The sequence below is a fragment of the Trichogramma pretiosum genome, unplaced genomic scaffold (assembly GCF_000599845.2).
Source record: "Trichogramma pretiosum strain Unisexual culture from Peru unplaced genomic scaffold, Tpre_2.0 scaffold43, whole genome shotgun sequence".
NCBI classification, from domain to species: domain Eukaryota; kingdom Metazoa; phylum Arthropoda; class Insecta; order Hymenoptera; family Trichogrammatidae; genus Trichogramma; species Trichogramma pretiosum.
Genome location: NW_019640864.1, coordinates 240,292 through 814,067, shown reverse-complemented (window position 1 = coordinate 814,067; position 573,776 = coordinate 240,292). Strand labels below are relative to the sequence as shown.

The 573,776-nt window shown below is 39.5% G+C and overlaps 42 protein-coding genes and 2 long non-coding RNA genes across 132 annotated transcripts in view; 18 read left to right on the top strand and 26 right to left on the bottom strand.

Moving 5' to 3' along the window:
* Positions 1-1,431, top strand: part of LOC106649510 — a 1,878-nt gene extending 447 nt beyond the window's left edge. The window contains exons 1-2 of the mRNA XM_014366948.1: positions 1-316; positions 824-1,431. The exon at positions 1-316 is cut by the window's left edge and continues 447 nt beyond it. Coding sequence (XP_014222434.1) covers positions 1-316; positions 824-1,431 — 924 coding nt within the window. The remainder of the gene's footprint in view (positions 317-823) is intronic.
* Positions 1,432-1,642: 211 nt separating this feature from the next.
* Positions 1,643-3,782, top strand: LOC106649511. Its single transcript, XM_023457530.1, has 2 exons — positions 1,643-2,546; positions 2,624-3,782. Exons 1-2 carry the CDS (start codon positions 1,694-1,696, stop codon positions 3,169-3,171), a joined length of 1,401 nt encoding a protein of 466 aa, XP_023313298.1. The 5' UTR covers positions 1,643-1,693; the 3' UTR covers positions 3,172-3,782.
* Positions 3,783-14,704: 10,922 nt separating this feature from the next.
* Positions 14,705-16,898, top strand: LOC106649600 (macrophage erythroblast attacher). The gene is made up of 5 exons (XM_014367069.2): positions 14,705-14,743; positions 15,379-15,793; positions 15,865-16,177; positions 16,262-16,571; positions 16,645-16,898. Exons 1-5 carry the CDS (start codon positions 14,705-14,707, stop codon positions 16,744-16,746), a joined length of 1,179 nt encoding a protein of 392 aa, XP_014222555.1. The 3' UTR covers positions 16,747-16,898.
* Positions 16,899-17,691: 793 nt separating this feature from the next.
* On the bottom strand, positions 17,692-30,913 carry LOC106649512 (NADPH-dependent diflavin oxidoreductase 1-like). 3 transcript variants are annotated; one of them, XM_023457606.1, is made up of 11 exons: positions 30,306-30,913; positions 29,597-29,819; positions 27,910-29,364; positions 27,725-27,804; positions 21,625-21,745; positions 20,748-20,829; positions 20,516-20,661; positions 20,285-20,430; positions 19,939-20,024; positions 19,400-19,849; positions 17,692-19,321 (listed from the first exon to the last, which is right to left on the bottom strand). In XM_023457606.1, the coding sequence occupies exons 2-11, from the start codon at positions 29,683-29,685 to the stop codon at positions 19,004-19,006; spliced, it is 2,973 nt and encodes a 990-aa protein (XP_023313374.1). In that variant the 5' UTR covers positions 29,686-29,819; positions 30,306-30,913; the 3' UTR covers positions 17,692-19,003. The 3 variants fall into 3 exon arrangements, with proteins under 3 accessions (XP_023313374.1, XP_023313372.1, XP_023313373.1); XM_023457604.1 differs by lacking the exons at positions 27,725-27,804; positions 27,910-29,364; positions 29,597-29,819; positions 30,306-30,913 and adding an exon at positions 25,969-26,659; XM_023457605.1 differs by lacking the exons at positions 27,725-27,804; positions 27,910-29,364; positions 29,597-29,819; positions 30,306-30,913 and adding an exon at positions 22,165-22,440.
* A 250-nt stretch (positions 30,914-31,163) lies between these two features.
* LOC106649703 (ubiquitin thioesterase trabid) lies at positions 31,164-39,614 on the top strand. Of its 3 annotated transcripts, none has more exons than XM_014367273.2 (12): positions 31,164-32,125; positions 33,748-33,891; positions 34,024-34,315; positions 34,386-34,654; positions 35,061-35,113; positions 35,343-35,644; positions 35,715-35,987; positions 36,346-36,547; positions 36,626-36,903; positions 36,971-37,200; positions 37,271-37,679; positions 37,852-39,614. In XM_014367273.2, the coding sequence occupies exons 4-12, from the start codon at positions 34,432-34,434 to the stop codon at positions 37,928-37,930; spliced, it is 2,049 nt and encodes a 682-aa protein (XP_014222759.1). In that variant the 5' UTR covers positions 31,164-32,125; positions 33,748-33,891; positions 34,024-34,315; positions 34,386-34,431; the 3' UTR covers positions 37,931-39,614. The 3 variants fall into 3 exon arrangements, with proteins under 3 accessions (XP_014222759.1, XP_014222757.1, XP_014222758.1); XM_014367271.2 differs by having other exon boundaries at positions 35,061-35,275; XM_014367272.2 differs by lacking the exon at positions 31,164-32,125 and adding an exon at positions 32,476-32,615 and having other exon boundaries at positions 35,061-35,275.
* A 1,221-nt stretch (positions 39,615-40,835) lies between these two features.
* Positions 40,836-43,778, top strand: LOC106649691 (fukutin-related protein). 2 transcript variants are annotated; one of them, XM_014367253.2, is made up of 4 exons: positions 40,836-41,722; positions 41,792-42,375; positions 42,440-42,697; positions 42,999-43,778. In XM_014367253.2, exons 2-4 carry the CDS (start codon positions 41,917-41,919, stop codon positions 43,761-43,763), a joined length of 1,482 nt encoding a protein of 493 aa, XP_014222739.1. In that variant the 5' UTR covers positions 40,836-41,722; positions 41,792-41,916; the 3' UTR covers positions 43,764-43,778. The 2 variants fall into 2 exon arrangements, with proteins under 2 accessions (XP_014222739.1, XP_014222740.1); XM_014367254.1 differs by lacking the exon at positions 40,836-41,722 and having other exon boundaries at positions 41,758-42,375.
* An 812-nt stretch (positions 43,779-44,590) lies between these two features.
* On the bottom strand, positions 44,591-47,799 carry LOC106649690 (dynein intermediate chain 2, ciliary). Its single transcript, XM_023457598.1, has 10 exons — positions 47,428-47,799; positions 47,244-47,351; positions 46,949-47,153; positions 46,761-46,874; positions 46,566-46,681; positions 46,417-46,500; positions 45,993-46,338; positions 45,246-45,906; positions 44,930-45,163; positions 44,591-44,788 (listed from the first exon to the last, which is right to left on the bottom strand). Exons 1-10 carry the CDS (start codon positions 47,464-47,466, stop codon positions 44,602-44,604), a joined length of 2,094 nt encoding a protein of 697 aa, XP_023313366.1. The 5' UTR covers positions 47,467-47,799; the 3' UTR covers positions 44,591-44,601.
* A 97-nt stretch (positions 47,800-47,896) lies between these two features.
* On the top strand, positions 47,897-49,550 carry LOC106649513 (nucleoporin GLE1). Of its 2 annotated transcripts, XM_023457599.1 has the most exons (5): positions 47,897-48,003; positions 48,091-48,168; positions 48,528-48,834; positions 48,905-49,109; positions 49,186-49,550. In XM_023457599.1, the coding sequence occupies exons 3-5, from the start codon at positions 48,642-48,644 to the stop codon at positions 49,439-49,441; spliced, it is 654 nt and encodes a 217-aa protein (XP_023313367.1). In that variant the 5' UTR covers positions 47,897-48,003; positions 48,091-48,168; positions 48,528-48,641; the 3' UTR covers positions 49,442-49,550. The 2 variants fall into 2 exon arrangements, with proteins under 2 accessions (XP_023313367.1, XP_014222438.1); XM_014366952.2 differs by having other exon boundaries at positions 47,897-48,168.
* Positions 49,551-64,257: 14,707 nt separating this feature from the next.
* LOC106649634 (potassium/sodium hyperpolarization-activated cyclic nucleotide-gated channel 3) lies at positions 64,258-159,117 on the top strand. 10 transcript variants are annotated; one of them, XM_014367117.2, is made up of 17 exons: positions 64,258-64,336; positions 103,956-104,039; positions 125,379-125,788; positions 127,457-127,727; positions 138,768-138,931; positions 140,510-140,646; positions 141,108-141,251; positions 142,928-143,002; positions 147,027-147,134; positions 151,849-151,998; positions 152,097-152,315; positions 152,601-152,747; positions 152,864-152,981; positions 153,082-153,370; positions 155,042-155,177; positions 155,879-155,920; positions 155,996-156,086. In XM_014367117.2, the coding sequence occupies exons 1-16, from the start codon at positions 64,305-64,307 to the stop codon at positions 155,912-155,914; spliced, it is 2,520 nt and encodes an 839-aa protein (XP_014222603.2). In that variant the 5' UTR covers positions 64,258-64,304; the 3' UTR covers positions 155,915-155,920; positions 155,996-156,086. The 10 variants fall into 10 exon arrangements, with proteins under 10 accessions (XP_014222603.2, XP_023313377.1, XP_014222598.2 ...); XM_023457609.1 differs by lacking the exon at positions 155,879-155,920 and having other exon boundaries at positions 155,996-159,117; XM_014367112.2 differs by lacking the exon at positions 155,879-155,920 and having other exon boundaries at positions 153,082-153,358; positions 155,996-156,142.
* Positions 159,118-164,231: 5,114 nt separating this feature from the next.
* LOC106649636 lies at positions 164,232-185,711 on the bottom strand. Its single transcript, XM_014367121.2, has 5 exons — positions 185,308-185,711; positions 185,089-185,237; positions 165,001-165,346; positions 164,666-164,871; positions 164,232-164,567 (listed from the first exon to the last, which is right to left on the bottom strand). Exons 1-5 carry the CDS (start codon positions 185,602-185,604, stop codon positions 164,375-164,377), a joined length of 1,191 nt encoding a protein of 396 aa, XP_014222607.1. The 5' UTR covers positions 185,605-185,711; the 3' UTR covers positions 164,232-164,374.
* LOC106649635 (carbohydrate sulfotransferase 11-like) lies at positions 169,096-185,047 on the top strand. The gene is made up of 6 exons (XM_014367120.2): positions 169,096-169,455; positions 173,210-173,463; positions 182,636-183,133; positions 183,217-183,396; positions 183,593-183,750; positions 183,851-185,047. The coding sequence occupies exons 1-6, from the start codon at positions 169,443-169,445 to the stop codon at positions 183,939-183,941; spliced, it is 1,194 nt and encodes a 397-aa protein (XP_014222606.1). The 5' UTR covers positions 169,096-169,442; the 3' UTR covers positions 183,942-185,047.
* A 5,285-nt stretch (positions 185,712-190,996) lies between the features above and the next one.
* On the bottom strand, positions 190,997-197,406 carry LOC106649715 (centrosomal protein of 162 kDa). The gene is made up of 6 exons (XM_014367298.2): positions 197,206-197,406; positions 196,723-197,010; positions 196,572-196,662; positions 192,871-196,505; positions 192,636-192,797; positions 190,997-192,564 (listed from the first exon to the last, which is right to left on the bottom strand). The coding sequence occupies exons 1-6, from the start codon at positions 197,242-197,244 to the stop codon at positions 192,325-192,327; spliced, it is 4,455 nt and encodes a 1,484-aa protein (XP_014222784.1). The 5' UTR covers positions 197,245-197,406; the 3' UTR covers positions 190,997-192,324.
* A 398-nt stretch (positions 197,407-197,804) lies between these two features.
* Positions 197,805-201,803, bottom strand: LOC106649588. The gene is made up of 10 exons (XM_014367055.2): positions 201,520-201,803; positions 201,276-201,418; positions 201,046-201,199; positions 200,731-200,970; positions 200,430-200,653; positions 199,810-200,357; positions 198,975-199,695; positions 198,678-198,907; positions 198,466-198,597; positions 197,805-198,398 (listed from the first exon to the last, which is right to left on the bottom strand). Exons 1-10 carry the CDS (start codon positions 201,617-201,619, stop codon positions 198,380-198,382), a joined length of 2,511 nt encoding a protein of 836 aa, XP_014222541.1. The 5' UTR covers positions 201,620-201,803; the 3' UTR covers positions 197,805-198,379.
* A 370-nt stretch (positions 201,804-202,173) lies between these two features.
* Positions 202,174-203,324, top strand: LOC106649553 (succinate dehydrogenase assembly factor 2, mitochondrial-like). Its single transcript, XM_014367000.2, has 3 exons — positions 202,174-202,607; positions 202,680-202,819; positions 202,909-203,324. The coding sequence occupies exons 1-3, from the start codon at positions 202,575-202,577 to the stop codon at positions 203,180-203,182; spliced, it is 447 nt and encodes a 148-aa protein (XP_014222486.1). The 5' UTR covers positions 202,174-202,574; the 3' UTR covers positions 203,183-203,324.
* A 66-nt stretch (positions 203,325-203,390) lies between these two features.
* LOC106649552 (late secretory pathway protein AVL9 homolog) lies at positions 203,391-206,593 on the top strand. The gene is made up of 8 exons (XM_014366999.2): positions 203,391-203,803; positions 204,152-204,349; positions 204,417-204,645; positions 204,739-205,310; positions 205,390-205,524; positions 205,596-205,984; positions 206,054-206,142; positions 206,223-206,593. Exons 1-8 carry the CDS (start codon positions 203,732-203,734, stop codon positions 206,399-206,401), a joined length of 1,863 nt encoding a protein of 620 aa, XP_014222485.1. The 5' UTR covers positions 203,391-203,731; the 3' UTR covers positions 206,402-206,593.
* Positions 206,594-209,683: 3,090 nt separating this feature from the next.
* LOC106649638 (serine/threonine-protein kinase tousled-like 2) lies at positions 209,684-251,109 on the top strand. Of its 9 annotated transcripts, none has more exons than XM_023457538.1 (9): positions 209,684-210,884; positions 211,031-211,299; positions 213,917-214,002; positions 246,258-246,348; positions 246,561-246,814; positions 246,894-247,316; positions 247,888-247,980; positions 248,062-249,447; positions 249,528-251,109. In XM_023457538.1, exons 2-9 carry the CDS (start codon positions 211,269-211,271, stop codon positions 249,747-249,749), a joined length of 2,586 nt encoding a protein of 861 aa, XP_023313306.1. In that variant the 5' UTR covers positions 209,684-210,884; positions 211,031-211,268; the 3' UTR covers positions 249,750-251,109. The 9 variants fall into 9 exon arrangements, with proteins under 9 accessions (XP_023313306.1, XP_023313305.1, XP_023313307.1 ...); XM_023457537.1 differs by having other exon boundaries at positions 209,684-210,941; XM_023457539.1 differs by lacking the exon at positions 213,917-214,002 and having other exon boundaries at positions 209,685-211,299.
* A 2,169-nt stretch (positions 251,110-253,278) lies between these two features.
* Positions 253,279-261,054, bottom strand: LOC106649637 (DNA topoisomerase 2). Of its 4 annotated transcripts, XM_023457535.1 has the most exons (18): positions 260,894-261,053; positions 260,766-260,817; positions 259,986-260,318; positions 259,591-259,906; positions 259,201-259,515; positions 258,887-259,126; positions 258,369-258,797; positions 258,081-258,291; positions 257,718-257,994; positions 257,104-257,647; positions 256,400-257,035; positions 255,334-255,886; positions 255,115-255,267; positions 254,942-255,026; positions 254,792-254,874; positions 254,592-254,729; positions 254,388-254,518; positions 253,279-254,317 (listed from the first exon to the last, which is right to left on the bottom strand). In XM_023457535.1, the coding sequence occupies exons 3-18, from the start codon at positions 260,291-260,293 to the stop codon at positions 254,165-254,167; spliced, it is 4,572 nt and encodes a 1,523-aa protein (XP_023313303.1). In that variant the 5' UTR covers positions 260,294-260,318; positions 260,766-260,817; positions 260,894-261,053; the 3' UTR covers positions 253,279-254,164. The 4 variants fall into 4 exon arrangements, with proteins under 4 accessions (XP_023313303.1, XP_014222609.1, XP_023313302.1 ...); XM_014367123.2 differs by having other exon boundaries at positions 260,766-261,054; XM_023457534.1 differs by lacking the exon at positions 260,766-260,817.
* Positions 261,055-261,204: 150 nt separating this feature from the next.
* LOC106649639 lies at positions 261,205-264,185 on the top strand. Of its 6 annotated transcripts, XM_014367133.2 has the most exons (6): positions 261,205-261,405; positions 261,466-262,324; positions 262,534-262,793; positions 262,910-263,254; positions 263,322-263,486; positions 263,555-264,185. In XM_014367133.2, exons 2-6 carry the CDS (start codon positions 262,297-262,299, stop codon positions 263,822-263,824), a joined length of 1,068 nt encoding a protein of 355 aa, XP_014222619.1. In that variant the 5' UTR covers positions 261,205-261,405; positions 261,466-262,296; the 3' UTR covers positions 263,825-264,185. The 6 variants fall into 6 exon arrangements, with proteins under 6 accessions (XP_014222619.1, XP_014222622.1, XP_014222620.1 ...); XM_014367136.2 differs by having other exon boundaries at positions 261,205-262,324; positions 262,961-263,254; XM_014367134.2 differs by having other exon boundaries at positions 261,205-262,324; positions 262,934-263,254.
* A 3,168-nt stretch (positions 264,186-267,353) lies between these two features.
* On the bottom strand, positions 267,354-268,118 carry LOC111693249 (zinc finger protein 658B-like). Its single transcript, XM_023457518.1, has 2 exons — positions 268,061-268,118; positions 267,354-267,994 (listed from the first exon to the last, which is right to left on the bottom strand). The coding sequence occupies exons 1-2, from the start codon at positions 268,116-268,118 to the stop codon at positions 267,354-267,356; spliced, it is 699 nt and encodes a 232-aa protein (XP_023313286.1).
* A 575-nt stretch (positions 268,119-268,693) lies between these two features.
* On the bottom strand, positions 268,694-269,449 carry LOC111693255 (putative uncharacterized zinc finger protein 814). The gene is made up of 3 exons (XM_023457593.1): positions 269,431-269,449; positions 269,159-269,236; positions 268,694-269,085 (listed from the first exon to the last, which is right to left on the bottom strand). The coding sequence occupies exons 2-3, from the start codon at positions 269,211-269,213 to the stop codon at positions 268,709-268,711; spliced, it is 432 nt and encodes a 143-aa protein (XP_023313361.1). The 5' UTR covers positions 269,214-269,236; positions 269,431-269,449; the 3' UTR covers positions 268,694-268,708.
* On the bottom strand, positions 269,445-285,027 carry LOC106649515 (zinc finger protein 423-like). The gene is made up of 6 exons (XM_023457517.1): positions 284,940-285,027; positions 272,585-272,854; positions 271,792-271,848; positions 271,605-271,703; positions 270,966-271,526; positions 269,445-269,947 (listed from the first exon to the last, which is right to left on the bottom strand). Exons 1-6 carry the CDS (start codon positions 285,025-285,027, stop codon positions 269,445-269,447), a joined length of 1,578 nt encoding a protein of 525 aa, XP_023313285.1.
* A 149-nt stretch (positions 285,028-285,176) lies between these two features.
* Positions 285,177-289,798, bottom strand: LOC111693259. The gene is made up of 3 exons (XR_002763373.1): positions 289,304-289,798; positions 288,144-288,483; positions 285,177-285,254 (listed from the first exon to the last, which is right to left on the bottom strand). It is a non-coding gene; the product is annotated as an uncharacterized LOC111693259 (long non-coding RNA).
* An 11,720-nt stretch (positions 289,799-301,518) lies between these two features.
* Positions 301,519-302,695, bottom strand: LOC106649516 (zinc finger protein 711-like). Its single transcript, XM_014366955.1, has 3 exons — positions 302,521-302,695; positions 302,221-302,271; positions 301,519-301,907 (listed from the first exon to the last, which is right to left on the bottom strand). Exons 1-3 carry the CDS (start codon positions 302,693-302,695, stop codon positions 301,519-301,521), a joined length of 615 nt encoding a protein of 204 aa, XP_014222441.1.
* A 332-nt stretch (positions 302,696-303,027) lies between these two features.
* On the bottom strand, positions 303,028-308,212 carry LOC106649517 (zinc finger protein 585A-like). Its single transcript, XM_014366956.1, has 4 exons — positions 307,507-308,212; positions 304,655-304,951; positions 303,731-304,174; positions 303,028-303,275 (listed from the first exon to the last, which is right to left on the bottom strand). Exons 1-4 carry the CDS (start codon positions 308,210-308,212, stop codon positions 303,028-303,030), a joined length of 1,695 nt encoding a protein of 564 aa, XP_014222442.1.
* Positions 308,213-308,708: 496 nt separating this feature from the next.
* Positions 308,709-310,775, bottom strand: LOC106649518 (zinc finger protein 271-like). Its single transcript, XM_014366958.1, has 4 exons — positions 310,751-310,775; positions 310,241-310,495; positions 309,752-309,970; positions 308,709-309,004 (listed from the first exon to the last, which is right to left on the bottom strand). The coding sequence occupies exons 1-4, from the start codon at positions 310,773-310,775 to the stop codon at positions 308,709-308,711; spliced, it is 795 nt and encodes a 264-aa protein (XP_014222444.1).
* A 5,608-nt stretch (positions 310,776-316,383) lies between these two features.
* Positions 316,384-318,807, bottom strand: LOC106649547 (gastrula zinc finger protein xFG20-1-like). Its single transcript, XM_014366993.2, has 4 exons — positions 318,719-318,807; positions 318,140-318,418; positions 317,109-317,454; positions 316,384-316,932 (listed from the first exon to the last, which is right to left on the bottom strand). Exons 1-4 carry the CDS (start codon positions 318,723-318,725, stop codon positions 316,605-316,607), a joined length of 960 nt encoding a protein of 319 aa, XP_014222479.2. The 5' UTR covers positions 318,726-318,807; the 3' UTR covers positions 316,384-316,604.
* Positions 318,808-324,740: 5,933 nt separating this feature from the next.
* Positions 324,741-437,458, bottom strand: LOC106649543 (longitudinals lacking protein, isoforms A/B/D/L). 50 transcript variants are annotated; one of them, XM_023457552.1, is made up of 9 exons: positions 437,244-437,458; positions 435,779-435,970; positions 434,418-434,827; positions 434,100-434,334; positions 433,665-433,839; positions 432,971-433,102; positions 367,571-367,732; positions 367,068-367,497; positions 366,788-366,806 (listed from the first exon to the last, which is right to left on the bottom strand). In XM_023457552.1, the coding sequence occupies exons 2-9, from the start codon at positions 435,950-435,952 to the stop codon at positions 366,803-366,805; spliced, it is 1,722 nt and encodes a 573-aa protein (XP_023313320.1). In that variant the 5' UTR covers positions 435,953-435,970; positions 437,244-437,458; the 3' UTR covers positions 366,788-366,802. The 50 variants fall into 50 exon arrangements, with proteins under 50 accessions (XP_023313352.1, XP_023313356.1, XP_023313328.1 ...); XM_014366986.2 differs by lacking the exons at positions 366,788-366,806; positions 367,068-367,497; positions 367,571-367,732 and adding exons at positions 419,082-419,578; positions 419,647-419,727; positions 419,795-419,926; XM_023457554.1 differs by lacking the exons at positions 366,788-366,806; positions 367,068-367,497; positions 367,571-367,732 and adding exons at positions 333,250-333,659; positions 333,734-333,856.
* On the bottom strand, positions 329,904-330,405 carry LOC111693257 (zinc finger protein 684-like). The gene has a single exon (XM_023457595.1). It carries the CDS (start codon positions 330,341-330,343, stop codon positions 329,996-329,998), a length of 348 nt encoding a protein of 115 aa, XP_023313363.1. The 5' UTR covers positions 330,344-330,405; the 3' UTR covers positions 329,904-329,995.
* LOC111693256 (vascular endothelial zinc finger 1-like) lies at positions 354,558-355,409 on the bottom strand. The gene has a single exon (XM_023457594.1). The coding sequence runs from the start codon at positions 354,974-354,976 to the stop codon at positions 354,599-354,601; it is 378 nt and encodes a 125-aa protein (XP_023313362.1). The 5' UTR covers positions 354,977-355,409; the 3' UTR covers positions 354,558-354,598.
* LOC111693258 (longitudinals lacking protein, isoforms A/B/D/L-like) lies at positions 372,798-379,072 on the bottom strand. The gene has a single exon (XM_023457596.1). It carries the CDS (start codon positions 377,727-377,729, stop codon positions 377,394-377,396), a length of 336 nt encoding a protein of 111 aa, XP_023313364.1. The 5' UTR covers positions 377,730-379,072; the 3' UTR covers positions 372,798-377,393.
* Positions 382,127-383,201, bottom strand: LOC111693254 (zinc finger protein 677-like). The gene is made up of 2 exons (XM_023457592.1): positions 383,189-383,201; positions 382,127-382,951 (listed from the first exon to the last, which is right to left on the bottom strand). The coding sequence occupies exon 2, from the start codon at positions 382,763-382,765 to the stop codon at positions 382,310-382,312; it is 456 nt and encodes a 151-aa protein (XP_023313360.1). The 5' UTR covers positions 382,766-382,951; positions 383,189-383,201; the 3' UTR covers positions 382,127-382,309.
* Positions 437,459-444,925: 7,467 nt separating the features above from the next.
* On the top strand, positions 444,926-486,638 carry LOC106649693 (broad-complex core protein isoforms 1/2/3/4/5-like). 3 transcript variants are annotated; one of them, XM_014367257.2, is made up of 10 exons: positions 444,926-445,002; positions 447,857-448,125; positions 462,491-462,635; positions 463,849-464,013; positions 482,258-482,782; positions 482,975-483,317; positions 483,486-483,641; positions 484,193-484,528; positions 484,620-485,070; positions 485,158-486,638. In XM_014367257.2, exons 2-10 carry the CDS (start codon positions 448,118-448,120, stop codon positions 485,372-485,374), a joined length of 2,346 nt encoding a protein of 781 aa, XP_014222743.1. In that variant the 5' UTR covers positions 444,926-445,002; positions 447,857-448,117; the 3' UTR covers positions 485,375-486,638. The 3 variants fall into 3 exon arrangements, with proteins under 3 accessions (XP_014222743.1, XP_023313283.1, XP_014222742.1); XM_023457515.1 differs by lacking the exon at positions 444,926-445,002 and adding an exon at positions 445,719-445,926; XM_014367256.2 differs by lacking the exon at positions 444,926-445,002 and adding an exon at positions 446,562-447,412.
* A 627-nt stretch (positions 486,639-487,265) lies between these two features.
* On the top strand, positions 487,266-489,520 carry LOC106649532 (p21-activated protein kinase-interacting protein 1-like). The gene is made up of 3 exons (XM_014366974.2): positions 487,266-487,469; positions 487,753-487,915; positions 488,013-489,520. Exons 1-3 carry the CDS (start codon positions 487,416-487,418, stop codon positions 489,137-489,139), a joined length of 1,344 nt encoding a protein of 447 aa, XP_014222460.1. The 5' UTR covers positions 487,266-487,415; the 3' UTR covers positions 489,140-489,520.
* Positions 489,521-489,671: 151 nt separating this feature from the next.
* On the top strand, positions 489,672-490,715 carry LOC106649591 (histidine triad nucleotide-binding protein 3-like). Its single transcript, XM_023457522.1, has 5 exons — positions 489,672-489,930; positions 489,997-490,114; positions 490,188-490,381; positions 490,456-490,559; positions 490,632-490,715. Exons 1-4 carry the CDS (start codon positions 489,847-489,849, stop codon positions 490,492-490,494), a joined length of 435 nt encoding a protein of 144 aa, XP_023313290.1. The 5' UTR covers positions 489,672-489,846; the 3' UTR covers positions 490,495-490,559; positions 490,632-490,715.
* Positions 490,632-493,007, bottom strand: LOC106649590 (mitochondrial enolase superfamily member 1-like). The gene is made up of 8 exons (XM_014367058.2): positions 492,823-493,007; positions 492,489-492,745; positions 492,289-492,394; positions 492,065-492,180; positions 491,831-491,985; positions 491,377-491,725; positions 491,079-491,313; positions 490,632-490,945 (listed from the first exon to the last, which is right to left on the bottom strand). The coding sequence occupies exons 2-8, from the start codon at positions 492,570-492,572 to the stop codon at positions 490,650-490,652; spliced, it is 1,341 nt and encodes a 446-aa protein (XP_014222544.1). The 5' UTR covers positions 492,573-492,745; positions 492,823-493,007; the 3' UTR covers positions 490,632-490,649.
* Positions 493,008-499,626: 6,619 nt separating this feature from the next.
* Positions 499,627-537,341, bottom strand: LOC106649696 (neprilysin-4-like). Of its 3 annotated transcripts, none has more exons than XM_014367261.2 (16): positions 530,997-531,147; positions 530,429-530,489; positions 517,158-517,225; positions 515,262-515,452; positions 514,896-515,141; positions 513,723-513,931; positions 512,169-512,345; positions 511,637-511,735; positions 511,187-511,331; positions 502,616-502,830; positions 502,309-502,485; positions 501,958-502,120; positions 501,829-501,877; positions 501,174-501,241; positions 500,794-500,930; positions 499,627-500,704 (listed from the first exon to the last, which is right to left on the bottom strand). In XM_014367261.2, exons 1-16 carry the CDS (start codon positions 531,080-531,082, stop codon positions 500,360-500,362), a joined length of 2,436 nt encoding a protein of 811 aa, XP_014222747.1. In that variant the 5' UTR covers positions 531,083-531,147; the 3' UTR covers positions 499,627-500,359. The 3 variants fall into 3 exon arrangements, with proteins under 3 accessions (XP_014222747.1, XP_014222748.1, XP_014222750.1); XM_014367262.2 differs by lacking the exon at positions 530,997-531,147 and adding an exon at positions 536,445-537,341 and having other exon boundaries at positions 500,360-500,704; XM_014367264.2 differs by lacking the exon at positions 530,997-531,147 and adding an exon at positions 530,560-530,596 and having other exon boundaries at positions 500,360-500,704.
* LOC106649698 lies at positions 506,747-517,948 on the top strand. Of its 2 annotated transcripts, XM_014367266.2 has the most exons (7): positions 506,747-506,980; positions 509,995-510,129; positions 510,201-510,299; positions 510,428-510,985; positions 511,075-511,125; positions 517,345-517,380; positions 517,450-517,503. In XM_014367266.2, the coding sequence occupies exons 1-4, from the start codon at positions 506,860-506,862 to the stop codon at positions 510,772-510,774; spliced, it is 702 nt and encodes a 233-aa protein (XP_014222752.1). In that variant the 5' UTR covers positions 506,747-506,859; the 3' UTR covers positions 510,775-510,985; positions 511,075-511,125; positions 517,345-517,380; positions 517,450-517,503. The 2 variants fall into 2 exon arrangements, with proteins under 2 accessions (XP_014222752.1, XP_014222753.1); XM_014367267.2 differs by lacking the exons at positions 506,747-506,980; positions 509,995-510,129; positions 510,201-510,299; positions 517,450-517,503 and adding exons at positions 517,527-517,565; positions 517,641-517,948 and having other exon boundaries at positions 510,771-510,985.
* On the top strand, positions 507,143-509,444 carry LOC106649697 (zinc finger protein 711-like). 3 transcript variants are annotated; one of them, XM_014367265.2, is made up of 6 exons: positions 507,143-507,713; positions 507,835-507,924; positions 508,079-508,198; positions 508,297-508,386; positions 508,467-508,598; positions 508,684-509,444. In XM_014367265.2, the coding sequence occupies exons 1-6, from the start codon at positions 507,680-507,682 to the stop codon at positions 509,337-509,339; spliced, it is 1,122 nt and encodes a 373-aa protein (XP_014222751.1). In that variant the 5' UTR covers positions 507,143-507,679; the 3' UTR covers positions 509,340-509,444. The 3 variants fall into 3 exon arrangements, with proteins under 3 accessions (XP_014222751.1, XP_023313293.1, XP_023313292.1); XM_023457525.1 differs by lacking the exon at positions 508,684-509,444 and having other exon boundaries at positions 508,297-508,393; positions 508,467-508,570; XM_023457524.1 differs by lacking the exons at positions 507,143-507,713; positions 507,835-507,924; positions 508,079-508,198 and having other exon boundaries at positions 508,345-508,393.
* On the top strand, positions 518,184-518,963 carry LOC106649700. Of its 2 annotated transcripts, none has more exons than XR_002763370.1 (5): positions 518,184-518,285; positions 518,353-518,400; positions 518,463-518,562; positions 518,639-518,746; positions 518,810-518,963. It is a non-coding gene; the product is annotated as an uncharacterized LOC106649700 (long non-coding RNA). The 2 variants fall into 2 exon arrangements; XR_002763369.1 differs by having other exon boundaries at positions 518,807-518,963.
* Positions 537,342-551,558: 14,217 nt separating the features above from the next.
* LOC106649533 lies at positions 551,559-554,607 on the bottom strand. The gene is made up of 9 exons (XM_014366975.2): positions 554,503-554,607; positions 554,319-554,423; positions 553,448-554,209; positions 553,201-553,365; positions 552,933-553,055; positions 552,768-552,869; positions 552,448-552,704; positions 552,206-552,365; positions 551,559-552,110 (listed from the first exon to the last, which is right to left on the bottom strand). Exons 1-9 carry the CDS (start codon positions 554,605-554,607, stop codon positions 551,562-551,564), a joined length of 2,328 nt encoding a protein of 775 aa, XP_014222461.2. The 3' UTR covers positions 551,559-551,561.
* Positions 554,608-554,624: 17 nt separating this feature from the next.
* LOC106649535 (venom acid phosphatase Acph-1-like) lies at positions 554,625-556,420 on the bottom strand. The gene is made up of 5 exons (XM_014366977.2): positions 556,281-556,420; positions 556,109-556,213; positions 555,751-556,022; positions 555,461-555,629; positions 554,625-555,343 (listed from the first exon to the last, which is right to left on the bottom strand). The coding sequence occupies exons 1-5, from the start codon at positions 556,368-556,370 to the stop codon at positions 554,816-554,818; spliced, it is 1,164 nt and encodes a 387-aa protein (XP_014222463.1). The 5' UTR covers positions 556,371-556,420; the 3' UTR covers positions 554,625-554,815.
* Positions 556,421-556,662: 242 nt separating this feature from the next.
* LOC106649630 (venom acid phosphatase Acph-1-like) lies at positions 556,663-558,354 on the bottom strand. The gene is made up of 5 exons (XM_014367110.2): positions 558,122-558,354; positions 557,939-558,043; positions 557,437-557,865; positions 557,018-557,365; positions 556,663-556,940 (listed from the first exon to the last, which is right to left on the bottom strand). The coding sequence occupies exons 1-5, from the start codon at positions 558,209-558,211 to the stop codon at positions 556,722-556,724; spliced, it is 1,191 nt and encodes a 396-aa protein (XP_014222596.2). The 5' UTR covers positions 558,212-558,354; the 3' UTR covers positions 556,663-556,721.
* Positions 558,355-558,484: 130 nt separating this feature from the next.
* On the bottom strand, positions 558,485-560,321 carry LOC106649536 (venom acid phosphatase Acph-1-like). The gene is made up of 6 exons (XM_014366978.2): positions 560,116-560,321; positions 559,875-559,979; positions 559,514-559,779; positions 559,278-559,431; positions 558,837-559,169; positions 558,485-558,752 (listed from the first exon to the last, which is right to left on the bottom strand). Exons 1-6 carry the CDS (start codon positions 560,293-560,295, stop codon positions 558,576-558,578), a joined length of 1,215 nt encoding a protein of 404 aa, XP_014222464.2. The 5' UTR covers positions 560,296-560,321; the 3' UTR covers positions 558,485-558,575.
* Positions 560,322-561,995: 1,674 nt separating this feature from the next.
* Positions 561,996-565,498, bottom strand: LOC111693251. The gene is made up of 2 exons (XM_023457528.1): positions 565,425-565,498; positions 561,996-564,682 (listed from the first exon to the last, which is right to left on the bottom strand). Exons 1-2 carry the CDS (start codon positions 565,495-565,497, stop codon positions 562,104-562,106), a joined length of 2,652 nt encoding a protein of 883 aa, XP_023313296.1. The 5' UTR covers position 565,498; the 3' UTR covers positions 561,996-562,103.
* Positions 565,499-573,776: the final 8,278 nt, after the last annotated feature.

The window sequence follows — 573,776 nt, the reverse complement described above, 5'->3', positions numbered from 1 at the left end:
GCCGATTGCGGCGCCCGAGTCACCGAGATGACTCTCGACGCGCGCGACGACGCGATCTCGTTGCTCAACGTTCTGCCCTACGTCGACGGCACCTACGACTTCGTCTACGTGGTCGGACCGGCCAACAGCCGGACCGTGAGGACGACCTACGATCCACAGGGCAGACGAGTCCAGCGCACCGACTCGTGGTTCCCCGTGGCGCCCGACACCGAGGAGCTGTCGGTGGTGCCGCTGCGGCGAGGCACCCGCGATTCCGGACACTTGCTCATCGAGAAGACCGACAAATCGCTCTGCGTGACTTTGATCGATAAATACGGTGAGCGATATGATTATCCAACCCTCTGTGTGAATTGTTTTAGTGAAATAATTGAGATATCGGACGAGACATCTTGGGTAAAATTATCTGTTTTCTTTTTTTTTTAATTTAGTCGGACATTTATGACATCTATTTCGGTAAAAATTATTGGCTTGTTTTGGAAAATTTTCTGTTTAAATTATTTTAAAAATATTGAATGCTTTTTAAATGATCTAAAGATGATCATTTAATTATATTTTAAAAATTGTAGACCAACTTTCAACTATTATTAATCTTTGCTATCTGTAAGTTTACAGGTAGCAAAATCAAAATAATTATACATGTCAAAGCAGGGTTTTGAAATATTTTATATAATTTATAGCTATGTCGTTTGAATTGACGTTTAAAATGTCAAATGTAGAAAAAAAATGACTGGAAAACGTTTTTTAAAATTGACCCTTAATTTATGTTACCCGCCTTTCACCTTGACAAACAAAATTAATCGAGGTCTTTCTTTCTTGTTATCAGGAAAAGCCACATTGCTGAAAAATCACAAATACATCCCTAAACTACCTCCCAAGGAAGCAATGGACGTCCGATACTTGCGCCGAAGCCACGGATATCAATTCGATTATTCGCTCGAGCACGACACCGTAGGTCTGTGCTTCCAAGGCGGACGAAGCGTCACCTGTTCCCAGTTCGACTTTGCGGGCAACATGAAGCTGGAAAAGTCCATGAAGCTCGATCGAGACCTGCTGGAGCTGGCCCTGCACAACGAGCCGGCCAATCGTGGCGGATTCCTGCTCATGCTGACCCTCGAGGAGGACGAGGGTCTGCGAAACGTGGACAAGCGTCGCTTCGTCGACGGCGCCGAGCGGACCTTCGCCCCGATCGCCCGCGAAAAGGATCGCAGAATTTTCCGAATCGACGAGCGCGGCAGGATTCTGGGCTCGATGGACATCTACAAGTTCGGCTGCGAGCTCGAGCCGAAGATCATGAAGCCGAGATTCTTCGACCTGGGCGGCGGCAACTACTGCCTGGCCATGATCTGCTGGGACTCGACGACTCTCAGGCATGCAGCCATGGGAGTGGCGAAGAATTGTTTCTCTCACGACGATTTCACTCAAAAAGCGTAGACTCTTTAATGTGTAATAAATAAAAAATTTACAAAATGTACACTCGTGTCTTGATAAATTTAACAAAACTTTAGTTTATCGATCTATTCTTTATCATTTACTTTTATAATATCGACGCAATCTTTGCCGACTGCTCATCACAATCTTGGCGTTCGCTCGCTCGGTGACGAATCGTCGTCGTTCAGTCACGCAATAGCTGTGCGCGCGCGTGGCCAGCTCGCATACAGTATTTTATCTTTTTCTTTTATTTGCTCTCGCGAAAATGGAATTCTTTAAAAGTCTCAGCGCGATAATCTTACTCGTGGCCGGATTTTATGATTTGCCGGTCGTACAGGACATTCGAAACTCGACGACAACGACGACGACAACCATCGAGCCAAAAGCAGCCGTCGAGCATCGAGTCTGGACACATCCGGCCACGGAGAAGCTCGTGGTATTCGACGCCGCTGACGCACTGACGGGCAAGTTCTTCGCTCACGCCGACTGCGATGGAGATGAACGCGTCAAGGCGTGTCAGTTTTACCTCTACGAGGATCTGCAGCCGAAGTACGAGTGCCGGATCGAGCTGAGCAGTGTTCACGAGGCGGGACGCGTCGACGAGATCGCGATCGCGAATCACGCCGACGGACGCTGGGCCGTCGTCAACTGGCGCGACGCGAATGGCTCGTCGAGCGTGCCGGGCCTCGCCATCCTGGACTGGTCGAGCTGCGGACTGCGGCGGCAGCCGTGGCAGCGCGAGGCGACGATCCTCAAAGTTCTGCCGTTCAAGAGAGACGCGAAGTTCGCCGTCGTGCTAGTGGACAAGGAGCAGTGCCGCGACTCTTACTGCGTGACCATCGTCGGTTTCGACGATAATAATTCAGTGGCGTCGTCGTCGCCGCCGGTCGCCGCCAGCACCATAACTCCGCTGTACGAGCGTCGAGGCAACGTCAGTTACGAGTATCTCGACTTCGTGCTGCTCGAGGAAGATAAGATAACGGGACGCTACGCGCACTTCATGCTCATCGAAGACTTTCGCGAGCGGCTGGAAGACGAGGAGACACCATCCGCTGCCTACGACAGACTGACGGAGCGCATCACGATTTTGAAGAGCCACGCCGCGGATCGGATCGACGGTAAGTAAGCTAGATAAGCTGTCGCCCGTCGGTGTGACGCCTAACGGTTGATTGACAATCTTACGCGTTATTTGCAGGCAATTACAGCGCGCACGTGATCTTCGACTACGTGCACTTCCCCAAAGAAACGCATCGCGGACACAGACGCGTCGCCTACTCGGCCGCGGGCACGGACGGCGTCGTCAGCATGGCCGTGCAGATGAAGGCGCGCAGCCATCCCGGCTGGATCATTCACTGTCAGCAGTACAGGGTCGAGGACTTTCGCGTGATCTACTCGATCGACGTGCCGTACGAGCCGCGGGACATGGCCATCGCCACGACGGGAAATCACCGGATGCTGCTGACCTACGCCGAGTGCGTCGACCGAGACTGCCGCGGTACCCAGAACGTTTATCACGCGCGAGGAGGTGGCTCCGATTCCAGGGACGTGAAGTTCGACAAGCGCGAGTGCGACAGCGAGCTGAGCCGAGCCGAGGGTCGCATTTACCGCGACGAGGACGAGCCCGACAGGTTTTGCTTGGCGACGGCTTGCTATGACGGGGATCAGATTGACGCGCTTGAGAGCCCGTTCGACGTAACCGTTGACTGCTTGAATTTATCACTTCTCGGCGAAACGCCGAAATAGTTCAGGAACTTTTTTTCAGCATTCAGGGACGTTGCACGTGAAATGAATCTACAGTAAAGTCTTTGTTATACGGAAATAAATATTGTTTTAAATATCATTTCATTGACTGTGGCAAAAATGGCTATACTGACTGGGAACATACTTGAATGGTGGGAGTTCTCTGCCAAATACGCGATAAACATAAATCACTATGATACTGATTATACTTTATAATTAATTAAACAAGAAGTATACATTTTTTTATCAAGAAATACATCTATTTCAAAGAAGAGAATTTTAAGGTAGCATTGGTGCTCGCAAGTGTCTAAGCCGGTCAAAGACGAAAAATGAGGATGTGTCCAAAATTGTAGTCTCCGTTTACTGTGGCCTCCTTTCGTATTCATGCATGTCAAATATAATAATTCTATATGCGCCAGAAAAAAAGGCAAATATTTGTTCAAAATTGTTTGACATTAATATTCAAATTTTATCCATGCTTACTAGTGTGACAGAATTTTAAATCTTAAAAGTATGATTTAGTAACTAGGCGAACATGTTATAATGTAATCTAAAATTGTTCTAACAAAATGTAGCTTGTTATTTTCAATAATAAATCGTCTAATTTTCTATTGACCGAGGAGTCTTCGCAAACTAACAAGAATTACAAAATTATTTTTCGAATTAAATATGATGCACGAATAGAACAGATAACATGTCTGCTTGTTTCATAGAGGACAAAAGAACTGGATTTTTCATGCGAGCGTGACAAATATAACAATTTTCGTCTGTGTAAACCCGCGTGGAATACCAAAAGTAACACATTTTGAAAGACAGCTCGGACAAAAAATATATCAAAACTGAGAATATCGCTTACGCAGAGTGAAACTTTGAATGATGCTTACACGCGGGCCAAACCCGGCGTAATTAATAGGCAAATTTCGGCACTGTGCCTGCGAGCCATCCTTTGAAAAAGTGTGAAATTTCGTTCACACGCGCGCGAGCGAAAGAGATTTCGTAACAAAGCCCCGTGTCAAAACAAGTTTTGCGTTTATATTTTTTAGCTCCGCGGCTGGTCCATCAGTCCGAAGTTGACGCGTGTCTAGTGAAGAAGCTCGAATCTTAGAGTACGTAATTCATATTCATCTTTTTCTGTAAATGTAATTTAATTTTTCAACATCGTACGAATGCGTTTAATTTGTACTCTAATTGTGCATTAAAAGTGCAGTGCCGATGAATGTTTTCAAGTGAAATCGTCTCAAGATCGGTGCGTAGAGTTGCAAAAGCGAGTCAATCACTCAAATTTTTGTTCAACAGGCGTGAGAGAATGACGGGGCCCCAACTAACGGCGGCGTTGCTGGCGCTGTTCGTCGTCGCGACCAATGCTCAATACCGGCCGAGAAACATCACGGCCACTCGAACGATCCCGCACAGCTTCCCGGGCCTGACCCTGGGCGTGTCCAGTATCTCCATGAAGAACGGCCAGTTGGCCTACATCGTCTGCGACCTGACCGACCACGACGCCAAGTGCCGCGTCTACCTGGAGGACTTTCGTAAACGCGACGCGCCCACCCAGCAATCGTGCGAGGTAATACTGGCGGTCGACAAGAGCAAGCCCCAATCCTTCGTGCACAACAAGTTCGTCGTCGCGCCGATCTTCGGCAAGTACGTGCTGGTCTCGTGGCACGAGGAGAACCCCGACGAGTCCCTGTGGCGACTGACCACGGTGCGCATGAGCGACTGCGAGTCGATCGTCACCCGCGACCGCAGGATCGAGCCGCTCTGGGCCGAGGCCGTGGCCGAGGTCGACGATCACGTAGTCGTGCTGGCCGACGCCCGAGAGGGCGTGTGCCGGGAAGTCTTCTGTCAGGTGCACCTGGACTTGCGCGGCCGAGTGATGAAGGAGCCCGAGCCCTGGTTCAACGTCAATCCCTCGGACGTGCAGGAGGTGGACATAGCGCCCATCTTGCCACCCTACGGTGCCTATGGCATACTGCTGATGGAGAAGATCTTCGATCCCGTCACCGCCACGCAGTTCGGCCGATTTTCCAAACTCATGGGACAGCGTAAGCGCAAAATTTCATTTGAAATCGTTCATGAAAACGCTTAATTTATTATAAATACTAATCGTCACGACCCACGGGGCATATTGCAGAGACCCCGGTCAAGCTTAAAGAGTACCACGACGGCAAGACCAAGACTCCCGAGTTGGCTTTCTCGAACGCCAACGGCTTCCTGAGCTTCTGCAGCGGCTGGAATCGCGAGTTCAAGTGCATCCAGAACGACCTGTACAGTCGCCAGCTGTTCCCCGACGTCGTGGTCGAGACCGAGCACGAGGTAACGGATTACGGCGTGCACAGTCTGCCCAACGGCGGCTTCCTGCTGCTGCTCAGCCGCTGCCCCGAGAATCCGCTCTGCGCCTCGGACACGAACGAGTACGAGCTGCGCGAGTTCAGCGTCGTCGGCCACCAGTACGGCGAGACGCGCCTGCCCAAGGCCAACTGCAACGAGTACCTGTACACGCCCAAGAGCGTCTTCTTCGAGAACGAGGAGAGGGACTACTGCGCGATGACGCTGTGCGAGCCGCGCATCGACAATGTCCCGGGCGCCGCAACCTTCGCCGTCTCCGTGACCTGCGTCGACAGCTTGCGAGTCACCTTCTGATCGTCTTGGGCGATATTTTCGCCCCGGTAGAATTTTCGACCGAGTGATTCGAGCGAGGGCTAGCTTTACTTTTTTTATAGCACTGCGTGGCATGAGTTCATATTTATGGCACGCTTTTCTGTGGCATAAGTCGCACATTCTGGCACCGCTGCGTTCGCATTGCACTCGAATACGTTCGTGTTACCAGAAAGTGCGACTCATGACTCGGAAAAGGGGGCATAAATGTGCAAAATGTGCGTAATATTATGGAAAATTAATGAACAATTTTTCAAAGATTTAATTCAAAATACTATAAGATCACCAGTAACTGATTTTTTTTCATTAAAAAAACCATAAATCATGTCACATTGACAGTTTTTCATCGTATCATCATCATGATAGATTATGTACACATCCCATCCCCCATGACGTGTATGGTACTTTTGTTGAACGCATCTACCGCGTAAAATAAAGGTTTCCTGTACTTTTTTTCAAGTGGTTAAAAACAAACATAAAATTGCTAATTAATGCTAATACATAAAATTGATCCTATTAATAAGATTTTAGAAATAACTTTCCTGGTAGAAAAAATCAATACTAAAAATGAGTTCATGTAATGGTGAGAGAATAAAAGTTTGAAATTTTCTAAAATAAATTACAATATCATTAAATAATCTTTTGTTACTTTTTTGGGACAATTCTATAATATGTTTACAAAATTCAATACATTGCAACAGATCTAACTAAATAACATCGTAATTAATTCAGAGACAATTTTACAATTTTCTAATTTTTAATATTTACATCATTCGTCGCGGTTCAATGAAAGATATTTTGCACTATGAATGTGTAACATATGCTAAGTACATATTCCGTCCCCATCCCCTGCACTTTCGACCGATGCTAATGACCTTTCTACGAAAAAATACATTTGTACGAGTTCGGAATATTCCGTTTCGTTTATGAATGCCGAAAAAAGTGTGAAACCAGGTTACAATTTACATTCCGTTTTATTCTTGCCGATTAAAAAATATTTTAATTTACAGTATCAAAATGATCGTGTCGTTCTCAATGTATGATACTTTACAAATACCTTAGGTCAAACTGCGCTTTACAATGATAGGCTCGCTCTTCCTATCGATTTTAACGACGATTATGCGAAAAATAACATTTGTACGAGTTTGGAATATTTCGTTTTGAACGTAGATGCCGCAAATGGTTTGAGACCAGGTTTCCTTTTACATTCCGTTTCATTCTTTCCGATTTCAGAATATTTTAATTTACAGTATCAAATTATCGGGTCGTACACAATGTAAGATACGTTACACATCCCTTGGGTCAAACTACGCACGACAATGATAGGCTCGCTCTTTCTATCGATTTTAACGACGATTGTACAAAAAGTAACATTTGTACGAGTTTGGAATATTTCGTTTTGAACGTAGATGCCGCAGATAGTTTAAGTCCAGGTTTTCTTTTACTTTCCGTTTCATCCTTTCCGATTTTACAATTTATTCATTTACAGTATCAAATTATCGAGTCGTACACAATGTAAGATACGTTACACATCCCTGGGGTCAAACTACGCAGGACAATGATAGGCTCGCTCTTCCTATCGATTTTAACAACGATTGTACGAAAAGTAACATTTGTACGTGTTTGGAATATTTCGTTTTGAACGTAGATGCCGCAGATAGTTTAAGTCCAGGTTTTCTTTTACTTTCCGTTTCATCCTTTCCGATTTTACAATTTATTCATTTACAGTATCAAATTATCGAGTCGTACACAATGTAAGATACGTTACACATCCCTAGGGTCAAACTACGCACGACAATGATAGGCTCGCTCTTTCTATCGATTTTAACGACGATTGTACGAAAAGTAACATTTGTACGAGTTCGGAATATTTCGTTTTGAACGTAGATGCCGCAGATAGTTAAGGCCACGTTTCCTTTTACGCAATACTTATCTTGTGTGGAGATAACAGGGAGTAGAGCGAGAAATGAAAGTTTTCAAAAATTTTGTTATGATTTTTATTATATATTCTTCTAAAAAACAACAAAAATGTCCTTGATTCGGCAAAATAAAGGTACAAACGTAGTTTAAAAAAAAATAATACCTTGAATAATTTTGGTTTCAATTTTTCATTTTTACTTTGAAAGAGAACACGCTCAATCATTTCGAATGGATTGATAGTATAGCATGATACCTTAGTCAAATTTTTCGAATTCATTTTTTGATTTCGAATAATGTAACAGTTTTTTACATAATCTACGGCTGTTGATAAAAATAAAAAAAAACGCTGCTAATTTATTGGCAAAGAGCTTACTCATAAAAAATAATATTAACAAAAGGCATCGGTTATTCGCGTGAAAATTCGTATTTTCAAATTTTGATTCACTGTCTAGTGTCCTAAGTACCAATAGATCACGACCATCAGGACCACATTTCTATGTTAGCCAAAAGGCCGAGAAAACAAAAATTCATATAGACATTTGTTGGTAATTCAATGTAATTTCCAAATATATAAACCAAATTGTCCTACGAGGTCTGGTTCAAAATTTCGTTTTCGAGCCCATCACAGAGCTTCCTCATAGAGGAAGCAAAAAAAACAACTTTTCAATTCGAGTCGTTAATTTTAAAAATATTCGGTGAATTTCTATTTTTTTGGTTTTAAGTAAAAAGTAAGGTACCTTACTTTCGCATTTGAGCAAAACTAATCGTTTAGCTGCGTGATGTAATATACGCATGTTTCTTGTTTTCTCATCTCCGCCGATTCTGCTGTCTAAGTCGTCCCGCAACTGCGACACGAGTAACAGCTCAAGACGAGATGAAGCGTGCCGTTGTCGTATTGTTTTTCAATTTTTTGCTCCTGCATTACGGATTTTTCAGAGAAACTTTGGCTGATCAAGAATACACAGAGAATGGGAAGCGAGTTAAAATTTACACGTTCGATAGTTTCTTCAATATAGAAGACGAAAATTGGGTGGGAAGACGCTTGTTCTACTCTGTAGAAGAGTTTACCAAAGAAAAATATCTCACTTTCATTCCAAATGTGTTTAATCGAACGGACCACAAGCTGTGCCTTCTGCACAGACAGTGTAGAACCGATTATCTGGACTTTGTGGTACTGTCGCCTTACAGGAAAAATCTCCTGGTTTACGGTCAAGTCGGCGACATCAAAGCCAACGACACCACGTGGAAATCTGTCAAGTTGGTAAAGGTTGAATTTTCCGATGAATGCAGCTTCGACTAGACCAACGTGACGCCCAATACGACATTCAATGCGAATATGCTCAGTTTCGTGCCTTACGTCGACGGGACTTATCGCTTCTACTACGTCGCCTACTCTGGAAGGACCGTCGTGACTACGTACGATTCCGTGGAGATGCGAGTGAAGCACGATGATTCGCCGTACCAAGTGTCGGCAGGGGCACAGAAATTTTCGGTCACACCACTGATACGAGGATCGCCCAATTCTGGACATGTGTTCGTTGAAAAGACGTCGGAAATGGTTAAAATGACTCTGATTTATAAATACGGTAAGCATCTTGGCTCGCATTGAGTTGGTTTTTTTCAAATTAAGCGTAGCATTCAAATCGCGACGATCTTTATAAAAACCTGTAATTTTTTTGTTATTCGCCCTCGATGATTATATTTCATTGTTATGTCCCGTTTCAGGAAAAGTAAAATTGCTACAAAGTTTTCGTCGATCCGAAAAAGATCGATGTCAACGATACGAAAGAGTTAATTTTGACTATTCGCTCGAGCATGACACAATAGGCCTGTGATATCACGTCGAACGAAAGGTCGCCTGCTTCCAGTACGATTTCTTGGGCAACATGAAGCTGGAAAAGTCCATGAAGCTCGATCGAGACCTTCTGGAATTGACCCTGAACAACGAGCCGGCCAATCGTGGATTCCTGCTCATGTTGACCCTCGAGGAGGAGGAAGATCTGCGATGTAAGGGTAAACTTCCCCGAGTCGAAGACGACGGCAGGGAAACCAGTCTTGACCCGTCGACCCGCGAAAAGGATCGCAGAATTTTCCGAATCGACGAGCACGGCAAGATTATGGGCTCGATGGACATCTACAAGTTCGGCTGCGAGCTCGTCCCGGCCATCTTGAGCCGAGATTATTCGATCAGGGCAATGGCAGCTACTGCTTGATGATGGCCTGCAAGGATATGCTGACTCGCAGGTCAGGCACGCTGGGAGTTCCAAAATCTTGTTTTTCTAAAGACCAACTTACTCCGATGACATGATCTTACTACAATTCATTAACTGTAATTTTGATTAAAATTTCCTGGTTTGAGATGGGGCAAAAATCTTTTTGAGTTTTTTAAGAAATAAATAATATGTGAAATACAAAATAAATAACTGTATAAATTGTTTGGAATCACTCTGTTTTATCTATCTCCTTGTTAAACTGTTAAACGATTATGCCCATTCCTAATTATAATAATAAAAAGTAATCTCTGCTGGAAGCGAAACAATTACGTAATACGAGCTGTCGGCTCGTATCCGATGATAAATCGTCGTTATTTAGCTATACACCTTAACCGGGTACGTATGAATGCCTCGATTTATTTTCCATCATATTATTTATTGGCTTTCATAACAATAAAATTTATCGAATAAATTCAATCCTTATAGACTCAATAGCATGTACTTCAAAAATTGACAATAAAATAGAGACAATCAAACTACTTGACCGTTTACTCAAAACTAAGTAATGGAGCAAAGAGTCTGCACTTATCTCGGTACTGCAATTGTCAGTAATTTTTAATTCTGTAACGTACTCTAAAATTTAATTTAATTTATAATTTAAAAGACAAAAGTCTAAATTTGATTCGATTGGGTAAATGGGTGGTTCTTAATGGGTTCAAAATTTGAATCATTCAATGCAGAGGAACATCAACATATTTTGCCATTTATTACTATCTTTATTTTTTTATTTTTATTACTTTTATTTTCATTTTCCCATAATTTTAAATAGAAATTCTTGGATGTGAATGTCTTCCTGAGACACAGGGGCTATGGGACAAGATAGTTTTTTTTAACTAATAATCCAAGTATTATCGAGCGTTTACATTTGTCAAGTCTTCTGATTTTGTATTGGGTCTTGAGGACGATGTCTGAGAACATCTGACGGTCATACTTGTGTAAATACATGTTATTATTTATAAGCTTATCGTAAGCCATAATTTTGACGTTATCGTCCTTTTTATGATGTACTTGAATTTTTAGTTATTGAACAAAAATTAATAATAAAGGATCCCTTAATGTTATCATCAAATAAAGAAAAAAAGGTTGTATTTTTATTTTATATGAGACATACGGGTGGTTTTAGATGCAGTTAAAGTTACAAGTAAATGAATATTTTTATAACAAAATTTGTAAGTTACTATTATTTGTTACGCTTTTGAGTTTATTCCAATTGGGAAACTAGTATGTTTGAACTCGGCTTGTTTTTTTTTACAATTAAAATTTAATATAATTCACCATTTCAAATAATAGTCGGGGAAATAATACACGTACTTCGACTTTTTTTTGCGGTATGAAAAACACAACATTAATACGCGTGTATTTCTTTGTCTCGTAACTGACTATCGGTATATTATGAATTGAAGAAAAAAAATTGAAACATGAAATATAAATAATTTATATCAAACGATAAAACATATAAAAACGTGCTCAGTTAGTACAAAATAATATTTGAGCGACAAAGAGTATTTTAAGCTAATTCAAAATGTTAGCAAAAAATACGGATAATCTTGTGATAAAACTTTATTACTGGACAAGATTTTCCCTTCGATTAAATGGTTTGTGGCCTTTTCAAAAAAAAGAAGTAAAAATTGTATTAAGAACATTTTAAATTTGCTATGCAACATATTTTGGCCTCTGTGTGGTAAGAAATAAAGCATTAATTATTAGCCTGAATCAATAATCATTTTTGTGCCAAAAACAGATGTACGGGAACTATAAGAGGGTGTACAAAGAAACGATGTCGATCGAGTATGAAATTAAGAGCGGATGTGATCTGTTAATGGCGATTGCTGTTATAATGTTGTACACTCTATACTTTACATCCGAACATTACGTCAAAATGCAAAAATTATTACGCTTTGTGTGAGATGAAGTCAGTTTATGTCTTACTAATATTAATGTTCAGTTTCAGCGACTCATGGAGGATAAAGCTGCTTATTACTTAAAAATTACTGACAAGCATGAGAAGCTAATATTCGATCAAGAAAACAATGTCCTTTATCGCATTTCGATATATTTTTCTGTTTTTATCATTTTTCTGAGCATCATTTATGCATCCTTGCCAATATCATTACCATTCACTGTTAATATTTTAATGCCAGGGCGATACAACATTAGCAGGTTTCATGTGATAACGGCAACTTATATAATCAATCATAAAGAGAATTTTCATGTTGTTTTCTTTTGCGATTTATTGATATTTATGTGTGCTGGATTGTTTATAGTAGCAGTGATTTCAAGTATTCTTGGTCAAATTTCTTTTAGCAGATTTCAGTTTTTTCTAATAACGTGAGTTTTTTACTCCACTAGAGCCATTCATTCAATAATATAAAGTATAATCAACTTTTATCATTGACTTTAGTTATAAATTAAACTATCTGAGCGAGATTATTCGAGATAAATATTTTGATCGAAATGAAGAAGTCAATCGATTTATTGAAAACCAAATCCTTCAACTGCATTGTGATTACGCCGAATCACTAAGGTTTATTTTATATTCAACAAATACACGATGAATCTTGAAAAAAACTGTAAATGTAATAATCATGAAATTATAGACAACTACAATTTTTCAATGTATCAGGAGAAAAAATTTTATTCTTGGGATCTGTTGTGATTTTCGGGGGGCTCAGTGTTTCCGGATTATTGGTACAACAACTCTTCCGGGAACTTCCCAGAAGTTTATTCAAATATTTTATCAATTTTTAGATTGTCACGTTGTGGAAAACGAATTTTGTAGCTTGTCTACAAATGGCCACTATATTTCTTATTGTGATTACAGCTTCATTTATGATAACTTTTGTTGGTCAAATAATCATAGATGCAAATGAAAAAGTTTATTATCACTGGTAATTTTTTTTCTTAAATAAAAATGGAAATGATATTATTGAACAAATTTACTAAGAGTAACAAAAACCTTTATACAGTTATAATTGTGGGTGGTATGGTTTTCCAGTTGAAAAAAGAGTTTATATAATTATGATGTTGGCTAGATCAAGAAAATTTACTGGCTTGAAATGTGGACCATTCACACTATTGGAACTAAATTTTGAAAATTTCAGTCTAGTATGAAAGTATAATAATTTCCATTATGAAGTAAATTTAATTATGAATTTTGATTTTTTTCTTTCAGATATTACAAAATGTTATATCATATATAACAGTCATGTTATCTATTCTTTAAGATTCTTTTATTACTTCTAATGTAATGTTTGATATAATAACATTTTCAAATTATCTAAATATCACCGTTAAATTTTTACTGTAAAATGTTTCAAATAAAAGCGCAAATCTGAATTTGAATTGGGAATCTTTTATAGGTATTTATTAATAAAACTACAATTTACGTATTTATATGACCATGAGTCATAAAATCGATGCACTCACATTTATTTTTATTATTTCTTACGGTTTATGCAGTAAGAACAAAACAAGAAGTTACTAAAAAATTCATTATTTCCAATCCAACAATGAATGTACGTAACCCTCGTTCATGAAATTCTCACTATGCATGAAAATTATATTTTATTAGAAGAAAATTAAATTTTTATTCTAAACAATTCTACGACACGCGAAGCGCGCTAAAAAATTTGAGTAAGTTTAAATTGTTGAAAAATGATTTCAATGAAAACAAACGATGAATTATTTGCCAGTTTTTTTCAATTCGATTTCATACATTTTATGTATAAAATATATTTTCAATTCGAAGTGTTCGGTAACTGGCAGTTTTACCATTCGAACTTGGCCTGCATCACGTATCGCGATACGTCACAACGAATTGGGAAATATGACGAGTAATCGCGCTACACTTTAACGAAACTTCTCCTTCGTAAACATGGGCTGCTGTTGCCTCGCAGTGCCCCCTCTCACTTCTTCTCCACACCCGATCATTTGTTGTTGATTGTTATTATATGCGCGTGTGTTTATGTGCGGATGGACTCGTCTCGTGCATGAGAGTACGGCAATGTTTTTACTCGCTCTGATGACGGATCATGAAAGGCAATCTTGTATATGTTGGCGCAGTGCAGAAAATGCTTTCGCGCAGGCCATAGGGGACTCTGCTGTTTGCGAGAGATTTCGCGACTATATGTATAATGTAGGCAAAGGAAAACCTATTCTGCACTCGACTGCGCTGCCCAAATCAGCTGGTTTTGTGTTTCTCCGTTCTCCGAGCGAGCTGCTTTATCGCGCATAAACAGATCCCGCAAAGCAGTAGAGGCAGCAACAGCAGCAGCTCGTAAACGAAAATTTTTTTGATCGCGCAATGCTCGCGTAGGAGCTTTCGTCGATGCTACGAGCAAAACAACGCAAAGATCGCGCGACCTGCGATTTTTACCAATCCGTGCGCTTGAGTGTGCGGGTGCGTTTGTGTCTGCAAGCGCGACTGTGACTTTTACAGTTGTTGCATGCCAGTTAAAGAGCAAACTCCGAACATTGTAGTCTTGTACGACGTAGCAGCTGTTGTTCATGTGTGCGTGAGTGTGATATGAGGAGCAGGAGATAAGATTCGTGCATTGTTCTCTCGTCGATTATTGCAGCTCCAGCACGTCGACGTCATCGTCGTCATCGTCGCTGTTTCTGTGTTTTTTTCTGCTCGCTCTTTCTCTCTCTCCCAGATTATATATCAAACGGAGCATCTCTCAATCATGGCCGATATAAAGAGCCTCGAACATCCAACTTTGAAGGTATAATACATTGAAAGCATTATTGTATGCCTGGCTACGTTTATTCATTTCCTCTCCTATCCTTTGTGTTTTGGACCTCCCCCACTTGGATCGAGCGAATACGTCTGTTTGTACATACATGCGTATGCGTGTGCGTATTGAAAAACAGCGATCCTTAGGGGGAAAGGTTTCGTGCCTTTCGATACAATCTGCTTTGTAAACATACGCAATATATCTCGCGCGCATCGATGTTTTTATATTTTCAAAATCAAGTAGCAAGAAACTTAATAGATTTCGTCATCGAGCTAATTCATATCGCGTCCAGGCATGACGGGAGAAAGATTCGGATGTCGAAATATTTGAATGTTAATGTTCTCTTTGTGAGATTACAATGATAAAAGCTTTTTAAAGACCAAACGATTCATGCGGAACGAGCTTATATGCTTCGTATCGAGGTCTATTTTCATTTTGCACTTTGCGAGTGTCAAATGATATCTCGTATCGGAGAAAATGTTACTTGATACGGAATCGTAAACACTATAACTGACTTAAATTCAAAATAGTAATACTTTAAATTAAACTAATATATAATTATACTTAAATAACTTTAAGATTAACATGAAATGGACGAAAGCCTAATGATGCATTTTTTTCAGGTGCCATATGAATTGTTGAATAAAAAATTTCGTTCAGCTCAGAAAACATTGGATCGTGAGGTGTCTCATGTTCAAAATGCAGCTAATGATTTTGAAAAAAATTGTTTAAGAAATGACGGGGCTGGTGTCCCAAGGAAAGAGATATCAAGACTCTTGGGTGGTGTGGTAGCTAAGCTCCAAGTCCTCAAAAGAAAAGCCCAAGAATCTATTGCTGAAGAATTACAAGCTGGCATGGTTTGCAAAAGACGACTGGACCACTTGAAAGAACACAATAATAATTCTCCAAGTGCGGTCAATCAATGGAGACGTCAAAGATTAGATAGAATGCTTGTTGAATACTTTCTTCGAAAAGGCTATTACAAGACTGCTATAAGATTAGCTGATTCTAGTGATCTGCGGGATCTAACTAATATAGGTAAAAAAGTAACATTTTTAGTTCAAACTTAGCAAAAATTTAGCAGTTCTAACAATTTCACTTACTTACAGATGTTTTTATGGTCTCTCGAGAAGTAGAGAAATCATTAGCTAATCATGAAACAAGCAGATGCTTAAGCTGGTGCCATGATAATCGTTCAAAATTGAGGAAATTGGGCAGTACTATGGAATTTAATTTGCGTGTTCAAGAATTCATAGAGCTTGTTCGAACGGATCGTCGCCTCGACGCCGTTAAACATGCACGAAAATGCTTTGTTAATTACGAAGATTATCAATTGCAAGAAATTCAAGCTTGCATGGGTCAGCTAGCATATCCTGCTGATCCTCATCATAGTCCCTATAAGGATCTGTTAGATGAAAAAAGGTAACTTTTAAATTGAAAGTAAAGTCAATACTGATTTATTTCCAAAGGTCATGATAATCATACAATGTACTTTATTTTTTGCAGATGGGACAGATTAATCGAACAATTTCGTCATGAAAACTACAGACTCTTCCAGTTGGCTAGTCAAAGTGTATTTACGGTAGCTTTACAGGCTGGTTTGTCAGCTCTAAAAACTCCTCAATGCTACAGTGCAAATAAAGAAGGAAAGAATCCTAGTTGCCCTGTTTGCCATGAAACTCTTAATGAACTTGCTACTCCTTTGCCATTTGCCCATTGTTCACAATCCAGATTAGTTTGTAGTATAAGTGGTAAGGCATTAAATGAGTACAACCAACCTATGATGATGCCAAACGGCTATGTCTATGGCGAAAAGGTAATAAATTATTACACTTATCTTATTTTTAAATTTGATTTCAATGTTAAGTACTTTTTTTTCATGCTTTTAGGCTCTGGAGAAAATGGCTCAAGAAAACAATGGTTCAGTTATCTGTCCTAAGACCAAAGAAGTATTCCCCTTCAAAAAAATTGAGAAAGTTTATGTCATGTAAGATTTTGTCTATACCAGATCTTGACGTGGTTTACGAGTGTATTATATACATAAGAAAGTGTATAGACTATATTTATCATCCTTAAATTACTCTAGCATATACGAATTTTTTTGGTTATGTAGATTATTATTAATAAATAACATTTAAAAACTTAATTGTAAAAAATTATCAAGTTAATATAAATATATTTTTCAAAAAAATATTTGTATGATTATTTGAAAAAATACATAATACGTTATTTGTAAGTAATAATTTATTTAACATTATTATTCATTTTTAAATTATAAAAACAATACATAAATCAATGGGTGAGCAATTTACATTCTTGTCAATAGAAATGAATTAATTACGTAGAACAAAATTCATAAAATATTACAATCATCGACAGTTAAATCACGAATAATTTGTTTGACACGTTAATACAAGACATATCCACAGTATATTTTAGAGTATTTAAGTTATCATCAAAACGTGTAATTTTTATGATCAATTTGACGTATAAAAATATTCAATCTATTCTAAACTATATCAATGGTCAATGTTCTTAATTTTTTAGAATCAATCAAATTGAAATTCCATTGTCATTTCTATTATTTTTTTAAATTGAATAATTTTTTATCTTATTGTCGGCATTGCTTATTGTGAAAGATTGTAAAATTACTAAAGTAAGTGTTCATTTTGCGTGAAATTTAAAAATTTTACAGAATTTGAGTTTCTGAATGAATCTGATACACTGACTTTACTCAATGAAAAACTACAAAGTATTATAAATCAAATTTATGCATAAAATATTGGCATAGATCGAGTATATAATTTCTGTTTACCCAATTTTATGTACAACCAAGCCATTTTTACAAGCAGGAAATTAATTCATTCATAATCGGTCAAGGAGCATGATTAAAAATTAATTGTCAAGTATCGTTTTTTGTAAATTATACTTTAAAATTCTAAAATAATTTGAATAAAATTCACTAACAATAATATTAATAGTTTTTGTATTTTTTTCAATAATATATTTATCGATAGCATATAAAACGTAGAAATCATACAATATTAAAAATACTATAGTATATTTCATAAAATTGTTGGAAGCGATTCGCGCAGTATTAATAGTTATTTTTATTCAGGATATTAAAAAAACCCAATAGATAAAAATACAAATTTAAATACGACAGCTTTACATGTTAATAGAAAATGCAAGTATTGAATTTGAAAATATTGTTTAACGCAAAATATTTCAAATTCAAAATAGGTTTACTTTACAATTAAATTTATAATAAATATTATAGATATTAATAATATAAAAGAGAACACTTAGTGGGTTTTGTAAGTCGTAAATATTGTTTAATAACAAAATGAATAACTACGCAACTTAAATACTAAACATTCGATTTTCATGTGATCTTAAAATCACATATTGCGAGATTGCATTATGTATACACGAATATGATAAAATGCGGTAGTTAAGTAATCATCTTACCAATCAGAGAATAAAATTAACGAGATTTCGTGCACTTGTACTTCTATACAATTGCCATCTAATTGCAAAATTTATATAATTGAAAACGATAGTATAAAAATGTATAACAACGTGTACATTTCATATAATATTATTACACTATAAATTCCCTGCTTTAATCGATATCTAGCATTTCTATAATGACAGTCAAGCCCAAATTTTAATTACAATTCATTTAAACAAGGATGAGTGATACATTTCATGCGTATACATTAAAATAGTATACCCATTTTAAACTGATAAAATCTTAACGACCTGCGCTCCACAGTATTTGTCAGTATGAAATAAAGCCAATCGTTTAGAGTTTTGCGCGATCGAGAATCAACATAATTATGAACATTCAATTTTTAACTTAAAAGTATAAAAATTGCAACACATTGATAAGCGCAACATTTATCGCTTACAATAAGCATTAACATTACCATTAGGGCTGAGTTATTTTATTAAAAATTGACTTAAACTAATTTTTTCATTTACACACATTAATCTTATCAAAAGAAAAGAAACAAAGTTCCATATCAGCAGTCCAAAATCCAAACAGAAAGATAAAACATCTTTGGATCAAATATTTTTCAGAAGACGTTTGGTAATTTTGATGATAAGCCAAACAATATACAACAAATTGCTTTGATGAAGCAGATTGATTGTTCACAAACTTACGCTCGTACACATTTATAATCGAAGCTCGGTGATTTTGTTTTTTTCTTTTGATTATTTTGAAAAAAATGTCACTGCCATCTAGCCGAGGAGCCCAGCAATTACGGGCATGGCGAATGAAAAGAGAATTCCGCTAAAGACACCGGTTACCAGGAAGGCAGCGCCAAACATGCCGGCGGTCGACGCGTAACGCGGCTCGACTGTGGTCGAACAGTATGTCATGGCACAGGACGAGAAGTAACCACTGCTCAGGCCCATGAGTGCACCAATGAAGAGGAAAGCCCAATCATTTTCAATGAAAATGAAGGTTCTGTTGTTGGGCATGTAGCGGCATACAAGGAAAAGGGGGATAAATACCACTCGCAGTAAAACTGGAACGATGAGGTACTTCTTACTCGGCTGTAGAAAATTGAAGAAAGATTATTACACATGATAGTAATAGATGAATTAAAATTTAAGAATAGCAGCGAAACTTACCCATTTGTACATGGAAGCGAGAAAACTTCCAATCATAGCCGTGACATTGAAATTCAGGAAACAAAACAGAAGTGTGAAGTAATTCGCTTCACGTGAGTCGACTTCATAATTTGGAGACTGGACTTTCATCATGACAGACGGGAACACCGAGAGCGTAACGAAAAAGATGAACCAAACGTTGAAGCACTGCAGAGCGCATTGCTTGAAGACTTCCCACAACGGAGGACGTCCAGTGGTGAGTTGGTTGGTCTTTCTCTGAGACGCCTCTTTTTCATGCAAGTACTCGTGATAGCGGTAGAATCGGTTGATGGGCAGTGCAAAGTACGTGTCAAAGCAGGCGAGCAGCACAAACAGCGCAGTGATAAAGTAATAAATAGCCGACGTGCGAGGAGATGGCGAGAAGTACGTTGTTAAGAGAATCATAACGGACGTGAAGGTTCCACTGATGTTCTAGAAATTGGACGAACGAAACAATGAAGGTTATTGACATCGATATTTTACAAAATGTTTGAAATGTAAAACAAACATGAGATACTTACCGAACCAAGAACAACACATCCAGTGTATTTACCAGGTAATTTAGCTGCCATACCGAATACGGAGTTTTGATAGATTCCGTTGGAGACTGAAATAAAAATTGATCCATTGCATTATATGTAATCAATTTTTTTATAGTACTTTATGCAACGGGTACGGATATACTTTTTCAGCGAAACGAGGGGTTGCAGCACGAGCCGAAGGCTCGTGCTGTAACGAGTTTCGTTGGAAAAGCATATCCGTATCAGTTGCATACAATATTTTATGGTACAAAAGCCTAAAAGTAGCGGCGAAGTAGCGATTTTTAGGTTAGCGTGCCATAAAAACAAAAAAAAATTGTAAACTTACTGTTCAAAATAACAACAGATCCCATTGTGATCCAGAAGAATATATTAGCCCAAGAAGAGCTATCGATCATTGCTAATACGATCGTGAATACAAATACGACGACTTGAGCGAATATACCATAGACGATACGGGTCGTCAAGTTACCGCTGCAAGTGAAAAAATTTAACGAAAAATTATAACATCGTTTACACAACTCATAGAAACTTAGATGAATTAAAAATCAATACTAACGCTAGAGGTAAAAATAAGTTCAACCAGTTGAACACGACGTTGGGCACTTGGGCGGAGAAAGTCACTGCATTACTAAAATAATCAACATACATTTGTGTCGAATTATCTCCAGTGGATTTTGGTGACAGTTTGTGTTCCTGGAAGTACTGTTAAAAACGAGAGTAAAGATTAAACATTAAATGATTTTGATGGGTATTGATCAATGAAAAAAAATTGTAGATGCAAAACTAACCGAAGGGGCGGAAATAAACATGTTCCACGGCATCAAGGCACCGACACCGTGCAGAATCATGATGAACATCACAATGTTTAATCTGTGAAGTAAGAAAAAAAAGAGAAAATTATTATCCATCATACTAATCTAGGATTGCATTTCTCGTTGAGCTACCTTAATCGGCCGCGAGCACGACATTGTCCGAACGTCTTTGAAACCGATAACGAGGGAATTCAGAGGTGACTTATTTGAATGAACGTAAAAATTCCATACGCATGGCAGGAGAGACGCATTGATTGAATTTAATAAAAAGGGGCGTTTTGATTGGGTTGCGGAATTCGCACTACGACGCGAATCGTGTTTATACAAAAGTCAAGAGATATAGTCGCCTTGCGTCTATATACCGGTTGTTTGTTCAAGATTTTTTTACAGCGCCCCGATAGAAAATGATAATGTACAATCGTCCAAGCGCAATGATACTTTTTCCTCGATCCGAGTCGTCGTCATCATCATCATCGGTGTATTGTAAGCGAAAATTGGAAACGACAAGTTCGTTTCTTTCCGTAATTTCGTTCTCTCCCTCCCCCGCATTATATACTGCACCGAAGGGAAAAGACAAAAAAGTGCACGCGAGCGTGAAATAACGATAGCCAGAAAGAGAGAGAAAGAGACAGGCCGATGATTCTGCTGACGGAGCTGCGCAAAATCGCTGTATCGCGCGCTCGGTGTCTCTTTCCCATAAAGCTGCAGCTGCAGCAGCAGCGGCGAAAAATTCCTCAATTACATCGGCCACCGGCCACGACCGCGCCTGAAGTATTTTTAATATAAGAATGGGAAAACAAAAAAAAAACAAAAACATCAAAAAGGTTGAAAAAATTCAGCGATGCAACATTACCTGTCTCTGGGCGGATTCAGCTCGAGGTTCGCCTGATCCATGGTGACGTTTTTGAAATTCAACTCGTCGTCGGTCTTGCCAGTGCCTTCCCAGCCAGGAGACAGTCGAACTGGTTCTGCACCTATGTATAGACAAGAAAGCAAAAGAATTTGAAATCTCCGTGTCTCGCTCACACACGCCAACACACACATACGGTAGCTTATATAGATATATAGGTATGCACTATACAAGCAAAGGTGTGCGTGTGCACACGATATGATATTTTCCCTCCTCTCTCTCCTTTTCTCGCGCTGCAGCAACTACCCTCGCGGTCGATGCACGCGCGCTGACCAGAAGAAATATTATACATTACGCCGAGGAAATAAGGAGCAGGCACGGCGTAAGTAGTATGTATAATATGTAGCGAGCGAGAGAGAGAGAGAGAGGAAGGCAAGTAAAGCATGCAAAGCAGAAGAGAGAAAAAAAGCAACAATGGTATGCAACGTGTTCGGAGATGATGAAAAATCGCGCGAGACGAACGCGGCGACGACGACGACGAACCTTTTTCTTTTTTGCCGGCCATGCCGTTGTATCCGTTGACTTTCTGGCTCATGATAACTTCCGATGATGCTGTGCAGCAGGCACGTCCTCACACACAAAGTCCCTATTCAATGCGATCACGCGCGCCTTTGATACAAGGTAGTAGTATGCCTACTACTACTCGGCTTGAGATCGAAAACAAGAATGAATCGACGAGTCGAGAGGCTCGTACGCACACGAGACACACACACCCGAGCAGCAGTAGTAGCAGCAGCAGCAGCAGCAGCAGCAACAGCCGACACTCTAATACAACTCCACGAGATAGTAAATACCATTAAGTTGTAAAGACAACGAGGGCTATTACCATAAACCAGACACGGGAAACTAATTACACGGCGTTTCAAAATATTTGATTAATTGTGTTACACGATACTCTGGCCACACCTCCCAAAATCGTAATAATTAACATGTGATGAGTCGCTACTTAGTATGTGCATCGACGACACTACTACCACGTGCTTGCTCGGGGCTCTCGTTCGTGCCGTACCGACTACTATTCGATTATAAAGTGAGAAGAAAAAATTGAAACAGTAGGAGGATAGGATTTCTCGATAAGATCGGTCATCAGATTAAATAACTTGCTCGCGTTAGCTTCGTTTGCTCGTATTTATTATTTGTTTGATCCGGCCTCGATTAAACATTGAAAAGCGTATCCGATCAAATTTTCAGCCTACGGTGTTAAGTTCGACGTTTTCGGCCGAGATGCGGAGACGAAGGCAATTGGTATTTAATGGTTCGCGACATTATCAATCGTCCAAAACGTTATCGACCAAGTAAATTTGTCCAAGTATGAGAAAAAAGCTTAATGAAACATAATAATCGTACACATATTTACTCCAACTTGTGTACAATTCATAAGCACTCGCCTACGCGTCGTTATCTCGGAAATTAATAACACAGATAGCTGTATAGATTTGATATTTCAACGTTAGATTTGTGTGTAGTTGGCTACCGGCCACTGTCTCTGCACAGGCTGAAATGCACTCACGCGAAGCGCTAGAGTGAAAAATCGCTTAGGTAGCACTTATAAATCGTTGATGTGTCGAGATCAACCGCGCGTGCACGTGGCGATTCGTATACGAAGCGACATTTTTCAAATGATTTTTTCCAACTCTATCGCGTGTAAAAAGATGAAAGGAAAAAAAATGTAGAAGCGATGAAAATTACGTGGCGATCTATATTAATGAGATTATTATTGCGAGTATAGCTGTGAAGATTTTATAAAGTTAAAATTAATGTCATTATCCCCTCAAGCCTGGGCGAGAAGTGAGCGAGAGAGCCATCTAAATTAGGGGCGCTCTTACGTCAGAGTAGACGGTATAAACGAGCACGTGCTGCAAGCGTATCTGAAAATACTGATGTCTATTTAAAGAATCATCAGTCTCTCGCGAGTGATAAGGGACGAATTCATATAGTCCAACGCGTGCACGGTACATCGCGTTATAACCATCTACTCTCGCAAAAGCTCGAAATAGGTTTGCAGTTTATCTGGCGCTTTTTTAGTATCGCTTTTGAAGAGTAAAAAGTAAACTAGTTACCGTACTCATCCTCTGAGTTAAAAGTATTGTAGCGCAAGTTTACTTGCTTCTCTGAAAAAACAGAATATAGACAAGTGATTGAATTAAATCATGAGCCTTCTTGCTTCGCTTTTTTTTCTTTTATGAGTAATGTTTTTTTTAGAGACTTTGACATTCCTCGATAGGCCGCCGGCCACCGCCACGTGGTCCAAGTCGACCAAGTCCACATGTAGTATAAAAATTAGTCTAAGAAGCCATTGATTAGAAAATTCGCAAGAGCAAAATCAGTTTGCAAGTTAGCCACGCCTTTTTTCGAGTATTTGTGAGTATAATGTGTTAGTTTATTATTTTCCGCCGGAGAATTAAACAAGTCCCTTATCGAAAGATATTCCGCCGAAATGATTATCTGCCCCTCTTATCTGCGGGCCACGATTCTCAGTACTTGTCGAATTCTCAATTACAACTATATATCTACGCGATCCTCGATAGAGCATATTTCTAATGATCGTTGAATCATCAATCGTAGAACGAGTCGTCGTCGTCGTCGACGTCTCTTGCTCGTCTTTATAGAATTGAGAACGAAAAAAAATGTCGCATGCCGCAATTAAGCTCTCCGGCGCTCGATCTGGATCTCTTTCTCACTGCTGCCTCCCTCGCAATTAAATATCAAACGGCGTTCGCCCGAGGCCGTTTTTATTATACATGTGCAACGGTCCGAAAAACTGATTAGTCATCATCTTGGCCGCAAGAAATGCCTCACAACAATGCTGCTCAATTGACAAATATCGCTTGACGCGCGCGCTCGCGATTCTACTCTCTCGGCAGCTACTCAGAGCGTGAGGAGCTTTTTCCGAGCGAGTCAAAGGTTCTCACGTTACAAATCGCTTGCGCGCTCGGAGAGATTATTGTGCATTTATATGGTGCATAAACACGTAAATAATCGCGCGATACACGCTGTGTTGCACAAGCGGAGGAGCAAGAAAAAAAAAAGAATTTGCACTCGTTATCGTTCGTACAGTAAAACGATGCCGTTTTATTCGAGCGACGAAAATCACTTCTACAAGTTGTAAATTAAGTATGTGATGTCGGATCTCGCACGAGGCACACAATGAAAACAAGAGCACAGCCGCAAAGAGATAAGAGGAGACGCGATACAATTGACAGATACATATATGTATTGTATGTACACGCCTGCGGCTTGGAAAAATATTTTCCGTTTCGATTTCTTTTTATATAAACGTCATGTTGAGTTTTGCGTTAAATGACAATGACTATATTTTGATATTCTTCATTGGAAGTACTCTGACATTTTATTTCAAGAAGTATGAATAACTTGGAGATGAGTGGAGTAGAAAGTTTAAAAGAATTAGTAGAAGTAGGCATTACAGTATAGTTCATACAAAGAAAAAAGGATATATAATACAGTTAGCTTCAATGGTTAAGTGCACAAGCTGGAAGTGCATCACAAGTAGGGCATAAAAATTATAGACTGTGTAGATGTATATAGTCTATACGTATCATACAAGCTACAATAGAGGGGGGTTGTACTCTTGCTACTCGTGGATGCTGCTTCAGCAACCAAAGTAAAGAGAGAAATAAAGATAGGGTACGGCGAACTCTTAAAAGATTATTTGAATATCAGTAAATGGCTTTAATTTGAAGAATAGCATAAAAACATGAATAAAATTAAAAAATGAACACAATCAATTTATAGAGTAATAAAAAAATATCATTTTCATTCATCAATTGAGGGAAAATTGTTCATAACTCTTATTCAATTATATAATTACAATTTTTTAACTCAATTAACATGAGCATGATATAGCAAAAACAAAAAATGAAACCAATTTGATGTACTCAAGCGCTTATCAAATCTATTACAATTATCTGCTGAAAGCAAAGCAATTATTGGTTAAAAGATCTGCATCACAAAAAATACTTGAGATTGAAATTCTCATTTAAAACGTTCATTCCAATCACTACTATAATTGTTTCACAAAAAATTTTTAAAAAGTATAATAGGATTTTACTTTAATTAAAGCATAAACGAATTGGTGTTTAAAAGCACAGAATGATTAAAAAAGCTAAAAGCAGAAAGCGAACAACAGAAATAGTGCAGTTTGATATACAAGCATAGGTCAGTGCCCTTATCTAGAGCAAATAAACAAACTCCGGCCATGTGGGGAGAGACATCGGGCAGAGCATGCAAGTAATTCAACAGTTATAACAAATTTTTTTTGTTTCTTACCCTTTGGGACGATCCTCGTTCCGTTCGAATCCTTCAGCAACGTTTGCTCCTCTGGCCCAAGGCCGAATTCCTTTTTCGTGTAACTGCCTGCCATTTTTTACTTTGTACTTTTACCGTTCCAACGAAGGAAAAAAAATAAACTACCAAATGATCACAATGGCACCCCCCAAAAAAAAGGTTTAACGAAGTCTGTATAACCTTCGAGTTATACTTATGTAATGTAATTATTTTCCTGCGCGTGTAACGAATGCACACGGCCGAGAGTCACCTCCTTCACTGGCAACACTACGAGTAAAAAAAAATGTTTCTGCACTGTTTTCAAAACAACATTATCGATGCGACAGTCGCTTGCGAAACTGTGCACAATTATTGTGTACAACGATGAGGTTAGGCACTCGAAACGGGTGCGAGACGCTCGCGGATTGTCGTCCACAATCGCACTGGTGGGCCGACGATCGCTCGATGTGTAAAAATGCGGTTTATTGGTTAGAAAGTAAAATGCTTCAGCAGCAGCACAGCAGCTTATAGTACCGTGAGTCTGCGAGTCGTGGTGGTCGCCGGCGATATGTAAGTGTGACACGCTCGTTTGTGTGCGTGAGTGTGTGGCGTACTTACTTTACTTGCTACTCACACACGCTTACACGCCCTCGACAAGTCGTTCTATATATAAAGCGAGAATAAATTGATTCGTTCGTTTACTCCCTCCTTTTAAAACGGAAAGGCTATAACATACAGATTTTGGTCTGTTGCGTTGCGCAAACGCTGCCTGACTTCCTCGAGAGCATCTCTATATATAGTTAAAAATGCATGCCGTTTTGCAACGCAGTGCGAGGACGCGTAAGCGAAGCTGCCAACTCCGAAAGAATACAATCAGTTGAACTTATGGACTCATCCTTCGTAAATATTCGGGTTCGATTTTTCTACGTTGGCAGCCTCGTTTACGCATCCTCGCACTGCGGACTGCAAGTTGCACGCATGTGTAAAGCAGCCCTCAGGGACGTGCGGCGGCTATTTGAATGCATGATGCACTTCGTCCGAGATGTCTCTCCCACTTCGCTTACGTACATAGATTACATCGAGATTGATTTTACATAGATGCAACCGGTGCTGCAATTGGCTTATACGCATGTGAACAGCAAACGTTTGCTTACTCGTTATGTTCTGCGCGCCTATCCTAGAATTAATAGAATTGATAGAATATAGAATTGGTCTTCATTTAACGCCGACAATGTCGTACACAAACGTCTCTTGATGCCACATAATGAATCATTCTGAAAGAATGAAGCACTTACTATTAAAAATTTAATAAAAGCAATTTAATCAGTGTGAGTTTTTCACTTGCTCCAGATTTTAATCGATTTAATTATCTCACAGTAATTACAAACGAAAAATGAGTTTTTAATTGTAGTCTCTAAATACATGCGAATTTCATCGAGAATCCGAAATGAATCGATTTAATCGTCGATAAAATTTATTATCAGTTCAAAAAAACATAGGGACTAATAATTTAAAATTTATTTTAATGTTAATTTATTTATTTTTTTTTTTTAACGTCAAAATAAATATCTCATTTACAATTCTATTAAAAATTATTTTAAAAAGTAGATGAAAGTTCACCAGGTTTCTACCTGATACTTCCAAGATTTTTCTAAATTTCTAATATAGTTTTCAGCTTCTTCGTCATTCATTCCTCCACAATCCTTTGCAACATTTACAAATTCCTCCCTTACAGCATTGGGCATATTTTTACAACTGCCTGCAAGGTAGATATTACCATCTTTTTGTAAGAAATCCCAGCATAACTGCTTTTGTTGTTTGATAATGTGTTGAACGTATCTGAAAAATATAAAGTTATATAATCAATGAACAAGTAATTTTATGCTGATGAGTTCATTCAAAATCAGAATAGATTATTAAAAATTCAATAAATTTAAAACTTACATTTTATCAGGTTGATCTCTAGAGAAGGCACAAAATAGTTTTAATTTGTGTTTTTCTACTAAAATTTCAAAATCTTCTTTGCAATGATAATCATGTTTTTCGTTTCTACAGCCAAAGAATAAAAGGCATGAACTCAAATCACCGTCCACGGCAGCTTTGTCAAGTAATAATGATCTGAATGGAGATATGCCAGTTCCAGGTCCTACAATGATCATCGGTTTAGTGTAGTCAAATTTGAAGGTCCCTTTTACAGTCCAAAATACAACTTCATCCTCTGGCTTTAAAGTGGCCAGCCAGGTCGAGCATAATCCAAATCTAGGTTCTACCAATTTCGTTTTGTAAGTAGTCACTGCTACCAATAAATGTAATTCATTTTTAGTATGTTTTAAACTTGATGCTATGCTATATGCTCGTGGTTTAATAGGGGTCATAATTTCAAATAGCAATTTCAGATTCAACTTGGCTGTTGTGTGAGGAAAATCGTTTAAAACTTCGATTATATTTCTTCTGGGTCTATTTATATAATTATATAACTCTTCTTGACCTTCTGCAGTTGTGAATTCTAATAATTTTTCCTTTTCTAACTCATTTTCACTTATCATGGAAAGAGTGTGCAAGGCCGATCGCTTTGGTTTAACATTCAAATCCCAATACTGCTGAGCGATTTGTTTCAAACTCAATTTTTGCTGTAGAACTAAGGGCACTTTTATTTCTTTTTCTTCAATATGCAAGACAACATCTTGATCTATGTCGACACCATTATTTTTTAAAACTTTGAAGAATTTATTTACTTGTTCATCAGAATTTTTTGCTTTTATGTACAAAACATCACCGGGGGAATAGTTAATTTCAGGAACTTTAAATTTTATCAGTCTTACATCTTGAAAATGATTAGGAGTGGTTGTCCTTATATTTTCGATAACTTGACTAGGAATGAGTAATTTATTTGTTTGTGCTTCATAGAGATAAATATCCTTTTTTGTATCGGTTAAAATTTTCTCATTTTCTAAAATATTGATGTTAAATTTTTGAATGATTTCATTTTCTCCTATTATATTTTCTTTTGGAATACCATATCGCTGAGCTATTTCATTGAAAACTCCATCTAACCAAGTACCAAATACGGCATCAATACCTAAATCATGTTGATCGTCAGCCAAGCCAATTGGAACAATTTCTGTAGCACCAAGTTGTCCCAATCGTTTGTTTAATTTCTTAGCAGCAAAATTAAATTTTTCAAAAGAACTATCTCCAAGTCCCAATACTGAATATTTTAAATGACTTAATAGATTATTTGGAAGACTTTTACGTAGCAAAAATCTCCAAAAATTCTTCATATTCATTGGCATATCTCCTTGTCCAGCAGTAGAGACAACAGCCAATAGGACGTTGTCATTTTCAAGCCTTCCAATATTGTAATCATCCATGGCATCAACAGTGCTCTTTAAACCATATCTGGAATACATTTTTCAATAATAAATCATTTGGAATATTAGTTAGAACAATTTTTAAATTAGAATAAAGTCATTTTATATGAATATTTTAATAAGGTTTGAGAAAATGCAGTCAGAGCGCAAGATTAAATAAACTTTTCTAGTTTGCTACTGTCTCGTGAGGTTAGTTGGTGAATTTAAACAATGACAGTTAAACCAAGTCATGTATATATAAACAAACTAAAAAATGTAACCTTTTGGAACGCTTCCAAATCTGCTCAGCAATGTCTTGTGCAGTTCCGGTCTCACTGCCATACAGAATAGTAATGTTTGGTCTCATCATCTTGAAAAATTAAAAATTACTGAATAATTTCTTGATATTTATTCCTTACTCCAATGACAATTGGGCCTTGACTGACAAAGATTACTGAGTGCAGTGTATCAGTACCAACATCCTCAATTCATCTCTGAGTATACCTGTGAGATAACGATATTAAAAATGTGAGTGTAATTGTAAGCAGTTTAGATAAAGTACAGTAAATAATCTTAAAATACACTTGAAAGTGTAACAAGATAAAACAGATGTTTTACTTTAGTAATGTAGATTCATTGTTTGAAAATATATTTATTAGATATTATTTGAAAACATTTTTAATCAAAGATCAGCAATAAATAGTCATCAGATAAATCAACATTATCATTGTAAATTGTTAATTGAAACCAAAAGTAAGCAACACATATTTCATTTACGTATGTCAAGTGTCAAGGGTAAAAGTCTATCGGCTCGTTTATTTGGCCGTTGGCCTGAGATTTATTCATGTATCTATCACGAATGTAATACATAATATATAAAAGATAGAATTTGATATTATTTTTAAAGATAAATTATTTGTTAGACTGTCATGATCACGGTTAACCTGTCTTGATAATAAATTTATCATCAATTACAATATTTACACACACCCGTCTGGATTTGATCACGTTTATTATTTTTCAGTCAACGAAATTTCGTCTGCTTTTTCTTCTTTTATCAATGTTCAGTCTGTATGACACGAGGGTCTTAGAATCTCGAAAAAACGAACCGGTAATTTTCGTCTGCTAGGTATTTTACGAATTCGGAATGTGTAGGGGACACGTCAATGGTAAATTAAAACTCTCAGGTTTGTGAGAACAAAATTTTGCTAACAATAGAATTTTTATTTACAATAATTTTTTCATCGTAATTCGAAAAATAATCCAATCATTTATATTAATTTATATTAAAAGTTCAAAAAGTTTAAGTTCAGTGGTTTTCAGTTCAAAAATTGTTGCGAGATTGATGGAACGAGCATCGGGGACATACAGATATAATTAAAAAATCGCAAGGTTTGTCGCGCAACGCATGATTTGTTTTTTATCTAAAAATACAATTCGATTCGAACACGGAAATCGATCCAACAAACGTGTCGACGGTTTCGATCGCCGGTCACGTGCACGAACGATGGCAAAATAAAGGTACCGCTCTCGGAGTCATTTAATAATTATATTATAAAATAAAGTCGCGATAACACAACTTGAGGTAAAAATTTCGAAAATCCTGTTCAAATACGCTGCTATCTGTATACTTTCAACGTTATCAACCTCGTTCGATAAAAAGAATCTTCTACGTTTCGCCTGTCAGTTGGCCGCCGCTTTCTGCTTGCACACATGACGCGAGCAACGCGTGCGCGCAAAATTTCATCCCCTCCACCGCCTCTGTTGCGGTTTCGTCCGATATACACTACATATATACAGATATATGCAATGCAATATAGTTGCAGTGGCAGCAGCAGCAGCAGCTTTCGGTGAAATTTTTTCTCCTCCATGCCTCTGTACAACCTTTCGCGCGCAGCCATCATCGCAGTGTGTGCAGTGCAGTGCTGCGGGCCTGCAGATTCTCTGCAGCGGAGAGAATAGCGAAGTCGTCGTCGTCGTCGTCGTCGTCGTCGTCGTAGTTGTAGTGCCGTGTTTTATATTTAGGAATTATAATATATATAAAAAGTGGCTGCTCTGTCTGTCGTGCACACGCGAATCTTTGCTATGTGCGCGTAATACGAACAAATATACTATATATTATAAATAACATTTTACGCATTATCGAATGCTCTGTGCTGCTGCTGCGAGTGTGTTCGTGAGTGTCATGTTTGTGTGTGTGTCGCGCGTGTGTCGTCGAGTCGTCGCTAATGTTGTATCCCAGAAACAGGCTCTCGCACGCTGAGAGCTAGAGCTTCTGCTGTTGCTGGTTCTGCTCATGAGCAAACATTGCGCACTCGGACTTTCGCGCTCGATGCCCGTATCCAGGTGCAGAACGAAAGTGCATACGAACAATTATATATTTAGGTGAAGAAGGAAAGAAAGTCCGATTAATAGAGAGAGAAGGAAAAAAAACGAAGCAGTAATGAGCTAACAAGGACGGTAGCTTATTATTGTTGACGGCGCGCACGCACACGATCGACGACGACGATGATGCTGCTGCTGCCGCGAATGCTGCTACTGCTCATGCTGACAGAGATGCCCGTGTCGAGCCATCAATACCAAAGCACGAGCCATTATCGACACTGCGGCTCGTAGTAATCGCGACGTTTTTATTTTTTTTTTCTTATGCATAACTCTGTCCTACGTTTAACACATAATAATAATTCAACACATAAATAAATCGATTCGTGAGTCAAGAAGTAAGACATCTACGCTACGCTGCTCCGATTTTTTTGTAAAATCGTATACAACACGAGAGTCAATACGCCGTTCGGACAACACAATAACGTGTACGTATATCACTAATATAGCTGCTACATACGTGTGTATGCGAGTGCACGGCTGCATGTATGCAAGTGTGCGTGTGTGTGTGAGTGCATCGTGCACGATATAGGTATATAATCGCAATAGCGTATAGCATAAGAATTGTGCTCTCGAGCACACAAGCAGAGGAGAGAAGAGTGCAAAATGTATATGTACAGTTGTCAGCAGTGAGCATGTAACGTGCGAGTGTTGTTGCTGTAAATACTCAGCGACGCTATAGACTTATGTGTGTGTTTGTGTGTTCGTAGATGTGTGTCCGTGTACATGCAGAGTAGGAGAGTTTCGCGAGGTGCTTATTGTACACACACAGTGCCACTAAAAGTCATTAAACCAAATAGAAACATCATAACATTGCTGCCATACCTATCGAGGCACGAGTATCACCTCGCCTGCTGCTACTTCGTTATACTCGAAGCGCGAGGCTCTTCGTGCATAAGGAAAACGCGTAAAAATATAGTGAGTTTTTAATTGTGCATCGCTTATAAATCACTCTGCTATCGTACGGGATCTCTCTTTTATGTATATAATAACACGTAAATACGCGTCTGCCAAGCTACCATCCAAGATTGTGCATGTGTGTGTGCGTGTGTGTGCGTGTACGAGCGTGTCAGTGAGTGTGCTTCGAGTTTGCGATCGTGTGCATGTGTGTGCGTGCAAATTTGAGGTGGGAGGCACTGTATGTCTCTTCTCTCCTGTGCCTGTCTCTGCTACTCGGTTCGAGTCAACCGTGCCTGTGTTGTGCTTCATGCCTATAAGCGCACCACGAGCGATACCTCTATATATGTGCATGCACAACACGCGATATAACATCGAGTCTATAAGGACTGCGCGACTTTTCTCTTATATGTTGTGGCGTACCTATATAACGTAGCGATGCACAGTTGTGGACATGTGCATATAATATACCTGTATACCTCGAAGAATCGTTCGAGCGCGGATGACAACCGTTTCGTGCCGCGACAATAGGTACAATATATAGGCGCGCGAAACGTTTACTGTTTGTTTTTCAAAATGAGAGGGCCCCCCTCGATGACGTCGTCGCGAGAGAGAGAGAGAGAGAGATGCTGTGTGCTCATTGCGTTAACTTCAACACATTATATAGGTAGGCACACCGAGGCACGCCGTTGCTTTGTAATAACGGCGCGCGGACCATTGTGATGTTGCTATCGTCGTATTTTGACGATGCGAGCTCGCGCGAGTATTATTACAGCGTGTGTATGTATCGGTGAATCAATGACTCGACTCGAGGATTGGTAATTTAAGTAACTGGGTTATGCACATACACGTTCGGCCTTTGATGATGATCAGCACCTCGTTCGTTATTGTAATTGAATTCATCTCGCGAGTCTATGATCATTAACGCGCTTTGGATTTATATGCTACTACGCTCTCGCTCCGCATTGAATACACAAGTCGTCTATATATATATATAGGTAAATCGTCCGGATATTCCGCGTACTTGAGTAAATGGGGTGCGCGAATTTATATTGAAAGACCGCAGATGCTATTTCCAATTACCCACGGATAATGACAATCGATGTCAAGTCCTGCACTTGGATTCTCATGCTTCATTTCATTTCGTTTCCAGTGACTTGTCAAGGATATAGCTGTACACCACTCTTGCCTTGCAATACCAATATTCTCAAAAGCAAGGACTTTTTGCCCTGTTCAGTCTCACCTTGTATGTTGTTGCCAATCTTTATGGATTCCTGTGCTTTGATTTTTACACCAGGTACATTGACCTTATTCATGAATTTTATTACAAGGGCTCTATTGTAGTAAAAATTTAATTTACTTTTTTTTGCTTTCTAACTAAAGTTAATTGTTTAAAAAGTAATATCTATAATCATATTTTGTTTTGCAGATATCATTGCTGATGACCTCTATAACATATGTAATTAATTTCATCATGATATTCATCCATCCAGCTACTGTCCCATGATGCTAGTTTCATTATATAATCATACATTTGAGATCAAAGCACTACCAGTAGTAAAACTTTGCTCAAAGTATTCAAGCTACAGACCAAGCCAAAAACTCACAGAGTCAAAAGGCAAAACATAAAATAAATAATTTTGATACAGTGGAGAGAGATACAAGAAGACGTTACCTTTATAATCTAAAAGTTGTTTTGGAATTTCTGGAACAATTTGAAGGTATATAAATTGAAGAAATTTTTTTTTTTAATTTGAGTTTCTATAACTCATTTTCAATTTTAATCAACAGATTATAGAGATAAAAGTAGCTTGCAAGCAAAAACATCTTTAAAAAAATGAGTAATAACCATGGTGAGGATGCAGAGTCAAAGTGGACCTGTGAATACTGTACATATAAAAACTATCCTTCATCAATGAAATGCACCATGTGCAGGGGTGTCAAACCTTTATTTGGAGAAGACATTTACCGGCTCAGGGAACCAAGTCCACAACGCTGTGGTTCTAATGCAGCTTCTGGTCCAGTCATAACACTACCAGAAACTGAATCCTATAATTTAGGTAATTTCACATTTTAAAATACTTTTAAATACCTTTAAATAATTGCTTTAAATTACACATCAATAACAATAGCTCAAAAATTTGATTATAAAAGCACGCACATTTGTGAGTTTCACTTCAAGATTCTTGATAACTTACTATTAGAGAAAGTAAAAAAAGGCAATAAAATCGAACTAAATTGCCCGTGAAAGTATGCGCTCATCTGGAGAATGTTACCTATGTACAAATACTAGACTTGCATCATTAGATACACTCACTATACGCTTTCCGACGTTTTTTATTCTTTTTTTTTTTTCCTTTTTGTTAATGCGCTGTACTTTCATTTTTAGTCGATGTTCCACGCAAACAAACGAGACTTTTTAAATTTAAATAAAACACGTATTGATAACAAATTTTCTTTATCCAGGTCATGAAAACTACAGCCAGAACGTTCCTTCAGCTGGTAAATGGTATTGCGAGGTATGCACATATTTAAATTATCAAAACACAACGCGTTGCGTTCAATGCTCCGAGTCTCGACCGCAAATGACTCCAAAACACAATCGGCAATCGACTGCGTCACATCTGCACGAGTCTTTAGAGCCATTGAGGCTCGGAGATCCACCTCCGCAGCCGAATTCAGTAATTCATCGTTATTATCAAATATGATTATCGTTAACTTGACAATGATGGCACGCTTCTTTTTCAGGCTAACACAAGCCCAAAAAATCAAAATAATCAGCAACAGCAGCTCAACCCAGAAGGGCAATTGGTAGAGAAATGGTCTTGCTCAGAGTGTACGTACGAAAATTGGCCTAGGTCAACAAAATGTATTATGTGTGGTCATCAGCGAGAACGTCACAATGTGCAGTCGCAACAACAAGAGCGAAATAACGCGAGCAATCTTATTCTGCCGAGTCCCGAATATCACGAAGTACGGGGCTTGCCCTCGCCACCACATACGCCTTACATTCATCAAGCCCAAAAGGACGAAAATGCTAGTGCAAGGCGGTAAGTACTTCTTGTCGACGAATGAAATTTAAGAAGAATCTTGAATGGACTTGAAATATTGTTTTATCAGGAGTTCGTTGCGATCCGATAGTCGTAACGAACTTATTCCACAGTCACCGAACAATTACGATCACGAACGCAGGCTGAAGCAAATGAAAAAACACATCGACTGGTGCTGGTTAAACGCGTGTTTGGGAGTCGTCGACGACGACAGTACACCGGTGGTAACTTACTTGGCCAGCGGGGGAGATCCGAGGCGTTCATTAACGCATTCCGAGGTTTTGCTACTCAATCGAAGCAGTGCTTTTGATGTGGGACACACACTAGTTCATTTAGCTATTAGGTAAGCCTAAGCAGGACACGAAAAACGCATCGATCGTCTATCCCCAAAAATATTTTCGCGACGCGCGAGATACATGCTGAATTTATATTTGTATAAAATGGCGATCGCGAGTATCTGTTTCTACGGTCGAGCGAAAGTGCAAGAAGCATGTGTGCGCCGAGCGTCAAGGTTTCTCACGAATATTGCAACGGTTAGATCTCTGGCGTCTCTCCAGTTAACGAAGCATTGACCTACAAAATCCCCAAGACGAGCTTTTAAATGACTTATTGCCGCGAAACGAATATGTTTTTGGATTAGCGGCTATTATATGCAAAAATACATAGAATAAATTTATAATTATGCATTATTTTTCTTCTAGATTTAAGAGAGAAGATATTTTAGCAACACTCTTAGCACAAATCGAAAGCTCCGGTACCGGACCCAAACGAGTTCCAAGTTACGTCGCTCCCGATCTAGCTGCTCAGATCAGAAGACACGTCACGAACAGTTTACGAATCAGAAAAGGACCATTTCAGTGCTATTTTGTAACTGAGATGCCAACTTTTGCCCTTCCTGCTGAGGTTAGTGTGAATCGAGTACATCTTTTACTAAGCTTTATGTTTTACTTGATTTCGAGAATAACTTCATCTTTTCATTAGATCGAAGAACTTCCTGCCGTGGTTCAAGAGCAATTGCTAGAAGAGCTACTGGACCGCGAAGCGCAGAACCAACTCGAAGGCGCAGGCAATGAGCCCGCGGCTTTGAACTGGTCATTAGAAATAACGGAACGTCTTGGTAGCCGGTTGCACGCACTCTGGAATCGCTCGGCTGGCGACTGCCTGCTCGACTCAGCGATGCAAGCCACTTGGGGTGTCTTTGATCGCGATAACGCACTGAGACGGGCGCTGGCTGACAGTCTTCAGCAAGCTGGTACACTGTAAGTACTCGATGATCGAATGCATTTAAAAAATTCATTTTTATTCATTGCCTCTTTCTATGAACAGTTTTTATCCTCGTTGGAGAGAGTATGAAGCATCGCAGGCTTCCTTACTATTAGATTTTACTCTCGAAGAGACCCAATGGCAGGATGATTGGGAGAACCTATTATCCACTGCTGCTCAACCAGGGAGTGCGCTTGAGCAGTTGCACGTTTTCGTTCTGGCTCACATACTGCGACGACCAATCATCGTTTACGGCGTCAAATACGTAAAGAGTTTTCGCGGCGAAGATATCGGTAAGCCTGGTTTTTTTTTTTTTTTTTTTGAAGTAAAAATCAAACTTTGACATCATGAAACAATTCGTAGGTTACGCAAGATTCGAAGGCGTTTACCTGCCACTTTTTTGGGACTCAACGTTTTGCCATCGTTCGCCCATAGCCTTGGGTTACACCCGTGGCCATTTCTCAGCCCTCGTGCCCATCGAGCCGTACTCGTCTCGCATTCCGGCGCTTGCGAGTAACGTTACTGGAAGCAACAGTCCAGTGACGCAGCTTCAAACGACCTTTATGCCTCTGATGGATCGTGAGCGCAAGCTCCTGCCCATACATTTTCTCATTCAATCCGAGCTAGGTCGCGAGGAGGCTATTTTGAAGCAGTGGATGGACGTGTGCACGACCGAAGGCGGTATTCTCGTTGCTCAGCAAAAATTGCACAAAAGACCATTGCTGGTTGGTCAGATGGTCGAGGAATGGCTGAACCATTATCGAAGACTTGCGTGAGTAAAGTGATGAATCGATAATAATATTACGATGTCACATAATGCTTGGATGTAATGCTTTTTTGTTCTCTTGTCTTGTTCTCTAGAAGAAGCAAGCTATTCTCTTCTTTTTAATGCATTCTTATACTTACCTATTATATTTATGCGTTATTATTGTTTTATTCTGTAGACAAATGAATGAGGCACCTTTTTCGAGGACCTTGACTTTGCAGGACTACAGTAGTGATGGCGATACCGAAGACGAGTAGCATTATTTTCCAAAGTGCAGCAAAACTAAAACAAAAAATTAGCAATCATTGAAAGCTTGTAAAGATTTCCCACAAATGAATGTATATCTATATATTTCTACGATGTGAAGAACTATTTAATGTCTGTGGATGAGTAATTTAAGATTTGAGTGATTAGGATGTATTATATTATTACCTCAGTCGCGGAAAGTAGAGAAATCGAACAATTGGCATAGTTCCTGTATAAATTGCCAAATATAAAAGCGCGTCTGAGGTTTGTTGCAATGACAAAAAATGAATATGTAAGTAAGAGAAAGTTCAAGTCTAACTTCTAGACTAAAGTTTAAAATAACTACACAAGTATTTTCATTGTTGCTTTTTCTTTTTTTTCAATCATGAATTAACATGTATCTAAGCGTATACTACAAATATGTATGTACTTTTGAGATATCGCCAAAATTTTAAATGTAAATTACGGTTTAAAACAAGGAATGTCTTTTTTGATACATTGAAAAAATGTTATTCGACCTTAGCAGATACACATCTATAACTGCAAAGTTGTTAATATTGCAAAGAGAAACGAATATATATATTTTTACAGTTCACACAGGTAGGTATTTGCGAGCCTTTATGTACCAAAATGATTTTCCTCAACAATAATTACTATGTACCTTTAAAGAATCATGTTTGCTTACGATTCTGTAACCATTTTTTTTCAAAAAGACTCAAACGTAATCATAATAGTTATGACACTACATAAAGGAAAAATCGAACGTAATTTTTAAAGTATAAGATTATAATTTTCTCGAAAATCGATTTTAAATAACGAATTTCCAAAAGATTTGTTGTGTATATTATATATATCTAAGGGATAGTAATAATTATTTAGACAAAACCCTGCGCGATTTTATCGTAACAGGCACAGGAGAATACGTAATTCTTGTGAGTGAATGAAAAACGATGAAAATAGTATATTGAAATGTATATCTTCATTTATGCTTTATATAGTATAGACGAATTTCAAATTAAACAAATAATAGTCTTATGTAAAGTGATAAATAATTATTAGATAAAAGGTTGGGGATAATAGAAATAGTAATTCACTTGTAAAAATACACGGGTGCTGTTATGGATTACATTGTAAAAGAAACATTAGAGAAAAAACGATCGAAGTATTGTAGAGCGTGATAGGTTATATTCTCGTATAATATCGTACGCCAAACGAGAATTTTATTGCATGTACATTAATACTTGAAAATGCACGACTCGCATCGTTGAAAAAAAACTTAAAGTCTGTGACTAATGTAAAATCAAAGAGACATTTACCGTTGTTGAATCGATATTACTAAATTTCAGCTTAGTATGTAATTTATATATAGTGGCTTGGAAAGTGATTGCCGATGTCGTGGATAAATTTTTATCGTAGTACAATTACAATAATACTTCAACATCACATAATAGAGTTTTTAGCGCTATTGCTTTTTTCAGTTCAATTATCGTAACGAAGTAATATATTGTTAATTTACATACTATTTTGACCGGGATAAATGCCAAATTTTATTTTAAGAATAAATGTGATTAGTATCGATTTATCCTACTGACAATTTTTTTTACGTCCATTCGTTTGATCTTTAAATGCTTTCTATTATTTCTCTTTGAATTGATTTTTCAAACAAACTCTTCTTGTTAAAATAATATCAAAAGCGTATAACAACGATGTAAATACGGTAATTAAAAAAATAAAAGATAATTGCGTCAGAAATTTTCCGTCTTCATCATCTTAAATGTAAAGTAAAATTATATATATATACACGAAAAAGTATAAAATACCATTGAAAACAATGTTCTCGGATGATAAATAAATTAAAATTCTGCAATGCGCGTTTCTGGCAAAATATAAAGAAAAACTCAATCAAAAGAGTACAAAATACTGAATGAAAATCAATGAATGAATGGTGTTCAAATCCTACTATGTATTTAAAATAAGTTGAGTCACGACGTTGAATGTTTTAAGAAAAAAATCTAATCTAACGAGTTATTTTTGAGTCCTTTTTTGCTAGAAAAATTCAAGGTTGTGCCTCAACATAAATTAAAAATCAAGTTTATAATAGCCCTCTAGTCTTTTTAATACTATATAGTTGTTGAATTTTTTTCTATTACACAAGATTGTGATGATATTGTGTTATATTAAAAATAGCGAGTGTGAGAGAAAATAAAAAATACAATAAATATATTCAAATATATAAAATTAAATATTACTATGCAAAAAATAAAACAAATTCACATAAAAGTAAAAAAATGAATAAAAATATGATTCAATTTTTGTTTCTTTAATTATTATTGATTGCCGGCCAAATAAATTCTCCTTTACTATGAAAAACTACAAATTTCTCGTTTTAATTGACGTTGAAAATAAGTTTTTATACCAAGCATATTATTATGTTTATTCAATTGGGTTGTAATTAATTTTTTTGTTTTAAAGATGATTATAACAAACGTAAACTAAAGTATATATTATATGATAATTATAAAAAGATTATATAGATAAAATTATATAATGATAGAGCTAAATAAAAATCGATGTAACATATTTCTGATGGACAATTGAATGATTTATAATACACGATAATATCAGTAATAACTATTACATAACGCAAAATGTTGTATACTTGACTGCGGGCGTAATGCTCTCCGCATGTGAATAACAAGTGATATATAAAAACGAGAGAAGTTGAGGTAAAATAACTTAAAATATTGAACGTCAAAGTTAGAAATTGATATTACGAGAATAAATTATATATATTAAATTGTTGAAATTCATAAAAAAAAATAAATCAATAGCAGCCAATGAGTTCTTCGGAAAAATAAACAATGTAACATGTATAAATATATATTACACAATAGAGCATGTGTGCGAGCGCGGCAAATGAATGAATAAACATGATATATACTTGACGAAAATTGAATAATGTAATATAAGAGACCCTTTTTCTTTCTGTAAAGTTGATAATAAAGACAAACTGGCGTTTCTGATTGTATTAATTGATAACAAAAAACAAAAACAAAATACCTTTGTAAGTTACTAAAATATCTATTAATTATTCTTATTTTTTCGTTGGGTTGCTACTTGATTTTGGCACTAACTAATATGACGATGATGGAAATAAAGTCATTCTTTTTCGAAATTCTTGATGTACTGCAATTATTTCAAAAACAAATTTTCACTTTAATTTAATTCAAGTCTAATTTTTCTCCTTTTTACTATTGAGAACAAAACTCGATATACCCAAATGGAACAATTTTAAAAATTTGCAAGTTTCGCGCGTGCCCTTCGGCAGCGTCACGTGATCACTGAGTGCCTGCAAGTTCTGCGAAAGCAAAAGCACCCGTGCAGGAACGAATACGCTCCTTGTGAATAACGAGAGCCGCAAGCGCAATCGCTCAAGCTCTAATCAGTTATATAGTGCTTTTAAGTTTGTTTCTCTTCCCGGATGTACTGCCTATCAAACTTACTTACCTCCGTCGACATTGTGTTCTTTTTTAGTTGAAAATTCAAACGGTCGTTGAATCACAACGTTCCATGGGCTACTCGAATCTTTCGTGAAAATTTAACAGTAAACCGTTGTGGCGGGTTAGGCGTGTGCGCGCTTGATTAGCGAGCGCCACAGGATGTCTACCCGATCGATGCCGGCTGTCCATTGTTGCTACTGTCGCTGATTCGCAAAAAAACGGTTGAATGCTGCTTTCGTTTCCGTTGGACACAGAATTCCAAGAGAAGAGATGAATTTGAATCATCGAAGAAAGCAGACTAACGTACGTTTAATATTTTCAACACCTCAATAATTCGAATCATTAATTTCTATTTGATTTGTTTTACTACAGTTAAAGTCTGATTACTGTTCTTCCTGCAATTTGAGATATGGGCAATTAATTATTGTGAAGTATGAAAACAGTATTTTGTGCCAACAGTGGTGAAATAGATTGACCAGCAGCAACGAATAGTAAAGATGGTTCGTTTAAAACCAGTGAGAATCTTAATACTTCTTCTTCTTGTAGCCAAATGCATGTTTTGGTACAAAGTTATATTTTCAAGCGAATCATTAAAATTATCAAAAGGCAATAACAGTGTAACTGAAGTGCCCCAAAAACTTCATAGACGATTGGCTCATCTGGTTACAATTGTTATCAGACAGTTTGAAAGTTTTGAAAATGATATTACGAATACAGTCAAAACAATATTGAATTCGTATCCAACTATGAATATTATAATCGTATCAAATGACTTTTTGTATCCACCTTTGGAATTGGATTTTACAAATCATACTTTGAAGAATGTCAAACTTGTTTACTTACAACCCAGTTTCGGTCGAACTGTCAAAGAAAGAAATCCTGTCAGTTTTATAACTACAAAATATATTGCATTTCTGCCTGATGCTACTAGACTAATTACCAAGCAGACACTTCAGGTAACAAATAAAAGAATTAATTAATCAAGATATAGATATTTCAACACTTATTTTTTCTGTTTAGGAAGCTATTGAAAGTGCATCAAAATTAGGAATTGTTTCTGTGCCAGTGGGCAAAAATTCTTTGGGTTGTCTCAATGCAAAATTAAGGATAAAACAATGGAGTTTAAAAGTTTCAAAAGCAAGTGGAACAGAGTGCGATATAGTATCTGGAAAACATGTTACAATCATAGATGTAGATATTATTAATAAATTGACGGATCCTTTTATGCTGCCATGTCCAAATGCTTTATACATACAAACAACTGCATTGGGAATGAAGGTAAGATTTGAAGTAATAAAACAATTTCTGGAAACTTATTTTATTCACTTTTATTTGTTTTTTTATATTTTTATTTGACTTGATTTTGAATGTAATCTCCCAAGATTAATGCTAATGCTTGATTTTTTTGCTTTTGTGTTGTGTTTTTTTATATTTGTACCATAATGCACTGCTTTTTATTCACATCATTTGAAAAAAAGTAAGTACCTATATGTTTCATGTTTTTATTTGATATTAGTTCATTGTACTAGCATGTTTAATATAAAAAATGTTATCATCTTCAAAGTTTCACTTATTGCAGGTTCATATCTTGAAAAATCTGCATTTCTTGGAAAGTAAGCAATTGTATAGAAGCCAACAAGCTCAAACACAACTCCAAACACTTCATAGAACTCGTGAAGCAGAAGCACTTAAAAAACTTGGTATAAAGCAAGTAACACATGTTTCTGGTAATACAGAGTGGTATGGATGTACAAGAGATACACCAAATTGCTTTGGCCCTGTAGTAAATGACATTCCATCTTACTTATTACAAAATCGTTATACCCCTCCGTGTTGCCTTGCTGGGCTTAGAAAAGTAGCTCTACATGTTTTCAATAAACTTGATGAAGTTGGAGTGCGATATTGGCTAGAAGCAGAATCTTTGTTAGGAGCTATGCACAGTGGTGATATTCTTCCTTGGGATCATAAAGTTGTAATTGGTATCAATAAGGATGATCTAAACAGATCACCCTGGATAGTAAAGGCAAGAAGTAAGGCAGTTGTCGATAATAAAGGTTTTGTGTGGGAAAAAGCTACAGAAGGAGAATTTTTCAAGGTTCAGTATTCCAAAGTCAACAGATTACATGTAAATATATTGCCATTTTATTCCAAAAATGGCACTATGACACGGGATGCATGGTTTCTGAAAGTTCGGGATTTTTCAGAACACTTTTTACATCCAATGTCGAGTATTGATTTTATTGGAAGACAAGTGCCCAGTCCGAATAATATAAGAGATTTTTTGGAATTGAAATTTTATAGAGGTGTAATAGAAAACCCAGAGTTGTCTGTTAAAAGATTTTAAATGTTATTGTTTTGATTGATACTATTTCTTGTATACTAAGAATATATAAGTTGAGGGATGATTTTTCTAATGAATTTATTCTAAATTAATCGTTCTTATTCAAAATAAATCACTTCCATGCAAGAACGAATAGGTATATGTACATAGACAGTAGATAAAAAATTTATTCACTCGTTGAAATGTAAAAAATAATACTATACTCTCATAGTATTATTTTTATTCTTAATCAATGTTCAAAGTCATGGAATTTAATCTCAGAAAATCAGTATATTACAGTCATTAGATCATAAGGAATATGTTTAATCAAAAAAGTTTGATTCCTAGTTACAAAAATTGTGTTGAGAGAATCTTCAGGCTCGATAGCAATTGTACATGTATATTTTTTGAACCTGAATATCCATACTGAATTTTCTCCACCTTTATGGCCGTTAATTAAAGCCAAAAACTATGTATTGTGTTCTTAAAGAAGAAGAAACAGTTCCATGGCCAAATGTCCAAATCGTCCAAACACGTAGTTCATATTACTATTGAATTTGTTAAAAAATGTATTGTGATATTTTATTATGATTATTGTATGATTGGTATTATAATCCTACACACGTTAAACTGTGATTTGGATTTGTTTTTGTACGAATCGTAAACGATATTTTAAAACTTGGGAAGTTACTCTAAACTGACGTTTTATACATTAAGGATTTCTCTTGACGCACACGCGATCTCTCATTGTCCACTATGTTTTTTCCAGAGAATCCAGTGCCAATAAGAAGAAAGCACCCATTCCGTATTTACAATTATTAAAAACAACCTATTAATGTTAAAGTTTTACACTCGGTATCGATTATGTAGGCTTAAGGAATTCCTTCATGTCGGTCGGCGGCTCGAGAACGGCCGGCTCGCGCACAAAGCTCAGCAGCTTCTCGAGCTTGGCCAGCTCGAGCTCGTCGTGGCTCATGTTCTGCTGCTTCTTGGTCGGCTTGACCTTCTGCCGGAGATTCGGCGACAATTTCATCGTGTTGATCGTACCTCTGGAATTGATGACAAAACAATGTTCAAAATAATTAAGAGATATAAAGAGAAAATGACGAATAAAGCACACTTAAAAGTACACCAAAGCAATAATAAAAATATAAAGTGTCTCTGTTTATTGATTTGCATGCGCCTCTCACTTGTCGTCTCCCACGATGATAAAGGGCAGAGTGTGATTGAAGGCCAGCCTGGTGGGTTTGCGCCTCTTGCGATCTACCACGGCTTGGCTGCAGATCGGTCTGTACTTGTGGATGTTGAGGTCGAACACGCTGACCTTGCCGTCGTTCGACACGCAGGCGAGCACCGTCGCGCTGTAGGGCGCCCACTGGACGTCGCCGATCGGCACGCCGAGATCGAACATGAAGAGCGGCTCTCTGCCCACAATTGGTCGCACACAATCAGTGATCCCTCGAAGACGGAAAAAATTCCGTTCAAATTCCACGTTGTGGTACTCACGGTCGGCCGTCCTCCCAAATCTTGATGCGCCAATCGGCGGCGCACGAGGCGAATATGTCGGAATTGAACTTGTTGAAGGCGATCCTGTAGATGGGCATGTCGTGGGCGTCCTCGTACGTGCTCATGTAGCAGCTGCTGTAGGCCGTGTTGCACTTGTAGATGGTGCCCTCCTCCGTGCCGACGAGATAGACGCTCGGGTCCTGCGGGTGGAAGGCGATGCAGGTGCCGCAGCCCTTGAGCAACATCTGTGTGCCGTCGGGCCCGGGTATCGGTGGCCTGTCGAGCAGCAGCGTCATCACAGTGGTGCAGCCCAGGTCGTTCTGATTCAACACCCAGTGATTGACGCGGCCGTCCGTGCTCACGCTGAAGAACGTGAGATTGCCTTCCTCGGTCTCGGGCGCCCAGCAGACCTGCCAGACGATGCCCGCGTGCTTCTGGGTGACGTCGTTGCTCTTGTACTGGGGCGCGCTAGAGGCCAGCTGCACGTTGTAGACCTCCACCGAGCCGTCGAGGGTGCCGAGCACTATGAGGTGCGGATGCTGCGGATTGAAGTCCACGCACATCACCGGCGACTCGGTCATGCATATCCACTCGGGGTAGGACGGATTTTTCAGGGTGAACAGGCAGACCGCGCCGTAGGGCATCGGATTGTTGAACGACACTGTGGACGAGAGAGAAAAGAGGCATCGAATCAGTCGTCGTCGTCGTCGAGCGTGCAACATCGATCGCGCCAGCTGCCCCACTAACTCGATCCAAAGGCCACGGCGAAGAGGTCGTAGTATCTGCCGTTGAAGCACATGTCCGTGACGTCGTGCTTCTTGGTCTTCTCGTAGCTGAGCTTCCAGAGGGGCAGCAGCGTGCCCTCGCCCTCCTTGAACTCGTCGCTCGGGTCGTCCCAGTAGCGATAGTCCTGGGTCAGGTCGTCGAAGATGTTCTGATTGACCATGCGCTCGAGGGTCTTGACGGCCTGGAGCATGCGCTGCGTCATTGCCGCGTTCTCCTCCTGGGCCTTCTTCTTGGGATCGTCGCGGCCGCGCTGCTGCGACGACTTCTTCTCCTTCTCCTTCTCCTGCTGCTGACGATTGTAGTCCGCCTGACGAATTCAAAGATGGCTTATTAGAAGGCGAAAGGCTTCCATCGGTTGTAATAATGCTCGATTATACGTAATTACGGTGTAATCGTCGTAAATCAAGCCCTGATAAACTTGGCCGGAACAGTTGGCAGTGGGTGGTGGCACGGTTTGTGTCGTCATGTCCTGGGTCGAAAACAAGTCGATGAATCAAATTTTGCATGTTTACAACTAGCGCGACTACTACTCACCCGTATGGGAATGTCGTAAGTGAGTGCGGCTCGCTCGCAATAATTGAACTGATTCGGGACTTTTTTCGGTTTCCCGGGTGTTCCCTCGCCTTCGTCTTCCTCGGGCTCGTCGGGTCCTTTTTCACAACGAGTGGTCATTTGATTTTTTTTCAAACTACTCGCGCGCGTTCGCGATTAATTTAGCGCGGGCCTTACCTGCTTCTCCTTCTTCTCTGTCATCCTCAAAACCCTCGTCGAATTTTTCTTTGTCCTCTTCACCCTCGTCTTCCTCGCCTTCGCCCTCGCCACTGATGTCGTCGTCGTCCGAAACTTATGAAAAATGAAAAACACAAAAATACATGTACAAAATTTCGTTTCGAGCTTTTAACACAGTAAAAGCTTACTTCTGTAAGCGCCACCGGACAATTGGATTTTGGCCTCCTCGCTGTCTTTGTGCAGCACGAGTTCCTGGACGTCGAGGGTCGTTACCAGGTCAGGTGGATCGGGCAGCTTGACGAACTCTCTCGCCGCGTAGGACCATTGAACTATGTAGCTCGGCTCGTAGTGATTCTTCATCGTCAGCGCTCGAGCAATGTCCTCGTCCAATTCCTGCAATTACATCGGCCCATCCTCTCGATTAGTGCAATACATCTCGAGTGCACAGTAAAGGGCAGGTAGGCACGATGACAATTCACGTACCTCCTCGTTAAGATTCAACTGATCGTCGGGCTTCAGGAGCCCTTTGGCCAGGCCACGGTCCATGCCCATCTCGCTCCCGTAACGTGACACACTCCTGGTCAGGGTGATCTGCAATTCACATATTTTTTTGGCAGATTATTATCCGAATTTCAAAGCTCTACTGTGATGATTAAAAGCCACTTACCACAGATTTGGTGGGTTTTTTTACTAAAGACTGCGGCATCGTGATGGATTTTTATCTAGTCCTTTTCTTTCCTCCGATATATCAACGAGAAATTGACGACTTTATCGCGCGACGAGTGTCAATCGTAACTATTACTCGACAGGATTCATCCAAAGTTACGTTAAACTTTTCTGCTTCTCGCAACGCAGCCAATCTCGGGATAAATATACAAAAGGTTATGGATGCGTGTTTGCAATGGTCTTTTGTTTTCATCCAATTATTGCGCAAAATTATCTTTGCGTAATTGAAAGAGCACACGAGCGGTTTTCATCGGGTCGGCATCGATCAAACACGCGCCACACGCTCGCGCCCGCCGCCGCCAACAACGTAATTTTCAAAAAGCTCCTCCTGTATGTGTGCCCTTATATACTCAGTATACCGTATAAAGGGATTTGCGCCGTGTGTGCGCACAGCCAAGCCGGCGCAGGCTCGAGACACATGCGCGCAGGGGGACTGACTCGCGCGACAGTGATATCAAGCTCGCGATCGTCGAGGTTATTGCCTGCCGCTTGGCTGGCGTGTCTTCTTATTGATAAAGTACGCACGTAAAATATACGTAGAGTCCCGATTTCTCGTACGGGGGTTAAATATTTTGGATTCATGTGTCGTTTTAAACTGCTGCAGCTCCGGATGCTGATGTCTCGATCGACCTGCGGATGAAGCTCGCCAAGTGCAGAGACTCGGCAACACAACGCGACAGAGGTAAGTAAGTGGTCACACATCGGCGATTTTTCGATCGTGTGACATTTAACTCGTCTCTTTCAACTAGAAAAATAATCGATTTTAGCGATAGAAGTGACTGTACTCGAATATTTTTCCTTGGCTATGCAAAAGAAGTCGCGTGCATGTGTGTACATGATGTTATGCAGCTGTGCGGAACAAGTGCGAGTACACTCGCTCTCGCACACGCTCCCTCGTTCGGTTCGCGTGGAAAAATCAATAAAGTCGTTCTCGTGGCGGAGCAGCCGCTCGCGTGCATTATTCAACGAGGCTCGTTGCGGCAGCGCGATGTACTCTGTACGAGCGAAAAACTATCAAGGATCCCCCGTTTGACTTTTCAGACTGATGGATAATCATCGATAACGATATCTAGCATAAAGAGAGAGGGGGAGATTGCGAGCGAGAGAGAGAGACAGAGCGAGAGGAGGGGCGGATTTGAGAACTGCTTCGGTGAAATGGAGGATAGCGGCATCGACAGCGACCCCAAGATTACGGCCCACATGGACGATGATAACGCTTACGCGGCGGGCGATAGCAGCAGTATCAGCAGTGATGACGATCATCCACATCATCACCACGCGGCGGCGCTCCGACCCGTGGGTCCGTTACAGCAAAAGTTCACCACTAAGCAGCTGCAGAGAAAACTTGGTATTGCAGCAGTAGTACTCGCAGAGAGCTGTAATTGTGTTTTACTCATAAATACGAATTTTCTTTGCAGAGGCGAGGATCGAGCAAGCCAAGAGGATACAGCGCAATTCCAAGTACACGAAGCTGCCGGATCAAGAGCCCATGGACGCGCATCAAAGCTCGAGCCAAGCCGAGCCGAGCGGCTCGCAGCTCATACCGATCAAAAAACTGCCGATACCGATGAAGAAGAAGAAGCACAATGCCCTGGTCGAGATCTGGCACTCGGACAGCGATAGGTGAGACGTGCGAAAAATTTTATTATTTTTTTTTTTTTGCTTGCAAATGCCTTGAGCAAATAATCTTCTGTTGAAGCGAGGACGAATTATTCCCGATGACGAAGAAAAAGGCCAGGCCCAAAGCCGAGAAGAAGCTGATACAGCCACAACAGCAGCAGCAGCAGCAGCAACAGCAGCAGCAGCACAGCATGATCGACGCTTTCAGCATCGAAGAGATGAGTGAGGACGACGGAAGCGAGGATTCGCTGCATCTGGGCTCCGACTCGGAGCTGCACCACAGGCGCGACGGCTACTTCGGTGACTGCTTGGCCTGCAACTGCCGTGTCATGTAAAAGCTCCTTTTTTTCTCCCGCCAAAGATTCTTCTACACTGAAATAATACAGAGTCGCCAATCGTGAAAAAAAGGAGTAAAATAAAAAGCACCTGTACATAGTTTCTTATTTTGTAAAAGCACAAATGTTAGCGCAAACTAAAATTTATATGTCGTTTATCCGTATAAAAAGTGTAATGTATATTTTTGTGCTTATACGAATGCGCGTATCCAGCCGACATTCGGAAAGCGTTTGATGTTTTGTATATTACAAAGAAAATAGAAAGATAAACACGAAAGGAGAAAAAAAATACCATTTGCACTCTTGATTTATGCTTATTACTAGCAATGTCGAACATTTTTATCTGCTATCGATCGCGAGGGTATCGTCGCCCGCAGCTTCAATTCCATCCTGAGCTATATCGAATTTCCTAATTTAAATAGTGCCATTGTAGCTCTTCTAGAGATTAAAAACTGTTTTTTTCCTTCCAGTTACTTTTTTCTCCCCCTCAACTTATACGTTATGTCTATAGCTGAGCCATTTTTTTTTTTATACAAAAAAAAAACGAATGTCGCTCGCGTGCACGTACACTGCAGTTCGGATCTAAAAATATCCAGCGCGCGAGGGCACACATATTACCCCCGAGAGCCAAAGTCCGCCGCGCGCGCAGGAACTATATAAGTCGAAAAAGGAAACGGGAAGCAGCCGAATGGCATCATCCCTTTTCTCGCCGGACAGGCTCAACGGCCTGTTTTCGATTTTACGCTGCGTGATTCTTCGCCCTCGTGTGTGCAGAAGAGAGCACGCGGAGGGTCACAAAGGAGTTGGAGGAGGAGGAGGAGGAGGCGGACGATCGTAGCGCGGGGGAGGGGCCAAAACCTTATTGACGCTGTGTGTTTCGCGATTTATCTGCGCGTTTAACGCGACGAGCGCAAAAAAGTTAGCTCCGAAAGTTTTGGGATATAAACGCTTGGGTTGGTACGAGCGCAATACGTCGCGCACCGTGGCTCCCTCGTATCGCATTTATTTTGTTTACCACAATCGAGAAAAATGTGCTTAGCGTAAAACGAAAACCGGAAATACACGTCGCGCGCATTTTTTCACGTTATATCGTGAAATTCGATTTTTATTTTTACGTTCAAGAAACGCGGTTCATTTAACGCGGTAAGCAAATTACTTTCAGCGTAGTAAGAGGACTGAGGGCCAAGAAAAGCAACAACAAAAAAAGTAACTCGCATTAGCGGGGCTCTCAAAATTCAAACCAACCCAAAGCGCGCACACACAGCACGTACGATAATGTACGAGCTACGATCTTGGTATATAATGTCCTGCGAGAGAGGACTTAGGCTTCTTAATCCTTCGTTGGCCCATAGTTCTCAGGAGACGCGCGCGCAGAGCGCGAAGAACTTTCTTCTCTGAAACAGCTAAAGCTCCTCGTCTCTCGACTGCCGCTAAGATACTGCAGAAATTCTCTGTCTCTCTCTCACTCTTCATCCCTTATCCATCTCAACAGCAGCTATTTTCATTCCACAAAGGAAAAAATGATTGCGAAAAATGGTATTTTTAGCTATATATAGCAGTAGCTGCAGCAGTAATCCAATGACGCGTCGTTGTTTTGCTTTTTCTTCTTCGCGAGAAACAATAAGTGATCTATGTATACTCGAGAGCAGCAGTCCTTTCTTTCTGTTGCACTCTCTCGCTCTCTCTCCTCTACACACATATATTTTGTAATCCATTGTACGTGTAAATTCGCAGACGAGTCTTGGCTAAAAAAAGCTAAATAAAAAAAGAAAAAAAAGTGTCTTCTTTTTTTCTTATTCTCCTTTTTACCTACATATCGTTGACAAAGGTACACTGGTAAAAAATATACGTATACGTATGTACTCGAAGAGGCATCGACGGAGAAGGAGCTGATGCAAGCTCAAAGTACATATATACCGCTATCGTACTATAGTGTTACAGAACAAGCCTCGAGTCTTGAAAATCCAGCAACTACGCTCTATGTGTGGGTGTACGTGTGTATGTGTCTCTCGATGTACACACATATATATGTGTGTGTGTATCCTCTCTCAGGGTCGTGTGTACATCCATTGAAACTTCTTCTCACCCCCTACATCATCATCGTCGTTGTGCTTGCAAGCTCTCTCTCTCTCTCTCTCTTTCTCGCTCTCTCGCTCTAGCTCTATCTCCCACTACTTGCACATGCACCAACACACACCGAAACACTCACACACACACACACACACACATATGTACGAGTAAGCGAGCGAGCGAGCGAGCGACCCCCCATCAAAAAAGGAGGAGGCGGCGCGCGCTGCCACTGCTGCTTCGAGAGTACAGTAGCAGCCTGCGCGCAAGAGTCCAGGCCTCCTCTCTCTCTCACACTCTCTGGTTTTCTCGTCTTTCTCCCTTTCTACGATTTCGACACACAGTCAGTGCGAGGCCGGCTGCCAGCCGCCAAGCTTCTTCTTATATACCCCCACACATACAAAACGCTCGCTTAAACACTCGCTATTTATACATTAAAAAAAAAGACCCCCTTCATTTTTCGCGGGCGTCCTTTAAAGTTGTATTATTATTTTTCCTCTATTACTCGCAGTCCGTCTATTTTTACCCGCGTGTGTATAATTTTGTTACGCGTGTGTACTTTATAAGCTGGATGATGCACATTTTTAACAATATACAATTTAGCAGAAAATTTGTTACTATAATTTAGTCAGCTTCGTTCGTTGAAACTTTTGTTTTCGTTTTCTTCTCCTCTCTCTCTCTCTCTCTCTCTCTCTTTCTCTCTATCTTCTTTTTTTTCGTACAATTTTCACTCTCGACAGTGCTTGATGAAAATAACGATGCTATTATCGTCGCGAGTGATAACGAAGAGTCATCGATTATCTTTGCGATCAGTAGTGCTACGTAGTAGAAGCAGTAGCAGCAGTATTAGGCCGCAGCAGCGGAGTAACGAAAGTGCGATTTTATCAGTCAGTTATTCGGCTGACGACGCCTGCTATCATCATCATCAGCATCCAGGGCTAAGGCCACGAGCTGTGCCGAAAGCCCAGGACGAGCGACGATGCTGATCGAAGGTATTATAAATATAGCACGTTTTCATATATGAATGTAGATGTATAGATATTCGGCACACGACACTCGAGACTACTCTTGTTTTCATTGCTCGATTCACTGAAAATCCAACGGCGACGCCAACCTCGTGCGTCGAGATTGTGCGTGTACGTCGTCGTGCGTGTTCTACGACGGACCGATTTTTACTGACTAACCGATTTCCACATCGCGACAGCTCGTATTTTTTTTTTATTATTACATAATGAGCACGCGATGCCGTTCTTTTCTTTCCTCTGGCATTCGTTGTAACTTCGTAACGTATACATCACCCTATTTTCATCGTTGCAATATTATCGATCGATACGTCCGGGACGTTTAACTTATATGCCCGTGTTTTTTTGCCTCGCATCTTTGGCTAGCTATGTGCACGCGCTCTGGTATGCATATAACGTTTCATCGACGAATTCATTATGATCGCGTACATATTTACCATCAGGGTCTGCCAGAGCTTGTTAGTTGCCTTACATTACGTAATTTTTCATTCAATTCAATTCATGCCCCTCGGCCCAACGCGGGCTGCCTGGCTAAACGCGACGATTTTTCGCGAAAACTTTGCAAATGCGTCGCGAAAAGCTCTCCTACAGTCTCGCAACGCGCGCGGCGTGACGCGCTTTAAGCCGTTATATAAGCGTCTATTATGACACATGCGGGTTCACAGCTGCACGGACTGCACGTTTATAATGCATTATTATAGCGGGCCAGCACATAGGGTATGATATATAACATACGAAAAAGAGGAGAAGGAGGAGGAGGAGGTGGAGATTTTTAAATTTAAATCTCGAGTGCGCTTAACGTCGGATTGCAGCTAGCATGCGCGCGATCCGTTGAAAATAATAATAAAAATCTCTAAAGTGTAAGCGCCGCTAGAGAAAGGGCGAGTTTAGCTAGTGGCTATATGATTCATCACTCGCGGGAAAGGAGAACCTAAAGAGTAATAAGCGTTGCGTCAAAAATGATGATAAAAAAAAGTAGAGAAGGGCATCGCACAAACGCGAAGCAAATTTTTCCTCGCGGAGAAAATGCACCAGCCACTGCTGCTATATCCGCAGCTTTAAACCGTGCAAAGATTGGCCCGTGTATACTGCTACTTTGCTGCTGCTGCTGTGCAGCGTCACCCGAGCGCCGCCACCGCGCGCCGTACTGCTCTACTCGACGCGACAGTGTGATTGATCGAGTTAAGAATTTATCCGTAAGAACTTGACCGTACAGAAGCTAGACGAGACGAGACACTCTCCAGAGACTTGCCGAGTAGTAGCTGAGGCGAAAGTAGCCACGAGGAAGCTTTAAACGCGTTATGGGATCGTTTTACCCAGGAGCAGAAGCGTTTGCGCGACTTTGCCTCTCTCGCTCTCTCTCTCTCTCCGCGCCCGTGTGCCTGTATATCGATCAACTTTACTGCTGCTGCTGCTGGTGTGCACTCGAAAACAAGTATATTTTTTTTTTCTCTGCCGCTGTTCTCTACTCGACCATTAACAGATTTAACAAAAAAATATTTCCGTATTTTTCTGAACGGAAGAGAGAAACAGATACGGTTTCGTATCAATTGTTGTTTTTTTACCCTACATAGCTGCTCTTTTTTTCTTCCGTTACTTTGGGGTTGCACACGCGCGGGGCGAGATTTTCAAACGTATGTCATTGGCGTAGTATAAACACGCACGTGTGCTTTTATTTTCGTCTCGTGCGTAAGAGCTAAAGCTCTTATCAATTAGCCATCGAATGCGTAAATCTCGCGCGAAGGAGAAAAAGAGTTACTCTTAATGAAAAGTGCGAAAACAAGTCTATGTAACGCGATATCGCGAGAATGAATTTTGAATCCTGTTACAAATGTGAAAAGTAGCCTACCGATCGATTCACTCTAAATAATTCAATCGGAATTCGAAATAAAGTCCATTATACGCTCGTATAATAAGTACAGCAGAAAAAAAAGAAGGAGAGAGAGAGCGAGACAGAAGAGAAAAAAAGCTCGTTCTGCTCGTCGCTGTTATATAGCTGCCGGTCGGAGGAACATCGTTTCGCTTTCACCAAACTCTCGGGCTTCGATCCGTACTTTGTGTATGTATGCGCGCTATCTCTTGCCTTCTTCTACTTTTTTTTCTATCTCTCTCTAAACCGTAAAACGAACATTCGCTACTCGCTTAATTGTCTTTTCACTCCCGATGCGTGTCGAGGTAAGTCAATTATGTCTTGGATTTTTTCTTTTTTTTTTGCTCTCACTCTCTGCCCATTGCAGATGATCCGTTAAGGTTTTATCAAGGTCCTTTAGAGGGTAGAGGAGAAAAAAGAGAAAAAAAAGGGAAAACACGTGCGGGAAAAAAAAGATCAACAACGTGCGAATTTAAGAGAACTTTCGCGCAATGGCATTCCGTTGAGTAGCTCTACACCGCTGCTCAACTTTGCGCTCACTCGCGTTCTTAAGTACTATGGAGCAAAAGAGAGAGAGAGAGAGAGAGAGAGAGAGAGAGAGAGAGAGAGAGAACGAGAAGAAATACACCCCGCAGAGGTTGAAGGAGGGCGTAAAGGCTTTACAACTATATGCATATAATAAAAGTTGTAAAAACGGGGTTAAGGTCTTATTGTTGCAGCAAGAGAGAAAAAAATCACGCGCTCATATATGGTACACGTATATACGTGTGTATTTATTTGCACGTTCGAGCGTGTAAAAAAGGTGGTAATAAGATCTATGCACACATGAGCGAAAAGTTACTATCTGGCTTTGCCGATTTTTTTTCTCCGTGTATGTGTACGCGAACGAGAAAGCTCCAGTTTGAAAATTATCAATTCGACTCTTGCGCGCGCGTGCGAGAGCGCAAAAACACATCTTTTATTTTTTGTTCTTTTATATCGACCTAATTTCTCCACTCTCATTCTCTCTCTCTCTCTCTCTCTCTCTCTCTCTCTCTCTTTCTCTCCCCCGCCGGCGCGCGGCCGCGGTTGTAACCACTTTTCGGTATTTATTCGTTATCTTGGCCGAACTTGGAAACGATCTACTTTGAAATAACTACCTTCGTTTTATTAGCCTCGCCTCAGTGAGAACAGCCCTCACACGTATACACACGAACACTTACCCACCACATTCCGTTTCGAATTGTGGGTTTAAGTCGATTATGCAACCTCGTCCAGGCACGCTTTGGAGAGTTTAAAATTATAAAAGAAAAAAAATGTTTAAAAACCAAAGTTTTGGCGTTTAGTGATGATCGCGCGCTGTACACAAGAGTTGGTTGGCGCTCGGCCGCGTGCGCGCTTCGGCAAAGCGCATCGTGCAGTCGCGGACAATCGTATAGTCGGTCTGGTCCGAGTGCACCCGACTCTCCAAACTTAATTTCTTCAATGTCAATTATCGCCGATGGAGGCGGTATACATATAGGTGATATCTCTTCGCAAACGAGGCTAATCATTATCTCGACTATAGCAGCTTCGGGTTATATATACAACAATATACATGTAAATATAAGCACCCTTAATCTTACGGATGTGCATATACATGGCAGTTGTCTCTGGGAATCTCTCGAGGGAGGCACTATATACACATATAGATACGGTCAAGCCTTTTGCCGCAGAGTAGCAGATGTGTCGCCCACCTCTACATATATACTCTCTCGTGCTCGAGCTAGCTCGCTCCTTTCTAAGCGACTCTACACTGTCGTACGTGAGTATGTGAATGTGAGAGTGTGCAGGCTGTGGGTATGCTCTATGCTCGCGTGTAGCAGATTTATCGATCTTGCGACGATTAGCACCCGCCAACGCGTTTCTCCAGTTCCATGTGCCCGCACACGTACACTCACATATACACACACACGTACGTACAAACTGTGTATCTATACACTCATACACACACATACATTATAAGCCGCAGTTCTCGCTCACAGTCAGTTTAGTTTTGCTCTATAAATATCTCTTTGCCTCGGCTCGTAATCTTCGAATTATATATAAAATATAGACTGCGTGTGTTTGTGCGTGCACATGTGCTCGCTGCTGTCGTATACAGTCCAAATGTTCCATAAAACATCAATCGAATCCAAGTGCCTGTATACGAGCCTCGACTTGACTCTTGAACTCCTTTTGAAAATATTATACGTTCCATTTGATGCGTACGGTTCTTCTTCGTTCGAGATTGACGTACCTATATTATAGGGGTACCAACTTGTTAGCCGAGTAGCTTGTCCAATCGATTGATTTCGGAACGTCTATGGCTTCGAATCCTGATGTTTAATCTAGCTGCGTGTTACCTCTCAAAGTACTGCCAGTCGGAGATTTATGAATATTTTTGAGCTTTCGTGCGTGCTAACATTTTAACAAGTGTCCAAAATGATAATAATAATAACTTAAAACTTTGCTTTGACTTATATAATTACTTTTACTTTCCCTCTTGCATATTTAATGATTTAAAGATACTCGCCATCTAGCTGGTGAAGGTTTAAAGTTGCATTTAAACTGATTGAAAATCGGCCCAATTTTTTTGAACAATTGAATTGTCATTTGCAAGTTATAGAAAATGTGCTCAATATGTTTAACTTGAGTATAAACAGAAAAACGCCAAAAACAAGCCAATTCATAATTAATAATTTATTTTTGAAATTATCTAAATGTTCATTTTTTGGTCATTAATCAGTTGATCCTTTCTACCAAGATCGCTTTCGAATCGAACATCACCCACATATGCGACGTACGACGTATGTTTTCCAACGAAAAATTTTTTTTTTGCAAACAAACGTAACGAGATAGAACGAGAACGATCCTTCCAATATATTATGCATTGGTTATCGGTGCGGCAAAGGCACTGATCGGGTCGTTTTTCCCCGACATTAAGCGCGCGCCCTCCCTTGGATCTCTAGTGTGCAAAGACGCGCGCCCAGTGTGTGCAGTTCTCTACATACGCCGCACGAATCTCCCGCATGCATGCATTCACGTGTGTGCGTCCCTCGCGATAATTTCCATCTTGCTGCGCCTCAAGCACTGCCTGGCATATTAAGCCGACTCGAGCCGTGTAATTAGTCGTATCGTTGCGCATCTCAATCTCTCACACTCCCTGATTGCGAAAAGATCTTTCCGTGCGCTCGCTCGTCATTTCTCAAAGCCCAGCTGTTCTACTACTGCTAGCTCATCCTGGTGGGCCACCCCGCGACTCGGAGTGCAATTCGAAATTTATACGATATGTATCGCGCGTATGTGTGCGCAAAACACCGATAGGATAGCGATGTACGATATACGCGTATATCGTGTGCTTATACGCCAAAGTACTGAGCAATTTCGGTGGATAATAATGACGATGATTGGGTGCATATTTCGAATATTACAGCTTCTGTGATGCGAGAGAGAGAGAGGGTGGAGGAGGAGGAGAGAAGCTGCTACTCCTGTTGCAGCTGCACTGCCTGCAGAACACAGCGCGCGTGCACATGCACACACATAGCACATAGCATACTCTTGTATGCATACGTCTCTGAATCCAGCATGTGCTCACGTTTGATTGTTTGCTCGATTGCCTTGTACATGCTTGAGTGTGCTGTGATCATTCTACCTACCTACCTACCTCTCTCTTTCCTCACTTCGACCGCCTGTATACATCCGGATTATATTACACGTATACACATATGCTAATTAATATATTATCTATTGGTATCGTGCAAACCTAGTATATAGATAATTCAAATTTCGATTTCTTGAGTCATTTTAAATTTATAATCTCAAAGGATCGTTGAAGGCTAGCCACTAAGTAGATCTACTAAGTGGCTACTAAGTGGCCTTCGACGACATTCGTTTGACAATATTATATATTTGTATATTGGGATTTGAGATAACAACGTTTCAAGCGAACCTTGTTGTACCTTAACAAGGGGATATTTATCCGAAGGGTACAAAGTAAGTATTTACAAAGCCGCTTGATATAATTCTGATAGATCAACTGGCTTGTATTTGATAAAGCTCAAAACTCGATATTACTTAAGATCGAAAAATTAATGAAGATTAAAGTCTAGTTCACGTGTATAAAGGATGTACAGTGTACACCCTTATAATATAATTCAATTAAAATCTATTAAAATGATGCGTAATGTACAATGTACAAGCTTCTCCCCCATCTCGAATCCAGATAGCTAATTTCGTTCCTAGCACTGTATCGAAAACGCATAATAGTACACGGTGGCGATCAAATACATCGCTTTGTAAATAGACCAACCGATCCCGGTGAATCTGAAATTTGATCCAATACGGCACAATTGAGCGGTAAGAGAAATTACTGCGATGTCGACATCGTAATGTATTGTAATGCTCTCCGCTTGAAAAAAACAAACAAAGGAAAAAAAATCAGGTAATATTCCGAAAGAAATGTTAATTAAAATCTCAGCGTATATCACCAAGAAAAAAGAGTAAATCGTTTTTGCATTCTCGTGTGTATGTCTACCTAGTGCCGCTGCCGCCGCCACGACCGCGTCTCTCTCTCTCTCTATGCTTGCACGGCCTGTGAGTACGCAAGGGTTCGCAGAATGAAAGAGATGAAACTCGTTAAACCGACTGGTAAGCTTGTAACTGCACGGGTTTACCACGGTTAACCCGAATCTCGTGCGGCTTAAAAGCTCTCTCCTCTCTTCCACGTTATACCCTTTCTCTTTCTCTCTTACCTTTTTCGCCCATCGTGCCTCACTTTTTTTTGTATGCATGCGTGTGCCCGTGTCCGTGTGTGTGGTCGTTGCATGCGTAGACCGCCCAATGCGTGCCTTCACGATTATGTCGGACTGACGCGCCCAGTGTGTGTAAAATGTAATATCTTGACTTTCGTATCTAAATTGCCCGATCGAACGATAATAATAAAGCGGATAGATCATCGTTTTGGGCAAAAGAATCCTGCGACGATAAAGTAAAGTAAAAAAAAGAAACGAAGAGAGAAAAGAAGCCCGTACAATTGTGCGATGCAGACGAAGCGAACTGGCGAAATCATCAAAGACCTATGCAAGAGCTTGCGGGACTTTTGTCCTCCGGCTCTCGCGCACAATGCACTATTTTTTCTCTCTCTCTCTCTCTCTTTCTTTTTTCACAGGTGGCACGCGCGCGCGCCCGCCCGCTCGCGATCTATATATTTCGCACGACCGATTGTTTTCTCGATGATCGGAGAATGAGAGAAAGAGATTTTATTCTTTGTATTACACAGTTTCTCTCCCCCCGAAATTTTTTTTTGTCATTCTTTCTCTCCTTTTTTTTTAGGACGCGCTTATATGTATCTGGCGTATTCCAGGTCAAAAAGAAGCGCCCGCGCGTGCCCCTTTGTTTTTCGTGTGGGCGTGTGTGTATGTGTGTGTCAGCGCGTTGTTTCTAGTCGACTGCTAATTGGCGGTGACTCGGGTGTTCGGGAGTCATACATTTTTCAATTTTTTCTCCCCCTTCTTTTTTCTTCCCTTCCTCACTTTGCGGGGCTTTCGTTCATATTTCCCACCTTTGACTCGACCCTTCTATGGTGCAGTGCGCTGCGCTATTTTTCAGTGAGGCCAAAAAATATTATACCTCCGGTTGTCAAATGGCCGCAGTCGTTAATAAAATGAAAAAAAGTACCCGTGTACCCCGTTTCAGACACGCGCAATTTACGCGCCATCTCAATTGTGAATCTCGTGTAGAGAAAACGAGAGAGACCAGCTCGGCACGGCGGTACTTGGTCCGTGTTTTTTTGAATTACTTCGTCTAATTATTCGAACGAGCCCCGGCTGCCGACTGCCACATTTTCCCTCTCTCGTGCGGCATTAGCAGTGCACTCGCGCACACGGGCACAAGCGCACGCGTGGAAAGCAGCGTGTCTCTCTTTTCGTTAGCTCGACTGTCAACACACTTTATTTCTCTGTCTCTTTTGCGCGTTGCAATTCTCATCCTTGAGAGAGCTTTTGGATTTAAGTGCGCAAGCGGGCTGAGGGAGGCTCAATTTAGCAGTTACGTAACTTTGCGAGAAAACGCTTCTTTTTTACTTTTTTCCACCCCCCCCCTTTTTTTAATTGATTTCACTTGGCTTTCGCGTACGAATTTGTTTTTTTTTAAATCAAATAAAGAAGAAGTCGGGCGTTGAGGCAAGTGAAAAAGAAGAGAGAGCGAGGAGAATCAATAACGCGCGATAAAGCTTTACGATGATCGCGCACAAATACAGCAGCAGCAGCAGCGGCGGCGGCGGTGGCGGCGGCGGCACCCTGGGATTGATTCGTCGAAGGTCGTGAGCCCCTTGTGTCTCGTGCCAAATGCACATTACATCTCGTGCGCAATATATATGTGTATGCGTCAGTGCTGCATGCATGTAGATACACGCGAGACAAGTTATACATTTAAATATATTATATAGACGTTTTTTTGATTTAAATATTGCAGTGCCTCCGAGTGAAACAAATAAAAGATTCCGCGCTTGGCCCTTTTTGTATATCGCTTCGCATCACTGAGATTTTGCTCTCGCTTCCTCTTTCTTTTTCTCTCTCTCTCTCTCTTCTTCCTCTTTTTTTTGCTCGGTCGCGTATCACTAGTTAGATATATATTGCACAGTAAATGTATCAAATTTTTTTGCCACCTATATTATATACGCCTCAGGCTCTCGTGTTCCGCGCTGTAACCTATAACGCGCGTATCTTTATTTCACTCTTCGTAATTGGATTTTCGCTCCAATCGCGTTGGGCTACTTAATGCTAGAACGCGCGCTAACGCAAAAATCGCGCAGTTTAATTATAATCCGCCACGCGCGTAACGTAGTCTGTCATTACGAGAGTGGAAAATCACAATATTATAATATACTTTTACTCCCTGCCCCCTCTGCCCTCCTGCACACCGCTAAGTGACATATTTCCGCGTATAATGAGGCGCTCTGCATCCTGACAAAGTTAACTTTGTAATTTTCCCGCGCGACACGCTTCGATGCTGCAATTTTCGTTCCGCAATTCGTGTTGCGTGCGCGCGAACGTCATCTCTCTGGCGCGCGATATAGATATCGGCAGCGAGTATATAAATACGTTAATACGGAAAAGGACGGCCGACATGATCGTCCCTTGTAAAGACACACGAGGAAAAAAAAACATTCTATTACCGGGTCGTTGCTGCTGTCTTTCTCGCTCTCTCTTCCTCTCTGTGGTACCTAGCGCTGCTTTTGCATATTACAAAATGCGAGCGCATAAAGAGGAGCATATAAGAGAGTGAGCGAACGAGCAAAAGTTTTCAATACTGGCGCGAGTCCTGGCAAGCTCTAGATGGAATTTTCAGCTGCGCGCGCGCGCGACGGGCAGAATCAACTTTTGGCCGCATTCAATTTTCCGTCCCTTCTTTATCTAACCAACGAATTAACTTTCGAGCTGTGTGTAAGAGGAGGGCATCGCCGCTACTACTAGGCTGCTCATACTGCTAACTCGAAGGGATGATGCATTATTCGGTAGTTTCTTTTTCTTCGCAGGCGGCGCGGCGCTTCTCTCTCTTCTTCTTCTTTTTCTTGCTGCTACTACTTCTTCTCGCTATATATGCTTTTCTTCTTCGCAACGCAACTTTCTTTCCCCCCGTATAGCAACTAAACGCATTGAAATTCAAGTACTGCTTATGGATAGACAAAGGACAAGCTCTCCGTTGCTATACTGCTTCTTCGCAGAGAAGTTGAAACTTTTTGTTCCGATGATGAATGATTGATCGATCGATCCTCGGGCGCGTCTTCGTCGTCGTGCGCGGGCTAGCTGCAGTGGCGCTCGAACTTTCCTCAGATAATCTTTCATTTCTTATTTCTCCCTTGTATACGTGTGTGTGTGTGTGCGTGTGTGAGTAGCAGTTGCAGTATGCTACGGTGCATTACCTAATGAGGCTGAAAAATAATGAGGATCGATCGAGCAAAATTTCTCGACTAATATTATAGGAAAATTTTCTCGAGCGTGTCTTTTTCGCATAAACTTTTTTTTCTTCGTTTTTTTTTAAGCAAACAAACGGAGCAAAGATTAATATGTATCACAATTGATTCGTGGGCTCCTATGTATACTTTATAGATCAACGAGCGCGCGCACTTGAAAGCGCGCAAACCAATCAAGGATAAAATGCAGCACTGTCTATATACATTCGTTACGTAACAGCGCGTATACACACTCTAATAGTCATCGATGTGTATACACGTACTCTATACGAACTAAAAACGATAATTCCAATGCGAGAGAGTAGAGTAGAGTCGAGTCGAGTCGAGTCGAATCAGTTGTTGTGTAGTGTCGCTGCTGCCGTTGCTGCGTGTGCATGTGAAATAGTCGCCGCGCAATACGGCGCGGGAGACACGTATAGCATTATATACAGGTCCCAAAGCGACGCTTACTCATGATATACACTTGCTCGCTCGCGCAAAGTACCAGCTATCAACGGGCGCGTGCCGTCGCGAGCAAATTGTTATATATTTTCCGCTGATCCATTAACAAACTGTTAGCGCAAACTGTCGCGATAATGAAAAGAAATCGTACGTGGTTGGGCAATTGATAACAATGTGATTAATTTCCACGTATGTTTTAGCGCGCCTGACCATATTGCCATTATACTACTTAAAATGTATACAACTCGTGTTGGTCTCGATTTCTGATGGTTGTATTTTAACTTATGAATTTCAGAGCCGAAGCGCCCCTCCCCGATCCTGGCTGTCCCGCAGCCTCGCGCTTGGAGGAGAAGCGGCGGCCCGGGTCAGCTTGTTGAGCTGCAACCGCAGCGTCGTCGTCTTCGTCATCATCGTCGTCCCGATCCGTCATCGCATCGAGACTCGTCAAGAACAGCAACAGCAACAGCAACAGCAACAACAACAACAACAACAACAACAACAAATCGTCCTCAGTGGTCGTCGTCGTCGTCAACGACAACAGAGAGAAGCTAGTGCCGGAGAAAACGGCGACGGCGGCGTCGAGGAGGAGGAGGAGGAGGAACAGCAAGAGGAGGTGCACAGGCACCCCCAGAGGACAGTGATAATCGCTGGCCAGACGGGGGGGTCGCCGCCTCACTCTCACTCTCTCTCTCTTTCGCGCGCGCGTGCTGCAAAACACACTTACAGAGGAGCAGCGGCAACGAGCGAAGGAAGGAGGATCACACGTTTTGTAAACGCGCGGCCCCCTCTACACCCCATCCTCGCTGGTTGCGTGCGTAAGCTGGTTGCGCTACTGCTAACAACGACGACGCATCAACACATCAACACTAGACAGACTCGCACGCACCGTCGAAGAGGCTCGACGAGGCTCCCTACGCAGGGCGAGAAGCACTACACGCGCGCACAGCTACACGGCTGTGCGTGATTAGTTGACGGCTAGGGTGCCGCGTCGTATCCAGTGCGCGTAGACTAGAGGGCGCCATCTAGTCACGGCCTATCAGGGCCCGCCTCCATAGCCCAGCTGGAGGCCCAGTCGTCCTGGCTACGGCCAGCAACGGCGCCGGCGCGCTGGCGGCGGCGGCCGCGCAAAATAACTCGGCGGGGGACCAGCAGCAGCAATTACCATCCACGACGCCATCAACGCCATCTCAACAGCAGCAGCAGCAACAACAGCAACAGCCACAATCGACGCAGTCGCAGCAACAGCAGCAGCAAACGTCAACGCAACAAAAATCGGCTAGTAAAAAGCCAGAACTACCGTTACAGTTACCACTTCAAGTGGGCCTACAGAATCAGTATGCTGCCCCCGCCCAATCGTCATCATCGCAGACAACAACAGCAACAGCCCAGCAGCAGCGCCAGTTTAGCCCGCCGCAGGACGGCGGCGCTATCGATCCTGGCGCTGTCACCTGGAGCAGCCACAGCTCCAGATATCGGGATCGAGCATTGTCCATGAGGAGCCTGCACCGGCGCGTCTCGCATCCGTGAGTAAACATTTTAATCATCAATTACATCCCTACGTAAATTTATTTTTTGCGCTTGCAACTTGTTAATACCCTGCCAAGTACCGTACCGTGTATAATGATGTGTATCTGTTTTCCTATACACGAGGTGTTGAACCAAGTTCTACGAGTATATCTGGGAACGAACATGGATGTATATTAGTAGATGGCGCTTTAGCAGAACGCAATTCCCTTCTTCTCCCTTTCTCTACTTACAGCTCTGCCAATTTGCCGTTTTTCATTCTCGTTTTTGCTGAATAACAATTATTATTGAATCCCTGATCGATTGGATTCGTTGTAGATTGTTATCTGGAAAAAGAACCTTGCTAATGAGAGAAATAGAGCTAGCTATCCGAAGCAATTTAATGAGACGCGTTAGCTCGACTGATCTCTCCGTCTTCAGTCCCTTCTTTTCTTTTTTTTTATTATTTTTTTTTTATTTAGAAGGTAATTGGCTAAGTGTTGAGATTTAATCGAATTTCTCCGAGAAATCCTTTCTTATTAAAAACTTCTGGCTCTCTTTCATGATTCTACTATCTCTTTTCTATAACTAATTTTGTTACTCTCGCGTCCGTCTATCTCTTTTTCCTTCTCTTTCGCTCTCGATCTCGCACACACTCACTCTTAAACTTGGCTACATACGAAACGAGCCAAAACGAGCGCGAAAACAGCACTTTTTAGCGACGAATCTTGGCAAGGAAATAGCCCTTTTTTGGTTGCAAGGATGCAGCTACGTCGTCTATACCTCTTTCTCTTTCTCTCGCTCTCTGTCTCTCTCTCTCCATCGAAGTCTCACTCGAGAAATGGGAGCACAAGACCACGCTATACCCACTTATACTATGTAATATCTGCAGCGCTTTTTCGCTGATGCGCGCACTGCTCTGCCTGCTCGCCTCTATACAGTACAATATTAATATACAATAAAGATTACTGTTCATTTTTCCGTGATATATATCCTATCAGAAGCGCGCAGTGCAGTGTTGCGTGCGCGATTTTTTTTCTCCAACAACGTTATAACAACTGTACGTATTTTTTTTTAGATTTTTCTCGATCTTGCTTTTGATTGGCGAGTTAATGATACTTTTTACAAACTCGCATTTGCAATAAAAAAGCTTTGGAAGAGAAAATTACTTTTTTTTTTTAACAAAAAAATATCAGTACAAATTCCGACATTTCTACATTAAAGAGATGTCAAAGCCAGTGTCCGAACCAAATCTTTTGAGAAAATGTACTTGAAAATTTGTACTTTTACACTCTGCTGCTTTAATATCAATCTCAGAACAAGCAGTCCAAAATGCTTACTGGAGATTTTTTATCAACGCCTGGGTAGATGTTTTTCATCAATGTCTGGGATGGATGTTTTCCTTTCCTTTTCATCGATCTGCGGATTCCACACATGTATAAGGCGTAAACGATGGGGATCAATTACGTCACTTGGTGGTGGGGAAAAAAGGAGGAATTTAGCGTAGGATTGAGAGTCGGCTGACGTGTGTACACGCGTAATATTGACTTTTTCCGCACAACAAACATTTTCCTCGTCTCGTTTCGATAGATCAAAATTTATGGAATCACTTATACCGTCATACGCTTGTTTTGCTGCGCAAAAATGAGGAGAAAATACTTTCTTTCTTCTTAACTTTTCGCATTCCTTAACGATGGCTTTTCTCTCCCTTTCTACGTAACCCTTTACCGCAGATGGTTTTTCTCTGCGTAATACCGAACTCGTAATGAGATTCACTCGTAAGCACAAAGAGGTTGAGCAGAAAAAAAATCGTCAAAAAAAGAGTATCTCAGAGTACGATTCGTTCCCTTTTTTCATGCGATTAGTCTTTTCATTTTAGGATGAATAATGAGTCCGCCTGCGCGGATATTTTTTCAAATTATTCGAGCCCCGTTTTTCTATCAAAATTTTAATCATTTCAACGAAAAAAGGATTCAAAATAATAATCCAAGTTTCAAAAGTACAAGCTAAAAATACAGAGCTTCTGTTTGATATATGGGTTTTTAATGATCGAGTCGTTTGCCGCGCATATTCGTGCATCGAAAACTACTACTCCCTCTCGGCTGTTCTTCGGTCGCTTACAATGGTCAATCAAGCGTGCACTGCAATAAATCGATGAATAAAAGCAACGGGGGTGAGTGCGAGAGAGAGAGAAAGAAACGAAGAAGAGAGTTACAGAGCTTATCGATCCTTCTAACCAGAGCTTTTTTCGCGGTCAATCAGACAAACTCCCTCGCTTCTTCGCCCCGTGTTGAATCGTTTGCGGATTTTTGCTACGTTCAATTTTTCCCCTACCAATTTTTTCGTAATTAAATTTGCACTAATTAATGCGAACGACGAAGCTCGCCTTTGTTGATTTTTTTTTTCATCAATCGGGGACAAATTTAAAATTTAAAATTTTAAAATTTTAACGCAAACAAGATCACTGTAGGGTTTATTTTAAAACCATTATATGTATTTTCTTATTTCTTATTCATGCTAACGAAATTCGCACGCCTCTTTGATGAATCATTATGTACGTCCATTATCTATAGCTTATCGGTCATCAATCACGTCTGCACTTAACGTTAACGTATCTAATGCGATAGCCAATAAAAACTCAAATAAACTGGCTTCGCGTCATTTTTTTAAAGAAGGATTTTTAAAGGAGCACTAGTAGCTTCTGGACGCATCGCACGCGTGCATTTTAATACTCTATATAGTTGGTATTACAGTAGAGGTGTCGTTTTTTAGTCGCTCTTCAAATTCTCTTGCCTTTACTCTGCGTCTGCTGACCAATCAAAGGCCGTTTAAAAAAGCTTCATATTCCAGGCTATAGTTCTTGATTTTTTTTTAACGTAAAAAAATACATGTACAACGCCCTTTTTCTGTGCCTGAAATATGTCTGAATATTAGAGTTTTTCGATTAAAATAATTTTTATCAATGCAGATGGTAAAAATTTTCTTGTTCAAACAAATCAGCAAAACACGAGTAAAGTTTCTTCTGCTTGACTGATTATTAAGTAAAAAAGATTCTGCAAAAATGTCACGTTTCTCTACTCTCTTCTATACGTATAGACGTAGACACGCACATATACACAACTTTAGCCACAGAAAGTCCAGAGCCATTTTACTTTATTTGATTTTATTTATTTTTCCTTTTTCTTTCATTCCAACTCTCTTCGACATGCTCCATCCGCGTGGCAGTATATATGCACGCGCGAGCTATTTCAAAAAATTCGAAGCCTGCTTATGTGTGTGCGTGTATACGTGTGCTACAACTGCTGCCTAAGAGTTTCGATTTTCTGTTAGCAGGGAAAATTTGAAATTACAAGCGGCTGATTCTTAAGCGCAAAGCTTGTAATTAAAAAAACATCCGCGCGCCAGTGGCGCCTATATGTATGCCGACAGATTGATACCCGTTACTTTTGAAAGGGAAGAAAGAGAAAATATCCGTAATACCTTCTAGCTTCGTTCCGCCGTATCAATCTCTCGTACATTATATACTTTTTCCCTTTCTCTCTCCCTCTTCCTTACGGCTGAAGTTAACTTACTACTTCTTTGGGGGCGAAGGAGAGAAAAAGTTTTTTGGTAGCAAACAAACTTCTTTTTTTACTTTCTCTCTCTTTCTCCTGATATATAAGTAAGCACGTACGTCATATTTCCTCGTTTTACTAAGTATATTTATTCCAGCAGTTTAAAATATAAAAGAATTAAAAAAAAGAAAGAGCGAAAAGCTCGGCCGAACATCGGCCTATTCAAAGGCCAAGTAAAAGCCATCGCAATGGTAAACATTATCAAGATTGCACAGAAGCGATATTACCTGTCCAATTTAACTTGCTGCGCTTTATATATAGAGAGAGCAAGTGGTAGAGAGAGAGAGAGAGAACTACAATAGGTTTCCATCACGGCCATATAGACACGCTCTCCTGCGTGTATTGTTTGCGTGAGCTTTACATCGATGGGTTCGATCCGTCCTCCGACGTCTGAGTGCCTGACCGACAATGTCGCCCCTGTGTGCTCATATATAATGTCTGTTTGTGTGAGTTATGTAATTGAGAGATGATGTATGTAAGGAAACCCCAATTTTGATCTTATGACTCGGTGATGATGCAGGTGCATGCGAGACTGGTGATAATACAATTTCTTCTCCTCGTAAAATGGAGCGATTGTAATTCCCTGACAATAAAAGACCAAAGTTTAATGTAATATAAACTAGACTTTTTTTATCTCCTTTTAAGCGGGGCAACAATCGAGTTTATATATGATATAATAAAATTCCCTAATACGGTATAATACCCTGCCAAAGAACTCCGATTCCGAGAGATCGCAACACTGTATATATGCACGAGCGCGATACATAGCCGACGGCAAATCGAAAGAATTTAAGCAAAATATCGATAAGAAAAACGCCTCTTTCACCGAATCGCCGAGGTATAAAAAAAGCTTCAAAGTTATATCCTGAGCTGTATATCGTTGGGACTGCGCTGGCGCTCGCTCGCGCTCGCGCACGCCACTATAAAAGACGCGGACAAAGCGAATCCGCAAATGAGAAAGACGGAAAACCGCCAGTGAAAATTCATGGAAATGCCTCGAGCTGTTGGGCAACATATATATATATATATATATATATCTGTAGATATGGATAGAAGTTCAAGTGTGCACTCCGTATATGCAGCTTTCACTGCACGCGTGGATATTATATATTTTTCGTGAAATTTAAAATTGTAAATTACCCTCGCCTATGAGTCATATTTAAGAGAAGTTGAATTATTAAATTACTAAAAAGCAGTCATAAAACTCGCTGCTGCTACTACTGCTGCTGCTGCTGCTTCTACTGCGCGCCACTTCTCTTAGCAAGTTACAATGTATCTAGAAGTGTATGCCTAACGGAGAGAAAGAGGTCTTGCAGCAGCCGCCAGCTTTATAATTTCATGCCTTACTTGCGCCTGTTGTTGTAAATCTTACTCGCGTGGCTTGCAAGTATATACAGATATATAAAACGTTTTCGAGTGTGTACTTTTCTTTCTTATTTTATTTTCTTTTTTCGACTCATCTTCAAAACTCTCGACGCTTTGCGTATCGATTGAAAAAAAAATTATTAATAAAGAAGAAGAAAAAAAGATACAGCTCATATAGATAAAAAAAAATAAGAGCAAACGCATAGGTGAGCACCTGTGAGCGCGAGCCTATGTACGTGTGTGTGATGTGCCCTTGCAACTGCTGCTGTGGCATATACTCACACGGTGCATAAAATCAGGTCAATGGAAGAGAGCAAGAGAGAAAGAGTGAGAGAGAGAGAGAAAGATACCTACCTCCCGCCTGCTACAACACATGTATACTTTTTCGATCACATTATGTATCAACTCAGCGTGTAAGATATAAATTTTGTCTTTTTTTGCATCGATATCCATTGAAATGTTTTTTTCATTTGCGTCTCACGTTCCACGTGCCGCTGAAAAAACACGTAAACTTTTGCTAAATCAATTATACGTACAGTTCGGCTAATTTGCCTAGCGGATTGCCTTGGAATTTTCTACGCGTGCGCCTACATTTTGTAATACATTTTCTAATGATATTACGTTTGCAAAATATTTGCCTTTTATTTATTCTTTTTTTTTTTTTTTTTTTTCAAAAAAATCAATCGCGAGTCAGCCGTGCGGGATTTATATATAACATTATATACGTACTTGTGTACCTTGGGATTTCGATCAAACAAAAAGGAAAAAAAAGGGAAAAGATATCACGTGGGCCATGCAGTATATCTGCCAAAGCGTGTGAAACAATCAAAAAGGTCAACATAAGGAGTTGTGTATGCAAGGGTCGATTGTTACTCTTCTTTTTCTTATTCTCCTCGATTTTTTTTTTCGTAGACTTCTGAAATCAATCGAACGTATGTATGTACACGTAAATCGCGCATATATATACTCGAATTTACTCCTATTTTGTGTGCCACGGGATACATTGTTCTCACACCTGAGGCCTTTATCCTTTCAAGCCCAGATCGTATACATATCGTATGTGTGTCGACAGCATCAGTAGCATGCTCAGATGTGCATTGCAAGGCACACACACACACACACACACACACACACATTATTGTCGCACACATATAGCCCGCGCCCATATAGTACCAAGAGGCCTTTCTTCGGAAGGCACTCCAAGGATGCGCTGGATACTTTCGTGTAGAATAATGATAATAATGATAAAGATAATAGACTCGATTGTGTATTACCGATACCTAAAAACGTGTGTGGATCTTTCTTTTTCTCTTCGCGAGATTATAGGTCACGACAATGTTCCCGCTGTTGGTTTATTGTTTTGAATTTTAAAGAAGAGAATTTAAAAATAAAAGATCCCAGCTCGTCTCCAAGGTATTCTTTATTCTCTCTCTCTTTCTCTTTATTCCTCTCTCACTCACTCTCTCTCTCCTGGTGGAGTATCACTTTGTAGCCCCGTATTTAAAGAAGCCAACATTTTTTCTTATTCACTTCTGTACGGCACGAGCTCGAGTTAAAATTCAAAGGCACGCGAGTGTATAAACATGAGAGGCAGTGTGCGCAATAACAGTCATTGTACATCTCGAGTCTGTTCAGCAATTTCTCAGGGGGGGTGTACGACGAAAAAATTCCTATTAATTTTCCAAAATAACGACGTGCACCAGCTCGTGTGTGCGTGGAAAGTTTTTTCTGCGTATTAAAGCCACGGTACACGTGCGGATTCCAGCGTCAAGCTCATTAAGCTGCAAATTTATATGATTCTCGAAACTAGTTTTTTTCGCATTCCACCGACAGACATACGTTTTGTGAATTTAATTTCAACGTAAATATTATTCATTGCAGTCGCTTTCTTCAATCTGGATTCATTACTCCGAATCGATGCTACCTTTTTATCATCAAAAATGAATTTTTCATATCGTCGGTGCGTGGTGGTGGTTATTGCTTGTTTATAGAGCGACTTTATGACTCTGTTCATTATGCCAACATTCCTACATTGTTTTGCACGTGCGTAGCCGGAGGCGGCTCGCCCGAGTTAATATAATCTTATTATGCTTGCGCGTGGCTGCTCTGATTGATTTCGTCGCGTTTGTGTACCGTGAAAACATATTCGCACCGAAAATTCGTGCGTGTATGTTTTTTTCATTTTCTTCAATCAATCAATCATATATGCCCCCTCTTCGCCTTCGGCATATATTATAATATGTGCCGTAATATTGATTTTTTTTTTGCTCGGCGTTCAAAAAATTCAAAAGTTATAGCGTAGAAAATTTATGTGTACAACACACACAGCTTGGAGGTACGATGATGAAAGTATAATACGTATATAGAAAATTCGAAGCCAGAGAGAGAGAGAGAGAGAGAGAGAGAGAGAGAGTCCCGCGCACGCATCGACGCATCGCATGTGTGTGTATTCGTCCTGAAACATTTTGCTGCCTGTACATTAACATGGGCGCGCTAGCTGAACTGCGAGCAGCAGCTCGTCTCTCTCTCTTTTCTGTCGTTTGCGACAGGCAGCAGCTCCAGTGCGCTTATATAGCATGTGTATATATACAGCTGCAGGTTTCTAGTTACGTGATTTGTATTTTCCGGACAGTTCTCCCTCTTTCGCTCTCTCTCTCTCTCTCTCTCTCTCTCCCTCGTCGCCGACGCTGCTGCCGCTGTGACTCTACCCCCGTCCTACTTTCCTCGTCTAATTTTCAATATCACAGCAGCAGCTCTCGATGTTGCAGCTTTCGTTCGGTTCTGTGAACAAAATGTATATGTGTACGTGCTACAATATAAAAGAACCGGGAATGATGCATATGTGCGCGATGTTTGTATTTTGTGGACGGGACGTAATACGCTTGATCAAATCGTCGAACTTTATTGGCCGGAGGGATTTGCAGATCGCGCGTTTGACAGAAACGAGAGCTCGTTCATATTGTATATATAGATATTTTGGCGTGCAGTCGCTGATCCAGTCGCGCGGCACCTGAAGCCTGTAAAGAACAAAACAAAACAGAAAAAAGGGGCGAAAGAAAGAAGAGCCACGAGTTTCCGAGATCGTTAGATCTGGTTGATACCAGAATACTCGCTTATTACTTCTTAGGAGAGCTCTGCGGCAGGTAGCTTACGTAATGCGACGACGACGACGACGACGACGACGCAAGGTTCAAGCCACACAGCCGCGCAGTTGCAAAGCCGCGCGTAGTAAGACCGCGTTCGGCAGTATTTGCATAGCTTCTCACGCGCGAGAGAGATAGAGAGAAAGCGAGAGAGAAAGAGAGAGAGAGAGAGAGAGAGAGAGAGAGAGAGAGAGAGAGAGAGAGCGAAAAATTTAATATTATACATACGCGTAATACACGCGACAGGATTCCACGATTATCGATCGTTAGATGGTTTTTGTTGCAGCAGTAGCAGTAGTAGCATCTTTTTTTTCCCTCTTTTTTTGCTTCTTTATGTTCACGCGATCTTTCAACTCAGCAATGCGAATTTATACATATTTTTCTTATTTTCGCCGCGCGGCTTATAAGGAGATTCTTGGAATTCTCCGAGTCGCGCGCCCGAGCAAAAGTTTTGCGCTTTCGCGTGCATAATGCTACTGGGTGCGCGCTGCATCGCGGATTTCAGATTTTCATGCGCCACTGCTTTTCTATACACAAGCACACACATTGCACATGCTCATGCTCATGAACACACCCACACCCACACACATACACACGCACACGTCAAAATGAAGATATTCTCGAGCAGTGTCAAATGTTATACATATCGTAGGAAAAATTTACATACTGGATAATTGTGTATATATCATAGTATATAACATATATATACGTTTCAAGATTTATACGCACGACGAGGCGCATATACATGTAGGTCGAGCGTATCATTCGGTGGTTTCTTTACTCGTTCGCCCGACTTAACGTCGATTTGTTTCCCTTGTCTTTCTCCTTTTTTTCTCTCTCTCTATCCTCCCTTTACTTTTTCTTGGATAAGTCGCGCTCTGTACGCGGCATAAATCTTACACGCGTCCTGCTTATGATTTATATACGTTTTTTCGTGCATCGATATTTTAATAAAATAAAAAAAAAAGCCTCGGCATAACTCAGGATCGCAGGTCACTTTGTGTGTAAACGTCTAAATTTCATCGAGTATACTATGTGAACGGTACATCGTGCAGGAGCTGCATGCGTGTGGTCAGTATGGAATGTGTCGCTGCAGTTATGTGTAAGCATCGATTCCACGCGAACTATCGCATATTTATATATGGGTCAGATTACATCAATTGTTATAGCTAAAAATTGAAGTTGCATACTTTTAAATTACTCAATTCAAAAAAAGCTACATTCTTAAAGTTGAGCGCTCTAGATACATTTTTTGTAAAATTGAATGAGGAATTCGAATTTTACGACAAAAATATTTTTTTTAAGCTATGAAAAACTTTTAAAAAATAAAAAATAGTACCCATAAATAGTACCCAAAATAAACTTGTTCATATACTTCGACGAAGAATTATTTGGTGAAAGGTTGTTTTCCGTCTGTCAATGAACATATTTCGAATACTTGCCTATTCGAAAGACATAAACCTTCTTAATTTTTCACCTTAATATTCATTTTCCACTTTTAAAGAGGTTTTAGTTGGCTTATAAACATAATTTTGAGTATAAAATTAGAATGCCTTATTAAATTTTATATCAAAAATTATTATTCAAATACTTTTTTATAGTCGGTCCATAAAAGCAGAATACCAGTTAGAAAATTAAAATCCAACTTTGAGCCTCTGTAAATCCATGAGAATTTAACCTAGAGAATTGAAATTCGAGAAAGTTTCTTCCTTTGAATCGCATTCTTTGAAAGTATGTAATTACATGACTTGGCCATACCAGTTGATGTGATTTTGCCCATATATGTATAGCCATGCGCTTCTAACCACTCTATAAACGGCACTGAAATGTCGTTAAAAATGTCACTTATCGTGACGTGAAAAGCCATCAATCTCTCTCTCTCTCTCTCTCTCTTTCCCTTTTCTATTGTGAACCCCTACATATAATACATGTGCGGTAACCGGAGATAAGTTCCTCGGAAAAATGTCCGGGATCCTCGCGGCGCGGAGCTGGCATAAAGAGCCCCGATCTTGACGCGAGCTGTCGTCATTATACTACACGCGAACGTCGCGATTTTCATGCAAAAATCCCCCCGAAAACGTGTTGCATCCATATGCATGCGAGCTGCTAGAAACACGCCCCTCTGCGTTTCCAACTCGGTAAATACGTCTTTTTTTCGCTAGCGGGCGGGGAAGGGGACTTTTAAGTATTTAAACGCGCCCGGCTGTACATTATGCTCGTCGATGTATATATCGATGCGCGCGACTCAAATTTCGGGAGCATCGTGTAAAAATGACCCGATTGCGGACTGTGTATGCGTGAACGTGTATGCTAATATTTATCCCGAGCGTCGCACGCGCGCTCCGTTTTGCGGAAGAGTTATAGGTCGAGAGGATCTACATGAATATTTTGTTTCCAAAGCTTTGACGATCGCGCGAGTATACGTATTCGTGTATGTGTGTACACCTCTAGATTATTCAATTTTTTTTCTCGTCAAATTCTCAATGATAAATATCTGCTCCTTTATCAAGTCCCGCGCGTGTATGGATAACACAAAAAAAGGCTCTCGCAGGTAAATGGAGACTATCATTCGCGTCGTTTTTCACGCTTTCTTATGGGTCCGACGTATCAGTCACATAACACAGCGCTAAAAAAAGCAGCCGAAAAGAACTTCTTTGAGCTTCAAATTTATGGCTGTGCGCTAGCCGCGATCAAAGGGAGTACAAAATAGTCGCAGTTTTGATAGCTCGCAAGCTCGGTGTATATAAAAATAAACTTCTTGCCTCGAGGTATAGCGCGCGCGTGCGCGTGAGGCGAAAAACCAAGATGATCTAATATCCGCAGGAGAATGGAAAATATAAGGAGTAAAAAATTAAGCTCAACCGCGAACGCTGCTGCAGAGCTCAAATTTTTATTTTTAAGAATTCACGTCGCGACCAGCAGCAGCCGCATTGCATACCTTCGAGGTCTATATCCTTGCGTTGCAACGAATGCAAGTAGTGGCAGAGTCGAGTGTTGCACGCTCGATGTATTCCTTAATGGTCTTGTTACATAGCTCCAGGGCTCGAGAGGAGAGAAGCAACAACCTGCGCGGAAATTCACGCACGATCGACTTGCACTCGGCATTAATGCGTTTCTCTTCTTCTTCTTCTTCTTTTTTTACTTTTTCTTCCCTCAAAGTAGAAATGAAAACCATTTGGAATTAATAAAAAAAGTTTTGTCTATACTAAATGTTGTTAAAAAAAACTTTGTCATTTGCGATGTTGCGATGGGTTATATATTTTTCCTAAAGTTTCACGAGGAAATAGATACATTTACAATAATGATAGCTGGAATAAAAAAAACACTCCGGGGAAAATTATGTGTCATTTGGTTTACGAAATAAAACGACTAGATGCTCGGCTATTTTGCCGAATCAAAGGGTTCGACAAGCCGGGACATTCAAGGCTAATGACTCACTTATCAAACACGTGGTTACGCATTTAAAGCCAGCTATATAGTCAATGGTCGGTAAGCTACCACATCGTAGTATACACTTTTTACCTATAATACGATCCGTTGATCTTTTTTTATGTATCTTGCATCGCACATACTTCCGATCCTGAAATCGTTACATAACTCGAGTCTTATGGTAAATCTATAAAATTTTATTTTTCATGTCTCGATGTCTTGATAGCTTTTCTTGGGGCTTCGTTAAAGCATCGAGACGATAAGCCACGCTTTTTTACGTTCGCATGTATGTGTGTGTACGTCTGCTCGTTCACGAACAACCGAAAGAAAAAAGGCCTCGGAACTGTTTGTTGAGTACGTGTACTATTAAAGAGAAAAAGGCGACCAGCAGTACAGTAGCAGCAGCAGCAGCAGCAGCAGCCAGACAAAGGCCTGTTGCGATGCCGCAGGGGAACACTCGAAAAATAAATTTTGCACTTCTTTCTGTGCGGCTCATTTTTCCTTACCTCGACTCGACTTCTTCTCGCGCTCGTGCATTTTGCAACTGTATCGCGTCTCTACGATTAACTGCCGCACATGAAAGAAAGAATGCGCGCCGTGGACCTCTGCAAAGAACACAAAAACCCTTGACGCGATGAAAATTTAAAAAGGAAGAATAAAAAATAAAAATAAAAGCGAGCTCGGAGAGCTCTACTCGTGCAAAGCCTGGCATGTGCACACACGTATGTGCGAATATGAGCGTATATACTATCTATCTGCGTTGGCGATATATATACAGAGGATGAGTTCCGGCGCGCAGTAGTATAGTCGTGTGTGCAGCGTTATCGCCACGCGCGCGCTCGCTCGCTCGGCTCGGCACAGCTCTCCGCTGCCACTGCCGCCACACCGAGCTGCTGTCTCGCGTCGTAAAGATAGCAAAACGATAAAGCGATGCGTCGTTAATCTGGCTGGCTATTTTACTTCGAAATAAATATAACGATTGTAAAAGAAGTGGCAGCCCTTTTGGCTTTTAAATTGTGTCTAGCGTGTTTATTTTTACTTTTATTTTGTTTTTGTTTTTTTACCGAGAAAGTGCATACGGTTGCGAGTTATTATATGTTTTTTTATGATTTAAATAAACGCGTGGGCATGAGATGAAATAAATTATAGCGATTCAATCGATCGCGTCATCTCCGCAGCTCAGGGTAAAAATGAATTTCAGCAAACGAATTTGTACAAAACACAAAAATAGCAACCGGCTGAACGGCAGCAGCCAAATTGAAACGTGCATGCGCGTGGGTGGACCCCCGCGGACGTGCGTATTCATAATGTCGCTAGCCCCCGATATACTTTTTGAATGGACCGATATTGCGCAACGTTATCTGTGTGCGGATGTATCGCGTAGCGTATCCTGTGTGCGAGTTAATACCTTTCGATACTTTATACATATTTATTGACTGGTCGATCGAACTCGAAAGTTTGCGTGTGCCAAGTCGCTATTTTAATCTATATACAATTTGTAAAATAACGCGATTTTAATTCGACGCCCGCGCGCGAGCCGCTCTCTCTCCGCGATCCTCCACCCACCCAATACATATATGTGTATGTAGAAGAAAAAGTAAGAAGAAGAAAAAAGTACGCTCGTGTACGTAAACGCCCTCACGTACATTGCATTTAAATATATATCCCAGATAATGGAGACACTACTTCTAATTACCATCGGCAGCAGCAGGCAGTATTTGCGCGCGATCTCATTAGATTTCGTCTGGCGTGTCGGCTGCCGTACAGCTACTGTGTATATACTGCTGCTAGCTGCTGCTCCGTGTGGTCCACGCGCGTATGTAACGGTGAACTCAATTTGCATAGACGGGCTGTGTGCTCTGGCTCTGCTCTTGCTTCTCTCTCTCTCTCTCTCTGTCTCTCTATCCTCTTCCTCCCTCCCGAGAGTAATTATGCAATACTCTCATGCGTCGATGACTCCTATACCTTCTTGAGATTGAATTATCCAGCTTGTCTGTGTAATATGTGTGTGCTTGTGCGTGTCGTGTGACATACGGACCCTGTGCATGCGTGCGCGATGACAAGAGCAGACATTTATGCAATATAATGTACATTAATATTTCTCTCTGGAAGCACGATGTATGCGAATGCAGGAGGGAAAGGAAAGCGCGGGGGGAGGGAGGAAGATGCAAACCGATAATACTCGCCACAGGCAGTAATGCTGTCGAGAGGCTTTCTCGCGCGCGCGCGCGCCTGGTATATGTATCACGATCGCATGTGTTTATGCTACATGAGAGCTGAATCGATATTTCTCCGCGAGCTCGCTCGCTCGCCTCCCCGATCATTAACGTTTTGATTCCGGTCCAAAATGGTGTAGTATATTCTTGGCTGATTTTGATAATTACAACTGATTTAATGCGTTAATGCCTGCTTCTGCTCCTGCTGCTACTGCTGCTGCTCTTCCCCGAGTGACTGCTTCTACCGCGCCGCGTATATAGATTTCCAGAGTATATTAAGCTGATCCCTGACTCTCGCCTAATGGTCTCCGCATGAAACATAACACAGATCCGTGATAGAGAGTGATCCTCTCTCTGCAGTCGGCCAATAATTTGTTTGCCAACTCGGCGCGCATCGGCCAAAAATTTCAATGAAAAAGAAAAAAAAAGGATAATAAAAAAGATAAAAATCACGCGGTATCTCGGTAAAATACTCATTTTTTCGCTATCGCTAAACGTTTCTCTCGCTCGGCTTCAAAGAGCGCCCATGAATATACATGTATAGATAAAAGCTAACATTTCCGCTTCTTCTCTTTCATTGCGCTTGGCTTGTACCGCGCGAAGGTGTGCAAAACAGCGACAGCTACTTTTTTTTTTTTACTTGCATGGCCCTTGACCCGTTATGTGTTGTATTCTTTTTTTTTGCGACGAACGTGTATCGTCGAGAGTCTCGTGCGCGCAGATTCTTTACATTCTCATCTTTTTTTCGTCTTTTTCTTCTCTTTTTCGTTTTTAAGACTTTTGAGTACCTGACCAGTATGTTTTATACGAGCTTAATCGCGCCCTGTGCTATACGATTACAAGTGTATTTCAACAGAGAAAAGCCGAGTATGTTCCAGATATTTTTTCTTTTATTTACCTTTTTTTTGAGCAGCAGTGTATCATATAGCACGAGCCTCGATACAGGTACTCGTATAATTCGGACAGGCCTTTGAAAGAGTAATAATGATAAAAAAAATATAGCTGCGTCAGCCGTGTGCGCTCATCGATTGCAAAATGCTAATTGCTCACCTCGCTCGCGTTTTCACTTTAAATTAGAATGACGTTCGCGAGAGCTCCGATCGGTTTGATATCTGATTAGGTGCAAAATATACATATAATTATGCCATAACATTATTCACGCATGTGTGTGGTTAACCAAATTAATATTGATTTCACAATGGCCCTTATTAACCGAGGCAGGCCCACGCGCTTAACGTGAAATTTCGTCGGTTGAAAAATTTAGTTCTAGCCCGATCGGAATCACGCACTTTTTTCCTTCTCTTTTTCGTCAAACAATCGACGTTATTATAACGACAAGTTAGCGATTATCGGTCCAGCTATAAAGCCGAGTCGTATAACGTTCAATCGTTCTTTTTTGCGCGCGTATAAAATTAACCTCTCTCTCTCGCTCTTCCGCTCTCCTTCTCTTTCGTCGCTTGGCGACTAATTTCACTTTTCTACCCTATTGTGTAAGGAATAATTGACCTTTTTTGTTCTCTTTTTTTCACCTTTTGCGAGCGCGCTCGCTATTTTCAATTAATCGTCGAAAATCACAGATGGATTAATTAAATACTTGCCGTGAAGCCTTGGTTCTGCACGCGCGCATTATATTATAGCTATATGTATAATGCATATATACGGATATGTATATGCTCGACTTGCTGCTTATAACCCGGGATATACGCGCGCAGCGTACGCGCGCGCGCGAGTGCACACAATAGCCAATGGGCATAATGAATCATCCTTTATAATCTCATTTCCAGTACCCATTACTGGCTTTATCTGCGTTTAACCGACATCGCACTTAACGCGCGAATAACGTTATACCACGCAGGTATATGTGTATATTTATATACGTATAGAAATAAATATATAGCGCTCGAGCGCCCAAGACTTAACCGCAGCTTATAAGTGTTATTCTCTCGGTGTATAGCTCAGAGGGGTGAGCAAGTATAGTAGCACCGACGGCACACACAAGGCATACCGCTGCCGGCTAAGAGCAAGTCAAGAGACAATTTCGTCGCGCGCGTGAATTAAAATTTTCAGTCATAAAAGGGACGTATTGTTCTCACTCTCAGCTCGAGAGCAGCAGCGCCAACGGCTTGGCTCGTTATTCTTCTTACATGTTTAGTGCGTCGTGTGTCGTGTGTCGAGCATACCTAGTAGTAGTAGCTTGTATGTAAATATAACCAGGTGCTTGTATACAAAGGCACTATACGAGGGTGGGCGGGGGGCGCTGGTGGATATGGCGCAATTAAAAAGATATGTGCGGAGGCGTATGCGAACTGTTTAGGTCGAGCTTTATTTGACGCATTTGGTGGCATTTGGTGGCATTTGGTGGCAGTAGCCACAGCAGAGAGGCTGAGAGATTATATCAAGGCGAAAGATCATTTCTAGACACGCGTAGTTCCAAAGCCCGCACGTGCATAGGATTGTGCACGTGTCGCGCGTCGTAAATAAAATTAACCTCTGGAGGGCCGGTAAACCAATATTTTGGTGCATCAATAAATCTTTTCAAATTAGAATTCAATTAGAAACATGATTTTCACCTTACATGAATGGTAAATTAATTTGGTTTCATGAGGCTATAATTATGAACAAACATCTTATAGAAAAAGTTTGATATTACTATTTTATATAATCCAATGTGAATTTATCTATTTCATACCTTTTTCACCTCATTTATAGAGAAAATTTATTTCTTACTCACTGTAAAAGTATTAAAACGCACCTAGAAAAAATTTTAGAGTTACTTCAACCTCAGATTTGGGTTCAGCGTCAAATAATATACCAAAAACGTATATTTATAAAAAAATTTTTTATCAACAATATTTTATTGAACTTGAAACTTTTTACACGGTCTTTTCCGTCCCGGTCCAGAAAGCCAATATATTGGCGCACCCCCTGATCGACATTTTGCCTATGATCGATCGATGATTTAATTTTCTATGGGTGATTTGGACTCTTAAATCCCGGCCCTCTAGAGGTTAAGTAGACACAGTTATTTACACAGATACAATTTAAAAAGATCGGGCAAGGTTACATTAATCATTTCGATATTATAAGGTAAGCTCCCAGATCCGCGATGATTAGCCCCTGCAGCTGCGTCGACTGCTCGTGCACAGTCGCAGATACGCCATTTAGCTTTGATTATACGGCTCTCTTGTTATATTGAGATTCGTTATGTTATTCAGGAATCATTAAACTCGTCTCAAAGAAACAACTCGGATGATAATCCTCTAGCCTGACTCTATACAGACTCGGGTACTACTCGGCTGCCGCCAACGCTACTGCATTACTCTACGCGTATAATTGAATCTTCGGCGCACGGAGAGTGAGAGAGAGAGACTAGATTTCGAGATTCAGGGATTTCCACGAGTTTAATCCGTCGCAATTAAGCTTTAATTCGATTAATAAGCCCGAGTAGAGAGAAAGTAAAATATACTCACGGTACAGCTGAGCTTTTGCACACACACCTACACATATAGACACGGATAATATAGCCGTGAGGGTGGAGTAACAAAACGTCTTTAATCGGGGGCTTCGTCCCTCTTTTATTAACTGCTACTCACAGGCTGTGTATTTGTTTGTAGACAACTTCGTGAACACGTGGAATGTACATTGCAAAAGTACAAATGTTGCACTTTGCTTCTTCCTTTTTTTCACCCTCTGCTATATAATCACATTTGAACGCAGTTTTTGCGATGTCTCTCTTATTGGACAATGCTGCTACACGGCTCGGTATGAAAACCTTTTTTTCCTCCTCCTCCGTCTTCTTCTTTTTCTTTTTTTTTAAGTACGATAAACACACAAAGGCAGCAACATTGAATTCTTTCAAGAATTTATATGATCGTTGATATATACGAGTGCATTTGGAGAACTCGCGCGCGTCGCAGCGAGTTATATTTGTTTTGTGTATATACGTATAAACACGAATGAAAAGCTTGAGCTTTTCATTGCGGAGAACGACCTTGTTCGCGCTCGTGAGAGAGAGAGAGAGTGAGAGATTGAATAGGCGAGTGACAACTCGTGAGATGCGGAAAGGCAGAAAGAGAGAAAGAGCGAGAAAGAGAGAAACAGAGAGAGTGACGTTCTTGCGACTCGATGCGCGATAATTAGTAAGAATACTTGTTGCTCTTTTTAAAATGTACACATGTTACTTATAAAAATACACACTTGCATTGTATATTACTCGTGATTTTTATGAGTGTCTCTCATGTAGTATCATCAACGAATGTGAACGTATTTTTTTCTTTCTTTTTTTCCACAGATTTTCAAAAAAATTTTACCGTGATATTAAGTAATAACGATTAGATAGCAAAGAGCGAAAAAAAGAAACAAAAAGAAAGAAAGAAAGAAAGCTGCATCCATGAGGGATTTTCGAGGTCGCGCACTACGCCTCGAATACTTTGTCAGAGAGAGTAAAACAGCAAACGCGCGCGCGCGGCTGATGCTTCTTTGTGCATCATTTTCACTATCATCATCCCGTCGTCGTGGATTTAAGCTTTCACAGAGCTCGTGAAATTCGAGCTTGTTATTTAATTAATCAATTTGACTCGTTGAAAGGTTTTTTTTCCACATTTTCTTTTATGTCGAATTGATTATTTTGAAATTGTCAAGCGATATAGGTAAAAATCAGTCGAGGCAATAGATAGGGACGGTAGTTTTTTCTCCTTTCTTTTTTCCAGCCTATTCTTATAAGATGCGAGAAGCTCCCCATCGTAGCGAGATGAAGATAAACGACTTTGAGGGTTGACGACCCGCATAGGTGTTTGAGAAAGGCTTAGCAAGGAGTATATCCTCTGTACGTGTCCGAAAAAAAAGGTGCGGGGCTCGTTAAAGACGCACAAAGAAATTGAGCTCACTCGGTGCACTTTTGTCTTCTAAATTATGCATACAAGCAGACCGTCATTTTTCACGATAAATGTACTCTAGCAAGATGATTTAAAAAATCGTGTACATTTACTCTCGTTTCAATGACCAGGCAATTTAATTCAATCCGGATCGTACTGAAATAAATATTCCTATTTTCGTTTGATTTTCCGCGTCAATTATCTTTATTACATTTGAATTTGTACTCGGTGGCGGCAGAAACAAGATTTATGAGCGTCATCGATCAAAGAGTACAGAGAATAAAAAAAAAGAAGAGAAGAGAGAAAGAGGAGGAAGAAAAAAAGAGAAGAGAGCCCAAGAATCGAATCAAGGTATACACGAGCAGAGACAGATTCGATTCCGATAATCGTAAACTTCATCTTGTTTCTCATCAAATCTGTACGGTATCATTTTATGAACTCAATTCCGAAGAGAAGCTCTCTCTACGCGCGGCGCTTGTTACTCTCCCCGGATGGGGTGAAAGTTGCGAATCAGATATCTGAATATTCATGAGTGCATGAATTACCTTGGATATATACGAAAAACTATAACGAAAAATATTTCTCACTCGCTCCCTCACTCTTTTGGCTCTCGGGCTTTCATAAATAAAATTTGCTTAGCACGCGACCTGCTGCTCGCTGTAGCAGCAGCTCTTACCACTGATATATCTCGTACACGCACACATCGCGAGCAAATTATTTATCAATCTGCCTTCTCGTATAACCACACTACTCGGGTGGTGTGGCAGGCAGACAAGCATCTCGGTAACAACGGCAGCGGCGGCAGCAGCAGCAGCAGCAGCAACTGCATTATGTATTATATTGGTAAATCTTTGAAAATATCCGTATAGATCCGGTCGAGATAAACAATATTCCTCGAGCGGGGTGCACAGTGTATCTGTAAGAACACGCGTGTGGGGCTGCTGCAATACAACACTCGAGTAGATCGATAACTGACCCATATATCGCCTAACAGAATATAATGCGTTGTACATTCCATAGGCGTGCACTCGCGGGAGTTGCTCGGCACGCGCGCGGATATCGTCTTGCGAGCCACATTGTTTTATTACACGCGCGGATCTTTCCCCCATGAGTCGACGAGAGCGGCTTTCTGCAGCTAGCTACTGTAGCTCGCGAGAGTTCCAATGATACATCAATTGGAAAAATTCACGCATCGATGGATCTATCCTTCGCCGCGGATAGCCTTCGCAAAAGCTCTTAATGTTCGCGCATAACCAACAACAACGGCGAACAACAAAAACAAAATTCTATACACGCGTCGCGTACTTTCGCTCGTGTACATCGCGTGACGTAGGTACGCGTGTATGTATACCTTCGTACCGATCGCGTATATCGCGTAACCTTGAGGGATGTAAAATCCATCGACGTTCGCATCGCAACGCAAGCTTCCTTGGCAATGGCAACCCACACGTACTATATAACAATCGCGCACATGTACGCACGAGTTTGATAATTAATGCCAATCACATTGATTTGTGCAGACGCGCGCTATGTACGTACGTTTCTTGAGCGTATTATAACTGCTATATGCATAACGTATCGATACGAGCTCTAGAGCTCGAGGCTCTATAGACCAAGCAGCTGCAGGCGCGGCCGCCACCACCGCTTTTGCTCTCATACCCCTGCCCCCGCACCCGCCGCAGCCCGCTCCGAAGAAAGTTCAAACGCGTAGTACTTTATATGTACGTATATATATATATATAGAGAGAGAGAGAGAGAGAGCAGCACATCGTGCCTCGTGGAGGAGATTCGAGAGGAGGAGTGTGTGCTGCGCAGTTATAAATTTCATTCGCGCCACCACGTCGCCATCGCGACGTTATAACACGCAAGAGGCAAAGAGAGAGAGAGGCAGCTGCTTCTCAAATGCTGCTGCTGTGCATGTGTGTGCGATATAGGTATATGGCGTATAACCCAATGGCATCGAGCGCGACGACGACGACGACGACGACGACGAAAATCGTAAATTTTCGTACTATATAAAACGTATTTTGAGAGAGCCAGTTTCAGTTCGGATTTTCGTTTTTCAATTGTCTTCTCTTTTATTTACTTCGAGTTGATTTTTCTTTTTCTCTTCTCCTCTCTCGCAGTATCTCGTATTAATGTTGCACCTAATTTGCGAGAGACGTAAATCTCTTCCGTATAATAGTCAAGAATAATTCGCACCGAGGAAGATAAAAAACGAGGAGTGGATGTTTTTTTCAATCTATCCGAAGCCCGGCCATTAAAGCGCGCGCTACAAAGAGAAATAATCAGCGTCAGTCTCTCATATGCACAACGGGGTAAATGTTGTACAAGAGAGTACGAGAGAGAGAGAGAGAGAGAGAGAGAGAGAGAGAGAGAGAAAAAAAAAGATGATACAAAAGCATCATCCGCTTCGTCATCAGCTCGATGTCCATATTATACACATTTTTCGCTAATAGCTCATCCCTCTAAACACCTATGAAAGATAGAAAAAAAGCAGCAGCGGAGTAGCAAGTGTAGCTCTCTCTCGCGCGCGCGTGCGAGAGAAAAGAAGAAAAAGCAGCAGTAGCAGCGGCGGCGGCAGCTGGCTGTATGAATATATGAGTGTGTATGTGTGTGAGTGTAGTGTGTACGTGTGCTGCAAGTGGGAGTGTGTATCAGGCAAGGCTGAGCTTGAAAACTCAAAGGCAAAATATCTGCTGAATGGTCGCGGCCCTGAACGCGATTAAAATCGACGACCCAGATGTAGGCTGCCAGTAAAGTCGAGTATCTGAAGGGTTATGCGCTCCTACCCACCACCTCTACTTCTTGTCAGTGTCTGCTACTGCTGCTGCTGCTGCTGTACGTGTACTTTATGTATGCATATATACGCGTCTGTGTGTTTGTATGTGCATTATACACACCTATTCGCGGCTCATACCTCAGCCGTCTCGTCTTCTTCTGTTTCGCGACTCTACTGTGTATACATATTTTTATTTGCACACGTATACTTGCAAGTGTATACCGCTGCATCAGTGTGTGTGTATGTATATAGGCGTACACGTTGGCAACTTAGCAGAGCGTCTCCTTTTCAATAAGTTGCTAACCTACATATTATTATCGCTCCTCACCTGAGATTTCATTCTATGTCGTTGCCAACTTTGGGTATAAGAGAGTGAAAGAGAGAGAGAGAGAGAAATCGATCGATATTTTATACAAATGCGCGCAGAGCTGCTGAGCGGAGGCGGAGAATCCCATGAATTTACCGCTGCTTCGAACTTCAAAGTTCAGCTCGCGCGCAGTGAGGATTAAGAAATTTTGTGTGACACGAGTCGAAAACTAGTCGGATGCGAGCGAACCTCGGTGGCAGCGGCGTCAATGAGTTACAGAAACTCCAACAACCTTAAAGATTTGCCTCATCCTCCCCGTCTTGCAGCAGAGCCAGCGGAATCGTAGTTTAGCAGCTTGCTTATCGCAATTTTCAATTGCGCGGCTAATTTTATTATCCTGGCATTGTTATCTCACGATCCAAACCCATTTCGATTACGATAATAACCCCTTTTTTTTATTATTTTCACATTATCTGCTATATAACAAAAAAAGAAGAAAAAAATATTCATCATATTGATATGTATTTATTCGCTAGGGGCTGAACTTAAAGCGCAGTACCCAGTCAGAAAATTCATCATCTCGGGACAAAAAGAATCAGTAGGCTACATTGAAAATCTTCCTTTTCTTTTCTCTTCAAAAATTCATTAATACTTGTTCATTTATATAGTTTTTCTCTTATACTTTTATGACTCATTGATTCTCTTAAAACATTTTTCTGCCTCTATTTTTTTGCATCATAAACACGTGGCTTTAGATAATTATCACAATCGCTTATATGTATATTTATCCATGTCATGTGCGTGAGTAAAGTTAATTTGAATTTGCACACAAAACATTTATCGCAAGGTGAGTTTCTAACTTTCTCAAAGATTCTCCATTAAATCTCAATGTTTTCTTCGATTCTTCGCTTTCTGTCTATTATCTCTGCATGTGAATTTAATTTGAATTTATTTTTCCACTATATCGATTATGTCTTTATGCATGAAAAATACATTTACCTATTAATAAAGGAAAATGAAAAAGAAGGTTTAGTTCATTAGACCTTGTAATGGAGCTCGACTATATAATATCCCTATGGAAATCAGTGGAATTTTTGCTCTTTGTTATATTATTTTCATTTTTATTTGCGCTAGCGCACGTGCGCCTCGACAAACACGTGAAAGCCTATTGTTCCAAGATTCGCTGGAGCGTATTAACATTAGCAAAAAGAGCGCCGAATTATCTTTTTCGCGTTCATCGGCGACCAAAGCATCTTCAACCTAATTCTGCCTGTGAGCAGAAAAGCTACCGCGCACCCCATATGATCTTTTGTTTTATCGAGTCTGTCGTCGGTCTTTGAGATACGACGACGAGGAAAAAGTAAAAAGCCAAAAATTGCCTCGGCAAAGTTGCCACCCCCACGTACTACGGTATTTTCAAAAGAAACAACCCTCGTATATATATATACACATACACACTCACACGTAGCCACACAAAGGAAGGTGGGTGCTTTTTGTCGCCAAATCCACAGCAGTTCGATTAACCCAGGGTAATTTATATATACACCTAAAGAACAGACCTCTTGATTACCTCGGACTTGGCGCGGAGGCTTGAAGATTATTATTTATTTTTCTTTTTCATCGCGAATGGCACTCTACACAGCAACGCGCGACTCTGCACGAGGCTATACACTGGGGTGGAGAAAAAAAATTGAGTCTCGAGTTCTTTACACGCTATCAAAGTGTCGCAGAGCTCTCGTCGTCAGCGCTCTATAGTCATTAATTTCTCTTTCTCATTCTCTCTCTCTCTCTTTCTTACACGTATACACACTTCTTCCATTCATCCGAATGCTTTTTCGCGCTCAATTAGAAAACGTCCTTTTGAGCTCGTCTTGCAGCAGCAGCAGCAGCAGCAGCAGCAGCACTGCACTCGAGAAGAGTATACTCAATTTCAATCTCTTACGTATTTTTTAAAAGCTCGAGTTTTTTTTACCCGGTATACACGTATTACACGCGCGTCGATAGCGAAGAATTTGTATCGAGTTATATTCATGATTGAGGTTAATGTCGCGGAATTAATATCGAACTTGAAGCGCGCTAATAGTAGCTAGCTTATGTACCCTGCACCGCCTATATGTGTATCGATTTTCAAGGTTGCCAATTTTCTCCGATACTTCGAGAGAGAGAGAGAGAGAGAGAGATACTCATTCGCGTGTACGCGATGATGATGCTGATCATCACGGGTTTATATCTATATCCACATCTATATTACGAGCATTCGGTATTCATATATAACTTTTGCAAACGATCTCCTATACTACATATATACCTATACTACTTGGCGTCGACGGCTTGAAATGTCGATCCCCCAAAAGGTTCGAGAGAAAAATTATTACGCGCTTTCGAGTAGTAAAGGCCTATATACGTGCGGTCATCCGTTACGCTCATTCGATGAATAAAGAATAACTCGCTTTTGGCGCTCGGTATAATAACGGCCTCTCGTTAAAGTTAACGTTTGTATATTATGTCGGCCTCGCGCGCGCGCGCGCCAACCGTGTTGTTATCTATATGCATGCTGCACCGCTCCGCATAGGACTAGTCTGCGAAATTAAAACGATTACTCTCTGCTGCTGTTGCTGCCGTTGCTAGAGAGTGAGAGAGAGGGAGAGCGATGTTACATCCGCCTGTACATTTAATCAATTGTTCATTCGGACGCTGCCACCACTTCTGCTACTCTCTTGCCACTGCTGTGTTTGTGTTGCCAGAGCTTTTTGTATCATGTATGTATACGAATTCGCTGTATTAGTGCCAGAGAAAATGAGGAATATTTCAAACGATTCTCGGGTAGATTAGGTTTTTTAAGAAGGCCATTTGTCGCGTTTAATATTTGATACCCTCGAGTTGTAAAAATTAACCCAATTATAATATTTTTTTTTCTTTTTTCTCTTTTTTTGGTTACAAATCAAAAGCTCACCCCGCTAACACATATATATCATATAGTACATATGAAAAACTCGAGTACGTTTTTGAATAGCTCGCCGAGCGTTATGAATGACTCTTTAGTCGCGAGCTGCAGCTAGTGCGCGCGCGAGTGCAGAGCTACAGACAGCAGCAGCGAGCTCGACCGCGTTGCACATGCCAGCTCGACGACGCGTTTTCATTTGAAAAAATTCACACATGTATATACAATTAATTTCTTAAAAGCCGATTCAAGGCTGCGGTAATTGGAATAATCGAGATATGCATCTTTGTGCACGCGGCGCTTCATCTTCGGGGGCAGCAGAAGTAGAAGAAGAAGCGATAAGAATCGGCACAGATTTTTCGAGATCTTTTGTCCGCCTCTGCACACTGCGGCGGCGGCAGGTGTGCCCGCCCGCGCAATTTCCAACTCTTGAAAACTGTCTGCCTTAGCCTTTTTTTTTCTTCTTCTTTTCATGTACATCGCATCGCTTGCAAATCCGAGTATTTGCACAGGCGCCTTACCGAGACTTATTCTTACATTTATTTCTCGGCTCTTTCTTTTCTTCTTCACAGTAGATGATCTATTATCTGACTTGATTGTCAAAAACAAAGCGAAAAAATATACTCGTTCTCGATGTAGATCACGGAAAAAAATATGTCGTCGAAATCAATGACGGCAAGAATCGTGCTGCTGCTGCTGCTCCTGTTGTTGAGCGCGTGTGTATTATGGTAAAGTTTTGTCGCGTGCGAAGTAGCGCGTGCACGCCGCAACGCGACGATAAATATCCCCTCATATTTATGCAACGCAAATAAGCATATGAAAACCTTTTTTTTTAATCGTGGAGGCGCACACGAGAAAGAGAGAGAAACGCGGGAACTGCACTGCGACGGTTTATAGCGACGCAGCTAGGAATTTTCGGCCTTCGAAATACTTGTTGGTTGAAGTACACGATATATGAGTGAGTGAGTGAGGGAGAGAGCCGCGGTGGCGCACGCTCGGAAAAGCCTTGAATCATTAAAAGTTTTTCACTTTTCGCGCGCGCTGCCTCCTGCCGCCTCCCAGTAATACATATACTTTCGTCGTTATACATTTTTTTTAAACATATATAATAAATCGTTGCCTGCTGCCTGTTTTTTTTCGTCGAGTTTCTGTATGTTGTTAACACGGGTGTACGTAAGTTCGTCGCTCATCGATATAGACTCGTGACTCGTTATCGCGAACAACGCGACGCGCGAAATAAAAAGAGTCCTCAATGGCACACACACACACAAATATCTCGCTGCAGGCTTTGCGAAATGAAGTAAACGTCGGCCCGAGTACAGAGGCTTCGCTGCAGTTGTTGTTGTTTTTTCGCGATCGGTGTCGCTTTTGTTCTCTCTGTTTTTACCCTATATGTCGTATGTATGCGTGTGCCATACATGCGTGCGAGCTTGCGCGCGTTAGTTGTAAATGAAACGAAACGGACGAGATGCTCTTTGTAAAACTCGCGTATCCGCGTCGCCATCGAGTGCACGCGTGTTAAAGAGTATCGAGCGATTCGTTCTGGTTTTGTCATTGTCGAGGATCGATGCAATTCGAGCGCGCGCTCGTATACCAGTACACTCGTGTGCACCGTTATTGCGTTTTGTCGTATATTTATTAAATATATTGAACGCGCAGAACCGCATACACACACATACACGAACGCACACGTCTTGAGTGGTTGCAGGCAAAAAAGGTATTATGTAACTGGCTTTGAAATCGTATGCGGCAAAACGTGGGAAAGGGGTAATGCGAGAAAAACCACGCTTTGAGTTAATAATCCAGGCAGCGCTACGTATACACGAAGCGCGACTATAATATGTCGCTCCTCTCTCCCTCAACTATATACAAAGCGGATTAAGCTATGTGCATTTGTTGAAATTTCTCTCTTCCGGTTATAAATATTTTTTTGTTCTTTGTTAGAATTTAGCCCCCGTGCGCTTGTGTTGTTATTATATTTTGTATACACAACGATTAATCATCAAAAGCCACACTGGGTCAAGGAGTTCAAATGGCCTAGCGGGCGCCCGCGCATATGTGTGTGTATGTTTGCGGGTACCGCATAAACGAAAAAGGGCAAAGACGTAAAAATGAATGGGCATGTAAAGTATATCCTCCTCCCGCCGCCGCAGTATATACACCTTCAAGAGCCGCGAGAGAAAGAGATTGGAAATTATGGTAAACGCTCTGAGGAGGCCACTTGGCTTTTACACGAGCTTTCACGCGGTTTAGGAGTAAAAAGCTTTTATGCTCATTAATGTTGCAGCTTTATTGTGCTTTGCGGGACTGCATCTCGCTCGCTCGTTGAGCTAGTGTGTATATGTGTGTATCACTTTGATTCATAATAAATATTGTACAACAAGCCGCGAGTGAGAAGGAGGAGAGGAGAAAATATATTTATCCGCATCGAATGCGAGACAATATGCTGCTCAGCTGCTCTCGCTGCGCAGTAAAATTTATGAACGAATGCTATTACGAAAACATATCTACCCTTTACACTATATAACATGCGTTGCATACATGGTATATAGTAGCGCCGCTGCACATACGAGTTATTTCGTTGACAGAGAGACGCGCGCTCGCTCGCTCGCGTCCCTACACTGTTCATGTGTGTATCTTTTGAAATTTAAATTCGCGTGCGGATTTCGCTCAAGAGCCGAATGGGTTTAACCGTGCGTTAAAAGATAGAGAAAAGAGAGCCTCGACGCAGATTACGCGCGGCGCGCGCGAGCTCTGTGTGCTCTCGATGTTGTATGTACACGCTTATCGTATTCTGTTTCTTCCTCTCTCTCTCTCTCTCTGTCTCTCTCCATGTAAACACAATTATATTGTTGCGAGAAAAGTAGGCTACGCGCGCGCGAGCTCGCAACAATTTGTTTACTACGTGCAGAAGGGAGCAGGAGCCGCTGCTTCTGTATGTGCTCACGTTTTTTTTACTTTTCTTTTCTTTTTTTTTCCACGGAAAATTTGACAACTCTGCAGAAAAAAATATTATACGCTCAAATAACGTGACGTACGTAGTACGCTCAGACTCTCGAGCATAAACGTCAAATTTAAACATTTTGAAAAGAAAGCTGTGCAAAATTTGTGTTGCCGCACGTAAATGTGTACAGTGAACGTCACTGAAATAACGCGCGCGGCCGTTCGCGAGCTCGCGAAACTTCCCGCCCCCGTAATCTCGAGTTTCAATAGATGTGCTTTTTGCCGCAAGTTTTCGTTGCCATTACGTAATTTGTGTACGCGGCCGCATGCATACTACAAAGTCTAATCTTGACGAAATGATCTTGGCTGCTTGACGCTCGCTAGCCCAGCCTACGGCTCGCGCTCCTTTATCTTTCTAAAATGAAAAATATATATAATGAAAATAATAAGAAAAAGGAGGAGCGACCTGCGAGGCGCTAACAAGACACTCGCCGCGCGAATGCACCTGGCCGCGTGTGTTTTTCCCCGCTTGGGCGAAAAGACCACTCGTCGTCGTCGTCGTCGCTTGGTCGGCACAAGGTCTCTCTCTCTTTCTCTCTCCCTCTCTCTCTCTTTCTCTCTGCTCCTCCTCATCTCGGCACGATAAAGTATCCGCGAGCTGCTGCTGCCGTCGCCGCGCGTGACACTGCACATATCTCTCTAGGCGCGCAACATGACGAATGGCACACATCGACGCGATTAGGATCAGCTCATTGTGTCTCGAGGCTCTTTTGTGTATATTCTCGCTGCTATATGTATACACAGCGGCTCGTGTAAGCTTGTGCGGTGTGCACGTATACGTATTACACGTGCCTATGAGCGCGCGTGTGTGTGTATGTGCGCGCGCGAGACTTCCGCGCGCATCGTCGCCTCAAGTCTACCTGGCGCGATTCACTTTTGCAGTTATTCGCTGACCGTCGTCGCGGATGACACACGGTATAACGACGACGACGACGACCGCGACCAATAAAAAACTTGTGTCTATATACTAATAATAATATATATACGCTCTTTGCCATGATGAAGCAAAGTGCGCGAGTCGTAATGAGGTGCGCGAACTGAGCTGCGAGCATGATACGCAGACTGCGCTCGCCGCCGTGTTGTTGTTGTTGTCGCAAGTGTCGTTCATTATGGATTGGAGGATAAATTCATAGTTTATGAGGTTGGTGACCAGTCTCTCCATATAAGTGCACCTGCAGAAATACGCACACACACATTCATTCTATTATAAAGAGCAAATAATGCACACCCGCTCGCGGCTCCCCACACTGCACGAGAGTTGCAAATTCAAGAGAGTACTACATAACCCGCAGTGTAATAATAATAACAGTTATAAAAGCACAACTCGCCCGGCTACTTTCATGGAATTCAAGCATCAATTTTTTATAACGCCAATCACTCCCTCGCGCGATGCACGGCGGCCCCCGTGCCGCGCGGTATAAAGTAGCCGGCTGTAGCGCTCGCCTTCTGCCACTATATACCGAGTGAATCTAGTACGCCGATCGACTGGTTCGATAAAAAAAAATGTAGCGCTAAATCTCTTTTTCCATTTCTTCTGATGCCGCTGCTGCCGCTACCGCTGCTCTCGTCAAGGATGGCGAAAAAATGTATATAATGATATATTTTTTTATATAAAGGTCATTTTGTAAGTATTGATCCTCGGAAAAATATTTGCCTCGAAAAAGTATATTATACAATGTGCTTCGTCTTACTGCAACGATCATTTACTGCGTCGATTTATGCCTCCTTTAATTGCGTTTACTTCGAATTTCTCAGCTCGAACTTCGCACTTGTGTGTTCGGCGCGAGCATTTGATGTTCGTGGGAGAAAAAATCGTAAAGCAAACTCTTAGAAATACACTAGGCTGTACTTTAAAACATAAAGTAGTCGTAAGTACGTGTACAAAGTCTTTAAAAAAAAAAAAAGAATGAAAAGGAAAAGGGAAATAACTATGATCCACACATACGCGAGGTTCGTATTATTACATGTCTACGCGAGCACATGATTTTCTTGTTTGTGCGCGCAAGTTGAAAAAAAAGCAGAGATGATGAAAGGCGCTCACGCACAGTATAATACACAACACGTAAAACGATGCCTATGATTACAACCACACATCTGGCGGAAATCTCGTGCTCCGTGATCGGGATAACTTTGCTCGATGCAAATACACTATTTTCCTCGAGAAAAATAAAGAAAGAAAGTCAAGCTTAACGGGTATTATTTTTATTTTTATCATTATTATAGGCAAATACTGAAAAATCGGTCAAATCCTGTATATCGCTCGTCGAAGAAATCCACTTGATAGGATTTTTTTCGGCAATATCAGCTCTGCGCGAATATCGACGCGTCCAACTTTTTAAACGAAGCGCGAAATTTCAACGAGATGGGTTATGGCACACACGGCTCGACCTACTTTGTCGATGTGTGACTGACAGTGCGGTTTAATTAGGGAATATCTGTTTCATGGTTTTATTTTGACACCTCGCCGTACACAAGGGAAACGTCTTGCGGTTTTTGTCTCCGTATATATTCCGGTCAAATTGCAGAAGACAACGGAGAAATTGTGTCTCGAGAGTAGAATAAAAAAAAAGAATTAGACACATTTAGGGACACAATGGATGTCGGAAATAACGATCCAAGTCGCGGATAAAATTAAGTGTAATTCGTATTCCTAGAGCACATTGAAAAGTAATGGTTACGTTCGTTCGCTCTCGGAAGGAAAATCGCGTCAGATTATTCAGCGCCCATATTAAATACAACGGTCAATAAACTTTATCTAGCGAGCATAAAAGATTTCTGAGGATAAAATCGAAAGCTCTCTCATTTATGCGAGATCAGTTGTGTAATGGAAGAGAGAGAGAGAGAAATAGAGGAAAAAAAATGTACAAGTAGCAGCGATGTATGTAAACGCGACGAAGCACGTGTACGATGTGTATGTGGAGTCGAGTCGGGCGATTTATGCAAGTCAGTTTCGCGGGCAGCGATAAAAATTACGTGTGCAGACGCAATCATAACGTGTGCGCACACGGATATATTCACGCAATCATTCGAGCTGGCTGTTGGTGTCGCTCACATATATTTTTGTTTAGCAACAGCAGCGGCGGCAGCAGTGACTGCAGGAGTGATTCAATTGGATTTTCTTCACTCGTGACACACAATAAAAAATTCATATCGATCGTGTCGAATTCGTTTCGACACAAGTGCACATCGTCGTCGTCGTCGGCGTAGCACCAATTTTTTTTTCTATATAAGCATTATCTCACGCAACACTGCAGTCTCTCTTTCTCTCTCTCTCTCGCACTATCTGCACTCGATACTATATACTCGGCTACTTGACCTCCAAATCTATAGAATCTCGCTCGCACAGCAGCAGCAGTAGTATAGTGGCGCACAATACAACACCTGTCGAAAAATACGCTCTATTTTTTTTTCGATCAATGTCTATGCATCGAGTGCCTCTCTCGCGCGCGCTCTTTCGTGACACAATGCCCGCGAGTGGGGACTCGAAGGTGTTCATTAATTCTCGCGCGCTCAGGCTTTTCACTCGAAGAACAAGTAAGAAGAAGAAGAAGAAGAAGAAGAGAAGAAAAAGGGGGAAGAATTTGATTATTCCACTGAGAGAAAGGATGTGTGAGCGAGAGAGGCTACCCCTTTTGTTTGTACGCGAGTGTGTAATATACGTAGTTTTGCTGGATGAGTGCCAAAAGAGGCCAGAGACAGAGAGAGACGACTCAAAATTTGAATTGTTTGGAGTTAAAGTTTTGCGTCGTGAAAAGCGGCCATCGATTTTTGTAGTAGTAATAATGATTATAATAATAATAATAATAGTAAAAATTATAATAATAATAGTAATAATAACAATAACAGAGCTACGAGCACTCGGTGACTTTGAAAGGCTTGTTTTTTGCTTTTTTTTCAATAATTGGTCCAAAAGGACAATTGACGAGCGCATCGGAAGCAGTCCGCCACTAATCGCTCGGCGCACACAGTTTACACACTACAGATACAGCACAGCGACACTCACGGACGCTAATATTTCATGATCTATCGATTATTCCCGCTCTTCAATGTACATACAAAAAAATGCAAAAAAATATTTCTCTTTTGCCTCTCGACTCGCGCGGGGGAGGGGAATTCGCCGAACAATTGCTATGAAAATCTGCTCGCGTCCGAACGACGCGATCTTATCTGTGCGGGGCTTCCGTTTGCCAAGTGCAATCAACACGCTTGTAAGCCACGTGAGCATCGTCGTTCGCGCTATACGGCCGTTCGAGCCGTTGTGTTTCGTAACAGCTCTTCTGGATTTCACACGCAATCTGATAATTTTTTAATATAAAACGATGATTGGAGCGCACAAGAATGTCCGAGAGATGGGTAAAAAGAGAAAACTGGCCATTGTTTCTTTTCGCGTATAACCCGGACCGCTGTAAGATTTATGACTTCATATTGCATTCTTCGAGCTGTCTACGTTTTAAACACTGTGACGTGGGGGTTAGCTATGCATCAGATTTGTTTTCTCTTCACGCGCACACACTCGTACTGTGTAAAAATGTATTCACACGCACTCGTCGCGATGGGCTAATTACTCGGCGTGCGTACGCAAAAGAAAAGTAGTGGTAGTAGTAGTAGTCGTCGAGCATTAAGTAAGTAGGCAGGGCAGCCCCGATTCACGAGGGAGGGAAAATTTGCTCTCTTTCGCGCGATAAAAAGAAAACAAACATCCCTCGAGCTAAGAAACGACCCTTTCGCACACACACTTGTCACTTTTACATACCTTAGCCGCTCTCACCCTCTTTCTCTGTCTCTCATTCTCTCTCTCTCTCTCTCGTGTGCTTCTCTGCGGCGCGTGTGAGTGCTGCAGTACAGCGCTCGAGCCACGAACGTGTGTCCCAGTAGACGCGTCGTTTGTGTATAATGTATTTTCTCATTTTGCGGGCATGCGGGTATATATATCGTTCGTACACTCGTCGAGCTTTCGTCGAGCTTACACGTAACGCACATATACATACGTATACGTACACACGGACACACATATCACACATGTATATTTCAATGAATTTCTCTGGAGAATTTCGAAGCTAATAAGAGAGACCGGACGAGTTGAGCAGTGTCAGTCGGTTCATTCTTTTTGACTTTATATATTTTCCCTTTGTAAGCTAAAACGTAGACGTAGCGCGACCTTTTATACGCTATACATCTCGTTAGGTCTCAGGGCTCGATGGCAATCGGATAAACTTTTTCCTCGCTGCACTTAGCAGCTTCCACCTTGCAGCTTCCTCCGCTTCCTCCTCCTCTCGCGCTTCTCCCTGCTCGTCTGCCCACAGAGAGATAATGCGCGTAATCCTGCCTCGTGTGCCCTTAGCATTGGGCGACTCGTTTGCGCGCGCGGGGGGTGCTGCTCGTTAATCGAAAATCTTCGGCTTTATCAAATAATCGAAGGGTGTGTAAGCGTTTCAGCAGCGGTGGCGGTAACAGCAGCGTCGCGCGCGCGCGGCCTCATCGTTAATTTAAATTATAATATATCGAGAGGGAGGTCGGGCAATTTTGATGGCGCACGTGTATATTATAAGTTGCCTTGAATCTATCGAATATGTATATCTTCTTATATTATAAATCCGTATGCTCGCTTCCACCAAGCTGCTGCTGTTGCGCGACTGGTGATCCTTTCCCAATTAACGAGGATCAGGCCCTGGTGATCCTTGAACTTCCTTAATTCCCGAGTCCCAGGACTCGATGCTTGAATTAGCATAGCTAACTGCGTACTCTTATTATTGATAACGCATAACACATTTCACGTTGCTTGCGAGTATAGATGTTATGAGCTCTGTCAAAGTCCTAATTTTAACGTGCTAGATACAGGAGATTCGCCGTCACTTAGTTTTAGTAAACAATTATTGATCAGTAGGAGAATTTTTATTGGAAAGGGGTACTAGTGATAAAAACGGAGCCGACTTATTGTTAAGGAACGGTGTGATACAAATGTGACCAACGAAGAAGAACTGACATCCATATACATGCTTTGTAAGAAAACCGAAGATGAAGACTGCTGAGCTATTCTTCTAGATCAAAATCGAAAAAATCAGTTGGTACTGGTTGGTATTAGCCGATGTACGGGACAGATTGTATTGGACACCACTTCAATTGGCTATGGAAAATACCTATGAAACACCTATGAAATATAAAGATCTTTGCATTGATACTTGACAATTTTTTATAGTGGAATTGATTTTTTGTGAGGTGACGATTTTTTGCTGTGACTATATAATTTTCACTTATTTTACTAATTTAAATTTGTGTCAATTTATTGTATTTTGACTTTTCCACTTGCAGATTTACATCAAGTATTTACCATACAAGATTTACATCAAGTTTACAATACAAGTATTTACCATCTAGCATTAACCCAATATCGTCCAAAGTGACGAAAGTTTTCGTTCGCGATCGATGTGATTTTTTCATGTTTTGGACCTTGAAAAGACTTCGCACATTCATAATTTCATGTAAAATTAGATGACTTTTCAGAATCTGGGCTCAAATTTAAGTTTTTATTCTCCATTAAAAACTTATGGTTGTTTAAACAAAAAAATACCATTAAAATTTGTGTATTTTTTTGAACTGTTACGATGGTAATTAAAGATATAAATATAATCAGAGATTATCATGGGTGTAGAATTACCTTAGGGAATTTTTACAGATGTTTCCAACTACTTTTTTTTAACAAAATGGAGGCCGTAAAGTAAAATGTTCATAAAAAAACAAAATCAATTTTTATCTCAAAAACCTTTGAGTTCATAAAAAAGTTTATAGAAGAAAAAAGCCTAAGAATTTATTAAGTAACATTCAAATTTTTTCAACTCCAATTTCCGAAAATTATCTCAAAAAATTTTGAAAAAATTTGACGGTGTTACTTGATCAATTCTAAGACTTTTTTCCATAAATTTTTTGTCCAAACTCAATGGTTTTCAATTACAAAATTTTACGTTCTCACCCGTACTTGTATTGTCTTGCATGACATATTCATGAACATTTTACTTTAGTGGCCGTCATTTGGTTAGAAAAAGTGGTTGGAAAAATCTACGAAAATTTCCTAAGGTACTTCTACACCCTCTATCACCTGTGATCATATTTATATTTTGAGTTTTTCACAGCAATAGTTCGAAAAAAATTCTTAAAGACGTTTTTTTTTGTTTAAAAAACCATAACTTTTTAATGAAGAGTCAAATCTTGAGTTTGAGCCCAGATTCTGAAAGATTATCTAATTTTACATAAAATGTTGTACATGTGTAGTCTTTTCAAAGTCCAAAACGTGGAAAAAATCGCATCGATCGCGAACGAGAAATTTCGTTACCTTGGGCGTTAATGGGTTAAAATACGATAGTACCATTTTAAAACTACTCCGCTAGATAGGGAATACTTTTATTGTACATCTGCAAGTGGAAAAGTCAAAATAATTCTATAAGTCTTCTAAGGAAAAGTCAAATAATTCTTTAAGTCTTGAATGAAAAATTTCATCACTTTGTATTGATGACATAATTAAAACCCGGAAATTGCCAAAAGCAAGCCAATTCATGGTAATATTATTTAAAATATTTTAAATGGTTATTTTTTGTTCATCAGCCCTATATTGAACTTAAGTATTTCTACCAGTTTTTGATAATTAAATTCATCTTTCGACTAAACAGGATAACAATTTATTTGAATTAGTTAAATAATTTAACCCAAAAAAAAAATGAAATAGATAATTTTTTCTGGATCATAAATGAATTAAACGGAGGATTGGCGCGCAAATAACGCGGGAAGGGTTCAGAGCCTCTCTAGTATTATATAAACGCGTGTTCTCCTTGCTCATATCACTGTCTGACGCGAACGGCTTGTGTGTCTCTCATTTTCTACATACAATATTCGCGATAACAAATAGATCGGAATGTTAGATTCAGGCGTTCAACTCGGCGAATTCGTTTGCTAAACAAACCTCGAATATCCTGTCCTTAATAAAATCCAATGTTAAGTACTCCGCGCATACACACAAACACACGTACACGTACAATGGCTTCCTTTGACTTTTCAACAAACTGCACATATATCTATACGTCCTATCTCTGCGGACTTCGATCAATTTAATAGAGTGCACATGCATACGGTACAGCAAACGGTATATAGCTATAAGCATCGAAAATTTGCCCCTATACACGTATATGTATAATACACACATTTCATCTAACACCTTAGCCTACTTTATTCATGTATATAGGGCTCCTCGTGTGTCTTCTTTTCGGGCAGCAGGAGATTTTGCCTCTTTGGCAGTGCGCCCATCGTCCGAAGAGATATAAATTCAAAAGTATACACGCGTGGATTTAATTTCGACTAGACGAGACGGATATATGCATGCGCTCTTTCTCTCTCTCTCTCTCTCTCTCTCTCTCTCTCTCTCCCCCTTGCTCGAGGATTGAAAGCTATGCGCATTTAAATGCAGATTTTTTACTCATTTTAATAGTAATATAACGTCGATTTCGACTTTTTTTCTATCTCTTTCTCTTTTCCTGTCGAGCAGCGCAATGAATCGTCGGCACAGCTCATCGTTATACATAAGTTGTTATGCATAGAATATCGAGTTTTCTAATTGAGATGACTCGCGCGCGTTGTATTAATGTGCGCGAACGAGATTAATTGCTTCTGTCTTGTTGTTTTTTTTTTAATCTTTTTATTTCATTTGAAAAAACCGATAGATCGATAAAAAGCAATGAATCGCGTAATATCGTGTACCAAAAGAAAAAAAAGGGCAACTCGCGCGCGGTATACACAAATCGCTCGTCCGACACACACGAGTCTCTATACTCGCTTTCTCATAGAAGCTCGCTCGCTCGGAAATATCACCCCGGCCAACTTCTTCATCTTTTCCTCCCGCCACCACCGCGGCCGAGAAGCTCCCGGAGGTACTGTTATATACTCGAATCGAGTGATTCGACCGCGGTTCGCTTGTTGTGTGTATATAATACAAAGTTCAAACTCCTTGTGTGTGCTCGCGTGCGCGCTCGCTCGCCCGCCCGCTCGTATGTGTGTGTGTGTGTGTGTGTGTCTGTTCAGTGTTTGTACAGCTCGACGGTATCGGACAAGCCTGACTTTGCTTCCTCCCTATTATTGGTAAGAGAGAAAAATTTCGCACACATGTGTACGATATATAATGCTCGAGGGACACAACCGCGGGTTAATTCGGACGATGAAATTTGACGATTCAAGTCGAGTCGAGGGGTGAGGAGAGAGACCATTTTTCGAGCATAATGCGAATTTCACACTCTGATTCCCATCAAAACAAATTCGCCAACAAAACATAGTGTACCGAGTTTCTTGGCCCGGTTGCGACGAGTATAAAACAATGGCACTCAATGCACTCGATAACTTTTGCCGTATACGTATATATGTGTGTATGTGTAAACTTATTAATCGAATTGATATTCGAAGCTTGTTGTCGAAGGTCGCGCGATGCTTTTGCAATTGAAAAAAAGTTGAAAATGATAATAAGCGACAGTCGCGGTTACGCGGAGATTTATGATAAACTCAACGAGCCACGATGTTAAATGAGTTCATAAATTATAAATACGAGTGAGAGCTTAAGCTCGAAATACCCTGTATTTAATGGTTTTGAAATGGCCTGCAGCAGCAGAAGCAGCGGTAGCAGCCATCCGCGCTACTATACCCCGAAGAGCAGACGATGTATGAATAATTATCATTGAATTATTTAAATAATATTCCGTTCGAGGAGTACCGTGCGCGCGACGAAAAAGTGTACGTGTGAATGTGACGCGCCCGACCACGACATTAACGTCGAGAGACTTAATTTTCAGAGAAAGAGGCTGATTTTCATTCAGCGGCAAGTGACAGTGAAAAAATTCATAGCCCTAATATCAAATTCAAGCTGCGACTTCCATTTTTTTTCTTTTCCTTTTTTTTTACCCGATGGGAAATTCATTTCACCGAAAAAGGACATTATAAATGTTTGATTATAATATCACCGCGTTGCTTGGAAAATAGGTCTGGCACAGCTGAGGGAGCAAGAAAACTTTTAACTAAGACTATATTTCGTTTGTTCGATTCGGCTCCAAAGTTTTCATGTTCTTGATTTTACTCTCCTTGAAAGATTAATTTTTTTCCTAAATATCCCGACGACTTATATAGATGCTTTTAATGCCGTCTATATAGTTAGTTTATAATAAAATTGTACGACTTCGAGATCAGCCCTCCTCCCATGATTTTTAATTAAAATAGATGCTACATCGAGAAGCGAAAAAAGTTTGTTCACTTGGAATTATCTGTACGACTGTTTTAGCGAAAATAATTTTAATGCTTACTGCTTTGACAGCTCCTTGTGTACAGTCTATTTTTCCCCAGTTCTTATTTTTTTTTTTTTTTTTTTTTTTTTTTTTTTTTTTTTTTTTTTTTTTTTTTTTTTTTTTTTTTTTTTTTTTTTTTTTTTTTTTTTTTTTTTTTTTTTTTTTTTTTTTTTTTTTTTTTTTTTTTTTTTTTTTTTTTTTTTTTTTTTTTTTTTTTTTTTTTTTTTTTTTTTTTTTTTTTTTTTTTTTTTTTTTTTTTTTTTTTTTTTTTTTTTTTTTTTTTTTTTTTTTTTTTTTTTTTTTTTTTTTTTTTTTTTTTTTTTTTTTTTTTTTTTTTTTTTTTTTTTTTTTTTTTTTTTTTTTTTTTTTTTTTTTTTTTTTTTTTTTTTTTTTTTTTTTTTTTTTTTTTTTTTTTTTTTTTTTTTTTTTTTTTTTTTTTTTTTTTTTTTTTTTTTTTAATAAAAGTTACTCCTTTTTTTATTTAAAGCAGTAATGAATTCTACCTGGCAACAAAATCAATTTCGTTCTTGTTTCACGTGTAGCAAGAGTCTAGAGTAAATCAACTTGCATATTTCATATCGAGCGTAATAAAAGAGCTCAGACGAAAAACAAGGCTTTAACGCGTTGTAACAAACTCGGAATACATTGCGCGACGCTTTGTCACAAGAGGCAAGAGAGTAGCGATCGGAAACAGAACGTCGACGTCTCTGGGCTTTTATTACACGCACAGAGAGAAAGAGAGAGAGAGAGAGAGAAAGAGAGTCGAGAACAGGAGGCTGAGTAATAAGGCTCGCGAAGGTCGCAATGATCAAATGTAATCCGACAACGACGACGACGACGACTACGGCAATGACGTGAAAACAAATGAAAAACATCTACGAAGACGACGACTCGAGGATTAATATAACGCAATACGCTCGCAAGTATAATATAAACGCGTAGATATTTCGGCGCAAGCTCGTTTCCCGACGCTCTCTACTCGTGCACTTTATAACGTCTATATCATTCTATGCATTATACGCATGCATGAGCGAGCCAATAGACCAGTCAATTATCTATTATGTTTCCTTTCCCGGCCGTTTCCTGTACTTGTCGCTCGAGCGTGCATAATTTATCACGTGTTCAACGCGCATTTTTTATCCTTTCGTAATTACCCCCCGACGTATGATTTTTCTAGCTTTGTTTTTAAAAGCTAATATCCAGACTATTCCCACTCTCGCGCGCGGGAATGCAGGTATAGGAGCTGCTGGGGTTGAACGTCTGCGCGCGGGACAAAGCGATACGATTGTTTAATGAGCCATTCCTTCCAATGAGTTGACTTTTACGATGTGTATGTGTGTATATAGGCCTGTGCTTTTATTGCGCTCTAGTCAACAACTTTTTATGCCTCGCAACCTCATTGATTTTTCTCTTTCTTTTAACATATTATCTATATAGTTTTACTTACTTTTTCTCTCTACCTTTCTCTCTTTCTCTCATTGTGTAAATTGATTTTTTTTAAACAATGCATTATGAATTTTTCATATTTTTCATATTTTTCATTTTTTTTTCAAAACGAGTCATTAATGCTCGAATAGTAACAAACAATGACAATAGCCATTCGGAACAATATAATAATACCTGTATATCTCATTGTTCTTCTCATCTTCTTTTTGCAGTTGTCACGGAATTGAACACCGACATGCCGCAAAGCACGAGAAGCGCCCGTCGCAGAAGCTCGAGTCCTCCTGGCCGTTCTCACTGTAAGTTTCAATTCAACGTCTCTTTCTCTCTGTCCCTGCCCGCTCCTGCGCTCTCCCCGTCGTCTCATTTGTAGCTAGCGCAGCTTCTTCAGGTTCTTTTGTACACTTTATAACTCATTCGTGTCTCTGCCTGTCTGTCGTCTAGCGTTCATTTTGCCTTCGCGAGTCAGAAATCGATGAAAAATATATACGATTAGTATTCCTTCGGAAAATTAACCCAGAATCCATAATCCCAATCTCGTCGACGAGGGAAAGGAAGAAAGAAGAAGAAGAAGAAGAAGAAGAAGAAGAAAAGTTAAAAAGAAAAGAGAAACGAAACGCAATTCACGAGAACGCTAGTCTATAAAAAGGGAGCACAAGATGCTCGATCGCCCGACTATATAGCGCGCCCGTTGCAGAAGCCCCAGCGCCTCTCATGCTTTCTCATTTTACCCGGTGTCGCGCGGCGCACAGAGGACAATTAAATAGAATTGATGATACAATCAATTACCACGCGGACACGGCTTTAAGCTTGCTTCTGCTTCTGCTGCTGCAGCGGCGGTGGGTCGTCTTTTTAGCGACACCTATAAAATACATCTATAACGTCGTCTATGTGTGCCACGCGCGCTTTATGGTACTCCCGTTGCAATGGCGATTAACTGGTTTTGAGTAATGCACTGATTTACGACTAAGCGCGTTAGCGTCGTGAAAGAAGCCGAGCTTCTCTCTCTCTCTCTCTCTCTCTCTCGTTCTCGAGCAAACATCGTGTAATCCCAAGTTCATGGCTTCTGCTCGCGCTATACCGCACCGCTAATAAGTCGCTCTATGAAATTCTATATCGATTTAAAAAGAAAAAAATCCCTTTTCTTGTATTGTATATCCCCGTGTATATAATACAACGCTCGAGTCGAAGGAATATAAGTTGTCTCTTGAAGAGCATTACGCGCGAGAAACAGAGCTCTGAAATGGAATGGAAAAAAGCACGTTATGTAATATTCAAAGAGAGAGAGGAAAAATACAAGCCGATCGCTATCGCGCAAAGGGTGTTTGTTAAAGCTTTCCCGATATAGATCATTTGGATGTTGAGCGATTTCTTTTTCCAGGCTGTGCACATCCGCTGGAGAAGATTTTCGAAAACTTTGAAATTTCCTAGGGCTTTTTATATTACATAAAAAAAGAACACACCTAGCCCAGCAATGAGAAAGATAGACAGACGAGGGCTATAAAAAAAGAAAAAGGGGAATGGTACTTTTGCTCAAAATACTCGTTTGTCATGCTCCTTTTGGGCTTCGCCTCGGTTCTGAGTATATCGCTCGCTGCTTTATATGCAAAGCTCACGGTCCGCGCGCGGCAAGTGTGAAAGTATGAAAAAATCACGCGCAGCAGCCGACAGAAAAATTAGACTCGGCCCTTTGAAATTCCCTATATCTATATATCATACGATACGTAGATACTGCTGCAAACGACGCGAAACACCCCCTCGAATTTATTTATTATAATCATTACGCCGAATGCTGTCAGAGGGCTATTTGCATTTTTCGGAAAAAAGCGTCGTCAAAAAGTGCACGCGTACTTTCTCTCTCTCTCTCTCTCTCTCTCTCTCTCTTCATGTCCCTCTCGCTGCGTTGTGTACAGAGAGAGAGCAAACGAGTGAGAGAGTCAGTCGGCGCGGGGGGAATGGAGAGCAGGGTCGCGGTCGCGCGCACACGCTTTTGTGCATAAGGATCGTTTATTTTCGGCTGTGCAACGGAGAAAGACGGAATGTGGCGGTGTATACTTGTGTGCGTTCGCTGCTGCAGCAAGTGTGTGTGTGAGTGCGAGAAGCGCCGCCCCCGGCGAACGATCAATAATACAAGGCAAGCAGCCACGCGTCGCGACTGCAAGTATACAGCAGTTGACACTGCATTTCTCCTGCACCGGCCGAGCTTTTCTCCCCTCGGCCTAGCTTGCGAAGCTCGAGTGCAGGTGGCGCCAGTTCATTCCGTCCAATCGACGACTCTTTTGGTATCGTTACTCGTGGCAATGTATAATATGAACGCCAATAAATATACTTTCAATTCAATTCGACGACTCTTTTTCGCGCGTCTGTTTTTTGTGCTTCTGTTTACGGCAAAGGGCAAAATTTATGTTTAGCAACGATAATGTATTGGCATACACAATTTGTCGTCGTCGTTTGCTTTTCAAAAGCTTGACGCGCTCGCATTAAATTTGAAAGTCAGATTTTTCTTTTTACGAACTGATATTAAGATTTTTCGACCACGCTAGAGCTCCACGCGTGTCATGCATCGCTCTTTTTTTTCGTCAGTAGAAAATAATAATCGCTGCTCCGTTAGGTAATGGTTTTGCTCGTAAAAATTTTCATTCGAATTTTGCTCCACTCGCACTTTGATCTTATGAGCAGCACTAATTCCGGGAGCGTTGATTTCCTTTTTTTCGTCTTTTCTCCTTTTTCTTCCGAACGATTTGAAATGAGTATACAGACCGATTCTCGTGCACTTAAAATTTGACCCGAAATGCGGTGGGAACAATAAAAAATTGTGCTTGCGAAGTCTCGACTTGTTACATCGAGACGATCTTGCCGCAATAATTATAACATTCCTGGGATCGCTCCGAAAGCCCTCGGTGAATAATTTAATTCGCGAAACATAGTTTGGAAAACGTAGACGTAATTAACATATGCTTGATCGCCCGGAGAATCTACCCACATACACATACCTCAGCCGATTACGAAATTTTATTCGTAGGTCCCCGCCACATTACACACGTGTATGTGTACGAAAACTTTTCGAATAAATCGACCCCCTCCTAATCGAGCTTGCGACACTCGTGGAAGTGCACGTTCTTTGTATTAGCGTTGAGTTATTTCGCACCTGAGTTTGAGAGCTCAAAAATGAATTCTTTTTGTTCGTATCTCAAAAACTTCTTTCATAACGATTGGAAAGCCATCATAAGAAGATGAAAACCTCATAAAAATCAATGTCAATTGCGACATTGATTTGGCTAAGCTATAGTTTTTTTGATAATCTTTTTCCACTCACTTTTCCGGTTCTTTATTATTATTATAATTCGAAACTATGTTTCTTATTTTTAATTCATAATTTGAACATCGTAACCATAAACATCAGTGTGTCCCCTTAAGGTCAGCGATAGGAGCCACGATAAAAAAATAACAGCCTTATTGCGATCCTTGACTCAGTTTTTCGTGCTGCGAGGTATGCACGACACGTGATATTTGTGTTTGGTTTTTATATATAACACATCTAAAACACGTTACGGTGCGCCTTATCACGCTCCGCCGAGTTTATTGACCGCCACATTTTGTTGCGAAATTACCTGCAATTATCGTGGTGGTGAGCATGAAAAAAACATCTTGGCATGATTTTCGACGAGAGAAAAGATTTGCTTGTTGCCAATCGTCTCTTAATTACACGTGTTATTGCCCTGTATAATTGCCGTTTAAACTTGGCTAAGCTTGCTAAACAAATCTCTACAATTTCGGTACTATTTTTTTTTTTAATATAAAATTGCTTCTTTGATCGTTCACAAGCTGCTTTTGAATACAAAACAAGTCCCAGCGAAAATATTACCCCCTTTTTGTTTATTTGCTAGTTATAGGCAGATTGCAGCAGCTCGCTTTATTCATATTTGTATGTGCGTATAACTTGTCAGAAAGGATATAGTCCTCGTATGTTTTCGCTTTATTTCGTGAATTTATTGCGTTTATTTTAGAAGCTTTTGAGAAGCCTCTGCGTGCTCGAAAACTTTAACGAGATGTTTCTGTTGGAAATTTTCAGCAGCAATACATGTATAGGCGCTGTGTATATGTTTTAGCTTTGTTTTCAATTTCAACAACTTAGACTAGAGCTCATACGTATATAGTAACGAAATTTCAAAGCAATACGTTCATAAAGGCCAAAGAAAAATATATCACCGCGCGTGCATATGAGTTTTTTTTCCGTACCGAAATCATTGGATAAATTCAACGTCGAATCGATCGAGTACGAACGGCGTCGAGTACATAAATATCCATTACGCTCAGTGGCGGCGACATTAATACACTAAATCTCTCGTTCACTCGCAGTCGGTATGTGTACGGCATACGAGCAGCAGAGCTTTCTCGCCACTTCGATCGGGGATAGCGCTGCAGGCGTCGGTGACTCGAGCGCGCGCGCGACGGCCAAAAGAGCGTCAGCCCGTCGCCACAAACCGTGCGTGTGAGTGAGTGCAAGCGAGTGAGAGTGTGTGGGTGCGAGGGGCTCCGCTGCTACTACTACTGTGGGCATGAACGCGCTAGAAAAGAGAGAGAGGGAGAGAGAGTGAGAGAGAAAATGTCTCTCGCGCGCTCCGCACACGCCGCGGACGACGAGAGGCTCGATTTTCTGTATCAAGTAGTACGAGCCGAAATACGAGCCGACGCCTGCGATGTAAGAGGTTGCCCCCTTGTATTCAACGAGTGAGCCGGTTTTCAGCGGAGCTCGGCTGTAGTGCGTAGTTGTGCAATATTGACAAAGATTTTTTCTCTTGCTTTTTCGTCTTCGACAACGAAGCTCGCGCGCGTGAACTGTGCTGTGTGCTGCGTGCAGTCGTGTCAATTTTCTAACGAACGCTACTAGTGTGACATATAGGCTGGAAGCGCCAATTGCAGTGATGCAATCCCGCGCAGTGTGTTTCTCGAGTGATATCAATTTCGCGCGCTGTTTTTCTCCAATTGTTAATCGGAGCGAAAAATACGACTGGGCCGAGCGCAATAGAAGCAATAACAATCATTTTTCGCGTTAAAAGTTTAACTAAGAAATGAGAAGCTGAGCCATAGTGGCTTTTAGTATCGCGCGTTCGAATATAAAAACGAGAGAGACGTGTTCCAGGTGGCAGCTGATTTGCTTTGTTGTATATTGGTTCGTGCTTATTTCATAAGGAGAACACACGTGATCGATCGCGATAGACACACGGATTCGCCGGTCGCAAACATTTTTCGCGCACATTTTTTGCTTGCCTAAGCTAATTATAATCGCGGCCGTATACTCAATGAAGAATCCAATTACGTGCCTTAGCGTTGTTTTTCGTATATGACATGGGCGCGCGCGCGCATATAAACAGACAATGACATTTGCGGAAATCCAACGAATAGGCTGTGAAAGTACAAGTGCGGCGAATTACATTATTACTGTTAACAATAAAGTCAATCTCGGGGCTGCAGTGCACAACACCGAGTTGGAAGATATATAGTCACCAGGACGGGATATCGATTCGAGGAGTTGCTGTGCTGCCGCTACTACTGCTGCAGACAGCACACACGATACATTAGACGACGGCGGGCGTCTTTGAAATAATTGAAGAAAAAGCACACAAACACAGACATATGCTTATACACATGCGCGACGCGACTCCAGTTGTATTTATAACTTGGCCTGCGCAACCACGTGCTTTCTTTTTTCGTGATCATCGATCAGCTGTGTGCATATAATTTCAACAGCTCGAAGGAACTAGTGCTAGTTTTTCCTTTCTTCGGATTACGTGCTAAAAACTACCTAGTCGACGCGCGATGTCGACGACGATGCCAAAATATCTTGGAAAAACAAGAAAGGTCCGTTATTGGCTATAATTGCCGTTCGGTAATTCAATGTAGAGCAAACGTTTATTTATCTCAAATAAATATGATAATTCGCAGAGGGTAGATGGCTGGATCGAGATCAGGGCGTAATCTACGATGACCAAGTATGGTTTTTCGCGCTTTGCACTATGGCGACCGAGAAGATCGAACTCGACACCGGCCAACAGTCAAGAGAACAATCCTCTCATGTAAATGGAAATCATATGTGTGTCGATAGTTGTGTTGCGTTGCGTCTTTTTCTTCTTTCTGTCTTTTTTTTTTTTTTTTTTTTTTTTTTATGCGAGCAATGCCCGCTACGCTGATGCCTACTACCACTGTGGCCGCTACACTGCACGCCCATAATATTATGTAAACGCCGCACTTATATATATATTTGTATACAAAGATTATGTGACCAAAGAATAACACGATGTATTTTTAAAAAAAACTGCAAGCTTCTTCTTATGTTACTGCATTGAATAAACGTAAATCTCCATGTATCCCTTTATCGCCTCCTTGGCTTATCCAATCTGTGCTTTTTATATAAGTGTATTTATCCCTCATGATAACTGCTTCGAATGCGATTTTTTGCACTATATGGGTGTGTGTGTAAACACGTGTCTCAAAGCTAGCAGTTATAAGCGCACGTATTCTTACACGTAAAAATTCATTGGAAGCTCGAAACAATGCGAAATGAAGGCAAAAGCCCCGGCTTTGCATGCGCCGCTCGCGTTTTCTTTGTCAAGGTGAGAGGCCAAACCCGAGAGAGAGAGAGAACCTTACTTAGCACGAAGGGAAAAAAAATCGTGCGCACAAGGTGAAAGACGCGAGCAAGAGAGCGAGCGAAAAAACAGAACAGGCGTGGGAGCACATTTTCACGTACAGGTAAAATAATTACCTTGGTCGGTGGTTAGCGTGTTAACTTTTCAAAGGTCTCGCGAGCGCGCGCTCGACACTGCCGCAGGGGTGGGGTGGGGAGGGCCGACGGGCTCGCCGTTGCGAATAAAGCAATATACGAACGCGACCGTGAAACGGAGAAATTTTTTTGTCTCGAAGCTCCCGCGACAGCTATACATACATGCAATAACGAATTAATTATCCGCGAGAGCATCGTGATATATAGCTCAACGAGCTGCATGATTAATGCCATTATCGTAACGGATCTTTGTAAAGTGCATACCTCTGTCGATTAATCGTGTTAGCCGCCGTGTACGTCTGCGTGCTGCACCGCTCGTCGGTGTCAAAAATTAAAATCACCGAATATACGAGACGTCGATGACAATGTAATATCGGTGCCGTTTTCCCGCCTCGCGACGTTTCTCTTTCTCTGTACCTGCTTGCCTGCCGAGTGCGCGGCAAGGTTGATCGATTTTGCAGAAAAATTTATCGGCAATCGTATATAGACGGACGATCGTGTGGCGCGCGCGGCACGTGCATCAGCCACGGCAGCACACACCTCCCGGCGGCGCGGCCTATTATAAGGCAACGTCACTGCACGAGTGCAGGCCGCGCTAATAATAAATTGACGAGCCGTGTACGTTATATAGCATTACATATATACGCGATAGACGAGAATAAGCTAGCTTATTATTACAAATATATCCCCGCGAGCTCGTGCACGCGCCCTGTGCGACGTCGATCTTGCTGCACCGCAGAACATTGGCTGCGTGCACGCGGTTCTTCGCAGAGCAATGCCCTTGTTCTAACGATACGATGATCGATCGTTTAAAGTTGTCGAGCAATTAAAATGAGGTGCTCTTGCGTGCGTGCGGCGACGACGAACTATAAATTGACTTTTTTTACCGATTTTTATGTGATAGTGATTCGGAGGCTAGTTTTTCGAGACTTTATCAAGAGGTAGCACCTAGCCGGCAAAGTATAAAAAAAAAAAATTATAAAAAAATTATTTAATAAAAAAATTCATTTAAAAGTAAGCTACACAAACAGCACTGAGGGTATTACAGACCATATCTGTACATCGATGTACGCTCGACCAGTGTTGCAATATATAGGTACTCTCTGGATCGGTTTTGAAATAGGAAACGCATACACATACATTTTATGGGACTTGAACGATTGGGATTTAAGCAGTGCTCGAGCAGCAGCATCAGCCGCCCTTAGAGTATTGATCCCCGGCTATATGCGCGACCATTATACCGAAGGGTGCCGCTTCGTACGTGTGGCTTAGACCGTCGTCGTCGTGACCCGCACCGAGAAAACCCTTTCTGCTAACCCGAGAGCTCGAGTGCAGCTCACAGTCGTAACTGTTACTATACGAAAAAACCACGTTCGGATGTGATTTTCTTTTGTCTCTTAGATTTTATCTCATGGCAAAGAATAGCTCTTACTCTAAACTCTCTTATATATATATTTGAAAAAGCAAATTCTCGGAGATGGTCCTCGCGAGCGATGCGGGTAATAAAATGAACGTGATCGCGCGGTACAGGGTTTTTACCAACAACGTTTTCCGTTTTTTACGTCTATTTCGTACTTTTCTCTCTCTTGCGCTTCGCTTCATCCTTCAAGGTAAAAGAGGTGAAGTGCACTCTTACATGCAAAATAATTCAAATGCCTATGTATGAATTATGGCTTATGCCAAGAGGAAGTACCTGTAATACATGTGTTTACGTCCCACCTTTTTTTTCTCCTCAAATGCAAAGCGCTATGTACTCTTTCGACGAGGAATCGTATGCATGCATGAATTTTATGCACGATATACTTCAAAAGACCTTGTCTAGAAATTGAAAATATTTCTCTCTCCTTGTAATGCACGATGTGGGAGTGATAAAAAAAAATTCACAAACGAAATTCGCTCGACGATGATGCGCGCGCGTGTGAAATCGTTGACGTTTCCAGCTAATTATGCCGCAAGCTCGTTAAGAATCCGATATAAACGTTACAAGTACTTTGTCACGATCCTCTCTAGCCAGCCCGCCAATGGTCCATGACACACGCGGTACCTTTTCGCGGTCATTTTTCATATCACAAAGCAATGCGACGAGGGCCTAGTTGACCTATAACGACCTCACCCTTGAGCTTTTATGTTTTATGTGCACACTCGCTTCTCGTCAAAGTGCGCAAAGTCACGCTTCGTGCCACAAAAAAAAAGAGAAGAAATGCCACCTACTAATTACTTCGGATACCAGTTATAGCGACGACGATGATATCTCTCTGTATGATGTACGGATCAATTTTCAATTGTGTCATTACAACACTTTTTATTCGCGTTCGCTTTGCAGTCTAAAATGGAAAAGAGACTCGACGCTAAACCAATCCTCATCTTCGACGGATCTCGAGTGCATTACATGCTATTTTAAGTTATCGTGTAATGCAGTCACACACTTTATTCCGATATTTTTTCCTTCGGCTTTCGTGTGAGTTTTCGGAAAGTTTTTTTTCCTTACTTGCGAGTAGCACGGGGAAAACTTTTTTTCGTCCATTTTGATAATAATCATATCGAGCTTACACGAGAGCGATTAATTTCAAGTTTTTAGAAGCGATTTCACGCGGTGATAAAAAAAGTACCCGTCAAATTTTTCGATCCCTCGACAGAAATAAAGTGCCCTTATTTTTAAATCCCTCACCGCAGCGAATATACCACTGACCGCAAAACAACCTCTTTAGATGCCTTCGTAAATATTCATCGGGCGAAAGCTCGATAAGAATTCATTATCGATGCATCGTTTTGTAATTGAAAAATCGCATCATTTTTTCGTTTCTGTTTTTTTTCTTCTTTCTCTGTTCCGAGGGAAAAAGGGTCGTATCCTAGGACACAATCATGCCAGCGGGTAATGCACGCTGTTATGCGATCTGCTGACCTACATACACCCTCGAGAATCGCAGATGGCGCGGCATATGTGAATTTCCAAGCCGGCTAGGCTAGGCTCACGTGCAAATCGATAGCACACAGCGTGGGAACGAGAAAGAGAGCGAGGGAGAGAGAGAGAGAGAGAGAGTGCATGAACCCATAGCCGTCGAGCTTCCAACTGGTAAAACGCTGAACTTACGGTGGCCAATTATACATCAGAAAAAAGAGAGAGAGAGAAAGAGAAAAGCAGGGCCGAGGCTTTGTCGAATATTGCATTGAGAGAATCACGATCAACGATCGATTAATATGCGAATCGAGGCCTCGTGCGTACATAAGCTCGGGTGCGCAAGCTCGCAAATTTCCGCGTGTACATCTTTTTTTTCGTTGGTATATGAATTATTGAAAAACACTTGATCGCATCGCATATATGCACGAGCTTCCCGCTTGTATATGCGCATCGATGCGAGATGCACACAGCGAGCGCGCACGTGGGGGGTCGCCTGCAGTCTCGTACGTTTTATCGTCGCCGATAAAGCAGAGTGAAGTGCAGAGCGACGGCAAATCATGATGTAGCATCGTGCAGCAGTCGCGAGCTTTTCTCCAAGCTCGCACGCCATCTCGGCTTTGGAGCTCGCAACTGCTGCTGCTACTGCTGCACGACGCGATCAGCTGATTCCTCGCGCACAATATACTAGCAGCTCCCGCGGAGAAATAAAATATACCGGTCGATCGATCGCCAACCGACCGACCGAACGAACGTACGAACGAACGACCGACTGGTATGCTTGCAGCCGCAGCAGCAGGAGGCTATGTGCGTGCCGTCGAGCGATCCGCGTGCGAGAATAGCGCGCGGCTCTGCATGTTGTGCTTAAAATCACGGGTATAAATTATGTAGCGAGTGCACTCGTACTGGAATCGATGCCAGTCGATAAAACGTCGCTTATTTTATTTTGCCCCTCTCGCGTTTGTTTTTGTGTACGTGCGTATACATTTATAGAATTTACATGTGAGCGTGTGCGTGTGTAAACTGTCGAGGGGCCGACTTCGCGGAGCACGTGCGCGCATCAGCGCTATACATATTGTGTGACACGATTCGACGTAATTTCTGTAACGTAATCGGACGGTTTGTTTGACGCCTGCACTCTTTGCGCGTTTAAAAAAAAAAACTATTGTTATTAGCCTGGCACTGCTGCTACTGCTACTGCTGCTGCTGCTGCTGCTGCGTCGCCGTCTCGCGCGCGCGCGTGTGTGTGATATACATCGAATATAATTCGTCGACGCGTTTATCGATCCGTGAGCTCGAAGTATATTTTATTATGCGCCAGTACATGAAAAGTTGAAGCGACGAAAAACGAAAAACAAAAAACAAAAAAAAAAAAATAAGTCGACTTTGTTTCTTCTTGTTGCTACTTTTCTAATGCCACTGCTGGCCCCCCCCGCTACGTGTGTATGTGGGTACACGATACATGTATACCGCCCCACACACAGTTACATGAAAAATAATTGTAACTTATGTAAAGCTGCAAGTGCGCGAGGAATCCAGGTCAAAGGGTGAAGAGGGTAGATATGGCTCCTTTGTCAGTCCGCCGAGAAATCGTATTATCGCACGTACACGTGTGTGCAATGCAAGCTTATATCTCTGAACGTTTGTATGTACATACGTAGGCTTGAAATTCAGAAAAGCATCTTTTCTTCGAAAATTCATTCGCTCGCGCATACAAAATTATATTGCGCGTGCGAGAGAGCTTCGATTTTATACAAATCAATCGGCCTTAAAAAGTCATTAATTTTTTCACGCTTAATTTCTCGCTCGCAGGCCTCAATCTTTCGTCAATTATCGCGCACATTAAGCTGTTTTTGCCTGCGTGCCGTACGATATTCGATGTGCCCACTTCCTCTCTCGACGAGTGTTGGATTTCTCCTCGCTCGCTAGCGATAAAATAATTTCAAAGTCAGCCGAGGAACGTCGGGAGTTTTGTCAATGATCGTACGCGAAAGCACATACAATATAACATAGGAGACGACATAAGTTTCACTTTGTCACCTGCTGACCCGATGCACGAGGCGCGGGTTTTTCTGAATAAAGGTGAACCAAAGAGAGAGAGATATATAGAGTTTGAAAGTGAGAGAGCGAGAGGGTGGCTTTTGCTGTGGGTGGTAGGGGTAGGAGGTGACCAATAGATATATATCGGCGAAGCCTAGGGAAAATATCCTACATATACACACGCAAAATCGAGGATGTTCGAGGCCACACGGAAAGTATAATACATATACACGAATCAACCCTCCTCTCTCCTACTCCTCCTGGTATACACGCTCGCTTACCCACACACGTACGTAGGCCTTCCTCCTGCCCGTGCGTAGTAGGCTCGTACCCTCTCTCGCTCACTCTCTCACTCTCTCTCTCTCTCACTAGCTCCAGGGCATTTTCGAGGAAAGTGCGCCCTCTCAGTCGGTTGCATATACACATTTACGAGTCTAGGCTTGTGTTTGTGTATGTATGTGTGTGTGTGTTTGTGTCGTTGTATATATATGCAATGCCGGCTCTGCAGCTTGCAACGACGAAAGAGAGAGAGAAAACGAGAGAGAGAGAGAGAGAGAGAGAGCGAGTGAGAGAGACATGACTGGCTCGAACATAGAGTTCTCGTCGGGCCATCGTGCAGAGAGCCACGAGCCGGCGTCGCGCGCGCGCCTCCACACAATACACACTGTATTATATATACATTATTATACTACAGACGCATACATGTAAAATTTACACACTATACACACTCGTTTTTGCTAATAACAATGATCTTTTTCCTTTGCGTTCGTTTCATTTTCAATCGATGTAAATAATATTCAAAATAATTATAAATGTAATTTGCCGCGATGATACTAAACTCTCTCTCCCCCGTCTGCCGTTGGTGCTCTCGAGATCGCCGTTTTTTATTTTTTTCTTCGTTAATAGGCTGTGATTGTCTTTGGTGATTCTGTGATAAATTAAGGAAAAAAATTGACGCGTTCGATTTTGCTACAAAAATACAAATTCAATTAATGAAATAAAAATAAAAATTATTCTGGGTGGAAAGTTGTGTCAGTGTGCGATTGTTGCGAGGATATTCCAAGCCAAAAGTGCCTGATGACCAGTGGGACCACCACATTAACCAAGCACCGTTGCTCACACTCATAGGTGATTGCTAATTATATACATTAAATCTTTTTTCTCCTCTTTTTTTTTTCTTTCTTATTTTATCGAAGACAACACGATCGAAGAAATGGCGAAGGATGCCAACCCTAATTACGATTATTATTTTCAAGCACGAAAAATCCTCGAGGTAAAGAATTTTGAATGTCAAGAGGTTCGTTTTATGCATTCTAAAATTAGCCAAACACACACGAAGTAGTGGCGCACACAGTGCACAGGCCCGAAGAAAAGGCGTATATGTGTACATGGCGTTATAGACTTCTGCTGCTGCTACTGCCGAATATATATACGTGTGTACGAGGAAGAGAGACAGAGCATTACGTATTTATTTTTTTTATCGTGCATACTCGTTTTCTCTCTCTCTATCTTTCTCTGTTCGTTTCTTCATCTCCTTTGAAATATGCATAACTTTGGAACGCATCCAATTTTCAATTTCCGATGCATCTCAAATTAAATCTGTCTTATACTCTCGCTCGGCACGGCGCGGCTTTCCTTGCTCGATGCGTTTATTATTTAATTTTTTTTTCTTACTTTTCCGCGCTTGCACACATGTGCACACACGCTCACCTTCGCGGGTGTACATTATTTATAGTCGATGTGTATAAATATTCACGAGTTTTGGAAGATTTCTTTCTATTCTGGCAATAGTATATACTCTACGGTATCTGTATAAGCTTTTGAGAGGGACGAGTTAGAGAGTGAGAGAATCGAAAATTCGTACTAAATCCTCTTAACCTACATAAATATTTACTTCGTCGCTTAAGACTCGATCGACGGGAAGAAATATTACCTTAAACTATCGTCGTCGATAAAATGGCTAAAAGTGGTGCGAGTATGAAATAACAATTAATAGATGTGTATGTTTGTGTGTATTGTCAATGTGCGCGCCTGTGTATATATATAAAAACGCGTGTTTTCCTAAGTGTGATAGTGCATGTATGCAAGCGCTATAATATCGGCGTCGTTAATTCGATTTGATTGAGTCAGCCGTTTGGTATTGTAATGTAGCTCTCTTTCTCGCTTCTCTCTTTCTCTCTCTCTCTCTCTCTATCTCGGCTATGTGTGTATGTATGTGTGTGCGCGTACATCTATGTATCGCTTCGACTCAACTCCTTCCTCGATTGACCACCGCATCAAACTGGTCAGTCTCTCGCTATTCCATCGAGCGCTTGTATAGCTCGGCGACACTCAGTTTGTCACGCATGTGCCTCATCGTCGCAACGATATCGTCGTCGTTTCTTTTTTGTTGTTGCGATCTTTCGCGCGCGCGTAACTGAAACACTTATACTTAATTGTCATTTTTATAGTGGCGCTTTGTTTTTATTTATCCTTCTCTCCTTTTTTTACACGTTTATTGCTGCTTTTCCTCGGGATTGTTTTGTGATAATTGTGATTACGTCGTGAGTGATAAACGCAGGTCTCCGAAAGAGAGAGAGAAAAAAGAAAGAAATCAGCGACTCTCGATTCTCGTGTGACGGTTAATTCGGCAAAAAGACTGAGTAAGAATTTTTTGAACATTTTTGTATCGCGCAGAGCTTTTAGAAAATATAATATACAGCCGTAGCAGCAGCTACAGCAGCAATGCGCGGGATTGCCTCGAATCAGAAGTTCTATTGTGTTTTATCGTGGCGACGAGTGCATTTCTCGATTTCGGGGGCTGGAGTAACTTAATGACAAAAAGCGCCTTGCACTATCGTTTCCACTCTCTCTCTTCTTCTTTTATTTTTTTTATTTTTTTATTTTGCGCTCTCGTCGACAAAAATTTATCTTATCTAATATTACGGCTGACTGCTCGCAATGAATGAGAGGCACCCTGAAGCACGGGAGAAAAAAAAAGAACGATCGCATCAAGAATGTGCGTATATATATGTGTGTGTGTAACAGAAGGCGAACGCATGCATAATATGGGCATATAACAATCTATCCCTTTTTCCTTCTCGATAAATCGGCGTTAAGTGATTAATGGGCCATGCCGCCGCTGTGATAGAAACGTATGCCTCACGTATATAGAGATACACATCGTATGTATACACTACATACACATACACACAGACATCGGCCCAATCAATTTTAATTTCCCTACATATATTTAGTAGCCGAGGCCGACTGAAAATTTTTTTTCTCCTTACTTATTATTTTTGATGATTTTTTTCGTTTCGATGCAGCAGCAGCAGCAGCAATGGCAGCAGTAGTACAGTAGTGTAGGCGATTGGCAGTGACCTCTTGACCTTTTTGAAATACACTCTTCAACTCGGCGGCAATACTTTTGTTGAGTTATACATGTATGTGTGTTGTATAAACGTGTGGAGAGCCGTAGTATCGAAGATTTTTCCAAATGCTTTGCTTTCTTTTCACGCTCTTTATACATCGCGCTGCTGCAGCTGCTCTTCGTGCGCGCCTCAAAGCGAAACGTGACGAGTATGGTCAAGTTCGTGTGTGTACATATTCGCGCAGCTTCCCGCCTTCTGCTTTATTTTATTTTTTTTATTCTTTTTTTATCGTCATTGCCACATCTATAGACTCTCCTTCGCATATCGCTCAATGCGAGCGTGTTTTATCGATGTCTATTCGCGCGAGTCTCTCTATACCTGTTCGTTTTGATATCCACTTTCCTTCAAAATCCTAGAGCAAATTTCGCGGAGATTTCGCGAAGTCGAAAAGTTAGCGAATTCGAACGATCGCGAAGTCGAAACTTCTCACTTTGTTTTCACCTTCCGCGCTCGCAAGCGGTTCTCAGTATTATTACAAACTTTTTGATTAAAAAGGTCCATATTGAGCTATCTTTAGATGACGATATGTACCATTCGACTTACGAAGGTTAAATCGTTGTTCCATCAACAGGTTTTTCTATATTTTTTTGTTCCCCTTTTCATCTTTTTCCCTTTTTTTTATTTTACGTTTGCCCAAACATAAAAACATGAAATTCGCATAATCCCCTGTGCAGATGGAGAAAGGGAGCTTCCAGAGGATTTGCTCGTTGTGATTTGTCAGCTGTGTGCAGAATTCCGTATGTGTGTCTGTGTGTTTGTGTATGTGCAGGTATTATATCGTGAATCATTTCGTATATGTACGCCAGGCTTTACTCTCGATTAAATAATTACTGTAATGTACACACATGTTGTCGCGTGCTAATTAAATGCATTCCAGCGATATGATAAACTATATAGCTCGTGAATATACACGGAAACGAGCGCGGGTAGTTGAGAAAACGCCATCCATATATTATATACGTTATAATGCACAAAGCTCGGGCATAAAAAGCTCCCGCTTACACGCGCCTTAGTCCATATACCTATACGCGATACATTTTTGATTCGGCGCGCGAGCGATAAATAAAAATCAAGACAATGCGCCGCGTGCGCGGCCAGCACGAAACGAGGAATTTCTTTATCACCTGCGATTTTTCCACAGCTATAATACCGTTATATTATTGTGCAGCTGCAGTAGTTGGTCGCGTTCGTTCGGGCGCTCGCGCTCGTGTAGCAGCAGCATAAAAGCGCGTGCAGCATGTCGCGAGGAATGGCTTCTCTCTGTAGACTGGAGCGCGCGAGCGAACGCGAGCCTTTTGTTGTTTCGCGCGCGCACACCAAAGCATCGACGATGTGTAGTAGAGGTATATACGGCTGCACATTTTTGTCCCATTGAATTTCATGTACGTAACGAACCGCAAAGTTATTCCTTTTTTTTCTCTCTCCGTTTTTTTTCCTGTTTTTTTTTTTTTTGTTCATTCCTTTCTTTCTCTTCTTTTTTTTCTTCGTGCGAATTCGTCGAGGATATAAAAAATTATTACGTGTATACATGAAGTTCGTCGATACGATACTGCAAGGTATACACATTTACAGCGAGTATAACGTCGAACGCGAGAAAGAAGGGGTAATATAACACGGGTAATAATAATCGCGCCGTTTAGCACCCACGCGATCCCAGTCGCGAATGCGTGTGTGAGTTTAAATGTGTACTAGCACCGACACATTCGCGCGCGTTTATACACAACATACACGAGCAAAAAAGAAGAGGAAGTCAAGGTCGTTATATGCATGTACCTATGGATATCAGACCTCTTGTGCACGCGCTTTCGCCCTCTCGCCCGTCGCTCTCTTTCTCTCTTCCGGGGGGCTTATGAAGCAATACGTATAGTTTTTCTGCGTTGCCGCGTGTGTGCCGCTCAGCTATGCATGCTAATTCGTCCGTTTCGTTATTTTTTCCGCGATTCGGGCGCGCGCGAGGGCTACACATACCTCCGGGAATTCCGTTGCACAAATCATTTCTATTTTTCCTACTACTACTACTAGGCCGTTGTCGTTGTTATCTTGGCGCCGCGCGCGTGTGTGTGCGTGCTTTATTCGAAATAAATGAATAATGAATACGACGAGTCGCTGCAGTATAAGCTCCGCATGCCATCGGTAACTTCTGCGCTTAATAAATTAAAATCGATATATGCATGTATCCGGGCCGAGGATGCGCGGCTTAGGCCGAATATTCGTTCGGCCTTATACATACAAACGTACGATTGATATTCCAGACGTCGTTCCTTATACGCGCTCGGCTGCTATATCCAAGCCGAAGGAAATGCTTGATAGACATTACGTGCAGTTGCTCAGGCGTGTGCGACCATCGTGCGTGTATCGCATGTATATACGAGTACAAGAGTGTGTGTATGTGTGTATGTGTGTGTGTGTGTGTGTGTGTGTGTGTGTGTGTGTGTGGCTTGCGTGCGAAACGCATCTTTATTCGCTAGATACTTATGTGGAGCGACGACGAGATGCTTATCAAGATTTTTTTTTTTAACACTTCAAATGCAATGAGTGATGTGAAATTTACCCCGATTAAGCTGATATAAATCGTGTTAGCGCGGCTAAATTACACCGTTCTATAGAGAGAGAGAAAGAGAGAGAGAAAGATAGCCGCAACAGCTTTAAAGCTACATTGTTTCAGTAAGCCAATCGAAAAAATCGTTTGTCTTTTTTTCCATATAGTCAATATATTGAATATTCATGCAACGGGCTTCTGTAAAAACACTGATAAATTTACTGAAAAATCTTCGTGGACGAGATGAAAAAAAAGAAATACTTTTGGTAACCCTAGATGAATTTGTCGGTAAACCATTACTACGCGATTAAAAAAAAGAAAAATATTTTTTTACGCTTCGATGCTACATAGAGCACAATTTTGTAAAGCTTCGGAGCGGAGTGTCCGAAGGATATTCGACTCGAGCTCTAGCCTATAAACACATCGATACGTCATACAAAATCGTATAGGCATGTACGACAATTTCTCAAAACAAAATAGCCTCATACACCGGGCATGACGCAACGATTGTTATTATTTCTCAACGCGTTCTCAAATCCTGATGCATTTTTTTTATTTTTTACGCTCGAATTCCATTAGAATCTTTGTCCAAGCGCGTGCTTTATTTTTTTTTCTCGCGGCACATCGGAACACGCACGCGCGCGCAGAGCTGCGACAGGTACCGTGTGTTTTTTCTCCTATTATTATAAGCTCGCAGCGGCTTTCGAAATTGATGTTGCATGAGTCCTTCTCTCTATCTCTCTCTTTTTTTTTGTCTGCTGCCGCCGCGTCTATATCCCGTTTGACGTTATACAGCGGCGGAGTATCAGTGACGATTATGTCACGGTGCATTGTTTTGCCATACCGAGCAGAGAGCCGTATGTTATATTAGCTTGTTCGCGACCAATTGATAGACGATTATTATTCATATTCTACCTGTTTCGTCGTCCGTTTATTTATTTTGCCCGTATTATTATTTTACGATATCCACTTTCAGGGGGAATTTCTAGGACTTGTTTTTCTAAATGAAATGTGTCACCTGTGTTGCTGTTGCTCCATAGAAGTCGAGTCACGAAAAACTAAAGAGAATGTTTTTCAGCTCGTGCGTATTCACACGCGCGCGCTCGAAATACGCACGTAAAGCACAAACGCGACACAAATGAGCGTCTCTTCGTTTGCCTCATTTCGAGAAACATTTTTAAACGCATCGCAGCGTATACCTTCGACTGTGGCACCACTTTCTATCTTCTTCTTTTTTGTGTTTCGTATCTTTTTGCCTAACACGCGCGCGCACGCGCGCTTTGATGCGTCGCCAAAAGTTTTTTGAACTTTAATCGTGGCACTGATATGTATCTATGTATGTATGTAGGCGTGTGTGCTACACACGAGATCCACAAAATTGTGTCAGCTTTGACGAGTGTCTTTCACTTTACACTGCGGAATACATCTCCAAATCCTCTCCAGACCAAAGTCCAGTCCTCGCGAGCGCGCTCGAGTGCTTTTATTTCACTTCAAGGTTGACATAACGCACTTATCGTCACCTTAAATTCTCGAGCTCGAATCTCTTTCTAGCTCTCTTCGCGGCGGGCGTGCGACAAAACAAAGTCTCTTAGACGTACACATGCACTCTGTATTATATACGAAGAAAAAGAAAAACATCGAAAATTCAGACCTTGACACTGAGTGAGAGAGACGTAGTTCGCGCGGGGGTTGTTTCAATTAAATAAAAGCTTTGAAGCACGCGCGCGGCTTTTTCCTGTTTTCGGTATCGAGAAATCTCTCGCTCTCGACTTTTCCGAACTGACTGATTGCGATATATTTTATATTTATATACATTTGTATTATATGTATCGAGCTCCAGCCGTCAAGGCCTAACAATTAGGTTCGATAAAGTAGCCAGTAATTATGATTTTATTCAGGATAATACGTGAGCGCGCACATAATAGCGCGTCGCAGAAAAGCTTAATAGGCGCGTTTACAAGCGAAATCCTCTCTCGCACGCGCGCGCGAGCAGCAACAGAGAGCCCCAGCAAATTCGAAATGCAACCACGTGTGGTGCCGAGCAATTTTCCAGTCGCTCGGTCGCTCAACCGCAAGACGAATTAGCAGTGTGCTCTCTCTCTCTCCCTCTGTGCACACGTACATAAGCACACACATGCACACGCTTGGTCGCGCTCTCGCTTCTAGCAAGAGAGAGATCGTATCTCCCGCCGGAAACGTTTCATTCCTCTAGACGTTTTTTTTTCGTCGGATAATATTTTCCGACCCGATCTATTCGTGATTTCTCATATATACAAAAAGAATACGCTTGACCCACGTAACGTGCTCGCAGGAGCTTTTTAATATATTTATAATAATAATCTATAATTTACAACTAGTTTTTTGTTTATTAATTATATCTTCTTCTTAAGCTGCAACAATTGAAACGCGAACAAATCAGCTTCTCTTGATTATTAGTATTTTTTCTAAAGGAGAAAAGCAGGATCTATCAAGGTCAAGATGCAGATAGACATATCTCCGATCCGTCATATACATATTTTCTTCCTGCGGACCTTGGCCTTCGCGCGCAGCTCACAAAATCTTCACTCTATATTATAACGATATAACGTTTACATTGAACTAAAAGTACTTTTTTTCCACTTCTATCTGTCTTGCGTTTTTCATAATGCGGATAAATTGCTCTATACAAACTCGATGCAAAGTAAAAGGTGGTGGCGTAGGAAATTTTCGCACGCAACAGCATAAGCTATGCAAGCTCCATGCTCTCCGCGTCCTTGGATGTTTTCCATTCTTTCTTCCTTCCGGGGACGTTTTATGCACACGCGAATACATACACGCACACCCCGTGAGCGTAAAAGCTGGCACGCATACAATTAAGTGTCTGCTATATGTAAACGGGCTCGTACCTCTGCCAAAGCGTGTGTCTCTCCTAGAGGTGTACGCGTGTGTGGGTGTATACACTTTATACGTAACGCAACAGGTGGTCCACGTACATTCAAGGGGGGGTTGAAAACAAAAGTTAGCACGGCGAGAGAGAATCTAGTCGTTCGTTATGCATCTCACCTGTGTGCGAGTACGTACTTGTGCGTGTATGTACGCGAGAGCGAGCTGGCGAGCGAGCACGTTCTGTCTTTTTTCTGCTCAAGTGTCAAAAGGCTTCCCGAGAAAGAAATGCAAGGATTCTTATGTTTCGCGTACAAGCGCGTATGCACGCGTAGCATAAGTTCGAGCTTTCCGATAACTGCGCACTTGGCTGCTGTTTTTTTTTCTTTTTTTTTTTTTTAAACAATGGAAAATCGATCGATTTTTCTCTCGCCTCTCTTTCGTGGAAAAATGAAAAAAACAAAACAAACGAGGCACGCGCCTTTATTGCGAGCAGTGCTCGTGCGCATAAGCAGTCGCGCGCGTTGCAGCACATTGACAAATCCAAAGCCACCTGTCGATGTCTGCGATGTTATGGAACACGATTTTACATCTGCTTTATCCAAAAGCTCATAGCTGTCGATTAACGTAAATACCGCGTGCGCATTTGAATAAAGCTACTTTTAGGTATGCTTCGATGCCATTGTCTTCTATATGTTTTGCTATTGCACGTGTGCGCCATCGAGGGATCAGGTGGTGATTTTTCCAGTTGGATCAACGATAACAACACGCGGGAGCAGCAGCAGCGATCGCAGCGAGCGAGGGCACTCTCAGAAAGAGAGCGAAGAGATTCGGTTTATTTTCTCGATCGTTTCGGCTAAGGCAATAATAATATATCGAGAAAAGAAAGAATTTATCTATAAAGCTCATACGTTTGTTATTGCTCGCATTCTAAAAATAGAGATCTCTGCATTCTTGGCCAAGTTAGCTCCGCTTTCTGGTAAGCTCGGAAAAGCAGGCTGTCGCATCATTCATACTATAGGCGTCAATCATGATGTACGATTCATACAATTCGCGAAATAAATTGCCGATTATTAAGGTGTTGCTATTTGTTATTGCTTACAGGGAGGGCGAAGGTGGCGGAGTCGGAGGAGGAGGGGGAGGACGAGGAGGATCGGTGGTCAGCAGCAGCTGTGGCGGTGGCGCGGGCGGCGTCGGCGTCGGTGGCGGCGGCGGTGGTGGCAGGCACCGAGCACCGAGCCTCAGGCTCGTGAACGGCCGCATCAGCGGGGTCGGCAACGGGGCGGCATTGCGCACCAGCAGCAGCGAGTCCATCCGCACGCCCCATCACCATCATCACCATCTGTCGAACGGCTATTACTACTCCGCCAGTGGTGTCAACAACAATCATCCGAGACTGTGCAAGGATGACAGCATCAAGATCAGCATCGAGAACACCAACACCTGCACAGACAGTCTTGTCACGGCCTTAGACGACGAGACCCTCCTCATTACTGACTTTCTCGGCGACGCAGGTGAATTATTATTATTATCATCACGGTATTTTTGAGCTTCTCTGCTAAAACGGACACGCGATAACAAAGACGCGCTTTATGGGCAAATTGGCAGCCGGTGCTGCGCGCCAAATTGCGACCAATCTGCGCAGCTTCGGGTAAAAATAATAGCTTGTGCACAAGCACGCACAAAGACAAGCGCGAGGCTCGATACTGCAGCAGGAGCTACCACGTGTCACGTTGTGCAGCTCATACGCGTATATACTTTCGCACCGCTGGAAGCTGATTCGCCACTGTGCGCGCGCTCGTATTATGTGCTCACGCGTAGCGAATGAAATTATAGCCGATTTGGAGGCCGGACACAGTCGAGCTTTTGACTTTGCATGTAATATACCTGCGCGGCCTGGCGTGAAAATGTCATTTCTCGACGCGGCCATTTGATTGATTCGATTTTTTCCCCATTCTCGTCTTTCCAACTCGACGCAAACGATCGAAATGCCGTTAGAGAGGGATTGTTACACGCGCGAGCAGTGAGGGCGGACGGCGAAAAAAATTGTTTTGTGAAAAATGATGCTCGCGCGTGCAGACGGTTCGAATTTCACTGTAAAACTTTTTTTTTCACTGTTCATCGTTATTAATGATCCTAGTAAATACGAACAGCAGCGCCTCTTAAATACTATTCATTGTCCTTGCCGACGTCGCGCGGCCGGTCGAATTTTCCTCGGCAAACTTTTAATTTTAATAAGAATATTTAAATATGCTCCCCCGCCCGGCCGCGCGTGGGGGCGTGTGAGATTTATGCTCGGGCCATGCTGCTGTTGCTGCCTGCCCGACTGCCTGAAAACACCGCGCGTACGTAATATAAGCACATTGCAGCACTGACGGATAAATAAAGCGCGGGCTCGTTCATCATGTAGGCCTGCAGCAGTACGTCGGCAAAGTTGCGCCTATACGTAATGCATCGTACCAAGTACTATTTACGTCGGCAACATTTTCCTTAGAAAAAAATCAATGTTTTCCAGCTGCACGAGATCAAAGGCTAATGATTCTATCGGCCTGTCTTTTTTTTCATTTTTTTTTTTTTTTTTTTTTTTTCAACAAAACTCGAGCGCGAGCTTATGCGTTATATAGCGTATACACGCTGCACAGAGGCCTGCTGCAGCAGGCTGAATCGAAAGCGGGTAAGCAAACTATGTGCATGAGGCCATCGCAGGTTATAGGCATATACACACAGAGAGCAACACCGGGTTCATGCTAGGCTACCCAGAGCGCGTCGACGTGTCCTGCACGCCCTACTTTCTGCAGGTTTCTATGGGCGCGCGCTCGTTGGAATACGTACGCTGGCTGCTGGCTATATCCGGGTGACTTACTGCCTGCGAATTTCTCTTTGTTTCTTTTTTTTTCTTTTTTTTTTTTTTGTCTCACTAACTCACGCACACCGACTGATATACGAGCACACCTGTGCGCTTCTCCGGCAATTTTTTTGTTTCCTTTTATAATACGCGACCGTTACTGGTCGCGAGGCGACAAGTGTTTGAATGAATTTTCTTCTTTTTTCCTCTTTCTCATCGCGCACATTTTCGATCTTCGACTCGTACGCGTCAAGGTCGCGCCTACTCCTTAAGCAAAAAATCTTGGACTGTTTCTAATATAGACTGATGAGGCTTTGTTACTTTTTTCTCTTGACAGGCAACGACATGAATTACAAGGGGAGCGGCAAAGTTCACTTCGGGGTGGACGATGTCTCCCTGTACGGGACGCCGAAGGAGGAGCTCGGGCCGGGCTTGCCTGGGCAGGAGGTCAAGCAGAGCTTCATCAAGAACCAACTGCAGGCCTTGTTCCAGCCGACGGACAACAAGCTGGCCATGAAACTGTTCGGCAGCAAAAAGGCCCTCATGAAAGAAAGAATCAGACAGAAAGCTGCCGGTCATTGGGTCATACATCCGTGCTCCAGTTTCAGGTAAGACATGCACTGGAACAAACAAAAAAATCTCTCTTAATTATAACGACAAGACGGCAAACTCGATGCGCGGTAAACAAATCGGAGCCATATGAAATTATCCAGAGGATTTTACTCGCCGCACGAACAACTCGTGAGCTCGAGTCTTTGGAACGCGTTCGTATAATGGTGATAAGAGCTTAGCGCAACCTGCTCAGCATCTCCTATAATGCGCGTACACACAAATTCAAGTGTTTGCACAATAGCGCGTCTATGCATTATCCTCCACTTTATCCGACATCGTGTGTGTGCGCTTCTACTCTTGGTGGATCTTGGCTAATTATACTCTTCTTGCCTCTAATGATGTCTTCAGCCCAATGCTCTATCTCCGGTTCGGATTTTACGATTCTCGCTTTTTAATCTAAGAAGTTTCCATTCCAGGTTACGAGTGTGGGTGCATGCGCGTAGGTTGGAAAACATTTTGCGTATTTTTTTCCCCTTCTACTCGTTTTTTTTCCTGATCGTATGCAATCAACCTACTTACACAGGGAGTTCGCTGCAGATAAATCGAATGATGGTACAGACGAAAAAATCCGTGTACACAAGCGAAATTGACTTTCGACTATCGACTATATAACCTTGCACCTCGGCTGCAGCAGCACAAAGAGGAGAAATATAGACAGACGCGAAGCGCGCGGCGTTAATGAATTCATATTTATATAAAACTCTTCGATGAGCAATAATTCCCGAACACGGCACGTGCATTTTTGCACTCGTCTGGTTCGTGTACGTATTTGCAAAGCTGCAAGGTCGAGTCTAGAAAAGTTATTAACAACAAGCTCGCGAGCGCGATCGCTTTTTCATTTTAATCGATCGAGAAATAAGTATTCGAGTGTGCGCACGTGCGTATATATTTGCACACGCGCCACAAGAGCCGAGGTTTGGCGAGCACGCACGCATAGCGCGAATGCCGCACGAGGGCGAATTACTATATATGCGTGCGGGTATGTTTTAAGCTCGATTAACTATATACGTGCATCGGCGCTTGCTGTAGCATCAAAGTTTATCGAACTCGCAGAAATTACGATTTCCGAAAATAATTCGATTGTCTGTCTCTGCTTCTTTGTTTTACTATTTTTTCTTTCTCTCAATTTCTATCGGATATTAGTCGAAAGCTTTGCACAATGTGCGACCCAGAGAGAGAGAGAGAGAGAGAGAGAGAGAGAGAGAGAGAAACAAATAAAAAGCAAACGAAGATTCCGATTACCAATTGAAAAAAAATTGAGAATCCCGCCGGCTGGCGCTCGACAGATTAATTCAGTGCGGTGGCGTTCGACATTTTTGACTTTATCTTTTTCCCTCGCACTCACGCGCGCGCGCGGAATTGTTCGATGACAAAAGCGTGCGTAGATTAAAAATGAAATTTGTAATACCAGAGACTGCGGATCGATGTCGGATTTTCATGAAAAAAAAAGGAATCCCATTTGCATTATACGCTCAATTTTCAACAGTAATCCGGCAATTTCTATTGAAAAAATATTGCTACAGATTTTTTCCTCATAATATATGCAGGTATTATATAAAACCTCGCTCATCGATCGAGAAATTGACTGCGCGCAGCTTTTGATAATAAACGCGCGCGCTTGCGAATACGCGCGGCGTACCCGATGATCGGTAAATAGTAGTTCCGCCCTCCCTCCGGTACCCGCTCACGCGCAATGGTTAAATAGGTATATATAAATCCAAGTTTAGCATTTCATGCGTGGCACAATCCTACACATACACGTGCATGTGCATGCACACTTGCGCGAATGACACACGCAGAAGCAGGCGCAGCAGAGGTCGTGGAAAGCTAAAAGCGTACGTCGGTTGCTCGCTCCAGATTTCGAAAGTTCGACGAGCGCATGCGAGGCTTGCGCTGCTGCGCGTGATCTGCATGGCTCTCTCGGGCTGTTGACACCGTGCGCCACCAGACTCGACTGTATATAATACACTGCGCGTAATTTTCTCATCTAAATTTCGAATCACATTTTCGAAATCGCCAACTTTTTTTTACGAAATGATTTTATCGGCTTGAAAAATTCTCGAACACAGGCCCGTATGGTTCGGCGTGCTTAAAGAGGATTTAAAGCTCCACTCTTTTTCTTTCTCGGTCCGATAAGCCTCTATCGGTTGTTCAAACGCCGGATAAGTTAGAGATACGAGTAAACTTTTTTTTCCTCATTCCCTGCGCCGATAATGCGAAACGTAAATTCGTATATCTTAGCTATAGTCATACACACGCGCGCGTGCATACTCGGAGCTTTTAAAATTCCTTGGCTTTTGGGAAATTGAGGCGAATTCGATTAAAGCCGTCTAATTGAATTAAGCGGAGTTTGCAGCGCTGTCACTGTTCCTGTGCCACCGCGTATTATAGGTATAGAGTGTGCGTGCATCTGCTGCATTGAGACTTAATATTACGTATTACAGAGCACGCCTATTGTGCGCGCAGACCTTCATTTACGATGCGCTTGCGGTAATAACTATATTATAAGGACAATATTGTAATCGCTGCACTTGTGTACTATTAAAATCTTCACTTTATTTATATTTATTTGAATTGAGCTCTTTTAATTTTATTGAAATAAAATTAGTCAAATGCGATCAATATATGAAAAAAAAAATTTAATCAAGCTGTGACCTGTAAAAGCGCCGTGTCATAACTGCTGGAAACGAGTATAAAACCGCGGCTAATCCGATGATCGTCCATTTATAAGAGAGTTCCGCGATAGAGAGAAACAGCATCTATCATAACCCGCTCGACATTCAAGCGCCGCCAATTTTGTATGAAGTACGTTTTTGTCTGCTTTTCGCCGTTTGATTCGATAATTTTAGTAGTTTCTTTTTTTTCTTTTTTTTCTTTTTTTTTATTGTATTTCAACGATAGATAAAATGTCGATGATCGTCGAGCTTTCAATGAAAAAAGGAAAATAATAATAATAATAATAATAGCGACGAGCGAGTCACTCCCTGAGAAGGGCGTTGATCGTATATCGAGTACTTTACGTATCTCACTAATTCATGAAATTTGGCCATGGTATTGGACACCACTCGTTTTAACCCTAATAAACACACTCTCGCGAATCGGGTGTTTGTGTACCCTACGCGTGGCAGAAATTATAGGTATACTTTTCGTCGTTAAAGGCCGCGCGATCGCTCTATATGGATAATTCAGGAAAATGAATAGAGCCCGAGCAAGTTACTGAATTATTTCGTATTATCCGCGCACTTATCCTTGGCAATCAAACTATACGAAAATTGTTGTACAGTCGGAGGCTCTATATACGCCATTGCATAATACATGTGATACAGATAGAGAGACATATCGCGGTATATAGCCGTAGGAAGCAGATGCTTAAAATCGTCAAATGACTCGCTTGATGGTTGTAATTTGCTCTCAATGAATATATACGCGTCGCCGCCGCCGCCTGCTGTATACCGCACCGTGTGTGTGCAAAAGAGCAGGTTTTTACTGGATTATAGCGATCAAAGAATAATGTATACTATACGTAGAGAGGATATCTTCGATTTGCGACTTTTCGCAAAATATTAACACGTATACTTTTTACTCTCGCGTTATTTATTGAAGCTTTCCAAAGTCGTAACTTAATTCGTGTACACATACTCAAAAATGAACGTGTAATTAACTGGGTAGGTCACATGTCGAATCCCTCACCAGCGGATAATAAAAAAAAGGTACATTTTTCGTAATTTTCGTGGCTCGTGGCTCTTTCATCGATCCGACCTTGCCGCTTAGCTCGTACATACACACAGACTCGCGTACGTATTATACACATGAGCACACATATCCATGACGAGCTTTCAAAATTTAATTAACTGGTCTGAGGGGAAGGGCTACGTACCTGAACAATTTGCCAAGGTTAAGGCAATGTAAATATACCCGAATTTAATTTTTCAAGAGTTCGAAGTACTATTATATTATGTCGAACAAAAATGAGGAAGTAATTCGACGTTCACGTGTAATTGCCTCCGTTATAACTAATACAATAAGCTCTACACGCAGCTAATGCGACGACGAATGAATGGAAATAAAAAAAAATAAGAAAAAAAATGAGTCGCATTATTGGAAATCTTGAAAGCGTGATTATGCTGTCAAATTAACGTTTCTTTCGTTCTCGACGCGTATATAAATCGTAAATATTTATGGAGAACGAGAACGTGTGGTAACCAACTTCTAATGCCTGGTTGTTGTCGTCGACTCGCTTAGCACTGCACTTGGCGGAAGCGGCATAGGCGCAGAGTGCATATCAGCTCGGCGGTCCGTCGTTCATTACGCGCAGCTAGCTCGGAGGAGAGAATAAAAAAGCTGCTTTACAGTGGCATCATTCATTGCTTCGCGGTTATGAGTGACGCGTGAGATGCGTAAGTGCGCATCGAGAAAGAATGCGTTTGAGTGAAAATTAGCTAAGGATATTGCGACATTGACATCGAACGGAGTCTTTTTTTTACGGTCGCGAGCAGAGCATGCGGTGGCATCAGGAATCTAAGTTTTCGAAAGCTCGCGACCCGTGGGACCTTCGCAGTCGGATCTATGTTATTGATAAATATCTGTACATCCCCCGCAGGACGTACGTTGCTCGGCATACACCGTTTTATACAAAATTTACGCCGAGGCGACTTTATATGCGTCCCGTTCCTGTGCATAAAGACGGCATAAACGTCCGCTGCCAACGTCAATTATTCGAGATTTTCACGCTCGTGTGACTCCTACTGTATATAACTATGAATAAAACATTGTTTTCCGAGGGTATTCTCATCAGTTTTGAGTGGACACTCGAAAAAATATACATAGATAAGTACGCTGGGGCGAGTGCCTCACTGCGACTTGTCCTGCAGTGTATATGTGTGTGTGTGTGTGGGTGTGTGCGCGTGTCGAGCACATCTGTAAGATTACGCTTCAAGAGCCGCGTGTCCCGAGTAAACGAAGTTGCTTCTTTTTTTCTATTTTACTTTTTTTTTAATTAAAGTTGGTCGTTCAGCGCGTGTTGATGACACACGGCCGATAAGTTTGGTCTATATGAAATTTCATTATAAATGGCCGGTGTTTTCTTCCTCCTCTTTTTTTTCAACAAAGTTAACGAGCTACATAAAAAAGAACCTTATAAATAATTTTCTCACATTATATACATACTTTCACGGACAAAGTAAAAAAGAATTACGCAAGCTCGACAACATGTCTCTGTGTCCGCAAAATAATGAAATTATGGAGTACTTGTCTGTTTGCCATACGGCCTACATTTGCCCTCTTCGTATAGCGTATAGCGTAGCGCTAGCGTTATGTATACAAGTGCATGTGTATGTGTGCAGGGATTAAACGTGGATTTTTACCGACTCTGCCGTTTTGCGAAAAAATAAAACGGCGATTTTGCAGACCGAAATATTTCTCCATTCTTCTTTTGTGCGTCTGCTGCTACTGCTGCTGGCTGGCTGGGTCGATTTTTATTATTTTTTCTTTCTTTTCGCTGAAAAAAAAAATTGCCAACCATTACTCGACGCGCAAATGGAGAGATATCTTTTTAGCAGTTCTTTTTTTTATTGGTGCGATGTGCAGATCGCTGTTATAGGTCGCCATCATCGACATGCCGCCGCTGGGCCGCCGCGCGCGACGGATTAAAATGTGTCGCCCGCGAACTAAGAAAGTTCGATGATAAAAGCCGTGGCGCGGCGCGAACAATCGAAATTTTACGATTGCCACCCGCGCGCGCGATTGCAATCGTCCTGAGTGTGAATATATTATTGAAAATTTATACGTACATGTGTAGAGTCTTTTGCGAGACGAATTGATTTTTACGATCGTGGAATATTACGTCCGCATTCGCCGGTGCGCCTGGTGCACATAATGAATATTCAAATCTTCGGGTTTATTCCTGTCTCTCTTGGACGCGCGCGTGTAGATAGTATTTAATTATGACCCATAAATTTTCCACAAATATTCGCGTACAATGGCTACGTGGCTGAAAAAATATCGCGTATATAAATTCGTACGTAACGCAGACGTCGCGTCGCGCGCATGCTGCATCCCGCAGTTTTCATTAATCTGTTTTGCATTTCTTTCTCGATCGTGGTTAACAAAAATATTCCCCAGGATATTGTTTAAAAAAAAGTGCTAAAAATATACCCAAGTATATTTCTCATGCAAGTCGAGGCAGCAGCAGACTTAACAGTTGACATACATTGAGAAAAACGTGTTTTGTCACATCGCGTACGTGTGCACTGTGGCAGCGTGAATGTGTGTACGTGTGAATGTATCCACTTCCTCGAGAGACTCACGCGCGCGCACAGGTGTATAGAGCCAAGCGACTAATTAACAATCGCTTGTGGCTGGCGTATACATACACAACTACAACGACGAGTCTGTACTCGTGCTTGTGGTGGTGTATACAGCCGCTTGTATGAGTGTTTGTACGTGTGAGTTTGTGCGTGTGCCCGAAAGAAACAAGGGCTGGGGCTTTTATAGCGCATGTATACGCGGGAGAAGGCAAGAGTCACGACCGTGACCTCGTCTCCGAGCGCGCGCACACCTCTTCGGGTCTATCATGTCGAGTGAGGATTTAGGGTTCCGTCGCGGTTTCATTTCAGTTTTTTTGTCTTTCTTGCCTTTTTTTTAGCTTTTTTTTTTGGCTTACATCATGATGTAGCTCGCCTTGTTTTATAAAAAATTAAGTCTATTTATTTTTTTCCAAGAACAATGGCTCGCAGCTACATGCCTGAAATACATGCGCGGACGATTCATCAAAATTACTATTATATCGTTACGTTCGGCTTACAACAATGTCAATGTCAACGTGGCAATAAATACATGCAGAGATCATTATTAGGTAATCGGCGCCTTTTTCCATTGTGAAAAATCTTTCTTCCGTTCGGAGTTGTATAAAGAATCGTCAAACTTTTACCACCTTCATTTCTTTGCAATGTGGTTTCCTTTCGTCGGTGCACACACACACACACACACACTCATGAATTTTGATCGAGGGAATTCCTTCCTCGCGCGTGCCGGTAAGCTCTCAACGCCGAAAAGCTTCTCGTCGACGTGTTTTAGTTGCATTATGTACAATACAGTGGTAATGAATAAGCCAAGTGTGTATATTATGTTTACTGTGGCTGCAAGGCTGACAGCATAAAAGCTCGCTACTATAAATCTGACGGGCTTGATCATTTTTCATTATTAAGGTAACTGCCGCGGCTCTCTGCGTAATTTTCAAAATTGCAAAAGCGATTTCGCGGTATGTTTATTTAACTTTGAAGTCGAAAATGTTGCAGTTTTCTGAATAAGCGAAATTTCACAACTACGAATATATATCTAGCAAAGCCCCCGCATTAGCATTTTTAAAATAATGTCAATATCGACGTTGTGCAGCGGCGTACGTACATGTTTGCGTAACTCCGTGTTAAATTTTACTCGATTCTACGTCGATTCGTTCGGCGAAGAACGCGACTACCTGCCTGTGTTTATCTATATATTCAAAGTGCATATATGCGCGCGTGCAGTACATATTTTACATATACACACACGAAAGCTGTTGTATCAATGTAAACATCGTAATAACAACAACAACACCAAGAACGGAACGGCTACAGCAAAAGGCAGACAAGCAGGCAGCGGCGATGCAAGCAAACGTGTCAATTATTAATTTTCGGTGGCATGCATGTCCATCAAAAACATGTGACCCGACGCCGCCACTGCCGCTGCCGAAGCACAGTGGCGAGTTGCTGTTGCACATGCATCTCTCTCACCTATGTGCGGCCCGCGTGCACGACGACGACTCACGCCCACGTATACACCCACCTAGGCACACGCACGTATATATATACAAATACATATTATGCACGAGTACACGATGTACTTCATTATTGTTTGGACAAATTTACCTTCGAATATATGCGCGCGCGCGCGCGAGAGAGTACGTATTGAGCAATGAAAATATATAATGCATCGGGTCACGAAGTATGCATACACACACACACACAATGTGTCATGGCAATTGTTGAAGTTACGTATATATATTATATACTTGGACGTTGCTGCAGGAAAAGCAGCCGCAGCATCTCTGCTCGAAACCTAATGCTTTGAGGCTATAGAGGCTGTGGCCTACACGACCGCGTGCACATCGCACACACATGTTCCTTGCGAGGTCAAGTTCGCGGATTAGGTTGTAGAGTTGCATCGTAGTACGTAGAGCGCGGGATACACGCACAACTTGGCGCGCGCACGAAAGAACGAGAAAGAGATGGAGATACAGGGAAATATATGGCGCGAGATTATCGGCGTTAAAAGTTTTAGTTATGTACGTACGCTTTCGAGCTATCTATGTAGGCAATTCGAGTAACATAAGCTATAGATTGGAAATGTGTTCGTGTTTAGATGTGACGCTCTAGACATCCCCTGAAATTGGCGGATCACCCGTATAGTTGCACGTACGCGGCAACTATACATCAACGCGCGAGCAGCGCTGCAAATACGCAACGTCGATGTAAAATTGATAAACAGCCGTATAGCGAGTATTAAACCAAGTTTTAGCAACTCCGCCACAGTTGTAATACGTGCCGTATATATATATATAGGTGCATATCGATGGAACACGGGTATAAGTCGCATGCGCGTTCGCCTCGCGAAGCATAAGCCTGATTCACAGTTGCTGCGCTGTTGTTATGTTTGGGATTAGAGAGAAAGGGAGAGAGAGAGAGAGAGAGACGGACAAGCTTTGGAATTATAATTTTTTAGTATCGATTTTGAGCTAAAAATAAAACACGTCCGCGTGATCGATTCTATTCTGAAATCAAATTGCGATACAAGTTTTATGGGCCGATCAAAATCGATCAATTAATCATTTGACGAATATCTTGGCGTTGCTAATAAAAATTCGATTTTTTTTTCCGAGCTCCACAACTGCGTGGCGTGGCAAACGTGTTTGTTCGGAGCTGTATAATATTCTGATGAATTGTGTGTAACTCGCTATTTATCAACTGTATATACGGTATATACGTTTTCGCGTCTTAACCGCAAGACCATGATGCACAACGTAGTGGAGGAAGGCGCAGGCACACTCGCAGCAGCACTGCATACGCGAGCTGCAAACGATAGCTCAGTGAAATACAACCCGGGCTATTAAATAAACCCTTTATATGCCGTGGCAGTATTTTTCTCTCGCCCTATAGCCTGCAGTATTTCGATACCACTACGTAGCTCGTAAAATAGCAGCGTATAAGCGAGCTCTGGTATAGCTAGGATCGTTTCTTTATCCTCGCGAGTGCGATTTTCGAACGATTGAGATGAGAAAAAAGCTGCTGCGTGCGTGTAAGCACGAATGATTGTTCTTTAACGATCAACTGCGCTTCTATATAATGTTTGTTTAATCAATTACGAGCGCCCTTAACTTATGCGCATACATTTGTTGAGGCAGACACACGTATACACACGATACAAGGTTGTGTGTGCTGCGAGCAAGTTTCGTGATATAGACGCTAGACACGCGATCTGTCACATTTGCACCTTTAGGGTCTCGATGGACAGAGAAAAAGAGAGAAAGACAGGAGGAGACGCAGAGTACACGTTGACATGTATCCTTCTCCTATCATACCCAAGAGCCTTTCTATTTTCATACCACAATGCCGATGATTTTCTTTAATTTCAAACTCATTCGTTGTCAACTTGTGTACGCGTGCGGCTTTATATTATACATTGTATCTTCGCACATCGTGCAGCGACGGCGAAAAATTTGCAGCCGCGCGACAGCTTTTCAATAAAGTTGTCACCTTATCGCTGTCGCATGCAGCTTCCCACGCGGCCAAATACGTATACGTTTTCTCTCGAAAGAAAAAAGTTCTTTATCTCGAATTTCGTGGTAATGCAATAAAAAAACGTATTAACGGCAATGTTTTGACACAATTTCTATCGCAAGATGGCATAGACGTTTCAGAATCTAATGTCAAATAACAAAAAAAAGTACATTAACCACATTTAATAAATATGCCTTCAACGATATTACAGCTGCGTTTCCTAGTAGAAATTCTCAACATTAATACTGACTTTAAATTGCCGTACCATTATTTAGATTGTTTTGGGCGAGTTTTTTTACAAACACGTTAAAAAATTAATCAGTTTAAAGGTATTAATCACATTAAGTGGTAAAAAAAATTACAATTTAATTATTTTTAATAAATATAATTATACCAGTTTTCGGCCTAATTAAATGTGATGATACCACTTTGAGCTTCCACGACTAGATGGATCCGCTAACACAAAGTTAAAATAATAGTATAACTTAAAGCGTGGTTTTGAACATTTTAATGGGCTTTGATTTCTTAGTTATAGCTTTAGACATAAATTGTTTCAAGATTCAAGTTGCAACAATGACATTTTTTCTCGATGTATATAGTGCGGTGGAAGATAAATTGAGTTTGTTATACCTCTCTCCGCGCGCAAAAGGTACAAGATAAAAACACGACGTTATTAAGAGTAGCTGAAAAAGTGGGCCGATGTCTTGTTTCTGATTAAAGTCAAATAGATCCTTTACCGACGGAGAGAAAAAGTAGAAGGAAAAAAACGGATTGGATGGAAATTTCCTTGTTTGTTACCCGTTTTTTTTGCCGTAATACTTGACCGAAACATTAGGTACATTAAATTGCGATCCACGAGAGCTGATATTCACCAAGAAACCAACGAAAAAAAATCCCAAGCCTTTAAAATTACAGTCAAAAGCTCGAATTACTTCGCACATAAAAAGTCCTCCCGGATCGTGACGATAAATTAACGATCTTCACTGGATAAATTCAAAAGCACCGGGGCTCGTAAACGCGAAATATATTCACTGCGTCGAAGAGCCTGTCTTATGACTCGTAATTAGGTATTTTCGACCAATGTGCCAATGGAAAAGTTTTAATTATGTGTATGTTCCTGCGCGCGTATTTACAGATGCGCTGCTTATTGCCTGTCATCATTACTCGACAATAATTTAACCGAATAATTAATGAATTTACGATCCATTGATTTTCTGTTCGCAGGTTTTATTGGGACTTGTGTATGCTTCTTCTGCTGGTGGCCAACCTTATTATTCTACCGGTCGCTATTAGTTTTTTCAATGACGATTTAAGCACACGGTGGATAGCCTTCAACTGCCTTTCCGATACGATATTCCTTATAGATCTTGTTGTCAACTTTAGAACCGGTAAGTACGAAATATAGCTATATACTCGGTATAGCCTATATTATACTTTAAGACATTATGCAACGTGCTCTGCGGTGCATTTATTATAGCAGACTCTCCTCAAGACTTGCCTCGATTTTATCCTTTTCCACCCCTCTCGAGTCTCTTGCGCAGCGTCGCAGTTGCAGCTGACACGCTTGAAGTCTCAATGTGGCAGTTTTAGAGCGACGTCGCGCGAAATGATCTTCCCGTTTAAAAGGATATGATGTCTACCTTCTCCCTCCCTTTCATAAAGAAGTTTAATTAGACTTTGCAACTAACGAGCCGAGATAGCTGATTTCAAATTTTTTTACTCTTCTTTTTTACCTTATTTAAAATCTAACGTCAAAATCAAATTTTGTAGTTTAATACGCGTAAAGCTCCTTTTCTAAAATGTCAAAATTGGAGAAGTCACTGAAATAATTGATTTCTAATTCTTCTTAAAAACTGCCGAGTGAAAAAGTGTACGCTTACACGCTTCTCCGCAAATCTTGTATATACTTCCGAGAATTGGGTCGTACAAAGTATATAACGCTACATTGTCGCCTCGGCAGATATGTACATATATATATATATATATATATACGGCAGCGCGCCACATACCCGTCCGCACAATCGTCGCAAATTGCCGATCCAGATATCGTACACAAGTGTTGAAGACGTCTATACTTTTAGCGACGATTACCCCGTCCACTGTACGTACTTGCGGGATATCTTCTTTCTTCGCGCTTTTGACGCGGCGGTGGCATCGCGGCTTGCAGTGAATTGCGCTACATTGTATTTGCGCGCTAGAGAGAATATTATACTCTTGTAAAGAGCCTCGCCCGGCCTCCCCCGCCACGCGGTCAATGCATAGCTGATTATAAAGCTCGAGGATCTTCGCGATACAAAGGACGCGCGAGCAAGCGCCAAGAAAATGCCGTGACGTTAAGAATGCGCTCGTGCCTTCTTCTACCCTCGCACGCGGCCTCTATCCGTTCATTCGAATCTGTAGCAGCAGCGGCAGTATAGATTATTATAACGATTTAAAATTGATCTCGTATGTAATGCGCGAGTGGCCAGATGTTCTAAAAATAATCCCTTGCAACTGCGGTTCGGGTCGAAATTTACGATCGACGCGCATAGCAAATATAACAACGCCCTGGGGAGCTCCTTACATAGCCACGCGCGCGCGTGGTGCAGGCTGGAATTTTGCAGGCCGCAAAGAAGAAAACGTCGGCGGCCCTCCCACGGGAGGACGAGTCCGTTCTTCTCTCCCTTTATCGCGCGCCACGCCGGAGAGAGCGGCTTTTTTAATTTTCCAGATGTTATCGTATAACTGTCATATTTTTGCGGGCGAAACTTTTGTCTTAATTGGTTTCAATTTCATTTGAACGTCACTGCACCACCGCCACTACCACCACCAGCCGCGTGCGTTCATTTAAGAAATGAGCTTCTGACGTAATGGAAATGGCAGTGTGTACCGATTCATTTAGCCCTCCTTACCCCGCCTCCTCCTTCGCTCTGTTTCGTCAATATTTACACGATATCAAAGTTACATTTTTTTGCTTCATTTTGCAGGTATAATGCAGCAGGACAACGCGGAACAAGTGATACTGGATCCTAAGTTAATCGCGAAACACTACCTCAGGACGTGGTTCTTTCTTGACCTCATCTCCTCCATACCACTAGACTATATATTCCTCATATTTAATCAAGTAAGTGCAGCAGCAGCAGCAGCCTTTCTTACTTTTCTTCTTCATCTTTTTTTTCTTTTACCCTCTTCTCGTTCAAAGAATATGTCTGCTCTTTCGATTGAGAGGGGAGAGCCTTTGTTATTTGGTATAATTAGTTTGTATTTCGCGATGTTCTATCAAGCTCGAGAAAATCTTCTGAGATTTCAACCGAGGCGTCGGTGTGGGCGAAGTCACACGATAAAAAGAGGTTTTCGGAAGAGCGAAAGACCTTGACATCGACGAAATTACTTTCACCATCGTATACAAGTATACAGACACGTTTTCCAGGGATCACTTGGCGCGAAATTTCCCACGCGAATAAGCTTGATTTTCGAAAATAAAATAAAATAAAATAAAACAACACCTGTCTCGCGACTATAGTATCAATCGTTGCATCGAAAAAATAATATTGCAATACTGATGCTAATGACGCAAAAATCTAGTTCCAGGATTTCAGCGAGTCTTTCCAGATTCTGCATGCTGGTCGTGCCCTGAGAATTCTTAGGCTAGCGAAACTCCTGTCACTCGTTAGGTTACTTCGATTATCGAGACTGGTGCGATACGTATCGCAATGGGAAGAGGTCTATGTAAGTATCAGTTCATACTCTTTTTTATTCAACTTGATTATTTATAAATACTACATATAATACGATATGAGATAATGATACAATTTTTTTATTACTTTCTTTCGTTTCGACACTACTTTTTTTAATAATATGCGAATATATTTTTATTGCAAATTATGGTTTTTACTTTGAGTTTTGTGTATACTTATACCCTTGAGATAAAAAATACACACAAAACTATGCACAAATGTTAAATAAATTGCGAGAATGTTCATAAGGACATGAGAAGAGGTTAAGATGATCTTGATAACGTATGACTTTCAATGGCATTGACCTTTTTACATGATCAAATTGAAAATTTAATAGAAAAAAAAAAGAAAATTCGAAAGGTACTCAATGTCGTTGAAAGTCTAAAATTATTATTTCATAAGAACGATAATGACATTGAAATTTTATTACCAATTTGGCAGCAAAGTTTAAGCATGAAAAATTATTATTACAAATCAAAATCAAAATAAAACTCATCAATAAAACCTAATAAACTTGAAAAATATAATGCGCCAGGATTAAACCATTTAAAAACCTACTTAATACTTATACTATTCGCAAACGTGAATATACGTGCAAATTCTTCAAACGACTTGTCTCTCGTGAGGAAGTCGCACGTTAATAAAGCTTACTTTTAGCATAACATGTTTCATGCGCAGCGCGGCACACTGTGTTCGCGATTTCGTCGCAATTTTCATTCGTTTTATATTATTTGAGCCCATGATATTCAGCGTAGCTTCTTTATAAGACGGACGTAATCCTTAAAACGACGGGTTATAAAATTAAAAATTACTACCTAATAATTAAAACGAGCTCGCTCGCTCGCTCGCGGTTGACAATTCAGTTGGAAAAGATTAATTAGATTAATTCTCCACTTGTTTCTTCGAAGCTCGTCATCTTAAAATTATACTAACTAGCAACATTTTACATCGCGCGCGCGAGGGGGTTACGTACGCTCTTTGCCATTGCGCTGCACACTTTCTTTTTTCGTCGATTTTTCTGGCACGTGGCCATCTCGTTTTCTTCGCTTCGTCCGACTCGGGTACAGTTGCGGTTATTGGGCTACTATAAGACGAAGAACCGCTGCTTGCCGCCTTTTTTACGAGCATTTTTATGAGCTTCGAGCATTACGGGTCTCTATATTTTCTGATTAATTTTCATCGTTAAAGCACGCACGTTTGTAAATTTTAAATGCAATAAAATTAAAGAAAAAATTTTCCCGCCAGTCGTACAATAAAAAAGAAACGTGAGCAAGAAAAGAAAAATATTTCGCGCTATTTAACGTCCTCACGCACACAAATCATTGCGAACATATCGGATTACATATCTTTATTTCTTCAGGCCATTGTCAATGCAATTGAGCTGCTTTTGCATGACGCAATTAAAAAAGAAAAAAAACCGAATCGCCGTTTTCTCGGTCAGATGCACGCGCGCGCCTCGTTGCACCAGTTTAGGCAATTCGCGCGCTAAATCGCCTTCACATCGGTACTAAAAACAAAATCTAAATCCATAAATGTTATAAAACTAAACTATATTGCTGCCTATTTATAATACGTATAGCTTATAAGTAAAACAACAACAAAAAAAAGATGTACATGTTCATTACATGGGTCTTGTTTTGCGAACACGTATTCCGACTGGCTTTGCAGATTCCCCTTTATCAGCAGCCGGAGAGGCACTACGAGCGTCGGGCTACACCGCCTGAACCAGACCGAACCAGCAAGGTGTGCCTGCCTGACTATACACACACTCAATAGAAACACATTGAACTTAATTAGAACCAGTAAAAAAAAATTGCTACGGGAGAGAGGCCAGAATTCGAATTTACCGAAAATTTACTTGAAAAAAAAAAATTAACGGCCCTCGACTCCAACGACTTACTCGATTATTGCTCATTGATGATGATGTTTGCGGATTTAAGCGTTCGTTATTTCAAAGCAAAGACAAAATCAATGTTTTCTATTACTATTTATTATTAATATACGTATCATAGATGAGCATTTGAAACAGAATTTTTTTTAATGATTGAATTAATTGTGGTTTTTTGACACACTAGACAGAGTTGCATATATTAATAGTTTGTCGTTTCAGTCTCAAGTAACCTCACAGAGTTCTCTAATAATAACTGATCCTACATTACTAAAAACCTACTCTACTGTTAGTTCAATGTTTACTTGGGTATACAGCAGAACTGATCATAGACCTTTACCTCATGCTCGAACTATTTTCATTTCCTATTTTACCAACGTGTTGTCGAAGCTTCAGCTTTTGTGGATTTTATTTATAAAACTTTTATTATTGTATCGCCAACGCTTTACGAGAAATATGATTTTTTCCATTTATTATATTCAGTATACTCAATTCGGTTTCATATGCATAACTTATCCAATGTTTTTGGTAAACACAAATACAGATTTTATTCAGACATGATGATACATATAGAAATATATATACTACACGAGAAAAAATCAATAATACCCCAGAATATCTTGTGCATATATGAACATACATGTATTCATAAAAAAATATATATAAAAAGTGTCTGCTTTGATCAGATCTGCTGGCTTGCCCAAGTTAACAAACCAGCGTGTTACAACATGGATACCAATCGAATTGTTAATGCTTTTAATGTTCACCGTCATCTGAGATGTTTCGATCTCATAGCCATTTACATATAACATTTCATCGCTTGTATTCAAACGATAATTGATGTCAAATTAAACGATGCTTCGTCGCAACTGTTGAATTAAAGAAATGAATTTATTTTCAACTTGACGATAAATTCCGAGTTAATTTGACATACAAATTTAAGTGTTTAGAGGATATGTTCGTTGTTTAGTTTGCAACATGATGTCAGTATCTATAAATCATTCGTTAATGGTTACAATTATTTTTTGAGTTGCTCGTTTGAAATTCTGAATGCAGGTAAGGAATGAGCCGATGGCAACAAGTAGAAAAATTATTAACAAAAATTCAAGCTCAAGTTTATCTTGTAGCCAAAAGCTTTGTCGATAAGAGATCCATGTTGACACGCAGTATAGATGCAAATTCCTTAAATGTCAGTTCTGGAAACGATAACTGTTATACTTTCCCGTGCCTTGAAGTGTATGAAAATTTACCAAAGTTTTATTGAGTTGATGGTTTGTTTGTTATTAAAAAAAATTTAACCTAAACAGCAACAATATAGCAATAGTAATGAATGAAAATATTCATTACCTAACAAGACTTTCTAATACTGTTTAGATTAGGTCAACGTGTTCGATTATCCATGTGTTGAACGAAACCCACTCTAAGATTCACGTCGATTATCAATTTGCACAAAATTTCAAGGCTATTAATCAATGTGAGCAAACGCGACATGCTGCCACGGCGATTGTTGCCTTTAACTTTGACACTTGACGTGAATCCCCATGATTTGCTGATGATGCAATTTTTCGCAAGAAAAAAGTTGTTTGATCCGTGATTTGATTAATCTGTAGGTCTGCTTGTGAGTGTTAGGTGTTCCAGAATTAATATTCATTTGATCGTCGACACGTATCTGTGGAAAAAATTACTTTTAATTTTCAGTTGCATATTTATGATAAATCATACAAATTTTACTTTAATCCATTCAAAAATCCTGATTCCAATTTTATTTGTTTAATTCTGCTTTTTAATCGCGTAACACAAAAGTCGTCATTACTAAACTTTCACGAACTTCGCGGGGGTGAATACAGTCAAATTTTTTCTGCGTGAATTTTGTCAACTATGCTTTCAATATATTAATTGTCGTGCGGCCAACGAAAAAAAAACGAAAGGAAATTATTGAAACGAACTAGAAAACAAGAAGAACATCAATGTCATTTTCATGTAACCTTACTCATTCATTCCTCGTCCTTAATTTTATAAAACTAAATCTTTTTTTCTTTCTATCTTATTACCTATAATTATTTTTAATTTTCTATTATATTGATTTTCATATCTAAATTTAACCCTTCAGAATATTTGATTTTTCGCTCGGCTCTTTTAAATATTTTTAGTAAAGATAAAATTGATATAATTAATATAAAATTATTATTATCATTAAAATGAACGTTGATAACTGTAGTCTCAATAAAATAAGTGTATAGTATTTTATCGATGGGAGCTTCGTTTTATTTTAAAATTTGTAGATTTCTCTTAAACTATATGTGAAATCTTGATTATTTTATCTGTGTGCACTATCATTTTTGGCACTTTTTCTTACTCACTTTCTAATATATCAAAAAATAACACAAAATACAATGAATGAGAAATAGTAGTTATATTTAATTGCATACAGCACCAGCATATTACATAATTTTTTCGTATTCAATATAAATATTTATCAGGTTAACATTAGTATTTTAATCAATTTATGAGAAAAGCGTAATCTTACGCATTTTAAAATTCAAACTTTTAAATTAGTTGCTTTGCACTTTTCATTATGATACGTAGTAACGAATTCCTAAATTTAATTCTCTCGAAACGGTTATTTTGTTCTTATATGGTTCGGCGACAAATTTTAATGACTCAACGCGATTATAAGAGTTTATATTCGCATAGAATTTTCGATTTAATTCTAGTTGATAATGGTACCTCGGGCACCTACAATTCTGACGGCATTAAACCCACTTTGTTCTTATATGAGTTCGATAAAACTATCCAATACTCGTCGTTTCGCTCAATTAAATAATATTTATTATGTATTCAGGTATTACAATTTAGATTGTGTGTTCCAGAAAGTTTGAAGGTTCATTGCGATTCGGCAACGAATGAATGTGCTTAGACTCCTCATTTTTTCACAATAATTAAACAAATGATATTAAACTTTCTCAAACTAAAACTAAATATAAAATGAAAATAATAAAAACGCATTTTCACTAAAACTTTTTATATGTATGATAATATTAATTGTGTGAGTCGCAAGTTGACCGAAAATACTTGCCAACCTGGATTACCCAACCTACTTTTCATTATTTTTAAAACTTGACAAGTGAGAGGATGTTAGCTTGAACTAAAACAGATTGCTTATGCTGCCTGAGAACATAATGCTTATTTATAAGACTCATGAGCAATGTGCTCTTGATAAAATTTGATTTATTATACAATTTTTCATGTAATAACAACTATTTGTAGTGCTGCTGGTCAACTTGTATACTCTTTACTTTTAATGCATCGGAAACGAACAGATTTAATATCAGATTTTGGAGATTTACATAACCGATGATAGTTGCACGAAAGAACTGTTCATAAGAAAGCTTCACAAGTACGTCGAGTATACTAGAAATACTGTGCTATGAGCTTAAAATTTAATAATAAAAGCAATTAATCTAAAATAATAACTAAAAACTTTTTAATACCATAAATTTGCCAAGGGCCTGGCTTATATTTTATTTACACTTATTGCATCTTGTTACGTTTAATACTTTAATTATACTCTGCAGACATGTTCTATATCAATGGCGTATCGACTAACAAACTTACTTAAAGAAATTTCCTTCTTCATTTTCTATTGACTTTCAATACTTTACTAAACAATTTATTTACAAAATGATTTTTGACGAAGTAAAACAACCAACTACTTTACTGTCTTCACCCGACATTTATTTATTTTATCAACACTGTCTCACTAATATACAATTGAAAATAACAAAAGGAGAATCTCATTTTTTGCGAAAAAAATGTCTATAATCTTTTTTTCACTTCTTTACTATGTCTTGCTATGTCCCGGCTTTCTTTTGTTTCTAGATATTGCAGAACCTACAAAAAAAACGCACTGAGCGGAGGGGGCGCCTAAGCTCTGACAATATGAATAAAAAGAAGTCTGGTTTCAGCAAAAGCGACCTTATTTTTAAGGTAACCCGTCCTTAAAAGAAAGTGAAAAACCCGCGTTCAAGCTCTGAACAACCTACGCACTCCCACCGAACGTTGTTTTTGTTTTCCTTAATAAGTGTTTTTTTGCAACAACAAAAATCTACCGGTTTTTCCACGGCTTCTCGTTTGCTCTTAACCCGCATTATATATTGTTAATCTTCAAAATCCAATAGAGACTTGTTAAATTTTCCAATGAAAGTCAGAGCGCAACTCCGAAAGTCTCCATTGCGATTGGAAGTTGTTTTTTGTCGTGTGAGAATAGTAGAGGGGATACTGAAGCTGCACGCTGATTGGCTCGTTGATTCATCTACGTACAAATTTTATAAATTTATATTTGCTTTTTTATCTTGTTCTGCATTTCCATATTTTTTAATGTTCGTTGAATCAGTATATACAATATATTAATAGTTAATGCTTTTATAAACGTATCAAAATGATAATCATTTGTGAATCATTAATTGGCACCCGTATAGCGATTAGAAGAGATTTCATTTAGTACCTGAGTGGCACGTTTGAAGTTTTCGTTTTTTGTTATTGATTTTTTTTCTCATAACTTTAGTTCGTAAACAATAAAGGCTGTGAAACGCGCTTGCCTTTTGGGAATTGCATGAAGTCCATTGCTGTATAACTTGTTTTGTAAGGTTTTATATAGTACCGAAATTTGATCATTTATAGTAATAATTCCTGGAGTATGAACACAGAAGGTGTTTGAAAACAGTATGAAAAAATTTGCAGATTGATGGAAAATCATAAAGTCTGTATAGAAAGCTTGCAGTAGAACATGATATACCGTAATATTATTGTCATTTTTATTGACATTTACAAAAAGTAACTCAATAATGTTGTACACTGTTTTTGTTAGCTGAATGTAGTCATTATTTACGTACATCACAATACTGAGGAGAAAAGCAAAAAAAAACCTATAAATATTCAAACAATATGGACTGTCATGTGTAGGATGACTCTTCTAAAGTTAAACGTGGTGCCATCGCAGAGCAACAAAACTTCTTGTTACAATTCAAAATATAATATTTATATTCAAAAACAAGAAAGCATTTATGTGCACGTGTTTTGGGCGTCCCTTCTCTGTTGTCGCTTATCTGTACATTGATCGCGCCGTGTGTTGCTGTGTGGCACATATATTTACACTTATACTAACTATTACACACTCACTCACAGACATACAGACGAACATTATGAAAATTACGTCACGTTTAAACGAATGTTATTGTTGAGTCAAAAACAGACCATAGTCTATATTGTGGACGCCATAATCAGACGACATTATTTTATCACCACTTAATTATATACCTATTTATATTCTATACAAACGTACGTCGCTTTTGCTCCTACTATTTATTGCAAAAAAAAATGAATAAAAACGCCCCTGTAACTGCGTATATACTTTGACAGATTCTCTCATTCTTTCTTTACTCTACTTATTCTTATCTATCTCTTAATGTTTTTATCTATTTATTTATGATAATCTTTTCGAATTAGCGATTTGGCGAAGGAAGAAGATGACATAACTATCCGGAAACGTGTACCTTTGATTAGGTTATTTTCCTTTCGTTTGTTGTCAATGAATGATAAATAGAAATTCATTATTGATTTATAATTAACTTTAAATTACCACCCCCGCGTATGAGATTTCATTTTTATAACATAGGCCTTTAGAATTTTAACCACTATTTTAGACAAACCAAAAAATAGAAAGGAAAAAGCCACTACGACGTTTCCGGTTTTTATATACTCGCTAACGACTTCATTGGTTATAAATAAAAGGACAAAAACCTCTTATCTGGTGCATTGATACCTTACCAGAGGGGTGATAAAAAAACACGTCGTAAAAAAAATTTATACTTTTATACGTGTTTGACTATAGCGCATTAACACTAGTCTAATCACAATAGCTCCAATAGATAATTTTTTTTGTCTGTAAGCTTCAAGATTTAACTGTGCTTTTGTGTGGATTATAGAGCTTGAGGCTGCATTTAAGCTTCATTGTTGTCTGCAAGAGACTTTTTGATGTTTGGATGTTTTACATATATCTATTTATATTCATACAAATAATGATCTTGGTGTTGTTTTACTGCTTAATTGGCTCAGCTGTGCTTTTTTCGCATGGCTTCAATGCTTACGCATAATTTGTATCGTTGAAAAGACATGTGTTTTTTTAATTTATCTGTGTTCTTTTTTTCTTGTTCGATGTTTGTAATTGGTTGTTGATTAAACAAATAATTATAATAGAAAAAAAGGGAAGAGAAAGAGCGCCCAGTATGTACAAGTGTTATTTCAAATTGTCTGTGTATTTTTAATTTAATTAACCTCTTATGTTCAGTTACCCTTTTGGTATTTTTTTCATTTATTTTCAGTTTATTTTTCGATATCATTGTCATTTCTACGGAATATAAATTTTTCTCTCCGAGAACGTACATATATGTTTTAACCTTTTCGATAACTCGTATTCTCATTTATAATAAATTCATTTTGATTTGTGGTATCTCTTTTTTACACCACATTGGAGTATTATTTTTAAATTTTCAAACGATCGTGTCACACTTGTGTATACCAAGAAAAGAATGCACGATTTTATATCATATTTTCTATATTACTCTAGTAAAATTCGCCACTAGTTCAGATTTTTCAACGCACACGCATGTTAAAAGCGTATTTATTATTAATTTTACAAATATATATTTCAAGTAGTACTAAAACAATTGTCATTCAATTTTATGCAACATTTTTTATTATTAATTACAATTCAACAATAGTGTATATTAGCGTAAATCAGTCGATAGATCATATCTCTATAGCTCTTGATGACATTGTTTTGTCGATGTGTCAAAAATTCAATGAACCGATACCTAATTGCATATAATACTTGAAATTTAAAATGTTAATTTATGTCGCGCACGAATATCATGTGTGTGCGTTATACAATTGTCTATAAAATCCGATCATTTCAGCATTATCTATTTTACTCGACCATGTTTATTACAAAACAATCAATGTGTGTGTATATCGTTGAAACATAGTTTATGTGTACCATCTGTTTTTTTTTTTAATCGCTCTCTTTATCCCGTGGATTGGGGATAGTATTATGGCAGTCTTGTAATCCGAAGAGACAAGATTAGTGACCATCTAGATTGTGCCCCGTAATTTTTTTCCATTACTGCGCGCCAAATGTGGACTTTTCAACGACGAGCTGCACGTTCCTACGCGAAGTCCTGAAATCAGTATTAAACAAACGTATATACTATAGTCATTTTGAAAAGTGACCTTTGATCGAAAATGTCGCCGCCGATGAAGGGAACTGCTTACACCCGATCGTATTCACAGAGCGTGACGGACGACGTCACTTTTGAATTATTGATGAGTCTCTCCTATCTGCAAGCTTTTCACGCGCTAATTTTGGGCATTCGTCACTTATTGTATTACAGAATTGCCAGATTCATTTATGTTGCATAATTCATTGAAAATACGCAGATTAATCCTATAGAGTTTGCAGTCGAATTTTCAATCGAGATAAGCAGTTCTTGCCATTAAATTATAAAATAAAATTCCTACGGTACGTGCAGTAATCTAGCGTGTATACAGTGTCCTTTCATCAATCGTTAAAAACATACATTGAAAAAATCTGAGAATGTATTTTTTAATTTATTTTCTGAAACTTTATCTCCAAACATCCTACCTAGCAACAATGCATAGACGTTGATTTGTGCTCATTCAAACCTTGTAATCATGATTTTCTTACGTTCATTTCTTCGGTTGTGTACAAGTTGTAAACGAATGTAGCATGCCGAGAAAATATTTTCGATTTTAAAAGTATTACAATGAGCAGTCGACACGAAGAAATTATCAAGATTTTCGTGATTCAAGGGAGCATCGTTGTTCATTCTCAATTTTTCACTCGTACATGAATAAGAAACGAAATTCATTCATCCCAACGTTGTTCCTGAAAAAAGGTCGAGGGTTTATATCCTCGAATACATATATGATCGACAAACGAAATTTTTTATTGGCACTTTATTATTTATTTTCAATCGATTGTCTTATCGTTCGTTTCTATGTTATCATTATTATTTTTGACTCATACGCATAATCAATTAATTTGCTTCTTCTTTATGATTGTTCATATTTTTCTCTTACCAACATTTATTTTATTTTTCTGATTACCCTTTTATTATTATTTTTTGGAGAAAGAAGCGAGAATGTAAACAACAAAAGGCAAAGCGCTAGTGCTGTCGCGTGTCTCTGGTTTATTATACATATTTTACAACCCGGTTTTATTCCATTTTTTTTCAGTGTATACTCTGCACAAAGTTTGCTTACTGTACTCCTTTTTTGTACCTGCGGATGCGAGTGCATTCGAGTTTATATACCACGCTAAGCTGCACTTTGCCTTTATAGAACGAGTGGGCGAGGTGTGATTGTGTGGGGGCGCAGTAAAAAAAGGGAAAAATTTTTTTTTCTCTAAAAAAAAAGAAGAGGAAAGGAAAGTAAATCGCAAAAGTCAATTGTGGGTGGGTTTATTATTTTACGTTCTCTAAAAATTTGTTTGCGATGGAAATCAAAGGAGGGGAAGAGAACGGTGCGGGTGGGTTTTGGGTATTCGTTCGGGCAATACCAGTCGTTCCATTGAGCAATAGCAAAGAGACTAAATTGAAAAAAATTCGAACTTGTTATTTGACAGTTCCTGAACATGGCGTCGGTGTTCATGCGGATCTTCAATCTGATCTGCATGATGCTCCTCATTGGCCACTGGAGCGGCTGCTTACAATTTCTCGTACCCATGCTGCAAGGTTTCCCGAGCAACTCTTGGGTCGCCATCAACGAACTCCAGGTGAGGCCGGCAACTCCGATTCGACAATTTATTATTACGATGATACACGCATTATATATGATGATGATAATAAAACCAACATTTTCCGGCTTTAACAGGATTCATTCTGGCTGGAGCAATACTCGTGGGCGCTGTTCAAGGCGATGTCCCACATGCTGTGCATCGGTTACGGTCGATTTCCGCCACAATCGCTCACGGACATGTGGCTGACGATGCTGAGCATGATAAGCGGCGCGACGTGCTACGCCTTGTTCCTCGGACACGCGACGAATCTCATCCAATCGCTCGATTCCTCGAGAAGGCAATATCGTGAAAAGGTATGCTGCCCACGCCACCGCCTAAGTTCGCATCGATCATCGATCACGACCCGTGTTCGTTCGCTCACGCGCGACGTTATATGCGTCGTCTTGTAGTAGTACAGCCGATCGTTTAATTACTTGTGACCCGCCGCCGCTTATTGCGACTCATCTCTCCGTCTCCTTTTCCCGCTTACTCTGTGACTGATAAATGGGTCGGCGAGATTTGGCAAATCGCTTGGCATTTGTCGCGCGCAGCGAGTATTATATACATTTGTCTCTCACACTGTCCGCGATTGTTTATAGGTGAAACAAGTCGAGGAATACATGGCCTATCGTAAACTGCCGCGCGAGATGCGACAGAGAATAACGGAATACTTCGAGCATCGCTATCAGGGCAAATTCTTCGACGAAGAGCTCATTCTTGGCGAGCTTTCGGAAAAATTGCGAGAGGTAAAGTATACGAGAGCGCCCTTTGCGAAGAACTTTTGTTTCTCTTGCAACATCTATGCATCTGCTCTAATTCAATGGCACTAATTCGTTATTTGCCACTGTTTGGCATCACACAGGATGTTATAAATTACAACTGCAGATCGCTGGTAGCATCGGTGCCATTCTTCGCCAATGCCGATTCCAACTTTGTTTCGGACGTCGTAACGAAACTCAGATACGAAGTCTTCCAGCCAGGTACGAGCAAACAATTACGATCCTCGTAAAATCGATCAAAACCGCGCAAGCAGACAAATAACGGTAACTCTACACACACGCGTTAATGGCCACTTTGCAGGCGACATCATCATCAAAGAGGGCACGATAGGCTCGAAGATGTACTTCATCCAGGAGGGCATCGTCGACATCGTGATGGCCAACGGCGAGGTGGCGACCTCGCTCAGCGACGGCTCGTACTTCGGCGAGATCTGCCTGCTCACGAATGCCCGCAGAGTGGCGTCGGTGCGCGCCGAGACCTACTGCAATCTCTTTAGCCTCTCGGTGGATCATTTCAACGCCGTCCTCGATCAATATCCCCTCATGCGGCGCACGATGGAGAGCGTGGCCGCCGAGAGGTATAAGCTTTGGTTAGGGTTTGTTCTAATATCGAGTTGGTGTGCTCCGCTATATTATTATTATATGCATTGCATATACATGTATATTATCACTTGTTATAACTTTTCAATTCACGTTGTATATCTTTTCAATATTGCGAGATTGGTCGATTTCAAACTTACCCCTCAATTTTCCACCCACTTTCAAACCAGTAACAAACCAAATTACTTGCTGTTGATCGTTCCATTTTGATTTGCATCGATATCAAAAGCTCTTTCACTTCGATGTATTTTTTTTCTCCTTTTTTTTCAAATCTATTTAAAATCAGTCGTGACAATCATCTTCTTTATTTGTTGCTCGATCAATTCAAGCGCCCTCTCTTCTCTTCTTAATACTTTGCTCTAGCTCATTTTGTACGTAAAAGTATCTTTATTGATTCGTGCATCGCGAGAGTTTTATACATACGTAATACGGGAAAACCTCGCGCTTTTCGACGTGGGTGACGCCAGCGATGAAAATCTGCCTTATCGACTATTGTGCGATTCGATGCGCGAAAGCAACGATAACGATAAGGAAATTGAGTCGCTCGAGTGATAATGTTAGCAGTTGGCAACTGTCTGAACTGACATCCTTATCGCGGTGGTAACTCAGTCGTGCGGTTCTTCCTTTTTTCTCAATGATTTTACAATGATAATATTTTTTTAACAAGTGATATGCGAAAAAATAAAATGAAAAAAATATGGCAAAGAAATGAAAACGGAACGTTTGCAGAAAGGTTGTCGCCAAAAAGCATTGAATGAAAAGACAAAACGGTGGCAAGACTTGGTAATTTCCCTATGAAAACTGTTGGAATAGTCGAGGGGAAAATTGCAACATACCCAACGAGCAATTCACCGTTTTGTCTCGACTTATCCGCACCTTGTACCGCTAATCGCTATAATACAGTGTTGTTTGCTATATTGCTAAGTAATATTACATATTTTTACAAGTATTTGTGTTCTTTTACATCGCCCAATCAATTAACAACGGCAACTTTTCATGCAAACGGATCACCCTCGATCTCAGAACATCTCAGATTTTTTAATTTATTATTCCATCATTAATCAAACTGTAGTTGAAAAAGAAAACAAACTTTGGCCTTGCATCAACCTGATTTTTTCACCCCACTTTTGACACTTGCAAAATAATTTAAAAAATAAGGTTCGAGTTGGCAATTGGCATTGAGTTATTTAGTCTTGGCAAATAGACTGAAAGGTTGAATTACCTGTGTGTTGATTTTATGTTTATTTATACTATTTGATTGGCAAAAGCAACTAATGACTTTGTGTCAACACATTTTTACCCTACCCACCAATTTAAGATAATTCCGTGATTGGGTCACTGTATGTTCATAATCTTTACTGCAATTCAATGTTCAGAACACTTTTTAATGGATGTGGTTGCAAAAAATATACATTTTTTTCCGAGAGCACTTGAAATTAACGAAACTAAACTTAATGCACACTTGAACCCTATTCGAAAAAGAAAAAAATTCTTAATTCATGTACGCGCTGGAAAAGCAACGGAGTGAAAAAAATCAAGCGAGGTTTGGCAGATGCGCCGAAAGTTTCTTTTTTTATTCTACGGTTTTCGAGGCCTGATTAATCGATGGTTACGTATCGTGCAACATTCCCTACGCTTAATCGACATTTTGACGATTTCAGGCTAAACAAGATAGGCAAGAATCCGAACTTGGTCGCACATCGCGAGGAGGACCTCGGCAGCGAATCAAAGACCATAAACGCCGTTGTAAACGCACTGGCGGAGCAGGCGGCGCATGCCAGTGCCAGCGAAGAATCGGTAAATATTCAATCAGATTAGAAGTCGACAAAACGGAAAAAATAGGTTTCAAATTTGTTCTCTTATTATTAATCGCGCGCGCGTTTGTGCGCGAAAAAATTATCGAGGATAACTTTATTATTATTCTTCATTTTTCATTTTGGACAATTCAAAGCAAACATACTTACGCATAAAAGACGAGGTATAATAGATAGTACAGCTGACACTGTATAAATATAGAGCTTGTTTAAAAACAAGCGCAAGCGGGCGCAACAATTCACGATCAATGCGGAGCCATTTTTTGCAGCCGCGAGGAAAATAAATAACGACCTGTGCATGGAGCAAATCCCATTGGCGAGAGAGAGAGAGAGAGAAAAAAATGAAAAAAGATGGTACCGAACTGTAACTGACCAGAAAATTTGACCTACTTCGATCAATTCACTCTACGCTGTATAACTGATTGACTAAAAACTGGTTGTGCACTGTGGTTACAAACAAAAATTACGTCTCTCTATTGTCACTCTGGTTTCCTACAATGAAAAATAATTCAATTTCTTGGCAAATGGATTATTTGATTAATTTTACTTGTTTAACGTGAATATTTTTATGTTACTAATATTACACCTAAACTAATAACCGATTAACTAAGTTAACGATATCCAATTTTTTCCGATTAAAAAAGTTTTTAATTTTTGAATCGTTTGGTTATTATTATTTTTTAGATTCACAACCACGTTATAAGCGATAGCAGATTATGATCAAAAGTATATGATTTAAACGAAAATATTTTTTGCTACACGTCTTGATAGGTTTTCTCATTTTTTCCATAAAATTCGCAGGTCCACAGTATGGAATTAAGATCATTACCGGCCTGCTTGCTACCGCGGCCCAAGTCCGAGAACAACTTTGCGAGCCAAGAATTGACCAGAGAAAATCGTCGGATGTTCCACAAGAGCGACACCTTCCACAAAGACTCGTATCAATGACGACACTCTTTCAACTAGCCCATGCAGCGGTACTAAAGTTTCCGTCGATGCACGATGCACGCACCCACAGCACGTGGCTTAATCAGATAACAGACACCCGCATGACCAGTTTTTCTCACTTGGTCATACCTGTGCAAGTGTGTGCATAAATGCGTGTGTACGTTTTGTGCTTGTGATTCACAGTCTGGAACTGCTGAACACGCCTGTGAGTTTGACAAGAAACCACGATCTTCGCTTCGCGATACGTTTCCTTTATCTGGTTGCGCTTTTTTCACATTTCTCAAGTGCTACACAATTCAAGAAACTCAACACGCAGCGACAGCGACAAAAATCGAAGGGAAATCTTTAGTACTGCTGGACTACTAATATAATTATAGGAATATTATTATATTATAAAGAAAGTTATTATTAATATATGAATTAAAAAAGTATGATTTGAAAATCTGAATGCCTAATAAGCTCGCGAAAGCTCGTCATTATTCAAGCCCGTAAATGTGTAAAAGATAATTAAAAGCAAAATGTAACAAGAAAAACCAAAATCAACAATCGCCAAATGATAATATGTGTGTGATATATATTATTATTAATATAAATATAAGTAAAACCAAAAGGAGCGTTGACGAAAAAAAAAGAAATAACTGTTGTTTTGTTCGAACTAGCATGTTATGTGCGACAAAGTTCTTATATGCATGTTGTATACAAATCCGTATATCAATGTATATTCAATGGTGATCAACATATGTAGGGACAATGATTCATGACGACCTTTCCGGAATTATAAAAAAAAGATATATATATAGTAAAATATATATATATATATACATAAAGTATGCACGATTATAAATGATGCACATCTACAGACATAACTATACACACAAGCAAGTGTGTGCAAAAAAGAGCAGAGGCCTATGATTATAAAAAATATATATTTAAAAAAGTGTGCGCGAGATAGGACGATATTATATCTATATATTTATGAAAAAACAGAGGATTTAAAATTGAACACACTCGCAAAAACTAGGAAAACAGGACGTTTTCTTGTCTGTTGCATTAGATAAATTACATGAATACCTTTAGCAAAATGACACGATTTTCTATAAATGATATAAATATAATATATATTCGTGAAAAAAATTAAAAATAACTAAGTTGATACTATAGAGTGATGAATTGATAACATAACTATAGAAAAGTTTTATTCAGAAATTTTTTGGTTGGTCAATATGAAAAAAATGTTAGTTTTATTTTCGGCTCTACTCAAAAAGAGCATATAAATATATATATACACTCAGTAACAATAGGTTCTCTGTACAAAAAACTTTAATATTGTAAGAAATTATGTAGAGTATGAGTAATTTACATCAATGCAATATTCTGAAAACTCGAGACGGAAGATGTATTAAATTTAAACTATCGGTACTATTTTAATTTTCAAATTTATACTGGACGGTGTAGAGATTTTCTGGCATAAAATCAAAAGAGAGCTTTGAATCTTTCTGACATTCTTTGAATTTTATTCCAAGAAATTTTAAATTATTTTATCTGGAGAAATGTAGCTTAACTGCAGATATAAAAGAGAAAAAATTTGTCTTGGAATGATTTTATCGACGTCATTTGAGATGGCATCAACAGGTTCGAAACCCAAAGACCCTGTTAAATTGTTTGCGTTCTTTGGGTTTTTTAAAGTGAAAAAAATCTGACGTGCTCATTGTTGAGCATAAAAATGTTATTATATTTAAGCTCGAAATCTATGTGTGTGCATAAAAGTATCTACACGTACACACATATGTTTGAGCTGCGTATAAATGGGTGTATTATATGCAAAGAGCAAAAAATAATGTTAATAGTGTTAATAGTGTTATTCTTTTGATTTTAATAAACATTAAAAAAAGTTACAGATTATTATCCACGTTACTAAATCAAGTATAAACAAAAAATACATATACACGTTGCAGTATATTTAATGAAACATTATAAATATAATTGAATCCTATAAAATTTCTGTTTATGTCATATTCTTCGCCGCGCATATAGATGTAAAATTATTTCTTGTTTTTTGTTTTTATCTGTAATCACCTTGAAATCTATCAATTATTGTAAAAAAAAAACCGGTAAAAATATTTTCATATCAAACATATAATACTACGTTGATAAAGCTCAAGATTGAATTAGAATAAATCCATACAGCTGATTTCTTAGCGACGCACTATAATTCTACTACTTTTGTTTAAGACTATATTAGTTTCTGAATGCGCAAAACAAACATAGGACTCAGATGTGTTATTGAATATTTATAAAGACAAATTATTAATGGATTGCAAATGATGAACTAAATATAACAATAAATAATAATAATAATAATTAAATATAATTATCAATAATAATGTTAATTAATTAAGGAAAGGAGTAAGAACGCGAGGTCGCTTCTTCATTTCTGGCATGCAGTGCATTCATACCTTGATAGTATAAATAAAATAGATATACATAATGAAACATGATATATCTTGCATATAGTGTAAATACGTCCTGTATAACTGATTTGAGAGAGTAACACAAAATCACTATACATATTGTAAACATACACTATCACGAAAAAATAATAAGTTGTGAATGTTAAAAATGAGTGAGAGTGAAAGAGGTAAATGATATCTATATATTTTTTTGGTAAAACAGAGTATAATAGTTTTTATGCCTTGATTTTTCGCATTCCTTGATTTGCCTTGATATTTTACCAATAATAATGTCAATAATAAAATGAAAAAAACTATCATCACGCGAAAATTGATAAGATGAAAAAAATAATAATATGAGCTGCTATATTCACTATTCTGCTATAACTTTTACTTCGGCTGGAATTATTTAATCATGAAAAAAATCAGTCGAATATCAATTATTGATTAATTAAGTTTAACCAGAAGAGAGCTAAAAATTACGTAGTTCATAAGTTGCAACAATAGAAACAAATGAATGAATAACCATGAACAGAAAATCAATTATTACAATGCTATAACTGACTTAACAAAAAATAAAGAGAAACTATTAGGCCAATCTAAACTAATAATCATTAAATACTGTAAAGCGCAAAGCTAATACTGAGAGCTACAAAACGAACGAAGATAGATCTAGAGACAAGTACAGACGTATTTTCTATAGTAAGTATAACTGTAAATAACCATATAAGTTACAGTTGAGCTAATAATTTTGAATTCGAATCGACGTGGTACGAATAATTTTGCTTCTAAGTTCTGTTTCATAACAATTATTAAACTTATATAGGCTCACGTGTTCAGCAGCAACATAAAAAAGTATGGTGAAAAATTTATCGATCAAAACTTGCATATCAAAATAAAATAGTTCAATTAGATTTATTTGAGGTTTGAATCCGTTTCCGGTTTCGTATACAGCCTAAAACAGTGAAAAAAAGAAAAATAAATCCCAAAATTTTGTGTATGACAAAAAAGTGTGTAACTATGCTGCGCGTTTGAAACTCAATTAATATATACATAACATAATGTTAATGAATCGCGTAAATGCAAATTTATATAATAACTGAGATTTTTGTAGCATGTAATAACTTCCATTTAAAACTAGACATATGTAAAGCTTCGATAGTTGTAATTTTTCCATAACATTTCAAAATTGCTTTATTGATCATTCACCTGAGAAATTAAAACGACGAATAATCTGAAAATTTATTTGCGTAAAGAGTTTAATTTTTTTTGGAAAAACAATTCCAGTGTAGCATGCCTTATACAATGAAGATGGTAAAAGAAAATTTATTAAGTACTTCACCCTAGTGTCAATTTTCTACGAGATGAATTATATAAAAATTAACTAAATATTTAAATAAACGAGATGGTATTGCAAAAAATAATACACACGTGCGTGTACGCGTGACGAATCGCAGGTCTTGGTCGATGAAGCGCGTGAGTTTATGCATTTACAAAACGATAATACAGGTGTATGTTTGAATGACATCGCGTAGAAATATCTCTATTTTCCATTCCTAGTAACATTAATACGAATATATACACGCAGAGTGGCGTTAGGAATTGACTATATTACAATTCATTACAATATCATGAATCTGCTTTTTTTTAAGGGAAGACCACTAACAATGTAGCGTTATTGTTTTTTTTTAATTTACATACTTTCGGGTCCTCTAAAAAAACTGCTATGTATGAATTTATTATACGATATTGTGCAAAAGTTATTATTGCACCGCAATGAAAAAAAAAAGACAAAAAACATTCTTATACAAGTATTTAATCATATAAGAAACGCACGCTGTTTTTATGTTATGGCAAAAATGAATGAAAAAAAAATTTTATGTAGTATAATGAAGCGTCACTAAGTTCCTATTATAACACTTCTACTTTTAATGATTTATCGTTTAAAATTTCCTGATTTTAATTCGGAATAAAAAGAAATGTTAAATTATATTATATATTATATGAAAGTTGTATTGTATTGTATAGAGAAAAATCATAATGTAAAACGAAGATTCAATTATAAAAATGAATTAACTCTAGATATTTCGAATTACTTTTCTTTTTTATGACAAAAAAACCCAAATTCTACTCTACTACTAAGTGCTCTTTTAGAGAGTTATTATTTCCATAGCATCTATACGTAATAAAATTCAATGTCCTCGCTATCTCTTACGTATATACACACTTTGACACGCATGCACGCACGCACGCACACACCCACTCGCATCTAATAGAAGGCGCGCTTCGAACAATTTTATACTGTCATGAACACGCTTGTATTTTGCAGAATTGAAAGTTTCTTCGATAATATCAAAATAATGACAAAAGAGTCAATAATGGTAAATTTTTTGTTGTGGCGCAGTTATTACTTGTGTAGATATCTGGTAAACTCGCAATGATTTAATGACACTGCTACTAACACGCGCATATATACAACACCCTCACAAATTAATACATACGCACGCTGATATTGGTTAATGTTTTGAAAGAAACTTAATATCGTATTAATGTGAAATGAAATATTATATTAACATATTATATTGATGCGTCGTTGTGCATACAAATTGACAACATCAAAACCGACAAGTGAGCTTTTTTTTATATATGATGGAGATAATGTATCATATACTATGACAGTTTCCGATGGGTAATGATATCTTAGTTTTACGTTTGACTCTGATTATATTTTTTTTGAAAGACGGGGAAGTGTTTATTCAGCTGAGTAAGAAAATTTTTCATTAACCTAAGAGATACGAATATTTTATAATAAAAAAAACGAGTGAATAAATGCAGAATATTCAAATACAAAAGATATATTCATGAATATTGTGATATGTAGAATTAGATGACATAATCAAGGTATCGTCTTACCAAAAATTTAAAAAGGTCACTTTCAAACACAAATATCTGTGCTGAATGAATGAAACTTGCTGAAAAAATTTATCAAAAGTTACTTATTTTTAATTTACGCAATCGGTAAAAAATGATGAAAAAAAGTTTTTCGTATAAATTCTGGAACCAGAAATTTTTAATATACTTGCCATAATAAATGCCTTAGCGTAATGTAAATGTTAATGTTACACACACGTGAAATATGGTAAGGACAAAAAAAAATTAATTAGTAAAGGCATACTTTATGATATATATAAATATGGAAAAAATACATTGGAAATACTATGGAAAATTTAGTTGTTACTATGCTGTCAGCTGTTGAAAAATGATAAGAATTATTATACGTCAATGTATAGTGTACATACTGTGGAAAATATGTCGCTACAAAATAAAATTAAACGTAAGAAATTTAAAAGATGAAAACTATGTGTTAAATATACCGATTTTCTGGTATAAGACATATTTAATATGTGAAAGGAAAATAAGTGTATTCAGTTAAATCACAAAAAATGGAATGTGAAAAAATGAAAAAGAATATTATTACAATAAGCATAGCATGAGGAAAATATCTCAGAAGTTAATACTTTATAGAGAGAGTGTAGTGAACAAAGTTTCTCAGTGAGAGTCACCCTCTCTTCTTTTTTCTAAGCAAAAAAAATTTAATATGTATTCATCAGAAGTTTTTTTCCTGTCACACCCGAATAAAAAATGAAAGAAAATAGAAATGGAGATAGCCTGATGTGTGCATAAAGTCACTCGCGCTTTATCGATTTTCTCGCGACGGACACCAGTTTTTATTTTCATTTTCAATGACTAAGAGTAAAATATTCAAACAAATTAGCCCACTGATAGTTTTAAGAAAGGAAAATTCATCATTCAAACGTGGTAAAAACCTTTTTTCTTATTGAACTCAAAAAAGTATTTTAAAAGGATTGCAAATTATTCATTAATAATTTTTTTCTTCTATCTTTTTTTAATGAAAAAATCACAATAAATAGCATTAATGCGTCCGCAGCAAAAAATATTAGAAAAAAAAATGAAAATAATTCATTAGGACGCTCAATCATTATTATATTATAGGTATTAACTAAGCCGCAAAAATCGGTGAAAAAAATAATTCAAAAAATATTAGTCAATTTTGAAACATGGCCATCTTATGGTGGGGTTGCAAAGGTGATACATTTTCGTGATCAATATAATAATAATGCTTAAGTACAGTGACGTTTATTGATGGAAATAAAAAAGTGGGCTTCGCGTGATAAACGATGACAAAAAGAGAGCACACCAGCGACGTCATCCATCACTTTTTACAGGGATTGCGGCGAATGAGGAGCCCTGAAATCGATTATTAAATAGAAAAAAGTTTATTCGGTTCGGTAAATCATTTTTCTCAAAAAGATTCGCCTTCCGAGCACGTCGCGCTTTAACTCAAAGAGAGAAAATCATTCCCCCGCTGCAGAATCAAGTTTTCAAGCGAAAAAGGCGCTCTTTGAAGCTACTTCTTTCAACAAGTAGAACTACTAACGCGTCATAAATTTTTCATTCGTCCCGCGATATTTTACGAATTCTATTGTTACAAATGATAAATATTCATTCAGTCCCCTTTTTTTTGTCAAAAGCAATACTTCGTTGAAATTAGAAGTGGCATCGAAACTAGTTTCAAAGTAACAATTTTTTTTTCCTTTACTTCAACCGAGTATTCATTAAACCTTCATTTTAATCTTTCCAAATAAGTACGAGTTTTTCTAACAAAATAATCGTAGAAAATTAATAAAATTGGAAACATATTTAAAATTTTTTTACATTTTCTTTTTGAGCTTTGATGTTTGCTCGAATGCATCTACGTAAGCGTAAAAATCCGTCGGTAAAGTGCACGTTGCAAGAAAAAAAGTTATCTCTCTAAATCGTACGTACACAAGGGGGTTCTTGGAAAAAAAATGAAAAGAACAACTGAAATTTCTCTCTACTTTTCATTCCCAAATCTTTTCCGACGTGTTGGATATATTTTTTTGTTTCGCGAATAAGGCCAAGTTTTCCTTTCTTTCTATCTCTTGACTTGCCTTTCGCTCAAGCCCATTGAAAACAAACTGGCGCGAAGCATTGGCTCCGTTTGCCACGTATCCAACATACAGGTGCAGCAAATTTTCTATATAGTTACGTAGAAGTCGGCCTCGTTGGATTCGAGCCAGTCATTCGAAAAATGCGCTACATTTTTATTTAATATCTTCTTAAATTAGACGTGTATATCCCAAGGGCCGCTATACATTATGATATGCGATACGCTTCCGTTTTTCCTTTTTTTTTATCTTTCCATCGCAAAAGCGAAAAAAAGTGTGTTTTGTGTATCACGTTGCCCCAAACGTATTGGTAACAGATGCTGCGGCAGAAAAACGAGTTTATTACGTTTCGAGTCACCAAATCTAGTGGATTACAGTAAGATCAGAGGTGTGGGTATTTTATATCAAAAGAAAATTTAAAAATAACAAAAATAAACGAATGATAAAGATTAAATTACAAAAAAATGATGAGAAAACTTATACAGGAATACAATAGTAAATACTAATGAAAAATTTGTACTCAAGCAAGGTCCATACTGACCAAGTCACTTGACTCATCACTCACTCACTGAAAAACATCTACTATGAAATATGTGCTTTATATAGTTTAACAAAATAAAATATTTAAAGAAAATCAATACTTCTCTCTTCATTGGCTTTATTCTTCCTTCAATTCTTATTTTAATCAACATGATTTTTGTTTTTATAAAAATCTTAAAATATGAAACTTTTATTTACACAGTCTTGTAAGTTTTTTGTTTCTTAAACTAATCAATAGCTTATAACATCAGTCAAGGTATAAGAAGGTCAGTTGTGACCCGAGCCCTCTGTATCTGCACCGTATCGTTGCACGTCAAGTAGAGTTCCATCTCCTTTCTGAGTGCTTCCGCCGCTTCGTCCAAAGCTTGCTGCTTTTCCACGTCGAGCAGTTCCGGAAAGGCCTCGATCATCAGTTGCACGACCACCGACAATTGCGCTTCGGACCTTGAAAAATAAAAAGAGAAGTAGACATTATATCATTGTTACGAGTTGAAAAAGTGATTTTTTACCAGGCGGCGAAAAGAGTTATAATACGAAATTACCTGGCAGATATCAAGAGCCTGATGTCCGTAGTATCCTCGGCCGGCAGAACCTCGATCAGGCAGTACTGCAGCGAACCGGCGTCGCGAACAATGCAAACTTTGCAAACCTCCTTGAAGTTGTACTTGTCGAGAAAATCAATCAGTCGTTTTCCGGTGTTGGAGTTCGTCTGTACCGGCAGTAAAACGACTCTGTCCACCGAAATCGCCTGCGAACAAAAGCTCCTGGTTGATAAAAAACGAAAAAAATACACACCAACGAATCGTCGTCTCTTTTCTTTTCATTTCTCTTTTATCTCCCTCTCTCTCTCTCTCTCTCTCTTTTTATGGTGACCTACTTTTAAAGCCAATATACTAAAAGGAGCATCCTGGGGATCATCCAGATCAATCGCGCATCTACCGTTCACGGTATCCTGCACGTCCAATCTTATAACGGGCAGCCTCGTCTGGAATAATTTGTCGTCAAACTCGCAGAAAATCGTGCCGTTCGCCTCGATGCTGGACACGTTGAGGAAATTCGGCAAGCTGAGAACAGTCGTGGCGACGATGTGCTCCTCGGGATTGACCTCCTCGGACGGATACCAGTAAGTGTCGTCGACCAGCATCCAAAACGCCGTCAAGCCGTGCCAAGAATTTCGAGATTTGTCCTTCGTGCAAATGTACATGGTCGGATTTTTCAGAACGCTGGAACAAATTGTACAATACTATTTTTACTTTTATCGCTTTTATGACGGACATTGGGCTTACAAAAAAAAGATTGGATTTCGTGAACACCGAGAGTCGGCAATTTCGTTAAGATATCTCATCGTTCGTGTTTTTTTTTTTTCATTTTTTTTTCAGAAAAGGGATTATTATCGCCACGCCATGTAAAAGTTACCAGATCGCTTAGAGCTATGCGGGTTTGAAAAATATCGATAAAGCACACCGACGATATAACGCCGGACGACTTTTTTTCCGTTACTTTATCCGGGTAAAAATATTTTCAGCGCTGCAGCTGCGTCAGTTAAGGTTGCGCGTGTATGTTTTTTTATACATTATATATTTTGGCGCCAGGGATTTGTTATCCGCACGATAGCGCTGCGACGTGACACACACAGTATATTGGACAAAAGTCACATGGGCAATGTTTCCATCTGATTGATCGATAATTTTTTCCCTGGGGAAAAATCCATCCCGACATCTCTCTCACTCTCTCTTTCTCTCGACTGCTGCTGCTGCTGGCTCTCTGCACGGCGCGCCGTAGCACTGGCAAATTGAATGGATAACAGTATAGTGTACTTTTCGCGTTATATAGCCGAGGAATTACTTTTCCGTCGCGCGCCTGGAGCTCGATAGCAGCGGCGCTCCGGTAAGGAGACAAAGTAATGCGCTTTAATTAGGAGTAATACCCAGGATTGTGAATGTCGTTAAAGTTGCGCTAGCCGCGCGCGAAACACCGGGCGCGCTGCTGTGCTAGGCTATATACGAAACACTAACGAACAGAGCCCCCGTAATCAAGCGCTCGCTGGATTATATATCTGACTTTATCTTGTCTCTTGCTCCAGTTGCTGTTGTACCGCGCGCTCTCGAACTCCATCTCATCTTCGAGCAAAACAATAATGAACGAGATTAGACGCGCATTAAAAAATTGAAAATAAAGTAATGAATAACTAAACGGACTTTGCGCGGTAGTGCGGCGAGAGTTTCGCGAATGATTTACATGCCGTGCGCGCGCGACTCGGGGGGAACGTTAACAATGCATCTAGTTATACACTGAGTTTATAAGCTTGAATCGTGAATGTTTCGCGTGTAAACGAATATTCTGTGTTTATTGAACGGTAAACGAGAAAAAAATCCCAAAGGCATAATGAGCATCCTGCATTAGTGAAACAAAAGGATATCAATTGTATTGATTCCATTATACAAAATACAAAAGCCGCAGTATATACGCATCCATTTTTTTCTTTTTGCTGCTCTCATCGAGACAATACCACGTCGACTTATACATAAATCGCATGATTGCTGCGTACGTACAATTGTGCTGCTCAATCCTTTTTCTGTTTTTTTTTTTTTTTTTTATTTTCAAAATAGCAAACTCGGGGTGCGAGAAATTTCCCTGCCGTGTCGAACTCTGTCTCTGTCTGTCTTTTTGTTAACGTTGCGTAAACGCGCCTATAACCAACGAGTCCATTTAGCCACGGCAATTGTTCGTCGATCGGGCCGTGAAATTGCCGTATATATATACAGCCAAAGATACGCGCGATAGATAGTAAAATAGATATAATTTACAATATCAGCGCTGCGACAATTACGTCGCGCTCGATGACTTCCGACGACGAATCCGTGACACAAGCACGTGCTTATATTCCCCGACTGCACACGCTATGATGAAATTATTTTCGACGCGTTCAGGAATCGTGAGGTCGTGAATGCGATAGATAAGCTTTTTATATTTTTATCTTTGTTATTTTTTCTGGTATACTTCGCCATCGTGTATGAAATAAAAGCGAGGAGCGAATTTTTCCAGTCGTGCTTCCCTTTGTAAAACTCTACATTAAAATCTGAAAATTTCGACACTTGTTCCAAGAAATAAGTTCAACGATATTTCACCGACTTTTTCACCTGGAAAACTGCGCGAAATTGCAAGCATCATTAGAAGGGAAATATGCGCTGAAATTCAATTTCTGATTTTATTCATACAAATGCAAAGATTTCACCGAGTTTGCTTTTGTTTCTGCAGCGCTCAAATAATGAATTGTCGTCCATTTCTTTAAATGCGGCGTTCGTCCTCATCCACGTACATTTTTTCAAAGATACGAATCAACAAAATAAAGTAATCATGAGCATCTACATGGCTTTTGGCATGTACATGTAATACTCGCAGTCATGTTGAAGTGACGTAAATGCGTTTTCAACTCGAAAAATATAATAATGCAACAAGAATAAACAAGAAAAAAATAAAAAAAGTTCGTTATCCCTTGCATAATTTGCCTGGTTTCCTCGGTCGCTCACAACAGCACAAATGCGCATAATGTGCAATGCATAACTGCAAGGTAATGAAATACGGAATCCGAGCAAGTGCCAGATCCGAGGCAATAGCAGTAGCAGCGGCGGCGGCGGTGGCGGCAACATCAGCAGCAGCAACCCAAGGGCTGAGATCGTATTCCATTGGAAAAATGTTGCAAAGCTTCCCCGGGAGATTGATATTTTGTCGAATCGATATAGCATGTATAAACCACTGCACAGCTACTTACGTATGTATGAGTACTTTAAAATATATATAGACACACCGGTACACCTATTACTGCAATTTGTGCCTAGGCTACCCCTATATCTATACACGCAAAGAAGTTAGAGCGTTGGCGCGCGCGCGTGCGCCGAGCTTGGCCAAATCGTGTGCAGTGCACGAGCTTATAGGTGCGTGTGCACATGGAGCGTGAGGCGCACCACCAAAAGCACAGGCGGTGCAGCCGAGCGGCTACCTCCGTATAGCAACTGTTTCCATAGCAGACGCGCGGATCGACCTGCTGAAAACCAGAGTTAAACTGCACACCGCTGCTGCTTTCGCTACTACTTCCGCGTATAATAATTTTGAATGTGAAGAATTTGCGAGCCGAGGACGAAATATAGACTCTCGTGCAGCGGCTAAGCTTGCGCAAAGATTAAGAGAGAAAGAGAGAGAGAGAGAGAGAAAAAGCTCGCGACGATGGAAAAGCTAGACGAGAGCTTGCGGAGAGAAATTGGATTATCGGGCAGAAGATAGATAGCCGGTATGGAAAAACAAGGGGGAGAAGGAAAAGAGAAATGAAATATGAACTTTATGCAGAAGTAACGAGAAACCCCGAATTATGTATTATATTTATCGCGCTGTGTCTCTATTTTTCCTCGTCCAAGCGGCGCGCACACTGGCTAAAAATATATCGCCGGTGGATTAGACGCGCGCGCGGCCGCCTAAAGTAAATAAAGGGAGCCTGGAAAACTATTTGAAATTTCTCTCGCCCAATCTGATAAATGAGCCGTGATGCGGCACAACACTTCAGCGTGCCGCGCGGTACAGTGGACCAATAGCAAAAATTGATCAGTTATTAAAGGACGGAGCGAGAAACGAGAATGAAACTCATTTTTTCTCTGCTCCCAAAGTCCGCGCTCAGGGTCCACAGTCGATTAAGCAAAAAAGAAAGGAAAGAAAAAAGAAAGGAAGAAAGGAAAAAAAAGGAAAGAACCGATCCTTATAGCTTCCTCGACGTAGCTATATATACGTATATACCATGGCACGTCGTTGGCGTCGTCGTCGACGCGACACATGCGCGTTATGTAAAGGGTAGGGAGCAGCGAATGCCTCTATATAGCGCACTTGCCTCGTATATACATCTATAGCAGTAGAGCATAAACTAGCCGGCGGCGGCGCCGCACCTTATACGCGAGCAGCAGCAGCAGCAGCAACGGCGGCGGCCAACCAGCCAGTGGTAGAAACGCTTTTAGTCGTCTGTACGATGCCGACGCAGTGACTTGGCTCGAGCTCTCTGCTACTATCGCGAACACGCACACACACCGGGTGAAATCAAACAAGAGAGGACAGATAAAGCAAAAAGGACAGCGGCAGCGGAGTACGCACACGCTTCGACGAGTGACGAGTTGAATCAGTGGCGCTTGACTTTGGATATAACAAAGCCGAAAAAAGTGACGAGCAAAAACGGGGGGACAACAATTAAATAAAGCTGTGTGCGAATCGACGAGACCGACGAACAAGATGTCCAGGCTACGATAGTGCTCGATGAAATCATAAAACAAGAGAGCTTATATGCCCGATTACTGTAAGACATGTTGTTATAGTACCTTTATCTTATATAGATATTTTGAACGGGGAGGGATGTCATTGCTCCTTTTTTTGCACAGGGGTTATGTAGGTATTAAGAGTGAGAGAGGGAGAGAGCGTGCGGACCAGGTGTGCTTGCGAGCTTGCGTGTGCTTGCCTGCAGAGAATCCTGAGAGTATAATTTGGCTTTCTGTGTACTATGTACTGATATAATTTCAACATTTCTCGTTTAACTCAAGAATTTCACGCTTTAAAATTTAAATTTAATGAGATTGGAAAATAATAATAATAGTAATTTAAATGACAAAAAATATTATATCCATTACACGTATTACTCGAGGCGTGCTTTCAACGTGAAAAGAAAAACGAGAGAAAGATAGAATCGATTTTCTATAATCATTGTTCACGCGAAAATATAAAAAACAAAAAAGAAGGCAACAAAGATCAGTCGGCTGCAAATGCCAAGCTATACGCGCTCTTCTCTACATATATACCTTGCCGACTCAAAGATATTTATGCAGAGCAAACGAGGCAAAGCTCGCACAAACACACATGCACACGCATGCACACACGTAGTATATAGTATATAGTAAATATATAACGTGGCTATAAGGTAGTGCTCATACCCAAGGGGGGATGAAAACTCGACGTTTACTTGCTCGAATGAAAATTGCACGATGCGAAAGAGAGACAAGAAAAAGTGTGTGCAGACACGTGTATAGCATCGCTGACGTAACGCGCGCACGTCCATATAGCCGCCTGCCAGAGCTGCCATAGACAGGCAGCGCAGTAGTAGCAACATCAACACAGCTGACCATCTATACTATTGTAATTATACACCGTCGTCGCGTACATATATATATGTATCTAACGACAGAGATCGCGGGAAATGCGTCAACGGGATATCCTCTCGCGCTCGTTGCTGCGCTTCTTTCTCGACTCGTTTGACAAAATAATCGGTTCTTGAATTTATAAAACATTGTGTAACGGGTAAACAACGTCCGAACACAATTTTTCTTTCTCTCTCTCTCTCTCTCTCTCTCGTTCTCGCTTTTTAATCAGAAAACGCGGCGCTCGCTCGTTCGCGCGCGGCAGGGGTGCCTGATGAAAGCAGAGCAAGTCCGTCGCAGCTTCCTCCCACTTTCTCGTCCCGCGCACGCCTTTTCCTTCGACAAACTTTTCCTCCGGCAGTGAGCGCCAAAGAGAGAGAGAGAGAGAGAGAAATTTTTTTTGCTCCTACTAGTCGGGTTTAATTACCCTCGCAGATGTGCTGCTATATAGCTTCTCGCCCTGTGCACGCTCGGGCAGTTTTAAAATATTAAAAATCGTTCGCGAAGAAAAAACTTTTTCAACCTAATTCCTTACGTAATGCACGTGTCTAGGTTACTACTGAAACAATGAAAGATGGGGTGGGGTGGCTAAAAAGCGACGGTTACAAGAATCGTATACGCTCACGAGCGAGTGTTTTCCGTCGGTTTCGAGGTACCTGAAAAAAAGAGACTTTCGAGGGAAAAATTAGGGTGAAGTTATAATGGGCGTAGCCTCGCAGCGCGTCTCTCGCCGAAAGCCCCAAATTTGCCTCGCGAATCCGAGCGTGTGCGAATATTATGACATCGCGTTACAAATTCATAACGCAGCAGCAGCTATAGTAGCAGCTCGCGAGAGCATCGGCAATCGAGGCCATATTTATCCGCGGTATTGATGCGCGCAACAGAGCAGCAGCTCGTTCGATAAAATTATCGCCTACGGCGCGTAATACATTATACACGAACTAATTAGCGAAAATAGCGAGTATAATTAAGCTTTTCGCGGGCTCGCGAGCGAACGATGCCCACTACACGCTTGATTTCGAATTCTAACGGGTCAGCAACAGCAGCGGGGGTGAGCGCAAAAAGCCAATAGCGCGCGCACGTCAAGTACGCGGCTAGAGGCCGAGCGAGCGTGGCTGGATGATCGCGTCGTGTTCGCCTAAATAAACGAGAGGCCTCCTTGAAAACTCAGTCGAGATACACACATACTGGAACACAGACGACTTTGATGGAATTAATTATAACGTGTATAACGCGTCTGCGAGAAGAGGGCTTTTACCCCCGCTTTTGCCCGCGATGAATATGCAAAACGATTTTATAACAGCTCGCGCGGCGCACTTGCCGAAAGAGCCGCAGAGCGAGAGAGAGAAAGAGATAGAGAGACAGAGAGAGAGAGAGAGAGAGAGATGGATTGAGACGAGAGAGGTCGCGGCGAGTAGAGAGAGAGGATTAAAAGCGACGATTGATTCGGAAACTGCGCGCATAGCCAAGTAGAGAATTTGAATTGGGAGAGGTACACCGCAAGGTATCGTGCGCGCCGTGCGGCTGTGTTTGTGGCTGCACCCAAGGATTGGATTGCTTTAATCCCTTTCCCCTTTCGAAAATGGACTCATCAATCGACGTGTATTAACTACATATATGATAGATATCGTATATCGTTATATATATACTTTGAAACACGCGACATTTCAAATGCATTCGACACTTATTCCAATGAATATCAAGGGTAAAGAAGCTTAAATATACAAACGGAGATCCGCGCAGTTTGCGTGACGAAGAAGAAAAGCTCCAAAGCTCTGTATACATAGTACATCGATACCGAAGCCGAGGGGGTATATAACATTCAATTAATTTAGAAAAAAAAGCCCATTCGCCCGCGTACTGCGGAGGAAGGGGGAGAAGAGATTTTCTTTTTTGGCTCACCGGTAATTGGATTCCGCATCAAGCAGATTACATGTACGACTAGCTTATACTCTCGTATATCTCGCTACACACGCACACACACACGTACATACATGCTGCGGACGACGACGACTGTGCCCGAGCGATATTGCGAGCGCGTCTGCAGTGTGTGTGTGTGTGTGTGTGTGTGTGTGTGTGTGTGCAATATACGGACATGGTCAGTGGCTAAGTCAATATTGAATCGAACTTACGGTCCAACCGCAGGTTCGCGTATCCGTGTACGTATCGCATGCACATGCATGCATGTATGTCTACGCGCGTGTGTGTGCGTGCGTATATATAGCTATGCGTTTTAGAATTGAGTCGCTCGCTTGATAATTAGACTCTGCAGTTTATTGACTAGAGCCGATGGATTTCACAAACATAGTAGTATATGCTCGTTAAACGCGCGTTTATATGACAACTCCGCAGCGCGAAGCTATTTTTCCAGAGTTAACTGAATCGGGCGCTATTTCCTCTTTAGGGTTTATTTAAAAAAGAAAACAGTTCGTCCAGGCGTCCAGAAACGAATCATGGAGGAGTTGAAATTTCGCGGTGCCACGGCGGGCGCGCTGGCGCGTTAAAACTCGAGTCGTGCATTATACAATAGGGTCTATTCAAATTATACATATACACACGACGACGACGACGACGCCGTCCGTCGAGCTGCGGAGGCGCGGCGACGTCGAGCAGCAGCAGCAGCAGCAGCACATACAGCTCTCGGCGCATGCACACGTATTCTGTTAAGTGCCTGAAATAATAGGGTCACGTTAAGTGGCAAAATTAACTGATTACTGAATAGCCTGAACATTTTTCCTCTCTCGCTCTCCTTCTCCCTCCAGCTCTAGCTTTCTCTCTCTCTCTCTCTCTCTCGTTCGTGCTTTGCTCAGCAAAAAAAATAAAATTTCCTCCCGCGCCCATTCATAGAGCGGCGCAGTATGCATATATTATTATAATCGTGCGCAATTGTCTTATACGTTGTTTAATGATTTAATTTCGCAGACCGCTATGAGGTGGCACGAAGCAGGAACCAGGCAGTGCCTCTGCGCGGCGGCCAGAAGAAGATGACGATGCGTCGGCAGGCTTGGCTGGCCGTGATGCGTCGGGCACTCGTCGCCTCGGGCATACTGACCCTACTGATATTCGCCTTATTGACCAATCAGGATCGCGGCGGTGGCGGCTCGTCGCAGGGATCCTCCGCCTCGGGGCTTGCGGGCGGCGCCGCGAGAGCAGCCTTCAGACAACGAGCCAACGAGGTATGTTTGTTACTATATCCTTCCTCCCCCGAGAGAGTGAATTATTATTACACGACGATATATTGGGATCTCTCTCTCTCTCTCTCTCGCAAGCACAGATTGCTCACGCGTTACAGTTTAATAGTTCACCGCAGCCAGCCAGAGATATGTGTCCTGTATATAAGCTCTCTCCCTCTCGGATCGTTAATTAGAAATTCAGAAATTTACATAAGGGGGCATAACGACGTCGCAAGAATCGATATTAATGCACGCGAGAACGAGCACGCGAAGATCGCATCGTCGTCGTCGTCGAGAGGGTGCAGAAAAAAAAAAGATAGAGAGATAGAAATAGAGAGAGAGAAGAAGGTAAAAAAACATTTTATCTACCGAATGATTAATAATACGAGCTCTAGCGGGTGCACGAGGGTATGTACGTAAATTTACCCAACGGCAGCAGCAGCAGCAGCAGCAGCAGCCCAGTCAGCCTGCGCGCAAATATAAACTCGCGGAAGTGTGCAAATAACACACACACTCGCCCAAAGAGAGAGAGAAGTAGAGGGTGTAAACGACAAGCAAAGTCGTCGCATTAATCTTCGCTCGCGTTGTACAGTCGCGCGCGTGCTGCCATGTAGGTATATATATACGTACAGCTACAACGAGCATGTGTGCGTGTGTGTTTGTGTGAATAAACGAATACACACACGTACATACGCGTGGGTGGGTATTTTCTATTCTCAAAATGGCCGACGATAAAAACAACGACATCGGCAACAACAGCAATATAACAACAAAAACAACAACAATGACAACGGCGACAACGACGAAATTAAACAGCGAGAGAAAAATAAAAAAAGGGAACGGGAGTATTGGCCATAACGAATATTAGCTCGATGCGGCGAGCGCGATAAAATAATTAGGTTAAAGGCTGGTCTTTACTTGCTCTTTGGAGCTTGTTATCTTCTGATTTATTAATTAAATCCGGGAGCGCCCCCGCGTCTCTCTCTCTCTCGGCTTTGCGAAGGCGATCCTCGACTCTTTCAATTAATTATCTACCACAACAATCTTTGCGCGCGCGCGCGCGTGCCCGGTGCTTTTTCTTTATTATTTTCTTCTTCTTTTTTGTTGATGATGCTTTGTTTAAAGGAGAAATTAAAATCTTTTTAAAACATTCCTTTGTCTCACTTTTGGAGGCGTAAATCTTCCTTTAGTGTCTGGCCTCAAATTAAAAAACATCCCAAAGAAAAGAAAGAGATAGAGAAGACCGAGTGCATCTTTTATAGAAGTAGAGGCAATAGAAGAGAATAGGAGAGCCCCACCCTGTGTGTAGGTATACGTGTACGTATGTATGTGTGCTTGCATGTGATAGCGAAAGCACATCTTGCGCATACACAAAGAGGCTTCTCCGTATCTGAAGCTCTCTCTTGTGAGTATCACGCGTATGTGTACGTACGTATGTATGTGGGTGTGTGTGTTCTACGAGTGTCTTTGCTGTCTCTCTCTCTCTCTCCGTGTGTTAGTTCAACGTTTGCCAACTCTTAATTGCGAGCTAGAAGCATTGAATTATTTAGCGATGCTCCCCGGCTTATAGGCGACATCTCATCTCGGCCAAAAGTCAAAAGCTCGCGCGCGAGCGAAACTTTGAGGTCCTTTACTTTATAAAAGAGCGCGCCTTCATATATACGTAAATGCGAAAACAGCTCAGCTCTCTGTCTTTCGCGCATATAAAAAAAACGAGAGACTCCGCAAGCTCGTGTTCTTAAAAGTATGATTTCGAACAGTTGAGAGGATTTATGAAAACGCGCGGAGGGCCAAAAGCGCGCGCGTCTTACGTAAGATAATGTATAGCACGGCTGCTGCAATAACGGAGTAAGGAAAGTTTTTCTCGTTTTTTTCGTTGTTGTTTCGTTTTAAATATCAAACGGATTTCACGCGTTTCGTGTATGATCGACGAAAGCTCATTACGTTTTTGTACCGTGTCCTATGCTTTCCATGCCCGACCAGCTCGTGCATGCGGCTCTGCCAAAGCGTATACACCGACATTTTTTTTCCTCTTTCTTTCTTTCTTTTCTTTGCTCAACATCGAGCTCTGTATTCGAAATATCGGCTTTTGTTCGCTAACTCGCATTCGCGCGATGGAGAGGAAAAAATGTTGTAATATATACGTGCCAGGACAGCAACATCGACGTGGCCTAGTTAGCAAGTTGTTGGGCGTTGGTGTTGTTGTTGCTGTTGCGGAGACTCCTTTTGCCGTTATTGTTACTGTTGTCGTTCCTCGTCAATTATTGGTTTATAGCACGATACGTGTGTAGCTATTGACAACTGATACGCGCAAAAGGAAAAAAAACGTCAAAAAATTGCGTAGCATTGAGGACTGAGCGATCGCATGCATTTTTGAATTTAACGCGGCCTTTTTCGCATTGCTGCAGCCAAATTCAGGGCATTTAACTTTTTAACAAGCAATCATTTGAAACAAAAAATGTATCGTATAACAGCGTACACTTCCTTTTCGAAACGGCTAACCCTGTTGTTTCGATTTTTTTTGCTGCTAGTACACGTAAAGCTCAATACTCAAGGCTGCGTTAATGTGTTTCGTAAACGAAACACGAATTTTTTATCGAAAGCGCCATTTCAGCTTTTTTTAAAACGAGATTATCTTTTTTAATGTACCACGGAAAGAGTCAGAGAGAGAGAGAGAGAGAGAGAGAGATAGAGATAAAAAAAATTGAAAACAGCTAGAAAAAGCTGAGTAATCGCCTTTGGAAGTGTCAAGCGCGTGTCCGACGAAACAACAATTTTTTCGATGCCATAACTTTTCTCGACGTACACGCAGACTGGCTCGCTCGCACAACCACATATACGATGGCGTGTAGTGCAACCGCGAACAAATTTTCCAGCACGTGATCGTGTATGCGGCGGCGTTACAACGACATATTATAATGACCTTGCGGACATCATCTCTCATTCGACGATAATCTGTCGCTTCAATGTCTCTCCTAATATAATTTTTTTCCTTTTTCAAACGTTTCGAGCTTGTCGGAAAAATAACAAGCTTTTTTATACGTGCTATATATGCACGATCGCTCAACGAGTCACGACACATAAAATGAAAATCGCACGGCAGGCAATTTCGTTCTTTCTTCGCTTTAGCGGGTTAAGGGCGTGTGTCGCGCAGCGACACATACGGCTAGATACAGGCTTCAAGATACGCCGCACTATACTGCATACTTACATCGCCCTTGACCTTCTCTCTCTCTCCTATAACAATCATTCCGACGGGGAGGGAAACGACGACAGTTAAATTAAAAGCGATGAAAAAAGTTAGAGCACCCACGATATCGTGCAAAATCTTCAGCGTGTATATAAGAGGCCGCGCGATTGAAGGACAACACGGTGCTAAACAGAAGTTCCTTAATAATATACACAAGCTCGCGCGGGCGCATGCAGCTAGCTCTAGTTAAAGTAAATAAAAAAAAAAAGAAGATGCCGACAAACTTTTTTCCTTGCTGCAGCAACGAATCCACTTTAGCTAAGTTAAGGGTGGAAAAAAGTTTTCCTCTCATCACCGCGCGCGAGTAGTCTTGCGCGCGTTGCTGCTGCTGCTGCTGCTACATACGAGACAGGTATACACTCTGTACACGGTGCAAAAAAAGCTCAGTCTATAGCGCGACTTAATTTTCATCTCCGATCGGTAAAACGAATTTTTCTCCTTCTTTCCTTTTCTTTGCGAGCTTTCGACGAAATTTTAAGTGACGCGTGGATACTATAACTAGTTCGGAAAAAGCTTCGGTTCATGTATAATATGTATAATATGTATTATGGATAATTCATCCCGCGAGAAAAAAATTCACCCGCCAGATTATATCTCGAGCTCGAGAACAATGGCGTTTGAAAAAAAAGTAGAAGAAGCGTACTCTCTCTCTTAAGATACTGCACGAGTTTCGCTCTCTTTCGTCGTCGTCGTCGTCGTCGTCATCGTCGTCGTTGGACAAAGTGTCGTATATGCGCCGCTCGAAATGCCGGCCTCTCTATACACGCTTTATTATACCCCGCAAGAGAGAAGCAGCAGCAGCGGCAAAAAGAGAAGAGTTGAAAAGCTTTCCTCTCATTTTTCATTAATACCTTCCGCCTGTGCGCAGCGAACCCTCTTTCTCTCTTCCGCGTCCATTCATTATTTCCACACTGCTACCTGCCTAACTCTCCTCTATTCTCTCTCTCTCTCTCTCTTAGCTGGGTTCTTTAAGATAGAACTTTTGACGATCACGCGCGGCGGGATATTCCCGATGCAGTCGCGGAGGCATATATAATACACGTTTAGCCCACTTTCGCGATCGTCGCGTCTGCCTCCTCGTGTGCAGTTTTATATCAAATTATACGTCGGGTTTTATCAAATTACGAAGTGCGAACTCATTTTCAGAGCTTCAGCGCGGGATCTTACAGGCGCGCGCGCGCACACACGTACACTTACGCGGGGTGGGTGGCTTCCCGAGCGAATCTCGAGATAGGGCTTATCTAATGGCACGAGTTTGAGAGTGTGCCTGCGATGAAAAATACTAGCTACTTTTTTTCCTTTATTTTCATCGAGCACAGGGAGAGAAGTAATTTTGACTTTTTTTCCATTTAAACTGGATTCGGTCCAGCAAACTGCGGATTTAAGCTCGGCTCGTATAGTAGTTATATATAAAACGTAAATGAATACTCATATCCGACGACGACTACGACGGCGACGACTACACGACGAAAGAATAATGTACAATATATCACGCAGCGCTTGTCGATCAATATTAAGTATTACACAACACGCGTATATATATACGGCGCATCGCGCGCGAGAGCTTGATACATGGGTGCCATTTATCACGCGTTTATCGAGTTTATACTTTAATTACAAGCCAAACGCACACAGTCGGCAGTGAGATATTATGACATCGTCTAATTAGTACCATGATAAATACTCTCTTTTAACGACGTTGTAATAACATCCTCCGACGTCGCCGGTCGCTACTCGGCGATCTTTTATTGTTGTTATTATTATAGATATTCGAGTATAAGTTGGACATTTGAACTTGATCAATGCGCGACGCGTCTGATGTATCGTTGTTTTCGAATATATGTATACAATAATAGACTTCATGCTGCATATACATAGAGACACGCAACGCGAGAGCAGTCGTGGAAACGCTAATGTGGATTTTCGATGGAGCTAAAGTAGAGCGAAGTTTAAAAGCCTCGTGCACTTTGCGCTGAAGGCTCTCTTGGCTTCTATACATTTATACTGCAGGTACATATAGAGGCTCTGTAACTAAAGTACGAAAAATAGAAGATTTATCTTCTCTCTCTTCTCTCTTTCGAGTGGACGATGAAGCGAAAAGAAACAGCGAGGGAAGAGAGCGGAGCAAAAAAAATGAGAGAGGATGGCGTGGATTCGCAAAAAGGTCTCGAAACGATTTTAAAGCTCTTGGTCGGCGACGAGCAAGTAGCAGCACTACTCGTGTGCCGCTGCCGCCACACGTACATTGTATTGCTCCGCGTCGGCGCGCGTGTATGCGTGTGCCTAAGTGGCAGCAATTTCCCTTATGTATCATAGTCACTTGATGGCAATCATATTCAGCTCTGCGTTATATTTGCGCGAGAAACGAATGAGAGCAGCACGAGTCACTCGGTCACGCAATATATAACGTATATTTCTCTGACCTTAACCTTTTTGTACGATTGCGGCGTGTGCTTGCGTACGCGTGCTATGTGCGTCGCGGCGCGAGCTTATAGGCGACGTGCTTGCAATATTATATGTATCACATTTATACGCGCGTATATTACCGCGTAGCCCCGGTGCGTGATTTTTCTCAATTGTTTCGATACGTATGCGTTGCCGCTGCTGTTGCCTCGATGATACGTACCAAGCTCTATATGTTTTATACATATGCTCGGGGTATGCGCAGAGGGTGACATATTTCTAGCTATATAATTTCTCTCGAGCGAGCAAAAGAGCATAGTGAAAATCTCGTTCTCGCTCGAACAAATATTTGACAGCGCGCGCACTATACGTACACACACACACTATGCATATGTGTACACATAATGACCCCAGCAGCGCGTTCGTCGAGGCGCGAGAAGAGAACAGAGAGCGACGAGGAGAAAATAATAATACGCTCGCACAGACGCACACGGAACACGTGCGAGTGCAAAAAAAAAAGACGAGTTCGAAGTTTATATACCTTTGCGCGTCGTCGTCGCAGGGTGCACATTGCGTACGCGCCATTCGAGGGATTATTTTTTTTCTCATTAAAACCGTGAAATATTTGTACGTACGCTCAAAATGCGATACGATTGAAAAGGTTTAACGACCTCGTACTCGCATACAAAAGGTTCATATTTATCAACGCTCGAGAGTAGTGTTAAAAGTAAATTTTAAAAATAATAATCATAATAAATCGCAAGTAGAACAGGTCGGTTATTATAACACGTTTCGTCTGCGCGCCGCAACAGCAGCAGCTCTCTTCCCGTCGAGCTTATTCACTTTAATATTCAATGCATAAATGAGACTCGAGCAATTTTTTTTTATCGCGCGCGCGCGCATATACATTTCTTAAGGCTCGTTTCAAGGAGTATGGCTTCCGCCGCCCGTCGAGGCGAGGCGAGCTGAAGCAGTAGCAGCAGAAGCAGCGCGGCGCATGCTTTTTTTCCACGGACATGCCCCGGCGCGTTGAATACTTTATAAAGTGGTACTTTAGAGATGTACAACGGGAGCATAAAGGGGGGGTGGTGGACGTCGGGGGGAACGGGAGCGCGCGCGAGAAGAAAAGAAGAAAATGGCATTATGACATAATCCAATCACTGACACCGAGACGTTGAAGAATTAATTCATGATATAAAGCGTTCGTCTTTGAAGCTTTTCACGCGTTATATATCTTTCCCTCTTGATTAGGATGATCGTAGCATAATTCACAATTGCAATCGCAAGTCATTAAAAAATTTAAACTCATTCTGTGTAATCGTTCGAAAGACACGTTTGGCTCTACTATATGCTGCACACATCGACGTTATGCATATCATTTGCATGCTAATACACGCGTACCGTATGCGCTTAAAATTTCTGACATTGGCGTGTCTGACATTTCCAATTCGTGTCCTTCCGAATTTATACTACACGAATAAAAAAAAAAAAAAAAAAAAAAAAAGAAAAAAGCATCAAAAGAAAAAAGTGTGCCGCAGACGTCGCTCGCGCGCCAACCAATCGATCAAAAGAGAGCAGTAGTAAGCTCTTCTCCTCTTTGGAGGTAAATGGGCTGAAATTTCTCGCAATTACTTATAACGATATAACGTCGGCGAGCGCAATGGGGTATATAGCACGTGGGCCAAACCTATACAACGTAATGCTGCTTGTCGTCGGTGCAGTAGCAGTAGCAGTAGCAGTAGGAGCAGCAGCAGCAGTGGCACTAGCAACGGCGGCGGGTGGGCGCGGGTGGATCGTTCTTATACCAGTTCTGCGGTTTATAGCAATGCAGGCGTGGCCCACATTAGCCTCCTACAACAACCTTATGTATATACGTACATACAGTCCCCACGTACGTATACGTAGGTATATACATATACGTTACGGGTGCAGGCAGCAGTAGCGGGTATAGAGCGCGCATACAGTAGTAGCCGAAATCGATATAAGCGTTGCACACACACTGTGTGCATGTACGTATACGTGGCTGCTGCTCGCTCGGGAGCTTGCACACACACAGCCACTCGTACACGCATACATACGTACGCGCAGACACAAACACGCGTGCGAGTCGAGCGCATTATGTATAGCAATAGTATATAATATATGTGCAATGCGCGGAATGGTGCACACACGCTGGCATGCGCGGCTAAAGCGCGTACATAGTAAACGCGCGTGTAGAGGTATATAGAGCATTACACGCACAGCAGCCCGCAGGCTTGCAGAACCGATTTTCGCGCAGAGAGCGAGATTTTACGCTTAAGCGCCACGTACTTACCATCGTGTAAGGGGATGCGATATAAGGGATTAATTCGACAGTTATACGCGCCTAGTGGTGATTAAATTACGAGTAGATTTCGACGCCCTCGGGCCAGTGAGAGAGAGGCAGGGATTATAGTATAAGGTCACGTTTGACCGGTTATAAAATTGCCGAGCTTTAACTTTTACAAAACTATTTATACGTATATATACTACGCTATACGTATAACTGCGCTCTCAAATAGTTTGGAATTAAAGTCGCGCCGAGCGCAAACCCGTATAAAATATACGCGCTAGGTATATATAACGGGTCTCGCGCGCTTATCTCGACGAAAACGTTGAATTATCGTCTGTGCAGGCGGAAGTACATCCTTTAAAATTGCGTAGAAAAGAATCTATTATTATTATATAGACGCACGCGTATATATACGAGAGAAAATCCGATGGCTCTTCAAACATTTATACAGGCGATTGTAAAACTAGACATTTTCGAACGTTTAAAAAAGCAAAAAAAAAGAAAGGTAAAAGAGGAAAGAAAATCGCGAAAGATTTCACACGGATAGTATACATATAGTGGGAAAATATTTTTTTGTCGAATAACGACCCGAGAGACTCGGGCTGTGCGCGAGAGCAAAGTGCCGAGTGCGTTTCAAAAAAATGGTAAAAAAGATAGAGAGAGAGAGAAAAAGAAAAGAAAGCAGCAAGTGAGCGCGAGAGAGAAAAACTGTCTTCGTCGACATTGTCCTTAATAGAGCTTGTGAGAGCAAGCGAAGAGAGAGAGAGAGAGAGAGAGAGAGAGCTTTAAGCACACTAGTTATTCTCTCAATGCTTATAATCGAGTCACGCGCGCGTGTCAAAGTCATCAAGCTTGCGGCGGCGGCGGTAGCGGCGGCAGAGCGAGAGAGTCTCAAGGGGCTTCTACATCGTGCCTTATTACGCGCGGCTTAGCTGCAAGCTTATACACGCCGTATACACATTGTATTTCCTATATATACTACTATACAAGCACAAGTGTACCACATGTGTAGGTAGGTTTGGTAGAGCACTTGTACTCGAACGTCGGTTTTACATGCCCTAGTCCGACCGCACGCCGACTATAATAATGCGACTGCTCTGCGACTCGCGAGAGAGGCTTACGGATTACCATTTAAACGAATGTACATAGTCGCACTCGACGAATTTCCTCCGATATTCTATTGCTGACATGCGTGCTTCTTTTTATGACAGGACTACAATGGGCTGTCGCAGGAGGATCGCGAGATGGAGTTCTATCGGTATCGCGAGACGGAGCGACGCATGAACGAGCGTCGCAAGTTCCTGGCCGAGCGCTGCTCCGAGGAGGGCCTCGACAGGCCCGGCAACGACTCGCTGCATCGGCCCAACGCCTGGGAGTTCCTGGTGAATCGCGAGCACCACCTGATCTGGTGCAACGTCTTCAAGGCCGCCTCCACCTCCTGGATGTACAACTTCAATCTGCTGGCGGGCTACAGTCCGCAATTCCTCAAGGCCTCGAAAGCCGTGCCGGTGTCGCTGGCCAGGCAGAAGTATCCGCGGCCCACGGCCGACGAGCTCGCGAGGTATCTCAACGACAGCGTGAGCTTTCTCATAGTCAGGCACCCGTTCGAGCGGCTGCTCTCGGCCTATCGCGACAAGCTCGAGCACAGCCTGCCGCACACGTTTCACAGCAAGCTCGGCTCGCACATCATATCGCACTACAGGCTCAAGGTTCGTGTATTACATTTATTTGTTTGCATAATATTGTCGCGAGCACGCAGCGGAACAACTTGAATCTCGTGATTGGTCGGCAGAGCACGAAATCGGGCGGCAAGCACGGGCCGCGTTATCCGCTCTTCGAGGAGTTCGTGAGGTGGCTGCTCTGCGAGTGGAAGGCCGGCAACGAGCTCGACATGCACTGGACGCCCATCGTGAATTTCTGCACCCCCTGCCAAGTGAGATTCAACGTCATAGTCAAGTTCGAGACTCTTCACGTTAGTATATGCATACATCTCTGCGTTATATACGTACCCGACCGCAAGCCAATCCAATTTCTATGCTAAATAGTTTACCTAGCCCCGATATGAGAAATGATTTATTATCTACGCGCGAAGCTTTGCTTAGTTCCAAAAGCGAGTCTCGAGCGAAATTTTATAATTTATTCTTCTTTGATGTTCGATCCCGCTGCAGGAGGATCAGAGCTATCTGATAAAGCACGCCCACGTGGGACACATCATCAAGCCCGAATGGAAGAATCCAACGCGCGGCGTACAGACCAAGGATGTGATGAAGCAGTACTTCTCGCAATTGTCCAAGGCCCAGATCAAGCAGCTTTACGACATGTTCAGGTATGTAATACGAGTCGATTTTCGCGTGCTTTATCAAAGAGCTTGTACATTTTTTGTTTTGCACAATTTCTGTATTTCTCTTTCTGTCTCTGTCCCCTAGGTATGATTTCGTCCTTTTCGATTACTCGCTGAAGGAATATTTGGCTAACGGCAGGGACGAGGCGACTCAGCTCGTATGCAAGAAGAAATGACCCGGCGCCCCCGTGGGGCCGCCTTTCTCCATGCTGTACTGAAGCGAGAGAGCCAGAAAGAGACAGAGAAGCACACAACGAAGCTGCTGCTGCTGCTCATTTCAGTTTTTCGCAAACTATGTAAAAGCGACCCTCGTACATACTACACGCATACTACTGCACGGACAAAAAAGTGCGCGCTTATTTTTGTAGAAATGGAGGAAAACCAGAGCTTTTATATCGCCGTGAATGTGTTGTCGTAGGAAGGAGAAGAGACAAAAAAGAGAGAGAGAGAGAGAGAGAGAAGAAAACAATCGTGTTGTGTTCGTTGTTACCCAAAGTTGGTCGCACCACTCCTAAAACTTACCAGTTTAATATACTTAACAAAAATAAAAAGAGAAAAAAATAATAATGCAAGAAACATAATGAACAGGCGCACCGGCGCGCGACGTGTATAGTACTAGTATTTAAATATAAAAAAGTTGTTGAAAGCGAGAAAACACAGATGTACATTTGTTCTACTATTTTGACAAAAAATAAAGAGAAATAAAAACGTCTGCAGTTAAAGCGTGACTACGTCGATAAACAAAAAGACTGTAGTTAATTTTTGCTAAACTTGTAAATTATTACAGCAAACATTTTGCACTTAGTTAGACAAAGCTTTTTTACCATTGTATATTTCTAGATGAATTAATAGGTTTTATACGCCTATATGCTTTATAGTCTAAATATTGTTTTTGAAGTTAAGAGATTTGTTAATGATCATTAATTCTTGAAAATATAAAAAAATACACTACAAAAATAAATGAAACAAACTATAGTTTAATTTAATCTATCGATAATCATTGTCAAATATTGTTATAAGAATCATTTAAAAACAGTTATTGATATCAAATACTTGAATTGATGTTTAATTGTTTGAATCATTCATTCTTATTCTATGAAAGATGATTGAAAGTTCGTCTGGAGTAATTGATTTAAATATTAGCATGCCTAATAATGTGCATTTCAAGTCATCAATTCATACTGTACTATTTTGTAATTTTAAAGTATACAGCACTTTCATAATATATCATGTTTCAGATCTTATAATTATATGAAATGAAAAATAAATTATTTTGCACTAATTTGCCTTTTTGATTTAGTTATTTAGTAATTATCAACTTACCAGGTGGTATTACTTTTTAATATAACTTCTATGATCCATTTATCACCAACGACTCTCTGCAAGGTATTCAATACGTTCAAAACTTGTTTCTTTTCATGTAGAGTGTTTTTTTTCTTTTTCTTTACTGGTTCACCTGTACTACTGTACATCTACAAAAGTATTATAATACAAATTACTTGAAAAATAGAAAAACATATTTTGAGTTTTCTTATATCTTACTTCATCTTCAGAATCTGTGTCTGGATCTTCTCTATAAGCAGACTGTGATGTCAAATGTTTTATAATACTGCTGGTTACATCTTCAATGGTAGAAATATTGTTTCTAGCTACATCGATTTGCTCAACAGCAGAATTCAACTGTTTTAGTAGATGTTCCTCCACTGGATTATTTTTTTCAGGTGGTTTTTTTACATCTGTCATGGGTTCACCATCCATAGGAGAATCCAATTTTGTATTATTTTGAAGTTTAACCTCCAAGATCTCAAGATCATCATCTAGGATAGAATCGAAATCCATTGTAATAGCTACTATAAATATGAACAAAATACTGCACTTTTTAAAGTGATACACATCACAGCTGTAAATAAACCGCCCGACCTAACTTTTGATAATCATCTGTTGCTTGTGTGTATGCCAAATGCCAATGTTTTGCTACTGCTAGAGTGTGCAGGACTCGACAGGCACTGAACCAATCGCAAAAGCGTATTTCCGAAATTGCGTCAATCTCGACGCGCCGAGACGAGATTCGCATGGCTCGAGCGCGCCAAACTCGTAAATGTGTCATTTACGCATTCTGCCGGCAAATTGAGACTTTTATATTATGAAAATTAAAAAATGTTAGGATTATTTAGAATGTTAATGAACTTGTTTCCTCTTTAAATAAATTAGCGATAATATCGCGAAAGATTTACCAATGCAGGGCCATTTTTTCAAAAAGCCGCTATATATAAATCTCACAAAATGTATGTTTACACTGATAGGTTATAATTGTCGCACTAGCTGGGAATCGGTTGCACGTCCGCGACAGCATAAAAACATCCGTCAAGGATGTGAATCAAACTCATAATCGTTAAAAATCTTTGGGCAAATTACAAAATCAATCGAGTGAACATGATCGCCAAGGACGTCAAATAATCATCAGCGGTGTGTCTAAAAATTACTAGTGCATATCAAAAGTGCCTGGAAGCGTAACGAAATTTTAACCGTGGTATCGCAATAAAAAAATTCCAAGTACGTAGTACGATACATTCGATCGACTCGAAACGTCAAAATAATGATAAATGTCGATCCGTCCTCGTAGAAATATGTCACGATTGCGCAAGGGCTACGTCAAGCCCAAATCGAACCTCAAGCCCTACGGCTTCTGCTGCACCGCCTACGACTCCAGGCTGATGAAGCATCAGAGGCCGGGCTCGCAGGAGTCGAGCCTCGGCTCGTTGCACGAGTGTCCGGCGCTGCGCATCAGACACTACGAGTACGAGAAACGGCCGGATCGTCGGGGGGCGGCCAGGTCGAGCTCGGTGGCCATGCTGAAGCTGAGCACGTCGGGCACCGGATCCGCGATGGAGCCCGGCCAGCAGCAGCAGATGGTCAAGGACGCGACCGAGAGCGAGCTCGAGTTCGTGCGCGACATCGAGAGGCGCCGAGCGCAGATGGAGCACGAGCGCAGGATGGACCGCTGGGCCGAGCTCGGCCGACTGCGAGTGCTGAGGAGGCGAGCGAGGCAGAGGCAGGTGCCGAAGCATCCGTATCCGCGCTGGTACACCGAGTTCTCGCTGGATCAGCTGGGCCGACTGCACGAGTTCGAGGACGCCATGTTCAAGGACAAGGAGGAGAAGAAGACCTTCCGCACGATCAACAGCCTGCTGAGCATGGGCATGCTCGACAGCAACGTGGGCAGGGACAAGGTCAACGAGAGGGTCGTGCACTGGCTGGTGCAGAGCTACAGCAAGAAGCCGGTCAAGTTCTTGCGCGAGCTCTACAGGGCCGTGACCGGCTCCGATTTCGTCTACGAGGATTACAGTACGCGCTTACACCAGCTACGAATTCGTTGACTCGTTATTTTACGATGATTTTTGTTTGCCACCATCAGAGGACGTCTATCCGTGCAACGAGCGCATCATACTGTCGGGCATCGCGTTCCTCGAGCTGCCGAATCTCTGCGAGAGGCTGCACCAGCGAATGCCGCCACCGCCAACGGTCAAGCTACCGCGTCCACGTAATTTACGCCCCAAATTAATCGCCTTTCCACGTGACGCCAAGCTTTCATGCGGGCAATTTTCATTTTGTGCAATACAGCTGAGCTGCCGAGGCTGAAGCTGCCGCGCAAGAGGACGAATCCGCTGCTGGAGAAGCCGGTGCTGCCCGTGGACTGGCGCAACTACGAGCGCCTCTGGTTCGCCTGGCGCAAGAGGTGCCAGGCGTTGGTTCGGCCGGCGGTGCTGCTGCGCGAGAAGGCCATGAACGAGAAGCGAGAGAGCAGACTGAGCCAGTATCGCCAGAGCGTCGAGCAGTACCGGAGAAGCACCACCACCGGGGCCCAGTCGACCGACCCGCTGCTCAAGGTCAAGGTCGAGGTGAAGCAAGAACCGATCACGCCTCCGCCGTCGCCACCGCCGCCACCAGCGGTGAAAAGGGAACCCAGCCAGCTCGATCTGATACGAGTCAAGAGCGAAAAAATCAAATCCGAAAAAGACGCGACGGTCGTGGCTGCTCTGGAAGAGATACCCTATCAGCCGCGCGGTAAGGACAGCTTCGTATGTAGAGGTGTTTTTTTCTGACCCCGCGTAGCTTAATATACTCGTCGTCGTCGTCGTCGTCGAATGAACAGGCAACTGGATGAAGCCCAAGAAGGAGCTGACGGACGCGGAATTCTTCGACGAACTGAAGCTCGAGCAGCCGCAGCGCTGCTATCCCAAGGGTCGCGAGAATCTCTCCTACAAGCTGCAGCACTTTCTGCTGGACGCCGAGGCGGACTTCTTCAAGATGACCCAGGAGGCCAACAAGCTCACCAGCCAGGTCGGCCAGATCGTCCAGGACATCTACGAGAGCGGCCGGGGGTGCGACTCCTGCTGTCCGTGCAGGCAGGCCAGGCGCACCAATCTCAAGTATCACGCGACCAAGCAGCCCTTCACCCAAGTCCAGGACACCATGGGCGACGATAGAAAAATGACGTAAAGTTTTAGCATTATTACGAACGCGCGACGTTTACTGAATTTTTTTAATTCTAACGGTTTCAACTTGCTGTTTTTTTTTTTTTTTTTTCAGTAAAATCGTCGGGGACATAACGATGCTGACACCGGCGTCGAGCATGTCGTCCAAGTGCCAGCTGATCCGCGTGCCGTCCAAGGACGAGATGTTCAAGCAGAGCCTGGTCGACGGCAACGTGACGATCGACGGCAAGAATTATCCCCAGATAACCGACGTGACCGAGAACGAGATTCACGTTCCCGCGAGGACACTCGTGCCGGATCCGGCCTACAAGGACGTGAAAAACGTCCCGCCCTGCGGCTGCGGTGCAGGCCAGCGCGACGACGACTTCATGATCGGCCTGCTGAAGAAAGACAAAGACAAGGACAAGTGCTACGCGCAAAAGTACAGGCCCGAGGAGACGAGCTGTTGCAAGGAGCAACCCATTAAAAAGGAGCCAAGTCGAAGGTCGACGGCGCCCGAAGAGTCGAAGAGCGTCGACGATCGCGAGGAGGCCGAGGCTTACGAGGATCAAGACTGGATCGACGTGGACGAGGAGGAGCAAGTGATCGAGCAAGTCGAGGAGGAGAGAAAGTCCAGACCCGTGTGTCAGTCGTGTCAGAGGACCCTGAAAAAGTCGATCTGCGCCGGTCGTGGCTCGAGAGTCGCCAACAAGTGCTCCTGCAACAGCCTGTCGGAATTCCTGCAGATGGACCTGAGAAAGGAGTGCTGCAAGAAGGGCCGCGACAAAGACTCGGCCAGGGAATCGTCGCGCAGAGCCTCCTCGGCCGTGTCCGGCAAGCCTCGGAAATCGAAGCTGGACCCGAAAGCGGAGTCGCGTCAGAGCGCGAGATTCATGCGCGCCATGTCCAAGCGACTGACCGTGGACTCGGTGAAGCGCGAGCCGTGCGACGAGCGCGAGCAGGAGGAGGCGCGCAGGCAGAGCCGACCTTGCCCCGAGCCCAAACCCATTCCCGAGGGTGGGCCCTTCGGCTGCAAGACCGAGTCCGAGGAGAAGCTGCCCGTGGCCGAGACCGTGGCCTATCTGGTCGATCCGCCACCGCAAGGCGAGCTGCCGGCCCAGGTACCGGTGAGGAAAGGCGGCAAGCCCTGCGAGTGTCGGGAGAATCGCAACAAGAGGCCGGTGAGGCTGTGCAATTTCGGTGACCCGGTTCCGATCAAGGATGAGCCCGAGGAGGGCAAGGACGAGCAAACCGTGAGAATAGTCGAGGAATTGAGGATGGTGACGCCGTCGCCGAGCATCAGGCGAGACAACGAGTACATTCCCGAGTACGAGCTCGCTGATCCCGTTCGCCGCTGCGCGTGCGGTGGTCCCGACGATATACCGCCAGAGATCGAGCTGAAGGACGGCAAGAAAATCTGCCAAGATCTGAAAGACGACAAGCCGTGGAAAGAGCAGCCGCCGGTCGACTCGCTGACGATCCCGTTGAAGCCCGCGGGCCCGAGGCTGAAAGTCGTGAGGCCCGTCTGCGAGTGCAGATACGAGCGCAAAGTCGTGAAGCATCGCGAGGAGACGGCCAAACTCGAGGAGCTCAAGCGCAGACCGAAGAATCCCGTGTCGATGATCGAGGACGTCGCGCCTCTGGGCTGCTGCACGGCCATCAAGGGCATCGCCATGATGACGCCTCTGCCGACCCCCGACCAGAGCGGCGACTATCTCAATTATCCAAGGTTCCCGATCAAGATACACGAGGTCTCGAATTTCCTCAGCAAGAAGGCCTACGCCAGGTCGGATCTGGCCAGGTGCCACTCGTTCAACAAGAAGCTCGAGGCGCGTTGCGCCGAGATGAGCAAAACCTCGCTCGAGAAGGAGATCGAGTTCGTGGAGAAAGTCAAGCTCGAGGAAGAGCGAGACGAAGCGGACTGCGAGTGTCGCGAGAGAGGCGGCAAAGACGACACCCTGTCGCAGTTCAGTCGAGCCACGTCGAGAAGGCGCAAGAGCGAGTACTACGATTCGTTGGAGGAGCGGATGCTCGAGTCGATGCAGGTCGCTGTGAAATGCCGTTGTATTTTTTTTGTCTTGAAATTTTCAATGTATTATTTTTGTTTGTTTTTTTTATGACAGAACGAGATCAATCGTATGAGCCAAGAGAACGAATTCGTGTCGGTAAAGCTGCCGGAGTACAACAAAATGCCGCAGATGCTCTACTGGATATCCTACCGTGCCAAGGGCATGAAAGTGTCGACTGGGGAGAGAAGTAATTGATAGAAAAAATCATGTCTTCCAAACTTTGCATCAATTCCTTTTTCCATCCAACTCGTTCGCGTTCTTTTGTTCCACAGAGAGAATCTTGAAGATGACTCTGAAAAGTTGGAAGAAGCAGGCGCGTAAGATCAATCCGATGATCGACGTCGACGAGTTCGAACTCACCAAGGCCGAGAGGAAGCGTCTGAACTTCGATCACGCTGAGTACTGGAAGCGAAGGGTGAGTCTATAATATTATATCAACGAATCATAGTTGAAATTCATTGACTGTCGTGCGCGTAGATCACGAGGAAAAAGGCAAAATTCTACAAGGAGTTGCGAGACGCCGTGGTGAACTTCGGTCGCAACATCTGGCCCACAATGCAGTTCGGCAAGTTCCCGGACATTCTGTTCAAGCAGGCTTACTTCACGTACTTCCCGACTTTGGAGAAAGGATGCCATGTGTTCAAACAATTGTAACAAATGTAATGACAACGACAACAAAAACGGACATAAATAATTTAATTACGGTATTTTATTAAAATTTCTTCACGACTCCGTGACATGTGTGTGTACAATTTGAACTCGCTTCGATGTAACGTAAAATTCCATTGAATTTTGTGCAAAAACTTTTTAAAACGTGTAAATAATGGTACATTTAGCTTAACTTACGTTTAAGTCACTATGAATTTCAATAAACAGCAAACAATCTTTCTATCATTTTTATTTTATACTCTCTATTTTATTCTCTTTGTAATATTATGCTAATTTCTTTTAAAGATATAAGTACTATATGAATGCAAAATTATTTGATTTGTAATGATCTACATTGAAAAATTAATACACTTTCGAATTGGCTACGGAGATTTCGTCCACATTATGTAAACTTGTTACACTAGAATCGGCAGTGTTCCGAGCACGAATGAGAAGCAGTTACATTTAATTTTATACGTCTTTTGGAATGATAAAGTAATTAAAAAATCAATTTACTTCATATAATAGACTTAAAATTATCGTAATATGATTGTGAAATGGAAGAATCATTCTGTTTGGCAAAAATCGTATGAAATTATCATTATCTGTATTAGTTACAGAAATTAGAAAATGGAAAATCAGATGTTTATCTGTGATTCCATATCTGTTTTTTTTCAGTTATTGTGATTGTTGAGTACTTTCAAAAAGACAGTATAAACTTCAAGTTCATTTCGAAAAAATAAAGATAAATTGAAACGGAGTTTTTTTGACTTTACCATAGATAATAAACTCCCTGTACAAGAATATATTGTATGACAATCGATGGCGCACTATATACAATGACTTTTTTCTACAAAAACTGCTCTAAATAATTTTTTACACGTACAATAAAGTTGTCGGGAAAACGCGCCGCGTTTCTCCGAAAATGCATTGACCAAGAATTACTTTTTTTCTTAACATTATCACAATGCAACAATCTATTCAAATCAAATGTACAAAATCATCGTACAGTGAAATCGTGGTTAAAAAAAATTAATTTTAAATTTGTACGCAAGGCAGAATGGAATTATTCACTGCTGCAAAATCACATTCAGTGTTCTAAACATAATACAATCTTATGTCTACCGTAAAAAATGAAGAATATTTACAAATAAAGCTTAAAAAAATAATTAATTGATTAATCAGTCGCTACACTTATGCTAAGTAATGTCATGGGCGCATCATTACAAGATAAAAATACTGAAACTCTCGTATAAGTGCTAATAATAACCACGAAATCACCTCTGCGAGACATTATAAAGAGATTTGCGCAGTACAATAAATATATAATATGTATAAATTCAACGCGTTGACGACAGGAAAGAAAATCAGGGCGACGTGAGATCTTGAAGCTTACTGAGAATGTGATCGAGCTCTTGGCGGAACTGGCAGAGCTGCTGCGACTGGCCTTTATCGCTGTGATTCATCTGATGAGGCTTGCAGGCGTTATCTTGATTGCGCGAGCGCAGCAGATCGCGCACGAGCTTTTGCAGGCTCATCTCGCGCGTCTCGTGACGCTGCTGGAGTATCGAGATCTTTTCCTGGAGTAGTTGCAGTTGCTGCGTGCTCTGTAATTTAACGGGCGTCAAAAATTTAATTTACAATTTGAACGATAGCAGCAACGATCTCCGAAACTAACCGGTGTGGAGAGATATTTAATCTTGTCATTGAGTACTCGATTTTTGCCTTCTAGGTGATCTCTCTCAGCTTTGAGTATAATGCACTGCTCCTTGTAATCCTGCAACTTGTCGATTTGTTGCTTCATGTGCTGTATCATGGAAATTTGCGAATTCACTTGCGCCTGAATATAAGAAATCGTTTCAAATAAAACTGATAGAATCGTTGTCAAATAAAACGATTGATTCTCGACTCACCTGCAACTTGAGAGATCTGGAATTCTCATCGGACTTGATGCTGTACTCCTTGACAATCATCGCTATCTCCTTCTCGTGCTCCTCCTGCAGCAGATTGAGATCTTGCAGCCTCTTGTTCTTCAACGCGATGAAGTCCTTGTTCAGCCGGCACAGCTCGTCCTTGAGCACCTCGTTTTCGCTGAGCAACTTTTTGAATCTGACCACGTCGCCGTGCGGGCCACCGTTGTTGTCCGTGGCCTCGCAGAGCTTGTGCAGCGACGAGGACATCTTCTTCTCGCCGGTGCCGCCGTTTTGATAGAAATTGGAATTGTTATCGTTGGCGTCGGCGTGGATGGTCGTCTTGGAGCTCGGCAACTTCGAGTCCGACGACGTCATGACCTTGTTGTTGGTGCTCTTAGCCTCGGCGTTGCGCTTGTCGTTGAGCAGTTTCTCGCGCTCCTTCTGCAGCTTGCGATTGGTCTTCTGCAGTTCCTGATGGTCCTTGGACAGTTTCGTCATAGCCTTCTCCTTTTGGGCGAGCTCGAGCTTGAGGCCGCGAATCGTCGCGAGCAGGTGAGTGTCCTCCTTGATGTTCTGCGACTTGGGTCCGGCTCGGTTGACGTCCCTCCTCTCGGCGAGATTCGGCTCCGAGTTCCTGTGCTCGATCAGTCGCTGCAAAGTCTGAGTGCTCGCGTTCTCGTACGTCGGTTTCTTCGGCTCGGTAGGCGTTGTCGCCGCCGTCGTGGCTTTTTGCAGCCTCGACTCGAGCTCCGACACCTGATGCGAGTATCTGTTCTTCATGTCGCTGAACGAGCGCTGGATCTCGCCTAGCTTCGCCTCGGCCGTCTCCTCGCGCGCCTTGATCTCCGACTCGAGGAAGGCTATTCTGTCCTCGAGCAGCCGGACCTTCTCGCCGCCGAGCTTCTCGTGCTCGGCGTTGGCCGTGAGTATGAGGGCCGACACCGAGTCCGGATTCTTGCGCTTGAGTATGCGCTCCATCTCGCGCACCTGCCGATTCAGGTCCATGATGTTCTTGTTGTCGAGTATCACCTGGTCCTTGAGCTTCTGCGTGAGCTGCTTCTCGCGCTCGCAGTTGTTCTTGGCGCTCTGCAGCTTCTCCTGGTAATAAGTACACTTGGTTCTCAGCTCGAGGATCTCCTTCTCCAGCGGGTCGGCGCTCTCCTGGAAGCGCTCGAACTCGGCGCGCACGTTCTTCAGCTGCTCGGTCTTGATGTTCAGCTCGACCTTCAGGTCCTCCAGCTGCTTCCTCAGGTCGTGCTCGTGATTCGTCATGGCCTGCAGCCGGTCGGTGATGAAGTCGTTCTTGGCGCGCAGCTGGTCCTTGATCATGTCCAGCTCCTCCTGGAGCAGCGAGTTCTGCTGCACCACGTCCTCGTTGTTGAGCACGAAGTCGCCGTACTTGGTCCTGAGCTCGGCCAGCTCCAGGCTCAGCTTCACGTTCTCCTCCTGCAGGTCCTTGAGCTTCTCCGAGAGCTCGTCGTTGCCGAAGCCCTCGATCGAGATGATCTTGGGCTTCTGCGCGGCGGCCTTGAGCTCGGCCTGCAGTCGCTTGGCCTCCTCGATCAGCCGCTTGTTCTCCTTCTCGTACGCGTGTATCACGTTGTCCTGGCGCTCGAGCTCCTTCTGCATGGCCATGAGCTTGGGGTCGTACTTGGCCTTGGCGTCGGCCGTCTTGCGCATCACCTGATTCATCTCCTCGACCTTGGCCTTGAGTATGATGTTCTGCTTCTTGAGCAGGAACATCTCCTGCTCGTGCATCTGCTGGGCGTCCTTGAGCTTGGCCTTGTGCGTCTCGATCTCGGCCTCGAGCTCGCTCTTGAGGTAGCGGAATCGCTGGCGCTCCTCCTGGTAGAGCTGCTCGAGCGACTCGGCGCCCGGGAGCGCACCACCGAGCCAGTCACCACCGCCCAGTGAATTTCTCCGAGCCACGTCGTCCTGCGCCCGAATCTGGCTGCCTCGAACGTCCAGAGGTATGTCGTTGCGATAGGCCAGAATCGGGTCCTTCCGCTGCTGTCTCGACGGGAATTTCGTCTTGGGCGCCAGTTTGCCGCTCGTCGGTTTCTGATGCAACTGCTGCATCTTCAGTCTAGGCACGACGGGTGGCTGCTTCTTCGGCAGCACCGCGGCCGGGGCCGGTATCGTGCTCTTCTTCATCTCGATCGTCGGCTTGTTGTTGATCGACCTCATGTTCTCCATCGAGGTGCTGCGCGGCGCCGCGCCGGTCGCCTTGGAAAACTGATCGTAACTCCTGGACTTGTTGATGTACGTTTGATTGAGCATTCTCTCTTCGGTGGCGCTCATCACTCGCACCGTCTTTCCGTGCTCTCCGCTCGTTGTCGTCGTTGTCGTCGTCGTTGTCGTCGACTTTTTCGACTCTTTCAAGCTCTCCTGGAGACAGGCAAAGTCCTGCGAGTCCAGGTACTGGCTGGTGCTCAGATCTATGAGGTCGTGCACGTTCGTCACGTTTTGGTGATCGCCCAAAACGCCCATCTGCTTGATGACGTCGAGGGCTTTGAAATTTTTAAAGCTAAAGTCCTCGCTCTCCTCGGCTTTCGGCGTTGTCTTCTTGTCCTCGGCTTCTTTCTTCGTCGATTTTTCCGCCAAGAGCTTAGGAATGTCGTCGGCGAACAGCTCCAATCGTGGCGTGAGACCGACCGTGTACAGCTCGTTCTTGTCGTTGATAATTTTTTTCGTCTCCACGCACTTGCTGTTTTTCCGGGACGATCTGCCGCTGGAGGATCTGCTGGATTCGTGCCTCGGGCTCTCCTCCGGCAAATTATCCAATCTGAGAGTGCCAAGGGACATGGACTGGCGCATCGGTGAATTGGTAGCTGCGTCACGTGTCTTCTTTGGCTCGGTCGTTAATTTATTTTGGACGGTCTTCTCTTTCAAAGGATCGAATTGATCTAGAAGCGTTAGCGAGCTAGTTTTCGATATCGTCTCAGCTTCTTTATGGCTCTGTTCTTGCAAGAGTTTCAGAAAATGAGTGAAATCCTCTTGATCGAGACTCGAGCTGCGCGACGACAATTGCTCGGCACTTTCTTTGGTTTTTTCAATGAGTGCTTGAAAGAAATCTTTGTCCACGTCGGTTATTTCCTCTTTGAGACTCTCCTTTTTTTCTTTTTCAACTTGCCTCTCTTTTTCTCTTTTTTCTGATTCGGAATGTCGCTCTATAAAATCATCGTGATCAGAACTTGTTACTTCTGTTTTTCGCTCCTCCAATTTTTTCTTCTGAGTATCTATTTTTTGTGCGGAACTGGTGGTATCAAATACTTCTTCAATGGAAGGACTAGAACTCTTTTTATCCGTTTGATCACTGTTCTCCTTCACTTGATCTTCTATCATTTTGAAAATATTTACCTCTAACTGTCTAACTTTTTTCAAATCTTCTGAGGAAGTATCGTTTGCATCAGGAACTTTGGTTTCAGACATAAATATATCCTTTAATTTGTTATTGCCATTCTGCTGCACTAATTTTTCTGCTTCTTCCAATAACTCTTTGACAGATTCTTCTTCAATAGACATTATTTCATCTATCGTTTTAGCTGTTTTTACTGGATCTGCAATTGGACTTGTCATTCCAGCTATTTTATTCATTTCTTCAATTATACTTCCAATATCTTCATCTGTCGCATCTAAATAAAAATATTTATCAATAGTGCTTTAAAATAAAATTCTAACATTACAATGAAAATACTCACTTCCAGCATCAGATTGATATTTGTCAAAAGCGATAGAGGCTAGTACATCTTGCAAAGTATCATCTTTTTTAGCTGCCTCTACCTCATCTTTCTGCAAATAATCCAGAAAAATTAAACCAATTTACAATGATATTTTTAATATTGCACTTACTTTGCACATGTTTTCCTTTTTAATGAACTCTTGTACGGATGAGGTATCTTCAAGTTGTAAAAGTGGAGTATCTGGTTCTTTGTTTGACTCATTCTTCTGTTCATTTGGTTCTTGTTCAGTTTTGGGTTTTCTCAACCACCATTGATCTTTTTTCTGAGGTGAATGTTGAGGCGGTGGCTCTGCCTCTTTTTCAAGCTTGGTTTTAAGTTTTTCTTTGACATGTACTGAATTATCTCTGATACTAATGCTGACTGATGAGCCCAAAATATCATCTTCAGTTGAAATAGTCTAATGTTTTGAAAAGATAAAATTATCAATATGAAATTTTTTTTCAGAAAATAAATCATTATTCTGTTGTGATTCAATCATAAAAATAAATAATCAAGAAAATGAAATTCATGATGCTATTATAAAACACTCATAATTAAATCAATAGCAAAATGTCATGAACTATCGTTTGAAAACATATATATACACACTCACATCATCGAATTGCGAGGGATTTTGTGCATCACTCGACATGTTAGCAGTTTCGAAAGTATGTTTGACTAATTTTTACACCAACAAATTATAGATATACATCTCTGCACCGTATAATTATCCAAGCGCATCGTCGACTCATGTCGCTGATTTTTGACACTCAATATAGCAACTCGCTACACTGGAGAAAATACACAAACACAGCTCGCGTTATCTGCTACACGAAAAAGGGAGTGAGTTTGCGTCGCCTTTGGTTGTTCTGCAGATTGACGCGCGCGCATTTCGCGCCAATACTTGAAACTTCGGAGCGTCACGATTGAAATCGTTGAAAAATTTGTTCAAACAATATTTAAAAACGTGGTTGCTGTTTTCGCTGTAACACGCGAATGCATTAGGATGTATTTGACAGATGATAAAGTTTGGTTATTTCGAATGTTTGTATGCTTTATGTTGACCGGGTCACGTGATCCCGCATACAGATGAGTCATCCACCCAAACGTAACGGACGCTTCAACTTCCAAGGGTATAAAACATGTAAATTCATATGGCATAGATACAATTAAGTACGCAGGGAAAGGAAATCGATAATAGAAGAAGCAAAGTCATGTTTCCTATTTTATTGAATAATAATAACATGCAGCAGCTGGTATAAAAAAAGTTGATACAAAAGACTAATAGAAATCTTGATTCTTCGTTGAATGATACAAATAATTATGACTAATTAACTTAAGCTTTCAATATTTTTACAAATAAATATACAATTATCAAAGATTTGAAAAAAATGTTGAGTGTAAATGCATGCTTAATTTTCTATGATTCAAGTGTTATAAACATGTTTTTAAATACAATTTGTCGCGGGACAACAATTCATAATTATAAGGAGTAATAAAGAAACTTCGATAATAGTTGGTAGTAATTGATTTGAGCGATGATTTAAATATAAAAAATTCATTTGCTATCAACACCAATATAAGTATGCAACTTGATAACCAACATAACACGGAAATTCGACGTTAACACTAATATATAGGAATATTTTTCAAAAATGCACGAATGCAATGTTATTTACACAGTCTTACGCACGAAACTTATTCATCACAAAAATGATCTACTTTAAATGAGAAAACAATTCTCGATTTTTTTTATTTATAAAGCTCTTGATCTTTTCATCTTAAATTTATCCTCTCCTCAGCTTCCTGTAAAATATTAATTCAGTTATAGATTATGATTGATTATGAAAAGCTTGTAAAGTAACATACTGACTTGATTAAACTAGGTTCATGTAAATTTGTTGGGGCTTTCTTACGTCTCGGTCTTGTCGAAAGAGGTCTATTGCTTGCCACACTACTTTCTGAATCACTCGACTGTTCAGCTGGTTGCAATAAAGAACTTCGGCTGCAAAAATACACGAATGTCGTAATAATTATTTCTCAAATCAAGGTATATTGACCAATAATATGTTAATTTAAACTTACTACGAAGCTACGCTCGAGCTTGAAGAAGTTCTGACAGTTTCTTGCAATCGCGAGCTCGATCGGCGAACGCTGCTATCATTTTCGTTGTTTTCATTTTGGACCGAATCTTTCTTTTTATTTTCCTTATCTTTTGCTTTTGTTTTGCGCTGACGCGTTTTTTTCTCTGGTTGGTCAGACCATTCATCATCGCTTACCGCTTTCTTTTTTACTGCTTTTCTACGTTTTGGATTCTGCAAAAAAGCGATCAGCCATGGTAGTAAAAACCAGATATATTTTAAAAGATCAATAAAATCTTACCTCTTTGGATTTGCTCACATCGGGAGTTTTGATAATTTGTGTTTGATTGGCAGTGTAATCGAGCATTTCTGTCATACGTGGTAATTCGATTCTTGATCTGCTTAAACGTTCAGTCGTCAGTTCACTAAATCGTTTATTCTGGGCTCTTTGATCTTGGCACCTAACTGTTGTCGTTGACGACTCCTCATGTTGCCATTGACGAGGCACTCTCTGCGTCGACATGCGACTCATTGTCAAGGTGTCGGTGTCCTCCGCAGCTGGACGGCCTGGCCTCTCGGTCAATTGAATGGTGGCAGTTGGTTCGTCGTTATCCTGCTGAGCCATCAATGCTGGCCCAGCGTTTGTTCTGCCGTTCATTTTCATCAGAGGCTTTAGTGGCGTCAATTGCAGCAATTCATTGACATCGAATTGCAAACGTTCGGGCCGCTCGTCGAGATTTGATTGCGCTGCGAATCGCGGCTTCAGTTGGTTTCTCATATTTATCATTAACGTCTCGTCATCGTCGTCGTCGTCGTCATCTTGATAAGCATTATTATTAGGAGCTTTTTCGGATCCATAACGTCTTGACGATGTTCGCGATGAAGGCCCACGACGCTCCGTTACGAAATGAACCATTCGACGATCCGCGTAATCTTCATCATCGTCATCATCACCTTCATTTTGATCACTCTCGTCATCATGATCATCATCCGTATCATCGTTGTCATTAGCTGAAGGGTAACTGAATATTGAAGGAGAGTTGTATTATTATTAATTGTTTTTCATTTTTAATCAAAAAGAAAAAGAATAACAGAAAGTACTTTATTAAATGAAAATAAAAATACTTAAAACTTACGTAGAAGTATCTAAAACAGTACCAAGCGGCGTTGGAGAAGATAAGGACGCATTCAAACTATCTCGGACAGGATTTCTCCTTCCAAAAGCTTTTGGCAAATCAGGCACGCGGAATAAACTGCTCCGCCGAGCGCTATTCGTTGAACAAGGGAAAGTTGAAACAGGTGAAGTAGCACCATTTCGATCCTCTACGGTCTTGTTATGATCTGGAGGTGGTCTATTTTCTTGATCTTCATCGACGTCGATGTCATTTTGTGTTGAATCAAACATCCAGCTTGAACCTTCCATTGGATCAATTAAATGTGATTCCATGAGAGGCTGATTAGATTTTCGAATAAGTGATTGATGAATTTCTGCTTGGGTTGATATTGTATTGGAGGATAAATTTAAGCTATTCTCATTGCCAGATTCAGAAGATGAGTCTTGTGATTCTTGGGTTTCAGGAATAATAACACGATTTTCGTCTAAATAATCGGAGTTAGCGTCATTTTGAGAAACATCTTGACTTGAATGATTAGATTCACTAAATCTACGTGAAATATCTGCAAACTAGTGTATCACTTTATAATTTAAATTATACTTAATAATTATTAGCAAAATAAAATTTTATAAAAAGCTTACCAAATTTGCGCTAATAGTAGTTTGATTGTTTGATAAAAATCTTGAAATGTCTTGTAAGTGTACTTTAGGACTTTTTATTTCAGGGTAATCAGATTGACGCTTTGACAATGACAACCGTCCAGACAGTCTACTAGATTTTCGCTTTGAATATCTTCCACCACTTGATAATCTATTAGTAGATAATCTACTTGTTCTTCTATTGTTAATCAATCCTTCTTCTTCTTCTGAAATTTTAATTGAAAAAAAAAAAAAACATTATTGAACAAATTATTAAAATTAAATTTTCAAAAGCTTTATTTACCTTGATTTCTATTCAAAGCTAATGGAAGTATTTCAGATCTTGAGTGCCTATTTTCTGGAGGACTTCCATCAGGTGTACTTGGCCTTTCTTCAATTAAACTAAGATTTGAAATAGGTGGACGTGGCATGTGAACTCTACTTAAATTTATAGTAGGTTTTGTTATTGTATGACCACTGACCATAGGTTTAACAACACCTTTGGCTGGAGATTTCATAGATAATCTTTTAACAGACTCTCTTCCTAAAAAATGTTCAAATTCATAGTTTATTTATTAACACATTAATGTTAGTAGAAATATTAGAAAATTTAACTTACTACACGGAGAACTAGTTCTGCGGCTATGATTAACATAATTTTGATTGGATAAAATTTCATTACAGCTACTTATCGTATTGCTTAGAAAACCAGACATTGTAACGATTGTCTGCATCATTTCCTTAGCATTAGTCAAGATATTGTGAAGCAACGTCTAAAAATTCATAAAAAGAACATTAAAGTATTGAATTGAGCAAAATGTAGAAAATAAGCTTAAGACTGTAACTCACATCACGAGTGCGACAAGCAAGATTTAAGTCTTGTATTTCAGCCATTAATTCTGTGTTTTTTGAAAACAACAATTGGCTTTCTTGTTTTTCTTGATTAAGTGCGGTGGCCAGCAAATGATTATTAGCTTTCATCTTTTGATACACTAGAGAAAAGAAAAACAGTTAAGTCTCACAAACGTCAAAATACAGCGGCATAAAGCATAATAAAGTAACGTCAATTTTTAGGAATATTTGTAGTACTCACAAGGCATGGGTGCCTTTTTCTTCTGCGGCTTTATTCTTTGAGGTCTTTTCGTGAGCACCGTCGGCCTCTTGACCTTCTTATTTTTCGGCACTTTAGCCATTTTAAACAATTACCTTTGTTCACGCACATACGCAAAATTACAAAAAATCCGCTGAACGCCAGACGCACTGTCGGCTTCTTCGATTTCTGGTTTTTGCTTTCAAGGGTTAGGGTCGCCAGCAATATAACCCATAACAGAGAGATAGAGAGCGCGAATAAATCCTGAAGAATTGGCGCTCAGATTGTGCGAACGCGACGCACCACGCAGCAAAATTTGCGACCCCCCTCCCCCCGTACTTTACCCTCTCTCAAGCTTTTTGCACTTGTGAATGGCGAATTTGCGAATTCGAAATTGGCGAATTGAAACGTTCACGAGCGCAAGCGCACTCGTCACTTTCTCTTTTTCCGCGAACCGCGACTGATTTTGCAGTAATGTACGTAATGTAGGACATAAAAAGTATAACTGGATATTTTCCACGAATCGTTCGATGAACGAAAATTCGCTTCATCGCGAATAGTTTTGCTCCATTTATGGCTCGGACTCGATTCAATTAAACCGGGGCGTTCGTCAACCGCAGACCGACAAGCGGCTCGTAATATGTAAATCAAGTATAATCAATGGATGAAGTATTTAAATTTTCGCTCGCTTCAATGCGGAGCACATTTTCAATCAAAACATTCCTAATTCCTCTGCATCCTGCTTAATCTCCTTCGAAATGATCTGTCAATATTGAATTAATATAGTGGAGTGGAATTATCGGCACAGTGCGGTTATTGCGGTAGCGGCTCCGATGCGATGCGCGCGCGCGATCAATCGTGTGTGTGTGCGTGTGTGTATACATAACAAACTAGACAAAATAAACATCGTAGCAGACGTATTATAATCTGCGCACACGAGTTAACACGGCAGTAGACACGATCCGACCGACGTCGTCACTGGCACACACCGCGACGATTCGAGTTTTTCAACACTCTTAAACGACACAATAAGTGATAAGAAAAATTAAAAAAGCATCATGAACAACTTGCTCAAAATCAACGCCGCTTTGGTAAGTTGAAATTTTAAATTATTAGTGAAGTGTTATTTGTATTTGGAAAACTGACATTTTTGACGTATTCAGGTTAGACCAGCGCTTACGGCCGCGAGAAATATTTCGACAACTGGTGTAATAAGAAGTAAAGATACCAATGTCGGCGAGTCCGAGGACAATGTGCCGCCCTTCATCGAGAAGGGAGAGAGCACCGAGGTCAAACGAGCCAGGTAAACATTATAAACGACATCAAAAGTTTATTTCTATTACTCGTGCCGATCGTTATTCAAATTTTTCTTGTCTTTCTCCTCTGCCAAAGATTACTGTACCAGTCGAGGAAGCGCGGCATGCTGGAGAACGGCCTGGTGCTCAGCACCTTCGCCCATAAGTACCTGAACGGCTTCAACGAGAAACACCTGAGGCAGTACGATCAGCTGATCAACATACCCTCCAACGACTGGGACATTTATTACTGGGCCACCGGGGTGAAACCCGTGCCGCCCCAGTACAATAACGAAGTCATGTCGCTGCTGCAGGAATTCTTGAAGAACGAGCAGCGCGAGGCTCGCATCCGTCAGCCGGACCTTAACTGATCACCGATAAATGAAAATTGATGAATCTTATTTTATATTTATATTACTGTATATAACTTTCGTTGTAAATAGTGTGAATAATTATCATCGTGTTACAGAATCATTGCTTTATTGTACGCAAAAATAAAAATTGTCACGATAATCGTTGACACATTATTATGTGCATAGGTACGCCCCATCCCCACCTCTTTGCCATGCACCCATACACAATCGCCTACATGTCGTACAGTGGCATTGTTGTGTTGAAGTGTAAGTGCCAAGACGTCCGCGCCACAAACCGATACACAAGGAGCGAAACGTCAGTTCGTCTGCTACAGCACCGAGAGACGTCGTATCTTTCTCTCTCTCTCTCTCGCTATACGTTATAACGATCGTAAACACACACTTATATTACACATGCATTGAGTCATTTGGTGCGACGATTAATCGCGGAAAATATGAACGTTAATCAGCGAAGATTGGCGTGCAGAAAAGCGTAAGGAAGCCCCGTACGAGCGGACGAGCTCCATAATTAATTCAAACGACATTGGGTCGCGTCGCCAAGACGAGATGGCTGAGTCGTCCAACGGGCCGATTCTTCACGTTATCGTCGTCGGATTTCATCACAAGAAAGGATGCCAGGTAAAACGAGACGATAAGCGCGCTCGACTTTGTTCTCGATTTTTTTTGAGACGCTACTTCCGATACGTAAATACAAAAGGTAAAATATAAAATGTTCAATTGGAATGTGCATAAAGGTTAGAACGCAAAGGTACGTGCATAGCGTTTAGCAATGGACCACCTGTTTTGCTTGCAAATTCGTCTCGATAATTTTTGTCTTTAGCGAAATTTTGATAAGGTTATAAGAATAAAAGCGCATTACTCACTCGTCTTTTCAAAATGCTTTTGAGCATTGATAGAATGAATTATAAAAACGATGACTCATAGATAAAAAAAATGACGTATTTATCTATGTTCTTTATATTTCAGGTGGAATATTCATTCCCTCCTTTAGTTCCTGATGCACCAAATGAATGTCCAATTGGATGGAAGTACTTGCCAACCCTTGCTTTACCAGATGGGTCGCACAACTATGATGAAGATACAGTATATTTTCATCTACCCAGTCTTAGCGATCCCAATCGTACAATATATGGAGTTTCTTGTTTTAAACAAATTCCTGTAGAGGTAACAGTAAACATAAAGTATTGAATAAAGGAGCTTAATTAACCAATGGTTTTTTTTTAAATTATAGAAATTAGTGAATCGTACATCTGATATAACTAGAGGTACAGTCCAGAAATCTGTTTGTGTACTGAGTACAGCACCTCTGTACGGTCATATACAAGTCAAAATGGCACTGATAACTCATGCTTACTTCGATGAAGGAGATTTTAGTAAAGTATCTTTACTAGAAGAAACATATCATCATTTAAACTCTTGTATGAATGGAGAAAGTCAAATGCCTCCACAAGTTTTTATAGGTAAACTACACAGATTTGTATTAATCATATAAAATTACATGAAATTAATGATAAAATGTACCAAATAGCTAAAGTAACTAAAATTCTTTTTAGGATTATCAGCCAGAGATTTTATTCTTCAATTTCGCCACAAAGCTTTGTTACTCTTCAAACTCATGTTACTAGAGAAAAGAGTAGTGTTTTATCAATCACCAGTACAACCATTATGCTCGGCCATCCTCACACTGTTGTCGCTCTTTCCCGGTATGATTGAAACAGGCCTGCAGCAAGCTGCTTGCGTTAGACCATCCAGGCCAATGTCACCTATACCAAATTTCGACGACACCGACGAGCCTGCATCGAAATTCGAATCATACCTTATGACGAAGTCGTCAAGCTCGGAGAGAATGCAACCGGAGTCCTACGATTTAGACGATAACAGAACCGTTGAGTCGATGGAGGGTAAATCATCATCGTCTCGAATCGAACTCGAGCCAGAGGAAGAAGCCTTCAAAGTCGAGGAGACTCGCGCGGGACAGCGGCAGGATAACGATGCGATTGACGGTACCAGCAGAGATGCGGCTACTTTCGCGCTCGATGCCGAGGCCAAATTAACGAATAACATCACTCAAATAGCTAATATCGACCCTGACCTTTGTGGCATGCCTTTGTGGGTTTTTAATAAGGTACGTTGTCATTCACTCGTTATCGCGTTCTTTATCTTCTTTCTGTGTAATACAGCAGGAGACGATTATTTTTTTACAGGGCTACCTCTGTCTACCATATCTCTCACTGCCGTATCTCGATCTCTTAGGGGACGTGAACGTCAGGGGCTACGTTGTCGGTGCCACTAACGTTCTATTCAAACAGAAAAAAAATCTCATCGACGTTTTGGTCGAGGTAAATCACCATTACGAACAGTTTGATGAAACTCAAGCTAATCTCTTTCCTCGTGTGTCCTCTCACAACAGTCCGAAAGCGCCAGAATAGAGGCCAACGACCCGGAGCTACGTCGCCTGTTGCACTTGACGACCGAGGACTTGCGATTCGCCGACTACATCACGCGCCACGTATCCGAGCCGAAGAAAGACAACTTCTTTGACGGCGTCGGCTGGGAGGGCGGCGACGAGTGGATCAGGACGCAGTTTCGGGTCTACCTGCTCTGCCTGTTGAGGACGGTGCGCCAGGCCGATCCGCGACAGATCGACCATTACAACGCGGCCTTTGTGTCCGCTTGGAAGGAGACGAGCAATTACAAGAAATGGGAGGCTTTGAACAATCAAGAGATCAACAAGGTCGAGCCCGGACATCCGTTTGCTGGACAATTATCGATGCAGGACATGAAATTGAGATTGTCGCAGTGAGTGAGCTTTTTGCGATGCTGTTAAAAAATTGATGGTCTAAGGGGCAAATTATTTTTTATTCGCAGCACCATGCAAACTACAGAAGGTGGAAGAAAATTGAATCAAGCCATGACGTCGACCGGCCGAGCCATGGCTACTACGGGAAAAGCCGTTGGTAAGCTATCATTGCACAACGTTTTGACCAATTCGTTTGTGAAATAGGGTATAGATTTTGTTTCTTCTTTTACCATTAAGGCGGCGCACTGTCCCAAGCGAAAGGTGCCTTTTCCAGTTGGTGGAGTACATTGACGACAGTTCAGCCGGGCGACGGGTTGGCGGCCGCCTCCGCCGAGCAGCAACCCTCTTCGAGGCCCGAGCAACAGGTACCGGACGTGGTGCAACACGCGAAAATTGAACACAGCCGCCTCGAATAGGTATAAAGTGTAACTTTGAACTAACGCGAGCGATTAAAAGTGCCAAGGAAAACCTGGTGCATGGCGGGCTGTCTCTCTGGTCTGGTCGCCAAAAGCTCGATTGTGGTTTTTCCGACTCCATGACGCTTTATTTTTGGACTCCGCACTCTACGAGCGTACGATCGTATGAAAAGCGGATTAAACGAAAAAAAACACAAGCCTTGCCTAGTCCATATCTCAAACACATGTTAGCTTTTAAAAAAAGAGGAAAGGGGATTCATTAAAGACATTAATATACGAGGCATGAAATGCCGATAATTTCAGTCGTTTTCTCTAAAAATCAATGTCCCAGTGAGAGATAAAATTATTATAGATTATATATATTGTGACAATGTCTATGTTGAACAAATTTTAATCTTTTGAAAATCGTGTATTTTGATAAATGTTTAAATAGTACATACATATTATATTAAAAAATATGTAAATATTGAGTAAAAAAAAACAAAATGGAATTTGTCCAATGGTTAGACAATATAGATTACACAGGTCATGTCATATGGTTCGCAGAATTCGCCATGGCACGAGATTTTATTAAATTGTACATAATATAATTTTTTTAGCAATTATAACCGCAGCAGAAAATTATTTTTTTTTATAGCCAAAAAAAGTTAAAGCTCAATGATCTGATATATTATTAACGACTATATATATTATTGAACTTCGTGAAACATTCCGCGAAAACGGACACGTCAATATTTTTTTATAATTTGTATTATTTCTTCCCACACCCGACGCTCGTCATTCATTTCGAGAACAAAAGTGCTTTATCTCTACTAATGACGTGTTCTAATGCACAAGCATGTAATGTACTTGGTCGATGTACGCTATTAAAATGTAAAAACTTTTATGTGATATTTATTTTACTCGGACATTTTACAACATTATAACTCGTTTAGCCTAAGAGAGTATAACGCCGTGGCAGTTTTCTATTTTGCATCGATCCGATGACATTTTTTTCTTGTACATAGTGTTAGAATCGAGAGATTATATGCTACATAATAACACACACACACAGCTTACAAACGGCGATCATTTACTTAAGTAAAAGGAATTAGATTTCTTCGCGATAAGAATTTTGACTTCGTTTCGAATTTAGTACAAAGTCAGTGTATAAGAAGAAAAAAGAATAAATGAAATTTCTCGTTCCCTTGAAATATATAAGCGCCGCTAATTATCCTATCATTAAAACTCATACAATTGCGCGGATTGTACAGACATTATACTACAAATGTACACGCGAGCGCTTTACTATTATTTAGTATAAGGAGAAGCGTCGCTATATGAGTGACGATGAGGACGTGTAAGTACTTTGTAGAGCCTCTATACGAACGATTTCACAAAAATTGTTACATTAAAAAAAAAAAAAAAAAAAAAAAAAAAAAATTATAAATCGATTCGTTGCTTACTTATTTCTCAAAAAATCCAAATGATAATTTATCTCAAAAAATTATTTTATTCGTCAATTATGTTTTTTGAATTTAAAAAAAAAACATTTAAATTATGCATCCTACAGCGGGCATCCGAATTTCCACCAATAAGACGCTCGCTTTAGGGGAAGCATCAACGTCGGTAAGTCGAATGCATAGTGCAACCGAAGGATGGCGACTGCGTGGCGGTAACGGCAAGTGATCGTGACATTGCACTCGCAGCAACGTATACCTAACTCGATGATCACCTCTAAAACGAAGTACACGATAAGTGATAAAATGGTGCATTAATTATTTTCAAGTAGAATATAACGTTCGAACGCAATTCATGCCAACCCACGTATAATTTAAAGATTCAAATTATCGAACTTGCCGAAGACGGTTGAGCGTCCGATTGGCATCCAACAGTTTCCATAAACGCGCGCCACTGCCTAATTGCCGTAATTGATTAAATTTTTACGACGAATTTGGAAATCCAAGGTGATAAGGTGGATCCATTGATTCTCAAACGTCGACGCGCAGCATTATATATTATTTTTACGCGTGTGTAAAATTATTCTTGAAAGCGACCGGCTGCATCGACTTTCTCTCTCTCGTGTATTAGGATTTTCGTTTATCTTTCGTGCTGCGTCGTTCATCTGTTACTTCGCGTCCAAAATGGAGCGAGTAATCGTTAATATATAGATAATATTAAATACATTTTCTCTCGTCGTCGCTGGCTCGTCTACGCGCACATATATAAGCACGTAACGATGTGTAGGTATATATGGATATTCATGCCAGTCTATATAGATCGCGCACCTAGTGGTGGCATATAACGATTGTCAAGGGCACGTGTGTGCCTCGAGCTGCTGCCGCCGCCACCGACCGAGTAGTATCCTTACGAAAGTCCAAGGACGCGGCGCGTTAATCGATGCGTAAAAATATTCATCGTCGTTTATTATATAGCCGCGTGTGTTTCAACTTGTAAGTATAACTGCACGAGCAGCAGAGATTGGAGTTGACAATTTTTCAAACCGCGCCGACTCTCGTCCGTAATACCGCCCATATATATACACACATACGCAATAATAAGGTAGTCGACCGCGGTGGAGCAGCAGCAGTTCATTTTCTTGACCTATATATCGCCTGGCGCGCGCGCTTCGCTCGAATTTTTATATACCTGCGACGATAATCTAGACGTTGTCCACAATCTTTTTTCGAATCATTTTTGCTGTGCTCCGCGAATTATCGATTCGAGTGAACGAAAAAAAGCTCTCGACGTCATCCGCGCTCCAACGCGAGAAAGAGAGAGCATAACACACAGAAAGCGCGTCACACTCGTCAGACGTCAAGTATAATATGGTCGTTTAGATATCACGAAGAGGCGCGCATATTATATTATGTACAAAAGTCGGAAAATGGTCAATTCGAATGTGTGCTGCTCCTCCGTACTACTCTGTTTCGCCTTCTTTTCCGCGGCGCTGCAACGAACTTGACTAAATCCTCTCTCCCTCTTTCTTTCACTCGTCTGTGGTATATACATGTGTGTACTACACCTAATACGACATATATATACGACGCTCTCGGTGCACTAAACGTATATAAGGTATACATTTTTCGTGTGTGTGCCGCGAAACTCTCGGTGTAGTGCAGCTCCGTGTGTGCTGCTGCATTCCCTCTCGCGCGCGGCGTTTAACTATCTACTCTACTACTACGACTACGTGTGCCCCCACCACCGCCGAGTTCCGCGCAAAACCAGCAGCAGCACACGGTCACTACCACAGGCTCGCCGACGCGACCGCCCGTGTCTGTGTCAGTGCCTGTATGTGTTGTGTGTGTAATAAGACGAGAGAGTCGACAACATAGTGGCCCAATATACTCAAGCTCTCTCGTTGCCATTGTAATCGTCGTCTCATCGATATACATCTCCATATTCGGCTCGTTTACATCGTTCCGATAGAGCATCGCCAAGAGAGCGGCTACTTGGTTAACAGTACAATTAACGTATCGACTCGTATTATGATATATTAGATTAACGAAAAATCGCAGCCGATCGCCGAAATTCCGTAGCGCCTGTGTGCCTGCTGCTATTACTACCTACTGCTGCTGTTGCTGCTGCTGCTGCTGCTGCTGCTGCCGTTGCTGCTGCAAGTGCGTGAACATATATATTGTGTAGTTGCATATATAGATATACCTGTATGCCAACGGCTGTGCGTGCGCAAGGAAGGAGTTTGAAGTGTGTCGCGAATTTATACATCATATATACATCGCACGGAAAAAGAAAAACAACGTTGACATATTAAGTGTTTTCTTCATTAAGTGTGCAGTTGATTATAATCTGACAACCAGAATAAACGTATCTTCTGGACTAACGTGACGTCTGCGTGTGTTGTGTATATGTGCGTGCGTGTATATACATATAAAATACGTGTGTGTGTTGTGTCGAATTCGCAGTGTGCTATATGTACACACATGTAAATGATAGCGTGCTATATATTACGAGGCGCGTTGAATCGTCGCTTTTCATCTATGACAACGGCGTCGGACCCTCTCGTTGGACGCAGACAATGAAAACGTCGCTTGGATGAATAATTTTAATTCTTCACCATTATTAATTTGCTGCTGCTGTCGCTCAGCTCTTTACTGCCGTATCCTGCTATACCTGTATAGCGTGCGTTGGTGTTGGTTACCCGCGCGCGTGAAATAACCTCAAAAACATTACGTTTTGCATCTATTCTATCTATATACACATACAACAGGCACACTTGTGTACGACAACGACGATACGACGATTCTTCACACACGAACGAACGCACCCACACAAACAACGCTCGCTCGCACACAGTGGCACGCAAGAGTCGAGCAGTTTTTCCTACATAATAATAGTCTTATCAACTCTACGTGTGCCGATTCGTTATTACTATTGTTTTTTTCCTCGTTGGACCCACGAAGATAGAGAAGCTGTGGCTAATCGCGCGATCGAAAATTCCTGTGCCAGATATCGTTCGAGAATTCGCCACAATGGTCCGGAAAAAGTAAGAAGATTTCTCCGATTTTTCCTCGAAAAATTCAGCTCGGATCCAAAGCTCAGGGTTCGATTTTAATACGCAGAAGCTCATTTTTTTCGTTTTTACTTTTTTTTCTTCTTTTTTTTTTTGTTGTTGAACGACGACGTCGACAGTGATCTGTGTTGCATCGCAGTTGTGCAAGGGAGAGAGTGACTTACGAGCTATTATCAGATGATTTTTTGCATGAAGATAGTTCATTGAGTTATTTTTTGTTATAATACATGCACGGTATCAGTGCAGCAGTGCTTGCAGTTTAAAAGACAAATTCGTGCTTGTGCGTGTGCAGTTGGGATTAAATGATTTGTTCGATTCAATTAGTGCCAATTACAGTTGTCCGATGGATTATCAGGAATGACTGAGAACTGCTGGAGTGCTGGCGGTGGTGAGTATATTGTTTCAATTATTTTTACCTTTATTTATTTTTTCTTTTTTTACTATGGCTTAGTTAAAATCGAGGTAAATATTTTTAAATCAAGTCAATGGTTGAAAGAACCGTTTAGTTCTATGTACCGTGCTAATGTATCGAAAGATTATTTGGAGCTTTAAATCACTGCTCAACTTCGGTCGTTGATTGCTGCATCGCTTGATCAATGATTGATGCATATAGGTGTTCTTTTTTACCCTGTTTACTTCAACCTTCGATAAGTAAAAAGAGCCTTGAAATTAACAATTCCAAATCGATGTGTACGAGTAGAACGTTCATGCATTTTTCCAAGTTGCCTTACGTTATACTTTTCGCCGACACTTACACATACACATACGAACCTGCAATCACGTGTCTAATACAGCGTCGATTTATATCTTCCGAATCTCGATGCGATAAATCCCAATAGTCATAAATATACGCCGTTTCGGATAAAAAAAAAACAACAACCTGTGTAAATAAGGTGTGTATAAAACTCATGCATGAATCATAAAAGTCCGTATCATCGCGTCTTATAAACGAATGCACACACTATTCTTTTTCTCGTCTCTATCTCTCTCTTTCTCTTATACTCGCGAGGTCATCGCAAAAGCACATCAGCCATTATATTATTTGGCCGATTCTATTTATAAAATCTCTGCCTAACCGACGAAGACGAAGAAGAAGAAGTAAGTATATAAAGTATATAAGTAAGAGAGAACGAGGCATGAAGAGGAAAAAGTATTATATACGCGTGACGAGGCGCCCGGTGCCCGTCCGTGCGATATGTCTCATTTGTGCCGTGACTGTCGGCAGCGCAGAGAGAGCTTTACCCTGCCCGATGATGCTGCAGCACCGTGAAACGAGCCGCTAAATGTGCGCCTGCCAATTCGATGTAACAAATTCGTTTCCGAAAAAACACGGCTAACTTTTCTACTGCAACTTTATCGAGAGAAGCGTTCGAGGAAAGCATCAGTACCGAGGAAAGAAGCGAGCTAATCGGAATCGAAGTCTCGACTCGGTTCGGGAGGGCAAGTATTGGTGTCCGTATGCAGAGTGCAGCAGCGATGCGGTATTATCATACTACATATAGAACGCGCGCGTGCAGCAGGCAGAAAGCGAGAGACGGGAGCGCGGCGATGATGATGCGGCACTCGGCGGCGGATGCCTGGGTATCGTGTCGACGACGACGAACGAACGAGCGAACGAGCGAGTAGGCGACGACGGTGAAAATGAACGAGTCAGTGGCACGCGTGTAATTCGCAATGCTCCAACAGGGTGGGGACCTCTGGCGGCCTACTTTTCACCAACCACCGCCGTCGTCGTCGTCGCACTCTTGGGTCTCTCTCTCTCGTCTTTGGTTCTTCTTGTTGGCATATAATTCACACATACGTACACACATATGTGTATTATGTATATGGGATACGTGTGGTAGACACAACATACACACTCGAACGTATATTCCCGTGTACGGAAATCTGTCAGCCAGTCTTGTGTATGTGTGTATAACACTATTATATGGTATATACACACATATAAGCGCGTCGGTGCAACTGCCTGCCGCGAGAGACTCCGTGGTACAAAATCGATCGGTTGTATACCCTTCTCTCTCTCTCTCTCTCTCTTTCTCTCTATATCTCGCTTGGTCGACACATAGTGTCACGCACGGACAAGGTTTGTGTTCTGGCTTACACTCGTTTGTGTGTGTGTCTCTGCCTACGTATGTGTTTTACGCGTGCGGACTCTGGGCAAGGCTCTCTCTTCAGTAAGGTTACTCTCCTCGGCATTTTGTTCTCGAAAATTTCCTCCCGGTACGAGCGAATCCGACGACAATAGCCATTGCCGATTCAGTGGATTGCTCGGCAGCCCTCGCTCTCGTGTCTCTTTGCGGAAAATCGATTCGCGTTTTTCACGTTTGTGGAGAGCTCCCAGTGTAGCACATGAAAAAACATTCCATTAAAATATATTCATCGAAATAGAAGGTGTGGTCATTACGCGCGATCTTATTATTATTTGCTGTATAGTTGCGCGTTTACACGCGCGTAAGTATATAGACATCTTGACGAACAAATGATCGCATGCAACGTAATGCGATCGCTCATGGCTCCTCGATGTATAAACTCGCAACCATCTCGTACACACTGCGTACGATTCCCTTCCAGCTCTAACGTCGTTTGTCGCGTCACGAATATCGCGTATATATCAGCACAATAGCAGATCTCTGGATTTTTCTAAGCGTCTCGTATTCGTCACTCCGTAGGTATATGGCATCGCAATCGGAAAGACCGCAGCGTCCATACTTTTTTCTTGTTTTTTTTTCTGTTTACGCTCGTTCTTATTATACTACGCTAAGACGGCGTGGAAAAAAATTTGCCCCGCGATCTCTTTCTTGACTACGGAGCTACGAGCCGCGTAGTGCGACTTACGCGACACATCGGAGCTACGTTCAATATATGCTTCACCTAGACACACATGTAAACACACGAGTACAGTACGTAGGCCGGAGCGTCGAGTACACTTCGATATGGATGTTTCTTTTTGTCATATAGACGATATAGTACACGATGACGAATATGAAAATTTCAATGTGTTGCAGGCGCTGGGGTCAAAATGGAGCAGTTTCAGCCCACCCTCGACCCACGTAAGCAGGAATTACTCGAGGCACGTTTTTTAGGAGCAAGGGTGAGTAAAGAAAATCAAGGATAAAATCAATTCCTGGTCATAATACATATTACGAAGTTGAAAATGCGAAGAACAGCAAATGAAATTTAATATACACGCCGCGCGCACACTGAATAGTACAAATATATTATACATATAATACGGCGCAAGCTCTCCTCCCAATCGATCCAGCCCGAATTGGCCTTGTCATTATTATTTACGCTGAGGCGCAGACCGCGTACAGAGACCGTCGTATCGTTGTTGCATACATATGTAGAGCATCCATATACAGGCGACTCATCGTTGTGCAGCAAAGGCTACAAAAAAAAGCAGAGAGAGAACGCAGGAGATTTTGACGGGCGCGAGCGGGGGCGGGTTGGTATGCATGCGTCCTTGACGTTCCGTGTGCCTGTGCGTTGTGTGTCTCTGCATCATGTGCAGTAGCGAGGATCGCGATGCGCGGTGAGTCTCGCATCGCGTTATAATATCTCGACCGATGATAAAAGCAGGCAGCAGCGGTAGCAACACACATACGCAGCAGCGGGATCAAGCCGTTGCTGCTGCTGCTGCTGCTGCTGTGTAGATTGCTGCGCGAGGCGACGACTCGAAAGTGTTTATATAGTAGAGTAGAACTGTAGATATATCGAGCCACGCGCGGAATTACATTGTAAGTCTCCGAGAGAGTCGGAGCTTTCGAATTTTCGTGCATAGGTGTCGTTTTATGCATCGATCTCGTTCGCCGTCGTCGTCGTCGTCGTTGTCGTCCACCAGCGTTAGCAGAGACTTGCGGCGACGGCCGTGTCAGCTCTCTCTCTATCTCACTCGCTTGCTCGACATTTTCAATTTTTCCACTCTGCACACACAAGCAGCAGCAGCAGCAACAGCGGCACACAACGAGCGGTGCAGACTGGCAAACAGGCAGCCACGTACACTGTATACAGTGCGAATTTCGTATCTATGGCGCGCGACTCTCCGAGCTAGAGTAGCGAGTGAGCAAGCGCGCGCGCGCGTACGACCTGCTTTTCGAAAGGGATTTCCTACTTCCGCTTATTCGCTTCTGTAGCATTACGCGCGGGCACGATGCGTGTATAATATAATATATAAATGTCTATCGTCTCTCTCTCGTTCTCGCTGTTGCTGCTGTTGCTGCTGTTTCCATTCACTTTCTGCCATCTAGACGATGTAACGGGAAGCTGTCGCTGTCAGATATTGTAAACGTCACTGACTGACGTATTACACACCTACGAGCGCAAAATTCATTTGCTTATCTCCGCTGCGCGTATGTGCGTTTGCTGCATCGCGGAGCTTTGCTCTCTGATCTCGCAGGCGCGTCTCTTTTATAACGTATTATATCCGAGTGAGCTTTGGATGTATCCTTGGGGGCAAAAAAAAAAATTTCAATGATCTTTTCTCGTATCGCTCGATTGGATTATTCGTCGGTAATTTTAAGGAGGAAAATCCATCGGGGGACGTAAATACAATATTCTTCTTCCCGTTTAAGTACTGCAGCCGCAGCAGCTGGTAGCTGATGTATATATATAGCATAAGCAACGTCACCCCTTATCGAGTCTTTCACAACCTCCCTCGCAACTGGGCTATTAGTAATTTTCTCTCTTTCGTCGCTATCTTCGCGCCTATATATGTATACGGTAACGACAGCACACACCCCACATAGTAGCACATATACAGTGCCACGTCGAGAGTAGTTGCAAGCCAGAATCGATCGAGGAGAGAGAGACAGAGAGAGAGAGAGGTGGAAAGCCGCAGCCCGAAAATTCCAACTCTCGGCGTCTCCTCTGGAAAATATTTTCCAGCGTATCTATATATAGTGCGCGATGTCCTGTACCTGTATAATATCTGCTGCGTTTTTCGGGCTCTCTACTGCTCTATGTTGATCTGCAGTGCGTACGCCTGCTGGCATACGCTATACATACAAAAGGTCAACAAACCCGCTCCGTTCATAGGCATGTGCACTATTTTTTTGCCCAAAAATTGCTTGAAAATGTTATTTGTCTACGCGTAGCGACTGAAACTATTCGTGGTATGCACAAAGAGCGACATTACACGCGTCGTTTGTTCATTACATATAGATATAGGATATATAACCCCAAGGTCACTTTTCATCGCTTCGCGGCAATATCGTCGTGTATTATTAATTCTCACACAACGTGTCGATCTGTCTCTCTCGCTCTACATATATACCATCTATGTGTATGCGTGCGCGCGCAATATATAATGAACAAAAAAACCGAGTTTGTCATTAACTCATAAAGCGCTACGAGGAAGGTAAAAATTTGCGCCTCGATTTCTCGATTCTATAAATAGCCTCTGAGTGAGAAATTACAAAAAAAAGAGAGAGAAAATAAGCAGAAAAATGTTTTAATGCTCGCGAGTTAGCTCCGTGCATTCAATATAGGGATCTTTGTGCTGGTGTCGCTGCGCACTGGTGAGCGCGTTTGACATCTCTCATTAACATGGATCCGCTCGTCGATTATAATCGAAATGTCCAATTACTCGCGTAATCTATACTCGACGTTGTATCGATGTTTTCATCGCGCGAGTCCGTTAGAGAGTGCGGCAAAAGTTTGTGCAACATTGTCCGCGCGCCGCGATATTATCGGGGCGGGTATATCTTTGCGGTTTATCTGTATATTTTCAATCTTGATAAGGTGCTGCGGAGCATCTCGGCGTAAGCACCGAGAGAGACTCCTATAAGCAAACTCCAAAAGACAGCGCGAGAGAGGGAGAGAGTGAAAATCGACCATTTTGAATATTTTACCGAGTTTGAAACTAGCGGCCTATTGATCGGGCTTTGACGACGATGGGTGGGTCATGCCCAGCAGATTTTCAGCCTCTATGTATGTGCGTGTGTACTGGAAATTCTGAACTCGCGGCGTCGTACTCAGCGCCGTTCGATCGAGGAGTGTTTATAGATTTATTCTTAATCGACTCGATTAAAGGCGAACAGCTGCCGCTCTTGTGCATCGGAAACATTAGTATCATACGCGTAACGAGTGCCAGTGCTATATTATGCACTGGAATAAAGACGATCAGAAGAAGCCAATGTTTTTCGCGCGGCATATTATACTAACTGTTTCTAACATTAGCGCGAATCGTCGCGATAAAGTTTTTTTATTTATTTTTTTCTTTCCTACCCGAACGAACGGAAACGTATTACACGCGTATTACAACGCAAACGCAAAATCGGTTAGTCTTATTGAGCGCCGCCTCCTTTTGTATATGATATATTATATCCCACGGAGAGTATAAGAACAGCAGCAGCAGCAACGTCGGCGGTGGCAGGCGGCGTGCTTGACGTTTCGACGGCGATTCCCGGTAATTTGCCGTGACGTAAGATTTGTTTACAGAAAATGAGTCGTATGCATGTACGCGAGACTTGTGCATTGTAACATTTTCATCGTGGCTGATGTCGACTATATATTGTTGACAACGAGCGCGCGAATAAAATCAAAGATCGACCCACTGTGCTCTGCACACACATAGGTTGCGCTTTGCCGCGCGCACGGCAGCGACTCCGAAATAATACGATCGATTCGTCGTCGTCGCGCACTGCTGCCTCGCACGCGAAATTATATTATCCCGAAGGTCATGCCGCTGCTTCTCTAATCGCTTGCTATTTTTATGTTTTCTTCTTCTCCATTTTTTTTGCTCTGTTTTATTCTTTAAAAATTGACGACAGTATCTTATCGCGGGAGCTGCTGCTGCTGATGACGAACGTGTCGAATATTGAAAAATATGTTTCGGCCTGCACTCAAAATCTCTCGTTGAAAATATCGCGTGTAATACGGCTTGACTTGCGAGTTGACTGATCTTTCTCTCATTTTAACGCGCCGTAAGTATAAAAGAGAGCGGCGGGTGGAGCGACGTTGCCAGCTCGAAAATATGTGCGCGCCTCTGTGCAAATGAGCTTGTATGTGTATGTAAGTAGATATGTGTGTGTGGATCTCAGTATGTATTTTGTTAGGCTTATGAGTCTATATACATATATACTCGCGCACATGCACACACACACTCATTGTCGAGAGAAACTTAATGCATCTGTATGGGTCTGTATCCATATAAAACCGCGAGAAGCTATATTTGTCCATTGGATTTTGTTTACTTGGAACACATTGTCTCCGATTCATTAGGTGTTCTACGAAAATAGATTAGTCAAAATTTGATGAATTTGAATCTTTCTTCTAGAACTCTATCCTTTACGTAACTTCATTCCTTTTTATAACACCAGGAGGTCAAGAAAAAAAAAGGAAGAGAAATGTTAAAAAAATTGTTTTAAATTTATTTATTTAAATCATAAGGAAAATCTATAATAGCACATAACATCAAACATTAAAAAATACAACAAAAAGTATGCTCAAAAATCGCCATCATTAACTTTGGCCTGCAGCCGCCAAGCAAATATTATATAAATCTTTGTTATTTAGATGATCGATGACAATGTCACTGCACTCCAATGGCAGCCGGTAGTGTATTAGCTTTAAGAAAAATTCCAATGTCCAGTCCCGGAAAAATTTTCTCCATAGTTTCTCGCACAGATGCAAAGCATAAACCTTCCAATATTTAAAATCATATAACAGCGCATAATTCGAGTATTCTAAGTATGCCAGTTGTTTCGCCAGCTCTTCAGGCTCCAACCGAATCAGATCGTTGAGCGACAGGCTCGGATAATGTATCATTTTCTTTTTCGCTAGGTTCGCGAACTCCTCGTCGTCGTACCAGCATTCGTCAAGATTCGTCGATTTCTCGAACAATCCATTTTTTGCGAAAAATGTCATGATCGACAAGGCGTCGTCTTGATCCAGCTCATAACAGGTCAAGTGACTCGCACTGGGAAAAACGAAGCTAAATAAATCAGCCCAATGATCAAAGAGTAAATCCATGGTATTCGGTTTAAGATTCGCCAAAGCCAATTGCAGCGGTGTTCGACCCTCATTGTCCCATGTATCAATGTGCACCGTTTGCTGCATGTCGTCATTGATCTTGAAAAATATCTTTGCCAACTCATTTTCTCTGAAACAGTTTTTTTTGCAAATAAAGTGCAGAGGTGTCGATCCGTTTTCGCTGGCTAAATTCGGGTTGCGCCTCTTTTTAGCAAAAATTCGGCCCCATTTTCGTTTTTCCCAGTACACAGCAGAGTGTAACGGAGTCCAACCCTGCTTATCCCGTGTGTCGACTTGTACCATCTGCTGAATTTCGTCGTTAATCGTAAAGAATGTCTCTGCCAATTCACGATCAAACATGTGCCTGCTAATAATTTGCAAAGGTGTGCATCGCGTTTTGTTCATCAGATTCAGATCAAGCACCTCTTCTCATTAGTGAATAAACCGCCTTTTTTGGCCGTAGCACAGAGCAAAGTGCAACGGTGTGTCGCCCAACTTGTCCTGGGTATTGATCTGCACCGTCTGCTGATTTACGTCGTTGAGGTAGAAGAATAGCTCGGCCAAATCATTGTTATGATATTGTTGACAAATGATGTGCAGAGAAGTCGTTCCTTCCGCGTTAGCCAAATTCGGATGGGTGCCGTTGTTCATGAGCAACAGGAATGTTTGCACATGACTTCTTTTCAGAGATAAGTGCAGAGGTGTGTTACCCAACTTATCCTGGGCATTGATCTGCACTTTTTGGCTTTCATCGTCGCAGATCTTGAAAAATATCTCAGCCATATCATAGTCACTTTGGTGGCAAATAATGTGCAGAGATGTCCATCCCTCCTCGTTGGCCAAATTGGGATCAGATTCTCTTCTCAGCAGAAATTCAACCAGCGTCCTGTGGTTACAAGTCAGAGCCAAGTGCAGCGGTGTTTGCCCCTTATTGTCTTGGGCATCGACTAACACCGGCTTCTTAAGCTCGTCGCAAGTCTCAAAGAAATGCACTATCAAATCGTCATCTCTTCCCTCAAGCAGATAATGAGCAGAGGTGTCCATCCGTCCTCGTTGGCCAAATTGGGATCGGCTCCTCTTTTCAGTAGAAATTCCGCCATCCTCCTGTGGCCTAGAGTCAGAGCCAAGTGCAGCGGTGCGTTACCCAACTTGTCCCGGCTATCGATCTGCACCGACTGCTGTTTTTCTTCGTTGAGATAGAAGAACAGCTCCACCAAGTTGTCATCGTATTTTTTCTCGCAAATAATGTGCAAAGGAGTCGTTCCTTCGGCATTAGCTAAGTTTGGATCGCGCCGATGTTCAGCAGCAATAGGAACGTTTGCACGTGACTGTCCATCAATGCCGAGTGCAGCGGTGTGTTACCCAACTTGTCCTGGGCATTTACTCGCACCGTTCTATGACGGTCATGGTTAATCTTGAAAAATGTCTTTCCCAATATATAGTTGCCTTTCTGGAAAATAATTTGCAGGGGCGTGAGTTCTCTGTTAGCCAAATTCGGGCGGGTGCCGAATCTCGCCAGTGAATCAGCCACCTGTGCCGAGCGCGCAAATCGACATGTTGCGTGCTGCGGTGTATTACCTAACTCGTCCCAAGCATTGACTCGCATCACTTGCTGATTCTCGTCGCAGATCTTGAATAACTGCTCTACCAAGTCGTGGTTATCCTGAATATCCTTGCAAATGATGTGCAGAGGGGTCGATCCATCTTCATTGGTTAAATTTTGATTCGCGGCTCTTATCAACAGCAGCTCGGTCAATTTTCTGTGGTCACGGTCTAATGCGCAGTGTAACGGTGTGTCACCGTTCATAGTTTGGGCGTCGATCCGCACAGGTTGATATTTTTCATCGGTGGTCTCGAATAACATCTCCGCCACGTCGTCATTGTCGCAGGCTCCGCTGGCAATAACGTGCAGAGCAGTCGATCCAAATTCATTGGCTAGATTCGGGTTGCGCCTCTTCTCAGCAGCAACTCGGCTATATAGGTATGTTCGTACCGTAGATCTAACTATAATACCTGCTAGATATACGAGGCAATCAGGATCCTGGCCGAGCTCGAAGAATTTTTCGACGACTTCTTTACAACCAAACTTGCAGGCTACATGAAAATGCGTCAATCCATTTTCGTCGGTGTAATTCACATCAAACCTGTTATATATTTGAAAAAGCTTACGGATCTTGGTATTCTCGTTACGTGACCCACATGTACGGTACGCATGATGCAGTGAAGTGTAACGCCGCGATGGCGGCTTACCGTTTTCATCGACTTCGTGCTCGTCTTTGTAGCCAGTTCGAATTACGAACCGCTAGAGTGTCTCTCCTCCATTATTCCACCGATTATCATTTAATGAATCCAAAAGAAGAAAATCAATTTCTTTCTTTTGAAAAATGTCTTGGAGATCGGGAAGTTGGTCCTCCGAATTCCTGATAAAAAGATCGAGTTTTTCTAAAAGGTGATATCGCTCTTGTGCGTTCTTCCAATTGATCTGTTCACGTAAGCTCTTCACTTTTTTCAAGTTCGAGCGTTCGATACGGTTAACCTTGCAACCTCCATTTTGAATTGTGGCCATAGCTTTGCTCGCTTTTGCACAACACACAGTCACTTATGGTACAAAATACTTTTTTACTTTTAATCACTTTCTGCAGTCGATGCAATTATGCTTCGTTATTTATGCTATCGACTATAATTTTCACTCCGGTCTATGTAGAGAGTTACGAACATGTGAATGGCGAGCAAGTAATTGGACGAGTACGCACAGACCAACGTGGCTGTTCAGTGTTCACGCGTGCGACATCGTTCAAACGTCCCGCTACACATGCGCGCTCCGATCAGCGCCCTCGCGTGGCGATCGAATCAAGTATGTGTCAATCAAGACTTTATGTTCAGTCGTTCGAGCAAGAACTGGGTTCCGATGAGCATGCAATATATTTGATAAAAACGAAATCAGTTCTTTTACTAAGTTATTAATTATTTCAATATATTTATTTGAGTAAAAAGTAAAAAGAAATGTGTGCAATAATCGATTCTTCGGAAAAATTATTGAGTGGGTTTTAGAGAATTTAGTGAAATCACATCGGTCGCAGTCCCGTGAATCGAATCGAGTAAAGTTGCAACGTTACAATAGGCACGATAGACCGCCGGCTGGACGTACACCGCTGCGATTATCGCGCTCGTTCGTTTATTCACCCGGGTTAACTGCTCTTACCCAATGCGCGCAAAAGAAGTTTCGCTTCCAAAATCCGCGGCACCGTACATAGTCGCGATTTACACAGCCAGTCGCAATGACCTCCGCGCGGTGCATTTAGAAAGTATTTATGCTCCGCACTTATATAGACGTCGGTTACAAATCTTCGTGCACTCGTCTGTGTGTGTCTGTGGCTGCGAAGAAACTATTTTATTGGTTAGCGCGTTCTCTTGCGAACGTAAGCCTAGCTGTGCGTTGTGGCGATTTACACTTCTCTATTATATACGATGCCTTACTATTAACACGATAAATAATCATTATGGGCGTTAAAAGTCGCCGTATAACGAGAAAGACGATGTTTTACTTTCGTTCTTTATGTATGTATAATGTTACCGCTAATGGAATACTCCGAACGACTCGGAGAGCTTTAGACTTTTTTGTGCGTCTTTTGAGCCATGTTTTGTTAGAGGGTATAATATGCCAAACGCACTCGTCACCGCGTCAAAGGGTAGATTTCGGTTTCGCGCCCACGAGACGACGCTTCTTCTCTCGCGCGAAAATATTGTTGTACGAACGACGCGCGCACAGGTTATCATCGTTGCAATAATATATTTACGCAAGCTCGTTAAAGATGCACACGGCGTTACGCGATGTTTATTCAAAATTTATGTACACGTACGATATGTATGTGCACTCGTGTGCGCGAGACATTGAATCTGCTACATTATAAAACGCGCCAGCTCCTCGCGTACGTATAATTTTTGTTTCGGTTCGCACACAGCACCTCTGTTATCTTTCGTCGGACGATAAGAAGGCGCGCACAAAATGTGCGTGTGTGTCTGTGCTCGTGCTCCTCGACAAGCGTCAAATTGAAAGCTAATGTGTTTATTTGTGCTGTACACATGCCCACGTCTTTGTACACCCAATCGAGTCAAAGACCTAAATTTTTTTTTCCTTCTCCCTCTCGGCCGAGCTGCGCCATGACGACTTACTTTCACTAATTTTCTCGGGCATCCGCTATATGTGTGTGTGTGTGTGTGTGTGTGTGCGTATATCTGCGTGCGATACAAGTCGAATTTCCGAGATTTATATATAACATTTTTATTTTTCACGCCATGACCGATTTCGCAGCACATTGCGTGTAACGGTTTTTTTAGAGGAACCATATGTATATCGCACACACAAATAGTCTCGGCAGTATACGCACGGAAGGTCGTTCATTTGCACACGTGTGCTGCAGTGCTGCTGTTAAAGTCCCGATCGAAAAGAGGCTCAACATATTAACTCACACACATACACAGGTAAAAAGGCCGATGTTCACCCGACATCATCGTGTTGCAGGTATGTTATAGGTATGGGTGTTCCACCACACACTCACATAAGCATGGCACAGCTCTCTCGGGTGCGGTGAACGACCTATGGTCTATACGCGTAACGGAGAGGCATAAAGGAGTCTAGCAGCTCTCGGGTGCTTGTGTATGTTTGTGGGTGTGTATGTGTGTGTCTCTCTCTCTCTCTCTCTCGACAGCCCGTGCGGCGCGCAACGTTCTGTGTAACCGTTGCGCCTATACACGTTCCGCCATTGCACTTTTCCATCGGCCGCCACCGTCGTCGTCGTCGTCGTCTCTCACTCTCGTCGAGAGCTGCCACCTATTTTTTTTTCTTCAACTCGACCAGCTGCTCAACCACGAGAAACGAGAGATACCTGCAGAAGTAGGAGTACATATAAGAGAGGTGCACGATAGAGAAAGAGAAAGAGAGAGAGAGAGAGAGAGAGAGGCGAAAGCCTAACCAACCAAACGCTTTATATCAATCTTTTATACATGGATGCAAATCGCAAATTGTGCTCGCGCTTCTCGTTTTCCCCGCGCGCGCGCGGGCATACGTATAAAGACAATTGCCATCATCGCGAAAATCGATTGCACTATTGCGATAAGAGAGCAGTCGCGCGCGCGCCGGCCTTTTCGAGTATATCACCCGGCCGATACATACGACTTGGATAAAAAGAAAGCTCCGCCGCTCTGCACGTTGCTACTTAGAACTATAACTTGGGGTATTATGCAATAGGTGCACTGCAGCTAATACAGCGTATATAGAGCTCATATTAGAGACCAGTGTGCACATTTGACGCCATTATGTTTTTCCGTGTGGCATTTATTACGCAACGTATCGCAGTGCACACACACACACTAATACGTCAAGCTCTTCGATGCAGCTTATTTACATCGATATATAAAAACATTATTCCATCCGTCGATTTGACCTTGCGACGTTCTATTTAATCCATCCGCGACTGCGTACATCGAAAAGTTTGTCAACCGAGTTCTCGCGCTCTAGTATAATCGGTTTTATGCTCCGAAAATTTACCTTCTTTCCGCCATCATCGTCATCATCATCACCATCTTTTTACAAGCGAAAGAAGATAGAAGATCCTTTGTCAAACTCGAGCATCTTTTTCCATTCTCTTTCGGATATGAAGTATTATTATACGACAGGCGAAGGCAGGCGCGCGCGCAACAAGAGGCTGCTGCTACTGCTCACTTGCCTGTGTGTGTGAGTGTGTATGTGTGTGACCTGACAAACGATCCATCAACGTTATAAGCCCGATTCGCTGACGTTTGGATACACAGATCTACTGTATCGGTTAAGCAATCGTCACTCACGCACGCATTATATGAACTTCCACCACTCGCGTACTTATACGATCGTATCGAGGCGCGCGCTTATACACACATATACGTGTACGATAGCACATAATATGAATTTTTAATGACTCGACGACGCTGATATGGAAAGAAGAGTTTTAGAAGAAAAAAAAACTAAATCATGATCGTCTTTGTGTAAATTGCTTAGAATGGGCGTGTGTGTATAGATTATGTGTGTATGTTTGTGTGGAGTATATATAATAGTCGTGCCTCACGGCTACACACAATTGCGCAACGATCGTTATAATGTCAACTCGGCGCAAGTTATAAGAAGAACCAATATTTTCTCGTCTCATTTACCGGCCGTCGCGAGCGCGCATTGTCATATTTACGACACACAGAAAGAGAGAAGATAGAGAACAGTCGAGCTTTTCCGACTTCTCGTGTGTGTATGTCCAACAACAATGTAAGAAGCTAAAGCTCGTCTGCGAAGGCGAGCTTTCGCTGCGACTGACGCGCCGGGGGTTAATTCAAAAGACGATTGATCGAAATGCGGCACAACTCGAGAGTATATAGATTATTTTGGGGCAAAAGATAAAGAGAGAGATAGAGATAGAGATTGTTCGCGAGCAAGTGGTAAATGCCTCTGCGTATACAATAATAGCCGCCGAGTATTCCGAGGCAAGGGTCGCTTTTTGGGCGGTGGGTGGCAGTGGCAGCAGCAGCAGCTCCCGTCGCAACCCCAGCCTAGCGCCAGGCGAACTATAACTAATTCGATATTCCTCCGCAAATGGCTCGCGGGGATTTTAGGTTTACTTAATACGAAGTCGCGCGTATAAAACGAGCTCGTGGTTTACATATACATCGGCAAGCTGCGTCGGCATTGCAGAGAGCAGCAGCAGCAGCTAGCTACTCTACTCGTCGTCATTGCTGAGAAAGACAGCAGCGAGGGAGAGAGAGAGAGAAAAAAAAATTGAAGCTCGAGTCTCGGTCTTTATACGCGCGCTGCCTGGCATTTAGCTTTTTAGTCTCGCGCGCGGCTAGCTCGTGCGGCGGCGGCGGCGGTTCGCACACAAACGTACACACAGACACACGTACTACTCCACTCTCTGTCTTGCTGCTGCAGTGTGTGCAGGCGGCTACCTATATAATAAACGACGACAGAGTAAGAGAGAGACTCTGCAGCGAGCAATGTCCCCTCGGCTCGGCCGCACACGCGCGCGCGCTTAGCGAACTAGCGAGCCTCGTCCCTCGACTCGAGCCGCCTTTAACACACATTGTGCAGCGCCATACTTATACATACAAACACACACACACACACATACATACACATTTAGCATTATAGTCACGGCGAGTGGATACTTTTAAAAGGCGACGTTGCTGTGGTGCTGCACTCGAGAATCTATTTTTGTCCATATATATAAACGAAGGCGCGCGCGACGCGGATGTATCGCTTGTTTCGACTTGATATTTTCTTGCGCGCATATATATCTATAAGCAGTTCCACTTCTCGGGGGCAGAGAAGTAAAGTATATAGAAGAAGAATAAGAAGAAGACCAAACGCAAGGCAGAGCAGCGAGCGAGCTACGCGCGTCTTTTGGTCAGGAGAGAGCTTCATTGAAGTGTAACCCGAACTCTCCTCTCTCTCTCTCTCTTTCTCTCCCTGATTCTCTCGCGAGCCCTTTACACTCGGTTGCGCGGGTGTATACGTATGTATATGCACGCTGTGTATAGTGATCTTTCACCAGGCGTCCCCTCGAGCGGAGCAAAATCCCTCCCCACCCCTTTCATACATATATGTTCCTCGCGTGCTGCGCTCCTCGACTCCGGCGGAGCTTTGGAGCAGCCGCCGCGCGCGCGCGACCGAGAGAGTGAGCGGAGACGACGGGAGAGAGCCGCTGCCGCCGTCACAGGCAACGGCGAGGTGATCATCGGGGCACGTTGCCGCAGCAGGATTGCACACACAAAAGTTCGTGTGTCGAGCTTTCGGCTTTTCTGTAATGATGGCGCGATGTTGCCGTGTAGCCACCGCCGCGCATACAATACAACACTGCTGCGTGTGCGAATCGCCGTGATTCTCCGGAGATTTTAAATTCCCCCACCCCACCTTCCGCTTTTTTTTCTTTTCTTTTAATATATAATACCGCACGAGTGCTATATAGATGAGCGCCGCCGATGCGATGCGAGCGATCGCACACGTACGTTATGGCGCTACACAATATGTGATTCATTACTGAAATATTCCGTTTTATATACTACATCGCATCGATTAGAATATATAGCAAATGCGAAATCCTCCGATGCGATGATTTAATAAGTCGACGATTTGCGCAATGTCACTGCCGTATATACAAACGCTCGCAAGCGTGAGAGTGGCGAAACTGCGAGAGACCAAAACCATCGTAGTTATAGCTAGCAACTATACAACGCTATGATGTTTGCAATCGCTTTCGTTTTAATGTACTCTGGGGTCGCGGAAACGTATAAAAGTGTAATAATGTGAAGTAATGCATGGAGGAGCCTGCGTATTAAGGCCTGCTCGCTAGCTGTTGTCGACTGCCCTCTCGAAGACGAAACGGAGGCAACGTTATTATGTACAAAACGAAAAATCCATAAGTTGAAACCCTATAGAACGACGCGCTGCTGCTCGGGCTAACGTCTGCGATTCTATATACACCCTTTGCGCTTAGGAAAACAGGTTTTTTGCAGCGAGCAGCAGTAGCTCTTCGGACAAATAATAACGTTTGTTTTACATCCGTCGACGCTGGGCGAGAGGAGAGTCGCACTTTCGTGTGCGTATTATATGGATCCTTGGGATCTTTCTCTCTCTCTCTCGCGCTACGGCGCCCAGCCTAAGGATATCAAGAGAGAAAGACAGAGGGCACGAGAGTGAGATCCACCTACCAGCTGGGCTTATTCGCTCGGCATGAGTTTTTCCGTCTTCTCTCTCTCCTACCCGGTCATACACAAAGCGCTCTTCGTCTCCGTCTCTTTCTGGCCGGTGCACGAAAACGCACGTATACCTACTTACTCTTGTATCTTGTATGCTCGCACAGAGACGGCACAGAGGTAGAGTAGTAGCTTACAGGGACTTGGCAACGTGCAGCCGAGTATCCGTTGGTTCGTTCGGGGCACACGCATAAGCAGGCACCGCAGAAGCGCAGGCAAAAGCAAAGCAAGCAAGCAGCACCGAGTCGTGTGCCTAGGCGCATTATAAGTTTGCCGCTCCGCTACTACCCGAGTGCGCCAAGTAGTGTGTTTGCCATATTATACCACTACTACTATCACTCCTCTGTTGCATGTACATACATACATACGTATATATCGAAGCAACACACACACACACACACATACCAACGCACATGCACATGCACATCGAGGCATTCTTTTCCAGTGTTTGTGTGCGTGTGCGCGCTCGCTCGCGTCACTGTGTGCAGTCGTGCTCCGATGTCCGTGTAACACACCGTGTGCTCGGTTTCGCGTATAGCAGTGCTGTGTGCTGCGAAGTACGAGAGACTCTCCGGGCGGCGCGCAAACTCGCTCGCAAGAGAGAGAGAGAGAGACGTTATATAGCGATATATAGCGTAGTAGTTGTTATATATATATCGCATATATATGTAAGTGTATATAGCGTGTACCCACTGCCGCTGACTCGCGCCGCTGCTGCTGCTGTTGCTGCTGACTGCTACTTCTCTCTTTCTCTCTCTCTCTCTCTCTCTCGGTCGGTGTGTAGTTTGTGCCTGCCTCTGCATGTCTGTGTAGTATTAGTGCTGTATATACGCGCCGCCGCGAAATTTTCCAGTTCTCGGCCTGTGTCTGTACCGCGTGGATCTATATTGCCCAGTAAGTGTGCTATACGACACACGGCCAACACACCTTCCACTAGTGAGTATACCTACCCTTTATCTAGGTGGTCGCTCTTTCGCACCGTCGTCTCGCGCTCCGAGTGCATATGTGCGATTGATTCCGACATCGTCGTGCATCATCTCGTCGTCGTGCATATGTGCATGCGATAAAAAAAAAAGAAGAAGAAAAACGTGGGCAAATTGCAAGCTATTGTGTACGGTGGTGCTGTGCGGCGAGACAAGTGTGACTTAGCTGATATATATTACATGTTTAAATGTACGAGTGCGTTTGGAGCAGAGAAGAAGCCGAAGAAGAAAAAGTATTAGCCAGTGACTGCAGCTGAGACAAGAGAAGTCGAAAAAGAAGAAACGCCGAGTGCACTTAGTGTTGAGGTAACGTCGATCATCATCAACATTATCAAAACCTCTTTACGTTAAAGAGGCTCTACTATAAGTTCGGCCGTGAAGCATCAGCGGCCCAAGGCAGCTGAGAGCACGGAAAAAGAGAAGAAAAGGCCAGGTTCTCTGCTGCGTGTGTGTGTTTCGTGTGTATGTGTATGTGTGCGAGTGTCGGTGCGGAGTGTGCGTTGGTTAATACGTGCCCGAGTGTCACAGCATCGTTAAAGCAACGTTAATAAAACGGAACCGACTGCTGCTCTGCTGCTGCTCGCCGACTCCTCTAAATGGAGAGCGTCTCTGCTTCGTCGTCCCTACTAAATGGCTATAAGGCGTAAGGCCTCGTCGAGCAGGCTGCTGGTGTGCGGTGTCGCGAATCATCATCACCACCATCATCATCATCACCACGTCGCCGCTGCCGCTGCCGCCGCTGCATCTGCGTCGGTCGCGGGCATTCACAACGGCGCCGTCAAGACAAGCCTGCAGAGCCAGGCGGCCCTCGCGGCCGCTGCCGCCGTCGCGGTGCACGCCGCAGCGGCCAACGCAGCCGCCACCACCAACAATAACATCAACAACAATAACAACAACAACACCATCGCCGACGCATCGTCGAACGTACGCGCGACGACGACGGCGAGCAAGGCTGCTGCCGCCGTTGTCGTCGCCAACTCTGCCGCTGCTGCTGCTAGCGTCGTGCCCGACCGGCGCAGACGACGTCGTGGATCGGTACGTTGCATTGTCTATATACATATACGCGCACCGAGTATACACGCGTGTGGATACACGATGGTTATTTTTACAATAACAACGCACCGTTTTGGCTTTTTTCTCCTATCTTCTCCTGTTGTTTCTTCGACGACGACCTCGTCTCAGTCTCGTGATCCGAAAATTTTGCCGACTTTACAGGGCTTGGGTCCGATTCGCGAGACTTAACCTGCTGACTGACTATTTGCCTGTGTATGTATATAGTGTGTGTGTGTATATATGACAGCAGCAGAGTATATATGTATACACACAGTGTATGCACACAATACGTGCGCGAGTGCGCGCCTGTGTATGCGCAAAGGTATTTAAATCACGCCACATTATACATTATACGCGGTGCGTACGACGCGAACGAGCGTAAAAATTGAAATAAATATCGATGTAAACAAGCCGGTCGATGAGCAATACGACAAAGAGGCCTTGCGCGAATCGCTCTGACGAAATGTTTTCCTCGCTCGAAAGCTTCGAAAGCCGCCTGCTAGCGAGCTGTCTGCGGACGTTTTATTGGTTATATGCGAATATATTCTGCTGCGACGAGAGCTGCCGAACGCGCACACATTGGAGCAGCAGCAGCGACAAGCATGTAATGACGCTTTTCCACTTGTGTACATACAATGCTTGTGTGTATACAGACACACTTAATATACATACACACACACACAGGTTCATTCGTCTCTTTCTCTCTCATTTCCTTTTTGCTATAAATGTATAATGCGCTGCTTTAATGCTGTACGTTGAGCAGCCGTGTGACTGAGAATCAAAGATGGTGGTGGGTTTGTTGTATTGCAAAGTGGGAGAGCCTCTCTCGCACTTTGCAAGCAAGCAAGAGCGAGGGAGAGAGAGAAAGAGAGAGAGAGAGCGAGAGATGAAAATGAGGAAGTGCTGACGCGAAAAACTAGCACTATCACCGGCGCACTTTCAGCTTATAATTCCATTAGATAAATAATTCTCAAATCATTGCGCTTTTGTATTTTTTTTCGATTGAGCAACAGACCTACCAATTGAAAGTCTCGCTCAGGACAAAATAAAAGAACGACGTATTCGGCGCTCGAATATATCAATCAAGCGTTAGCGTTGTGTTTTATACACTCGAATCTGCAGCATATTATCGCCATCGTCTCTGCGTGCGATTTAAGTGCGATTCCCGAAGAGAGTACAAGAAAATGGCTGAATGTAATACGTTCGTACAGAGAAAGAGAGAGAGAGAGAGAGACTCGGTGAAGATTCACGTAGGTGTTGAGGGCGACCGTGTCTCTCTCTATCTTTCTGCCCGCGATAAAGCCTGTGTGTGCCATGCATATACGCGTCCGCTGCTGCGGCTTTTCTCCTCCTCTCTCTCTCTCTCTCTCTTTCTCTTCTATGTTGTATATATATGCGGACGAGGGGAGAAGAGGTGAATTGCGCTCTACTCTGTATATATGTATAGGATCGGTACAGCACCAGCTGTCTCGATGCGCGCGCACCAATAGCAGTAGGCAAAAAAAAATATAATACTACTTGCTGTGTACACGACGAAAAAGAGAAGAATAAAAAAATATAATGAAATGAAACATTTGCGCGACCGAAAAAAGATTATCGGTTGTGTACGGATATATGTGTTTTGTGATTCAACCGTAGGCAATCGAAAAATATGTATTAAATGCCAGAATTTTTCGTTATCTTTAAAGTCACAATAACAGCAAAGGCACAAATGAAATTAGAAAGTTTAGCTTATACTTTAATAGACGCCTGCAGCGCGCGCGTTAGTCTAATATTCGTTTCTACGTGTGTGTATATGTTACTTCCTAAATACACGCCTGCAAAATGTGTCACGAGAGAAACTTTAAATTTAGCCCACAAAAGCACATAGAAAACTGATATTTGCCCCGTGCGACGAAGTAGGCATATTATAGGCGATTCTGTAGTCGGCTCGAATTATGTATATGGGGGCGCTGGAAAAAAAAGTTAAATCTCAATCTCCTCGCCGAATAAGTGATTATATATCGAAGTGCAGGCGCGTTATTGTTTTTTATTCTCGTATATCAAACTTGCGTGCTGCGATTTTTCATCGAGGCACTTTTCTCGCCTTGTCAATTGATAACACTTTACATGTATTTATACGCGATGACGTTACTCAAGAAAAATCTTTTCCTTTTTTCAATTTTTTTTTTTTTATGTAACGACGTTTGGTTCGATTGCACTCGTCATCTCGGGGCTGCTTATATAGAGACACACATTCCGTGACACACATATTCACAAGCGGCTGCGCTACGCGTAATAATTACGTAATTTAGCCATTGATTTCACCAAAGTCTGAGTCATAGTCTCGGAAAAGAGGAGAAAAAAAATCGCTCCCGAATGGGTTTTTTAATTATCCTCCCGTGAAGCCAGATTTCGGACATTTTTGGTTGGCTTACTCATATGACATTCGCACGTAATAATAAGCATGTATAAACCGAAGGGTCCTTGTATAAATGTGTATTCGACCAACTGAAAGAGCAGCAGCAGCAGCAGCAGAGCTCGTGCTTTGTTCTCGCTGCTCGCAACGGAAAAATCTAATCCAGCTCGTGCGTGTGTGCTTTTTATGCGTGTGTGAGTCTGTAATATCCGTGCCGCTGTACCTGCGCGCACACATGGACGCATACACAAACACACACACACACACATACACATACATAGTTCCGCTCTTTGGCGTGACCCGTACTTCCAACAGCAGCAGCACCGGTGGCAGGCAGGCAGAGCTATATCAGATTCACACTCGAACCAGCTCAAAAGCAGCAAGAGCAGCAGCAGCAGCAGAGAGGGCCGGTGCATGCCTAGTTTTATACACATGCATACATATATACATACACAGACACACGGAGCGCTCGGAGCGACTTGTGTCTATCTATCTACCTAACGTAGCAATGGCTCTAGCTTGCTGCTGCTGCTGCCATTCTCTCTCTTTCTCTCTCTCTCTCTTCGCGTGTATTGATCCTTTCGATGGTAAGTGGGCACATAGCTTCCTCTACTGCTTGTATGCCTCTCCCTCTCTTTCTGGCTTCAGAGAGTCTCTCGTTCGTTCGCTCTCTCTGTTACTACAGCAGCAGCAGCAGCAGCAGCAGCAGTAGCAGCACCACTGCCGTTGGTGGTGGCTCTTTTCCCGAATATGTAAACGTTTGAGAACCGCTGATTATGTATGTACGTGTGTATGTGAAAATAGCTTCTCCACACACTACCCAACTTTGCACTCTGCGTCTGTGTGCGAGCATACACATACACATACGATGCAGGTTTCGCCGCCACAGAGAGAGAGAGACTTGCAACGTTATGCGTCTCTCTCTGCCGAGTCTATCTGCGGGATTTTACGATAGGTCCGCGTGTGTAAGGTCGATATTGGGTGTGGTTGCTTTGAAATTGTTTTTTTTTTTTTCATCCTCTTTTCCTCCTCTTCCTTCTCTCTCCTGGTTTCCCTGAGATAGATCGTCGAATAGTTTTCTCGGTCCTCTGTATTGGCGAAAGCTCTCGAGAGCTTTTCTTCCGCCGCAGCCGAGAGCTTTTTGGAAGTATCTACTTGGTGGATAGCTCATGCTGCTGCTGTTGCTGCTGCTGGGGCCATCGAATCGTTCGAGTTCTCTCAGAAAAGCAGCAGCAGTCGTCCAGGTGCGTGTGTCTGCGTATGTGTGTGTGTGTGTGTGCATAGCTCAATGGCCTCTTTCGCATTTCCTACATTGCACATACACACGGGCGCGAACGCACGAAACTCTCCTTCAGCGGATGTGCGCTCGGAGCTTATTGTGCGCCGTGGTACGCGGACGAGCTTCGATTTCGTCATCGCGTATGCACTCGCGCGTTTTAATCTTGCGTACGATATATATATGTTGGGTGGTACGTGTCTTCGACGCCGTACATACACGCGCATAAAACGAAAACATTCGACTCCTCGGCACAAGCTGCGTGACTAATTATTTACTACCGGTTCCAAAAGTCTTGACTCTCTCTCTCTCTCTCTCTGCTATTCCGAGTCCCCGTGGCCGTGTGTCCGCTCCCTGCTCTCTGCCTTTATATGTATGAAAATGTATCGCACACGCATATAAGCGGTTGCATATACAATATATATATATACGATTCGCGAGCCTGGTCTGGTGGTGGTGCCATGTTGTAGTTTTGCATAAAAGGCCAGGCAGCAGCAGCAGCAGCGACGAGAAAGACACTGCACACAGAGAAGAAAGCGACGCAACACCGTATAAAGAGACCAGCCTGCAAATATGTTTCTCTCCCCCTCTCTATGTAGCCTCATGCTTTTTGAGATCATGCCATTTTTTCGTCATCACTCGAATCGAAGTAAATTTTATACTCGGTAACAGATTACTTCATGGGTTTAGCAAGATCGTTTGTTCCCGTATACTATAATTTCGTTATTGTTGTTATCTTTAATTTTTTTAATTTCTTCTTTTTTTTTTTTTTTTTTTTTTCATTAGAATTATTAATGGTACGCAAATGTGTCGAAACTTTCCATGAGCTAATCGAGCGAACGATTCTCTCGCTCGGTCGACACGTGACAATTATTATAGGCTACTCGTGAGCGTGTATATGTATGTGTTGTTCGGCGTGTTTGCATTATCTGTATAATGTTAATTGTTAACGCTACAATCCGGGGTGTATTATATTGTAACGCTCGCTCCAAATTCAATAATAACATCACACGTAGGCTCGGATTCTTACCGAGTATACGATTCATTTATATATATTTTTTTTTTTTCGTGCGAAAAATTGCGTTCAAGAAGGGGACACACAGATCGCGTATTATATTATACGCGTACATATTACATTGTATATGCTTTATATACACAGACACAGGGCAACGTTTCATTTTAGTTTGTGTTGAAAGAAAGAGAGAGAGAGAGACGATCACGGAAAATTCCTCTTTCTCCTTCTTTTTCTCTTTTATACAGCTTTAAAGATCGCATGTGTGTGTGTGTGTGTGTGTGTATGTGTGTATCGAGGGAATGAAATGGTTGGTGTCGGTGCCTCGAAGTTGCTTCTCCGTTATGATGGGTTCACCATGGCATGCACACACACAGATAATATACACGCCGGAGAAGGCAAAAGCTGAGAACGCGAAATGTTTCTTCGTGTTACACATATAATACGACCGATGTGGCGTCGAGGCACGATAAAAACGCTTCGCTTGTGCGTACAAAATTGACAAGATTTCGCTCTCTTCCAAATACTCGTAATTTGTGTGCATTATAACGCATTGTGTATACAATATAAAAATTATTATCTTGCGCACGCGACGCGCGCCATTAGCGATTGATATGACCTTAAAACTACTTGCGGTTCGGAGTCTCGAGCTCTACATACATATATACGGCTGCTCGTGTGTACATACATATAATACCCAACAACTATGTGCACCGTGTGTGTACGTGTGTGTGTGTGTGAGTGGCTGCGTGTGCAGTGGCAGGCACATACATCTAAGCATGTTTTGAGGTTAACACTTTTAATATTTTAATGCGCCAGCGAGGCAATCCGTAGCGACTTTGTATTGGAGGAGTACATGTAACGCATACACGTACGTATCATTACATCGTCGACACAAAGCTCCGCAAAGAATGTCTTTTCCTATATCCTCGGCGCGCGGCCGTATACGCGTACATATTTTGCAGCGGCCAGATATTATAGTAGATTCGCTCGTACACATATATCGACGTATATTAAAAACACATATGTACGCGCAAACATACGTACATATCAGCAGCGTGAAATGAGTAAGTAGATCTCTCATGTACATAAGTGGTAGAAAGTTACGAAAGGCCGCGAACGAAAGTCGCGCGCGTGTGGATACGAGCGAACGTATACGAACGAGCCTTTTGAGCAGATAATACAACTCCGCACCGACGTCGTGTGTTGCGCCAAGTTGCAGCAAAGGCGCGGGTCGTATTATATTATACGGCCCCGTATAATATACTAATACGTGTGCATATTACTGTCTCGTACAAAAGAAGCAACGTTCGAATCGGAGTCGAATGGTCAGCGGCAGCGCAGCAAAGCCATGTGTGCGCCGCGCTCTGCTCGCAAAGAATGAAAAATGTATTGTCGCGCGCTGCGTATAATAATGATGGCATCGTTGTCGTCGTCGTATAAGTCGTCGTCGTCGGCGGCGGCGGCGGCCACATTGGCCAAGAGGCATCATACCGTTGAATAATCCAAGTTATAGACCGAATGTGCTACGCGCGTTTCTCGCCTCGCTCACACATGCACACACCTTTATACATGAAACATTTAACGCACACTGAGACACTGACCGTGGCTACTTATAATAGAACGTGAACGCGTTTTACGTATCGTATAGTGCGTCGTCGTGTATATAGGCACGAGGCATCTCCCTCCGAGCCGAGACGAGAGGATTTTAAATTTAAAAATACACATCTGTCGCCTAAACTTGTCTCTCTCTCTCTCTCTCTCTCTCTCTCGGAGATTCGCCTCTTGTGTATGTGTGTGTACACATCTTGCGTATTATACCTTTCGATTGTATCAACACACAACGTGTACACCCAAAAATACTTGAGAGAAAAAAGAGCTTGTTGCATGGATGCCTCTCGATGTTGCCGTTGCCGTTGCTTCTTGCGCAAAAAAGAAAGATGGACGCTTACTAGTCAGGTCCGTATAGTAGCATGAATATAATTACAAATTGTCGCGTTCGAAGTAATACACAATCGATGTGTATGCTCTGTGTATGTGACAATGCGACGACGACGACTATAAATACACCAAACTGCTCGAATCGATAAATGGAAATGTCGTCGTCGCTCAGCCGTTGAGTCGAGATATAGATAGATGTGTATAACAATCGCAGTAAAGTGTATACGGAGTCGAACTGGCGATTATGTACGACGCGAGTATTTACCTTATAATGCAATATTATTATATACGTAGCTTCGTGTAGCTGCGTACAAAACTGAAAACTCGATGCGCAAAAAGTATAGAACGAAAGGGAAAGAAATTTCATGTATAAAAGAGGAATGTGCATACGTATGTTCTGTTGCGGCTGCGTAGGAAACCGGTAAACGTGTTATAGGCTCGATTTTCTATGAATCGACAAGCGGCTTTATAACAAAGAGAGTGCAGAGATACTGCACGAATAACCGGTCTTTACTACAAATTATTAATCAACTTATTTATACGATTAATAATAAATGTCTGCACGCGTTTGAGCTTTGAAAAAATATTGCACGTTCTATATGCGCGTGCACCAAGAGTGCATCAGCAGCGTCAGTTCATATATGTATGTATAGTGACTGGCTACACTGCATCGAGAGCCAGTGCGCCTCGATGGGAGAGAGAGAGACGCGCGCGGATTGGGAGTATCGCGTCGCGATGCATGCAACGACACACGATCTTCTTGCTGCTGTTTTTGCTTCGCTTCGTGTCCCCTTCGACGTGTATGCGCCTGTGTCTGTGTACTATATAAAATGTTCACTCGTTCTCTTTTGGTTCTGCGCTGTGCTGTGCGCTGCGCCTCCACATAACAACCGATGTATACATCAATAGCGCAGAGAGAAGACTCATGCGGTTGCATTTTTATAATTCGTACATATACACGTATATTGCGCATATGCATATTATGTATATAGAGGGCACGCGACGAGAGGAGGGCCGTCGTTGCCGACACATCTCGCAAGCTGCAGCAGCGGGCCGTCGTCGTCGACGTCGTAACGAAACGGATGTGTGAATGTGGCCGAGTAGTTCGCGCAGGCAGCATTACATCGGCCTATCTGTATACCGCAGCTTTTGCTGCACCCGCGCGGCTGCCCGAGCCATGGGCATATCAATGACAATGTCATATTATTATGCGCTTAAAACAAACATTTAAGATACGAAAGAGGAGTCTTCCGATCGTCTAAATCGTACATCGTAACATCCGTGTTTGCGAATTTGTATTTTACGCGTATACAGCGACAGAAGCAACACGGCTACGTTATAAATTTATAACCTGATTTCGTTTCCAGCCAGAGAACTTCTCTCTTTCTTTCTCTCTCTCTTCGTCGGTTTAATACACGTCATTTCTCGTTTCGCTTACTCTATTATATGTATACCTATATATATTTATACTCGAACGCAGCCAGTGTAAAGAAAGAGAGAAAAAAACATGTCCGACCGTCAAGAGCTGCTGCTGCTGCTTATTCGCTTGCTTATAGCTGTTATAAGCACGATCGAAAGCTCTCGTTTTTCGAAAACAAAGGGGGTAAACGGGGGGGAGTGGGGGAGGGAGATTGAAAAAAACAAAATGAAATAAACGATCGATATGGCGAGGCCACCGCGCGCGATCGCACGCGCCAGAGACTGATTGAGATAAAAATTAGGTTAGTCAAAAATGCCTCTGGCTCTCTCGTGGCAACCGCAACTCGATTCCCGCGAGAGAGCGAGAGAGATCAATCTTTTTTTCGCACGTATGCACGTGTATAGCTGCTGCGCCACTGCTGCTGCTGCTGCTGCTGCTGCTGCTCGCACCATGGCTGGCGCAACGGCGTTACAACGTCAGCTAGACGCTGCCACCGCGCTACTATATGCTACATGGCTACACTTTGATATAACGTACATATATATACATGCAACATCGTGCCACTAAAACTACCTCGAAAATGGCGTCTATATACGCATTAGTGCTAGTGTAGCTCTTCTCTCTCTCTCTCTCTCGCTCTGGCTTGCGAGAGAGACAGAGTGAACGAGCGACTGGAAATCCTGGCCAGGCGAGCAAACCACCGCAGCAAAGCGAGAGAAGAAAGAGGAGACTCTTACACGCGGCATATATATATGTAGGTGCACTTTTTACGTACAGTACGGTCGGGCTGCGCGTGCATCTGCCCGCGTACAAAATAAAAAAAGAATTCAACCAAACATGTCCGCGAGAAGAAGTTTTCCACTCGATACGTTTAAAACGCTTTTTAATAATTCGGGTACGATGTGTGCGACGACGATCCATCTCTTTCTCAGATAGGGAATGTTACAATACTTACAAACGTTTACACGTACAGTTATAATATAAATCTTATCAGGTGTCGAGAGAGGACTGCGTACTTGGAGCAATTAAATAATAAGCTCGACTCGATACTAGTTTCCTTTAATTTTTTTTCACCAGACTCAGTCTTATCTATCATGGCTCGGCCCCGGTGTCTTACACGCCCGAGGTGGCTCTTCGCTCCTTGATTTCTTACCTCGTCTCTCTCTCTCTCTGCGCACGATGAAAAAAAGCAGCAGAGGCACGTCGCTCATACGTACATATAAACCAGGCATATTAAAACGGCATTAGTTATACAAGGACACGCGAGCTAGCTCTTGTAGTGTAGCAACTACGGCGGTGCGGCGCGGTGACGACGATGACGACGTGTTTTTACCGACCGCGGGTGCACGAATTTGCGCCTGCTGCGAGAGAGTTTACCTCGGCAATTCGCGCAGATACGAGCACGGCAGAGAGTCGCTTTTCTCTCTCTCTCACTCGCTCGCGCAGAGCAACAGCAGCAGCATACCGCTCGTCTTTTTATGCGCCTCTCTGCGTGCCGCTGTAAGTGTGTTTCGTCTGTGAGCGAGTGGGTAAGGCCGATCATTGCTAAAGTCTGTGCTTTCGTGTATACTCGCGCACAACTTTGGCGCGTATCAGGTTCCTGCTTTATCCATCTCCTGTGCCTGGCCTCTGCCTGTACTGTGCCCGGGTTCGTATATACATTGCTCCTATTACATACTGACATGCTTTTCCTTGGACGACGACTACGACGAGCCAAGGGGGATGAGCGCAGCGAAAAACATTCATTTTGGCGCTCGCGCGCGCAAGGCCTTGAGGTTGCCGTTTAAAAACGAATAATTGCATTGCCTTGTAGTCTAGCAACATGGCAAGAGTGTTGTCACCAGTTAAACAACATTTTTTCCATGGCTTATTTCCCAAAATTTCCTGGCCTCTGTTATCTCAGTACTCTCAAAGGTAGAATCGAGCTTTTTTAATGAGCTTTACAAAAAATCCCAGTTAATCGCTTTTCAATCGGCTCCTGACGCAATATAACGATCGGTCGATTTCGCCTAGATCTGCGAGGCGTAAGTTAATTAATAATAATGTGTACAAAGTGTAAGCAAAAGCGACATCTGATGGATCGGCTGTCGCTCTTTATACGTGATAAACTTGTAAAGCTGTTTGCTAGTCATCAGTAGCCAGCAAGCACTATATATGTATAGCCTACGACGTATAACGTTTTATCGATTCCGCGAGTTTGAGTCACAGAGAGGTAGAGAGAGAGAGACAGCATATAATAAAGAAAAAAATGTTCCATACACAGCTCCAAGGGAATTCCTCGTGTTCGTTTCGTACGGCGAAACAATATGGCGATCTTCGACTTCTCTTGCAAGGGGGAATGCGGCTGCTGCCTCTTGTACAGCTGAAAGTTCCATTTTCGCGCTCGTGTCGTGACTCCTTCTCGTGCGAACGGTTTTCGTAATACCTAAACGCCAACGAAACGAAATGATTCAATCGACGCGAGTATAACGTTGTATCGACACACAGACCCAAATCTCTTGGTGTACAACGTATCGATCGCTTACTCACACATCTATAGGTATACGAGTTCATCTTTTCTTCCTTTTTGTACGGGGGTGATAATTTGATCGTTTGTCTTGACGCGGAGGAAGTTGCCAAACTGGATTAGTTATGGACTTTTAGAGAAGCATCTATGAAGAGTCAAACACTCGTTTTTACGAGTAAACCATAAGCTAGTTAAATTCCGTCCATTATAATGCTCTACACGTAAATAGATATCGATCAAAATTCGAGATCCGTTAATTCTTTGTACTCGCGTGTAATTACCCATTAGTCGTGCTCTATGCGCGGTTGGATTTCACCTCGGAACGCTGCAGCCCACACCGACTTGTTAAAAAAAGACTCAAACGTGAAGCCGATACATACTTGTTTGTTTTCTATAGGTACATTTTTTTACCAATAAAAATATTCTTAACGCAGTTTTTAAAATGGAGTTCCATGCCTTGTATAGCCTCGTCTCGTTACTCGAGTTTCGCAACGAACGAATACGAGAAAATATACTGTTGACACTTGTCATTCCTCGAAATAGTATTCAACATCCGGCACGATTTATCGCCGGGCGTTCCTCGTCGAATACGCATTTTCATTAACCATCATGAATAACAAACGATTACTATAATTGATTATAACTATTATTGAATATATAATTTGTTTATTACAATTGTTGATTAAAAATTCCAATTCTCTTTTTTGTTGCAGGTGAGTGTCAATGTCTATACCAACATAATTGGATGCGTGAGTCGATCTATTCTTATGGTTTTTTGTTGTTTTTTTCTGCCTTCAATTAACTTTCGTTTAAAACGTTAGCCGAGATTATAATTCATAAATGCGAAAGAGTGTGTGTGTGAACGCGCCGCCGCCGCCGCGTGGCAGGTCGCACGTTGTTGCCTATATGTATACATTATATTATCCGAGCGTATTGCGAGCCCGCATACACACAACATATAGTGTAGCTCTGGCTGGGTCGAGAGTGGGGAGCAACGTACGCGTGGATCTATAGCGAGAGAGCGAGCCGAACAGCTGATTCAGTGCCGGTATCTCGTGAATGCGATTTCTTTAGCGCGACGAGTGCGCGCGTCCGTGTGTGCTGCCCCGTACATTGTGTGCGTGCGGGCTGTCGTATGTGTGCGTTGTTGCATGTGCGCGCGCCTCTTGCATTATTGGAGGTGCGTAGCGCGCTTGTGTGTTCGTAGTTTTGAATTGAACTCGTATAAAAAGTGTGTGTGTATAGTGCGTGAGTGTGTGTGCTTTCGAAGAGGTTTCAATTTTCAACTTTCAATGATTCGAGTGTTTTATTCACAGTCGTCACGCGCATATTATTGTGCACATGAGTGATGAAGTCCCCGCATTCCGCGTATCAACGCTTTAGTGTTCAATTCAAAATCACGTAATATACGAGGCCGAAAAAAGAAGCTTTAATTTAATATATTTGTCTCTCGAGCTGATATTACTCGCGCTGTATAAATAAATGATTAAACATTTATTTTCTTTTTTCTCGACGTTCGAGGGTTTTTGACCCGAAAGAGGTATCTTTACTGCACTTTATTATTGTTGCACTCGAAAACATTCAAGGACTTAAACGGCTCGTACAGGAGAGTTGCAGAATGTAATATTCATACGCCAAGTGCATCGCGGCGCTTCTGTATCCGATACACTCCACGCGATACGTCTCCATTTTTTGCACTGTAGACAAGTATAGCACGTCGCGTAAGATTTTTCTTCTTTCTCGATTGTCACGACGCAGCAAATTCTGATGACTCACGCGTGCGCGCTCTCGTATAATTCCTGTAATACATGAAAAAAAAGTTCGCCTATCGCCCAGTCGGCCACCACAGCTCACTTCATTTCTCGTTCTCTGTCTCTCACCTTTACATCTCACTGTGTTTTGACTACATCATATACAGCAGTGCTGCAGTTCAAAATCTAATATGGCCGAATTTCCGAGAATCTTGTCACTCGTAAATACTCTAGTAATGGTGTCGCGAATCAATCCACGATATTAGATTTACGTAGCTGTTTACCGTGTGCGGTCACTATTCGTGCAGCTCCGTAAACTTGTTCTCTCGGAAGCGTCTGCTAGACATCCTCTTATGGACACAATAGCACAGTTGCAGCGCTTGGAGTAGCAGCCACACCAGTGGCGGCTTTTCTTCGCGTTGTTGTAATACAACCTTCTAGGCATTATTTCCATTATATCTGCGTGAACCGTACACTTTCACAGTCGTTCGATATCTTTCGAGCGTGTATCATCTTTCGTAATGTAGCCACCAGTGCCGTGAACAGTTTTTCGGCGCCAGGAGTTCTATCTCATAGACGCCTGTGCGGCAGTCTTGGACTCGTACAGTGCAGATAATTGAAATACCTTCCGAGTTCGGGTGTATTTTGTTGCTTATAAACATAAAATGGTGTTGCTTATCAACGGTGTGTCCCGAAGGAGGCGACCTTGGTTAAAGAGGTCGGCGCCTTCTCAAGGCAAGATCGTGAGTATATTGGTACTTTTCAATTTTTGATTTATAAAAACAAGTTCACTGCCACCGAGAAAGAGATAGATAGAGAGATGATAGGTGTTGGATCTTTAATCGGACGGTGGCAAGTTGTATGAAAACTGCCAACAGTTGGCGTGCGCGCTCGTGTTTATCTACATATAATATACGATATATATAACTACAGACGGCGGCGAGTGGCGAAGCTCGACTGAATAGACAGCTCCACTGCGCCAGAAGTTCACTCTCGTGCTGCCGACCTCCCTCTCCGCGCGCTGTGCTTCCTATATGTATATATATATATGGACGCATCCCTTCCATTTCGCAAAGTGTATCGCGTGCGCGGCGTACGTGTATATACCGACTTTAACGAACATAGGTATATAACGTAAGGTTAATGTAACGTAGGATTATAGACTATGTGCGCTCTCGCCTTTTTCCGAGCCTCGTATAATATGTACACTTTTGCGCGCGACTCTCTCCCCGCGCACTCGACGAGGCACCCCTTTGACGAAGCTCAAAAGTTTTTTGCTGTAAAATCGTGCAATTTTTTTTACTGCACTTTCGTTCGTATAATTGAAGTTTTTTAATTTATAACTATATAGAAATGCAATTAAATTTTTTTTCTAGTTTTTTTTTACTTTTACTTTTATAATTTTGTTTATAATTGATTCGTAAGATGTATTTTTTCTGTCTCTATTGCTTGACGTGCCAGAAAACGAAGCCCCGGCGAGTCTTCTAGTGGTCGCTCACCCACTTTTTCTCATTTGTATAATAGCAATATCGTTCACGCTTCAACTTCCAACGTGATCGTTATCTCTCGGACGGATTTTGCGCTATACGTATTTAATGCGCGCGTGTGTATGTGAGTAAGCTCGCGCTCGCTCGAATATGTATACGGCTGAGAAAGTACAAAGTATCTCTATATATGTATTTATGTATGTGCGTAAATATGTGTGTGTGTGTGTGTGTGTGTGCGTTTGTGACGCACATCATAATCGTCTACGTGGCTACGTGTATTATACTTGTCGAACATATTCACAAAATATATATGTAATGTATAATGTACATAGATGCGTATATGTAATTCATCACGTGCCCGCGTGTGTAAGCGTCGCGAGCCACTTCGTGCATTCACTCGTTTTTGCCATTCGCACTCGGTTTATACAATATATATAATATCGTCAACCATTCGCCACCATCGGATTTCACGGATATGGTATAATTTTTTCCTTTACTTCCTTTTTTTTCTCCTTACTCGAAAGTATACCTGCATCACGTTACACCGTGATCGACGTCGTGACGAAGTCTCGTTGCGGCTACACAAGGCATTGGCTGCTCTTTTCGATCATGTTAGCTCTTATGGCTGGATACCCTCAATAATTCACTGACTTTTCCTCGTAAAGAATGAAAAGCTCACGGTGTCTGCATATATACGGCGAGAAGCTGCCGCACTCTAATCTCGCCCTTATCGCGGTATATCTATATGCATTGTAGGGTATATGGGGTTGGCTTTCTCTCTCTCTTTCTCTTTCACACTCGCTCTCTCACTCTGTCTTGACGCGCAGTATTGATTTTCTGCAGAGAATTTACCTGCGTGCGTACATGAGTGGGAAATCTGGTGCAAGTTTAACTGTTCATTTGTTCAGTCTCGCGCGCGCGTTAGCCCCTGCACACCCACGCACCCAAGAAATATGTGCAGCTCAGGTCTTTTAATTTTCCATTAGCGAGTAGCAAGTCGTGTATTCATTGTCTTCTAGTTAGACTTGACATCTGACACATAACAGAATTATGTCGGAATTATATCATTGAAAAAGAAACCCACTCGATTTCGAGAAAATTCGATGATGCATGCGCCCATCATGCGGATAATCGAATAGTCGACGTATTATACGTTACACGCGCACACATACACCTAGCCGATATGTATACGTTTGCAAGCGACCGCGAAGAAGCGTCGAGTACATAATTGTGCACGAACATGCCTGTGCGCGCCTTTCTTTTCTCTCTGCCCCTTCTTCCACTTGTTCTCTTTGGCGTTCGAAGTCTCTTGTGCAGTTTTACGATCTGATTATCGTTTTACTTTAACCGTCGCGTATTTTTTTTTGCCGTTCAACGGACAAAATATACGCGCAGGCAGGAGGAAATAGAAAGTTTACCGTTTTCGTCAGGGCTACGAATCTTATGCATTATTGTCGGCGACGCGGCGTCCATCACCCCAGCCGCTTTCGGGTTAAAATTCAGCGTCAGAATCGACTTTGTTAAACACGTAATATACGTAGCTTATGTAGCGTAGGAGAAGTCACCTTGTATAATTATTATTATATTGTTGATATGTAGATCACTGCGGCAGCCAAGCTTATAATATGTACACACGATAGTTATTGACGTGTATTAAAAGGCACGCAGTCAACGAGCCGCCCCTGCGCGCCTTTACTTTACATGCATGATTTTCAACGATTATTGAATGCTCGTATACGGTAAACGCGTTATAGCTATACGAAAACGTTTTAAAAGCAGTTCAGCAAAGCCTCCGAATCGCATAATGACCGAAGCAAAAAATTCCTCGATAATAATAATGGATATGCGTGACGCTTGTGCGTTCTGTATGCACATATGTCTATATCTATATGAGCGTATGTGAAGTTTACTGGCTCGGCGCATTTATCCGCATCCCTGTATTTTCTCTTGGATCTGGATATATAATACGCCAAGCTCTCTCTCTCTCTCTCTCTCTCTCCCACCCCCACTTTTTTCATTCTGACGAGAGAAAGAGAGAGAGAGAGAGAGAACAGTACAATATATACATATAACTCTCTCTCTCTCTCTCTCACCTCCATTTTGTCGCACATCTCTTGCGCCGGTAGCAAAGCTAGCTGTGCTGCTGCTGCTGCCAATAGCAGTACTCGCTCAAAGCAAAACTGAAACCTCAAATTGCCCGAGAGTGAATGAGAGCGACAGAGACGGAAGGTGCATTTAGAAGCAAAGTAGACGATGTCTTGGATGAGAAAAAGAAGAAAGTTCAGCGAATCGGCCCTGGCTGTGGGGCTGATTTTTTAATGGGCTTTTCGTAAGTTTCATATAAACCTCGTATCGTCAATTGACTTAGTAATCTGTCGCCGAGCGGCTCTGGGGCGGCCGGGGGCTACTGGAGACCCTGAAAGTTCCTATACTCGTCGGTTTTGATAATCCTTATGGGTGCGGACATAACCTCAGTTTAAAGAGAGAGAGAGAGAGAGAGAATGAGAGTGAGATAGAGATAGAGAGAGTTGATAGTGGGAGAAAGAAGTTGCTATGATATTACTTTTACAATATCTTTGGGATTTGATAAATTCTTTTTAAAACCAAGTGGGAATATGAGTTCAACAGATCTACTTTTTTGTATGAACATTGATACTTTATTATACTTTGAATGATGAATGGTGAATGTTCTCTGTGTTTACTCAATATATATTTGTACCAATGTCAATAGATTATACATTTCTAACTTATTTCCTTTTTGTATTAATTACAGATGTCTGCTGGAGCTCAATTACAGATGGCACCCCAAACAACAGCTAATTCTGGTCAGTCAATTCTTAGTCAAGACTCAAACATGAGCACTGGTGAATATTACTTGAATATTATTGCTTTTATTAAAAAAAGATAGTTTAAAAAAATAAAAGTAAACAAATTTTTATGGCACTTTTTTTGCAAACATGAAAAATAAATCAATTATATTCCATCAGGGAATGCTTGAATGTTTCCTGTCAATACCATAAATTCATATGATAAACATTGTAAGTAACTGTTTATTAAAATTATTTTTTTTTATTAGGCTCGTCGCACAGCGACAAGGAAGCAGATCCTAATACTCCTGAAAAGGTACCTAGAACCATTACAGAAAGAAAGAGGAAACGCAAAGCGGATGACACTGGAAGTGGTCCTGGTCCAACGACAAAAGGAGCCAGATCTGCTGCTGGTATAGATAACAAAAAAATTAATGAATATTTTCCAAAACATCATGTTGGAAATAGTCCTATAAGGCATGGAGGTGCCAAAAGTCCTTCGCCACAACAGTCATATTCCATGGTGAGTCTTTTTAACAATTTATTGATATGTATTTAATTGGGCTAGGTAACTAGTTTTGTAATAAACAATTCTCAAACAGTTCCCACCACCACAATTAATACCACCCCAACAGCTTGTACCACCTCAACAAGCATCGACTGGCTCAGGGGTGGTATCTGCAACTTCTAATGTTGGTGGCTCTACGTCAGGTGCCCCTTCAAATCGCGAACCAACGACTCCGACGACGACGACCGGTAACGCGTTAGGTACGAGTGCCTCTGCGGTTTCAGGATCGGAATTCCTGCAACCACAGAGGCCTGCTGCACTTACGTCGTCTACGAGTCCCACGTCGACGACTGGCAATGCCACCGCACCAGTAACAAGTGCAACCAACACGACAGCAGCTTCGACAGCAGCAGTAGCTGCTGCGAGTGCGTCAATGGTTAGCAAAACGGTGCAGGTAAGGTCAGCCAATCTACCTAGGACGGGTCAGGTCAGGCAGCAGAAGAACACCACTCCAAATGTAAGCGTAAACAATATAAATCAATGTTTTTTTTTGCTTTTGTGGTGTCCATAGAATTTTTAGATTATTCGGTGCATGAATTAGCATAAAAATGATCCAAAAGTTCATAATTGAACCATTAAAAAATGCAAAACTAAAATGTCTCTATAATCTCTCCTTTCATTCATTCATATTAATGTGAATTAATTGTTTTAAATTTGAAGTGTTCATTTTTGTAAATATATTAATTTTTTCACATAAAATTTTGCATGAAAATCAAATTTTTTTTGTAAATCAATCCAACTAAAATAATCTTAAAAAAAAAACAGTTTTTTGCTTATTTTTTACTGATTTTTAACATGATGAATTGACTAATGAAAGATCATAATATCCTTTAAAAGTAAGTTTTCCTAAATGGAAATTCATTTTTTTGGGTATTCTTAGTGCTGCCTGTAATGACATTAAAATCAATTGCAATTATATAGATTTATTTTTAAATAGTTTTTTAGCATCATAATTCATTTCAAATATCATTGTTGGGGAACATGAGTAAGGTGCAGTTTTTTAATGATCTTTAATTTCTCTGTTATAGACTGATTTAACTTGCCAAAGGATACAAGAGTATGAAACTCAGACTTCGTCCGATTTAGAATTACGAAATAGTAAAATCGACGATCTTAATAGAGTGGGTATTCAGTAGAATAAAATATTAGTAAATCAATCAATACTTTATGCATAACTAACAACTATTCATTGTTTTGAATAGGCGAATGAAGAACTTAGGCATCAGGTGAATAGCCAACAAAAAGTCATAGATCAACACAAATCGCAGATTAGTAAATGTGTTGACGTAGTTAAGAAATTGTTGAAGGAGAAATCAAATATTGAGAAAAAAGAAGCGCGTCAGAAATGCATGCAGAATCGTTTGAGGCTAGGTCAATTCGTTACGCAAAGGGTTGGTGCTACTTTTCAAGAAAATTGGACTGATGGTTATGCCTTCCAAGAACTGGCTCGCCGTCAAGAGGAGATCACGACTGAACGCGAAGAAATCGATCGCCAAAAGAAACTTTTGCTAAAGAAGAGACCCTCTAACAGCGAGACAGGGAGAAAACGCAGCAGTCAGCCTGCCCAACCGGCGTCTTTACACAACGGTACTGAGCCTACGTTCCTCAAACCCGACGCGGTTCCAGGCTCTTACACGTGGCAGGAATATTACGAAGCTGATGAAATTTTAAAGCTACGTCAAAGTGCTCTAAAAAAAGAAGATGCCGATCTGCAGCTAGAAATGGAAAAACTTGAACGCGAACGTAACTTGCACATTCGTGAACTCAAAAGAATACACAACGAGGACCAATCGAGATTTAATTCACATCCTGTTCTAAATGAAAGGTATCTTCTCCTTATGCTATTGGGTAAAGGCGGATTTAGTGAAGTTCACAAAGCGTTCGATCTCAAGGATCAACTTTATGTTGCCTGCAAAGTGCATCAACTAAACAAAGACTGGAAAGAAGATAAAAAAGCTAACTATATTAAGCACGCTTTAAGGGAATACAATATTCACAAGGCTCTTGATCACCCAAGAGTAGTCAAGCTGTACGACGTTTTTGAGATTGACGCTAACTCTTTTTGTACAGTGTTAGAATACTGCGATGGTCACGACTTAGATTTTTATTTAAAACAGCACAAAACTATTCCAGAAAGAGAAGCTAGATCAATAGTGATGCAAGTAGTATCAGCTTTGAAATATCTTAACGAAATCAAACCTCCGGTGATTCACTACGATTTGAAACCAGGCAACATTTTGTTGACTGAAGGTAACGTTTGCGGTGAAATCAAAATCACAGACTTTGGACTTAGCAAAGTAATGGATGAAGAAAACTATAATCCTGATCACGGGATGGACCTGACTTCGCAAGGAGCCGGAACTTATTGGTATCTTCCACCAGAATGTTTTGTGGTTGGTAAAAATCCCCCCAAAATCTCATCCAAAGTTGATGTGTGGAGCGTTGGAGTAATATTTTATCAGTGTCTTTACGGGAAAAAACCTTTTGGGCACAATCAATCCCAGGCTACAATTCTAGAAGAGAATACAATTCTCAAAGCCACAGAAGTTCAATTCGCCAATAAACCAACCGTCAGTAATGAAGCTAAGGTAAATTTATATTCTATTATAAGGAAGTTATTTAAATGTAATATTTCTCGAATATATTTATTAATTTGAATTATTTCCAGAGCTTCATTCGAAGTTGTTTGGCGTATCGGAAAGAAGAACGCATCGATGTATTAACTCTGGCACGGCATGAGTATTTACAGCCTCCAGTACCAAAGCACGGTAGGCAAGCGAATAGCCAACAGCAACAGCAGCAACAACAACAACAAATTCAGCAACAACAACAACAGACTTCATTCACAACTGGTATGTTCAGTGGCATGAACGCATCAAGTAGCTCGTAGCTGTCGAGTACCGGTGCCGGTGGTGATAGAGACTCTCGTGGAGCTATCATTGCTTACACGCCGAACTTGGGCTTGTTAAAAGATAACGAAGATGTAACACCAGCTGTTGTGCTTATGGAACGACGGAGAAAACTTACATGATGATGGAAACAAAACAGAAATTGTAAATAAACCCTCCTTCATAATTGAAGACCGTCTCTAGTAGAGATGTACATAACGAATAAGCAGTTAAGTCAGCCACGCATCAACGATCGAGGTTTCATACGTGCCTCATCTATAGGACTGGCTGCCTATGAAGTCTTGAAAAGACAAAAAACGCTCACAAACAAATTTTCCGATTCATGACAAAGCGAACACAGAGAAACATAAAACTGTGTTCTTACATTATAAATAATCAATCGTATTATCGTTCCTTGTATCAAAACGAAAAAAGTGGATTACTGATGATTAATACAAATAGTGCTATTATTGATTGAACAAATAAGGCGAAATAATAACTATAAGAATTGAGTACGAAATGAAATGAAAAAAAATGTGATAAGTCATTGTAAACATATAATACGAGATATAAAACAATACAACGGAGTCGAGGAGTTTGAGAAAAAATGAATAGACAAAACAAATTCGCGAATGTGTGATAAATGTTGAAAGCTGATAAAAATGTAGTATCTAGTGAAAGTGAAATTATTACTCAGTGACTGAAAAAAGACAGACATAGCGAACGAGTGAATGCATTAGGTTTTGATGAATCTTTGAAAATCAGAGCAATGACTCCGGGGCAAATTCCACACGTACATATTACATGATAGTGTTGTACTTGACTAATCATCAAAGTAACTGTAATAATATTGAAGCTTTTTTGTTGTTGTTTGAACATGTGATTTTTTCCTCTTTTGTTCTGAACATTAAGCTTGTAAAAATTATTTCGTGGTGATTGAAGGTTATATTCGAGTGAGTGCGGTTATAATAATGACTGTAAGTTTGTTTTTAATGGTAACTCATAATTAGCAGCAAGCATGTATAAGCGTGTTATTTGTAATTTGTAAATATTTATGCTTTATATATATCTAAACTGATGAATCTGATATATAATATATATAAATATATATATAGTGTATAAATATTTTAAGTTAGTAGCGGATAACGTAACGATGAAATGGACAGTTAACAAAATTAGCAATTATTAAAAAAAAAACCGTAAATTATAATAATGATGATGAATTGTAGTGAAGTTAAGACATGGAATTTGTGTGGTGGATTACTCCTCACATGGTTGTCGTGCAACGCCATATATTCCATGAATATTTGACCCGCACATCTATGTTACTTTATTCGAAATAAAATGAATAATTGATTACTTATGTCGTGATTTAATGATGAATAAGTAAACAAAAAAATACAGTAAACTCTCATAAAATATTACCTACTCTTGCGATATAAATACACAAAATTAGAGACATCTAAGCGCGACACATACACACAAAAATATGAAGATTTGGTGGGTTGTTCCTAAATTCAATACAGAATTAAACCGACATGGCATGAATTTCGACTCCATATAGAACTAAAGGAATTAAATGCTTTACAGATCGGTTATGTGTATTTGTATTTCTCAAGATGTGACTGGAATTAAAATGATGATAAGCTTTACGTATCCGAAAATGATATGAGAGAAAATAAAATAAATTCCAACAGAAGTGTTGAAGTATGAAACGCGATCAAATTAACGGCTAAATGACTCGTGAAAAATATCAATTGATAAATATCTACCTAAAAATAAATTTTCACTTTTTAATAAAAAAACATCGTGTTCCTCGTACGCATGTAAATACGTGCTGTCTAATCCATTATACACATACACGAATCCACCTTCTCTCCAATACTTATATCGTAATTCCTATGCTCAAACAACAAATAACAATTTTTAACTTTTGATGTGAAGAAGAATAATTCAGAATAAAGTGCATGTAGAAAATAGCAACTATAATTTTTCATGTCCCCGGGGCTTCAAATCGATTGCTCTTGTTTCATAAGAACAAACTCCACTAAATTTAAAGCTTATATTTATGATAATTTCATGAATTTAAGTTTTTTTTGTACATTGAAAAGCTATAACAAAAAACTGGCATATAAACAGTTAATCAGGCATTTTTCATACTTTCATTTATTATTTAAGACGACAAGAGAAAATTGAGAAGAGGCAAAAATGAGTGTGTTAAACTTTTAATACGAACGAAAGTTAAATAAGCGTTACATATTATAGAAATTCAGACCTGATCATGAACTTTTTCAAATAGTTTCTTTATTCATAATTTGTTTTATATATGTACGTTATACATAGTATAATTATGAAATAGAAGACTAAGTTATTTTGTCAAGTGCCCTTGCTTTGTATTATAGTCGCGTCTGATGGAAAGACAAATCACAGCTTTCGGAAAAACTAGTTACGACGGCAGTGATGATTAAAAAACGAGTAAATAAATCAACATTTATACAAAATGAGAACAAGTATGCGTCTTTTTTTTGTGCGTTATTTGCAGAAATAAAATCTGTACGTTAAAGAAAGGTGCGTGAATCAAGTATGAATGTGAGCGAGATTATTATTAATATAACTAGAATTATTATTGATAGAAATTTAAAAAACAAAATACATTGTACGTAAGAGTGTGATGAAGAGAATGTGAGTATAAATATATATAAATATAAATATAAGTAACCAGGATACGAAAAAAAACCCAAGAACTTGTTGAAGAGGTAAAAAAGTGTTGTAAATTGTTGGTACACGCGATACTTGTGCATACACATACGACGTCGATGTCACAATTATGATAAACATACCAACGTCATTGGCGAAAAAAAATTAACATGTGGACAGGAGAACACAATACAAGTCTGAACAGTGTCTACTATTAAATCAGTTTAATTAATTTAAGTCCTAATAACTCATTCCATATCCTTATACCACTACCTACTTAATCTGCTATTCAACTAAATCATTATTTTGAAGTTACTTGATATTTTTTATCAAAGGAATTATTTATTGTTATTTTACTGAAATATTTTTTTTATACTTAAAAAAGTTGAGGTTTTTTCTTTTAATTTCTCAACATGAATGACGAGTTAGTTGAGTACTTTGTCTTTGGAATTCGATTTGCTTCAATTTTTCAAGACGGAATATTGCAAAAGGCACCTTCCTTTTTTTTAATTTTTCTCGGATGATTATCAAAAACTAAAGAACTTACAAACCATGAAGATCAACGAATAAGAAATTATCATGAAGAAATTTCATCGGCCATTAACTTAATGGTATTCTTTTTTAGTTTATTTTGAATTTAGCATTCTCTAAAATCGATATTGAAATAAATTGAGTAATTTTGTCGGTAAAAGCTGATAAAATTAACAAGCTGAAGAAACATCAATTTTCCTCATAACAAAATGGACACAAGTAAGAAAAAATTTAATTTTCAAAGCTGAACAAGAAAAAATGGTAAAAATATAATTTAAGGATGAGGTAAATTTAATCATAATATTTTCTAGTATGAGTAATTTTATTCATATTTAGAAGTAGTCTGTTAAAACCTTTATGAAAATTGTAGTCAAGAACAAATAACTACATTATTTATTTAATATATTTTATATAAAAAATGAGGTAGCAGAATCGAGTCATAAAAAGTTATAAATTAGAAATACAACAGTCATGTACAATGTATCGTTCGATCAGTAATTAATTGACAAAAATAACTATTGAATTAGACTCTGCATCTTGGTTCGTTTTTTTCTAAACTTACGTATCAAAATTTGTACTTTATATTCAAGAGAACAAACTATTCCAAAAACACATAATCTTATAATCATATAGTTGCAAACAATTCTTGGCAATTGCTCAAAAAAGTTGGTGATTTTCTTCCATGAAAATCTTTTATAAAAGAGCAATCGTTAGTAATACAAACGTGATAAATATCGATAGAAAATATATTTTTATTGTTAGTATATTATTTTTGAAAAGCGAAAAATGAAATCAATTTTTTTATCTGAAAAATTAAGTAACGAAAAGACCAATTTCTTTATATATAATCGGCCGAACTGTACTCTTAACATAAAATATCAAGGTAATTACTGTACTTGTAATTACTAGTACTGAAACCTTACTGTATTATATTGTAGTAATTTGTGGAAACAACAAATATTTCATTTTTGCTTGTATAAATACTAGTAAACGACAGTCTTAAACTATTTACAAATACGCACTTAAAAATATTTTTACAAGATAACGCAACGCTAACTTAAAAAAAATTCACAATAACCAAATATTTAGTCACTGTAATCCGTTGTATGCTGAGTACTTCCTGAGTTTATAACTTATGATGCATGACGTAGCTACGCTTGCTACTAATTTAAAAATTTTCATAAGAAACCTAGTAATCAGAGTCTGAGCTCATATCTTTCAACTTGTAAGAGACTGGTTTACGAGATCGCCCTGCTGGTTTTCTAAGGGGAGGAGATTCCTCGACGACCATGTCTTCGTCAGAATCATCTGAGTCTTTCTTTGCCTTCTTCTTCTTCTTTGGCTAAAATTTTACATATTTTTATAAAGCATTATAATGTTGTATGATTTTTTATTTGATTGAGGAAACTTACAGGTGTTGATTTAACTGAGTATAAATCTTCAGAATCAGATCCAGATATTGCAGTCTTCTTTTTGGCTGGTCTTTTTTTCGTTTTTTCTTCGCCATTTTCAGTTTTCTTTTCGGGTTTCTTTTTCGGCGGTGCTATGAATAATTTTATATTTTACAATATTGCTTCATAATAATTATAAATACTTTAGTTTTGAATTATAATTACCCTTCTTTTTGGGTGGTGGTTTGATTGGCGAAGTATCTTCAGAAGAACTGAATATGGCTATAGATGAAGTTGACTTTTCTACTACTTTTTTCTCCGGTGAACTTGAGATCAATGTGTCAAATAATTCTTCAGAGCTTGCTGTAACATCAACAAAATGTAATTAATTATTGTTATTGAGATTATTGGTTTTTAATACATACGTTGTGGTTTGGCAGTTTCTTTTTTAATCTTCAAGTCATCATCGGAGTCACTATCGATTTTTGACATATGCTGCATAACGGGTCTACAAATTAAAATAAATGATAATAAGATTTATTCTTTAATTCGATATTTTTTTAAATCATACTCACTTATCGTCATCAGATCCTATACTATGTAACTCAGCTTCACTGCTATTGGATTCATCACTATTATCGATGGTGTACTTCTTTTGTGCTACAATCACATAATTTTTTTAGTGATTAGACAATTAATCTACAGTGCAGAGGAGAAGTTAACAAAGAGTTATAAAAATCATTATTACCTGCTGCAGCCCTCCGAGGAGCTCTAGGTTGAGGAGGAGGAGAAAGTGAATCAAAATCTATTTCCGCTTCATCACTATCACCACTTTCGTCAAATTCTTTCTCTTTTTTAACTTTTTTCGCAGGTTTAAAAGGAAGTTTAGTTTGTTTTAACCCTATAAAAAAGAAAAAAATTAACCATAATTCAATTATGGTTTATAATATAATAGTCAACTAATTACCTTTCTTGCCCTTTTTCTCTTTTTCTAGTTTATCCGGCGATTCGCCTAATCTATCATCCAGTGGTTGTTTGGTACCTTCAATAAGAGCGTCAAATTCATCTTTTTCTTCTACAACACCTTTTTCTTTCTTAACTCTCTTTTCTTTTTTAATTCCATCTTTTTTATCTTTAGTGGCAATGTCAGCTTTTTCAATCTTCTTTTTCATTTCATTATCAATCATAGGTACAATTCTTCGAGTTTCATCAGAATTATAAAACTTTGCCGGTGGCTTTTTCGTTTTAACTTTAGATTTTGATTCATTCTTTTTCTCTTTTTCTTCAGTTTTGTTGAGTTCAGCTAGAAGGTTATCAAGATCCTCTTTCCACAATGACAATGGCGTACGAGCTTGCAATCTGTGTAATTCTGCAAGTTTCTCATCTTTTTGCTTTAGTAATTCATCTTTCTTCTCCTTGGTCAAACTCCACATAGTCATACCCAATAGGTAATCGAAATTTTCTTTTTCAATAGCAGCAGGACTTGATTGTTCTTCATCTTCATTTTCAGCAATTTCATCCTATAAAAGAATTTCATAATTGAAGATAATTAAATATTAGCATGAGATCATTCAAACTGTGATTAAAATAAAGGATTAATTTTTTATAGCATTATTATATTAAAATTAAATCATTCATAACATTTTTTTTTAAAAACATAAAATTCAAAACAATTTCAAAAATAGCAAAAATACTCTGACAAACTTGATTTAAATTTTGCAGGTCATTTTATAATTTGAAATATTGAATTATCAAGACTGACAAATAACAGATTATTGTTTTTATCTATTACTTTTTTTAGATACTTCAACATTTAAAACTGACCAATAGAGTTTAAATTAAATTAGTAAAAAATAATTAAGCTTATTGTACTCTGAATGATATCAACAACTGATGTTACTACTTATGTTTCTTATGTATAACTTACTTGCTATTCCAAAAGGAAGCATGGTAAAGATGATATGTTATGATTACAGGGAAAATATATAAAATGAAGTATAAATGTTCGGTGACAAGATCAAAATAAAACTTACCAAAACTTCATCGCGATTTTGAGTAAGCTTCCAGGCGATCAATGGATCCGAATCATAGCCTCGTCTAATTAGTTCCGCAATCATGTCTTTTTTCTTCTTATTCTCGACCGTCAAAGTGCCGTCACACTTTTCTAAAATAAATCTTGCTTGATTGGAAAGCTTGGCACTTTCGGCTTGCAGAATTCCCTCAAGATAATCCTTTCGTTTTTGGTACAAATCGAGTCGGACTTTGAAGAAAGTTTTCATAATTTGAAGAACGTCGTCGTATTTCTTCAGACATTGATTCTCGTCAAAAGCACACATAGACGTGATAGATGTTGTAGTTTGCAGTTTGAATACTTTATGAAGACCCTCTCTTTCCAATTCTACAAGCTTGTCGCGTGGTATTGTCACAATGAAGTGTACTTCAGTATCAGTGTTATATTCTTTGTAATCACTGATAAGTGCGGGAGATTTATCCGATCCATGAAGCATAGGCTCCAAAACGGATTCCTTGTAAACTTGAGTCCAAGTGCCGATTGGTAATTCAGTGATTTCCACCTTGTCATGACCAATGATTCTAATTTCACCGCTAATAAGGTATCTGTATTCGCCACAGTTGTCAATTTCTCCAGTGAAGTTTTTGTAGAATGGTTTCTAGAGAAAATAATCACATCAAGTGGGTATAATAATTGTTGAAACTAATTTTTAATTTTGATTCATACCATTGATCTGGGTTCACCGCCATCCATCATTCTCAACAGATTATCAATAATCTCACGAGGATTGTAATTGGGAATTTTCGTCATCCATCCAGTGCCTATACCATCAGCACCATTGACGAGTACCATTGGAATGATTGGTACATAATAGGTCGGCTCGATTTTTTGATTATCATCGTACTCATGTCGAAGCAAAGCATCATCGTGCTTGTGATAAATAAAGCGAGCCAATGGACTCAACATCGTAAAAATGTAACGAGGACTAGCCGCGTCTTTACCACCTTGTAATCTCGTACCAAATTGACCAATGGGCTGAAGCAAATTAATATTGTTGCTGCCAACAAAATTTTGAGCTAAATTAATGATCGTTGACATGAGGGACATTTCGCCGTGGTGATAGGCAGAATGCTCGGCTACGGAAGCACCCAATTGAGCAACTTTCACTTCACGTTTGTCATTTCTTTTAAAGCAGGTGTACAAAACCTTTCTTTGACCAGGTTTCAAACCATCCATCATATTAGGAATAGAACGAGTGTTATCGTAGTTACTAATCGGAATAAAAAAATTGTTTTATTAATTGAATAAACGAGAAATAAAAAAATATTGTAAAAAGTTACCTGAAAAGCACGAGTTCTACATTGATAAAATCAGAAAAAGAAACAGCTTTCGTATCCTTTTCATACAGATAACGTTCGCCAAGGCCGATTTCTTTTCGTCGTTTTGTTTCTTCCATATGATTGGTCAACCAATCCTTACGTTGATCAACGCACTTTTTACTGAATGCCATAATAATATTTTGATCATCTTGCTCGCCGTCGTACCTAAATCGGATACGATGGCGTGCCATGTTTTCAAAGTACTCCTTTGCTTCTTGAGCAGTGGACGTACCCAAACCTGGAGGAAGAGAAATTAAATTGAATTAATTAATTAATTGTATGCTTTTTCAAAGAATTTTATTAACAAAGGTAAAAAATAAAAACCTTTGTAGTACTTGATCTTGTAAGTGTGAGAATTGGCTGTATCTTTCTTCCATGCTTCAAATTCAGGTAATGAAAAAAATGACAATACTTGATTTCCTTTTCTTGCTTTAACAATGGGAGTAATGAATTCTTCAATAAAGTTTAGTTTAAGAAGTGATGGCCAATTGTGGTGGATGAAGTTTATGAGTAAGCCTTTAATGTGAGAACCGTCCTATGAAAATGGAAATAAAAATTTGTTTTTACTCTGTTTCTATTTCTGAAAATATTTCACTATTAGTTTATAGTAACCTGATCCTGATCTGTCATGATCATAATTTTTCCGTATCTAAGAGACTTCATGTCCTCACGAGATTCATATTTTTTCTTATATTGCAAACCCAGAATTTTGATCAAGTTATTGATTTCCGCGTTCTCTAAGATTTGCTTGTGGGTTGCTTCTCTCACATTAAGAATTTTACCCTTCAGAGGGAACACGCCAAATTTATCGCGTCCAATCGAAGCAATACCTGACACAGCCATACTTTTGGCTGAGTCTCCCTCAGTCAAAATCAGAGTGCAATCTAGAGATCTAGCTGTACCAGCGTCATTAGCATCTTCAAGTTTTGGTATGCCTTGTAATTTTTTTTGTTTGGATTTTGGGCCAAGTTTCTGGAGTTGGCTGTCAGCTTTGAATTTAGCCCAAGACAAAACAGACTCAACGATTCCACTTTTTGTAACCTATTTGTAAGAAATCGATAGTTACATTTCATATTGATAATAACATGATTAATTTATTGATTTTCTGAAATTATTAAATGAAATCTTACATTTGTGATGAATTTCTCGCTCAGATTACACTTGGAACCAAAACTTTTCTGCTGCAAAGTCATGTTCTCTTTTGTTTGAGAGTCAAATGTTGGATTATTAATCAGACAGTTAATGAATATCCAAATATGATTCTTGATTTGGAAAGGTTTGATTTGAAAACCAGCTTTATTTTTTTTCTTCAAAGTTTCAATAAGTTGTTTAACAACCATATCTGTTACATGATCAACATGACGACCACCCTACAACAATATTTTGAAAGATATAAAAATAAAAATTATTTTACAATATTTCATGAGTAAAAGTTATATATTACCTTTGTGGTAGCTATACTATTAACAAAAGACATTTGTTGAAAACCTTTATCTGACATAGTAATTGCCACTTCCCATCTAGGGTTACAATTTTCATAAATAACTTTCAATGGATTTCCAGCATCATCCTCTTTGCCTTTGATGTATAGATCTACATAATCTTTAAAATTTTTAATTGGTATTCTTGTACCATTTAAAAATACTTTAACACCTCTAGTGGAGGCAGCAACATCATAAGCTCTTCTAGACATCAGAGCTACTACATCATCATCTAATTTGTCCATTTTGAATTTAGTCAAGTCGGGTGAAAAAGTTACCTAAAATAATTAAAATTAAAAAAATTAAATGAGTGAATATTGATTGTAAATTACAATTTGATTGATGATATTTACTTTTGTGAAATCAGAGCCATGAAATTCTTTAATCTTTGAATCAGATGCTTTGCCCATATTATCTCCCCAAACTTGTTTGAAACTTTTCTTATACTCTTTACAAGCAGTTTCAACAGTGAAACGATGACTGAATATGTTACAAAGTTTGGCACCATAACCATTCCTACCTCCTGTTACTTTTTCTTCTGCATCGTCATAATTCGAAGATGTCAGTAAATGACCAAAGATCATAGTTGGTACATACATGTTTTCTCCTTTATGAACAACCACAGGAATACCCTTTCCATTGTTCCACACAGAGATTGTATTTGATTCACTTAAAATAGAATATTAAGACAATTTTAATTTAATTATATATTAATAAAATAGTATAATAAATTATTTTCAAAACTCACGCATCAATGTCAATTTTAATACAATCCATGTCAGGATCTCGCTGCTTATTGTCAGCAGCATTCACGAGAATTTCATCAAAAATTTTGTATAAACCAGGAACATATTTTATTTCTTTTTGTACCATCATTTCTTTCTCCTTATCATAAATCCACATCATTTCTGTGACAGGCTCAACCGAACCAATATACGTGTCAGGCCTAAGCAGGATATGCTCAAGCTGAGTTTTCTTCTGATAAATACCCTCAATGGATTTATCCTTCTTCTTACTAGAAGCTCCTCCATCGCCTCCATTCTCAGCAGCACTCATTTTGAAAATTTGCAAGCTGAACTGTCTGCAACAAATTAATGATATTGCAATTTTTCCAAGAACATGAATCCTAGTATAAGATTGCAAAATTGCTTTAAGGTTGGAATCATTTACAATAATAAACTATGAAGCACTTTGAATTTTACAATTGAAAACAAACAATTCGATTATTTTTCAATAAAACAACGCGAAGGTGTCAAACGAAAATTCCAGTTGACAAGCATCGAATTAGTTTCGCGCATGGCCGACGCTACCAAGCCGGCATTCTATCACTGAGATATATCGTGTACGTTACAACGTGCCGCTGCAATTGACACTTGTAAATTGAACGCGAATTCGTCACTGCAGCCGTTAAGAAATACTACGCAATTGCAAAAAATCGAAGGTTTATCGTCAATGGTACAGAAAGAACGTTACGAGGCGAACAGTTTAGACGAGACAAAAATTGAAAAAGAAAAGAAAAAAAAACAACCTTGGGGGAGTAATCGGAGTCTCAGAGCAGGAACGACGAAGCAAGCCTCGGACTATATGGCGGGAAAGAGTCTTATACATCCAATGCAACGATAACGAGCCTACGAATTCTCTCTCGAGCCAACTCACCCTTTATTCTCCTTCGACTCTCGTCTCTTTGTTCAATTTTTTGTTCTCGACGGCCGAAATCCAAGCTTCGGGCCCGGCGATATCAGAATCGATATAGGTACACACGTCGAGTCTGTTATACGCAGCTCCAGAGTCGCAGACACGCAATATTATAGCACACAGTCACACTATACAGAGTGTGTAACGTACGGGACACACACACACACACACACACACATATACGCACAAGTATACACATACACGAGAGAGGCACACGGTTTGCGCCGCAAACTGCCGGACTCGCAGTCACACGCAGGAACACGCAGGAGCCCTTTCGACTCGGCGCGCACGATATACGCAGTTTTTATGTCAATGTCCAGGCCAGCTCAGCAGCGAGAGCGAGACGGAGATGGGTATAAAGAGCAGTTGCGTGCATCAGACTCGCGCAGGCAGCATAGCGATATAAGCATACAAGCAAAGCAGCAGCAAGGCTAATATCAAGGCGCTTAATTATCGCGCAAAGGGGGAGAAAAGTTGCGCGACGCCAGCGCCAGGACGCGCAGTAAATAACTCTGTCTTTTTCTAAACTGCAGTTCCCGAATGCGAGACTGAGGCAGTCAGCAGCAGCAGCAGCAGCACAGAATATACCTATTTGTACCAGCAATAGAGCGCACGATATATATTTACATACACTGCTACTAACACAAGTCGGCCCGCCGATGCGGCGAGATTAATCTTGAAAACAGAGACAGCGAATGCCTCTACCGCACGCGCATACATAAATAAACAATCGAACGTAAACGCTTATCGCGAAGCTCGTTTACCGCGCGAGTAGTGATCGGAGCAAACGCGCGTGTTTTTGGGTGCCTGCGTGTGCCTTACTTTTATTGTATCACGCCGAGTGCAAGAGCTCTTCTCTCTGTATATAAAATACGGAGCAGCTACCGTGGTGGTGTGTGGCCGCGAGTACGCGGAGTACTTATAACCTACAATATATAGGTATCAGCACGGGAACGCGCTGTGCTTCGTCGCTGGCGTTCGTCTCGTCGTCGGATGTAAACAGAGAAACACGGCGACAACAATAATATACGCACGATTATTTTGACATTTGAGAGTGGGAGCTTGCAAGCGAACGATTCGATGACTGTCGCTCGATTCGACGTGGCTTTTTTGTTTACATCTAGCTCTGCGATCCGCTCTCGATTTGTGCCCGCGGTGTGCATGTAAGCCTTTGTGTGCGTGGGTGTCAGCGGATCATCGATCGGTCGAAAAAAACTTTCTCTCGATTTTTTTTTTCTCTTGATTTTTTTTTTTCTCTTGATTTTGACGCTTCGTGTCAATATTGCTGCGGTTAAAAATCCCAACAACTATAATATCATCGACAACGATAACAATAGCAACGATAATGTGTCAAAAGAAAGGGAATGAAAATTGGAGTTCAACCGCTACAGTGTCAGTACCCAAGCCTTTGACGTAAACTTGTAATTTACGCGACACGCATACACGTGAAAAAAAGAACTGCTCCAAATTCGAGTGGATAAATAAAGTCAGAGATAAATCATGTATGTGCGAGCCCCGTCTGTTTACTTACTTAATGAAGATTACATGCTGCCGCCACCGTCGCCTCTGCGTTGTGTACTTATGCTTGAATTAATTTTCAGACGCAGGCAGTCGTCCAAGCATTTTTCCTGGTAAAGCCAAGGAGAGAGAGATTTTTCGAGAGGAAAAGTATAGAATAAAAAAGGCGGGCAGCAGTTGCGTTCCGTTCTCGGTCAGGTGGCTCGAACAGGGGCTATGTTGTTTTTTTACCTACACCACTGATTCAGTAGTTACGCAGCAGCTCTCGAACAGCGAGAAAAAAGGACGACTTTTTTACGTAGTAGTGCGCGTCAGAATGGATCCTATTGCCGAAGTTGTGAAGGTAAGGAAAATCATCATTTTCGCTCGTGTCGTGCATCATTATCATCGAGTACACGTTAACTCTGTATGACGGGTGTTCTCTGTTTCATGTATGGTCGATTGCTCTCATCTCATTAGACATTTCCTGATTTAAAAATCCAGATCGACAGTCTACTGTCCTCTGCGCAGGGAGAAAAGGCCGCCGATCGAGACCAGACGAGTAGCTCCAAGCAGCCTGCCATGGATGACGAGTACGGCAAGTGCATGCCGGATTGCTGCAAGTATCAGGAGTTGGCCAACTACTCGATGTGGGAGACGGGCCTCGACTGTCACGACGGACCCTCGGAGGTCGTCGAGCTCATGCGCCAAATCATAGCCGAGCAGCGTCGATGGGATACTCAGATCAGGCGACCCATGATCACCGAAATGAGGGAGCAGTGGCTCTTGCTCACAAAACTCCAGAAAGCTCACGATAAGCTGGTGGTAGGTTTTTGACAGCTCGATCTCTCGCAGTATCTAGAACGTAACGTGAGTTTTGTTGTATTGACAGGGTGGGGTTTCCGATGACTCCGAAAACGAAGAGGAGTGCAAACGATCCGGACAGAACGAGGCAGGCAGACTGAGGCCAGTTCAATGTGACGGGGCACTTCCCAAAGCCAAAAGGCTAAAAACAGCTGAGACTGCTGCAAATCAAGAACCCGATTACGATGACTATGTAAGTCAATATTTTGACATTGGATGGAATTTGAATTATTTATCTCACAATATCTTTATTTTTTGTAGCAGGATGCCGAATTCGCGAGGCTCGAAAGATTATGTGAAAAATATGGCAGTAGCGCGGGCAAAGATGATAATTCAGATGATTTTGATTTTCCCAACGAAATATTACAATCGACGGCCGATCAAGTAATTAATGTCGCAAGAAGAGTGAACGAAGCTAAAAGACACTTCGATCGGCTGAAGCGTCGCTACGAGGTCGCCGAACAAAAACAGACCAGCTGGCTCTTGGACAGACTCAAAGAACTGAGAGAGAAAGACGGAAGTACTATGTAAATATAGATAGACAATGATGCATACGGAAAAAGTTTTATTTGTTCAATGTAAATGTTAGCTCGTTCGGTTAACTATTACGATATTTATGTTACGCTTAATTTGTTATGCGATTTTTAATAGAGGAATGTGTGATACTATAAGCTAGCACGTACGACTTTACATCTCTTATAATTATAAGTATCGATTTTACTATCGTATATTACGACAATAATTTATGCACCTACCTGCACCAAACGATGTTTTGATGTTAAATATTTCGCGTGTAAAGTGTCCATTATTATGTGTATTTGTAATGAATAATAAAGAAAGGATCATGATTAAAGTACACTTAATAAATTTGTAACATTTTTCTTATTTTCAAAGCTGTACTAAAATTTTAATTGTATGAACAATTTTTTAAAAAAACAAACAACTTTTTGTAATTACCTAACAACTTTCCAGAAAGTTACAAATTTTCATCGATGTTTTGAATAAACTCAATGTATGGTGAAACATAAAAATTCTCTTTCTTTCTTTTTTGAATTAAATATTTTCACTCCTTTTTTTCTCAGCTCCGATTGTAATTATTAGACAATTTCAACGATAGATTGTTCTGTCTTAAAGTTCAAATTTTTTTATAGTTAATTACTCATGAAAAAAGATCTAATTTTTTTATGAAACTTTATCAAAATCCAATAATTTAATATTTTATGTTGACCTGTTTTTTAAAAAAATTTTAATTCCGACTGAAACTGAAGAAACAAGAATTATTTGTATTTTTCTATGCAACGTTTTTTAGAAAACATAGGTAATCATTCAACTTTAACAAGCTCATTTTATCGATTTTATGAAACATCGTGTTTTTCTATTTTCAAAATGCCCTAGTTTAACTTCAAGTAGATTATGAAAAGGATTTAAAAATGAATTTAGTTATTTATTTGACGATATTTTATCTTAATATTGCCTGTTTTATAGATGCTGTAACGGAAAGCTGCGTGAATTTAATCGTTCATCACATATCCAACATGTCTCCACGCACAGTCACAATTCTTTTCAGTAGTGACATCGATAATACCAAAGAAAATTTAATACTAAAATTGATATCTTGCCAAGGCATCACTTACGTATCAAACACAGTCGTAGAATATTTCGAAAAATCATCGATCTTTGTTATATTGATTCGTGACGAGAGCGAGGCTTACTCCGTAAAAAAATATATCGACGACTTTACAGATGCTTTTCCAAATGAGACGCGGCCTAAGATTCTCGTAGTGCTGCTCGAAGGTGAAATTCAAAACGACGATACAATTCGAAGAATTTATGAGCACGGCTGGACCAATAAATTTTTAGACGTAAGTCTAGTGAAAATAGGACACAGTAGCAGCTGCGTCGTTCAAGCTTACAATCCCTTCGAGAGTAGAGTCGGAGAAAAAAATCTTAACGAAAAAAGTATCGAACTATTTCCGGACAAATTGATAAACGTGCATCGGCAAAAAATTACAATGGGCGCGATTCCAACCGATCCGTTGGTTAAAATTGTGCAAAATAGTGTCGGGGAAGTTATGTACTTGGACTCGGCAGATACCGACAAGACCATACTCGCGTTCGAATCAATGAACTTCAACATCGAATACGTAATCATGAATGAAACGGTTAGATATTTTAAGGGTCTACTGATGTTTGTGGATGAATTAAGAATGAACAAATTGAATCTTGTGGCTTTTTCTCGCGGCTTTTCGAGTGCGTTCGACAACTTGACGCACGTCTACTCGGGTGCGTCGTGCTACAGTGTGGCCGCGGCTGTGCCCTACTTGATCAACACACAGATGAGACTACCCTGGCAAACATTGACCTACTTGTTTCTCGTTCCTTCGTTCATCGGCCTCATCACGTGGATATTAAAACTGGTGAACGCTTTGAACGACAGCGTGAGAATTTTGGACATTTTCGGGTCGCTCTTCGGCGTGACGATCGGCATGAAACCAACGAAAATCACCGAAATGATCGTACTATCGACGATTTTTTTCGTATCGATCGTATTTCCGAGCGACTTTTACTCGCACTTCATCGACGAGAAGCTGGTCAAGGGTAGCGTCGGTCTCAACACGTTCAAGAGCATCGACGAGTCCGGCCTGGACGTTTTCTGCCTGACCGCCTACTCCCAAACGCTGCTTGAAATCAACGACACGTGGGCGAAAAATATTCACCAAAGACTGACGCCGACGTACGACCAGACCGAGTGCATGGCCGACTTGATGACCGGCAATCCGCGAGTCTGTATCTCGGCTCACGAATATCTATTGAAAATGATCGAATTGCTCGGTACGTCGGAGACTTACAAAGTTCACTTTGCCCGGCAAAATCTGGCCTGTTTGCCGAGATCGTACTTATTGGAAAGAGCCAGTCCTTACGCCGAAAAATTTCGTGAAAAGTTACGATATATACACGAGTCCGGTATCGATGGGTTCTTCAACAAAATTCAGAGTTACAAGAGCATTGGCAAAAGTTACAGAACTATGAATTTTACTTCTAATCAATTTGAAGTGCACTTATTATTCTTTATTATTATTGGTTCTTCAATGGCAATTGTTGTATTTTTATGTGAATTACTATCGGAAATTATCAGTAAAAAAATATTCAATAAAAACGTTGATGAAAAAATGTAAGCAAAGTATTTCATTAATTGCTCAAATAAAACCCTTTTAAAGCTGCTTTAGAATTTTTGATAAGATATACAACGTTTCTTACCTGGTCAGTCATGTAATCCGATCATATAATTGAATGAATGAAAAGGATGACAGGGTTCTAGTGGTACATATATTTTTATTTATTCCAATAAAATTATATCACAAAACTGTAACATAAATTTATCACTAACGTAACAACACAATTCACGTTGATTATATATCATGCGCAAATAAAAATCGGATTATTAAAATGAAGGGCTCCAAAAAATGGCATTCAGAGACATTAGCTCGTTGACCCGCGCAGTACAAAACTTCCAATTTTAAGTTTAATTAGATATTTCCCACACTATTAAATAACTTTAAAAACAATTCAGTCACACAAAGGAATTAAAGCAGATTTTTAAAATACTTTCAATTTTCGAAATATTTAAAATATTTTCAATTGGTGTGTTCATAGCTTAAAATCGTAAAAAACGATGTTTCAGACTTTTCCAAAAGCAAATACAATTTTAATTATAAACCTAACAATTTTTAAGTATTCGTCATTTTAAAATTTAAAAAATACATAGACCAAACGAACGTAAATTTTAACATGTTTTTATTGGATTTTATACTGGACACTTTTGAAAGTTCTTTAAGTTTATTTAAACTACGAAAAAAAACTTTTTTTCCGGTCTCTACCTATAATATTCACTTGAAATATCTATAGCTAAGCATATAATAGCGTAATAGTTGCTGATAAAAGCTTTTATTGACCTGATATAGGCATTCCTTTAATAAATCTAATTACTATTGATTATATTATCATTTCACATTATTAATAATTTTCGTCGGTTATTATAAAAACACAAAAAAAATCTGATTTACGTCTCTGTAGTTTTAATAACGCAGTAACGCTTATGCGCCACTAATGTTGGAATTTTGTCAAAACGCTTGTTGCAAGCCATGCACTCATATCGTTTGTCTTTCTCTGCTACTTTTTCATGAACATTTTTCTCGTGATTACGCAAGTAATGCTTCAAATGAGTTCTGTAGCTACATTGGTTACAGGAGTAATAAAACGGCGTACCGCATATTTTCGCGTGTTGACTCGCGTGTTTGTCGCTGTAAGTCTCACCGCATCTGAGACAGGTTTTTTTGGGTTTGGTATGATTGTTTCTTATGTGCGCCTCGAGATTGCTCTTGAAGTTTGTCTTATAATCACAGCTGTCGCAAAAAATATGCGGCTCTTTCTCGCATTGATAGTTCTGATGGGTATAGAGCCCGCCTAAACTTTTGTACATGCGTTTGCACGCCGTGCACTGATATTGCAGAGGAGTACCGCATTCTACACAGACTTTAGGGGTCTCGCCTTTAACTCGATTCCGTAATTTATCACACTTTTGACAGTAAATTTGTAGACGATCACTTTGAACTGCCGGATCAGATGTTTCACTTGTCTCAGCTTCATCTTCGTCTGGTTTTGGTTCCTCTTTAATGAAAACCTTGTTCATTTCAAATGATGCTAAAAAATGAAAATTTTATAAATCCTTGTGTAAAAAAAGCATTGGAGTATGAGATTAAAACATACTTTTTTCTTCAGAAGTACTTTTCTCTTGTAGATCCGTTCTCACTTTGAGGAGTGGCATCGGTTTTTTTTGTTTCTCTGAAACATGACGAAAATAACATGAAATTTTCGATATAGCATTATCAATGCTATGTAGGAGCTTGAGAAATGATTTTTTCTCAATAACTCAAACGATAGTGAAATAAGCATGGCAATTAGATTATAAATAAATGAAAGGGCAAAAAAATAAATAAATAAAATGAAAAAAAGATTAACCATATTTTAAATCTATGTTAGCACACAAATACTTTAAGTGGTTTATCAGTAGCATTGTGCAGATTGACAAATAGTAATTAAAAAAATAATTTAAATTCTAGTGTGTTGAATAATGAATTGCAATATTTATTTGAAAAATCTTTTCTCCTACACATCAATGTTGAACATTTATGATGAAGTGAAAAGTTAAAAAAACAATTTTATGTGATTTAATTTTTTCTAACATATTATATAAGTTTTATAAATATTTCTTACACACTAATTTTCTTACATTGTAATATTACTTATTGATTTCTACTTATAATAAGAATAGTAATATTTATTTCTAATATTTTTTATATTAATATTTTTGTATAAATAATGAACACAGCTTTGATAAATACTGAAACTTTTTTTTTACAATGACGCATTCTTTAATAAACAATTACTGTATTTTTGGTGCGAGCGTAAATAATTTCGTGTTTTGAACATCTTTCCGCAGTGCTCGCACTTCTCCCAATTCGTTTGTTCGTGGATATTGTGAATGTGATTCATCAAATTTCCTTTGTGATTGGTTTTATAGTTACAGTCGCTGCAGAAAAATTTTGGCTCTTGATCGCAGAGATGCCGCTGATGAAACGATAAGGCCGTGTACGACAAATAATGTCGATTGCATTTGCCACATCTGTATTTAAAAGGATTTCTGCAAACGTGACAGTTTTTTCGAGTTTCCCGTCGTACGTAGGGTGAATCAGAGTTACACGCCAGGCAGACGACGAATTGGCCAATATTATCTGTGGAAAATTTAGAAAGATTAATTAAATAACAGAATCACGTTGAAATAATACAATATTAATTTGCTCTTACCTAGGGGATTATTTAAAGGATCGTCGCTTTTCATATTATCGACACCGATTAACATTGACTGGGATGTATCGATCCATACTGAAAAATAAATTAATACGAATTACGTTAGAAAAATAGTAACATTATTAAGACAAAAACATATAAAATCGTTAAGGTCGAATGGATGGTGTTAGTTTACAATCATAAGCATATGTATAAAAAATTTTTGTAGACAACGAAAGCGTGAAACCTACTACTACACATTCATGAGTATTTAGATTATAAAAAATTACCGGAAATCGTCTACTCATAAGTGAAACTGCTGAACGTGATCTCTTAACTTTTCCTCCTGAAAAGAATAAAAATCGCAAAGCGAGCACACAATTTTCGGTCTGTTTTGGCAGTACATCGTGTGCTCCATCCTATTATTGGCCACCATCGAGCCGCAATATTTGCAATGATGCGACTCCTCGTGTTTATTCGTGATGTGCGCGGAGAGCTCGTACTTCTTGTGCGTGCTGAAGCTACAGTCGATGCAGCAGAACTCGATGGGATTACCCGGACAAGAGTCGGCAAGATGCTTACGAATATCCCGATAACGCTTGAAGTAATCGCGACATTGGAAACATTCGAACTTGTATTTCGTTTTGGAGCTGCAGGCACAAATGTTGCGGCGAAAATCGCTGAAGATCTGTTTATTGTAGGCATACAGGTCCGTGACTATGCTGTTGGGGCATGTTGTACATTTTATCCAGAACGATTGCTCGTTAGTAACGGACAATTCGGAATTATTCGTCTGTGGATCAGTTGCTGTAATTTCCAATTGTTATTTATTTTATTTACTTATTCATTATTATTATTATTTTTCTTTTTTTGAGAATAAAATCTCCTTCGATGTTTAGAAATTCTGACTAAAAATTTGGCTACTTACTCGAGCGATTTAAATGCTCATTTACACGTGAACGTGAATTTTCAGTTTTCACTACCGAGTAATAACGAAGAACTACTGGGACATCGACTTCACCATCTGAAAATATACAATTTAACATTTTAAATTCAGAAAAATAAATAATGGCGCTTTTGAATGTCTATGAACGTGGGACCTAATAATGACGCGGAGCTGATGAGATTCTAAATGAAACACCAAAAATATCCAAAAAATGTCACGAATAATTTAGATAAACGAATATTCATTTTACTGCACATTTATAATAAATATAACTACAATTGTTATGAGTTAGCTACAAAGGTAAATCTTGGATTGAATTCAATTTAGAACAAACATGTTTATTTAGAAAATTCGAATAATCATAGCGTACATATAAGTACAATCTCAAAGAGAAAATTACAAAAATTTACACAGTTCTCAATAAATTTTTACTTATGATACATTTCATTTTTGTAAATTTAAATGTAACTAACAATGTGATGTGTTATCCATCCAGATAATTATTGGATTGAATTTAATTTAAAACTGATATATTTTTCTCGAAAGTTCAAATAATCATTTTATACATATAAGTACAATCTTGAAGAGAAAATTACAAAAATTTACACAGTTTCCAATGAACTTTTACTTATTAAAATATTACATTATTCTACATTATTATTATAATAATTGATACTACAATATTTTGTTATTGTAAATTCTTACTTGTTCTCACATATTGTTATGGAGTACTACCATAATATTAATTTTATCAAATTTGTATAATTCATGTGTTATAGCAAATTTGTAATCTTTTCTTAAAGCTAGGTATATTTTTGAAACAATGTTGTAAACGTGTGCGCGCCTTACAAGCGTGGCACGTTCATTAAAACAAATGGCACATTGCTATGTGCTTCTTCAACTCATCTAATGAGCCGATCTGCACATCGCACAGGTCGCACTTGCCGGTCTGATTCGGGCGGCAGTTGGCCTCGTGCTCTTCGAGAGCGTCGAAGTAGCCACCGCAGCCGCGACAGGAGCGCCTGCCGTAAATCTGCGAGGCCGGCAGGCCGCTCGGCTCGCTGCAGCGAGATCTCATGTGCCGGCGCAACACTTCCGGCGTGTCGATGATCCGATCGCAGCCCGAGCACAGGTAGTGCATGCAGATGTTGCAGTGGGCGCAGTACTTGATGGTGGGTATCCAGGACTCGCCGGTCGGCCGCGAGATGAATCGACACTGGATGCAAAAGTGAAATACCGGCGCGCTACTCTCCCAATCGCTCGGATCTGTGGAAAGACCAATGTCACCGTGAGCACGAGAAGTTTCATTTGTGAAAGTCGCGTGAGTAATCGATTTTGTTATATTACCGTTGAACGAGGATCTTGAGGAGTCGTCGTCACTTTTGCGAAGTTTCGGGTCAGTGTCGCATCTTACCAACTCGATTTTCAGTGAACAAGATTCTAATTTAAATTAAAATGTAGTAAGAATTAGATGGGAATCGATTGAGATGAAAATGGATTTTATGTTGGTTAACTCACTGGCTTTTTGGATTTGTTGCTTTTTCACTACTTTTTTTACTCTCTTGTGAGATTTCAAGTCGCGAGCAAAACTTTCTTGCAACTTCTCAAATTCTGTATCTGTACCAATCGCAATATTTTCATATAAACTTAAATATTCAATAAAAACGTGTAAAAAATCGTTAAAAATAAAATAATCAAAACTCACCCGAATCATCTTTTTCGATATTTTTACCATCCACATCATCATCGTTGGTTTTATGCCCTGAAAAAAAGTATAGTAAAAATTAATATTTTAGTGTATGAAAAAAATTAGGAGCAAATTGTGTTTTTCAAGTGCGCGAAAGCGATAAGCGTTCGATAAACGTGAGTAAAGAAAAAAGAAGTGAAAAACGGATGTGACTCAAACATTTTACTTATACATATAGACTTTGTTCTGATAGAAGAGTTTAATGTCCTAATGCTAATAAAATTTGCTTGCTACCAATACCACAACGGCAATACATTTGAAAAAGGCATGTCAAATAACATAAAATATGAATTTTTATTAAAGTTTGTAATTTATTATACATAATAGGATCAAGCGATTTTACATTAATTATTACACTATATGTCATGAAACAAACATTAACATTTGTATTTTTTAATGTAATATATTAATTTTTCTTTGATAATATTTAAATATAATAATTATAATAAGCATATATTTACATTTTTTATTTAATGTAAAAATAATCTAGGAACTGGTACAAATAATAAATACTTAAATTAAGCTACAATGAAAGAATCATTCAAATGACCGTACATTAAGAGAAGTTTTGTTAGTGTTTTAGAATTATCAATTACCACACTTGCTGTCTGACTAGTGAACAGACCATTACCGGCATAAACATAATTTTGCGACTTATTCGAGCAGCTTAAAAGTTTGACTTTGAAGCAAATCGATGAAAATAAGGAACAACTTAAAAGTCGATACAATTTTTTCATTCACATCATGGTACTGTAACTCGTGTGCTTGAGCTTGACGTGCTGCACGAGCGATCCCTTGCGCGTGAACTTGCAGGCGCACTCGCTGCACTGGAAGCTCGGCTCGGAGTTGCAGCCGTAGCGCATGTGCTGTCGCAGGTGCTTCATCTCCTTGTAGAGTCGTCGGCAGCGCGGGCACGGGAAGCGCATCTCATCGTGGCAGATCCGGCAGATTCGCTTGGTCTTGCGCGCCACGTACTCCATTATGCTGTTGCAGGTCGAGCAGTACACCGTCAGGCTCGCATCTGCGAATTAGGGATAAGGCGACAATTAGAATCGAACATTTCTCGGCTTACTCGGAATCGTAATTTGCGCATCGAGCGCGTGTATATAACATTTGTTGCAAGTGACTTATGTGTAACGTTATGAGAGGCGTGTTACTGATACTTTTAGTTACACCTGAATTATTTACAATATATAATATATAATTGCTTTATGTTTACGTGTGTAGTTGTGGAATTTAATAAGATACATTATAATAGAAAACATGAAGTTTATAATATAGAGTTTATAATAGATAGCAAGTGACTAGTTCAAAATTTTAGAGTAAGAATTAGTCAGATTTTACATGTATTCTATTTCATTCGAGATCTATAAAAACTGTTTAATATCATTAACGAAATTAATGATTAGTATAAAACTGGAAAAAAATTAGATGAATAATGCTGACGAAAGATCTTTTGATTCATTGAGAAATGAAAAGAACGATGTAAACGTTTGGAAAATAATTTTTATTTTTCAATAAGTTTTCAATATTTCAATAAAAAAAAATCAGCACGTAATATTAAAAGAGCATGAATGAAAAAGACAAAATTAGAAAACTCAAAGTCAACACTGGCATGCAAAAATGGCAAAAATAAAATAATTAAATCTAAAATTGTTGTCCACAATCTCTGAGCATTGCAACTTAGTTAGCGGAATACTAGCATCGGACTTGCATATGATTGCTAAACACATCGTAACCTACTTCATTGACAAAACGTTCATTGCAGCAAGAAATGCTGGCCCATTACAGTCAATTAGCAAATTTTGTTCACGATTTTCTTCGCACAAGGGGCATCTAAAATTCATAGCTATTTATAGAATTTTTGTCCTCCGAATAGATTTTATAACCTATTTTACAAAACTTTTGTAAACATTCGTCCCAATTTTGTTCTGTCCCCTTATTCAGAGAAAATTTGAATGTTTCTATATTTTTAGTTCGTCTGTATACTTCATTAAGGGTTAAATCTGAGTAAGAATGATTTATTTGATTATCTGTTTGACACACATGTCTCCTATTTTGTACAGTTCTCACGTTTGATGTTGAATGATTCTAAATAGTGATATTTGATGTTTGAATAAAAAAAAACGAAAATATCTATGAATCCATATTTACAATCAAAACATCAGATATAATCATGGCATTTCGATTTTAATGTAATTCAATAGAGCTGACCATTTATTTTTTATTTCCTGCAACAAAAAATAGAGGTAATTTTTCATAAGTTCCAAAAAGTTCAAGATTTCCAGACGTATGTAAAAAATTAATGATAATTAATTGAATTTTGTCATGACGGAAAATGAATTTAAAAAAATTATTTAGTCAACTATTAAAGTTGTTTGTTTCAATATTTATTTATTCTTTCCAAAATGTACAATTCATTGAACTATTTCATTAATAGTATATTACTCCCCTGAGCCACGAACAACAGAAAAGTTCCAGTTCCCAAGTTGCTTCGAACGCTAATTACATGAGCCCTGGGACTTTTCTGTTTCTCACGGGTTAAGCCTGAATTTTTACATACTCACTGTCCCGAAAATAGCAGTTATCCCCTTCCCTATAGAAGGAAAGTAGTGAATTTTGGGCCACTGGTATGAAAAATATAATTCTACTCTATTCGTATAATTCACTAGATTTTCATTAGGTACACAGAACATCGGATTCATTTTTTATATGGTTTAATAATCACCATAAAATTTAAAAAATTGTATAATCAATTTAAAAAGTATCATTAAAATACTAAACCACCATTTAACAGCAGTTAACCCAGCAATAATTCATTTCTGATCAATTCAAAAAAAATTATGTATTAAAATAGCTCAAGTTGTATGTTATCTCTGGATCGTGTTAAGAGCACAATTTCGATGACCTTTTTTAAAATGGATTAACTATGTCAAGGTTGATTTAGCATGCAAAAAATGAAACTGTACAATAAATTCACCAGAAATAAGTATCAAAATAAAAAACATCAACATCATAATCAGCAATAACCGCTCAGATGCATACATATATTTAAGTAGTGAAATGGCTGTGGTACATACACAATTTAAACATTAAAATTGCTGTTTTTCGTAAAATAATCGAAAAAGCGACGTGGTAAATATATTGCTGTTTACTGCTTTACAAGATATAGAATTATCAAAATGGACATTATTAAATAAAAATTTCTGATCACAAGGATTGATTTTTATTTTTAAAATTCAATAAATTAATTTTTAAAAATTTTAATATGGGTTTATTGTGATTGCATCTTAAAAATTGATGAAAAGATGTCGAAGTTGTTTCATTCAATAGTATAAATTACTGCGGTTGATGGAATCCTGTTCCGGAAAACATTGTCATTTGTTGCATCAAAGCTTCATTTACGACTGGGTCAATCGACGGTATGTGAGGTGGGATTGGATTGATTTGTACTGAACCGTTGAAAATAAGAGCCTTTTTTTTGCGGCAGCTTGCTCCAGGTGGAGCCCTTTTGCATGATTTTTTCAAATGTCGATTCAAGGTCATCTGATTTTTTAATGGTTTCTCGCAATGAGGGCAAGCTACTTTATAATTACTTCCATGAACCCGTTGCTTGTGATCTTCTAAGTTACATTTAGAATGACTCTTATAAGGGCACAGATCACATGGGTAATTTGGATTTCCCCCACACCAATCTCTTTGGTGATTTTGAAGTCCAGCTAATTCGAGGTATAATTTGTTGCATCGGCGACATTTAAACTTATAATTAGTGGAACACTTCGGACATGCCCTATGTCCTGATCCTCTTTCATATTGAACGGTTGTATTGCATTCAGGACAATACATTAAACGGTCGTCATCCACCTGTTTTTTCCTTTCGTTTTCTTCAACTATATTACAAATTGAAAGTTTAAACATAATTTTATTGTAACTGTGCATTTTTTATTCTAAATTTTTTCAAATTTTACCTGTAGTTTCTGGGTAGGTTTCGAGTGTAGGGACACACCATAGACTTGCATCCATAGGAGGTATTAAATTGAACCTTAAGGTATCTAAAAAAGCCAGAAATAATAAAAATATTAGTAAAATATATTTGAAAAATAAACAACATCGATATTGGATCTTGATGGAAGAAAATATATCAATTTATTTTCCTACACCAAAACAAAAAGTACGATTGTTTTTTGATAAACAAGAAAAATGAAATTAACCGTCATTGCAACTGATCTGAAATTAAGACTATTTCGCCGCTGCTTATTAATAAAAACACAGTGAAAAACGCTACGAAAAAAAAACCTTTTTATAAAATGCCGTGAAAAAAACACATCCGTGGTCGGATGCCGCGAAGAAAAACACATCCCAACGAATGACGATTTAACGAATCACATAGAAAATATCTTGGTCTTTCCGAAAGGTGTTTTTCTTCACGACATTTCAATAAGGAGTGTTTTTCACAGCGTTTCAATGAAGTGTGTTTTTCTTCACGGTATTTCGTTAAAGTGAGTTTTTACTCATAAGTAGTGGCGATTTATAAAAAAGCAAGTTAGTAAAATAAGTTAGTATCACACTTCAAACTTTAACACGCTTTAGATGAAAAAAAAAAGAAAAAGAAAAAAAAGTTTTTTTTTGAAAGTTATGAGATTCAAACATCAATCTATGTGTCTCTATCTTCTCAGTTTTAGCATAAAACAACTTTTTGTACAAGATGCTAAACACATGTTGCACAAGAAATTGTATAAATAATATTTTAGGGGCTTAAAATGATCTGACTCTTTTATTAAAACATTATATCATCATAATTAACTTTATTAATTGTTATAACTTATAAAAAAGCTATTTTAAACAACTAGATCGTCAAATTTTTGTATAATTTCTATATTTTCTTTTTTTTCATCAGATGTATCTTACTTCTATTATATTTTAGTCGCACCATCAAAATTTTAAAAGTCGAGTTTGGATCCAGCTGCAAAAAAAATATAAACTCGGTTAGTAATGCCATTTAATTAAACATATTTAAAAATTGAATTCTTGTTACAATTGAAATTAATTGTCTTGATAGGTTCTTACATTAATTGCCCTTGAAATATTAAATATAAAAAGACTATGTGCTTTACCGACGTCAAAAGTTCTTTTTACCGACTTTAGTTATGTACCATTGAACAAGCAGGCTGCAGAAAAAATAAGGTAAATATTTTTCTAGCGAATACTCCACACATGCCATTCTTCAATCTTTTAAAGCCTAAAACAAAATAATGAAACAGTTATTATGCTATATAAAAGTTATAATAAAGAGAATGAATGCTTGTAGTTCATTGAGTGTTAAATTTATAAATAAAATGTTACGTAAATTGGGCTTGAATTTCTTTTAGAGGCATTCGAGCTCGAAGTCAAGTGCAAAACGCCCTCGAGTTCTGTCGACTTCAAACTGAGATTTTTGCCAAGCGCTAAATTGGCATAACTCAATTATAACGCTAACAACAAAGTCTGCAGCCATATCATAAACAGACTCAAAAGAACTCGAGCGCGAATCGTTGATAATGAAACAAGCTCAGCAAGACTCAGATGCAATACGTTCTCAAATTCGAGCACGTAACATGTTCAAACGTTTTTCAATGCAAAGGTCCTATTCTGGTCTGGAGCAGGAAAAAAAATAAAAAATGTACAAATAGGTTGAAAAACAATATTCGGTCGTAAGGATCTCAATCTTCCACGAAAACCTGCTCAGATAATGTTCAGCCCCCGAATCTCTAAGTCCAGCAGAGGCTGGTGCCGTGATCCAGGAGCGTCACGGGGTAAGAAGTGCAGACAATCGACAAAATAATCGGGCCACCCGCTGAAAAGCAAGTACATCAAACAAGCAATGAGACGCTTGAGCTTTAATGGATATATATTTTTGTAAAGATTTTTTTTGTCGCTCTTGATACATGAAAATGATCATTTTTTTTTCAATTTTCTTTTTTATTCTTTCTAATTATTATACATTAATTCGTATACCGTACTTAGAGTACGATTTTTATAAAAAGTAAAATAATGTATATAATGTATTTTGACGATATTTGTAACAGAGTATCTATTAGGCATGCTACATTGTATGTGGAAAGCATGTTTTTACACGCGAATATCGCATACTAATGTTCAGATGATTCAAATAATTCACAATTTTATTGTTCCCGCAATACATAAATTTGTATTTGCCCATACAGCGATCAACAAATAGGCACTCTCAGTTCTTAATTATAGTAGATTCATTATAGTCTTTCAAAAAAAAAAGACTTTGTTAATTGCAAAATTTTAGAAAACTACGGCCACGTAGCTTTAATACAATATTTACAAATATTATTTATACAGTCAATGAATGTGGTGAGTCATATGTAATACTTTAAACACATAGCTATCTGAAAAGAATGGCACATATTTATGATACGTTAATAAAAAAATAACTATGACATTTGTGGTGAATATGGTGCACGATACAGCAATAACTTATATCCTAATGTCAAAAACTGTTTGAAAATCGCAATTTAAATTTTATAATACAGTAGTTGGTAAAAACAAGTGAGTATTAAAAATCATACATGCGAAAAGAACATAGGTGTAACGATTATGGCGTATGACAAAACCTTTACAAACTTATAAATACTAACTAAGAACTATTAGTAACCATAAGTAAGCAACGCAGATTTTAATACCATAGCGTATACAAATTCATTGATAAAACAATCGAGCGATTAAAATTCGTGGCTGTAGCTTTCATCTATAAAAGTTTCACATTTCATTTTACTTCATTTACATTCATTGGTGCATGAGCAATTATCAACTTAATAAGCACACAATATCTCTGGTGCATGAGCAATTATTAACTTAGTAAGCTCACAATATCTCATTACGAGAAATTGCAATGATTTCAATCACTTTTCTGAAACTTGTATTATGTATAAATTTTTTTTGTACGAGAATCCATGGTGACTTCAAGTACATAAGAATGAAGATGTCAACAGAGCCTTTTAAAGAAATATTCCGTAGAAGGTTCAAAAATAGGATTGAACATTTTATTTGTAGATTGGCTTCGTCATCCTCTTGATAGAAAAATATTGTACAAAATATTGATAAATCACGAAAAATTATACTATGAGTCAGAATAAGCTTTGAAATCCTAATCTAAATTTGTCAAGTGTTTAAAAGGGCTTACTCTTAAGAAATTCTAGGAAGATCAAGCATCAGTGAAATCGACTCATTTTACAATTTTTGAGTCTCGGTCGTACAAGCATTTATTATTAAATGCTATAATTATCCATATAATTTTTTTATTAAAATGAAGTAGCTTATCAGAAGTATCTTTCATAAGTAAATTTGTTTTGTGTGTAAAAATCATTATCACAGTTGTTATGGAACAGTTGCATGTTTAATATTCAGGGTAGGTTTTATATTGTACTTTTTTGGCATTTTTAAGAAATGTTTTTGAAATGCTTATCATAATACTTCTTTTGATGAAATACTAACAAAATGACTATCAAAATGTAATTATAAAGGTGTACTACAATAATCTTATTGTATACAATTATAGATCGTGAAAAAGTCCAGTACACGTATCGTAAAATTATATGATCGGACCAACTTAAAGTCAACATGTAAAATTATACAAAAACGTGTATAAAGTTTTAGTTTTAAGTTTAAATACTACTAACTTTGAAATGGAATGACACGCAATGGGCCAATAATAAAATTACATTTAATGTCGTTAACGCAATCATTTTAGATATAAGTTCATAATGTTCAGAGTTGGAATATCTTCTAATGTAGTTTATAAAAATTGATGTAAATTAATTTACAGTTAATATAAATTTAACACTTTTTTCCATTACTTTTTTTCAGTAAGTTTATCAATTGATTTAACATTTGATTATGAAAACAATAAAAACTTTCAAGTACAAAATTTACGTTATTACTAACAAAATTTTACACTGAAGCTGCTCAGTAACATTTTTTTGTTGTATTCGTCAATAAGCTCATTTGATGTGCTCAATCCAATCGCAATTCTTGGTGAAAAAATCGATCTCTACTATTATGAAAAATGAAAAATTTTTCATCATACCAAGAGTAAAACTTTTCATATAAAAGGACTGAAAAACTTCTTGAAGTAACAAGTTTTTTCTGTTAAAAAACTACTTTATATTTTAAAAAATTAAATCATCAGAGCATTACGAAAAAAACAGAAATCGATTCTTTCAAAATTAAAAAAAATGAAATTTTCCAAAAATCTGTGATTCATACGATTTTATATAGAATATTAGCTTTTAACACTTGTCACATATTCTTTTATATGTTTCTTTTTTGTAATTTTGTTACTGACGAATAAAATTAATAAATACATTATTCAGATACATCTCAATTAATAAAGCCTTAAATAAGTTCTAGTAATACGTAAATTCCTCCAATCATTATCGAATCTTTTTTAAGGTGATTAATAATGATAACAATATTCATAGTAACGAGAATTAAAATTATCATAGATTTTAAATAAAAATTTGATGCCTTTTTTGAAATTAAATAGAAACATGAACAGACACCTCTTACGAAAAATGTCATTCAAAAGTAAAAAATTAATGTATTAGAAAGTTTTCTTGTACTTCTTAATGTTTTTGAAAACTTTATTGTCATATTAAATAATTTAACTTTTCATAAAAGATGTAAATACGTTTCGCTAAAAATTTTAAACTAGTAGCTAGTTGATCAATTTTCTGATATTCGTTCTGATCATGTATCATTGAGGTTCTTCCCCAATAGTTTGAAATCTTAAACAGAATCTGTTATCGGATCTCGCTAAAACACCGTATCATTTGGAATACAGGCCTATATTATTTTAAATAACTTTTACTTCGTACGCTTTAATTTAATTTTACTTAGAAAAAAAAATTTTATAAATAATACAAAATAGTCTAGGTTTAACTCTGTTATTGACTCAAAAAGGGCTTAAAATCAAAACTAATTTTATTCAATTATTGATTAAGATTTTTATCTTCTTTTCATGGCGGTTTTTAAAATTATTAAAAATGTTTATTTTTCACTGAGATATAGTCAATTCCTTAAGGGGAGTCATACACCAATTTACCCTCTTTGTCATTTTTGTGATATAAACCACAGTTTTATGTCCATCTACATTTTCTGCGTAAAATTGACATCTTTGAGCCCTAAAAAATGTGAAAAAATTGCAGAATAGGCCTTTGCATCTAAACGAAGTTCATTTTTGCTATTTTAGCCTTTTGGCACTGTGCGCAAGGTTCAGATCAGAGTTTTCGGGTTGGAAGATCCTGATAGGTCTCAAAATCTTTAGAAAAGTATCCTTTATGGGCTGAGTTTTGTGGAATTTTGATTAGAGTTATAAAAAAGTTTGTATGCCAAAAGATGTGAAAAAAGCAAGATATAAAAAAAGTTTTCAATGTTTTTGAGAACACATTGAATAATAGAACTGATATGGAGGCCTAAATCAAAATTCCACAAAACTCAGTCCATAAAGGATACTTTTCTGAAGATTTTGAGACTTATCAGGATCTTCCAACCCAAAAACTTTGATCTGAACCTTGCGCACAGTGCCAAGAGGCTAAAATAGCAAAAATGAACTTCGTTTAGATGCAAAGGCCTATTCTGCAATTTTTTCACATTTTTTAGGGCTCAAAGATGTCAATTTTACGCAGAAAATGTAGATGGACATAAAACTGTGGTTTATATCACAAAAATGACAAAGAGGGTAAATTGGTGTATGACTCCCCTTAAGCTTTTTACGTGTGATTCACGAAAAAAGCTCAGGGAAATAGCTGTATCTCAGTAAAAAATAAACATTTTGGAATTTCAAAAAATGCTATCAAAAGAAGAAGAAAAATCTTAACCGAAAATTGAATAATCTTTTTTTGATTTTAAGCTATCTTTGAGCTCTTAAAAATCTTTACTTTGACATGATTTGATACAAATATTAAACTTTGACGTCGAGGTTTTATGTGATTTGATATTAATAATTAAATTTTATATCCAGTTATGTGTTAACTTTTAGTCACGATATACAGATATCTGTCATTTTCATTAATTCGTCATTCCCTTGACCCATCTTTCCTGGAAGGTTTATTTTTGTGCACACGTTCAATGTGTCTTGAGACGTGCATTTTTTGTTTGGCTCGATAGTCGCAGTGAGGGCAAATGAACTGAGGCTCAACCCCACATTCCCACTTACGATGATTACGGAGACTACTTTTGAGCTTATAAGAGCGTCCACAGGTTTCGCAGTCATATTGTTTTGGCGTTTCCGGGTTCGGAGTTTCTTTTTCAATTGAATCGGCGAACCAATGAATCCCGACCCATGGCCAAGGTTGCATGGCAGCAGCATATGGCGCGACTGCAACATTAAACAGCATATAGGTATCGATTAAAGTTTCAAAATGGAACTGCTACCAACGAAAAAAATGTAACTTTATTTGTTTTTTTTTTTTTTTTTTTTTTTTTTTTTTTTTTTTTTTTTTTTTTTTTTTTTTTTTTTTTTTTTTTTTTTTTTTTTTTTTTTTTTTTTTTTTTTTTTTTTTTTTTTTTTTTTTTTTTTTTTTTTTTTTTTTTTTTTTTTTTTTTTTTTTTTTTTTTTTTTTTTTTTTTTTTTTTTTTTTTTTTTTTTTTTTTTTTTTTTTTTTTTTTTTTTTTTTTTTTTTTTTTTTTTTTTTTTTTTTTTTTTTTTTTTTTTTTTTTTTTTTTTTTTTTTTTTTTTTTTTTTTTTTTTTTTTTTTTTTTTTTTTTTTTTTTTTTTTTTTTTTTTTTTTTTTTTTTTTTTTTTTTTTTTTTTTTTTTTTTTTTTTTTTTTAGTAAAGCGAAAGCAATATTAGCTGTAACATAGAAAAGATACATGAAAATGAGACCACGTAAATTTACTTAAATAGTAGATTATAGATTCTCTTAATTTTTCAGCAAAGAGTATAGTTTGTGAAGTTTCTATTAATGAAAAAAGAAACAAAGCTAAATTAGTAACCCTTCTTGCCCTAAGAAATTATAATAATTATAATAAATGTACAATGAATTAAAAGGGTTTATGAAAATTTAAAAAAAAAAAAAGAAAAAATATCCTTTATTTGTTTGCTTACAAAAATTTGTATGACAATTAATAAAAATAAAAATGTTCAATGATTATATCGAAAATGTTTGTAACATAAGTCCGGATTTTTTGGATTTTGGTACACTTTTGGTGATGTAGAACTCTCGTAGTTATCCTTATAAAAATGAACCTTTCCGGATATTAATATATTACCTAAAAAAAAAATATGAATTAGTTGAAATTTTACTGGTATAATTTACCTTTTCAGAATCAGAATTCTACACCTATATAAACATTAATTTTCATCATTAAATGTTTCATTTTGAATTGTTTTAAATTGATAAGGAGTGAGTAAGGAAGTTTTAATGAAATAACGTAATGATTAATGTAGAAATTATTGTATTATCAAAATACCCGAATGTATAGAATAAAAGTTTACAAAATGTTTACACATGATCGGCGTTTACAATCATCTAATTTTAAATTGAATATAAAAATATACATTTTTTATTCTAGAAATTTACATATCATCTTATCCGATTCCATCACTTACAAATCGAATTACTTTAACTGTTTCTGTAATATCAACATTTAAGTAACATCATCATAAGGCACGTAAAAAATGTAAAAGTTATTATTACTTTTTTTATTCAAAAAACTTATTTTTAAATTTTAATAATCTCTTTCAGGACAATGGGCTCATTGAGAAAAGTATCAAAAGTTTTTCTTACATTATTTATCGATATAAGTATCAAAAATAGTTACATCAAGCATTTTTTTTAACGTAGAACAACAACCACGAGTCGTGATGTTACGTAAAAATCGTCTTTTAATCACATACCTGTATTGAATAAGTTACATAATAATAATTAAATAAAATTAAATACAATAATTAAATTTTTTTGATAACTTTTTCACATTTTTTCTTCATAATTATACAGTCTTGCCAGATTTGGATTTGGGCTGAAACGAGCTTTTTTTAAATACCTCTTTTTATAACACTTAGAAATGAAACAATTTTTTTGAAAATCTGCAAGAACATACTAAAATACTAATGTTATTTTATTAATAGGTACTGGACTATAACTGTTAACAATATTTAAGCAAAGAAAAAAAGTAATCCTTGCATAGCGTACTGGAAATATTAATAGTTTTTAGTCTTGTGTCGCCAAATACCAAATTTCTAGTCATAATACTTTTTTGTTTTCAATATCAAATAATTAATGGAAGGGTATAGAAGTTAAATTCCTTGTTAATTTATAGTTGCATCAAAATTGATGAAAAAGAACTATACATTATATAAGTTAGTAGATCACTGTCAAAGCTCTTGACTCTATAATCATATTATTACTTAGATACCAAAATGTTACGCTACAATAAATGCAACTTGCTTAGAAAAATATTGTAACACTTAAACATAGATTCTTAAGAGCAAACAAATTATAATTGATTTCGTCAACTGTACAAATTTATTAAATTTAAAATGTAATTAATTCTTAAGTTTAGTATTCAGGTATTTCAATCTTGGATGAAAATGCATGATAAGTATAGTAATCAATAATTTATGTGGCATTGTACACAATGCATACCGCAATTACTTATATGCACAGTGTTTACAGATTATTATACATAAAAATGATATCAAAAAAGAAACTATTGATAAGTGAAAAAGCGCCAAATTATTCATCTGTTAAACAAGATTGGTTGAAAATTCTTAGAATGAAAAAAACATTGCAATGAGAAAATATACAAAAGTACAAACAAAATTTTAAACAACTTTACGTGAGTTAAGTTTGCTTTTCTGAATCATCGTCTGGTAGGTTGTGACCAGACTTTTGATGGTGTCTTTTCATATGGACTGTTAAATTCCCTCTTTGTCTTGCTTTATAGTTGCAATCGGTGCACTGAAATGTTGGCTGTTTTCCACCACATTCGAGAACTTCATGTCGTTTCATAGTACTTTTCCATCTGTACCCTTTTCCACAGTGACTACATGAATAGTTCATACCATTGTTTCTTGATCCTTTTTGATTTGACTTACGAGAATTTTTGTTTTTTCGTCCTACTAATTTCACATTAGCTTTACATTCTATTACATTCTCTGAAAGATTTTCTGCATTTGCAGACATTCTTCTTACAGGCATACAATGTTTTGACATCAAACCTAATTGTGCAGCAAACACTAAACTGTCAACCGAGTTATCAGTGTAAAGTTCAACCTGATCAGTGTCAGGTTTTATTGTTGATGGTTCAATGCTATTGTTGTTTGGTAGAGAGCGTGGAATTCTAGAGATTTTGGCCTTATGATTTTTTCGTAGCAAAGAAACTCTCTTCAAATGATTTTTATTTTTTTTGCCTGCAATCAATAAATAAATTTCTAGTAAGCATTGAAAAATATAACTTTTCATTGAATATAAGTTATAAGGATGTATTATAAGGTTAGACTAAGATAGAAAGTAGTATTTGTTATGTGAAATTAGTTTATAATCATGTTATTATGGATGACGATTATTTTAATAAGAAGTTTTCAATGCACTTTGTCATTTTAATAAGTCAATTTGTGATGCTTCTCATTATTGAATTACAAAAAAACAAAAACATGTGAACTCTTCTGTTTCATGAAAAGACGAATGCAATTGAAGTAGGCTGCCATTAAAAATAACACCTTTAAATAATTAAAATTGAAGTTTGCGTTAGAATATGTTAGAAAGCCATAAAAATTATAATGAGAAATATATAAATTACATTAATTGAAAATTAGATGTTAGAGCAAGCTAATTTTGAAAAAGCAATTTGATTTTTTATTCAACTATACCATCACCACTTAACTAATTAAGAAAAATAAACAAAAATAAAAATCAATAATACGATATTTATGAATACAAAATGTACGCCATATACTTATTGATTAATCAAAGGCTAAAAATAATTAAGAGAAATGAAAAATTCAATTAATACAATTATATTATGAAATAAATTAAATGAAAAGAAACTTCAATTTAATGACATTTTTATTATCTTGAAACAACATTATATGAACACTAGCGTACGCTAATGCAGACAATTTTTTAAAAGCAGTTTTAAGAAAAGTTGTAGATGATAAATTATTTCTTCATTGAACCATAATTTTTTCCTTCATCAGAATAATTTAAAAAAATTTGTTGATACAATTTTTTCTGAAGTAGGATTTTAATTGGCAATATTCCCCTGTAAAAAAAATAAAGTCTTTTAAAATTAATGTCTTTTTCACAAAAAATGATTTGAAGTCAATCTGAAAAAATTCTCCATTTAGCTGCTTAAAATGAGTACAAATTAGTTTTTTGAAACAAACTTTTGTAGAAATGTACCTGAAAAAAGTTTTTCATTGATATGTGTCAAAATAATCCATTCAAATTCATCATGTATAATTCCTATATGCTTTATTGAAACGGATATTACTAAAAAATTTTTTTAAACAATTCTTTCAAAGCATTACAACATACTTTATAAGTCTTTCTCTTTCAAAAAAAAAAATATATATATATGTATAAGTATAATCTAAAAGAGTCTGATCTGTACAAAGAATCATATAGAATCCTTGTTTTGTAAGATGAATTATCATGAATGTATATAATGAACACCAGAGACTATAAAATACAAGAAGTCATTGAGTCTATAAAAATAGAGTTTAAATAATATTTTCAAGTCAATATTAGGTGTTGGCTTCAGAGATATAAGGACTATTTTAATGTTTTAATAATTTGGGATGTTAATCTGAGTAGCAGTGCAATAAGTTCTAAAAACAATATTTTTAAATCTATAACAAACCTGAATTTACCAAAATGACAACAACAAGTATTTCATCAACATTGAAAAAAACCTTAGTAAGGCATTCATTTTTAAATTAAGTTTAAGCATCTTTTATTTACAAACAAACTTGAACATTATAGGTACTTGAGCTATTACCTATGCAACTTGAGAGCATTCGTTTGGGTTAATTTTACTCTACTTTGAAAACTTTTTGATATTTGATAACCTGTAGCATCTAAGACTAATCATATAAAGTTCAGAGATTTTTTTTTGGCATCAAGAGATATCAAAAAATCAATAAAAAGCCTTCATACAATTGTTTTTGATAAATGCAGAGTTTCAAAATTCATGATCACCTCAGATCATTTATTTCTTGAAAATTTAGTACACTCATAGAAAAAATTGTATCACTTTTGACTAAAACTGTATCTAAGTTCAGTGATAACTTTATACATTTTCATTAATTATCATAAAAGGACGCAAAAAATGTTTTAAAAATAAGCATTGTTCTGATTCAAAAATTCTATACAAATTTCTAAATATTTAGGACATGAAAAATAATTTTTTTTATATTGGTAGTTCTCATAGAAAATGGACAACGTGACAGTAATTGGCAGCTTCTGAAGTGTATGCGTAAAGTGCGTTTTCATAGACTGCCATAACCCAAAACGGGAAAAGCTATTTTCAGGCCATTGAATAATAGTATAGGTTCTGAATAGTATAAGTTCAGAAAAAAAGCAACAATGCACGTGTTTAGTGGTTAATTAAACGTGTCCTGGACCATTTTTCGGGGTCAAGCGCAGTAACATACTACGGCATACGCGTAGACAATTGCATTATGGGTGGTTTACAGTTTCATGCATGCAAACACGTTTTCCGTGTGTACAATCGATGAACGGGGAAATTTTTGGACAAGTAATTTTTTCAGGTTTGAAACTTCAATCTATTCAGGCTAAATGTTAAAGCTCGTCTTCATAAATTCGGTAAGTAATCAAAACGACCTGTTAAGTTAACAATTTTTGAAGCTTATTTCGTTAATTATATAGCTTTTTTTATTCCCTTAAGTTAAAGTAATAAAAGGATAGAACAATAATTCTAAAGCTGAAAAATGGACACATCGTATGCGATGTGCTTTTGACGTAGTGTATAAAAGCTTACACGAAAGTAATTCGAACATATAAACAAATGTTTGTCTACGTGCGATCGTTCATTATTTGCAGTTCTTTCAATAAATCGAGTGATTTGCATTTTTATTCAAATTTAGACTAGATTTTCAACGGAGTATGTATTTAAGGAAAAATTAGGAGATGAATTCATCGATATTTTGTTGTTTCGTGTACAAAAATGAATAATTTCGCCCACGAATTCTCTCCCAAGTAACCAAACCCAATTTTTAAATGAAAAAAGTGCATACCTCGTAGTTGAAAGACTGATAAAATTTGTCATGAGTTCTTACTTGTTTATTCCAATCGCGGACACAAATCGATGTCAAAAAGAGACTGCGTCAATCAACAGGTCACCGAAGAAACAGCTCCTCACCACCCCATATATAACGTACGGCCACATGCATGGATTGGTACCACGTTGCGCTCAAGCTTTTCTCTGGGTCTGTGGATTTCACTCTCACAAAAGGACGTGAAAACGTAGCACTGATTTTAAACGTTACGTAAGGTGACACGTTTTTCTCAATACACTTTCGCTCAAAGAAAGTCCAAGCCGGTCTAGTCCAAAAGCTGTTCCGGATTTCGTAAAAATTTTGAGCTCCACAATTTTTCTCGAAGTCGGTTGAGGGTAATCTTTACAAAAGCAGGATTAGATTTTCAAGTTGTATTTTAAAAAATGTCATGTTTTCAATATAAAAAAAGATTTTTATTGCAATTTAAGTAGGTTTTTAAATTCATTCAACGATTCTAATCAAAAAGTCACATGCATGTGATGTGATGCATATTTAAGGACTTCATCAAATAACCGAACAATATCAATGTTTGCTACTATTCAACTAACAAAAAGCTGTCCATCACTCTTTTTTTAATCAATTGACTTAAAATTTTAATAATTCAATCGTTGGGTTTTTTACGAAGATTAAATGATATCGAATTAGTTTCATGTTTTTCAATTTTCAATAGCTTAGGAGCTATGGCCGTATAGACAATCGATTTGCTTACGAGAGCGTCCATTCCACGAGGGTAGGGTACGCGAAACGCCCTGCTACGTATCGCAAGATAATAATATTACATTATTTTGAATAATGAATTATACGTATTCGGCTACGTTACGACTATCGAATAGACACTCTCTATGTTTATAACTTTTGAAACCGGCAACATTTCTGAAAATCATCCTGGGAAAGCCGATTCAACGTAAGACAATACGTCCAGAAACGTTGAGGAAACCTGTAGAGCTCGAAACTTTTGCGAAACCTCTACCAGTGTTGGGACAAGTCGCGTTAAGCTATATCTATATATACGTGTTAAAGCTACACATATAGTTAGCACAAGCACAAAGCGGTGCGATCGAGCAACCACTTAACCCGTACAGCTACCTACTGATATTCGCACACTACACACTTCCCACCGAAAGCCGATAGGTTATATTTATAAAAAGGGGCTTCCTAACCTCCTCTTTCTGACACATTGACATCTAGTTGATAGTTCGGAAGTGTGCGAAGCCGAAGGGTATGTATATCTTCAACGTGCCGGAAAGCACCTTTGGGTTACCGAGAGCGGCACCTGACACCTGTTGCGCGTCTCGCAGTCGCTGGGCAGTCTCTTTCGGCAAAAAGTTCTTATCGCACCGCGAGCGACTCCGAATATCCAAGAGGCATCGCACTCGAGATCCCATGCGCTCCGTTCACCTCGTGTCGAGAAATCATTTTCCATTCACGAGTGCGCCGACACGAAAAGCCACGTTAGCAACGCGTGTTCACGGCACCGCCAACCGGAAGTCACTCACACAGGCACGTGTCGGAGAAAACTAGAAATTTTTCCACTTCCAAGAAGTATTCACAGTTGAACTAGATGTACATCACGGAGACACACGCGCACACGCACCAACACACACTGCCCCTGGCAACGCAGTGTTGTTACTCTAGTTTTGACGCACACACACGGCTCCACGCACGAGCACGGCTCGCCAGCAACTGGAAAATTCTGGGCCTCGCATCGCTCTCAATAGACGGCGCGCCCTGTAAGTGTGTGCATGTATTAGAGAGGGAGAGCGAGAGAGACAGACGGAGCGAGAGAGAGAAAGCGGGAGACGGAGCAAGTGTGAGTTTTCTTGAACGAAAGCACACTACGCGACGTAATACAAGTAAAGTATAGCGCTTACGCGTTTGAAACGCTGAAGCAGTTGGCCGAAGCGAGTGTATAGGAGATAACAGAGTCGGAGTCAGCAGCAGCAACAGCGGCAGGCTGCGTTACGTGCACCACTTTGGAAATGCGCGAGATACATGATACGGCCTACAAATGAAACGAAGAAGAAGAAAAAAGAGTGAAGAGAGGACGGCGGTGGCGCAGGCCCACGCAAACAAAGCAGCTTAGGCATTAAAAGCTACGCCCGGTCCACTCTTATAACATATAACTCGCACAATACTCTTAACTGTCTCTCCTCTCTCTCTCTCTCTCTCTCTCTCGCTTTTATTCGGGCAGACTTATAATCGTGTGCACGCACACTTTTCACGATGGTGTGGTGGCCTTTCTTTCTCTCTCTTTCTCTCTCGTTCGCGCGGGCTCTCTTTTTTTTTGCTCTCCTAGCTATAAAAATTCCCCTTCCCCGAGCGCGTGTGTGTGTATAACTACCGATAGCCGACTCTTGGAGTGCGTCGATGTGTGTCAAAGCACACGGACGCACCACTAACACACGCGCGAATGTTCCTCTCTCGTGTGTTGTATATACAGCCGAAAAAGCCTGCCGGCCTTACCCATTTTTTGCACATACGTGTACTATACCATACGCACACACGCACACTTGCTTTCGCGCGTTTATAAGTATCAAATGTAAGTACAGCATATCTGCGAGCACATTTCAGGCACTACATAGTCGTAACGGTTTTTCGGGTACCGAGAGCGCGTGTATGTACGCGATATGTGTACGTACAATGATTTTTTTTCCTTTATGCCTTTTTTTTTCTTCGTTCTGCACACGAGAGACAAGGAAAAGTGTTCTCGTATATATTGTGCTTGCTTCGCTATATAAATGCCAGATGAGAAGGGGAGCTCTTTCTGCTGTGCTCTCGCTTTCGAGCTTCGATACTATCCTCAAGGCTAAATATCGCACTGCGCGACGACGAGGCCTTAAATATTGCGCATGCGGCAGAGGAGAGGAAAGATGCTTGGGAAATGACGAATATTTTTCGGGTCTCTGTGTGATCGCCGGTTGCGATCGTGGAAGCCTCTATAAAATAGCGAAGGGGGCGGAGCATGATCGAGAGAAAGGTATAGACCAAGTTTTCACGAGGGGGAATTGACCCGTGGAATATACGGGCGCCTTCCTTTCTTTTTTCTTCCTTTCCATCTTTTTTCTTTCACGCTGGCTGCGTAACATATGGCTTTTCGTATCGTGGGCTTCTTTTTTCTTCGGCTCGAGATCTCTTCGGCGTTGCCTAGCTCTTTTCGTCTCCGGCATTTTACACGCGCAGCAGCAGCAGCCGCAGCAACGGCCCCCGAAAAAGCGGAACACAAAGAGCCGAAACTAGTTTTTTTCTTTCCTCTGCCGCTGCTCGCTCACTTGATCGATTTTTCGCAATCGCGCGCGGCCGTCCACGAAACACACCACAGGTGCGCCGAAAACTCGTGAGACAATACACACACACACACACACACACACACATACGTAAATAAATATATATTATATATTTCAATGCGTGAAGTCTAGAAAAATGTATGAGACGCTGATTTGATTTCACATTCAAAAGTGTTTTTATTTCAATTTTGCTGAGCTTAATTTTCGTATATCATATGTACATGGAAATAATCTTGAATTCGGGCGCGATTAACAATATTGTTATATAATTGTGTATGAGCGTTTACCGTTTTCACGTCGCGCCATGTGTTACAGCGCTTACACGCACAGAAAAGCCGACAAACTTTTTCTCTTTTCGAGTCTTTTCATCGGTATTTAAACCTTTGTACAAACGATTTTTCTCTTATATGCAGAGAAACGTGTTATAGCTGTATTTTTTCGATTTTGAAAACGAACGGAAAAAGAAAAAAAAACGCGATGAAACTTTTTTATCTTAGCCTCGCGTCTAATACCTTATCTCAATTTTACGAATTCCTATATAGATTTCAGAGCAGCTTTGACAAAAAATTTTCCAAAGAGGAGAAAAAGAACGAAGAACGAGGCCGCGCGCGGCTCGGTTCGCTCACCGATCAAAAAAAACTTTATTATCTAAAATGCGAACGAAATCTCTGTAACATGACGACGAGATAAAAAAAAACACGCTCCCGCTCTCGTTTTTCGTATTTCTCTCTCTCTCTCTCTCTCTCTCTCGCTCACTTCTTTTTACGTGTGCGTCGTCAATCAGGGCTGATCTTTGGCCACTCCGTCGATGTAAATTTTGAATCTGCCCCTCGCCTCGACCGCGTGCAACTTCCTCACGTGCTTGAGCAAATTGTCCTTGAGCTTGCAGCGCTGTGGACAGTAGTAGCAGGCGAATCGCGGCGGCATTCCGCACTCGAACTTGATGTGGCGGCGCAGATGCTGGATGCGCACGTACGACTTGTTGCAGCGGCTGCACGTGTTGTTGGCTAGCTGCTCGGCGGCGGTCGGCTGCGTCGTTGTTGACGACGACTCCTCCTCCTCCTCGTTGTCGAGGCCGAGCGGCACGAAGATCGTCTCGAATTCCGGCGCCGTTGCTACTACTGCGCGGGGCAACAGACGACAGAAAAAAAAGAAAAAAAATTCTGATAAATAAATGAACGATTGCGACAAGTCATTGTTGAGGATCGCGCTATAATCGTGTGAATATAATTAAAAATTAATCAAAAGAGCGAGGAAAAACAAAAAGCGAAAAAATTTAATGAGATCAGCTGCTTGAGATGTGCATGGGGTGCGTTAGAGGACGGTGGTGGCATGGTCAGCGAATAAAACGAATCCTTCCGTTAAATCCTAAATAATTTATTTTTTATTCGATAAAAAAAAATTAGAGACGTTTTCACAGCATCTTAATGACGTCGGGCGTCTTCAGATCGATGTATCCGACCTGGAATTTGGGATGCTTGACGCGCACGTGACGGTAAACGTTGCAGGTCCTCTTGCTGGCGAACGGACAGTAGGGACAGCGATAGTTGGGCTTGGAGAAGCAGTCGTAGCGGCAGTGAATCTTGAAGCTGCGCCGCTGGGCGTAGCACTTCTTGCAATTCGGGCAAGTGTAAAGCTGGGCCGGTTTGCGGGGCTTGTACGGTCTAGCAATGATCACTGCTGGAACATGGCAAAAAAAGACGGAAAAATTATTAAAATTAACCGAGTAATTCGCTGTGTTTGTTTTTCTTTTCTAGAGGGATACAGACGAGTAATAAAAAAAAAGAGAACGAGAACAAAACCAAAAATTACACATTTAGGTTAATAGTAGCTCTGAGATACGCAAAAAGTATATGATATTAGAGAATTAATAACGAGGTTGAGAAAGAAAAAAAATGGCATGGTATAGAACATGAAGAATAGATAAAAAACAAATCGATAAGGAAAAATTACGGACTCGCGGTATCTTCGATAAGCAGCAGCAGCAGCAACAAAGCTGCTTTTTTCGCGCAGTCCGCGTTCGGTCCGCTCAAATTCGCACACGCTCGTTTCATACATTGTAAAAGAGATCGCGTATATATTGGAAAGAAAAAAACATACGTATCGAGCGAAGCGCTCGTGAAATTTTTACTTTTTCTCGCGCGTTATACATTTTCAAGAAGAGAAAAGTATAAGGCAGTCAGATCGCGGCGCGCGATGTACAAATCATCGCTGTTGAGCAGCACATTTTGTTTACTCAATTCGACGCTGCTGCTGTCGCTGGTCAATGACACCGAGCGCGAGATCCTCGCGGGTGTTTCCCAACAGCTCGCAGCGACTCCGAGTTTTCATCGCATCGAGCTGATCTACGACGCAACGACGCGCTCGCGAATGTCGAACGGCGGCGGCGGCGAAATACCGCTACTCGTAGAAAAATTGCTAGCGAGCGAGCGGCCAGTGATCGTAATCAATTACGCCGAGCTACGAAATCATAATAACGGCGTGGCGGCGGCGGCGGCGCTGCCGATCAACGACGAAAGCGGCAGGGATAATGTCGCTCGAATTAATCTGCTCGTGCTGCTGCTCATTGGAATGGAAGACGACGCAGCTCGGCAGCTCGACGTATCTAAGCGCGTCTTGGACCGTTACGCGGATTTGGCCATCAACGCCACGAGGCCGCGAGTCGCCGTCGTGGGCCGGCGTCTGGACGGCCGAGCCGCGGAAAGCCTTCTGCTTCACGCCTGGCGGAGAAAATACCTGGACGTAACGCTCGTCGACAGTCTGGAGGGCCGAGTGAGCTATTACGTGCCTTTTATCGAGCGATTCGTCGCGTTCGATTACAGAGGTGGCGATGTGGAGCTGTTTCCGGACAAGTTCCGCCACGTCGCCAACTACACCATGAACGTCCTCTACACGGCCAGCAACGATCAGCGCGTCGAGGCCTATCGTCCGCTCGACTTCAGCCTCGAGCGATTCCTGCAGCCGGCGACCCGGATGCGCTTCGTGGCGCGCCAGGTGGCGAACTTTGGCGAGGCGCTGCAGCTGCTCCAGCGCCATCCCCGGGAGGAGAACACGTTTTTCCCGTATCTGGTGCAGATAGCGATGGCGGCCCCGGGCACCGGCCTGATGTTCGGCCGAGTGGCGCACAACGAGTGGCTGACCGTCGTGGCGAAGCGGCGCAAGCGGCCCAAGCTCGGCATCCTGAAGATCGGCAGCTTTTGGAGCTACGGCTCGCTGCTGGTGCTGGTGTTCGTCGCGCTGCGTCTGGCCGAGTTTCTGATGCTGGGCAGAGGACTGCACCGCTGGATCGACTTTTTCGCCGTGGTGATCGGCCAGGCCAGCTCGGAGACCCAAGTCAGCCGGCGGCCCACCAAGAAATCCCTCATGATACTGATGCTGCTGATGTCGATCTTCTACTCGTCGACCCTCGTGTCGCTGGTCACGCACAAGCTCTTCGGCTACGAGGACGTGCAGATCTCGAGCTACGAGGAGCTCGTCAAGTCCGGCCTGCAGCCCTACGTCTATCATCAGAGCGTGCGCTACCTGGTGAACGGCAGCGACCCGTGGGCGGCCGAGCTGCGCCGCATCGCCGTCACCTTCCCGCCGGGCTTCAACTGCATCGCCAGCCTGGCCGAGAACGACGACGATCGGGTCTGCTTCACGTCGACCTCGCGAGCCCGCGCCACCGAGCGACAGCTCGTCGGGGGCCGGCCCTACTACGAGATGTTCCAGCTCAAGGTCAACGAGCAGCCGTACGGCTTCATGTACGAGCCCGCCAGCGTGTACGCGCGCTACTTCGATCGGCTGATACAGCGCGGGGTCGAGCAGCATCTGCAGGTCTGCTGGGCCTGCCCGCTCGACGACGAGGACGCCAGGAACGCCCTGCTGGCCGTCAGGCGCGAGCTCGAGAGCGCCAACTCCGTGGATTATTACTGGCTGCTGGCGATCGTTATCGTTGGACAGTCGAGCGCCGCGCTGGTCTTCGCTTGCGAGCTGATGATAGGTCGACCACGACCACAGAGGCTCGTGAACAAGAGGCAATCGAGAGAAAAAAAGTAGACACAAAGAACGAAACGCATGAGCTTTTTTCTCTTTTCTATAGAAATATTTCTTTATTTCACTGAGCGTTGTATAGCATTTTCCAAAAATCTATATTGTTTACAATGTTTTGAAAGAAAGTAAAATCGTGCATGTTATTGCTCTATGCTCGTAGACACGCCTACCAGAGGCTAATAGGTCGGTAAAAAATTATCATGTGCACTAAAAAAAATGAATGTCCATCAAAATACGCTAAAAAAAACGAACAATTTCTTCCAAGACCGAGTCACATTCGATAAATGCAACGCGTTCCTTTTAAAAGTCTATACAATTTAAAAGAGCTTAATTAAAATAATTCGTGGTCGTCTTTGCGCGCGCGCTCGAGCTTATTTTACTATTCGTCCTCGTCCTCCTTGATGTCGAGACAGTAGACGTTCTCGCCCTTGTGCATCTGACGGACGTGATTGTAGGCGGCGTAGCGATACTTGGAGCGATGCGGGCAGTAGGGGCACTGGAAGCGGGGCCTCTTGTGGCAGGCGTACTTGACGTGCTGCTGCAGGCCCCGCAGGTAGCTGAAGCGACTGGGGCAGCTGGGGCAGCGGAACTTGGCGTAGCTGCTGCTGTCGATGTTGGCCACGGCGCGACGCGAGAAGTCGGACGGCGGCCTGCCTCGGCGTCCCCTCACGTAGGGATTCTCGCGCTTCGTCACGGCGCCTCGTCGTCTCGTGATGATGTTCGGCGTGGGTCGGCTGGCTGCTGCTTCTGGTTCCGTTGGTGATTGCGGCGAGTCCGGCATGAGAATACTTTCGATTTTGACCACTCGCAGCAGACCTACGATGAGTTGGACAGAAAAAAAAATGAGCAACGAGTTAGTTTCGAGCTTCGATTATATAGAAGTAATGACGTTTTTTTACTTATTTATTTGTTGTTAGGAAAAAATCGAAAGAAAAAAGTTAGCGTGTTTTATTATACGTAGAAAGGATGGGAGGCAAAGAAAATGAAAAAAAATTAAACTTAACGAGGATGCTGTTATTGGCAACGAAATGAATGAATCAACGGATCAAAAAAAAAAAAAAAAAAAGACGATATATTATGACAAGTCGCTATTTCTCTTTTCTTTCATGGTTTTTTATTACGTAATGTCAGGTACAAAATTTCGAGTTTCCACTCGTTGTAAGTTCATTGACACATGAGTGTGCTGTGTTGCGCAAATCAAAATGAGCTAGCGTGCGAGAAAAGGCCGCGCGCCACGGCCGATAGCTTGCGCCCTCTGTGCCGTGATAAAGTGTCTCTTCGTACTAAATCGTCACGCAAGAGAGAGACCATTGACTTCTCTCTCTCTCTCTCCGATCGCCTTTTATGGTTTGATATGCTTTTCGTGGCAAGCTGCCTCCGAGCGTGAATGTATAATAAACTGAACTTTCTAAGTATGATCATCTTACTCGGATGACTCGTGAATTTTCAATTTGTTCCCAGGAAAGGCCACTCTTGAAAACCTGAAAAAATAAATAAAACGATTAAAAAAAGACACTTTCTCTCGCATTTCCCGAAACGTTTTCATTGAAAAGTTTTCGAGCATCGAATGACAGATTTTATAATTCACAGCTTGCATCGCTGCTCAATATGTCTCAATGAGATGCGCGGCATCGAGATCCAGTACGTGAACAACAATGTATATGATATTTTCTATTGGATGGAGAAAATTTAGATCGAGTAAGTGAGCAGCAGTATACGATATACGATATGTATGCTCACGGGCCCAATGGCGATTAACGGTTTTCTCTACTCCCTGACTCACCCAGAGAGCGAGCGATCTGTACGTAATAAAACCAGTAAAACAGGTGTGATATTTTGGAAAAAATTTTCGGTGCGGGACGTGTACACACAGAAATTTTTCGTGAACCGATATCACGCAAGAGAAAAGAGAGATAGAAGGATCGGAGATAATCAATTTTTTACCGTGTTGCGTGAGAAACTTCAAGAGTCACGTCGAATGATTTTTCAGTTGTCGTGTATATTTTTAATGATTGAACCATCTAGTATATGCAATTGAAGTAGCAGCGTTTATTTACAGTAACAAATTATTTTTTTCTATAACCATGAAGTTAAATATACTTTTTACATAAATCAAATAAACTTTGGAATGTTGAAGTTTGCTGGATATTAAACAGAATACCGTTTATTTTTTAAAGCATTTCTTTTTAGTACCTATCTAAGTTGCGTCAACGCTGAAATCATCGTGGTTCTTTATTTTACAACTATTTGTCAAACAAATAGATTTAATAATATCCTACTTAATGTTTTATCTTAAACTTATAAAAATCATAGTATAAAGCTTTAGCGATTATTTACAAAAGTAATAAAGCCATAAATGTACACATAGAGTTGAAGTATGTCTAATTTCAATCCTCCTTCACATTCATGCCATCGTTGGCGTCGATCTCCTTCTTCTTCTGCATTATCTCGTACTTGCAGAATTTGCGCTCGTGTCGGCGCAGACTGTCGAGCCTCGAGAAGGGCTTGGAGCAGTGCGCGCAAAAGTAGTTCTTGTCGGTGTTGCGCAGCTTTCGCGCCCTCGGCTTTTTCGGCAGGGCCGACGTCTTGTCGAGGCGCTTTCTCGGCTTCGCCTTGCCATTGATATTGTTGCCGGTCGCAGAGGCGGTAGCCGCCCCCGAAGAGATGACCGGTGTCACGGCCGACGTTTGCCAGTACAGGTGATCGTTGTCGAAGCTCGGAAAGCCCAACTCTTCGGTTGAGAATGCAGCGAAGGGCGGATCGTGAGTCGCCGCGGGATCGTGCTCGAGCTCGAACAGCCAAGCACTGGTCAACATTTTGTCTTCTGCTGAAACATTCGTTAATTATTTCTCGCTTTTTTAAGCGTCAAGGATCGTCAGGATTATTTTTTTTGTTTTTTTTTTTTTTGCTGTTTAAAAATGTGAGTTAGTATAAGATAAATGTAATTATTTTTTTGTAAATAAATTAAAATGGTGATGAAAGTTGCTATAGGATATAAACCACAACCAAACATGCAAATAATTTGTTTGTGTTAATGGGTCAATTCAACATCATTATAAATTATCAATAAGTAACTTTATTTTTTCGTGTACAATCTTTTGTGAAAGTTGCTCGTCACCATGTGTCCCAAAAAATGTGTCTTCTAATTACTTGCTGATTTAAATTAAAACCACCGTTAAAACAATGGATTGAAAGAATCTCTCTGTTTTCATACTCGGCCAGTCACACTTGGATAAGGCATCATTTGATTGTTTCTGAAACACAAAAGAATGTACAATTAGCCTAATTTTATTAGAGATCAAATGTCATGGCTCCGGTCAGGACGATGAATGTGGCATAAAGAAAGTAGACATAATATTTTATGGGTAAAAATCATGTTTATTTATTACAAAACTCATTTTTAAAATTCAAATTAATTAAATACAATGTTTACACATTTTAAATGAGTAAAAATCATGCATGCTTGATACAATACTCATTTTTAAAACTGAAAGTAATCAACTACAAAGTTGACAAATTTTTAATGAGTAAAAATCATGTTTATTTGATACAAAACTCATTTTTAAAATTGAAAGTAATCAACTACAAAGTTGACAAACGTTTGATGTAAAAAAAATTAAAATTCTATACTGAAAAAATAGTTTGCTATATCTAGAAGCGGTCTTATTGAATCAACTAAATATTAAGTTAAATTATCTAAAACTTTATTTTCGATTGAATGTGGGCTAAACCTTCGATTGCTGGGGATTTTTCGGTTAGATTTTTACCTAAATTTAGGCAAAAAACTTTAGTTTATTAGTTTTATTTTCATTCTAAAAAGTCTTAGATAGTCCATGTATTTACAATCGCCAGCACTTAAAGGTTATTTGATTGAGTTATGTTTAATTAATTTAATAAAACCGCTTAATAGAAAACAATTAATTAAACAACTAAGCAATTTTTTAAGTCTAGCATTTGACAAAATTATCGATAAAAGTCATTCGCACAATTATTTAAAATGGAATCTTCTTTTCTCTCGACATCATCATCATTATATTAAAAGTAACATCTTAAAAGTAGTAATGTTATTGTTGTCTTTTCATTTATTCATCATTAAAAATCTAAGCACTCAATAAAAAACGGTTTACTTCCTGACGGGCACCTTCTTCAGGGCCGAGGCGCCGTGTCTCTTGAGCCGGTGAGTGTCCAGGCACCAGCGATGCGGACTCGTGTAGTCGCACAGGTCGCAGTGGAGCTTGGGCAGGGCGTTGACGCACTCGAACTTCTCGTGACGCCAGAGCGATCGGGCGACGGCGTAGACTTTTCCGCAGGTGCGGCAGGCGTGCAGCTGGCGCTTCGTCGCGGCCGGCGAGGAGGTGTATCGTCTCATGTTGCGCAGGGCGATGCGGGTTACCGTCCTCGGAATCAGTACTGGTGTCGATGGTGCTGTTGCTGGTGCTGGTGCCGGTTCTGGAATGGAAAAAGAAGAAAAGGAGTGTTAGTCAAAATAAAGGGAACATGTTTCATGGGTATAAATTAAGTATTTGTTTTTTGGTTGTTTGTGTAATATAGTAAGAGTAAGTGTAACAAGAATGCACACATAAGATAAAGTATAGCTTAATGATACGTAGAAAAGTATAACTTAATAATATTGAAAATTAAAGAGAAGAGGCATGCAGAAGTAATTATTAAATAGCTAGGAAGATTTGTATTGAGAGTTGTATAAGAACAATTAATTAAATGTACTCACGAAGTACTAGAAAATTTTTTGCTTTATTAAAAATTGATACAAAATTTGCATTCACTCCTACGAAAACGAGCTTCAACTAAATAGCCGTTTCAGTTCAATCTAAAACTCGATTAAGCTAATTATTCTAATCAAAGAAATTAGACAAAATAAATAATACATTTTTATGAGAATCGCAACATGCAGTTAGCAGAAAAAATTTGTCATTTTATTTATTCGAAATTGTAGCTTACATTCAATGAGGAAGTAATATAGTTCGTTTATTTTTTCTGCTTACTGTGTGTATGACAATGCCGCATTTAAATACTACATTTTTAAGTCACTTTATGTTTACGTCTTTTCTTTTAAAATACATGGTATTTCACACTTTAATTTCATGGAAACACAAATAAACCATCATAGTCCATGGTTAAAAGATTAATGTTACATTGGTTTACACTTTTTTTGAAAGAAATTTTATTAGAAATATTCATTCAAAAGTTTAATCACCAAGACACTTTAATACATAATAAAAATACAAAGGAGAAAACGTCTAAATTTGGCAAAATAGTATGATTAAGAAATTTTAAAAACACCCAAAACTTTATGCAATCAAGGAACTCTGCATTGAAATTTCTATCTGCATAATAGGAGGATGTCTATGTAAGCTCTGGTTAGTTTCTTTAGTCCTTTTTCATGTTAAAATTAATAATTTTCATTTCGTTCAAAAATGTTTGTAAGCTTTAGACATATTATTTTAAATGCGTCGAAATAAATTGAAATAGGAGTGTATGAGTCTTAGACACAAGTATCTATTATAAATAAATTGAAACTTGTAAAAATTCCTAAGATTTGATAATTTTCATTTATCATTGAAAAATACCAAGCCACCCTCCTAATACATCTCAGATGTAAGTGAGTATCATAGAGAATCAACATTTTTATGATTATTGGTGCATAAAACTAGTTATAATAGTATACTGGAGGACTTGACATACTCGTAGTTTGCAACCGTTGAACGAATTAAAAAAAAGAAAAAAAGGAAAAAGAAAACACTGAAAATCTGTACATCATTAAAAAATAGTCTGGATTTGAGAGAGCTTTATCAATCCAATAACGTCAACATTAAAACCTACGAAATGTTTTTCATGTTTTTGCTCGTAACATCAATCATATTTGCTGTAAGATCGACACATAAAGTTTATAATACAAATTGTAAAATGGCTCTCATGAATCATTAAGCGAGGCACACGTTTCATTTTCTCTTCGTTGGCACTGTACGTCACACATCATACGACATCGCTAACTTAATTATTGTAGTATTTTTTATTTTGCTGCTGCTATGTTCTCTTTTTTACTGGGGGTGAAAGGTTTTCATGTGGCGCCTCACGCAGTAGAGGTACTTGCTCTTGAAGTCGCACAGCTCGCACTTGTAGTCGGCCTGCATGGTGTCGTGGAGATTTCGCACGTGACGCTCGATGTTGGCCTTGTATGTGCTTTGATAGGCGCAGAAGTTGCACTGGTAGATCTCGGAGCGCGGCACCCGCTTGCAGGTGCGCGCCAAGTGTCGCTCCAGCATCGAGCGCACCTGATAAGTCGCTCCGCAGTGCTTGCACTTGTGGTGCTGCTGGGGCTCGGACGCGCCGCCGCTCGCGCTCGCGGGACTCTGACTGGCCGGGGTGCCCGGCGTCGACGAGGTCGCGCTCGTGTTCAGCAGCTTCGACGACGATATCAGGAACAGATCTGCAAGCACAGAGAGCCGTGACGGTTAATATCGGCCATTCGACTGACTCGGAGAACGAGGCGGAGGTAGATAATTATGCGATATAGAGACAAGACAGCTTTGGTTAAGAGATTGAGGTTTTCTCTGTCGAGAAGGAACTTATATGATAGCGAAGCGGCTAATTCTAAGTGCTATAAAAAAGGGACTTTGCGGACATCGTTGAAATAATTACGAATTTTATGTTATCGATTTTATTCTCTATGAATTTTCAATTTATTATTGGTATTGTTATCGATTGATTCCTTTTTTTTATTTCTCGTCGTCTTTCATTACCACTAGAGCCCTTTAAAATTTCTTTTTTGACCATTGCAGCTCTTTTATTACCTGAAACAAAGTTATATTAGTCAGAATTGAATAACATTATTTATAAATAAAAAGACAGGCTCAGGGTATACTAGATATAAAATAAATTGATACATTGTCGTGTATAAATGTAGTAAATGTTTATTCGCTAATGTTTTTACACAGTCATTCAATCAGTCGATGTCACACAACTATATAGTGCTTCATTTCGCCTCGTTTATCTTTCCGGGTGAAATTTGGCAATGTGATACTTCAACAGTGTGTTCATGCGCGCCCTGTAGATGCAGTACGGGCACTGATATAGGGGATCGATCTGGCAAAAGAAGTTCATGTGCTTGCGCAAGCAGCGCCAGTCGCTGAATCGCTTGGCGCACTTCAGGCAGCACAGGTGCCTCTTGCAATTGCGCCAGACCTCGATCGACAGCGTGTCACAGAAGAGCTGCATGCGATCTGAAATCAGGAAAAGAAGACGAGAGAGCCACTGGTTAATTCAGCTGAATGAAAATTTTGATATATATTCGTAAAAAGTATTAAAAAATGTAAATAAATAAATAAATAAATAAATGAGAGTTTTAGTCACATGAAGTTTTTAAGCGCATGTATGAATGTATGGGTACTGAAATATTGTAAATAGATTCATATTGTTAAAATAGTGCGTCACTGGAGGCTGCAAATTTTCGCATATCACTTGCTCAATGATACACATCGATCTATAGAAAAATCATTTATTCGCAATGGGTATATGATCACATACAAAAACATAATTTCGAGCTAACATTAAACTCCGGATAAATGCTTAAAGGCCAAGTGTCTCTTGACGCTGCTCTTCTGCGTGAAGCGTATGTGGCATATGTGACAGGAGTAGTGTCGTTGTCCGCCGCACTCGTGCTTCATGTGCTTCAGCAGATTGTGTCGATGCGTGTAGGTTCGCCCGCAGCTCTGGCACACCATGAACGGTCGGCTGCGGTCGATCCGGTGCCTCGTTCGCCGCGCGTTAACTAATTCGTCCAGCGGCAAGTAACAACCTGCAAAAAAAAGAACAAAAGTCCTTGGTCAGTAAATAATTGTTCGCTTCGAATGATTTATTAGTTACCACAAGCGTTTGTCGTGCAGACGATGAAATATAACGTTAGTAACCTACGATCGAATATATCTAATTCATATATATCTATTTTTTACAAGCGTTGAAATGAAAATGTATTGATCCTTAAAAATATGATACATTTTTTTTCAAATAATTTTACTGGCTTTATTTGATAGTGGACATATGGGTACAAGCTGGTTGCTGTGTATCCCAAAAAGTTAATTAATTCGTATTTCACAGTGACAAGAAAAATTCTGTACAGCTCAAGGAAAAAGCTAATTTAGTTCGCATAAAAAAAATCGTAATATATTTTTCTAATATTAAGAATAAATGACCAAACATATTATAAAAAATTAAATAAATTTAAGCAATAGGTAACGACGTTCTAAGAATTACGACGGGTCTTAATGAAGCGAATGACCTTGTTTTTCATTTTTTCCTCGCAGAATGTGCACACAGTGCCGAAGTCTCTATTGTGACCATCGGGGGTCATAGGGTATATATAGGTCTTTCTGCAAACCGAGCACGAGAATGGGCCGAGGAAATAATTTGACTTGGTCGTAACATGATTATTCGTCCCGATCTTGGGAATCGGGGTGTCTGTGTGTTGTTGCTGCTGCAGTTGAGGCTGAGACTGGCATTCTCCTTGCTCTCGATTATTCGTCTCGATCTTGAGAATCTGGGACATTTTGTGTTTCATCTGCTTCAGTAGAGGCTGAGACTGGCATTCTCCTCGCTCTCGATGACGCAGCATCTCGGCTCTGATCCCGAAAGTCCGATCGCAGTCCAGGCAGGTGTATTTTGACCTGACACGCCGATGAAACGTCGAAGTTGAGATACCTGCAAGCACAGAAAAGAAGAAGCGCGTTTCGCTTCTATGATCAGTCTGATCCGAAGAGAAGTCGTGCGCTTTTTTTTCAACTTTTATACGTGAACAATCACATTTGTACTACGATGAGATGTTTTTGTTACTTCTGACAAACAAATGTATAACTAATAAATGAGTGATTTTTAATATTTTATTGCAATGAAGATTTATTAATCCTAAAAAAAAATAAAATTTATTATTTCATAATAATTTTACTGACTACATTTTATGGCGACAGTTTAAACAAAAGTACAAGTCGAGTCGTGTGGTGTGTCATATTAAGATTTTTTTTCTTGACAAAAAAATTTCATTCTTATAAGTTTCTTAAACATACAGTATCAAAAAATTGAACAAATATAAGCAATCCTTAATGAGATTCTAAGATGCATGGAGGGTTTTTATATGGCGAGTGAGATTGCCTTTATTGGAAAAAATGTTTCCGCACAACGAGCACAACCATTCGGACCTGGGTTCAGGCTCGATGCCGCGTTCTTTATAGTGTTGCGACTTTATGTGCAGGATGAGACCTTGCTCCGTGTGAAATTTTTTTCCGCAGTCCGGGCAAGCTAATAATGTGCCGGGGTGACTGTCGGAATTCCGATCTGACTTGGTCTTGGGTACGCTGATCGTTTCGCGCTGCTGCTGCTGCTGTTGAGGCTGCTGAAACTGGGAGTGACATTCGCGAGACCCACGGTGACGCAGAATCCGTGGCACGGATCTCAAAAAGATTCGTTTGCTCGCGGCTGTACCTGCAAGCACAAAAGAGAAAAAGCGTTTCGCTGCTATGATTAGTCCAATCCGACGAGAGATTGTGCGCTTTTTTCAGTTTTTGACACTTGAACCAAGACATTTGTATTAAGATGAAGTGTTGTTATTTTTTTGATGATTACACACTGAAACTGACACATGAGAAAGTTTGAATTATGGAAAGAAGAAATTAAAAAGCTGTATTTTTCGTTCAAGGATATGAGTATAGCTCAGTTTCGATGAGCCTTTTTTTGTTCGTATTATATACATTTAAAATATTTGTATGATTGTAAACTAGCTTTAACATGTAATTAATTTTTTATCTTCTTTTTTTGCATGTGGAGGACTCCGACCGAAACGCAAAGTATCGTAGCTTATATAATCCACATTATACGTCTTTAAAGCTGCAGGGCGAGTGCAATTTACTTAAACAATTTGACCTGAAAAATAAAAAAACACCATGTTAGTTGTATGTAAGTGATTCAGTTAATAATTACGAGTGCTGTTATCATTTTAAAATATGTTGAGATTGAAGAAAAAAATTCTATTCGGCTTGGTAACATTTATTTATTGATTGATTCCATCATTAAGAACGATTACATGTTAACGAATCCTTTTAAAAGCTTTTTGTCTACTTTTTAGGTACATTTATAAAATTGACACCCAAGATTGAAGTATTAATGAGTAGTAGATTGTAGCATTATATAATTTATACCACTTGAAAATTTTTTGAATTTAAAGCTTCTTGGATCTGACACTGGGTATAAATATTTACTTTTACGATTTAATCAATTTAGTAAATAAAAACATAACAAATTTTTAAACCTCTTATTGTAACATCAAAACTACATTACTATTTTGAGTTTTGATAATATCAGGATAACTTTGAATTGATCATTAAATCGTCGTCTCTTATCCTTGAATAATCAAAATATAATGAGCTCGATTTAATGAAATAAACAGTAAAACGTTTGACTTGATAACAAAGTTAATAAAACAACGAAATAAAATTAAACAGACTAATTATATGAGTATGTTCATAAAAAAATAAGTACATACGTATATGTTTGGCACCAAGTTAAAAAAAACCATTAAATTATACATTAGAGAGCACGAGTAAACACATATAAAAACAATCACCATAAATAATCCTCTTGTCCATAAAATTTGTATAATTTGCTGCATAAATCTAAGAAATAATACATCCACCGAGACGAACCTTATATTTTATATTACTAGCTATCAATCACCATATAGCTTGGGTATAAGGACATTTAATAGTCATTTGTATAATTGTATTCTTTAGAATATCTCAATTTTGCTGATATTTCAGTCAGGATTAATTTCATTAAGATGCTAAGTAACTTGTGCTTATTTGACTTGAAGTCAACTGTAGTGCTAATTTATAAATTGATATGTATTTCTTTTCAGTCATGTTTGCTGCTATATATATATTTACGAATTATAACTGTAATCTCAAAATTCCAAGGCATGGCGATATGTTTCATTATTATATTAGTCTTTTTAAGCACACTAAACACCGGAGTATAACATATATGGCATTTCACTCCTTTCTCCTAGTGCCACGCAAGACGCAGAAAGAGAGTTGACGTGAAATCCCACATTTTCTTATTGTAAATGGTAAAATATAGTAGACACCAATTACCTATAAATTGTGATACTTTTACCACATGTTAAAGATATAATAACAACTTAACAAATACCTTCTAATACAAATATTTTGTGATTGTCCATTTAAATTTTGATGAAATATTTTCAACAACTTATCTTTGCGAACTTTGGAAGTATGAAGCAATTCAAAACTATAGTATAAAAAATATAGAAAACTTAACAAAAGTTTGGAAGTATAAATGTAGTTAACAAAATCTTCGAAGAATCACATTTGAGATGAAAAAAAAAGAATCAGACTTATTGTTTCCATAAAGGTTGATTGTTTTTCTTTCATTTTGTAAATCACTTGGTTAATATTTGTAAATAGTTAAATATTTCATAAAATTGAAGTTTTAAGCGTTCCACCACAGGAGTACATTGTATATAATATATTATATTATAGATATTATGATATGTTTAAGTAAGAGCACTGGAAGTAAATAAACAGCTATCTAATCGTAGCCATCTGTTTTTAACAGATCATTTTTGAGTAAAGCTGGTAAATATTCCTAGCGATTATTGCAATATAGTTTTGTCTTGGACACTTGCTCTCAATTTATACTCGAGTAAATATCACACGAGTCAACGCCAAAAACTAAAATCAGCACCTCGAACTTTCTCGTAATACACAACCATCGTTACGAATTCAAGTTTCAAAATATTAAGTATACTTATTTTCCTTTTTTCAAGGACAATCTCCTCCTCTCTGGAAAAAAAATTTGATATTCACGTTGATTTGTACTCATGAAAAAATGTGCAATTCCTGAATTTAGGATTATAGTATATCGATCGTTTTATCATCATGATAATAGGCGACAGCGGCACGGCGCCCGGAGCAATTACTTCTTGCTCCAGGACCATCCGCTCTTGCCCCATCCCTACGTACGAGCCTTCTTCTTGTCCCTCGAGTTCTCCACGGAGATGACGTAGATCTCCTCGTTGGGATGCTTGCGGCGTATGTGCACGTAGATCTGCGAGGTCTGCTTGCACCTGAGGCCGCAGTGCGGACACATGAAGCGCGGCTTCTGGCCGCACTCGTACTTCTCGTGGCGGATGCAGTTGCTCTTCATGGTGAAGCCCTGATGGCACTTGCTGCAAAAGAATTCCTTGGCTCGTTCGCGTCGCGCCTCCTGGGGCTTGGACTGCTTGGGTTTGGCAGCTGCGGCGGGCTCGGGGCCGACCGATCCTGCTGCTTGCCTCTTGGTGCGCCAGGGCCGTACTCGAGCTTTCTTCTTCGGTTCCGCTTTCATCTCTGCCGATGGAATCTCCGCGACGCTCGTTGTCTTCTCGATGCCACTTACCGAAGCTGCGGGGGCTGTAATTTCAACGCTGACGATTTTCGCGGTTTCTTCGGCTGGATGTTCGGACTCTACGGGCAGTTGGATAACGATGTCTTCGTCGTCGTCTACGTTGGCCGTAATCGGTTGATCGTTCAACGTATCGATCGAGTCGATTTTTTCCACGATACTCTCGAGGGTCATCAGAGCCTCGCTGTCCCAGTCGGTGTGCTTGAGATCCTCGAAGCCGTCGTCCTCGAGGTTCAGCTCTTCAGTGGCGTCTTTATCGTCGTCGTCGCGTTCGATCGTCAACATCGCTACATTAAAATAGAATCAATAATAAATGTTAGTATAAGCTTGAGAAGCAAATCATGAAATTTGGCAACGGGTGCGTGGTGCTGAGAGATATATATTATTATTATTGTGCGAGCCTTTGCAGTAAAGACCAGTGAAGAGTTTCAGTGCACAACATTTAGAGTGGAGGAAATATTTGTACCATGTGCAGTGCAATTATTGTGCTTCATTAAACATCGTGCAAAAGTAAGTCCTTTCCATTGGTTATGATTTTTTTAATGCATTTGTAAGATGATGATTTCGTATGTTATTACAGAATTAGTTTTTCTCTAAAACCTGTAAAGTAATGGCTTAAAAAGTATTAATGCATTGAGTAACGAGTCTTAGAGCTAGAAAAGAAGTTTATCTCTCAATTTTATTGCAATTTTTTTTCATTTTTTTTAGAAAACGCGACTAGATATTTACATCGTATATCGTACAAAATAACAACACTTGTATATATATAATTTGTTGAAAATTAGTTATTCGACCAGCCGGAGCGCACGAGGGTGGTGTTTGTGGCCACGTCGATGCAGTACATCTGCTGATTTGGATGCAGGTGCTTGATGTGTCGCCAGGCCTGGGTACGCTGCCTCAGGGGCAGCTGACAGTACGGACACTGAAATCTGTGACTGGACTCGCACTCGTACTTGTAGTGACGCAGCATGTGGCTGCGGTGCTTGTAGGTGCGCGAGCAGCGCGGACAGGGGTGTCGCTTGTTTCCCTGGGCCAGTCTGGGTTGCCTCGTTGGTCGAGCGGCGTAGGCCCGGCTACCTGAAAAATGAAATATGCAATTGTCAGTGAAAAGTGTTACGGTGGCGAGCGGTGGCGCGCGAGCAAAACGCATTATGAGAGTTAAAAAAAAAAAAAAAAAAAATACGTACAAAAACCAAAATTGTATTGCGGAGGTGTGGTGACAAATAAAGCGACAACTTTGTTTTTAGAGATTATATTGGCATGTAATTTCCAAAATTGAAGCTATAGTTTGTTACAACGATTCGGAAACTTTATCAGTCGAACCGTATTTCTTCGACGACTATAATTGACCTATGCTATATACTCATTATATAGCGGCTTGTCTGATTGTAACAATTTAATCTGTCATATGTCTTGAATTTTTAATTCTGCATTCTAAAGTAATAATGTACATCGACGTTGAACAAACATTATGATCCCATAACACATGAAGTACTTAAATGTGTAAAATTTACTTTATATAATAATTATGTTATCTGTACACATAATTGAGCTGAAGACTGTCGGAAAATGCTTAATTATTTAAAAATAAAAATGAAGTTTCGATACAAAAATAAGCTGCCTCACAACGTAGTACACCAAGTCAGTATTTAAAAAAATCAGCCCCTCAACTTGACAAACGCAAAATTTAAGCTAAAACGTTTGCTTGGCAATAGTTCGTTTCGAATCAATAAAAAACAAGGGGGCTCAAAGATTATGACGAGTCGGGCATGAAAGCCGCGTGGCGAATTTTCGTAAACAGTTTGATGGCCCTCGGCTCTTTGCCTTGATGATGGCGTCGCACGTGCTGATAAATATTGGACGAGCTGTGGCCGAGGGTCTCGCAGTACGGGCACTTGTACTGGCGGCCTTTGCCGCAGAAGTAGCGCAAATGGTCGATCATGGTCGATTTTTGGCTGAAGCGCCGATTGCACTTGAGGCACTGGAAGCGCTTGTAGGAGGTCGACAGCAGTATGTAGCCCGGATGTTCGGGCGCTAGAGGATCTGAAAACGGAAGAGCGACATTGCGAATTAGTATTGCGAGAGAAGAAAGGCGTCGTGGGAGGATTTTTGTTTTAAACGTTTAAAATAAAATCATACTGGCTAAAAGGCTGTCGATAAACTATCTAACGAGAAGAAAAGTTGTTATTAGTTGAAGGTGTGATTACGATTATTGATCAGTTTTTTTTATAATCAAGTTGTGCTTATTTATTTTTTACATTATACAAACTATCGTCATTATTAAAAAATTATTTCATTATTTTTTTCTTTTGCGCATTTTCTCGAATAGCCTGACGTAGGCCGGCTTATCGCGTTTGTGCCAGACGCGACAGTGTCGCAATATATTGGACGAATTGATGGACTTGTGCTCGCAGTACTTGCACTTGAACTGCGGGCCCTTGCCACAAAAATATCTCAAATGGTCGGTGATGGTGGTCTTCTGACTGAAGCGCTTGTCGCAGCTCATACATTGGTAAGGCTTGGCGTTGTTCGGGTCAACTATGTAATACAAGTTTGCGCTCGTTGAACCTGAAAAAGAAAAATGTGTAAATTAGTTGAGGGTGTAATTGAAGCTTGAATGGAAATCAGCGGAATATTATGAGCTATATTTTATGAAAGAAAAAAGGCCCTAGAACTGTAGTTCATTGTTTATTTACAGGCATGATTTTCGAAATTTATAAAACGTACAAAATATATAAAATTATGATACGATTTGTTAGTAGTGAGATAATTTTTAATTATTGTCGAAAAGATTCTTATGAGTTAAAATCGATAATACTGTACAAATAAGAATGCATTTTACCGACATTTTTTTATATTTGAATTTGAATAGTAAAATAATTACATTTAAATTTAGTATATTGCAATAAATCTAAGGACTAGGCACAATTTCGTGATCATTTGTCACTCCTCGTTTCATAAAAAAATCGATTATTCGTCTAAAAATAACAATAATTGAAAAAATGATCAAAATACGAAAAATTAATTAGTTAAAATAATTCAGAATATCTTCGAGAACTTGATGGGCATATTGGGATGCCATCGTTTGACATGCCGATTGATGTTGGACGAGTAGTGATCTCGCTTCTCGCAGTACGGGCAGGCGTATCGGGGCGGTATCGGGCCGCACTTGTGCCTATAGAGATCGGCGACGCGACGAAAGCCCGCGCTGCAGTTCTTGCACAAGTAGCTCGTGAAGTTCAGCGCGCCCCCCGCCGCCGCCGACGACGAATCTTCCTGCAGCCAGACGGTCGTGTCGTCGATCGCGATGGGATCTGAAAAACAGAAACAAAAATTCGTCGAGTTGTTAGTGAACAAAATTTGGCTTTAGCTTTTTTTTGCGATAGTTGGAAGAAAGTATATGAGATTATTAATTGAATAATTTGTTAAAGAGAGGATTAGGAGTTGACAAAACTTTATTCAATGATTCCAATAAATGCATAGTTACAATTACGTCATACATATTTAATATTGGTCATATTTCTTGGCTGCTGGTGTGCGTTGGACAGAAAAAAAAATCATAATTCGCAACATCGCATGCTAATTGTCGCAATTACAATTTCTTAACAGCCACATATTGAAAATACATGCTAAAATTCAACGTGACATAAAAAATATATTGAATATAAGTTTCAATATAACCCTATCTTAAACTAGAAAATATTAAATTTGAAACTCTTTGCAGAAGTTTCATTAGATTCAAAAATTTTAGAATTTTAATGCTAAATTTTAAAGCAAAATTTAAAGCTGAACGCGTTATAAAGCTTTTTATCAATCTTATTTTGAGATTTAAACATTTTTCTCGTTTGTGCAAGATTATCAAAATCTTTTTTGGCTTCAAAAATGATGAAAACCATGAATTAAAACACATGTTATTTAAATAATTAATAAATATTATTTAGTATACGTGTATATTATATGAAAATATAACTTTTGTTCATGGAATCCGAAAAAAAAAAATAAATGAATGAAATTGTCAAATTACTTAACTTAATTATAATTTTTGTAACATCATGGATTCGTTACCGATGATAAATTTAAAAAAGATCTAAACACTACCTAATTGTTATAAATAATCAATCACAATGTAAAAAAGAGCCATGAGATATTTTGAACTTCAAGTTTTTACATCATTTAGAATCATTTTTAGTTTTTATCGTCACGTTCACGTTGGAATTACATGGGCTCTTTTTTTTAATAAAAATTTTTGGGATTTTACCCGCCTCGTCGGAGGATTTCACCTCCTCCACGCTAGCACCGTTGGCTATTTCATAAATGTTACAATCAGGATTATTTTCAGGATTATCAGGCTTGACGACAGCAGAATCGCCATCGGATGGAAGCTCGGGTTGCGCGTCGACGGAAGCTTCGGATTGTTGCGGCCCTTTGTCAGTTTTTTCAGGAACCACAAGCTTGGTAAGCTTGACGTATGACGATTTTAGCTTCAAGTCGTTTATTTCACTTTTGACAAGGGGCAGAGTATTAGAAAGGCGTTTGGGCCGGCCGCGTCCTTTCTTTTTCATTTTTCCGTAATCTCTCGTTTTTAATTTGGACAATAAGTCCTCTACCTTAACAATTTTATTATCGAGCGGCAACTTACGCGGCGGTCTGCCTACGCGTTTCTTACGATTATCGCCGTTTCTCTCACGGGGCTCTAAGCCAACTACATCAATGAAGTCGTCCTCTTTCTTCTCTACCTTTATTACGGGTATACCGTAGTTGGGGCTTTTAGCAGGCCTACCGCGCTTTTTATTTTTATCTTTTTTCGATTTTTTTCTAATTACTCTCGCGCCGTTCTCGAGTACGGGGGACCGAGACGATCGCTCCCTATAATCGACGTTGCGTGTCGTAGATCGTCTCCGGTCGCCTGTCGCGTCATTGCTGCCGCTTGATTCTTTGGCTTTCACGTTCTTGACCTTTTCCAATGACACCTCGGGAGAAAGATTCGGGAAGTGCTTGGAAACTGTCTTTTTCATGGTGAGCGGGTTCGGCAGGATGGACATGATGGCTTTGGTCTGGCTCAGCGGAATGCTCGTGAACGCTCGTGGATTCTTGAATGCTGAAGCAGGCCGCCTTTTTTTACGATGAACTAAGAAAAAAAAAATCGAATTCGTCAGAGTTGTCCAAATTTCATTGCAATCTTTTGAAGTTTGATGATAGTGTATGAAAATATTGATTTAATTTAACCGTTTCAATCGAATTTTTTTTTAATTCAGTGATTGAACGGGGTCAAGTAAATCAATTGATAAAGAAAATTAGTTAGCGAATTTTCAATGAAATGTCAAATATGGTACATTTAAGTGACAGTTGATCGAGCTAATTATTAGACACACAAGCTGGGGGAACGTGCAGTTACAATATTATAGTTAGCTCATAATTTTTAATTAAAACAATGTTCGAGTAATTAGAAATATAATTTTATTGGAAGAATAATTCAAATAAAAAATAAAAAACATTTGTTCAAGTAGCATGACTTACAAGGAAAATAGAATTAAAGCTTTAAACATCTACATAATAGACTTTATTATCTTTGTGAAACTTTCTTATGTGCTCGTAAATTCTAGGAGTTCTTCTTGAGCAATAAGAACAATACGGACATCCGAATGGCAATTTTATCGTATTTTTATCAAGTTTTAAGATGTTCGTATATTGAATATTCGGGTTTTTGGTCCTATCGATATTTGTAACGACGTCTGGGGCCATTTTTTCTTTTTTACAAGTCTTTTTTTTCTCCACACCAACGACGTATTTTATTTCGACCTTCCTTTCTAGTCTTTTTTTGTTTTTCCGTGTTTCTGGCGTTTCGATTAGGTGTTCCCATTTGAAGCTTGGCAGTCCTACTAAAAACATATTTCCACGTTAATAAAAGTCAATGATTAAACATTATTAGTTTTTAAATTATAAATCAAATTTAATGAGCAAAGAAAAGTATGAGTCAATGTGGGATAATTCATGCCAGACAACAAAATTAACTAGGTTTATGATATACGATTATTTTGATGAATTTATGACATCATGTTTACAAACAAAATGATTTTGTAAATAAGACCGATGACAAGATTGAATGAAGTGACAATTTGAAAGATGCACTATTTTCACGTATTTTGACAGTTATTTTATTGAAATTTCGCCTGTAAAACCTAGAGCTAGAGTGCAGAGTTTAAATTAACACGTTAAAAAACAACAGGTACTCGTGGAATCTCCACCCTGCATCACAGAAGAAGCCTTTCGGATGACGCAGAACTTCAAGGAAAGTTGTATTTTTAGGACTGCATGGAAAGATATAGGCATGGATAGATAGGCGTAGTTAATATGCAGAGATTGGTAGATTGTGATGTTTTTTTTTTGTTACACTCAAACACATTTTGTTAAACCTGATACAGCGACGGTGTTAATTAGATAGATAAAAGAGATAGATAAAAGTAAAATAAATAAGTATAGTGTAAAGATGAATTTTATTTCTAATTATTTTCAAAGCTATAAAAACGTAATACAAAGCTTTATTTGACTAGTATTGCATGATGATTTTTCACTTTGTCAGCAGTCTTTTTTATTCGACTTATTTACCAAAATAGTCGAACATTTCAAGATTTTTCATACATTTTGTATTTTAATGAATCAAAAAATACAATCTTTGGAATTGGAGGACAGACACAATTTTTTTTTCACAACTATCTCCGTTTAAACGTGTAGCTTAATATTTTGAGCTCACAACGTAATCGTCATAAAACATTAATCTTTTAATACTTTTGTTTAAGATAATAGCTCTTTTGTCAAATTCACATAACCTGTAATGAATATAAAAATTAAGTTTCTAAATTCGAAATAATTTTAAATAATCTGCTTTCGTAGCCAGCGTGTTATTAACAGATTATTTTTTTTAATTTTCTTGCTTTCATTTCATTTTCGTGATAACTTGTCCCTTTTCGGTAACGCATAAATATGAGACTCTCAAACCGGGATGAGTGTTGATTATATGATTCTGGATTATTTCACAATCCAATGCCGAGTAAAAACAATGACAGCATATGAATCTGGGCATTTTTGGGCACATGAAGGACATGTGATTCATCTGTTCTTCTCTTGTTGCAAATACCTTATCGCAGTCTCGGGCCTGGCAACTGAATAAGTGTCCTGTATTTGATCGGAATTCAATAAATGAGTTGAAATTCAATAAATGAGTCACAATTTACTAAAACGCAGTAGCAGAGGGAGAATTTTTTTCAAAAATTGTTTTCGAAATTTCAATTATGATCGTTTAATTTATGTTCATTTGTGCTCTCTAGAAGACAGTAGCATAAAAAGTTTAGCCCTCAACTATTGCGTTTTTGTAGGTTTCTACATAAATATCTATCATAGTGCCATTTGATTTAGCTAAAGCCAAAGTAGAAATGAATATTACAATGTAATTCTAATATTTCTAGTATGGTCTCCAATGTGGTCAAAGTACAATGCCTTCCTTCAAAAGAAAAATCTGCTATCAAATATTCATCTCCACCCTGCATTTTTTTCTTTTATTATGTATTAATAATTTTGAATCTATTTTATACCTTTGTACAGTGATGGCACAGAAGTTATTACAGTCCTACGGACATTTTCATAAGTGATTTGGATATTTTCATCCTTGGTCTGGACATTTTCATTCGCGTTAGGGACATTTTCACTCTTGCTGCGGTCATTTTCAATCTCCGATCTAAATAAGTCACGTACGTGGCTAGGTTTAGGTTTAGGTCTAGAGATTTTAGTTAACGAAGGCACGGGTCTGATCTTCGAATTACCTGAAACTATTGCAAACTATAAATGATAAAGATAATTAATGAGTTAAAAAATTTGACAATACAGTTGTTGAAGTATGACAATTTATGAAAACACCATGATTTTTGATAAGTATTATGAAACGTAACAAGTCATGCCCTGTCCTAATGTATTTCTGTAATGAAGAAGAAACAAGTCATTGTTTGCATCATACGTCTTTATTCTTTCTAGCTGCATTTTCGAGAAAAAAGCAACTGCATTCTTTTATTTACATTTACTATTAATGTACATGCAACGACTGCGTTAAAACTGACACGTCTTCAGAAGAGATTGTCTGGCAGCGCCACGTTCGAATTGTCCCGCTAATTTTCTTTAAACTTGACCTTCATGTTCTTGTGTACCTGTTGAATGTGTTTGAGCATGTTAGCCTTTTGCTTGCACTTTTGACCGCAGTACGCGCAAGAAAAGCGCGGCTGAACGCCGCACTCGTAGCGCTTGTGCCGGCCGAGATTGCTCTGATACTCGTAAGATTTTCCGCAGCGATCGCAGACGAAGCCGCGCTTTCCCGAGTAGTCCACGTAGATTCGTTCCACTGGCCGTATCGGGGGATACTGAGTACTCTCCAGGGCGAGGGGATCTGAAAAAGCACGTCGAACTGAGTGAGCACAACAACTTGATTATCGAGGTTTTTACTTTTCCTAATTTTCAGCTATATGAGTATTAGTGGGGTTGTGAAGTCAAAAGTTTCTCGAGGGCGGTGCGATTGAAAAAAAACCAGTCTTGTTCGTGCCTTTTTTCTTTTATTTCCTATTACAATTAAGTTTCGATCGAACTGTCGTCTTCGAGCGTCTTCAACAATTTTATAATTAATATGTACATCGAATCACAGATTTGCGTTGGGATAATGATGCTTTTTCATTTTGCACACGGCCTCGTGGGCCTTGAGCGAGTCCAGTCTCTTGGAGCGATAAACGCACCAGTGGCAACCGAACACGGGCAACTTGCCGCACTCGTATCTCAAGTGACGCTTCAGCGTGCTCGGATAAGCGTACATTTTTCCGCACTGAGGACACTGATTATTTTCGCTATAAACGAGCCTGTAGCCCTGCTCTCCCGTGTCGTCGTACGACCCTGAAACTGAAGATATATAAAATTGATTAGTTGGATATGTTCGATCGGCGGTTTTTATACTTAATTTTACATGAGTGTTTTACATGATGACAATTGTGTATTAACGAGAAAAGCGTAGTTAAATGTAAGATCATCGATGATTGAAATACTTTATTATCGTACGTTAACAACTTATATACTATAAAACTTTAATTTTCAATCTGTACAATATAATTTATAAACAAGTAATTAGACGTGAATGTCTTCATATTATTACGCCTCGTTGTCGTCGCAAATGAAAAAGCTGAGCTTTTGGCCCTTGTGACAGCGGAGCATGTGCGATTTCAGATCGGTCTTGTGTTTGCAGCGCTGTGGACAATAGACGCAGCAGAAACGGGGCGGTTTGTTGCACTCGTAACGCAAGTGGCGCTTCAGCGTGGTCAAGTGCACGTACGACTTTCCGCACTGGTGGCAGATATTACGCGCGGAATTCTTAGCGGTCGTCGGGATCGGTGCGACTATCTGCGGAAGCACTAGAGACGGCTGTGGCTGTGCGAGGACGTCTTCGTAGGATTGCGTAGACGTGGATAGCTCAATTGTCTCGGCAACTTCGGTGACGAAGTCTGAATAAGGAAAAATATCGTTTATCAGTCAGGATTTTTTTAAATATAAAAATATGTATTATGGAATAAAAGACGCCAAGGGAAAGCAAATCTTTGTTTTGTTATTTGTGGAGGTCCCTACACCTCATCGAAAAAAAAATTGATCGTTAGAATGTGTTCGTAAATTCATACTTATACATCGGCTTAAAATCTCGCCTTGCTTAAAATGACAGTTTTGATGTATTCACATGAAAATGACTTAAAATTCAAATGAAGATAATTAAAAAAAAAAAATTAATGATAAAACATAGCAGAGCTGCAGCAGATGACAAACTGAAAAATTAAGTTTGATACAATTAATGAAACTATACTGCATAAAATTTAAAATCATGTCTGGAAGATTTAAAAACTTTGAGATAGAATTCAATTTTATTACTTACATAATTTATTAATTACATAAATTTAAATGTCTTGTACTTTTTCCCCTGTATTACAGTGAATGTTAAATTAATTATTCGGCAATGCACAAAAGATGAACACTTTTAGGTTGGTTAAAATTAATAATACTTAAAACTGATTTTAATAAAATATAGCTCAACGAGTGAATAAATCTTACGCTTTTAAAATGCCTTCATTTTTGAACGTGGTAAACATATAATCATTTCTCTTTGCACCAACTCTTAAAGATAACGTAAGATAGTTCAGTAAATTTCAATATTTTTTAAGCTGTCGAACAGATAAACTTTGTAGCCGAAATGACGTCTGCGAATGTGCGTCCTTACGTTCGGCGAATGTTTAGTTTTGTAATCGCAGTAAGGACAGCAGAACCGGGGTAATTGTCCACATTGATACTTCAGATGGTATAGCAGATTGTCCTTACGAGTGAAAGACGTTTCACACTGTGGACAATAAAAGCGACCATTTTTTTTGACGACTGGAGGTGGAAGTTTTAATTCTCCCGGAGCAACAGAGCTATAAAATGTATCTGAAACAGAAAATCAAAATGATGTAAAAAATATTGCGAGTACGCCGAGTCGACGAGTAGCAATCTATTGTATAATTTATTACTTTATCATATTTTATAATGATGTTTTGATGAGTTATTTTTTGTTTTAATGTTTTAATGATATTTTATTTTATATGATAAACCTAAAATAATTTTTCAGTAAAATTTCAACGATTCAAATGAATGAACATAAAATTTAATACTTCATCAGTCAAAACCTTTACTCTTTATTTAATGTAGAGTATAAATAATTAATTTTATTTGGCAAATTTAACGTACTATTCATACATGATGCTTAAGTCTTTTATGTTTTGTGAGTTCATATCGTCGGAAAAATCGTTTATCGCATAGATCACAGAAATAAGTAGGAGACTGGCCACACTCGAGTCTTTGATGGCGCAAAAGATTTTCATTGCGAGTATAGCCCCGGCCACATTGGCCGCAAAAATAATTTCTTTCCGGTACTGGCTTGTAAACTGGTAGCATATCGTTTGTGATTTGCATGTAGAACTGATGATCTGAAAAAAGAAAACGATTCAATTAATGATGATATGATAAATATAAAATAACGAGGCAGTTTATTAGAAGTTAGTAAAATGGATTTACGAGATCTACTAATAATGATAAAAATAAGCACAACTTTTTTGTTCAATATATTAATATTCATAAACTCTTCTGGTTACTGCAATCTAATATGTTTGGCAATAATATTTTATGATAAAAACTAATAATCAATGACAAAATCAAAATTTAATCGATTCCGTTGAACAAAATGCACGTATGTCTCTTACTTCTGTGAAAGAAGGTTTTCAATCAATAAATTGTTTAGCTTGTTGGCTAATTATTCTCATCCGATTGGTTGATAATAAAATAGACTCTTAAGACCTGAAAAAACAAAAGAAATTTTAATTTGCTTGAAATTTTAATGATTATTCAACAATATTTTCATTTTCCGAGTATCTTTCTCGAGTATCCTCAAAAAAATGTCTATGTAAAATCAGATAAAAACATAGTTGAAAACATTATTTATTCTGGATGCGTTCAATCAAGTGCTCTACTGATGTAATGATAATCGATAAATTTAAAAAATTTTTCCTTTATTACGTTTTTTCAAGTTAAATACATATTTGACGTTTTTTTACGTGGAAATATTTTAATCGTGTGAAAGCTTAATCTACACATAGTTCTTACAAAAAGGCACGTAATAAGGCTACAGTGATCATTAAAATTTCGAGTTCTGCATAAAAAAATTTTGCAGAACGTACTTATGACATTGCCAAAGAAGTATTGCATTGACAAGTTACTAAATAAAAACTTAATTTTGAAATAATAAATAGGCACTTCATTTTTTAAATGATAGTAATCACTCTTACTGAAATATTAACCAATTTTAGCTTTTCGGTGAAGCTATTACAATTTAAAATTATCAAAGACACGCGGGGTTTTGATTTCATTCAGATAAATGTTTTCTGCTTTGCAATAATATGGGGTAAAATAAATGATCATGCTGCGCTGGCGACTGTTACGTAGTTTATAAAAAAAAATCATTAAAATAACTTAGAAATTATAAGGAATGTTGAGATGCGCCACTGGTGTGGGCAATATTTAACATCAGTCTTGAAAATTAACGTGAACTAATGAATCACTTAATATATTTACAATAAAAAATATGTCGGTGATGATAATGGTGTGACTTTGTACATGAATATGGTGTGATGAGTGAAGTGCAAGGCCAGCGCACACACGAACGATAAGTAGAGCTATTTTTAATAAATATTTTAACTATGGAACTGAATTGACCAGAACTGTTGCGGTGGAAAATGCATAAATCGATCTATTAACTAAAAAAAAACTTTAAATCTAATAAATAAAACAAGATATTATATAGTTTGAAATAAATCTGAGTTCCTCAGAACGTTAAATCGATTGGATTTTAAATCTAGCAATCAATTTAAAATTATTATAAATTAAAGAACGCTTTATATCGGTAATGCCCAAATCATTTGTTTAACAATGAGTTACGGCGGACCTTGGGTCCACCCTATTGGGGGAAGTTTAACATCGTTCCAGATGTTTTATCTATGGTAATAATTTTGTTATGTATCACAGTGAATTTTGTAAAGCTTTCTGTTGCCAAAACTTGTTGTATCATCCAAAAAATTGCACTTTTAACTTACTGTTTAGTAAGTTCATATTGTTTTTGAAAAAAAACTTAAAGCGGCGTCATACAGTTAAAATTTAAATGATAAAATAAAAAAAAATAATAATCTAAATTAATCTTCAGTTTTCCTTTAATGGAGCTTGTCTAAGCCATTGAGTCCATTGAGTATAATTTTTCCTTGTGCATGCGTTCCATGTGCCGGGAGATGTGCATTTTTTGCTTAGCCCGATAAACGCAGTGGGGACATTGAAATTGAGGCTCTTTGCCGCACTCCCACTTTTGATGATTGCGCAAGCTACTTTTCAACTTGTAAACACGGCCGCAAGCTGAGCAACTAAAGCCCCCGTCGTTCAAACTCGGCGAGTTGGTCGGGCTATGCTCATAATTAAGGCTTTTGCCACTGGCTAGGGCCATTCTGGACTGCCAGATAATCGACGGCACATTTTCGGCCAGCTTGTGCCATGCCTCGGCCCACTTTAGGCTAGACGCGATTGTTAAATCTTCAGCTGAAACATATAATTTTCAGCATGGATTAGTTGAAAAGCCGCGAATAGTTTTCTTATGCGTCAGTGGATCTATATCCGAAAGTTTTGGATGATAAATAATTGGTGAATAGCACTAGATAGAAGATAGGTGAGGTAATATATAAAAAGCATAATAAGCATATTTTTAAAAGATTTTCGATCAAAGCAGAATTCTAGAATATAACGTGTATTTTTACTATTGTAAAAAGTTTAAGAAATAGCTTTGCATTGTACAGGAACAATAAATAGATGAAGATAATCAGGCAGTAAAATTTTACTACATAAAGTATTTTTAAATTAATATTTTTAATTTAATATTTTTAAAGAGCTTTATCGACCTATGTGAGAAATTTGCAGTTACGCAAAAATGAGCGGGTACATTAAAATGTTCATGGGAAATGAAGTTTAAAAAAAAATTTGATTCACTGAAGGTTACTATGCAAGCTTGAAAAGTTCAAAATTATATTCGAATGATTAAAAAATCATTGGAAAAAACGTTAAGAGACTGGCTTGATTGAATCCAAAAATAAATTCCGCATTTTCTCAAGAAGAATCTGAAATTTTTCCTGAAATAGCAATATCTCAATTAGTATATTGTCAACAATGTTGCTTTAAAAAATGTTCCTATCCTTTTTAACTCCCAGATAAAGATATAAAAAGAAATTAAATAAAAACTATTATATGTTTCTCTTTATAATTAAATGTTATTAAGCGGAATTTTATTTATCAATATTTTACACAGCTTATAAACATGAATCAGTGATTTTTCGAAAATTTGATGCTCATAAACTGGCTTTATTTATTATTTTTTTTTTTACATTTTTTCTCGTGTGCTGTAAATTGACTTAGTCGGAGAAATTTTTTTTGGCAGAATCGACACGAAAATCGACCATTTCCTCCTGGATGCACAATATCATGCTCCTCAAGAGCGTGTTTGTGTTTGAACCACTTATAACACTTTTGGCACTGATACTTGCGTGGCTGTCCGCATTCATATCTTTGATGGCGTTTGAGAGTACTGTGTCTCAAGTACCGTCGATCGCAATTAGGACACTTGAAACGTTTCCCCGATTGATTATTTTCATGTATTACAGAATCGTATGGCCCACTAGTGATGGAGCTTGACCAGTAATCTGAAAAATATATAGTATTATGAATAATGGAGAAATTAAAAAAGGTGAAAAATTAAATAAACGATTCATCATTAAATCAACCTACTAATTATCCCCAATATAATGACCACACAGTGGTATCAAACAAAAGTCTTCGTGTGCAACCCAAAAATAAAATAATATTTTGCTCCGCCGAGCGAAATATAAATAATACTTCAGGTTGGGGGATTCACAAAAAAGTATCTTTGTACCTATGTAGCGAAAAAAGAAAGTCTCTGAGTACGTGATTATGAGCTTCGGCTTTGTCTTGGCTGACGTATTATACGTGCTTTTTGACTTTCAAATTTTTCACTCCTTAGGTACAAAAAATACTACGATTTTATCTCGAGACAAATTCTGAAAAATAAAAATTAAAAATCAAGAATGTTGGTATTACAGTGAACATTATGATTTATTTTATTACATGAAATAATTGACACATAAAGAGGCAACGATATTGTTTCATGAAAAGAATTTGAAAAATATTTCTACATTGAAAATATTTATTAAAGCTTGAAAAATACATTCATTTGATATAATTTTTAATATTTAAGATTAGAGGCTGCGAAGTAGTTATAAAAAATGTATATTTAAAACATATGAACTATTAAAATAAAGTTCAGTTGAATGATTAAAAATTTCAATTAGTCACGGCTATATGATAGGAATAAAATAATTATAAAATTGGCACTTAGAGAAGTGTTAATGAATATTTATCCGAAAAATTTTAGGGAATACGAAATTGAGTACATGATATACAAAAATATTAATAATTTAAACATTAAATAGTTATTCGCGATAAGTTTAGAACATATAATTTACTACAGTCTTTTGAGGTTCAATTTATTATAATGTAAAATTTTAATTTTCTAGTTACTTGTTACTAATTTTTTGAGTCAGTCTTATAGAATTTCAGCAGCAATTATCGAAAGTAATAGATTTTTTGCGATCTTTACTTTGTTCCTATGTAATATACAATCTGAACAGTATTACAGCAATGTTTCATAATTAATTTTTGTTCTTTTCAGATGTGTTGGATCTCGAAAGATTTTCGGCAACTTGGTCCGTCAATCGAGAAAAGTGCTGCTCCATCTGGTGAGCTTGCAAGATAAATGCCTTGAAGGCTGCGAACGGGCACATAAGGCACTTGAATTCGGGCGCTTCGCACTTGTGCTTGAGATAGTTGCTCCACATTTTGTAGAACTTGCTGCACTTAGTGCAGGTATAACCAAGCATTTGTTCGCCGGAGTAGGTTTTACGGTAAGCTGTAGACATGCAAAAAATGCAACGTGACAGTTAGTACACATGATTATGTAACTACAAAACGACGACTTTCGTTCTTACACCTAATGCAGGTCCAGCCGTAGCAAATGAAAAAATATTCACAAAGTAAATTTTATTAATATACTTTAGTTTATATTATATCTTTCAACTATATTGAAAAGCACCAGTTAATAATAAGCGTTAAGTCATCAATGACCCATTATTAGCAAGATAAAGGATCTAAATGTACAAAAATAAAAATTATTTGTTATTTTGTTACAAGGTAACTATATAATTGTATTAATTCCGACGAATTAAAAGCTTAATAACTTATAAATTATTAAAAAAGGATATTGTAACAACATCCATGATTGTAAGGAGTTATTCCTATCATTTTCTAGACATAATTTATGTACGGTTACACATTTTTTGGAAAGCAGATGGCATGAGAAATGCATATTTCATCGCTTTGAAATTCCACCTTAACTCTGTAAAAAAATTAAAGAAATAAAGGTTAAATAATATTCAAAAATTTTACGTAAAATTTTTCCAATCGTCGATAAAAGTAAAACTACTTGCAGAATAAAATTGCTTACGGCTTGACATGTTTAATTGTATGAAAAAAAAACAAAGTTTTTAATTCTCGTGAAAATACGTCTGAAACTAAAATATAAAGGATTAGTAATAAAAGTAGTCACAATTTCATTAATATATACGTATGTGTATGTTAATAAACGCATATTTAATGATAATATCTTACAAATACACTTTTTGGTCACAACAAAAATATAATAGATAATTTCTTATTACAATTAATTTTTAAATATTTTTAGTAAAAAATAGTTTTCTTTAACAAGTTCTTCGTTTTTACACTGAAAAAAATATTGTTCCAAATAAATATTAATTTTAATTAATTAAATATTTGTATACTAGTTTTTCCAGTGTACAACGAAATCCTAAATACTTTAACAGCAGTATGGTATAATATGCACTACTTCGCAGCTACATATTTTTTCAAATTTTCGTGCTTTAAAAATTTTTTGGCCAAGCTCGGCTAATTTTTAAATAAATTCGTAAAAGCACACGCTTTTGGTATTGTACGATAAACGCGACTAGAGAGGCGGTCGTTCATTTTGCACTCATGAAGCTCAATGCAATTTTAAGACATTTAATAACAGAAAACATTTAATAAATTTTTTCGCATTTTTAAAATATACTCATTGCAGTAGATTATAAAAGCCCGTGTGCTTGCTGATGACATGGCTCTTGAGGCTCGAGCGATGCTTCGTTTTATAAGGGCACAGGGAGCAATGTATTTTTGGCTCGACGCCACATTCGTGTTTTATGTGACGTACTAAACTTGAATGATAGTTGTAACGCTTTCCACAATTGGGGCAGAGGTAAACGACGACGTCATCCTCTTTTAACGCTGACTTTCTTCGTCCTGTTGAACAAGCAGAAAAAAAACATATTATGTGAGTTCGAAGGCAGGGAATGTTTGTCGTGTTAATGAGAAAAAGAAACTTGACGATCAACACGATGTATCGTTGGTTAGACGTAAGCATATTTGGATACAAATTTTTATTATATTTTTGTTATTTAGGGAATGATGCAAAACAAGTATTAAGTACAAATATTAAAACTATCACGTACTTTATTAGATTGCAAAAATAACGATCATTATTTACAAGTTTATAGAGCGCTAAAATTAAAGCCTGCGCTATTTCTTATTGCAGCAAGGAAGAGACATCACGTCATCGATCATTATCGACCGTATCATAAATATCATTTATGATAAAAAATACTTTTATATGCTAACCACTATAAAAAAAGCTTCCTCTTTTAGCAAAATGTGTTTACAAAAGTTTTATATATAAGGGTTTATTCAATAATGAAGACACCCTCGATTGGCTGGGGGTTGGTTTCAACTTTTTTTTTCCTTCTTTGTAATGTTGATTTTGAAACGCCATATACAAGTTCGGCGGTACGGAGCGATAAACCTCCCAGTACCGCTTTTAGTGCCATGTCTATAATTTCCGGAGATGTACTTTTCACATCAAATTTACTATTACGCCGACTACTTCTTGGAAATTGACTTCGCTCTGAAATTAAAAAAATTATTTATAAATGAGAAATGAATCAAATTTTGTAGAAAACATAAAGAAGTGTCCCAACTAAACTATTGTTAATTTAAATAATTGGATGTATTCGAATCTGTTTATGTTAACAAAAAAAAACGTAACTATAAAATAAATGAAAATGCAAATATTTATAAACAATAAATTAAAATAGAAAAGAAATTTATAAATTTCGATTGAAATGATAAAACCTTTAACGAACTGAAGATGATTGCCACTACAGGTTCTAATTCAAAATCCATTCTCCAGTGCTGTAATATTGCACATTTTATTTGAAACTCAATATTACATTCAAATACATATTTATTAATTAACCATTAGATACACGTTGATATATTTCATATTAAATACAATTGCATTTTATGCATATATTGTAGACTAAATTGTAAAACATTCGTCTAAATTCACTCGTTAATGACTGAGATTTTCGATTCTTTGCTAAGAAAAATGACACGTATATGTTTCTCGTTCACGATCTATTTCATTTATGTTAACAACATTACGTTGATGATAGTGCGCATTGGTACTGAATTTCATCTTATCAATTAATATTTCAATCAAGTTATAAAATACATTGAATTTTAATTAAATCGCCTGCTTTAATGTATCGATATGTGAAATATATTATCATATAATATCATTTTATATCTAAGTAAAATCTGTAAACTAGTTGTAAGTTTTTGGTCCGATTCCGCTTAAAGTAATTGTGGAATAATGTTAAGTGACAGTTATTTATCATATTTATTTATAACATTCCCAATCAAGGAACTCGTTATGATATAATGGCATGTAATATTCCTTATGTGCGCGTAATACTGAATAAATCACATTAGGACAATCTGAAAATCACACGTGAAATTATTTTTTGGTTTGTCTTATCTATTAGTACTCGCCTAAGAAGGCTTTTACATGGCCCTTCGTATTTTAAGATCTATCCAAATTACATTTAGATATGTTTGGGTGCGCTTGTGTGTTCATTCATTCGTCATTTATTTGCCCTCGATCGTTTTTCTATTTGATATTATGTACGGAAATCAAGTGCTTGAGAAAACTCGCCTCTAAGCGTGATTTATAAGGACAATACTGGCATGAGAATTGACTTTCGCAAACGACGATTCCGCAGCCCGTCTTCAAGTGCTTTCTGAGATTCGACGCCCAAGTGTAAGTCTGACCGCAGCGTGGACAGACGTGTGCTCTCGGCCTTACGATTGGAAATAGTAGGGCATCTGCAAACGTGTAAGCATCATAGGAAAAAAAGGTAAACAAAGTTGATAATTTTTGTTTCTTTCTTTTTTCAAAAGAAATCAACTCTCCACAAACACAGCTTAGCATCGTTAATTACTCTACTGGTTATCTAAAATTTCGATATTCAAAATATCATTCAGCTTTAACATTAAGCCATACCAATCAATAATACTGTACAAGTAGAACAAAATTAAAATTGATAGTGCACAATAAACAGACAAATAGTAATAATGATTTGTAATACTGACAATATTCTACTTTGATTAAACTTTTTGAAATGCTCAACCACAATATATATTATAAATTATATATTTTTAATATATAATCAATAATCAATTTAAACAGTGACTTTGTGCACTCGGCGTATATGCAGCCTCATGCTGTTTCGGTGCTTGGTCCTTCTGGGACAGTACGGGCAAATAATGCTAGGCTCTTTTCCGCACTCGATTCTCAGATGCGTCGTCAGATTCCTTTGCCAGCGGTAAACCTTACCACAGCGCCCGCAAGGAAAGCGACCGGGTGCCGAGTTAATATTTCTGATCTGCGGCGTCGTGTCCGGCTCAAAGAGAATCAATTGCGGATCCGGCATCGACGGATCTTCTGGCAGGCTTATCCTATAGATCTCTGCAAGGGAAAAACCAGAAAAGAAGAAAACAGTTTAATCGGCACAAGGCGAGAGAGATTCGTATTCAGAAAAAGCTTAATGATGATTTTCGGCTACGTGCACGTGTATGAGTGTGTGTGTGGCAAGTCTATATCCTAAAACTGATGGCCAAAATATGTGAGCAATTGTTGAATCAATTTTTGTGATAGATGTGTTAATATGCCTATTAAATAACATTTATGATTGAAAAAATTAACCAAAACTGAGTAAATATAATGGAAAATAAAATTTGCATTACCTTGAAGTAAACATCTACAGCTATACAAAGAACTCCGAAAACACGTCTGTGAAGGTGAAGATAGGTGTAACTGGCTTGAGAAATAATGCGGGTAATTTTGCAACAAACTGAGAAATATTTAAATTATTCTATTAAAAAACCTAAAATTTTTACTAATTTGAATGTGCAGTTGATTGTCAATAATGCATTTCATTTGCTCGTAATTATTTATTAACGTAACATTTTTTATTTTCAGGTACATACAGAGTGTTTGATTCAATGCGTACAAACATCTTTCATTTTTATTAATAATCAATACATTTTTTAATTTAATAATATTTATCCCTCCAAAAAGTCTCCTTGCGGAAATTCAAGTGATACTATTAATTTATGTTTTATCACAATTTCTTCTTATTTCCATTATATAAAAGAATTGATGATGAAACCTGCAAAATATATGAATAATTAGAAAAAATTAAATATGCTTGTTAATAAAAGTTTCTTTATTGTGTAAATATCCTTTTACACATTTGGTTTTCACGTGAAGTTTGTGACTTTCTTGATGTTTTATGTAGCTAGGAGAATAGGAAGAAAAAAGGGAAGAAATATTGCGTTTCATCCATTTTTCAATTCAAAGATTTTTGTAAAAGTTTGCTGAAAATGACACCTCTAACTCATGAAATATTGAACAGGCATTTAGTTTTTAAATAATAATTCTTAAATTTAATGACTGAATAAATACAGTTGTTCATCATACATAATTCAAAAATATTAAATTACATCCTATATGTACAAAAATTTTAAAAATACGTAATAAATTTGATGAATTGCAAAAAATAATGGTTTGTTGATTTTTTCAATAAAATTAGAGATTCACAACGAGTCATGATGAAAATATACCAAAATAATTACAATAATTATCAATTTCTTCAAAATCAAAACAATTTGATAATACGCTCAGGACATTCCGGGTGCCATCTCCTTACGTGCCTGTATAAATTTGAGGATTGTTTTCCTCTCAAGTGACAGTAAGGGCATCCAAAACGTGGTGGTGCGTTACAGTTATGCTTAATCATATCGTTTGGTCGTCTGAAACCAGCTCCACATTGTTTACAGACCAAATTCGTTGATGAAAATGGTGAAACCGATGTACCAGGCCATAATTCTGAACCTGCAATAAATCAAATTATACTTCGTTAGAAAAAATAATCTTGATCCTAATGTAATTAAAATTTCATCCTAAAACAAAAAAGTCTACTCAACAAAGGGTGTCTTATAGGATTGAAAAAAAATTGTTTAAACTACGTTTTTCATCAACCGCTATAATTAATTGATTTCGATCGAGGCGCTCTTTAAAAATCGTAATTTATCTGTATTGTACCATTAATTTCTGCTAATGATGCTATTCTTTTTGTGCATTCTCCTCACGTGCTTATGTATATTCGACGTGTATTTTGACGTGTACTCGCAATAATTGCATCTGTGCTGAATGGCCGGCGGGGCTCGGCCGAGTGGATCGTGCGTGATGACCCTCGAATAATCGTGGCTGCGCAAGTGGCGCTGGAGGCACTCGTCCGTCTCCAACAGACGCGGACAATGCGGGCAAATCAGCCACTGCGGCTGCGAAAGCTCAACACCTGCAAAAATTCACGATCTCGAGTTATTTGATGGATACGCGCGCGCTGATGCGCTGATTTGAGTTTGCAGTTTACGTAATAAATAAGCCACAAGCTTGGCACTTTTTAATGATTCTTCAATGAGTATTAGAGGAGAAAAAAAAGTGAAATATAAAAATGAAAAAAAATTTCTACAAGCTAATGATATAATGGAGTATACCAGGCTTGATGGTTATAATTAATTTACATGTGTCGCCTTGTCATTTGGCATTGCACAGCGGTAGGAGATGGTCGTTATGATAAAATATTTCATTATTTCAAGCAATTATTTTTAAGCCATTCTCGATCTTTCAATTTGCTCTTCTTGACCTAAACATAAAAAATTACATTAGTAAAATGTATTAAAATATTGTGAATGCCTAAAATATTGTATTAACAAGTATGATATTTAAAAAAAACTTGAAAATTTTCATCGGAAGTAATGTTAAAAACAATCGTCGAAAATTTATTAATACTTTTTACAAGAGTCAGAAAAATTGGCTCGGTATGTTTATATTACAAAATAATGTCTGGCAATTTATTTGAGAAAGATTTTGTCGCCGGCCACGTCCCTGTAGCCGAGCTGCTGGCCGGTGTGCATGCGCTTGACGTGCACGTAGACGCTGCTCGTGTGCTTGGTAACGTAGGAGCAGTAGCAGCAGCCGAAGCGCGGCTTTTTCCCGCACTCGTAGCGCACGTGACGATAGAGGCTGTTGTAAACTCGGAACTTGCGCGAGCATCTCGTGCAGCGGAACATGTTCAGGGCAGCCGCCGAGGACGCTGCCCGCCGACGAATATCTGCAAACGTGGAGAAACGTGAAAATGGATTTTTGCTTTTGTTGCAGGACAAGTTGCGCTTCGTAAAACATAAAACAAATTCAATCATGACACTACTTAAATCAATAAAATAAATAAAACCATACTGTTGGTCTGTTATAGCCGAGGCCTGAAGCTTTTTAAGTGTCTGTGTGTATGCTAACTATTCATATTCTACTGACAGTAAACTTAACGAGTTATTAGGCACGTAGAACGAAAACCAAAAATTATAAAAAAAATATTGAATTATGAGTGGTAAAAATTAAAGTAGTTCTACTTTCTCTCTTCGAATCAATGGCTTTTAGTAACGAGTTAAAGTTCCGGTGATTCTTAGTGCAAAGATGTTTTTGAAAAACTCAACATTTTTAAACCTTGATATTCTGAAAAATAAACAATATTATTAATAAATGATATTTTCATTTCCTAAAGTACAATATCATAATATAATATTATTAATTATAATATTAAGAATTGGATTAATATTGAGTAGCAATATAAAATATTGTTTCGAAATTATTTATTATACTTCTCTGAATATTTACAATTATCTTTCAATCGATGGCTTAAAATAAATGATTTTTTTTTTAAAAATCATCAACATTTTTATATAAGTACTCTTTGACTCCATCACAGTACTTGACAGTACTCAAATCATTTTTCTTGATTTCCCAACCAAAAGTAACTTTTTTGGTCCTACAGTCAAATCGTCATTGTTATTTTCTGTTGAGAGGCTCAAGAAAAATAATATATTCACAACATGGGAAGTAAAAAAGAATTCCTCAGATGTCATCTTTTTAAACCTCGGGTTCACCTAGGGTGACATTTAACATGTGAACTGCGACATTCTTTTTACCTCCCTTGTCCCGTGATCTACTTATTATTAATTATCGCAAAACAATCAGTCTCGTTTTAATCATTCAAGACGTATCGAACTTCCGCACCCTCGTGTTTGTTCCTCACGTGCTTGTAAATATTGTTCATCCATTTGCTCGCGTAATGGCAATACGGACACTTGTATCTTGGCTTTTGTCCGCACTCATATTTGATATGCTGATTGAGGCCCTTTTCGTAAGTGAAACCGCTCGAGCAATTGGGACAGGGAAAGTTTTTCGGCTCGCCCTTCCGGCCGTTCGAGCGCCAAACTTTTGCTTGCATCGCGGACGACTCGTCAAACACGAGTCCTATCTGATTAGGCGTGGGCTCTTCAAAATAATTCATCGGATTGTATAACCAGTCTGTGGATGAAAAATAAAAGAAACGTTTAGTTCGATCGTGCGTCCAAGTTTTTATCATTTAAAAAAAGGCGACAGAGTGTGTGAAATAATCCGAACTAAAGTAATGTCACTTAAAACTTAATGTAAAAATGACAAAATCATGAAATTATTTTGGAAACAAATACAACTAAATTAAATTTTTGTGCACTTCTTAAGCTAATGCAATTCAAAAAATGACGTCTAATAAATAAGCTTACGCTCTAATTTTAAATATAACATTTTATTTCAAATGGTAGTATAACTTCTTGATAAATGTTTTTCTCATTTAACAAGTGATTCGTTTTTATTATATTAGAATACAGAAAATTCGGATACTAATAAAGCCGAAAACATGAAACCAATAACTTTCATAATTAATCTTTGATCTTGTTCATAATAATATTTATACAGGAACTAACATTTAACGAAAAAATTTTAGTAATTCAACACTCAATTAATTAAATGCTATTATACAAAAATTGTACGATCAGCATTGTAGGACTTAATTTATTCAGTCTCGTTAAATTATTATGTTATTTTTCTCTCGTACGAATTGTACGAAGGTTCACTTGTCCGTGGACATGTCGTTGCAGTAGACCTTGAGGCCTGGATGCACGTTTCTTATGTGCTTGTACAGGCTAAACGGCCACTTGCTCTGTATCTCGCAGTAGGGGCAAGCGAACCTGGGCGCCCGATTGCAGTCGTAGCGCATGTGCTGGACGACGCTGCTGCGGGCCGAGAAGCGCTTCGGGCACTTGGGGCATTGGAAATTTTTCGGTGTGCCGCGATAAGTGCTGAGGTCGTCGGGCCTGTCGCAGGGCGTCGGCAGCTCGATTATCGACGATAGCAGTCGGCGATACTCTTGCTGGGTCATGACGTTGCGCCGACGACGCGGGAAATACGTGAAGTCCGGATCGTGGATGTTCAGCGGATCTCCGTAGGCTGTGAAAAAAAACACAAAGCGAAATTGATGAAAGTGTAAGTGTGAGATGAGATAGAGATGTTTATTTATTTATTTGTTTTTTTAAAGAAAAACTTCGAGCTGAACTCAGGCGTGATTACGATAAAAAGCTATAAATTTCATACACTGCTTAAATATCGATAAATGCGATGTAGATGCATTATGTCTATTTGTGGTGCGCATGCTTTGCCTATATAATACCAGGTAACAATGTAGAGTTGGTTCAAGTTTTTTATTAAGAAAAATAAGTAGCACATGTTTATTATAAAATTAAAATCAGTTATCGGTTATTCCAATTGAAAAATTGTTAGAGAAATTAAAAAAATTTAACGATACAACAATTACATATTCGATACTTTTGAAGCTAGTTGTAATTTTTAGTATAATTTAAGTCAATTTTTCGTCAAAAAATACATTAGTAAAATGCATTACGTTCTACACTTTTTGAAATCACTTCTCAAGTAATCGTCGATTAATAAAATATTAGATCTAAAATCAAGAAAAATGGAAATGAAATTCTTTCAAAATCTTATTGAAATAAATATTTACTTATTATAAATTCTTATAATAAATTTTTATGAGTACTCTTTAGATTGCGAATGAAAAGAAACTATTTTAGGTTTTTAAATTATTTAAATAATACATTTTAAAGAGAAAATTTATAAATCATGTAATCTAAATAATCTTAAAAATATGTGAGCACCGTAACGGACTATACTGAAAAAAAATATCAAGATAAAAAACAATGAAAGGAGTAACAGTTTCTTATAGATGATATTATTCATTTAATACTGAATTTTTTTTATGAATTAACATAATGGACCCTTTGCCCTTGTGCACTCCCTTAATGTGCCTATCCATATTGCCTCTGTAATCTGACTCTAGCCTACAATTTGAACACCCAAATCTAAATACGGGCTTTTGCCCATCTACTTGAACCAATAATGTTTTATTTGATTCAATTTTTTTAGTTTCATCTTGTTTTTGTAGTTCAGATTTATCGCTCAATTTGTCATCTTTAGTTAGTTTACTCGGTAAATTTCGAAAGCTAGTACTACTATTTCTATATCTTCGAATTTGCGGAGGTGATACAAGGGTAAAATTTTCTAAGATTTTAGGTAATCTTCGAATTCTTTGGCTTCGTGGCCTCAATTCTTCTTTTTTTTCTGGACCTGCAAAAAAGGTATTATTAGTTTAGAAAATGAGTTCGAATTGAATTGTATTATCAATATAATCTAAAACCTACTCTGGTCTGTTTCTTCTTTTAAGTTACCCCTGCTACTTTGCAATAGTACATCTAAGGGTATGACAACCTTGACTTGATTCAAGGGAAAATTAGTGCTATCGATTGTATGTAGTCCGAAATTACCTGTGAAACAATTTGTTATTTTATCAATGTTTGACGAGCATAAATTAATTTCGTATTTTGATTCATATTATAGAAATAAAACAAAAAAGTTTGATGAACTTGATCAATGTTAAGAAGATCCTGATACCAGGATAAAAATCGAATTCATAGTCTCGTATTCTGAAACCTCTGCCAAATATTTTCTTAATAGGCTTTATGATGCCCTAAACAACATCAAAATTAAGGTAACCATCAAGGATTTTAGGAAAATATATTCAGTAGAAGATCTAAAAATTGAGATTGAAAATTTGATTTTTACCCAGGCTTAAGAATTTTCTTGATGCAGTTGTGTAAATAAGAAACTCGCTAATGAGGATAAACGGGCTAAAACATAAAAAAGCAACAAAATAAATTCAGTCAATCGAATAAAAAATTTTCTTTTAATTGCTAACTTGAATAAAGTTATATTGTAACAGTAATTATAGTACATAATTATACTCTTTATCCATCAGAATCTTTGTACAATTATTTTATAAAAGCAATCATACATATGAAATACCAAAAAATAAAAAGTACACTGTTTCTTAACAATAGTTCAACATAGCTTAAAAAATTAATAAAAATGTCTTTTGATCTATATAGATTGTGAGTATCTTATTAATTATTGCTATACATTTAAAATGTTATATGTACATCATACAGGATTTAACACTTGAAATATTCATAGTGCATAATTTTTTAAATAATACTTATATAACTGATAAAACAAGGGTTTTTTATGACTTATATATGTAGTCACTACGAGGCTTAAAATTTTTGAAGCCAATAATTTTTCATTAAGGAGATACTACACAGCCGAACTGAAATTATTAATTTTGGAGATTGCCACTAACTATTTTTTGAAAAAGCTTTTATTTTGTTTTTGAAATATCCGCGTAGCTTTTTAGAAAAATACTAAATGGAAATCTTTGTGTTGATTTGTCTTCGGTATCTTCTTAAAGAAAACAACAATAATAATACTTAGAGTTTCTTGAAAAGAAAAAAAAAATTTTTTAAAAACGATTTAGTAAAATAAATCTGTCGGAGGAACGTTCTGTCGGCCCACGTCGATGAAGTAAACCTGGAGTCCGCAGTGAATGCGCTTCACGTGAGCCCGGACGTTCGATTGGTGGCGCGTACGGTAGCGACAATAGGGGCACTGAAAGCGCGGCGGCTGGCCGCACTCGTACTTGCGGTGATAATAAAGATTACACTTGCGACTAAAGACGCTGCTGCAATTGTCGCACGGATACTTCTGCTCCTGCTCCGGATTCAACGTGAGCGACGCCGCTGCAGCTGCCGGCCCAGCTGTCGTCGCCTGCTCCGCGGGTCCGGACGGCAATCGAATGATATCGAGCGAGCTCTCTAAAATAAGAACAATCAATATGTCGATTTTGTATTCACAGATTAACTGGATGGTCGTTGTGTTGAGGTATAATTTTTTAACAATATGTAAGAATTTATGTTAGGTAAGAAATGATTTATTTGAACAGTATTTTTTGAAAAAGTACTACAGATAGACAAGTTTTCTACTGTGCTTACCAGAATTTCTAATCACATCCAACGCTATATCATTAGCTGCTTCTTGATCTTCTAATAGTATTCCATTGTTATCGTGGGGCAGTTTGTGCGCTGCAAATCAGGTTCAGTTGTAATTATAATTATTAGTAGTATGTCGCTTTAGAAATAAAAAATGACATTTAATTTTCAATTGTTAGTTCTAACATCGATATAGCTCTAAATCTAGGTGTATCAAGGCAGTAACAAATGTGATTATCGCTATATTTACAGTAAAAACTCGAGAAATTATCATACATATCGCTTTTATTTTTTATTTTGATCACAGAAGCAAAAAAATTGTTCGTTTAAAGTATAACATAATCATTAAATTTATATGGTTTTGTTTTCATTTCAGATATAAAAATTAATCAATAAAAGTCATGAAAATAATGTTGAACTTAAAAATAAATTAATCTGTAATTACACTAGTGCACACTTTCATTATCGTGAAAACTTATGCCTCGAGTGCAGATGTTCCTTGAGAACATCCGTTCGTTTACACGTATAATCACAAAAATCGCACTTGATATGTGGACTTTTGCCACAACCTTTTTGATGTCTCAACATATTACCGCGGTACTTGTACCAGTTTCCGCACTTTTTACAGGTATGCATAGAGGGTGAGTTTGAGTTATGAATATTTTCCATGTGATCTTTCAATGACCGCTTGTAGACGGTTGTGAAAGTACACTGGTTACATTTAAAAGTGCCAGTTTCTGTGAGATAGCAGCACTTAAAGTCGATAAAGTGTTCTTGAGCTTCAGCTCCAGAGGTAAAAACAAATGCGCAGTGATTGCATTTAAATACAGTTTCTCTGTTGCACTTGATGCATTTTGATGGTTGCAGAGGGTCATTGTTTGGCTGGTTCATTCCACAATCGATGCATACAGGAATTAACAAGCCAGACGTTAACAGAGCTGAAAAATGGTATATTCCTTCGTTATTATGATACGAGGAACAAAGTGTGAAAAAATTTATCAATAAGAAAATATACATTCGATTGATGCCGTATATGAGTTTTCCAATGAATCAGTCCATTCTTTGAAATAAATCGCTGAATCTGCGATGTCAAGAGTATTTTCATCTGAAAAGTTAACATTCAATGTTAAAATCATGTGGCATCAAATTATTATAAACAATAATTATAAAAGCAACTTTATCCTTATATTTATAACAAAACAATAGTTTAAAAGTTCAAAAAAGTTATATAAAACATTTGGCATTAATAGTTTTATTAACTTGATTACAATTTGCAATTTATAAAAAAAAAGTCGCAGAATAAAGTCCATGTGATCATTCGAAATGTTTCAAGTCACTTCACATGTGGAAAATTTCAAGTTTATGCAAAATAAATGTCCATTGTGAGTAGATTCAGTCCTGAAAAAATTATGGTATGGTTATTACGAGAAAATAATCATATAAAAATAATTTTTATGTTTCTTACCAAACAGTAAATTTTCTTGGAGAATTCAGAAAATATTGTTCCTTTTGAGAATGCTGCAATCATGAAACTAAACATACCAGAATCATCAAAATTAATAGTGAATAAAATTTATGATTCAAATTATATTTATCAATCAATAAAAATGGCTATTTTAAGGACATTTTGATAAATAAAAAGAATGCAAATTTTATTTAAAAAATTCTTTAATAATTAGAGATTAAGTACCGTGGATACAGTTTGGTGAAAAATATTATTTCTTACATCTTATAAAAATACGATCGAACATTAAAAAATTTTTTCATTACATTTAATATTTAATGTCTATAAATATATTAACCATATCAAAAATACCTGTTATCAAAACCATACTCCTTTACGATATCATAGTTACAAAGTACAAATAATATAATTAATAACGAAATTTTGATTCCTTACAAATAGGAGAACTCAAACTCATCGATACCTAAACTAATTATCTAAGAACTGCATCATAGATAAAAGAAGTTGGAATGTAAAAATTGTAAATACACGTAAAAACTTAAACCAACAAAAAATTTACGTAACCGTTTTTTAATCTGTATATATACTTTTAAGTGTTAAAAGAATTCACGCTAAAAAATAATTACTAAGTGTAGAGTGTTAAAATGTTGAATTGAATGTACATTCACACCATTCAATGTAGATTTGAAAAATCAATACTAAAATACGCGCAAAAGATGAGCATAATCTGTATCTATTTGGACTCGACATGATTTGTTAAACGAAATTATCGTTCAATTGGAAAATTCATACTTAAACCAAGTATTAATACCCTATATTTGAACAATGAGTGTCTTAAAACGTAACTTCTTAATTTGACAACTAAAAATCCCTAATCCCGTAATTCAATTAAATAAGTAATAAGTCGTATAATTTGTGGTACAGATTTGAACTTGTCAAAAATCTTAACGCATAAGTACATTATAGGACATACGAATTAACTGTATTATAAGATTAATACTTTCAACTTGGTCATCAGCTATTAAATGTTAATGGAATGTCTACATGAGTTCATTGTAAAAAAAAAGTTACGTAAGAGATATACATAAGGCATTATACGAGGAAGGGGTGGTAATTTAATTGAGTATCATTTTTTTGTTGTTGCAATTAATGAGTTTGTCATTACGATTAATTAATCACCCCCAATAGTACATTGTAAATTATCTCAAACATTTGTTAAAAATAAGAGAGCACGAGTTATTATGATTAATTTCTTCTTTTTTTTAAGTAAAAAAATACAATGCACCAAATGCATTTGCATAACATTGTACAGGGGCTTCAATTTTAACATTAAATCGTATACCATTCAGCGGTCATTCCAAAAACGTTTCTCAAAAATATTTACCTGTACGACGTTCCCTTACTTTTTATACACGATTATATAAAAAATCACATTATCACTAATCATAATATTATTAACGATTACAAATTTAAATTCATCATTGGTGAAATGATTTGAAAAAAAGTAACATTGTCTAAGTTCAGTATTTTACTACACCCGAGAGAAATGTATCGGTCCGCGAGGACTTTCCTTCGTGTAAGTAGTATATCGTTAAGCGATGAGTATTATCTTTGTGGGCGTGATCCGACCCCCACGATCCACGCGCGTTTGCAATGAAATTCAGTTTTTTCTTCTTTTATTTTTTATTCCTAACGCTATATATATAGTAAATAAGGCCTCTGACCACTAACGTACTGTTGCACGTTGCGGACGAGAGAGAGCGAAAAGCCTCTCTCACCGAACTGCAAAATCGGGGGCAGCTCGAGTTCGCGCGAATACAGTTGAACCGCGCAAAAGAGCGGTAGCAGTCGCTCTTTTGTTTCAGTGTAAAAGATGGTGTTTTTCACTCATGTTACGCACGCGCTGCGCTAATCGGCTTTCAGACCGGGTACGTTCTGATGGTGGCGCTTGAAGTGCACCGTCAGATTGCCCCGCTGGCGCGCCTTGTACGGGCACTGGGAGCACTGAAAGCTCGGAGGCTTGTCGCCGCACTCGAGGCTCTCGTGTCGCCTCATTGTGCTCTTCCACCTGTAGCCCTTGCCGCAGAATCGGCAGCGGAACTCGCGCTGGTGGCTGGGCTCGAGGCGGGCCGACTGGGCCAGCAGCGAGGCCGGCGAGATGGACAGATTCGGCTTGTTGAGCTCGCCGCTGGACTTGGACGCGTCGATGGCCGGCGTCGCCTTGGCCGGCGTCGAGGCCGCCTCCGAGGAGCTGGTCTTGGCCGTGGAGCTGGCCGCTGCCACGGCCGCGGCGGCGGCGCGCTGCTGCTGCAATTGGCGCTGGCGCGCCTGCTGGAGCTCGAGCTGGTGGCGGGGCACGAGGCCGAGCGAGGCCGGGAACACGAGACTGTCGCGCGACGACGAGGCCTCGTCCTCGTCCAGTGCCTCGATCTGCAGCTCGTCGCGGCCGCGCAGCGACAGCTGCTGGTGGAGCGGCGTCGAGGCTTGGCTCGAGCTGGGCGGCTGTGGCTGATGAAAGTCGCTACGGCTGCGCGTCAGAGGACGTCTCTTCTTGGCGAACTGCTTGAAGTTGCGGTTCAGCACGGACATCATGCTCAGGCGATTTCCTCCGGCGGCCGCTGCCGCTGCTGCTGCTGCTGCTGCTGCTGCGGTACTGCTGCGATTCCTGGCCACTGTGAACATAAAGCAGAGGGATTCGGCATGCCGAAATGCCTTGGAGTCAGTACAGAGCGATCCAATGTACCCGGGAAGACGTTTGAAAGAGAGAGAAAGCCCATCGCGCTGAATTATATTATTTTATAATTATGTTTATATAAGCGATTGCCCGATTATATATATGCAAGCGATGGATTTTCTCCTAGATATTATTATGAATATGATAGTTTAAGTAGATATAATTAACTTATTCCTAAGGTTTTTTGGTTCATGATGATGTAAGGAGAAGATTATCTATAAACCGTGCAAGATATACGTGAAATTACTAGATTGATAAACCATCACCAGTAAAAGAGGCAACTGCAAAAAGATGATATATAATAATTACATCATTAGAAAGATAATTCAAAGGATAAAGGAATAAGGTAGCTACGATACATTTTCCTTCCACTATTGTCAAAGTAGAAAATGTCAAGTTTTTTTGCATTGTTTATTAATTATTATTATTATTTTTTTTACAACGGTCGTCTATCTAACAATAAAAAAAGTAATTATCTAATAATGTCCGACAATATCGGAAATAATCACAATTTCATCATTATATTATATTACGATATGCATTAATTAACTAGTTGAATTATTAAAATTGTGAATGGCCTGTATGTGGCCCTCGAGATTGCGATTCGTAAAGGTCAGATAGGGGCAGTGCGGGCACTGCAGCCTCGTGCGATTGCTCTCGTAAAAGTAATGATTTCTCGCCGCCTTTTCGGTCGTGTAAATGTGATTGCAGCGCTTGCACTCGAAGTCGTAGGCCTGGCCGCAGCTCGGGCAGCGGCAATTGTGCCTGTACAACAGGGCTCTGCGCGTGACTTTGCACGCGCGACAGTGAGGCAAGAACCACTTCGACAGGCCTGAAAGATTTCAATATTAAACGTAAATTTGCGTGACTCAATCGAGGTGCAATTCAATCGCACTTACTCCATGGTTTATTGTGTTTTTCTACATAATATATATTCTGAACTTGTGGAGCACCTGAAAAAATTAAATCATTTTGTTAAAAATGGTATTGAAGTAAGAGGAAGAGTGTAAAATGAAAATTACCATCGAGCATTATATGAAGATCGTCGTCATGAATCCTCGATGATCGGAAGGAAAGTTCTGAAAAGTAATTAAAAGTTTCAATATTAATCGTTTGAATTTTAAAGCAATAACTTGAACTTGAGACTTGAGAAGGATTCAAGTTACCCATGCAAAGAGAAATACATGTATATTATAAAAATTAATATTTGCGAGGAAATACAGATGACCATAGAGTAAACTTTTACATAAAAATTATTGTAAAAATCACCATGCTACTGTAATGTTAAAAGATATTATGAGCAAACGAAAAAAATTGTTTTTTACATAAAATTTTCAATAACAACTGAGCAGCACAACTAATACATGTTTTATGATATCAATATTGGTGATAATACTACGATGACTTATCGAGTGCACTAATTAATAAAAGAAAATCTGAAAAATATAAAAAGTTGATTAGACTTAAGGAGGTAATGGGTATGATCATTTAAATGAAAACTTCAGATACAGGAATTGAAGAATTTATACGTTGCATAAATTCAATTTATTAAAATGCTCAATTATCGCAACAGTAGCGGCGCTTAATTGTTTCGTGTTATCTCATTTCTTTGCAAGATGGGCAGTGTTAGGCGAAAAACGTCTACAAACCTAGAACAAAAGCATTGTTTGGTTATTAAATGATTCTTTTTTAATATTTGGTTTTAAATGAACCACCAGGTCGTGATTCCTGGTGTTCAGTTAAAATACCAGTATTGCTTTTTTTGACATTTTCGCGCGACATGATATTTCGAGACAGACATTCGAGATATAACAAATGATGATTAATTTATTTTCGAGTGAATTAGATTCACTAAAATTACCATGGATGCTACTTGAACCATTACTCTCGGTACATTAATCACATCAATAATTATAATTTTCGTATTTTTTTAAGCGAGTTTGTGACACTGCGCTGTCTTTTCATCACTATAATCTTTTCGTAATTTTCGCTGTGAAAAAAACGCATTCTTATATTATGAATAAAAATAATAAAAAGGTAAAGAAACTGATCGTGCAAATGAAAATTAACATAATTATTTGTGAATTTTACAAAGCAAAATCATAAAACTAACAACTAATACTCTGAGCGTATAGGATAATTTCTAACTAAAAAAATAAATTATTATCTGAAAAAACGTCAATTTTACAAATAAAAAAACACAGGAGACTATTTTTTTAAATGACTCAAAACCCCTTCCTGTAAAAATTTGGTTCGGGTCAAAAAATACGCTTTTTTGGTATTTGTTTAAAAAAATTTGTTTAAACAATTTTATGACCACTTTCCGGTTTGAAAACACGCAAATTCGGATTCGTATGGCCATTTCCTACTACAAAAAAACAAACATTTTTTACCGAAATAATTGTAGCTATGGGGGCGTTTAACTAATACTAGCTTAGGCAGCGATAACAGAAAGTCCCAGCCCACCTGTTCATCTAATTACAGGTGTTCAAGGACTTTATTGCTCTTTGTAGCCTAGGGGAGAGTAAAATAAAATACATCTATGTTTTCTTATTAGAATATTGTGTTATCTGCTGAAATAAAATTTGATTGCTGAAAAAACTTTTGAGAATATTTACGAAAGTACATATCTTTCTTATCTTAATATGATGTTAGAAAGTTTAGTTACATGTTAGATATGCGAGCTTTTATACTGAAATTGAAATAAGCACATAAACCAATGTATATATTTACTCTACCAATGCATACTTAAAATTAAATCGAAATTTATTCATATTCAAAAAATTGTTAATATTAAGAATAAACATTACCTGTAAAACAATAGTAATGAAAATAACTCAACAGTATGTATGAAGAAAAAAATAATGAAGCTACGCAGGCGCTTCTCAAACAAAAACAAATTGAATATTGAATATGACAGTTGAATTGTTTGTATGAATTTTTTATATTGAACGTAAAATGTATTGAATGTATTGGTTATAACGACATACCGGGCTGCCTTTTTACTCGCTTTCTTTTTTCGAACACGTAGATTTCGTCGCAACGTAGATCGCTTCAAAGCTGCACGTAAGCACTTTTCGACCCACTTTCACAGTCATCGTAAAAGCACACAAGCTTGGTTTTATAACCTAAACAGAACTTCACTGCCACACTGGTCAATGAGTTTACACTTGGAACGATGCACCACACAACGTTTAATCGTTTGGCACACTACGATAACCACACAGCACACACTTTTTTATGTTTATTTCAATTGTACACTCGAGCAAGCACATGAAAAAAAAGCACGAACAAACTTCGCTTTCACCAAAACACGTGTTCGTAGACAGACGAGTGAACGCCGGTACGTACATGTGCACCGGCTCACACACACGCGCAGCGCAAGCAGTCGGATCGGACAGAGAAAAGATGCGCGCGCGCGTGCACTCTCGCCAGGTGCCGTCTTCGGACTTATACAGCGTCTAGTATACACTTTGGCGCGTTTTTACTACGGCGTACTGTACAGTAGCATATATATTCAAACTCGAATGAGATATATCACGCGCTGTAGTGAGACTGACAGCGCAACCGAGATAAGAGGCAGCATCTGTAAAGCAATTCATTGAAGTTCTTCAAAAAATAATTATCGTTGTCAAGAGTGTGAATTAAATTTATGCTATGAATTTTGCTATGAATGAGTTTAAAATAATTCATTATTAATTATTAAAACTTCATTAAACAGTCAAATATGTCTTAATTTTTTTAAATTAATATTATACGTATGTGTCATGTCTATCGTCAAGTTCACTCGCAGAATTAATTTGTGAAATTAATAATGATACGAAAATATTGGTTTACTGACGCATTTGACGAAATCTCGATATCGTTGCGAATCGGATTTCCACTTGAAATTTCTATCCCAGTGACTGCAAGCAATTTATGAACACCGGGGTTAAAATAACCTGAAAACATACATTTCTAATTAAAATTAGTAAAAATCAATAATGATAATAATGGCTTTCATCGCAGATATTCGATACGATGATTATATTCATCTATAAATTTTTCGAAAAAATATGTAATTTTATGAATGATTCACCTGATTACGTTTTTTTTCATACTTATGCCTGTATTATTATTAATTCTTTTTTTTATATTATCATCGACATCCCCCAAATGAATTTAATACTTCATTGTTAACAATTATTTATGATATATTTACATCTCAACCAGCTATTTTATATTTTTGAAATGAAGTTGATTTTTTACACATAAAAAATTATATATAACGAAAAAATTGTTTCGAACATAGTTTTTCAAATAATCGACGAAATTTTATAATATATAATCTGATTTTATAATCTGCAAAATTCATAAAGTTATCATCAATTTTCGTATTTCAATGATTCGATACATTTTTGAAAAAATTTTTAATAAATAATTAAATAAAGTATCACATAACAACTTAAAAATCAAAGAAAAATCTTTCATAATTCATCCAATGCTATTTTTCATTATAGACGACTATTACTATATTATGTAGTATCACAAGCGAATTTTACAAAATTATCATCAATTTTCGATGTGATGTACTTTTAACTTAAAAAAATATACTTTAGACATTATAGTCAATTCGTACAGAATTCAAAAATGGCAGTCTTTATTTTACATGAAAGTTCGAACTTTCATGGAAAAATATTATTCATAATTCTCTATGCAGAGTTTTCCATCCAAGAAATACGCGATCTTGGATTGTTTGTGCTTGAACTGTATGTGCGATATCATGTGACTTTTTCGCTTGCTGCAATGACTGCAGTAGTAGCAGCTGAATCGTGGCGCGATGCCGCACTCGTACTCGACGTGGCGCCTCAACGAGTTGGACGATTTATAGGCTTTATTACAATTTGGACAGACGAAACATTTGTGCTCGTTATTCTGGCCTAGTTGCCCATACGAATAATTGTATTGAGAGTTGTAGTCAGCACTCTCCCCGTAGTAATTACAGTCTACCTGGACCTGATGATATCCTGAAATATAAAATGGCGAATTTGAATGTTAGTTAAGATAAGTAAATGAGCTCCAAACACAGAAGATAAAATGATTATTGTTAAAAGATTTGTAGAGGGAATGAAAAACACAAACTAAATGAAAAAAAAATTGATAAATAAACTTGTAAGAAAAATACATTTTCGTGAGTTCTTATACTATCGTAAAATTTTATTTTCTTTTATTATCAATCTAATGAAATTCATAACGGTGCTTTATCGCTAGTATTTCTTAGCGATAACTACTTGATATAATTATATATCACGTTTTGTATAACATAACTTAACAAAATGTTAAAAATCGTATTATAACGTTTCGAAAATGATATTCATGCTATAATTTTTTGTTTGCTGCGCTTGAATTATATATGTTCGAAATTAATAATACAAGGTTTTCGTATAAAATTCATTTTTCTAAATTGTCTAAAATCTAATTATACGTAGGGAATGTATTGAAACATTTTACCTCTATTCTCACTTTATAAGAGATTCATGATCTATGTTATATATAATAAATTCGTATACAAGAATTGTATTTAAATATAACTAAAATGTTGACATTATTTACATCGGAATGCAATATCGCGTTCTATACAGCCTCTTTGTACAAAGTGAACGACGAGCTATAATTAAAAGAAAAAGATGAGGATTTACATCATTTTTTGGTCTCGCAATGTGTGTATGTGTGTGTTAAAAAATATCATATGTACAGTTGGTTCAGAAAAAAACGTCATCGCCGAACGCCGCTGCGGTCCCGCCGAGGTCCGCGAACACGACGTTCGACAGGAACTCCTATACGGCCTGCATGTCGTACTCGCAGTCCTTGTCCTGGTGCTTGATCCTGATGTGGCGCCTGATGTCGGTCTTACGCTTGCTGCGATACGGGCAGTACATGCAGCCGAAGCGGGGCGGCTGCTGGCACTCGTACTTCTCGTGCTGGACGAGGTGCGAGTTGTGCTTGTACGCCTTGCCGCACTTGCCGCAGACGTTGGGATGGGTCGGGTCGAGGATCACGGCGATCGGATCGCCCTCGATGATCAGCTGGCCGTCGCTGCTCGAGCCGTCCTGATCGTGGCTCGTCTCGATCTTGATGAACGGCTCGATCAGGCTGTAAGTGCCGAACATCGACAGGTCGTCGTCGTCGTCCTGCAGCGCTGGCGGCTGCTGTTGCTGCGCCGGCGTCGGCGAATCTGCAATGGAAAAATTTCAATGCACTCGATTATTTTCCGTTCGTTGCTCGCGCGAGAGTCGCGGGCCATGTATGTGTGTGTGTGAAGTTCTATTATGATTTCATGGACTAGTGACATTCACAATGGATTTTACGTAATGTAGAATAAATGTGAGTGAGGAAGTACATGCTCACGAAACATATATAGAAGGATCAAAGATGTTCAATTTATTTTTCGTATATTATGCTGAAATCGTAATTATTACTAATTGCGAGCTGAGTCTTGTTGCTAAGCTGACTCGATGGCGTTCGATTGGCGTTCAACTTTTTCTTGATTTGAATAAGCAGTCGTACTCGTGCTCTGGAAATATAACGCAATATTAGTTCATTTGATGATTTTTTGCAAATTATTCGATACAGCTTTCAATGAATCTGTGATATTTAGAGCCATTATTATTCATTAAATTTTTTGTTTATTTATTCGTTTTTATTACTATTTTTTTATTTTTTAATACAAGTCAACTTTCAACGAGTAAATTTATAATAATCTAAATAATATTTTCTTACATTATTTTACAAACAAAAAAGAGAAAGGTATTTAAAGTAACATAATCTTTAGGTTCAACTGGTCTTTTTGAATACTTCAATCTTGACGACTTTGGCATTCGCCGCCTGCTCGCTGATTCTCGGCAATTCTTGAAAAATCACGTCGTGCCCTTTGTGCCTCACGAGCATGTGCACGTGAACTTTAGCCTTCTCCGTGAAACGCTTGTCGCAGTAAATGCACGCGTAGCGCCCGTTGGGACCCCAGCACGTCTCCTTCTGATGCTTCAACACCGACGCTTTGCTGGAGAAGGCCCTGTGGCAGCTCGGACACAAGAAACTTCCCTTTTTGCGTATCCGCTTAACGTACAAATGATCCGTACGACTGTCTTGTTGTGGCACTGAAATTAAATATATATCGAGACGTTAAAAATTATAAAAAGCGAGCCTCAAAATTTTACTTGCTACGTGTTAAGATGAATTTAAGGCATTGGAAAATCGGACTATCAACAAAGAAAATCAACAGAGTCAAGATTTTGAAGTATTTTTATTTGGAATTAACAAGTAACGATGGGCATGCGCGTTTTGTTATGAACATATTTATTCTCAGCAGAGAGGCTCACGAAAATAAAGAAAGCTTCAATTCTGCAAATGTTATTATCTCAAATCACCGTCTTTCAAGTCACTTATTTTAAAATAAATATAAGAAGAAAATTTAAAAATATTTTTTGTAAGCATGGAATTGGCAGAAAAGTTTGGCCTGATGAAATAAAACGGGCTTCAAATGATAATAAAATAAATGACCCATAAAACATATAATTTACTTTACCGAAAATTTTGATTTTTGTGGGCCTGTAGAAATACTTCGAAGTAAAGAGATCATTGAGTGAGTAAATTTTACATTATAATATAAAAACCATCGTGTTGTCTTTCATTTTATTTTTCAATGATTTTATCATTGCATCATTTTACAATTTTTTAAAAAATAAAAAAAATACTCTTCTATGTAGTTGGATAATCCTAAAAATGTTACAACTACTAATACTATTTCATAATTCGTTTTCGTTTCACGAATACATTTTAACGTTCGTACTTACAATATCAGATTGAGTTATTATTATAAATTAATGAAGCACATTTTTTCAGATTTATGACAGCGCATAACATGCGTTTTGATGGTGAATCTATAATTAGACTTGTAAGGGCAATATGGACAGGCAAATTTTGGATTTGATCCGCATTCATACTTTCGATGGCGGATCATATTTTTGGCATATTTGTAAGACTTGCCACATTGGTCACAAGTCGTATGGCCCTGTATTGGTGCAAGTGTTGGAGAATATTTTATGCTATATATGGCTGGATCATCAATAAAGTCTGGATCTGGAATCACAATTAAGATACATTAGTTATATAGTAAACTTTAATTCTAGAAAAATCAGTCGACAATATCTTTAAATTACGCAGTGTAAAAAATACTAATATTCACTTATGATCCTTACACTTTAGAACAAATATTTTTGGTTTGCTCGTGACTTATATTTGTATGAAATACTTAATAAAAACAAATGATAACATGCTAGATTATTTGAATGAATGAAATGAATAAAAACATGCAGGCAATTGCTTGAAAAAAGTCCTTATAACATGTTCGCTAAGACGCTACAAAATAATTATATCAATGTACATTTGGTAAATTAAAAATAATTTTATTTTATCATTTTCAATTCATAACTAAATACTAAACAATTTTCATTTGAAGTTTGTTTAACAGAAACTTCTATAAATAATTTTTTATTTCGAATATGAAAAAAATTCAATTTCAAAAAAATTTGCTAAATTTAGTGTTTTCAATAGGTGATTCTTGCAAGAATAATGCATGTCTTCAATACGCGTGCAGTTGCACTTTCGACAAATAGTTTAGGTTTATGAGATGATGAAGAATCATGTAAATTATAACTTGAGTGAAAATATCGAGGGTCAATTTTAATTATATTTTTGCATACCTCAATAATCACAAAAGTCTGTATACTCTTGCAACAATCATCGTATATTGAAGAGCACAATACATAATTTATAGAAGAATTACCCATTTGTTTATTGCAATGCTGTTAACAACACCGCGTGACCTAACGATTCGTTTTATATGCTGAGCAGTACTGTAAACAGTGAAACAAAAATTTTTTCGACGAGACTATTCGTGCTCTCTTAACACTAGATCTTATAATTTACTATGACATAATTTTATCTTATTGATGACCACAATAGCATAAAGTACTGATGAAGATAAAATTATATAAATATTTTCAGGCAATTGCACAATATTTAAAAAATTGTCTTTCTATAAAGTAAGACTAGAAATCATTATTACAATAAATAATTTGTATAGTTTATAAATTGTGACTACCGCTTACTAATTTCATTTCTGCCTCCATAATTTAGACTATAGATTCTTTAACTTTGAAACATTAAATTAAAATCTGTATGTCATTGAAATCAAGTACTTCGTACTATACAAAGTACTACACGAGTGTCGATTTCATTTGAATCAATAGTTTCATGTAAAAATATGTCCAAATTAGTGTGGAAATAACATTTTCAGCCATTTATTCATAAAAATTATAATTAAAAACTATTCTAGAAATCAAAGTAAAAATAAGTTGATGATTTTCTTTTCAAGGTCGCATAAAAGCTATTGGAAAATGTTTGCCTCACTTCTAGCTTTGACATTCCGAGTAACTATAAATTCAATTATTAAAATGTTCCAATCTAATACAGTTATTTGTTCAAATTTTACAAAAATTATTTCTTTTTGTTCTATCACGACACCGAAGGGTCCATTTTTCTTCTGCAGCTTATGAGGTGATAGTTGAGATTATCCTTTCGTTTACAACGGTACGTACAATATGAACAAGCAAAACTTGCTTCTTTGCCGCATTCGTATTTTAAATGACGCGACAATGTATTCCATCGCTTGTATAACTTTCCGCATTGATGACATGTATATGGTTTTTCTCCTGTTTCAGTGTTGATCTTGAACTGTTGCATTGTAGATTCATCAGATGGCGAAAAACAATCAGCGAAAAAAAATTCCACAGCTTTAACAAAAAACAAGTAAGTAGTTTGAGTAATTGACTTTTCATAATATTAAATTACGAATTATCAACATCCATTAAAATTAAAAATGCACGTTTACAATAAAATGTTAAAGAAAAATCGAGCACTGAGTAAATTTCAATACACATCATTTCATTTTTGTGATTTTTGGTTTTACGAAATTGTTTGTCACAATTTTTGAATAATGATATCGAGTTAAACACAAAATTTACGTATAGTTTAGCTAGATGCAAGTTTAAATCTGAAAGAAGAATTTACAATCCTCTCTTAATTGAATAAAAATCAAAATATCAAGAAAATACAGATATTATTCAAATTATATCAATTGTAATGACTTGTTTAGTATCCATAGCGTCTAATACTATAATAATACTAATTAATGCTATAATAAATAGTATTAGACGCATTTTTTCAGCTATAATTATTAGCTATTCTATATTTTACATAATACTAATTTCGACGGTACATGAGATCTTTTTACTTTCATATTTTTACAAATGTAAGAAGTGTAAGAAGAAGTTTTAGTATTGAAAATGATTGATCGTGTGAGTTTATTTGAGCTGAAAAATATTTATATCAATTGGAAAAAAAAACCAGAATATTTTGCGTATAAAGATTGATGTTTATTTAAATATTTTGTAATTTTTATCAAATACTTTACAAATAGGTGAATGCTACTTTTCAAGCTATTCATCTAATTCGTAAAAATTAATCTCTGCACCTCTATGACATCTTTTCACATGGTTTTTGATATCACTTTTATGTTTGCAACGTTGGGTACAGTAAAAACAACAAAATCTCGGCGGCTTGCCACATTCGAAATCAATGTGCCTCTTTAAATGTGATCGATTTTTGTAAGACTTCTCGCATCTGTTACACTTGTGAAATTTTACGCCAAATTCATCGGTGTGCTGCTGATATTTGAGTTCGGTTTGCGGGTAAATGACGGAATAGCCTGAAAATGAATAATTTATTAGTTTATGAAAGATGATAGTTTTAAAAAAATGAAAATTTTTGAATGAGAGATGTAGTTGTTAATTTTAATGAGAATGGGGAGTGGATGTTTCTGAAAATATATTGAATGTAAAAAAGATGAACTACACCCTGCAAATATTTTTAGTTTTTTTTATTTACTAGAGGAAATAGTCATTTTTTTATAACTGTGTCATTTACATACAAATTTTATACAAAACTTCATACAGTTTATTGAACATGATAAAAACAATTTGAGTTTTAAATTTAAATTTTAAGGTTTAAAAGTAAATCGAAATAAAGGCTAAATGTATAGACCTACATAATTTGGAATTGCTCATAAAGTTGAAATAAATAATATTTTAACATAATATTTTCAAAACTCTTTAAAATCAATACTTCAAAAATGTGTTGTATATTATATTATATACATACATACACCGATATGCTTTTAATTTTGACGTTTACTTAAATTCCATGTTAGGTACCAATTTAATAAACTCAAACTTCATTCCTCTGTGGCGGCTATTAATATGATATAACATGTTGTGTTTGTGCTTGGTTCGCCATGGACAATAGGAGCAGCATAATAAAGGTGGTTTGCCACACTCGGTTGTCTTGTGTCGTGACAAATGCTGTCTATGTTTGTAACATCTGCCGCATTTCAAGCACTTGTGCTTGCGTTCAATATTTGCCCCTAAAATTAATATCGTCAATAAATTAATTGTCGAATTGTTAATGAAGGTTTTATGATAATTCTAACATGCTAAGAATATAGGGACTTAAGCGTCGGGGTTTCGTGTATACTTTTTTTGCACAGCAGTATATGGAATAATAAACACATATAAATAACACAATAAAATTTTATTATCGAAAGTTAGTATTATACAATTGTCGCATTCATGAATTACCTATCTAATAAAAAAAAAAAAAAAAAAACAACCCGCTAGCAAGTGAAAACCATCCCCGTAGTATCGAAAGAAAAATCACTTTTATCGGCCCCGTGCATTCTCATCAAGTGTTTCATGACGTCGTTTTTGTGTTTCGAACGGTAACTACAATGATTACAGATGTATCTTGGCGGCTGTTGACATTCCATCTTTATGTGACGATAGAGATTACGATAATGCTTGTAAACTTTACCACAGTTCCAGCATACGTTTTTTTCTTGTTGCGAAGCCGACGATGTGTCCTCAATGTTGGCGACAAAAATTCTCTCGTAAGGAACAGAACAATCTGAAAATAAAAAATTTTTCGTGTTAATTATGGATGTGTATTTTTAATAATGAATATAAGACATGCGTTAAAAAATGCATATTGTCGATAAATAATACAAAACATTATTGATGGAAAACATTATTATTGTTACACTTGACCTGCCACCTTGTGAAAATAGTATTTTTTAGAAAACTCAAACTTATTAAAAGTCACTTTAATGTTTTTTTTCCAAGGCGGAAAATAAGCAACATTGAATTTTTAGAAAAATTATCTTTTTAATCGATGAAAGTTAAAAATACGATTTTTGAAAAAAATAATCATTAAGAAGATATTGAAGCCAGATTAAAATGATAATTTTCGAACATGATTTTCGAAATTTCCACTGAATATCAGAAACCATATATGAAAATTTCCATTTAGACCAGTTTTCTGAGTCTCCTTAACTTAAAGCAGCAACTTTATAAGGAGCATTTGGAATTTCAATGTTATATAACAGTTTTTATTTAAGATGCAACAATTGAAACCCAAGAAAAAAATAAATTAATAAAATTTTTAAAGGTTTGAATGAACATTTTTATTTGAATACGATGAGGACCACAAGCAACTTTAACATTGTCCACTATGTATATGGTAGAAAAAATATACTCTCTTGCTTGACTTGAACAAAATTAGTTTAAATTGGCTTGCTTGTACAAAAAGATAAAATTGAGTACCATCGAAGTGGATCGTAAGACGAAAATTCAAAACTTTCGCTAACTACATTAATTCGAATATGTTCATATACACGTAAGAAAATATAGCATCATCGTCGTTCGAAATGTCGACGACATTCTCATCGCTATTGGAGGCGATGACTGCCAATGAAATCGGAGCGTGCTGGTGCCGCCTGATCGTCCTCGCGAATGATCGTGTCGGCGACCTCGGCGCTCATCGCGTCGAGGCAATAAACGTCCAGGCCCTTGTGACTGTGGCGCACGTGATTGTACGTGTTGTACCGCCACTTGGATATGTACGAGCAGTAGGGGCACTTGAAGCGCGGCATTTGCTGGCAGGCGTACTTGACGTGTTGCTGCAGGCCGCGCTCGTACGTAAAACTGCTCGGGCAGTTGGGACAGTGGAACTGCTGCTTGCCCAGGTCGCGCTTTCGGCCGATTCTCCTCGGCGCCTGGGACAATTCATTCGTAAAATCGTACCAATCCAGCTCTGCAAAAAATATTCTACGGTTATGCTTGTGGTCTTTTGCATTTGTCGTTTAAATCATGCGACCGATTCGGGATAATCCGAAGATAGTGATTTAAGTAAAATAATATCAACAGTTCTACATAAAATTAGATGATTGTTTCGTCTCAAAGTATATGCACAATCAAAGATTTTGGTAGTCCCATTGGTTTAAAAAAATCTGAAATAAGGTAAAAATTAATTGTGTTATTAAAAATCATAATAAACAAGTGGTAATAAAAAAAGAAAAGATAATTAGGATAGTAAAAAATGTTACAATTTTAATAAATATAAATATTTTATTCAATTTTAAAGCTTTTAACGCGATATAAGAAAACTATTAATATAATTAATACTGATGAACGAGACACATAGTCCATATTATGTCAAAGACACAACTTTTTAAAATTACACCTACAATAAATTCGATCGCTGAAAAATTCGCAACAAGACCACATATCCCTTGCATTACACAGGGTGCACTCAAAAGTAAAACCATCTCTAACCAACATTCGTCGACACTCAGCGACGTCACATGCCGAAACCCTGCAAAACATCGACCACGTAAACCTTCTTGTTAGGGTGCAGTCGTCGCACGTGGGTCCTCACGTTGGGCGAGTGCTTGGTTCTGTAGTCGCAGTAGGGGCAACTGAAGCGCGGCTTCTGGCCGCACTGGAACTTGAGATGATTGTGCAGATTGTTTTTGCGCGAGAAGGTGGTGTTGCAGCGCGGACACCGGAAGCGCTCCTCGCCCATTATCGCGAAATCCTGCTGCAGGGGAAGCGGCGGAGGATAAACGAAGTAGCCTAAAACAGAAAAGTTCAACGGGATTTTTGGTCAGAAAAATCTTGCGCTGTCGAGCATTGCGTTTTTCTCGGATTGAAGAGGGGGGGAGGGAAGTTCCTTCCAATTGTTAATTGTTAGTGATAAATTGGCTGTACAAGATAAAATTAGTCCAACACAATGAAAAAAGTCTTATTTGTAAAATTTATTTTAAAAAACTTGAATCGAAACGGCGCACAAATAATCGAAAACTAAAAGTCTTACAGTCAAAATTGTTTTTTTTTTACAAGGTCTCATTCATAGACTCATTCATTTACAAGATCAAATTCTAAAGGATCGCGCTCTTCTCTTTCTCGGGCCAACCGGTGCTTCAATCTGTGGTCGTCCAGATGATGGCGGTGCTTGAAGCGCTTCGGGCACTCGGGACATTGGAATCTTGGCTCAACACCGCACTCGAGGCGTTGGTGTCGCATCATGTTACTCTTGAACGTGTAGCTGCGACCGCAACGATGACAGACGTAGTACTCTTTATGTTTATCTAAAACATGAAACAAGTCGAAGATGTCGACCGTTTGGTGCGATTAGAATTTTATGGTCGTATTGCGTTTTACAAAGCAAAATATTTTTCTTTCTTTCCTATTGAACTCTACATGAATAATTATGATAGATGTTGGAAAGAAGAGCCAAGTAGGAGTATTAATTGTTGATTTCTTTGATGTCTTTATTGAAAAACATGCACACTTGATCAAACTGGTATTTAAATACATTTAGGAAAGCTCAGTCTTACGTTAAAGTAAAAATATAAAATATTTTATGCAATAGTATGACGAAATATATATTTATGACAGTAATCATAACAATAAAAATATTTTCATAGGATTTCAATAAGTATTTTGGATAATTTGAAGAGAAACAAAAAATGAATAAAATTTCGAATGATTCATCAGGCTTTTTGATGAGTCCTCATATGCAAAACAAGATTGTGCTTGTGCTTCGATCTCTTATGGCACACGGGACACTCGAATTTCGGCTCGACGCCGCACTCGAACCTGAGGTGTCGATTGAGCGAGTGCAATCGGCCGTACGCGTTTCCGCACTTGGTGCAGGAATAGCAGGGCGAATCCATCATGCTGTTGTTAACGATTGCCGCCGCTGCTGCTGCTGCTGCTGCCGCCGCAGTTGTCGTCGTCGTTGTCGTCGTCGGCATTTGCCTCGATCTACGCGTTAACGACATTTTTTCCGACTCGTCGATGGCCACTGATGAGCTATCGACGAAGGTGTTCGGTATTTTTTTGCCTTCGGCGAGCAGACGTAAATACATCTCCTGATACTGATAATATCGTGTGATCACCGCCGAATCATGCTGGCTGAAGTCTAGAAAACAGAAGATACGAGAGTCAACATATACGTATTTTTTTGGGGTAATTTCTGTAGCGAAGCTTTTTTTCCTTCGGGTGGCAACGTCTTCGTTTTGTCTTTGGTTTGTTTATAGCGCTTGACACATAGAGATGTAATGGTATTTGGTTTTTCACAGCACTTATATGCATTTGCGGACATTTTTTTGGAAAGCTGGTGGTTACACAGATATTTATGGACGACACAAAAATTGTAAGCAAATGTCAAAAAATATTTTCACCAGTCACCAAAAAGCTACCACGAGCCCAGGACTTTTCACTTGCTTTTTATAAATCTTCAATCGATTTTATTTATGTATTTATTTATTTATTTATTTATTTATTTTTCAAAGAAAACGCAGTAATCACGAATCATAGATAATATTGATATTTTATTGAAGATATCTGTACATATTTGTGTGCTAAAAATCGTAATGATCTATCGAAATTCTTGGATTGCTGTACCGTAGAGGGTCCGAAGATATGAAACAGAATAACACAATTCGTTATTCACGTAAGAAGTTTTTAAAGTAAACTGCTATCAGGCTTTTTTTTCAAAATATTTATTCTCTGCAAAATCAAGTTTTACAAGATTCATCACTTGAAATCTGTTTTCTTTTCCAATTGAAAACTAAATTTGTCAGTTTAATGGTTGTGCTCTGGACGCTCATGATGTTGTAGACCATTCGACTAGTTGTCAACTTATCCACACTTCTAGACTCAGATTTTATATATAATTCTGCCGCAGCTCTTCTTGACATCTTTAAATGCGATAACGTGTAACTTCTTCTCTTTTAATACCTTCTATCTGAACTCTTTAGAGAAGTGCATTAATCAAAGCCATGCAAACTGAAACCTGAGAAATCGTATAAAAAATTATTTTCATTCCAAAAATGCATCGATTTACACTGAAGGTTTGTTAAATTATTAATTTCAGAAAGACATGATACGATCTGAAATATTTATTACAAAATTATTGCGTTATAATCTTACGTATAATATGCGTGGATGAGTTTTTTTACAATAATTAAATACATTCGGAACTTCAGGAATTACAACGAATCGCAAAATCGATAAAATCACTCTAAATGCTCGGCTTGTCGTGAAAGTGCTCCTCCCTGTGCAGCATCATGACGTCATGATTGGGAAACTCTCGGTCGCAGATGCCGCATATGGCCAGTCTAGAGCCTGGACAATTGGCCCGTCGATGCCTACTGAGGCTCGTGCGACTGAGATAAACTTTTTTACATATGAAACAGGGAAATCGAGTTTCGAATTGTTGCTGCTGCTGTCGATGTTGCTGCTGCTGCTGTTGTTGTTTGGCGCGATTTTGACAGCAGTCCCGTTGATGCTCGCCAAGCGAGCTCGGGCTCGCGAAGCAGCAGCCGCACAAGACGCAAACGTGCTTGACCACGGTCTCGGGCGAGTAGTAGTACAAACTCGACACGGTCGGACAAACTTCCAGAGGTAATTCGGCGTTGCTGCTGTCGTCCGAATCTGAAACACGTAAAAAATTGGTTAGTTGAGGCTCTGAGAATCGTTTGGGTTTCTTCGGAAAAGCAACGATTTCAAATTCAATAATGAAAAAAATTTTTTTTAGAATAATTAAAGAAAAATTGTTACCTTTTTTTATAAGATCCTTTATCAAAAATAATATAAAACCTAAAACTTGAAAAATAAATTTAACACATGATAAATCTGTGTGACAGTAATTGAAAACCCCGAAAAGCTATCATTTTTATACTTTACTTTATTGTAACTATAATACAGATGAAGAACATTTATAAACTGTTAATACGCGTAAGTTTGAACGATTTTCTTCTTATATGTACAGCTTAAACCTAATCAATGATTCTTAAGATTAAGTATATTTATTTTTGGTAATGGCATTAAAGTAGTTATGGCTGTACGCTGCTGTTAAACTTAAAAACTATGTGCAATAATTGCAAATTTACAATGTACAATAACCTAATAACTGATAAGAATTCAATGGGTGAGCTAGTAAAATTTATCAAATATTTCCCAGAACATTTACACAATTTTTTCGTAAACCTACATATTTTAGTTAGCCTTTGCAGGCTGTACAACTAGAATTTGAATCTTAAAGTACTTTTTTTTTATCAATTCCGAAATTTGTACAATAAAGCATAGACAAAACTCCAAATAATAAAATTCACATTGATGTGTGAAAATTTTATCATTCGAAATCATGCAAACAAGAGTATCAATACTTTTTGAAAGTATTTATGATCCAAACCTGAAAAAAAATCAAGCCTATCTAGAACGACATTTAAAGCATAAAAAAAATTCTAGAGAAAAAATCTCTAAAATATCACAAAGTTTTTTTTTAATTCGATATCAACTAAATGTACTCGCTTAAAACTATTTTTCACCTTAAATTTATAATCTAATTTGAATGTTATATTGCTACGTCGATATAGAGTTTACATATCTCAACATCGCTCTCTACTTACAATCGATATCTTATTTTGGTAAAAACATCATGAGCCTCTCGAAACGCTCGCGTGTATAACAATTTTTGTTTTTGCTTTTAATTTTTTAAAATCGAAAATCTGTTAGCTTAGGTGGGTGGTGATGTAATGAACACTCGAGCATACGGTTTAAATTTGATCTAGCGACTTATAACGTACAAAACACACGCCTCTCCTGGCTAAATGATCTCAGATAATACTACTGCAATTGTTTTATGTTATTTTTTTCTGAATTTTCTCGCTTAAGCATGCGAGTCGTTGACGGCTGCCAGGCAGCGCAATATTCCCGGCTCTTTCGAGTCGGTGGCCGTCTGCGCGAAGTGGACCTTCTTACGCCGGTTCTTACGCCGGCTCTTTGATTGTCAGGAGGTGGTCAGCTGAACCTCCTGAGCCAGCGGCTCCTTGACGGGGCTCGCGGACGACTCGTTCAAAGTCGCCGTCACCGCCTGGCTAAGCGCCAGCTGATCCGCCGCCGTATTGCTGATGAGATCCTGCTTGATCTTGTACTCGCTTTTGGGATTGTTGCGACAGTAGAGCTTCTCGTGGCGTCGCAGACTGTCGGTGCGCGAGAAGGCCTTGGTGCAGCGTGGACAGAAGAGTCGGCGACGCGGCGCCGAGCGCGACGACGAGCCACCGCCGCTGCCCTTGGCCTTGCCGGCCTTGGACGGGCTCGTGGTCGAGGGCAGCAGCAGATTGTCCTGCCAGAGCTCGCTGCTCTCGGGCGGCGTGGGCAGGTAAAAATTATTGATGTCGACCTCGAGGAACTGCTCGGGCACCATCGGGTCGTCGAGATTCGAGTCGTCGATGTCGTGCGACGGCGGCACGTGCACCGCCACCCGATGCTGATGCTGCTGATTGTGGCCGCGCTGCAAGTGGGTGCGCTGCGAGTGGTGCGCCGACGACGACGGCTCGTCGACGCCGACGTTGTTCTCGTCCTCGTTGACGTCGCTCAGCCAGACGCTCGACAGCATCGCGTCCTCTGCAAACAGACCAAGCAGAACCGAGGCGTTTTTGCGTTAGTACGGTCTGGGTGCTTGAGCATAGTTTCGGGCTTGCATGTAAGCGTCATTAATAGCAGAACAGTATATATAATATATAGAAAAATGGGATGCATCGACTGAAGTAAAACTGTTCGTTTTCAGCGTCTTTTCTTTTTTTTTTCTAGTCATGAGTGAGCGCGTTGAATAATTTTACTTCAAAACTTGTATACAAAAAAATAGTGTGCTGAAAATATTAGCAAGCGTTATAATTGTAAATATGCTTAACAAATTGATAAACAAAAGTGATCGTTTGTCAAGAGTGGAAAAATACCTCGACACTACGATGAAATTCTAGCTTTCTTTCCTGAAACGATGCATTCAAAAATAGAATTTGATAGAGATAAGAGGGTACGATACTATGAGGATATCATTTATTGGATACAATGCATTTTTCTATAGACTGAATTTCTAACGATACATGTGAAAATTGAAGAAAAATAAAGTTTATAATTTTGAGAAATGATCGTTTGTAATAGAGAATTTTCATTTCACTGCATGCTTCGAGAAAAAGTGATCTTGATTGTAAAACGATACGGAAATTCGATAAATTATACATTATATGAGAATAATAAATGATTATATACATTTTTTTTGCGACCAGAATTTGTTTCGTTCAACGAGGGAACGCCTAGATAACTTTTGTGGCGAGAATTAATTTCTAACTTTCTATCCACCTGGCACTTTTAATCCATTTTTTGATTTTTTGATGATCAATTGAAAAGCTTTGCAATGACGAAATCTGAAAAATATAATAGATGTATTAGTAAAAGAGTTTAAATTTGCCTTATATATTATGATCTTGAAAATATTATTCAGTTTCATTGTGATCAATTTATCTTATACATTTATGAAAAGATTTTCTGCATTTTAAAAAAATTAACAATTAGTTTGATATTCAATGAATTTTTTGATCAATATGTCTTTGGAATGTAGATTGAATACTATTAAAATGAATGAATCAAAAGACACCTGTTTTTGGGTAAAATTTTTAAAAATATTTCTATTAATCAATTTAATAATTAAAAATAACAATATTTCATGGTAACATTTTTCTCGTAAAACTTGAAATGGTTAAAATTATCGATTATATTCATTCAGCAACCCTAACGAATGCCGGAATAACACGAATAAATTTGCTTACACCAATATGATTTTCGTGAACAGGATGGATGGCAAATAGGCGCTATTTAAACGATTATACAATGTATTCCCTAAGTTATACTATTATACTTATTATAAATTTTCATACAAATCGAAGTTTTCATAAAAAAATATAGATATCGTTTATTTATTTTTTAACAAAAATCGAAAGATATTTTTCACCTTCTTATAAACAACATACTAAACACTCTGCGAAAAACACATAAAAAAAGAAATCCTGAAAATCTTTTTGCTTTACAGAACGTTAAATCTTTGGTTTCAAATATCGTTATATCCTAAAATAAGTTAACTTAAACAATATTTATTATTTATTTAAATTTAATTAATTGAAGATTATTTTATAATCGACCCTTTCATAAATAATGATGTGTACGATGATAATTCACAAACATAAAATGTCATAAATCTCAGCTTTAAATATTTGAGTATTACTGCTCTACACCTGCGTGAAAAAATGTGACAAAATTAGGGGAAAAAAGTGTGGCAAAAGTCTAGCTTATAAGATGGAGCGAGATTTTTCCCACATTTTTTAAAATTTCATGTATTTTTTATTCATGTATTATAAAAATTATACCATTAAAATGTGGGAAAAGTCTCACAATTTTTTCACGCAGACAATATTTTCACACGGACAGTAGACCACGGGTCTTTAGTCACTTTCGGGACGCTGGTAAAAATATATAAATAAGTATAACACAAGCAAGTCTCAAAATTATAACTTCGATGCTTGTGAAAAGTTGTTTCAAATCAATTGAAAGATTTTTACCGTATTAGGTTGAACTTATTTTTTTTCACAAAATTATAATTAAGCATTAACACCAAGCCGGTCAATTTTCAGGATTTGCTTGTATATTCCCCACAGTACATAACTGTTCACAAAATAGCGAGACACGCATAGTAATAATATCCCAATTATGACATTTCGATGATGATCAACAAGTGTGGGCGCTAGCTATGTGCTGATTCAGTACGTTTTTACGCTTGTACTGGCGAGGGCAGTATTGGCAGGCATAGGTGACATTTTTACCACAGCTAGCTTCTCGTAAATGACGCAGCAAAGACTTTTTCCAGGCGTAAGATTTTCCACATGTATTACACATATGTGTCCATGCGTTGTCTATGTTCGCCGAAAACATTAACGACGAATCGATATCTGTAACAATTCGATTCTCTTGTTAGGTGGATTATGCACATTATTCATCTTTATTGTATAAGTATGCTTTAGTAACGGAATAAATGAATGAATATTTTTAAAAAATATCTTCAAAACAAGATATCTTAACGGATAAGTAAAAAAGAAACATGTAATTGTTTGAACTGCAAATCGTTATAGTCGATGCTAAATTTTTTATGTTTTAAAAGGGCCCTTGGTCATATTATGAAAAATCCGTGATATGTTTTCAAAAATTGATAACATTACACTTTGAATCTGAAACATATATAAGATTAGCATCAATTTTGGGTATTTCAATCGAGCCCTAATTTCAACATCATCTGAAATAATACTTGAAATATTTTCTACTAAGAAAGCACAAAAAACTAATTCGATTTCAAAAGTTTATAGTTCGACAAATAAATCTTTATTATTACATTTTTTACAAAGCTTAATTTAAAAATAGTAAAAGTTTGTTAAAATTGATATATATTTTTAAAAACTATCAACTCTTTGACTAGAACTGTTACGCTTTTATAAATACAATAATACTTTTTTTAAAATTAATGACTTAATAATTGGTTGATAAAATGTAAAATACTGAAAAACTTTGGCATATGGTCACTAGATCCTTTCTTTTAACTGTGTCCACATTCAAGTGAGGAACTTCGATTTTAGTCTAAAACTTTACCCTGAAATTGATAGAATAAAATGAGTTTTGAGCTTTTACTCAACGTAAATATATTTATATACATGCAACCAACCTTCTTTGGTTTTCAACATTAAACCATAAGAAAAGAATTCAAAGATTTTATTGATTCAAAAATAGATGATTCTTCGCCAATCATAAACTCCTCACTGAAAAATAAAAATAAACATTATTTAGGTGTTGAAAATTGTTTAAAAATCGTAAATTGTCAGCTCAGATAAAAATATTAATCAAAATTTTCAAAAATAATTGCGGCATTCGTACAATTTCAACCCTGATAACTTTTACAGATTAATTATCACCCAATCTTCATTGATATGTCATGTTTTTAGAGCTTGAGTTGAATACGTTGAATTAAAATTCAATAAGTAAATAAAAAATAATACAAAAAAAATGAAAAAATAAATAATCCGAATAGTAAAGTAAATCAATAGATCCTTTTAAATCACAATCACAATATTTAAAAAATGAATCAGAGTAAATTATAAATCATAAGAGTCTTCAGTTGATGTCATCCGTCGGCCAATGTTGAATCTTCAGTTGTTGTTCCTAAATTTTCTTCCTCAAAGATGAAATGTTTGGAAGTAACTTTAATTGAAGTTATAATCATACACTTTATTATTTCCCTAAAATTGTGTACATTATTAAACCCATTAATTATACCGGGCAAGTTTGGGGTAAGGTACAAAAACTATCTCTTAGTCTCGCTTATGTTAATTCTATTATACTAAATAATAGTTTACATAATATATTATACTAAACGATAGTATTCTCAAGTTTTACATTCAATAAACTTTAAATACCACAAACATAATGCCCTAGTAATTAATTAAAAAGAAAGTTACACGATTAAATAACAATACTTTCTCTAAGGTACATGATTTTTGAAAAAGTGGATTCATTTGCAAAAAAAGTAAGTTCATTAAAAATTTTTGCAAAGAAACGTACAAGGACGTTTTTTGATAATTCTTGCTCATTTTGAGACTTAAGGTTTTTTCTGATTCTATGAGATGGTAATACATCAAGTTTTTTTTACAACTAAAAGCTCATTTATCTCGATGTAATATTATAAATTTGATTCTTGTGATTCTGTTTTTTTTTCATTTTATATTGCTGATTACTGACGTATCTTATTGAACAAACTGAATTTCCTTAACGAACCAAACCTTCAATTGATTCCACTATGAATCTAGTTCTTCAAATCGTTGAAGTTTTTCTTAAAATTTTATCGCAGCACAGGATATAACATTAAAGCATAATGAAACCCTATATGCTTCAGGTACTGACAATATAATAATTATTAATTAATTACAACTATTTTTATAAAGATATTTCCATTTACCATTCTGTTATTCTATTCATGGCATGAGATTCAGGTATTATGTATGAGATTAAATTATTATGAAATCATGTAGATTAGAATCAAAACAGATATTTGAAGTTACTACAAACTAATAAACTTAAAAAAAGACACCAAAGCCAGATGAAAATGATTATTTTTAGACTAATTTTTGAAACATATTTTTTTAAAAAGATACGTTAATGTCTTAATTATGTTCTATTTTAGACGTATACGTAACTTTGTAGAAAAATATGCAATGTAAATCTCAGAAAGTGTTTTTTATAGTTTCAATATCGATCTGCCTTGAGTATCTCCTTAAATATTCTCATTCATGTGTTGTTCACGTCCTCAATTTTCATCGAAATTCAAATTTCCTAATATAATCAACTTTTTACCGTTTTAGATAAAGCAAGCATAAAAATTATATAACATACTTTTTATAGTAATCAAATGGTTGAAATTTTTTTTTTTACAATATCACACGAAATTGGTATATTTTGCCTTATTTCATGAGTATAATAAAATAACAGCATTAGAAAAACTGATTACAGCAGTTCACTTTTACACATGCTTCTTTAACTACTAATTGATTTAAAAGTTGATAAATTTTGCATTAATCCATTTTGAACAATATCTCCAATAAATTGTACTCTTATTCATCAAGTTATTTCTACGAAACAAAAGTGTACGTAAATACTTTAGAAAGCTTTTGAACAAAACTGCGCTCGATACCTATAAACTCATTTATATTAAAAATTCATTCATTAATATTAATATCCACAATTTTATGAGGAATAAATATTGCTGAAAATTTTTTAATTAACAGGTGCAGAAATAACAGTATGAAAAAGTAGAGTAGCCGTGTTTGCTGAAAACGGATTAAAGATTATGTTAACCTTCATAAATATTTTCTCATAATTGTAAGAGAATATTCTGATTCAACTTTATTAACAATATACTTTGTAAGTAAAGTAATGTATTTCTAGGTGTACAAAAACATTGAGTTAATAAGATGTATGCTTATCAACAAATGATTCATTATTAATTCAACAATTGAATTATGGGAATTTCTAATAAAATGAAAACATTATATCATAATTTAACAAGATTCTAAGAATTCTAAGAATCTCAATTCACGTAAATATTAAAATGCAACTAAAATCCAGCTAACTTTTGATACATTAAATAACGCTTTGTCTAAAAATGTAAAATCGTTAAGGCTCCGATTGTCATAAAAACTTAAGAATTCATAATTACAAATAATAAAATAACAGCATGAAAAACCCTGATCACACGCTTCAAAACAAACCAAGTTCGTTTGAAATTTTATCGGTTGAATTCATCATGGTTAAGGTGGTTCCCTCAAAAAGAAGTTGATTCAAAGTTGTCAATTGGACTGTATTTCGAACCGGCAGAGCACGAATACATGCACGCGAGCGTATACATATACACGAGTGAGTAGTGAGAGTACAGCGCCGTAAAGTTTTCGTCGCGATCGCGCGAGAGAACACGGGTACAGTCAGCAGCGTCGCGGTCAAACTTTTGATTCTGATTGTCCGTGAGGGAACTACCTTAATGACACCCCAGATGAATTCATCCCAGGTGGAATCATTCCAGCTGGAAACATCCCCGGTGGAATCATCCCCGTTGGAATCATCCTAGGTGGAATCATTCCAAGCTGAATCATCCCAGGTGGAATTACTCCAGATGGAATCATACCAGTAGCAGACTGCGAAACCAATTCAGAATTAACCTGAGAATAAATTTTTTCAGATGAAATGGTCTTGGGCGAAGTTTTTCCGGTATAAGTCTTCTGAGGCGGAGTTTTTTCTTTCGAATATCTTCTCGGTGAACTTTTCTTGCGTGGAGTCTTCTCAGCTGAAATCTTGTTAGGTGAGCTCTTCTTGGGTGGACTATCCTCTGTTGAACTTCTTCTGGTTGGTTTCTTCCTGGGCGTTATCTTCTTTTGTGGTTCAGAAACATCTTCATCATTATAAGAATACTGAAGACTACAGCCAACTGTGCCAGATGAAATTTGATTCGGCAATTCATCATTTCCTTCTGTCCAAAACACATTATGATTTATAGCTTCAATGACGTTAACTTCGTGAGATAATCGCAAGCACTGACCTTTCGCACCTTTTTCATGAGTTTTCATATGTCTTTTTAGATTACACTTTTGATGAAAACTTTTTTCACATACAGTACATTTAAAGGCTGGAGGTTTTTGGCACTCTAATTTCATGTGACGTTTGAGGCAAGGTTCAGATTGATAACTCTTCTTTAAACATTGACTACAAGTGAATAATTTTTCTGCTTGCTTTCTCGTTTTGTTTTGGCCTAATGAAACAAGCAAAAGAAGGATTAGTAATAGTTAAAAGCTGAAATTAATTATTCTTGCATCGAATGATACTATTACATCAAGGAAAAACTAGTTAAAATTAATGAAATCAAAATTAGTGTTAGTAGTGCACTTTGTTCACCTGGTAATAGTTGCATATAAACTTTTTTATAAAATTGATTATTTTGTCATTTATTACACTAGATAAATAATATTACATCTTCACAATTTCTCAATGAACCGTTCAACGCTAAACTCACCTATTACCAGATGAAAAAGCCTTGAGTGTAGATCAAAGCAAAGGTGCTTAAAGCAACGTATTACTCCTTCAAAGTTAAACAGCAAATAAGCTTGTGGATACGAAAAGAGGTAAATTCCTTGGATAAATATTTCCGTTTAAGATAATAAACAGGGAAATGACCAATGTATTTATTTTATTTCATATTACATCTTCAGAGAAAAATACAGTTATGCAGTTCTTCAGAGATCGATACAAAAATTGTTCTTCTAATGTCGTGGGTAAAATATCTTGAATGTAAGATCGTTTTTTCTTCAACTTGTAAATCTTCAATCAATTTGTGATTAACGATGCGCAATTTTGATTTTATTATTACTCCGATCCTAAAAAACAATTAAAAATTTAATAGGGGCAATGAAATTTGATGAATGCCTAAAAATGTTTGTACTGTACATGAGTTGAAATGGTGTATGATATTGTGTAATGGATTTAATTAAATTAAATAAAATCTTCATGAGGTGAAGGTCTTCAGCTGTAGAAATTAATCATTTTATATTATAAGGACATAAAAGCAAGTACTATATTTTCATATTCTAATGAAAATATAAAAAAATTATACTTCATAAATCTTTATTAAAATACCATCCTTATGCGTGTTACAGAACCTTAAAAATAGTCAAAGTATCAAGAATACCATTCAACCTACTTATGTACTATTATTTAACATAATTTTTAAAAAATACTTTTGATTAAATAGTTATATACAATTTAAAGTTCTAATACTATATTCAACAAGAACACTTTTTTGATTCTCAGGCAAAAAATCAACAAATATTATTTATATACTAATATTTATATACACTCGCAGGGCAATGCTCTATTTTATTTCAAATGTATAGTAAGTAACGCGTAATATATGTTTTGTTTATAAGATCACTTAATCGCATTAAAATACCGTAAAAACAAGAAAAATAATTTCGACTAAACTTTCAAATTTAACAAGAATACTGCGATTTTATTAAGCTTCATGAATTAAGAAGACTAACTATTTTTAATGCTAAAATCTTCAAAGGAGACTTGAAGGTCTTTTTTTAGCTCCAATCTTCAATTCAAGTTGTAGTTTACTAATCTTCAGTGAAGACTTAAATGTCATTTTTGACGCTAAAATCTTCGATTTTAGTTGTGGTTCACTACTCTTCCGTGTAGATTTAAATGTCATCTTCTTTGACTATCTTGAGCACGAACTTCAGCGATGACTTCATCTTCGTTGATGGATTTCATCTATAAAAGTCACTAGCTATAATACATTAAAGAAGTGTGGTAAAATGGGAAAAAATCTTCGAGTTGTTCTGTAAAAGGCTTCTTATGAATAAAAGGGCAAAGAATTTATGTTATGTATATAGGAATAATATACAATTTTTGAAATGATAAATATTACTCACATTAAAGCATCTCTATCAGGAGCGCTATAAAAATTCGCGCTTGTCGGTGAGTATTCAAAATTAAAAGTATAGATTTTCAAAACCTGATTTTTGCACTCACTTAGCATCCGAGAGGCGTCGACCGCAGCCATAAACGCGGGTCTCGTACTGATGCTGAGTCAACATGTGCCGCTGGAAGCTGCTCCGCTGCTTGAAAGCTCGGCCGCAGTAAATACATTTGTGTTTGGGCTTGACACCGCACTCTTCCCTCAAGTGCCGCGTCAGGGAGACCTTCCACGAGTACTTTTTACTACACAAAGGGCAAATGTAAACGAGGTTGCTCCTCGTTTGCTGATCCCTCTTGTCCGCTGATTGGTCCTGAGCGAGCGCAACCGAGGACGACGAAAAAGACGAGGAGGGCGAGGGTTTTTTAAAAACTATTGGCGGTGCCGTAGATGTTGTTGTTGACGTTGCAGTGGATGTTGCTGTGGATGCTGCTGAAGAAGCGGCAAAAGTGACCACTGATGTCGTTGTGGCTGCAAGTAAAGAACCTGGCAGAAAACGATTCACTTCGTTATCTAGGAACTTTATTCAAACGGTTATTTATTTTTTTTTTTTTTATACATTCTGATCGAGGTGATGCGTCGCTTTCGTCTTTTAAGCGTGGCGTCGGAGCAACCTTCGCTGTTTCCAGCGATTTTGCTGTAATAATCGACAGTTGACTCAAAGCCAATAAACACGAAAATCCCGATGTTTCGGACGAACTCAATACAGCTGATGCTGAACCTTCGAACATAAAGCAACACAATCTTCGCATTAATTCAACTGAAATCCATAGCGAAATGATGTTTCAACCCATTCACTCATACGGTGCTTGATTCGTGTTTTTTTTTGTCAATGAAAATGCGAATCACTTCGAGAATGATAGCATTTTCATTGCTTTTTATTCTAAATTCTAATATTAGTTGAAAACATAAGGGGCCATAGTTACTATTGGATATCAAGTTACGTGTTAACAACCTTATTGCTATTTAAATTTTTTCATAACTGACAACTTTCAACAGCTTTGTATCTATTAGATATGAATTTACATGAAGTGTGTGTGCTAGATATGAATATTTTAGTGAAAACAAGCTGATACAACCAACTAAATGATCATCCTACTCCCAATCACTAAATGTACCTTACCAACTCAACGCTTCATAATCATGCACATGTGTATTTTTATGATAATTAGTACAAAAAAAAAGTTTCTCATTAAGAAGCAAATAAATACTGTAACTGTACTTAGTAGTACTCTTTCCTTTTGCAAACCCTCAAGACTTATCAATTATGTTTATAATAGCATAATATATTGTAACCTGGGGAAATTAACAGTTTGAACATAATACAGTATATTTTTTAATTTTAAATAAGAATAAACCTTCTCATTATTATTAATCAATGATAAATCTTAAAATAAATTGAGCAAGCGAATGGGTTTAACAAATAAAATATTGAAGTCAATTTCTGAAGCCTTACTTAAACATGAGTTGAAATATAAACCTTAAATACTTTATTACTACAAAGTCGTCACTTCCGGTTTCGCGAATAATAGTCATATTCGTAAAACTTTTCTAACATGAAATTAAAGTTCTATGACTTAATATTAAAGTAGTTATTATTTTTTAAATTTCATTTTAAAAAAGAAGCAATGATGGTATAAGGTACTTCGCGATGAATCGTCACCTAAAACGTTATTATTTCTTAAAACGGAACATTAATGTGAATAAATTAATTTATTTACATAAAAAAAATTTTCTCGCTAATATGTGATGATTATTTTATCTTATTGTTGACAAGATATGAAATAGTATGGATCATATTCATATTCAGGATACTTTTTTCACTCAAAAGTTCAAATGAAATCAAAATATCACATCAAAATTTATGAATTTTACATAAATTTTCAAATATTGAATAGCTCACGAAATGTGCTCAGAGCATTAGAATTTATTAAAATATTTTTCTTACAATTGAATCATTTTTACAAGCTTTTAAAATAAGAGGTATCGTCGTGTCCTAATTCTGAAATTACCCATGAATTTGATCAGCCTATGAACATTTTGCCATTTTTTCATGTCCATGTTACATGTTAAAATTTGCAGGTATTGATTTCCAGGCTGAAGAGAAATGTTACAGAGAACCTGCAAAAATATATATTAATTAGTAAAGAATAATGGCATCATAGTCACGATTATTACCTGTAATCACCTTTTTGAGCCTATTTAGAGTATATACATTCGAATTGTTTATCTTAAGAATATATGAAAATTTATTTTAAAAAAAGTAAATAAATAATGGGATTTTTAAAATTGAATTCAGTGCTGTAACTGAAAAAAAAAGGAAAAAACTTGAAATATGCGTGCATTATGACATGTCGTTAATCCTACGTGAGATAAGATCACTTTGATAAATCACCATTAAGTTTTGATTTATTGTCTTTATTATTTCTCACAACGTTATAATAAGTTGAGTATTTTAATTTTTATCATTTCACAAATTATTATGTTTTGAAATCAGTAAAAAATATGCTCCATTATTGAAAAACAAAAATGCCTGAAATCCTTAATGTTTAGGTGAATTTGTTTAACCATTTTACAACGGTATTATAGAAAAAAATGTCTTGAATAGTAAATATCAACTTACAACCTTTGTAATATCATTACATTATCTTTTTTTTTTTTGAACACTTACAAGCTAATTATTATTGTAGGCTTATTTTATATGGTATCACTATCGTTTTTTCTTCAAATTATTACGAATTAGTGTGACATATTTTTTTTTTAACAAAAGAATAACGGTATAATTATATACACTCATAACGTAAATGAAGTTGTTAATATTGTGTCAATGCAATCCATCGTGCAACAATCAACATTCCTTCTCACTTCTACGAGTATAAAAACAATGTCTAACAATCATGCTTGTTTTTAAGAATCAAGCATTATTGTTCTTCTTACCACCTCTTAAACGGCTCTGTATTATTGTCAAATCAAGTAATCCTTATTATGTCAAGTTTTTCTACTGTTACTCTCATTTATTGTTCCATTGGAAGACACTTATGTACTAATATTACTCTTTGCAACAAGTTGTTTGAATCTCGCATGTAGGATACAGATATGTCTTAGAAAACACGACAGAGAAGTTGTACATGAGCGATTGCCACAACTTTCTCAATAAAACTTAAAATTATATAACAGAAGAATTAACGAGTAATTTTAGTAACAAAATCGTATGAATCAATAAAAATTTCAAATCAACAATATATGATAAAATTTTACTTTGTTTCATTAAACAAATATTTGAATGTATAGTTGGTAAATATCAATATTATGCGCCTTATAGGAAAGACTAGATAAATAGCATGATAGATTATAAGACAGAGATATATAGTTTTATGTTTACTTTCTAGATTTAATATTTTTTTTTAAGTAGAACTCTCAAGAAAGTGTCCTGATAAGAAAAAAAACTTAAACATTTATCTCCCTTATTATCACATCGTATTGTCATACATTTCCATTGAAAGTAGTTTTGGGGCTGAACTTTCTAGCCAATATATCCTAACGAAGACTTCTAGTCAAGTCGAATGAAATTATTCAAGTATCCTATGAACTTTTATATATACGAATAGAGAGCTGAAATATCGAGATTCTCAATTGTAGAGTTCGTTGCAACTAAAGCACGTTATTGATGTTATACTTTCCATGGCATACCCTGAAATTCACCATATGAAAAATTATAACTTGCTTCATTCGTTTTTATTCGTAACAATAATTAACCATCTTTCAGCTGGTCAAAATATATAAGTTCTTCGTTAGGTTTTCGTTATTTTTTTTATAATAAACATTATTTCGTTATTTAACTACGAAGTTTTGAAGGATTTTTATCCTTACAACAATGCATTATTTGTCTTTTTTATATTACTTCCGAACTAATTTTATAAGTTTATTTCAACTCGTGTATAAGTAATAAATATGTCGTTCTTTTTTTATAATTGGATTTTGATCATACATCTTATACGCTAGAATAACATCTTTCTTTTACTTACATCTAGTATTGTCGCTATAAATTATTGTCTTTAGATTACAAGATTTCAAAATTATTAGATCAACTTTTGTAACATAATAATAGTACTTTACGATAAAAGTAACTTGAGTTACGCCTGTCGGTACGGGGATATATATTAATAGGGCCTGAGCTTGATCGTACCAAAAAGTGCTACTTAAATCACGAGTATCGTAAACAGTTTCATAACACTGTAAATTTTCAGGCTTATGTTCCCTTTTTTGCGATACAAATAGTTCCATTATAGCGATACTATAATTTGCTACTTGAGTCACAAAAAAGTAGCCTTTAGTCTGGATGCAAAACAAACAGGACTATAAAAATCATTAGAAATAACATAACATTTGGGAATGTTACAAAACTTAACGCACAACCTGTAAGAAAAGTAACGTGGATTATAATAAATTATTTGGCACTTGGCAAGAAAACGAAACGATCATGTGTATACTTTATAATTAATATTTGGCACGAATTTTTCGAGCTTTTTTCGTTTAATTTTTTTTTCTCTCTTTTATTAGTTTAAGCCTCGCCTACTGCCCTGCGCGCTGCCTCCATGTGGCGATGGTTAATGTGAGCTTTCAAATTGCGCTCGTACTTGGAGCTGAAGGAGCAATGAGGGCAGCTGAACGAAGGCTCCTTGCCGCACTCGTAAAGAATGTGACGCTTCAGTATGTAGGCGTTTTTGTAGCTCTTGCCGCAGCGCATGCAGTCGTGGCGCCGATCCAAGCCCATGATACTGCCAGCGACGTGGTGATTGTTGTTGTTGCTGCTGCGATTGCGACTGTTGTTGTTGTTGTTGTTGTTGCGTCGATGCGTCGCGCCAGCAGAGGCAAGCAGTCGCGAGCGACGTTGGGGCGCGCTCAGATGGACCCGGCGGCGCTGCTCCTGGCGCGGCTGCTGCTGCTCGGGCCAATCGTCGTAATCGTCGCTGTCGTAGACGAGGTAGCCTGCAACAGTAAGCAGAGGCGCAGAGTGGCGATTACACGCGCGCGCGCAATCGGAAAGATTAGTCATCGAGGTGGATTGGATTGCCGTGAGAGCTATAAGGCTTTTTTTGTTTTTGGCAAGCTATGGTAACGAAACATCCATGTATGTGTGTGGCTTGCTAATGGTATAAAAAAGGAGCGGCGAAACGTAAATCGGGTATCTCTTCACTTTCAGTGCAATAATAAAATGTAAAATAAAAGAATGCCTCTACATGACATAAGCCATGCTATTTGATTAACATTCATGAAACTAGCGGGTATTAATTTTACACATATATAATAAAAGTAGGAAAACGGAAGTTTTTCGTGTAAACAAAATGTTTAATTTGATTCTTCTTTTTCGTCTTCCTTGTCCTTCGTTAGATTTCACCTCGTTGAACCTGAAAAACAATAATGAACAATTAGTAAAAAAATTCCTTTTAAAGTAAATGATATTTACCAGTGTTGCATATCATGCATTATCCATAATTCTTTCGAACTGTAAAACAAAATATTTGGTCAGTTATAAAAATTCAAGTTGAAGACAGTGTTAAACACTTGGATTATGTAAGACTGTACGTGAAATAAAACCCTAACAATATTATCATTCGAGACTTTATTTAGCTTGAATTTATTACAATTGTGAATTTTTACAGTCTTAAAAATAACTGAGAAGTAGAATTTCGAAGTATTTTTGAAAAAACAGTTTTTTCAATTATGAGGAAATAAAATTTAAGAGTCTGCTTGTATACATCAGATGCAATTAATTCAATATCGGAAAATTGTTAAATTGCCGTAGTGAAAAACTAACTATTAACTTATTCAATGAGTTTCCATGATAGAAAGCTGCCTCAAGAACGAAAAACCGTAAAAATTAATTTTAAAATAATAATAAAAAAAACACTAACCATATAGATGGTGATAATAGTAATCATAATCATTCGTTGGCAAATACATGGCAAAAGAATTGCTTAACTCTATAAAAAAGTTTATATCATTTGATTTAAAAAGGCGTTGAGTGAACAATATAACTTAAAAGTCTTTTTACAATCGGAAATAGCATTTTTAATATACTATTTTTTAGCTTGTACTTGGCATAACTTCTCTACAATATCATGTTTAAACATAAAATGTATGTACTTGTACTATTGAGTGAGCAGAAGACGCTTATTTACGAGTAAAATTTCATATAAATAAGTATTACGGTTATAGCGTAAAAACTATGAAACTAGCTATGGTTTAATTTCTTTTGATATGTATATTTTAGCGTAAACGGAAATGCAAAAAAATCTTTTTCAAATAGTTGTCGACAAAAAATTAGTGTAGGGCTGGATAACCCTTGTTTTGAAACGTTCCAGTCTCGCCAAAAGGCACTTTATACAAGGCTTATTGTTTATAATTAATGCATTTATTTATTATTTGAACGAGCTGTGAAAATCTATCATCTTGAAAAACATTTAATGCCTAAATTGAGTTCATTCTTCTTCATTAGAAAATTCCAATTGATACAATATAAACGCGGAAATTTTTTTTTACCACTAGTGCTATAAAAGCAATTTTGCCCCTATTCATGGCGTTTGTGCTACAAAAAAAATTACATTAAACCGGTGCGAGTACGTTTTATCATTCAAAATCATAACAAAACCCAATTTCATGATTATTTTTTTACCATAACGTACCCACACCTGTTCTAAAATTTAACTCACATAAGATATTAAAATGAAAATGTTTTAAATCTTAATTTTTCCATTATAAATTCCAGTTTATTATTAAAATTAATTTTAACGATTATGCCAGAGTTTGGTTGAAATATTTGATCAACCTAAATACTTCAAACGTTGTTTAATAATTTTTAATGACCTTTCAAAGTTCTATATATGAATGATTTTAATAACGTACTAGATCGAATATATAATTTTTTTTCTTGCAGTACGCTTACCGATTATTTCATGGAATTTTATTAAAATAAGCCACTTGAATTTAGATTGACCTACGTAGCATGAGATATCAAAGGCACGCTTTTTCAATAAAAACGTCTCAATCATTTCTTTATTACTTGAATGCGTTTTTTAAATTTTAGAATATGGAATTCTACATCGTAGTAGCTTATGTAATTTTATAAAGTTTATATTCAATCTATAGTGACGCACCCTTTATAAAATTGCTTTTTTTAAGCGATAAAATAAGACTTTCACTCTCATCAAGCTCTAACTCTTGAAGCACTTAAGTGGAATCATTAGAGTTGGCACAGCAAAAAGCCATATTTTTTTTTTAATTTTCCTTTCTTTCAAACTTATTTAATTTTTTTTTCAATTCCTTATCAATAGTAGCTAGTTTTATTGGTTTTTTTTTCGTCTACTGCTTATGTTTGCGACGTCCCATAAGTTTGGTTATCTTAATTTCAATAATTTACATTTATTCACTTATCTTTTATACTTTTTTTCGTAATATCTAATAATCTCCTTTCGTATACGACATAGATCAATCAAATTGTTCCATTGTTAATTTTTAATTCTAACTGAGTGGTGGTCTTCTTGTATATTTAAGCTTTTAAGAGGCACTTATCGCTGCATTATATACTAGATAATAATTGTATTATTAATTTATACGTGCTAAATGATCATGTTTTTTCACGCTATAAAGGGCTCGCATAATTTCAAGAAATTTCAAATAAAAGCCATTTCTTTCTAATATTAAACTAACGTTAAATTTTTACGCACAATATCTGGTTACGAATTTATGATATTAAGGTAACAGATGAGGACTGACAATGAAATTGATGGATCAGAAGAAAAAAAAGCTTGATTCCAAGTATTATGCATATCTAAAAAAACATCTGTAAATCTGTAAAAATATTTGAAAGCGTTTGTCTTAGCCTTAAAGAACTAAATAGATATTTTATTGAGCATAGAACAGCGTGTTAAGCACTGATTCGTCGAAGTAAAAAAACATTCTTATGTAAAAAAAAATGAAAAAATTTGCAAAAATATTTTGCAATAAAAATACTGTTGTTGATTTATGCAGTCCACAGAAATTAAAAAGCAATTCGCTCGTCATCATACATATACACATTAACCAATGAAAAAAAAATTCAACACTTTTATCTATATATACGCAAACATTCTTACTCTCGTAGCCTAATACTTAAAACTTTACGCGGGGGATGGACATGAATAATGTTTCTATTGTTTTGCTACTGGTTTTTTTCGATGGATGTTACATTTTTTACAATAAAATATTGTCTACATTTGTGTATAAAAGAAAGATAACTAGTAACGCGTCGCCGTGGGTCGTGTCTGGAATGGCTCAGGAATATGGGACGTGTATAGATCTGACTGGTCTAGCTCGCAAATACCATCCTACAATTCTACGGTTTCTTTTTAATCTATTTGGCAATAACGTGGGGTTAGTATATTACTTATTATTGGCTTAAAGTCTCACTTTGTTTGGGGTTGAAGTGGAAGTAATAACTTCGCTATGTATAAGCTCGAATGTAAAAATCGTACCAATGTACGAAATGAAAAAAAAACAAGCTAACTTGTACTTGAAGCATTCGATAGTAAATTAAAATATATACCTGTTTTGTGCATTATATTATGCTATTGACTTGGCGGGTGCTTTGTATAAGGAACAAAATGAATTATTGTTATTATTGTTATTTATTGTATCGCGAGCTAGATCGCGTGTATACCCTAGCCGATATCATTATTATTCGATTCAGCCATAATCGATCTCGCGCAATATGTACAGACGTAAAGTGAAAAGTAAAATACACACCATCACTTCACATTGATAAAATACTATATTACATTCAAAAAAAGTAATAAATAAAATTGTGTAAATAAATGCATTCGTTAGGAATCTTATAGTTGCACGTCTGAAAAATATCTGGAAGTGTACTTCGAGCATTGGTATATATACTTATATAATGGAAATATACATCACTCTATATCTTTATAAATGTATGACTACTTACATCATAAGCGTCTATGAAAAAAGGATAATTAAATAAGCAAAAAATGCAGAATATACTGTGACGATAGCTGAATCGATTGTACGAGGGAGGAAGTCTATATGTACGAAGCGATTTTTGTGTCCCTATAGTTTGAATCCAGCACGACCACGGCTGCTACTTCAATTATCATATAAATATACGGAACCAGTGTGACCAGAATGGTTACTATGGAAGTGCCCCAGATTGGGACCGAATCGAGCTCGAGGTATATTGTGTTACTCCAAGAATGTATAATGAATTTGATTCGATCGATGTTATACATTACATATGTGTGTAACCTAAAATTTGCGAAGCCGACGCGATTTTCAATCCAAACGCCGGCTTTGATATGCGTTTTTTTTTCGTTGTCGAGCAGAACAATGACACTTTATTATATAAACTAAGATAAAATCAACAGTAATTTTGGTTGTTTCCAATCAGGAAAACGAATTTGATCCGTTTAACGGGGCCACTCGTGGGCGAGTGTGTCAACCAACGATATATATCACCAAAAAATTTTGAAGGACGTGCGTGTATCGAGCACAGTCCAATCTATATCACAGTGTTTTCTAGTAATTTTTTCTTCTTCAAATTTCCAAAGAGTATTAATTGCACTTCTACGTGACATTGCTGCTCGCACAACGGATATACACAATTTTTTTCGATTTTTCTATTTGATAGAAAAACTGAAATTCAACATTTGAAGAGAAGAACAATAAAAAATTTCGATTTCCTTAAGCCTAAATTTTTGGATGAGTTTTTTGTGACTTTCGAGTATGCAGAAAGCCACACGTAACAAATTTACCCCGAGCAAGATTCACTTGCTATTTTAGAATTACATATAAAAATCGTAATGAATTGTCATAATTCCTCCGATTTCTCTGTAACTATAAAAACTGCGTTTCTATAAAAAAAAATTAAAATTGAAACAATCTTAATATCTAAAAAAATATAAATTATACTCTTAACGTTAAACCTAAGCATTGAAAAAATTGAATTATGAACTGTGACAAAATCCTGCATTTAAACTTAAATCGTAAAACAATTTGTTTTCTTTAAAGCCTTTGGGTTCCTGCCAAAATCACTGAACGATAAACTTCTGGTATAATAATATGCGTATCACTTGTCAAAAGTGACGGTTTACAAGGTGCACACGAGTGAAGCACTGTCTCGTGCACTCGTATACTTGTATACAGCTTGTCGTGAAAAATTGCAAAAAAAAACACGAAAAAAAAAATCTAGTAAAAAATCATCATCTCAATGAGCAGTAATAATAACACCTATCCCATTCACACACGTGTACTTAAAAATCACTGGGTCGGCGGGCGGAGGCTTGTAAACAACCATCTCTTCTTTCTTTCTTTTTCATTTTTGTTTTTTCTTAGACGACTTCCTGCTTGTAAAGCTTCTCTTTGTGCATGCGCTCCATGTGGCGGGCGATGTGCATCTTCTGTTTGGCGCGATAGACGCAGTGCGGGCACTGAAACTGTGGCTCTTTGCCGCACTCCCATTTCTGGTGGTTGCGCAAGCTGCTCTTGAGCTTGTAAACGCGGCCGCAGGCCGGACAATTGAAGCCACCCTCGCCGGGTGCCACCTGGCCGTTATTGCCCTGGGCCGTCGACGAGACGAGGCTCTTGCTCAGGCTGCCGCCGGCGCGCCACATGATCGACGGCACGCTCCATCGCTGCCAGGCTGAGGCCCACTTAAGACCCGTCATGCTAAGATCCTCGGCTGGAACAACAGGGTTTTCCAGGACTTTATTTTATTAAACATCATTTTTTTTTTTAGACATGGTGTCAGGTTTTCTATTTAGAGAGATATTACAGTGTGTGCATGCGTGCGTGGTGTATAATAACTTGTCTCTGTTTTTATTTTTGTTTTGTTTTTTTTTTCGAATAGTTCATTATTGACTGTGGAGCAGGATGTCCTTTTACGGCATAAAATATTTTATAAGCACTATATAAGTGATAGATATTGGCAGGTGGAAAAGCAGCTGAAATTTTGCTACAACATTACTGGGCTACATTTTGTCAGAAGTAACAATCAAAAAATTGAGCGAGAAAAGCGAGTGAAGCTTTCCAACTAAACTTTCATCTTCTTCTGCTACGTTTTTTTTTAATACAAATGTACATGAAAAAAATTCCAATCTGTACAATCTTTACAATCAGTGCGAATACACAGTATACGCGCATTTACGCAGTTTTCCTTTGAAAAATTCCCAAGCAGTGTAATAAAAAAGGTTTATGAATATTAAACAGGCAGTAACATAGGCGCATTGAAGGATAAATAATCTCAATCGTACATTTCAAAGCGATATTTGGTTTTGAAAAGAGGCGTTTTGAGCTACAGTACATCATACAGTATTTCATCTCTCAAATTTTACAAGCGGTTACATACAATGTATTTCTATAATATTTACAATTTTTCAAGAGAAAAGTTAGTTGTAACATGCGCAGATATTGGAGTGTTCACAATATCTTCATCTGTTTTACTCATGACAGAGGTGTCAATTCATAATCGTGATGTATACAAGCAGTAATTTGAATATTGAAGAATGCAACTGTGCAATAGAGATCGAATTTTGATTTGGAAGATAATGCATAGTAAGATTGTAAATAGGGCGCTATAGTGCTCGATAGAAAAAGTGGATGAGAAATTTTTGTTCGAAGCGAAAGAATAGAAAATTCATAAGCGTTTATGTACATAAATTATTAATGATCGGCGTGAATGAACCGATATATTTTCAAACGCTAAACGTTTTTGAATAGGTTCAAAAAATAATTGAAACAATTTTTTTCTTGAAATATTTAAATTTTTATGAATACAAGTTTTTTTCTCGTAAAATTCCGGGACGAGTCCATTCAAATCTTGATTTAATTTTCACATGATCTTTTTACCATTTCACGATTGACCAATAGACATCGACATTCGATCGTCTTTAAAAATGATAATAAATTAAAATAAGTGCAATTTATTCCGCACTTAATTGACCTGAAACATATAAATTTATGTACTATGGTTCAAAAATACGAAAAATCCATTTTTTACTGAGAAAATGTAAATAAGTTGAATAAATTTTGAATAAAAACGCAAATTTATTTTTTTTCATCAAACTACAATAAGCGTCATTATAAAATTTATCTTAAAAAATTAAATTTAGTCGAGTTTGTAATGTGACGATTCTTTTCCGTAGAAACATTTTTTAATTCCTATTCATTTCGCCATGACTGTTTCTAAAAAATAATACAAACTATTAGTACAGAAAAATCGAAAAAACGAATTTTTATATGCCACTTACTAGGTGCTTCAGGGAATGTCGCGTGACTAAAAATTTTCTTCTCGCTTTGTAAGAGCACTTGGTACAGCTGAAGCTAGGCTCAACGCCACACTCGTATCTCTGATGATACCTCAAAGATGCAGGTTTGTTGTATTTTCTGTCGCACGTGCTACATGCATATTCCATTTGTTCTTCGTTCGATTCCAAATTGAGAGGATCTGCAAATTGTTATTTCTGTCAGTGATAGTTAGTACAAGATAAAACTTAACAAAGCACATGCATTTATGGGTTTTCGGTTCTGAAAAAGTGTAGTTAACATTTAATTAATTTTATATTAAAGCAATATTTATTCAACATTTTGAATGTGTTTAAATAAAAACCTTACAATTAGGCATTAGAAAAATATTTACAGAAATGAGAGAATTATAAAAGAAAGTAATACTGGTATATGATTTGCTCGAAACAATTATCTATACTTATGGTTACCTTATATACCTAATAATAAAAATGTTTTTATGCTTATAAAATCAGTCAACAATGATTCAAGTCACTTCTGGGGTCGAGGTTCCTCGTACTTCAAACTCTTTCTGTTATTATGCAATACATAATGCGTCACAAGGTTATGCTTGTGCATGAACCAATTTTTGCAAATTGGACACTGGTAATTGGGATTTTTACCGCATTCTACTCTCAAGTGACGTTTTAAACAGTATTCTCTTTTATAAGTTCGGGTACAATTGGGACATTTGTAGGTGGCAGTGGGATCCTCTGCAGCTTCTCTTCGCGATGGTCGACTTTGCACTTCAAAGGGTATAAACGCTGGTGGTAAACCTAAAAAACCTGAAAAATATAGAAACGTTTTAGTGCGGTCGATTTTTTGGTTCAACTTCGTATGAATGTATATGAGTACGAATGTGTATGAGTGAAATACGACAAAAAGTACAGATGTGTTATTTTTCATGAAAAAAAGGTTGTCAAAGATCGCATTGTTTAAAAGTTTATGAATAAATATAACGAAGCATTAGTGAAAGTTGTATGCTTTACTTTAAAACTAACGATTTTTTCGTAACAAAAATAAAGAAAATATGTTTTATACAATCTTGCGTATAAATAAATTCGCATACAAAAAAAAATTACATTTTATTTTACATAATTCAAACCTGCAGAGGTAAAAGTTCGTAAAACTTTTGTTCGGTATCATGGTGTAGAAAATAGAGAATGTGTGTATTATACATTGCAAGACTACCGCTCTCAAGCGAGGTCATAATATAGTAGATTGAAAAAAATCAAAATATGCGTTCCATATCATTCAACAGCTTACAACAAATCAACTTTATTTCAAACAAAACAGCATTATAATAGTACGTTTTAATTTAACGATTAATCGCATCAACAGGAACCTATTGCACTATTGAGAAATATACTAAACGACATTATTATGTGTCGACGTAGAGATCACTCACGTCGCAAAGAAAGAGGATACCGCGTATTATTTCGTGTAACTTACATGTCGAGTAGTATACTTTCCAATTTACATTACACTATGTTATTTTATGTATAATATTCACACGGTCATATCATGGCTTTTTTTTTAATCTATAAACATTACTGCACAATTGTAAGGTTTACCCTTGGGGTATTGTTCGAAGTGCCTCGGTGCAAGAGTTAAAAATTATAACGAACTGCAGCACTTTCAAACGAGCTTTGGCAAATTCACTAATTAATAACTAAAAAAATGAATTTAAAATGAATTTAAAATCAATGTATCCAACGGATTTGACTCGTACGCAGATAGCAGAGATATCATATTATATTATCGGTATCCTAAAATACTTTTCCAAGAAAAAAGAAATAAACAAGAACGGTAATAATAAGAGTAATAGTCGCGTCAAGTTGAAATCATTTTACTTTTCCGACTTGGGAAATACTTTCTCGTCCTTGATGATGGACTCGCAGCAGGACAGACTGTTGTGGAGGCGCCAGGCGTCGTCGAGGCAGCGCGGATCCTGCCCAACCAGGTGCACCTTCAGGTGTCTGTGGAGGCTGTGCTTGTGTTTGAAGCGCGAGTCGCAGATGACGCAGCCGAACGTCGCCTCCTTGCCGCACTCGAGCTTCTTGTGGCGCTGCAGCGATATAATGCGTCGATACTTGCGATTGCACTGGTCGCAGGGGTAGAGCTGGTCGTCGGATTGGTACGGATCGGTACTGTAATGAGGAGGGCCTGCAAGAGAAAAATAGCGAGAATACGTTAGTTTCGTCCAAGCTGTCTCGGCACGTGTTAGATCGTTCGGCCCTATCGGTAGCAGAGAAAAAATTCGCTCGCCTACGAGTATGTGAAGCAAAGCTAGAACGTGACATTCTTACATACAGATATTTTTTGGTGTTGGCTTTTTTTTTCATTTTTTTTTTCTTTTTTTTTTTTTTTTGTTGTCATAAAAAAATTGATCTCGTTATGTCATTAAAAAAAAAACACGAATGAAACTGTAGATGACTGATGATATGATATTGGTTAAATATTACGACGGTTTTTGCATTATAGACAAAACATGAATAAATGTGAATAAAAAAAACATGTAAACTCGAAAAATTTTAAAATGATGTTGAACCAACCTTACCTCGTGTAATCGGTGATCGAGTATTCATGCGAGCTGAGCTGACTGTGCGAAGCAGTCATGATTTTTTTACCGTTGATAAATACAATATGCACATGCAAATTTGAATAATTTTTTTGGCGTTAAAAAGCTGCATTTGGATTTATCAGGAATATGGGATTTGATAGCAAAAACTCCTTTTTTTCGATGAATTTTCTGTGCTTTCATATTTATTTAAATAGATTTCTTAGTAAAAATAAAACGTATATTTTTACACAGTATAATATGTATCCTGCATAAACTTAAAATTATTTTTTCCTCAAGCGTCTTTTATAAACAAAGGATTAGTAGTAATCCTTCAAACAGAAACATGTACAAAGACCCATGATCCAAATAAAAACATTAAAAAAATAACAACTTCGAGTGACGCTATCTGGTGTCACTAAAATTTGCAATCTTCTGATGATGACGTTTATAGTGCACCGTTAAATTACCTCTTTGCCGAGCTTTGTAGGGACACTTGGGACGCTGATACGCGGGTGGCTTACCCCCGCACTCGACGGTCTCGTGTCTCCTCATTGTGCTCTTCCATCTGTATCCCTTGCCGCAGAATCTGCAGCGAAACTTACGTTGCTGCTCGTGCGACACTCCTGGCAAAAAGCGTTGTGACGGCAGCAACGCAAATGACAGTGGTAAAGCATTTTTGTTGCAGATGTTTTTGTCGTTACTAGACGTTTCGCTGTCACTGCCGTCGGTGTCTAGATTCGGTGTCTCGTTGAACTCCGGTAAACTAATTCTGGAGCTACGAGCAGCTGATCTGTTACGTAAAAAACTGAACAGGGCACCTGTTCCTTGATAGACAAAAAAAGTGTTTTTTTGAGACATCGGCTTCCGTCAATGCACTCGCTATTTCATAACGTCCCTCGTTCAATTTTGCATCGTTTCTAAATGGTGATAGTGCTCGAGATTAATTGCTATGTGCCCGCAAAACAACCATCGAATTTCTTTTAACCAGCTGTGCGTAATCCAGACCAGTTATTAACGTTTATAAAGTTAGCAGCTTACCTAAAACTTATAATTAGAAAAATAAAAATCGTATTGCATTAATTTGTATTAAATGAGGAAAATTATTCAAGAATGAAGAACTTGATAAAAAATCTTTCACAAGTTATTGTAAAAATAGTTTATAATGCACGATTGGCAACTGTTAAATGATCAATTACATTCATTTTTTAAATTATGAAGCCATTACAAGAAAACGATCAAGTCTTAAAGATTTAACAATAATATGTTCGAAGTATTATTTACAATTGTATTTCTGCGCTTTTCGACGTTGACTTAATTTTTTTATATTCCAAACATCATTTTCTGCTGAACTTTTTGAGCGATTTCATAGTCATTACAAGTTAAAAGTATCGGCCAACATTCCGGGGAATCTCGAACATGTCTAATTAACGATTTTCTCCACTTGTAAGTTTTCGAGCAAGCCATGCAAACGCTTCGAGGTGTTTCGTCTAAAACGATACCTGCAATTAAAAAAAGTAATAATATTAAACGAGTTATTGTAAACAGATCAAAAATAATTGCAATGCTAAACTAATTAACAAAAACATCGAGCTATAATCGTGTGAACATTTCTGGTTACCTTGACAATAAAAGGAAATTCTACAAAAATGGAATCAGTAGTAGGTAGAAAGTTAAGCAATTGTTGATCAGTTTATGATTATTTGATATAATTTTTAATCATGAACTGATCAGCGACTGCTCAAGTTTTTACCAGTCATAATTAACGTAAAAGGTTACTTTGAAAATGAAAGGACATTTTGCAGATAGTAAATCGAGAATTTTTTTACCTGGAAATTTATTTGATTTTACCGGGTGAAAATGAAAAAATAAATGATTAAGAGAATCCAGAAGACGAAAAAAATAATGACTTGAAGCCTCTTTTTCTAAGATATAGATTGAATATTTTTTCAAAGGTTCTGTAGTCCTTCAAACCACAAAAATAAAATTACCAGCCGTTTTGGATAATATTCACAATGTATCTCGGAAAACGAATTCAAGAATTTTCAATTTTACCTCGACTTTGGGATCCTCTTAAGGGCTTATACACACCTTAAAATTACATTAATTTAAAATGGTTGAAAAAAAAAGTAAAAATAAAATCTGGTGAATTGGAAAAATTCTACNACCAAGAAGTTGCTCCAGCTGGACATAAGTGGTGTTGTGGTTTTTTATCAGTGGACTTTTTGTGAAAGAAAGTGGCCCATATATCATTTCTCATGCTAGTGACAGTAGTGTTTCTTCTAATCGCTTGAGTGTAGTACGATGACAGCTGATCTATCACTTTGGCTGTCAATCTTCCTTTTCCACCTATTGTTTTCCCATCACTTAGCAAGGTTCTTCCAAATCTCTTCTTTATGTTGCGTAAATGAGTTCCCATTCTTTTTCCAACGTGGTTAATATCTTCTTTTTTTTCTACTTTAAAATTCTTTCCATAAGGTTTAACTATTTCAATCTTAGCGTAAACTTTGCAATCACCATCACCAATGTAGTTTTTATACTTTACTTCATGCAAATCTTCTGATCTTTGAAACATCTCAACTATTCCATCTACTTCCATCATACCAGCACTGCCAGTATGGTTGACTTTACAAACTTCTTTATGCTCTTCGAACCATTCATAGTACTCTTCTGAACTTTTATCTTTATTTTCCCATTTTCTACAGGCTTGACAGAAACTATTTTTGGTGATTACATCTACAACTTTTCCAGTATAATGGCCTATTAGACTGGCAGCTCCTTGAAGTGATGTAAACCCTGGTGTACGCCAAGTTCCATCACCAGAAACAGAGAGACCAGGATGAGATTCAGGGGTACGTTGACATTCTTCTGTAACAGCTCGGTGCATGGAATCTGTGGCTATCGTCTCTGCAGCAACTTCAATGGCATCATTAATTAGTTGATAACTTGTTTGAGCAACTGGCTGAGGTAAGTCCATTACTGCACAAAAAGATTCCAGGCCTGTTAGTCCTACTCCTATAGTGCGCATAGCAAGAATTGATCTTCGGTTGCATTCATATAAATTTTTTTTAGGTCCAATTTGCTTGCTTGACAACACACTTGACGAAAACTGGCACTTTTTATTATTGCAGTTAAAGTTGAGCTCAAATCCAAGGCCACGAACAGAATTCTCAACAATACTAAACTTATCACCACATTTACAGAAAACATTTTGTTTCAGAAAAGGAAGTAACAGGCTAAAGTCGATCAACCGGTATTGAGCTGGGCTAGCTTCAACATCAGAATTGTTACAGCGGAGTTTAAATTTTGAAGCTGAATGAACTAATTGAGCTGCTTCGAAAGCAGATCTTTCTTGAGCTCTTGTCAATTTTGGATTAGAAGGAGCTGCAGTCCATTGATTGCCCTTAAAATGCACTCTGCGCTTTCTCCCAGTAGTCCTTTTTTTCTCTGGGTTGCTCCTTACTCTCTTACGCGAAGGCTCCATAATAAATTTACTCTTACAAATTCTAACTATTCTAACTAAAAATAAACTAATCTGATTATAACTAAGCTCTAAAGTATACTAGTAAAAATACAATTAAAAAGAAGATTTTTATTATCTAATAAACTATATGTAATGATCAATTTAATCTAATAATCTAATGTTTTAATGCTTAACTATAACTTATATTGTTCTAAACTAACTAACTAATTTTAAACTAAACTATTAATTTAAAAAAATGATTATAAACAAATTACTATAAACTATCTTAAATTACTCTAATAAAAAAATAGTATACTAAACTTAATTATTGTATTTTAACCTAATTCTAAACTACACTAAAACTTATATTTAAACTAATTATTTCTAGCAACTAAACTAAAAGTAAAATTATTTATACTAACTACTTTTAAAAAAATGAATATTAATAATTATGAATACTATAATAACAGCTATCTATTTAAAATTCGCGTCGAGACAAATATCGTGAGAGCACTTCGTAGCGAGAGAAATCAAACACTGATCGATAGTTTAACGTATACCAAGAACGTTAATTTAAATTTTTAGGGTGGTAAAAGGGTATCGTGATACCAATCAAGGTATTGAAAAAAGGGGGTGATCATTTGAGATCGTTATATGTATATAGAACGCTTGCCAACATGACCATAATAAAATCGAAATTATCACAGAATTCGCTCAAAATGATACACCTGGATTTGTTCGGTAAATCGGCTGTATCTTTTGATAGGATTCGAATTTCGAAATTTTAAAAAAAGCGCTGAAAAGGGGAGAAAATTTCCTTTCTGAAACACAAATAAAAAAAAAATCGATTTTTGAAAAAATTAAGGTGTATATAAGCCCTTAAACATCGTATCAAACTCGAATGAATCTAAATGAATCATAAAATATTGTGAGTTGTTATGGCCCTCTTATTATGTTGTTTTATAATCTACAATTCATGATAATTTTTATATTTTACTATATATCATCGAAATTAAAAAATCAGTTCGAAATATTTATTGATATAAAAACGTAAATACACAAAAAATCTTATTAAAATAATGAAACAATTCAAAAAACGAAGTACTTCATAAGAACTTCAATATCTTGAGAAGCGGTTACACATGTGATCGTAAAATAAGACTTGGAATAGAAGGATAGCACACATAATAATAATTGTATTATTAATGAAAATTTTAAAAAAATATCATAATCTTATAGTAAGACTAGGTTCCTAAAATATTTTCGAAAATGTAAAATTTCTTTATAGTCATTTATCATTCAGATTTACATTATTATTTTAGATCGTGATTTCATTCAATTTTTTATATGTACAATTTGAACACTTATAAATGCAATACAAATTCAGAAAAGAAAATATCACAAATGTAAAAACTAATCAGCTGACCCTAAAACAAAATTTTGGTATCAAATTTAATTAAATTTGTATGTAATTAAAATTTATGACTTTCTTTTAAATGTCTGAGGAGTGAAAGATTCAGGTATGAAAATACTATTCAATACACTAGATAACACATATTATGTGTATGGAATAACAGGTGCACGCAATGAAACAATGTTTTTTCATGAAAAAAATTTTTTTTTTCATTTTTTCAAAACTTTTCTGTAAAACTAGCGATGAAGTATCAAACAGAAGGAGAAGCCTATTCGAAAGTTTTTCACGAGCTAGAAGACGTAGGAACTTTAAAATTATGTTGCTCAGCTTGATGAGCTTGAAGAATAAATGCTTTAAAAGCAGCGAATGGGCACAATGTGCACTTGAATTGTGGCGGCTCGCATTTGTGCTTAAGATAGTTGCTCCACATCTTGTAGAATTTACTACATTTGGTGCAAGTGTAGCCGATCATTCGTTCGCCAACGAACATTTTACGGTATGCTGCAAACACAAAATTGATAGTTAATTAAAAAATATCTAAAGAGTGAAAGTCTTGTGAGTTTAAAAAAAAGGGAAAATAAGTTGGTTTTCAATTCAAAATTTCTAATGTAAAAAATGATACGGATCAAAATGAAAAAAATTACATTAAAAACAAGGCAAAAATTCAAGACTAAAAGCACTCAGCGAACTATAAAAACTTAAGCTGCCAGTTGGTCTAAGGTAATCTACATAAATCAAAAGAATGTAAAAGTTTTTTTCTGTATGGTTTATATGAATTAAATATAAAAAATTACATACAAAATGTATATTATCTATATAAGTGTTATATATTCAATTCACGTAATGAACGAACGTTAATGAAAAACTGCACGATTGAGTGATTTCAATCAAGTTGTGGCTGTTCGCTTGGACTTGATTCTCTGGCAATTCTTCAACGGCGCTTTGTAAATATTATGAGCTTGAAGAAGATGACGCCTCAGGCTCACATTCTGACTAAAGCTCTTATTGCACACTTCGCATGGGAACATTCGTCGTCCGCCACACTCGTATTCTAGGTGCTTTTTGAGACTATAAAATGACTTGTAGGTGCGTTTGCATCCGAAGCAGTGGTGGATCACGCCTGAAATGAAAATTGCTCAGTTTGCTTTACTCGTTTTTTGTAATCAATGATTGGTTAGTATCTACGCTTTTACAGCAAAAAATGGAAGTGCAGTTAAGTATGTTCACCATAGAAAATAATGCGGGATTGACAGGATGTCTCGATAAAGATGTACAAGTTTAATTGATCATTAATTATATTAATAAAATACATCATTGCATTTGTAAAATAAAACAAAAAAAAACATTACATAAAATTCTTATATCCAAAACACGTATTAAGTATCAAAAAGTATAGTTTAAAGCGAAATAACGAACGCATAATTATCCAATAATAATTAAAATCAATAGAAATCATTCAACTTCGTCGGATTGAAGTTGGAATGCGTTATCAAGGTTTTTTTTACAACGAAGAAAAAAACCGAAGTCATGGGACTGCTGATCGACTCTCTAATCCGAGCAGTCGGCAGCAGCCGTAGTCGCGCGCGCGCCTCTCACTCAAAAATCCTTCTGGGCTGCATGTATTTCGGCGGCACGTAAACGTCGTGTCGCTGCACCATGTGCCTCCTCAGGGCGATATTCTGGCTATACCTGGCCGAGCACAGGGTGCAGTGGAACCTGCGCTGGGCCGTGCAGTCTTGCTTCAGGTGGCGCGTCATGTTGCGCTTGGCCACGAGCCTGTCGCAATTGTGGCACTTCTCCTGCTCCGTATTGTTGTCCTGCACCGCGGGCACGACGAGCGACTTCATTCCGCTGCGATTCTGGGCGAAAGTCGTCCAGCGCTTGCTGATGCGATAGTACTCTTTCAAGGTGCGCATACCGGAGCGAAGAGACGACAGGCCTAGATCGAGAAAGGGACAGACAGAGGGTGAAGTATTTTGATTAATTTTCCAATCAAGCTCTGGATGGACGGACTGATAAACAGATGAGCCGAGGGGACATCACAAAACACTCGCGGATGATCGATGAAATGTTATCGGGTTAGCACTCGCAACTAAAGATGATGCCTTCGACTTCCCAATGATACATGATGATTGTCATGCGTATTAATAATTTTCGACGGTTCTTTCGGTAATCTCGCACGTGAGATCTGTTTCACTTCCTCACTGGTTTACTTCTTTTAACAAGTGACGCTTTTTTCAACATTTTTTATAAGGAACCTGAAAAAATCAATTAAGGTGGTTAGTAAAGTTCTTTTCTCATTGTTTGACATGACAATGTTATCGACATCTTAGTGAACTAAGAGACAAAAATTTAAAAACGAAAAATTTACTTCAATTGACTTATTCGTTATATGTACATTTTATATAAATATGAACAATAAAGTTAGAAAATATAATTTTTTTATTTCAAAAAAAGGAGAAAAAATATGTATATCAACACGATCAACTGTTATACACTTTGATTCTTAAAGCTACGCGTAAAGAATATTTTTGGAAACAAGATGGTAACTATCAGTAATTACACTGAAAAAAATGCATTTCGCAGTATCAATAAAAAACCTATCAAAACCCATTCAATCGTGTTTCAATGGCTAGTGAAATATTTTTTGATTAAATGTTAAATTTAAACCAATATTTAATTCGAGTTAAACCGGTGCGGATACTACCTACACTTCTTTCAGTGAAGATTTTAACAAAAAATAGTTTATTTGGTTACAAAGCTTATCATCTTTGCACTTAAGACTAGGAGAATATTATAACGGATCAATTATAACATAAAAATTAGGAATGTTTAATAATACACTAAGAAAAATACAGTAGCAAACTTATTATGTCTAATAGGACATCTCCTTAAACAGGAACCTTGAAGAGTTCTGTAAATTCTGCTGATAACAATTTTAAATTATTCTCAGTACAGAAATTAATATATTTAGTTATTACGTTGAGCTCCGTTCACATTTAAAAAATATATAAATTCTATTCATGAGCGTAACAACAATTCTTATTTTTCAGTTTTTTTTTCTTGGTATGATTTCAATTATTTGCATGAAAATAATTCGCATATAAGTCGCGGGTGACGATAGAGAACGACATATTCTTTTAATTCTTCGCCGGGAACTCGTCCATGTCCAATCTCAGGAGCATCGACGGTTCAAAATCTTCGGGTACGTTCGTGTAGTATTGTTGCTGCTGAATCTGCTGCAGGTGCCAATCGCGCTCGTGCCTCGCGAGAATATGCTTCGTCAGACTGTCCTTGTAACGCGTCTTGTGCGGACAGTATAAACAAGAAAATTTCGGCTCCACGCCGCACTCGAAGTCGCGATGGCGTTTCAGGTGATGCTTATGCTTGTACGACTTGCCACAATTCGAGCACACGTTGCTGCTGCCCGGCGAATTGACGTAGCGCTGATACCTTTCTGCAAATAATCGGATAAATAGGATTTTTGTACTACTGCATTTTTGTGAGTGGTTTTGTTTTTGATTGTTTTTATTTTTTTTTTTTTTTGGGTTTCAGGTTGAATCTATAGTCGAAAGAGACTAGAAAAATATAAAAATAGTACTTTTAGCTGAGCGAGAGGCATATAAAAAATTGAGCTTGCATAGCGGATATAGTCAGTCAGCGGTAAGATGAAGTATGATGAAAAAAAAAATTTTTTTTGTTCGATGTGATGAACGCAGAGATGAATTTTTTCTCTTATACTGATATTTCAAGCTGGAAATGGTATTATGGAATAAAGAATATGATGCGTGAAATTGATTATGATAAATGATATTTTTTCAGTGCTAAGCTTTACCGTTTTTAAACTGGAACAAAACAATAAGTGACTAGATAACGAAACAATTGAATCATCGTGATAATTTTCGGTAGAAATTAAAGGTAAATAATTTGTTTTATTCAGTGGTCCACTAATTCATTTTATTTTGATCGATCTCATTATTATATTTAACAAAAAGAAAAAAACAAGAAATTATTATTAATTAATTAATCAATATTTCTGGAATATTATCAATTAAATAATAATAGGTCGATTATGTATGTACAATTGCATAATATTAACAATTATTGCGTTAATGATCATTAATAAATTCATGATAATCAAACTGTCATGCATTAATTAACAATCATTATACAAATTATTTACAAAAAGAAAATAAAAAAATTCTCAAGGCGACCTAGGTGACCAAGGTGAAGATGATCTTCGTTTACAAACATGGGCATTAAGTCTGTAAAACGTTTTGAATGGACAGTGCGGACATTGTTTTTGTTCGTAACCACATAGGTGCTTCACGTGTGTCGTAAATTTCGATCGATCATTGAATACCTTGTTGCAACGATTGCAAAATAATATATGGGGCGGTGGATAAAACGAAAGGGTTTGTGACCTCGGATCTTCGATCAAGTCTACGTCTTCCATCATTTCTGGAACGACTGGAAAATTGAATTTTGAAAAATCATAGGATTAGTGAAGAAAGTAAAAAATTGATGTTAAAAAAAAATATCTGAAATTGAAAGACAACACAGGACAACACAACTATATTAATGATTATATTCTATCACCACTTTTCATCAATAATTAAGAAAAAAATCATTATTTTACGAGTTATTTCGATTAAATTTATTTGTGAGTTCGTACACATTTTTAATTTTATTGGATGACTAAAAAATAATTATTGATTATGATACAAATGAATTTAAATAGTATTCATTTTTTCGTACTAAATTATCATATTGTAATTGCATGATTTCAATCTGACTTTTGGCGAATCTTTAATACCTAGAAAAATATTAAAAATGTTAATATATACTATAAATAAATTATGAAGCGTGAATTTTCGTACCTACCATTGAATTTTACATCTTGCAGGGGCTGTGATGCAGCCTAGAAAATCCAGAATCATCTTAAGGTCTGCTGTTGTTAGGTTTTGTAACGGCCGAGCCCCTTTTATTTTCATTTTCCGATGTCATCGTAGATTTTAATATAGCATTTGCATTATTCGCAGTTATGTTCCGCATGCACCAAGATTCAAATCGATCTGGTTTAGCTAGATTGCCAACTGGCGTCACGACTTTATAAGCAATTTGTCCGGGAGCTAAAATTTTTATTCATTCGTTATTTTTTGTAATGATCGATTTATTCACTGAACAAAAATACTCACTTTTTCTAGCAATTTTAATTTCTTCTTGGACCTCAACACTACCTCTTTTGACTATTTTTTTCCCGCATAAGTCAAGATTTGAAGTTAGAAGTGGCGTCACAACTTTATATGGAACTCCTGTTTTGGTAATTTTAACTTCTTCCATTACTTTTACAAGCCGGTCGTTAATTACTGTTTGAGAGTAGGAAATCTGCGGAAAGTCAAATTTCTTTTGCGACGGTTTTTTAATAATTTGACTTTTATTTACACTAATGGACTTTTTGAACGTTTTTGTCACTTGAACGTTTTTACTATTTGATGCTTCAGGTTTGATAAGATCTTCTTTCTGTATATTAATCTTGTCTGTTTCTTGATATTTATTTTGTGCTGCAGAATTCGACGCTACTTGACTTGAACTTTCTGTAAAGTCTTCTACAAAAATCTCTTCGAACTGGTGAACTGGTTCTTGTTTTACTTCATCTTCTATCAAAATAATTGAAGAAGAGTCTGAAACAAACAACAAAAAGATATATTAGCAATTGAAGAAAATAATTTTATTATTGCCAGCACTAGCTCTAGCAGTCAAGAATTAAATTGAATGAAGAGCAACAGTAAAACTAAAGACGTTCAACAATAACATCATGATAGGATCAAATTAATAAGAAGAGAAAAGAAATGTAATGGATATTTATTTACATTAGGTTAGTATTTACAATTTCACAGTAATTTAGTTATACAATTTTTCACATGAGAGATTATATTGAATGATGAATCACCAATGAAGTCTTGTGAAAAAAATGGACTTACCTAGAAAAAATAAGATAAGTTAGTATATGAGCTATCAAAAATGAAATGTATAGCAATGGATGTTTTTTTTTTTCATTTAATTAGATAATCAATAAGTTAAATATGTTACTGTTACTAGTATTTTTTATATTTACATTTATTTATTGAAAAACTTGTAAAGGTAAACAGCGTTACATAGACATTTATTTGCGTAGTAGAAATTCAATTTTTCTTTTCACATAATTTTTTTTTATCGTTATAGTTATGCATCAAAATAGTGGAACTCATCGTTAAATCGACCATATAATCGGTTACGATTATGCGAGAATATATATGAAAAAGTTTATTATTGTTGATTTGCGCGACTCGACATGTAGATATGCGTACGCAGCAATTACTGGAAGGACAGGGCGACGGCTTCATAATACTTTCTTGCAACATTTTTTTTTATGTAAAATGACAAATTGCCTCGAACCGAAAGTGTTGAATAAACATTAATTCGCCGAAAAGGAAGCATTTTTACGAATGATTGATATTTTATTTTAAATTTACAGTAACTGCAAGATTCTTACAAAGACGTCGTGGATTAGGATTACATCGGTATAATACTACGCTGTTGATATGTTAGAGAGCTTATGAAATTTTCGTAAATCGAATCGAAGCACGCGACAATCGGTGCATTTTATCCTGTAAATAAGTGTTAATAAATACGTTACTATGGTTGGCTATTATATCTATTGCAGAGTTATGTAAAATGAATACTGGTTATTAGTAGTTATGAAAAGTTCTCCTGAAACAGAAATTATGGCATTGCTTGTAGATTATGTTGTGTGGTAAATGACTAGAAATTAATCCTTGCACTCGTTTCAATTTGGTATAAGCGTCGCAACGTCGTTCGACATTTTACTCCACTAATTTTTAGTTCCGCAAAATTTAATTTTAAAATCGGCGACGATTCGTCATCTTTTCAATTGTAGAAAAATTTTCAATTTCCATGTGCCTAAACATCGACGCTCTATTTATATTCGGTCAAAATATTTACTAGTGCATCTATAAAGAAGTATATGGTAGTTCATTGTTTGATCTCGAAAATTTCAGCATGCTGGTTCTCATTTTTTTTCGGCATAACGCTGTGTCACTTTAGTTCAATAACTTTTTTTTAATCACTTTAACGGCTTTTTTATATTTCTTTTTCGTATTTAATTTGTTTTAATAAGGAACTTTTTTTTTCATAGTCGCGACGAAAACGCGAGAGTAACTTTTTTACGTCGTGCTGATGAAGATTTGCAATTGAAATATATCATCAAATTCGCATCATTAACCAGTTAAAAGTATAAATATCAACGTATTTAAACATCAGTAGTGATTTTTTAAATAAATATTCTTGCTATTTAGTGATACAATTTTTTCCTCATCAATACCATCACGATCCCTCTTTTAATAATTCTCATTCTATTTGATGTCATTTTCTCATCAAATATTTCAAATACAGCCGCAAAGTGACGATCAAAAAACGAGCCAAAAATATGCAATGTAGATTACAATGCTTCTACTTAGCGTCGAAATTCAGTTCTTTTTTCTTGCTTCATCGTTATATAATAATTTTATATTTCGCACATGTTTTTATTGACTGCTTTATACGACTCTTAAAATTTATTCTAAAAATTAAATCTTTTTTTGTTTTTGAGCAATCAACTCACTTATGTTTTCAAAATTACTTACGAAAATCATTCGTTAGATCAAAATTTTTCTTAAATTTAATTTCAACTCCAACGCATTACAATTATAAAGCCTACGATATTTTTAATACAGCAGTGCATCAATTTTTAATCACCCTAGCTTACTCAATTACAGTCATACTTTTATAGCAAAATCATTTAATTCTGTCACACTTTATCAGAAGATATACTATTGTTTCGAAGTCTTTGACTTAATCGGCACATTTTTTGGTAAAGATCAGACTTTACTTAACATTATTCTTTGATTTTCCGTCTTTTTCGATTAAAATTGCACACTCTTATGATCATGTAACTTAAATTCTAAGTTTTTTAAATTTTTAAAGAGAATTTAAAAAGTTAAATTAAGGAATAATACGGAGTACAAGAGTTTATAAAACTATAAAATGCCAAATTAAAGCTTGTTCATGATAGAATGTGAAACAAGTTCATTCTATCTAGGTTTACAATTTAATTATTGCTAATTCATTTTAAGCCATGACTAGAGAATAAATCTAATACAGGAAAAGTATGAAAAATCGTTTCGTTTTGCTGTTTCACTTTTTACCATTTTTTTGGTTATTTGCTTCATTTTGTGACACTTCGAAACTGTCGTAAAATAATAGTTATTAAACATGCTTCTGTATTTTATATCAAAAGTTTTCTACAAGACAGTATAGTAAATGTTTTCTTTGGCAACCATAAAGCCGACTAGAAATAGTATGACGATGAAGGGGTACAGAAACACGTTCAATAATGATCAATTTTTTCAAATGAAGTAAAAGAAAAATTTACTTGTCAAGCCCTGAATCTTAGAGTATTAGTGGAAAGCCGGGAGCCGCGTTTTTGAATTGTTGCAGCAGGGGTACTGCGGCGCCGGACTGAGGCCTCTCCTACTTGATATTATGCACAGAAAGTAAATGTTTGACGAAGCTAGCCTCGATTCGTGACCTGTAAGGGCAGTATTGGCAGGAAAAATGAGTCTCGCAGGTCACCATGCCGCAGCCCATCTTCAAGTGCTTCCGAAGGTTCGATGCCCATGAATACATCTGACCGCAGCGCGGACAGATGTGCAAACGTGGTCTTACAATCGGAAAAAGTGGCGCTTCTATAAAAACCAGCAAAAAATCGAAGATTTTATGATGTTAGTGATCGGTGATTGATACTTGTTACTTTAATTTACAATAACTGGCATAAAAATATATCAGCACTCACTTTTATCGAACAAACAAATCATTACGCAGAAATAAAATTAACACACTGAAAAACGAAAAACGTTTCTATGAAACATTATATAATGTTGAAAAGTCTATGTCAAAAAAATTGTAAAAACTCTAACGCATGTTTAAAGCTTTTACATAAATAAAAACGAAGCCAAATTATCATGCAAAACGAACATGCTTGTCATAAACTGCAGTATGAAGTAATATTTAGTTGTTTTTTTAATCGTGTAATTATTAATACAATTATTTTGATTTGAAGTAGCGTCAGACGTTTTTAACAAAACTTTATCACATATTTTTCTGTTCACTAAAGGTTCCAAGTATGCTTCCAAGCATAAAGTACTTATACCTGAAACAAAAAATATGCTAGTTAGTAAGATGCATTTTTATTTTTGATGTGGCACATGATGATTGTTTGATGTTCACATGAAAGGGTAAATAAAAATAAAAAATCTTCAGTTCTATTGAAATTTTTATTCTATTTTGTATAACAAAATATTTAGTTAAACAGAATTTTTTCTGTAGTCAAAATGTTCTTTAACCTCATAGTAAATTAAATTATTCGTGTTACCAAAAAAAAAATATTATTATTTTCCAGGAACCATTTTTTTCATAATAATAAAGGGATACTTTTTCATAGATTTTGTATAAGCTAATAATGATTTAAAAACTAACGATTAAAATTTATACCATCAACGTAACATAGTTGATGTTCAATTCCATCAAAGAATATTACATGTAGCATAATGAAAATACTGTCTACGTCGTAAATCGGTTAACATTTAATTTGTTCCGATTTTTTCCATAAGATTTCTAAGAAATTCAATTTCATACAAAATACATTTAGTCAATACCTATACGTTCTAGATAAACGCATAATATGTACACAAGATCGCTCCAGAAATGAAGATTAAAATTAAAAATTTAATCCTACGTTTTCTCAAAAAGTTGACTAGAATTTCGCATGAATCGTTACAAATTATACAATTTTAATGCTCAAAGCCGACAGTGGAACTTTTATTAGAATGTCACGTTATGCATTCGCTTTATGTGGGTGCGCATACTGGTTTTATGCTTGGTCCTTCTTGGGCAAAATGGGCAAATAACTCTGGGCTCTTTTCCGCACTCCAATCTCAAATGCGTCGTGAGATTTCTATACCATTTATAGACTTTACCGCACTTAGAACAGGGATACACTCCCGCCACTGAGTTACTTTTCGGGCAATCTTGAACAGGAGCGACCACTGCTTGCGAGACACGGATCCTCGAATAGCCTGCAAAGAAGAAAAAATAATTTGATTAATACGAGGTAATCGTATTTGCACTGGGTATCGATTATTTTCGATAATTATGCGAAGGATAGACATTAATGTGTCTAATAGATAGCACTATTCAGGGTTAAGACTGCGAAGCATAATTAGTGAGAAGATATGTGACAGTTAATTTCAATTTTATTAAAAAAAAAAAAGTAACATAATTCAGGACAAGTAAATATCTTGCCACAAGATAATAGTTTTACTATTTTACAAAGTTTACATTAACGAAATAATCTTGGTGAGATTATGCCTAGCAAGTTACTTTTTTGTTATCACTGTTGTTTTTCTACTAGAATAAATAATGTTTATAATATATACAAATATATAATAACAACTACTAAATTGTTATAGTACACTAAGCTTACTACTTTCTCAATTCTTATTCGTTTTATTGGCAGCTTGATTATTGAAAATAATACCTATAGTGCATATTGAATTCCGTTGGAAGTAAAAAAACTCCAAATTCTGTCAATATAATCAATTGTGCTTTTCATGAAGAGAGTCGAAAATAGCATCTTCGATTGCAAAAATTACCACGATCCACTAAGCGTACATCTATAAGCTCTACATAATTTCTCAGTTCCTAGGAACAGTTTCGTTTATATTTCGCTTTGATTTTTTCTAAAATTAACTATTTATTTAAAAATCTTACGTAACAAGATCCAGGTAACTATATGATCAATCTGATCTATAGACTCCAACTACAAAGAGTCCAGTATACTTAATCATTATACCAATTTTCAATAAATAATGTCAATCATTCATTAATTATTTCTTGTGTCAATATTTCACTGCAGAGTTACAAAAAATTAGACAATGATAGCATTACGGTTTGAAATGAATAATTTTCCATAGTAGTTTGACAATGTTTATAAGTTATTAATACTATTATTTATAGGAACTATTGGAAATTATCATGAGATTCAACTGTCCACGATACATCGTTTGATCTATCGAGTATTTTAATTACTGAAATTGTAAAAATTCAATCTTAGTACTTTTAGGACTTTTTAATGAAAAATGTTAAATTTAAAAAAAGTTCATTTTATAAAGTTAACAACTTTATGTTCAAATCCATGATTCAATTTAAGTAAAAATGTACGAAATCGATATGTATGTTTTCAATACATACCTATTTCAGTTGAATAAAACTTAATTTTTCTTATTTTCATTGAAAAAAAAAAGAATTGTAACAAACACCTATTTCAATTAAAGTTTTAATTAAAGTTTTAATTAAAGTTTTAATTAAAATAACTATTCTTCAGTTATTCGTGTAAAAAACATTCTCTTTCATTCTAATTTCACATAAAATTAACGTTATCTTTGTCTCAAATTTACTGAATATACCTTTCAATGGTAGGGATTTTTCGATACAAAATGGTATTTCAAACTTCTTATCTAAAAACAACGGGTCATTGGTTTCATACACCCTAAGTCGCAGGTAGACGATATATCGAACACCTTCGTCGTCTAATGGTTAACATGAGCAATCGTAACAATATTAAAAACTAAATTAATAAATAGATCACATTACATTCTCCATCTCGGTATAAAATTGAAAATACTTATCAACAGTATCATTTTAACACGGTACAAGTGTAAAAATCATAAAAATGAAACAAAACAGAAATGTCTCCTAAGGCCATCTAAAGCCTAAAAGGTGGGCCACGAAGGCCTGAAGCGCCTCTTATGAACTCTCGGCGGAATAAACTTTCTCGCCCGGATGGTTGGTCCTTATGTGTTGGTACAAGTTTCCGCGCTGCTTGGTGCGATGAGTGCAGTAGGGACACTTGAATTTGGGAGCCTGGCCGCATTCGTGACGCGTGTGTCGCAGCAGCGTGGCCCGATGTTGATACGATTTGCCACAGGTTTCGCACTGATAGGCTAGCTCGGGGCTGATTGGGCTCTGTTTCGTCATCCACATTAAATTTTTCATCAAGGGATTGATGACGAACGGTAATTGCACTGAAACAAGAAAAAAGAGACGTTCGTTGGTCATTGGGGTGTGCAAACTATGCCCGAGATCTAAACTGCAGTCGTTTTGCAAGTGATCTTTCGGTTTTGTTTTATGCTATTAGAAAATCGGTTCACGTTGCAAATTAAAAATTTCGAAGCTAAAATTGTAATGGCTACTTTTTATGGATACGAGTGGCTGAAAAATTAAATATTAATCCCCAGAATCATTCATATTTCACAGTTTATACTTTTACTTTAAAATGTATTCAAATAAACAATATCACTTTCAGTATAACTTTATTGCACAATTGGTATTCAAAATATAAACTCTGTGTATGATGAATTCAATTTCGTTCATTATTTAGACTTTATAAATGGAAAAATTTGTCTATGGATTACAAATTTTGAATCAAATTATTTTTTATTAATCAGTATGTTGGCTTATTTTTATTGGATAAGATTTTTATATGTTATCATGATACTATGATTTGTCACTACGAAAATATCTCAACTTTAATCTCATTTTCAATCGTGTAGGTTGCAAAGACTTTATAAAATTTCTGAAGAGAAAGTCTTGGCTCACGTCGAAATTAGCTCTTGCTTTTTCGGGAAAATGAACATAATTTAGTATACAGCGAAGCAATCTGTAAAAAGATAATTTATATTATAATTTAAACATCGTTCAAAACCCTCAGTTGACAAGAATGAATCAATAAAATCAAATGATGATTTTTTACAGAGTTATCATTTATATCGACTTGAAATTTAGTTAAAAATTGTTCATATTAAGATAGAGATAATTTATAGTATAATAGTATGGTATTTTATTGATTTACAATAATATACACAGACAATCGGAGATTGTCGTAACTATATTTGTAGCAAAAAATTGATTTGATTTACAAACTATAAATGGCACATCGTGAGACTTTTTAATTCGTCTCAATATTTTTGGTTTGAAATTTTCAACATAAATAATAATTAAGTACTTACAATATAGATCAAATTAGAAAATTATTTTATAAATATTGCACATTAGTTCCTAAATTTAACCTTGATGTAATTACACCGAAAAAGAGTATTTTCAGACGATTAGTGTAATTTCACCAATTTCATTTTTTTCAATCGAAGCATAGTTTCATCTTATAATTATGATTGCATATACAAAATAAGATTTCACAAATCACTCGAAACGAAAAAAAATCTGAAAAATTGTAATATTCAACGTGTGAATAATATTATCATAAAAGTTAGCTCTATAAGTACTAAAATAATAATCACACTCGTTTTATTAGTCTTTTCAAATGTTGGTGAAGTAGACGGTTGTTCCAGGATGTTTTTTCCTGATATGCGAGTAAACCTGCGACGTCTGCTTGCTACGCAGATCGCAGTACGGGCACTTATAACGCGGCCCGTAACCGCACTCATATTTGAAATGTCTATTACAGTTGCTTTTGAGAGTAAAGCCGCGATGGCACTTGGGACAGTAGTATTGCTTCTCGCGCCACTGGGGGCCGCGAGGCGGCGGCCGCCGACTAGTCATGAACTTAAATTCTTTTTTCTCATCTTGCTCCCGCTTATCTGTAGACAGAGCAAAATTTTTACATTCACTACGTAAGCGTTAAGTTTTTGGTCTGTTTACTTTTTTTTAAACTGCTTTTTTTATGAAAAAGGTAAAAATATGTGTCAGTGTCGGGCTGATTAGTAGTGTCAAACACTGTATAAATACATACTTATTTAATTTTTGATATTATTTTGTGAAGGAAAGATGATAATAAAAAAACACACAAAATAAGTCACTGAAAAAAATGTTAAATGAAAACAACAAAAATTTGCGTTAATAATTTGAGAGAAAAAAACATAAAAATAAATAAAAATTCAAAATTAATATTTGTGGCAACTTGGATGGTGTGCTTTTTAGCCATTTTTATTATACAATCGTTTATAAGTCACACATCGAAGTTTGACTTTTAAAAATCATGAATTATTTTTCATTTTTACAAAAAAGTTGATAAATTAGTTAAGCAAATAATTCATCCTGAGAGTACTGCCAATCATATGGGCGTATCTTTGACATCTGATTCAAATAATTTTTTAAAACCATGAAGTTATTCCGCCGGGTACCTGAAAAATATTAAGGGTTCAATTAGAAAAGGTTTTAAGAAAGTCAAGTCATACGTTAGCTTACCTGTAGGAAAAAAATTGAGTCTTGGTGAGGTCTCAATAAATTTTTAATAATGCATGTCTAATAGGTATTCGTCTCATTTTATTATAATTATAATTATAGAAAAATCGTTATTTGACTTATCAAATTGAACTGACTAGTTTCACACCATAAGCTTGATGAAAAGCATCGAATTTTGAAGTATAAATTTCTTATAACGCATAACAATGTACAAAAACGATGAATTCGACCATCGAACTCTGCTATTTGTGATCACCCTTACGGGTCAGTCTCGTGTGCGTGACGACGTCGTAACAGTACATCTCCTGATTCGGATGCAGCGTCCTTATGTGCGTCCAGACGTGGGTCCTCTGGCGCAGATGGATCTTGCAGTAGGGGCACTCGAAGCGCTGCGGCGTGCCGCACTCGTACCTGTAGTGCCTGATCATGTGGCTGCGATGCTTGTAGGTGCGATTGCAGCGAGGACACGGGTGGCGCAGCTCCGACACGCGCTGATTCTGCTGATAATGGTGCTGGTGATGATGCTGCTGCTCGTAATACGCGTGCGGACGAAGGAACTTCTTCTCGCCTGGAAAATTAAAATCAGAGACGAAAGATCTCGATTAGTCGTATAGGTGCACTTAGAGAATCGTGGACGTGGCTGTTGTGAGCTTTTCAGAGTGATTCGTATTGTAATGATGAAAAAATTCTTAATGAGTTCAATTGGCTGTACACACAGTTTCAACACACATGTAAAATAATATATGCAAGGAACGAATAAGAATTCTTCTTCATTGTATTAATTGCACTCCAGACTCTGTCTTGGGATATCGCACGTCAGTTGTCATTAGATATAACATGCAAAATTGATTTTATATATCGAGTAGTTTTTTCATTTTCATCGCATCACCTGGTAAAAATGAGATGCATTTTTATTAGGAAATATAAGCATTAATTTATAAAAGCTAGATTTATTTTATATAACATGATTCTCTACTATCTATTTACAATCTTTACAATAAATTAGAACAACATTTTCAACGTAGTTCTTAAAGAAGGCATAAAAAATAACTTTCTCAATCAATTATCATTCGCATACAAATCGACGCATCCGACTTGAGAGTACGGGTGACGACCTCGAACGTGACGGTACACATGATCCTTGCGCTTATTGAGAAATGGACAATAGGGGCATTGAAATCTGAAGGCACCTTCCGGCAACGGTCCCTTCGTTTTGCGTCTGTCTTTCGGAAATATCAAATCGGTGAACCAGGCTGAAAAATGAAAAAAAATAATGTGTCTGTTAGATATAGTTCAATCAGAAGATAAGTTAAAGGTGTATAAATCAGCAGAAGAAAATGAGGTGAATGAAGTGAAGAAGTTGAGTGGATTTTATTGACTATGTAATAATTTCACTTACTAACAATCATAAGGAATGTAAGTTTATTTTCAGTATTTAACGAATATTTACAAGAATTATTCGCCGGATAAAGACTTTCAATACTTTCCGCCGGGATGCTCAAACAAATTTAAAAAAACGATTTTGATTAAAGTTATAATACAAATCTAAAGAATACATTTTTATTTACAAATTTATATTTTTTTGTAAAATAACTCTTTGATATTGGTTGAATACTAATAAAAGTGTACCTAACATTATTTTCGGTGAAAATGCTGATTTCAAGATTTAACAAAGTACGTAGTGTTCAACTTATGACTAGGTACATACTCGCATACCTTAAACAAGCAACATGTCTTGCTAGCTAATGCTCGCTCGTCTTAAATAATACTTAGATGCTAACGCAGTATCATCACAAGTAAGTAAAGAAAGTAAAATATGTGAAAATCTGAAAATTCATCATAATTAAACGCTTAAATAATTCAGTCGGTGCCAATCGGATCTCGCTTTTGAAGATCGATGGCGTACACGTCGATTTTCTTGAAGCCCTGCCTGTTTCTGTGCGTGGCTTTAATATGCGTATAGATGTGCGGCCGCTGCTTGGCAACGTAGTTACAATAAGGACACTGAAAACGAGGCGCTTTCCCGCACTCGAAGGTGCGATGCCTGTAAAGGCCGCTGTACCACTTGTAAGCCTTGCCACAAACCCGACAGCTGTATTGGCCGCGGGTCCTCGAAATTCCTGGCATTCGATTCCTATTCGGATAGATGAGCAGAGGATCTGTGAAGAAAATTAAAATTAATACATGATCGAATCGTTGCTTAAGTTCGATTTAAATAGTCCTATGTTTTTTTTTTTAATTCAGTTCAGAAGCTTAATTTTTTCGGTGCATCGGGGATGGAGCAAGAATTATTGTCAATAATAGTACGTGTGAATAATGTGGAAAACAATGGGTAGAGTTGAGAGAACGAACATGAAACATTTTATTGCTATTCAAACATTTTTGTCTTTCATACAAATTTGTTTTTCGTCAAAAATCACTATGTACAAAAAAATTTCACTCGTTGCATAAATATCGAACTTTCTCCGTTGGATGTACGCGCCTGACGTGTGCATAAACGTTGTGGGTGTACTTCGAGATGTAAGTGTTGCAGTACGGGCACTCGAATCTTGGTGGCTTGCCGCAAACGTGCCTCAAGTGTTTAAGCATATTGGCTTTGTTGGAATAACGAGTATCGCAACGGGGACAAAAGTAATATTTGAGGTTCGGCGGCGTTTCGACGTAGTAGCCTAGAAAAAAAATAATTATATTGATTATTCAAGGCGGTTCGGCGGCAGACAAAGCAGAGAAATTATATAACACTCAGAAAAAATTGGCTATAAAGAGAAAATTGTTAAGAGAAAAAAGTTGAAAAAAAAAAAATTATCGTTTTATGTTTATCATTAATTTATTCATTGTTCGTTTATATATCAGACAAATCACAATCAACATATACAAAAGTTCACTTGTTGGTTTTTCGTTTTGTTTTTTTTAATACCTATGCATATTTTATACAATATTAACAAATCGATCGATTTCAATCGCGCGTCGACCTCAAGATATGCGCACGTAATAAATATCTCGCTGGGGATGATGTCGTCTCACGTGCGCGTAAACATTATGCGAAAATCTGGAAGGATGATCGCAGTAGGGACACTTGTACTTTGGGGGTATGCCGCACTGATGCCTCATATGTCTTATCATGTTGTTGCGATCGGTATAGCCACGCTGACACTTCGGGCAAAAATGCTGCTTTACGCCCGAGTAGACTTTGCTCCTTGTATCTGAAATAAACAAGTTGATTTTTTTAGTGCATTTTTGTCGACTTGGCCGCGTATGCGATAGAGGCGCATAAATAAGTAGCCACGAAGTCAAGAGGCGAACAAACAACACGTAATAAACGGAACATAAAAATCAGAAAGTTCATCTTACTTCGGGTTAGTAGTAGAAATCTATTGTAGACATGAAAGTAACAAATCTAGCAAGTCTACTTTGAGGGGTTAAAAACTACTTGAATCGAAATGAGGATCCATTATATTAATATTATTTATTTACTCACAATCACAATTTACCATACAATACGTATACATCGTTATGGTATCGTTGAAAATAATCGTCGACATTCGTAGACTAATTTTATTTTGCTGTCTACGAATTAATTACATCTCATTCGTAAACTAACGTAACACTGTTCACCCAGCATAAGCCAAGGCTTTTTTGTCATGGCTCCTGCGCAGATGTGATGAAATTATCATTATCTTTTGTTCAAAAACGATCTTTTTGCACCATTAAAGTTATTTATAATAATAATTTAAAAAATGTACATCTGACGACTAGAAAGTTTGTTTCGAGCTTATGAATCACGATTCCGTTAATGCTCGATATCGCCCGATCTCGTTCTCTTGCAGACCGACGAGAAGAGCTTGATGGCGTGGGGCTTTTTGTCGAAGTGTCGCGACCTGACGTGCCGATAGATATTGGACGAGCACGAGGCGAGCATGTGACAGTAGGGACACTTGTAGCGGTAGCCCTTGCCGCAAAAGTAGCGCAAGTGGCGGGTTATGGTGGTCTTCTGGCTGAAGCGACTGGCGCACTTGAGGCACTGGTAGCACTTGCGCTCGTTGGGCAGGTAGATGTACTCGTGGCTGCCGGCGATCTGCATGCCCGCGCCAGCCTCGGCCGCGGCGGGATCGTACGGGCCGTACAGGCCGAGTTCCTCGCCGGGCAGGCCCAGAAATTCTGTAAGCAGAAAAGCAGACGAGAAGCTTGGTTAGTTTTGATTGTTGATCCGTGGCAAATCGTGATCGGGAACGTTTAGTAGGAACTTGATAAGTGTGTGAATGAAAGTTAGACATTGAGATTGAAACGACTACTAAATGACTGACAAATGGATTTAATTATCGAATAATTTTATTCAGTAATTGGAGTTCTACTCTCTATCGTAACTTATAATAAATATTATAATATAACTACCGTGTATATAGTCGAGAATTTACAATGCGAACAAGATCACAATCGTCCGAGAGATCACAATTATCGTCAAGCAATAGAGAAGCATCGAGGAAGAGAGATAAGGAGCTTTTTTTCACAGTCCGTTTACTTTCAGAAAAATCGATCGACTTTAATCGGATAATCCGGATGCCAGCGTCTGATGTGGCGCTTGATGTTGGACGACGAGTTGTCGCGCTTGTGGCAGTAGGTGCAGCCGTAACGGGGCGGCTGGGCGTTGCACTTGTGACGCTGCATGTCGTACTGGCGGCCGAAGCCCAGCTTGCAGTTGCCGCAGATGAATCTCGTCATGTACATGGGCTTGTAGCTCAGCGCGGCTGAAACACACAGAAAGCACAACGACCAACATTGACTTGGGGTTTCTTTCTTTTTTTGTTTTTTTTTTTTTTTTTAGGGTTGTTTATTTTTAGGGGTAACAGATGAGTTTCCTATGACAAGCGGAGAAATTTCTAATGGAAATTTGGAAAAAAAATGAAAGAAAAAAAATGAGTTACTTGTCTAGAGTATCGATAGGCGCAAATCATAATTATTGCAAAGTAGAATGTAATAAGCTTCGTCTGTTTTTCAGAGACACTACCTACTCCGGTTAACCTCCGTGACTTCAGAACGATAATAACATCAAACAATAAACAACTGTAACACCAAGGACAACGGCTTAGAGCTATGCATTCAGTTTTTCAGCATCTGTGCCTTCTTTGTATTTATTAATTCCATACCACAGTAATTTACAAATTCAACGATTTTTGTGTTCTCGTATTAATTCAAGTATGGAAACAAATATTTTCACTTTTTTACACTCGTAACCCTTTGTAAGTAGTCAATCAAAAGTCATTGGTTGGTTTGATAGACGGTAGTGCCAGTGTAAAAAGATTCCATTGGTCATGTTTATCGGCTTTTTTCTTATCGATTTGCCTGAATTTACCTGAAAACAGGAAATAATTAGACGATCAGTTTTGATGAATAAAACATAGATTATTTTCAAGACATTTCGAGTCAAAAAATGAAACCATGAATAGGATACATTGAGCATTTGTTCAAACTATTTATTTCGATGTAAGAAATAATCTTTGGGTACATGGAGTAATTATCAATCCTTAAATTATTAAAGGCACTTCATTAACGAAATACAACAAATTCGTGGACCGATAAAGGGACCCGCCAATCAATTCATAATACTGTTAATCGCCATCCCCAAAAACTTCTTTTCTCAGCCGCACAGCTTCAATTGCGCCTCGTGCATGCGTCTCACGTGCTTGTACATGTTCGACGTGTACTTGGACGTGTAAGCGCAGTAAAAGCATCGGTAGCCCTCGACCTTGCCACTGTCAGGGCTTCGCGTCAGCTCGCCTCGATACGGATTGAAGGGCTCCGGCACGACGCTTTGCACCTTCAGCATGCCTCCGTGCGATCTCATGTGGTGGCTCAACGAGCGCCCGTTACTGAAAGCACGGGAACAGACGGCGCAGCCGAACGTAGTCGCATTTTCGTCTGTCGAAAGAAATAAATAAAGATAATAGCGTTAGAATCGATGGATGGATGTTTGTTTGATTGTTTTTTTTCTTTTTGTTTAACGTTAGCTGCTGGGTGCAGCGCGCAGAGAGTGAGAATGTCGCAGGGGTGAAAAAAAAGTAAAGAAATCAATGACAATGATACTCGAATTCGGATAAATAAAATGAACATGCTTGTAGGCACTTAAGGGCTGTATAGTTCCGAGAGCATGCATATAAATTGAAAAGAAAGAAAAAAAAATCACATGTAATTTTTGTTAGTTCTTGTCAATCAAAATGGTCTTCCAGGGTTTGATAGATCTGTAAACAAAAAATTCGTATTAATGTGAGAAAAAGATAAACATTTAAGGATATAAACGTTATTTGAATGAGAGTTATACAATAAGTGGACATTTCTATTTAAAAATTTTTATTTACAAAGATCGTTTTTAAAATTATTTTAACATATTTCAATATGTTCAGTACACATTAAAATGAAAATGTATCCCTCAATAGCGCTTGTTCAACTTGACCTCGCATCCCTGGTGCTTTTTGCGCACGTGATTATAAATCGAGTGGGTCCACTTGCTGCAGTAGGCGCAGTACGGGCACTGATACCTCGGGGGTGCGTCGCCGCACTCGTACCTGTAGTGGCGATACATCGAGTACGATTGCGAGAAGGTCCGATGGCACTTGGGGCAGTCGCTGCGACCCTGTAGCAGCAGAGACTCGATGACGGTCAGCCGTTCCGATTTTTTCTGCGCTTCGGCTGTGTGTGTTTGTCGGAGGAGATTAGCCCAGGCGTAAAAAAGAAGAAAAAGAAAACGAACCAATTAATCGAATTGTGTATGGGAATGAAATGTGTGTGAAGGTGTAAATGTTGTTTTTCGTTTTTCGTTGTAAAATTGGTTATTACTGAACATAATTTTCGAGCACTACTGTAAATAGGTTAAAAAGAAAAAGGCACTAGAACAAAACAAACCATATACGTATGCGTTATACATTGTACTCACATATGTGAATAATTAGTACAATATGTGGCTGTAACTGAAATAATGTACAAGGAAAAAAAATTGATGGATTTATTTTTATTACATCGATGATATTTATTCGAGATTCATATAAAATACAAAAGTATGAAAACAATCAATAAACAGTCAAAAAGCTTATATAATAATAGAAAAAATAATGTCGATGGTTCAACGAATTGAATTCATACATAACTCAATATCTTAGTAAATGTTTTTAACACTGAAAAACATTTTTTTGTATTAACAAAACGTTAATTCCAAGATTTAACGAAATATTTTTCATTGTATTATTCATGATATATTATAGCTATAGTATAGTTATTGCATAATATTTGATGAATTATGGCACTGCAAGCTAAATATTGCAACTTTTCTCTCATGTGCTATGAAATAATCCATGGAACTTGCGTGAATGTGACTGATAAAGCATATTCACGCTGGTTGCATGAAGACCTAATTTAGAGTGAATAATTACGATGCTAGACAATAAACTTCCAAGCCCACGTGATTTTTTCTAATATGCGAATAAACCGCGTGCGTGTAAAAACTGACGTAGCTGCAATGAGGACAGGACTTGGGCGACATTCGGACGGGGGATAATTTGCGGCCTTTGTTTTTGGGTTTGAAGCTCCCTTTGGGTCGTCCACGTACGGGCAATTTAATGGCTGGTTTTTGAGTCGGAGGAGGAGGCGGAAAATTTTTCAATGATCCCACGACATTATCTATTTTCAATTTCATTTCTTCAAGATTAAACCTCACCTTCTTGGGACTGGGACCTGTAAAATAGCGGAGAAGAAAAATGGATGATTAGAATTAAATTTATAACGGAGTTGGTAACATACAATAAGACATTTATACGATAAAACACATATCCAAAAGATTGTTAAATTACTTGGGTAAGCTTAAGAATGAAATTCATAATTTTAGAAAGAAATATACTTTTTTGATTTATTTCATCTTGAATATGCTTTGTTCTTTTTAAATTGCATCCTTAATAATACAATGTTAAGTAACGACTTTTCTTAATTTCTATAATAAAAAATGTTATATCTATGTATTGTCGGAATTATAAGTAACATCTCCACAACATGAACAATATATCTTAAGTTAAACTTGATGTATATACAATTTTTTACACTATACTTACTTACTATTAAAAAAATTGAAATAAATAATACTTAAATTCGGACTTTTTGTGAGATGAAGTGTATTTGGTTTATACGGTACTATAAGAAAAGGTTGACAGTTTTTTTTTTCAAGAAAACTGTTTTCTTTTTGGTAAGGATATACCGAAGGCGGGAAAAATAAGCACGCTTTCCCAGACTTCCAGTGATTATTTATCTGATGAATACTTTTATGGAAGACTCAGAAAACGAGTTAAAAAATATTAAATTTTCACAGATTTTGGCATTCCATTGATAAATACACAAAAACATTCATGCGAAGTTGAAACATTTATAATGAATTATGACAAAAATTGGCGTGTGTTTGGCTAAATGCATATAATCTCTGCTACAGGTTAAAATAAAAGCTACGCGGTAACCCTAACGACAGAAGAAACTGGCACTTGTTTGTTTTGTTTGTTTTTCCTCTTTTTGTCCCCGAGATCTCTCTCAGTACAACTTGACCAAAGTCACCACCTTATTCGGATGCACGCATCTAATGTGCTGATAGATGTTGGACGTTTTCTTGCTAACGAGATGGCAGTAGGGGCACTTGAAGCGGGGCGCTTTGCCGCACTCGTAGCGATAGTGGCCCAGCATCGTGTCCCTGCGGCCGTAGCCGTTATTGCAATTCGGACAGTGATACTTTCCCGTGAGTATGTTGAAGGTCGCGGATTCGAGGCACTTTTGTTGCGACTTGTACCCGTGCTCGGGCGACCAGGATTTTTGACGCTTTGCCTGGTACTGGCCTGCAACAATTGAACACACAGCTTCGGTTAGCTCAAAAAAAAAACGACGATTACAAACGCATCGTGGGGTGACGAGGGTTTTTTTTTTCGTTTTTTTTTTTAATTTTTATTAAGAAAATTGCTCGGGGAATAACCTTGTCAACCTGTTAAAATCATGCTGATTTAAAAATGATAGAAAAAAAAATTAAAAAAGAAGGAACACTTGGTGTTAGTTATGCGGGAGCATATTATAGGATAGGACGAGATCTGAAAACAAGTTCAGATGAGAGTAGTAGCAAAAACTGATAATAGCTTGATTGAGAAATGAAAAACGATGGCTCGCACTCACGAGCGACGTTTTTTTATTAAAGAGAATATCGAACAGAAATCTTAAAATTTTAATAACTTCGAATATCAACACTAACAAGTCTATGTCAATCTTAAAGAAAAAAACGCTTAAATATAATTATATTTCAAACTCTCCAACCATATGTACACTATAAAGCTTAAAACAACGTTTTACAGCTGATTGGTTTGTTAGGATGTATGTGTCTAATGTGATCTTGCACGTTGAATTTTTTTTTGCTCATCATGCCGCAGTAGGGACACTTGAACCGCGGCGGCTTGCCACAGTCGTACTTGGAGTGGGCCGTCATGGCGCTCTTGGTCGCGTAACCTTTGCCACAAATCGGGCAAGGATAACGACCGCCCCGACTCTTTCTGAGCTTTCTCGGCTTTTTGTTGCTTATCTCGGCCACCATGACTTCCTCCCAATCTGCAAGCGGTAGCAAGTCCAGATACACTGAAAAAGAAAAAATGACGTTGGTCGTTTTAGTGAGACGATTCTTTTTTTTTTTTTTTTGCAGTAATTGATCATGACAATTGACGTGTAAGTGTGTATGTGTATGAAATGATGTATTTTTTAAAAATAAATTTAATTTAATTTTGGCCCAAAAAATTTTATTCGTTGACAAATCAAAGTTAAATGTATCGACGCTTTTGATTAAATATAAAAGTAAATAATCAGAAAATGGACAAATAGTGGATCTCTTTCAAATCGGGTAATTAAGTACTAAAAATAATCCAAGTGTGACGTACGGTATGATTTTAATCCTTCGAGGCGCACACAAAACATAAACAACGACGCATTGACACTTTTTTTTTCTTTAATGTGCTCTGGCCAGCGAGCGCTTCTGGGGCCTCCTCCTTATCTGTTTCTGGCTGACCGCGTCGTAGCAGACGTTCTCCTCGCGGCCCGGGTGCATTCGCTTGATGTGCTTAAAGATATTCGTGCTCTGCTTCGCGCGATAGTTGCAGTAGTTGCACATGAAGCGCGGCGGCTTGTTGCACTCGAGGCGCTGATGGCGCAACAGGCTCGAGTAGATGTTGAAGCTCCTCGCGTCGTCGCACTCGTGGCAGACGTACTTGCCCATCGAGAGCTTCCTGTTGATCTGTCGTCGGAGTGGCGGCTTCACGTCCGCAACTGCAAGCACACAACGGGTAAAGATTGCCAGTTATTCATCTCGTCGAAGTGATGTTTCGTAACTCTCACGGACGCAACGGTTGCGAGAGCAATTTTACGAGACGAAGCTCAACTGAAAGATTCAAATGAATACACAGACTAAGTACTAAAAGAATAATGTTTTTTGTTGTTTTAATTGTTATTGATCGGGATTGAGGGTTGACTTTTCAAAGTTCGTTTTAAAAATGAAGTAAATAACCATCACTTGCAGCTACGACGAATGAGTTATGAAAAAAATGGCTAAACTAATAATAAGTAAAAGATTTTTGGTATAATTAAGTACATCCTTTAATGAACATGGAATAAGTATTCTCAACATTATTTATACAAATTTTGGTACAAAAGTTTAAAAAAAATTAAAGCAATGGTAAAAGTGTTTGGCCGAACTGGCTACTAAAAAAAAACTGGTAAAATATCTCATATTCAATGAGCAGTAAGTGGTAAAATTTGATTAAACTAGTCTTAACACTCGAAACAATCGAGCATAAGCACAAAATCACAGGTTGAGGAAAACGAAGATTATCGGTGACAAAGATTTTCCTTCATGATTATCGTCAAACTTAGTAACTCTTTGTGGCAGATTTTACATAAAAATAATATGCGTACCTCAGGTGATCAAAAAAATGTTCAAAATTGAGAAGTGCAAATTTCGAACATTTTAGTTTTCTCCCCTACAAATATCAATTAATAGGATATTATGTTTTTCCTGTACGCTGATAATTATCACTCAATGAATCGTCATGAAAATAAAAAATTATAATAGTCAAAAAAGACAAGTCATTAACACTTATATAAAATTTACAATCTAATGTCAGAAACGTAGATTTGTACTACAATTTGTACTCTTCGCCAGTGGCGATATCGATACAAAATACGCGCGCTGTCGGATGATCCATGCGTATGTGCTGATAAATGTTTTTGGTCATCGTGGCGTTGCATTTGCAGTAGGGGCATCTAAACTTCGGAGCCAACAAGCCGCACTTCATTTTCAAGTGATTGAGCAAGTGCTTCTTAGCGGCGAACTTTTCCGAACATTTGCCGCACTGCAAGGGGCGCTCGTTTTTCTTTTTCAACAACCGATTGAGTTTCTTTTTCTCGATTCTGAATCGCTTGGGCGCAACGAGGGGCATAACGATCATGTCCATCTTTTCCATGTACACCAAGGACGCTAGCAACTCATCGATATTGAAGCCCTCGAAACTATCTTCGCTGTCGCTCGCGTAGACGTCGTTATTGTTGATTTTGCTGACAGTGTTAGCAGTGTCTCTGTCTTCGTCTTCATTCTCATTGTTACCGTTATGATTTTCGGTCTCAGAAACTGAAAAATACGAAATAATTTTGTCAAGTTAGAGGAAATGGCGTAGGATTGAATTTTTTTGTTCATTATTTAAAAATCGATGTATACAATAAGTACAGGGTGGAACAGTGCACACTAGATGATATTAAGGGAATATCACATGAAAATATTCAATAAATCGGTACGAAAATTGTTTTTATCTGTCGAATTTAATTGGCATAAAAAAACTATTTACAAACAAAGAGTAATTATTTCAAATTCGACATCAGACACAGTTTTTAGAAGACAGCGGATATCTGATGTTATCGTGCAGAGGAGCATGAGCGTCGATGCAATAGATATCCAAATTGGGATGTCTATTTCGCACGTGAATGTAGGTCGAGGAGGCACGTTTGCTCTTGGCGCCGCAGTAGGGACACTCGAAGCGCGGCGACTGGCCGCACTCGTACATAACGTGACGATTGAGATTCTTTTTGTGATTAAAAACGCTCGAGCACTTGGGACAGGGAAAGTGTCCCAGGCCGTATCGTTTTTTCGTTACCAGCGTGCCCTGATGGTAAGCGGCGTAGTCCACGAGCGGATCCACGCTCGAGTAATGCTGCCCGGTGTGCCAATCTAAAAAAAAATTCAAAACGAAAGATTTTTGCGTGAGTTACGATTGTTTCAGAAAACTACTTGGGGACACTTACAGTTGCGATTTTTTATACAAAAAACTATGATAAAAAAATACTCATTACTTCGTGAATAATGAAATATACGCCAAATAATTAAAAGAAAATGACTTTTATTTTCTAGGCAGTGAATTTAACTTTTTTTTATTTAACATGTAATCATGTTGAATTTACCTCAAATTATATACTTATTGCATATTAAGTTCGTTGAAATATATAGTTAGACTCTGCTTGAAAACAGTTTTAGCACATTCTTCGATTTCGTATTTTACTCTCTTACAAGTTGAAAAATTCACGAAGTTAACTTGCTCGAGATTTTGTCAATATACATTCTTCTATTTACAAAAAATGGTATCACATTATTTCATAATTGACTTAATCTAATCTGTAAGATACAAAAGTACGAATTTCTTAAGTTAAAGATTAATAATCGAAACGCATATTTACAAATCCGGCTGAATTCATAAATACCGTAGTTATTCTTAAGAATAAAATAAAGCTTTGAATCATTTTTTTTGTACAAATATCCCTTAGGGATAAGTTGTGGAAAACAGTAACAATAGATATTGAGTCTTATTGGTGACGATTTACAATCGCTTGCTTCTCAGTCTTGTCACAAATATTTCGTCGTTGAAAAAGGTACCCGGCTCAATTCTCCTAGTGAAGTCCTCCTTCTTGATTTCAACCTCGAATTTTTGTTTCGATATGTTTTTTTTCGGTCTGCCCCTCTTACGCTTGGGAAAGGTCTCGATTTTAATCGGATGCTTGCGAGGTCTACCCGGCTTCTTTTTCACTATTATGTCATTGTCGGTCGGTTCGATTTTAATCTTCGCCCGGACCTCTGGCGTCACCGCTGCTGTTGCCGCTGCCGTCGTCGCCACCGCCGCCGCCGCTGCTGTTGCTGCTTTGTTTTTGGCCGCGAGCTTTTTAAGCTCGAAATTTTGCAACACCTGAAACTTGACCTCCTGCCTGTAGCCGCGCTTTCTCTTGAAGTAATCGTCGGCCGGCTCGATTTTCACGGGCCTCAGCAGGCCGTTCTCGAGCAGGCCGTTCTCGTACAGGCTCGCCGGGAACGCGCGGCAATTCGTGTCCTGCTGCTGTAGCACCGTGGCGACGGCGTTGCTCGGTCGGGGCGGCTCCGGCGGCTCCAAGTCGCTCGTCGACAGCATCGCCGGCGGCTCCACGGCGTGGCGCACCTGATTGCGACGGCGCGCGAGACTCTTGAACGGGTTCTCGAGCAGAGTCCCGTGGCCGTGATGGCGTCCGAGGCGCTCCATCTCGCGCAGGGATATGCTCGCGACGTTTCGCACCCTGATCGTGGGAAAGTGCTGATGATGATAATGGTTATGATAGCCACCGCCGAGGCCGCTAGTCCCGTTGACGAGGTAGCCGTTGTCGGTGGCCGCGTGGCACAGAGACGCCGGCTCTTGCTTAACGACGCAGACTGCAACAGAATGAAAATTTCATTGAATAAAATTAGACTGGCGCGAACCAGGGGTCGAACGACACTCGCTTTTGGATATCAAGCCACTTATAAACACTTAGCGTCTATAGTTTGTGTTGTGTTTGTGTGAGTACATTATTTTCATGGACGTATCAGAGAAACGCAAGTATACAGAAAAAAAAACAGACTGTTATATGTGAGATGAATAAATATGTAGAAGACATTAATGGTGGAAAAATCATTGGTGAAAATTATTGATCATGAAATATATGACGATGATATGGGCCTTGTCGATCTTGATGGGAGATGATTTCGAGATTGCGGTAATTCATTTGGCTATTTACTTTTCGTTTTCGATTCGATTTAATGAAAAACTTGTTCTTTTTCATATCAAAATTATATAATACATAATGTTTTATACATACATACATATTTTCACAATATATTCGCACAATTATTCGTGTATATAATACTGGGAATGATTGGGATTTTTCCGCGGCCTTTGCGGATTCTGATGAACTTTTTCGACGTGCCTTCTCACGTGAGCGTTCCACTTGCTTTTGTAATCGCAGTAGGAGCAAGAGAACGTCTTCTCGGCTTTGCACTCTTTCTTTTTGTGATAATCGAGTCTGTATTTGGTGGAAAACAAGCCCGGGCACTCGTCGCACTTGAACTTTTTTTCTTTCATGCCCTTCGTGGGCACTTGCTTGGGTGTCACCGGCGGATAGAAGTACACCACCGATTGATTCAGCTCTTCGGCGAATCCGCTGCAATCCACGAACACTGAAACACATCAAGCAGTCGTGTGTTAAAACCAGAGAACCAAGCCTCACTGCCAAACTAAGTTAACAACGATTGATTGTACCAGAAGATCGAGTAAATTTTGTGATGATAGATTACTCAAAGTAAAGTACAAATAGGTTTATAGTTAATTTTGAGAGGGATGAAAATATATGAATTTTACAGAAATTAACTTTAAAACGTATTTTACAAGCAAGTGTACCAGTTATTATGTAGCAAAATAAAATGTTTTCTTCGATATTCATATTTAATTCAATGGTAAAATTTTTTTTTTCGACGTGATGATTTTTTTGTAGTAACTGTTAAAAAGTCTTCATATCTAATAATTTTACATTTTCATTTTTTCAGTTACCTCATTAATATTAATAACTATGATTGTAAATTGTTTATATATGTAATAATGTTTCGAAAATTTATCAAAGTATAAAATTATGTTTAAATAAAAACTAAATACAAAAAACATGGTACTATAAGTACCCTTGAAAATTGAAGCAAGTAGTTGGAAATAAATAAAAAATATTAGAGTTATGATAAGAGCAAGAATATTCTCATCTCAGGGTCATAAATAGCATAAAATAAAAAAAAACTTAAATTCATCTTTTTTTTAATATATCTCAAATAATGAGCAGTACTAGCGCGTATTGTGACTTTATTTATAGTATTAAAAATTATACTACAGAACAAGCAAACCATTTTTTTTTTTTCATTAAATTTTCATCCTTTCTTTGAATGAAGCCTCAAATATTTTGGCTCAGAAAACGTGTTCGGACAATAGTGGCACCGATAATGGTCGCTATTGGTTGGATTTTCACAATTAATCAGACCTTGGAGCCGCCAATATGGATGATTCTCTTTTACATCAAGAAAAAATGTGTTACTGAAAATTCATCCATATGAAATTGGCAATAAGGACACTCATAATGCTTGCAATAGTATTTCAGGTGCTCTCAAATTAAAGAATTTGTTCAACATTTTTTCAGAAAATCATTGCATTCGTAATTACTATAAAGGGATTCCATTAATGACCGGGGGTCGAGAGAAGTGTTTAGATCGACGCTGATTTTTTCAGGTTTTACGTCCTTGACGTCGACCTCACCGTCCACAGTGTAATTGCAATTTGTAATCTGGATAATTTCCTCTTTTGAAGTTTCATTAGGAATTTTGGTTACTGAAACAAGATGTGAAAAACAATTTCTAGATTGGAAATCAAGTTATATTCATCAAGAATAATGATTTTTTCAGTGACAAAAATGATAGTTACATGAGGATTTTTTTATTTAGTAAATACAAACCAATCAAATAGTTTCAAATTTTACTTAATTTTAGTTTTATTTGACATGTGTAGATAATGTGTAGTGGTTCCTATATAATGATTAAATATAAAGTCATGTACTCTTCTAAATTTACCTTTCTGCTAGGTAGTTAAGAATACACGAAAAATATGAGTAACGCTTGGCGCAAAAAGATGTACATTGAAGGTCATAAACAGTATTAAAAGAAAATCAAATCATTTAAATGACTTTTCAAACATTCTTAAATTTAAAAGTAGAATTATTTATGAGATTCTTTAGCGTGTTGTTCGACGTGGTTTATCTCGCTAAAAAACATACCGCAGATCAAGCAAACCTTTTTCTTACGACACATCACCTTTAAATGATGTTTCAAATTTCTTAATTCCTTGTACCTGCTTGGACAAAAACTGCACGAATAACGACCACGTGAATGTATAGTAAATGGATTTTTGGAATTGGTCGAATTTTCATAATTAACCAGGCCGTGAAGCCGTTGATTCGGATGCTCTGCCTTCATATGCTGAAGCAGTTTCGGTGAAAACTCGTCCATGCGAAAGTCGCAATAAGGACACTGATAATCCAAATATTTGCAACAGTACTTCAGATGCTCTCTAATCAGAGACTTCGTTTTAAATTTTTTCGGACAATTATTGCATTGATAATCGCTGTGAAGGGATTCCATTAATAACCGAGGGTCGAGGAAAGTGTTAAGATTAACACGGGCTTTTTCAGGTTTTGCGGCTTCAACATCGATCTTGGCACTGGAAGGCTTATCGTAATTATTAATTTCGATGACTCCGTCGTTCTTATCTTCTATAGCTACGATGGTTACTGCAACAAAATGTAAAAGTGAAATTCTAGATTGGAAAATAAATTGCTTTTATCAACAATAATGAATGACACAGTGACAAAATATGTTAGTTACATGAGGACATTTCCACTTACTAATAAAAAATATATATACAAATGAATCAAATCGTTCTGAATTTTATTAAAGTTTAATTTTATTTAGCTTGTGATAGGTCTTATAAAAAAGTTATATAAAAACTATGTAATTTTTAAAATTTAACGGTATGTAGGGTAGATAGAAATAAATAAAAAATGAGTCAGGGTAAGTCCAAATGGATGTCCATCAAAGATCATAATCAGTAACAAAAAAATAATTATTTGAAAATCTCTTTAAAAATTCATAAATTTAGTTTAACAGATATGAGAATTTGCAGTGTGTTCTTCGATGTGATTTATGTTACTAAAAATCATACCACAGATCACGCAAATCTTTTTTTTACGACAGTCCAACTTTAAGTGACGTCGCAAACTTTTCGATTGAACAAACTTGCTTGGACAATAACGGCATGAATAAGGACCACATTGCCGTCTATTGCATTGAAATTTGGTGTTGGTCGAATTTTCATAATAAATCAGACCATAAAGCTGTTTATCCGGATGCTCTGCTTTGATATGATGAAGCAGTTTCGGTGAAAATTTGTCCATACGAAAGTCGCAATAAGGACACTCATAATCTAAATACTTGCAACAGTATTTCAAGTGCTCTCTAATGAAAGACTTTGATTTAAATTTTTTTCGACAATTATTGCATTCGTAATCACTGTGAAGGGATTCCATTAATAGCCGAGGGTCGAGAAAAGTATTGAGATTGACGCGAGCTTGTTCAGGTTTTACGTTCTTAACATTGATTTTGGCTCCGGTAGTCTTATGGCAACTACTAGTTTCGATGTCTTCGTCGTTTGTATCTTCTATCGCTATGGTGATTACTGAAACAAAGTGTAAAAAAAAGTTCTAGATTGTAAAGTAAGTTGCTTTCATCAAAAATCAAGACTGGCACAGTGACAAAATTTGTTAGTTACATGAGGACATTTTCACATTTTAATAGAAAAAAATTATATATGAATAAATCTAATCATTTTGTAGTTTATTTAAGTGTCATTTTATTCGGCTTGCAATGTATCTTATAGAATAGTTTAATTAAGTTTCATTCAAACTACGTCACTAACTGAAATAAAATAAAAAATAAATCTAAAAAAAAAATCTAAAATAGCTGAAAATTTTCAAAAACGAGTGAATGGGTAAAATCATTCTTTTCCTCTCTTAGTCGGAACTTTTTTTACAATTTTATCATCTATAGAAAGATATTTGGTACTGGCACCAACATTGAGCTCAAACATTTTTCCGTCCTTCAAGTAGTGGACTTTTTTATAATTTTGACTCGGATGAATCGATATGGTATGCTTCATCACGTTAACGTGATACGAAGCTTTGAAATCACAGTAAGCGCAACTGAACAGTCGCTTTCCTTGGCACTCAAACGAAAGATGACGCTTCAGATTGGACTTATACTTAAATTTGCGATCACAGCCTTTGTTGTGGCAATTCCAAATTTGCCCGGGATATGCGCGACGTCGAGATTTGGTTGCAGTAGCCTTTTCAGCGGTCTCGTCGGGCTCGTTCTTTACGGACATTTCAGACGTGACTTTAGGTTCGACTTTCTTCCTGGGACGTCCACATTTCCTCGGTGCTTTTTTGTTGACATCGAGACTTTTCAAAGCACCGTTCGCTGACGAATCAATACATTTTATGAAAAAAAAGTTTATCAACAGAAATCGTCAATTATAATTGACTTACATGATAATTTTTCCTCTATGCAGTAATTTTTCCATCTGCTTGGAAGGACTCTAGTTCTTGTACTTCGTCTTTTTCGACGTACTGCAATGATGATACATAAATTATTTTTTGCCAACTTTCTTTAAGGGAATTGTCTGAAAGCACTTACTTATTTTTCTACGTTTTATGGTCTTGTCATCTTTGCAGTCGTCGTTATCTTCATTACAAGGAACAAAAGATATAGGTTCAAGAGTTGGCAATGGTAAGGCACTGCAAGGGGGATGGTATTCGTTCAAGAAATCTGCAATTAAACGAAAAAATAAAATACGGTTACTTCTTTTCAAGTTAAAGTATTGGAAACATAATTTAGAGATGCGTCTTTCATTCTAGCACACGGAAGAGCGAGCGAGGATCTGGCCGAGGTATTTCTTTATATTATATGTGAAGTGAAGTGAAGAAGAAATTGTAGAATGCAAGGCATATGTGTTGGGATGTAAAAGAACTCAGAGAGTCAACAAGAGTGATACTGGTTTCTGGGGCCCAATACATCTAATGTTATGATGCAAATCACCCTAAACTTTAGAGATGTTTGTTGGATTTTTGGTAGATAATAAAACTATTAAATTAAAATTGTCCTATCGTTGAAGAAGTTTTTATTTACAAAACATTTAAAAACATCTTGAAGTATACAATTTTCTGTGCCACTATGTATTCATAAATTTAACGGTACGAAGAATAACGAAGTGAAGCTTTCCATTTGAATTTCGCTTCGCGTTCTCAACACTATTTACATAAAATTCAAACCAAAAATATTTCTAATTACATTTATTTACTTTTAATTATTGTGGATCACGATGAGTCTTCGATTCTCGGATTTTTGTACAAATCTATCACGTAGACCTCCATGTTTTTATGCACGCTCCTAATATGGGCGTACATGTTGGACGATATTTTCGAGATTTTCGAGCAGTGCGGACAGCCCCAGCGAGGCGCCCGGCCGCAATGATACTTGTAGTGCTTTCGCATGTCGCTATAATTTTTGTAGCTGTGACCGCAGCGAGGACACGGGAAACGTGGATAAGGGCGCGGGACATGCGTCGCTGTTGACAGCGCAACAGCAGCGGGCACGAAATACGACATGGGCGGCGGCGAGGTCGGCTCGTAGTAAAATCCTGAAATCATAAAAATAAAAACGGTCCATCGTCAGAAACCAAAAGTCCAAAAATTAAAAAAAAAAAAAAACGTATCGGAGTAAGTTAGATGCAAAAATGTTGTTGGTTTTAGAACGGTATAATGAATGACGAACAAAGAGATGACTTCGTGTGCAGGAAAAAAAATGCAGTACTAGAGATGAGTTCGACTGATGAGCTATTGGTAACACTTACCGCTCTATTCTTCACTTCTTTTGACTGAATTTGCGAAAAAGGATAGGCAGAAAAAAATGATTTTATTTCAAGTACTGGAAATTAATGTAGAAAGTAGAAAATAAAAATATGAAAAAAGCATGAAAAGTATGCAAATAATGTAAAATTCCAGGTCTTCATTTGAGTAACAATTTATTATCTACAAAAGGTTAACTTTCAAGTTTGTACATATTATAAAAAAATAAAACAATACAACGAAAGTATAATAAAATACTTGGCATAAATTAAATAATTACATTTATAAAATCTCAACTCTATTTGATCTTCGAACAACGATAAGTTTAAAAATAAATGTGTAAAGCTTGATTCTTAGTTATGGAAAATAAATAGATTGAGCTCGTCGCGTAAAAAAAATTCGAAGTTGACGAATCAACACGAGTCGAGCTTGACACCTCTCGCGTTGTTCGTTTTGTTCAATTCGAGATTCAAGCTCGCGGGCAGGCTGAAAATCCGCATCTCCTGCACATCGGGATGACGCTTTTTAAAGTGCACTTTGGCGGTCTGCAAACTTCTGTACGTGATGAAGCAGACGCCGCACTGATGACACCTGCCGCAATTGTGCCTGACGTGATAGTTGAGCTCTTTTTGTATACCGAAGGACGCCTCGCACATGATGCACTTGAAATTTCTGGGTCGCGTGTAGGGCTGATAATTTTCCGGCCTGATACCCGCGGGTATGCCGTTCTTGGCGTTCAACAACGACATCTGGCCGGGATAATAGGTCCGGTTGGGATTGAGCGCCAGACTACGGCGCTCGGTTATGAGGCAGGGCATGATTTTTCCATCACCCTCTGTAAAAGAAAGCAGAACGAGGAAAAGCCACGTGTCAGTAACGAAAAGAGCTCGAGATGAACAAGTTTTTTTTTCGTTAAAATAAAAATATGTTTCAAGACGTTAAAGATAGATAGGTGCGCGCATTGGTTAGCCAAGTGTGGAGATTTATAACAAAGTAAGAGTCGTAGAGGCCTGCGGTGAGCAACACGTATCTAACCGTTTACCAAATACAGAAAGCAGTCAATGTTTAGGCTATATCATAGGCTACAACAACATACCGTGAGTGACTGTCCATTTCGACGTCTTGATTCGATTAATTTTTTACAAATGATGTATTTTCTTGCACAGGAGTAATTGGAATTGGCAAATATTGGAGGCGTGTTTTATGAGTCAGAATTTTTCAGAAAATCGATGAATCTTATTGGCAACATATTTTTATTAAATTCAACACCATTACAATTGGTTAACATGTCAGTTTCGATGGCTGCATTAAAAATAAATTAAATCAATCAACTTTATACCCCATAACTGGATTGACTCAGTCAATCAATTATTGTCATTACGAAATCACAAAACTTACTTCGTTGTCAAGTACATTAGGTAAATACGCAAACAGCAAGTAACATCTGCCTTAGAGAGTAAGTTCATACACGATAATGTCGATAAATGCTAGGCAATGAAAAATCAACGAAATATTCATTATTCAACAACCGAGTTATCACAAATTATTTGTGCGTTACGTATTAAATTAACATTATAATATTAGATCTTTGATGTTCATAACTACGTCAGTGTATTGCTCATTGTACTTTTAATCAGCATAATCCTCGTGTATGTACAAAATATTAATCTTTGGTCTGAAGTAGTTACGGCGCGAGAGATAAGAGTTGTGCTCTGTGTGCAACAAGTGCTGGGCGTGCTGTACAAAAAAAAATAATAATAATAACAATAAAAAGAACAACAACGAGAATCATTTGCAAATGGTGCCGTGAATATTGAGAATGTGCTGTTTGAGATGGTCCGGCCGGCAGAAGAGCTTGCCGCAGAGCGTGCAGGCGAAGGTGTAGCGCGCCCCGAGGCAGCCGCACTCGTAGCGCGAGTGGCGAGTGAGCGAGGACCGCGACCTGTAGCAGCGACCGCACATGAGGCAGCGAAAGCGCAACTGGTCCCCGGCGTCCGAGTCTTGACCGGCCCCGTTGCCACCGCCGACGCTGCGCCTGCTGGGGCTCGTCGAGCTCGCTGTGAACAATCACAACACGGAGAGGCATTGTTTCTTTCAGTTTGTCTCATTATTTTGTGCTTTGCGGGAGTCATTGGTTTTTTTTTGTTGTCCTCTCTGTTTTGCTGGCCTATAGCGTACCACCCAATTTTTGTTTGTTGACAAGCGTAAAAAAAAAATTAGTTAGTTAATTTGTCGCGATCGCAATGATGATCGATCGATCGCGGCAAAGCTTCTGACGAGCGCGCGCCGGTTCAGCGTGAATACGATTCGATCAAGCCAATGCAACGAACGTGTGTGCCCTGAGCGACTCGCGAATGTAGTATCGGCGATACGACGACAGTTGCGCGCCATCTAGCGAGCCGAGAGTTTTAGCGGACAAGCTGTGCACACCGCTGCACGACGACGAACGAGCGTTTCACGAGCCGAATGCGAATTCGCTCGCTCGCGAGAATTAAACGCGTGCTACGTGCTCCGTTGCACGAGATGTAGAGCGCTTGGCAACAGTGTCGGCTCGGTCTGGCCGATCGATCATGGCAAAAATAAAACTCGCGCGCGAGGTTGCCGTATTTCTCATGGAAAGCCGATATACATACATACCGCGCGTTAGCTGCTTTGTGCACTTGAGCCTTCTCAACCGGCTCTTTTGCCGCGTAGCCGATACGTACGTATGAGAGAGGTCTATGTCCAGGGTGGCTAGAAAATATTCCAATGCTAGAGATTATCGATCACGACCAATTTTACCTCGTTCATCGTGGTAGCAGTACGTTCGGAAAAAAGTGTCGATACGCGATCAGAAAAGCTTTTTTGCACTTACGTCGAGAAAAGGTGTTATTCACATGCTGGAGCTCCGGTAAAATATAACGTACAGCCCGTAAAACTTCATCAATATGATCACGTTAATGAATTATTCTACAACCCAAACTGAAAGATGCATCCGCGTCTATTATAATTTAATTGAATGTGTAAAACAAAATGTCATTCTTTTAATAAAAAAAAAACCCAATTAGTGATCGGAGCGAAATGTTATCGAACCCAGCGAGAATGGTAATGTTAATTTTGTCAAAACAGAACATGCAGAATCGATGACACCTTACATACACTGAAAAATTTAACCACACAAATATCAAGTAGGGTTGAACTCAGAAAATTCGTTAATTGAATCGTTTTTTCTTTTATTAACATCAACATGTGTGTTTGACATAGTAGCGCCGTTCATTTTCATCATGAACGATCAATGTTCACATACAATCTAGTTGGCTCGGTTCGACCCCCATAAGATAATAGTAATGATATATCAATGGCAATCAACACGAAAATCTCACTGACGATTAATTTTCGTCTTTTTCTTACAAAGCAGAACGAGTTATCAATAAAATTATGTACATTTGTGTATGAAAATTATCGTAGATCCTTCATGTTGTATTTCAGAATGACCATGATATTACGAGGATTATCACTTCCACTTCCATAGATCGAGATTCCTCTTTTCGGTGTCAGACAGACAGTCCAGTACGTGTCTTATCAAACCGCTCCTATATTTATATCCTCGTCCACAGCTAGGACAGGTGAGCTTCTTGTAGGCAGCCATCGGCAAGTATATTGCTGTGTATTCAATATTTCGTATCAGAGGTAGAATACGTTAATTCTGACAGTAAATTTGTTCAAAAATTTTTAGCATGCAATGAATAATTTTATTTGATTCGTTGTTAAGAATTGTGACATGCAGCGACTGATTCATGAAAATTAATTGAAAAACTAATAAAAATAAAGTATCTTTCGCAGATAAATTCAATTTCTAATAAAATAAAAGTAATTTTTGCAAATTTACTAAAACGACAATCAAGAAAAAAATTTTTGAACCGTTCATGATTATACTCCGAATATTATTTTGAAACATAAGTTAGTATTTAGAGCCCATTTAATCGAGCCGAACAAAGCTATTGATTAATTTACTCCGAAATTAAGTTGTAAGAAATCCAATAAACTGAATCTGTGAGATTAATTCATACGATGATAGTGGAGGACAAAGGATATGGACATGGGAACACGGTTTTTCAAATCATAAGATTCATGTATATTTGTTTTGAACTTCGTTTTTATTGAATTTTAATATTTATTATAGAAAAATATTGTGCTTCTCCTTGATGATGAATGAACGTGCCAGGGTGGGGTCGCGACAGTCTGAATTTAGCAATTTAAAAAAAAAATCCAACAATAATGAAGTATGAATGAAAAGATTAAATAGTTTTTGACAGACTAGATGCAACAATTTAAGAAAAAAAATAAAAAATTCAATTTGAATTAAACGTGACTCTAATTTACTCTATCATAACGACAACGCAAATAGGGATATAGTTCGTGGCCAGTGTTTCTTTGATGAGACCTCATGAGGTCAAGCCGAGCGAATCGCTTGTAGCATGTGTTGCAGACGAACTTTTTGTTGACTCCACACTCGTAGCGCAAATGGCGTACGAGGGTCGACGAGACTTGATATTGGCGTCCGCAGCGGTTGCAAGAATAGCCGCCGTTCGGCGACGAATTGTGCGACACAACTGAGAGATAAAGCAACAGTCAGACATTCGTTTTTACATTCATACACGTAGAGAGAGTTGAATTGTGAGTAAAATTGTTGCTCGACCGACGATCAAAGTCTTACGTGTGGCGTATGAGTTGCTAAAGATTCAAATGGCTCGAAAGCTATGGGAAGTTTTAGTCGACTCACTGAACAGTTATGATGATCGCGTGATTAGAACTTATCGCTGGGTAACTGCCGTATGAAAATCTCTGCGGGACCGCAACGAGATTTATCATAAAACAGCAACACGCGATTAAATCTGAACCGCACGATATCATGAGTAACAAGGCCAATGCGATTTTCGAAGATTTAAACATCAACAAAGATCCAATGGTCAACGGAATTCGAACGGTTCATAGCAACAAGTAATAAATTCACCGTCAGGCTGACAACAATCGTTATAGAGGTAACTTGCAACAAGCGAACGATATCAATCGAAATTGAACGCGAATCGCTGACTTCTCGGCGCCATGAGAATACAACGACTGATGCATACAATTCGATCGAATCGCTCGACGTGAGCGTCGTTTTTGGTGATAAGGACGTATTAGAAAAGCATTCAGTGCTATCACACAGCATTCACACACGACGAAAAACGAAGGAAGCAGAAAGATATATCTTGATTCGACGATGGTAAACAATACTCATGTAAATTCAAATTATAATAACAGAAACAATTCTTTAAAATTGACTACTTGACAATCGCTTTTTAATATCAACACAAACTGCCGAAGCGTAAATCATAAAAAATTGTTTCAAACTTTTTGTTTTTTTCCAAATAAAAAAAAAAGTAAAAAAAAAAATTTAACTCAAAAGTAGTATTATCAATATAATCAATAGTGAAATGGTTTATATATGTCGTCATTGGTATATGAGTGTAAATATGAAAACATTACTATTCGCCGTGTAAGAACATGTGCTAGAAAATGAGTTCGTATGCATACTTGAATAGCCAATTGATTGTAAAAAAAATAACGAAACAATTGGCTATTCATTTATTAACATTGACGCGAAAATTAATCATCATCGTGCATTCGAGTAATTCTTACAACAAACGAATATCATGTTAATGATTTATATAATAAAAATAAAGTTGTTTAACGTGCCGATACAACACGTCAAACTGATTACTTACGATTGTACATAAGTATTACCATTTTACACAAGCTGTTAACGTTGTCTTAGTTAATTGCTTTTATATAATTGTATGTCCAGTTTTTTTCATTATGGAGCTTGAAGTTACTTGTCTTAACAATTTTTACTATTTCTTGAACTTTTCGTCGTACCTCCACGTACATTCACCTGTGGAGTAAGGCATTATTTTTTGCAAATTATATATTAGATATAATGTATGGTCAATTTGGAGTGAGTAAGGAGTATGAAAATGATGAAGATGATGCATGATATTATGAATGTATGAATGAGGATATATGCATATATGAATATAAAAAGATCGATAATACCTGTAAAAAAATTTAAAAAAATATATTTTTCAAGGTTATATTCATAAAGGGACAAGAACGTTACCATGAAGTCATTCCATCTTACTCTTCTTACAAACTAGTATCATACACAACCTGATAATTTCTCTTTATATTCTAATACTTATAACTAGTTATCACACGATTCTATTATACCTATTATTTTCAACTTATTCTATTATACCTATTATTTTCAACTTATCACACAATTTCCTACCTACATTTTTAAACTTGTCACACAATGTCCTACCTATTTTTCTTATAAATTTACCCATTTTTTCTCATTTTTGTTATATAACATCGCTTTATCACTCCTAAATTAATCATACTTATATAACTACTATTATTATTGCACCTAACACACCAATAATAACTGTATTGTCAATTTTTCCTATCTCAACTTATATTACGAATATCGTAAATTAAGATTACTCACACACACACATCCTGCCTAATCTAGATATTAATAATCCCATCATTTTCATCCAGAACCTCTTGATGCAAACGTTCCTTCTTACTACTTAGTGCTAAGTCACAACATACTGCCCTATAACTCAGATCTTTCATTGTATACTACTTGTAGTTATTAGTCTTTTTTTTACTGTTATTAACAGTATCAAAATTTTTACCTTTTACATCTTACCAATTTGGAATTTTACCTTTATACTTTACCATACTTAACTATGAAGACAATCGTACAATACCAAAGATGCTCCGTTTTTCTGTGGCTCAGCTCTCAGTAGATCACTCCCGATTGCTTCCTAGTCGGTCTCTCTTACAAAAGGCAAGAGATCCTTTCGGACCGCTTAACCGAACGCGATGTTGATAATAATTTGCTTTTAAAAAAAAGCAAATATCATCAACATTTAACACGCGAAAACGGATACGGAGTTGTCAGAAAATCTTCAAAATGAAAATCTTCCAACATTGATGATTCATCCTAGTCCTAAAGGAAGAAAAGCAAGATTTTCAAATTCACAATTTGCAAACTAAAAGTTTACAAAATCTGAATCCAAAAACTATTTAGTTGTCAGAATTAATAATGAAGAGTAAAACTCAACATCATTAAATCTAAAGGCATAATATAAGCAATGAATTGCAGAAGTCTTTTTCTACAAAACATAACTCATTGAACATAATAATAAAATATTAAAATATATGTATGAAGTGAATAATAGATTGGATTTTCGCAATTTGAATGAGGTCGAGTTTCCATTATCAAAGAAAGTTGTTAAAAGAAACCAAGAGCTCAGAAATATTGTGAAAAATAACACGAAATCAATCTTGAACGAGAAGATAACTTGACCGTTTACTAAGTCTGAAACTTAGAATTCAATCAAGTCACTACCAGCGATGACGATGTTCTTCTAAATAAAAGAGAAAAAAATATTCGATTTGCATACTTCTAATAAACAGCACATAGCAGTGAACAAAAAGGTTCACAAACTAATTGAAGTTTAATGATAGTTATACAAATCGATTTTTGTCTATAAAAAAATTGTTAATGCAACAATTTCGAAAATTTCAAAAAGGGTCTATTATCTTTTTGAAATTTGCTACCATTGCACTAAGGCCGACATTTAAAGAAGTTTTTGTTGAAAATCGTGATTTCATAAAACATTATTTTGGGGATAAATAATGTGATATGTAATAAGATTTTATAAAAACTTCATTGAATGACGTTCGAGGGGATTTTTGCAAAGTGAATTGCAAAAAATATGCATAATTTACATGAAATAGTTATGTGAAATATTGTATATATAATGGTGTATATGTATATAGTTCCAAAAAGTGCAACGCATTCAACAGATTGTATTTGAACCATTTGCCTTCAAATACAACCATCGCGTCGTAACACTAATTGATGAATATTAAAAAAAAAAGTTATATTCACCTTTTGCAAAATTTGATTTTGCAGTTTATACTTGCGATTCCGTTTGGCCAGCCAATTGAACTTCTACGATGATATCGGGTTGCTTGATTCCTAAAACCGCAAAAGGCGATATTAGAAAACCCGGGTGATCTCTCGTCTCTGAGCAGCGTCTGGACAGGAACTGGGTATTTGGCTGCATCTTTTTCACTACCGAAATTTCAGAGCTTAGTGATTTTTTCCTCCAAGTATCAAGTCTCGCCGAAAAAGTCGGACGAACCTCGAATACTTCGAGCCACAAGCAATCTGAAACGAGGGATGTAACACGACACGATGATCGCGACGAGCAAAAGAAGCAATTCAAAAGGGCTGGACATCGAACAAATGCCCAGACCTCGCATCGCTTCGGAGTAATTTAATCGCGTTTTTTAGTCGGCAAATCTCGGTCGATCGATCGCAGTGAAGGAGAGCGTAATAGCGCGAAACTAAATTCTCAAGAAACTTGCCGACTGATCGTTTCCAGTCGAGAAATCGCTCGAACTGTAAACGACCCCTCGAGCACCCTAAACGTCATGTCTTGAAAATGTCGAGCATTCTTGAGGTGTGCTAAACACTGATACAAAAGTTTATAAAATATAAACATTTGAATTGTTATGTATAAATGTTTCATGATTAATGAGCATAAACATTAACAATGAAGATTTGCACGATGAGCATTACGATACAATTGTTCGACGAAATTACAATAAATCATCGTAAGTGAGTTTTCATGCTACAATGTAAACTCGATGTTTTTATACGTCGCAGACAATCAACATATGTTCACATTATTAAACGAAGATGTACATGTATCATGTATATATAAATAAAAAAAATCCTAATACTTATAATAAAAAAGAAAGGAGAGTTGTGCAGCAGATCGATATTATACGCGTAAATGCACTAGCACACACGATAAATCGCATTGCACTGCACAACCACCAATCTCAAAATAATATTCAAATGCATAAATATCAATATATTATATATGGTATGTGAATATTTATATATAATATAAATAATTACTTATATTCATAAAAAATTGTTTTTATAAAATAAATGTATGCGTTAAGAACAAATAAGCGAAAATGTATATTACACGTGGTTAGTAAAAAAAAGTAAGTCGCTTCTCATCTGCTCGACTACTACATAATAATTGCCACTGGATCTCAATTCATCCCAGTAGAATAAGCGATCCAGCCGAGTGAATTATTTTATGAATGAGAAGCATCAATTTGAGAAGTCTATGTACGAGCAAACGAGATAAAGAATGTGAGTTAGAGAGTGTAAGATAATAAAACAACTACCGAAAGGAAGCAATAGCATGCAGAGAACGAGTAAAATTACGCAAAATAGCACAACTATTTTTTGAATAAAAAAATATTATGCTTTTGCAAAATTTTGTGGGTTAATTACTTAGGTACTTTTAGTATTTTGTTTCTTTTAAATAACTGGAGTAAAGCAACGTATCACTTGGGGAGCAGCGAACTTCGAGGCATGGCTTGAATATTTACGTACATATAATTGAGAAAGCGATTTGAAAGCCGAAAGACGCACAAAAAACAGGTTTCTCTACGGACAATTCCGCACTTGCGAGAATGAAAAGAGCGCTTGTAAGAGGATATAAGAAAAAAACTAGGAAACAAAGGGGGTTCAACAAGAAAAAGGGTAAGAGAAATAAAAAGGATGAACGAGTGAGACTCGTTCGCGTGCAAGAGGGAAGCCCGACAGACCACCACTTGGCCTTGTAGCATAAGATTTTGCAGCGCAAGTTTCGCCTCTTTCTCGTGCGAGAGAGCCTGAGAAAAATCCTGTTTTTGTTAAACGCGAGACTTTCGGTTTCGCATTGGATCTCATACTGACAAAAATAAAAGGTAACGAAGTTGTACAGTTCCTGACGGTGATACGTTACTCATATCGTCAGGAGCTTTTTTTCCAGCCCATCCACTATACGAACATGAAGTGAATCGATCAAATTCAAATGCTTTCTATTTCCTTCGATTTTCGGCAATGAATTAATAGTAAATTGGTTTAGCGAGAAAAAAAACTCGTGGGATATTTAGAAAGGGGGATTCATAAGTCGAAGCCGCAGAAGATACGACGAGAAGGCAACAATGTGCATAACGTACAATTGAGAAGCTTATAAATTGTACGCTACGATTGTCACACAATAATGCTTTTCGACGCGTCGGATCTGCATTGGCTTCGGAACATAAAAATATTGTATTCAGAGAATGACTGCGTAACAGCGTGGTACAATCTTCTTAGTGTCAACAAATGTCAAGAGAAAATTAATTCCAATATCCAAATCGCGATCGCATTAGTGCGTCGTATAAGAATAAAGACTCAATTAAAAAAAAAATTAAAAAATAAAATAACGAGAGCAATAAAATTCGTGAACGTAATAGAGAATGTAATTCGCTCTCTCAAGGTGGCCGAATCTTTGGCGGTGACAGAACGACCTCCGCCATCAATGCGAGCACCCAAAATCATATTTGGAAAAAATTATTTTATACGATTAAAAAAAATACACGTTAAAACAACGCTCGCAGAGCCTCTCCTCAAAGACCTGAGAGCGGTTCGCTAAAAAAACCAAGGAGAAAATTTCATCGCGCTGGCATTGATGAAAAAGTTCGCCTCTCTCTCTCTCTCAGCAAATTACCTTGATGATCCCACGTCGTAGAAGCAGCGACCTCGTAAAAAAGGCAACCATCTCTCTAAACGCGCGCTCTCCTCTTGGAAACGTGTAATATAATCAAATGAAAATTGTGTTGGTTTTAAAGCTCGTTTTTTTTGTAAGAGGCCTGCATTCTCAGAACTAAACACGAATGTAATTGTTAGTTCCGAGAGCGTCTGTGGTCTCGAAAAGAATAGAGTAATAAAAAACACGTTCCCTCCACAGCTGCCGGCAGTTACAGATATTCGTACTGGCAGTTGTGGACCGATATTGAGGGGAACGCCGAGCACATACGAATACCAGTTCAATTTGTTAGCCGAGGTATTTTAGCTTGGGGGAACGACGAAATGATTGGGTTACGACTCACGTTTAAGCTCTTCAAGCAAACTCAATGCATGTAGACTTCTTTAGTTTTCAACGCAGTCAAGTACGATGAATGAAGTCCCATTTGATGAAACATCTTTCAAAAAACTCAAATGCGATAAAAAGAAAAAAAGGAAACATGATTGAGGTTTATCTGAGATTCTTCAACGAACATACGGTAGTAAAAAATATCACGACCTCGCAGTATTCTTGATAGCATCATTTTTCATAATGTTCGTATTTTCTTCGTTGATGTTAACTTCAGCGCATCGTAGCAAGATTAGAAAATTTGCGTAAGCATACGAACGAGTTCACTCGAGTTCGTTGCTCTCAAGTTTTCCTAGAAAATAAACGGGGCACGCGAAAAATTGTTGGGTCATTTGACGATTTTTGCCTTGAGAGGTTGCTGATCTAGTGCATGTACGGAGAGAGAGAGATAACAAATAATAAAAAAAATAAAACATAAATGCAATAAATAAAAATATATGTCACGAAGAATAACGATAGAGGAGATGGGTACATTGAATTTGCTAAAATCAATTCTTTTTAAATAAAAACAAAAAAAAAATTAGCAAAATTATACGCGCAATGTTACACATAAAATAATAATATGATAGTGAAGAGATTTTTTTAGAACGAATAGATGATTTGAAATTGTGTCAGAGACTCGGCTACACTTAAGAGATTGATTCTGACGTAATTTGATTATTATACCACACTGTTCCAACAGTTTAGTTCAACTTGGACCAAACCAGTTCAGTATCGGCTGCAATGGTTTTCTCATTATTTAAATTGAATGGCTTCTCCATTAAAATAGAACTTTAAAATGTTGCAGAGAAAATGTTTCATACTCATTGCAAGGCAACGATAATCGAACACAGGATTGTTCCAGGTGATAATAATGGCGTGACTTTGCCTACCTTGTGAGTCCCGTTGTGCAGCGTTTGTTTCGTGGGCATTCATGAAAACAGCATCATCAGCTCCCTGAGCTCCACCTGCTGCGCCAACGCCTGCATTGCTTCTATCACTTGTTATGTGCCACGACGCGAGACCTACGTAAACAGATAAAAGGCATTCATAAACTCAAATTCATTTCATCTTGGTGTGTTGATAGAACCGAAATCAGTTTTTAATGTATCTATTTCGTAGAAAGAATCTTTGCAAAATTGTACAGTCAATCTTGCAGAAGACATGTACGAATTTTACTATCCCAGCGGACGCAAAAGCCAGGTTGTAAAAAAGCCAAGCTTTTATTAGACGCTGGATAAAGCTTCGCACTCTTTCACACTACAGCATCATTAACTCAAACGAAAAAATATTTATATCCAAATTAATTGGTCAAGAAGTTTAAATTTAATATTTTGAATGGAATATCAGTCATTACAAAAAGTGAAACATGGTACCAAGATTACAATTAATCGAAGAATATTCTTGGCAGAGGTGTACTTTCTGTACGACTTCAAAAATGTTTGACCTTTCACTGATATGTATAAATTCAATAAAACATTTTTTTCAATCAAGAAAATGATGACTGCAGTGAAAAAAGGAATGATACAATTTCTAGTAAGTTGCAGATGATCAGCTTAAGATTTAGATGATATCATTAACTCTTACCAGGATGGGAAGAATCATGACTTGGGCCTGCTCTGCTGTTGTCTTGTTCCATTTCATTGAGGTCGTTCATGTCATCATCCAGGTGCGTGAGATCTTCCACGCTTTCCTGGTCTTCCATGTATTCAGACTTTGGCTGTATCATGTCTTCAGTGGGCTCTGGCTTTTCCATTTGCATCTATGAAGTTGAAAAAAATAAAGTAAAATTAGTTTAAAAAATATGCTAAAAAATTTAATTATAACGATATATTTTAGGATTCTGTATCATATCGTTTCCGCTCTACAAAAACACAGTTATAAGATTTCATGCAGAAGGATATAATATGAATTTACTCTGCCAGCGAAGCGAAGAAGAGAGGATATTAAACTTCACCAAACTCTATTAGACGCTGGCATACATAAATCATTAAAATTATCAGAAGTAGGATATTGACTCACTTGAAGCATATCGTCGTTGGATTTGGTAAGTTGCTGCATGAGTGCTGACCTGCCGATCGGGTCCGCGGATTCGGCATGACTTTTATCTTCAACAGTAGGCGCGGCCATCACGGTCGCACTTGCTGTCACATCACTCGAGTTAGATGCTTCATGATTTTCCATTGAGTTGGATTCATCATTGCCCAGACTACGCCTGCGAGCACGCCTTTTTCTTGTGGGGCTAACTGATCCTTCCCTGTTGAAAAGAATGAAAAAAATCAGTATGATATTGAAGTTGTAAAATAATCCAATTTAAAATCAAATAGCAATAAATATTACCTTGATGAGATACCCCTGACTTGTTGAGGGCTGGCACCACCCTCTGACATGTTTGCTGATGTCTGTGTAAGCCTTTGCCTAGGAACTTTGTTGTTCTTCTCAATTGTAAGACCGGAAGACCCTTGTGGAATGTCTACGGCCGTCGTAACAGCATTCGATGTACTCGTTGCCGTTGATTTAGGTTCTACCCTTCCAGCCACTGTACTGTTATTAGAAGAACCTGTTGTTTTACTATCAGACAGGCCTTTAATTTGTAACGACTCCGCGGCCTTTAACAGCGCCGTTAACTGGTTTTGGGAAATGTTTACTTCTCCCCTGTACATATAGTCCATCATAGCCTTTAATTCTACAAACTTTACATCCTTGAGTATGAAAACTGGGTGTTTGTCGTAGTGTTCACTCAAGAGACCCTGTAATACATAACAAAAATTGTAAGTTTCATAATCCTTTCATTTTTTGGTCATTTAATTTTGAAAAATTTCAAGTCTGTATCATATCGTTTCCGCTCTACAGAAACACAAGTATTAGATTTCATGCAGAAGGATATAATATGAATTTACTCTGCCAGCGAAGCGAAGTCGAGAGGATATCAAACTACACCAAACTCTATTAGACGCTGGCATACATAATTCATAATTAATTAAAAATAGCTTATTGCTACATATCAAACTCATTTGGGGAAAATATAAGCAGTATGTAATTATAAGTAATAAATTTAAGATTGGGCAATAGAGTGTTTGACCTGAATCTTATAAAAACAGGAACAGATTGCAATAAAAAGCTTTACTATCATGGAAATCTTGCCAAGTTAGGTCTCACAAAAGGTTCACTGCAGCTGCATCATAAGGAAGAGGAAGAAAGAGATGAAGAGAGAGAAAGAGAGGGGAGAATAGGGGAGAAGAGTAACAGCAGTATCCCCTCCAAAGAACCCAGGCACAAGCACGCCCAGGCAAAGTTGCCCTGGAAAGCAGCCATCTTGCTTTCCCTGGGTTATTGATCAGGCAAGCGAGAACGCCGGTTTGCGTGCTTGCAAAGAGGGGCAAAGCGGGTACTTGACTCTTTTCCCTCATTGCAAGCGATTTTCATGACGCGGCGATGTCGCAGCCATTTCAAGCAACTCGAGTTCTTATGATTGAAATCATGGTCAGAAGATAATTTTCATGATAAAAGCTCGATTGTTAAAACATGAGAATCAAGTATTATGTTGAAGCAAACAAAGGTTGAGCAAGGAATTTTATATCAGATTAGAATCAAACTTATATGAGTCTACCACTATATTATAAAGTAAAAGATTTCATTTATGCTCATTCATGCACAGATAAGATATGTAATTGAAATGAACTTAAATTAACGATACATACCTCAAAGTATGGACTACAGGCGGAGAGGACGACTTTGTGGGCCTTTAAATATCTCCCCTCCGCCGCCAGCGTGCAATCCACTAATGTGCCAGATTCCAATAATGTGTCGAAATTTCTTATGAGGGTTGATTGGTGATTATGCCATTTAAGGCAAAATTGTGTTTCGTCGTCCATCTTTCACTCCAATAATATCTGCGAATAACAAGACGAAAAGGTTTATACAACACTGGCTACGATGTCATTTGTTATAAAGTTTAAACGCGCGACTCTACGGTATAAAGCTCCAATTTAGAGCAACGAAGCTTCCAAAATGGCCGCAAGTACGCAAAGTCGAGTTGTTTCTGCGTTGTTTGCTGCTTTGACCCGGCAGCCAGCAAGAAAGACACGGGTGGGGGCTTTGAAGGAGAGAACAACGGGCGCGCAGGCGCTCTGGCGCTCGGCCACGATTAAGTGGGAGAGGTAAAGAGTCTACTCTCCGAGTTGAAGAGAGAAAAGCTATGGCAACGTTGCAAGATACTTGCCTCGTCGCCGAGCTGTTTTTTGCGACGTTGCGCAAAAAAAGGGGCTATTCAAGAGATCTGAAATTCTCAATTGTAAAGAGAATTTCAGATAATGTGGCTGACGCGAACTCTATTTCAATAAAAAATCATACATAAAGAAATTGTTCAATGTTCAATCGAGACCGGTGACAGTCATTTCAAATTGGATAGGTCAATGGTATTGCGCATGGTTAACATACTATCGATGTACGCGATATTTGTTTTTAAAACAAAAAAGAAAACAAAATGAAAAGCAAATAAAAGATAAGCTTATCCTTATATCCGAAAAAATATTATGCAACTTTTATCAAAAAATGTCAATTCCCGTCAAGCTGAAGAGCTATGCTGTATCATTTCTACAATAAAATGTTCAAGTTTCTCGCGATCGTCAAAAAAGATCATTTGCACAAAGGAAAAGTTCATCAAATAGCCGGTCCGAAGAAGCACAGGCCAAGCAGGCGCACGCGGCCAAGCGAAATGAAAATGGGGGAGGTGAAGTAGCGGTACGGCAAGAAGCACAGCCTTGCGGTTGGAATACCGCAACAATATGGCCGAACTGGAAGCACCACCGTGCCAAAATGGCTAGAATCGCCGTTTCAACGCACCGTACTCGGTTATGATCATCGTGTAGTACGTATCGTTGAGCGAAAACCAGTTTTTTCAAAATAGCCAGATCGATGAAGTTGATTTTGAACAGAAAATATGAATTCGCGTACGCGATGTGCGTCGTGGCACCATGTTCGATCTAGGGGGAAACGCCCGTATCTGGTAACAAGCATTGGAACACTTTATAGAACTTCACGAAAACAACCACTGCTACTAACTTGCGCATTCTTAAAAATAAACACAACTAATACATAAAAAAACAAAACTACAAATCTACGTAATTTCTTTTGAGAAATAATGATGAGGATTAATAGACTCACCTAAAGTAATTAATTAACTTTCAGTCTATGAGTAAAACGGAAACAATGAGCGTGCGGTGCTGATCACAGTGGAAATTCTGAATTATTTATTTATTATACGTATGCCGAAAATACGAAATTATAATCTTAAAATCAAGCCGGCCGTAAATGACGCGCGCGGCCTCGCGCTACTCTCGATCTGCACTCGACGCCGAGCGGACACACAATGGCGGCTAACGCGGCGACGAGCTCGAACTCTGTTCATGCCGAGTACGCGGCCTGTACGAGAAGCAAGTTGGCGCGCGAGGAGAGGGGAGAGAGTATACTACCATTCGCAGTACGACGTTTGCATGTGTGCGTGTGTGAGCGCGCTCGCGCCGGCGCGAATATAAGCGAGACTTCATGCATGTATGTATGTATGTATGTAGAGCCGAGTTGCTGTAAAGAAAGCCTAGCAGCGACGGCAGCGTAAAAAAAAATTAAGCAGAAAAGGAGAACGTCGGTCGATGGGGGGAAACTGCCGGGAAAATGGAGGGTCTCTCGCGCGGCAGGCTCACCGCCGCTTTGCCGTTGTATAGCTCGTGCTTTATGGATAGAGAAAGGATTAAAACGATATTTGGGCGGGCGAGCCAAAAGCTTCTTCAACCGTCTTCGCTCGCAATTATTATTATGCCGAGACTCAATGACACGAGCTAGGACGAGCGGAGAACGTATTTCACGAAAATTCTTCACCTCGAAAAAAAAAAACAATGGGGCTCGGGGATTCGAATTCCATCTGTGAAAAATAACGATCGTCGTCCTATTATAATGGTTTCGAGCGCGTTTGTACACGAAAGGAGCCTCGTTCGTCTCGAACTCTCTTTGTTCTAATCGTGCGCCTCAGCGCTGTCGAGAACTAAACGAAACGAAACGTAAAAGCATGGAAGAAATTTTATCTTGCGCTCCGCACGTGCTGACGATATATTTATAGGTTCAAAATTCGATTTCCTTGCTCGGCAGCATAGTGCAACTGTCAAATGTGTTCCGCACGTTTTATACTGGCGGCACATCAATAAACGCACACAGACGTGTGCATCGGCACAATACTACACAAGATATAGATATCCACGGAAGCACGGGTTACATAATACCAAAACATTGCCGTATATCGCGTATATATAGTATTTCGCACATATATATAGGAATAATAATGAAACATAAACGTCAACACACGCGGTCGGGTGTACGTGCTTCTCTCTCGCTACTCGGCTTGCGAGGTTATCGATCATGCGCGCCCGACGTGCTTTCAATCAATATATAAAATTCGACTTTCCGATACAGAAAAACAACGACTCCCGTGTCCTCATCCAAAGGCAAAGTCGCTTCGGCGCAGCAGCACGCCATAGAGGCACACGGACACAAGTACACATCCCGCCGGGACTGGCTCGATGCGTGCGAAAGAGGAAAAAATCAATCGTGACCGCCGAGGTCTCGTGCCTCTGCCTGCCGCATGATGATGATGCTGCTGATGCTGAACATGGCTGCCGCTCGTGGGGCCGATCATGCCTTTGGTGCGCGGTGCGTTATGTTACAAGGCATAAAGAGTAGCTATATATATATATTTTCAGAGGAGCAACATGGCGCTGGGGCAACTGCCGCCGCAGCCGCGATAAGTAAGAGTACCGTTGAGTCGTCGAGAAGCCGAGGTTATAAAACACCGGTGGTCGCGTGCACACACTTTATCGCGAACTCGAAAGATCTCGCTCGTGCACGATAGAGAATTCCGCACGTCCGAGGTTGTGAGAAAGAGAGAAAAATGAGGAAAGTCGCAAAACATTGACTCACCTTGGCACGAACTTCAGCGTAGCTAGAGTATCACAGCGAGATCAGGACACCTGCCCCGGATCTCTTCCAGTAACGTTTAAATATATATAAAAGATTTATAGATATAATATATCTAAAACAAAAACGAGCTTTGAGCCAGTTGGTAGAAAGTTAAGCGAAGCTCCTCTCCTTGGTCGCTGCTGAACACCGTGCTTATGATGAACTGTGTGCGCACCGCTGGTCAGTGTGGAAGTGATGCGCGACGTTTATGGCTGGCTGAGGCCTGAGTCGACGACGATGGGCGCCGCTGGTGCTGCTCACTGCTGCTGAGATGTTGAGGCGCTGGCTTAGCGTAGCTTATAGCTATACGTACATTATGTATAAAGCTGCGCGCGACGAGCCGAAAACCAGGCGATGTATGCCAGACGCCAGATGCGCGTCCAGATGCGCACACGTATTATATATATTGCTACTAGTTCATTCGCTGAACTTCCCGATACTTGGGCTGCTTGCCTGCGAGCCTTGTGCATGTACAGCGCTGCCAAGTGCCAACGGAAACTCGCTTGGGCGCGCAAGCTTCGAATCACGTTCTCTCTCTCTTTCTCTATCTCCGTCTCTCTTTCCTGCTGGGCCGTCTCGTTCGGAAAAAACGTGCGGCCTATTTTCTCTCTGTACGGCCGTTTCCTATTGTACAGCTTTCGCTGGCACGAGGATTTTTGGCTCGATTGTGCTGCTCTTCTTTACCGTCTCGATTCGAATTTTCTCAAGTGTCATTTGTCGTCCTCTCTCTCCGTGCGCGCGCATTATATCGACTTTATATGTATACCTATATATGTGTAATACAGGTACGGAGCGGAGAGAGACGGAGAAAGAGAGAGCTTACTCCGAAAAGTCGTAGGTAAGCGTTCAGGGCCGTATTCGCCAATTCGCAGCAACAGCAGCCTGTCTGAGACCTACATTTGTGCCCGCGGCGGAGCTCTCGTCCATTGACGTAACGGGCTTTTCACGCGAGCGAATCGCGCGCGCGCTAAGTACGGCTTTTTTTCGAGATTCTTCAGAGCATACTAATACGTACTACATAGAAACGCGTCACCTTACACGTTCGCTGATTCATGCTGCGGCAGTGAGCTTCGATTTCGTTTATAACGCTTATTACTCGGATAGAGAGGCTTTCGTATGTAATAATTTTTTTCGGCGTCGATGGAATCGGAATATTGTAAAAAGCGCTGCGATGTAAGCTGCGTTCATTTTTCGACACTCGCAACTTCGCTCCTTCCTTCTTTCTTTCTCTCATTCGAAGCAAAAGAAAAGAATGAAAAGATGGCGTGAAAGAGGGGCCACTCTTTTTCTCTATAGGCATACGGTTAAGGGCTTAGGGCATGCTTATTTATTTGATACGGCTCTGCGCTCTACTACGACTACTACCATGCTATATGGTTATACACAAGTCGCTTCGCTGCTGCAGGGCCATCGATCTGATGGACTGGCTGGATGACTGTATGGTATATATACGAGCTCTACTATACATGCGCTGCATAACTTGCATGCAAAGACGCGGAGGAAACTTGAGCTGATGTTGCTGGTGTGCTGGCCCATACGGCTCGAGATATAAGCGAGACGAGCCATCGCGCGCGGGGCCTTTCTCTTTTTTATAATATTAAATGAAATACGACGTGCTTCTACGCTCGTCGTCGTCGCTGCTCGACCAGCAGGAAAATATTTCGGAGTTATTTTTTTCCTCCTTCATCGCGTGTATTTACTTATACTTACATAAAGTATAAACTGCTTATATCCGCTGCGATGCGTTATAACTCGTATTACATTATCGTATGCAGTGCGTAGCAAGCTGAAAAGCTCCCTACTCCGCAAAGCCTGCATGCTAGGGGTTAGCAAAAACCGCCAGTTTGTACTGCAGAAGCAGCAGTGCCCGAGCGAATTTTCGGAGCAATATAATCATCATAATATTAAGCGAGGACCGCGCCATACAAAGACGGGCGCGCTCGATGACTTGGATGAAAGTTATGTCGAGCTTCAAGTTGGGTCGTCGAGTACGCACTGCACGACAAGTTGGAGAAAAAGTGCTTCGCCATGCCCCGCGCGCACAGCTCTCGCATAGCAGGCGCATGATTTCCCATGATGTCGGGGCTCTCTTGATGATTCTAATTTCTATGTAGCCTCTATGCGCCACCGTAGCTCCTTTCACCTCGCTCGTAGCACGTACTGAATAGCCAGTGGTTGTATATATGCTACATATCGTAGCTTGACTACTACTTACGCATTTCCATGGTTGTATATGCGACTGTATACGTACGTATACGTTTACGATACGTATATACGTCGTTTACTCCGCTGCGGCAGCACTCGGCAGCAGCAGCATAAGTAAGCTAACGCAGCAGCCAACACGTGGGAGTAGTTGGACGTAAATAATAAACGTATAATCGCTGCGTTATAGGCGCTCATATATGTACGTCTTCTATTCACCGTTGGAAAGCGTACATGTACCTAGCTTATAGCTACACATAGAAAGCTTGAACGTAAACCCAAAGAGCCTAGGCATAATCTATCTGAAGCTATCTATCTCTCACAACTGTGAATTGGAAAAGCAGCTTCCCGCAAGTTCCACGTATTCGATGTACACATAAGCTGAACATATGCCGCCGCCTCGCGCGACTTGTTGTTTCATCTGGATGAAACGTGTTCTAATTTCGAAGTTTTGGATACACGGCCGGCGCCTTTACGTGGCTCGCTTGCAACTTACCTCGCGATGTATTGTAACGTACCATGTTGCCATGTAGAAAATTCTGGAGAGAAATGGCGCGCTATGCAGCTGTTTCCCGAATATTATGCGCGCGTACGTATGGTGCAGCTGCAGTGTGCAAAAGTTAATACTTGTCGAATGAAATGAAATCGCACCTACGCTGCATCTTCATTGTTCGCAGCTCGCGGACTTTTATACAATTGTTCATCGTGGTATATAACACGAACAAACGAACGGCTGCGGGCAGCTGAAACTTATCGTATTTTTTTCATACACAGCGTGTATACCTAAACATTGAGTTACGGTGTTGAATTATAATCGCGAAAATGAGCGGGACTTTCACGCGGCTAGCTGCGTGGTATTTCGCCAAGACTGCACACACGAGCTGTACATGAATGCGGGATGCCTGTGTAGTATTTGCGCTTGCTTGTGCTTATACTTATGTATTGCTTGCGTCAACGAGACCTGCTCCGCGTGCAGCGCATTATGTAGCATATTCGCGTCGTTTTATCCTGCCACGGCGACTCTCCGCGTCAAGCTGCACTGCACGATTTGCATCCGAGTACGAGAGAAGGAGGCTGCGGTTGGCTTGCAGCTTGAAAACGGAATATGCTACGATGTTAAATTAAAGCTTCGTGAATCAAAGGGCACGAATGAAGGACTTTTCAGCTTCCTTTCTAATTTATTTCGAGCGATGTACAGATTAGAGAAACAAAATAATTATTCCATTGAAGCTTTGACTATCAATTTGTTCAAACTAATAAGAAACTTTTTTCTTCGTTTGGCGTTAATTTATATTTTCGACGCAAGCGAATGTGTTTTCTTAATTCGAGACTCGAAAGTATAGTCGCGACAATCACCTTACATTCAAGAACTATTCAGAGAGAATGACTGAATTCTTGAATCTTAATAAGGTACTAAAATTTTAAGCTTAGCTATGACCAAAGACTTGAAAATGAAGATGAAGAAAAATTATAAATTTAACAATCTTAGAGAATTTAATTATTCTACTCAAATTCCTGAACTTACAGATCATTTTCACATTTACATTTTATAAAGATACTGATTAAAATATTGAAATAAACAGATTTTATAACTTTCAGTTGACAAGGCACATAAATCATAACGCAAAATATTTACATAGTAATAACATATCTCAATTGTATTAAGGAGATAATTTACTATTCACCATCTGCACATGTAGTATTATAACAAGAATACGGTATCCAAAATGTTTATACAATCTCCTAAAACAAATATAAACATCAGATGTTCAAAATCATTGACTGTGAGTCATTTGAGTATATTTAGTGAGCAATAAAATGTGCAAATTCTAATAAAGAATTAAAGAACAAACTGAGAAATATTGATGAACATTAAAAAATATGGGACAAATACTTTAACATAAATCATTTTCAAATGAACGATTTGTGTGCTTCAAAACTTCGAATTTCTTCAAAACTTAATGTGATGTTTATAAACAATCTTGTTATAAATAACATTGTTGTCTATAAAAATATGAAAAACCAAGTGCTGAGTCAAACAGTAAGGTAGAATATTTTGGTTCTATAAAATTTTCTTCCCCATCTTAGAAATCTAAAATAAATATACGATTAATTGAAACCTAAGTGGATGAACAGTGCATACAAAGCAGTTGTGTAAACAAATGATTAACATACCTAACTCACAGGTATATCATAAAATTAGAAACACATGTAATGGAAGAGTGATGGTCATTAGCTAAATTTTTTTGATTTTTATTTCATTTGATTTAATTAACAACAAATTCTCAAAAATATTCATATGATGATTTGCAACAAAAAGTATGCATTTTCATGAAATTAAATATGAAAAATAAAATGATGATGTGAATAAAAATATAAATTCATAAAATTCATAAAATAGATTTTCATGGTCTTTCTAACTTGAAACATCAAAAAGTATTCTGGATTTCATGTTGATAGAACAGCTACGAAGATTTGAAGGCAAGAAAATAAATTGATCGTATTTAAATTAATAACATAGTAATATGTTAACTATTAAAGTTACATAAACAGCATTGACTCAGGTTATAAATATATCTTATAATTGTGTATATTAGTAGTGTGAGTACCTAAAAAGCAAACATTTAATCTTGGGACTTGAATAAAAACAAAATTTTTAGATGCACGATGAAAAAATGAATTACACTCATATTTCATCATTTTTACTTTGAAGTTTTAAAAATTTCAATTCCTTTATACACATGTGATGCATGTAAATTAATTTTTGTTTATAAGTCAAAATATTGATTAATGAATAATCATTTGAATTTTGAGTTTGATCAGAAAACAAAAAACATGAGACTAAATAAAGATTCAATCGGTTAGGTAATTCCAAATTTCCTCATAATGAAAATTAATGTCTTAATTACTTGGACATGATAAGAATTAAACAATTACTGATCAACTGGTTCATCATTTTAATTGTTTTTCTATCAAAATTATAACTTCATGTATGATACAATATGTAGCATTGTACACCTAGATATCAGGATTACTGTAAAAATTTTTCCTCGAGGAAATATCTGTCCACGTCATTGGGAAAAATTCATAAGTAAATCTGTGATTTATGTGTTTAAATTCGATGTAAAATCATCGTTTTGCCATCCGAAATAGCAAACATGTAAACAGGTGTGTGAAAAGAACGCACAATCGTCTGCTATAATCGACAGTTGTTTTGCGGCAAGTGCACGACGCAGAGATTTATGAGCAAAAAAGTGTAATGGCATACGCATAGCACGACTGCTAACGAAGACTAGTACAGCTCCCATTCGAGTCTTATACCAGCGGATGTCTCAAAGAAATCCAATACATCCTATCGTCGGGATACTATCGACGCATCGAAACGTACGTGCGGGTAACTGGGACCGGTGATAGCTACATTACCGACCGCTAGGTATTCGAAATATTCTCAACCGTCAGTCGTGCGCTCGAGCTTGCAGTGTCCGCTCCAGAGTCGCAGGTCACTCGATTCAGCATGTTCGAAACGAGCTTTTCGAAATATCGAGGAAGGAAAAACGAGAAAACGTTCGTAGAAGGGGGAGGTCTAGATCCTAATACAATGAGGCGCACTACAGCAGCAGTAGCAGCAGCTACACTGGATACTGTTATATGGATCGTCCGACAAGTGCCCGGGAAAAAGGACTCCAAGGACGCGGAAGGATAAAGCTGCCATAAGGTATATACTATATATGCGTTGGGCAACATTCCGAGAGACGAGCACAGGATAAAAAAAACGCGTCGTGCGCTCGCGGGAGCGATACGTTTTTGCTCTTTGAAGTTTGTAATACGATGTCGCACTGTACAACATCCACTACGGCGAGAGTGAGTCCAACGATATCTAATATCTCAGATATTATATACTTACTAAAATGCACTCTCTTATCCGCCGTCAATCCGCGTCGTTGTCGTCGGGCTGATAATGGAGAGATTACGTAAAGTCAATTTTTGTTTCTCTCTCGTTCGCGTCATATAATGCGCGCACTGCACTATCCGCACGCACATTATAGAGGAAGAGAGAAGCGAGCGACATTGTGTGTACATAAGTATCCCCGCGAAAGAGTCGATAAACGTACTTACACTATTCTCCGTGACCTTGTTTTCAGCTGCGATCGTCGTCGTCGTCGTCGTCGTCGTCTTTGCACGTCGAGCGAGAGCTGCTGCTCGCGGAGCGGGTATTTTCCGAAGCGGTACGTGCAGTGCCGTTCTTTGCACATTGTTTGTATTTATAGCTATAGGTATAAAGTTTTAAGGCGCGCGCGGCGTATAGATCGAGAAGCTGAAATCGCAAGTTTTTCGCGCGCCAACGGCTCGGCAACAGCAGTCCGGTAGTAATGGTACACATAAGTGGAGACCGTTATACTCTTCGATTATCGCCTTTATTATTGAAATATTTTTCGTGCCGACTCTTTTGTAGCGAGATCGTCCGAGAGACTCGGTAATGATGGGATCCTGGGCCGTCGATCTTCTTTCCCTCCTCCCCCGCTCAAGAACTTTCGGTTCGTCCTATCGAGCGCTCGGGTGCCGCACGGGAACGAGAAATGGAGCATAGTGCAGAGAAGATAGTGCACAAAAAAGGAGCTGCGCTCGCAGGGAGAGAAAAGTAAGTATAAGCAGGACACGATTGCTATATACCAAGGCGCCCGCGAACGAGTGTACGTCTGTATGGGTATATATAAAGACAGAGAGCTGCTGCTGCTGCCTGGCGAGCTTATAGCGTATAAATGTGTATGTGTGTATAACGGCACATCGCCTTTTGTAGGTCAGAAACACACAGACGAGCGAGAGACTTTGAGATGCGAATATATATACGTAGAGAGAAGGAGGAGAACGTCTCGGAGCAGAGCTCGCCTTTCGCTGTGCGATATATGTAAGGCGGCATGGACTTGTGTGCAGCGCGACTTGCACGTTACACAGTACTATATCTATGGAGCACCAAGGCAGAGAGCTGCATGTGTGCGAGGAGAACTGCTGCTGTGGAAGCAACTGTATATAGAGGTAGTAGAGAGAGAGATGCATGTGTACTCGTGTACGTAGCTCCGCGGGTAGGGGTAACTTTTTCGCGCTACAAGCATAGAGAGTACACGGAGCAGCAGTACACACAGACGCACGAGCGAGCTCTCGGTGCAGAAAAGCCGTATACATAGTATAGCACGGGCAAAAGGTGGTGGTGTTCTCTCTCGCGCGCGGTAGTGGGGAAGTCGCTCGCGCGCAGGAGCAACGGGCGCGCGCCAGCCGAGAGCCAGAGCCGCCGCGCCAACTTTCTGCTGGCTGCAGAAACGTCGACGAAAGAGAGAAGAAATAAGGAGGAGAGAGAATATCGGGGGCCACAACAAAATCGCTTAATCGTCTTCGCGACACCGTGCGAGCTTGACGCGCGCGCGCGCTTGCCCACTACACTATACACTGCTGCAGTCGTCTGCAGTTTGTTGCATATTTCACTCCCCCCGTGTCAGTCGTCTGTTTACCTTCTCTCGTACGTCGTCGTCGTGTGTCAGTTCCGAATTGTCATTGTCGTACGTTTTCTTGTTTGTGCTGTGCATGGATATATTTCATTGATAAAGAAAAAAACGACAACACGGCTGCTTCAGTTCGTTCGTCGTTGGCACGCGAAGAAGACGACGAAAAAAAGACGTCGACCACGATGTGATGCTCTCATGACGCTTTTCATGTTTTCTTCGTTCGAGCCGCTGCTGCGATAGTAGCTTCTCTCGCGATCGAGTGTCCGCGTGTGCACGTCTCTATGTGAGTGTGTGTGTCTGTGTGTGCGTGTGCGTTCATTCACAAGTGTCAAAACAACCACTCAGTGAGTTCGTGTGATTTCTGCCTTTGACTCGCAACACGGCGTTTCCTCAAATCTATGACTTTTATCCCGCAATTGCATCCCGCGAGTTACCTTATCAGTGCAGTTTTTTGTTGCTCTTTCGACGTCACTTTTTCATGTTTTTGTGTTGACAAGTGTCGAGGATATATATAAATATACGATATACATATTATTAAAAATATATTCAAAGAAATAAACGTGCGCGCAGAACGAGAAGGAGAGATACACGAAGAGGGGCAATGAGAGAGACGTCGCGGCGTCCGAGGTGAGTTATCGCGCGATTCCTCGTTCTTTTTTTTCCGTTTTTTTTTCTGTATTTTTTCTTGAAATTTTTTGTCTTTTCCGAAATGCAACGAGCACACGCGCACGGCTACATTCAAAAGTTTAAAAATAAACTCTCGAGGATTACTTCCGATTATCGCGACTGATAAGCGCTCGCGCTTTATTTTCTCTTCTTTTTTTTGTGTCGTTCTGCACATCGTCAAAGAAAAAGAGCGAGCGATTCTTGTGTGTATGCGCTATGTTACACGTTACAAGATTTACATACTGACTCGCACGCGCGCGCGTGTACGCAATATATACATATAACAACGCGATCAGCTGAGTCAATTGCATCTCGGAAAAATCGCATGCGGATCTCTTCGCAGCTCTCTGCTCTGCCTGCTACACATTGCGTCTGATGTGTGATGTTGATGTTATTTTTCCGCAGGAGATCGTCGTCGTCGTCGTCCACGATGTTGCCGCGCGACGAAGCTGAGTCAACGATAACTAATCTACCTGTGTATAAGTCGTCGATGTCGTATTAAAAAAAAAAAAAGAAGCGAAGAAAAAGTAAGCAAGAGAAGCAGAGGCGAGGGAAAACGGTAATCAGCGGAGAATCGATCCGTGGCTATTGTAATCGAAGCGAGGAGAGAAGAAGAAAAAGAAGAAGAAGAAGAACACGACTAGTTGTAGCGACAGCGGCGTCAACATGGTCAGGTAAGCGATCTCTCCTTAGCGTATCATCGTGTATAAATATACTTTCTGTCTAATTTTAATTAGGGGCCCCGGTGAGCCGCTAATTGATCAATTAAAGGCCCAACCGAGGCATCGTCGCGAAAGGATATATAATAATAAACGCGTACGCAACGGTTCAGCCTCTTTTTAAGGCTTTTTACCGCGTAATAATACCGCTGTTTTAACCGATTCGCTGCGTTGATGCGCGCGAGATGCCCCTTTCCCCCCACCCCCGCCCTGCTCCCGTAGTAGCGCGCGTTAAACCGCGACAAACTCCGAGAGCTGCATGAGCATAGTGTATATAATAGAGGCAGAGCAGCACATGGTGATAATAACTATCGCCACGTGCATCGTCGGTATATATATACGCGTATATAAGCGCGCAGAAAACCTCTACTATACAAAACAGAGAAAGAGAGAGAGAGAGAGAGAAAATGAACGAGAGAAAGAGATAAGCGAGGTCTTTTTATTCTTTTCTTTTTTTGCTTTGTAAGCGCGAGTGGAGTTGCTTCTGCTGCTGCTTTTGCTGCTGTTTGCTATATATAAACACGCGCGCTCGTTTACATCTCTCTCTTGGAACGTAAATAAAAGTAAATCCTTATCGCTGCTTAATAAGCCGCACTTGACACTTCGGAGGCTAATCGCGTTGCCGAGCCGCCGCCACCACCGCGAGCAACAAGTTACGCTCCAACGGATTTCTCCGTCTCTCTCTCTCTCTCTCTCTTTCGTAACGCTCGCACACCTCCAACGTTGTGCGCAGCGACAGCTTACGGCCAGGAATTCGCCGAAATAGTCCCGAATTTCATTGAATGATTACGGACGAACTTTTGGAAAAAACTTGAGCTTTTTAGCTTTAATGCAGCTTAAAATATCCGGAGTAGAGAGCTTCGCTCATGTGCAGAGGTGTGCGTTTGCGTCACGCACTCCTGACGTCAGTTTTCGCCTCCTCTCCAGCCACCTCTTGCGAATAGCAACGTGCACCTGACGTTTACTGAAAAAAAAGCTCAGACAGAAGGAGAGCTTTCAATCAAATTCGTTGATTTTCGATGAATTATTCGTTGATTTTCGATGAATTAGCTTAGATAGTAGGAGGAGGATCAGAGAATCAAAGGGTCGTCATCGTCGCACCGTTCTAAGCTTTAACAGGCCAATTAAGGAAACTCGGAAGTAGTCGGAGAGAGAGAGAAAGACAGAGAGAGAAATGCTAATGAGGCGTTAGCATATATACACAAGCCGCACATCGGCGGGGATCTCTCCCTACTCGAATCGCTTTAGTACTTTTAAAATACCCGCGTGCTTGTACACATACAGATGCCGGCGTTTAACAGGTTGTTCCGATTCGCTCTGCTAAGAGAGAAATGGGTTGTGTTTATATATATATACGAGGGATTATATATGCTGCGAAGCATATTAGCGTATTGTAATTGCGAATGCGAGCTGCAAACTGCACCGCACACAATCAACGCACGCCAGAGATAAGGGGCACTTGAAATTTTTATGAGAAAGTAAAATTTTCGGGACGATCGTGGAGCAGCGACATTAACCCAGTGACGTCGTTGCCGACGGGCCAAATTAAAATAACGATGGCAACCGAATATAAAAGAGAATAAAAAAGAGAGAGAGAGAAAAAGGAATAAAAGAGAAGTTGGAAGCTCGATCGGCAAAAGCTACCATGGCGGAACCGGCAAGTAGGCCACGACCGGAAACCTGCTTCTCTCTCAAAGCGAAACGCGCGTGTGTGCATGCGCAAGGTTTCGACTTACGAATAATATAATATCAAGAACCTCGTGCCCAGCTTTTTCTCTCTCTCGCTCACTCTTTGACTCGGTATAAACAAATTTTTTAAGCGTACTCAACTTTTAGGAGTCGTTAGCGAAGCGCTTTATTACGTTCTCGTTTGACTTCATCGTGTACCTGATAGATCTGCGTACTGCGTACACGCGTATTATGAGCACGTAGCCGAAATAAAAACGAATTATTACGACTTTTTCCCCCTCTCTCTTTACCTCCGAATTAATAATAATGTTATCTCTCGTGCGGGGCGACGTGCTCCGTTAACAGTGAAAACAGCCTCTGGGCTAACTGTATTCTCTCTCGTGTTTTTAATTCCTTTTTTTTATTTCTATTGTTAAACCGAGAGAGAGAGAGAGAATTTTGCGCAGAAAGAAAAGTGTATTGTGCGCGCGTGCATTAATTTCTCAGTATAACAGGTGTTTGATTCAACACTTTTTTTGCGTTCACTCGCAAAAGTAAGAGAGAGAGAGAGAGAGACCCGTTGCTCTCGAGTACCTACACATACTCGGGACGTTTCCACTTGGGAGTGTGTGTATGTTTTTTTGACTGCTGCTCTGAGCGCGCTGAGGGCGCATCGATGTAAACAAGTACAGCGGAGCTCCTCCGACATACTTTGGTTCACCACTCCACGAAGATAATTGATATATGATTCAACACCTCTCCGGACTCATCATACGCAGATTCGATCCAAGAAAGTCCTTCTTTCCATCCATCCTTCGTGTACCACCTATGTATATCTCTGTGTACGTACGTAATATTGCAATTTCTCTTTTTTGCGCGTTCGCACGATGACGACGATGATGCCGCTGCTGCTGCCTTGCGAGCTACATATATAATGCGTGGGTTTTTTTGCTTAAACTTTTTTTTATTGTTGTTGCTGTTTGCCCGGGACATTCGGTTTCTGCTGATAAAAGAGAAATGTGCTTTATATACTACCTAGAAAGCAGGTCTTTCTCTCATTCTTTTTCTCTCTTTGCTTCTCTCTCTCTCCGTCTCCCGTTCGTCTCCCGTTCTTTTCTTTTTCTGCCTTGTCTTATTGCCCCGTTCGCGGGGCATACGTGTGTGTGTGTGTGTGTGTGTGTGTGTGTGTGTGTGTGTGTGTGTGTGTGTGTGTGTGTGTGTGTGTGTGTGTGTGTGTGTGTGTGTGTGTGTGTGTGTGTGTGTGTGTGTGTGTGTGTGTGTGTGTGTGTGTGTGTGTGTGTGTGTGTGTGTGTGTGTGTGTGTGTGTGTGTGTGTGTGTGTGTGTGTGTGTGTGTGTGTGTGTGTGTGTGTGTGTGTGTGTGTGTGTGTGTGTGTGTGTGTGTGTGTGTGTGTGTGTGTGTGTGTGTGTGTGTGTGTGTGTGTGTGTGTGTGTGTGTGTGTGTGTGTGTGTGTGTGTTTGTGTACCGTGTGGTGTGCGAATCTGGGTTACGCTGCTGCTGCTTGATGCCGCGCGCGCGCGAAACAACAAAACGGCGCTCACATATCCTTCGCCCGATTTCTCCTCTCTTTCTTTCTTTCTTTTCTTTTTTTTATTACGTTAATGTTTTATTATATCGTACGCACGTACACGCACGTACACTGCCCGAGAGACGTATTATACATATCATTGCCCTTCTCTTCCTTTAGCCCAAAATTTTCGCATCGTGTGTCTATCGCTTATTTACGTACGTACGGCAGTGAGTTTCATGACCTATAAAGTCACACGCTCGCACACACAGACGAGTAAATATTATACAAACACACACACAGAGATTTTCCCGTTCACTCCACTCGTTGCATATTATATACACGTATACGTATGTATTCGAGTACACGTAGGTATATATGATGATGGTATATATAAAAGTGAGAGAGTCTGCCTGCCTGGCAATGGCATCCTCGATTCTCTTTGTGTAGGAAGCTACTACGATCCCTTCTCTCTCTCTCTCTCTCTGGCTCTATTCCTCTCTCTTTCTCTCGGCTCTCTAACGTCCGAGATGATAGGGTCTCTCTCTCGCTCGCTCTTTTTCGCTTGTTATCTTTCTCTCTTTGCACGGGCCGTGGATATAACGTGTGGAGAAACTCCGCAGCAGCAGCGTCGGCGGTGGCGGTGGCAGGCAGTGGTGGCGACGAAACCTTACGCGCTCGTATAGCTCGTTGGGAAATCGGCCGTTGCACATAGCAGCGGCATCCATATCCACTCACATACATTCACACACACACATATATAACTCACACAACACACAGGGTGTTGTTCCTTTCACACGGCAGAAAGAGAGAGAGGATGGTACATGCGAAGTAGCAGCAGCAACTGGCAGAAGGAGGAAAAAAGATACGAGCGAATTCGCTAGGCGCACAAGTAGTCCAAGGCGAGAAAAAAGATCTCGAGAAAATGTGTGTGCAGAGAGATAGATTGAGAGAGAGAGAGAGAGAGAGAAGCAAAGGAGGAAAAAAGGAAACGCATTGAATCTACGAATGACGAAAGAAAAGGTTATTACGAGACTATTTGGCGAGCTCGCTGCGCGCACACGTGTGCGTGTGTGTGGGTATTTGCAGGTGTTATTACGCGTTTGATTTATAGCGTGCGTGTACAGCGCCGACGACTGGCTGTGCCGCTGCCGTTACCACCACGCAAATCGTAGAAAATCTCATTCGTTTAATGAAAATATTCATGGTGAAAAGCCTGAACGATCCGGTGCTTACGGGGGAAAAGGACGAATAAACGACCAGAAAGAGAGAGAGAGAGAGAATATAGACGAGTCTAAGGAGGTCTTGTACTTGCGCGCTCGACTATCCTTTCAAATCGTTCCCTATAGATATACACAGATACACACATGCAACGGCTCGACGCTTGTCCTCGTTTTCTCGGTCTTAGCTTCGTACGCGAGCTTTATCTAGCTCTTTGCATCTTTTTCTCTCTCTCTCTGTAGCTCTCTGCTATATAAGCCTGAATATACGGCGCTGAGCGCATACTATACTGCGCCAGGCTCTCTCGCCTGCACTTTTTTTCGCCAGTTGCCATTTTCTAATTCGCATATAGAAAACGTATATAAGAGACCAAGGAGTCTCGTGCTGCAGCGAGCGCGAGAAAAAGAAATCTTGCAGCGCGCAGTAGCCTTGCAATCGCAACGTTTCTCATTCTCTCTCTCTCTCTCTCTCTGTCTCTCTCTTTTTCTCCTTCTCCTCTTGTGCGCTTCTGACTCAGAGTGAAGTACATATATAAGCGCGGCATTAGATATATATATGTACGCTATATGTTTGTAGTCAGCGCATAGGCTATGACATATACATACATACACAAGCGTACTATCTCTTCAACGCTTCTTACGTCTCTCTTTTCGCCCACTTTGTCATTTCCCTCTCTCTTTCTCTCTCTCTCTATATATATATATATCTCTTTCTTGTATATCCTTTTGCGTGTCACTTTCGTATATAAACTCTCGCGCGCATGATGCAAACTCAAATTAGGAGCTTGCTGGGAAGGGAGGTAGGTAAGAGGAAAAGGAGGAAAACGATATTGCGACGCATATACGGGTTCTCTCGCGAGGAAAAGCGTTTCTTGCCAGAGTAGTTTTTTTTCTCTGCTCTCTGTCTCTCCATATTCAGCATCCAAACAGTTTGAGAAAAGCTACCCTTCGACGAGAGCGACGAAACGAGACGACGCACCGATGATGTGCCGATCTCTTTAGGAACTTATTCGCTTCGACGTTCCACACAACTCTTCGATCCGTATACACTACTCGCTTCTTATATTCCAACTTCTTCGTTTTGCGCCGCTTCTTCGTAGTCGTCGTTGTCGTCGAGTCTTTTTCCTCCTCTTTTTCTTTTCAGTTCTCTATTCTATATAGTACGCGATATTGCTGCTGCTGTTGCTGCGCGCATGACGAGCGACGTTGCCATTTTTGTGCTTTCTGCGCGTTCGCGGGTGCAACAAAAAAAGTTCGTATTTACTTTCGTGTACAGCAAGAGAAAGAGAGAGAAGACGCGCTCGTTCTGTCGGAAACGTCACTTTTATCGATGTTCATTAAATTCATCTTACTGGCGCATCTTAGCGTCGAGTTGTCATTATACACGTTATAGATCTCGCCAAGAGTCTCCAAGTGCACCCGAGAGTGCACATTAATAGAATATTATAAAATGAGACTTATCTTGGCACGTTACAAAAGAACTACGCGTCTTGTACTATATATATATATCAGAGAGTCAACAATATTATAATGGGCATTATCCGCTGCTTGCGCGCACGAACGGAGAGAAAGAGAGAGAGAAAAACGGAGTAGCAAAGAGAAACGAAAGGGAGGGACGCGCGTCGAGACAGCGAGAAAAGCGTAGGACGGAAATGTAGGACATTCTATACACACACACACACCTACACAGACACAGCACAGCACAACACACGACCAAAGATGACTAAGCTTTGTGCAAGAGAGAACGTCGCGAGGCAACATTTCAAAGCCTGCACATGCAGAAGCAGCAACAGCTGATGCTGCTGCGTATATCGTATCGACACAGAGCCAAAAATGTCTTCCAATTTTCGCACTTTTCATTTTGTAAACTAATTTTTTCGAAACTTTTTTTTTGTTCGACGACGACCCTCTCTCTCTCTCTCTCTCTCCGTACAGTTCTATATATCATGTTCTCGTATAACTGAGAGCTCGTACCCTTTTTTATTTCTTTTTCTTTCCTCTATCTCTCTCATTTTTGTTTCAGCTGGCGTCGTGTCATACCTTCTTCTTTCTTCGTACTTTCGCTTTGTACTCGAACCTTTTACTCGCGCACACAACTTCTTCTTTTTTTTTTTTATCAAAGTTACTTTTTCGCTCTCTCGCTGTTATATTCCTGAACTAGTATTACTATAGCTTCCTTTTTTCAAGCGTCCTTCTCATTTTTTACGCTGCTGCTATGTCGCTGCAGCTAGACGTGTATCATCCTCCGTACTCGCGCGCGCGCGCGTGTATTTTTCGCTCGCGAAGAAAAAAGGAAGAAAAAAAATAAGAAGAAAGAAAATAAACCATCGAATGTTATTTTTTAACCTACGTTGCATATATACGTGTGATATACATATATTCATGTGTGGTGCTCTGTCGGAGCGAACAACGCAGCAAGTATGTACGAAAACGACAAAGAAAGAGCATAAATCCGTATATGATTGTCCTGGTGCACTCTCATACATAAACACATCGAGTCATTTAAGTTTCTGTAGCTTTGCTGCGGCCTCGTGCACACACACACACAAGCACGCACACATACTTTACGATGGAAAAAGATGAAAAGAGAGGCAAAAAGCGTAGAAAGAAAAAAAGATAGTTGTATATATACCGAGATAGAGAGAAAGAGAGAGAGAGAGAGAGATTCCGTAGCCGCGCTCTACTACTCTTAGCGCTCGCTCGCGCGCTCGGATACTTTTTCTCTCTTTCTCTCCGCAAGTTTCGAGTTTCCCTTCGGTGCTATACGTGAGCTGGCTCTATAACGCAAATGTATATCTACACTTATCCACGCACAAACATGCACACATAGAGAAGCGCAAGGCAGAGCCACATGCACACATATACACAGACAGATATCTCGCGGGAGAACATTGCGCCAAAGTAGAAAGCAGCAAAAGCAGCAGCGGTATAGAGGCAGCTCGGCGCTAGAGCACCGGGTGAAATGGAACAAAAAGGAGAGAAGGAGCAGCTCGTGCGCTCCAAGTTTCAGGGAGAAAGATAGAAAATGTGTATGTGTGCGCTTGCCTAAAGGCTATATGTACTATATAGAAGGACGAAAGCGAAGAAGAAGAGAGTGAGGGAAGAAAAAAAAATGAGAAAGATAGGTTGAAAAGTACCGAAGAAGATGGGCCGAGAGCAAAACCGAATAGTCCGGTTTTCACAATGAAATAGGACATGTAGGGGATGTAAAGCCGATCTTGCAACGAGGGCGAGGGTGGAAAATTATAACGAATTCCTTCCACAACCCTGTCTTCTGTTTGATTTTTTATATTTTTTTCGTTGTTTCGTGTCATTGTTCGTTTTTCGATATGTTGTCCACAAAAAGCCATCGATTTTTCGAACGAACTCGAGCTTGCACAAAAAAAGCTCTCAGCGCGATCTCGTCGCGTGGTTCGATATATACAACGTCATTGCGTCACATTGCACGTGTGACCTTGGGGGGCTCTGTCTCTATATATAATATATATAAGAGGCATCTCGTTCTCGCACGGGCTCGACCCGTGCACAGCATGTTTTTTTTCTTCTCGTCTCTCCCTTAAATGCCGCATCGTTCGTTGACGTTGGCGAAATTTTCATTCCAAGCGTACGCTGCTGCTTGCTGCTGCGCGTAAAAGAAACGCACGGCCGGGGTCTAAAAATAAGGAAATAACGTTTTCACGAAGCGCACGAGCGCGAGGGCAAAAGGAAAAGAGTGAGAGATTCTCCGAGCTAAGGAGAGATAGGGCGTTCGTTGGCTTTTAACGTTATATAATGCTCAACTGCGGAAGCGGAAGGAGAAGCAGCGAGAAGAAGAAGAAGAACGAAGGAAAAGAAGAAGCGGCAGTGGTAGCAGCAGCAGCAGCAGCAATAGCAATAGCAGAGAGTAGAGGGACCAAGTGGATGAGGAGAAAGAAAAAAGGGCTCTTTATGTAACATGCGAACAGTCAAAGGGGAGAGAAAAAGGAGAGACAGCGGCGCAGCCTCTCTCGCGTGTATATATACCACACGGCGAAAAGAAGCCTGTATAATGAAAGAATACACACATTTTATATACATTTTTTATTCTCCCTATCTCGAGAGAACGAGAAAAAGAGAGAGAGCCACAGGAGTAGAAGCAGAATTGTACTCTCTCGGTTAAAAGGGGGTTATCGCGCGGCTGCCTGGCAGCGAGAATTTTCCGCGGAAACGTGGGAATACGCGCGCGAAGCCGCAGGAGCGCGAGCGAGCGAGCGTCAAAGCTAAATAATATTTGCAACCTTCGCTTTAGACGTTATATGCGCAGCAGGCTAAGTCCATCAATTCGCTTTCATTCTCCCGGTTGTGGTGGTGGTGGTGCTGCTGCTGTTGCCTGGCGGCAGTAGCTTTTCCCATGTATAACCGTGAGCCAAAGCGAGACGGAGCGAGAGAAAAGTAGGTCGACTTTGTTGTTGGTATAGTTTCGACTAAAACTAAAAGCCCAAGCGCAGCGCATGTATATTATCACGCCATGGTATATGCGCGTTGCCGAGCAGTAGTAGTGCTATATACAGCGGAAAATGGGTGAAAACGGCTGCCGCGCTCGTGCGCAGAGAGAGAAAGAGAGAGAGAGAGAGAGAAGAGAAATGCGCTTCTGCTGCCACAGCTACCGACTCTACTACTCGATGCAGGTCTATTCGAATAATAAAAAAAAAAACAAGTAACATAAAGAAGAGAAGGCGAGTACACATGATGCATGCAGCGTGTATAGTAGAGTAGAAAGTATATGAGGCGTCTCTCTCTCCCCCTACCTCCTTCCTTATACTACTCTCCACAGCTGCTGCTGCTAAATCTTCTGACATGCTACGTGAAATCCGCAGAACTTTCCCGTCGCGCAAAAGATAACACACGGCGAAAAGGAGAGAGAGAGAGAAGTAGAGAGAGAGAGAACCTGTATACGTATATGCACGAGAGAAATGGAAAGTAGTATAGCAGCAACGCGCTACGCCGTGAGCAGTACCTACACACATATACATTTATAACGATGCAACTACGCGCTTATATGCACACACACACGCTGCGACTGCGGTGCATTTAGAACCACACACGGCAATTTTTCGATGAAGGATAAAGTGAATCGTTCTCGCTGCGCGCAGGTTTACACCGATACTTATGTGTGTGTGATGTGTGTGCGTTTGCAAGCGCGCGTCCTGTGTGGACGGACACTCGTACGCTGCGTATAACATACGTCTTGTCACGTACATAGTATATTCTCACTTCCATGCGCGTATATGTATTATGTGAGCTCTCGCGGCGGTGGAATCGTGAAAAAGAAAGGCGCGCGCAGCTCGGAAAAATGCGAAAAGTAAGTATCGTACTTGGGTGGTTGGCGCGCGAATGTAGCTCGCGCGCAGGAGAAATTGATATCTCTCTCTCTCTCGCTCTCTTTCTCTCTCTCTCTCTCTCTATCTCTCTCGTTCTCTCCCTCTCACTTTGGCCTCCGCTTTTGTATTATAAAATATATATAAACTCTTGTCCATTCCTTTCTCCGCTCGCTCGCTCGATGATCGCGAGAAAGGCAAAAGAGGAGTTATAAGAAGCTTTTGGCGAGAGTCAGACACGATCGTCAATGTGTGTGTAGCTGTGTGTGTGTGCAGTAAGTATACGCGCGCCAGAGTTTGCATTAGGAACTGGAGAGAGAGAGAGAGAGAGAAAGCGGAGGGTATATGCACAGCGAGAACGGCCGTGGCGCGCATTTTCGCATCCTTTGCACGTTTGTTTTACATTTGGCTAGAAAACTTTTTTATGCCTCCTTTTCTCACACCACAGCGCAAGCAGGCAAGCATGAGTTGCCGAACTCTCGCGCGCTGCAATTGGTTAAATTTACATCGCGAACACCAAAGGGATGGTGCACACGCCTCGTGCGGTTCGTTCGCTCCTTCGTTCGTTCGTTCGTCCCCTACCCGAATTCTCGTTTTTCACACACTTGATCCCGGTCTTTTCTCTCTTTCTCTGTCTGGCTGTGGCTGCAGCACGCACACCTCACCGAGAATTTCTCCTTGCGCGCAGTTTTTTTTTTTCAACTAACTATATACATATGCGTAATTATCGCTTGCTCTTTTCTCGCGATGTCGATGCGCGCCTATACATACATATACACGCATTTACTTTTCATTTTATGGCGATCTTCGACTGGAAGTAGTAGTTGCAGCATACATAGTAAAATTATTCGCACGCAAGTGTAGCAGCCACCGACGCGCGCGCGATCATTGCGGCTCACTTGTTTTGGCTTTTACTTTTCTCCGCGCGCTACAAGAAGTGCGCGAGGAGGTTCGATCTCGACAACAGCGCACGATCCTCGCGCTCATAAACGTGCGTCGACGTCGAGGAGGATTATACGTGCGTGAAAATTTAGACGCGTTTATTTCTCTCGCTGTGTTATACTACTGTCTCTCGTAGACGTTGTTGTTGTTGTTGTTGTTTTTCTCTTCTCTTCGCTCGCTTTGTGTTCTCGAGGTGGGAGCTATTTTCACGCGTCCTCCTTCCTTCGCGCGTGGCGAAATCAACCTGTTCGTTGCGCGAGGAAAATAATCTGTACAGACAATTGAGACGAGTGACAGTGTGCGAATCTTTTCCTTCTCATATATATGTATGCATTGCAGAGCGCATCAAGGCAAACGACAAAAAGAGCACATAATATAATAGGCGTCTTTTCCTTTTAGTTTATCGGATAATCGCGAGAATACATGCAGCGGTGTATTATAGGAAAGTATCACTCGAGCGCAAGCGGCATTAAACTTGTAAAACCCGTACCGGGAATTCGAACGTACACGTATACGCCGCGACGAATTATTCATAATCTGGCATATTGTGAAAATTGACGTCTTTCATATCGTACCAAATCTTATTTTAGAACAAAATCAATAATGAGCGTTCTGCTTCTGTTGTCGTCGTTCATCGAACTCGCTTATAAGATCCTCCGATGATCGGCTCCGATATCGGTTCGCATGCCAAAGCTGTGCACGTGCACGATTATCCCTGCACCGTACAAAGCACATCGCAGGACTATATAATGTATAGAGAAGGGGGCCTTTGCGACCTTGCGGCCCGGCTGCGTGTATAATATAATAAGAGGCGCACAGAGAGAGAGAGAGCCTCGTGGTGCACAGTATATATAAACACACGGGTTTATACGTATACCGTTATATGCTACCCAGCTGTGTGTTGTAGCGCCTCTTTGGCTACTGGGTCAGTCGGGGCGAAAGGTGGGTCGCGTCTGGTTCAACTATTTAAATAGGTACACAACAAGCCCGCAGCCCGACGAAACAAATAAACAGAGAGCTTTTGTACATTCGGAGTCTATCTCTGATATTCATTTCTCAATGCCCCTGATTATTCAAATTTCCAAGTGTCAACTCCGTTCTCTGTGGATCCTTGCGCAGACTTGGCCAGGACAACACAAAAAAGCCCAACGATAATAGCAATGGTCTATATTATTATATTGTTCAGCCACATCTTGACGCACGACTACTATACGGCACGCATCTCTCAAGCGTATCGAGCGCAATTCCATTGTTTATGAATAATATGGAAGAAAAGATAGCGAAAGAAAAGTGCGCGCCGAGGAAAAAGCGCGTCATTATCGTTCAAAGTCACGGCGTCGTTCCGCGCACAGCCCTTTGCGCTTACTTATAAATACAACAAAACATCGCATCCGTGCTCGCCAGCTGCACATTGAGCTGATGCTGCTGGCGCGATCCTTTGTCTTTTCTCGTCTATCTTTTAGCGAACTGCACACTGCTTTCTCCTGCCATAACGTATCCATTTTCCTTCTCTATACGCTCGCCGTCCTCTCTCTCTCTTTCTCCGCTACATATATACAGATATACAGCAGGAGTTGATTTAGAGAGTGCACTATAAGAGATCAGAGCGGCGAGCACAGATCGACGAACCCCGCATACACGCTGCAGTTTTAGCCTTGCAGGCTTCTCGCGTTCTTATGCCTGCGTGCGTGGACTCTCGTGGTCATTTTACACAAGTCCGATACACATTATGCCGTATCGTTTGAAACTTTTCTGAGCCTATTCGAACTTTCCATCCGTTGATCCTTCTGCATTTAATTTACTGATAATTTTTCAACTCGAACCATTAGGAACAAAAAAAAGAGCGAAGACGACAGTGCGCGCACTCGTTTCTTTCGCGCGTATAAAAAGCGTAAGGCCGTAAGCTCTTACTATTCTTTTGTTTCCATTTGCTCGCTGAGGGAGCGAGAGAGAGAGGGAACGCGAAAAGACAAGCAAAAATAAAGAACAGTTCTGCTGCTGCTTCTACGAGAAAGAGCGAGCACATACAGATATATAAACGTGTAGTAATACGTCGCTCCTTCGTGTCTTGTGCACAGCACGAGCTCCTAATGGCAGAAACGGTATAGCCAAGTATAAAAAGCCAAATGTTTAAGGGAGAGAGAGAGAGCGAAAAAAGAGAACGGAACGAACAAGAGAAAAGTAGGAAGATAGAACGAGGAGAGCGAGCGAGAAAAAGAGAGAAAATCCTCATCTGCTGCTGCTGCTGTTCCCCTCTTATATACACGTGCATTGATACAAGAAACTTCACCCTCGCTTCACTCTGCGCGCTTTCTCCGCGCTATACCCTTTTCAGCTTCTCCTTTTGCTTCTCTGAACACCCACCAGTATTCCATCCATCTCTCTTCTCTCTTTTGCTCTTTCTCGCTCTCTCTCTCTCTCTCTCTCTCACTCACCCAGGGAAAAATGGTAGAAGTTGCACAGTTTCCAGGGCGACTGCTGCTGTCGCTATACTGCAGAAAGCAGAAAAAAGTACCTTGGTAGCGCAAGCAGTAAGTCCGTAGTACGGCGTAAAATAAAAAGCTAAAGAGCGAAAGCCCGGGGGTTTCTTCAACGGCTGCTGAGCTGCCGTTGCCGTGCTGCCGTAGGACGAAAGCTTTGAAAAGAAATACCCAAGAGAGAGAGAGAGAGAGAGAGAGAGAGAGGAGAGAGCACAAGCGAGAGAAAGAGAGAAAGAAGAGAAGAGAGTGAATTGAAGCGAGGGAAAAAGAACGTCGATAACGCCGAGGGAGAAAGCTGAAAGAGAGGTAGAGAGAAAGAGAGAGAGAAAATGAAAAGAAAGGAAAGCCAAGGATACAACTCCGAGCCCGTGCTGATATGTATAAAAGAAAATAGGGAAAAGAGATAAGAGAGTCCAGAGTCTTAGGGTGAGTGGCGTGTATAAAGGAAAAGCTGAAACATACAAGGAGACAAAGACGAGTCCTCTATCTCTATTGGTGCGAGCTTACTCAGGAAATAGCGTCGTCTTCTGCTGCTGTGGCTTCGTCTTCTTTCTTCCCAACTCTTCTTTGCCTTCTTCTCTTTACTGCGAGTCCGCGTAGGGGGAAAAAGGAAAACAAAACTCGACTCGGCGAGTTTTACGAAGAAAAGCTCGACGTCGAGGATTAACAAAAAAATTGAGATGAATCGTGCATAAACATATATTTATATATATCTCTTTTTCTCTCTCTCCCTCTCTAAGTGCACGAGAGAGTAACGATGAACTTTCCTTTTTTTATACGTTTTATCGAGTGAGAGCCGGGAGAGAGAGAGAGCTTGCAAGTCGAGAAGAGAAGAAGAAGTGGGAAAGTCCAGTTAGTGCTTGGACAAGGAAATAAAATGTCTCGTGGATGACATGGAAAATTGGACTTGGTGAATTTTTTATCGGTGAACGCATTTACCGAGATAGATATTCTCAACTCGTGGTCGGATAACAAGAGTTCGTTCGAATGTATTATTCAGTCCAAGACAAGATCTATTTTCGCGCGAAATCTAATTGCGATCGTATTAATCTACTACTCTCCCGTACACGGCTAAAGTTTTACGAAAATCCAATAACAATACACAATATAGTAATCGCTTTGTTGTTTCTTTTTTGTGTGTTCGCAGCGGAGGGATGGCCGGGCAGCACTACTGCCTGCGCTGGGACAATTACCAGTCAAACATGACGTCGGTGTTCCATCAGCTGCTGCAGAACGAGGCCTTCGTCGACGTCACCTTAGCGTGCAACGAGGCCTCCCTCAAGGCCCACAAGGTGCATTTTTATGAATTATTTTCTTTCTCTTTTCTTCTGCTTCTTCCTCTCTTCTATTACACTCACGGTGCGGGCGAAAATACGTCTCTTTATACGAGCAGCAGTAGTACGTACGTACGGGCAGAGAGAGAGAGACCAAGTGCCGGCGCGCATATAACGGCATTATTATGTATACCTCGAAAAGAAAAAGAGGGACGTCTATAAGAAGGAGAAATAAGCGTACGAGCGAAATAGGGAAAAGAAAGATTGGCTTGTAAAAAAGAAGTGTACATATATATTTTTTTCTTCTCTTTCGCCCCCGTTCCCTCTGTTCGTCTTTCTTTTTAACCCACGCGCTCTTGCGCTCGCTCTATCGATCCATTTCTTTCTTTCTCGCGTTCTTTCTTCTCTTTTCCCTGCCTACACACGCCTGCACGAGAGAGAGAGAGAGAGAGAGAGAGAGAGAGAGAGAGAGAGAGAGAGAAAGAGAGACACAGAGAGAAAGAGAGAGAGCCCATCTTCTCTTCGTTCTTTACTTTACTTTTATTTTTTTCTCTCTCTCTCTTTTTCGCTCTCTTTCATTTCCTGTGCTCTCTTTTCCCTCGTCTCGTTTCTCTTTGTCTCGCATTGGACTTCTCTCTTTCTCCCTCGCAGAAAGCTTTACCCTCTGCCTCGTCTGCGTCTTTTTTTCTCTCTCTCTCTCTCTTTTTTCAACCCAACGCTCTCTTTTTCCTACAGAATCTCGCTCTCTATGTATGCGTGTATGTGTATGTGCGCCTTTCGCGCATTTCTCCGACAATTTTTATCCTTTCTCCGCTGTTGCCCTGGCTATACACTGACACTGGCGGATAGTATTTTTCCCCCCATTTTTCGTGCTACGACGCTCTATCTCCGACTCTTCTTTCTTTTCTTTGTTTTCATCTACGAGCTTTCCTATCTCTTGTGATTTCCTTCGTTCTCTGCTGCTGCTGTCGGGCGAAAAGGAAGAAAATAATAAAAAAAGGCGAAAAAAGGTTTTTCGAGCAAGATGAGTGAGAGATAGCAATGAAAACTCAGAGCGCGAAAAGCATTTTTCGCTCGCAACAATCGCGTCTCGTTAAAATAATATTCCTCTCTTTCGCGACTGGAGCTCGCAATATGCCTCGCGCGTCGAAAGCTCGCGCGCTAATTGAACCCGATCCTTTCTTGTCACATCTCTTGGCTTGCCCAATGCTCATCCTTTTTCGTTTCGCAGGTCGTTCTGTCGGCGTGCAGCTCGTACTTTCAGAAGCTGCTGCTGTCCAATCCGTGCACGCATCCGACCATCATCATGCCCCAGGACGTGTGCTTCAATGATCTCAAATTCATCATCGAGTTCGTCTACAAAGGCGAGATCGACGTGACCCAGGCCGAACTGCAGGTAAGCTCGTGCGGCACGATTACGTATCTCACAAGTCACAAAGCTCTATACCCTTTGCCAATGATGTTTCCTTCTTTACCGACGCGCTCGCGCAGGGGGTTAATACCGACGGTCGGTAAGCGACCCATTGGGTTGTTACCCACGTATCTCTGCGATACCCTCAACCGCGAGATCGTGGCGCGATCAGCAGTCGCAGAGCTTTCTTATCGTCGCGCGCTACGGTCTCCGAGCCGCTACTGTGCGAAATTCGCACCGGCCGGTGCGCGAGTCCGTCGCGCTGATGTTTGCGCGGAAGGGAGACAGAGACGGAGAGATAGATTGCATGTATAAGTTTGCGTGTGAAACTCGCGCAGTCTGTCTCATTCTGCGTCCATTTCTGCACAGATAGACAGAGGCAGAGAGAGAGAGAGAATATACTACTGCTAGCACACGAGCGCGGCGCCGTGCGGATAAACAATACAAAAAGCTCCCTGCCTCATGCCTGGCTCTATGTCTATCTCGTTCTCGCTCCTCGCGCTCGGCGAATATACTCGTTCGCGAGCGTGAGAGCGAGACAGACTATGCACACAACCCGAGAGAACAGGCCGGCAGCAGCAGCAGCGGCAACGGCGGCAGCCATCGTCGTCGTCGTCGTCGTCGTCGTCGGGTCGTCGGCAGTTCGATGGAGTGCCGCGTGCGTGCCGCATCAACCCTCGATTTTGCATTATAATATAAAAACCTTCGCGATAAACCGCGCGCGCAGCACAACACAAGCACGCACGGTGCAGACAGACAGACTCTACCGTGTGCACGCGCTACTCGTCGTCTTTATTATTACTCTTGGGTTCTCTTGTTTTTGTTGCATTATAAATTTGTATCGATAATTTTTGTTTATCGTACAAAAAAGAGTTGATCGAGCTTTGGGAACTTTTCGGCTTTCGCGTGACAGTATTTACGCAGCGTGAAATACCGACAGTTCATCACCACACAGTGTGCATCGAGAACATATATAACTGCAAATATTTAAAGCCTTATATATATATGTTTTAAAAGAGAAGGAATCAATCCGTCGCTTGGTCGCAGAATATATAACACTAACACATACGCAGACGGACAGGCACGTTCACTTGCAGGTCTGTGTGTGCATACATATATACGCATACATGCACATGTACACTACGAGCTGCGCGCTTACAGTGGCTTTTCAACGGGCGTCGAACTCCTCCGCATGCGACGACGACGACGACGCACGACGGATGTATAATTGAGAGTGGGAGCTTTATACATATACACACACATATATATGTGCTATACACATATATAAACGCGCGTGCATATCTATATGCTGTGTATTTCTTCTTTTTTTATTTTTTTTTTCATTTCGCACATACGTGCATACATAAATGTACTAACACACACACACATGTGTCGTCGTCGCCGCGGCGCGCAATCTACGTCACGAGTGCCGCACTGCTAGACGGGTGAAATAATAAGAATATACAAGAGAAAGAGAGAATACATAAACGAGTACGAAATAAATTTTTTTTTTCGTCACTCGACGGCCGAGAGAAGAGAGAATTGAACAAGGAGTGTTTCGGAGGGATTCGTGCTTGTGGAGACCAAGCTCGATTCATCCAAATTGGATGCCAAAGTTCAAAGGGTATGTGTTGTTGTTGTAGTTATAATGTACTTATTATAACCATTGTGACTCCTTACGAAATGACCGGACAGAGCGTGCATAACGTGCAAAAAAAAAGAGTCGGAATAATCTTCTATAAGGTTTCTCCCCCCTCGCGAGAGAGCTTGACCATTTTGTGAATTGCGAAATAGACGTATCTGTCGACGCGTTGACGACAATATTTTATATTTGGCGTAGATATATCGCAGTGTCTCGGTTCAAAAGAATAAAAACGGCAAACACGTGGTGGATCGAAATTTCGGAGCCTCCCGCGAATCGTCGTCGTTTTTTATGCGTACGAGTCTCGGCGCGACTCTCCGCGAAGACATAAATTCCCATATTGTATGCTAATTTTTCCACGGCTCTGCGTGAATAGAGCTCCCAACGTCGCGAGCAGGTTGAACAAACTCGCTCTCACGGCTCGACAACGCGACGACGAAAAAAACAACGATTCGTCAAAAATTCTAACTATCGACGAGTTTCGCGTATTGTCGTTTTTTTCTCTGTTTATGAAAAAGAAATATAGTATAATTTATTATGAATCATCGCCGAGCGAGTCGACGCGCGACGATATCTCGCCGACGATGTATAATGCGATAGGCTCAAGTTTTTGCGAGAGATCGATCGTCTTCCGTGTGCTTTATGGTAAGCCGATACTATTTCGCTACTAATTACAATCGAAACATATATAATGCATTGTAGTGTATATAATGTGGCAGAGAATAAGCGTACATACGTGCGAGGGTCGTCGGTATATAAATGCTCCACGTGTTTTCCTCGCAGCAAACTTATGTAGGATACTTGGGTGTGCTTGTGTGTGTATGTGAGAGCTCACACGTATACACGTGCATACATACACTCTTGACTTCTTCTCTCTCGCATCTTCCACTTCTCCTTTTCGTCTTCTTTATAATTCGCAGGGCCGAGAGTGTGTTTGCATGTTACACATACACGCTATATGAGCACGTTCGTAGTATATATACGCGAGTAATTTCACGCCCGTATACTTTCAATCTCTTTCTCTCTTGTATATATAGCGACGCAGCCTACATTATCCTTCGTTAATTTAATCTCGCCCATGCGTCCAAGCTAAATTGTTGTTTCCGTCCGAGTGTGTGTGTGTGTGTGTGTGTGTGTGCGAGTATAGATTAATTTTTCGCCACGACGAGAACGAAAATCACATTTATATATTATCGAAACTTTTGACTTTTTCACGCGCGGCTCTTTATAATACGATCTCTTTGGCTCGCTCGTGTGCACTCTTGTTATTTATCATAAAAAAGCTCGGCGCGTCTCGGGCCATCATTCATAAAGGTATTAAAGTAGCCAAGTTTAATACTCCTCCGCGCGAGCGAGCTCAGGGCCAAAAAGGGACGAGAAGCAGCAGCAGAAGAAGGAGAAGTATAGAAGAAGAAGAAGAAAAAAAAATAGTGCGTGCGCGCACCTTTGCATATAAAAAAGCTGGGCCCGGAGCATCATCGTCATGCGTATTATAACACCTTACCTTTCTCTCTCTCTCTCTGTCTTGCTCATTCGCGGCACCCTGCAACCAAAGACGTGTGTACATGTATGTATTATATAGATATATATGTGCGTGGTCTCGCTCTCCTCTACCAGCATAGCAGCAGCAGCAGCAGTGGTTCTCCCTCGGCTTTTTTGCCAGACTATATCACGCGCGCCCCTCCCGCGCAGCATGACGACGACGACGACGACGACAACGACGACGAAGACGACGTGACGGCACTGCTTTATGGGGCTTATAAAGCCAATGCGTGATTGGTGTGTATGTATATCGTATACCTTATGTATTAAATCGCTGCATATACACACAAGGTAGAGTGCGATACGTTGAATATTATTACGCGAGAAATCAGCTACGGTGCAGCCGTCGGGGTCTTGAATATTCCTTGATTAATCCCTGCCCCTGCGTCGATTCGACCGATCTCGATGCGATACTCGCGACGAAAGCCGAGAGAGAACGAGCAAAAAGTCGCCGTACAGTATATATGCGCTTTAAGCGTGAACTTGAATCTTTTTCTTCCGGATAACGATGAAAGAGAGAGCATGTATATATCTTTTTTACTGCACTGCTCCGCATACCGCCGCCCGCGTTCATAATTTTCGTATCACAATATAGTAGCGCGGATATAGTGCAAGGTTTTGGAGAAATACAGACGAAAGTATAGAAGAAGAAGATGCAGAGGAGAAGAAGAAGAAGAAGAAGCAAAGGGGCAGAAGAACGACAACGACTGACACAGTCCTTCGAGGCTCTTTCACTCTCTCGTTTCGCTCTCTTCTCGCTCGTTTGGCTCCTTTTCTCTCTTTCTGTGCTACATATAATATATCTATACTCTCGGCGTATACCACGGGCTGTCCTTGACACGGCTCTCTCTGTTTTCTCTCTTTCTTCTTCGCTCTCTTTCTCCCGTATAACACGCGGAATGACCAGGTCTCTCGCTCCTCTTTTTCTTCGTTGCGGGGATTTTCGCGAGCCATATAAAAAATCCGCATCTCTCGCGTGGTGGTGCGTGCATCCCCTACTATAGGCTTGACTGTATGACTAATTTTTTTTTCCTCCTCTCTTTTTATTTATTTATTTATTTTTTGATAGACTCGCGAAAAATGTTTGCTCCGCGTTCGCGAGAGAGACTCGAAAAACGCCTCGATTCCAGAGAGCGGATTTGCGGTCCACTCAACCCACTCGTGCACGTATAGACCCATACATACACACACACAGCTATATATTTACACACTCGCACACAGAGAAGTGGCTGCATAAGAGGGGAATATATAAGCGAACGCGACTGGATTCGCATCTGCGCGCGCGTCTCTTCTGCTACTTTTCGAATCTCTACCCGCAGAGGAGAGAGTGAGAGAGAAAGAGAGAGCAAAACCGACGTGCCCGGGCAAGGCTTGTAGCTGCTGCTGCTACTTTTTTACTCTCTTTTGTTTATTCCTCCCTGGCCGAAATTGCTTTTTTGCGAAGCCGACGCCAGCAGCAACAGCAGCAGCAGCAACCGTATAGTAGTAGAGAGTCGTCGTCCGGAACGTCGTGCCGCGCTTGTAATAGCTTCGCTTATATATACGTATGTATGGATGTATAAATATGAGCACGCGCCGACGCCGTTGCCCGAACTCTCTACTAGTAGTGCTTATAACGTCGAGCTATATAACTGCGCTCCAAAGATGTTTATATTTTATTTTTTAGCAATTTCAATTTTTTCCTTTTTTTTAAACACCAAAAAATATATTTTGATCGCGAAAAACCAGCAGAGTTTAGATTTTAAAAGCGTAAATTAAAGCCCGGAAAAAGTACGCAAAAACAAGAGACAGAGAAAGAAAGAGGGAAAGTGAGTGACGTTTTCAATCTAGTTCTCGATTCTAATCGTTCTCTCATTCTTCTTACGAGTTATACCGCAGCGATTATATTATATTATGCACGGGTACTCGCGATATACTACGCATGCAGATCGGCGAAGGCAAGGTCGAATTGCGCCTGCCTTACGTACAAAAGCATCGTCCTTATACATACCTTATAATACCACGAGAGGGTACAGCAGCAAAAAGCCTCGCTCCCGCCGCTGCACTCGACGAGCTCATTGTGTTTGTGTACAACTGCAGCGCGGCAGCGTGTACCATATTATAATCAAGCACAAAGATTCCCTTTTATACAAGTGCTGCGTTTTAAACTTTGGATCCTTTTTTCGAATTTCAATCACGGCAGCCCGCGAGCTTATAATAAACTATAGCTCTGTTGTAAAAGAAATCGCGAACTCGAATTTTTCCCGCGCTTCCTTAGCTTCGATACTGCTACCTTCATTATCTTGTGCAGACTTTTCTTATTGTTTTCAACTCGAGTCGTCCATTTTAATTGTAAAAATTGGAAAGACGAGTGATTAAAAGCTCGCAGAGTATTAAGCATTCAGATGGCGAAACTTAATTTTTCGTATAGTGCCTCTTAACCCTTTCTAATCGCATCGCTTCTTGTATACCTCTTTCTCTCTCTCTCTCTCTCGTTTTACGGTGTTGTCTTTTTTGGACGATGTATACGCAGGCGGGGCTCGCAACGGATTAATCGAAAATTATACGACTCTCTATTTCCATTGGACACATCGAATTTTCTATCTACGTTATGTGTTGTAGGGTTCATTCTTCAATTAAGCAGTAGTTGTGCCGGGTACACGGCGGCAACTCCTAAAATACAAATAGTAATCTATCATGCAACAGCGGCAGCGGCAGCAGTAGTAGTAGTGGTAGTAGTATAGCAGTCAATAGCTTCCTATACCACCGTAGACTTGCATATCGTCGAACGAATAGAACTCGTCCTCCTGCCAAAAATCCTGCGAGCTCGTCGCTCGTGAACTCGTGACTCTGTCTCTCTCGCTCTCTCCTTCGCCGCACATCGAAAAGCCTTTCTCCTGCTGATGCCTCCCTATGTATTATATATACCGGCAATCGATATCACGTGCACGGCGTATACCTATACATAGGAAAAGATCCGCGAAGCTATACAAGGGGTGGCTGTATAACGATTAAAAGAACGCGCCGATGTGGGAGGGCAAAAAGCAGCAGCAGCAGCAGCGGCGGCAGCGACAGCAGCAACGAGTGGAAAGATCACGTTGTGCCAACGGGTATGTGTGTGTGTATGCGAGAGAGGAGACCAAACTCGACTCCCACCACCAGCAGTACCATAGCACCGGCACTTGGGGCATTGAGGGGGGTGTTCGTCAGGACTCGATGGATTGATCCTCTTGTCTCTCTCTCTCTCTTTCTCTCTGACTCTGTCGTCCCGACGCGCATCGGGCATGCATACCTTTCGATGACTCTCGGCCGCGCAACGATGAGCCTGAGCCGCATATATATAGTATATAAAGCCCCTTCGAAGTTCGCATTATAATATGTAGCACAGGATATTCCCGCTGACAAACGTTAAAACTCCAGTTCGATGTGTGTGTGTGTGTGTGTGTATGTATAAAAGTGTGGGTATATATTTGGTGGCCGGCTGCAATGTATATAGCCATGCAGACACGTATAGGGCGCGAGTTTTGTGCGCGCGGCCCGATCGATGTGCCGCGGGGGCCGGCGGCGCGCCGGGGAATTTTCATTAAGGGACGACGCGAGTGCGAGAGAGAGAAAGAGAGAGAGAGCGAGAAACCCGTATATACACCTCCTCTCCCTCTCTTGACTCGCCTCGTCGTAGTCGTCGTCGTCGTCTACGTAGTCGTGGTCGTGGTCGTTGCCGTTGCCGCGCCTCCCACCGATACATACACTGCACACATATACCAATATAGTTTCACGTGCTGTGTATGCCTTCCCAATATATATTTATACTGTATATGCCTCGACGCACCGCTGACTTTTTTCTTTCTTGCCTTTTTTTTTATTTTTATTATTATTATTTTTTAACCCAACGCGCCGAGCACGACGACGACGACGACTCGGTATATATCGAGAGAGCCCCCAAAGCTCCGCTTTCGTGCACTACCATGAGCAGCGGCGTCGCGCATATACAGCACATATAGAGAGACCGAGTGCCGCGCGCGCGTCCATTTCCTTTTTATTTTTTTCATATTTATTTCTCTATCTCCTGCCGATGTTACTGCCGCCGCTGCCACTACTCAGCGCGTAGATCGACAGTCGATGGCGCAGCCACTGCTGGCTGGCGTAGTGGGATATTTTATTATTATTATTATTATTGTTTTTCGTGCGCATAAAAAAACAAAGAAATTGCCTAGCTCGGCGAAACAGAGATTTTTCTTTAAGCTCTTGATTTTGCGACTTGCCGATCGGGCCCCGGAAATACAGCGATGATTGCTTAAAAAAGGGATTACGTATATGTGGGAGCGCAAAAAAAGGGGGTTTTCAGTCTAAAAGTCCTCGCTGCTCGTATATAGCTCGTTGAAACGGCGGCAACTTCTCTCTTTCACCTACTTTGCTCCTTCCCTATTGTTTCTACTATATATACTTCTCTCTCTTTCTCTCTATCTTTCTTCTTCTGCGAAAGCAACAGCATGAGCAGCGGCAGTAGCACACATCTCTCTTTGGTTTTTTGCGTCCTTTTGTCATTCCTCCTTTGCTCCTTGTGTCTTTCTATACTTACTGCTCCTCTTTCTCTCTCTCTCTTTCTCTCTCCTCGTGGCGCGCGCGAAAAAGAGAATTCTGCCGTCGCTGCTCCGCTGTACTATATACCCTCTCGCACTCGCTCGTTTTAAGACCTCTTCCGGTTTCTCTTCTACACCTTATCCGTACTACTCACTTATACTCTCTCTCTCTTTCTTTTTTACTCACTCGGTCTGTCTCGCGTAAACGCAAGATGCTTATTCTGACCTTGACACTCGATGTACTTTTTCGCCCGAACCGCGCGCATTGTAATTATACCACATAAAGTCATGTACTTTGGGCCAAATCGATCGGAGCGAGAATCGGTCACGGCTGTCGATTGTAGACGAGGCTTAAAAGAGCTCGTGCAGAGAACATCGTCGACTCCGAATTTAAGCCGGTATGGCGATGCGCGATATATAGCAGCGTGCCAACGGGTCAAAAATGTATAGTAATACACCGTCCGAGAGAGACAGAGCCGAGGCCTAACGAGTGGACAATCGTATATGTATAAATGTTGGCTTGCACGCCGAGCTGTACATATATTCGCGGCGAATGAACGAGTCGTCGTCGTCGTCGTCGTCGTCGTCGTCATCGTTGTCGATGCTATATTGCTCTCTTCTCCCCCTCCGAAAATACATGCGTCCTCGTAGTCGTCGTCGTCGCTCGATTCTTTCCGTCTCGGCAGCGGTGGTGGCGGCGTCGGCCGGTTCAACGTACACGAACGTCGAGCTTTGCTCTCTCGCTCGCTCTCTCCGCCTCACTCTTTCGAGCTCGCTCCTCTATATACATATGTGTATACGTGCGCGCCTTGATTTGCACAGCGCGACGCAGACCTGCGCCCGTAGCAATCCATACGTGTGTATACTTAATGCGTGTGTAAGTATGCATGATATGCGCTTACTCTGTGTGTGCGCGCAAACGACCTCGCTCGTTCGTTACACCGCCGTCACCACAGGCTCGTGTGCACACACAGACACACACACACACACACACACACACATACACAATTTTCCAACTGGTTGCTCGTGAAAAACGATACTTGCTCGATCGTGTGTCTGTCTCTCTCGCTCTCTGCATAAATCGTACCTATAAACTTTTTCGGCTGGCCTACTCGTACTCTCATCCATTGAATACCGTCATGAATATATTTGTACGAGGTTCAGCTCGCATGGGGGGCTGTGCTCGTATGTATAGTATACATAATATACATTGCAATGACGCTCGCCGCGAGTGACCTTGAGACCCCGTCCTGCAAAGAGAGAGAGCTCCAAAAACTAGTTTCGAGCACAAGTGCAGAGGCCAATTGTCATTGTATTCAACTCGGCTGTAATATAGCTCTCTGTCTTTCTCTCCTCCTTGCATCCTTTATTTCTGCGAAGCTTCGACGCGGCAAATAAGACGTGCCATAGCCAATGGGGCCGATCGGAGCAGGTTTCGCCGCGCCGCGAAGAGGAAAAAGATTCAGTCAGTGCATGGCGCATTGTAAACTCCCCTTACAGTCCCTATATAGATATGCTGCTACTACTGTAGCGAGTCAAGTCGAGGTATATAACAACATTTGTGCGCACCGAATGTATATAGTATAGCTTTGCTGCTGCTGCTGCTGCTGCCGAGTGCCGGCCCTCGCCCTCTCCTCTCCAGTCAGGTGTCTGCGCCTCTCTGCCGTGCTTTATCCGCGTGCGTGTATAGGTGCCTGCCTACCTTATAGTACTCAATACTACTACTATTAGCCATACACTGTGTGTACGTTGGATGCACAGCGCCGGCGGCGACGGTGGCAACGGCGGCGGGGCGGTAGAGTGGCGGCGTCGGACGAATCAGGTGTATATCGTCGACTACTTTTCACTCTTGCTCCGCTTTTCGTCTCGCAATATTTGCTATGTGCGCTGCAACTCTGCTCCGCATCCTCGCGTGCGCCTCTTTTTCTCTTCTCTTCTCGTTCGTTTTTGCATGCCTATTAATGCGCATATACTTAGGCACGCACGGACCCATAAACTCGTACGGTGTACGGGGATCTCGTGTGCGCGCCCATGGAGCGAGTCGAGGCGATATCCTTTGTTAAGCTCGAGAGCGAGCGAGCCAGAACTCGGCGAGCAGTCCGAGCGGACATCATCAATCGTTCCGAGGGATCGATTGGAGCCAAGAGAGACACGGAGAGGGGGATCGATTCCGCGCTGCTACTGTTGCACGATGCTTGACCATTGGATCGCTGCAGCAGCGTATAAATGAACAACAGCGACGCAGAGAGAAAGAGAATCCGGCTTTTGGCAATTTTTTATGGGCCTATTATCTCTCCGTGACCCCTTCGGAAGTAATTACAAGTTTTGCAGCTTAAATTTCTGGAAAAAAATAAAGTCCCTTTCTCGCTCACTCGTCGAACGCCAATTTTCTAATGGCCATACGGGCAAAATGCTTGGGCGCTGATTTTCGTTTGCCGACCACGTGAATATGTATGTGTGTGTGTGTGCGTCTGTGTGCACTTCAGACTACGCCTCTCGCTCGGCTCGGCGCGGGTATTATAAGCTCTCGCGCACAGTCTCGCGCTTGCATGTGTACGTATACGTACTTGAGCATGTACATGTATTCACGCACACACACACCAGTGCAGAAAGCGTCCCTCCGCGCTCGACGCAGACACGAGAGCAGCGCTTGGATGCCATTTCACTTTCGTTTGGACTGAGCTGCAGCTCGCGCGCACACACACACACACTACACAGTCGCTGTACACGCGAATTTCTGCACCGATGTATAGGCGCGTACGTGTGTGCACGCACATGTATACACCCTCCCGCATGATGTACCACCACGACCCGCGTCCGTGTTTGTGAGTGTGCGTGTGTGTATAGATGCGCACGATCGGTTGCTGCCTCTGCTGCCCTGCCGTGGCCTGGCTCGCTCCGCGTCGAGGAGTATACGGCCGAGCGCCACGTTATTTTACAAGCGCAGTCTCTTTCTTATAGCACGCGAAAGACGTTTGTATAGTATACACAAATACATGCACCTACACACGGAATATACATGTGTGCGCTGTGGCGTGTATAGTGTGGCGCAAAAACGCGATCGCGCCCGTGTGCCGCTGTGCTAGCTGCCGGAGTTGTTGTGTTGCCTTATAGTGCTCTCCGCAACAGTACCCCGCGTGAGGCTGCCGCGCGTGCAAAAATATATAGGACTCTCCTCGCGAGCTACTTCCTTTTCCACGCGTCTTTATCCGGCCGTCTTGGCCGATTCTCGCCACTTTCCTCGATCGTCGTCGCTCGTGTATACGCACGTACACGTGAGCCCGTGACTTTTCTCTCTCTCTCTCTCTTCCTTTTTTTTATTTTTGCATTTTATATATTCTCTTTCTCTATTATACGCTGCCGCGTGCCGCCGATCTTCTCTCCGCTTTTGCTGTGCTCCGTTTTACGCGCGTTCGTCGGCGCAAGGAGAGAAGAAGCGAAGCGCGCGTGTCTGTGTGGTGCAATAGTAGTGCAGTGGACAATTCATAAATACGTGCTCCACGCACGTGTGTGTGTGCGCGCGTATAAACACGCTTTAAACAGGTGCAGATTTTATTATTAACAGTGCACGCGGAGAGCTTCTTTCTTCATTATAACACGATCGTGTTTGAGCGGAAAAAACTCGGGTGAGTTGTGCAAACGTCGCTCTTTTTTTCTCCTCCTCGATAATAGCTCACTAAAGTGTAGATGAGAGAGTGAAATCTCGGATTTGTTGAATAAAAAAATAAGAAGCAAAAATAAAAGAACCACAACAACAGCTTGTATTTTTCCGAGAGCGATAAAAGTGTATATAATAATGTCTGTGTCCGTTGCCCAAACACACGATTTCACGCGCTTATCTGGGATCATTTTTGCCGTATTAGTGTACTCGCGTATATAATGTTACGCTCTTGTGTGTATCATCGTGTTGTCGTGCGTAAAACATATATAACGCATGCAAGGAGAGAGACACTTTCATTCAGCATCTTCCTATCATCGGCCGACGCCGAAGCCGCGCGACGCACCGACGACGCTCGTGCGCCAATCTATAACATAAACCGAGTCTTCGCGGAAAAAAAATCTTTCAGCACTCCGTGCGTGATAACTCGTTTTATTTTTAATTTTTTTTTCTCTTTTATTTTTTTTTTCTTTGCTCCATAATAACAAGCTGACCGATGGAGACCGCGCGAAGCGCCACTAGCAGCACGGAACTCGAAATTTCGCGTGCGTATTTTTTTTCGTACGTAATATACAGATAGTATAGGTATTAAGCATCGTCGGGGACGTCGAGTGTCCGCGAGAGAGAGCTCGAGAGCAGAGAGCGCGATGCGGTTCAAGTGTGCGAATGTGTGTGCGTGTGCGTATCGTGCGTATATTTAAGCGACCTCGATCGTTCCGGTCGTGTGTATAGGCCGCGACACAGCACAACTCCGTACACAATCGCCTCTCTTCTTTGTGTTATCGCTGCTACTGCTGCTGCTGCTGCTACGCGCCACACTCGTACACACGAGTATTATATACTATATAATATAACTACACGCCCGCGCATTATATTTAAATATATCGTATAGATGTACTGTATATAATAAACGCGCACTCCGTAAACTCGCTATTATACACACACATACACATACTCGAACGAATATAGGGGCGAGCTGTAGTATCGGCGAATGAAAAAAAAGCCGAAGCAAAAAAAAGAGCGAGAGCAGCGTCTGCTTTTTCGGGTTCTGGATGATCGAACGCGTATGTATACGCACACGTTGTTGTAGCATATATATATAGGAGGTATATATGGGCATGTATCGCGCGAGAAGCTCGTTCTCACGAGCGCGCACACAAAATGCTTTTCTCGAGCTCGCGCGAGCGCGTGTGTACGAGAGAGAGACGGAGAGAGCCGACCGCTGGCCTTCGAAAAAAAATATATATATTTCGCATCGCCGCAGTCGCCGTAGCCGCCGCCACCGCTGGCCGGCCCTATATAATGCCATAGCATACACTCTCGGACTCTCCAAAGAGATCCAGCGAGCCAGCGAGCGAGCGAGTGAGAGAGAGAGAGAGAGAGAGACCTACGGAATTTCGCTCGGCCGACGCTTGCAGCACAGCAAGCAGCGTTGGTGCGTGGATCGTAATCGCTCCTCGCCGGTCGCTGTTGCTGCCGCAGCCGCCACCGCCGACGTTTTGTTCTTTCTTGTTCTTTTTGCCACTTTTTTTTCCATTTCTTTTTTTTTTTTGCTGCTTTTTACGATTCCTATAGAGACCGCGCGCTCGCTCCAACGTTGCGCTGCGCTCTAAAGTGACCCGTAAAAGCCCGTGTGCTCCAAGCTCGAGACTCCAACTTCGGTGTATACATGGCTCTTTTTCTCTCTTTTTCTTTTGCGAAGCAGCGACGGCAGCGACGACGATCGCGTTCATGTGTCGATCGTGTGTGCCCCGTGTACGTACGCCGCTGCCGAGTTTCCGCGCAGCGCAAAAATATTCCATGGAATATTTAGATTCTCTTTACTTTTTTCCTCTCTTTTTTTTAGGGGCGAGCAGCAGTAGCAGCAGCACCGAAGTCGAGTGGCCCGGCGACTCGGAGAAATAGCATTAAACGGCATGTGTAATACTTTATGCGGAGGGCAGAGTCGAAAGAGGCAGTTCGTCGTCGTATACTGTATAGAATCGTTGCTTAAAAATAGTCGTTAATGTTCGAAACACACACGCATGCGACGCGTCGCGCGCTGCCCCGTAGTGAACCTCGTCGTCGTCGTCGTCGTCGTCGTCTTGATGATGGTAAACGACGCTCACGATGTTATGTATAGAGAGGAGTTGTGCTCTATTTTCGCAGCGAGCACAAAATTTTACTTTAATGTACTATTCCACATCGCTCGAACCGAGAGCGAAGAACACGTGGAGCTGCGAGCGTCTCGATCGCATCGCACGTGGCTGCTACAAATACACACACACACACACACACACACACACACACGTGCGCGTATATATACACACACAGATCATAAGGAATGAATGGAACTTACGCCCTTTTACATGAATGCGAGTGCTTATAGTATAGCGTATATAGTAGTAGTGGTATATATAGGAGAGAGACAAACGACGGGGAAAGTAGAATGTCGGAGAGCGAACGAGGCAACAACAAGAAAAAACGGCAAGAAACGCGGAAGAGAAGGAAGAGAGAGAGAAAGAGGAAAATCTGGTTCTCGAATGGGGTTGCGCTTCGTGCACTATATATATACTTATATATACTGCACAGATAGGTACTAGGTAAGGAGCCACAAGGAGAGAGAGAGAAAGAGATATAGGGAGCAAAAAAAGAGTTCGCGTGATACCCCGTATATTATGCGCTCGTGCTCTAGGTATATGTGTTACGTATAGAACTCGCAGCATATGTAATAGCGAATTGCCGAGAAAATCTCTCAACTGCTCCTATTTTTTATTCTACTCTCTCTTCTTCTTCTTCTTCTATCCCCCTTTTAACTAAAAAATATGTACATAGACGAGTCGAACAACTATTCGCTCCTATGTGTCATTGGGTATATCGGTATGTATATAACTGGTGCGAAACGCATGACTTTTTCTTTTTTTCCCTCTCCCTCTCTCTCTCTCGTTCGCAAATTCTATAGCTAACTGGAGGGCGGTGCACGCGCGCGCGGGGCTCGATGATTTTCCTGCATTGTGCGTAGCTATATGGGCTGCTGCTACGCACACAGAAAAGCGAAAGTGCAAGTAAAAAAGGTTGTGCATTGCAGCGCGAGGGGCAAAAACGCACTGTGTGTACGCATGAAAGAGAGGAATTTATATATAAACAACGAAAAAGAGTGAAAGCAGATTTTTGCGAACATAGAGAGAGAGAGGGAGAGAGAGAGAGAAAGAAAGATAGGGAAGAAGAATGACGGATAGGATTTTCGTTGACTCTGACCTAGAGACGAGGCGCGATCGGTTATCGGCACATGTGTGTCATCGTTTCGTAATTATGACACGTAATACTGCCGTGCATTTAACGACGCATTAAAAAATGAATTCTTTTGTCTCGCTATATTTTGTATAGCTACATAAAGGTGTAAAAAATTCGCGGATTTTCTTCTTTCTTTATTCGGGTATATTACACAGGCTATCCATCCAGTCGCTTGAGACGTTAACCTCCTTTTCGCGTTTGCTATATAGCTCTCTCTCTCTCTCTCTCTCTCTCTTCCTTCTGTCTCTCTTTCTCTTTCTCTCTCTCTCTCTCTCTCTCTCGTGTCTGTCTCAATCATGCTACGGAACACGTGGGCTTTTGCTCAAGCACGTGTGCGCGCTCGCGCAACCTATTACGCATTATCATATTTTTTGAATCAATTTGGCTCGAGAAAGTACAAAGAAAAGATATCATCATTGTACAGATGCAAAAGCGATTGATCGACTCGGCACAAACGGTAAATAATACATTACAGGGAAAAATCAGATGTACACGAAGAGAAAGAGACGTACGCCAAAGTTGAAACTAACGACGGTACATCGTCGAGCTCTGCCTACCGAGCACATCATGTGCTACATATAGGTATAGCACACAGGATATAAAGCAGCAGTCTAGCTATGGGCGCGAGGGAGGGCAACGTTAGGGCGTCAATTAGTTCGGGATAATTGGTCGGGCGATGCCCTTGAATCCCTCTCCTTCTCTCTAGGATCTCTCTCTCTCTCTTATAACCCATGGAGTATTGATTGGAAGAGAGGCTGCGCGTGTATGTGTGAGTATAAAATCTACCCCGTGGTCGTTGCCGCCGCCGCCGACGCAACTGCTGTGCTAGTGCTGCTACTGCTGCACTCGCATCCCCTGCGTATATAACACGCCAGTCCAGACGCCATGTCGTACGTGTACCGAGCGCGATAGCTTTGAATTTTTATCAAGATGCCTTTTTTTCTGTTTTTTCTTTTTTTTTTTTGGCAATCAAGCAGCAGTCCGCCCTCCTCTTCCTATACATCGCTACTCCTCCTCTGCGTTTTCCCATTGCATCCACGCCCACGTTAATATGTAGGAAATTTCCTCTAGAATCATCGAATGTTTTATTCGTCGCGAGCGTGTCGCGTTGTTTTGCGAAACAAATCGAATTAAAATCTCTCGATTGTATTTTTTGTCGTCGCGTTGAGTATATAAGAACGAAAAGAAAAAATTAAGCGCAGTCAAATTGAACCGGGGGCGCGCATCGATTTTGTACAAATGCACGGGGTGTGCGCGACGCGCTGTACGCGGGGACGAAATAATAATAATAAAACAAAAAAAAGGAGGCAACGGTAGAGAAGATTTTTTAATTTTCCCAAGCTACTAGCGTACATACACGGCGCGCATAAGAGAAAAGGAGGGGTGTAATTATTATCGGTTGCACACGAGGGGGTGGGATCGCTCGCTCTCTCGAGGTACGGAGAGAAAGGGATGGTTATTCGGTGTAAAATTGCCGCTATGCCGAGTCAGCGAAATCAGGGATTATCAAGTATTACGCGAAGAGAGAGAAAGAGAGAGAGAAAGAGCGAGTGAGAGAGGCTGAATCGAAAATCCCCGGTCTCACTTACTCACGCCCTCTCTCTATATATATTCGCAGCAGTAGCAGCGAAGAGACCTTTTGCACCCCCTTCGACTAGTAAATCGTGTATGTATGGGAATGAGAAAAGCAAAGTTCGGACGGTATAGGATCTCTTGCATATTTGTAAATCCCAATCTCATCGTCGATGATCATTAAAAATTTCCTAATGATCACGTTTTCCGAATTATTTCCTATATTCCCTCGCCTATAGTGATGTACATTTTTTCTCGTATCGAACGTTCGATCGAAACGCCAATTAAGTTTCGAAAAAAATTCGTAAAAAAAAGTGAACGGAAGAAAATGAAGGAGGGAAGAAGCTCGGAAGCTCGAACGAGCAGCAGCAGCAGCAGCAGCAGCAGCAGCAGCGACGGCACACCCAAGAAACGCACGTGGCGCGCATACGGGAGAGCATTATAATATACACCGGCGTCGGCGGCGTCGGCAGCGAAGCAGAGTGGGCGAAGGGGTGCAGGGGGAGTGCTTCGCACGCGGAAAGCAAGAGAGGGTCGATATGTAGCGGAGTTTGTGTCTGTGCCATCGTTGCAGCCGCACAGCTCACTCACACATACATATACACATAGAGCAGCCACCCACGCACACACGTAAACACGTTGGTCTGGCGTGCGCGACGTCGAGCATAGAGCTTTTAACACAGAGGGCGAGGCCTACGCGCGCGAGAGCTCGTCGCAGCAGCAGCTACGTCGACGTCGACTCTCCATTCTTCCGCAGGCTAACTCTATATATGTGTTGCGTATGTATAGGTAGATTCGGCTGGCAGAGCCGCGGGCGTGCTTTAGCCCTGGACGCGATATACTTGCGCGCAGCAGCGACGGCGACGTAGCGGCAGCCCCTCTATAAAGTCTGCGCGCGATCACTAAGCTGATTTGACTCTTTTATTTCGTCGTAGTCGTTCGACGTCGTCGTTGTCTTTTTCTTCTTTTTTTAATACATCGTAATTTGTTCATACGCGTGCACGCACATATATACGAAGCAGAGAGAAAGAATAGGACAGAGAGAAAGAGAGAGAGAGTGGAGGAATAAAAATTGATAGGAAGCATCGAACGATGCGCGGGGAGGAGAATGGCAGCGCCGAAGGGATGCTTACGCAGCGCGCGCGCGGACTATTGTGCCGTACGTACGTAGCAGTACCAAATGCGGCACGGGGAGTTAACGAAAATCAGAGCATAAAAGCAATGCGAATGCAGCAGACTATATGCAAACTATACAGAACACACACATATATATAAGGTGGAGAAGGAGCGAAAAAGAGACACGAGCGAGCAGCCGCGAGGGAGGGTGCAATAGGGCTATATACCAGCGGTGCTGTGTAGGTGGTGGTTCGCGCCTGCAGCCGGATGGTGGTGGAGAGCAGGACAGCCCGATAGGCCGAAAAAGAAGGGGATGCTCTCTCCTAATCGCTCTCCTATATTCCCCGCTCGAGACCTCCGTGTCATATATATATAACATGCGCTGCTGCTCCTCTGGCCTGAGCTTGATTAAAGAATCAAGATATATAAAGAGAAAGAGAGAGAGCCTCGTGATCGGTTCTCTGGCTTCGTCGCCATGATGATGATTATTATTAAACATTATTTATATATTTCTTTTCATTCGTCTCTCTTTAAATGATAAATAAGAGGATTTTTCAATTATATCCCGTATAGCGGAGCTTTTCTTCTTCTCGCCCTCTCACCGTCATGCGTCACGAACCGGCGAACGAGAAGAAGAAAAGAGAAAAATCTCGAGACGAGAGAGAGAGAGAGAGAGAGCGTAAAATAAGTGAATTTCTGTCTGTCTGACGCGGTGTCTGAGCGATCGGCTACGTAATCGAATGAAAGCTTCCCTACCGCCTTTTTTTTTCTCTCCCCCTTTCTCATTTTCTTCGCCTTCTATATGAATCTCTCGATCAGCTGGCTCACACGCATAAATATAATTTCACGTTTTTCTGTGCATTGCAGTCGCTGCTGAGAACGGCGGATCAATTGAAAATCAAGGGCCTGTGCGAGGTGTCGGCGGAGACCGGAGGCGGCGACGTAATCGGCCCGTCGGCGGTCAGTCTCAGCACGCCACCGGCCGACTATCTTCCCCATCATCGTCCCCATCATCACCATCATCGGGCCTCGTCGCCGTATCGTCATCGCTCGTCGGGAGGCAGGCGCGAAGGGTCCGCCGCCGGTGGTGGTAGCCTGTCCACGCCGCGCCTGAACTGGACCAAGTTCGGCAAGCATCAGCGCACCTCGCCGTCCTACAAGCGATCGTCGACGCGCAAGTCCTCCGCCGCATCGCAGGCCGCAGCCTCGTCTTCCTTTCTGCAGCCCCAGCCGGCCCACGAGGCGACGAGTCGCGCCGCGGCTCGCCACCCCAGACACATCGCCTACAATTATTATCATCACAGCCAGTTGGACACCAAGGCCAAGTACAAGCAGGAGGAGGACGACGACGAAGACGACGAAGAGGTCTACGCGCGACTTTGCGCCAAAGAGGTGAGATTCGCGTCTGCTCGCAGTTTGTAGCTTACTCTACATGCCAAATGTGCGTGTAAACATAAACTTTCTATAATACATTTCGCGGAGGCTACAAACTGCCAATAGATACTCACGATATTTATTCGAACTTATTCTAGAGTTGTCATTTTCTGGACGTGTATACCTATTTACTTTTTTTCGCGGAAACAGAATCGACAGGACTGCTGGTCAGGCAACGACGAGGATGACGAGTGCATGGACACGACCGGCCGAGCCAACGTGCCCGCCGCAGCGAGTACACCACTAGTCGTGCTCGACTCCAGCCCGTCCATCATCAACAACAACAACAACATCAACAAGAGCAACAACAACAACAACAACAACAACGAGAAAAAATTAACGACGACCAACGGGGCCGCAGCCGGCGCCGCCGATCACCCAGACGACAGCAACCGAAGGAACAGCAGCAACAGCAGCAGCAGCGGCGGCAGCAGCAGCGGTGCCAGTCCCAGCAGCGCCAACAATAACGCAGCCACCAAAACGAGCAACAACGGTAAGGAGCTGCTCGCGATCATGTTTATTTCGAGTATCGATTGAAATTTATTGAAAAAAGCGACGAGCGAGTGAGAGAGAGAGAGAGTGAAAGAGAGATAGCAGATTTTTATAATTTCTTTTTTTGGGCTCGCTGCGTGCAACTTTTTTTTCTCCTTCTTTTTTATAGGTGACATGTTTTGTCACACGGGCCTCGGCCACTATGGCCACCACACGGATCCGGGCGAGGTCGACCTGCCGCCCGAGACTCAGCCCACGCCACCGAGCGCGACCCTCGTCGGCACGACCACGACGCACCTGCGGGATCCCGACAACCACACGACAGGTGCGCACACATGGCCTATTTTTTACTTTGTTTTTTTTTGAGTATTTTCTTGTTCAAATTTCGCTCTTTCAAGTTAGCAAATGTCATATGCACGTAGTTTCTCGTATGCGTAGTTTCGCGCGAACACACCGCGCGGCGCTCTCGTTCGGCTGCAGTCGCCGCCACCGGCAGGGCCGTTAGCCGTACTATATCTATGCGCGTTCTGTCTTCTGCTCCTACAATAAAACACGCACAAAGAGCGGCCGGACGCTGCGCTCTCGGAGCCAAATAGCAAATCCAATCGTAACTCGTTAAGAACGATTAAGTCAATTGTTTTCGATTCTTTTCCGCGAGCGGGAGAAGCGAACGAGATAAGATAGTCGGGGCGAGACTTGATTATTTATGCTTATAAAGGACTCGAAGTCCTTCGCATTAGCAGTGAGAGTGAACTGATTTAACGCTCGCCACAATGGAGGAGCAATCGGAAATTTTTGGGAATACCGAACTGTCGAAAATGCATGTGAAGACTGAACCGGTTGAAATGACTGTGAAAACTGAACCGTCGTTCGCAGATATCCAGAACTGCGACAACGACGTGAAGGTCAAGTTCGAGACCCTGCAGACGATGGACTCGTCGGACACGATCGACATCGACAGCCACATGTCCGACCGGGCGAGCGTCAGCTCCAAGGCCGACGACAACATGATGATGATCACGCCGGAACTGCTGGGCCTGATGCCCTCCGGCAGCTCGATACACTCGGACTCGCCCGGCGGCGAGAACAATTCGCGAAATCACTCGCAGTCCGGCTCGCATCATCACGGATCCAAGTCCTGGACGCAGGAGGACATGGACGCCGCGCTCGAGGCTCTCCGAAATCATGACATGAGCCTCACCAAAGCTTCTGGTAAGAGAGCAATTATTTTGCAAATAATATTTGGCCACTCGTGGCCACCTGTTCATTAATTAACGTTTCATTGCGCACGCCTCTTTATCAGCCACCTTTGGGATTCCATCGACGACGCTGTGGCAGCGGGCCCACAGGCTCGGCATCGACACGCCAAAAAAAGACGGACCGACCAAGTCGTGGAGCGACGAGAGCCTCAACAACGCCCTGGAGGCTCTGCGCACGGGCACGATATCGGCCAATAAAGCTTCTAAAGCCTTCGGCATACCTTCGAGTACTCTGTACAAAATAGCCAGGCGAGAAGGCATAAGATTGGCCGCGCCCTTTAACGCGAGTCCCACGGCTTGGTCCCCGGCTGATTTGGACAGAGCACTCGAGGCAATCCGATCCGGTCAGACCTCCGTGCAACGAGCTTCCACCGAGTTTGGCATACCTACGGGTACGCTTTACGGGCGTTGCAAGAGGGAGGGTATTGAGTTGAGCAGGAGCAATCCTACGCCCTGGAGCGAGGACGCTATGACCGACGCCTTGGAGGCTGTGAGGTAAGGCTTGCCGCACTCTCGTTCGGATTCTTTGTTCTCGCTGGGTGCGATTTGATGCGCGAATAATGTTGTTTTTGTTGTTCGCAGATTGGGGCACATGAGCATCAATCAAGCGGCGATACACTACAATCTACCCTACTCATCGCTCTACGGGCGCTTCAAGCGCGGCAAGTACGAGGAACCGGTCATGTCGCAGAACGAGATGTCCCAGGACGGATCGTCGCAGCACTTTCACCATCCGAGCCCGACGCAGAACAATCACACGTCGCCGCTGCCCGAGCAGATGACCTACCAGGGCAGCTGAAATTTGCCCCTTTACTAGATCGATTGCCGGCCCGCGATCTAGTAAAAGGTTCACGAAACGTGATTCCAAAGAGAACACACGAAAATAAAAAATTTAACAAAGAGGCTGGACTCTTCGGCTGTCGTATTCATGCCGCAGAGTGATAATAAAAAAAAAAAAAAATAGTGCGACTGAGCGATCGCAGTATTACGCGAAAATGAAAAAAGTTAAAAACCGCGTCGAGTACGCGAGCATTTAAAGTAGCGCAAGTAGAAAAAAAAACAACACTCGGTACGAATGTTGAAAGCGCGAAAGGGCAACCAGCGAGACTGAAAGCATAGAACGCACTATGTAATACTTGTGGATACTTTCCATCGGATTAGTGATCATTCATCGTCATTAATTTTTGTTTTTCATTTTTCATTGTCATCATTCATTCATTGTTGCTTCCAAGCATACACGTTGTATCTTCCGTTTAGAAATTGCTAAAAAGACCTAAAAACAGCTAAACTTAGTTTTATCTTTAAATTTTAAGAGTTATATATTATTATATTGCATTGATAAAGGAGGAAAAAACACTACACTGTACAGTGGGACGAGCTACCCGTGAGATTCGTATTTTAAATATTAATGAATATAATATATAAATATATAATAAACAAGAAAAAACAAAAAACTTCAGCTGCCTGAGGATTTTTACGTAAATCCTTACATTTGACTCCGAGCGATGTTGGTGAGCAAACAATGGAATTGCGAGGACAAACTAGTTTTAATAAAGAAAACAGATAAACATTTTAAACTTCCACGTTTTTGTTAGCGTTTTATAGATTAAATATTTATATATATTATTGAGTATATTATATTGTATATCAATTATTTCAATCGTTTTTATCGATTGTTGTTTTAATTTTTATGAGATCGATTAATGAGCCTTTGTACTGTTAATAATTTTAGTTTTTAATTAAAGTGAGTTTTCTTTCGAGAGAGAACTATAAACCCGGTGTATACCTACGTCTTTTCACGATTAGCATTTGAGATTTGTCGAAATTTATTTTATATTATTGTAAAAAGATGCGCTTTAAAAATCAACAAGCTTTTTTTTAACTTTATTTTAGGAAGGCGAGTATGGAAAGAGAATGGAAAATGTATTTGCGATAAATATAATCAAAGTGGAACAGTGCAAAATACGTATTTTTAGGAATAAATCTTGATTTGTGTAGAAAAAAACATAGTAAGCTAATTAAAAAAAAAATAAATAAATCATTTTCAAAGATGAAACAAAAAATTAAGGAGAGAAGTTGAAAGAAATGAGCGTAAAACGTGAGTTATGGTATCGAGTCTTGTTGCTCAGCATAGTATGAACTAGAAAATTTAGGGGCTACGATTTAATTATATTGTAATTCATTTCTTGTGTAAGAGTAAGTAAGCAAAATTAAGCCTATTGTGACGATTAATTAGAAAAAGCAAAATCATTCTTCTATGATTTGGTAAAATTTTTGTATCGTCCGGCTTGCTAAAAAAAGGAATTCAAAAAAAAACTATCTCAGCATTTGATTACTTCATATTAGTCACGACAAAAGTGTGCTAAAAATGCTCATTGTACGAACAACAAAGATAGAGAACATCGCGCAAAAATTAACGAAATCATTATATGTCTTATAAATACATGTACAGTTTATATATTTTAAATTAAAAATTAATTCAACAGTAGAAAATAATACGACAATTTTTATTTACCTCTGTTTCCTTATAAACTTTTGATCCAATTCGCATGACAATTGATTTTTTATTAGACATTTCGTCGCTAACTCCAGCCATGAGCAAAAATTTGAAAGCTGCTGTGTTCGCGCGCGAAAAGTCGAGAACGCGAATTCCTACTTCGAGCCATCAGCCAATAACAGATCTTTCATCGTATCGCAGGCACAATATAAATACGACGCTCAACGCTTCAGATTACAATAAGCATCTCAACATAACGTAATGTTTACGTTGTTGACATTTCATTAAAACACGTGTAAGGTTTTTATAAATAATTAAATTTGCAGTGCATTTGTAAGTGAAAATGTTACCCAATTCAGATGTTGTCGTTGGCTATGCAGTCGACGATGTTATTAATGTAAGTATACGAAATTACATCGTAGGTCTTCATATCGGCTTACCGGCTAGCTCCAGGTTAACATCCTCCTATTATAAACATTGCCCATTTTACTGATAAATATTTTGAGTAACTCGAAATTTTCACACAGATTCTACAGATATTTAGTTTCAATTTTTTATCTCTACCGTGATAATTTTTTTTTAAGATTCGTGACATTCTAGATGATTCTAGAACTTCTAGAAATATCCATCTTTTTGTATTAAAGTAAACTGACTTATTTTTTGTGTCTCTTTTTGTTTAGAAATATAAAATGGAGCATTTTTTAGCATCTCATTCACATCTAGCTAACTTTGGACGTGTACCTGCCATGAAACACTATGCAGCTTCTTCAACTGTTGATGACTCCATTTGGTTGTATGACACTCTCTCAACCATTGAAAGTGGAAAACTAGTTAATCATAATGGTAAATAATTGTTTTACAATTTATTTAAGATAAATTTGATGCATAATATTTTATATCATCATATATTATAATTTGAAAAATTTCGACAATTTTTTAGACACCATAAACAGTATGGATTTCTCCCTCGATGTAAGACAGCTAACATCAGCCAGCAAAGATATATTAGATAAAATTAGCAGGCAAATAAGTTGTGATGGAATTTTACGAACTTGGAACTTCGTCAAAGGCAGACAAGCTTATGCTACTACTTTATCGCCATGGGAAATGGACACTTTGGATATAAATTTTTGTACCTGGAGTCCTAGTGAACATACTTATTTGATAGTAACTAATAACAAAATTGACGTGTACACTCTCTCAACTGGCATGAAAGCAAATTTTGTACTTGATTATGAAGTAGAATGCATCAAGTTTTTAGATGAGAAATTTGTTGCTATTGGTTTAGAAAATGGCAAGATAAGTATCCTCAATTTAGAAACTGGTTCTGTGATCAATGAAATTAGAGCTTATGACAACAAAGTTAGATGCATGGCTAAACTCAACAACTTATTGGCTTCTGTCTCAAGTTTGGGAGAAATAAAGTTGTGGTCTATTGAAAAAGATGACTTGACATATTTGAATAAGCTAAACCTTAATACCAGGAAAAATTATACAAAACCTATGTATAATGAAATTTCTCTCATGACATTAACATCTCTGTTAAAACAAAATGATACTGTTGAAAAAAATATTTCTAGTGTTTCCAGAACAAGTCAAAGGATACTGATTGAAGATGAAGGTAATAAATCAATAGTAATCACTAAAAAATCTAAAACAAAAAAGTCCAGAAAACTTGAAGATGATGATAATAACAAAGAAAATATTTGTAAAAAACAAAGAACAGATAACATCAAAAATTTCGAAAAAGGACAAAATAAAAGAAATGCATCAGTGTTAGAAGAAGATGATAGAATTGAAGAGAATTCAAAAAAGAAACGAAAAAATGAAGCTTACTGTAGCAAACAAAAAAACAAAATTACTCATGACAGTCAACTTGATTTTCAAGAAAGAAGTAAAACTAGTAAAGTCAATAAAATCGATAAATCTTCTAGAAAACATAAATTAGAAAACGTAGAAAATGAATCAACTTGTAATAAAAAAAAGCGGAAGACTTTAGAAAATCAGAAGAAGAAAAATTCTACACATAGGAAAAGACTGAAAAAGATTCAAACATTAAAAATTTGATCTTTTTGTTGATTACATATAATATTATGTATACTGTACATAGTTAGATAGATTTTTTAAATATTTTTATTATTCTGTACATAGAAAATACTTTAATACTTTAAACTTGTGATTTCAACTTAGTATAAATGTCTTCTGATGTGATTACTTATTTCTGTGTTTTAAGTAAAAACAAAATACGTTTTTGGCAAAATTTTCTATAAGAAATTAAAGAAAATTAAAATTTTCTTACTAGTTTTATTTTATAATTTCGCGAGTATTGTTGACTTAAGGTTCAGACCATCTAATGAACTCCTTTTTTCAATGTTCCAATCTCTGTTTGATTAAACTTTATGTACATATAATTTTTAAATTAATTAAAAATCTTTTATGAAAGTAAAATCAATGTTGAGTTATTTGCTGACCATAAACTTTCCAACAACTCCTTTATGTACCAACATTTTTTGTATTAATGTACTACAAAAAAGTACAGATTCATATTTGAACTGCAAATTCAAATTGATGACATGTGTTCAGGGTTGTGAAGTTTTCACTTGGTTTACTGACCGTCAGACATTAACGTCAAATCGGGAATGTTATTGTTGCTCAACTCCACAGAATATTTGATTTTTTGCTCGTGTTAAACGTACTTTGCTAGAAATTTTAGTGTAAAAGTCAATCATAGCCAAGAAATGTTTATTTGATGTAATTTATATTCGTTTACAAGTATGGCTACTGTTGAAAATTATCAAAATAATTGCGTGTTTTGCAAAATTCTTCAGAAAGAAGAGCCTGGTACAAATATTTATGAGGTGAATAAGCAGCTCTTTAATCTTTTAGTTATTGTTACAATATTGTGCTTATAATTTTTTTACAAGGACGAGCATGTTGCCTGCATCAAAGATATAAATCCTGCCTCAACTCATCACTATCTTATCATTCCTAAGATTCACATTGTCAATGCTAAAGTCATGGAAAAAAAAGATGAAGAAATTTGTATGTATGATAAGGAAATATTATTTGTTTTCATTTACTCTTGTGTGCGAATTTACAATATTAATAATTACAGATGATAAGATGGTTGCCACAGTAGATATTATTATTGATCGTCTAGGTTTGGAAAAAACTTCAACTCGAACAGGATTTCATTGGCCTCCGTTTACTACTGTTAACCATTTACACCTGCATGTTATATCTCCAGTAGAATCAATGAGTTTTGTGAAAAATATGATGTTTAAGCCAAACTCTTACTGGTTTGTGGGCGTAAGTAAATTTTAGAAATTGAATTTTAAATGAGGTTTTTGTTAATATTGAATACAAGATGTAAATTATTACAGACAGATTACGTAAAATCACGTTTCATCAAAGATAGTTAGTGTTGACTGTAATAGTGATTCTCATAGTTTGTTGATACCAAGGATTTGTTTAAATGCAGTTTTAGGTAAGCAAATTTCATTTCTGAATTAACCATGAATGATTGATTGTCATAAAACAAGTTTTACTTATTTTTCAGATAATCTTATGCTAAATTTTATTCAGGGGCTGGAAAAATGTTTTCATGAATCATGCGCTGCCATTCTGTACCATGGGGATATTCATACTTTCTTAAACTTTCTTCTTTCATTTTTGTGGAGTAGCCGTAACTCGTTGGTGGCATATAATGTGCATTTTTAATTACTGTTGGATTTTCAAAGTGCTCATGTTGTTGATCAACATACTCAATCATTCTGTTCCTTAAAGTTCCACTTAAACAGATGTAATCCCACATCTGCAAGTGTTGGACCATCTCGCAGAGACCCACACCTCCAGCATGAGGGCAGACTGGTACTGTAAAGGGTGCATATTTTAGATGAAATATTAATAAATTTTTTTGTTTCATCTTTTAGTTAAGGTACAAAAGAAAATAAAGTTTATCTGCAACATTGAATGGGTACTATAACATTATTTACTTATTACCAACCTTGGAACTTTTTAGCCATCAAGTACACCGCCAGAATTTCATTGATTCCGCCGATCCTCGCCGAATCGATTTGACAATAATCGATGGCCTTCATTTGCAGTAGCTGTTTAAACATGACTCTATTGGCACACATTTCACCCGTAGCAACTCCAATACCGAACGGCCGAAGCTGCTCCCTAATTTTTGCATGCCCGGCTACGTCGTCGGGGGACGTAGGCTCTTCGATCCACTTGAGCTGCATAGAATCGATAAGAGCTCAATAAGAGATCGAAATGTTTTCAGAATGCTCCGATCATACCTTGAATTTCGCTAAATTCTTCATCCAATCAACGGCCTGGTCGACGTCCCAGACCTGGTTGGCATCGACCATCAGATCTTTCTCGTAACCAATGGCCTTCCTGATGATTTCGCAGCGTCGCAAGTCGCTGACCAGGTCCTGGCCGACTTTGGCCTTGAACGCCTTGTATCCCTGGGCCAAGTACTTGGCGCAAAGCGACTTGAGCTGCTCATCGCCGTAGCCCAGCCAGCCGATCTGCGTCGTGTAAGCCGGCAGACCGGTAGCGCGGAGACTCGACTCAAGCTCGGCTCTGCGCGACGAATTGGCTCGTAGCATCGCCACAGCCTCGTCCTTGGTGATGGCATCGGTACTGGAAAATTAATGAGAGAGCCGAATTCGGCCATCGTACGATCAACAATTAACGTTTATTACACAGCGATACACGTCGCTCCATTTAGCTTTATAAATATCTCACATGTATCGAAAATCGATGCAAGAGATCAGCTGCTCGGGTGACATGTCGACGAGTAGTTTCCACAGCGGCTTCGACTCGATGCGCGCCCACAAATCCCAGAGGCCATTGACCAGGGCCGCAGTGGCCAAATGCATCACTCCTTTTTCCGGTCCGAGCTACATTGAAAGTGACGTTATTTTTTTTTTTTTATCGATATGGCTTACGTGTGGGCTTAAATCGAAGTATTTCTCTTACCCATCGCAATTGCGGATCACTGGTTATCATCCTCCAATATGCAGCAAAATCATGGTAAATGTCGCTCAACTTCGTACCGATGATCAGCTTCGAAATAACTCGACACGCCTGGACAACTGCGCGGGCACACACACACATGTAACATTATCCATGCGAGGATTCACGCCCGTAAAAAATGAAAAAGAAAGAAATATGCAAGGAAGAGTCAAAAGAGTGTGACAAACCAATCTCGGTGCCTCGGCCGCAGGTGAACGTCAAACCGTAGCCCTCGACGTTCTCGTCATTGGTCCTGATCGTTACGTATGCGCACGAGTAGTCCGGGCTCGTGTGCTTTTGAACGACAGAACGAATAATTGGAATGAAATTTTTGGCGTATATATGTATCTAAATTTGCCGCAGCTTTTTTTCTTCGTATTTTTCTTACCATCGCATCGCTGCCGTCGAGATTCAACGAAGTTGGAAATCTCACGTCCTTCACGTCTACCTTGGTGATGTGAAATTCATCCATCGCGACGATCAACGAATGCGAGTCTGCGAGCTAGCTCTGAACTGCGATTGGAAGTGTTTTGGGCAGTAGCATTATCGAGGCGAAGAACCGAGTGCAATGTTTGTTCGCAATGCCTCGAGAGATAACATCTTGTGTTATCTCTGTCTTGACACATGCAGTGTTCAGCTGTAATTCTTCCCAAATGTTTAACTGCATGTCTCACACTCTTGGCACATTTTACAATATTAAATTTATGCCGCGAGTAATTTACCATTTATTTTTCTCGTCACAAGTAGCTTGTTAAACCGAGTGGACTTTTGCACGAGAATATTCAAAAGTTCCTCTGTAACAATCAACAAATCGATTCATTTCTTGTTATGTTTGGTACGTGACTTGGGTCTCGATACGATGCTCGAGTGCACTTGCACCGCCGGCAGCCGACCACACTAAGAAATTACCTACCACTGTATACTCGTTTTATACCATACTCCGCAGCAGTAGAAAAACGGTGAGTTGAGCGCGCCAAATTCGCGTGCATTATTTTCTATTTTGAGTTTTATATCGCGTTGAAATGTTTTTTCCAAGACAAAAGTACAACTTTCGGAAGACAAAAAAAAAATATCACAGAGCTTCCTCTATGAGGAAGCAATTATTATGAGAAGAAACAATAGTAAATAAACAAGTCTCTGCGTATTAAACTTTTCGGAAAACTTTATTAAAACTGCAGGTGGCGTAACCTTTTGAGTTTCAATAATGTTAATTCAGTATATATTACGATGTTTTACACAAATATCATCATATCCGATCAAACTATATACCTAGAGTGAAAGAATATTTTTTAATTTTTCTTCATTTTATAACGAAAATATGAAAATGTTGGCAGAAAAACATTTTCCTTGGATTACGAGGATTATGAAGATTACCTTTTTATATCCTTTTCAAAAAAGAAGCATACAGATAATTGGTCGTGTAATATTAAGTTTAGGTTTATTGACTTCTTTTCTCGTGTAAATGTTACTTAATAACAAATCTTTTCGATGAATGGCACGAAAACCTTAAAATTTTTATGTTTTGGTAATAGAAACTATGACAAATAAAAATTTGCCAGAAAAAATTTCGTCATAACGATTGTGCGACTGAAAATAATTACTCCCACATTGTAGCAATAAAAAAAATTGCATCTAAGTAAGTAATGTTTTTGCTATCCAAGACTAATGCAACGATTAATTCAATAGTCTTCGTGGACAACGTTTGAAATAATCAGTTTTTTGTGCGAACATGATTTTTTCGATTAGGAATTTTTTGAAATACTAGGTTTGGAAGGCCATTCAATTTCTTCGAAGAAATCGTCTCCCTCAAAGTTAAAATTTTTAATTGTTTCAAATATTGTAAGGATAATGTATAGTTAGATAAATCTGTACCTACATTACAAACAGTATGATCATAAACGATTTTGACATCGTCCCTCAAACACAGCTGATCAGGTTGAGAATAAAAACAAAGTAGGTTGAGTGTTGTTCTCGATGAAACAAGCCATGTTAAACCAACGGATAAATTTTACTCATTCAATTTTCGCAGATATATATAGAAGGATCCATCATTCGATTCAGACACTAAAATGGATAAAAGTGAGAAGAACCCCGAGGTTGAAGTCTCGGAAAATAATTCAAGTGAACACGACATTGTTGATTCAGACTACAAACAATACATTGGTGATATTTGTCAGGAGGCATTTACTCTGGAATCGAGTATAGTAACACACCGAGACACAATTCACAATGATCAAAAATATTACGCGTGCGACAAGTGCAAAGAAAAATTTGAGTTCCGAAGTCATTTGAGTAGACACCACATATCGGTACACAAAAGCCATAAAGATTTTGAGTGCGACAAGTGCGAGAAGAAATTTGTGAAAAAGTCAAGTTTGTTTACTCACCAAAAATTGGCACACAAAAATCGTGAACATTTCAAATGCGACAAGTGCGAGAGGAAATTTGAAAGTAAATTAGCTTTACTTAAGCACAAAAAAATATTCCATGACGTTTTCAAAGATTATTTATGCGAAAAATGCGCAAAAAGATTTGGAAATAAACGGAGTCTGCTCCTGCACATAAAGACGGTACACGAAGGCCGAAAAGATTTTGCGTGTGACCAGTGCGAAGAAAAATTTAGAAATCAATCACATTTGCTTTTCCATCTAAAGACAGTACACAAAGATCGTAAAGATTTAGCCTTCAAAGTCTTCGAAGATTATATATGTGACAATTGTGGAAAAAAGTTTGGGAATAAATCAATTTTACTCTTGCACATAACAGCAGTCCACGAAGGTCGAAAAGATTTTGCATGCGACAAGCGTGAAAAGAAATTTAGACAAAAATCAAAATTTATCAGACATCATAAGATAGTCCACAAAGGCCGCAAAGATTTTGCATGCAATAATTGCGAAAAGAAGTTTGGGTACAGATCTCATTTACTTTCTCACCAAAAGACAGTCCACGAAAGATGCAAAAATTACGTTTGCGACAATTGTGAGCAGAAATTTGGGGAAAAATCGAAATTGATTAGACACCAAAAGACAGTCCACGAAATTCGCAGAGATTTTGCATGCAACAAGTGTGAGAAAAAATTTGGGCTTAAACATCAATTGCTCAGACACCATCAGATCGTTCACGAAGGTCGCAAAGATTTCACATGCGAAAAGTGTGAGAAGAGATTTGGACGGAAAATAGATTTGTTGAGGCACCAAAGGACAGTACACGAAGGTAGAAAAGATTACGTATGTGACAAGTGTGAAAAGAAATTCGGACATAAACAGCATATGCTTTTACATCATAAGACAGTACATAATGGTAGCAAAGATTTTGCATGTGACAAATGCGAGAAGAAATTTGGGCAACATTCCAATTTTAAAAGACACCAAAAATTAGTCCATGAAGGTCAGAGAGATTACGCATGTGAAAAGTGTGAAATGAAATTTGGACAAAAAGTGATGTTACTTAATCACCGGCAGATAGTCCACGAAAATCGTAAAGATTACGCATGCGACAAATGCGAGAAGAAATGTGGAGTTAAATCAGATTTGTTGAGGCACCAAAGAACAGTACACGAAAACCGTAGAGATTATGAGTGCGATAAGTGTGAGCAGAAATTTGGACATAGATGGGTTATGATTATGCACCAAAAAACAGTCCATGAAGGTCGGAAAGATTACAAATGACACAAATACCTGAAGAAATTTGGGTTTCTACAAAATTTAAGAAAACACCTAAAGACAGTTCACTTAAGTGACAAAGACTACGCTTGCGAGAAATGAGAGAAAAAATTTGGACAAAATGTGCATTTGCTTCAACATCAAAAATCAGTTCATGAAATGTTGTAAAGATTACGTGCTACAATTTCGAGTAGAAATGATTATTGACAATTGTAAATAAGTATCGATACCTATACATAACTATTAGTACACCTTTTTTCACTGACATAATTTATGCTTGATTTCTTAACCACACGACTACTAATTACTAGTCTCTATGAATTTTTTATCGACTTGGTTTATGCAGCTCTGCGTGAAACGTTCAGCTGAGGGTTTTTTGTTAATCCTTGTTTGGAGCTGAGAACAGGACGAGCATTTAGTTGGCAACTCAATGTTTGATAGACCTCACGTAATAATATCGTCACCCTAAATTAATCAAAGATGCGCTAGGGAAAGATTTTGATAAATTTCCTGACAGATTCATTTTTTTTACTAAGAAAAAAGGGATCGGCTATAAAAATATGTTCCTACTGAAAAAACTAACGTGGAAATCATTCAATTACTTAATTCAAACAAAATAATGTTGTCTACATTAATTGAAAATTAGTAAAAGTTCTCATAATTGTTTTATCCTTTCCTTATTACTTTTATCAATCCAAAATCTTATATTGAAGCTCTTCAAGCAAATTAAAGTTCGCGTGTCATTAGTGACAGACCTTTTTTTAATCCGCTGCTGAATACATATATGTATAATGATCAATTTACTTGACATTTCAGGGAGTTTTTTGAAAGCACTTAGTTTTAGAAGGCCAAAACAATTCCTCGAAGAAATTGTTGTCAAGTTAGATTTTGAGACTGGTTCAAATATTGTACAGACCATGTATAAATAGATAAGTCGATAACTTAATTGTAAACAATATGATTATAAACGATTTTGGCATTGCTCCTCGAACATTGACCAAGTTGACAATAAAAACAAATTAGTTTGAGTGTCTTTTTTGATGAAATAAGCCATATAGTACCAGAAGATAAATGTCACCCATTCAACATCCACAGCTATAAATAGAAGGATCCATCATTCGATTCAGGCGCTTAAATGGATAAAAGTGAGAAGAACCCCGAGGTTGAAATCTCTGAAAATAATTTAAGTGAACACGACATTGTTGATTCAGACTACAAACAATACATTGATGATATTTGTCAGGAGGCATTTACTCTAGAATCGAGTATAGTAACACACCGAGACACAATTCACAATGATCAAAAATATTACGCGTGCGGTAAGTGCAAAAAAAAATTTTTAACACTGCGTGCGCGAAACACGGGTTTTCTAACCTTAAAGCGTCAGAAAACCCTAGTTTCTCGCAAGCAGAGTTAAAAAATATCGTTTGCAACTAGTCCGCGAGGAAGTTGACTCACCCAGGAGTCTTTGCACCCTCGCTTCGCTCGGGTGAAAACAACTCCTGGATGAGTCAACTGCTTCGCGCACTTGTTACATAATATACTATTGAGTTCCGAAGTCATTTGAGTAGACACCAAATATCAGGACACAAAAACTGCAAAGATTTTGCATGCGACAAGTGCGAGAGGAAATTTGAAAGTAAATTAGCTTTACTCAAGCACAAAAAAATATTCCACGAAATTTTCAAAGATTACTTATGCGAAAAATGTGCAAAAAGATTTGGAAGTAATCGAAGTTTGCTCTTGCACATAAAGACGGTACACGAAGGCCGAAAAGATTTTGTGTGTGACCAGTGCGAGAAAGTATTTGGACAAAAAGGGCATTTGCTCTACCATCAAAGGGCCGTTCACGAAGGTCGTAAAGATTTTGCTAGCGACAATTGCGAGAAAAAATTTGGAAAAAAGTCGGATTTGATCAGGCACCAAAATACAGTTCACGAGGGTAGCAAAGATTACATCTGCGACAAATGCGAGAAGACATTTGGGGTAAAATGGCATTTGCTCACTCACCAAAAAGTAATCCATGAAGCTCGTAAAGATTACAAATGCGATGATTGCGAGAAGAAATTTGGAAAAAAATCGAATTTGTTGAAGCACCGACAGGTAGTTCACTTCGATCACAAAGATTACACATGCGACAATTGCGAGAAGAAATTCGGACAAAAATCAAACTTGTTTGTACACAAAATGACAGTGCATGAAGGTCGGAAAGATTTCACATGCAACACGTGTGAAAAAAAATTTGGACAAAAATCAAAATTGTTGAGGCACCAAAAAATAGTCCACGAAGGTCGCCAAGATTACGGATGCGACGAGTGTGGGCAGAAATTTGGAGAAAAATCCAAATTAATCAGACACCAAAAGGCTGTCCATGAAGATCACAAAGATTACCCATGTAAAAATTTCAAAAAGAAATTTGGACAAACGTCGGACTTGTTTAGGCACCGAAAGACAGTACATAATGGTCGCTAAGATTACGGATGCGACGAGTGTGGGCAGAAATTTGGAGAAAAATCAAAATTAATCAGACACCAAAAGACAGTTCATGAAGGTCACAGAGATTACACATGTAAAAATTGCGAGAAGAAATTTGGACAAACATCGGACTTGTTCAGGCACCAAAAAACAGTTCACGAGGGTCGCAAAGATTACGTATGCGACAAATGCAAGAGAAAATTCGGAAGTAGATCAAAATTGTTGAGGCACCAAAGACTAGTCCATAGCGGCCACAAAGATTATGAATGCAGCAAAAGCCAAAATAATTTTGTACAAAAATCAGATTTGCTTAAACACCAAAGGACAGTACACGAAGGTCGAAAAGATCACGCGTGTGACAAGTGCGAGAAGAAATTTGGGGAACGAGGTAATTTGATCAAACACCAAGAGATAGTCCACGAGGGTCGCAAAGATTTTGCATGTGACAAATGCGAGAAAAAATTTGGGCATCTAGCCAATTTGAACCGACACCGGAAAACATTTCACGATGGACAAATGCAATAAGTCGTAAAGTACGTCATTCAATCCCTTTTGCGAACACAATTTTAAAAAGTTCGTTAAGACTACTTATATGAATTCAATAACATTTTTGCTTACCTGCGCTATTGTTTGTGTAGTGAGGTTTCTTAAATAGTTAATAATATAAGTAAATTCTAAAATATAATGACTCTCAAAATATTTTGGAACAAGTTCAATAAAGTTTTATTACAGCTAATTTGATAATCATAGTAATTCTAATTTTTAATAATGGCTTACTTTAAAAATCACCAGTGATTGTCTTCAATTAAGCGCTGAATATCTCAATCTTTAAAAGCAAGGTAAACAAGTACGTGCCTCGTATAGTAATGGTAGTTATGGAAATCTCAAGCTATTGTCTCATAATCGCAAACATGCGCAATTGTATCTATCCTTATGTCAGTAAATTATTTTTTATGAATAACTTGTTTTTTATAAGAATTATAATGAGAAATAAAGAGAAATAAAACTGTAGTTTATTCAAAAATATGTTCAATGAATTAAAATAAAATATTTCAATAATATCGCTTCAACAAGAGAATTTCTTGTATGGCAATAGCAGTTAAAATAATACAAAGATGAAAAGATTAAAGTAGATATTATATAAAGTATAATTAATTATTTATTTATATTTACTATGAACATGTATAAAGATGAAGATCTATAAAAGGTGAATGGAAGTAATATTAAAATGATTATTAAATATGATCCAAAAATATTATATAATTAAAATTTTTTACGTGGATACGATTTTATACATAAGAAAGTACCAAAGCTTTCATAATAATACCATGTAAAATGAAATCGCAACACTGGTAATTGAAAAAACGCGAAAAATTTTTGTTTTTTTGTAACAAATTGATTTATTTACGTCATTACAATAAAAATATCGTTTAAAATTGTAAATTTCTTACTTTATCTAACATAACTGAAAGTGATTGATTCACTTTAGAAATTTTTTAAATAGTTCTTCATGAAAATTCGATTTACAAAATATCATAATACTGGCTATTTTTGTGTTTATTACATGGGAATTGTAAAAAAAAGCTCTTTGCCTGATAAAAAAGCCCCATTCTCTTTATCCACAACAGCGAGTAAAATTTCAAAATTATCGCTATATTTACACATAGTGATTTTTCAACTGAATCGTATACCAAGCAAATATTTACAATCAAAATTCAATCGCTCATTGCTCGTTTACACACTTGCTCGAAGATTCATGCTTCTGACAATAAAAAAACATTTTTACAAAGCTAGATACTTTGTAGGCATTTAACAAATAAATCATGAGTAAGTACAATAATTTTCTTACAATTGAAAGATATTGTGAATAATAACAGACTCTTATGCGAATGCGCTTTGTTATTGTAAGCTTGTCCGTTCGATGGACACTTAACTTAAACTTATTTTCTTCCTCTTTTAATCGCGCTTCGTACATAAAAGTTCGTTATGTTTTGGCAAATGTGCGTATATAATGTATCACATCTCGTTCTTTGTTCTCTTTCTCACGCTACATCTTGGCACTGACAGTGAATAAAATTAAAAAGAGAGAAAAAAAAACAAACAAACGCCTGGTATGGCTTCTTCACCAAAGCACGCACTTGTGCACGGGATTCATAGGGCTGCCGCGCGGGCACTGCCAGGCCTTGGCGAAGTCCTCGTTGTTGGACAGAGTACCGATCACCCGAAACCGATTTGGCGCGTGCACGTTTTCGACCAGATTCGTCTTGTAGGCGCCGAGCGTCTGATTGCCGCACCAGACATTGGCGTAGCCAAGGAAGAAAAGCTGGTCTTGATTGTAATCGACCAGGCCGGGCAGAGCGATCTGCTGCGTCGGCCGGCGTTTGCGCAGTTTCGAGTAAGCTCGATAAGCCTCGCGCAGGCCCCCGTTGTCGGCGATGTTCTCGCCCTGGGTATTGAAGCCGTTTACCTGCGCAATCCGATCGTGTATTTATAATCCCAGACATAATGGGGCAGCTCTAATATCGATGCTAAAAAAAAATCGGATAAAAAACTCACGGTGAAATTGTGGCCGAGCTCGGGTACGCTGTAATTGTCGTACTGCTTGATTATGCACTCAACTTTGGCGGAATAATGCTTGAGCGTCTCGTCGCTCCACCACTGACGGAGGACGCCCTCCTCATTGTATCTCCTCCCTGCAAACACACGCAAAATTACACGCTTTTACGAGACGCAGGTATAGTGTACCTCCCAACCCAAGCTTTCTCTTTTCTTGCAAGAAAAGCTCGCGAACTTCGCACGAATTTGCACTTCGAGGGCGTATAATTATATGTGGGATTATACGCGCGCTCTGCGGGGCTTTTTGCGCGACGAAATGACGCGAGAGTAGCAGTAAAAGAAAAAAAAAACAGCGAGAAGAAAGGGTAATAACAACTCACCCTGGTCGTCGAAACCGTGTGTCAACTCGTGTCCCATTATGGCTCCCATCGCTCCGTAGTTTATGGACCTGTGAAAAAGCGTAAAAAACATTTTTTTTTCGTCGTGTTTTCACTTCACTTCGTATCTGTCTGTCTGTCTGTACGTATAGAATCGCGTGTACGTATTTTTTTGCTGCGCCCCCGTCATCTATGCTCTTGTATACATGTATTTAATACGAAATATGTATCGACAAGATGCGTATCGTCACGAGCTTTAATGATTTCTATGTCGTGGATACGTTTGCTCGGAGTTAATTAAAAATTTTGCCTTTTTGATTGGGCTGTAATGTGTGTGCGCGCGAGCTTGCGCGCTTTGAAAATCGAGCGATTTATTAAAAAAAACACATATAGAGCTCGACGCTCTTTTGAAACTTGATTGACGTTCATGTGTACGCGTCTCTTTTTTAATCAAAGTTGATGCTGAATTTGCAGGAAAAAAAATGAAAAAACAAATGAAATAATGCAGAAATGAAAGTTGAAAAATATTAGTTGACATTAACAAGCCTGCGGTTTTTCTATATCTTATCATGATTAACCATTATTTGAAAGCAGATATAACGAGCAAGAAATGATAATGCCAAAATGCCTCTAAATTTATCAATAAAAATACACTTACTCGAGTCCATTGCCGTAAAACGGTGGATACAGAATGCCGGCTGGGATTGCTGAACAAAAATACACAGGTAGGTTAAACGATGAAAAATTATCCATTCATAAAATATGTAGATACGATTCGTGTACTCACTGACAGAGTTGAGAATGACGCTGTAATAGGCATTAGCCGTGGTGCCGCTCGTCACCCAGCGATTCTTGTCCGGCTTCTTTCTCAGCGCGTTGAGGCTGGTCTTGACCTCGAGCCCGGTCAAACCCAATATCGTCTTCAAAAGATTGTACTCGACCACCGTGAACTGCGACACGCATAAAGTAAGGTCGTGGTAAGTAGTTAGCCAATTACACGAGTGTATAGAAAGCGAGTATATAAAGGAAGAATTAGCTAAAAAAGAAGCGGTTAATTTCTCGCCTCCGCGAGCATCGAGCTTGGTTTGGGTATAGTATATACGAGTCGAAGAAAGTAATTTGCCGGCAGACGACTCACGTTCTCGTAATGCTTGTCGAGTTTCTTGGGGTCGTGAATCCAATCGGGATAGCCGACCCACAGCCTCATGGCCTGGAGCTTGCGGTGAGCCCGGGCCCTCGTGGTCGCGTCCATCCAGTCGAGCTCGCCGATCATGTTCTCAAAGGCCTCCTTTATGTCCATCAGCATGTCCAGCGCCTGTACAGTATAGCGGGATATAAATTGCAATTAAATGTAATAACGGCGCGCCTAGCTTCATGAATATAAACTCGTTCACTCCTGCGCACCTCACCAAGGTGTCTACACATTTGGCGATGATGATATTTACCTTTTGCTTCTGGTCCTCGTCGAAGAACCTCTTGGAGTACATGTTGGTGAGGGCCATGCCGAAGTAGTTGTTGGCGTTGGACACGCAGACCTTCCAGCGCGGATGATTCTCCTTGAGGCCGTAGACGCGCTTGCTGTACTCGAAGCCGAGCTCGCGGAAGCGCCGCATGGTGAGCGGCGCCAAGGTGCTGTACACGGACCACCACACGTAACGAGCTGCAGCACAAACGAGGCACGAAATATGTTATATGAGCAATTCTCTAAATGAAACGCATTTTTGGAGGTAGAATCGCGGCAAATTTTTTTTTGAACCTAAGCGGATACGGACCCCCGGGAAATGTTTTTGGGGGTCCTAGGAACATGTAACCACGTAGGAACCATTGAAATTTCAATAAAGCTTATTTTTATAGCTACATTTGTGATTTAGAGGACGAAAAATCATGTTTTCTCGTAAATACGGCTAATTACTCAATTTCTAAGTCGCTGAAAAAGTATCAAAACTCATCTAAAAAAAATAACTGGCTACTGTGTTCGATAGGAAATTTTCTCAGCTTTCCATTGGCGGTATCAGATTTTCCGGTAAGTCGCACATTCGCCGAGAAAATCGCCATCAAACGGGCCAAGCTAAATATCTCGAAAAACTCGGTACGGAAAAAGTGATCTTTGATGTCTATTTTTGATTTTTCTTGTTGAAAATGAGATTTTTTTGAAAATCTGACGGCACCATGAGAAGGCTGAGGAAATTTCCTATCGAAATCATATATTCATTTATTTTTTCAGTGGAATTTACGAGCTAGTTTTGATTGTAGCGAGCCGAAAACCTCGCGACCGCGCTGAATCAGCTCGGAAACAAAAAACAGCGAACAACGTGAAAGAAATTCCCATGTATAACATTGTAATTCGACTCAAAAAATAAATGAAGATACGCTTTCGATAGAAAATTTCCTCGGCTTTCTAATGGGGTAGTCAGATTTTTCGATAAATTTCATTTTCACAAGGAAAAATCAACAATTTTCCAAAAAGTTCACTTTTTCCGTACTGAATTTTTCGACATATTTAGCCCTCAATGTGTGATGGCGATTTTTGCGGTAAAAATTGGATATTTCGGAAAATCGAATAGTACCATCAAAAAGCTGAGGAAATTTCCTCTCGATTACAGTAGTCAGTTAAATTTTTCAGATGAGTTTTGATACTTTTTCAGCGACTTAGAAATTGAGTAATTAGCCGTATTTACGAGAAAACATGATTTTTCGTCCTCTAAATCACAAATGTAGCTATAAAAATAAGCACTATTGAAATTTCAATGGTTCCTACGTGGTTACATGTTCCTAGGACCCCCAAAAACATTTCCCGGGGGTCCGTATCCGCGTAGGTTGAAAAAAAAATTTGCCGCGATTCTACCTCCAAAAATGCGTTTCATTTAGAGAATTGCTCATATATATGGGTAAGGCTCAGAATTTTTTAAATAAACCTGCGCTCGTATGTCACCGATCTTGACGCGCTTTTGGTATGTTATAGTACATGGTAAAAAAGACCCAAAACCAAAATTTTAGACCCCCTCCCCCCTCCTACCCGCCACTTCCGGTATAAACGTCCATTTTCTATCTATATTTTTTCTGAAGGCCTGAAGCAATTAAAAAATCTGAAAAAATTCACAAAAATACTTTTCAACAATCCAAACAACCTTGAATTTTTTCAGATTTTTTGAGTGCTTCAGGCCTTTAGAAAAAATCATTGAAAATTTTGAAAATTCATGTACGGCGCTACGATGCAATACAAAGCCCGATCTTTTTTTTCACTCATTTTTGGCATCAAAATACATATCCTCAAATTTTTTCAGATTTTTTCAGACAGAACTCTGGCGGTTATAGCCGAAAAACGCCCTTTTTTAACGAAAATAATTTTTTTAGGGCGATACGAAGCTTTAAAAAACCTGAAAAAATTCAAGGTTGTTTGGATTGTTGAAAAGTATTTTTGTGAATTTTTTCAGATTTTTTAAATGCTTCAGGCCTTCAGAAAAAATATAGATAGAAAATGGACGTTTATACCGGAAGTGGGGGGTAGGAGGGGGGAGGGGGTCTAAAATTTTGGTTTTGGGTCTTTTTTACCATGTACTATAACATACCAAAAGCGCGTCAAGATCGGTGACATACGAGCGCAGGTTTATTTAAAAAATTCTGAGCCTTACCCATATTATATAGGATACATCGAGGTAAAGTCGTAGAGGAGATCGGTTAAACGACGAAGCGCTCTTAATTATCAAAGCTCTGCGAGCTGCCGCCAAAGAGCTATATATACACGAATGTCCTCCGAGTCGAGACGTGTGCGGGTGGATCGAAAACCACGGAACACGTTTGCGCGAGTGAGATATTCTCTATATTATATAAACGTAGGATCGGTAACGATCCGAGGCAAGAGGGAGATCCGTTCACGCGCGAGAAAGAGAGAGAGCGAGAAGAAAGAAAATTTCAATATTATTGCCTCGTATCTCGCTGTTTCTATATATTCTCTTTCTCTGTTTTATCCCAGCGACTATTTTCTTGAAAACTTTATGTACCTATTTCTTTGTGCCCACTTCTCTGTCTCTCCCTTTCTCTCTTTCTCTCTCTCTTTTTCTTTCGACTTGCACTGCGCACTCACACCAACACACACACATGCACACGCAAGCTCACGTGCGAATACATTATTCATAATGCGCAACACACGCACACACACACACATACAGGCACATAGCCGAGACAGATACACACATTCGGCGAGGAGCAATGAAAAAGTCTATTTCACGTGCGCAGACAGGTGCACCAGGCACCCACCCGCTGCTGCTGCTGCAGCTCGCAGAAGATGTAATAGAGGGCTCGCGCAGCACAAGCTTTTTTTCTATTTCTCTCTGCTTGCTATCCTATATATACTATACCGAACCGACGAGATCTTTGATATCAATACCCGCACGCGTACGTTTATTGATTTTATGTATAACACACATACTCGACTCTTTTTTGCTCTCTCTCCTTCTCTCGGGAGGAGCATCGATGTATAATATTCGACGGATCTCGCCCGAAAAGGAAAATAAGGAAAAAATAAATTCATTCAACGCGTGACCATTATAGACGTGTAGTGCGAAGCTCCCGAAAGGTGCTATTGTTATATAATCATGCGTAGGTACCACCACCTGCAGAGCTACTCGTGAAATACTTTGCAGATTATCCGTCGGATGGAATTATACATCATGTATGAGAGGGCAAACGCACGGGGGCATTTATTTATGAATTTCTCGGGCCTTATACGCGCGAGTTTCTGGATGGTCTTATGAGTTATTCAGCGCTAATTCGCTCCTACACACACTATAACAACACGTACAAGTTCACCGTACACCATGCGCGCCGCTCATACATATAGTTTCGGTGCACACGCATAATCCACGCGCGCGGCAGCAAGAACACAGAGAGGATATAATAGTAGCAGCATGCGCTATAGCGAAACGCCATTCGCGAGGGGCGGGGGGCTTGTTTATGTTATTATTTTAAAGCCCCATCACAGTTCGTCGGACCCCCACCTAAGCGGTGTTAGTCCGCCATAATATAGATTAGATGCAGGCAACGGAACACAACTGCTGCAACATTGCCCTCTTTCTCTCGCTCTCTTACACTCGCCGAATTGTTTGCGAGTTTTTTGACGCTGCTGTACGCGAGAATTATTACGGCTGCCCTCTCGTGTTGCTGCTGCTGTTATGCCCTGCGCGCACGTGCAACGGTATTAGAGCTGGGAAGCACACAGTTGGCTTGGCCTCCCTCCGGACGAGCGATAATGTCCTATATATGTTACACGGAGCTGTATATGCTATCCTCGAGGGCAGTCGCAGCATCGTGAGCTGTTTCATCCGATGAGCTGCGCCGCGTGCCACGGAGAACGAGAGAGACAGAGCAAGGAGATTATTACTATACTACTTCTGTTTGCAGCACAATTTTGTTTTCGTAATTTTGCCGAGCTTCTGGAAAGGAACCGTCGGCTAATGATATAATACCCATTTTCATGCACTCGATTATCTCTCGCGGCTTACGTATTTATCTTATTTAAACGTGCACATTCCTACCTTTCAAAGTAAAAATGATGAAGCGTAGTACGTTACGCGGATGATATCGGATGCGACCCGCAGGGTCAAGTCTGTTTGTTTGGCTACTTTAATTTACTCACGGCCTCTGATGCGTTCATTACGTTTTCTCGCGAGTACGAGTAAAGTGGTGATTAATGTACGCACGACGGCAGCCGTATATCGTCACCGGAGCCCCTTGTGCATTTTCGATCATTTCCGAATTCCCGAAATCATCGCAGCGATCGAACACGCGTTCCACGAAATTCGCACTCTGCAGTAAGTACCAACTTATACACACGAGCGACTCTTTTTTATTTTTCTGCAACGCCGTAGCGAGCGCGCGATTTTCCGTTGCGTCGAACAACATCATTGGCTTCGCCACAAAACACGTTAGCTCGCGATCGTCGTCGCTCGGAACGCACGATTTCGAACCGCGCGACGACTCTGCAGATTATGCTAGGATCCTACACGCGTGCTCGTCTGTACACGCACACAAGTGTTCGCAACCTTTTGTTTACAATCGCGCGAGTTCTTCGTACTGCAGTGTTCCGTGAGTGACCTCTCCGAGTGGTGGAATGAAGAAAAAGTGCTCAAAAATGTGCGCCGTTCGATATATGTAACGAACGCACACGGGCAGTTGTCTGCAATTCATACGTTAGTGATACGTTATAACGGGTATACAAGATTACTCGTTAGAGTACAAGAATCTCAGTATCTAGTGCCGAATTCAGCATATTTATGTGATTGTGCTTACCGAATGCCTCGCAGTGATACGTTTTTCAATGTGAAAATTCGTTATGCGTAATGATAAATTAAAATATTTGGCATTCGATTCGTGTCTTCTAATGATTCTGTTGTTGTTTGAGATAAGGCCAGTGTAAATAATTACCCTCGATACTTTTTCTGCTCCGGTGCATATAAAAAGTTGTGTGTTAGTTTCGCTTCTTGAGATTGAGCTCCGAACAGAACAATACGATGGAAGTCGAACCACTCGAAATTGCGATGGAAGGTAAGCGCTCTTGTATTTTTCTATACCAAGCTGCTCGCACGCGAACTCGACAGCGACTTTTATTTTTTACATGGCATAAAACTCGTGAATGTTTTGTTCTTTTCCATGTTGAATATCCCAGAGAGCACGGATCAATTTTGTACCGATATGCAAAATGTCACTTGTACTCCGAACATCGATTATTACATTCAAAATTCATTATATGATCCAGGTACGCCTATCCATTAACAATTTATTCTCAAAATGTCATTTTGCACTAATAAACAGATGTACTATAAATTGAAAATTTATGCTTATTTTAACAAAATGTGAATGTAATAAATGCAATTTCTCTGTGCTCATACTTAACCATAATGAAATTTCAGACGAATTCAACCCAAATAGTTTTAATAATTTTAGACCAATGATTAATGTACAATACGATATAGAGAATTATAACTCTGAACTTGTTCCATACTCCAATGCTAATCAACATTTACAACATGGTAAAATTTTATCATTATTTCAATAAAATAGAAAGAACTTGTAAATCGTACGATCAAAGAATTAAGAAAGTGTTAAAAATTTAATTTAATTGTTTTAGGTAATAGTTCATTTTTAAATCAAAACTCATCGGGTATTAATTCCATTGGGTTGGATATCAATGTTCATGTTGCTACTCAAAAACTTGCAAGTATGATGTAATGATAAATTATTCATACAATTATCATATATGATCGCATGTTAACAATCATTTTACTACATGATTTTTAGATATACAATTAGAATATGATGATCGATTAACAAAAATGAAATCAATTATGCATCAGCCAAAAAATAATCAAGAAATATGTAGAATGAAAAAAGTTCAATTCTTACTGCCTAGAAAAATAGAAGAAAAACGAAGTAATAATAGAAAGAATATTAGTACGATACTTTTCAAAAAACAAACAATATGGTTTAACAATGTTTAATTTTTTGTTTTATATAGATGTAAGCAGTCTAATACGCATGTATTGCTCCAAATGCAAGAGAGGATTTCATAACTATACGGAAAAGACTTGTCAATTATGCAAATCGGATATTTTATATCAATGCACGAATTGTACATGTGTTTATAAAACATTCATCATGATCCAGAATCATTTAAAATATGATTGCGCAGAGGATAAAATATTTTATTGTACTGTTTGTAGCTACTCAAGTACCTATAAAACGCAACTAAGGCTTCATTTAAAAAATGAACATCCTTACTTATACAATAAGCAACCAGTGCATTTATGTTCATTATGTAACAAGAAATTTAAAAGTCAGTACAATGCTCTTGCTCATGAGAGAGTATGTGGCTTTGAACAAGTACACTCCTGTGATTTTTGTACATTCAAAGCCAAATCTAGAGCTGGTCTTAAAATTCATTGCACTACAAAACACCAAAAGCAAGATGATTCATATCATAAATGTCCTAAATGTTATTTAAGATTTCGAACTATTGGAAATTTAAATCGACATATTAAGCGTTCTTGTTGCAATAAATCAAAATACCAATGTGATCATTGTGATTTTAAAACAAACAAACGATATCCTTTAATGGAACATATGCAGCGAAACCATTCTGAACTATTTAATCATAAAAGTATAGACAAGTAACATTTTAGAATTTATTAAAATATTTTTCATCAAACCATAACTTAGATAATGAATTGTAGTTATGCAAAGAAATCAACTTTTCAAAAAGAATTATTTTAATTTTATTTATTAGTACTACAAGTTTAAAAAACTCAAATTATGTTTTGGTTATCAAAATTCTTATCACTGTATAAGTAGCTGCTTTTTTGTGCATTTTTTTTGTTGATAATTATGATAATGAAGTTTATATTCCAATTTTTTTTTGTTGTATTATAGGAAATTATTATTTCATGTTTTTCTATTAAGATAGTCTTAATAGTATTATTGTTTATATTTTTACTATAAAATATATGTTATTTTTACTAAAATGACGGAAAAACCAGTGTAATCATGTAATATCTTTTAGTGAAATGATACTTTTAGTAACTAAAATTTTGTTACTTCTTTATAAAATAATAACAATAAAGCACGATATGAATATGAATTCAGTAATTTCATTAATTTGGATAAATATTTATTCAGTTTTTATTATTAGATTCCATGTCTATTAACAAACATATTATCTATCAACACTATGTTTTTTTATGTTTACACAGAAATAAATTTTGAAAATGGTTTGAATATTTCGTATTTTTATAAATTGCTGTAATAATTTTACATATTATTTTGCTTTCAGAAAATATTGAATTATCAATGAAGAGTTTATCGATAGTTGAAAACTACTGTGACTCTCATGTTATACCAAGAAACGAAATCAAACTCTATGACTTGAAAAAATTTCAAGATCCAGCAGAGATAGATCAATTTGCAGGTGCGTTTATAACTCAACCATGGTATTGGAACAATATCACACAACTAACTAAGCTTATTTTCAATTTCTAGATGAACTGATCAAAGTTTTGGACAATGCCGCAAAAATGTATGAAAATCCACCCGACAGTCCGGCACCGTCGACGGGAGAGAAGAAGCGCGGCAAAATGAGTGGGTGACATAGCTCTAGTTGTAACTATAGCTTTTTTTAGTTGAAAAAAAATTGAAAAAAAATAATAAATAAAATAGAAAAAAAAATTGCAAACTCCGTCGACAATAATAACTTTTGATTTTTACAGACTGGATCGGTTTGACCAAGCTGCACTGCCCGTTATGCCAGACCACAATAGCCACCACTTGTTTTACGCGTCAGACCGAGCCGCAGATATGTACGGGCTGCAAAGGGTCGCTCACGGTGCTGTGCGCCAAATGCTCACGAAGTTACAAGTGCCTGCGCTCGGCTTATCGTCACGTTAGACACGGCTGTCAGGGCAGCCCGGTGACTGTGGCTAATAATAACAATCCCGCCGTCGATGAGGACAAGTCGACGGCGGCCAAAAAGCCGAGCGTCACCGCCTGTCTCAAATGCAACAAGACCTTCAAAAGCGCCACGTACTATTGGAAGCACAAGTGTCCTAATGCTTGATTTTGCATATGATACTGTATCGAAAGAAACGATGATTATCTTAATCCTAGTCTGTAACGTTTTTATCTTTGAACTTTAATAAACGTATGGTTACCAAAAAGGCAGAGGATTTTTTATATTTTCTTACATATTAATGCAATCCTGATGTGTACAGTTTTTTGTTTCAGATTTTATGTACGATGGAGTTTATTAATCACGCTTATATGTATGGGTATTTAGAACTAACGTGTAGTCTTGTACATTTCATGTATATAACTGATTCGTAAGAAAATTCTAATTTTTTAAACTTATTGTTCACAGATTCATGTGAGGAAAAGGACACGAGGGATATCATCTGGGAGCGCCTGATTGGTGAGTGTATTTTTAAATATTTTTTACTATTAAACGTATGCGATTAAATTATTGTACTCACCGATGACCGACGGGGGCGTCAGCACCAGCAGTTGCGGCAACTTTTGCAAATACGTCATATCCACCACGATCACCTTTTCCTTCGCCGCGTCGATCTTAACGTCCGTGTCGTTGAACACGCCGTTGATGTAAGTCGTCCAATTCCACTGAGCGTAAGAGAATAGATGTTTCGTTTTTTTCGTGAATTTATATTGCCACTAATATTGCGAGTCGGAAAAAGTAGTAGTAGGTGTCGTAATGCATAATGTAGAAATAAGAAAAATGCCGGCTACGTGTGAGCGTGTGCGTGTGTGTATGTGTGAGCTTTCGCGCGTGTTTTGTATATAATACTGCATAATAAATGTATATACGGTGCAGGTAAGAGGAAGAAAAAAAATGTATATTCATATACGAGACCGTATATACCTGGGCCGTATATATGTGTATGTACGCCCGGGCGCTTCTTTCATACCTGCGCAGCATTCATATCCGTCGTCATTTGAAGGTCCTGGAACGATAAGTCGTGAAACATATGGTTGGGGCTCCTGCGCTCCTCCGGCGTGTTTAAGATCTGCGTGGGTTTTTTTTCATTTTTTTTTTTCGTCGTAACAAAGGAACAAAAGAAAGCAGAGAGTTATGATTAGCTCGAGTTTCATCATCGGTGAATGATAATTTATCGGATTGGCCAAATACACACAAACGCCTCGGTATACAGTTCATTATAGCCGAGAGAAATAATTGCGCCACCGTGCGAATAACTCGACGTTTGGCTGAGCTTTTAGGCAAATTGCGTCCACGCTTATATGATTAACTCGCGCGAAGGGGTGGGTAGTTCGGTGAATCGCGCGAACGTTTACATATACGTGGGACGCGAAAAAGAAAAGAGCATATTATGTCGGACTGACACGCTCGCGTCTGTGTGCATTGGCTCTATCGATTATTTCGACGCGTATCAATATTACAAAGCTCGTAATATGTGTGTGCTAGGCTGCACGTTCACTCACCCCGGCGAGTTGCGTGCTAAAATCCACTATCTCCTGGGCGAATTCGCCGCTGCGCTTGCCGACGCCGGCCAATTCCAGCATGGATTTCGCGTACTTCTTGTACTCGTCGATCTCCGACTTGAAGCGCTCCGGGTCAAGCAAATGGCGATCCGGCAAGACCGGCGATACCTGCTCCAGCTGCAAAGTATGAACAGAAAAAAAGTTTACCTCTCTCTCTCTCTCTCTCTTTTTTCTCCTTTTCGTGCCTCCGTCGTAAACGAGGCGGGGAGCGAGCAAGAGGGAAGATAGTTTCTCGTGATTCCTGATAATACCGGCTTATCTGCTGTATTTCATCGCGAAGCTTGGATTAAAGCGTATTCTCGCCGATATACACAAAGGCCGTTTTCTTTCTTACCTTTTTTCCTTTCTCTCTTGCCACGGCTGCTGCTGCCACCAGTGTGTTTCGGAGTGAATATCTCAATACACAAATTCGTTAGAGCTTGTGAGAACAAAGTGAGAAAGTTATGTCGCCGCGGTGCACATATGTACTCTATGTGCGCTTGCTTCCATGCAGCAATAGCAGCAGCAGCAGCAGCAGCAGCAGCAGCAGCAGGCCACACATATATTAGACTCTCTTAACGATTATTGGTTTTACGAATCCGATTAGTGTTCCGCGGGAGGGATATAAACTTCTGTCGTCGTCGTCGTCGTCGCGCTCTCAGAACGACTACTGCACTCCTAGCTGCTACCAACTGCGCGCGTACCCCATAGTACGTACCTGCTACTACTACTACTACCACCAGCACCACTACTACTTTCATAGTTATACTACTCGGGGTATTAAATTGTTCGAGAGCTTTTGCGCTGTATGAGCTTTTAATCGTCGCTACTACCGAGCGCTTGCACATTTTATCGAAAGGGATTAATCACCTTTTCTCTCTCTCTTGCGCGCGCGAACGGGGGTAAAGAGAGGTTTTGTCGAGTGTGCCTATTGCTAGTTGAATTTAATTAATCTTTTGATTTCAATGATGCAGCAGCAGCAAGCAGTTGTAGTTATTAGTATAGAAGCACAGGAACAAGAAGCAAAATAATCCCAACAATTTGTTTTGTTCGGTTAAACTTCTCTCTCTCTCTTTTGCCTCTTTCCCTATAAATTGCAAGTAAACGCAGGTTCATCAAGCAGCTAATCATCCATCCGCGTGCTCTCTCTCTCTCGGCACAGGGGCAATTCCCAGAAGCACTAGCCTGGAAAAGCCAACCGCGCTCGGCGCGTTTGCTCGCTCGCTGCATTGCGCTTCGACCCATTAAACGAGCATCTCTCGCTCTCTCTCTCTCGCTCGCTTCTTCATCAAATATCCAACGAAGGCTCCACCGGATAAATTCCCAAATCGAATGATGCGCAGCGCGCGGCAACAGCGGACGAGCTCATATACTGCTTTTACGCGGTTAATTTTGCATGCGCGCTGCACATGAGCTCGGCGCGCGGCCGACTCCTCCTCTCTGCGTATACACACAACTAACGTAACGCGTATTTATACTCATCTGATATTCGTACTAGCAGCTAGCTACGCTTACCATCATGCGATTGAGCGTGCCGTTCCTCGGGTCCTCGCTGATGAAGAAGTTGACCATGAGATGCAGCTTGATCAGGCGGTGCGCGTTGCCCGCCAGCCAGGCCACGTCCAGCTCCGGCGGATTCAGGTCGTCTTCGGGGATGTCGCGCGGCAACTTCAGCTTGGCCATTACCTCGTAAATGGGCTCCATACCGAGTTTCTCCATGCTATCTAAAGTTCGTCACGCGCGACGATGGAAAAAAAGCAATTATTATTAACAATATTACGGGCTTATTTTACGATCGATTATGTATGTAACGTGGCGGCAGCGGCCGTGCCCGCGGGGGGCATTTGTTATATTAGCGCGTTTATCCGATCGTATAAATGCTTTTCCCGGGCGCGGAGCACGCGCGCGTACACACGCATCTCTCTCGTTTTGCAGCGCATGTTTTATTCAGCGCGCGTATATACTCGTAATTTTCCTGTAATAATATGGCCCCGTGCACACGACGACGACGACGATCGACCATGCGATGATTCGCTTATTATTGCCGCGCGGCGTTGCGCAGGCATTAAAAATGAGCAGCATACGCGCTCGGTCCCTGCCGCATTTTCCCTTTACCGACCAAACGAAAACTCCGTAAAACAGGTGTAAAACACTCATAAAAGATCGGAAACTAATTTTAACTCGAGTGCAAACAGGAAAGAGCCGTTCGATTGTTTGCGAAATGTAAAAAAAGCGAAGGAGCGCGGGCCAAAAAGAAGAGTAAAAAGATAAATAAAAGGATAGAGAGAGGAAATTGTTCAAAGGGTACAGAGAGAAAAAGAGTCCGATTCGCGGAAGGGTTTGACGAGTCAACTTTAATTGAAGTTCCTACTTTAATTAATCCCGATTGCCGTAGCAGCTTTCGAATCTCTCTCTCATTTTAATTCGCCGGCGTGCACAGTCGATTTAAAGTATTACTTGACGCGCATGGCGTTTAATCGTTGACTGATGAAATTTCGATACTCGTGAACGTGCTGCATGTGAGTGTGTGTGTGTATGTGTGTGTCGCTGTGTGCCCGCGTTCGCCACGCTCAAGTTAAACAAAAGTCGGCCGCCGCCGTCAGAGCTGTGGAAATTCAATTGCGGGGTAAAACCGCACCGAGAGCGTACCGTATAGACGTGTACTACATTTACGTTATAGTTGCGTACCTGTGTCGAGGCAAGTGCGATAGTAAGCCCTGGCCATCTTGACGCCGCGCGGCTCGCCCGGTTGATCCGGCTCCTCGAGAAGCAGCCGCAGCTTCTGACTGAGCTCCTCGTGCAGCGATATCAGCTGGTCCCAGACGCTCTCGCTCTGGGGTATCGGGTTGCGGGCTATCCAGCCGCCGCAGGCAAAGTCGTAAAAGTCCTCGCAGGGGTCGACGCTCTTGTTCAGGTTCTCGATCATTCGAGCCGCTGCGGTTTTCCATGTACGCACACACCAAGTTAGTTACGTGAAATTTTAAACGCAGAGACAGCCCCAACGTAATGTTGGTTAGTTGGCTCGCAAAATTTTAAGAGAGGTCCAAAACTCACCGGTTTTGATGCACTCCTCGCTCTGGCACATTTCCTTGGACTCGCCGCTGCCGCCAGATGCTCCAAAAATGGTCGTTTGAAGAGTCAGCGTGACGACTAGGGCAATCACGGCGACCGCCAGTAGACCGACGACGATTATTAGCCTCGTTTGCTTCGTCCGCGCGCTTTTCTCATTATCCTGCTGCTTTGACCTGGGCGAGTGGGCAGCAGCAGCAGCAGCAGCAGTGGCAACGACGCAGCACGAGGTAGTGGAATAAGAGAAAGGGCGGGACAGAGAAAAGAACAGAAATATAACGTTAATGTACACGGGAGGGTGAAAAGATCTCTTCTTGCGAGCAGCAACGACTTTCAACGTTATTATTTCCGCAGGCGATTTTCCGCCGAGACTCGAAAGCAAGAGAGAGCGAAAGAGATATAAAAGGGAGGAAAACCACTTTTGAGCATATTTTTAACAAATTAGCCTGAAAGCACTGATTAAGGTGAAAAATTATAATTTCTTCTTCCTTTTTTACGCCCTTATTTCCACCGACACGCTCGAGCAGCACAGCAGCTCGAGAATCCTTATTTCATTGTAGATTTCGGCTTAAGTAGGCTCGGAATACAAATTCGATCGAAAGGGAAACTTCGTCTTGAGCAGCAGATATATTTACATAGGTCTCGAGACGGCTGTTAGCGTTTCCTCCCTCGAGTAAGAAGAGAACGAGAGAAAGAGAAGTAGCGAGAGAGGAGAGCGAAACCAAAATTGGACTCATTTTTGGCACCCCCGGCGAATTCAATGAATTTATCTAATTTGCATTGTATAAATGTCATCGCGAAAATTAAAAAAAAAAAAAAAGGAAAAAAAAGGGATAGAGAAGTGTAATAACCCGCACGAAATGATATTCGTCATAATTTAACCAGGCCTTATATTTTATTCATCATTCCCGTCGAGCTACTACATCGCGAATTCCGAAAAAATGTACATCCGTGCGCGTCAAAGTCTAATGAGAAATATACAAAGACGCTTACGCCTGCAAATGTATTCAGCAGTAAATTAATCCTGCTTGCGCGCCACTCGGGGGCTAAGGTGAAATTCCTTTTAAATGTTATAATACCCTTTGAATTTTTCCATTCATTGCGCAGACAGCCGGTAGAGCAGTGGCACACCTAGCATCGGAAACAGGCTCGACCTTTTTTCCTTCTTTATTCTTATGCTTCTATTTTTTTTCATTCCTATTCGCTCTTTGTCGTATTTTTTAATAAGAGTTAAGAAGCTGAATGTGTATAAATTTTTTTTTCCCTATTCGCACAACGTCGTCGCGATATATATTGTGTGCCGCAGCTGGTTGTACGCTGCAGTTCTACTCTACTCTCTCGGAGCTTTCGCGAATAATATATCGTGCTTCGCGAAACGCGTAACGAATCTTGTCCCGAGAAATTTTGAGTTTACCCCGCCGCAAATTTATGGTACCGCGCGCGCCTTGACAAGAAAATTATTTTCGGGAGAAAAAAAGTCCCGCCCGATTCTCTCTCTCTCTCTGTCCCTCTCGTCGATACAAAACAACATCCAATATTCGGTACAAAAGCTCTTGCCCGCTTTTGTGCCGTGTTTCTTGTACGCGCGCGCGGTATATACGAAACAAAAGCACGAAGAGATAGGAAAACTTCTCTCTCTCTCTCTTTTCTCTCTCACAAGCTCTTACCTATCTTTTCTTCGTCTTCTATCGCTTTTCTCTTTCTTAGTCCGAGCGAGTTCTATGTCTTCCGCGAACTTACTTGTGCCTATATTCTCGACGTAACTCACACCGCTGCCACGAGCGCGCGCGCTGCGGCCACTGGGTACGAGAGGGAAAAAAACTTCTCCTTTTTTTCGCCTCTTTTCTTACCCGTCCCGAAAAAAGTATATCTTTTACTCACCAAGAGTTATCTTCCGTTGTTGTAACTGCCGATGCTGGTGGCTGGTTAGCGCTCTCCGGGTCGTTCACCTGTAAATCACACGTGGGTGCGAGTTGAATTATAAGACTATTTATCGCTCCCGAGTAACGAAGATTAGTCGAGTTTTTCGACTTTGATTTTATTCTCATTCTTTTTTTTTTTTTTACAGATACTCGCCAAAATAATACTTCAGTTAGTCCAGGAGGTAAATCGCTTACCGAAGCTCCTTAACTTCGCTTCAAATCGATTTATTTGAAAATTTTTGTAATTTCAGTTGTCGACTTGAACAAATTGAAGGAAAACATCGTACAAAATAAGTCAAATACTCAATTTTTTTCATTTTATTTTCAGGCTTGCTTACTGACTTGCGTATACAGAGGAAGCGATTTTGTAAGTTTCGTAACGGTCAATTCAATGATAGCTTGTAATCGGTACAAGTCCTAAACAATAATTTTTTTATTTTAGCGTCACAAGGATTAGTAAATTTGCACTGCTCCAGTTGTAAAAAAACCGAAAAAAAATTTCCTGGAAAGTCTGATAAAATTTGTTCTGAATGTGGATGCGTATTGAGTTTTCAATGCTCTATGTGCAATGCAACCTGCAAGTCTCATAGTGGCGTTATTAACCATATTAAAAGAAAATGCGGAAAATTTGAAAATTAATCAGAATATTTTAAAATGACAATCAAGTTTAATGAATGAATCATCTAAATTGTTCTTGTGACTTTAAAACATTGTGTTTTCTTTTTCAATTTATTTATTACTATAAATGTATTTACATTCGCATTTTACATGTTCATAATATTTTTTGTAATTTTTTTAAAATAAAAATCAAGTGTAATCGGACCGTATTTCATTGTAAAATTTTATTTCGCCCTCTTTTTATTGCTACCTTTGTAATCTGCTTGCATTATTATTTAATATACGTGTGCATTGTATTGAAATAAAAAAGCATGTATTTTTATTTATTATTTTTCTTCTAATATTCATGAATTATGTTTAGATGTCTATTTCATCGATTGTAACTATGTCGAAGGCGATGACTGTAATTCGGCTTCTAATGACCACGATGTTGATATTGAAATCATTGAAATCATGAATCCAAAAAAAGGTGCGTTTTATACCATAAATTAAATAGAGTCAATGAGAATATGTTTATATTATGAAATATATTTTAGCGAGCTACTTTTATTATGATAACTCCACGATCATGGAGCACAGTTATGGTAAGAAATTAATTTTATAAATTTTTTATGAATAATATAATGCTTAATTTATTATTTCCAAGGTGAAAATTCACAAAATTTACAAGATCCAATAAATTGTGAAAATAAGAGTGACAAGAAATTTTGATGTTCACTATAAGAATAAAGGTGTCAAACGAAAAAGTAAGATGATTTTTCTCTCTATTTTGAAGGTTAAAAAAATAAACCTAGGCACTAAAACGATTTTTTTATTTTGTAGGAGGTAAGAAAAGATCGGAACTTTTCTTTCCCCGTAAAAAGAAACGAACTGAAAACACTGAAAAAATAAATCGGCAAATTATCAAGACGGAACCATCTGAAGAAATAGGTAACTTTTTTTATTTTTTTTATATCAAACATGTATAAAAGAGTCTCGTCTAATTTTCAGTAGCAACAAGAAAATATCGTTTTTATTGCAGCGCATGCGAAATCACTTATCCGGAATTTTCGGAAGAAAGTATGAAAAAATGTCCTCAGTGCAATACCACGATCATGTTTCAGTGTAATTGTTGCGCGAAAGTATTCCATAATAGGTATAATGCTCATCAACATTCTGAAAAAATGTACAAAATTGCTTTATTAGCACGTGTAAAGAGTTAGTATTAAAATATTGGCATTGTTTTTAAAATTATTAAACAATTTAAAATATAATATAATACTTTTATTTAGCTGAAAGAGAAGAATCGATTTGTGAAGAGTTGAAAAAGAATCCAGCTCAATTATGTACCAAACCCAATTTAATCAAAGTCAAACAAGAACCTGTCGAAGGTACCAAAATACATCGTATATTATTTTTGACCATCGAATTAGATAAATTTTATAAAATAATTGTCTTTAATGTGGATAATATAGTTTCAGGTGTAAATGAAGTAAAAGTAAAGAAGAATAAGTATAAAATGAATGGAGTTACGAAAAATACGAGTAAATTTCGTAATCCAATGTTCAAAGGTAAAATTAGTAGATTATTTATTCAAGCATCGAAATCAAAGTAATCATTTAATTTTCCAGTCCTCATCAAAGAATGGATTTTTCATTGCAAACCATGCAACAAAAGCTACCGCAAATATCGCGGTAAAGATATACATGTTTGTCCGAGATGCTCGACTCCAATTACATTTCGTTGTGGTAATTGTAAGAGAGACTATAATTCTCGTCAGGGTGCTGCAACTCACGGCGAAGCGTGTTTTAAACATTTTCGGAAAGAGAATAAACGGCGAAAGTGAATGAGTTATCTTTTCGACAAGGTAAATTATCAATCGCTAATAATCCATTTGACAAGTTTCTATGACTGATGATTATAGAATTTTTTTTTATTTAGGAATCATCTTTGTCTCCGTAATGTTAAGCGGCAAAATTTAATCATTGCGACATTCTAGAAGAATTCATCGTTTAGAATTTTTAATCGTGCACAGACAGTAGTTATGTTTTATAAATATTGTTTTATATGATAACGCAATAAAATCCAAAGTTATATCAATCTTTCAACACCGTCAAAAATCATTGTTAATACTTTTTTCCGTAAAATTTAATTCGATAGATTTTTTTTTCAGAGATGCGACAGAGCGATCGAATCACAGTACCTCGGAAAGGCAAAGAATTTAATATCCCATGAAAAATATCATGATCCGATCAAAGCAGATTCAGTTTGGGAAAAAAAAATCAGAAGTGCACTGATTGTCAAAGCCCCGGCAACGTTATCGCAACGAGAGAGAGAAGAAATACTCGGCAAGTACCCCAGATCGATCGTGCAATTATTTTTTGTTCTCGTAACCTCATTAAGCGAGAAACTCAATTTCTCTCGTTTAATAATTTCATATATTTATGTTGTCGAATGAACGTCAAGCGAGTAGAAGTTCCCTTTTATACAGCTTCAGAGACACAAGACATGCGTCAATAATAATATGCAATATAAGAATAAATACGCAAAGCGCGTATTACTCGCGCGCCTCGACTTGCCTTTGAATTTTCATTTTTAATGCGCACGCCACGAGGCGTCGCCGTTACGAGAAACATTATAACTTTAACGAGGCAACGAAAAGGGAAGTTTCAGCGCGCTTGAAACATTGTCCGAGAAGGAAAAAGAGTCATATTTGCACTCGCGCGCAGAGGCATTGCGACAATTATACCTCCAGTGGCGCGAGGAAAAAAAATGTCGAATCGCAACGGGTCGTAGTAGCTCTGCGCTGCATTTTTATATTTCTTTATATTTTCCATCCATGCGAAACGACACTGCATTATAAGTTTCATCCGTGCTGGCTGATACTCGTCGACGTTTTGCGTTGGGGAAAATTATTAATGCTTTTACGGTTACCTTGATTCAGCGATGAAAAACCTCTCGATGATTAATGACTCGCTATTTGGGATTTTATGCATTTAATCGTTTGAAAGAGAGGAAGAAACACACGGCGAAGAGTAGAGTCAAACAACAATGGGTAATAGCTCGCGCGCATTGCCTGCCGCGCGATATATGCCTAAATTACGTAACGCAGACGCGATCGATTTCACCTCGTGTGTATACACGATCGAAACTTTGATACTCGTCCATTTAATTTGTCCAGTCGATCATTACTTCCGTCAATCGTCGATATACACGTCATTTTCTCTCTAGAATATAATCTCGTTATCATTGATGACCGCGGCATGCGCGCGGTGAAAATGAAACATCGGCGCAATTATTCTCCTTCATTCGCGGATTCCGTGAAAAATTTAATTCTACGGACAAATTCGTGAAACGAGGATTATTTTTTCATTCGCTATATTCGCGCACACACATATAGCCCCGAGTATATTATAAACACAAGTTGCGCAAATGCCAGAGTTGAAAATTACTCGCTCGGCCTTCTCGCTCGAGCAGCAGAAAACGATTAATTTACGAGCTGCAAACTTTTCTTCTTTTTCCATACTACTTAACGTGTTATACGGCGCGCGCGCGCGAAAGAGAGACGGATACACAACGGAAACTACATTGGCCTTCGAAGATGCATGTCTCACATCCCACGTTACGCGCCGCGTCGGCACGAAAATTTTCGTTATCCGTTCGATTTACACGATCGCACTGTATATAATATATAATGCAGTGCGTGTATAACGCCGCTTATTATCGGTTACAAGTCGAGTTATCTCCTCCGTATAATCCATAGGCAACAGAATATCTCGCGTGAACTGCGTGGCACCAATCGCGCCCACCCTTTCTTTCGTCCTTGTTTTTTTTTCATATAGTTATTAATTCCGCACGAAAGGTTTTAAAATGACTCATCGATCAATGTCTCGCTCCGATGCGTAACATTTTTCATTTTCCTCGCGAGTTGCAAAAAAAAAATTGCGTTTCACAAGCGAGTGGGTATGAAAATCTTGAAAATGAGAATAGCAACGCGAGCATGAGGTGAAAAAAATTTCTAATTCTCTCTGCTCCCTGCACGTGTGCGCGCACGTCCGTGTACGCGCGTATACAAACACGTATTATACGTATTAAAACGCCAGTGCGCAGGGTACGAGATTTTGGATTAATCCAGGACGGGGAATAATGTTTCGGCTAACGGGTATGAACGCAGTGTATAGAAAATTTCGCGCCTCAAGAGGTCGCGCTGCTCAACAAATCTCGAAGCATTTCATAGATTCGCAGCAGAAAAATGTTAAGCAGCGCCCGACGACCTCTTTTGGAGCAAATTTTTCCATACACTGTACGTTTCGTTATAGCCAAAACATTATTTTCCCGTGCAGCGCGTCCTAGATTAATCCAAATTCTCATACTCTCTGCGCGCTACGAGCTGTGCTGTAGGCGTTATATACGCGTAGGCTCGCGCGCGAGCGACATAGTCGCAATTTTCGCTCGACCGAAATAATCTCGTGTGATCCGATGTGTGAACGAGCGAGGATTTGCGCCGTCCTTGTGATTTTGACCGACAGTATTGCTCGCCTGCAGAGCGAGAGAGAAGGTATAAAGGGGGATTTAGCTTTGAAAATTGGATGTTTTTTTTTCTATTCCAAATGGGAAAAGAGCAAAAAATCCGCAATGAGCTCGTTCGAAACGTGGAATGATAAAAATGCAGCGACGCGGCGTAAAACACGTGTACATAATTACACGGTCTTATCCTCGCGATATTGTTTCGTATAATCTGATTTGGCGCATTGACCCGATGGGAGAATCTGTTGCTGCTATTTTTTTTTTTGCTTCTTTCTCTCTCTCTATTCTCTTATACTTCGCGTATTATTAACGCCGCGTGGCACACGACGCGCGCTCGCGATGCGGGAGAACAATGATGAGATTGTAAGAACATCTCGTCGGCCGTTATATAGTATTGTCAATTAGTAGAACGGAAAACTTTTGCCTTCGTTTGTCCATTCATCACAATTAGCGTTTCATAACCTCTCGGCTCGTTTATGAATAGTTTTCTCGACGGGCAAAAAAAAATAATCAGAGGGAAACGATGACTAATTATAGATTATTCGAAAATACCGAGAGCGTAAAACTATTTTATTTCTTTTTTCTTTTAATCCTTTTGTTGCTCCTTTCGAACTTCCAAAAATGCAGTATCTCGAGTTACTCGCGCCAAGTGTATGGCGCCTCGAGCTATATAAAATAACCACATATTTTATCAAACATTGAGCTTCGCGTGGAAATTCTATACACACGCGCGCGCGCGCGCGAAAAACTAGCGAACAATACGGCATACTGAGGGTGGTGCCCCTTTGGAAAAAAGTGCATTGTGAATGTCAATACGATTCACCCGCGCTCCAAATACGCACGCAGGAGTATATATATTGAAATAAAAAAAAAGAAAAAAAAGAGTACTGCGTTGCGCGGCTGCTTCTAAAATCGAATTCTCCTCGCATGTGTGTGGATGTGTAGAGTGTGCGTGTCTAGGCTGAAATCAATCGCGGACGTGCTGTCGCGCGCGTTCAAATCTTTTATTTTTCCTTTTACAGTCGAGTTGGGGGGGCAAAAAAAACGAACGAACGTTAAAAATCATCATACAAAGCAGTAGCGGAGCTCGGAAATTTAGGTCGGTGCCGAGAGAAGTTTTGAATTAAAACTATCTACCGAATTGCTCCCGAGTGACGTAGCGATGGACCGAACAATGACTTTGGCTTTCGCGCGCGCGCCTCTCTCGGGAGGATATTTCGACGTTACGCACCGCATCGTTCGCGCCCGAACCGAATATCAGTTTAAGTTTCTGCGTTCTCGATTTTTTTTCTGCCCTCCTCCCCCGATTTTTTTTTTCATTTACGCGCGCTTCGAGAATACATGAGCTTTTTTCATCGTAAAAAATAACAGTTACGCCAGGGTTGAGATAGACATGTTTTGTAAAAATATGCCATCAGCCGGTTCCACGCATTAGATATTTTCGTAGCAAACATTTTTTGCGACAACAACGAAAAGAAAAAAAATCCACACTCTCGAGCTGCGGTGAAAAGAAGCTATCTTTACAGAATTAATAACCCTTCTTCGCTTCCGATCGGAACTTCCAGACATTCTTTTCTTCTTTTTTTTTCTCGACTTGCCAGGAGTCGTGCCAGACATACCGAACGAGTCTCGCTCTTTCTCGCCTCTCTGCCTCGAGGCTAAACGAAAGTTGCACGCGCGCGAATAGAAAAAGGAAGAGTACCTTTAAAATCTTTCGCGTGAATAAGGGAAAAGACACGCGCAGCTATCCTCGACCTTTATACCAGTGCGCCGTCTATTTTACTTTTTTAACAAGCTCGACGCGCAACATATCTTATTTATTATCCTTGCGATTTTCACGTGTGTGTATGTCTATGTGCGCGCATCGCACTCGAGAAAGCAAACATGCATTATTGGCACTTTGGGGTTTTTAATGAAATCTTACGTCACGCATGCACGCAGCGAAGCGTACGGATTTTTTGCTGTTGCTTTTTTAATTTTCAACGGTGACGATCGATTGTATTTTGTCATCGTGTAGAGCCGATCGAAGTAGTTATATCGGCAGTACAGTCAATTACGATCGAGTATATAAAGAGCGCATATGGCGCAGGAAGTTCATTAATAATATGAACTCTCGACCTCTTTTCACCCGCACACTGTATTGTTTCTCTACTTCTCTTTCTCGGTCTGTCCCTCTCTTGGCTCGCGTGTGTGCGCCCACATGCCTTAATAACATTAAGTGAAAAATCACTCGGTAACGTTCAAGTGTTCTCATTATTATAACGCGTCACACCGATTGCTACTTGGCAATGGTATAACGCGACAATGAATTTATCATTCGCGTGTGTGCGTCCACTTTGCAAGTTCTCGTAATGTCACATGGCGAGCTCTGTTTTTTCTCCCACATATCTAGTTTTTCAATTGATGTGTATGTTTTTATAGGTGTATTGAAATAACAACTGACGGAGAAAAACATCTCGTCTCTTCGCTCGGTAATATCCCCTCACTCTACGCGTGTAATAAAGCACCGAGAATTTCGGACCGAGTTTGCTTCCTTTACCTTTCCCTCAAAGTAGCAAGAGGCAATTTTCCGATGCTCGCGATCGAAGTCGCGTAATACATCGCGTCGCCGATAGAGAGTGTATACGTTATACTTACGTACACATGCACGCGTACGCCAAACAAACTTCCCGCTGTAGCTTTCGCGATACTTGAAATATCTTCGAGTACTTTATGCGCAGTATAAAGTGTACGAGCGAAGAACCGAGCCCTCTCTTTCGCCGTATCGCCCGACATTCTTGTGCAACGAGATCGGGCGGAGGGTGGAGATGCATATTCATATTAGTGCGATAAATTTTTTTCCCGTCCCTCGCAGGCCAAACTCTTAAGATATATACTTGCGCGCGTCGCGGAAAAAAAAGCATTTTACTACGGGTTCGTGAAAGATCGATTGTTGCGCCAACAAAAATTAATATTTCAAAAAAATACACTCCTCGTTAGGCAAGCTCCGCAGCTATATAATGTAAGTGCGTATAACTATGTCGAGTATGCGATGCACGAGAATATTTTAAATTCCATTCCAATAGATATTACGCGACGATGCGTACAATGTTTGTAATTGCGCGCCTGCGAATCTTTCAGGAGAGAGGGGAAAAAAAATCTCGGGAATTGATCGCGCGTCGCACGCGAGATGTCGTCGCGCACATTCTAATCGGTATATATACGTGCCAGCAAGTGACACTAAGCAGAAGACGTGACGCGAATCGGCGATTTTTCTCGCTTTGCGCTCTTTCTCTGTTCCTCTTTTCCGAGCGATGAAAGAGCTTACACGTATTGTTATCGGGATTTGTCGGTGACGAGCTTTTCTTTTCTCGCACGACGCCGTTGCAGCTTGCCAAAGGGTATCTATCTCGCCGCGCTGCTCTTCTTCCTTTTTCCCCCTTTTTTTAATTTTATTCCTGATAAATAAGATCATACATTACGCCTTCTGCGCAACGCACTGAATACCGAATCGTTTTAAAGCAGCTTAATAATAACTTTTTTTTTTTGCACTTCGTACCTCGGTAGTTTTTTTTTGTTCGTTCAAATTTCCCGAGAACGTCCACGCCATAAAATATCTTTTAATATGAGTGGCTCTCTCTCTCTCTTGGAAAAAGAAACCAAAGAGAGAGAAAATGAATTAAAGCAGTCGAGTCGAGTTCAGTGCTCGCTTCCTTTATTCGGGATTAATCGTACACGCTATAAAAGCTCGCGAGTCGTATTATAATATCGGTCACAGGTCGTCGTCGAACGTGTTGCACGAGCAAATGCACTTGCCGCTCCGCTCGTCTTCCTCGCAGCTGAAGCTGTCGTAAAGCGAGCACCTAACTGCGCACTTGAGCATTTGCCACGACGAGCAACAAAGGGCATCTGTAATACAAGTGATATGTATTTTGAGAGAGAGAGAGAGAGAGAGAGAGAGAGAGAGAGAGAGAGAGAGAAAGAGCGAGAGAGATCGATGTAATCCACGTGGACGCGTTTTTTTTTTCGTTCTTTTTCGCGTGCCCTCTCGTACAAAGAAGAAGCAAAAAGAATATTTTATATTATCAAAGGAAAAAAAAATAGGTTTATACTTTGAAAGCTGCAGACGGCGACCAGCAGGAGAATCAGTAATAATTTAATCATTTTGCTACGTCGGAGCGTATAGTAGTAGTACTGCGCAGCACTGAATCTTTTATCAGTCGTGCAACCAGCAAATGTGCACGTTTGGCTTAGATATCGCGCGCGAAATAAGTATTTTTTCAGCCGCGACACAATTGACGCGATGATTACGATCAACTTTTTGAAATTCGCAGATGTTTTACTTGATTTTTTTTACGCGAGCACGGTTATTGCAGCTACCGATTCGAAAAGTTCCAAAGATTCGCACTGGTGTAAACAGTATCATCGCGATGATTCCTACCTATCGCTCGTGCCATTGCACACGCGCTTTATGATACTGCGAATTTGGACGCGTGCGCGCACTACACAGACGGGCGATCAGCTCCTCCTACCTCTGTATATTTACATGGATGCACCACCTACCTACCCACCTACTGCAGCAGCTATTATCATCGCTCACTCTAGCTTGCGCTTTCCCCGAGCTTATCAATAGACGTAATTAGTCAGCGAATTTCTCGTCTGTATATTGTGTTCTTGTGTGTGTGTGTGTGCGTGCGCGTAACTAGCCCACGTAATATATAATGCGTGGTTGTTGGAGCTTGCAAGCTCGCGATGTATCGCTATATTATTATGTCGATCGAGAATCTCAAAGGGGCTTAACGCGCCCGCGCCCAAGCCTGTGTGAAAGCCCGCGCGATGTTTAATCACGAACACGAGAGAGTCGTGTTTTGCACATACGAATGAGCTGTATTATATATTAAAGCCGCTGCGAGTACTTTACGTTTGAGGATGAGAATGGAGGGAGGGGAACAAAAAAAGGCGACGAAAAAGAAACAAGTAGGCGAATAAACAGCCACGAGCGGGTTGACCGAATAGTCAATTTGAACAGTAGTGCCACGCATACACGTCGTGCAATATAGTTAACGAACTACGGGTGCGAGAACACAACTTGTCTTTTTTTTTCTCTCATGCACCGGGAGTTTGCGTATCAATTACGAGTAATTAAAAAACATCATTTTTCTCTCTTGCGTGTATGCATTCGTGGCCTTTTTTTCTCCATTCGAGTGTGTTTGCTTCCCCCCCGGTACAGTTCTGCTGTATTTTTTTGTCAGTTTCGAGACTCTTGACCCTACGTCGAGTCGCGTGTCTCGACAGGCGGACTCGATAAATAAACGGCTGCAGTGCGCAACGATATAACAATTAGTATTCGCTAGAATGGACAGCTAATTAGTGGATATAAATCAATCGTGGGAGACAGAGGACAGCGCGCGCAGTACTGCACGCCGGGCCGGAGCTATATATACAGAGAGAGAGAGAAAAAAAAGTGAAAAGCTTCATTTGTCAATCGTGGCAATCGGTCCGGGGGAGCTTGCGCGAGAGCGCGGGCACGCGATATTGAAGCGATTTTTTTTGCGCTCTATAGCTCTCTGATCTCGTCGGGCCGGGGGCTGGCTTTATTACGCTATAGAAAAGAATGATGGCTCTTAGCCGATGTACAACGCAATTTTTTTTTATTTAGCAACTAAATAAAATTGATGTAACACAGGCAGCGACGCATAACAAGCGTGTGTGCGCGCGCGCGAACGCTATAGAGGATTTATGATCAAGAGACGTCGGGACGCTGGCGTTTCAAATTCGTGTATAATATCTCTGAACAATCAAGCGGTAGGCGCTTAATCCTATCTCAATCGAATTATACAGCTCCGTGCGCGTGGGCTGTCGCGCGCGCGCGCGGCGAAATTTACCCTGGGACTGCTGCACGGGCATATAAACGTTACCGTTGTGCTGCTGCGCGGCGGCTTAAAACGGGCTAAAATTTTGGCGCTTAAAGGCACACACACACGCGCGCGGGTATACATACATAAAGTGTGCTGCACCGTACACCAAGTGCCACCTTATATTCCGTGAGAAGCGGGTCTTTGTGAGCTTACACATGCATGCACACATACTCTGCAGCGTTCTGGTGCGCACACACACGCACGAAACTCGTTACTTGAATACAAATGTCGAGCGAACGTCAAGCTTTCGTATTTAGACTATGTGTACCGAGAGAGCGAGTCCTTTGGGAAGAATGGCTTGGAAGGGGAAGGGGGGGGGGGGAGGGAACTCGCGGAGATGTCATGCAAAAGAGACGTAGCAGCAGCAGCAGCAGCAGCAGCAGCAGCAGCAGCAGCAGCAGCAGCAGAGCGTTGGAAAATGTCCTGGAGCTTGCGAGCTTGCACGCGGCGGAGAGATGGAAACCCGAGACTCGATCTTTCTCCCGCGTGACTGAAACTATTTATTCTTTCAGATCGATTAGCTGCAGGCCGATTTAAAGCGGAAATTAAACCGAATTGTAAATTAAATCCGCAGTGCCTCGGGAAAACAAAAAAAGAAGAAGAAGAAGGTCTGTGTTTTCGCGTCGCTGCGTACAGTAGTCGCAGAATTAAAAAAAAAAGAAGGTGATGTCGGGTGCTCGCATATATAGCGAGCTTTCGCCTCCTCACGCTTACTTCAACGTCCGATCGCTGCTCTCTGCTTTCCGAAGCATAACGTCTTTTCTCCCCCCCTCTTTCACTCCGAGTGGAGTGGAGGAGGAAAAATTTTCCTTATCTCGCTTAACAAAGTTTTTCTCTGTATAAGAAGGAGGTTATCTGGGCTTGGTCATCACTTCGCATTAACGTAAGAAAATTATGGACTCGAGGCGCGCGCGCCCGTGGACGAATCTACTTAAGAGAAAAGACAGAAGAGATGAAGACGCTCGCACGGAATATTAATTTTCCACGAAAGTTGCCATAGTTATTGAATTTCTAATTTCATATAGTCGTCGCCGAAATTTGCATGTTTTAGCTCTCTCTCACTCTCGCGCGCGAGCTTGCTCGAGTACAAGCCATCTCTCCAATAAGATTTCAATTTCCATACTGATTTTAACGTCGTTACACATTAAAAGGCTACCTACCCTATGATTTGACTTTTTTGCTTTCATTATCGTTAAAATCCTCGTTTTACTTTATTTTGTTATTTCATTTCTGTTTTTCCTTTGTTATTTCAAAACTGACGCCGACTGGCTTGCATTTTGAACGCGCGTGACGTTCAAATTACTCTACGCCGCGTATGTATAACGAAGAGAGTGAGCAGCGAGAGAGAAAACTAGGGAATTTAAAAAGGGCTCGCGCGGAGCTCTCGTGCATATATGTATAAAAACGTGAAAAAGCACTCGCGGGGCCGCAGGACTTTGAAATCAAAAAACTGTCACGCGCCTCGCCGTGCATGGCAATAAACCTCGTCAAAGTGTGTTGAGCTCGTGCGTGTGTATGCGTGTGTCTTTGTGTGCGGTGCGCGCCTAGTGATGCCTAGCACTCGCGCGGCCTACTCTACGGAGCTTATGCGTGTATATTCTGTAGAGGCTCGCTTGCGCGAGAAAATAGAGAAAGATCACGAGCTTCGCACTCTAAGAGATATATATATATATTTCGTTGAGTTGCATTGCGTTGGGCGCGAACGCATAATCATACACGTACACACACGCGCGTGCACCATTTTTTTAATAGCCGCCTGGGTTTGAATAGAGTTCACTCCCCTCGAAATAGTAAAAAAGAAGATCTTCGTTCGGACAAAAATTTTCTCGATTAAAAGTCGAATGTTAAATGAAAACGAGCGCGTGTTTAATATGCATACATATAGTTTTATAATTGAAGTAACATAAGAGTCTAATATAGCCGACTAAATGTGCGTAATACAATTAAGCCCCGTCGTCGTCGCGAAGTTACTAGAGCAAGGATAATTAGCCGGAGAGAGAGAGAGAGTGAGCGAACGAGTCAAAAGAGCGGCGCTCTCGGCATCTGCTCTGTGCCACTGGCTCCGACGCCACCTCGACGTATTTCCCGTATCTTTTAAAAGTTCATCTTTCTCTCTCTCTCTCTCTCTTTTTTTATCTCCGTTTTGCGCGGTTGCGAATGAGCAAAAATAACACACTTTCTTTTGTGTGTAGACACTTTGTGAACTTACCTTATACCTCATGTCGTAGTCGGGCTGCTGCTCTTCCAGTAAAGAGTCGGCGCTGCTGTACCTGCGACAACAAAAATCAACGAAAGAATTGAGTAACAGAAATCAAAAAAAGCTCGTCGTCGCGTTGTTACAGTGTGTCGAAGAGATCAAAGTCGTCGTGTGTTGAGGGAGGTATGAGCTCGCGCTTTGCTCACACATATGCGCACGTTGTATATGGATATTATCCCGGCCGGGTCGTTGGCGCGCGCGTTTGACGAGCTAGAGAAACAGAGAGAGAGAGGGAGAGAGAGAGAGAGAGAGAGAGAGAGTCGCGCTTGATTGCGACGCGAGCAGCAGCAGCAGCGGTACATGTGGAGCCAGCAGGTGTATTGCCTCGTCGCTCCCGGCCTTTCAATAAAGTTTCGCCTCGGAAAGCCTGAGAGTACGTACATACGTGGGTGTTTATATGTGTATGTTAGTAACGACTGCTGCACGGCACACATAAAAGGAGCCATCCGCGCGGCCGCGTGCGATCTTTTGCATGTCTGCTGGTTCGATCGATTAGGGGGCGAGAAAAAAGAACGCGTACCTTTGATCAACGAATAAAATAACTTCGTCCTCATTGGTGGCAATACGATTATACGTGGCGTTATAACTTCTTTCCCTTGTTGTCATCGCAGTTTTAAGTTCTGGCCTGGCCCGAAGTTCGAGCACCGGCGGCTTAATACCTCGATATACGAGCGCACATAAACAGAGACTCACGAGAGTCCGAAATATAAATTTTCGCTTGGCTATTCTCGCTCCTTTATTTTTTGTTTGTTATTTCCTTTGCCTTTCATTGTGTGTGTATATACACCACATGGCTGTATAATGGAAAAATAAAAACAAAAGCGACAGCGGAGCTTTTCGTCCGTGGTGGGATTACTCAAGCAGTCCGGGACAAAGAGAACTGGCAAACATACACAAACACGCATGCACACACAACACCTAAACGAATCGATTTTAGCGCGGCACCGAATTTCACGCGCAAAGGAACATTTGCGACTTTTTCGCTAATTAAGCGCTCGAACGAATTATTATTATCCGAAAGTATCGGCTCCGCGCGCATTATACATTTGTAGCTCCCTATAGCTCTTGCAATAGCTCGCCGCCACGTAGCGGTCGAGAATTTCGGTACATTACAAATTTAAAATATGGTCGAGCGTCGCACCTTATCGCGTCTATACGCAAGGGAGAAAAGCAATTAACATGAGAATTTGAAATTCATACGTAATAAGCGCCCAATATATATGCGATCGAGGTTTATCGAGGCCGGCGTTTTCGGCCCTCGTACATAATTTCGATGCTTAACACGACGTGTCACTCAGAGCAAAGCATGAGATAGAGGCTATTATCAATTTTGATATTATTGCGGGGCATAAAAGCCAGCAAGAAAAGAGCCAAGTTGTCGAGATCAAAAGTAGAAAAACTGCAGTGTCTATCTATACGTATAACTAACGGGTTGATGTTGTCTCGCGGATTCGAAGGAAACGAGTGGAATCGTGCGATAACAAGGACCTTTTCTTCGGGCTTCGGTAATTCGATTTGACTCCTCCCGTTCCTTCCTTCGCGTCCTGACAAAACAAAAGGTACATCGTGGAAAAAAGAATAACGAGAGTCAGAGAGAGAGAGAGAGACAGAGAGAAATGTTGGCTGCTTCTGTTGTTGTTGTTGTTGTTCTTTTCTACTCCGCGGGGTATATATGGAATAAAGAAAGAGAATAAGGTCGCTTATCGATAAAAATTTTTCCTTCAATCAGTGCGCCGGCTTTGATGTGTGTTTCTTTGTATTATATACTCTATACTTTTTCCAGTAAATTTACAAACACTCGTAGATAATATTTTGCGGAAAAATTGCACCTAACAAAGTCTAAACTCTCTCGAATCGAGGAATTTTCAAATAAATACATCAAGCACTTGGGCAGAAAGCGAAAGAGCGAGGCGATGATCGGTGCAGATTATTTATTCGGCGATCGTATACCGCTCCGGCATGCAGTGGACAAAAAACAAAAATAAAGAAGAATCGAATTTTTGATCTCTTTCGCTTGATTGATCGATGGCACTTGGGAGAGAGAGAGAGTGTTATATGCGCGTTGCGGCGGAAACGACCGAGACGAGCTTTTTTTTATGTGTGTGCAAGCTCGGGCAGGTGCGTATTTTATATATTGTTTCGCGGCCAGCGCAGAATACACGTATACGCGAATGCGCGCGAAGCGTGAGATCTTTTTTTCCCTCGTTCTTTCTTCGTTCTCTCTTCGACCCGTGGCCGCTGGATGCGGATTTTTTTTTGTGCGCGCTCAGAGACGCATTTGGACTGCTCGATTGTGATACGCATCGGCTAATGAGAAATTTTTAGTCGATAATTCAATGATACACAAAGACGGCCCCGTGTTAATGTGCCTCTCCGAGCGTCCTACTTTTTTTGTTGTTGCGTGCTCGATGCCGCGCGCTGCTGGAGAGTTTTCAAGCGATCTTCTTTGCAACAATAAAAAAAACATTCAATATTATTATTCGTTTCGAGGCAAAAACTGCGCGTTGAACGCACGCAATTTTCTCGCTCGTTTTCTCCTCGCTACCACCACTCCTCTTTCTCGATCCGTTTTAAATTAAATATATATAGGTAAACGCACCAATGCGCTGGGAATATAAGATAAATAAAATGAGACTCGGACTTTCTTAGGACTGCTTGACACGGTTCGCAACGGTGTGCAGCAAAAAAAAAGGAACATGGTCAACTCGGATGATCATAATTTTTACAACTACGAAGCAGCCGTTGCTGCTGCTGCTGCTGCGACGAAAGTATAGTAGATGAGAAAAGTTGACTCGAACTTTTTTCGTTTTTTTTTGCCCTTTTCACCGAAATAGTTTTTCGAAATTGAAACCGATAATCAAATGGAATCAAGAGTTGTGTGTGTATGTTTTTTTTGCACGCGCCGCGCTCGTATCGGATGGCCGACGATGAAGAGATTATGAAAGTAATACAGGTGCTCACTGCGCGCTTGAGAGTGAAATTGAAGAAAAATCCAGCGGCGGCGGCGCGCGGATTGGAAAGTCGAGCAGCCGTAAAATTGCTGATTTGGTTTGGCACGATTCGAATCGCCTATATCTATATATCCTACGTTCGGTTAAACGTATAATACGCAGATATAGCATATATCTGATTTTCTTGCTTAGAGTCTTGGTTTATCTCTCTCTGAATATGCGTCGTTAGCGACATATATCGCATGCATTTATATATATACGGATCCGTCGCGCACAAGAGCGTGTGTAATTATATATATCGTTGACTCGCTTGGCTCAAGGAGTCTCTCCCTCTCTCTCTCTGTCTCTCAACCGAGTAATCCGACGGAGAATCTGTGCATTGTATTTTCGCGTAATCGAGTTCTTCTTTTTTCCATTTTTTTTATTTCTGCTGAAAACAGAGAGCGCAGCTAGCGCGAGAGATGATACTCGCAATGAAATCGCGTTCGATCAGGCGCGAATAATAAAAGCGCGTTTCGAGTCTCAATCCTACTTTGCTCGGGTTTGCTTTACATTATTATGCAATTCCCGTTTGATTTTATCGCGAGCTGGTTGTACTTGCGCGCGTTTATGTCGATAAATCGATGGTTATGGTACTCATTTTCTTGCGTACGGATATTTCTCACGCAGCACAATGTCAATCTGCTTTTCGTTTTGTTTTGTCTCTCTCTTTTTTTCCTTCTACTTCTTTTTGTTATTTTTCGTAATTTATGAAAATCTATTCCTGCGCGTCGTATCGCTTATCTGCTACACGGCTCTCGTCGTCGCGCCGAACAAGTGACGCAATGTAATACAAGCACAATAGTTTTGACCAATTAAACGTGAGTCGCATTAATTAATTGTTTAATTGACATCTGAGTCTGTGCGAGTGCACAGTGGATGGATCTGTTACGCATCGCTGGACTCCGTATATAATGTTTTTCTACGACGCGAGAAAGAAAATTGCTTCGGCAGCAGGCAAGTGATATTATTATATATGCTAAGGAAGCTCTCCGCATATACGAGAAGCGATAATAGCTGCTTTTGCGGCCGAGGCATCGATTCAACTCACATCGCGCATATCGTGACACACATAATAAGAATCGAGTTTTGTCTATTCTCGTCTCTCTATCGTATCTCCATCTCCCTCATTCGCGCAAACATCGCGCGAATCAATGCTCGATGAGCCCGCGGGATGTATATAACAGCCGGAGCACGCGGTATTGACTTCGTTACCCGGCAGTACACGATCAGCCCGGGCGGCGCTCATTACGCGTTCAACCTTTCATTTCGTTCAAATTTCCCGAAATATATTCCAAAATTAACGTTTATAATTTTGGCTTATGCACGATCCAATCCATATACCCATCGAATGCATAGATAATATGCGGTGCATTCACAAGTTATATACACTTTGACAAAACGATGATACCCGGAATTACACGCGCGCCGCGGATCGAGAAACAAAGAGCTCGGCAACATTTCGATTTGTAAGCGCGTGCGTCTATGGTATTAACGGGAAGCTCGGGCAATCGCTACCTCGACGCCAATACTTTATGATGACCCGTTGCCAAGAGACAGAACAGAGAGAGAGAGAGAGAGCCGCCACACAATGAATTACCTTCGCTACAAAGACACGTGTGCAATTTTTTTCTCCTTTTTATTTTGATAATAACCGAGCATTTGTGTGTGCGGCCGGCGCATTAAAATTGATTGCACGTTCCCTATCCGCGAGCTAGCTGCTGGTGCGCGCGGCTATATATATGTATACCGCATATAACGCGATTGCGAATGCGATCGCGCGCGACTGTAGCTTATAACTAGCTCGGCTGGTGTGCGCGCCTCTTCCGATCCTCCTCCTTTTCACCTTGGGGGTGGGTGATAGAAAAAAAAGTCGCAGACTCGCGCTCATTTGAGAGGAATAATAAAAAAAATGACACACGAGCGAATAATAGCGTCAAATCAATTGGACGAGACTCGGCTGCTGTTTTTTTTTCGTGCACGTTTTGGACTCTCGGGCACGAGGGGAGTGCATTGAACCGGCCGAGCGCGCGCCGAATGAATATTGAAATTTCATTCAAACGTCGCCCGCGCGCCTCGTACATTTTTCAATGCGTCAATTTACTAGGTATTAACATATCATAAAAAGAGGTACGCGCCGTCCTATAGATGTGTGTGTGTGTGTGCAAATGCGGGACAAAGAATCTCGTTTGCAAATAGAACGTGTGCGACGATTCTCTCTCTCTCTCACTCATCTGCCGCAGCTGCAGCAAATCGCGCGTACCAACGCACCAATACGCGAGGCTACATGGAATTCATTATATATTTTCTCGCAACATACTTATTGTTTTTCTGATAACCGATTTGAGGGCACTGTCGCAAGCGCGCACGCGTGTCTCGTACGTATAATAATATATAAACACACACGCATACACGTCAAAGTGGGGAAACAAGCTCTGAAAATCATCTCCGAAGAGAGCGAGAGATATGTATGCCTATAGAGGCTTTAGTACCGCGTTAATTAGCATTACGGCAACAGTTCTTCGGAAAAGGATATACGTGTCTGTACAGCTACAGCTACAGCTACAGCTACAGCACACCGTGAGTCTCTATATGTGCCGTGCTAAAAATGTTCTCTCTTACTCTCTCGCGAGTCGCGCGTTTTCACTTTCGCGCATATATACACAGAGACTTACTTATCTATACAGGCAGGCGCGTGCTGCGCTGCTCCTGATCACATTGTCACTCGGTGCGCGGCTTCCTTCAACTCGTCGGGCGTCTAATTAGCGCCTCATTACGCATTCGTAGCGCGAGGCGTGTCGCTAATCATATATATATATATATATATTCTCCTCGACATTTCCCTCGACCCTCCCCCCCAGCCGGTCTATATTATGCACGCGCGCGCGGCCCGACTCGAGCTCGCTTTACGCTCGTCGTGTGTATGTTGTGTCGCGCGCGCGCGGGCGTAATGTATACAAATTTTGTTCGGTACTCACCTTGTCTGTCGAGCACGATGCAGTTGTTCTCCTTTGTGAATATGGATATATAGGCCACGTGCGCTGCTGCTTTATTGGAATTTTATCGTAGATGATATATATATATATTATTATATCGTGTATGTGTACACAAGCTCGTGTGCGAGGCGCGAAAATTTGAAATCCGTGCGACACTGCCTGAACGAGAGAGCTATGTGGAATATGTGCTGCGTTAGCAGCGTCGCGCGAGTCTTGTGCCTATCTCTCTCGTTGCAGATTATTATACGGGCACAAATTTATCACACTATATAATATGCCCAGGCGAGAGAAGGAGTGAGAGATAGAAGTAGTAGTAGTAGTAGGTGATTACTCGACGAGCGTAACGCACTGAATGAGCGTGAAAGTGAATTGTATGCTTTTTTTCAAAGCCACACTCCGTAGTATATGGGCTCCGTATACTATATATACTACCGTATATATATCCGAAGCAGACTGCAAAAGGATGGGAAGATTTTTTTCTCAAGAAATTTCAGCGATCGCTAATTGGCGTTGCTTAATCTGGTATTGTAGTATGGATGAGCTGTCAATTCGGTTTTTTTTGTAGACTTAAAAAATTGGAAAAAAATCGCCGAGAAATTCAAATGAGCAGCTCTCTTCGTCTCTCTCGGCGGCTCGTGTTTTAATATTTGCAGTTCTGCGTTTGTCAATCACTCGGCACAATCACTTTCACGCGCGATGGAGACACGTAGATAACAAAGGAAAAGGAAGAGAGAAAAAAAAATTATTATTCTCAGAGTCCAAAAAGGAGACTAACGGTAAAGGAAGGAAGGAAAAAAATTCTTGATACGTTGTTGTGTTGGGCAAACGACTACTCGTCGTCGTCTACGTCGCGGTCGTCGCGCGCACGATCTTTAACGGCGACTAAAGCTTGCTTATAGGAGCGGGACTCTCTTTAATCGCCATTCAACGCGGACGCCTCTCTCGAGGCAGAAAAGAGCGAACCCCCCACCCACGCTTTATACAAATACGTATCAAACTATCTTCTATATCACAACTAACTCTGCTGCTGCTGCTGCGCTGCTGCTCTCGGCTCAGCTCGGCTGCACTACTATACACGTTCGCTTGTCTCACTCTCTCTCTCTCTCTCTCTCGCTTTATAATAATCGCCAAGCGCGATCATCTTTGTAAGTGCACACGCGCTGCATTACATTTCAGCAGCTCGCTCGTTTCGCTCGTTTCCACGCGTCGCGATCGCTGCCGCTGCTGTGCACTCCTTGTTGATTTTATTTAACCCCGCGCCGCGCGTTGTATATTGCAGTACTTCGCGATGCTGCCTGCGTCTCCTTTGCGGAAGTTTTGCGACGACGCGGCGCGCGTTGACGGACCCTGAGACTCACGACTATAACGTGAGATGTTTAACGTAGAGAAAAATTTTTCCATTGCGCGGATTTCTTCTTTTGTGTGTATGTGTGTGTGCGTATAGCACGAGAAAGAATATTATATACATTCGAGATATTTGTCGGAATGATTTGCGAAAAAAGATCTTACAGAAAGTGCTATGAAAGTTATTGAAAAAAAGTATAGTGTAAAAATGGGCACACAACGACCGTAACACAAAGAGAGCTTCGAGAGCGAGCGACGCGTCGAAGCAACAAAAAAAAAAGGAGAAATAAAAAAGAGCGGAAGATACGAAATGGATAACGATTTAGCAAATTGTTGACGCGAAGACTCATCCCGATTATTGTTGTTGTTTAATACATTATAAAAAAAAATCCTTACGGTACATAAGGCACGACGCGCGTCGAATGCCAATTGATCGTCCAAATCCATTAGCTATCCGCGCGCGGCCGTTCGTCCGTTGCTCGTCGCATTAATAATTCGTGTTTTAAATTTACATTAATAATCGCTTCATTATACTATTTAAAATACAATCCTATACCTTATGACTCCCCCCACCTCTTCTACTTCTTCTTCTTCTAGCCGTAAGGAAAAGAATAATGCCTCAATAGCTCTACCGAGAGATAGATAGATAGTAAGAGGGAGTGAAAGAAAGAGTGCGAGAGAGAGAGAGAGAGAAAAAAACTTTTTTATTCCCGGAAGAGTCCTTGATTGCGCTCGCGCGCCGCTATATATATAGACGTGTGGTGCGCGAGCGCGCAAAATCACGAATTCACTGCACGCATATCGTGTGCCGAAGAAGGAACTGCTATTCGTGCAAAAAAAAAAAAAAAAAATTGCACACTTTGTTTTGCGCGCCACTACTGCAGGCGTACACACATACACAAAAGAATAATATTTATCGGTTTTTTCGCGCGGGGCGAGATTTCGAGCCTCTCATCGCCTCTGCTGCTACACCGCGAAATCAGAACAAGTGTGTCGTGGTATACACTTTGGTTTATTTTTCTTTTCGCGATACCGGTCGTCGCCCGAGCGCACCATCATTCATCTTCGTGCGCACACGCGAGTTGTATTGTAGCAGTAGCATATACAGGGTAGTAGCGTACCCGAAGATGCGAAAAGGATGTTTTCTTTCGTGACTGTCGGATTTTTCGATACCCATACATAAAAGCGCATCGATCCTGTCGACCGAAAAACGTTTCTCTCTTGGGAAAAATTAACAATGACTCGATGCTGCCGCTGCCCTTACACGGCTCATTAAAAACCATAGCGTCATAAAATAAACCCCGCGGATTTCGATCGTATCATCGCCTGTCTCATATGCGTATCTCTCTTTCTCTATGCACAATCGACCGCGACCTCCAAAGTGCACGGAAAAGTTCATTGCGCCGCAGAGTGGTATGTGTCGCAGTAGTCGCGCGTCGTGCACGGAGAGGTCGAGCCAGTGCGCATACGAAATCGTCGCCGTCGTCTACGTACGCATAGTCGAGCCGCACGAGAGAAAAATTTTTGAACTCGTTTTGCATATATATTTCACTCGTGTGTATGATCGTGCGTAGTGGCAGCAGCAGCGACAGAAGCAACAGAAACAGCAGCAACAGCAACTGCGATTAGAATATGCAAAATGAGTATCCGCTTTGTTTGTTTCTTATATTTCTTTTATTTTTTTTTTTACGGTTTTTCCCCATTTTTATCACGCGCATATGATAATTAAGTGTCGAGACAATTTTCTTACTGCTTGGCGCTTTATAATTGCGCCAAGAGAAAAAAATGCGTCACCGGCGATTAAACGATTATGCGCGCCCGACAACGAATCAACATCCGAAGCGTGAAATAGCGATAAATATACTTTAAAAGAAAAAATTCATCATCGCTAATCGTCATCCGAATTTCCCTCGCGGTTTTCTTCGGTTTTTTTATTTTTTTCTCTCTCTTGAAAACTATCGCCTCTACGATATAATCTCTCAGCGCGACTGCGCACCTATTGTGCAGCCAAGAGAGAGAGAGAGAGAGAGAGAGAGAGAGAGAGATGACAATGAGCGACAGAGGAGAGCAAGTGCCGCGACGTTGAAAGCAACTTTATCGAGCGTCACGCGATGACCATTGTTGGAGCCGCACCGCGGAGTTTTTCTCTCTCTGATCGTTCTATACGTCTGTCTCGCTATATATCCTCCACTGACCTCCATTAGATGAACGCTGTAATAAACTGCGAAGGTACCGGCCCGCATGTGCAGTGTGTGCAATAGGCCGCGGCGGTGGTGCTGCGGCCAAAACCGTTTCGAGCCCGTTACACGCGGATCTCTCTTTCTCTCGTGTTTCACGAGCGCAACATCACATTTTCGCGTTTAATATATATAGTACGCATCGAGCAAACGTGTAAGAAGCATGAATCACACGAGGCAGTACGTACAGAGCTGCGGGAGCATTAGTGCGACGAAAAAAAAAACGGCGCATAAAGGCCATCGACACCAACACCGCCGCTTCGACGCGTTATATCGTGAACGACGCTGGACTACTAAAATCCAAAAGTACCTCCTCGATGCGATGCATTGACGAGACTAAATCATCATCCGGAGGTATATGTACTGCGAGAACATTTCGCAGGGTGAAAAACACGAACACGTCGTCCGTCACGTCGTCGTTGTTGATGTTTTTTATCTTCTCTTCACGGAAAACATATCCAAGCTTTCATTGGTTATTACACTGGCAGCAGTTTTTCCAAAGTCCTTAGTTTTTTCTTTTTTTTTTACAAATTCATTTTTATTTTTAAAGCGATATAGCTTTGTTTGGCTGTAAAATAATGAGGTACAAAAAGGGATGAAAATAAAAGTAAAGGGAGGATCGTTATAATACCCTATGTATAAAGCGCAAACAAAGTCGAAATTACCGCTTTTAGTTCCGCACATAATATAACGATGTGAATCGATACTTTTGCGCAAACACAGCAGCGGAAAATCAGCAATCTAAGTACAGTTTCGCGTTTTACACACATAACTCAATTTTAAGCAAGATTTAGCTCTGTGCTGCGCGAGCGAGCGCCTTTTCTTATACTCGTCGGCGGCGGCGCGGTGTATAATATACAAGCGCCGTTTCCGCTGCCTCGTAACTTTTGCTGATTTATTTTGCTCCATAAACGCACTGCAGCTTTTTACACATTCACATACACACGCACATACATACTGGCAATGATCACTTTCGCTTATCGTTATTATGATGATTATTCTTCGTAACCGAGAGTGTTTTGAACTGTGGCGGTGCTTGCGAGCGAAATCTTCCGAAATTAATTTCAATAAAGTTCACGATTTGCAGCATGAAAATACCTACAATTCTTTTATTTGAATATCTGAGAATCTGAAAATCTGCAGGATATATAAACCATTTTTAAACTGCATTTTGAAAATCCCCATAAGTATTTCCAGAATATTACATTGTGAGTCTTATTTTGCTTCCTCATAGAGGAAGCTTTGTGATGGGCTCCATTTCGGCTTTTTTATAGAGTAATCGTAGGGTATATTTAATGATATTTCTATATACTAGATCGAATTTCTGACACATGTTGGTATGTATGTGTGTGTGTGTGTGCGGCTGTATGTCTGTGTAGAGTGATTCCTCGATAACGGTAGCACGTATCGTGACGGGGTTTGGCTTATTTTGTTCGTTATTATGTAAGGATGAAGCCAGAAAATTGTATTTAGCGATAAAGGAAGAAAAAAAAATTTTTTTTCGATTTTTAAAAATTTTTGGAAATTTTTTTATGTCTGTGTAGAGTGATTCCTCGATAACGGTAGCACGTATCGTGACGGGGTTTGGCTTATTTTGTTCGTTATTATGTAAGGATGAAGCCAGAAAATTGTATTTAGCGATAAAGGAAGAAAAAAAAATTTTTTTTCGATTTTTAAAAATTTTTGGAAATTTTTTTATGTCTGTGTAGAGTGATTCCTCGATAACGGTAGCACGTATCGTGACGGGGGAGGGCTTTTTTTGTTCGTTATGATGTAAGGATGAAGCCAGAAAATTGTATTTAGCGATAAACGAAGAAAAAAAATTTTTTTTTCGATTTTTAAAAATTTTTTTTTACGGGAAAAATTTTTTTTGCGGGAAATTGTCGTTTTCTTCCTTTTGCTCCCTCATATAGGAAGTTTTGTGATGGGATACATTTAGGCTTTCGTATATAATTATCGTAGGATATATTTAATGATATTTCTATATACTAGATCGAATTTTTGACACATTTTGGAATGTATGTGGGTGTATGCGGCTGTATGGCTGTGTAGAGTGATTCCTTGATAACGGTAGCACGTATCGTGACGGGGGAGGGCTTATTTTTTTCGTTATGACATAGGGACGAAGCCAGAAAAATTCATTTATCGATAAACGTAACGTTTTTTTTTCTATTTAAGAAAAAAAATTTTTTTTTTTTGCATTGTTTGTTTGAGATACCCGATAAAGCTGAGAGGCGCTTTCGTTTCGCTTTCGTAATTAGAAAGATGATATTAATATTTTCAAATTATTTTTAAGTTAAAAAAAAAGTATGAGGAAGCTACTTGCCAATACATTGGCAGCGGTTTTTTTTTTATTTCTTATTGTTTATCTCCGGAAAACTTCTTTTGTTTAACATTTACCCGGGTATTCTGGTTCATATTAAATGTACATACAAAAGACGTCTTGTCTGGATTGTCTTATCATTTATTTAAACGAAATATGTCCCTGAATTTTATCTTACATGATGTTTTTATAAAAAGATTTCAGACTTCACGTGAAAGAAATATTTTGTTTTTAGATTGTGAAATTTCCTATTAGCTGCTGCCCTGACAGTAATGCTCATAATTTCACAGTTAGTTATTGATTAACGAAAAATTTTCTTGGTCTTAAAAAGACTTAATTTAACTTTTAGCTTAACTTTTCCAAATCCACGCTTGGAATTATACAATTATATCTATTTAGCCACTTACAGATTTACATATAAAGGTATTCGCTATCTAGTGGTAGATGTTCCAAGAAGTAGCGCAGTAAAAAATAAAACTTCTATTGAATTGTTATTAAAATAAAATTGAGAATTATAATCAAACCATCGATAACTTTGATAGAAGCGTGTCTGTTATTTTATCAAAATCGTGCTTTGACTTATACAATTATTTTACTTTTACTACTTGCAGATTTACAAATAAATGTACTCGCCATCCACTGGTGGAAGCTAAATATGTTATAATTGTATTCAGAGTGGTTGAAAACTGGTCTCAATTAAACAAAATAAAATTGTCATTTTCTGCTTATCTAAAATGCGTTTCGTATTTTTTACATAATTGTAACAGAAAACCCCAAAAACAAGTCAATCAGTAGTTAATTATATCAGTATATTATCAGTAGTTAGTTATATTTTAAAAGGTGATTTTTTGATCCTAGGCCAGTACTGATATTAGGAATGTTTACCAGAGTTCTGTTATTTTTTTATTTTTCATTGTTTTTCAAATAATTATTTCCCAATCTATTAACAACTATTATGAAAATACGATACTACATAATTTGCAGTCAAATTCAATTGCCTATTAATTTATTTAAAATACTGTTCTTACAAACTATTTTTGAAAATACAACCACAAAATAGATATTTTTGCAACGTTATCTACATTCTTCACCTAATCTCTTACGCTTGTCAGCACGTATTTATGTATCTCTCAAGTTTTTGCTCAACTTCACCGTATGGTCTTTTCCATTAAACTTGAAGCGATGTATCAATCAACTGTGTTATATATCTTCAAATTGCAATTTTCCCTCTTCATCTTTTATGATTAAGTTCTCTCGGCTGCAGGTGCGTGTAGCCGCGCGTGAATTTCGCGCGCTGCCTCTCTCGTTCATAGCTTTTGATCGAGTGGCCTCATTGAGAGAGAAAGAACGAGCAAGAGAGTGTTTGTATAAATGTTGCACGTAGCTATAACAATTCAAAATTAGAGTCAACAATCGGACAAGCCCTTAATTTTTGTAGAGCGATCCTTTAAATCTTTTTCGCCTTCGTATATCATTCCTGAAATTGCGAAAAGTGTTCTTTCGGGGCCCTGTTTTACTTCTCAACACCTGGTGATAATAAAAAAGTTCTTATCAATCCATTCATTCTCTTTGCTCTCTATCTTATTTCAAAAACTTTTCGTTAATGAAGCAATCTGTCTCCTCTCGTGCATTGCATGAATAAAAGAGTAAAAAAAGGGAAAGAAAGAAATGGGGGACTCACTTTTCTCATTGAGAAACTTTTCAACTCTTTATTTTATTTTTTATTTTTTTTTAATTCCCCATTTTCACTCCCTTTTTTTCTTTCCTTGCTCTTGGCTTACACCTACTTTAATTTCCCTCTTTAATTTATATAGCTTCGTTTGTAAGGGCTTGCGTAGAAGCCGGGCTTCGAATGTGCATATAAAAACGTTGCAATTGTTGCGGTGTAGCGCCGCCACCCTTTGTTTACGCCAACTCGATGTTTTTCTTTTCAGCACGCCCGTAAATTATATCCGAGAAAATCGCGAGATATTTACATTAACAGAATTCAGCGGGACATCAATTTTCTCTCGTACTTTTTTTTTTTTTTTTTACTATGTTGACTGGCAATTTCATTTTCGTTTTTTTCTTTCTAACTTTCAATGAGATCAAAATGTTTGACTATATTTTAACAAACCGTTTGCTCGATGAAACATTCGCATTTTCCGCATACGAAATAATACATTTTCCGAGCGAGAGAGAACGAGAGAGGCTTGGCACTATAAAATCAACGAGACACGCGCGCCCGCGCGTTGGAAAATTTCATTTTTACCAAAAATCGATACTTCGCTGATAGAGCGCACACACACATAGCAGCAGCAGCAGCTCTCTTTCTCTCTGCCTCTCTCTCGTACTGCTGCTCTCGAAACTTATAACACGTGAAACAGCTTTAAACGCTTTAGCTTGGGAGTTTCTACTGCCTGTTTTTTTTTCGTGCTTTCGTTCTCTCTCTCTCTCTCTCTCTGTCCTATATGCAATTTGTACACGTCGACACACGGCGCGGCATCGACCTCACCCCAAAAGCTCTTTATATACACACTTTAACACTTTTCGGTTCTTTCTTTTCTCTTTTTCGTCATTTACCTTTTTTTTAGTTCGTTGCTCTTGTTGTTATTTCTTTTTGGCAATATACATCCACGTTTCGCGATATACGATGATGATACACATCGACATTGTCGTAATTTTTCGCCTCCTTTTTAACAGAAAAACCCCTTCATCATTCTGCGAATATACTAATCGTCATCCAGGCGCTGGAGGGAAAAATTTGTACATACACCGAATAAAGCATAGGTATATATAAGCGTATCGACTTCACCCTGTACACTAGCACACACCCACACCCACACACACACACACACACACACACACACACACACACACACTCGGAGCTCCAGTGAACTTTGCCGCATGAATATATATCGGAGCGGTTCCTAGGTCGGAGGTTCGCGATAGTGGCTTTAGAAATTCTCGCAAGCTTTAGCTAGCCATGAATCACTGCTTTTACCACTTAGCGCGCGGGCTCTTTCCGGCGTACATCGATCTCGCCATCATCTACACATTGATGGGCCGCTGCTCGCGTACTGCTGCTGCTCCAGAGTATGTTTATACACCCGCGTACTGCAGCGCGTTATATAGCGTATAAAGGGTATTTCATAAATCAAAAGCCACAGAAGCCACCATCCATCTGAGACGAGGCCGCTGCTGCTGCTGATCATCATTTCGCCTCATTTTGTGTGCTGCTGGCCATACGTGCACAGAGAGTGGAGCATGAGTAGGGGAGGGGTCGAAACTCGAGGAAAACTTCTCCCGAGGCGATTCCGTATTGCCTTAAAAACTAATACGGTATAACTCGGCCGCCATCACTGGCGCTATACTGCAGCAGCTAGAGCAGCTTCTAGCAATGCATCGCGCGCGAGCTCGGTGCTATATACGTACACATTTCATACCCATTATAAGTGTGTGTATATATCGCAGGCTCCAGCGTCGGTATCTTTTGAATTATGATATTCGCGCAAAATTTAATTAACAAACTCTTCGAGAGGAGGCTTTTCACAGGCGTGTACCGGTTCTTCATTTTAGAAAATATCCCGCGCTCAACAGGCTCGCGTTCGCGTTCGCGCCAAGAGCTTGCTGCATCCCTTTGCCTGCCTCCTTTTATAAATCCTATTAGCATTTCGAGCTTAAGCATAAGCTCTCTCTCTCTCTCTCTCTCGCTCACAAGGCTATCTTTACGTTCGGGCCGCGTGACAATGTCAGAGAGCGAGAGCAGCGCGCGAGAGCCCGTAAAACGAGTTGAAAAGAAAGAGATACGTGCGCCGAGGTTCGATTCTTTCCATTTATACGTGTGTGCGCGCGCGCGCCACGAACGGCGTCGTAAAATAATCGACGAGAGAGAGAAGCTCTACACGTATATGAACGCGGCGGCGAGGGTAGTTTAAGACAAATTGCCCTTGTAAGCTGTATTATGCACGAGCTGCAGGAAGGAGACGACGACATAGACGAGGACGAGCACAACGACGACGACGACGAAGACACGACGGGGGTGTTTTACATTAAATGAATTACTTTTGAGTGGTGGAACTGTATATGGCGCGCGGCTATCGCTATATAGTGCAGCCGCTGCTGCTTCTGCTTTTTGAGGGTGTATATATATATAAGGAAAATTAAATGAATTGAAGACGGAGAGAGCTCCGAGAGAGCTGCTGCACACAATGAAAGAAGAAGAGGTAGAAGAAGAGCAGTTACTTGATACAATGCAATTTCGGCTTTTTCCATCAAGGGGCCGGCTTTCATCGTTAATGCATAAGATAGCGAAACTCTGTAGAAGCAGCGCAGCTCTCCGAATCGTACGAGTAATTATTACGACGTGTAGTTTTAGCTGCAGCACACACACACACATATATTAAGCACACACACCGTCGATTTGTCTCATCGAGTTAGCGCTCGACGTAACTATTTCGTCGCGTACTATGTATGCCCAGCTGCAGTGCAGAAATAACGTAACGACTCTTACCGAGTCATTTATTTATCTTTGGTCTAAGAAAAAAGAGAGAGAGAGAGAGAGGGAGAAAAGTAAATTTGCTTGGCGCGAGCTCTGCTGATGGGTCGATGATATGGAGACGTTTTTTTCACCTCATCGAGCGTCGATCACGATCAACATTTGCGCAAGCTCGCTCGGCGTGCAATGTATAGACGATTCATTCGAACTCGGCTCCAGTCGTTGTGTTACACTTTTTGTGTACGACAGATTACAGAATTGTTTGAGAATGCTTTCGACGCGAGCGTTAACGCGCACACATACGCTCGATTTTTTTCCCTCTTATTTTCTGTTGTTGCTCTAACCTTGTTATTTTAAATACGCGTGGGCGATCGCAAGCTCGATTACGCGTTGCTTTTTAATAACTACGCGTTGTTATAAGAAATAAAGAAAAAAAGAAAAATAAAATAAAATTGCGGCAGCTGCAGGTGCCTGATTAATATTATATGCATCGGCTCACCCTTCACTGGCACACATTGCTGCTGCTGCTGCTGCTGCCGCTGCGATTGTGTAGCTGCACGAGACCTCTGAATCTGACGGATTTTACTACCGGCCCCCATCTCCCCCCTTCTTTAACGATAAGTCTGCAGAAACTCTGCTTTTACGATAATTGTCTCTTCCTCGAGATAGCGCGATATATACATCGGCGAGGTAGCTCGATGATTATTATATCGGTCTTTTGTTTCTGGCAAAACGATATAGTCCCTCTCTCTCCAGAGATAGAAGTGCTTTTTTCTCCTTCCGGATCGTTATATTGTGTCGCGCTGCTGCAGCAGCAGCACGACGACGAGCACTGCAACGACGACGCACCGCCGCCGCCGCGCGTTTCAAGGGATTGTCGACGCGCGGGTTTTTGCCTCAAATTTTAATGAATGTATTTGTTCTGAGTAGGATTGGGAGTCTTAATTAGAAGTCCGAACAAACTGCAAGCGGCCCAAGATCCTTTTGACGTCTTATTCTGTCCAAGTTTCCTTATATTATTGGATAATAAGCCGCGATGGAATTTTTAATTTAGTTATATTATTTGTTTCGTTGAAATAGAAAGAGAGAGAGAGAGAGAGAGAGAGAGAGAGAGAGAGAGAGAGAGAGCGATGAAATATCGGTGAAATATCTTTATTACGCCTTGTATAGCAGTAGATGATTCGATAAAAAAAAATAATTGATCAAATTTCTCGAATTGTTTTAACATCTCGAATACAGGGTGAAAAATAGGAAATAAAATAACTGTACAATAAAAAAATCGATCTATAGCCGGTGGGAGTCTATTGCCCTGGAATTTTGCCACAATTGAATAATACAATGGCGCTCAATTTGTTTATTCGCTTACGCGTGTACGTCACAGGCAGCAGCTCACACCAGCGGCGCAATAATAATTGAACTTTTATCCCGGAGCGCGCGATCGATCAAATTCAATATTTTCAAATCGCGTAAATGCACTTTTTATATATTTCCTTCGTATACACACTCGTATATAGCCCCGGGTGTACTACATGTACACATCGATTGGCTACTTAAAAGCTCGGCGTGCTACGGGGTGGTACGCAGCTACTATCGTACGTGCGGGCGCTGCGCTCCTATACGTATCGTACGTGTATGTGCTTGCGAGCTTCTCCGTGGGGAGCATGAAGGATGGTCCTTTTTTGAAATATATATAAGCGGGGCGCGCGCGCGTGAACTTTGCTCAATTACTCAAGCGAATGACATCGCGTAAAAATTTTCACGAGCAAACTTTGTCGTGGTAGCGGTGGGCGCGGGGGTATGGTAGCGGCCGTGGGGCCGGTGCCACGCCGCAATTACTGCATTTTCCATGGGCTCGACAGCTTACGTATATAAACGCCTGTATATAGATATATTAAATACATAATTCTCTCAACTGCTCCTGTGCACCCTAGTGGCATATATACACCTGGGCAAAAGCTCTGGGCTTGTTTTAATTAAAATAGCACGACGAAAGGATAAAAATGAAGGAGAGAGGGAGAGAGAGAGAGAGAGGAAGCGGAAAAAAGACGAAGAAGAGGGTGGAGGATGACGAGGAGCAGGAGAAGGAGACGCTTTAAGAAAGTTAAGAGCTCTCTCCGCGCTCGAAGCTTTTAATTTTTGCCTCAATGAATCTCATCGATACTCTTTATCGACGATGTAATCGAAGATCTTGGCTGCGGCGCTTAAAGTTTTTCAATTTTACGAGGGGGGAGGGTGCAGGCTCGGTATAAGGCGCGCAGAGGCGATAGAAAAATTTCGATGCCACGCGAAACCAATTAGTCGTCGCTAAATCGTCGAACGAGAGAGAGAGAGAGAGAGAGAGAGAGAGAAAGAACAAAAACGATCTTATCGATGGGACTAATTTTAATGACGTGATTCTAGTTGCGCGAGAGTATATATATTTTATGGGCTCTACTCGCGCTATACAAAAGTTAACCGAATAAAGTATTGCCGGGTAGTGCGCAGGACAGATAAAATCCCAACTGGCCCATGCTCGCACTCGCAGCGCGCGCTGGTTTTTCTTATATAAGAACTTAAGTTTCAATATATGCAAATGAACTTCTCCGTTACATTCCTCTCGCTTCGAACGAAACTTTTTTATGTGTACATTTTCTCTCTCTTTTTTCCAGTTTTTCCAAAGGTATGAGTTGTATAAAGCTTGACTTTCTTATACCGTACATATGCCAGAAAAAGAGAGAGAGAGAGAGAGAAAAAGAAGTCACAAAAAAACAGACACATCTACTGCTCCACTCTATTATCAAGGAACGTGGCGGCAACTGTGTTGTATACATTAGTAAACGTATTGCCCTTTATCTAATAATGTATTCTACGTAAAGCACAAGAAGAAAAAAAACCTAAAATTTTTCACCGAATAATGGTATATTGTGTACATTCATTTTTTATTGCGACTTTTAATGAAAGTCATAAATCCAAGTGCAGCGAGAGAAAGAGAGAGAGAGAGAGAGAGAGAGAGAGAGAGAGAGACAGACAGAGAGAGGAAAAACTTGCGGTTGTCAGCTTTGTGCTTTACAACTTGAGAAATAAAAGTTGCCAAGCCCCAGACATTATCATATCTTCCTCGGCTGAGCTTCGGTAATAAAGAAAAAGCTGGTTACAACAAAAGCACCGCGGCACAGTGCAGCAGCGGATCTTTCTTGCTCTCTTACTCTCTCTCTCCCTCTCTCGCTCGGCCCATTTTTTTTTCCTTTAACGAACAAACGATTGACTCTGAATGCCAAATTCTCCGTATAAGTATTATGACAATGGGAAAAAATACGATGTGGAGTTTTTTACACAAAAAGCGAAACTACTACCACTACTTTCGCCCATATATAGGATGGAATAAAGAGCATCCCGCCGATTTTCATCTTTTTTTTTTACTACATATATATATAGTAATGATTGCTCGACTGTGTACAGCTTCTTACTCTTTGCTCTCCGAACGTAATGCACATCGATCGGGCCGGGTATTTATTAGCTGAAATAAAAAGAGAGCCCAAGAAAGAGTAAGTAGAAGAAAAAAAGGATTGGGGGAAGAGAAAAAAAGAGAAGAAAAGAGCTCGGCCTGGGCGCGCTGCAGGTATCCCTCTAATATTCGACTAGGTACTACCACTATACGTACGGGTATTAGGTCTCTTAAGCACAGCCGCTCCGGAAAGTATCGAGTGTATAAGAGGCCTCCGACAATTTGTCGAGTTAGCTACAGCCAGGGTGTAACTAGGGAAACTTTGAGTAGCAGAAATCTGTCAGGTACACCCGTTCGCGAGCTCGGCTATGTTCGAGTGTACGTGTGTGTGTGTATGTTCTCGCAGTTCTCTACGTACTATATACTTCACAAAGAGGAAGAGCGAGAGCGAGAGAGAGAGAGAGAGAGAGAGAAAGCTTGGCTATATGTATTATGAGTTCAAAGGTTGCGGTGTGCCATCGTAGTCGTCGTCGTCGTCGTCGTCGAGGCTTGAAATTTTCGGAGCTACGGCAAAAGGATGTATTTCTCTACGTAGCACAGAGCGTCGTCGTGTAAGGCTATATATGGGGAATAGATGGTCTCAAGTCTGGCATGATTGTTTTACACCGGTTTGTGTGCGCATATATCTATGTGTGTGTGTGTGTGTGTGGGCGTGCTATCAAGCGCGAAATATATCACCGAGACGCTTATTCTATATTATTCAAACACGTCTGTTCCTACATGCACGCAAAGTTGTGATGTGTTTGGCTTTTTCTTCGACGAGACACACGTATAGAGTAAAAATCAACATGTAGTCTGCTGTGCCGGACAAGTTGGTGTGTCGAGTCACGCGAAAAGTTTCGAGTGTATATACCGTGTCGTCGTCGTGCTAAGGCGAGGAAGTTTATACCGCGTGTTCGCATCTCTCCGCGACGTGTTTATTAACGATTAAACAATATGAAAACTTATATATACACTTTTTGACGAATCTATAATCAAGCACGACGCTGCCAGTGCAGCAACAAAACATCTGTCGCTTGGGTGGCGGCAGCGGTGGCGACGCCTTTCAACTCTCTTTATATAATATATATTAAGCTTGTACAGTGTGATATTCAATTGCTCGTTTATATCCGCGCTAATGTTCGCGCGTAATTTATTTGCACAGAGAGAAACTTGACAAAGTAAAAACTCTCGCTGGAGCGCGTGCACGTGTCGCAAAAAATTCGCCAACATTTTTTTTTTCTTTTTTTTATTTCTACTTAGGCTTCTTGGCGATACACTCCTTGTCTTCGGGCTTGGGCATCAGCGGTTCCACGATCTTGGCGAAGCTTTCCAGCGGGCACTCGTTGTCGCAGTACACCAAGCAGTTGATGCACTTCAACGCCGCATTGGTCAGGGGGTTGTGCTTGGGCTTCTTCAGCTGCACGGGGATCAGCTGGTCCGACGTGCCGGTGTAGTACAGTACGCGCACGAACGCCTTGCCCTTCTTGTTGCGCAATCTCTCGAAGATCAGGGCGCTACTGTAGTCCGGCACCTCGGGCAGGTCCTTGAGCTTCAACGCCTTGGTCATGAGGGCCACATTGCTGTCGCGAGCTCCGTACAGGAAGATCTTCGTGGGATTGACCGTAGTGCCGGTGTTCATGTCGGCCAAGCGCAGGGATATGATTTCCAGGGTCGGGCCCACGGCCATGCGAGCCAGATCGTTGTTCAGCACGGAGATCTCGGTGTGCAGAGCCGCCAGGCCGTAGAGATTTTTCAGGCAATCGCGGGAGCACCACTCGGGTAATGGCAATTCGGTGCTGCTCTGTGAGGGGTACATGAAACGTCCATTCGACGACCTTTTCAATTGATAGGCGATCGAGATTTAGAGATGTATTATTACGCTTTTTTATTACTTACGACGGAGAGCCAATAATTCATCAATTTGCTGCCCGTTATCTGTGGCTGGATGTGCGGAAATCCCGTCTCCATCCTCAGGTACCATATGAAACTCTCGTATTTGCCGAGCTCTTTCACAATTTTCGGTGATTTTTCCGCAGCTTCGTAAAGATTGACGTATCTGCAAAAAAATTTTCATAAAAATCGGTATCTTTCCTTTGTATATGGTTTTGTATAAAAAAAAGAAAACAATACAAGTATACCTGGTACAAAATTTAGGAATAGGGCTCAAAAAATTCAGATCGTTTTTCTCCGTGTAGGCGAGGTAATTCTGCAGCTCGGTCCAGTTGGGATTGTTCGAGCGCGGATACAGTCCTTTCAGCACCTTTTTCAGCGATTTTTTCGTGAGCTCGTCGTCGGTACTGAACGCGTAAACATATCTGGGATCGTAATCGCCAAGAAAGTCGTTGTATCTGTTTCTCAGCACTTCACCGAGTCTGCGAGAGTGTTTTTCTCCCCGCTGAAAGATCGAGAGAGAATTGTAATCAACTTGAAATATTTTGACATTTCTAATCGAACTTACCTTGGTTAATTTGCCATAGCCTGTTTTTTTCCAAGTCGAATTGTAAGGATCCTTCGGGAAGGTCTCATCTTTTTCCGGTGTGCGGTCACCATTTGCTATCAACTACAAGTTTCACATACCTTATATTCCATGGAAAAAAATACAAACATTTTTTTATATACATACGACTTGGACGATATCAATTTGGTAGTCTGCAGATTTTTCCGCGATAACTGTAGCTACAGTATGGATAAAACATATTGTAAAATAGAAACGTATGAGCATCGTTATTATAGGTGCACAATGGAGCTGTTGAAATATCAGTAAAAACGACTATTTATGCACGTACGTACATAGCTTTATTATTATTATTTTTCGCTTGCTAAACATTTCGTGACCATAAAATATAGCTACTTTGGCGTATTTAAGTATCGTGGCACTGTCTATCCTCGGCATGCGGCATGAGCGGATGAATAATGCTCAAAAAAGCATCTATCGGACAGTCGACGGGGCAATTTTTCGGTTTCAAGTAGGGGAAAGCTTTGTGAACCACATTGACGTTCAGAGCTCTCAGCTTTATGGGAATCAGCTGATTGGTCACTCCCGTGTAATACGTTATCTGTGCAATACAAAAGTCAAAGGATAAAACTTTTTTTTTTGGGTTCGCAAAAAAAGTACGAAAGACATTATGCTCCCTTTACCCTGACGTAAATCTTGTTCGTTTTATCGACCAACTTCTCGAAAATGAGCGCGCTGCAGTAATCCGGTATCTCGGGCACGTCCTTGAGCCGGAGCGCTCTCGAGATCGTGGCGATGTTGATGTCGTGCGCGCTGTACAGGTATATCCTGTGCTGATCCCTGGCCTCGCGCTCGTTCCTGTAGATCTTCTTGAGCAGCGCGTCGAGGGTGGGCCCGACCACGATTCTCTGCATCTCGAGATTTTGCACGTAGACGTCGTTGTTGAGACTCGCCAGGGCGTAGAGATTTCGGGCGCACTCGCGCGAGCACCAGATCGGCTGTGGCAGGCCCATACTGTCGACCGCTCGCAGATTGGCCAGCAGTCGACTGCCCGTCTTGGTCGGCAGATTGACGAAGCCCGTGTCGCGTCTCACCCGGTCGATGAAGTCCTCGTACGTGTCGAGCTTGGCCCAGAGCTCGGGCGACCTGATGGCTTGCTCGTAGAGGCTCTTGTAGCGCGGGCACGTCTTCGTTCTGACGGGCCTGAGGAAGTTCTGCGCGTTGGGCAGGAAGTGGGCCGGGAAGGGTCGCACGTGCATCGACTCGCTCCAGCGCTGGCTCGGCGTGGGCGGGTACAGGCCATTGAGCACCAGCTGCAGGGTGCGCTTGGTGCGCTCGAAGTCCGTGCTGAACGCGTACACGAATTCCTGGTGGTAGGGGCCGAGAAAGTCGCCGTACTTGGCGCGCAGCATTTGGCCGAATTTGTAGGCGTGCTTCTCGCCCATCTGTGCGCGCGGATCGTGATATGTAATAATAACATACGCAAGCCGAGCTGGTGAATTTTGGTAGAAAAAATATTTATCGTGCATAAAGTGGGATTTACGGCGCACTTACTTTTGTCAGCTGTCCGTAGCCCATGGGTGCCCAGTACTTGGCGTCGTACGGGTCGGTCGGGTAACGCTCACCTTTGTCGGGGGTACGATCGCCGTGTCGGAATATCTTGAAAATGTTCGGTAACGCGCTCGTAAAATTTCGGCTTTCATTCATCGTATCCCGACTCTGTGCGATTTATACTTACCACTTGTACGAGTTTTAATGTGAGTTCCGGATTTCCCGCGTGGACTATCGAATTTTGCCAGGTAAAAATGAGAAACATGGAGAAAAACCACACTCTTCGCTTCATGATTTTTGCCAATTTTATTCACATTTATTCATGAAAAATGCTCGTTTGCCAGTTACACTACTTGGAAGACATTATGCTGCAAGTATGGCTCATTTTTTTTGATCGAAATAGTCGTGACCGCGAAAGTACAACGACTATCGTAAAAAAAACTGCGCAACTACGAAACGAACGAGGAAAGAAATGTCGTTTTATTGCAGCGAGCGTTACATCAAATTGCTATGGCACAATCGTAATCCTCGCCCGTAGGACGAGTCGGTTTGACGATCCTCCTGAAAGTCTCGAGCGGGCACTTGTGCTTGCAGTACTTGGTGCACTTGAGGCACTTGATCAGCTTGCCGATCTTGCTGTTGTAGGTCATCTTGACCGGCAGCAGGCTGGCCGTGGCGGCCTCGTAGTACCTCGCTCGCACGTACACCTGCTCCGCGTCCGTCTCGTCGCGCAGCTTCTCGAGTATCAGGGCGTCCGCGTAGCTGGGCACGGCCGGCACGTCGTCGAGCATGCCGAGGACCCTCGCCACCGCCGCCAGATTGCAGGCCAGGGCGCTGAACAGGTAGATCCTCTTGTCACCTCCTTGCTCGATGTTGTGCAGCAGCACCTGGAGCGTCGTGCCCACGAATAGACGGCGCATCTCGGCGCTCTGCACCTGCGCGTCGTAGTCCAGACTCGCGAGGCTGTAGAGATTGTCGGTGCAGTCGCTCGTGGCGCACCAGCCGGGCCGCTCCAAACCCATGCTCGACTGCAGCGGCAACAACGATAATAATCGCGTCAATTATCGAGAGAGAGAGAGAGAGAGAGACAGATCTATCTGTGTATAACTACGCGTCGAACTTCATAAGATAAAAGAGACACTCACGACCGCTCGCAAGTTGTCGAGCAAGTGGGTGGCTGCGACGCTCGGATTGTCGGGCAACGCGTAAGAAACTTGAGTTTCGCTGCGCACGCACGCGGTGAAGTTTTCGTATTTGATCAGCTCTCGCCACATCTCGGCCGATCTTCGGGCGTGCTCGAGCAACTTTTGGTACCTGTGAAGTAGTGGCAGTAGTTGCGACCGCATATATATATATAAAGCAAACGGTTTTAAGCTCTCGTAGACTCAGCGAGGCGCGTGATATATATCCAAGATATTACGGTGTGTACTATTACTTGCGGCAATGCAATCGCGGGGGTTTGAAGCAGTTGCGGCGGTCGGGCTGGTGCGGCATCGTGAAGGATCTCAGGGGCATCGGGTCGCTCCACTCCTCTTGCGCTTCCTCGCCAGGCGGATAGACACCGGTCAGAACCCAGGCCAGGGTCTGCTTCGAGCTTGAAAAATCGGCACTGTACGGATAGACCTTTTCCTCGCTGTACTCGCCGAGAAAGTCGTCGTACTCTCGTCGCAGCACTCGGCCGAGTTCGTAAGCTCGTTTCTTTCCGTGCTGCAATTCGTACATTATGACGCGCGGGCGTGAATCAACTCTCGCTCGGCATTTTCCCTTCGCACCTGTCCTTGCATTGTACTTACGTACGTCAATACGCCGTAGCCCATGTGCTGCCAGTAGTCGTCGTCGTAAGGATCGGTCGGGTAGCGTTCCTCGATCGTCGGCGTACGATCGCCGTTTTGAAAAAGCTGAGAGAGAAGCAGTTTTGTACAATATTGTTGATGTAACACGATTATTAAACTCGAGCTTGCACACCACTTGCAGCAGTTCCAGCCTCGTCGCCTTTTCGCCCCGGCAAACGATAAACAGAAGAAGACATGGTATCAGGCTCGCGTACGCGATCATTGTGAATTGTAATCTACTGGTATTTTTTTCAAACTTTTTTTTCGTTCTTTCTTCTTTGTATTTTCGTACCAATGTATATGTGTGCGCGCGCAAAAGCTAACGAGCTTATACTTTTAGTTTCGTACGTTAATTGCCGAGTCTTTTTACGATCGATAAAGCGCGGTGCGCATGCATGAAGGAGGATCATAAAAAAGAATAGCGTACGTGTAATATAGCATCCACATAGCGATGAAAAAAAATTTTTTCTTTTTTTTTACTTCTCTCGCAAACGATTTTATTCATCGATGGACAACATTTTCTTCCTCATTTTTTTTTTTTTTCGTACATATATTACATATATTTTTTTTTACTTTACGTCGAGCTGGTCGAGCCGCTCGCCGTCGTGCTCTCGCATTCTTCTTCGTCGGCGTGTGGAAGCCAGGGTTTGACGATTTTGTAATAGCTCTTGAGCGGACACTCGAGCTTACAGTGTTTCGATTTAAACATGCCCAGCACCGAGGACGAGGGTTTCTCCGGAAATTCCAGCTTTATCGGGATTATTTGGGCCGTGGCTCCGGCGTAGTAATATATCTGCGCACAAATCGACCGATCGATTAAACTTCGATCAGTGTATAAAGCTAGTGCATATGTACAAAAAATTTCCTCACCCTCACGTAGACCTTGTCTGCCTCGTCGCGAAGCTTCTCGATGATCAAAGCGCTGCTGTAGGCCGGCTGCAAGGGTACTTCCTTCATGCGTAAGACTCGCGAGATGGTAGACAGCCCGATGTCGTGGCCGCTGAACAGGAACATCTTTATCTTATTTTTCGGATCATCTTTGGCTGTCGTTTCATCCAGCATGAGGTTTTTCGTGAAGATTTTGACGGCAGGACCGACGACCATACGCTGCATTTCCTCGGTCAAGACGTAGGTGTCGATGTGTACGGCGGTGAGTTCGTAAAGAATTTTGTAGCAATCGCCCGTGCACCAGTCGGGTATCGGCAGTCCCATGCTGATCTGTATGATACATCGTTTACAAGTTTCTCTCATTTTTCTCGAATCTCTTTTCAATGTATGCCAAAACTTACGACAGAGTCCAAATTACCGAGCAAACGAGTCGCAAGCTTCGGTGTCTTCGTCCTCTCAGGTGACTGGGTGCTTTCGCGCACCTTGTCCATAAACTTCTCGTGCTTCTCGGTTCTCTTCAAGATACTTCGATCGTTCTCGGCCACCTCGTACAGGGTCCTGTACCTTTTGCAGTAGAGTTTGATCGGTCGCATGAAATTTCCCCTGGCTTTGACCCTGATCGGGAACTTTTTGAAATCCTTGATCTGATTCCAGGGCTTGTGTGGAACCGGTGCAAATAGCCCGTTCAGCACCATCTGCAGAGATAGCTGTGTACGATCGAAGTCGGTGCTGTACGAGAAGACCTCCTCCTCGTTGAATTGACGTTCGACCAGACCGTCGTATCTCTCGCGTAACACCTCACCGAGCTGGTAGGCGTGTTTTTTGCCTTTCTGCGGATGCACTTATGCATTATTATTGGTTGCAGATAAAAATTTGATTAAAAAAATGTCAATTGACACTCACGTCGGTTAGCATGCCGTAGCCGCCGGGTTTCCAATGTGTCTTATCGTACGGGTCCGTCTCGTAAACTTCTGACTTGTCTGGTATGCGATCTCCATGACGGAATACCTGACGATACAAAGTGTCAATATAAATATTTAAAAATTTTTTTTAAACAAAATAAAAACAGTGAAACCGATTACACACCACTTGAACCTGCTCTACTCTGTATTGATGCTTGTCCGCGGCGCAAAAGCACAAGCAAGTCGCTGCTAATAATGTGAGCTTGCGCATCATCGTCGACGTCGAGAAAGTAAGAACAAATCCCGCGATCGGCGCGTTCGGGACTGAGCCGCGTACTTTTTCCTATGTGCGAGCTACTTATCAGACATTCAACCTCGTGAGTTATTAAAAACCGCGAGGTGTATATATCTTAGGCAATAATTTTTTTATTGTATAGCGAGCTCGCAGTAGAACTCCGAGCCGCGTAAATTCCTGCTATCTTTGAATATGATATATTAGTCAAACGAGTGTGAATATATGTTTACACAGAGAATGCTGTTTAGAAATTGCTTACGCAAGTTGAGTTTATTTACAAAAAAAAAACATTATTTTGATTTTTTATAGTATAAAAGTTGTATGTATTGCAAAATATTGCGTACTACGTGTTGACGTTTACGCACGGGTTTTTCGCTTTCGACGTGTAACACTTTTTGTCCTGTGCTTTAGGCATTAGGGGCTTCAAGATAGTCCTGAATCGCTCCAGTGGGCACTCGATATCGCAGTCTGGCAATTTCAGGGTAATCAATTGCTCAGAGACTCCGGTCCACATCAGCATCTAAATTAAATGCATAAAATTATTGGCAATCATTGTATATATTTCGATTCGATTACAATCATTCGTGTGCGCAACGAGCCTCACCTTCACGAAGCTATTATCATTTTCATCCTTCCTTTTCTCGATCATTATCGCACTGCCAAAGTCCGGGAAATCGGGAATCCCTTCGAACTCGAGCGCCTTGGAAATGGTGGCGATGTTGTAATCGTGCGCGCTGTACAGATAGATCTTATTGGCGCTGGATTTCTCATCGCTGTCGCGCATGTTTTTCAGGAAGATCTCGAGGCTCGGGCCCACGGTGATCCGGCTTATGTTTGCTGCATGCACGTAGACGCCGAAATTTATACCGGCTATGTGGCGCAGATCGTCGTAACACTTTTCCGAGCACCAACCCGGCATGGGTAGGCCCAAGGCTAACTGCGAACAAAAAACAACAACACAATGCCGATGATACGTTTAAAATGACGTATGTACATGATCGTATAAGACGTGAGATAACGTTATGCGTTGTTTACACAAACTCACCGCCGAGCGTATATTACGATAGAGTCTACTGCCAATTTTGATCTTGTACTCGTGCTTGAAGTGCGTGCTGTTTTCTATGCGATCGAAAAGCTCGCGATACTTGTCTAGTTTGGGCTCGTTCGCGTCCAACGCCTCTTTGTACAATTTCCCGAACCTACGGTGCACATGCGGATAAATAGGAATTTGATTAATTTTCGAATGCAGCCTCGCTCGAGCTCTTCCGAACTATAATTTACTTGGAGCACTTCTTGGACGGATGACGGAAAACGTTGCCACCGTCCGGCACGCAGTCGACCGAGAACTCCTCGAGGAGCGTATTCCCGTTCTCGTTCCAATTCGTTTCGTTGTTATAGAGTCCGTTCAGCACCAGCTTCAGCGACAGCTTGGTACGATTCATGTCGGTGGTGAAGGAGTAGACCCGGTCGCTCTCGTAATCGCCGAGAAAGTCGTCGTAGCGTCGCCTCAGCATGCGGCCGAGCTCGAACTCGCGCCTCTCTCCGACCTTTCAATCACAATGATTATGGACATCAACGAAACGTACGCACATCGCTCGTACGTCACACCAGACGGTGTGTAGTTAATATTATGCATACTAACTTTTGTTAATTTTCCATAACCCAGCGGCTTCCAGAACTCGTCTGTGTAGGGATCGGAGTCGTAAATTTCACCCCTGTCGGGCACGCGATCCCCGTGCCGGAATATCTGCGCACACAATATAATAATGATACACACGCACGATGATGCATACAACATGTAACATATAAAATAGCCCAGGGCTCGCGCGCAACGTCTCTCAAAGGGTTAATCATCTTTTAACGTATGTATATACATGACGTACCACTTGAATGAGCTGTAATTTCCGACTAGCGTTGCCGTTGCCGCTACCACCGTTGCCGTTGCTGCTGTCGTCGACGTCGACGTCGAGCACGGCGGGTAGGCCAGCTACCGCGTGGATCAGCAGCAGCAGAAGCAACGAGCCGAGCGAAAGTTTCGTCAACTGCACCGACATGATCATCATCTCTTTCTCATCCTCTTGACTCTCGATGCGAGATACGACTGAAATGCTTTTTCGCGCATCGCTTTCTATTTATAATATTGCTCCCCGCGCGTATTCTTGTATTATATAGCCTACACCCATTACAACCCGAGCCGGGCAAATATAGAGCGCGCGTCTGTATGTATAATATACATTGTATATGTATGTATCGTACGCGTGTTTGTAGGCTCCATGGTAATTACGAAACGCTCGCTCGGCGCGCGCTAAACTCGTGTTGCGCGCGCCCGTGCGACAATGTAAGTATGTATGTCTGCTGTGTGTGCGTCAAAAAGTACAAACAACACGAGTATCGTTTACCTTATCATGATATTTTTCGCTTTGTCTTTCTACCCACCACAAGACCGAGCGCGTCTTTTCCTCTTTCTCTCCTAAAAGCTTCAATTCTCGTTCTCCGCTTTATTGTTATGTCTCTCTCTCTGTCTCCGTCTTTCTCTGCCAAGCGCAGAGAAAAATTATTTTCACATCGAAGCGCGCGTCGTTGAACCTTACCCGCGGTATATATTTATACACCCAACGATTTTCTTTATTCTTTCTTTCTTTCTTTCTTTCTTTCGTTTTCTTCTCTCTTTTTTTTCGATATTGCCGCAGTCACGTAGCGCTCAATTTTCAATATATGTTTAACGAAATATCTGCCTGTAGCGTATTCACAGTCGATCGTGCGCATTCATTGAGATTGAATATTTCCAGTCCTATATATCAGGTTGTATACTATATATAGAGTGATGCTGCGTGCATACACCCCACACGCGCATACAGACACTGCATGCTCCGACGTTGGATTCTCAAACAGACGTGTTCGGGCGAGAGAAATATAGAAGCTCTTACGTACGCCCGCGCGTTGGACTCTCCACCCGCTCTATATGTATTTATTTCTCTCTCTCTCTTTCGCTCGCGTATCTCCCCACACTCATCACGCATAAATTTCAACTTTGGCGTTCATTAGTGTCTGAGCTTATTAATGATATTCCTTGAAACTAGCGCGCAGTTGTAACGGTGGCAAGCCATAAGTGCAAATTACAAACTTTTCATTCATATAATAACGAAATAATTTACACCAAAAATAAACGCTGTTGCTAATACATTGGCTCGAATTTTTCATGAAATTTGATCAGTCCTATATTTATTTTGAATTATATCGATTAAACAATACATTGTCTTAAATTTCTGCTAAATAAATAATCATTTTACACAGTTTTTGTTTTTAGTACTCGAAAAACTTTTTTGGACTATGGTGCAATGTAAAATGCCACGTATATTTATACAATGTGATACTTATTATGTAAAATTTTCCACATTCTATATCATTAAATTTTGTATGTAACGTGCTGGTTTTTTGAGATCTCATTGTATAAATAAATATAATATTTTATAATATAACTATTATTCTTTTTATTGAAAAAAATCCGAGAAACTGTCATTATTCGCCGTTGAAACCCCATTTAACCCCTAAAACTGACACTTTGCTTCGAAAAAAAACCCACTGTTATGATACACCTCTTTTAGGATTTTAATAAGCAAAAATATAAAAACTTCCTCTGCCGTGTAATGAGTTTTTTATCAAGTGTAACTTGCACACGAATATTCAAACTTACTTGTAATTTATTATTCCATAAAATCGTGAAATGTATAGTTAAAATGAAAGTAAAACAATTTTTTTGCGCAATCATCATATATTTAAAAGCAATTGATGTATATATCGTTCATTGTAGCTTTAAAAACATTAACTAAACAAGTTCAGCAGAACTGTAGTTAAATGTTTTTCCATATCCTCAACGTTGGCACTGAGCTGCATCAGGATAATCACAATTATTTAATTTTGTATTCCAATGAAGAGTTGATGGACAAATCATAACAATTGGACGACCGTTGGAGCATTGGCAATATTTTGTGCAATCCACGTGAGGCAAAAATGCTGTTGAACCAGAGCATGAACCGATACATGATCCTTGATTTCCACCACTTGTATTGATTTTATTGACTTGAGCTGCATTTGATTGAGAGTAACCGATTTCATTCTTTTTTGCGTGAAGAAGTTGGCCTCTAAAGTCTACAAGCAGAAGTTGAATTACAATGTTCTTCCAATAATTAGTTGTATTCAATTGTGCAATCCGATTTTTAATAGTTTCTTCATCAGCTGCATTAGATCCTCCATTAGCTTCGAATTGTAATATTCTGAAGACTAATAAATTAATTACGTAGGAATTGACGTCGTTGCCTGTTTCCCAGTAAACGATTTGAATCATTAGTTGCAAAATGTATTCAGCATATACTTTACTTTTGGCTGAGTTATCGAATAAAAGTTCAAGTAATTTTTTCTGATCTTCCTCGGGTACATTGTTGACAACCATTATTTCCATTATCCGATTTTTAATATCGTAAAAGTTTAAAATGATCATGTATAGTATTTTAATTTTTATACTGCTAGGCAAATTTAATTGATCAATGCTAGTTTTGAAAGAATATATTTCACAAGGTGAACATTCAATAGTTGCATGAGAGTGTTGTATTCTGGTTACTAAGAGTTCAAGTACGAATTGCTGCTCATAGGTACCCATATTCCAACTGAGGATTTCATTTATCAACTTCAAAACAAATTCTGCATATGTACCATTTCCTTCTGGTTCAGCTATTAGGATTTGCAGTAAACTTTGTCTTAAATTTTCTTGGACATTCTTTTCAGTAAGAATTTTTATCACGCTTTTAACGTTTGGTCCGTACTGATTAAGATATTCAAATTGATCTTGACTTTGTTGTGGAACTCCTGGAGAAGATACTGGATGAGGGAGAATCTTATTAGATTCATCTTGTTTTTGGAGAAGTGGACCTTTAAAGTCTACAAGCAGAAGTTGAATTACAATGTTCTTCCAATAATCAGTTGTATTCAATTGTGCAATCCGATTTTTAATAGTTTCTTCATCAGCTGCATTAGATCCTCCATTAGCTTCGAATTGTAATATTCTGAAGACTAATAAATTAATTACGTAGGAATTGACGTCGTTGCCTGTTTCCCAGTAAACGATTTGAATCATTAGTTGCAAAATGTATTCAGCATATACTTTACTTTTGGCTGAGTTATCGAATAAAAGTTCAAGTAATTTTTTCTGATATTCCTCGGGTACATTGTTGATAACCATTATTTCCATTATCCGATTTTTAATATCGTAAAAGTTTAGAATAATCATGTATAGTATTTTAGTTTTTGTACTGCTAGGCAAATTTAATTGATCAATGCTAGTTTTGAAAGAATATATTTCACAAGGTGAACATTCAATAGTTGCATGAGAGTGCTGTATTCTGGTTACTAAGAGTTCAAGTACGAATTGCTGCTCATTTGTACCCATATTCCAACTGAGGATTTCATTTATTAACTTCAAAACAAATTCTGCATATGTACCATTTCCTTCTGGTTCAGCTATTAGGATTTGCAGTAAACTTTGTCTTAAATTTTCTTGGACATTCTTTTCAGTAAGAATTTTTATCACGCTTTTAACGTTTGGTCCGTACTGATTAAGATATTCAAATTGATCTTGACTTTGTTGTGAAACTGCTGGCGAAGATACTGGTTGAGGGAGATTCTTGTCAGATCGGTTGTCTTTATTTGAAATCTGTGAACTTGTTACAGGTGCTGTTCCAATATTTTGATTAATATTGGTTTGTTCTGAAACAACTAGAGTGGATGCTGTTTGTGGAGTATTCTTACTAGGTTCGGTTCCTTGATTCAAATTCTCTGAAGTTGTAACAGTTGCTTTTCCAATATTTTGGTCAACATTTTTATCACTTTTATTGTCTGTTTGATTTTGCGGTGCTTTGAAGTTACTTACTAAAATTTGAATCATTTGTTGTTTATGATTTTCATCTATATTCAAACTATTTATTTGATTTTTAATCGATTGTTCATCTGCTGCATTAGATCCACCATTTCTCTTATATCCTTGAATTCTTGAACTCAAAAGATTGATTAATGTTCTTTTAACGTCATCCTTCGCGTTTAAGTTTATAATTTGGAGTATCAGTTGGTAAATGTATTGAGTGTATGTACCGTTTGCATTTGAATCCAACGTTAACAGTTGAATAATATTTTGCTTAATATCTTCGCTAACATTTAACTTGAAAAATATTTTTACTATTTGGTTTGAGTTTTTTTCATCAATATTTGAAATATCAATAGTGTTTTTACTGATTTGCAAAGGGACTGATGTTTCATAGGTGTTTATCACGTACTGTTGATTAACTGGAACCTGAATTGATGTAACTTTTGTGTTGAAGCCTTGATAAGCATTAAAATTATTTGAGCCTTGTGATGATCCTATGGTTTCATACTTCTTTAGAACTGGATATTGGTATTGAACTAAATATGAGAAATAATTTAAAATGCGAGAAAAAATATTAATCCGTAATCCATTAACGACCAAATGACTCACTTTTCCAACGCGATTTAAATGGAATTCCCAAAGTTATTTTTTAATTATCGTTAAAAATTTTGAGAAACATTGACTTTTTATTTGTATGACTTTATTCTAAAGCTGATAGTTAAGGGGACATTTCCATTGCAAATGGCAAAAAAATTTCTTTTCAAGTATTTTTTTTTCAATTAATGAATTTTTTGCATTCCAGACGTCGTGGGTTTATCGCCTTACATATTAAACTACAAAAAATGTTTTATGGGTCTTAAGACCTATTTTGTTGGCTGTAGAGCAAATTTGCTGAAATCTTCGTTTTAGCTCCTGCCAACGATTGAGAGAAAACTGTAAGTCCGATCCTAGCGTTTCATATATTTTTTTAATCATTACATTTTTCTTCAGAGAATAAACCTTCATAAAGTTAAAAATTTCAATATTTACGATTTTTGCATGAGTTTTTCTGTAAAATTGTAAAAAAAACACTGTTTTCGGGTTGTATTCTCCGACAAAAAAGGATGCTTTTCTTAACTTTTTGGAGGCTTAATTTTTGTCTAAATATGTGCAAATAGAGTTTTTTTAGCGCATAAAGTAGGAAACAATCGTGGTGAAAATTAAGTCAATGTTTGGTCATGTGGACGTTAATGGAATAAGTATTAGCAATTCAATATTTTTTTATTAAATGGATCATACCGGTTTGATAGCTGTAACCGCCCCAACAAAAGTTGAAACTGGCGGACGAAAGTAACAAAAGTAGTAGCTTCATGGCCTTCACTTGCTGTATACGAGGAAAAGATGAAATAATCAGTTTTTATATACTGACGTGGTAAAACTGAATAAAAAATATGACAGATGACTGTCATTAAATTATTGTGGTTCGTGATTGACGTGAGATAATAACTGATTATTGCTTCGTGATTTGAATAAGTCACGTAAAAATTTTTAACTTACCAATTTGTTTTCATTATAAATCGATTTTTTTATATAGAAGTTGCAAATTAAGGTTTTAGGGCTTCATTAGTTTAACAAAATTTGGTTTCAGCTACTTATGTCAAGTATTTTACCAATACACATACACAGCCCTCCAATCAATTTTGCCATACCTAAGTTAAAAGTTAGTAAACTTCAAAGTGTCATACCTCAGTCAATAAAGGTCGGATCAGGATTTTAAAAATACCATTCGAAAGGTCTTTTCAAGCAATTTATAACCATATAAAGTATGATACGGTTCAATGATTTATTTACGAATTGTTTTTTCAATAAATAAAGAAATGAAAAAATCAGTTTTTCTCGTCGTTGCTGTTTGACTTGCCATTTGAGTAGAAGGTCTTGTAGAAACATTCGAAACCCATCCATTTGTAGGTTTTGATAAGACCTTCAAATCTGTTTAACTTAAATTGTCCTACGTGCATTTTTCACGCAGATACTGTGGTTTAACTGTAGAGAAATAATTGATATCGTTTTTTAATTTTTTTTTCATTCATACGTGCACGGCTTTGTAAATAAGATGGGAAAAATCCCATGTACAAAAAATGCTTGTTTTTGTATTTAGAATATGAAGTAATATTAATGGATTAGATTTTTAGAATATTCAGGGCTTTGGCTCAAATATTTTAGAATTTCAAAAAATATTAGGGTGGAGTAAACGCCCATATCTTCGTGAAAGATGCACGTAAGGAATTTTAGGTTAAACAGATTTGAAGGTCTTATCAAAACCTACAAATGGGTGGGCTTCGAATATTTCTACAAGACCTTTTACTCAAATGGCGAGTCAAACAGCAACGACGAGAAAAACTGATTTTTTCATTTCTTTATTTATTGAAAAAACAATTCGTAAATAAATCATTGAACCGTATCATACTTTACAGTCAAACCCCGTTATCCGCGGGGGTTCGGTTCCGAAAAAGTACCGCGTATACCGAAACCGCGGATACCGAAGCATTGTTCTTATGGGAAAAGGGGGGTTCGGTTCCTTGTCCAGCTGAAATGTCAATGTACGAAAGAGTAAAACACCTTTTTTTTATGAAAAATCAAAGTATTTATTTATTTTCGAGTAAAATACTTAGTCAAACTTTTTTGCTTCACTCTGTGCATCAAATCTTAGTATAAACTTTCATAACACTGGAATGATTTTGTTATATCTTGCTTGAATTGAAGGCTGCGAGTCATTATTGGATCATGATTTATGGCTCGTTCAATGAGTTGTTCTGCATCAACTAAAATTTTACTTATGACTTATCTTGCATTGTTCTGCATGTTTCCCCAAAGATTTTGCATTCTCTCGAGTTTTTTTCTCGTTGTCACGGATTGTTCTGATCGAAGACTCGTTGACGTTGAATCTTCTTGCGATTGTAGCAACTTTTTCACCAGCTGCCAAAGCGTCGAGAATTTTGATCTGTTCGACCAAATTAAGAACTTTTCTATCGCGCTTTATTTCGATTGAAACTTTTTTTTGGTGTTGGTCGAAACATAATTAAATAAAAAATAATAAAAAAATTTTTAAATTTGACGCGCACAAAATGTTAACCTCCAGAAAAAAACCGCGGATATGAAAACGAAAAACCGCGGATACTGAAGTTGGGTCACAAATAGGGGTACCACGGATACGAAGAATCGCGGATAACGAATCCGCGGATAACGGGGTTTGCCTGTATATGGTTATAAATTGCTTGAAAAGACCTTTCGAATGGTATTTTTTAAATCCTGATCCGACCTTTATTGACTGAGGTATGATACTTTGAAGTTTACTAACTTTTTTCTCAGGTACGGCAAAAGTGATTGCAGGGGTCCATATATCTCCATCATCGTGCTAATATCTAAAAATTCAATCGAGTTCACGTATGATAATTGGTTCGATACTCGTTATGTCGTACTGATTACAAAGCTTCCTATTGAGGGCTCAAAGGGGGCTTAAATAATTATATATTTCTATTTATAGTATTAAGCTAAAAAAGTGAAAAAATTTTTTTTCAGAAAACAGACATAAGAGCCTTTTTCAATACCCCATTTGAAAGTACTTTGTCCAGTTGAATACTTACAAATACTTAAATTAACTGGTATAAGTCTATAAACCTTCAGCGATAAGCATTTGGAATAGCTGTTTGCTGTAAGATTCCAAGTGTTTGCATGACACGATTGAGTTGTATGTGGTTTCATTTTCTTTGATGGATCATTATTCATCAATGCAACCTCAAGCTAAGCATAAGATGAACTTTGACTACTTCCACATACAATTTAATAGAATATTTTATTCATTAATGATTATTTTTGATAAATTTTAATAAAATATGCTATTAATAAAAGATCATTATATTAATAAAAAAAATTTTTTCACTTTTCTATATTTTTCACCGTACTATAAATAGAAATTTATAATTATTTAAGCCCCCTTTGAGCCCTTAAGATTAACGAATAACAAAAAATAAAAAACTGATACAGAACAAATGCATCTAAAATAATCTATCAATAATATATAGGTATCAGAAATATAATTTTGGATGACTTTAGATTTTTGATTAGCTTACCTCCTCGCGCGTGCGCGTGACGCTCGCTCTTTTTCACGGGCCAATTTTCCATGCTCAACGCAGCTAAAGAAGGTTCACTTCGAACAAAAAGCAATGAATATCCTATCCTGTCAAAATTACGACTTTCCTCTATATTTTCTAACATTTAGCCTGACAAAATAAGGCCACAATCAAAGAACTTGGAATTTTATTTTTCGTAATCATTTGTGCAAGCAGTCGTGATCGAATGCACAGGGAGTAGTAGCCGCAACTATATAGGCCCTTTAAATTCTGCAACGCTTTAGGTTTGTAATAGGTTAGTTGGATTTCCAAAGCCGTGCAGCAGTTTAATTAAAACTTGCTCGACCGAACGCATCCAATGCAGGTACAACGGCCAGCGTTGGAGCTCACGCGCGAGCACGCACCCGCATACGCACACTCGACATTTCGACGCTGCAGCAGCAGAAGCAGTCGTTGGCTCGGCCATGCCGAAAAAAAGACAAAGTGCGAGATCGGTTAACTACATATTCATCATTGGAACGCCTTGTTTTTTTCGAGTAGCGCGCCACCCACTCGCGCGTTTGTTGTTGGCTATGAGCTCGCATCGACGCTGTATACATATCGATCGAAGACTTCGTGGCACTAAAATTGGCTTCGAAACCCATCGAGTACATAGATACTCTATAGAGCAATTGTAGTCGTGGATAGAGAGGGAGAGAGAATATAGAGAAAAGAAAATTACCAATAGCGCGCGAAATTGAGAGTAATCGACGGAAAGAGGATCGACGTACATATATACGCGAGAATTGCACTGCGAGCTTTTGACCGCCGCAGCTCGAACTCTGCTTTATATCCTCTGCACAGCTATCTACGGGCATTTGTGTCGGCGCTGCAGCCGTGGCGGCAGCGGTGGTTGTAAAACGAAAAAAAATCTTGGGCGATGGCTCGTTAGCGGGGCCACGCACACACACGGGGGATGTAGATGCAATTAGCGCGCGACTCTGTGTGCCGAGTGTGTGTGTGTGTGTGTGTTGCGTCTACCTCTAAGGCAAGATGAGACACGACGCCGCGCGCCTCGATCGGTCTCGCGGTGGAGCGGGTGACGAGTAGATTAATTTGCAGCCTCGTGTATGTATAAATGTATACGTTTGTGCGGAGTCTAGTCTCCTTCTGCACCTATATAGGCGTGTGGGTAGTAGTTAGTGAAGCCGCGTTTGATCGTCCTCCCGTGTGCAACTGCATGTGTACACGCGCGCTTATGCTATGGTAGATATGTGTATATATGAAAAAAGTGAAAGAGAGAGGACGTATGAAGCCGAGCGCGCGCGCGACGTACGCTAGTATTTACTTTGACTCCAAATGGAGCCCCCGCAGCTGCGCACCTATCTATACATACTACTCTACCCGCCTACCCGTTTTCGCTATATATAGTATATTTTGTTCATCCCTTACTTTGACTGTCGCTGAAAAGTAATTTTTTTTTCTTCTTCTCGTTCAGTCATTTTTTTTTTTATACAATATATATTTATATATATAGTATACGCCCGCGTAGTACGCGCATCGATCCGCTCAAAGCGACGGATAAATAATAGACTTGTTTATCAAGCAATCTTGACGAAAGTTTACCGTGGGCGTGGGGCCCGGGCTCCAGCAGCAGCAGCAGCAGCAGCAGCCACTGCTGCGCATTCCTAATTCATTAAAAGTTGCGATGTTGATGGCAGGGGAGCCATGCGCAGCCGGTACGCCCGTTGTGCATCTCTCTCGTCGCGGTTTTCAAACACCTCGAAGAATGCGTGCCCGAGTTGCAAAAGTGGTAAGACCCGCAGCATACATAATATTACCCAGCCACATAATGCGTGCGTAGAGGTACCGATATTGCAACGCGTAATATAATAATATCGATGGAACATTATAATGTACACAGAGGGTTCGATATAATGCGCTTAATTTTGCTCTCTTTCTCTCTCGTTTGTTCGCGTTCGTTCGCGCGCTCGTGGGGACTAGTACCCTGGAGAAATAATATAATATTAGACGAGTCGAAAGTAATAAAAAAAAAAAGAAAAAAAAATGGTCTAAAATTCAAAGGACGAATTACACGGTATATTCGTTCGCGAGACTGAGGCATGCCTCTGGAGAGATGACTTTGCAGTGTACGCGCGGATCTCATTTCGCCGCCGCCGCCATCACCATTGCTGCTGTTGCTCCTGCTGCACTGTACATGGCATTACTCGGGGATACATTAACAACATGGAAATTAGATGATGGCTGCGTCTGTGCTGCGTATAGCGAGTGAGTGTATACGTTTTGTGCGAAAGAAAAAAAAAAGTAAGAAGAATCGATGGCCCGCTCGGCTGGGTTGTATGCATGTGTGTACAAGGTGTATACTCACCGAACGGCTACATACGTAAAACCGCAACCGAATGCGCGCGTTTAGTTGCTCATTTATTACTCGGAGTTTGTGCGGTGCAAAGAGCAACGCCCCGCAACGAATCGATTTTACATTTGGATATAAGTAATGTTTCACTTGTTAGCTGCTGCTGTTACTGCGACACACAACACCGCATTCGCGCGCGCGCGATGACTCCACGTCCCGTCGCGGCTTGCCCCGGTGTGTGTGTGTGTGTGTGTGTGTGTGTGTGTGTTTGTGTGTGCACCCGGGCGTATTTCACACGCCTTGATACAACGTATAAAAGCTTTCTTCGCCCGCCGGAAAAACTAATCTCGATGCCGCGTTATACACACACACTTACGCACGGTTGAAGTCTTGAAGAAGGTAGGTATATAGCGCCTTCGTCTTGGCCGTCGCCGCCGACGCGCAAGCGAGCGATAAATCTCTGTTTACGTATTAACTTCAAAGTTACTTAAACATCTCGTTGTCTCGTTTATAGTGCGCGCAACGCAACGTGTGCCTATATATACACGCGCAGCAGCAGCGGCAGCAGCGTCTAAAGTTTCGACTTGAGATATTTATGCCTTTCTCGCGCGCGCGTGAGTGCAAATTAAGCTCTTGTTGCTACATATATATATTGCATAAATATATGCACACATTACGCCCGAAATTCCGACTCTGGCTTTGTTTCGCGGCGCAATTATATATATTACCCACTCCGCGACTGACTTTTCTTCGTTCGCTGCAACGACGGGGGGGCCTCCGCGCTAATTTTTTTGTGTCTTCGCGCGTGCTCGTACTCGCTCGCTCCAAAAGCCGTCAAAGTCGCGACGACTGATATTGTTATCGGTGTAAAGCGAAATTAGATGTAAACTCGACACATGCCTGCGCACGCGATTAATAAATTTTGAACGTCGAGGACGCGCGTACCGCTGATGTTACCTAACGTACTATGTAGCTCGTTCGTACAGTGTGTAGTTCTCTGTCAGAAATCCGGAATCGTGGCTGCATTTTGACGACGTTGAGTAGCAGCAGCAGCAGCAGCTATAGAACGCAGTGAGGCACCGCGAGTGCATGCATATATCTATACGTATTACACGTACGTTTATACGCAGCTTTTGTGATGTTGCACACTGGCAGTCAACGCTTGTTTAGACATCTGCATGCTTAATGCTCCAGAGGTAATTATTGGGAGGCATACATAGATATATTTAAGCCCGTATATTCGAGGCTTGTTGTACTCTCGCTCGTCTATGTACCAGCGGATGATGGAATGGGAATTATACCGCACGAGCTGCTATAGCTAGCTCGTACAGAGCTCGCGAGCGCGGTATCTCGTTCAGGGCGCATCATGTGAAGTCCGTATGTGTGTGTGTGTGCGCGCGCCGCGCGCTGCATTATGCACGTTTAAGTTAAAGGAGGAGAAATTTTTATTCATCCGGTGTATGAGTGTGAGGCTTATCGTGAGCCTGTGTGGGAAATTAAAATATGCAAATTTAATGCCGTTCTGTACGCTGTGCCATGCTATGCACGCGCGATGTTGATGCCGCTGCCACTGCTGCTGCTGCTGCTGCTGCTGCGCGTCATGGACACGCTGCCGGTGGAAGAAGAAAAAAAAATTTGAGTAAAAACTAAAAAAAAAAGGAGAAAGAGAAAGGATAAAACTTGCTTGCCGATGAGAAAGTTATTCTACCTCGGCTGTCTGTTCGTCTGTCTCACGTACGAGAGAGCATTTATTGTTTGCGTCAAACTATCTATGTCTACATATATATGTACGACGGCTATACGGCATGGATGCGCACGCCTCGGATGCGAGCACTTTTCCCTCCTTTTTGTTTTATTTTTGTTCTTTCGCATTTCGCTTTTCATTTGGCCTTGCGCGCAGCAGCACGCGCTGGTCGTCGTGTGCCGCACGCGAAAAAAAAAAAAACAACAACAAGGCATTGAAGGAGCTCTCTCTCTCCGGCTGCATTCTCACGTTTATATAATAAGTATACACATATATATATATAAACGTCGTAATGATGCTTTATGCAAACGAATTTGCAAACTAAAAACTCGTTAAACAATTTCGCTTCTTGTACTCTGTTGTGCTGGAGCTGCTCTCTGCGCGCGCGTGAGCTCTCTCGCTGTGCGTTACACGTGGGCCTGCCGCGCGAGCGTGTACCAGCTCTAGCCACGCGGAAAACTTTTCTCGCCCGTTTTTAATAGTATACGTGCGTTGTACGTATAGGTATATATAAGCTACAAAGTATAAGAGCAAAGGGCGGCGTGTGTCTGTGCTAAAGACCGCAAGTTTAACGAAATAAACACGGAGGAAAGTGAGCGAGTGAGTGAGGGAGCGAGCGAGCATGTTTGTACTACTACCTCGTATGCGTAGAAAATTAGATTTTTCATCCTGCAGCGGACTTTGTACTGTGCGCCGGCACACACGACTGATGGCCATGATGGGCTTTTGCCTTTCTCATTCAAACGCACGGCTAAATTGTTATATACGTAGTTTGTAATTAGCTCGTAAGATTATTTGTGTGCGGGGTAAAAAAAATATTAGGGTCTCTTTTGAAAACCGCAACGCGCGTTTGCGTACATACAATACTATGTATATATAGACCAAGAGTGAATCACAATACTACAAAAGTCATGAGTCTTGAACGACTCATTCATTTGGACGCTAGTCAGGTGTATTATGTATACGCGCGCGTACAAAGAATTGGAGAGAGAGACAGAGCTGAGCAAAAAAAAGTAGCCTATACGCGCGGTGCGCGTCTCGCAAAGCAAGAGGAGCACTAGACCTGCACACCGCACGTTCCTTGAGAGAAGCGCGTCTCTCCTCTCCTGTCTTTTTTCATTCGTTGCCTCTTTTCATCTTCGTGATGCTAATTGGCGCGCTCTCGACTATGTTGTATATGTGCGGTATATAATATGGAAAGAGGCAGATACAGAGGAGACTTTCCACGTGAGTCAGAGGTGAAGTGAAAAAAAAAACTAAAAAAACGCATAAATCTCTGATGCGCGGACGAAACAATCGGTTGCGGCTGCGTATCCACGACCTTGAGCGATTCATCAGAGCTGTCCGGACGCGCATAGTGTGCGTAGGCACATAGCAGTGACCGCCGCCGCGCATATATACCGTTGCTTTCGGATATGTATCTT

Coding starts and splice junctions, on each gene's coding strand:
- LOC106649511 (XM_023457530.1), top strand. CDS start 1,694: ATGGAATTCTTTAAAAGTCTCAGCGCGATAATCTTACTCGTGGCCGGA. Junction 2,547..2,623: donor CGCCGCGGATCGGATCGACG/GTAAGTAAGCTA, acceptor CGTTATTTGCAG/GCAATTACAGCGCGCACGTG.
- LOC106649600 (XM_014367069.2), top strand. CDS start 14,705: ATGGCCGATATAAAGAGCCTCGAACATCCAACTTTGAAG. Junction 16,178..16,261: donor GATCTGTTAGATGAAAAAAG/GTAACTTTTAAA, acceptor TATTTTTTGCAG/ATGGGACAGATTAATCGAAC. Junction 16,572..16,644: donor GCTATGTCTATGGCGAAAAG/GTAATAAATTAT, acceptor TCATGCTTTTAG/GCTCTGGAGAAAATGGCTCA.
- LOC106649512 (XM_023457606.1), bottom strand. CDS start 29,685: ATGATGAGACCAAACATTACTATTCTGTATGGCAGTGAGACCGGAACT. Junction 29,365..29,596: donor ATTTGGAAGCGTTCCAAAAG/GTTACATTTTTT, acceptor AATGTATTCCAG/ATATGGTTTAAAGAGCACTG. Junction 19,850..19,938: donor GATGTGTTGTTCTTGGTTCG/GTAAGTATCTCA, acceptor TCCAATTTCTAG/AACATCAGTGGAACCTTCAC.
- LOC106649703 (XM_014367271.2), top strand. CDS start 34,432: ATGAGTAATAACCATGGTGAGGATGCAGAGTCAAAGTGGACCTGTGAA. Junction 36,904..36,970: donor CTTCAGCAAGCTGGTACACT/GTAAGTACTCGA, acceptor TTCTATGAACAG/TTTTTATCCTCGTTGGAGAG. Junction 37,201..37,270: donor TTTTCGCGGCGAAGATATCG/GTAAGCCTGGTT, acceptor AACAATTCGTAG/GTTACGCAAGATTCGAAGGC.
- LOC106649691 (XM_014367253.2), top strand. CDS start 41,917: ATGGTTCGTTTAAAACCAGTGAGAATCTTAATACTTCTTCTTCTTGTA. Junction 42,376..42,439: donor TTACCAAGCAGACACTTCAG/GTAACAAATAAA, acceptor TTTTCTGTTTAG/GAAGCTATTGAAAGTGCATC. Junction 42,698..42,998: donor CAACTGCATTGGGAATGAAG/GTAAGATTTGAA, acceptor CACTTATTGCAG/GTTCATATCTTGAAAAATCT.
- LOC106649690 (XM_023457598.1), bottom strand. CDS start 47,466: ATGCCGCAGTCTTTAGTAAAAAAACCCACCAAATCTGTG. Junction 47,352..47,427: donor AAAAACCCACCAAATCTGTG/GTAAGTGGCTTT, acceptor TGTGAATTGCAG/ATCACCCTGACCAGGAGTGT. Junction 46,501..46,565: donor CTTACGACATTCCCATACGG/GTGAGTAGTAGT, acceptor TTTTCGACCCAG/GACATGACGACACAAACCGT.
- LOC106649513 (XM_023457599.1), top strand. CDS start 48,642: ATGGAGGATAGCGGCATCGACAGCGACCCCAAGATTACGGCCCACATG. Junction 48,835..48,904: donor GCAGCTGCAGAGAAAACTTG/GTATTGCAGCAG, acceptor TTTTCTTTGCAG/AGGCGAGGATCGAGCAAGCC. Junction 49,110..49,185: donor TGGCACTCGGACAGCGATAG/GTGAGACGTGCG, acceptor CTTCTGTTGAAG/CGAGGACGAATTATTCCCGA.
- LOC106649634 (XM_023457609.1), top strand. CDS start 64,305: ATGAGGAGCCTGCACCGGCGCGTCTCGCATCC. Junction 141,252..142,927: donor CGCAATGGGAAGAGGTCTAT/GTAAGTATCAGT, acceptor CTGGCTTTGCAG/ATTCCCCTTTATCAGCAGCC. Junction 143,003..147,026: donor AACCAGACCGAACCAGCAAG/GTGTGCCTGCCT, acceptor TTTTGTTTCTAG/ATATTGCAGAACCTACAAAA.
- LOC106649635 (XM_014367120.2), top strand. Junction 173,464..182,635: donor TCAGACAACGAGCCAACGAG/GTATGTTTGTTA, acceptor TTTTTATGACAG/GACTACAATGGGCTGTCGCA. Junction 183,134..183,216: donor TATCGCACTACAGGCTCAAG/GTTCGTGTATTA, acceptor ATTGGTCGGCAG/AGCACGAAATCGGGCGGCAA.
- LOC106649636 (XM_014367121.2), bottom strand. CDS start 185,604: ATGGATTTCGATTCTATCCTAGATGATGATCTTGAGATCTTGGAGGTT. Junction 165,347..185,088: donor TTAAAAAGTAATACCACCTG/GTAAGTTGATAA, acceptor AATTTGTTCCAG/CGTTCTGAAAAATCCGACCA. Junction 164,872..165,000: donor TTAGTATATTGGCTTTAAAA/GTAGGTCACCAT, acceptor TTTTGTTCGCAG/GCGATTTCGGTGGACAGAGT.
- LOC106649715 (XM_014367298.2), bottom strand. CDS start 197,244: ATGTCGAGTGATGCACAAAATCCCTCGCAATTCGATGAT. Junction 197,011..197,205: donor ATCCCTCGCAATTCGATGAT/GTGAGTGTGTAT, acceptor TCAAAACATTAG/ACTATTTCAACTGAAGATGA. Junction 196,506..196,571: donor ATATCAATCTGATGCTGGAA/GTGAGTATTTTC, acceptor ATTTTTATTTAG/ATGCGACAGATGAAGATATT.
- LOC106649588 (XM_014367055.2), bottom strand. CDS start 201,619: ATGGCTAAAGTGCCGAAAAATAAGAAGGTCAAGAGGCCGACGGTGCTC. Junction 201,419..201,519: donor GAAAAAGGCACCCATGCCTT/GTGAGTACTACA, acceptor TCTTTTCTCTAG/TGTATCAAAAGATGAAAGCT. Junction 200,358..200,429: donor CTACTATTAGCGCAAATTTG/GTAAGCTTTTTA, acceptor GTGATACACTAG/TTTGCAGATATTTCACGTAG.
- LOC106649553 (XM_014367000.2), top strand. CDS start 202,575: ATGAACAACTTGCTCAAAATCAACGCCGCTTTG. Junction 202,608..202,679: donor TCAAAATCAACGCCGCTTTG/GTAAGTTGAAAT, acceptor TGACGTATTCAG/GTTAGACCAGCGCTTACGGC. Junction 202,820..202,908: donor ACCGAGGTCAAACGAGCCAG/GTAAACATTATA, acceptor CCTCTGCCAAAG/ATTACTGTACCAGTCGAGGA.
- LOC106649552 (XM_014366999.2), top strand. CDS start 203,732: ATGGCTGAGTCGTCCAACGGGCCGATTCTTCACGTTATCGTCGTCGGA. Junction 204,646..204,738: donor GCCTCCACAAGTTTTTATAG/GTAAACTACACA, acceptor AATTCTTTTTAG/GATTATCAGCCAGAGATTTT. Junction 205,525..205,595: donor TCATCGACGTTTTGGTCGAG/GTAAATCACCAT, acceptor CTCTCACAACAG/TCCGAAAGCGCCAGAATAGA.
- LOC106649638 (XM_014367130.2), top strand. CDS start 229,271: ATGGCTATAAGGCGTAAGGCCTCGTCGAGCAGGCTGCTGGTGTGCGGT. Junction 229,676..246,257: donor GCAGACGACGTCGTGGATCG/GTACGTTGCATT, acceptor TATTAATTACAG/ATGTCTGCTGGAGCTCAATT. Junction 247,981..248,061: donor AAATCGACGATCTTAATAGA/GTGGGTATTCAG, acceptor TGTTTTGAATAG/GCGAATGAAGAACTTAGGCA.
- LOC106649637 (XM_014367123.2), bottom strand. CDS start 260,845: ATGTATAAGACTCTTTCCCGCCATATAGTCCGAGGCTTGCTTCGTCGT. Junction 259,516..259,590: donor ATGGCTCTGATTTCACAAAA/GTAAATATCATC, acceptor TAATTATTTTAG/GTAACTTTTTCACCCGACTT. Junction 257,036..257,103: donor GCGGTGAACCCAGATCAATG/GTATGAATCAAA, acceptor TATTTTCTCTAG/AAACCATTCTACAAAAACTT.
- LOC106649639 (XM_014367133.2), top strand. CDS start 262,297: ATGAAAATTGGAGTTCAACCGCTACAGT. Junction 262,794..262,909: donor CTATTGCCGAAGTTGTGAAG/GTAAGGAAAATC, acceptor TCATCTCATTAG/ACATTTCCTGATTTAAAAAT. Junction 263,487..263,554: donor AACCCGATTACGATGACTAT/GTAAGTCAATAT, acceptor TATTTTTTGTAG/CAGGATGCCGAATTCGCGAG.
- LOC111693249 (XM_023457518.1), bottom strand. CDS start 268,118: ATGCCACTCCTCAAAGTGAGAACGGATCTACAAGAGAAAAGTACTTCT. Junction 267,995..268,060: donor AAGTACTTCTGAAGAAAAAA/GTATGTTTTAAT, acceptor TTCATTTTTTAG/CATCATTTGAAATGAACAAG.
- LOC111693255 (XM_023457593.1), bottom strand. CDS start 269,213: ATGTTAATCGGTGTCGATAATATGAAAAGCGACGATCCTTTAAATAAT. Junction 269,086..269,158: donor TCCTTTAAATAATCCCCTAG/GTAAGAGCAAAT, acceptor AATTTTCCACAG/ATAATATTGGCCAATTCGTC.
- LOC106649515 (XM_023457517.1), bottom strand. CDS start 285,027: ATGTCTGCAAATGCAGAAAATCTTTCAGAGAATGTAATAGAATGTAAA. Junction 272,855..284,939: donor ACGAAAAAACAAAAATTCTC/GTAAGTCAAATC, acceptor CCTAATTCGCAG/ATGCGAGCCTGACGGTGTAC. Junction 271,849..272,584: donor GCTCAAGCACACGAGTTACA/GTACCATGATGT, acceptor ACTTTTTTTCAG/GGCATAAAACCAACGATGAT.
- LOC106649516 (XM_014366955.1), bottom strand. CDS start 302,695: ATGCAGCTCTTCTGTGACACGCTGTCGATCGAGGTCTGGCGCAATTGC. Junction 302,272..302,520: donor GTACTGCATCTACAGGGCGC/GCATGAACACAC, acceptor ACTTTGTTTCAG/GTAATAAAAGAGCTGCAATG. Junction 301,908..302,220: donor AATTTTAAAGGGCTCTAGTG/GTAATGAAAGAC, acceptor CTGTGCTTGCAG/ATCTGTTCCTGATATCGTCG.
- LOC106649517 (XM_014366956.1), bottom strand. CDS start 308,212: ATGTTGACGATCGAACGCGACGACGACGATAAAGACGCCACTGAAGAG. Junction 304,952..307,506: donor GAGGGACAAGAAGAAGGCTC/GTACGTAGGGAT, acceptor TTGTGCTTGCAG/GTACAGCCGCGAGCAAACGA. Junction 303,276..303,730: donor TCGCTTCATTAAGACCCGTC/GTAATTCTTAGA, acceptor TTTTTTTTGCAG/GTTGTTACTTGCCGCTGGAC.
- LOC106649518 (XM_014366958.1), bottom strand. CDS start 310,775: ATGTCGGTAAAATGCATTCTTATTT. Junction 310,496..310,750: donor GGTAAAATGCATTCTTATTT/GTACAGTATTAT, acceptor TTTCTTTTTCAG/GTTCAACGAGCGCAAACTTG. Junction 309,005..309,751: donor CGTGCGACGCCATCATCAAG/GCAAAGAGCCGA, acceptor TTCATTTTTCAG/GTAGCCGGGCCTACGCCGCT.
- LOC106649547 (XM_014366993.2), bottom strand. Junction 317,455..318,139: donor CTTAAAAAATATTGAAATTT/ACTGAACTATCT, acceptor TTCCTTATTCAG/ACTTCGTCACCGAAGTTGCC. Junction 316,933..317,108: donor ATTTGCGACGACAACGAGGC/GTAATAATATGA, acceptor TGTCATCATGTA/AAACACTCATGTAAAATTAA.
- LOC111693257 (XM_023457595.1), bottom strand. CDS start 330,343: ATGATTGAATTTGTTTTATGTTTTACGAAGCGCAACTTGTCCTGCAAC.
- LOC111693256 (XM_023457594.1), bottom strand. CDS start 354,976: ATGTATTTACGTCTGCTCGCCGAAGGCAAAAAAATACCGAACACCTTC.
- LOC111693258 (XM_023457596.1), bottom strand. CDS start 377,729: ATGACGGGTCTTAAGTGGGCCTCAGCCTGGCAGCGATGGAGCGTGCCG.
- LOC111693254 (XM_023457592.1), bottom strand. CDS start 382,765: ATGTCTCAAAAAAACACTTTTTTTGTCTATCAAGGAACAGGTGCCCTG.
- LOC106649543 (XM_014366985.2), bottom strand. CDS start 435,952: ATGGACGACGAAACACAATTTTGCCTTAAATGGCATAATCACCAATCA. Junction 434,828..435,778: donor CCTGTAGTCCATACTTTGAG/GTATGTATCGTT, acceptor TATGTATTACAG/GGTCTCTTGAGTGAACACTA. Junction 433,840..434,099: donor CCAACGACGATATGCTTCAA/GTGAGTCAATAT, acceptor TCAACTTCATAG/ATGCAAATGGAAAAGCCAGA.
- LOC106649693 (XM_014367257.2), top strand. Junction 484,529..484,619: donor GAGCCTCACCAAAGCTTCTG/GTAAGAGAGCAA, acceptor CCTCTTTATCAG/CCACCTTTGGGATTCCATCG. Junction 485,071..485,157: donor GACGCCTTGGAGGCTGTGAG/GTAAGGCTTGCC, acceptor TGTTGTTCGCAG/ATTGGGGCACATGAGCATCA.
- LOC106649532 (XM_014366974.2), top strand. CDS start 487,416: ATGTTACCCAATTCAGATGTTGTCGTTGGCTATGCAGTCGACGATGTT. Junction 487,470..487,752: donor CAGTCGACGATGTTATTAAT/GTAAGTATACGA, acceptor CTTTTTGTTTAG/AAATATAAAATGGAGCATTT. Junction 487,916..488,012: donor AAAACTAGTTAATCATAATG/GTAAATAATTGT, acceptor ACAATTTTTTAG/ACACCATAAACAGTATGGAT.
- LOC106649591 (XM_023457522.1), top strand. CDS start 489,847: ATGGCTACTGTTGAAAATTATCAAAATAATTGCGTGTTTTGCAAAATT. Junction 489,931..489,996: donor CTGGTACAAATATTTATGAG/GTGAATAAGCAG, acceptor TTTTTTTACAAG/GACGAGCATGTTGCCTGCAT. Junction 490,115..490,187: donor AAAAAAAGATGAAGAAATTT/GTATGTATGATA, acceptor TAATAATTACAG/ATGATAAGATGGTTGCCACA.
- LOC106649590 (XM_014367058.2), bottom strand. CDS start 492,572: ATGGATGAATTTCACATCACCAAGGTAGACGTGAAGGACGTGAGATTT. Junction 492,395..492,488: donor TCGACGGCAGCGATGCGATG/GTAAGAAAAATA, acceptor GTCGTTCAAAAG/CACACGAGCCCGGACTACTC. Junction 491,726..491,830: donor TGCATCGATTTTCGATACAT/GTGAGATATTTA, acceptor TTAATTTTCCAG/TACCGATGCCATCACCAAGG.
- LOC106649698 (XM_014367266.2), top strand. CDS start 506,860: ATGTACGCACGACGGCAGCCGTATATCGTCACCGGAGCCCCTTGTGCA. Junction 510,130..510,200: donor AGAGATAGATCAATTTGCAG/GTGCGTTTATAA, acceptor TTCAATTTCTAG/ATGAACTGATCAAAGTTTTG. Junction 510,300..510,427: donor GAAGAAGCGCGGCAAAATGA/GTGGGTGACATA, acceptor TGATTTTTACAG/ACTGGATCGGTTTGACCAAG.
- LOC106649697 (XM_014367265.2), top strand. CDS start 507,680: ATGGAAGTCGAACCACTCGAAATTGCGATGGAAG. Junction 508,199..508,296: donor TAATCAACATTTACAACATG/GTAAAATTTTAT, acceptor TAATTGTTTTAG/GTAATAGTTCATTTTTAAAT. Junction 508,599..508,683: donor AAAAATAGAAGAAAAACGAA/GTAATAATAGAA, acceptor TGTTTTATATAG/ATGTAAGCAGTCTAATACGC.
- LOC106649696 (XM_014367261.2), bottom strand. CDS start 531,082: ATGACAACAAGGGAAAGAAGTTATAACGCCACGTATAATCGTATTGCC. Junction 500,931..501,173: donor ACACGGTTTCGACGACCAGG/GTGAGTTGTTAT, acceptor GTGTGTTTGCAG/GGAGGAGATACAATGAGGAG. Junction 500,705..500,793: donor AGCTCGGCCACAATTTCACC/GTGAGTTTTTTA, acceptor CGGATTGCGCAG/GTAAACGGCTTCAATACCCA.
- LOC106649533 (XM_014366975.2), bottom strand. CDS start 554,607: ATGAAGCGAAGAGTGTGGTTTTTCTCCATGTTTCTCATTTTTACCTGG. Junction 553,366..553,447: donor CGAACAAGATTTACGTCAGG/GTAAAGGGAGCA, acceptor TGTATTGCACAG/ATAACGTATTACACGGGAGT. Junction 553,056..553,200: donor TTCATCCGCTCATGCCGCAT/GCCGAGGATAGA, acceptor ATATTTCAACAG/CTCCATTGTGCACCTATAAT.
- LOC106649535 (XM_014366977.2), bottom strand. CDS start 556,370: ATGATCGCGTACGCGAGCCTGATACCATGTCTTCTTCTGTTTATCGTT. Junction 556,023..556,108: donor GCTACGGCGTATTGACGTAC/GTAAGTACAATG, acceptor TACGAATTGCAG/CACGGAAAGAAACGAGCTTA. Junction 555,344..555,460: donor TCGACAACTTGCGAGCGGTC/GTGAGTGTCTCT, acceptor TTGCCGCTGCAG/TCGAGCATGGGTTTGGAGCG.
- LOC106649630 (XM_014367110.2), bottom strand. CDS start 558,211: ATGATGCGCAAGCTCACATTATTAGCAGCGACTTGCTTGTGCTTTTGC. Junction 558,044..558,121: donor GAGTAGAGCAGGTTCAAGTG/GTGTGTAATCGG, acceptor TTGTATCGTCAG/GTATTCCGTCATGGAGATCG. Junction 557,866..557,938: donor GCTACGGCATGCTAACCGAC/GTGAGTGTCAAT, acceptor GTGCATCCGCAG/AAAGGCAAAAAACACGCCTA.
- LOC106649536 (XM_014366978.2), bottom strand. CDS start 560,295: ATGATGATCATGTCGGTGCAGTTGACGAAACTTTCGCTCGGCTCGTTG. Junction 559,980..560,115: donor AATTACAGCTCATTCAAGTG/GTACGTCATGTA, acceptor TTGTGTGCGCAG/ATATTCCGGCACGGGGATCG. Junction 559,432..559,513: donor CCGTCCAAGAAGTGCTCCAA/GTAAATTATAGT, acceptor TGTGCACCGTAG/GTTCGGGAAATTGTACAAAG.
- LOC111693251 (XM_023457528.1), bottom strand. CDS start 565,497: ATGAAGCTACTACTTTTGTTACTTTCGTCCGCCAGTTTCAACTTTTGT. Junction 564,683..565,424: donor CGGTTACAGCTATCAAACCG/GTATGATCCATT, acceptor TCTCATATTTAG/TTCAATACCAATATCCAGTT.